Source organism: Schistocerca americana, chromosome 1 (genome assembly GCF_021461395.2).
Source record: "Schistocerca americana isolate TAMUIC-IGC-003095 chromosome 1, iqSchAmer2.1, whole genome shotgun sequence".
Taxonomy (NCBI): Eukaryota; Metazoa; Arthropoda; class Insecta; order Orthoptera; family Acrididae; genus Schistocerca; species Schistocerca americana.
In genome coordinates this window covers 27,668,131-28,244,846 of record NC_060119.1, presented here as the reverse complement: position 1 = coordinate 28,244,846, position 576,716 = coordinate 27,668,131, and the positions used below count along the sequence as shown (strand labels likewise).

General features: G+C 43.9%; 1 protein-coding gene and 2 non-coding genes across 3 annotated transcripts; 2 read left to right on the top strand and 1 right to left on the bottom strand.

The window, feature by feature from the left end:
- The first annotated feature begins 107,027 nt into the window (after positions 1-107,027).
- Positions 107,028-436,962, top strand: LOC124546206 (protein spinster). The gene is made up of 9 exons (XM_047125020.1): positions 107,028-107,386; positions 412,562-412,758; positions 413,053-413,204; positions 413,502-413,705; positions 419,856-419,990; positions 423,583-423,844; positions 429,825-429,923; positions 430,696-430,942; positions 432,905-436,962. Exons 1-9 carry the CDS (start codon positions 107,119-107,121, stop codon positions 432,946-432,948), a joined length of 1,608 nt encoding a protein of 535 aa, XP_046980976.1. The 5' UTR covers positions 107,028-107,118; the 3' UTR covers positions 432,949-436,962.
- On the top strand, positions 139,877-139,951 carry Trnat-ugu. The gene has a single exon. It is a non-coding gene; the product is annotated as a tRNA-Thr (tRNA).
- A 34,249-nt stretch (positions 436,963-471,211) lies between the features above and the next one.
- Trnas-uga lies at positions 471,212-471,286 on the bottom strand. The gene has a single exon. It is a non-coding gene; the product is annotated as a tRNA-Ser (tRNA).
- Positions 471,287-576,716: the final 105,430 nt, after the last annotated feature.

Genomic DNA, 576,716 nt, shown 5'->3' with positions numbered 1-576,716 from the left:
ATATTATTTGTGGAGTAAATTCACGGACGTCCTGTAGAAACCTCTTCAAAGAACTGGGTATACTAACTACTGCCTCTCAGTATATTTACTCATTAATGAAATTTGTCCTAAATAATATATCTCTTTTTCCAACAAACAGTTCAGTTCATACATACAATACCAGGAACAAAAATTATCTGCACAAGGACTTAAAAGCACTTACTTTAGTTCAAAAAGGGGTCCACTACTCAGGAATACTCATCTTCAATAATTTGCCAGTAAACATAAAAAAATTTAGTTACAAATAAAGATCAGTTTAAAAGGAGCCTGAAAGACTTACTAGTGGCCAACTCCTTCTACTCCATTGATGAATTTTTAATACAAACAAATGATGTATTGTATATATTCATACTATTAGTATTGTTATTTCAGCTTAAAAAAAAAAATTGACATGTTCCACATCCACGAGGATCTCCTCAGCACGGAACTATCGAACGTAAACTAATCTAATCTAATCTAAAAACACTCCAAAATTTCTCTGTATGGAGGTCAGATGCAGTCGCTGTTGCGTCCAGGTCCATCACAAATGAACTTCAGAACACACCAGAAAATAAACTCAGAGTACATGATTCTTTCTTTCTTGACCAGACTGCACCCCTAAAAACCTGTAAGTTTTCAAATAAGATTCTAGGGTAAATAGCTGGTACAGATCTTCATCACTCTTTCTAGTAGTACTAAGATTTTTCTCTATTTTCAGACTATTATTCTTCACAATATAGATCATTGGAAACTATATTTCTCATCTATTTTTAACAGTGCTTATCATTATAGTTTTCTTTGTCTGTCTGATGATATTTTGTGTGTATATGTATTAGGGATAGACTGTGTTGCAATCTGATAGAAAACATTAGGTTCTTGTCCAAATTTGTTTGTGTGTTTGGTAAAAACCTATACTCAATACAAGACGAAGTTGGTGGACTTAGTTAATGTCATTCTGTTGAGGATGTAGTGGAACCAGAGGTATCAAAACCATGAACATAAGATGCCTTTACCAAAATTCTGGAGCAGATGAGAATTTTAGCTGCAAAACAAACACAGATGACCACTCTTGTTACAGCACTAGCCACAAAGCAAAAAGAAATGTCTACTAGACAGGAGGATATGCCCACTAGGCAAGATCTGGCCACAGTGAGCACACAAGTTACTGAATTAGCAGAGAAACAGGAAGCTAAAGTGAAGGAAATAGGAAGTGAGATAACTGAACTGCAAAAAGCTCATGAGCCGACCCCTGGATCTATGGAGAAGCTACCTACAGAAGTGAATGAGATCCATGATAGATAGGTATCCTTAGGTGACACTGTAGACAATCTGTCATACCAAGTGATGAATTTGTCATTAGAGCAAGAAAAATGGTACAAGAACAGTTTACTGTGCACAGGCAGCAAGTCACAGAATACATAAATGCTTGGGCAAATTCTGAGGAAGATCAAATAATAAAATTTGTGAACGAGCGAATCGAGACTTCTGTTAGTAATCTGTTGTCCCTGCCAGCAGTGGGCTAAAGAAGGAATTACTCAAGATCAAAGAACAAATAGGATCTGATACTTCTAAATGGAGAAATAAAATAGTTGAAACAGTCAAACCCCTGAACAAAGAGTTAATAGATGACCTGACAGTGGTGCAGAAATGCCAATATGAATTGCATGAAAACATAATGACACATACCTTGAGCCCTGATCAGACTATAACAGTCTGAATGTGTATCAGCCTGTTCAAAATATTTCACAATCTGCACATGGCGTGCTGCTGGTGACAATGCTACACACAGTAATAATAATGGAAATGGAAATTCTTAAGCACAGAAACTTTCAAAGAACAATGCATTGGTACAGGTGTCATTTATATTCAGGAGATTTTCTTATTTTTTATTTTACATGTCTAGTTCTGTAGGACCAAATTGAGGAGCTAATATCCAAGGTCATGGAATGAGTCAGTACATGAAATTACAACATAAAAGAACTAACAGATTAAATAAAATTTTTATGAACCCAAAAAAAGTCGAGCTATAAGTTCATGCAAAAGCAATCAACAATATAACAGAAGAATCAGCTTAATATTTCAAGGAACTCCTCGACAGAACAGAAGGTCACTCATGAGGAAACTCTTTAGTTTCAGTTTGAAAAAGTGTGGATTACTGCTAAGATTTTTGAATCCTTATGGTACATTATTAAAAATGGATACAGCAGTATATTACACACCTTCCTGCACAAGAGTCAAACTAGTGAGTTCAAAATATAGTTTGGATTTCTGCCTAGTATTAACCAAGAGCAAGCTGCTAATTCTTTGAAATAAACTGATACTGTTAACAAGAAATGACAATAAAGAGCATATATATTGTACGGTCAATGTCAGAATTCCCAGAGGTTCATGAACTTACACCACTTTTTGCCCAGACCACTCGTTTCTGAGCCAAAAATGTTCTTTGAGAATGGGAAGAGTTACTCCAAAAAATAATACCATACATCATAAGTGAATGAAAATAAGCAAAGGAGACTACTTTTCATGACAAACTATCACTTACCTCAGATACGGTTCGAATAGTGAAAATGGCAGCATTAAGTCATTCGGCAAGACCCTGAATGTGGGCCTTCCGTGACAGTTTACTATCTGTTTAAACACCAAGAAATTTGTACTGTTCAGTTTCTCTAATCATATACCCATTTTGTGGAATTGAAACGATGGGTTTTGTTGAATTCTGTGTTATAAACTGTAAAAAATCAGTTTTACTGTGATTTAGCATTAATTATGTTTTTACAAGGCTTGAGTGTATGTCATGAAGTGCACTATTCGAAACAGAGCCAGTGTTGCACACAACATCCTCTACTACCAAGCCAGGTTCATCAGAAGACAGAAACATTTTAGAGTTACCCATGATACTAGAGGGAATATCGTTTAAATAAATAAGGAACTGGTGTGGCCCAAACATTGATCCCTGGGGTGCACCCCATTTGACCATACCCCACTCAGACCCCACATCACAGCCATTCTCAACACTGTGAATACTGACCTTTTGCTGTCTGTTGTTAAAGTAAGAGGTGAACCAATTGTCAGCTACTCCCTTATTCTGTAATATACCAACTTCTGGAGTATTTTACGATCAACACAATCAAATGCCATAGTTAAATCATAAAATATGTCTAGTGTTCTAAACCTTTTATTTAATCCATCCAGTACCTCACAGAGAAAAGAGAATATAGAATTTTCAGTTCTTAAACCACGTCTAAATCCGAACTTTATATCTGACAGCAAATTATTTGAAATAAAATGATCCTTACATACACTACTTTCTCAATAACTTTAGCAAGCACTGATGGCATAGAAATAAGTGTAAAATTGTCTATGTTATTCCTTTCTCCCTTTTTATAAAGCGGCTTTACCAGTGAGTACTTTAATCATCCAGGAAACTGACGATCCTTAAAGGAAATATTTTAAATATGGCTAAGTACGGGCTAACATGTGCAACACAGTACCTTAATATTCTCCTAGGCAATCCATTATATCCATGAGAGTTCTTGTTCTTCAGTGATTTCATTACTGATTCAATCTCCCCCTTGTCAGTATCACGGAGAAGTATTCCAGACATGAATATTGGAGAAGTATTTTCCAAGAGAGTTATATCATTCCCTGTAGAAAATGAGTTTTTATTTAAATCACTTGCTATGCTCAGCAAATGTCTGTCAAATACTGATAATAATAAGGATATCACATAGAACAAAATGGGAATTATATCAAAATGCTAGAAGTAGTCACAATCAAGCTGAGTAGCCCATTAGAAACACTAATGTAAGGTGTTTAAAAATGTTATTAGTAATTCAAAGAGTATGTGGTACACAAATAGAATAGCTACTTCAGAGGATAAAATTTAGACCATATAGTCAGTTGTGAAGGAAGTGTCTGCTCACAAGTACAAGGTCAACGATATAAAGTCAGTTTGTAGTAAATATATATCGGATACTGATAAGTCATATACATGGTGGTCCATTGATAGTGACGGGGCCAAATATCTCATGAAATAAGCATCAAATGTAAAAACTATAAAGAACGAAACTCATCTAGCTTGAAGGGGGAAATCAGATGTCGCTATGGTTGTCCTGATAGATGGTTCTGCCATAGGTCAAACGGATATCAACTGCATTTTTTTAAAATAGGAAACCCCATTTTCTATTACCTATTCGTGTAGTATGTAAGGAAATATTAATGTTTTAGTTGAATTACTTTTTTCGCTTTGTGATAGATGGTGACATAATAGTCACAAACGTATAAGTACATGGTATCATGTAATAACATTCTGCCAGTGCAGACAGTATTTGCTTCGTGATACATTACCCGTGTTGAAATGGACCATTTATCAATTGCAGAAATGATTGATATTGTGTTTATGTATTGCTATTGTGATCAAAATACCCAGAGGGCATGTGCTATGTATGCTGCTCAGTATCCTGGATGACATCATCCAAGTATCTGGGCCGTTCGCCGGATAGTTACGTTATTTAAAGAAACAGGAAGTGTTCAGTCACATGTGAAACGTCAACCACAACCTGCAACAAATGATGATGCCCAAGTAGGTGTTTTAGCTGCTGTCATGGCTAATCCACACATCAGTAGCAGACAAATTGTGTGAGAATCGGGAATCTCAAAAACATCGGTGTTGAGAATGCTACATCAACATCGATTGCTCCCGTACCATATTTCTATGCACTAGAAATTGCATGGTGACAACTTTGAATGTCATGTACTGTTCTGCCACTGGGCACAAGAGAAATTAAGGGCCAATGACAGATTTTTTGCATGCGTTCTATTTAGCGACAAAGTGTCATTCACCAACAGCGGTGACGTAATGCATAATATGCATTATTGGGCAACAGGAAATCCAAGATGGCTCTGACAAGTGGAACATCAGCGACCTTGGCGGGTTAATGTATGGTGCGGCGTTATGGGAGGAAGGATAATTGGCCCCAGTTTTATCAGTAGCAATCTCAATGGTGCAAAGTATGCTGATTTCCTATGTAATGTTCTACCAATGTTACTACAAGATGTTTCACTGCATGACAGAATGGCGATGTACTTCCAACATGATGGATGTCAGGCACGTAGCTCACATGTGGTTGAACCGGTATCGAATAGCATATTTCATGACATGTGGATTGTTCGTTGAAGCACCATACCATGGTCCACACATTCACCAGATCTAACATCCCCGGATTTTTTTCCGTGGGGACAGCTGAAGGATATTTGCTATTGTGATCCACCAACAATGCCTGACAACATGAGTCAGCACATTGTCAATGCCTGTGTGAACATTACAGAAGGCAAACTACTCGCTGTTGAGAGGAATGTCGTTATGCGTATTGCCAAATGCATTGAGGTTGACGAACGTCATTTGCAGCATTTATTGCATTAATGTGGTATTTACAGGTAATCACACTGTAACAGCATGCGTTCTCAGAAATGATGAGTTCACAAAGGTACATATATCACATTGGAACAACCAACATAAAATGTTCAAATGTACTTATGTTCTGTATTTTAATTTAAAAAACCTATCTGTTACCAACTGTTCATCTAAAATTTTGAGCCATATGTTTGTGACTACTGCGGCACCATCTACCGCAGAGCGAAAAATGTGGTGCAACTAAAACATTCATATTTCTGTACGTACTACACGAATATGTAATAAAAATGGGGGTTCCTATTTAAAAGTCACAGTTGATATCCGTTTGACCTACGGCAGCGCCATCTAGTGGGCCAACCATAGCGCCATCTGGTTTCCCCCTTCAAGCTAGATGAGTTCTGTTCTTCGTAGTTTTTTTGTTTGATGCTTATTTCATGAGATATTTGCCCCGGTCACGAACAATGGACCAATATGTACAGTATTTAACTGTCATTTTCTGATCATTACTTGTCATATAATAAAAACTTAGTTTTTACAGGGAATGATATAACTCTCTTGAAAAATACTTTTCCAATATTGATGTCTGAAACACTTCTCTGTGATACTGACAAGTGGGAGATTGAATCAATAATTAAATCTCTGCCAGTTCCCTGTTTAGAACCTGCTAATGGTAAGCAAATTTCAAAGAGCATGAGAAATTGTTTAAGGAACCATTATACAGTCACTAGGCCATAATTGTTCACAATTGGTTTGTAAAACATTCTAGATAACTTGAACGAATGATTTGGCCATGCAGATTGTAAAGCATGAGTCCCATCAAAATTTATGGAGTGTGACAGAGAGGTCAATTTGTGCACAAAATCCTGCTTTGGCAACCTTCCTGATTTACAGATGGCTATAGAGGCAGTAATGGCTCAATATTTCTACGGTGCACTTCCAGTGACTTGTTAAGTCCAGGCCATGTTGAGCTGGTGCACTACAGCAGGCAAAAGGGCGTCCAACACAATATTAGGAGGTATCCCATGACTTTTGACACCTCAATGCATGAGACAATGTTGACTGGAATACTCTCTTTCAAATTCTGAAGGTGGCAGGGGTAAAATACAGTGAGCAAAAGGCTATTTACAATTTGTACAGAAAGCAGATGGCAGTTATAACAGTCGAGGGACATGAAAGGGAAGCAATGGTTAGGAAGGGAGTGAGACAGGGTTGTAGCCTCTCCCCAATGCTATTCAATCTGTATATTGAGCAAGCAGTAAAGGAAATGAAAGAAAAGTTGGGAGTAGGTATTAAAATCCATGGAGAAGAAATAAAAACTTTGAGGTTCGCAGATGACATTGTAATTCTGTCAGAGCCAGCAAAGGACTTGGAAGAGCAGTTGAACGGAATGGACAGTGTCTTGAAAGGAGGGTATAAGATGAACATCAACAAAAGCAAAATAAGTCCTAGTACAGACAATGGCTGTAGTAGAGGACAACTGCATGTACCATAAGCTGGTGTCCTCTGCAGAATACCGAACTGAACAGTTATCAGAAACACAGCAAAGGAGATGGCCGTGGGAATCCTTGCAGTACAAATTAAATGAATTGTGAAAGGAGATACAATTCTGGGTATGCGTTTAATAATAATATGTATTGCAGTAACAAACAACTGAATACACCATCAGATTATGACTGGGGGTCACAATCACCAGTGATTACCAAAATTATTGATGACCGCAGTCAAACAGCTGTACAACACCTGGAAACAATCTCCAACCACCTTGAGCCGCAGTGAGTTAGACATGAAATAAGCTTCCTTATATTAATGGTACCAATATAATGTAGCAACTCTGCTCTGATATGAATCAAAGCAACCAGGAATACCCATTGTTACCACAATCTGTAATTTGGGCCAGTATTGAGGATGTTTCAGTAACTATTGTTCTAGACACAGGAGCATTTGGCAGTGTGCTGTCAAGCAGTTCTTTCATTCCTGTACAGAACTGCAAGACAACTGGAGCCATTGAAATGTGATCCAGAAATATTAGAATGATAGGAATGCTAGTAAAACTATTGCAATACCATGACTCATTCTACTAGTTGAAGGCTTATTGTTGACTGCCTTATGAGCCAGGAGTTAACTGTGTGGAGACAAGATCAACTTCTCTATGGGTAAGGTTTCCTTCCTAACAGTGAATGAGCTTAAGTTGTGCTGGTGTGGAAGGACAGTACCCACAGTCAGTATTGATCAAATTCATTGTAAAGGAACATTGCAGGACAAGAAATTTTGTGAGCCTATTGAATAAAGGACTTGAAGTCATGTCATAAATATTACAGAAAGTAGAAGAGCCAGAGAGCCTCACTGGCATTCAGAGACACCAATAGTTAAACCTCTTGAATCAATATGGGGAGGTATTTGAAAAAAAAAAAACTGGAATAATACAAAGGAAATACATATCACCTTGATGAATTTCCACACAAAGCCTTGTACAACAGTTTCTATCTTATCCCATGGTCTCAGTGGAAAGCACTAGATAAAGAAATTAGAAGGATGTTTCGAGAAGTTAATAGTTCATAAGGATGTATTTTCACCATCTGCAGACGCTGGGGATTGACTACATAAAACCGTTTGATGACACAGTGAACTACTCGTCTCTTTTGTCAAGACACTACACTATAGCAGAGCAACTGTTTTGCAGGAGGGCAAAGAATGAATGAATGTGTGGACCAGATTCCACAGGTTCCAAATGACGAAGATAAGTGAGAAGAAAAGGTTCAGAAAGCTTTGACCAGCTTGACAGACAAAGCATTTAGAAGAAAGCACAATTGTGACAAGACAATTATAAAAATACTAAGGTATCAAGTGAACAAAAAAGTATCATTAAGAAACCATCCACCTCTTGAACAAAGGAACAAAAAGTGGCAGCTTTTGTGTATGGGACGTTTTGTGATTCTAAGGATTCCAAATCCTGGTGGATATTAATTAGGGTACTAAAGTAATCAGTGAATTAAAGGACTTCGTCCTCATCAAGATTTATAAAAATATTATTCTTGGTGGAATCAGTGTGAATAATTTTAGGAACACAGTTCAATAAGAATTTTTATGTATTTTTGTCTGTAGTAGATAAATATTATCCTGTGATGTATGTAGGAAGAATGATTCCCATCTGCCAGTCTTAAGATCACTTTTTCCTACATCTACAGGGTGTCACAAAAAGGTACGGCCAAACTTTCAGGAATCATTCCTCACACACAAAGAAAGAAAATATGTTATGTGGACATGCGTCCGGAAACACTTACTCTCCATGTTAGAGCTCATTTTATTACTTCTCTTCAAATCACATTAATCATGGAATGGAAACACACAGCAACAGAACGTACCAGCGTGACTTCAAACACTTTGTTACAGGAAATGTTCAAAATGTCCTCCATTATCAAGGATACATGCATCCACCCTCCATCACATGGAATCCCTGATGCGCTGATGCAGCCCTGGAGAATGGCATATTGTATCACAGCCGTCCACAATACGAGCACGAAGAGTCTCTGCATTTGGTACCGGGGTTGTGTAGACAAGAGCTTTCAAATGCCCCCATAAATGAAAGTCAAGAGGGTTGAGGTCAGGAGAGCGTGGAGGCCATGGAATTGGTCCGCCTCTACCAATCCATCGGTCACCAAATCTGTTGTTGAGAAGCGTACGAACACTTCGACTGAAATGTGCAGGAGCTCCATCGTGTGTGAACCACATGTTGTGTCGTACTTGTAAAGGCACATGTTCTAGCAGCACAGGTAGAGTACCCTATATGAAATTGTGGTAAGTACAGTACATACTGACAAAACTAAAATGAGCTCTAACATGAAAATTAACCATTTCCAGACACATGTCCACATAACATCTTTTCTTTATTTGTGTGTGAGGAATGTTTCCTGAAAGTTTGGACGTACCTTTTTGTAACACCCTGTATGTCTTCGTACATGATTAGTCTGGAATTCACAGAAGGGTCATCAAACCACTTTCAAGTTATTTCTCTACTGTTCCACTCTCCAACAACACACATGTAACATGACACTTACGTATTTTCGTATGAGCTCTGATTTCTCTTAATTTATTGTGATGTTCATTTCTCCCTATGTAGATGGGCAGAAACAAAATATTTTCACACTCTGAGGAGAAGATTAATTACTGAAATTGTATGAGAAGATCCTGCCGCAATTGGAAAGGACTTTGTTTTAATGGTTGACATTCTAATTCACATATCATCTCACATGGCACTCTCTCCTCTATTTTGTGATAATACAAAATGTGCTCCCCTTCTTTGAACTTGTTCCATGTCCGCCCTCAGATCGATATGATGCATATCCCACACTGCACACCAGTACTCCTGAAGAAGGACAAATGTAGTATAAGCAGTTTCTGTAGTAGACCTGTTGATTATTCTAAGTGTTCCACAAACAAATGAAAGTCTTTGGGCCATGGGGGATAGCCACATGGTCTGATGTTACTTACCACAGTTTTGAGTCCTCCCTCAGGAATGGGTGTGTGTTGTCCTTAGCATAGTAAGTTAGTTTAAGTTATACTAAGTAGTGTGTAAGCCTAGGGCCATCCAATGGCCTCAGCAGTTTGGTCCCATAACCACTTACCACATATCGACCAGGGGGGAGGGAGGGGGTGGGTGGGAAACTTTGGTTTGCTTTCGCCACAGCTATATCTGTGTGATCATTCCAATATAAGTTGTTGGTTATAGTAATCCCTAAGTATTTAGTTAAATTGACAGCCTTTAGATTTGTGTGACTTGTCATGCAACGAAAATGTAGCAGATTCCTTTTAGTACTAATGTTGGTGACTTCAAACTTTTCACTGTTTATAGTCAGATGCCTCTTTCAGCACCATGCAGGTATTTTGTCTAAATAATTTTGCAATATGTTTTGATCATCTGATGACCTTTCAGGACATTAAATGACAACATCATCTGCAAACAATACAAGAGACATTTTGAGGCCATCTCCTAAATCTTTTATGTAGATCAGAAACACCAGAGGGCATATAACATTTCCTCAGCGAAAGACAGACATTACTTCTAGTTTACTTGATGATTTTTCATCAATTACCATGAACTTGACCTTTCTGACAGGAAAGCATGAATCCAGTTAGATAACTGATATGAATAGTGAATAGGCACAAAACTTGATTAGAAGTTGTGTGTGAGTAATGGTGTCAAAAGCCTTATGGAGATCTAAAAACATAAAGCAAATTAATGAATGCAACAAGCGACTCTAATATGGAATACATTTGAATGATGATAATTATTGGTTTAGAAGGTGGTCTAGCTTGTGTTTAAAGCTGCACCAAGCTTGGTACAGGTGGGATTTGTCATAGAGGTTGGTGTGATGTGGTCTGCAGTCTTAAGTTTGATCTTTCTTCAGAGCCACATACTGAGTTTCTGAACATTGGTCTTGGTCCGTTGTTTAATATATTTCCCATTGGCTAAGACTGAGCTACTTGCTCCACACATCAGCTCATTGAACAGAATTCCTGAGGATTCAGGTTTGTACTGTTCAATTATTTTTTATGGAACTGTTATGAGAGAGGTTTATCTAAATATGTGGAACAACAAACATAAAGAGGAAACGTTGTTGATTTTTCAACGCTAAAATGAGCATGCGAGTACAGTTTATGAAGAAGGGTATACAGTAATTGTGCATGAACTGATTCAAATGACAGCTGATAGCTCGTACATGCAGCTTGACGATTGGCCACAAAGACTGTATTGTTGCCACTGAAGCAAAGCTAGTGTGTATTTTGTGAAATGTACCATGGACATTCTTTGACTGTGCTATATGGGCGTTAACCAATTGGCCAGTGAATTTCAAGTTTCAAGTGATGGTGTAATGGCAACCTAAGGAAAATTGGCTATTACATAATAGTCGATTATGTAATTACACCTCTCCCAAATCCAATCTCATACAGTGCACGGAAAAGACTAAATCTGATATTGTCCCGTGTGTGCTCTGATTTCCCTTATTTTATTACAACCATCATTTCTCCCTATGTAGGTCGGCATCAAAAAAATATTTTCACGATTGGAGGAGAAAATTGTTGATTGAAATTTCATGAGAAGATTCTGCTGTAATAAAAAATGGGTTCATTTTAATGATGTCGACCCTGAATCCTGTATCATTTCAGTAACATCCTCTCCCCTATTTCGCAATAATACAAAACATGCTGCCCTTCTTTGAACTTCCTTCATGCACTCCAGCAGTCTTATCTAGTAAGGATCCCACAACACACTGCAGTATTCTAAAAGAGGATGGAGAAGTGTAGTTTAGACAGTCTCTTCAGTAGATCTGTTATGTTTTGTAAGTGCCCTTCCAATAAAACACAGTCTTTGGTTAGCCTTTCTCACAAAATTTTCCCTGTGTTCCTTCCAATTTAAGTTGTTCATAATTGTATTTCCTAGGTATTTAGCTGAATTTACAGACTATAGATTTGACTGATTTATCATGTAACTGAAGTTTAATGGCTTCTTTTTAGCACTCATGTGGATGGCCTCACACTTTTTGTTATTTAGTGTCAATTGCCAATTTTTCTACCATTTTCTAAATCATTCTGCAATTTGTTTTAATCTTCTTATGACTTTACTAGTCAATAAATGACAGAATCATCTGCAAACAACCTAATACAGCTGCTCAGATTGTCTCCTAAATTGTTTATGTAGATATGGAACAGCAAAGGGCCTACACCACCACCTTGGGGAATGCCAGAAATCAGATCTGTTTAATTCGAAGATTTTCCATCAATTACTATCAACTGGGACCTCTCTGACAGGGAATCACAAATCCAGTCACATAACTGTGATGATATTCCATAATTGTGCAGTTTCTCTACAAGCTGCTTGTGTGGTACAATGTCAATAGCCTTCTGGAAATGTAGAGACACAGAATCTTTTTGAAATCCCTTTTCAGTAGCACTCAACAATTTATGTAAGTAAAGAGCTAATTGTGTTTCACAAGTACGATGTTTTCTAAATCTGTGTTGACTGAGTGTCAATAGACCATTCTCTTTGAGGTAATCAATAATTTTGAACACAATATATGTTCCAAAATCCTGCTGCATGTCGATGTTGATGATGTGGGCCTGTAATTTAGTGGATTACTCCTACTACCTTTCTTGAATATTGGTGTGGCCTGTGCAGCTTTCCAGTCTTTGTGTACAGATCTTTCATCAAGGAAATGGTTGTATATGATTGCTAAGTATGGAGCTAATGTACCAGCAAACTCTGAAATGAAGCCAACTGGTGTACAGTGTGGACTGGAAGACTTGCTTTTGTTAAGTGATTTATGGTGCTTCACTACTCTGAGGATATCTTTTTCTATGTTACTCATGTTGGCAGCTGTTCTTGATTCAAATTCTGAAATTTACTTCATCTTCTGTGGTGAAGGAATTTTGGAAGGCTGTGTTTAGTAACTCTGCTTTGGCAGCACTGTCATCTATAGTATTTCCATTGCTATTGCATAGAGGAGGCATTAATTTTGTGTTGCTGCTAGCATACTTAACATACAACCAGAAACTCTTTGGATTTTCTGCCAGGTTTCAAGTCGAACTTTCATTGTGGAAACTACTATAAGCATCTTGCATTGAAGTCCATGCAAAATTTCAAGCTTCCTTAAAAAATCGTCAGTGTTGGAGATTTTGCATCCATTTGAATTTGGCATCTTGTCTTCATTGTTTCTGCAACAGTGTTCTGATGTATTGTGTTTACCAAGGAGAATCAGCTCCATCTTTTGTTAATTTATTCAGCATAAATCTCTCAATCGCTGCCAATATCATTTCTTTGAATTCAAGCCACATCTGGTCTACACTTAAATTTTTAATTTTGAAAGACTGGAGATTGTCTGTTAGAAAGGTGTCAAGTGAATTTTTATCTGCTCTTTTGAATAGGTATATTTTTGTTTATTTGTGGAGAATTTGTAGGTTACAATATTCAGTCTTGCTGTGTTTGCTAATCGCTGTATCTGTTTTGATGATTGTTATTAGCTCAGAATTATTTGTTTCTAAGAGGTCCAGTTCATTGTTTCTGTTTTTGTTGAAATATTGGTGTGGTACCCAGACCTCCACACAAGAAACTTTTGCAAAGAGTATGGACTGAAAAGTTTTATGTATCCTAGATCATAAGTATTTGTACATCAAAGCATGCTATGCATACCAACTGCCCAAAACAATATACAGAATGTGATTTATACAAGTAACATATGAAGACTATTATGCTAACAGACATATAATCTCCAAATATTACAATATTACAAAATATTAAATTTGTCGTAGTTATGTACATCTTGCGATATCAAACAGTGGATACTCCAGTACGGAATAGTGACAATATTATGAAAGAGATTCATTGCTACACACCAAATAGTGGAGATGTTGAGTTGCAGACAAGCACAATAGAAAGACTGCCAAGCACATAAACTGTTAACTGAAAGACCTTCCTTCTGAAGATGATAATACACACACACACACACACACACACACACACACACACACACACACACACACACATTTTCACTATCATGACTCACACATACGAGACCACTGTCTCTGGCCACCGAGGTCAGACTACGAGCAACTGGGCCTGGTGGGACAAGAAATGTGGCTGGTAAGAGTAAGGAGGAAGTTGGGACAGGAGGAGAAGGGATAGCAGGGTAGAGGCGGGGATCATAAAGTACTGGTTCTGGGACCATACAGGGTCATGGTGGGAAGAGTGTAGGCAGCTGGGTACGGTCAGAAGTTAGACAGATTTTTGGGGGGGAGGGGGGGGGGGTATTGGAAAAGGGTGAGAAGGAAAGAGACTGTAGGTCCACTAGTGGAATAGAAGGCCTTGTATTGCTTGAGTGGGAGCAGAGAAGGGGATGGGTGAAGGACAGTCACTATCGATGGTTGAGTCCAAGAGAGTACAGGAATATAGGATATATTGCACAGAGAGGTCCCATCTGGGGAATTTAGAAAACTGTTGTTGGTAGGAAGGATCCTGATGACACAGGCTGTGGAGCAGTCTTTGAAGTGAAGAACGTTGTGTTCCTCAGAATGTTCATTGATTGGGTGGTCCAACTGTATCCTGACCAAAATTATTCAGTGGCCATTCATGTGGACAGAGAGCTTGTTAGTTGTCATGCCCATGTGGAGCAAAGCACAGCTGTTGCAGCTTACCATGAAGATCACATGACTGCTTTCGTAGGTAGTCCAGCTTTTGATAGGATAAGTGATGTTTGTGACTGGACTGGAGTAGATGGAGGTGGGAGGATATGTACGACAGGACTTTCATGCAGGTCTATTAGATGGATATGAATTTTGAGGCAAGGGGTTGGGAATAGGGGTGGAGTAGGGATGGACAAGGATATTGTGTAGGTTCAGCGGATGGTGGCACACTACCATGGGAGGGTGAAAAGGATAGTGGATAGGACACTCCTCATTTCAAGCCACAACTAGAGGTACTTGAAACCCTGATGTAGAATCTGATTCAGTTGTTCCTTTCCTGGGTGGTACCAAGTTATGAGGGAAATACTCCTTTCAGGCCAGATGGTGGGACTTTGGGAGGTGGTGGGTGACTTGAGAGATAAGGCACGGAAGATCTGTTTCAGTACAATTTTAGAAGGATAATTTTGGTCTGTGAAGGCTTCAGTGAGACCCTTGGTGTATTTTGAGAGGGACTGCTTGTCACTATGGATGTGATAAGCTGCAGGTGACTAGGCTACATAGAAGGGACTTGTTAGTATGGAATAGGTAGGAGCTGTCAAAGTGGATTGTTGCTGGTGGTTGGTAGGTTCCATATGGATGGAGTTATTGATGCCAACATAGAGGAAGGTGACTTGTTGGGTTGAGGAGGACCCGGTGAAGCAAATGGGGGAAAAGGCTTTGTGGTTTTTGGGGAATGTGGATAGGGTCTCATCACCCTCAAACCAGATTATGAAGATGTCGTCAGTGAATCTGATCCGCGTCAGGGGTTTGGGATTCTGGGTGGTTAGGAAGGATTCCGCTAGATGGCCTATGAATAGGTTCACACAGGAAGGTGCCATGTGGGTGCCCATTGCCGTACTTCAAATTTGTTTGTTGGTGATGCTTTCAAAGGTAAAGTAATGATGGGTTAGGATATAGTCAGTTGTGGTGACCAGAAAAGAGGTTGTAGGTCTGGAATCCATTGGATATCAGGAAAAGTAATGTTCAATAATGACAATGCAAAAGGTATTAGGGATCTTAGTATAAAGTGTTGTGGATTGGCAAGAGGGCATATCCACTAATCTAAGAGGAAGCCGAAAGGCACGCGTTTTAGCTCACGCAGGCTGGCGTGAGGTCTGGAACAGGACAAGGAAGTTAGACTAGAAAAAAAGGATGTAGGTGGTGGAATACTTAACTTTAATCCCTTAATGTTGAACGTAGCTCTTGTCTGTACATTATTTACAATATCAATAGCAACTGATAACGGCGCCTTGCTAGGTCGTAGCAAATGAAGTAGCTGAAGGCTATGCTAACTATCGTCTCGGCAAATGAGAACGTATTTTGTCAGTGAACCATCACTAGCAAAGTCAGCTGTACAACTGGGGCGAGTGCTAGTAAGTCTCTCTAGACCTGCCGTGCGGCGGCACTCGGTCTGCAATCACTGATACTGGCGACACGCGGGTCCGACGTATACTAATGGACCGCGGCCGATTTAAAGGCTACCACCTAGCAAGTGTGGTGTCTGGCGGTGACACCACATTCCTCCCCCACAAATCGGTTGTGTTATAAGGCTTCTGCCCGCTGTGAGGAGGACCCCATGTTGACGTATGTGATGAGGTGGGGCGCCTAACAACAGGCAAGGCTGTGCTACCCGCACCTTGCCATTCGGTCCGAGGGGAGCTACGAAACGCCTGAAAACCTGCTCCAGGGTGCACGCCAACATGAGGTGTATGCACCCGCAGAGAGACAGGAGGAGCCGAAGGGTTGACCTCCATCGGGCCGGGGCACCCGACGGGTGAAGACGACAGATGGTCCGGATCGGGCAAGAGTTCCATGTCGGAGGACAACTGGTCACGGGACGCGAATGGCAGCGCGTGACCCAAGGAGGTGCCCAGCGGTTGCCGCGGTGCGTCCACTGTGGGCGTCGCCGGCAGGAGAACAGGGGGCGGCAGCGGCGGCGGTGGCGGCAGCGGCGGCAGCGGCGGCGGCGGTGACGGCGGCTTGTCGCCATGGGGCAAAATGGAAGGCAGCGTCGGTAACACCTGGGGCTGAGGCGAGCCAGTAGATGGGTCCCCAGGGTGCTGACCGGACGGCACCATCGCTGAAAGCAGACGGCGAGCAGCAGATCCCATGCGACGACAGAGGCGCAGCTGGTTGAGATGCCGACGCACCTCACCAGAGGCCCCCAAAACCAGATACATAGCACGGCCAAGGCAGCGAAGAATGTGCCCTTTGAGCCAACGCCGTGAACCTCGATAGTGACGATAGTAGACAACGTCGCCTGGAGCAAAAGCAGGTGTCTGCCGCTGCACAGGAACCTGATGCGGCGGATGTAGCAAAGACATCAAGGTTCAATGATGAAGACCGTGGAGCAACTCAGCCGGCGAGCGACCATCTCGGGGCTGAGAGCAATACGAGGACAAAAAGAGCAATAACGCGTCCTCCCGAGAATGTGACTCTTTCAACTTCAACATCTGTGACTTGAAAGTCCTGACCAATCGTTCAGCGGCTCCGTTTGACTGTGGCGAAAACGGCGTGGTTGTCAGATGTTGAATACCAGTGGCCTTGCAGAAGGACTGAAATTCTGCGGACATGAATTGTGGGCCATTGTCGGAAACAATAGTCTGTGGCAGACCTTCAATGGAAAAGATACCCAATAATGCTTGGATGGTGGCAGATGACGTCGTGGAAGACATCCGGACAACAAAAGGAAAATTACTGAATTAATCTACCACAACCAACCATCGAGCATTCCAGAATGGACCAGCAAAATCAATGAGTAAGCGTTGCCAAGGGGGAGTGGCTTTTGGCTATGCAAAGAATTTCCACGGTGGTGCGGATTGTTGTTCGGCACACGCCAGGCAAGAAGAGCACATATTCGTAATCGCAGCATCGATTCCGAACCAAGTACAGTGCTGACGAGCAAGTTGTTTCGTTCTCACTATACCCCAATGTCCCTGGTGGAGAAGCCATAAGACAGAGGACTGTAACGAACATGGGACCACGACCGTGGACTGATCATTATCAGAACGCAACAGCAAAACACCACGTTGAACAAAAAGTCTCTCCTTGTAAGCAAAAAATCGGCGAACCAACGGATCCTCGATCCATGACATTGACTAGGGCCATTGCGTGACAACAAAACGCAGAACGGTAGCAAGGACAGGGTCAGCAGCTGTGGCTGTAGCTACACGACGAAAATCAATTGGAAACGATTCGACCACGTCATCGATTTCCGCATCAATGAACATGCAAGCAAGTTCGGAAGAATCGAATGCTCCATCCTCAGCAACAGGCAAACGGGACAATGCATCGGCATTTCCGTGCTTAGCAGTGGTCCGATACAAGATATCGTAACGGTACTGTGATAGGAAAATAGACCAGCGAATGAATTTCTGCGCTGTATGTGGAGGTACAGGCTTGTTCGGATGAAAAAGAGATGTCAAAGGTTTGTGGCCTGTGATGATGGTGAAGTGACGACCATACAAGAAATCATGAAACTTAGTAACACCAAATACGAGAGTCAATGTTTCTTTCTCGATCTGTGAATAATTTCCTTGCGCAGACGAGAGCAATTTGGACGCAAAGGCAATAGGGCGATCGTGCAATCCATCTTTGTGCGCAAGTGCAGCACCGATCCCAAAATCTGATGCATCTACCATCAACAAAAGGGGCTTCTGGGGATCGAATGGCGTAAGGCAAGTATTGGAAAGCAACGCCGATTTCAACTGGCAAAAGGCGCGTTCGCGTTCCATCGTCCAGACAAGCGGAACACCTTTATGGCGTAAGCTATGAAGCGGAGCTGAAATGGAAAATGCATGGCGCACATAGCGATGATAATAATTAATTTTTCCCAGCACACTCTGTAGCTGCTTCAAATTCTGCGGCGAAGGCAAGTCTTGTATGGCATGGAGGTGCTCGGGACTAGGATGTATGCCTTGGGCATTGAGTACATGTCCCAGGTAGGGTAAGTCACGAGCAAAGAACACACATTTGTCCTTCCGCAAGCGAAGACCATTTCATCGCAAGACCTGAAATAATGTTCTGAGATTGGCTAAATGTTCTTCTTCCGTCTGTCCAGAGATCAAAATATCGTCCAGATAGTTTGCTGCAGTAGGGACCGACGCACAAACAGTTTGCAGATATTGCTGAAACAATGCAGGGGCGGATGCACACCCGAATGGCAGTCGTTTGAATCGATACAAACCAAGATGCGTGTTAACCACCAAAACACGCTAGAAGTCTTCATCCACCAGTATTTGCAAGTACGCATATGCTAGGTCCAACTTCGAAAAATATTTACCCGGGCACAGTTTGTCAAAAAGATCTTCCGGGAATGGTAAAGGAAAAGTTGCATTCTCTAGTTGTGGATTCACTGTTGCCTTAAAGTCCACACAAAGTCTCAATTTTCCATAAGGTTATGGCAAAATTACTAAGGGTGGTGCCCAGAGAGAAGCCTACACACATTCAATCACACCTTGTGATTCCCAATCGTGTAATGTTCATGCGACCTCATCACGCAATGCGTAGGGAACATTGCGTGCTCTGAAAAATTTCGGTTGCGTGTTTACTTTCAGTTCCAAATGTGCTTCATAGTTCTTAGCGCAACCAAGGCCCAGTGCAAAAATGTCTGCAAATTCTTCACATAGACGAGAAACACTGTCTGAAGGCACAGTCTGGTTCACTGATAGGACCTGATTGACTATAGACAAGTTAAACAACTGAAAGAAATCTAATCCAAACAAGTTCACTGCAGAAGAAGAACGAAGGATGTACAATGACACAAGTTTTGTTTGTCCTTTGTATGTTGCAAGAAGGCTGCACTGCCCTAACACAGGGAGCCCGTGACCTGAATATGTAGTTAGCTTAACATTTGCGGCACGCAATGGAGGTGTGCCCAGCTGTTTGTACATCTCTTGATTGATCAGTGAAACTGCAGCTCTGGTATCGAGCTGGAATGGTATCACTTTGCCGTTAATGTCCAAGTCGACAAAAAGTTTATTGTCCTGTTGACAACAAGAGCGACTGTCTCGTGCAACATGAACTGACACTGGTAGAAAATCACGAGCGACATGACAGGATTTCTGGCGATGTCGACGCACACTATTTGTGGGACGAACACAGTCACTGTTAGAGAGAGTGGCACTGGGCGGAGTGGAATGAACTACATGAATTTCCATGGACGATGTTTCACGAGCTGGAGTATCCTTGGTTCGATTCCGATTCCGGCACGAAGCAAGGGGCCTGGAATGGTTGTGAGTGTTCGATCTGAGTTTTTTCTGGCAAACGCTTTGAACATGTCCTTTTTTATTACAGAAAAAGCAAATAGCTTGGCGTGACGGGCAATTCTCACGCAAATGTCTAGTAGCACACCGCGGGCAAGATTTTAGCACTGCATTTGCTTGCCTGCGCGGCACACGTGGCTGAGAGCCTGGTGGCAGCTGCGTGGACGGGCGCTGGGGGCCGTTTACTGTTCCATGCAGTGCGCCCGGCGGGCCGGTTAATGTGACACACGGCTGGTGAAGTTTCAAATGATTCCTGAGCAAAGTCAAGTGTGTCCTGTCGATCCAATACGTCCATCACTTGTTGAAGGGAGGGATTGACCAGTTTCAAAATCTGTTCCCTTATACGAACATCAGAAATGTTCTGTGCAATTGCATCACATACCATAGTATCTGAATAAGGGAGTCCACATTGACACTCAAAAGCACAATCCCTAGTAAGGCCTTGCAAAGTTGCAACCCACTCCCTATTAGTCTGACCTGCTGTATGTTTTGTACGAAAGAAGGTATACCGTTTGGCAACTACATTGACTGATTCTTTGAAATATGCATCTAATGCAGACAAAATTTCGTCGTAGGACAGAGTTGCTATGTCGCGTCGGGAAATAATTTGACTATCACATGGTATGTGTGCACCCCTACGGAGGAAAGGAGATAAGGCTGCCACTCATTACCTTGAATTCTGTAGGCGGCGAGATGGAATCCAAATTGGCATGACCACTCCGTCCAGCTTTCCAGTGCAGCATCAAAACGACGAAAAGTTGGTGCAACAGCGTGTTGTGGCCGCATTAGCGGTGAAGCGGCAGCTGCCGCATCGTTTTGCATTGCATGTTGACCCTGAACGAGCTGTCCAAGGGCATCCAATAAGGCCTGCGTCTGCGGATTCTGCAAGCGATAAAATTCGGACAGTACATCTGGAGATTGTGGCAAAGCCACTACACAAGTAAATCAGGGCAATATTGATAAAAACGTGGAAAACCTTGTCGTCAAAATGTTGTGGATTGGCAAGAGGGCCAACCCACTAATGTAGGAGGATGCCGAAAGGCACGCGTTTTAGCTCACGCAGGCTGGCGTGAGGTCTTAATGTTGAACGTAGCTCTTGTCTGTACATTATTTACAATATCAATAGCACCTGATAACGGCGCCTTGCTAGGTTGTAGCAAATGACGTAGCTGAAGGCTATGCTAACTATCGTCTTGGCAAATGAGAGCGTATTTTGTCAGTGAACCATCACTAGCAAAGTCGGCTGTACAACTGGGGCGAGTGCTAGGAAGTCTCTCTAGATCTGCCGTGTGGCGGCGCTCGGTCTGCAATCACTGATACTGGTGACACGCGGGTCCTACGTATACTAATGGACCGCGGCCGATTTAAAGGCTACCATCTAGCAAGTGTGGTGTCTGGCGGTGACACCACATAAAGGAAGGGGCATCAATAGTAATAGGCAGAGCATCGTGTGGTAAAGAAACAGGAACTGTGGAGAGTTGGTGGAGGAAATGGTTGGTGTTTTCTATACAGAAGGGAAGGTTGCAGGTAACAGGCAGGAGGTGTTGGTCTATGAAAACAGAGACTCTCTCATTGGGGGCACAGCATCTGGCCCCAATGGATGGTTGGGTGTATTGAATTTATGAAGCATTTAGAAGGTAGGGGAATGGGTAGTGGTAAGTGTGGGGGAGGAAAGAGAGAGGGGGCGGGGGGGTGGGGGGCTCAGAGGAGAGGTTCTGGGATGTGCCTAAGGATTTGAAGAGAGACAAGAAATCCTGTTTGGTTCAATGGGGCCACAATGGCATGGTTTGTTGATGGACGAATCTGACAGCTGGCGGACACATAAAAAGTTATTCTTGTGGTTCAGAACAACAGTGGGGGAGCCTTCATCAGCAGGTAGGATTATAAGATCAGGACACACAGTATTTTATTCCTCATGTTTTTACTTCTTTCCTTGTCTGCCCCAGCCTCCCGTCCCCCACTCCACTTTCCATCTAACCTTCGGAATGCAACTAGGTGCCCTACACTCTCCACATCACATCCATGTATGCTACCAAAAGCAACACTTGACCATCCCCCAGCCCTACCCCGCTATGTCCCCCCCCCCCCCCTCCTCTTCTTTCGCATCCTATTCCTAGCCCACACCACGATTGTTTCTCCCTTCATGGATAGTTGATCACAGTCTGTCCTCCCAGTGAGAGAGAGTGGTCAGATGTGTGACAGTTGTGTGTGCATGTTTGTATGCATGCATGTGCCTGTCTGGTTTTTTTTTTTTTTTTTTTTTTTTTTTTTTTTTTTTTTTTTTTTTTTTTTTTTGCGCAGGTGCAAACATGTGTGTGTGTGTGTGTGTGTGTGTGTGTGTGTGTGTGTGTGTGTGTGTGTGGGCGCAACCATGCATTTGTGCTGTTGAGTTCTGAAAAAGGCCTTTTGCCTCAAAAGCTTACTTTTCTAGAAGTTTTTTTGTTGTGCCTGTCTACAATGCAACATCTCTACTATATGATGAGTAGCGGTCTGTCTGTTACAGAATACTGTCATTGTCATTACATAAATTCTTTATTGTTAACCAAGATGTATCTAACTTTGCCCGATTACTCCATGGTTTCAAATGGTTCGAATGGCTCTGAGCATTATGGGACTTAACATCTGAGGTCATCAGTCCTCTAGAACTTAGAACTGCTGAAACCTAACTAACCTAAGGACATCACACACATCCAGGATTTGAACCTGCGACCGTGGCTGTTGCACGGTTCAAGACTGAAGCTCCTAGAACCGCTCGGCCACACCGGCCAGCTCCATGGTTTCCCTTTTGAGCATTAGCCCAAATGGGGAACATTATAACAAATCTAATCCACAGTAGCAGTAGCTGCTAATGATTAGAAAAAAAGTCCTAGTTGCCTAATCTTTGTCCTTGGAACTTTTTGGTAGCATGTCTATAAAAGCTGCCAATAATGAACAGTGTCTAATTAACAAGCTGCCCATGCTGTCTTTAGCAGTCAACAATATAAACTGAATAACATGAAGCCATCCCAACATGTAATTTTAATTGATTTGTCATTCTGTATGAACAACTTGGAAAATGTTTGACAGTGAAGTAAACGATTTCAAATGGAAATGGATGCACACAATTATCTCCTCCCAATTTCAGTACAATCAAGTGCCTGACTTTAAATGATGAATTTATCAGGAGTTTCTTGACCCATCTTCACCATCTTGCTCCTTACACCATGAATACTTTGGGAAAATATTTTTCCAGGTCTGAATAGCCTATTTTCTCTTCAAATTTTTTTCTTTTGCTCTGAGACATTGGAGGTCACTGTTTTTCTATCTGAAACATTGGAAGTTGCATTTTTTATGTTCTCTAGTCTCACCCACAAACTTCTTTTATGCCATGGCACTGGGACAAATGAAAGAATTTGTTCTTGATCTTTGATCATCTTGTGAGATAGACAAAATGGTTTTTTCTTATAATACTACATGAAAGGAGCTGTAATCATACTTACCTGTCCAGATTGTGGATGACATTAATATTATACACAATAACGCTAGGCAAAGGAATGTGATTACTGAATTTCCTCAGAAATAAAAATCATGGTGAGATTGTTGTTTTGATAACTTTTTATTACCATTATCATGACCAATCTTCATAAGTGTATGCAGTTTGTGTCTTGTGGGGATCATTGGAAAGATGATCAGCAACAAGAAGCTGCAGTTTCAATCAAGCTCTGTTTGGAAACATATTCATTTAGCTTCTTAAAATAAAATACAATGGGTACTGGCCATTAGGCAATGATAATGTTAAGTCTTCCACAATTCAGAGTTTCCCCTCCCCTTCAATCCCTAATTCCGTAGAGCTCTAATTTACATAAGATTGAAATCCTGACATTTTATTTACAAGCCTTCGAAAAATTCCTAACATTCAGCATTGCTTTACAACCTTTACTTAGGTCCCTACAACATGACCCTAACAGGTCCTCCACAGTGCTCCAGGCTCTTCATTATTCCCAGAAAACTGATGACTTGATCATATCCTTCCAGCGGGCAAGGGATCTTCCATTGTGATACTTGACTGATAGGAGTATGTAAGCGAGAGTCTGTGCCAGTTGTGTGACACCTCTATGTACAGCATCTGCCATCAAGATGCCACCCCTCTGATACGAGCTGACCTACAGTCGACTCCTTAAAACTTCAGACTCCTCATAAGGACTAAGAACTCAATCCATAACATTTCTTAACCAACTGAAAATGCACACCTCCACCTTTTACCTTCTTCCTAAGATCCATAAACCCAGTCACCCCTATCATCCCAATGTTGCTGGCTACAAAGCGCCTACCAAAGGTGTATCTCCCTTAGTTGATCAACACTTGCAACCAATACTATGAAGCCTTTGCTCCTATATTAAAGACACCAATCATTTCCTAGATCATCTAATATCTGTGCCTGTCCCATTGTGCCACACATCCTGCTTGTTGCCATTGATTCCGCCTCCTTTTATACCAACAAGTACATGATCTGTCTGCTGCTGAACATTTCCTCAACCAGCACCCACCTGATACCAAACCTATGATTCCCTTCCTACTCACCTTAATCAGCTTTAACCTTACACGAACTGGACTCGCATTCAGGTGGACAATGGCTCAATCCCGCGTCTGACCATCCTGATTTAGTTTTTCCATGATTTCCCTAAATCGCTCCAGGCAAATGCCAGGATAGTTCCTTTGAAAGGGCATGGCCAACATCCTGCCCCATCCTTCCCTAAAACCGATGAGACCGATGACCTCGCAGTTTGGTCTCTTCCCCCAAACAACCCAACCCCAACCCAACCCCCAGGATGGTTCCTTTGAAAGGGCACGGCCGAGTTCCTTCCCCATCTTTCCGTAATCCGATGAGACCGATGACCTCGTTGTCTGGTCTCCTCCACCAAATGTTCCAACCCCCAACCATTATACCAAACCTATGATGCCCTTCCTACTCACCTTAATCAGCTTTAACGTTACACGAACTGGACTCACATTCAGGAGGACAATGGCTCAATCCCGCGTCCAACCATCCTGATTTAGTTTTTCCGTGATTTCCCTAAATCGCTCCAGGCAAATGCCAGGATGGTTCCTTTGAAAGGGCACGGCCGAGTTCCTTCCCCATCTTTCCGTAATCTGATGAGACCGATGACCTCGCTGTCTGGTCTCCTCCACCAAACATTCCAACCCCCAACCATCACACCAACTACTTTATCTTTGAGGAGCAGATATATAAACAGATCAGCGGCACAGTCATGGGAACCAGGATTGCTCTTCCTATGCCACCCTTTTCATGTGTCTCTTGGAGGCTTTCCTGGAAGCCCCATGCCTTCAGTCATTGGTTTGGTTTAGATACAGTGATGACATCTTTACAGTATGGACTCATAGTGAGGCTGGCCTGTTAAAAATTCTCCCAATGAAACGTCACACGGTCCTATTTTGAATCCCATGCCTCTTTCCTTGATATTGCCCTTATCCTCACTGAGGGTCAGCTACACACTTCTGTTCAAACTAAGAGGACCTAGACATCACTTTTGTTCACATTAGGTGACCGAAGCATCATGGTTGTTTTTTACACTAGTATTTTTAATGATAATAAGACAAAAATTTTAATAATAATTGAAATGAAACTCTAACCAAATAATTAGTATATTGTGACCTGTGTGTGACAAAAATTTGAACACTGCTGCATTCAAAATAGTGTGAAAATTGATTTCTCCCTTACATATTGAATTATGTGTGATTTTTATTCTAAGCATACTGTACTTCCACAATATTGGAATTTAAAGGTCAGAACATATTTTGTTGATTTAAGAATGGAACAGGAATATTTACAAATTTCTTGTTCTATGTATCTGAAAAAAATGTTATTTAGGAATCTGCTTTTTTCTCCTAATAATTTATGAACATATGGCATGTTCCAGCTGAAAATATTTCATATATTGTTGAATATTCTTGTTCTCTCTATCAATTAAACTCCTTACAAACAGGTCAATTGATAGGTGTGACTGGATGCCAATGTTGACAGGCGTGTGGTCAGCAGGCCACTCTCCCCACCCTCTTCAATTTTTGTGAATGGAGCCACCACTTCATAGTCAAGTAACTCATAAACTAGACTCACATGATTTTGTAGCTTTAACATTGGATGAGGCAATGGTACTTAAGTATACAAAAATGTTGATCATGAGAAACTGAAAGTCAAGATTTGCATGCAATTTTGTTCTCAATAATAAAATGAAAAAATCCTGCTGATTCTGAGTGTCCTTTTAATCTTCTTTAATTTTCTGTCTTTCCTTTGTTACTCTGGCCTGTCCACCTTCACTGTGTACCATAACAGTTTATGGCATGGGTTGTGAATTTGTATGTTTTTGTTCTTTTGCTTCACATCTATCATACCTTCACCATGAAGTATTAGGCCTACCCCACTTAACTGAAACCTAACAATTTCTTCAGTTTTAATGTGATTTCGACAATATCAGCAGTAGATTGCCATAAAATTTATGACTGCAATTAAACTTATTAATTTTTGTCATTTTAAGATGCAAAATTATTTGAAAAGCACCTAAAACAATCACAACAACTAGTTTACAACAGAATTGTGTGCATAAAGCACAAGTAAGCTGAAGTAAACTACTTGTATTGACAAAAGCATCGATTGCAATAAATAGCTGCTCACAGTAAAACGTTTGTGCCAAAATTAAATAATGAGACATTTTAGCCAAGGTTTTGTGTTTTTCATCTCAGAGTAACACTTGCAACCTATGGCCTCAATTATTTGTTGGATGTATTTCAATCTCTGTCTTCCTTTACAGTTTTTACCCTCTACAGCTCCCTGTAGTACCATGGAATTTATTCCTTGACATTTTAACTTATGTCCTGTCAACCTGTCACTACTTTTCAGTCAGTGTTTTCCATATACCTCTTCCCTCACTAATTCTGCAGAGAACCTTATCATTCCGTACCTTATCAGTCTATCTTATTTCCATTACTCTTCTGTAGCACCACGTCTCAAATGTTTCAATTCTGTTCTGTTCTGGTTTTCCCACAGTTCATGTTTCACTACCAGACAATGCTGTGCTCCAAATGTACACTATCAGATATTTCTTTCTCAAATTAAGGCCTGTGTTTCATACCAGCAGGCTTCTTGTGGCCTCCTAGGCATTTTTTTTAAAGTGACCACAACTGCTTTAAAAAGGAATTTGAACACAAAATGATGCAGTTGCATTATAAATAAAGTAAATAGTTTGAAACTCATGAAGAATCACAGAATTTTGTTAAATAAAAGACAAAATTTCCGTTTTTTGAGCTCTCACGTTGTCTGGGTGTCTTAAGCATACTAAAAAACAACAGTACTTACATTTTGACAGTTGCCATATTTTCCATGTCAAACATTTCTTCCCGTAAATCACCAGCATTCAAGGCGAAATGTTTGTTCCTATTCAGGGTCTTTACAGTAATACACCACCTTTCCTACCTCTGTCTTCTCTGGATGTTATTACAGCACCAACTTGTCTCAAAAGCAGATTTCCTGGGTCATCACATCCAATCATGGTACTGCTGATCCCTCCCAAAAAATCTTAGGAATACGCCTGTTCTCATTCAGTATTTCTTGTCTTGAAAATATTAATCAGATACTTTGACAGGGCTATGACTTCCTAAATTATGCCCTGAAATGAGGACCATTATGTGTGACATTTTGTTCACCACATCTAGAATAGCTTTCCATCTCCCTCCAAATCTCCACAATATCCTTGCTAGACCCTGCACTTCTTCTGCACCCATTTTCCTACTCTATGGGTCGTACCCCTGTGACCGTCTCCATTGTAAGACCTGCCCTAAGGAGTCTCCTAATATCACCAGTTCTGTAGCTGGCAGAGCATGTACTACCAAAGGGAAAGCCATCTGTGAAACGACACATCTCCTGTACCAGCCATTACGTGAACACTGTTTGGCCTTTTACATGGGCACGACTACCACCAAGTTGCCAATTTGGATGAGTTGGCATAGACAGAGCAAGTATACTGACAAGACGCACTATCCTGTTGTAGAGCTTGCTCTAAAACACGTCAGTCTTGAACTTGGTGCCTGTTTCACCACATGAGCCATCTTATTCTGCCCCCAGACACCAGTTTCTCAGAACTCTGCAGTTGGCAACTGGAATTACAACATGTCCTTGGTACTTGCCACCCACCTGTTATTAATTTTTCTTAATTTCTTTGCTTTCACTATTCATTTCTTCACTCCCTTTTAGTTTTCAGTATCACGGTTTTCTGACCTGCCTATTCCCCCCAACACTAACACATACTTAGTTCTTTTCTTTTTAAGTTGTGCATGATGTATTGTGTGTAATTTCTATATTGCATATTGCCTTATCTTCCACCTTTAACCTCTCAGATTTTCAAATTTCATCTGGTGCAGTCCTCAACAATCCATCTTTCCTTGTTATTCCATCCAGTAAGTCTCCCTTGACCCGGTGTTCCTCTTCCAAACTCTCCACATTTCCTAAAGCTCACTAGTTTTTTCCATTCACACTTCTTCCTTCCCCTTCAGCTCTTCTGGCAGCAGAAAGAGCCACAGGCTCCAAATGGTTGCATATTTCTGTATGTTTACATGTGTAGTCTCCTGCCACCGTTTGGTGGATAGATTTTTTAAGTATCCAATGACATTGCATTTTCAAAATTTGATTATTTTCATTGATATTTTATTTAAGTAATTTGTGACTAAAGTGCGGCCAACATTTTACACATTGTATTACATTTGCTCATAAAGATTCTAATATTACTAAAGAATGTCATACTCAAAATTATCAACATCATTAATAAAAAAACTTAAATTTGATTATTTTTAAATGCAACTAAATTCCAATGCAGCAGAATTTTTCATTTATATGTGAATATACTTCTGACCATGTCTGGTTGGTCATGTGCATTATAAATTCACACCTTTTTGATACAGAATATCCCCTTCAGTAACTAAACACTTTTGTTTCTTTCTTTTTATCTGACTGCAGCTCTTCACATCCATCCAGTTGTAGCTCAACAACTAGAATAATCTTCATATTATTGTTTCCCATCTATCTTTTAAAGTATTTTTGGTTTGGTAGTAGCAGCGTTCGACATTCCAGGCAGAAGTCATTGTTCTGATATTGTGCCTCCTCTTTCTAGGTTGTTCTCGCACCCCCCTCCCCCCACTTGCCGCTCCCCAACACACACACACACACACACACACACACACACACACACACACACACACACACACAGTCTCTCTCTCTCTCTCTCTCTCTCTCTTTCTCTCTCTCTCTCTCTCTCTCTCTCTCTTTGTGTGTGTGTGTGTTCCAAGCAGGAGACTATTCTGTCATCAGATACTTATTAACATAATGGAACCCATATTTTGAATATAAATGGGAGCCTGTTTTATGCAGGGAAAATAAATTTCAATGGTGTTTTGTTGTCTTCCACGATTCTGGAGCCCATCTTTAACATTGTATTCATCCTGGATCAGGCACTTATTTGCCTGTTGGTCCATGGGAGGTATTTCATTTCACCCCTACCACCCATGTCTGGGAGCTATTCTCCAGTCTGCCAGCTGGGGACATGCCGTCTAGGGGTTACAGGCCTCTCCAAGAGAAAAAAAATGTTTTACTTCAAAAATAAAAAAAGTAATCAATGTTTAGTGTGTTTGTGGGTACATGTCTGCTGTTCTGGCACATATCGAAATCCCTATGCAATAGTACCACTACACATAAGTAGAGCAGCCAAAACAAAATGATACATCACGCTGATAAAATGAAGTAGCATGCGGTAATTAATTTCTGCATTTGAAGAAGAAGAAGAACACTGTAACAGTCCACACTGAACCAATGGAAGTGTATAGGAACAATGCATAAGACACAGTGGTTAGGTGTCGTAAATGCTTCCAGTATTGTGAACAAGTCTGAATGACAAATAACAGTGAAAGCTCCTCGCTTTGTGAACAACAGGGAATGAGTAGAGAATTGGAGGTCTTGGTGTACAAGGACCAGGTGTTCTTAATAAAGGTAGTAGCAGAAAAAGTAAAAGACAATATGGATCAATTTTCAAAAAATTGCACAAAATTTTGAATGTGGTAGCTCACAGTCCACTGAATCCTGCGGCAGATCACACCCATTCAAGTAATCTGCTGAATCAAGGCAGCAGCAGCTGTTGCAGCTGTGTTACATCAATTCAGAGGACATCTTTAGCCACCATATCTTCACGGATAAGAGCTGCGGCCTGTAATTGGAAAAGTGTCATGATGGTCGCTCCATTGGCAAAAGATTCCAAGCTGGTTCTTCACTCAGATCTCTGGGTGGGGACTGCCAAGGGGGAGATGATGGTGAGAAAAAGATTAAATAACCAACGAAAAGATAATGTTCTATGAGATGACACATGGAATGTCAGATGTTTCATCATTGTAGGGAAGCTAGAAAATGCAAATAAAAGGGAAATACTAAGGCTCAATCCAGGTGTAGTTTGTGTCAGTGAAGTGAAATGGAAAGAGAATGAGGATTTATGGTCAGATGAATAAAGGGTAATATCAAGAGCAGGAGAATGCAGTATAATGGAAGTAGGGTTTATTATGAATAGGAAGGTAGGACAGAGAGTGAATTACTGTGGACAGTTCATGGATAGAGTTGTTCTCACACTTCTTCATGACAGATCTTCTTTCTTGATTCTTCATGTAATTTCAGAGATAAACATTTTAGCATGAACTGTGTCATTATTGAAAAATCTTGTATTCTAATTATTGGTTGAGAGTTGTGTGGGTCTGAGGGGAAGTTTGTTTTCTTGTTTTATGAGGGAGTGGGAACATTCTGTGAGTTTGTATGGAGGATACACAGTATAGATTATTCTGCCATTTTTAAAGAGTCCATAGAATTCTTTGCATTTCAGGAGGTATTCAGTTGTATGTTATGTGGCATAGGACTTGCTCAGTGTCAAACATCAGGTAGCTGTTTTTCAGACTACATCTTTTCAATATGTGGAGCACACAGTAAGAATTGTCTGGTGCTCCTGTGTAATGACATAACTAAGAATCACATTTTCAGGTGTAACACTTATTCTGTATTCTTTTCCATTAATACAGTAATATACACAAGAAATACGTGTCTTTTTCATCAAAATTTTTTGATATTTTAGTGTGTGGTAATTTAATCCATCCTACAACATAGCATCTACTGAGATTTTATAATTCAACAATTGCCAACAGCAGTTTACTAAAATTTCTGTTACTTATTGTATTTGTCACATGCTGCAACTCCCACTTTCCATAGCAGTTTGTAAACTGTAGACTTCTGTTATCTATTATATTTATCACACTCTCCAACTCCCAGTTTCTGCAACTCTGTTGCTGTACTGATGTTTGTTCATGTGGTATACATACATTACTGGTAGGTGCCTTGACCATATATGTGTTGTTTCTTACATGTAGCTAATAGCTTTGAAGGTCTCAGTGACCATCCCCAATCTTCCATTTAATGACCTTTGTCAACATACTCATGGGTATTTGGAAGCATGTTTGTGTTGTGCCACAGTCATCATTTGTGAAGGTTCATCTTTTTTCTTTGTGTATGGAAATCTTCTATCTTGATTCTTCATGTAATTTCAGAGACTGGTATTTCAATTCTGTAATGTGTAAAAAATGTGTAAGTGAGTTGTGTGGTAAGGTTGCATTCTATTGCTCTGTCAGTGTCCAGTTGAGTTGTCTGAAGTGTGTTCATTGGATAGTATTGATCCTGTATATCAGCAACACCTTTTTCATGTAAGGTTTTCTTTCTTGGTTCTGTGAGTTGTTTGAGTGAGTAGTGTGTAAAATGATTGTTGTCAAGTTTATGGTGCTTGCTTATACAGTGCTTTTGTGCTTGTATCCACATCTGTTTGTGAGAGAGTGTTTGCTGTATAGTGTAGCTTTTGTTTTCTCCATGAGAAAAAATATTCCTTCTTCATTCCTCATGTAATATTATGCGTAATCAGTTTAACCTGTGCAGTGTCATAATTGATAAAAGTGTTTTAATGTAAATATAGGTTGACAGTTGTATGAGTTTGTATAGGGATTATGTGATATAGGTTAGTCTGCCATTTCTAATCTGTTCATTGAGTTCTTGATGATTCCTTAGATATATAGTTGTATTTTCTGCAGCATAGGAATTGCTGAGTGGTTAATAGCATGTAGCACTGTAGCAGACAACATCTGTCCAATATATGACATCCACAATGACAATTTTGTGGTGCTCTTGGTAATAACAAAATTAGAACACACATTTTAAGATTTATTAGTTTTTTGTTTCCTTTTCCATTAATACAGCAATATAGACTGAAGAACCAAAGAAGTTGGTAAAAAATCAGATGCACAAAATTACCGGCCAATTTCACTGACGTTGATTTGTTGTAGAAGCATGGAACATATTTTGTGTTCAGACATAATGACATTTCTTGACTCTGAGAAACTCATCTGCAGAAACCAACGCAGTTTTAGGAAAAAGCTGTCATGTGAGACACAGCTGGCCCTCTTTTTGCATGATATACAACAGGCTCTAGATACTGGCTCCCAGATGGATGCCATATTTCTTCGACTCAGTTCTACACTGTCACTTGCTCCAGAAAGTGCGCGCTACGGTCTATCTGATGACATATGCTGTTGGATAGAAAGTTTTCTAACAGAAATGGGGTGACTTCAACAGAAACAAGCATAGCTTCAGCTGTGCCCCAGGGCAGCATAATAGGTCCACTGCTTTCTACGATTTACATAAACGATCTGGTTGATGGTATTGACAACGGCATTACACTGTTCACCAATGATGCTGTAGTCTACAGGGAAGTAGTATCACATGAAAGTTGTGAACAAATCAATGGTAATTTGCAGAAAATAAATGCATTGGGTAATGACTGGCAGTTACCTCTCAATATCAGTAAGTGTAACCTACTGCGTATAACAAGGCAAAAATCCCCATTGATGCATGGTTACAAAATAAATGCCCAGTCTTTGGAAGTGGAAAAATCCATCAAGTATCTGGGTGTGACTACTCAAAATTATCTCAACTAGAATGATCAGATTACAAAAGTAACCAGCAAAGCGAACCCTACATTGCTGTTTATTGGTAGAATCCTGAAGCAATGAAGTCCTTCAACAAAGGAAATTGCTTACAATACGTTAGTTCGTCCAGTCTAAGAGTATTGTTCGTCTGTATGGGACCCTTACCAGTTGTATCTGCCTCAAGAGATTGAGAAGGTCCAAAGAAGAGCAGCATGATTTGTGACTGGTACATTTAGCCATCGTGAGAGGGTTTCAAATGTGATTGAAAGTCTGAAGTGGGACACACTTGCAGATAGACGATGCACTAAATGGAAGGGGATGCTCACTAAATTCTGAAATCTGATCTTCAACAAGGATGTAGAGCTTATATTACTACCACCAACTTTCAAATCGCACAATGATCTCCATTCAAAGATAAGGGAAATTATAGCTCGTACTGAGGCGTTCAGACAGTCGCTTTTCCAATGCGCGATTCGCAAGTGGTACAGTGTGGGGGGAATATGACTTTGGCGTGAATTGTGCCCTCTTCCACACACCGCTTGGTGGCTAGCCGAGTATACATGTAGATGTAGATTCAAATACAGAGATTTGCAAAAAGGCAGAATACGGCTCTGCAGTTGGCAATGCCTATATAAGACAACAAGTGTCTAATGCAGTTATTACATCAGTTACTGCAGCTACAATGGCAGCTTATCAAGATTTAAATGAGTTTGAATGTGATGTTATAGTTGGTGCACAAGCGATTAGACACAGCGTCTCTGAGGGAGCGATGTAGTTGGATTTTCCTGTATGACCATTTCACGAGTGTACCGTGAATATCAGGAATCTGGTAAAACATCAAATTTCTGACATTGCTGCAACCAGAAAAATATCCTGCAAGAATGGGGCCAATGATGACTGACTGGAAACATGTTGCCAGGTCAAACAAGTCTCAGTTCAAATTGTATCAAGCAGATGGACATGTACAGGTATGGAGACAGCCTCATGTATCCATGGACCCTGTATGTCAGCAAGTATCTGTTCAAGCTGGTGGAAGCTCTGTAATGGCGTGGGGCATGTGCAGTTGGAGTGATGTGGGGCCCCTGAAATGTCTAGAAATGACTCTGACCGGTGACTTTTATGTACGCATCCTGTCTGATCACATGCATCCATTCATGTCCATTGAGCATTCCAATGAACTTGGGCAATTACAGCAAGACAATGGAACGCCCAAATATCCAGAATTGCTACACCATGGCTCCAGGAACACTCTTTTCAAGTTTAAACACTTCTGCTGCCCACCAGACACCCCAGACATGAACGTTATTGAGCATATCTGGGATGCCTTGCAATGAGCTGTTCAGAAGAGATCTCGACCCCTTCATACTCTTATGGATTTATGGACAGCCCTGCAGGATTTAGGGAGTCAGTTCAGTTCCTTCCAGCAGTACTTCAGACATTAGTTCAGTCTGTACCATGTGATGCAGAACTTCACAGTACTGGGTAGGTTTACCAGTTTCTATGGCTCTTCAGCGTATATGCAAGAAATACGTATCCTTTGCATTAATTCTGTTATGATATCTCAGAGTCCAATAATTTATACCATCCATGAATGTAGCATTTAGTGAGTTATATAAATCACCAGTTGCTTATAGCAAGTTTGCTTACATTTTTGTCATTTATTACATGCTGCAACACCCAGTTTTCATGAATCTGAAGTTGTACTCATGTTTATTCATGCGGAAAAAAACCTCATTGGCAGTTGGTTTCATCACCAAATATGTATTAATTTTAACATGTAGCTAATGGCTTTGTAGCTCTCAAGGACCATCCCATATCCTACATTCCATTTCTTTCATGTCAGTGTACTCATGTGTAGCTGAAAGCATGTTTGTGTTGTACTAGGGTCTTTGTTTGCCAAGTGTCATCTTCCCTGTTCACATATGGAAATCTTCTTTCTTGATTCATCATGTGATTTGAGGCGATTGGTATTTTTGATTCCTTATTGAGTAAAAAGTTTCTGATTGAACTGTGTTATAAGGTTGCATCATGTTGATTTATTAGTGTCCAATTGAGCTGTTTGATGTGTTCCATTTGAATAGTAGTTATCTTGTATGAGGCTTGAATGAGAAGTAATGCCTCCACATTTGTTAATTGGGTTTGGATGGGAATATTTTAATAAATCAAACGCAGAAATAATCCTTAGAATGTGATCTTTAATTACCAGTATTCACTTTTCCACATAATCACCAGCCAATTGGATACATTTCTGCCAATGATGAATAAGTTTTCTGAAGCCATCACAGGAAGTAGTCAACACTGTGCTTCCACAACCACAGTCTCACAGTTCTCTCAAGCTCTTCATCAGAAGCATAATGATGCCCCCACAGATGGTCTTTCATTATCCAGAACAGATGGATATCAGATGGCGCTAAATCTGGACTGTATGGAGGATGCCATACGGTGGTGAGATTCAGTCTCTGAAGTTCTGCTGTGGTGGCACGTGAGGAGTGTGGTTTGGCATTGGCATGCTGCAGGAAAACATTTCCCTTTTCCTTACAGACCAAATGATGTACAGTACTCACATCAACACAGTCACCTTAAACTGCTTTCATTCTCTGATGAATCTCCTTTGGGGTGACACCTTCTGCTGTCAAGAATTCAGTGACTGCACATTGCATAAATCACATTGACTAACTGTCTGCTCAGGGTTCCATACTTAACACTGTAACAACACAATAGTTCAATGCTAAGGCTTCCCGCCAACTGGAGCTGTAGAGAAGAGGCTATGGAACAAACCAGTACCTGCCACATACCCATGCTGCCAAATGTTGAAGAGTTATGGAGATGGAGGCATTACTTTTCAGCCAGCCCTCATATTTAGGGTTATCTTTCTTCTTGTAAGATTTCCTCTCTCTTCGTGAGTAGTGTGTAAAATGATTGGGATCAAGTTTATACATCTGTAGTGTAGAATGTATCTATTTCTGTGTCCACATCTGTTCCTGTGATTGTGCATGCTGTATAGAGTAGGACATGTTTCTTCAAGATGCAAAATTTTCTTTCTTGATTCTTCATGCAATATTGAGGTAATCAGTTTACCTTGTGCAGTGTTGTTATTGAAAAAAAATTTATATTGTAATGTAAATAGCACACAGAGTTCTTTGCAACTCTAGAGATATAGATATACAGAAGTGTGTATGACTCTCTCAGAGTTTGAAAGCCGTTAGCTTTGATGCAGACCACAGTGTTTCAGTATGTGATGTCCACAATGATAACTTTTTTGTGTACTGACATAGTTAGAATTCACATATTTGGATTTATCAGTTATTTTGTTTTATTTACCAATAATACAATTATATATGTAAGAAAGATGTATGATTTGCATTAATTCCATATTTTTGTAGGGGGTTTATGTACATATTTGTTATTATATTTATCACATTTGCAACTCCCAGTTTCACAGGCACTGAAGCTCTACTTATGTTTGTTGATGTGGGAAACACTCATCAGTGTAGGTGTCATCACCATATACACATTAATATTAATTTCTAGCTAATGGCTTTGTAGCTCACATGACTGTCCCATAACCTTCATTCATGTCTTTTGTCACTGTACTCTTGTGTGGTTGTAAGCATTCTTGTGTTGTGCTAGAGTCATTATTTGTGTAGGTTCATCTTCTTTCTTTATGTTTGGAAATCTTCACTCTTGATTATTCATGTAATTTGAGGTACCAGTATTTTAATTCTATATTCTGTAAAAATTTGTAATTGAGTTATGTGATAAGGTTTCATTATGTTACTTTTCCAGTGTCCAGTTGAGCCATTTGATATGTAGTTATTGAATAGTCTTGGTCTTGTGTATTAGGGACATATTTCTACATGTACAGTCTTTTTCTCTCGGTTCATCCTGTCATTTAAGTTGTTAGTACTTTACAGAGAGTTGCCCGTGAGGAGATAGTCATTGAATTTATGTGGCTAGGTTATACAGAGTGTATCTATGTCTGTGTCCAAATGTGTTGGTATGAGTCTGTTTGTTGTACAGAGTAAATTTCTTTTGTAGGGACATGTTTCTTCATGAGACAAAACCTACTTTCTTGATTCTTCATGTAATATTAGGGGTAAGTAATTTAACCCAAGCAGTGTCATTGTAGGAAGACTATCATATTGTAATTATTGGTAGACAGTTGTTTGTGCTCATATAGACAATATACTGTGCAAGTTATTCAGCCATTTTAAACAGTACATAGTGTTGTTTATGATTATGGATATAAACGGAGCTGCTTTCTGTTGCATAGGACTTTCTCAATGGTTAACAGCATGTAACTGTGTTGCAGACAACATCTTTTCATTGTGAGGTCCACAATGACAATTTTTGGGTGCATTCGTGTGATGACATAATTAAAATTCACACTGTACAACTTATGAGTATTTTTTCCCTTTTTCAGTAATACAGTAATATATGTAAGAACTATGTATCTTCTGAATTTATTTTATTTTGTAATCTCAAAACAGAAGAAATAATATTTAATCTCAAAGTAACTAAAAATGAAAACAAAACAGTGAAATTACTTGGACTAATCATAGACCAAAAGCTCTCATGGGAAGGACACACCAATTATCTATGTAGTAAACTAGCACGAGTACTTTTCTTATTGTATAAATTAAGAAACAGTGTGAGCAAGCAATTGCTACTCCACTCATACTATGCTTTTTTTCATTCCCAACTGCAATATGGAATATTGCTTTGGGGTAACTCCCCAGGGGCTGAATGTATTTTCAGATGGCAGAAGAAAGCAATCAGGTGCATGGAGGGGTTAGCACCCAGAGAGTCCTGCACAAATTATTTTAAATCTCTTGGCATAATGACAGTGCCAAGCATGTACATATATAACTGTCTAATATGTGCCAGAGCAAATCTGAAAAAATTGAACATGAGATGTGATGTGCATGCACACAGTACAAGAAACAGTCACCTGCTGGACTTGCCTTCCACAAGACTTGCTGTAGTCCATAATAACCATAAGTACTTAAGTATAAAATTTTTCAATAAGTTACCATGCTCAGCTCGTACAGTACCACTAAATAAATATAAGAATACGTTGCAAACCTGGCTAAAAAACAACAAATTCTGTACAACTGAAGAATTCTTAGAAACCAATCATCAAAATATATGTTTTACCTAAGTTATGAAGAAAAGGTTTTGATATTATATAAGCTAGTTATTTACTGTGATTCTTTTCTTATGTGTGTATTTAATAACTGTATAAAACATTGTTTTACATAATGCTGAAGAAAAGGTCTTTAGTTCCTTTTCTCCCCTTTCTGTAACTATTTGAATATCGTACTGAAACTAAAACCCTCTGTAAACTTTGACCAAGCCAATTGTATAAAAAATATCGAAAGGCTATTCTGTTCTATTCTATTCAGTGTCTAATAATTTATTCTATCCACGAACAAAGTTTGTGGCCATTAAAGCCTTCAGAAAGAAGAGAAAGAAGGATTGACACTGAGTATAGTCCTGCAAAAGATATTAGTAACAAAGGAAAACAGTTCTGGGTCAGGATTGAAGAAAAGCTGTCAAGCAAAAATCAATCAGTGGAAAATCCAGAATGGAATGTAACAATATAATGAGAAGGAAAGTTGCTACTCACCATATAGTGGAGATGCTATATCTGCCTGTCTGCGACTAATCATCTCCGCTATATGGTGAGTAGCAAATTTCCTTCTCATAATATTGTTGCATTCCATCCTGGATTTTCCATTGACTGACACATGTTTTGTTCTTGTGAGAAACACTCATTAATAGCAGTTGTCGTCGTATAATGGCTTTGTAGATCTCAGTGGCCATTTCATACCCCACATTTGATGTCTTCTGTCAGTGTACTCATTTGTTGTTGGAAGCCTGTTTGTGTTGTACAAGAGTCTTTGTAAAGTTTCATCTTTTTTCTTCACCTGTGGAAATCTCCTTTCCTAGTTCTTCCTGTAATTTGAGGGACTGGTAATTTTAATTTTGTATTGTGTAAACATGTGTAATTGAGTTATGTGATAAGGTTGCATCATATTACTTTGTGAGCATCCAATTGAGCTATTTGTGGTTATTGAACAGTATTGATCTGTTATATTAGAGACATCTTTCTTCATGCAAGGTCTTTTTCTTTCTTTGTTCTTCATTTAATTTGAGATGTTAATACTATACAGGGAATTCTGTCTAAGTGATAGTCACTGAGTTTATGTAGCTAGGATGTAGAGTGCATCTATTGCTCTGTCTACATGTGTTGGTATGAGTGTGCTTATTGTACGAGTAGCTTGTGTTTTGTTGGCATATTTTTCCTCATGAGATAAAACCTTCTTTCTTGATGCTTCATGTAATATAAGGGGCAGCCAATTTTGTGGTGCTGTTGTGTAATAACACATTTACAATTCACATGTCAAGGTTTATGAGTTATTTTGTTTCCTTTTTCAGTAATACAGTAATATATGTGAGAAATATGAATTGTATATGTTAATTCTGTTTTGATATCTCTGTGTTCAATAATTTATATCACCAACAAATGTAGCAATTAGTGATTGATATAAATCACCAGTTGTGGTTATAGCAAGTTTATGTATGTTTCTGTTATTTATTAGCAAACAATGGAAAATCCAGGATGGAATGTAACAATATTTTGAGAAGGAAAGGTGCTACTCACCATATAGTGCAGATGCTGAGCCGCAGATAGGCACAACAAAACAATTTCACACTTCAAGCTTTCTGCCTTTGTCAACAGTAGACACACATACATTCACATAAACAGTCACTCAAATGCAACTCCCATGCACGACTGCAGTCTCAGGCAACTGAAACCACACTGAGAGCAGCAGCACTGGTGCTCGCAGTGTGGTTTCAGTTGCCTGAGACTGCAGTCGTGCGTGGGAGTTGCATTTACGTGAGTGTGTTCATGAATGTATGTGTGTCTATTGTCGACAAAGGCCATTGGCTGAAAGCTTCAAGTGTGAAAATCTTTTTGTTGTGCCTATCTGAGACTCAGCATCTCTGTTATTTATTACATTTATCACATCCTGCAACTCCCAGCTTCGCAGACTCCGACACTCATCAGTGGTAGATATCATCATCATTATATAGGTGTCAATTGTAATATGTAGCTAATGGCTTTGCAGCTCTCAGTGGCCATCCCATATTCTCCATTTCATGTCTTTTGTCACTGTACTCATTTGTAGTTGGAAGCGTATTTGCGTTTTACTAGAGTCTTTATTTGTGTAGCTTCATCTTCTTTCTTTATGTTTGGAAATCTTTTTTCTTGGTTCTTCATGTAAATTGAGGTACTGGTATTTAAATTCTGTATTCTGCACAATCTGTGTAATTGAATTATGTGATAATGTGTCATTATGTCACTTTTTCAGTGTCCACCTGGGCTACTTGATATGTGGTTATTGAATAGTATTGATCTTCTGTATTAGGGACATATTTCTTTATGTTAAGTCATTTTCTTTGTTGTTTCATCATCTTGTTTGTGCTATTAATACTTTACAGTGAGCAGTGTGTAAGATAGTCATTGAGTTTATGTGGTGAGGTTGTGTGTCTATGGCTGTGTCCAAATGTGTTGGTGTAAGTGTGTTTGTTGTACAGGGTAGCTTTTGGTTTGAAGGAACATATCTCTTCATGAGACAAAACCTTCTCTCTTGATTCTTCTTGTCATATTTGAGTCACAGTAAAGAAATATGTTTCCAAATGAACTTGATGGAATAACTTGACAGTATAAGGTGGAAGCTGTTTGGGCTGAAAGGACCAGCGTATCTTATACTGTCTCACTCATAAAAATTGGCATTATGTCCAGATTAAACATTTAATCATTTTTGCCTGTTTTCATTTTCTTGGGTGTTTCAACAAATTCATGCAAGTTTACAACATGTCCCACTTTTGGTGTTAATAATCCTGCAAGATGTTTTGGTTGACTGTTGGTGGGCAAGCAGAATTCACTAACAATGCATGTAAGATGGAACTTCTCCTTACATATGTTTGGGAATCCATAGGGCCTGAGTAGTTGGGTAGGTGGTGGCATTAATTTCTTCACCACTTTGTCTGGTAAACGAGAGTCCTTTAATAACCACCCTCTCTTCATGAATATGGCCTGTGTCGTATCACAACTGATCTTCCAGTATGCATCATCTCATAAACGTAGCACATTCAGGTTGTAGTTTTCTGTGTTCAGAAGCACAGTGGTATTTCCTTTGCCACTTGGGAAGATAACCAAGTCATCATTCTCACATGATGAGCATAAGTCACTTTGTTCCTCCTGGCTAACTTAGATTTCAGTGGTTTAGGTTTTTGCCAGTATATGGCTGGTAGTTAGTGTGATGTCCTTCTCTGTGTCATGCAAGAGATGATGAATGCACTACTCTGATCCACTGCTAACATAAAAAATTGGCAAACATCTTGAGGCTGGTGAAAAATTAAGGCTTTTACTCAATGCTGGTGCAGAGCCATTTTCCATTTCTGGGATGGAGATATTAACAGCTATTGTATTTGCCTTATCATTTTCTGCATCAGTACCTCTGTGAAGTGAGAAGTCAAACTTGTTACTTTGCATAGACGTTGTCTTTCACAAAGTAGCAGGTTATTGTGCTGTCCACGGAGGCAGGCTTTTGATGTTGAAAGTAAGCAACAATGCTTGTAGGGAGGTGGGAGCAACAGTTTCAAACGTGAGAGGACCCTCATGCCACCTGACGTCATTCTGTCCCACAATGAGCCAGAGCTGCTATGAGCTGCCTAATTCGCCTTCTGCTCACACATCATTTTGGTCCTCTCTGATTGGAGGCAGAAGCTGCAATTGTGGCTTTATAAGTAGAAAATTGTGACAGCCCCAGCAGTCAGTAGTTTAACTCCTGATGACAATGGCAAAAATAGCCATTGAAAGCTCATTAATTTTATTTTATTTGATGCTGTTAGAAAACCAAGAAGACATGGTGCCACAAAAGTCTTTGAACACACTTACGTTTCCTCTGGAGTGAGGGGACAATGCACAGTGTGAGACTACTGGAATAACTGTGAAAAAACAAATCACATCTGCTGAGTTCTTTAGCATATTGCAACGCTGCTTGGATAAGGAGGTCATTCCTCGCTTTGTTGTAGTTAAGCAACGCATCCAAACTGCCTCAGTGGACAGGATTTTGAAAAGGACAAGCCATACCACAGTGAGACAGTGGACTGGCAGACAAGGTATGAACTTGATCCATGTACCATAAAACTGTTTGATTGTCATCAATTTCTATCATCAGCTTTGCAGCCATTCAATTGGGAGTGGGTTGACAAAGCGACAGCAGCACAACAGTGTGCCAATTTGTGCAAGACAGCAAGAAAACATCCAAGCAAGTTTGACCAAGTAACTCACAGAGGAAATGATGTGAAGAATGATAAGTTTCACAGAATAGTTGTTAATCTCTGCAATCCAGAACTAGTCGACAACTCTGTGGCAGCTCTGGGTAAAGGCCTTAATTTTTCACCAGTCACACAATATCTGTCAGTTTTGGATATTGTTAGTGGAACTGAATGGTGCATCTGGCATCTGTTGCATGACACAGCGGAGGATGTCTCACTAGCTGCCAGCCCTATACTGGTTTAAGCTAGCCCACCAAAAACCAGTGTTAACTTAGAAGATTGTCGTGAGTTGTCCTTATTGCGTGAGAATGATGACTTGGTTGTCTTGGTAGCAAACAGAGGAAATGCCAGTGTGTTTCTGAACACTGAACTGAAGGTGCTATATTTATTAAAAAATGATGCATACTTAGTCACAATCTGACACAGGCCTTAATCATGAATACAGGGAAGTTATTAGGGGACTACGGTTTACCAGACTAAGTGGTGAAGAAATTAATGCCTTGTGCTGTCAGACCTCCCTGGGCCTATGGATTGCCGAAGATACATAAGGGAAAGGTCCCTCTTTGCCCCATTGTTAGTGCAATTAGCTTCGCCCCTATAGACTGACAAAACATCTTACAGGAATATAAGCAAAAAAACTAGAACATTGTGAACACCATGTTCTAAACTACCAGACATTTTTTGAAACACGCAAGAAGATGAAAACAGAACTGAATGACGTAATCGTTAGTCTGGACATTGTGTCACTTTTTACGAGGGTTCCAGTACAAGACATGCTGGATCTTTCGGCTCAACTGTTTCCATTTGGAATCCTCAAGTTGTTGTGTTATGTTCTTACAACAACACTTCTTATACCATGATGAATGTTATGAAATAATGGAAGGCACAGTGATGGACTCACCACTGCCCCTTGCAGTTGCAAATTTCTTCATGGAGCACTTTGGGGAGCAGGCTCCAAACTCTACAGTGTTGTGTCCATCTTGCTTCCTTAGGTATGCTCATGATACCTTCCTGATATGGCACCATGGTGAAAATACATGGCAGTAGTTAATGGATAATACAAACGGTGTTCATCCCAACATTAAATTTGCCATCGAGATGGAGCAGGATGGCAAGCTACCATTCTTGGATGTTTTCATTGGGCGGAAGGCAGGAGGTTGGCTCGGTCATTCAGTGTACAGGGAACCAATGCACACTGATCAAAATTTAAACACTGATAATTTTTACCATCTTGTACACTAGAAAATGGTCCTGAAAATGTTAATACACACAGCAAAATTTATTTCCGATGACAACCACCTGCAGTCTGAATTGCGGCACTTGAGGCACATGTTCAGAGAGGATGGTTAATGCAAGAGAGACACTGCAAATGCTTTCAGATGTCACCAAAGATGGACGCCTTGTGAATTGGCAGAAGAAGCCAAGCCAGTGGCTTTCCTTACATACTGTGGGCCAATGAGCAGCAAGTTACTGCAGGGACATGGATTGAGGCCAGTGCTTGGGCCCATCCCTAAAATACAACATCTGCTGTGCCTTGTTAAAGAGAACATAGTTCTTCATGTGTCAGGTGTACATGGTGTCCCTTGTGAGTGCGGCAGGATCTTTGTAGGTCAAACAATTTGCACAGTTATAGGGTGTTGTACTGAGCACAAGAGACATATTAAATAGAGGGAATTGGACAAGTCAGCCATATCTGAGCACTGCCTGGAAAATGACACAAAATACAGTATGAGAACATGAAAGTTTCGGCTCATGTGTCAACATACTTGGATTCCATTATAACAGAGGCGACTAAGATTAGACTGAACAACAACAATTTCAACAGACACCATGGGTACACTGACTAGGGCATGGAAAGAGGCTTTCAATGTCAAAAGGAAGCTACAGTGGATGACTAGCACTTATAGGGAAGTTGGGAACAGCAGTTTCAAATGTGGAGGTTGGGAACAGCAGTTTCAAATGTGGCACTGGCCCCTCGTGCCACCTGACATCATTTGGTCCTATATCTGGTTGGAGCTGCTATGAGCTATCCAACTCACCTTCAGTACATGTGTCATTTCTGCCCTCTCTGATTAGTGCCAGTGACTGTAATCATGGCTATATAATTGGAAAAATGTGCCATGCCCAGCTGTCAATAGTTTTACTCCTGGCAATGATGACAGAGCTAATCATTGAACACTAGCGAATTTTTGTTTTAGTTGACTCAGCTTGAAAACTGAGAATATTTTATTCATAGATTTGTTCAACATATTTTCCTCTGAGCAACAACAAACCAACTCTAGCTGTCACAATGTCCTCAAGAGAAAGTCTCTCTGTACTAAAGCACAAATGACACATTTGCATAGCATCATGTTGTGAAGTGGCTCTGAGCCTGAGTGGGCTAAGCAGCTGCCACCAGCCATCATATACTATGATGGCAGAGTGTGCTTGTGATACCAAGCCACTGGAGGTGTGGCACAGCTGGCATACATCACCGGGTATACCAGATCCTGTACGACCGCAATCAGCATTCGATAAAAACTTGCAATTCCATGCCACCAATGATATGCTGTAGAGTGGTATCAATCCTTGATACAAGAAATGCTACAACAGAACCAAGACTGTCTTCAGATGAATCTGATTCTCAGTATGCAGAGCTCATAGTTGACAATATGTCTCCTGGAAGCACACAGTTCACACTGATCTCATTTAATGCCAGTTATGACAAGAAGTCCAAATTTTACAGCAGTGGTACAGATTAGTAGTCTTAGGTATCTCTCCCTTAAATGTCATAGTGCTTCACTTTACACACTGGAGTGTATGTTGTTACTACCTCCCCTCCCTGTTTCTCAGTTGTAAACGTCAGCATGCTGCCACCCTGAAAAGGTTTTTAGTTTCCTGTGCTGACTGATAGTATATTTATGTTTGCATTTCTTGTGGTATTGATCTTTTTTGCTGTGAGCATTATAGTGTTGTTATCTAACATGACTGTGTTTTTATTTTTCACGCTCTTACCTCCTCCCTAACCTTTTCCCACACTTGCTATGGTTATTCAAGGAGATGACAGCAGAAGCGGTGGACGGGCAAGCACGGCCAAAAAATGTATGGCAGAATAGAATAGAAGAAACATCTCCTTAGGCGAGAGAGGTTGGAACCATGTCTACAGACAGAGAGATGGAAATCCTTGGTGTCCTCTACATGGTGAATATATCTGGACTGCATTAAGAAAGTGTTTCAGTGATAGCCTTCTGTTATTGTTATGATGATGTGCTGTTTTATGCATCATATGTGAGTGATATTGTTGTATCAAGGGATGTCGTGGATGAGTTTGTATGCTGAGTTTATTCTTAGGATTTAATGTGTAGGAATTTCATGTAAATTATTCATCATTTCTTTATTAATATATAACTGTTTTTATGATAAGGAATCTGTGCAGTAATTTCTCATTTTCAATCATTATTCAGCGAGCCATTTTTGTGTTGCAGATGTATTTTGAAGTAAATCTAAATTTGATGTTCACAGTAAACATTTATTTTGGATGATTACTGATAAACTGATATGTGTGGCAAATTAGTGAGTGGGTGTTTGCACTTTTATTCTGTTATGATGTGTGAGTACACCCTGGGTTTTTAATTCACCAGTGTATCTTCCAGTGCTTTGTTCTATTGCTTGCCATGTTTATTGCAGTTCCATTTTATTTCTATGATTAATAGTTTTGTGCAATTTGAAGCAATAATTAGCAATTCAGTCTATCTCTCACATTTGCAAATGTCGAATAAGCTCATTTTCTGGTTAGACTCTCTACTGTTAATGTGTTAGCTATCAGGTAATATCAATGGTTTAAATGATTAATGGAAAATCTCATATAAAGATGTGAAACAAATACTAACAAAGAGATAGAGGGGCTGGCCAGTACTTACCTCAGCACAGTACAGCCGATAGATATACAAAAAACAACCGAAAATTTACGTTCCTAGCTTTCGGAACAAATGTTCCTTCATCAGGGAGGAGAGAGGGGAAAGGAATGGAAGAAGGGAAAGTAGATTCAGTTACTCACAACCCAGGTTATGAAGCAACAGGGAAAGGAAAACAGGGAGGGTAGCAAGGATGGAGGCATGGTTGTCAGAGGGAAGCCAAAGATATTCTACTGTAAGTACTGTGCCAGCTTCAAACCAAAGAGGATGCATACAGAAGTAAAGAGGTATATAGTATAAAGATAAACATAACTATGTAGGATGAAAAGATGCATTAATGGCTAAAGAGGAAAGGGAAAGAGGAGAAGACTGAAGAGTAAATGGGAGTGAGGTTGTTTAATGTAGGTTCAGTCCAGGGGGATGGCGGGATGAAAGGATGTGTTGGAGTGCAAGTTCCCATCTCCGCAGTTCAGAGGAACTGGTGTTGGGTGGGAGAAGCCAAATGGCACATACAGTGTAGCGGGTTCCTAGGTCCCTAGAATTATGCTGGAGGGCATGATCCGCTACTGGGTATTGAACATCTCCTAGGCGGACAGTTCGTCTGTGTCCGTTCATGCGCTCAGCCAGTTTAGTTGTTGTCATACCGATGTAAAAGGCTGTGCAGTGCAGGCATGTCAGTTGATAAATGACATGTGTAGTTTCACACGTGGCCCTGCCTTGAATTGTGTTTGTTTTACCAGTAGCAGTTGGGCTGGAGTAGGTGGTTGTGGGGGGATGCATCGAGCAGGTTTTGCAGCGGGGTCGGTTACAGGGTAGGAACCACTGGGTAGAGAAGGTAGTCTGGGAATATTGTAGGGTTTAACAAGGATGTTACGGAGGTTAGGGGGTGATGAAAGGCAACTCTGGGTGGTGTGGGGAGAATTCTGTCAAGGGATGATCTCATTTCAGAGGTTGACTTGAGAAAGTCATATCCCTGGCAGAGTAATTTGTTGATGTTTTCGAGGCCAGGATAATATTGGGTGACAAGGGGGATGCTTCTGTGTGGTCTGGGGATAGGAACATTGTTGTTGGACGGGGAGGAATGTATTGCTCGGGAGATCTGTTTATGGACAAGGTCTGCAGGATAGTTGTGGGAGAGGAAAGCACTGGTCAGGTTATTGGTGTAATTGTTGAGGGATTCGTCACTGGAGCAGATATGTTTGCCACGAATACCTAGGCTGTAGGGAAGGGAGCGTTTGATGTGGAATGGATGGCAGCTATCAAAGTGAAGGTACTGTTGTTTGTTTGTGGGTTTGATATGGACAGAGGTGTGGATGTGAGCTTCAATAAGATGAAGGTCAACATCCAGGAAAATGGCTTGGGTTTTGGAGAAGGACCAGGTGAAATTCAGATTCGAAAAGGAGTTGAGGTGATGGAGGAAATTAAGGAGTGTTTCTTCACCATGAGTCCAGACCACAAAGATGTCATCTATAAACCTATACCAGGCCAGGGGAAGCAGCTGTTGGGTCTTCAGGAAAGCCTCCTCCATGCGGCCCATGAATAGGTTGGCATAGGACGGAGCCATCCTGGTTCCCATGGCCATTCCCCTGACTTGTTTGTGGGTCTGGCCTTCAAAAGTGAAGTAATTATGGGTGAGGATGAAGTTGGTAAGTGTGATAAGGAACGATGTTTTTGGAAGATCTTCGGGTGGGCGTTGGGAGAGGTAGTGCTCAAGGGCAGAGAGACCATGGGTATGTGGGATGTACTGAGCTGTACTGAGCTGAGGTAAGTACTGGCCAGCCCCTCTATCTTTTTGTTAATATCAGTGGTTTGGTAGGTTGCAGTAAGTGTCACATACCTTCCATTACAGTTCCCCCATGAGCGTCCACCTATGTGTATTTCTTTGTAGGATGATTTTTGTTTGCAAGTAAAGAAACGAGTTCATATACCAACTCTGTGTACAGATGAGGGGTTAAGCATGCTATATCGTACAACTACATATATCTGCACTACAGATATGATCAGTGGGTTGCTGTATCACTGGTTCCCATGTCAGCTCTACAATACAGGCCGGATAGTATGTCAACATGGCAGTCAAGCAAAACCCACCAGTCAGTTTACAAGTTAGATTCTGTTGGACTCCATCTGAAGGAGTAGCACCAGTCTCTTCTCCAAACCCCTGCATTACCGCAGCTGATGCTACATGCAGAGCACTACTTGCATTGCCAGTCAAGTGTCTTCCCGTTTGCCAAAACAGTGCTCAGGTGACCACCTGGCCACAGAGCTGCCAGATCCAAGTGCAACACCAACCATGGAGGATCACCAAGCACCACAGTGAGCAGCCAGCAGTCACAACCAGAGCCATCACCTCCACCAACCTCAGCCTCAGCAAACACTGTGCTCCTTGGAGGTTATACACTGTTTGAATTAATTTGCTGTCACTGCTAGACATCTGACCTGACTTAGAATCAGCCAAGTGTTGTCTCTCTCCACCAGTGAACTACAGTTGAGCTACTGTAAAAAGATCCCTAACAGTTGCAGTGAGCTGGGTGCAGCAGTTCTGCATGCCTACCACAGTCAGTCACATTTTGCAGTTGTGTAAACATCTCTGTGGCAAAGCCTCATTGTTGCTGGAACTGTATAGAAAGCTATTGTTTTGCAGTTGAGCATTGGTAACAGTATTGTCAGCTGTCATGGATCAGATTATGCTGACGTAACTGTAAAGTAAACTAAACTATTTTATGACTCCTATCCAGAAAGATTATATATATCAAATGCAAAAAAACTATGCACCGTGAAGGAATTACCTGAATGGGATGGAAACTGGTAGAAGTGATGTACATTTGAAGAGGAACAATTGATTACAGTTTCAGAAATATTGAATGATTCATCCAAGAGAAAGAGCCTCGCAAATTGAGCAAATCAGTAACATGTTGGTCTACATCTGCTCCATATACAAGCTGTAATTTGGTGTGGCATTTATTGACAAAGTTGTTGAATGCCCTCCTGAGGGATATCATGCCATATTATTTGCAGTTAGCACATTAGATTGTCAATATGCTGAAATGGTTAGAGAGACCTGCCCACGATGCTCCAAAAGTCCTCAATTGGGTAGAGATCCAGCGACCTTGCTGGCTAAGGTGGGTACGACAAGCATGAAGACAAGTGTGTGGAAGGGCATTATCTTGCCAAAATATAAGCTCAGGATGGCTTGGCATGATAGGTAATGCAATGGGGCATAGAATGTTGTCAACATACTGTAAGGGTACCTCAGATCACATCCAAAGGGATCATGCTATGAAATGAAATGGCACTGCAGACCATCACTTCTGGTTGTCACACCATATAGCGGGATACCGCCACTAACCATGCATCTCCAGACACCTCTTCACTGGTTTTTGGGACATTTTGACTGGAACAGAATTGTCTTCAGTGATGAGACCTGCTTTGAATTGAGCCCTGATGACTAGCAAAGAGGTGCCTGAACACGCACTGAATAGCAGTGGAATACCAACCCGACTGTTGCCTGCCATATGGCCTAACATCCGAGGGTTGTGGTTCGTAGAAGGAACCAGTTGGTTGTCATTTGTGGCACCCTTACAGAACAGTATTACACAGATGGTACTCTACACCCCATTGTCTTGCCCTTCATGGCAAGCCATCGACGACTTACTTATCACCAGGATAATACCCATATGCACATGGTGTATGTTTCTACTCCTTGTTGTCGTGTTTACCAAATTCTACCTTGGGCAACCAGGTACCCAGATCTCTCCTCAGCTGAGAATGTTTGGAGGATTGTGGGCAGGACCCTCCAATGAGTTTGGAATATTTATGATGTAAGGTGACAGGTTGATGAAATTCGATACAATATCCCTCAGGAGGACACCCAGCAACTCACTCAATCAATGCCAATCCAAATTACAGCCTGCATAACACCAGTAGTGGAACAACACGTTACTGATTTGCTCAGTTTGTAGAGCACTTTCTCTTGAGTATATTGTCACATAGAAGAAGGTGGAAGTAGTTGAATGATGAAAACTAACTTCACTTAACGAAGGTTTATTCTGCACTTGCACATACAAGGGTGTGGAGCGAACTGCCTCTGGCCAGAACACATAAAGTATATATACAGCTACAGAACATTCCAGTACAATGATTCTTGACATTTGTGGACACTTCTAGAATGGACTCAAACCGAGTATAGAAATTAAAAGTGTACCCTCCATGCAACACTTTAGTATCATAACCACTACACCATGGTGCTACTCAGCTTCTACTTCGACATTGATCTTTCCTTAAGAAAACAGCATCTCAGTGTTATGTTCTCCTAGTCCAGGAATGAGTCATTGGTCCTGCTTACTCCAACTTCTGACGACTGATGCTCGCTCTTGCGGTAATCTTCTTAGTACTTTTTCTGCCGCTGTGCTCTTCGTCACCTTTCTGCTTGTTGGCGGTTGCTGGAGCTTCAAATTTACCCTGGGTTGCAGGATCCTTGTAGGGCTTCATTTGAAGGACATGGACCATATCTCTGATATTTTGTCTTTTTATGTCGAGGTTGAAATCATCAACTTCATAAGTAACATCAGACAACAGTCCTACAACCTTATAAGGTACAAAATAGTGCCTGAGGAGCTTCTCCAAGAGACCAATCTTCTGAATAGGAGTGAAGATCCAGATGAGGTCACCAGGCTGGTAGACAACAGGGCGGTGGCTTGCATCATACCTTTTGCGATCATTTTCTAGAGCCTGCTGAATGCGGAGGCGAGCTAACAGCTGAGCTTGCTCAGCTCTGGTTAACACCTGGCTGATGCAGTCATTGTCCACATCATCAGGATGTGATGGAAAAACAGTGTCCATCGTTGTAGTTGCCTCACACCCGTGCACCAGGAAAAATGGTGTAAATCCTGTTGTGTCTTGTTTGGTGGTGTCATAGGCAAACGTCACGAAACGCAGCTCCTCATCCCAGTTGCTCAGCTCAACATTGATGAACTTTGATAGCATGTCAGCCAAGGTCTTATTAAGGCATTCAGTAAGCCTGTTAGTTTGTGGATAGTTAGCAGTCATCATGTGACGAGTAATGTTGCACCGACAGTTTATCTCTGTCACAAGTTTCGATTGAAAAACTTTCCCTCGATCTGTAATTAATGATCTTGGGGCAATGTCTTCCACAATGAATTTGGCTAACTCAGATGCTTCAGTTGTTTTCACAGCTTTTGTAATGGTATAGCATGTCAGACAATCAGTGCAAACAATAATCCATCTATTGCCACTAGCAGACGTCGGAAATCATCTGAGGAGGTCAATTCCAACAGTCGGGAAAGGCGTTTCAGCTGGTGGAATTGGTATGAGATGGCTAGGTGGTTTCTGAGGAACTGCCTTTTCCCTCTGGCACTCTCAACAGTGCGGCACATAGTGACAGACACTCCTAGATAAACTAAATAAAACTGGCCAGAAAAATCCCTTACGGATTCTGTCGTATGTCTTAATAAATCCTAAATGTCCAGCTTCAGGTGTGTCATGGAATTTCTGTACAACATATAAGTGCATGTGCTTAGAAATCACTGGTAGCCACACCTTTCCAAAGGGATCAAAGTTTTTCTTGCAAAGTAATCCATTAACTACCTTAAATTGTCCGTTCACATCCTGTGACTGATTTTAGGCAAGCATAATTTGAGATAACTTGGGGTCCTTCTTCTGCTATCTTCATCAAAGTCTTGATGGTCTTGCACAGGATTTGTTGTGAGACAGTTGGCATCTTGGTGTTTTGTCCCACCTGTGTACACTATGGTAATGTCATACTCTTGAAGACGTAGTGCCCACCTGGCGAGTCATCGTGTTGGCTCCATAAGACCTGTCAGCCAACAAAGTGAATGATGGTCTGTAACAACTGTGAATAGGCTTCCATAGAGATACTGTCGAAATATGCACGTGGCCCAGATCACAGCAAGACATTCTCTTTCTGTAGTTGAGTAGTTTATCTCAGTTTTTTTAAGTGTCCTCTTTTCCATCCAAAATTTGGACCAGATCAGGAGGTAGACTTTTTGTCTACCTTGCAAGATGATTAACAGTTGAGAGCAAATACTTTTCTTCACCCCAGAGCCATGGCATCAAATGGTAGTGGCATTGTCTGCTCGAAGGCAGGGTTCGCAGGAGAGCTTCTGTAAAGTTTGGAATGTAGGAGGCGAGATACTGGCAGAAGTTAAGCTGGGAGGACGGGGCGTGAGTCGTGCTTGGGTAGCTCAGTTGATAGATCACTTGCACGTGGAAGGCAAAGGTCCCGAGTTCGAGTCTCGGTCCAGCACACAGTTTTAATCTGCCAGGAAGTTACTTTGACAAACTTTGCTCTAGTAGCTTCTTTTGCCTGTCAGATATGAAACCAAACTTTTCTTTCTACAGTAGTTGATATTTCTTTCAATAATCCATATGTCTATTTTTCATAATAGTTTCTATCATTTTTGAAAATGAAGACAAAAGTGTTGAATCTAGGTTGTAGTTATCTGTATTTTCTTTATCACCTTTTTTGTGGATAGGAAGAACCTTCGCTTGATTTAGGTAATAGAGAAGCAACTGGATGTAAGTGACTCATTTATAATATCTGTTAGAGGTGCTTCTATGCCATTAATACAGTCTCTTGACAGACACACTGGAATCTCATCTAGACCTGTAGACATTTTACTCTTAAATTTATGCCCAGTCCCAGTGATTTCCTCTCCCATTTCAGTAGCAACAGTATTACGTGAGGCACATAGTTATTTGTAGCTGTGTATTGTATTTTTAGTAGTTTTTCTTGCAGTTTGGTTGCTACATTGCGAAACTAACTGTCTATAAAGGCTTATTTATTAAGTCTCCATTATTTCTGATTTTTTATTTGTCTGTTTTGTCTTTATGCTACCAGTTTCCTGTTTTACTATATTCGTTATTGCTTAGCTTTTATTGTTGAACGTCTGTATGGCCTTATCATTTTTAATTCTTTTTGCATCCTGCAGGAGTTTCCTATATATCATTTTGTATTTGACAAAAAAACTGTACGAATGCCGGGTCACTCTCATTATCTATGCTAGAGCTGAGATATTTAGGATTCTTGTACCTTTTTTACATAGTTTTTTCTGGTAGATTCTCCAAGGGAATGTGCTATTTTAGGAAATATCTTATCAAATTTTCTTTTGGATGTAGTCATAAACTTGCTAAAATTTTCATTTAAATATGTTCCTGAAAATACTTCTGGGTGTGTCTGACTTTTTATTTTTTGTCACATATGCACAATGTGCTCCAGATATAACAATCCATGTTTGCTGCCCTGGAGCAGACAATGCCACCACCATTTGATGCCACAGCTCTGGGGTGAAGAAAAGTATTTGCTCTCAACTGTTAATCATCTTGCAAGATAGACAAAAAGTCTACCTCCTTTCTAATGTTATTCAAAATGAGTTGTAATCATTCTAAACTGTCTGGACACTGGTAATATTACTCACAATATCACTAGTGAGTGTATAGGATCATTTTGTATTTTCTCAAAAATAAAACTCAGAGTGAGATCAGTATTTTAGCAACTTTTAATTATCGTTATCTTCAGCCATGTTCATAAGTATATGCAGTTTGCAGGTCCAAGGGATAATGGGAAACTGGATCAGCAACAAGATCCTACACTTTGTATTGAGCTGTGTTTGGTGAAATTTTGATTTAACTTGTTAAAACACGGTACGATGGTTGTGGCCATTAGTCAATCATACTGCCACAAGTTGCACAACGTGTAGCCTGCCCACCCAATCCATAATTCTGTAGAACCCTGGTTTATGTAAGATTGAAGTTTTTACATTTTGTTTAAGTAATGTGCAGCTGGAGTGCTGCCAACATTTTACCTAGCATATGATGTAGGCTCATAAAGATTCCAATATTAGTAAAGAAGCAGATGAATTTTATAATCAAAATTATCATCATCATCATAAATAATAATCATGTTAAAATCTACATCTTTTAAAATGCATAAACTAAATTCTAATGGAACCCTTTTAAAAATATGTATAAGATATGTCCCTGAGGAGTTAGGACCTTGAATTACATTACTGCACTGTATTGTTAATTTTTTATTTTATATTTGGTTGCATGTTACGAAAATTTTCTGGTTGGAGATCCGGTACAGTTGATACCAAGTCCAGGTCCAATACAGAGATACCTCACAATTCAGTGGCAAATAAGGTCAGAGCATATAACTCTTGCTTTCTTGATTAGATTGAACCCGTTCCAAGCTTTAGAGTTTTAGGCAATCTTCTAGAGTAAATAGCTGATAAAAATTTTCATCAATCTTTCTAGTAGTACCAGGATTTTTATTTGCTTTCAAAATAGTATTCTTCACAATTTAGATCAAAGGAAACAATATTTCTGATCTATTTTTAACACCGATTATTGTTCTAGTGTCCTTTGTCTATGTGATGGTATTTTGTGTGTATATGGGTTAGGCAGGTATTACATTACCATATTTCCTTGTCAAAGTTGATATGACAAATAAATTTGATGGTATAATAGGGAACTTTGTCAAATCTTGAATGTCATCAAATAAATATGATCAAATCTAGTGCCTCGCCATAGCTCATGTAAATGATATTTGCGAAAAGCTATCTACTGCCATATATGCCCTAAGAAAATTGACACCTTTTTGTAACATTACCACTCTGAGGCAAATACATTTTGCATTATTTGAATCCCATCCAAGCTATGGCGTAGAGGTATGGGGATCCAGCACTAAAGGTAATATGGAAAGTGTACTTATCCTACCAAAGAAAGCACTTAGAATTATGGGAAAGAAATGTGCCAGGGAGTCCTGCAGAAATTTGTTTAAAGAATTTAAAATACTAACTGTTCATAGCCTGTATGTACTTAAGATAATCATTATGGCAGTGAACAGTAACAAAACACATAATAAAGAAATAGACGATCACAGCACCAGAGGTAGAGAGAGACCCTACATCATCTCTCATAGAACAACACTTTATGAGAAAAGCCCTCACTATGTAGGCATAAAACTATTGAATTGCTTCCATCCTATTATCTTCAAATTGCCCATTACAGAACTAAAAAAGAAATTAAAATTATGGCTCCTAAGCAATCATGTATATTCAATAGATGAGTTTTTAGATTTAGTACACTCTTGTGATGGAAGACCATCTATCTAAAAATATATGACTCTCAGATCTTAGACTGTGTCACAAGCTGTAAATATTTGATCTCAGATCTGAATACTGTGTCACAACCTGTAAATTCCTTAATCTATGTATTACAATAGCAAATTGTTTTTATGTATAGTCCATATGTGTAACATTGTTCTCTCAACTAAATTTAGAAGAAGTTGTGTAGATAATAATGCCAGGCAATAATATGTAATGTTAGTAAGTAAGGCTCTGACTTATTCAGAAGACTGTGAAAAAAAGGGTTTTTTTTGTAATCAGTTGATGTTGGATCAAAATAAATAAATAAAAATAAAGAAATAAGTAAACAGATTTGATGATAAAAGTCATTCGTTTTCTGTTCACGACAATGTGAAATGTAATTGCTTGTAGTGCTGGAATTGTTACAGCCATTTGATGTCTATTCTGTTTTGTACTTTTTATTGATTTTGTAGTTGTTGGAACACTAATTCAATTAATAAAATAATTGAAAAATAGAAATAGTTCTTATTGCCCATATAATGTATTAAACATTTATTTACCTTTACATATTCCTCCTTCATAGTTTTATAAGCCTCTTCACACATTATTTTGGTTAATGTGCAATGTGATATTCAGGTGCTGTATTGTAAACTAGAGTAGCTCTCTTCTGTTTCAAGAAAACCCAGTGTCACATTTTGCCTGTCTTCTGCAGTTACAGCACTTCACAAGACTGTATTCTGTTTTGTAACACTAAGCAAATACTGAAATATGCTCTCATCCATTCATAAGTAATTTATATATAAGACTTGAAGTTCTCCGCTTGCAGCTCTCATAACAAATTTTGGTGAGTTCTTTCACTATCTCGATGTAATAGCTATGGCTTCATCCAAGTATGTTTCCTTTACTGAATTAACAGAGAAACAGGAAGCCACATTGAAGGAATTAGAAAAGGTGATAATTGAATTGCAAAAACCTCAAGAGCTGATTTCCTGGATCTATGGAGTAGCTACCAACAGAAATGAACAAGATCCATGATAGGCTGTAATCCCTAGGTGACATGGTAGACAAACTTTTAGACTGAGTGATGGATTTGCCTTTAGACCAAAGAAAATGATATAAGAATAGTTAACCATGCACAAAGGAGCAGGCACAGATGTTTGGGCAAAGTCTAAGGAAGATAAAATCTCACAATCTGTGAATGAGGAAACCCAGACTGCTGTTAGTAATCTGATGACAAAGTGCCCTCCGACAGTGGGCTAAGGAAGGAATTACTCATGATCTAGGAAAAAACACAATGAAATTTTTTTCAGTGGAGAAATAAAATAGGTGAATCAGTCAAAAACATGAAAAAACAGTTAACAGATGTCCGAGGGACAGTGCAGGATCAGACTACAGGGTATTACAAAAAGGTACGGCCAAACTTTCAGGAAACATTCCTCACACACAAAGAAAGAAAATATGTTATGTGGACATGTGTCTGGAAAAGCTTACTTTCAATGTTAGAGCCCACTTTATTACTTCTCTTCAAATCACATTAATCAAGGAACGGAAACACACAGCAACAGAACATACCAGCGTGACTTACAGGAAATGTTCAAAATGTCCTCCGTTTGTGAGGATACATGCATCCACCCTCCGTCGCATGGAATCCCTGATGCACTGATGCAGCGCTGGAGAATTGTATCACAGCCGTCCACAATACGAGCACGAAGAGTCTCTACATTTGGTACCGGGGTTGAGTAGACAAGAGCTTTCAAATGCCCCCATAAATGAAAGTCAAGAGGTTTGAGGTCAGGAGAGCCTGGAGACCACGGAATTGGTCCGCCTCTACCAATCCATTGGTCACCGAATCTGTTGTTGAGAAGCGTACGAACACTTCGACTGAAATGTGCAGGAGCTCCATCGTGCATGAACCACATGTTGTGTTGTACTCGTAAAGGCACATCTTCTAGCAGCACAGGTAGGGTATCCCGTATGAAATCATGATAATGTGCTCCAGTTAGCATAGGTGGAAGAACATGGGGCCCAATCAAGACATCACCAACAATGCCTGCCCAAACGTTCACAGAAAATCTGTGTTGATGACGTGATTACACAATTGCGTGCACATACTCGTCAGCCCACACATGTTGATTGTGAAAATTTACAACTTGATCACGTTGGAATGAAGCGTCATCCATAAAGAGAACATTTGCACTGAAATGAGGATTGACACACTGTTGGATGAACCATTCGCAGAAGTGTACCCGTGGAGGCCAATCAACTGCTGATAGTGCCTGCACATGCTGTACACGGTACGGAAACAATTGGTTCTGCCGTAGCACTCTCCATACAGTGACGTGGTCAACGTTACCTTGTACAGTAGCAACTTCTCCGACGCTGACGTTAGGGTTATCGTCAACTGCACGAAGAATTGCCTCGTCCATTTCAGGCGTCCTCGTCGTTCTAGGTCTTCCCCAGTCGCGAGTCATAGGCTGGAATGTTCCGTGCTCCCTAAGATGCCGATCAATTGCTTCGAACGTCTTCCTGTCGGGTCAACTTCGTTCTGGAAATCTGTCTCGATACAGACGTACCGCTCCCCGGCTAGTGCCCCGTGCTAATCCATACATCAAATGGGCATCTGCTAACTCCGCATTTGTGAACATTGCCCTGACTGCAAAACCACGTTCGTGATGAACACTAACCTGTTGTTGCTACGTACTTATGTGCTTCATGATAGTACTGTAGACCAATGAGTTGCATGTCAACACAGGCACCGAAGTCAACATTACCTTCCTTCAATTGGGCCAACTGGCGGTGAATCGAGGAAGTACAGTACATACTGACGAAACTAAAATGAGCTCTAACATGGAAATTAAGCGTTTCCGGACACATGTCCACATAACATCTTTTATTTATTTGTGTGTGAGGAATGTTTCCTGAAAGTTCGGCCATACCTTTTTGTAACACCCTGTATAACAGTCTGAATGTGTGTCAGCCTGTTAAAAATATTTCACCTTCTGCACATGGCGCACTGCCGGTGACAACACTACACACAGCAGTAATGATAGAAGGAAAGATGCTTAAGCATAGAAATTTTCAAATATATTCATCAGGTAAGAGACGGTATATCCTGTGCCATTCACTTTACAGGTGTGTTGCCCCTGTCATCAACCAGGCCACAAAATATAATTTGTGTAAACAAATGTATACATGTGACAGGCCCATATGAGTAACTGAAATCAATGATTCATGTGAAACATACCCCGAGGTGACAAAAGTCATGGGATAGTGATATGCACATATACAGATGGTGGTAGCATCATGTATGTGTGGTATAAAAGTGCAGTGCATTGGCAGAGCTGTCATTTGTACTCAGCTCCCTGATGTGAAAAGGTGTCCAACATGGTTATGGCCCCATGATGAAAATATAGACATTGAACATGGAGTGATAGTTCAAACCTGATGGCAAGGGACATTCCATTTCTGAAATCATTAGGGCCTTTAATATTCTGAGATCCTAAGTGTCAAGAGTGTGCTGAAAATACCAGATTTCAGGCATTACCTCTCACTGTGGACAATACAGTGGCTTACGGTCTTCATTTAATGATGAAGAGCAGCAGCATTCGTGAAGAGGTTTCTTTGCTAACAGACAATCAACAATTCATGAAATACAAAATCACAGAAATTAGTCTGGGACATATGACAAGTGTATCCATTAGGACAGTGCTGTGAAATTTGGCATTAATCGGCTATGGCGACAGTCGAACAATACAAGTGCCTTTGCAAAAATTACGACATTACCTGTTGGGCTTGTGACCTTATCAGTCTAATGGGACACTGTTTGCTGGTCATATGAGTTCCAGTTTTAGTTGGGGAGAGCTGATGGTAGATTTCAGGTGTGGCACATACGTCACAAGGTCATGGACCCAAGCTGTCATCAAGGCACTGTGCAAGCTGGTGGTGGTTCCATATTGGTGGTGTCTGTGTTTATTTGGAACGGACTAGGTTTTAGTCCAGCTGAACTGATCATTGACTTGAAATCATTATGTTCAGCTACTTGGAGACCATTTGCAGCCAGTCATTGACTCTAGGTCCCAAAACAACGATATAAATTTTATGGACAACAACGCACCATGTCACTGGGCCACAGTTGTTCACAATTGATTTTAAGAACATTCTGGACAATTTGAGTGAATGCTATGGCCACCCAGATTGTCCGCCATGAATTACACTAAACATTTATGGGACAGAATCAAGAGGTCAGTTCATGCACAAAACCCTGCATTGGCACCACTTTCACATTTATGGATGGCTATAGAGGCATTATGGCTCATTATTTCTGCAGGGGATTTCCAATGACTTGTTGAGTCCATTGCATATTGAGTTGGTGGACTACACCAGGCAAATGGGGGTCAGACACAATTTTAGGGGATATCCTATGACTTTGGCACCTCAGTGTGCAAGGATTTTGAAAAGGGTTTTCTTGTCAAATTGTCGTCCAGTGGTGTGCAGGTAATACTACAGAAGAAGGTTTTTACTCGGAGCTTTTCTCTTTTCAAAATGGGAGGTTGTGCTGATATTTCAAATAATAACTTAATAAGGCATTCTGTTGGGATGAACCATTTTGGGTAGAAATATGTGAACGATCTTGAAGCAAACACTGCCTGTCGAAATTAGAGAGAAACTTAACCAGATGTTGGAATCCAATCTGGAAGGATTTAAGTGTGTATTGGGTTCCATGGACATAACTGAAAGAGGCATTTAAGTTGCAACCAGGACCCAGAGGTTATTATTCACAGAGTCCTAGTACAATCAATGGTTGTATTGGAGCACTACCACATGAACTGTATGTGGGAATCCCCAACCAAATAACAAACTGAACAGTTATCAAAACCACAACAAATGAAATGGTAGCAGGAATTATTACATATTAACTGAAACAAACAAAGGTGCTATGAAACGAGATATGTCCTGGCCATGCACCTAGTAATAATATTGGAGTAACAGACATCTGCAAACACCAGTGAATTATGACTGGAGATCTCAATCACCAGTGATTACCAAAGTCATTGATGATGTCAGTCACCCTACTGAACAATAACTGGTAAACTGTCTCCGACCACATCAAGCCCTGGAGAGTTGATCATGAGATAAGAGAGACAAAATTGTTGAGGCTTTCGTGGCCACTTGTTGACAAACTGCCTGCTGGCTTCTGTCTCGGGTTCTTCGGCCGACGTTCATCTAATGAGATTTTTCTGACGTTTCGCCAGCACGAGTGGCTGGCATTGTCAAAGCTTCACCCTCCATTGCCGGTGGTGAACTGGAGCCGAGCTCGCGGACGCAGACTATATGTACCTGGTGCGCCAACGTCCGATGGCTTCTCCGAGGTCATTTCCGATGCGGTTCTCCTCTTGCTACCTGCGACGGTCATTCGCTGCAGTACAGGAAGCCAGGATCCGTTTACCTTAAGGCTTTCCTCTTTCTTGCTCAAACTATTCGCGTGTTTTTGTATTTCCACAGCTTCTCTGAACAAGCGCGTGTGATAGTGCGTCTCTACAGCCAGAACTTCCGTGTCGGCGAATTTTATTACGTGGTCGGTCTCATTCAGTGCGTGCTCTGCCACGGCCGATTTCTCCACCTGCCCCAACCTGCAATGTCGTTTATGCTCTTTGATCCTGGTGTTAATGGATCATCCAGTCATTCCGACATAAACTTTTCCTCATGTGCATGGTACACGGTATATTCCCAACATTGCAAGTGGGTCTCTTTTCTCCTTCGCCAATCTAAGACACTCTTTGATCTTCCTTGTCGGTTTGAAAATCGTCTTTACGCCATGTTTGCGCAATATATGGCTGATTCTGTCCGTCACTCTGGGAATGTAGGGCAGAAAGGCCGTACCCGACATTTCTTTTTCTGGTTCCTTACTTCGCCGAGTGTTTGGCTCTGTTACACTTCTAATATAATTTGTGGAGTACCCATTGCTCCTCAGGACAGTTTCCAGGTGTTGCATTTCTCGTTTGAGGTGTTGCGGCTCACATATTCGTCCTGCTCTCATTACGAGTGTACTAGTCATGTCTCTTTTCTGGCTCAGGTGGTGGTTTGACAGTTTGTGCAGGTATCGGTCCGTGTGTGTCGGTTTTCGATACACACTGTGTCCCAGGTTTTCGCCGTCCCTTATGACCAACACATCTAGAAATGGCAGTTTCTTGTCCTTTTCTACTTCCATGGTAAATGTTATGTTGGCATGGAGGCTGTTCAGGTGTCTTAGGAAGTCACCGAGCTGTTCTTCACCACGGCTCCACACCACGAAAGTATCATCGACGTACCTGTACCACACCTTAGGTTTGCAAGTCGCCGAGTCCAGTGCCTGTGCTTCGAATTGTTCCATGAAGAAGTTGGCCACCACTGGACTGAGAGGACTACCCATGGTGACACCTTCCAGCTGTTTGTAGAAATTGCCATTCCACGTGAAATAGCTCGTGCTGAGACATGCATGGAAGAGCTTTCTGTTGTCTTGCGGTAACATGGAACCGATGTGTTCCAGAGCGTCACTGAGTGGCACTTTTGTAAATAACGAAACAACATCAAAGCTGACCAGGATGTCGTTTGGTGCAAGTTTCAGTTTCTTAAGCTTCTCAATGAAATGTCCTGAGTCCTTAAGGTATGTGTCGGTCTTCCCCACGTGTGGCTGGAGCAGAGAGGCCAAGTGTTTTGCCAGTTTATATGACGGTGATCCAGGAGCGCTAACGATCGGTCTCAGTGGAACGTTGTTCTTATGGATCTTGGGTAATCCATACAGCCGAGGTGGTAGGGCTTCTGTGTTGCGCAGGTTTCTCTGTATGTCCGCCGGCAGAGAAGACGCCTTGATTAATCGATTCGTATTTCTACTGGACATTCAATGGAGTATGAGAAAACAATGATTTTGTCCACAGCAACGTCTTTCTGGGACTCCATTATTAAAGAATCCATAGAAATACGACTGGCGGAAAATATGTTAAACCGAGACAGCGGCTACCAGCTGGACAGTGCATGGAATCCCATCATCTCCACGATTTGCTCAAATCGAAGACGACAGAGTGCATCGACAGCCGTGGCAAACAGCAACGCAGAGAGCGACTGAGTTCCGCTATTACACCAGCGAGGGCGCTGCCGGCGGGCAGTGTGGTTCAACTATCAAGTTTTCGACACATGCGCAGAATACTTACAGTACGCTATATATTGCGGAACGGAGGACGTTTTCACCAGTCTGCGACGGCTCACCTGAAGATGACTGGCAGGTGCCCAGTTGAAATATCGTGCGAAGTATTGAACGACGACCGGCTGCAAGCCCGAAATTTATACATATAATTGTGATTTCCAAGTATTTAATTGAATTGACAGCCTTTAGATTTGTGCAATTTATCCTGTAACCAAAGTTTAGCAGACTCCTTTTACTACTCACGTGGATGACTTCACACTTTTCACTATTTAGAGTCAGTTAATTGCTGCTTTTTTTCATCCTACAGATATCTTGTCAAAATTATTTTGCAGTTGGTTTTGATCATTTGATAACTTTACAGGGTATTAAATGACAGTATCATCTGCAAAAAAATCTAAGGGGGTTTGCTCAGATCATCTCCTAAGTAGTTTATGTATATCAGAAACAGCAGAGGGCATATAACACTACCTTCGGGAATGCCAGATATTACTTCTATTTTACTTGGTGACTTTCCATCAGTTACAATGATCTGTAACCTTTCTAACAGGATATCATGTATCCTGTCACACAACTGAGACAATACTCCACAGGCACACAATTTGATTAGAAGTTGCATGTGATAAATGGTGCCAAAACCTTTATGGAAATCTGAAAATATAAACCTGTGGCTCTAATTTGAAGTATATTTGAATCATGATAATTATTGGTTTACAAGTTTAGCTTGTGTTTAAAGCTGCAGTGAGCTCGGTACAGGTGGGATTCGTCATAGTGGTTGGTGTGATGTGTTCTACTCTCTTAAGTGTGATCCTCCTTCAGAGGTGCATACTTGGCTTCTGAATATTGATCTTGGGAGTGTTGCATAATATATTTTCCATTAACTAAGACTGAAATACTTGCTCCACATATCAGCTCATTAAACTGAATTTGTGAGAATTTGATGTGGTGCGGTTCAAATATTGTAGTTGTCATGATTCATGGAACTTTTATATGAGAGGTTTATCTAAATATGTGGGACAATGGACATGAAGAGAAAATATTGTTCATTTTTTATGATAAAATGGGCATAGAATCATGAACACATGTGAGTAAATGGTCATGAAAAAGGGTAAACAGTCAGTGTGCACAAACTGAATCAAATCACAGCTGATCACTCATGAATGCAACTGGAAAATTGGCCTGCAAAGACTATTGTTGTCACTGAAGTCAAGCTAGTGCTTATAAGGACCTTGTTTTGTTTGAAGGATTTGCGGAATGTACCACAGACATTCTTTGACTGTGCTACAGGGGCATTAACCAGTTCACCAATTAAACTACAGTTTTAAGTGATGGTCTAATGGCAACTAAAGGAAAATTTGCTATTGCATAATGATCAGGCTTGTAATTACACCTCTTCCAAATCCAACGAATTCAGTGCAGCTGATAACTTAAAATTAAACAGAGATTATGCTGCCCTAAATATCATTTATGAATTAATGGATTCCCTTATAGTTATTCATATCAGTAAAGTTTTCCTCATTTATATTCAACTGTCGTCTATTCACATGCCATCGGTGCTGGCATGGTGTAGTGAGCATCCAATCACCATCATTCTACCATCCTGTCCATCAACCCTGTTACCTGTCCATCCCACACCCTGGATGATATCAAGAATGGCTTCAATGCCCATCACCCCAAATTTGTCACAATTTTCCATTCTGTTTTCTTAGTGTCATAGTGATGTCATTGCATCTGACTAATATTGTTTCCTTTTTTGGTAAAATTTTGATGTGGTACCTAAAAATTGACCTAATAAACTTCCCCAAAAAGTTCATATTGAAAAGTTTTATGTAGCCTAGATTTTAAATATTTGCAAATCAAAGCATAGTATGCAAACTGCCTTTCTAAAAAAGATGACAGAATGTGATAGATACAGGTAACACATGAAAATTATGAGGTATGTTGGCAAAGCAAGTTCCGTTTGGTTATATAAAACAAATGTATACAGATACAGAAAAAATATTTATTGTGCAAAAATCTACAACTGTTAAACTACTTTTCTACATAGCTTCCAAAATTTTGTAGGCACTTGTCATAGTGCGGCACAAATTTTTGTATGCCTTCTTCATAGAAGGTTGCCACCTGTGTATTCAACCATGTGGTAACATGCTCTTTAACTCATCATCATCTTTGAAGTGTCGACCACCAAGGACAGATTTTAGGTGTAAGAAAAGATGAAAGTCACTAGAAACGAGGTCCGGGCTGTACGGTGTATGATCAAACGCATCCCAGTGAAATCCCCATAAGAGTTGTTTGGACACATTCACCTTGTGCGGTCGGGCAGTACTGTGGAAAAATACACCATCTATTAACAGTAAGCTTCGGCGCTTGTTCTTTATTGCGTGGTACAATTTCTTAATGGTCTCACAGTAACCATGTGCATTGATTGTTTGGCCTCATGGTAAGAAATCAATCAGTAGAATGCCCTTTCTGTTCCAAAAAAACGGTGCACATGACTTTTTGAGGTGTCAAGAATTGCTTAGGCTTAACCTTAATTGGTGATGAAGTGTGCCTCAATTCCATTGATTGCCATTTCATTTCAGGGGTGTCCTACATACCCAACTTTCTTTCCCCATGACTATCCGAGAATGAAAACCATCGCCTTCTTCATTGTAGCGCGTCAAAAACTGAAGCGCACTGCCCATCCATTGTTTTTGTGTTGTTCAGTAAGAATTTTGGGTACCCAATGTGAGCGAAGTTTTGAAATTTCAGTTTTTCAGTAACAATTTCAAGAATTAGTGATTGTGAGATTTGCGGAACTTCCATAGCAAGGGCACTAAGTGTAAACGTATGGTTGTGCTTAATCTTCTCTTCAGTTGTGTGAACCAGTTCATCGGTAACCACAGACAGGTGTCCACTTCATTCCTCATTGTGTGCTTGATCACATCCTTCACTGAACAGTCTGACTATTGAATCACTCATAGCATTTAGTCCATAAACCTCGCAGATTTGCTGATGATTTTGGTTTAACTTTCTTTGCATTTAGAAAATGAATCTCAGATCTGATTTCACACGTGGTGTCATTTACAATTATGGCTGACATTATTAAAGAAGCGCTACAAAGCACATGTCTGCAGCAGTGATCTGAAAATGGTGTACATGTCTTCTCCTTGAATCAGAGTAACTGCCACACATACTTGGAACTGTGATCACAGCACTGCCATGGATAGAAATAGAAGTGGAACTTAGTTTGTGGATGACCCTCATATTGTGATGACAGACATACCATGTACAATTACTACAGTATTACAAAATATTAATTTTCTGATGATTATGAAGAACTAATGATTATGTAAAATCAAAAAAATGGAAACTCCAGAATGGAATAATGAGAGTATTTCAAAAAGGATACATTGCTACACACCATATAGTTTAGATGTTGAGTTGCAGCGAGGGACAATAAAAAACCTAAACAAGTAAGTTTTTGGCCAAAAGACCTTTCCTGTGAAGTCAACAATACATAAAAACAGACACACACACACACACACACACACACACACACACACACACACACACACACAAGCGCGCGCAAGTATGATCATACTCATGACACCACTGGCTCTGGCCGCCAAGGAGAGACTGCAAGCAACTGTATATGAGGGAGAGAGATTGCAGGATAGGATTGGGGATGGTTAAGGACTGGTTCTAATAAGCATCCAGGGACATGGTGGGGTGAGGGCAGGGCAGCTAGGTGCAGTCAGGCGGTAGACAGATGGTGGTTTGAGACTGGGAGGGGGTTTGGCAGTGGAAAAGGGAGAGAAGTAAAAGAAAAAGAAGGAAATCAACTGTAGGTGATTGATGGAGTAGAAGGCTTTTTAGTGCTTGAGTGGGATTGGGGAAGGGAGCAGGTGGGTGAATGACAGTGCCTAATACAGGCTGATTCAAGAGGAATATGGGAGTGTAGGATATATTACACATAGAGTTGGCCCCTGTACAGTTCAGAAAAACTGGTGTTGGTAACAAGGATCCATGTAGCACGATCTGTGAAGCAGTCATTGAAATGAATTGTGTTGTGGTGAGTAGTGTGCCTAACAACTGGGTGGTCCAGCTATTTCTTGGGCACAGTTTGTCAGTGGCCATTCTTGAGGACAGAAAATTGTTGGTTGTCATGCCATTAGATTGCACCACAGTGGTTGCAGCTTACCTTCTAGATAACATGACAGCCTTTACAGATAGCTATGGTTTTGATGGGATACATGACATTTGTGACTGTACTGGAGTAGATGGTGGTGGGAGGATATATGGGACAGGTCTTGGCTGTAGGTCTATTACAGTGATACGGACCATGAGGAAAGGGATTGTGACCAGGGATGGAGTAGGGCTGAACGATGATGTCTGACAAGTTTAGTAGATGGTTGAACATCACTGTGGGAGGAATGGAAGGGTAGTGTGTAGGACACTTCTCACTCCAGGGCATGATGAGAGATAGTCGGATAATGTAATTCAGTTGCTCCTCTCCTGGGTATTACTGAGTTACAAGGGGAATGTTCCTTGGTGGCTGGATTGTGGGACATTGGGAGATGTTCTGTCACTGGAGAGATAAAGCACAGAACATTTGTTTCAGTACAAATTGTGGAGGATAATTTTGGTCTATGACGCTCAGTGGGACCCTTGGTTTTTCTGAGAGGGACTGCTTGTCACTACAGATGCAACAAGTCACAGGTGGCTAGGCTGTATGCAAAGGACTTCTCGGTATGGAATAGAAAGGGGCTGCTGAAGTGGAGGTACTGCTTTTGGTTGTTAGGTTTGATATGGATGGAGTTACTGATGTAGCCATTTTTGAGGTGAAGGTCAACCTAGGGGAAGGCACCTAGTTGTGTTTAGGGGAACCGTGAGAAGCAACTGGAAGGAAGTAGTTGAGATTGTGGAGGAAGGAGGATAGGATTTTCTCACACTTCATCCTGATTATGAAGGTGTCACCAACAAATCTGAACTAGATGAGAAGTTTGGGATTCTGGGTGGTTAGGAAGGATTCCTCTACACGGCGCATGGTAGGCTGGCATAGGATGCTGCCGTGTGGGTGACCATTGCTGTACCTCAGAATTGTTTGAGGTGAGACCTTCATAGGTGAAGTAATTGTGGATTAGGATATAGTTGATTGTGGTGACCAGGAAGGAGTTGTAGGTCTGGAATCCATTGGGCCTTGGGAAAGGTAGAATTCAATAGTGGCAAGGCCCTGGGCTTTCAGGATATTAGTGTGAATGGAGGTGGCATCAATAGTGATAAGTAGGGCATCGTGTGGTAAAGGAACAGGAACTACGGAGACTCGGTGGAGGAAATGGTTGATGTCTTTTTATGGGAGGGAAGGTTGTGGGTGATAGGTGGAACATGTGGCTCTGAGAGACCAGATTTTCTCTCAGTGAGCAACACAGCATTTGGCCACAGGGGATGGTTGGGTGTATAGTCTTTATGAAGCCTGTAGAAAGTAGGAGTGTGGGGAGTGGTGGGAATGAGGAGGGAGGGGGAGGGGGGAGGGGGGGAGGGAGGGAGAGGGAGAGGGAGAGGGAGAGAGAGAGAGAGAGAGAGAGAGAGAGAGAGAGAGAGAGAGAGAGAGACTCAGGGAACAATTTTATGGGATGGGTGTAACGATTTGAAAAGAGACCAGAGATCCTGTTGGATTTCTTGAATGGGCTCACAGTGCCAGGGTTTGTAGGTGGGTAAATCTGACAGCTGGCAGAGTCCTTTCACCACATAATCCTTGCAGTTCTAACTGACGATAGTGTGTGTGTGACTTACCAAATGAAAGTGCTGGCAGGTCGACAGACACACAAACGAACACAAACATACACACAAAATTCAAGCTTTCGCAACAAACTGTTGCCTCATCAGGAAAGAGGGAAGGAGAGGGAAGACGAAAGGATGTGGGTTTTAAGGGAGAGGGTAAGGAGTCATTCCAATCCCGGGAGCGGAAAGACAGCTTAGGGGGAAAAAAGGACGGGTATACACTCGCACACACACACATATCCATCCACACATATATTTTTCCTACGTGGAATGTTGCCCTCTATTATATATATATATATATATATATATATATATATATATATAAAAAAATAGAGGGAAACATTCCACGTAGGAAAAATATATCTAAAAACAAAGATGATGTGACTTACCAAACGAAAGTGTTGGTATGTTGATAGAGACACTTACAAACACAAACACACACACAAAATTCAAGCTTTCGCAACCCACGGTTGCTTCATCAGGAAAGAGGGGGAAAGACGAAAGGATGTGGGTTTTAAGGGAGAGGGTAAGGAGTCATTCCAATCCCGGGAGCGGAAAGACTTATCTTAGGGGGAAAAAGGGACAGGTATACACTCGCACACACACACACACACATATCCATCCGCACATATACAGACACCTTCCGGGTTACAGGAAGGGAGTAGGTGGTGATGGGAGGGATATCCATATGAAATCCCCAAATCACCTTCCCTACCCTCTGGCTCCTACCCTTGTAACTGTCCCCGGTGTAAAACCTGTCCCATGCACCCTTGATTCAACATCTGCTCTATACATTCAGTAGCAATATATCCTTTACAAAATACTGTCATTATGATTATGCAAATACTTTATTATGAACCATGATTGATCTAATTTTGCTGACAGTTCTCCATAGTTTCCCATTTGGTCATTAGCCCAAATGGGGAAGCTTACAGGAAAGCTAATTCAAAGTAGCACAGGTTGTTATGAGTAGAAAAAAATATGCTAGTTGCCTAACCTTTGTCAACCTTGGGACCTTTTAGGTAGCATGTCTGTACCAGCTGCCAATAAAGAATAGTGCCTAATTAATTACCTGCCCACGTGATCTTAACCAGTCAGCAATTTACATTGAACAAAATAACATGAAGCCATAACCTACATATAATTTTAATTTATTGTCAATCTACATGAACAAATTGTATAAACATTTCACAGTCAAACAAACAGTTTCATACTGAAATTAAAGCACACAGTTATCTTGTCTCAAGTACAATTTTATCAAGTGGCTGACTTTAGATGAATGAACAGAGTGGTTATTCTTCTGTAAAAACCTGGATCCTCATGGAATTACACTATGTGATCAAAAGTATCTGGACATCGGGCTGAAAATTACTTACAAGTTCATGGCACCCTCCATCGGTAATGCTGAAATTCATTATGGTGTTGGCACATCCTTATCCCTGATAACAGGTTCCACTCTCGCAGGCAAACATTCATTAGGTGCTGGAAGGTTTCTTGGGGAATGGCAGCCCATTCTTCACAGAGTGCTGCACTGAGGAGAGGTATCAATGTTGGTTGATGAGGCCTAGCATGAAGTCAGCATTCCAAACCATCTCAGAGGTGTTCTATAGGTTTCAGGTCAGGACTTTGTGCAGGTCAGTCCATTACAGGGATGTTATTGTCGTGTAACCACTCTGCCACAAGCCATGCATTATGAACAGGTGCTCAATCATGTTGAAAGATGCATTGCCAACCCCGAATTGTTCTTCAAGAGTGGGAAGCAAGAAGGTGCTTATAACATCAATGTAGGTCTGTGCTGTGATAGTGCCACACTAAACAACAAAGGGTGCAAACACCCTCCACAAAAAACATGACCAAACTATAAGACCACCACTTCCGAATTTTACTGTTGGCACTACACACGCTGTCAGACGACGTTCACCAGGCATTTGCCATACACACACCCTGCCATCGGATCCCCACATTGTATATCGTGATTCTTCACTCCACACAACGTTTTTCCACTGTTTAATTGTCCAATGTTAACACCAATAAGTGAGGTATCATATGGTTTTTACCGGCGTGATGTGTGGTTTATGAGCAGCCACTCGACCTCGATATCCAAGTTTTCTCACCTCCCGCCTAACTATTATAGTACTTGCTGTGGATCTACATGCAGTTTGGAATTCCTGTGTGATGGTCTGGATAGATGTCTGCCTATTACAGATTACAAGCCTCTTCAGCTGTCGGCAGTCTCTGCCAGTCAGCAGATGAGGTCGGCCTGTACGATTTTGTGCTGTATGTGTCCCTTCACGTTTCCACTTCACCATCACATCGGAAACAGTGGACCTAGGGATGTTTAGGAGTGTGGAAATCTCGCGTACAGACACCCAATCACCTGATCACATTTGAAGTCTGTGAGTTCCGCAGAGCACCCCATTCTACTCTTTCACGATATCTAATGACTACTGAGGTCGCTGATATGGAGTACCTGGCAGTAAGTGGCAGCACAAAGCAGCTAATGTGAAAAACGTATGTTTTCAGATACTTTAGATCAGATAGCGTAAATTTTACATGGAAAATCTGGGAAATCTCAGGGAATTTCAGGAATCTCATAAAATCTCAGGGAATTGTGAATTTTTAACATATCATTAAAACTGAATTTTATTGAGTTTTGTAAATCACAAATTTTCGAATAACTTTTCAAAGTGTATTCATTACATGAATATTATTCCATCCAAATTATGGACATCTAAAAATTCCTATTAAACTATTGCTTGTGGCTGGCATATAGCTCAGCTGAGAGGAAAGAAAAGGAATTATTGTCACTTGTTGGCCCAACCACCACCACTTCCCCTTTTCACCAATAATTTCTATTAAATTTTTCAGGAGTTTCTGGACACAATCTTGCTCATTGCACCTGGAATTCTCTGGCAATTTCTTTTTTTTCCAAATTTGAGTAGCCACCCTGATGAACAATTACATGAATTTTACATTTATGGAAATAAAAAAAACTTTAGAGCAGATATTCTGCCCATTTCTCTAATGTTCTGTAACTTCAGTTGGATTTGACGGGATGTATGCAGAACAGTAAACAATTTCACCCTAGCAGTTATTAACAAGGAACGGTAGCAGAAATATTAATGCCTTAACCCTCCAGCAATGAGTGACATGATGTGTGCAGTCATCTCTTTATTGAGAATATCTTTGGCTTCCCTCTGACAATCATGCCTCCATCCTGCTACCCTCCCTGTTTACCTTTCCCTGTTGCTTCATAACCTGGGTTGTGAGTAACTGAATCCCCTTTCCCTTCTTCCCTTTCTTTCCCCTCTCTCCACCCTGACGAAGGAACAAAGTTCCGAAAGCTAGGAACGTAAATTTTCTGTTCTGTTTTGCGTATCTATTGGCTGTACTGAGCTGAGGTAAGTACTGGCCAGCGCCTCTGCCTCTTTGTTAGTATTTGTTTCACATCTTTATATGAGATTTTCCATTAGTCATGTAAATTAAATAATGAGACATTTTAGGCAAGGTTCTGTGTTTTTTATTTCAGAATAGCACTTGCAATCTATGTCCTCAATTACTTATTGGATGTATTCCAGTCTGTATCTTCTTCTACAGTTTTTACCCTCTACAGCTCCCTCTGCTACCATGGACGTTACTCCCTGACAATTTAATGTATGTCCTATCTTCGTGTCCCTAGTATATCCCATTCCTCGCTAATTCTGCAGAGAATCTCACCAATTGTTTCCTCATCAGTTTACCTAATTCTTCTGTAGCAGCACATCTCTAATGTTTCAGTCCACTTCCGTTCTGATTTTCCTACAGTCCATGTTTTTCTACAATACAATGTTGTGCTCCAACATCCTCAGATATTTCTTCCTCAAATTAAGGCATATGTTTGATACTAGCAGACTACTTCTGGTGTCCTACGCACATAGAAAACATTTGCCCCACCTGCTTTAAAAAGGCTTTTAAACACAAAATCGATGAGGTTATGCACCTACAAAGTGCATATTTCATGAATCTGGAAGAATCACAGAATTTTATTAAATAAAACACTGAATTTCCATTTTTTTACCCCTCATTTTGTCTTGTACGGCATTGGCATTCAAGGCATACACATTTGTTCAGATGCATGCTCTTTACAGCAGTACACCACTTTTCTAATCCCAGTCTTCACCAGACATAACTACAGCACCACCTCAGCTTGAAAGCAGATTTCAACGGCCATCGTATCCAATCCTGCTACTGCTGAGTCCTCCAAAAAACAACTTAGGAATACACTTGTCGTTACTCAGTATTACCATGGTCCTGAAAGTTTTTATCAGCTACTTTGACAAGGCTATGACTTCTTAAAATCATGCTCTGAAATGAGGTCCACTCTGTCCAACATTTTGTCCCCCACACCTAGAATAGCTTCTCATCTCCCTCCCAGTTTCCGCATTATCCTTGGCAGATCTCATGCCCTTCTGCATGCATTTCCCTACCCTTTGGCTCCTACCCTTGTGACTGACTACCATCACCTATACCAGCTCTGTAGATGACAAAAGGGAGAGCCACCTATTAAATGATCCATCTCCTGTACCAGCTGTCATGTAAAAACTGTTCAGCATTTTACTACCACAATGTTATCAGTTTGTGTGAATTTTTGTTGGCAGAGAGTGTATACTGCCAACACAGTATCCTGTTGCAGAACTTGCTCTATAACATGACAGTCTTGACCTCGGTTACTGTTTCACCATATGTGTCATCTTGATTGTTCCCCCATACACAAGGTTATCTGGACCCTGGAGGCAGGAGCTGTCATTACATCATGTCCTCAGTTCTCACTGCAATCCTGGCATTCAATTTTGTTAATTTTTTTGGTTTCACCATTCATAGATTCATTCCCTTTTCATTTTCTACATCTTTGTTTTCTGACTTGTCTATTCCCCCCAAAACCCCCAACCCATCTCCTCCCCCCCCCCCCCCCTTCCTCCTCCTGTCTACCACATACTTATCTTTCTGCACTTATTAACTTCTGCACCACGTTGTGTCAGTAATGTCTGTATTGCATATTGCCTTATCTTCCACCTTTAAGTGCTCAGAGTGTCAAATCTTGATCAGTGCAATCCTCAGAAATCTCTCTTTCCTTCTTATCCTATCCAGAAAGTCTCCCTTGACCCAGGGTTCCTCTTCCAAACTCTCCCCATTTTCTAAACATCACCTGTCCTTGCCCTTCATATCTCTTCCTCTCCCTTTAACCCTTCCCACCAAAAGTAGGATGCACTGGCTCTGACAGCTTCAAAATTTCTGCACTTTATGACTGGTCTCCTGCCAATACTTGGTGAGTAGATTTTTAAGCATCCAATAAAATTATATTTTCATAAATTGATTATTTTCACTGTCTTTTTATTTAAGTAACTTGCAGCTGGAGTGCAGCCAACATTTTACCCAGCACATTACATAAGCTCATGAAGATTCTAATATTATTAAGGAAGCAGACAAATTTCATAGCAAAAATATCAACATCATAAATAACAAAAATAGTTAAATCCAGTTCTTTTAAAATGCATAAGCTAAATTCTAATGTAGTTAAGATTTGAATTTACATGTTCCCTGAATATACTTATGACCATTTCCGGGTGGTCATGTGCATTATAACTTCTACCTTTTTTAATGTAGAATAAACCCTTCTGCATCCAAGCACTATTTGTTTCTTTTTATCTGTCTGCACTTCTTCATGTCCATGCCATTGTAGCTCAGTAAATTTAAGATCTTCATATTATTCTTTCCCTTCTCTCTTTTAAGGTATTTTATTTTTGTTGTAGCAGTGATTGACATTCCAGGCAGGTACTAATCATTGTTCTGATATTGGAGCTCCTGCTTTCAAGTTTTTACTCCTCCCCCAAACACTCACCAAGTTCCAAGCGGGAGACTGTCTACCTTTGGATACTTATTTAACATAAGGGGAATCCATATTTTGCACATAAAATGGACACTGCATTATGCACGGAAAATAAGTAACAGTTGGTATTCCATTATCTTGCACAATTGTGGAGACCACCCTTAAAATGGAATGTATTCCAGGTCAGATACTGATTTGCCCGTTGGTCCACGGGAACACCAGAAGCTTGAACATGGTAGGGAAGCAAGAAGATACTAAAACAAAACTACTAAGGCTCAATCCAGATACAGTGGGCATCAGTCAAGTGAAATGGAAAGACAACCAAGATTTCAGGTCAGTATAGTGTACTATTGAGAGCAGCAGAATACAGTATAACAGAAGTAGGATTTATTATGAATAGAAAGATAGGACAGAGTGTGAGTTATTGTGAATGGTTCAGTGATATGGCAGTTCTAGTGTTTCTTCATGGGAAAAAAATATTCTTTCTTGATTCTTCATGTTATATTGTGGTAAACAGGTTAATATGTGTAATCTCATAGTTTTTTCTATGAAAAATGTAGATTAGCACTGCCAAGGCATGTAGCGTAGCCACGCATGGAAGTGACACATGTACGATGAAGTGTTTAGACAAGAAGGGAACAGAAGCTTCTGTGAAATTTGGTGCTACAGAAGAATGCTGAAGATTAGATGGGTAGATCACATAACTAATGAGGAGGTAATGAGAAGAATTGGTGAGAAAAGACATCTGTGGCACATTCTGACTAGAAGAAGGGTTTGGTTGACTGAACACACTCCAAGACGTCAAAGTATCATCAACTTAGTTCTGAAGTGAAGTGTGAGGGGAAAAATCATAGAGGAAGATCAAGGAATGACTACAGTAAGCAGATTCAGAAAGATGTGGGTTGCAGCAGCTATTTGGAGATGAAGAGCCTTGCATAGGATAGAGTAACATGGAGAACTGCATCAAATCATCTTTGAACTGGAGGCAGCTGCAACAACAACAAGAACAACATTGCGATGTTTCCTCTATACTATTCTTGAACTACTGAACATATTGAGACTCCAATTGAAACTGCAATTTGCTCCAAAATAATGAGTTTATTGTAATAGTTGAAAAGTTATTCAAAAGCAGGAACTACAACATATTTTTACTTATTTATTGGTTCATTGTTTTTGATGAAAGTTGACTGTAGTCTTTCCTCTAGGCACTTTGGTGTTTGCTTTTTGTATCAGACAAGTGGAACAGGTTATTTTATGAAGTAATTTTAACTTTCAGTTTTGGTCAATATATTTTGTGTAGTTATTTACTTTGGATTACAGAGCATCAAACCCCATTGATCAGTTTGTCATCACACTACAACATAAGAAGAGAACAATATCCAATGAAAACCTATACTTTAAAAGCGTTATATATATATATATATATAACTGCACATAATATATAGACCAAAAATGGAAGTTAAAATTACTTCATAAAATAACCAGTTCCACTTGTCTGATACAAAAAGCAAACAGCAAAGTGCCTAGAGGAAAGATTACAGTCCGCTTTCATCAAAAACAATGAACCAATAAATAAGTAAAAATATGTTGTAGTTCCTGCTTTTGAATAACTTTTGAACTATTACAATAAACTCATTATTTTGGAGCAAACTGCAGTTTCAATTGGAGTCTCAATATGCTAAGTAGTTCAAGAATAGTATAGAGGAAACATCGCAATGTTGTTCTTGTTGTTGTTGCAGCTGCCTCCAGTTCAAAGATGATTTGATGCAGTTCTTCATGTTACTCTATCCTATGCAAGGCTCTTCATCTCCAAGGAAACTAAGGGTTTCTGATCAGTAACAAAGTGCAATTTGAAGCAACATAAAAAAAACCATGACATTTCTGGAGAGCATAGATTATGGCAAGGGCTTCTTTTTCCACTTGAGAGTAACACTGCTGGGCAGGAGTGAGGGATTTAGAGGCAAAAGAAACAGGCCATTGGAAAACAGCAGGGGCACTAGCCACACCAAAAGCAGGCGTGAAAAGGAGTATTCAAACCAGAGTTCACTGAGACTCTTCATCCACAGGAACCTGCAGATATACTTCAGACAAATCAATTTTAGAAAATTACTAGCCATCTGACACTTTCACCAACAGTTCATTCTGGCATGGGAGAGGATACGTATCCACAATCAACTGTGTGTTGACAGTAGTATTGATGTTGTCACAGAGGCGAAGTTTCCCTGATGGCTATCAGACTACTACCGGCAGAGACGATCATTCTGTAGCCATAACAGGTTGCAACACCCCTAGAGATTGAAGTCCGCACAATTCTACTTTCACTTGATCTGTCAGGGTGACAGGAACAGGATGTACATGACAAAAACGAGGCCGAACCATGGATTACAAAGAAATATGAGTAGAACAATGAGTAACACACCCTATACCTTCCAAAAAAAAAACAAGTCCAAAAACTCCTCACATAATGTTTCCAACTGAGAATATAGCACCTGATTGGGCACAAGGTGAACTGTGTCAGTGATAGAAAATCCAAGTGCCTGAAATGCATTCCATCCCGAACAAGTTCTCAACTCAAGCATCAGTAACAATAAAAAATGTACTGGAACAAACCACTGACTTGTAAGAAGGAGATGTCATAAACTGTCTCAACAACACAATGTTCTGTTTGTTGAAACTGATCTTCTTCCACATGACTGGTGTCAATGGCAGTGAGCATAAACTAACATAGGTTTAAGAATTCAATAATGTCACTGCAGTTCCAAAGCTGGAGCACTAGGCAAAATCACTTAACTCGATAAACAACTTGGGAGAAGTCACAAGCATTAGAGTCACACATTTTATGTCCATGTCCATATCCTGAGCAATGCTCAGTGAAGATATACAGAGGCAACATGGCCTTTTTCTGTCAAGTGTCACTAGTTGTCCAGCACTTAAGAGCACCCAAAACATTCGTGCTGGATGAAACAGAGAGGACAAAATAAAAATGGACAATGCTAAAGCTGGTGCTGTGGTGATTGTGGCTGCTTGGGCTGGCCTTAGTCTACTTGGCACATGGCCTGCATCTTTACCACTATCAGTGCTGCCTTCTCATGCACAATATCTGTCATCTTAGAGAGCATATCTTGTGACATAATTGTCGCATTTCCACATGCCCAAAAAACTTCAAAATATTGTGCTATTTGCAAAACTTTTGCCAATGGGAGAATTTTCACTGGGTAGAGCCTTCTGGCTCACTTCCTCATTCAGAGCTAAACGGATAACTGTGTCACACACCATAGAGTCTACATAAGTCATTATGGGCATCAGTAATGAACTGACACTTATCGCTAAGGTCCTGAGAAGTTCAGCTGCACAGGCCCTGTATGACTGGTTTGGTTTCTTGCAGGACTGGTAGAATTAAACTTACACTGCTATGACATGATTCATTTCCAATTGTAGTTGGACAATAAACTGCACATGTGGTCAAAAGTAAGAGCTGCTGGTTCTTATAAAGGGGCAAGCTTTCCAAACTTATTGCCAAGTGTGTAGTAACCAAGTAATACACAAAGCTGATCCAAGTAACACAAATATCGCTTTATTCATAAACCTCTGAACACTAACAGAAATAAGCCCCTTGTAACTCCACATGGGACAAGACAAAAGAATCATACAGAAGGTGCAATACAAGCAATACACAGAAAAACTGATGTGACTGGTACAAACTAAAAGAACATAGTGAGAGTGAGCCAGCACTGCTCTTTATGAATATAGGGGCAAGGCACCAGTAGACAACATGGCAAAGAATTCATTTTGGATTAGTACACCATGTTGTGTCTTTTGGAATAGTCCTGTGGTGCAGGACCTGCTAAATTAATATGAAAAGCATTTTCATGTAACAGAGAGCCTTGAGGATCTAGCAAAAATGAATCACAGGACATTCTGTTTAGGCCTATTTATTTTTTTTTTTTTTTTCTTAAATCCCCACAATTTATGCCATATATATATATATATATATATATCTAAAAAGAAAGATGATGAAACTTACCAAACAAAAGCGCTGGCAGGTCGATAGACACACAAACAAACACAAACATACACACAAAATTCTAGCTTTCGCAACCAATGGTTGCCTCGTCAGGAAAGAGGGAAGGAGAAGGAAAGACAAAAGGATATGGGTTTTAAGGGAGAGGGTAAGGAGTCATTCCAATCCCGGGAGCGGAAAGACTTACCTTAGGGGGAAAAAAGGACAGGTATACACTCGCACACACACACATATCCATCCACACATACACAGACACAAGACTGCTTGTGTCTGTGTATGTGTGGATGGATATGTGTGTGTGTGCGAGTGTATACCTGTCCTTTTTTCCCCCTAAGGTAAGTCTTTCCGCTCCCGGGATTGGAATGACTCCTTACCCTCTCCCTTAAAACCCATATCCTTTTGTCTTTCCTTCTCCTTCCCTCTTTCCTGACGAGGCAACCATTGGTTGCGAAAGCTAGAATTTTGTGTGTATGTTTGTGTTTGTTTGTGTGTCTATCGACCTGCGCCAGCGCTTTTGTTTGGTAAGTTTCATCATCTTTCTTTTTAGATATATTTTTCCCACGTGGAATGTTTCCCTCTATTTTTATATATATATATATATATATATATATATATACATATCACTTTGCCATGAAGAAAAATAATCCTAATCCTACTCCTAATGATCCAACTCCACTATCCAAATTGAACCCTGCCTGGAACAGTTCCGTCCTCCGTCACAGTGGGACCCACCTCCTCTTCCTCAAAATCACCCTCTCCAAACCTTCCAGGAATTTCTCACTTCCAGCCTTGCCTCTCAATCCTTCTTAAAAAACCTTAATCCTACTCCCAACATCACCACAGCTGAAGCCCAGGCTATCCGTGATCTGAAGGCTGACCAATCCATCGTCATTCTTCCAGCGGACAAGGGTTCCACGACCGTGGTACTTGATCGTTGGGAGTATGTGGCTGAGGGACTGCGTCAGCTTTCAGACAACACTACATACAAAGTTTGCCAAGGTAATCCCATTCCTGATGTCCAGGCGTAGCTTCAAGGAATCCTCAGAACCTTAAGCCCCCTACAAAACCTTTCACCTGACTGCATCGACCTCCTGTCCCCACCAACACCCCGCACCCCTACCTTCTTCCTAAAATTCACAAACCCAATCATCCCGGCTGCCCCATTGTAGCTGGTTACCAATCCCAAGAAGAACTCCAGAGTTTCCTCTCCAGCCTCAACTCCTTCACCTGGTCCTACTCCAAATCCCATGCCACTTTCCTTGACATTGACCTCCATCTGTCCAATGGCCAGCTTCACACATCCGTCCACATCAAACCCACCAACAAGCAACAGTACCTCCATTATGACAGCTGCCACCCATTCCATATCAAACGGTCCCTTCCCTACAGCCTAGGTCTTCGCGGCATCTGCTCCAGTCCTGAATCCCTGAACCATTACACCAACAACCTGACAACAGCTTTCGCATCCCGCAACTACCCTCCCGACCTGGTACAGAAGCAAATAATCAGAGCCACTTCCTCATCCCCTCAAACCCAGAACCTCCCACAGAAGAACCCCAAAAGTGCTCCACTTGTGACAGGATACTTTCCGGGACTGGACCAGACTCTGAATGTGGCTCTTCAGCAGGGATACGACTTCCTCAAATCCTGCCCTGAAATGAGATCCATCCTTCATGAAATCCTCCCCACTCCACCAAGAGTGTCTGACCGCCATCCACCTAACCTTCGTAACCTCTTGGTTGATCCCTATGAAATCCCCAAACCACCTTCCCTACCCTCTGGCTCCTACCATTGTAACCGCCCCCGGTGCAAAACTTGTCCCATGCACCCTCACACCACCACCTACTCCAGTCCTGTAACCTGGAAGGTGTACATGATCAAAGGCAGAGCCACGTGTGAAAGCACCCACATGATTTACCAACTGACCTGCCTACACTGTGAAGCTTTCTATGTGGGAATGACCAGCAACAAACTTTCCATTTGCATGAACGGACACAGGCAGATAGTGTTTGTTGGTAATGAGGATCACTCTGTGGCTAAACATGCCTTGGTGCACGGCCAGCACATCTTGGCACAGTGTTACACCGTCCGGGTTATCTGGATACTTCCCACTAACACCAACCTATCAGAACTCCGGAGAGGGGAACTTGCCCTTCAATATATCCTCTCTTACCGTTACCCACCAGGCCTCAACCTCTGCTAATTTCAAGTTGCCACCGCTCATACCTCACCTGTCATTCAACAACATCTTTGCCTCTGTACTTCCGCCTCGACTGACATCTCTGCCCAAACTCTTCAAACTCTTTGTCTTTACATATGTCTGCTTGTGTCTGTATATGTGCAGATGTGTGTGTGTGTGTGTGTGTGTGTGTGTGTGTGTGTGTGTGTGTGTGTGTGTGTGTGTGTGTGTGTGTGTGGGCGCGCGCGTGTATACCTGTCCCTTTTTCCCCCTAAGGTAAATCTTTCCGCTCCCGGGACTGGAATGACTCCTTACCCTCACCCTTAAAACCCACATCCTTTCATCTTTTCCTCTCGTTCCCTCTTTCCTGATGAAGCAACCGTGGGTTGCGAAAGCTTGAATTTTGTATGTGTGTTTGTGTTTGTTAGTGTCTCTATCAACATACCAACACTTTCGTTTGGTAAGTTACATCATCTTTGTTTTGTACCTATCTCGATTCAACATCTGCTCTATACATTCAGTAGCAATATATCCTTTACAAAATACTGTCATTATGACAACGCAAATACTTCATTATGAACCATGATTGATCTAATTTTGCTGACAGTTCTCCATAGTTACCCATTTGGTCATTAGCCCAAATGGGGAAGCTTACAGGAAAGCTAATCCAAAGTAGCACAGGTTGTTATTAATGAATGAAGACACTAAGGTGTCAAATAGTAACATGCAAATGCATGACTGTCATACAAGGAACAAAACAGACTTTCAAAATGGTTCACAGAAGATTAACCTTAAAATTATCAAGCCCATATGTCAGAGGAATTGTTTTTCGTAATTTGCTATCAAATGGTGGCTTAAGCACTGGATTGCCCAAAATGTCCATATAACTATTAACTGACGTAATTGATAATGTCTTACCCTAGAAATAGGTATAGCACTTAAATTCATATAAAACCAGTTGTTCACTATGTAGTCGATCATTGTCCAATTCTGTATTGTGCTTTGACATTTCCCATGACACTACAAACAGAAAACATCTGGGTTTCAATTACTCTTCTAGTAGTAGTAGTAGTAGCTTTATTCATCCATAGATCTCTTTTTACAAGGATATAGGACATGTCAAAGTATTTACAAATTTAGATCAATTTAAAATAAGCTAATTCGTATACACATGTATTTACAGACTTCTAATTAGAGACAATCATTAGATTTACTCCAGGTATACAATACTTTTTTTTACAAATAACTTATTAAATAATGTAATGCCACATTGTTCACTCATATCTCACTATCAGTCACTGCACACACTATACACACATTGTTTCATAACACTTGACTCACTACACACACGCACACACTGGTGATCTCTGGGCCATTTTCTGTACTGCAACCTCCCATTTACCATCCTGAAAAACTGAGTCAGCATCCCTCCATAATGAGCAAGATGTTGAGCTGAGAAAGAGCAAGAGGTGTTAGTATTGTGCTACATATAGCTTGGGGTAAGTATTTCTAGAAAGGAAAAAAAGAAGGGGAAAAAAAGATAAAGTGTAGGTGTTATGTGGAATGTTGGATATTTTATAATCATTGTTATTATTATTATTATTTATTTATTTATTTGTATAACATTTTTTTCATCAAGCCCCTACTCTGTTTTAGCTAAGTAATACTTCAATGTATAAACTGTATTGCACAACAGGTACTTTTTAGCTGCCTTTCTAAATAAGTGTATTTTTGCAATTTCTTTAATCTCTTTTGGTAATTTATTGTAAAGTTTTATTCCTTGGTAGAAAATGCTGCTTTGAGTTTTATGTTTATTTTTTCTTGGTAAATTTAAGTTGAGACTAAATCTTGTTGCATGGTCATGGACAGAGCTGTTTGTGCAGTAATTACCAATGTTATTTTTGATGTGTACAACTGACTGGTAAATGTATTCACATGGAGCAGTTAAAATCCTCAGTGTTCTGAACAGATCTTTACAATGAGCTCCACTAGTATTTTTGGTTTTTATTCTTATGGCTCTTTTCTGAAGTTTGAAAATTGTGTTCATATTTTGTGCCTTTGTTCCCCAAAAAAGAATGCCATAGCTAAGACTTGAGTGTACATATGAATAATTTGTAACTAAAAGACACTGCATGTTACACACTGATGATACAATTCTAAGGACATAACATGCTAATGACATTCTGTTTGCAAGTACCTTTGTGTGTTAATGCCACTTCAACTGAGAATCAATATTCTTTCCTAGAAATTTTATATTTGTTACACAGTCTACAGAGGTGCCATCTACATTTAATTTAACACTGTCATTTTTCCTCTTCAAACTGAAATTCATGGCATTAGTTTTCTTTATGTTCTACGTCACTTTATTGCTTATTGACCAATCAAACTTCCTTGAGAGTTTCATTTGCTTTCTCAGCAAGGAGTTCTCTTGTTTTCTCAGTGACTATTAAATTGCTGTCATCAGCGAAGAGGATTTTTTCATCATGAGTAACACTACTGGGAAGGTCATTGATGTATATCAGGAACAGTATTGGTCCTAATATGCTACCTTGCAGAACCCCTATATTAATGTATTTTGGTTCTGATAAGTGTTTTACAAAATGTTTAGATCCATTTGAAGTATGTGTTATCGCTACTCTTTGTACCCTATCTGTTACGTATGATTGAAACCAGTCATTAGCTATGCCTCTTATTCCTAATGCTTCTAATTTATTTAATAGAATCTTGTGGTTGACTGTATCAAAATGCCTTATGAAGATCCAAAAATATGCCTGTGACACACTCATCTTTATGAAGAGCATCAAGTACAACTTTTGTGAATTCTACTATGGATGACTCGGTATTTTTGCCATTTCGGAAACCAAACTGTGATTCGCTTAAAAGATTGTATTTATTCAGGTAATTCATTAACCTATCTTTCATATTTGCTTCTATTATTTTTGAGAATGCTGACAGCAGGGAAATGGGCTGGTAATTTTCTATGTCTTCTGCTTTACCTTTCTTAAGCAAAGGTACAACTCTTGCCTGTTTTAACCACTCTGAAAATGTCCCCGGTGTGAAGGATTCATTTATTATATTTGTTATGGGGCCTTGTATAATCCGTATGCATTGTTTCAGTACAATCGTTGGTACTTCATCTAAGCCTCTTGACTTTTTATTTTTTAGTTTTTCAATTGTTTTACTGACTTCATTCTCTGTGGTTGGAAGTAACATCGTTGTATTTAGTGCAACATTATTTACAGATTTTATATTTGTTTGGGGGAATTTTTGCTGTAACTTCCATGCAATACTTGAAAAATACACGTTCACATTGTTTTCTAAGTGCTGTGGATCATTTATTACTTTATCCCCTCCCTTAGCAGTATGTTATTCTGCATTTGTTTGCCTCTCCCCATTTTATTTCCTTTTTTATAACATCCCAGACTGCTTTGCTTTTATTCTCTGCATTACATATTATTTTGTCATTAAATGACTTTTTTTCAGCAATCAGCACCTTCCTATAGATATTTTTGTATCTATGATAGAAATTTAAGAATTCTGGAACATTGCAAATCTTTTTCATGGAACTGAGGTGTTTAAGTGTTTGGGAGGACTTCTTAACACCTGCCGTTATCCATCTGTTTTTGTGAGACGTTGATACAGACATGCATACTTTTGGAAATGCCTTTTCAAAGTTCAATTTAAACAATGTGAAGAATTTAGAGAATTTCATATTCACATTAGTTTCCTTTTACACTTCATCCCAGCTTTATTTTTCTAGTTCTTTTGAAAAATCTTTTATTTTGATTTCTGATAGATGTCGTTTATAGGCTTGTAGTTTAGGGAATGATTCGATGCCTGTCTTTACTGTTGTTATTTGGCAGAGGTGATCTGATAGTCTGAGATCTTTTACAGCTACATCACATTTTTCCCTGTCCATATTTGTGGCCACATGGCCAATTACTGATGAAGTCATTGTGGTAACCCTTGCTGCACTATTGACCAATAGGGACATGCCAAAACTTTGAAGAATGTTTATGAAGGTGCTGCTGGATTCATTTATGATGTAAGTGTTGATGTTAATGTCCCCACACAGAATTATGTTGACCTTTGTACTTGAGACTTTATCTAAAACTTCTGCTAAATTATTGAAAAAAGTGTCCACACTACCATAGGGAGATCTATACACACACAAAATGATTAATTTCTTGGTGATATCAAGCCCTGATAATTCAATAGCTGATATTTCAAAGTGTTTCTCTTCACTTATGATACTGAGGTCATGTCTTGATTTGAACTGTGTTCCTTTTCTGATATAAATGCATGATCCTCCACCCCTTGAAGTAGTTCTGCAGTAAGTGTTTGCCTTTTCATACAATGATAATACTACATGTTGGATTTCTGTGTGTCTACACCAGTGCTCAGTGATACAAACTATTGTGCAGTTCAAAGATTGGAGCTCAACTTCTAATTGTTGTATTTTATTTATTATTGATTGCATGCTTTGATGGAGGATTGTTAAGTCTGTGAAATGCCCCATGTTACTCTTTCCAATGGTTTGTTTTTGCTTGTGACATCTGGTATATGTGATATTTGAGGTGTTAAAATCTGTCTTGTGAGTGATTGTTTCAGTGTTTCTTAAAGTGCTGGAGATACTCATTAGGCAGGGGAACCTGTTGTCTGGATTTGTCCTAAAAAGACCTGCTTTTCCTATCTATGACAACAGACATTTGACAATGTGTGGCCCGAGGTCCATCCCCTATACCTTCATGAATCAGCTGTACCAATCTTCCCTTCCCAGTCCTGTTTAGGTGCAGGCCATGCCTAGTGGAACCCCATCTGTTGATAGTCCTGACGGGCACCAGAGAAATATGAACAAAGTTGGCTGTCCTCAGGCCCATCCCTAACCTCACATTGATTTGCCTCACAGCTCCATCAAGGTGTGGTCGATCATGACACCGGAACAGCTCAAAAAAGTTTACATTGGTGCCATGAGTCAGGGAAGCTATCTTGTCCAGGTCACCACCTATGTCATATGCCCCATCCCCGTCCAAACTGTTTCCCACCCGACCCACTATCACCACATGGTCCTCTTTTGTGAAGTCCTTACATAAAGACCCTAGGTCCTCTATCACATGACTTAGCCCTGCATTTGGCTTGAAGATACTGCTGGCCTGGTACGCTGCCCCTAAACTTTTCTGTAACTGAGGGCCTACACCTCGCCCATGGCTACTACCTGGCAGCAGCATTTTCTTCTTCCTAACACTTTGTACGTTCCTAGGCTTCTTGGCCTCAGTTGAAGTGTGCTGCACATATCCCACTCCTCGTTCTGACAGAAATGCACCCAGAAAATAACCAGAAGGATACGCGTCCACCTCCTGATGTCATGAACCAGATAAAGAAGGTGGCGACTGCTGCAGTGTGGGTCGGTCCAGCTCCATCAGTAGGACAAGAGGAGGTTGAGGAGGTGAAGGCTCTCTCCCCATGGGGTTGTCCCGCAGTGTTGTGGCCACGCTATCCTCGAGATCCGTGAATCTAGGGGAAGAAACATTGAAATATCATCATGCACATGACAGAGGAGAAATTGATTTTAATGTCGAAATTGAAAGCCATATGGACCTGAAATAAGATACATGCAAGCACCAAGTTGATGCACGATCTCGACTCGCACCCACCGTCTGCTGCCACTAAAAAACCCTGTAAAAGACAATATCATGCAGTGTGAAGCGATTCTTGTGGCCTTCCTTCAGCACTGGATGCTGAGGAGGGTGGAGCAGGTGGAGCAGAGTCCGATCGCTGCAGCCATGAAGCAATTCCGCCGGTGATGGTCCATCTCAGGGATGCGAACAATAGGAGGGGAGAAACAGTTGCAATGCTTTATGTGTGCGGAGCAAAGTTTGGTCATCTGCTGCTTGAAGATTATTACAAAATATTCCACTTTGTCATTTGACTGTGGATGGAATGATGAACTAGTGAGATGCTGTATGCCATTGCATCCACAAAATGTTTCAAATCCATTAGACGTGAACTGAGGCCCATTGTCTGACACTATCACTTCAAGTAAACCTTTGAGGAAAAAAAAATAGTAGACAACACCTGAATTGTGTTATGTAACATTGTCAAGTTCATTGGCACAGCAAAAGGAAACTTGCTACATGAGTCAACCACAATCAACCAGCAAGTGTTCCAAAAAGGTCTCGCAAAATCTATGGCACACGTTGCCATGGCCATTGCAACTTAGGCCAAGCGGAGAATTTTTGTGGCAGAGTGGACTGATTTTCCACACATGTGTGACACTGTAATGTCATCTGTTCTACTTGAGTGTCCATACCCTGCCAAGTACAGTGTCGACACACTAACTGTTTTGTACATACACTCCCCCAGTAGCCTTGGTGAAGTAACTGCAACACTTCTTTTTGCAAAGCTTTAGGGATCAACACCAATGACTGCCCACTGTCATTTTGTACTAGGATCACACCTTCCTGTAGAGCAAGGCTATGCTGACAGGCAAAGTATCGGTGCACTATAGAGTTCTTTGTGCTATGCAAGGAATGAGGCCAAGATGTGCGAATGTATGTTAGCAAAATGTTCAAATCTGAATCAGCTTCCATGGCCTGCTCAATTTTTCTATAGTTCAGCAGAAAAGATTGAAGTAATTCAGAATCCTGAGTGTCAATGTGACAACAAGATGCAGCAGAAGAGTCAGAGTGTGTATCAGGGCCAATCGGAAGACAGGACAGTGTGTCCACATTACCATGTTGAGCTGTCAGACAATACACAATCTCATACTGGTATTGAGACAACATCAAAGCCCATCATTGCAATTTTTGGCCAGTTCATGCAGGAACCAGTTTCATTGGATGAAACAAGGACTGCAAAGGCTTTTGATTCATTACTAAGTAGAATTTTATGCCATACAAATAGTGGTGGAATTTGGTGACACCATACACAATAGCCAAAGCCTCTTTCTCAATTTGGGAATAGTTACACTGAGATTTGGACAACACTTTTGATGCGAAAGCAATAGGCCTGTCTTTATCACCAATTCTGTGTGAAAGCACTGCACCAATTCCGTAACAGGAAGCGTCAACTTGCAGTACATATGGTTTGTCAGGATCAAAGTGAACTAAGCATCTATCACTGAGTAATGCATCTTTAAGTGTTTGAAAAGCTACTTGGCACCCATCTGTCCAAACAAAGGGGACATTCTTGTGATGCAAGCAAGGCAATGGAGCTGTGATTTATGCTGCATTCCATATGAATTGGATATAACAGTTCATTTTCCCTAAGACAGACTGCAATTCTGTGACATTGCAAGGAACTGGCAAATCTCACATGGCTAACAAATTCGACTGAAGAGGATGTACACCTTGACTGTTTATGACATGACCAAGATACTGCAACTCAGGTTAACAAAAACCACACTTGTCCAGTCTATACTTTGCATCAGATAACACACAAATCAAAGCATGCAAATGTGCAATACGTTCTTCAGGTGTACGACCTACTATGACAATATCGTCCAAGTAGTTTGAACAGTTTGGTACTTGCACAGTCAGCTGTTCCAAATTCTGTTGGAAAATGGAGGGTGCAGAAGAATTTCCAAAAGGCAAATGCAAATACTCAAACAAGCCCAAATGAGTATTTGCAACATACACTTTTTGAGGTTCATCATCAAGCGATATTTGAAGATACGCACCGCGCAAATCAATTTTTGAAAAGTAGCAACCAACGCCTAATTGGTCCATGAGATCCTCTGGATGTGACAATGGATAAGCATTGATCACAGTTTGTGGGTTGACTGCAGACTTAACATGAACACAGAGGTGAATGTGACCTGAAGGTTTGGGGAACAAAACCAGTGGACTTGCCCATTGACTAGCTTGTTGTACAGGCGCAACAGCTCTGCTATCTTGCAATTCTTTGAGTTCAGCGGTGACTTTGTTCTGTAATGCAATGGGAACAGTTGTGGCCTGGCAAAATTTTGGCTGGGCATTGTATTTCAGAGTAATAAGTGCAACAAAATTGTTAGCTTTGCCTAAACCTTCAGAAAAGAGTTCAGGGGATTTTTTCAACTGTCTTTTGCATGGAATGTAGACAATGCCAACGCATTATCCTCAATGGTAAAGCACTACACGGTGCTACAACCATGTGACTGTGCAAACACATTTGGTCTTGACTCATTTGATTTAACATGAGGAACCAAACTTGCATGGTACAACTTTGTTTGAGCGTTGTCTTTGAGCATAATGTGTACATGGACATTCTTTGCCTGACTTGATGTGTCATCAAACAAATGTCTGTATTTTTCACACATTCCTGCTGATTGCATACGAGTATTGTGTCAGCTAAACCTTGAAAAAGAGACTCAAAATTTTTGAAATGCTGTTCTGGTGTTGAATGTTGGCACGGGAAAGTTGAATATCTATATCATGCACACTGTCTTGAATATCCAAACCAAACAAATTAAATGCATCCATGCCAAAAATATTGGTACTAGAGCACAACTCAAATACCATGAATGGCACTAATGTAGTCATATTTTTATATTTTATGTGCAAAGCTCACTTCCTGAGTGCAGAGGTACCTTCACCATTATGGGCCGTGTGGTGCAGCTTGAGTGCCGCAGTCTCATTAGTTAATGTGACTAAAGCACCAATGTGAAACTGACCTGGTGCAGTTTGACTGCAAATCTGTAAAGAGATGAACAGTTTGCAGTTATTCCTCAGAAGCGATTGTAAGTTCTGACTTTCAGAAGATTGCCTGTGTTTGATTTGTGAGTAATGAAGCATTTTGCTGATTGTCTACCTGAGGAGAGCTCATTTGAATGATCAGAATTTTGCACTGTGCATGTAGCTGCAGGGTTATTGTGCTTGCACCTACAGTTCCTTTGGAACTGCAAGGTGGAGTTGGTGAGGATTTAGTATGTGAGATCATATTGATCTACATTTCCTCAGTTCCAGATATATCTGGAACAGAATTTACTTGGCAGTTCTTTTGCAGACACACTTGTTATGTTTGTCCTGACTCGTGGCAGTGTAGCATTCTGCTTGGTGGAAGAAACAATATTTGTGGTTACGTGTTTCATAGCACTCGATACAAGACTTTGGAGCATGTGAACTTGCTGTGAAACTGGATACCTTGTGTACTGCCAAAACCACTGCTTGTCGCTATTTTAAACATTTGCTGCTGAGCCTGGGCTCGCTTAGAACTGTTCGCAGTCAGCTTTGCAACAACAAGCAAGTTAAAGTCTAGTTTTTCAAAGTCTGGCACTTCCTAAGATTTGATCACTTTAAGTACATCATTGAAACAAGGATAGCTGTGCTATAAAATCTTGGCCCATATTTTATTGTCAGCAAGGTTCTGAATAATTGCACGTGAAGCATTTCACCCTATAATGAAGCTCCAAAACTGCAGTTAAATTTGCAATTCCTAGTTATGTCCTTGAGTTCAGAAATTCAGTCATTCTAAGACTGATTACCATGACATGCACAAAAACTTTGAAACAAGCTGCAATAACATGGATCTATGACTCCAAAACTTCATCTAACATCCCAATGACATTCTTAGGGTAAGGTTTGGGGCTTTGCTTTGGGAAACGGCTTCCTACACTATCTAAAAATGTTCACTCCTACTCATGGAAAAAAGGAAGACCATTGTGAATCACCTGAAATTATGTTAGCTGTGAAATGCTGCTCCACCTGCATTTTATATTTCATCCAGCCCCTCAAAGGAACAGAAGGGAGGAGGTGGCACCTTGCCACTGGAATTCTGTGGTTCAGTCAAAGTTGGCTGCTGGATTTGTGCATCCAGCAGTCGTGTAATACACGACTGTCATTCCTGAATTTGTTCACTCAAAACTGAACAAATGCAGTGAATGATTGCGCTCCATCAGTTTCCATTTCACACAAAAACTAAGTATTCTGTATAATATGAGTATAGTAGAAAGACAGACAGTAAAATTCTGTTATTTTGACACTGCCATAAAATTCCATCCTTGTCACCAGAAATGTCTGTTGTGTCTGTAGCAGATGTGAGGTGGCACAGACATTAAAAATATTTAGTAAATGAATAAAACATAAGCACTTTTATTTACACTATGTACAAAGTAAGGTATGTTGTACATAACTTAGTTTTCTTGTTTGTCTTTTCCACATTGGTTCTCATATATCAATCAGTGCATCGTCTGTACAACCATGTTGATCACTGGCTAACAGTTTCAATTACTAAATACCAAGAGCCCTGTGCTAGTATGTAGTTACCGTGAGTCTTCTGAGATCTGGGCGGGATTTGGTGTGCAGTGTCTCGGAAAAACATAAGGATGATTACATTTCCATACAGTTAATACAAGTGAAGACAGCATATTCTGGAGGCATCGTTAGCACCCTCCACAGGGATATTGCAAGTTGTGTAAGTAGTGGCTTGTGGAGGTGCCTGCATCTTCTGTTGAGATGTGAGGAGCATGTGGCTCACCATGAATGGTCAATATATACAGTGTCGATACTGCAGGAGCCTCCAATGCATATAAGCAAAGCAGCTCTGTGCAAACTTATGGAACAAGAAACTGCAATAACATTCACGTCTCCCGTGCCAAGACAGCTGTCAATCAGAAAAGTATAACACAGTTATTCAGTCACCTTCCTGACAACATTAAGTTGGTAAAGAAAGTCAGCCAGTTCACAAAAAAGCTGAAGTTATGTCTGATGGGCCACAGTTTTTACTCTGTAAGTGAATTTCCCACTAATGAAGTGGACATTTATCACGTTAAATTATCAGTTATATTACCTGACATTGTATCTTTTGTAGACAGTAGTACTGCTAATTTTCATTTGATAAGTACTATGTTTTAATATTTGCTACTTGAGAAGCATACATACCTATTTAAATATTGTGAAATACCTCAAATAGTAAATATGTGCGGTAAAAACTTTGTTCAGTAGGGACAAACCAAAGGGCCGTTTAGCTGTTAAGACACTGACTTCATATTAAGGAGGATGGAGTTGTTTTGTCCGACCATCCAGATTTGGGTTTTTGTGATTCTCCAAAACCACTAAGGCAAATGCTCGGGGTGGCTCCTAATGCCATGGCCGACCACCTGTCCTATTCTCCTACACCTCCTGCCCTATCCTCATAAACCACAACATGTATCATGTGTGTTGTATATATTGAGCTATTGACCGTATTGTACTACCTTGACAATTCCCATATCATTGCGTGATGATCCTTGCTTGTGCATGTGTTTTGTGTTAATGTCAATCTCATACTACATGAGATGAAGCTGCTTCTGAACTCCAAAGGTTGGTATAAATTAATGTTTTGAAACACATTTCTGCAAGCCAATGGGCATCTCCTGCAGTTATCCTCAATAAAATCAAATGGGAAAATGAGACTGTGGGCAGATTTTAAAGCAACAGATAATGCTTACTTACTGATTCTTTCACACTTCCACATATTGAGCAGCTTATGGATCATCTAGCAGGTGGACAATTCTTTTCCAGCACTGAGTCCGCAGAAGCTGTTGCTTAGATTACCTTCAACTAGATGAGGGAACCAAACAGTTTATGGTGGTCAGTACATACATTGGTCTGTATCAATACCAGTGCCTTGCCTTCAAAAGTGCATCTGCCCCTTTGTTATTTCAACGGTTTCTCTAATAATTTATTTTTAAAGTTTCGTCTTGTTTAAATTATTTGGATGACATCACTGTGTCAGGACAAACACAAGAGCAGCATTTCAAAAATTTTGAATCTCTTTTTCAAGGTTTAGCTGACCCAAAACTCACATGTAATCATCAGAAATGTTTATTTTTTCAATACCAAAATTGAATATTTGGGACATCTCACTGACACTCACAGTGCTCATCCCTCAACTAAGTACTTAGAGGCCATTCAGAGATTATTTTCTGCTAACGATCTGCAGGAACTACAATTCTTGGAAAACTAACTAACTACATTAAATTTATTCTGAATGCAGTGAAAATTGCTGCTGCTTTGCATTGCCTCCGGCATATATATGTTCCTTGTCATTGGACTGGAGAATACAAATGATCATTTCAAAGATTGAAACATGAATTACTCAGTGACCCTTGTCTTATTCATTATGATCCACAGAAACTGACAGGGCTTGCCATTGATTCATCATCACATGGAACAGGGGAAGTTTCATCTCCCAAAGTTGGAAACACAACCCATAGCATTCATGTCTAAGACATAGCTATAGTCAGCTGGAGAAGAAATCCTTAGCCATCACATATGGTGTCACAAAATTCCATCAATGTATGCATGGCAGTACATTTTTTCTAGTAGCTGATTATAAGCTCTTGACTGCTCTTTTTCATCTAACAAAAGATGTGCCTGATCATTCAGCTCAGAAGATGCAAATTTAGTCAATACTTCTTTCCAATTACTAGAATGAAATTCTCCATCACCTTATGGAACAGCATGCAAACACACACGATCTGTCTCACTTACCTATGAGAAATTGTAAATCTCCATCAATGTCCTTTTAGTTTATTGTTTAGATTAATTTTACAATACACCACAATGACCCCTGCGCATTAATGACCTCATCACAGATTTCTGATTCCTGAATGAATTTAGATGTTGGTTGTGCATCTGCACAGAAACTTTTTCATCAAAGAGCCATCTTGCCCATACAGTAAAAGATATAAGTGTATCTGTTCTGTTGGACATGTCTGAACACCAACAGCTACCAGAAATTGGCAAGTAGGGAGTTAATGAGCAGGGGTTGTTGTGGTGTGTCAAGTAGGATGTCTGGTCGATGGAAATCATGTCCAGATGGCACGGTGGTTAAAGCAAACCATTCTAGAGAAACAGAGCATCTGAAAAGGTATCCACTAAAGATCTTAATTATGCTGTATGGCACTGAGAACTTGCAAGCATTTAAAAATGCAATCAAGAAATATTAAACTCATCTGAAATAGTTACTTGCTTCCTGCCGGGGACGACTGCTGGTACACCTGCAGTGTAATGTGCTCTGATGTACGCCCAACTGCCTGCCTTTCTGATGGGCCTCAAGTACAGTGTTTTTGAGTTGATTGTGTTTGTAGATGTTATGTTGTATTTGATGGTGATCTCTGGTGGTTTAACATGTGGTATTTGGTTCATTTTAGTAATTGGTTGTCATTGTGCTAATGTGGTTTTGAGCCTGGGTAGTCAGTGCAGAAACACGGGTTGTGGAAGTGCTTTTCTTTTCAGTGCATTATTAAGGCTTTTTTTTTCTTGTTTATGTGTTTGACATTCTTGTTACATCTGATTAGACTGGTGTTTTTGTTTGGAAAGAAATCTATTTTTTTCTGCAGGTTTTTGGTCTAATTGATGAATGTGTTAGGTGTCAAATTTGTGGACACAACAAGAGGTTGATGAAAGTTCCAGCAGCACAGACCAGGGACACACACATATGTGACATTTCCAGCACAAAAATACCTGGCGTTCGATAAGATGTGGTATCTGGTTCAAGATATCTATGTCGGTCATAAGGGAGATTGTCTTACTTACGTGTTATTTTTGGTATCAGTCCTCTTTAAGTTTTTGTGCATGAGACAGGCATGAGTGAGAGCACTGTTTTAGACTGGTTTTCTTTTTGTTGCAAAATTTGTTTGTAGTGCATGAAGTACAGGGGGAAATTGGGAGGGTCAGGGTTTGTTGTTGAAAGTGACAAATCACAGTTTGGCAAGACGAAGTATGGGAGGGGCAGTTCTCGGGTTGGACTGTGGTTGCGGGGGGCTGTTGCTTTTTTTCTGGGAGTGAGTAAGCTGATTGTGTTTTGCAGGTTGTAGTAAGATGGAACTAGTAGATCTGACTGGGGAATATATTGAGGAGGGCAGTACTGTAATGTCTGATGCATTTTTGTCTTATAGGGGCTTGACGAAGATGGGTTATGAACATTTAGTAGCTAATCATAGTATTCAGTTTAAGGATTATGACATTGTGGCCTGTACTAATTTGATAGAGGGATTTTGGGAGGCAGTTAAAGAAGAGGCATTCTCTAACCTGCAATCTTGTTTAGATGAGTAGTGCTGATGGAAGAGCGTTCCTGAGAATTTGTGTGTGTTTTCTTTTTTAGGGATGTGGGGAGGATGTAAAGGCCAAGGGTAGTGTGTTGAGGGGCTTGGGTCTCTGTTAGCTGCAGTTTTTGTTCTTTTGTAAGGTGTGATTGATTTTGTTGTGATCTTCTGTCCACAGACTGGTTTGATGCAGCTCTCCATGCTACTCTATCCTGTGCAAGCTTCTTCATCTCCAAGTAACTATTGTAACCTACATCCTAACGGTTTCAGAGACAAGAGAAGCAGTGCAAATCTGGATTGCGAGCTTCACACATCTCTTACTACAGTTGACTTACTTGAAACATTTAGCTGAACCTCTTCTCTGCACATGCGGCTGCGTCAATCTCCACAACTTCTCCGAAGAAATAATGCTAGTTGGAGGAACTAAAAATTACTCTCTCTCTCTCACTAGAAATAACTCGGTACCCTCATACTTTCAGTTCGGCTCAGGTTATATTTTCATTTCTGCAAGTTTCACATAAGCATACAGACTCTTGCAAGTCAACTATGTCAATAACCATTAGATACAACTAAATATAATCACGATTGCCTGGTTTTAACAACCAAATGATTTACAGACATCACATGCATCTTGCTACATTCAGAGCTAAGACAGGAAGTAAGTTAAAAGTCTATAGTCAGCTGTTCGTTTCTCTTTTTCTTCAATAATCACTTTCACTAACACATTAAAGAATACTGCTTAATTATTCTTTGTACTTTTCATCACGGCTTTTTTGGAACTGGCAGCAAACACTTGTTGGCATCATTGAACCACCACGCTTACAGTCTTCTCCGACCTGCACACAGAAACTGGTGGCGCAGTAGATACGCTTCCCCTCGTCCACACTCATACTTAAAATATTGGGTGTTTGAGATGGTGGGAGGCCGAGTGTCTCTAGAATTTACACCAAAATTCTTGAGGCACTACACCTTCTGAATCTGCTTAGTGTATTCATCTCTTGGTCTCCCTCTAGGATTTTTCCCTTCCACACTGGCCTCCAGTACTAAACTGGTGATACCTTGATGCCTCATAACATTTCCTACCAACCAATCCCTTCTTCTAGTCAAGTTGTGCCACAAATTTCTCTCTCCCCAATTCTATTGAGTTCCTCCTAATTAGTTATGTGATCTACCCATCTAATCTTCAGCATTCTTCTGTAGCATCACATTTCGAAAGCTTCTATTCTCTTCTTGTCTATACTGTTTATTGTCCATGTTTCACTTCCATACATAGCTACAGTCCATACAAATACTTTTAGAAAGGACTTCCCGACACTTAAATCTATACTCAATGTTAACAAATTTCTCTTCTTCAGAAATGCTTTCCCTGCCATTGCCAGTCTACACTTTACTTCCTCTCTACTTTGACCATCATCATTTATTTCATTTCCCAGATAACAATACTCATCTAATACCATACATGTCTCACTTCCTAATCTAATTCCCTCAGCATCACCTGATTTAATTTGACTAAATTGCATTATCCTCATTTTGCTTTCGTTGATGTTCATCTTATATCCTACTTTCAAGACACTGTCCATTTCGTTCAAATGCTCTTCCAGTTCCTTTGCTGTCTCTGACAGAATTACGATGTCGTTGGCAAACCTTGAAGTTTTTATTTTTTCTTCGTGGATTTTTATTCCTACTCCAAATTTTTCTTTTGGTTCCTTTACTGCTTGCTCAATAAACAGATTGAATAACATTGGGGATGGGCTACAATGCTGACTCATTCCCTCTGGACTCCCACTGCTCCTTCTCTGTTAGCCATTATGTTGACCAGTATACATTGCTATTCCATTTCCAAAAATTCTGTGTACATTTCATAATATCTGCTAGTATGGCTTGTTGCAAATAAAATTTAAAATCTCATCATCTGTGCTTTTAGAACAGTATTTATCCATGAACATCTTCTGAACCTCTTTGCATCACAAACTTTCCATCCTTGCTACCCAAACAACATATCTTCAAGTACCTTCTCACAACCTAACGAATTCCGAAATTTCCTGTCTAAATCTTGTTTTTGTTTCATAACAGTTTGCTCCAACTTTTCTGTGACAATAATCTTCACATCCTCTACCTAAATATTCCATTTTAAAGTATGTTTCTTATCCACTGAAAAGATAACTGAATTCATACGAAATAGCCTAGCATCCAGTTCACTATTATCAACATCTGTGCATTTACTTGTAATTTCATCATCTAAGGTCACACTTGCTGTTCTGCTTGACATGTTCAGGTCAGAATCAGGTATTTCAATTAACAAGCTGGTGTCTTAAGTTGGTGTCTAGTTGTAACTCCATAGGCAACAAATGTTCTGTGAGAAGAGATGTGTTTTGTTTATCTTCACATACACCTGTGCATGTCTTTCCTTGTGTCTTGTCAGACATCTTCACCTTTCACTCTTGAGCCTAGTTAAATGCAGATTTTTTTTCACATCTTTTATTTCCTTTGCAGTTTCTTTTTGACTTTTTTTTCAAATTTCTCTTCACTTTCCCTAAATTCTTCCACAAATTTCTCTTGACTTCCTTTATACACTTTCACACTTTCTTCATATGCTGATTTTATTGCATTGATTAGCACCATGCTTACGTCAGCAGCACTTAAATCTTTGAATCCTGTGCTATCATATTCTCCCTCTTCACTGAGCTGATCTTTCATAGTAGCCTACTGACTACTGGTATTTGTTCCTTTTGTGATGACATTTTTACACTTGAGAGTCAAAAATACAAAACACAAATCTAACTTCCACCACACAAAATTCATCACACACCAAGTAACTCAACAGTTTAGCCTACAGTAGTGACTTCAAATCACATGCAACTGGCATTATTACATTACTGCGACTGTTGGTTACTGGGTTCTGGTGTGATGCTGTAAACTGCCCACTGTGTATCGTTGAGATGAAGTCTCAAACAACTGAGACTTTTGGTCAATTCCTCCTCTTCTCACAAACCACTGCAGTCCAAGATGCTGCAGGTACCCATTTTACATGCATTCTGTTGGCGATGACACATTCTTATTATACTCTTGACACACTGTCTCATCACTCTATTGTTCACAGCTACCGTATTTCTCATTGTTGAGTCTCAGATCACTATTCTTCACCTAGCAGAAGTCGTCCTTTCAGATGTCACTACATGTAAAGCTTCGTCAATGCTTTTCAGTTTATTTTTAATTTAATTTTGTGACTATTGGACTTGAGTATGGAAGTTTTACATACAGAACATGCTATGTTATGAAATAAACTTGATTATGTGCCTAATATGAATACGTGACTCTTACATTACTCTAATATTAAAGTTATTCATTTGGGAAAAAAAAGAAGTTGCTTTGAAATAATAACAGTACAAGTCAGATTACTTTGTTTTATTGTTCCTTCGGCAAGTAGCACACTTCCGTAACAGTGCGAAGTCTTGTGTAAACAGTTAAGCTTGTTTTTGCATTCATTCTGAGTAACCACTGCTATGATCCAATTCCACATTAACTGAACAGTAATAATTGATCACAGAAGGCTTTTCATTTACATCCTATTGTCAACATGTTTCTCCACGAAGATTACTGATTCACAAACACAATACCGATTCAACCTTCATGACTGCATGTGATCACTCCGTGTGCGACCCCAACACTGGTTCTCTGGTTCTTCTCTACACACCAGGTTGGCCTGTGGCATTGTTGTTATTATACAGCAAGCCAGTATTCCCACAGAGAAAAGGTGCACCCAGCTTCAGAAGCTCCAGAAGCTACTGACAAGTAAGGCATACAATATCCATATGTTACAGCATCAAAGATAGCAGTTCTCCTTACAAAATGAACTGGATTTTGATACATCAGAAGTTGACTGTTCTTCAGATTGATTACTCTGATTCACAAACACTGCAAGCTTTTGCCATTGACTGTTAGTAGATCGCACAACTTGCTGAGCAGGATCAATAACTTCAGTTGCTCAGTTACTATATTCAGATGGGTTGACCTCATAATCCTACATCAATTTTAGGTGCAGTAGTGTGAAAATATCACATGCAACACCACAGTCTTTCTCCTTAGAATACTCTAATTCTGTTGCATACTTCTAATAAACCTTTACATACAGGACACTGGGGAATTCTAAGCAGGTATCTGTCAGGAACCACATATGCACAGACAACCAGGCAGCCTCACACCAAGAATTTTTCAATTGGTCTCGACTTGAATTGGTAGTGCATCCACACTGATATTGGTCATCTTTTCTGTGTTGCAGAAAAGACCCACTATATGCAGTTCAGAACCTGTAAGAGATTTCCTTCCAGCACATGTACAGCATATGAAGACACACAGATCGAAGAGGTTGACACTGTTAAATTTCTGGGATTACAACTCAGTAATATATTCAGTTGGGAAGAGGATACCATAGAAGTGCCTAAACAAGTCTGTATTTGTCATGAGAATGATGTCAGATATAGGAGATATAAATATTTTAAAAAACTTGCATACTTTGCTTACTTTTGTTCTATTATCTCATGTGGGATCATATTCTGGGGCAACTCATCAAAACGAGCAAAAGTTTTTAGGGTGCAAAAGCATGTGATAAGAATCATTTGTGATGTAAATTTAAGAACATCGTGTAGAAATCTGTTCGAGGAACTTTGTACTCTAACCACTGCTTTTCAGTATATTTATTCCTTAATGAAATTTGTTGCAAATAATACATCTCTATTTCCAACTAATACCTCAATATTAGACCTAAAGTCAGGTACCTTGGTCCAGAAACGGGTCCAATATTCAGGAACACACATTTTCAATAAATTTCCAGCAATCATTAAAAACTTGGTTTCAGATAAAGCATGGTTTAAACAGAGTTTGAAAGACTTTTTGATAGGTAACTCCTCCTACTCCATAGATGAATATCTTAACAGAGACTGTTACGCCAGCTTAAGTAAAAATATCGTTAGATTTCAGTTTTGACAGCACTTGGTCACAACAGTCAAGATTAGGTATTTTGTGTGTGATAAATGTATTAATAGTGCATTACAATGTTTCACTCTGACAGCGTGTTAATTCTGTAAATATTACCAGTTTCAGTTTACTGCATTGTATTCACCTATTTCGGCAATCTCCTGACAAATGATCATGGTAGTAAGTATTATATTCAAATGTTTTATGTTATACTTTCTGACATGTTCCACACCCACGAGAATCATCTCATTTTTTGGGTCTATGGAATGAAAACTTAATCTAATCTAATCTGTTTTGAAAAGCTGTTGTATGATGAGCCTCAGCTAAAGCAGAACAAGGGTAAAGGAACATAGCTGAATTAAATCAGGCAATGCTGAGAGAATTAGAATGGGAAATGACACATTAAATGTACAATATGGATCTTACTGTTTGGGCAGAAAAATAAGTGACAATGGCAACAGAAGAGAGAATAAAATGATGCAGACTGGCAAAAAAAGAAAAAAAAAAAAAAGAAACAGTGTTTCTCAGAAAGAGGAATTTTTTGTCCGTTTACATTAACTTAAATATGTTACCATGGTGGACTAGTGGGTAAGGCACTAGATACTGGTCCTGGAGTTCCCAAGTTCAGCCCTGGATAGAGGTGAGGTGTTTTCCTCACTCCAGTTCCTTCAGGGTGGTCTCTGACCCCCCATCTTTCTAGCAAATGCGTCTCTGGGTTCTTTCACGGGGGTAAAAGGTGGCCGAGGCAATGGACCTGCCACCTACCCCCTTCTAGCACCGAAGCAAAGAGTGGCTGTACCCACCTATAGTCAGGACAGTAGCCTGGTCACAGACTTGCACCATAGACTTTACTTATTTTTAACATAAATATGTTACGAATTGATTTATGATGTGATTTGTCTGGAGTGCAGGAGTGTATGCAAATGAAATGTGGATGATAAAAGGTTCACACAAAAAGAGAACAGAAGCTTTCGAAATGTGGTGTTACAGAAGAATGCTGAAGATGGACAGTTCAGGTTACTAATGAGGGTGTACTCATCTAATAGTCATGAATTGTGGAACAAGAAAAACATTCTAAATATCTTGGTTGTGACATCACTTACATATATATCCATGACATGGACTAAAAATTAAACAAATTTACTTCCATGTGTGGAACCAATATACAGAATTGGAAAGAAATCTGACTGAATGACAGTTCTAAGAAGGGTGGAAGGAAGTACAAGGGAAGATCAAAAAAGAAATGGAGATATAAGGAAAGATTTAGGAATGTACATGGTCATTCAGAAGGAATGTCACATAGTTTGTGATGTGGTTCTACATGTGAAAATAAATCAGAAAAGTCCTATGATCATGCGTCCGATTTTTGATTGTTACAGAACTGAAGAAAAGTGCGAATATTACTTGCCAAAATGCTCTCTAGGTGCTTTAGTGGACAGAATAATGGTAGGTCAGGAACTTATCCATTCTAGAAAAGGTGTGAGGGTTCTCCAGCAGATGGCAGCTCTGTGACATCGCACCGAGGCATAACAGCTGCATATGTACCCTGTGTGCAGTTGTAGGTTGGATCAGTGAACAATTATGGGGCTGTGTGCATGTCATGCTTGAGTATTGTTTAATTGAGAAAGTCCACTGTGTCCGTGAATACCAACATGCCACATCATTCACCCATGCACAGTACCCAGACATGTTGTTTGTGTATGGGAACTGTATTGGAAGTCCCTTGCTGCCGTGACAAAGTACCAGAGACATTTCCCTGATCATTGAATACCCTGTGCCAGGATATTTTCAAAATTATGTGAATCCACTACCTAGCATACACATAATATCAGAATGTGAGGCCGCCCAGTCAGTTAAGGAAAGGGGCAACATTATTGCAATGGTACACTGGAGTCCAACTGCCAGTATGATGTGCATTAGCCATCACCTCAATATTTCCCAAATGCAAGCATGGTGTATGTTACATTCCGCAGGCTTGTACCCATTCCATGTGTAGACATGCAGCAATTGCATCCAGGTGACTCAGTAAGCAGACAAAATTTTTGTGAATAGTTGGCTGTACACACAGATGTCATGCAATACACTTTATTTAAAGATGAGACTGCATTTACATGCAATGGTATCATGGACACCTGCTATTCTCGTATATGGTCAATGGAGAGCCCATATGACACTAGGAAAACGAGATTCCAAGTTGAGTTCTCAGTGAACATCTGATGTGGTATGATTGATGATCTGGTGATAGGGCCTGTGTCCCTGTCAAATTGCATGACACCTACGGTATACGCACATTTCCTGATAGAAGACCTACCTACACTTTTGGAAGATGTAACATTAGAGCAACAATGGCAAATATACCTGCAACATAATGGATCACTAATTCACTGTAACTCAAAAGTCATTCTGAATAACACATTTCCTCAATGGTGGATTGGCCATGGCAGACCCATCAACTGATCTGCTAGATCACCCAACCTTACCTCATTAGACTTATGTTTATGGGGCTGGTTAAAGGGAGATTTGTACACTACAAAGAAGGATCCTGTACACATGAAGAACTACTCGCTACCATCACTGACACTACTGCTTGCATTAAAGCCAGCAATGATGATGTTTGATGCGCAACCCAACACACACTCCAATGTGTTGACAAGTGCACTGACATGGATTGTGGACTTTTTGAACACCTCTTGTAGGATGGATCAGTCATCCTTCCCACCATTATTCTGCCCACAACAGTGCCCACATAGCATTTTGGTAAGTGATATTCACACATCTTCATTATCATTCATGGATGTGTGTAGCTGTCAACCCACTCCAGTTCCTTAATGATCAAAAATCAGATACTGTTCATAAGACTCTTCTGGTTTTGTTTTCACTTGTAGAATTACCTAACAAATTATGAGAGATTCTTCCTGAATCACACTGTATACTGTAAAAGAAAAAAAATAGAGGAAAACAAGAGAAAGTGGAGGGAACATGTAGACCATATGGTTGGAGAAAGATCCCTGGTAAAGGCTCTCAATTACAAATGCACTGGAAGAAGAAATGTAGGAAGATTATTCAAGAGATGGAGTACCATAACAGGAAATTTGCCTAATACATGAAATGACGAAAAAGAACCTGACAAAAGGAAATGATTGAGTGACAGTACATATCCTGCACCACCTAGGATTTGTGAACTTGGCAATAGAGATGAATGTGAGGAGAAAAAACTGCAGAGGGAGACCAAGGTCTTACTAAAGTAAGCAAATTGAAATTGATATAGAATGCAGTAGTCACACACAGACAAAAGAGGCTCGCACAGAACAGTATACCTTGAGGAGCTGCATAAAAGCAGTCTTTGGAATGAAGACCACCACAGTGTTAAAAAAAAAAACAACAGTGCAAATGGTATACACGCTTTAGGTGAAATAACAAGAGTCTGAATGAATACCTAACAAGTTAAAGTTTCATAATTGGTACATTACCATAATGAAATTTAGAGTAACTAGATGGTACAAATAATAAAATAAATTACAGTATATGCAGGTGCCTTTTTCAGAAAGCCATTGATAAAATGTTTAAAATTCCATGCAACACTTCATATTTTTTACTAATATGAAAGTGTATCACAGTAAATTTGATTTACTTATGCATTCCCTTAAAAATTTGCATGCAATTGGTGTCATTAAGGATAATTTGAAATGAGATTTTGCACAGAGCGCTTGACGTAGATAGTCTACACAAAATATTGTATTACAGAGTATTAACTAAATTAAACACAATACATGGATACTATTTATGAGCAAATATAAAATGCATAAAAAAGATGCAATTAATGTGATAGAGAGGTACATTATGCTTATCCCCCTCCCATGTGGTTTTTCCCATAGCTTATGCGCAATATATGTAGGCCCCTTACATAATACGCACTGATATACTACTAACAGATTTGTCTAGAATTTTATACATCTTGTCTGAATTAACTTTGCAGTTTTAGTTACAAGTATTCATAAAAAAGTGGTTAATTATGAAACAAACTGAATATCCAAAAATTAGAAACAGTCAAGCTTGGTTCACATTTCATCGCAATTACATGTATTAAATTGGAGTGAATGTTTGCAAATAATCTGTTTGTACCTCAGACTACAGGGGCAGAGATAATTTTATTACCACTACCCAAATTACTGTGGAGTATAATGAAATATTCAGTACATCAGATCAACTATTGGACAGTTTTGAGTTCTTCAACTGTGTTACTACAAGCATTTCCGATTCAAGCATTTTTTGGTAAAAATTACATAGTGGAACCCCCATTGCATTTTTCAGTATGGCACAGATATACACATTACATTCCTCTATCTGTAAATTTGTTACCACAACCAGACCTTCTGCTTCCACATTTGTTGTCTCGCCAACTCACAACCAAATTGTCACCTTCCAAACTAACCTAGACTCATGCTATGCAACAGATTAGTCTGTCACTACAATCAAGATTTCAGGGTAGGGAGGGGGGGGGGGGGGGAGGGAGGGAGTGTGCAATATATAACTTTTGCCCATTTATTAGTTTCTTTTTGATGATGTAAGATGAAGCACAAACTTGCATGTCAGTAAATGTAATCTATTGAATACCATTATACACACACATTCATAACAGTACTGTGTTTTCTTAAGTACAGCTAGAGATGTATCTGTCTCAAAGTTAGAGACAGTTAAATTTGCTATGTCTGGCCTTCCTATCTCATTTTGGGCAAATGCTGGCATGGTCCCTTCAGAAAAAGCAGGCCAGCCATCTGTCCTGTCCTCGTAAAAACATTATATTATATGTCATTATTTTCATCATGGCAGCGACAACAGCAACCATTACGAAATTGTCTCAAATGAAAAACACCCCACAGTTGCACTAAATTATGTTTATTTTAAACCTTGACCATGGTTTCTGCTATAATAAGAAGTCATACACACTAATAAATGAAAAATATCTTCACCCACTACTGGGCAAAAACATTTTTCATTTATTAGAGTGTACGACTTCTGAAGGAGGCTATATTATTATAGCAGATACCATGGTCATGGTTTAAAATAAACATGATTTAGTGCAACTGTGGGATGTTTTTCATTCAAGATTATTTTATATGCTTTGTATGTCTATATTTAAGTCCAGGAAAATTAATATGTACAAAATGGGAGAGACAAAGAGAACTAAAAACGAGCAACAACTCTTCTGTAATAAATATGGGTAGTTTAATCAACAGACAGTGTGTGATATTGTTGGAGGTACAGTATACAAAGTGCATGAATGTCTTACTCTAATTTTAAATCCAGGTAGGCCCTATGTACCATGAAGTTTTACCCATATGTGTTCAACATCAACAATGGGAAAGGCCAAAAAGATATATGGTACTCAGTATTTTTTAAATTATTAGTCTGTCAGTTATTCATTAACTTAACTGATGTCATAAAATAAATTTGAAAATACCCCTCTCATAGCCAAGTATAGGAATGCAACATACGGAGAACCAGAATAACTACACACAAAGACTGTGGCCAGCTAATTTTTCACGGGGGGGTAAACAGAATCATTCAGTCTGTTTCAACGATCGTATTATGAAAGGGAAACTACAGAGATATAGAAAGAGCAACGGTAGGCATACACAAAATAAAAACAATTCTTCGTACTTTAACTTGGACACTGCAAGTGGGAAATGATCGCGTACACGGTAGAAGATTAAGAAATCCTAGGGCATGTTATCAGTTTAATAAGTCACAGCTGTAAAATACTAGCGCGAATTCTTTACAGACGAATGGAAAAACTGGTAGAAGTGGACCACGGGGAAGATCAGTTTGGATTCCGTAGAAATGTTGGAACACATGAGGCAATACTAACCTTACGACTTATCTTAGAAGAAAGATTAAGAAAAGGCAAACCTACGTTTCTAGCATTCGTAGACTTAGAGAAAGCTTTTGACAACGTTAACTGGAATACTCTCTTTCAAATTCTGAAGGTGGCAGGGGTGAAATACAGGGAGCGAAAGGCTATTTACAATTTGTATAGAAACCAGATGGCAGTTATAAGAGTCGAGGGGCATGAAAGGGAAGCAGTGGTTGGGAAAGGAGTGAGACAGGGTTGTAGCCTCTCCCCAATGTTATTCAATCTGTATATTGAGCAAGCAGTAAAGGAAACAAAAGAAAAATTCGGAGTAGGTATTAAAATTCATGGAGAAGAAGTAAAAACTTTGAGGTTCGCCGATGGCATTGTAATTCTGTCAGAGACAGCAAAGGACTTGGAAGAGCAGTTGAACGGAATGGGCAGTGTCTTGAATGGAGGATATACGATGAACATCAACAAAAGCAAAACGAGGATAATGGAATGTAGTCAAATTAAATCGGGTGATGCTGAGGGAATTAGATTAGGAAATGAGACACTTAAAGTAGTAAAGGAGTTTTGCTATTTAGGGAGTAAAATAACTGATGATGGTCGAAGTAGAGAGGATATAAAATGTAGACTGGCAATGGCAAGGAAATCGTTTCTGAAGAAGAGAAATTTGTTAACATCGAGTATAGATTTAAGTGTGAGGAAGTCGTTTCTGAAAGTATTTGTATGGAGTGTAGCCATGTATGGAAGTGAAACATGGACGATAACCAGTTTGGACAAAAAGAGAATAGAAGCTTTCGAAATGTGGTGCTACAGAAGAATGCTGAAGATAAGGTGGGTAGATCACGTAACTAATGAGGAGGTATTGAATAGGATTGGGGAGAAGAGAAGTTTGTGGCACAACTTGACTAAAAGAAGGGATCGGTTGGTAGGACATGTTTTGAGGCATCAAGGGATCACCAATTTAGCATTGGAGGGCAGCGTGGAGGGTAAAAATCGTAGAGGGAGACCAAGAGATCAATACACTAAGCAGATTCAGAAGGATGTAGGTTGCAGTAGGTACTGGGAGATGAAGAAGCTTGCACAGGATAGAGTAGCATGGAGAGCTGCATCAAACCAGTCTCAGGACTGAAGACCACAAGAACAACAGGGCATGTTTAGGATTTATGTCAAACGCTATGCAAATTCACAAAAGTAAGAAAATTGTGGATTGTACAGCAAACATATTGGCAAAGAAAACACAGAATAGGTGTGCAATGTATCAGTGTAATCCATGATCAACAGAGCAAAAGTATATACCACTTGCACTCAAAAATACATTTACAGATGTTGCATTACATCATTCTAAGAGATTGCAAAACATTTGATATTACTTTTTCCCACTTTGAAAGGAAAGGTACTCCAAGTACAAATCAATCGTGCTCTTATTCACTTACTTTCTACAGATCGTCTCAACTAAATAAAACGATCGGCACAGCTGTGGGCCCACGGCCTTGAAATCGTTATCCCGATATGACGCACTCTGAGTTTGATGCTACCATAACAAAACCTTTTGTCATTCTGGATATTTAGACTAAATTATATGTAACAACAACAAAAACTATTCCCACGAAAGTAATGTTCGTAGATGCGAAATAATAAAGTTAAATAAAATTCCGGGATCTACGTTTCACGTTTGACGTTACTTATCACTCAGATATTCGACGTATCGGTAATTCGACTCTTATAATGATGTGCCGAAATCGAGGCAGTTTAGACACTATCGATATTATTCAGTATATCGGTGTATCGCCATCTGTCTAGAGCGAGACATCGAAGTGAACAAATGACAGCTTCGATACTATCGATATTATGCGTCGTAACGGGGGGGGTGTGTGTGTTCCGTCGTGGAGAATGGAGTTTCATTTGGCGTTCTGTGTTCAGAGTGCGCGGTGATAGTCCCTGCAGTACATATGCCAGCTCAGAAACTTGTTGATAAGCATTCTCTGAAGATTCTAAACATGGAGCCTTCAAATCTACCGCAGAATCACTCTCATCAACAGCTGATGGGCAATGGTGATGATTCAGACAGTATTGACACCACAGTTCCAACATTAACTGCCGGACCAGATGCATCGCAAGGGAGGCGTGGCACCGGCATCAGATTGCGTGATAAAATAACTGTCGCAGTATTGTTCTACGTCAATCTCATCAACTATATGGACAGATTTACAGTGGCTGGTAAGTAACCATATGACACTTCCTCGGTTGCTCTCACTGCTGTAGTGTCACATGACATAGCACGTGGGTCATGTGTTTACATTTTCAAATCTGGCGGCAATAGTGTGTATTTGAAACAATGACCAGCGTTTTGTTGACTGTGTTTATTTGTGGAATGAATTTGGTGCTGTGTAAACAGACTCTTTCAGTGGAGTCCGAAAGTCTTTCTGATGTAGAGTTTTAACCAAAAGTTTCCTTAATGTTCATATAGGTATTGTGTGGATATACCAATCGTATTTGCATGAAATATGTTCGTGGCTCCATTAGCAGCTTTTTATATACGATTGAAATACTGTATTATTAATTGCATACACGCAATATACCCATCATTTTAGTGCTCCTGTCCTCAGTGAATATATACCATGATGTAGTTTACATATTAGACATCTTGGAACTGATTTTGGTTTAGTTAAGCATTTTTATAGAATGTCGAACACTTGTGTGTATTTAATTGGCAACAAAGATCTTGAGTGGTTTGTTAAACAAACCAGTCGTATGTAGGTCTACTTCATAATAATCTACGAATATCCCTGATGCCTACAAGTAGTCGAAGTTTGTTGATTCAGTTCTGAAGTATGTGATGTATTCAGGTCACCTAAAGAGCAGCTATAGTTATAGGCAGTCTCCGAAGAATGTCTGCCATGTGATAGCTTGAGAAGGGTATGTTATAGGACCAATGCCACGTTTATATTCCAGCTAATCATAAATCAATTTTATCTGCGAGGATAACATTACCTACATATTTTATGTGGTAGCGATAAGTTTTAAAGTTCTAGTCTGTGTTTGTGTTGTGCATACTTCTGTAGCGTTGTTAGTTGTATAATTATTACGAAAAATGTTTTGGACTAGAAGGAATATTTCTGACTCCCTGAACAATAAACAAAACTCATTGGCAGTTATGTGTACTAGACGCAGGGCGGCCTTGATTCAGTTATTTCGTTCTACTGGGCGAGGCCTGCGATTGTTGCACTACTGTCCTTTGAAACCATTGTAATCGATTCTGCACCTAAATTCTCCAAATCAAGAATGAATCGAAACCAACGACAACCAGAGCTTTTCGTCATTCGATGATGGTAACATACACGCAAGAGTGCGTCGATCAAATTTCTTCATAGTTGAAGGCCACAATTTCCTTTACGTTTGTAGTGGAACGTAGTATAGTATCGGTAAGACGCCAATGAACTCTTGGTTTATGACAAGTTTGTGTTTTTCAATAGCATTGTTAACGATAGTTTATAAATGGTTGGTTATGCTTCCACAAATGTTTCATATCCTCTGTCATCTCCATGGCAGTACTTTTGAACCGTGGTTCGAATTCCCTGTGAGTTCCTTCTCCAATCGACCATCAGATCAGATTCCATGCAGTGCCATTATCACGTCCGTGGTGATTACCGCTTTAGTTTCATCCAATTTTGTCAAACTGATGAAACACAACGAAGTTTGCTTTAACGGCATACTGAAATGTTTTGTTGTCGATAGTTGTATCTGTATGTTTACCGCGACGATGAATCTTCGAATCCTAGTCTCCCTTCCTCCGTCCTGTCAGTTCAGTATTTTCCTTTGTTTAGAAAGAATACAAAAAGGCTATGAAGCGAATTTTTGTTATGGTGCATACCCATCAGTTGATCAGATAATGTCCCTATTCCTTAGAGTGAATTTTCTAAAAGGCTTCCAAACTTACTCGTTCGATAACATCTCTACATACCAGTAGTATCATATCATCAGTATCACATCATTTGTCATACTCAAATAAATAGACGGTGTCGACTCCAAAAGAAGGTTGTGTTTCGTATAGAAACTGCTTCAGAGGTCTTGTTATGTGGCAATGCAAAGTTATTGCACGATATGTAACTAAAAAAGTACGAAACTAGAAACGAGAGTGAACTCTAAAAGAGGCTATGACACATTTCCGTAATATTGCCTGCCGCACAAGAAGGGGAATTTGACATTTTTGCGAAGGATGGTAGGGTTGTTTGACAAGAGAAACAAATGTCAAATCTTGTCTTTTGTAAGTGAAGTTCAGCATAAGATGACTTGCACTTGGCTCAAAAATAAACTTCCCATTTGTAAATACAGTGGCGACCAGACAGCGATGCACGAAGGGTTCGTGTTTGTGATTATTTTGCGAAGCTGTTCGAACAGCCCTTAATATCGGCTGTGGCGGTGACAGCAGCAGTAGAGGGTTGTTGGAAGCCACTTGTTAGCCGCTGTTGCGTCACGCCTCCCCTCGGCTGACGCCGGAGCCGGTCTGCTTATTGCCGTGACGTGGCTTTGGGTTAATTACGTGGGGAAGCGCCCACGCGCAAGTGCCAGAAAGCCATATATCTACGTGGTGTAGGCGTCTGTACACGCCCTCATTTAGTAGATAACACAGAAATTGAAATATTCGCCTTGTCGAATATCCCCAACCGGTTGATAGATGAAAGGGGGAGTTGGCGTGACGTCACGGTGCTTTAAATCTGAGAGGGATGGATTGTATTACGGTGTTTATTGCTTGTAGTGATGTAACTGCATCTTAGTTGCGGGTAGAGTCTTCCTGACTGGAAACGCACAAGAATGTGTACCTGAGTTGTGAATTTAGAAATCAGCGGTGCTGTGACGCTGACTCGAATAGTAAGGGATAGGTTTTTGGAGAGGTTCTGACTTGTCAGGATAGGAGTGTTACTACTTCTTAAGCTTATTGAAGCCTCTGATTACGAATCTCATATGTATTACTCACGAACGTTCTTAAACGATTACATTTTAAAGAGAACTGATTGCAGTTTTTACTAAAAATGATTCAAATGGCTCTAAGCACTATGGGACTTAACATCTGAGGTCATCAGTCCCTTAAACTTAGAACTACTTAAACCTAACTAACCTAAGGACATCACACACATCCATGCCCGAGCCAGGATTCGAACCTGCGACCTTACAGACGCGTGGTTCCGCACTGAAGCTGCTTTTACTAATAGATGACATTAGGTGTACATTTTAATTTTACCTCCAATGACGTAGATATGGCGCTAAACAGAAATCTATTTCACTATGTGCAAACATTCTCCGGCAGCCGAATATTATATGCTAGCTGACTGGTTGGTTTTATTATATATCCCAATCGTCAGTTACAGCAGAGAGGAAATCGATGTATGTCAGAGTATACATGTCGTAAAATCCCCTGGGGGGGGGGGGGGGGGGGATTGTTTAACCCTGTCTGTAAAATTGACTGTGCCACCTGATTATAAGCCTGAGCAAGTTATTCAAAAAGGAAAGAAACAGAAAAAGATAGTCTACAGAGCTTATTCGACCAAACTTGGACGTGGCTGTCATCTAGATCTCTGCACTGTCGCCAGACGGTCCAGTGACATCGAAAACTACGTATACTACACGCATATTGGAAATTTAGATTATTTTTACATGCATGTTAAAATTTTCCATCCTCAACTCCAAGAGGCGAAATTCCAGTGAGGCTGTCATCGCCCGCCATATTGATTCCAGTGACTGCGGGTTCGGATCTGATGCCACTCATTCAAGGTTGTTTTACACGTCACACTACCGATTACCAACAATAGGAGTGCTACCTAAATATTTTATCCCCCCAGGTACAAAGTCATATGTTCGCCAAGATTAACTTGATATTGTTCCAAGTGTTTCGCAGGTTTTGTGAAAAACACATATAGACGAAACACACGGTTTCTTCCCCTCGACTCCGGCACTTCATTCGGATCTCGAGGAACACGTCGCCGTTTTAAGAGCGACGTTCAGCGTCCAAGATCGCATTACTTGAAATATTCGTATTACTCATAAAATGATAACGATCCGAGTTGCACTGTTGGCGACTGTTGCCTGCTTGTGAAGGCGTTCGTAACGATAGAAGGTCTATCACCTCAGTTCTCTGCAGTAATGGAACATTTCTGCTGTACGGAAGACCCGGAATTATATTTGTAACGCAGTTTCAGCGATGGTCTTTCCGGTTACCAGTCGCGAGTTTTACACTGCGGATGTGGGCATTTCTGAGTCCTGGCGCGGTGCCTGAACGCAGGCGCAGGTTTTCTTGAAAAACCCATGTCTTCTAACAGAAGCGTCACCGCTTATTGGTGAGACCAATGAATGTATTCGTGGCTACTGCCAATGTACCTTCAGTGCCTAAGAAAAGTTGAGTGAGTGGAAGCACAATTAGTTCTTGTTTATGCAGCTCGCGACATACGATGTCTGCTCAAAAAGTTCCGGAATTTTGTCCAAAAAATTTTTCTACGCTTTATCGTGATGCAGGGGCCATTAACAATCTCGTCACATTTCAGGCCGTTTCCTTCTCACATTTTCACGCAGGATTCGCAACACGTCCCGATAGTACCATCGATTAACACTTTGTCCCTGTGGCACGCATTCGTGATGAAGTAATCCTTCAAAGTCAAAGAAGTCTATCAGGACGGCTCTGATAGTTGACCTGATGTGACGAGCTTTTTTGGTCTTGAAGAGCCTTTCCCGACCCATTGTGGAAACCGAACCTTGGTCTCAGCATTACAACCGTACACTCACGTCTCACAAGTTATGATTCTCTTAAGGAATGTCTCGTTCTCATTTGCGCGATCCAAAAGCTCTTCACGGATTATGAGGCGAAGGTGTCTCCGGTCTTGACAGCCGTGGGATGAACTTGGCGGCAACACGATGAATTCCAAGATGCTGTGCCAGGATTTCATGACATGATCCAACTGAAATGTAACATTCTTCTGCCATCTCTCGGACAGTCAGTCCTCGATTGGCATCCACAGATTCGTTGAGGCGTCGTCTGTAGACGTCGAAGGGCGTCCTGAACGAGAGTCGTCTTCAACTTCCGTCCGGCGATTTTTAAACCTTGTGAACCATACGTAGCACCGAGTGGGGCTTAAGCACTCATCGCCGTGGGCTTCTTGCACCATTTGGTGCGCCTCTGTAAAGGTTTTCCTTAGTTTCGTGCAAAATTTGATGCAGACGCGTTGTTCCTCCAACTCTGCCATCTCGAAGTTCGCAAACTGTGCGACACAACGTTCTACTCAATACAGCCCTGAACAATAACTAACACACATACAACCATCAACTTCCGGCAGTTACACATTAGACGCAGACGTGTGCATGGCTGCCTACCGCATTTCGATCAAGCACACCACTGTCACGAAATTACTAATTTTCCGGAATTTTTTGAGCGGTTCTCGTACAGTGGTAGTAACAGAACTGAGGTAGCAGACGGGCGCTACAAAAGAAATCGCTTTGCTCTGTGGTTAGCGCGTCCACACAGACCGTAGGTTTGCTAGGCGTAGTACGCTCGTGCCTTCGTCCTGAAGGCATATATGTTCACTAACAAAAGTTGACATTGGTAATTTGATGCAGACTTGTTTTTCAAACTTCTTAGCACAGATTTTTTTTTTTGTGTCCCTGATTCATTGGTACGAATTTTTACTGCCCCATAGTTCATGGTGGACTTGTAAATACATAATGAATAGAGTAATTTTAATGCTTTCTATTTCCAAAGAGTACGTACTGGCTTGCATTTCGCTGTTATGGTCATTAAAACATTTTTTCGCTTAAAGGGTTGAGGGTACGACTGAGTTTAGGCCCCGACTAACGTTTTGCATGTGTCAAACATGATAGCCTTGCAGTACTAGCTATAATATAGCAACTATCAAATAAAAATTACGATTCTGCTTTTATTTGCAGGAGACACGGGATCAGAACGAAGACTAAATTTGAATTTTCTGACACAACTGAAAGACTTAAATTTCTGAAGAAAAGCATTTTTATAGCTATCTGCTTTCTGAAGAGAACCATTTCTATAGCTATCTGCTGTACACATACAGCTTCATTCTGTAGCGGTTTCAGATTTTATAACCAACGTCGGTGGAAGAAAAGCACTCTACCAGGTGTTTCAAAAGTGCATGCTTCTCATAAGTGGCTCTTCAGCTAAACCAAATGCAATTATGTTCCACGGTGGTATGTAAAGAAGCGCATAATTTCGTTAATGTCATACTGTAAACCACAACAAGCAGGTACCGGATTTAACCTGTGTGTTGTGATGTATGACATTAACCGAAGTATGTGTATTTTACATACCACTGTGGAACATCATTGGATCTGTTATGCTGATTAGTGATGTATGGGAAATGTGCGTTTTTGAGGCATCTGATGTACTGCTTTTCTTCCAGCGATGTTGCTTGCAAACACCGAAACAATTAAAGAATAAAATTTTGTGTGTACAGGTCATGGCTATAAATAGGCTTGTCTTCAACATCTGAGCATGTTGTTGTTGTTGTGGTCTTCAGACTGAAGATTGGTTTGATGCAGCTGCTCATGCTACTCCACCTTGTGCAAGCCTCTTGATCTCCGAATGACTTGCAAGCAACATTCTCCTGAATCTGCTTCATCTCTGAGTCTGGCCCTACAACTTTTTAACTCCCCACCCCTCCCCCTATGCTTCCCTCCAGTACTAAACTAAATCAAATGGCTCTGAGCACTATGGGACTTACCATCTTAGGTCATCAGTCCCCTAGACCTTAGAACTACTTAAACCTAACTAACCTAAGGACATCACACACATCCATGCTCGAGGCAGGATTCGAACCTGCGACCGTAGCAGTCCCGCGGTTCCGGACTGAAGCGCCTAGAACCGCACGACCACCGCGGCCGGCCCAGTGCTAAACTGTTGACATCTTAATGTCTCATAACGTGTCGTACCAGCCGATGCCTTCTTCTAGCCAGGTAGTGTCGCAAATTTCTATTCTCCTCAATTCTATTCAATACGTCCTCATTAGTTACGTGATTTACCCATCTAATCTTCAGCACTCTTCTGTGGCACCACATTTCACAAGAGCTTCTATTCTCTTACTGTCTAAACTGTTTATCGTCCATGTTACACTTCTGTACATGGCTACACTCCAGACAAATACTTTCAGAAAAGACTTCCAAACCCGTAAATCTATATTCGATGTTAAGAAATTTCTCTTCTTTTGAAACGCTTTTCTTGCCATAGTCGGTCTACATTTTGTATTCTCTCTACTTCGGCCCTCATCAGTTATTTTGCTACTCAAATAGCGCAACTCATCTACTACTTTGTGTCGTATTTCCTAAACCAATTCCCTCAGCATCAGCTCACTGTTTTGCTTTAGTTGACGTTCGTCTTATATCCTCCCTTCAAGATCTTGTCAATTCCGTTCAACCGCTCTTCCAAGTCCTTTGCTGTCTCTGACAGAATTACAGTGTCATCGGCAAACCCCCAAGTTTTTATTTCTTCTACGTGGACTATAATCCCTACTCGAAATTTTTCTTTGGTTTCGTTTACTGCTTGGTCAGTATACAGACTGAATAACCTATATCAAGTGTTAAATTTCTAATTAGTTGTTGAATACGCGTGGATGGCTTGAGAACGTGCACAGTGACCTTTTCATTGTTGAGAAAGGAGAGAGAGTGGCGATTAGTGGGTGGGTTTTAAATGCACAAGTCAATGCAGCAGGGTCAGGCGCCTACAGCGCGCTGAATAGGCCGGCCGGCGGAGAGGTGTGCGCGAGGGAGTTAATTGCGTCAGCAGCGACCTCTGCGATTTGCATAACTGCAGACACCAGCAGCAGCAGCAGCAGCAGCAGCCGGCGATGACGTGGCCGGTGCGAGATGCGGTCGGCCCGCGGCTTGCTGACTGGCTATTGTCTGCTGCTGCGTCGAAACACGGGCCACTGTTGCCGGAAGCGGAGGAAGTGCTCAGCTACTTTGCATGTGGAAACACGCGGACAAAAGGCATGCCCGGCAACGACACACACACACTCTTCCTTCATTCAGTGGCTTCATTGTGGCCGACTCTCCAGATTAAGGCCTCACACCCGACTGCAGCTCTCGCCAATTTTACGACTTTCGTGTCAAAGCGCCCCCCCCCCCCCCCCCCCCCCCTCCCTTCGTCTTCGTTCGACGATGACAGCTGTCCACTTCGTCCAATGAAGATGATCAGGTTTAGGGGCGATCTACACGGAATGACACAGTCAAAGGTCGGTGTCCTAAGTACGACAGAAAGCCGCGGGTGAGGCCTGCGATTATTTTTAATTTTTTGGGAGAGATAACCAGTCTTGGCTGCAAAACAGGCTTTATTATTTTATATTTTGCCAAGACGCGTTTCGCCTTGTTTAAGGGACCTTCTGATTGGCTGACACAATGGCTACTAAACACTTACGCTGCCGTCCTTGCAATTGTCTTAGCAGACAACCACCTTTGTAAACATTTGAAGAACACTGTGTGGTGCCCTGATATGAAACAGTGTTGAGTACACTGGAAGTCACGTTGAAAATACGTACAAGACCTCAGTAGGTAGTTGTCCTTACCGAGTTTTAAGGCACTTCGCGTAGTGGCCTTGTAGAATATGTAGCGCAGTTCAAAAGACGCTAAACATGGAATCAGGCCTACAGAAATGCATCACGTAAAGTAAACATGTACAGCGGCATTTCTGACATGTTTACATTTTGTATTGCATTTCTGTAAACCTGATCCCGTTTTTAGCGCCTTTTGGACTGCGCTACGTACTCTACAAGTCCACTGAGTGAAGTCCCTTAAAAGTCGACAAGGGCAGCTATCTACTGAGTTAGTACATGTATTTTAATCGTTTCTTCCAGTGTACTCAACACTGTTTCATATCAGGGCACCACGCAATGTTCTTCAAATAATACCAAAGGTGGTTGTCTGTTAAGGAATTTGAATGACCGGCAGTATATATGTTTAACACGTGTTGTGCCAGCCAATCCGAAGGTGCCTTAAACATGGCGAAACGCATTATTGGCAAAATATAAAATAATAAAGCGTGTTTTCCAGCCAAGAATGATTACCTCTTCAAAACATTTATCGCCGATTGTTATATAATCCCGCCATGAATCAGAAAAATACCATTTGCAATGATTTTTTTTATTATTCTAGAAAAGCTGATAGGGCACAAAAAGTATTCACTAGGTGTTAATGGAACTCCTCTAGTTTCACAACGCGTTTCGGGCGTGGCCCATCACCAGACGAGCTGCACAATGCAGTACGAGTACAGCGCGTGACAAAGAAGTCTTTCGGCTTACAAGACTTGAAATTACTTCATGCACATAGACAGAAATACTGATATGATGATATGACACATAATCAGCTAGCAGACGCATTCGTCTTTTTTGCAACCTGTCTGCTTCTTCAGAATTCTAATAAAAATATCGGTGTATTCACACTAGACAGAACATGAACTTAACGCCACGCTTAGTTAAATACTGAATGGCGAAAGTAACCTAGCGAGGTCCCGTACCTCTAACAGAGAGTCGTAGTATACAAAACGACTGACGACAGACATTATCAACGGAAGTAGCAGCTTATTAATAGCCGGTGTAAAACTCATTACGACTGGACTTGACGATGGCTGTACCGTAAATTTTACGGGGGTGTCCAGAAAGTAAGTTCCGGTCGGTCACGAAATGGAAACTGATGTGTTGGTAAATGTGCCAACACCTTGTAGATACAGGAGGCCGAAATGCACGCTATCTAACGCAGACGGGCGTGAATTCTGGAACAGGATAAGTAGTGAATTCTAATAAGAAAAGTATGCAGCTCCTCGAATACTTATCTTTATTCCATCCTTGTGGTACATCGCTCTTGATAATACAAATAAGACTATCTTCAGATACGGTTAATGGCGCCTTGCTAGGTCGTAGCCATGGACTTAGCTGAAGGCTATTCTAACTGTCTGCTCGGCTAATGAGCAATGCATGCTAACTATCTGCTCGGCTAATGAGCGATGCTTCGTCCGTGTAGTCGCTAGCAATGTCGTCCGTACAACTGGGGCGAGTGCTATTCCGTATCTCGAGACCTGCCTTGTGGTGGCGCTCGGTCTGCGATCACACAGTGGCGACACGCGGGTCCGACATGTACTAAATGGACCGCGGCCGATTTAAGCTACCACCTAGCAAGTGTGGTGTCTGGCGGTGACACCACAGAAACCACAGTGAAAATCCTATGAAACGTTGCGCAGATATGTTGGGCAGTGTCTCTGGTACACCCGTTGAGGGCGTCACGTTGTGCTTTGCAGTTCCTTGCACACAGTGAGCACGTAAAAGTGCCTACAAAACACTGTCTCCAGCGAACTGTGGGTGCCTGCCGAGAGATTTCGCCCGACCTCACGCAACCCCACATAACGCACCTGTCAAGCATTTTCTTCTTCGTGTCAATTCTCGTCCTGCAAGGCAGGGACGGCGCAGACGCTGCTCCTGCCTTTTCCGTCGGAAGTGTTTGACCACGCTCCATCCAGCCCGGGCGTCGCACGTGGCTCATTCTGATTGTCACCTCTGCTCACATCAACCGCTGACTATGAAGGCACCAATTCGGCACAGATAACGACCTGCAGGCCATTGTAGAGAAGGGCGGAAAGCATAGGCGGCTGCCTCAAGACGAAGGTATTAGAAAGTTGATACACTGCTAGGACAAATTTCTGTGGGAGCGGCGACTATGAACAGAAGTAGCTGGAAAGCGTAGCCAAATATTGCAAATGGAAATATTTCTGATTTCCACTGTGGTTTCCATTTCGCGAACGATGGTAACTTAATTCTGGACATCCCTGTGGTACATGCTCCAAAGAAGGGAAAGAATAAGAAAAGTTCTTCACAACATCAACATCCGTGTACTCGAGAATGTATGTGTTTGTTGTACATACAACACCGAGCCATTGGAGAACCGCTATGCTACGTAAAAGTCACCGTACACTGACGAACCAAAGAAACTGGTACACCTGCCTAATATCGTGTAGGGTCCCCCGCGAGAAAGCAGTAGTGCTGGAGGGATCTGACACCATGAATCGTGCGGGGCTATCCGTAATAGTACGAGATCTCTTCTGAACAGCACGTTGAAAAGCATCCCAGATATGGTCATTGCTGTTCATTTTTGGGGAGTTTGGTGGCCAGCGGAGGAGTTTAAACTCAGAACAGTGTTCCTGGAGCCACACTCTAGCAATTCTGGACGTGTGGGGTGTCGCACTGTCCTGCTGGAATTGCCCAAGTCCGCCAGAACACACAATGGACATGAATGGATGCAGGCTGTTTACGTATATGTCATCTGTCAGAGTCGTATCTAGACGCATCAGTGGTCCCATATTAACTCCAACTGCACTCGCCTCACACCATTACAGAGCTTCCATCAGCTTGAACAGTCCCCTGCTGACATGGAGGGTCGTAAGGTTGTCTCCATACCCGTAGACGTCCATCCGCCAGAGACAGTTCGAAACGAGACTCGTCCAACCAGGCAACATGTATCCACTCATCAACAGTGCAATGTCGGTGTTGACGGGCCTAGGCGAGGCGTAAAGCTTTGTGTCGTTCAGTCTTCAAGGATACACGAGTGGGCCTTCAGCTTCGAAATCCCGTATCGATGATGTTTCGTTGAATGGTTCGCAGGCTGACACTTGTTGATGACTTAGCATTGAAATCTGCAGCAATTTGCGGAAGGATTGCACTTCTCTCACATTGAACGATTCTCTTCAATCGTCGTTGGTCCCGTTCTTGCAGGATCTTTTTCTCTCCACAGCGATGTCGGAGATTTGATATTCACGATACACTCGTGAAAAGGTCGAACAGGAAAATCCCCACTTCATTGCTACGTCAGATATGCTGTGTCCCATCACACTTGCGCCGACTATAACACCACGTTCAAACTCACTCACGTCGATAACCTGCCATTGCAGCAGCAGTAACCGATCTAACAACTGCACTAGACACTCGTATTTTACAGGCTTTGCCGACTGCAGCGACGTATTCTGCCGATTTACATGTCTCTGTATTTGAATACGCATGCCTATACCAGTTTCTTTGGCGCTTCAGTGTCTGGAAATCTCTTCCCCCTGCCCCAGATGTTCTTTCAGATTGCGGAGAATATGGACGACAGTGTCGACGTTGAGGCTAACGTCCTGTACGTGCACTGACAGTGAAAACAATTTATATCTTCTCAGCGGCTAACATGTTCGAGGTAATTTGTGAAACAATAGTATCTGCGATGTTCATGTTTCATTAGAAGAAGCGCTTGACAGCACGTAGTCAGTAAAACTGGATGTAACTAGGAATTTACGACACTGGTTCGATAGTCGGCTCGAAATGAGCTCAGATCTTCCGGGATCATAAATCTGTGCTCGAGACCAATACCTTCCCCTAAACCCTGGCCACTTTATCTAGGACAAAGTCTATAGTCATTTTGACGTTTGTGAAATCCTTCCGCTGCTGTACTTTTCCTTCTTTGCTCATTTCGATGCACCAAAAAATTAATTTTGTGTATGTTAGTGAAAACGCAGTCCACCATAGTAATCAAACACTGCACTGTCTCTACTACGGAAAATGTAAGCCTGTATTATCTTACATGTAGTAGTGTTACCATAACCAAAGGAAAAAAAATTCCGGGGGATTTACACAAAAATTCTCCTCTGGTATAGTACTTGGCAGCTCGGTAGAAAATGGATTAATTCTGTGTAATACTAGTAAAGATTGTTTATGAAATTGTTTAGTCTCTGAGTGTGAATTCTAGGTAGTCCGTCAGCTTTAATGGAAATTGCTGTGGAAAAGATCAATGTTACTGTAAAGAGCCGTTGGATGAATAACTATTCCGTTTAGACAGTGAAGATTCTAATACATCATCGTATGTTTCGCCTAAGATTCTCAAAAACAAGTTAGATGGGTGATGAAGATACCTCTGAAAGTTAGTCTACATGACAGTTGACGAATGGAACAGTAAAGGGAAGAATATTCATGATTCGAAGTGCGTTCTTCTTCTATCTTGAGAAATATCCACGCAGGTGGTGTGCTGCTATTTTCTGTGTATCTCAAATGAGGATCTCGTGGAATAGCGTTGTGCTCTTGCAGACGGGAACCGTTCCGCATGCAAAACTACCGGAAGTGGCGGTCAACAAACCGGATCTAAGCAACGCTGGTCTTGAAGGCACTCGACTGTACGGAGGCCATGTCTTTCTCACCCATTTATACTGCTGCACTCTATCAGAATACGTAATTACAGAGGCGGAGGAAGCTACAGCTAATTCGACGACTACAAGTTTTTATTTCATCCCCATGACGTACTTTGGCTTCCAGAGGTTTTGGGATATTCGCAAAGAGTTAGTCAATGTACATGTCAGAATGTGATACGAAGAATTTCGATGTTCTCCTTCTGAAGACACGGTTTTTCAGTGGTGGAAGACGACATTTTCAAGTGGTCGGGAACCGCAGAGAGTATTTGAATATTCACATTATCTCACGTTATGCGCTGCCATACGAAGTCCATTTGGACATGGAAATGTCTTCTGCGATTATATCTTCGTATAGAATATTCGGTATTCTTAGCGCGCAAAAGTAACTAAAAGCTGGGTCTGGTTGATTACCTTGACATTATTCGACGTTAGGAGCAACTGACTGTCAGATGTCATCGAACAATGATTTGATGTGCCAAGAATAGATTGTGACGAGGTCGTACCGGGCAGCATTCCCGGGTACCGCTTCGTCGTTGTATGGAAGTAATCAGTGTTAATATTTGTCAGTCTTGAGCTACGCCAGTTGCTGGCGGAACGGCTATTGCTGCTCCACAAAGGAGAACCACTTTTGCTTTGCGAGGATACTGCGCGTTAATCTTCAACTTTCTTCTCCCTCGCAACGAGAAGTAAACGAAAGCCCAGTCCCTCATTAACTTAGTTCTTTGTAAAGTTTGCAGTCGTCATTTGTTGCCGTAGAATATAACGAAAATCTACTTCCGACATCATTCTCATAAAGATGCACATTGGGGAATTTGTAATAGCTGCGTAGCTGATTTCTCACCCTTGGGTATCGCTCTGAGAAATCACTGAAACGTAAAAAGACGGTGTAGAAATTATCCAGTGCCATGTATACTATATAGATTTTTACCAAAATGTTATATATTTATTTATTTATTTCTGCTCTAGATTTTGACATCATTAACTGGAAAATGTGCAATACAGCAATTGTATGATGCAGAATCGCATATGAAACAATTAAATTGGTCAACTTGAAATCAGGATGTATACACAGTTCATTTATATTTGATGACGAACTACTGCTTCAAATATTGAAATTTATTCCTGAAATACAACTGTACTACCGTTGGTACAGATGTACAACCTAAAGCGACACATGAACATTTTTGCCGGACCGAGACTCGACCCGCATTTGCCACTTACCGCGAGCGATCTCCGTATCACTTGGAGGCTATCCGAGCGCGCTCCCCGGACTGAACCAAACTTTCATACACCTATGCATAGATTGTTATTAGCGTGATTCTCGTGCAGCTTTTAGAATCAAGAGGAGAAGCCATAAACTATTGTCATTTTCGTCACAGGCCCGTCTTTGCCTCGTACAGCGATAAGCGAATGATCGCGAGCAGATTTGTTGTTGTTGTCGTCTTCAGTCCTGAGACTGGTTTGATGCAGCTCTCCATGCTACTCTATCCTTCCCAAGTTTCTTCATCTCCCAGTACCTACTGCAGCCTACATCCTTTTGAATCTGCTTAGTGTATTCATCTCTTGGTCTCCCTCTACGATTTTTACCCTCCACGCTGCCCTCCAATACTAAATTGGTGATCCCTTGATGCCTCAGAACATGTCCTACCAACCGATCCATTCTTCTAGTCAAGTTGTGCCACAAACTCCTCTTCTCCCCAATCCTATTCAATACCTCCTCATTAGTTACGTGATCTACCCACCTTATCTTCAGCATTCTTCTGTAGCACCACATTTCGAAAGCTTCTATTCACTTCTTGTCTAAACTATTTATGGTCCACGTTTCACCTCCATACATGGCTACACTCCATACAAATACTTTCAGAAACGACTTTCTGATAAATCTATACTCGATGTTAACAAATTTCTCTTCTTCAGAAACGATTACCTTGCCATTGCCTGTCTACATTTTATATCCTCTCTACTTCGACCATCATCAGTTACTTTGCTCCCCAAATAGCAAAACTCCTTTACTACTTTAAGTGCCTCATTTCCTAATCTAATTCCCTCAGCATCACCCGACTTAATTCGACTACATTCCATTATCCTCGTTTTGCTTTTGTTGATGTTCATCTTATACCCTCCTTTCAAGACACTGTCCATTCCGCTCAACTGCTCTTCAAAGTCCTTTGCTGTCTCTGACAGAATTACAATGTCATCGACGAACCTCAGTTTTTATTTCTTCTCCATGGATTTTAATACCTACTCCGAACTTTTCTTTTGTTTCCTTTACTGCTTGCTCAATATGCAGATTGAATAGCATCGGGGAGAGGCTACAACCCTGTCTCACTCCCTTCCCAACCACTGCTTCCCTTTCATGCCCCTCGATTCTTATAACTGCCATCTGGTTTCTGTACAAATTGTAAATGGCCTGTCGCTCCCTGTATTTTACCCCTGCCACCTTCAGAATATGAAAGCAGATATATTATGCATATAAAGAAGAAGTTGCGTTTTACGGTTGAATCCGAACACGTGTTCCCTCTACTGATAAAAGATCGTGTGACTCACTGGCCAAGTAGGTAGCGGTGAAAGTACGAAGCCGTCGGGGCGGGCTTTGATTCCCAGTCGGTCCTATGATTTGTTGTCATATGTTGTGTCTTTCGTTTGTGGCAGTACAGGGAAATGTCTAGCTACACTCTGTGTGCTTGTTACACTTTGGGTCCCCTTGTGAGTGCCTGGGTAAGTTGGATTGGGTGGGGGCAGGCATTGACATACCACCTCCAGTAGTGCGATCCCTAGGAAAGCACTGCGGCGCTCAAACCAACCTTCGGATTGAGAACAGCTTCAGTCTGACGTACGATACTGCAAGTCATTGAGGCTGTGACGTCTCGTCTACCGCCAGCAACGATTTTCCTCTCCTTTATTTTGCCGGCCGTGGTGGCCGAGCGGTTCTAGGCGCTTCAGTCTGGAACCGCGCGACCGCTCCCGGTCGCAGGTTCGAATTCTGCCTCGGGCATGGGTGTGTGTGATGTCCTTAGGTTAGTTAGGTTTAACTAGTTCTAAGTTCTAGGGGACTAATGACCTCTCCAAATGGTTCAAATGGCTCTGAGCCCTATGGGACTTAACATCTGAGGTCATCAGTCCCCTAGAACTTAGAACTACTTAAACCTAACTAACCGAAGGACATCACACACATCCATGCCCGAGGCAGGATTCGAACCTGCGACCGCAGCGGTCGCGCGGTTCCAGACTGAAGCGCCTAGAACCGCTCGGCCACATCGGCCGGCCGCTCAGAGCCATCTCCTTTATTTTGTTGTTTCCTACTCTTTTTAATTGCTGCGCTGCTTTTGACGAGCAGACCCGGTCGAACTGGTGACACGGTTAATAGTATTATAATTATTAAGATGGGATTCTAATGGAGTGTGCTGTGTAAACTTTTATGGCTCTAATCTCTGACCGCTTATCCCGGCTTGGCAAGCGCATGAGGGTGGTCAGAAGGAAAGCTGAAGATATGGGACTATTCGTGGTTTCGTTATCGTGCCGGTACAACAAGCAGTTTTAGGTGCCCGCGTATAACGCAGACGTTTGGAAATCAGTTTTCATATTTCATACGAACCTCGAAAGTACACAGTCAGCATATTTCTTGTCTGGTGCTTTCACAAAGAGGTCAAAATTGTCTTGAGTCGTTTGATAACAAGGATGGAGAAACCGAATCCGATAATTACGACGGGATGGGGTGTGTGTAATGTACGGTTGAGTGAGTGACCGTGTGTGCCGTATTCGGAGACGTGTGATCTGGAAAAAATAAATTCTCTGCTTGTGGTATTGGCATTACCACATGGTGGTTCGTTTACAGTAAGCCGTTCCTCCTTTTTCTCATGCGGCACAGCAGTCTTCTGACAGTTGTTTCTTTCTGTTGGAATTTGGAGTCTGCACGAGACTGCAACGTACCTTAGGGGAGAAGCGAACTCGTGCCCTGCACTTCCGGACCGTCGCGTCCTTGACGTCGTCCACGTATCGGTTGGCGCCCGCCAGAGAGGTGACGCCGTGGTGCCAGCATTTCCGCCGTACTTCCCAGTACGACTTAACGAGCACAGAAAAATGCGATCCTGTAGTTAGGCACCACCGAACTGAAACCCTCGATGAAGCTGGTTCTTCCTCTAATGCACTGGGAGAAACTTTTAGACGGCTTTTGATTCGGTGGCTATGACCACTGTTGGTGGCTATGACCACTGTTTAATTTGTACTCGTATATATCTGCCAAACTTGCTCAAGGTATATGCAGGTTGTGAACAAGCAGAAAATTTTCGCGTTCTTGAGTTGAAGGCGGGGAAGTCTCAACGAAATGAGTCGAAGTTACGAATCTAAATCTAAAGTTCCTGAAATTTGACTCGCTTTTCTGATTGAATCAGAAGTTGACAGTTTGACGTCACTTACGCTGATATCTTCTCTCTCTCTCTCTCTCTCTCTCTCTCTCTCTCTCTCTCTTCTCTCTCTCTCTCTCACTCACTCACACACACACACACACACACACACACACACACACACACACACACACACACACAGCCGGCCGAAGTGGTCGTGCGGTTAAAGGCGCTGCAGTCTGGAACCGCAAGACCGCTCCGGTCGCAGGTTCGAATCCTGCCTCGGGCATGGATGTTTGTGATATCCTTAGGTTAGTTAGGTTTAACTAGTTCTAAGTTCTAGGGGACTAATGACCTCAGCAGTTGAGTCCCATAGTGCTCAGAGCCATTTGAACACACACACACCAGCATGTTTAGTGCTTATACGTACTTCATTAGTGAAGTCTGGCAACCGCGCGTATTTCTGTTCTCATTCACCTGTTCCTCTCTCTGAACAACATAGCGCCACCTTAAATATATAAATCAGTCTCTACATAGCTTGTGAATCAGCAAAACCTGAGATTAATAAACGAATTAGATATATGAAGGTTATTGTGAAACAAACGGCAGTGCTATTAATTGCCTATATCTTTGGAAACCAGGTCCACTATTTGCCCATGATGCAAGTCCTTTACGATCTTTTGTACGAGGGTCATTTCAAACATTCTGCACCCTGTAAGACAGAACTGAAGAAAATAATTTGTTTTACAAAAAACCTTCACAGATCTTCAATATAACTCCCTATCTTGCTGATGGCAGCTTCATAACGTTTTGGCAACGTGTGTATTCCGGATTGTTGAGCTGTGTCATTACTCGGGTCACCTCACTGGAGTCTCGTTAGCTGCATCAAGAAGTTTTCCACGGAGCTGTTCCTTCAGTTTGGGAAACAACTCAAAGCCTGATGGGCTCATATCAGGACTCTACGGTGCGTGGGAAAGTATTTCCCATCCATTTTTGTTGCGTGTTTCTCTCACTGGTAGGGCAATATACTGCCTTGCATTATCGTGCAAGATGAGGAAACTAGGTGCAAGCATGTCAGACCTTCTTTGACCAATCTTCGGACGTAAAAACAAATCTTTGTACGCACCTCCTTTTACAGACGTCCCCTGGGGCACTTTATTTGTAAGTACGACTCCGTTCATCTCATACGCAAAGATTTTGATTGTTGGCGGCGGATTTTTTTCTGGCGTGGAGAATCGGAACTTTTCCGTTCTAATGACCGAGACTTCTGTACACCGATGATCTTGATATTTGGTCCCCCTGCCCCCTCCCCCCGCCAAACCCGCTACCTTCAGTCCTGTCTGAAAGTCTCAAGTGCAACAATCATTTCCAGAAACGGTTCTGTTTCTGTTCGACAACATTGTTGCAATTCTTCTGTGACTGTTTTGCGACCTGCTTTCTGCCCTTCACTCAGGTCATGCAGAATCCATCCGACAGTATCCCATTTTCAACTTTTCAGTTATGATTCTGTAAACTCAAGTGACACATACAGTTACACAGTTTCCTCACCTGTTGTCGTCAATCCTCTCTTAAAATGAGATTAACATTACTCTGTTGATGGCCTTCCTCTTCTGAGGTTGTCCTGAGTGCTTATCCGACATTCATGCAAATGAACGGACCGCCGTGATACTGCGCTACGACACAGTACATTATTCCCACACACCTCTCTCGAAGCGTTTTAAATTTCCGTTGCGTTCTTTCCATTTACGGATTCCATTTTGATGTAGGAACTTCGATCACTACGTCTAGTCCGACCTGACTCGGTTTCAGCTTCTACTTTGAAACTGAGTTACTCACGACACGACCAGGCGAAGCAGCAAACCGCTTGTACGATCGTCACGCCTGAGGTCTCGCTCACAGCTGACGCGAATTTCTACTCGGTGCCGCCACCGTAACGGTCGCGGATGCGCAGTGTGCGGGGTTTTTGAAGCGACCTTCGTATCCAGGGACTTCAGAAAATAAGTGACACGTGTCGTCCCACGCTAGGGGCATTCCACAACAAGACCTGTGCCTTGTAAGGAGGGGGTACATGTTCTGTGTTTCCTGCAGCCGTAGTTGTGCTGATGTGCGGATGACAGGTACATCGCAGCGACGGAGTGATAGGGCGCGGTAACTGGAAACAGTTGAAGCACGGCACGGTTCTTGTGGGCATCCCGTTTAAACTGCACACAGATCCTCCGCGAAATTGTGGTGGTGTTTGCGACATAGCCTCCAGCCGTAGTGAAACGGTGCCAACATTTGACCGAGGCCTCACAGCCGTGGGTGGCGCTGATCCGCCACACAGCCCAGATCTTGCACCATTCGATTTCCATTTTTTCGGCGAGCTGAAAGAACATCTGGGGGGGGACAAGACACCCTCCAACTGTGAGGAGGTTCGCACAGCTGTTATGGAGCGGCTCCCTGACCGAGGACCTGTCGTCGAGGAACTGGGCGATTCACAGAGCGCGCCGAGCGTTATCTACAGAGACTTGACGACTGCGATGGAAACTAGGGTCACTTGCCTGTGTCAGTTTGAAGTGTGGTACAGCGTTCGAGAAAAGTTATTGCCGCGCCGTGCTAATGTATTTTGAAGAAAAAAGTAAAAGGTTAGGGTTCAGCGCCCCGTCGACACCGCGGTCGTTAAGAGACGGAGCACAAGCTCGGATTACGAAAGGATGGAGAAGGAAATCGGGTGTGCCTTTTTTCAAGGGAACCACCCTAGCATTTGCCTGAAGCGGTTAAGGGAAATCACGGGAAACCTAAATCTGGATTGCCGGACTGGGATCTGAACCGTCGTCCTCCCGAATGTGAATCCACTGTGTTGGCCACTGCCTTAGCCACTTCGCTTGGTACTTTTTGAAGTCCCTTCGGAGATAATATAGCATACATATTCCACGTGGACACTCGACTTTCTGAGGCAGATAAACCACGTTACAGTAGTAATATAGCTGTTAATTGTTTAACAATTTTCTTACAAATCAATTGATGAGGAACATTATAAATGAAGAGAAGCGATTAAGGATTGTGTTTTTGTAAATAGTTCTCCAAATATGACGACGAATTAATTGTAGAATTCACGGAGAAAGATTAACAGAAAACAGGGCAAGTTTACGGTACAATTTGTATTAAAGTTCTTGGATACTTCTGAGCAGTCACTGTCTGTCGTCTCGTTTAGAACATAATTCGGTTGTGAATTTATTTTATTTAATTTTTTTATCTTTCAAAAACTCCTATAGTTTTTGGTTTACGTTGTACATGCAGCGACTTTGATAGTGAGTCCAGTTTCAAACAGTTAGCTACAGCCGATTTTTCTGCCTGTTCTGTACGAAGGCAAAAAAGAATTTGTTTTAAAAAAGTTTATTTCTCGCCATTTGTAAGTGTGCTTATCTTGACTCCGTCTTTCCTCTTCGTAGCTGTTACTAATACTGACCAATTCGTTTCTTTCAAATGTTTTTCGCGTATCATTTACAGATGAACATGCCTCGGATTTCCTTATTTAGAAACGCATCTCGACGTGCTAGAGCTCTTTCTTCCAAATTTCCACTTTTATGTGGGATCTTGGACTATAAACGCAGGAGGGGGCTGAACAGTAAGAAGAGGGGAGCAGGAGTTTGTAACACTTTCGCGGCATTTGCCTTCCAACTGTTGCGTAGTGATGATAGGGGCATAGGCGTGTCCCCTGTGACTTGTCGGGACTGATTCTAGTCCTACGTACAGAATGGGACTGCAAACGCGCCGTTTCTTACCTCCATTGCCCAAACCCCGATGCGACGGGGTGTGGCGTTAACAGTTGCACGCTTTCGTGCGGTGAAACGTCACCAGAGAAACAGACGTAGTGGAGAAGTTGGCATCAACATTAGCTGGTTAGGTGTCTGCATTATTCTGCGTCCCTGTGTCTTCTGCGAACTTGTGCGCAGCGAGGTCAAGTTGCGGATGCGCATTCCGCATCTGTCAGCGCTGCCGGTGCTGATACCTCGAGGTATGCGGCCAGGCGGCTGCTGACAGGGCGCCAGTCCAGCCGTGGCAGCAGGGGACCTGACGATGGGTTCTGCGTTCGCAACGCTGCCGGGTGCGCGACAAATTATTCGACTGTGGCGACATAGCAGGCGAGCATATGAAGTGCCACTGCAGTCTTTATGATAGCAACCAATGACTCCGTACAGAGTTTGTTCAAGTAATGGAAACATGTGAAAACCATAGCGTAAGCATTTGCAGTAGGTTCTGTTTACATTTTACGATCTGCTCTTCCAATTAATTAATTAAAACTAAATTCTTGTTACGGTACCGAGATTTCCGATAAGTTACTATTACAGCAACAACCAGTGCATAGTAAAATAAAGGCGAAACGCGTATGGCACTAAAATTGTGTTTTATTCAGTTGCTGTCAGACGGTCCATAAGTGAAAATCATCAACACACCGTAGTATTACGCGCAACTGAGGAGGACAGGACCAAAAAATTGAAGATGTCAATACAGCTATGTCAAGCATTCCCTGTCAACGTGTACAACAGGTTTAAGAAAATACATCTGAGACTCCATAAGACGATACAGCATATAAAATTCAACAGAACATGCAAAAAGAACGATTTAATTCCAAGCTACATTAATGTAAAGGTTAAAAACAGTTCTACAGTGGCACAAAAGTCGAAATCATTTGCAGAACGATTCTGGTTACTACATGAAATTAAGATGCTCTATTCGAAAAAACAGCACCTAAACATGATGCTCTATGAAACTCATCTAGAATTGGCAAAAAACGTAGGAAACGCCGCAGTTTTCATGGCACTAGTAGAAAAAACTGAGCACAACACATATATAGCAATGAAACATTTACAAAACAAACATAAACACAAGATAATGAAACTAACAGTAAAAAAGACGCAAAAATACATTTACATTTTAAATGTGAAACCACATGAACACCAACACTCATTCCATCCACGCTTAGTTAACCTAACAGAGACAGAACTACACGAAAACGAGAAAATGCTCTTGGAAAAAGGTTTGAAACACTGCACCAATAGCAAGGTGAACAATCAATACATAGAAAATCTCATAGTAGAAACCGAACACATCCTTACACGTGAAGAACAACAAAATAATTGTGAAATAAACATAGGACTGACAAGAGAACTAGTAAAAGAAGAAATAAAAGGCATAATAAAACAAACACAGCAGACACACAATAAGAACAACCAAACAGAAGCAGCTACTATGAAAAGGTTAAAACAAAAGTTAACAAACAACAATATATTAATAACAAGAGCAGACAAGGGAAATGTAACAGTACTCATGGATAAAGAGCAATACATCACAAAAACCAAGGAATACATAAACACCAACGCAATACAAAAACTGAAGTCAGATCCAACTACACGATTCCAGGCAAATGTGAAACGAACACTGAAAAACATTGAACACACACTCACAGACAAACAAAAATACTACTTAACACAGAAAAACCCACAAGCACCAACACTCCACAGTCAACCGAAAGTACATAAAGACGGAATGCCAATGAGACCTGTTATCAACTTCAAGAAAGCCCCAACATACCGCATAGCCAAACACCTCCAAAAGTTAGTTACAAAACACTATAAAGTAGAAAACAACAGAACAGTGATAAACACAGGAAACCTAATAGAAAATATACAGAACATACAGGTACCACACACAGCATCACTGATTTCATTCGATATAGAAAATATGTATACCTCCATCCCTATCACAGAAACAATAGAAATCATAGAACAAAATCTCTCATCCCACAGCAACCTCACCACAGACGCAATAAAAGAAATAACAGATATGCTCAGACTGACAACTGAACAAAACTACTTTCAGTTTGAGGAAGAATATTATCTACAAACTGATGGACTGCCCATGGGATCCCCAATATCAGGAACACTAGCAAACATTTTCATCAGTCACCTTGAAAATCAGATATTTGATAAGATAACCACAAATGAAAGTTTCAAAATCATATATTGGCACAGATACATGGATGACATTATTTGTTTGATAGACGAGCCAAGTGAAAAAATAGATGAACTCCATTCAGAAATAAACAAAGCTCATAAGAACATAAAATTCACACTTGAAAAAGAAAAAGAAAATCAAATAAATTTTCTTGACATTACAATTAAAAAAGAAAATGGAAAACATACATTTAACATCTTTAGAAAACCAACAGCCACGGACACAATAATACATTCCACATCCAACCACCCCCAAAGCCAGAAATTTGCAGCACTAAGACACATGTTACATAGATTAAACAGAATCCCACTCAGTAAGAGAAACTATGAACAAGAAATGAACACGATCATACAAATAGCTAGGAACAACGGGTATGACACACATGTGGTACACAGGCTCAATCAAAAAATAAAAACACAAATAAAAAACAAACACAACATTTCCACAATACAAAAGAACTCACAAGCTGAAAACTTACAAACACACTCAACAAACACACACAATGACAACACCACACAGAAAAGAACCAGATGGTACACCATGACCTACACACATAAACTAACACACAGAGTTGCAAACATCCTAAAGAGACAGGGCTTCAAAATAGCATATAAGCCTGGGCAAACCCTTCAATCACACCTAAGCCAGCCAGCTACCAAGAGGGACAAATTCCAACAATCAGGAATATATAAACTTGAATGTCAAAGTTGTGATGCAGTATACATAGGCATGTCATGCAGGAATTTTGAAACAAGATACAAAGAACATATCAGATGTTGGAAGTATGAAACAAACTATTCCACATTTGCAGAGCATTTAAAACACTACAACCATCATCCTACAAACATGGAACAAGAAATGAAAATAATGAGAATAAGCAACCATGACAAACATCTTATACAAATGCAAGAAAACTTCCACATCCAGAAAGCCATAGCAGAAAACAAACATGTGATAAATGAACAAACACACATCAGCACAGGCTCCTTACTACACTTAATAAAGGAAATGATAACATAAAAAAAAGTATATAACACCAAAATACACACACACACACACACACACACACACACACACAGACCCCCCCCCTCAAAAAAAAAAAAAAAAAAAATGCATAACACCAAAATACAGGCAGACACAAAAAAAAAAAAAAATATATATATATATATATATATATATATATATTTAATTATTTATTTTTGTTTATGTCCTGTGTAAGTGTGTGTGTGTTTTGGTGTGATATATATATATATATATATATATATATATATATATATATATATATATCACACCAAAACACACACACACTTACACAGGACATAAACAAAAATAAATAATTAAATACAATAAAATAAAATAAAATAATATGACACCAAAAAACACTCACTCACTCACACACACACACACACACACACACACACACACACACACACACAAGCGCCCACACAAATGCATACACCAACAGACCACAGATACTTCGATAGTTACACTCATAAGTTTGGCAGTAATATTCGATCTTTGGCAAAAACATTTGACAGTCGCCAACAGAAACCAAAACATTGCATTAAATAAAAGCGTTCAGTGCATAGTGCTGTGGAATGCAGAAAAAACAGCAAATTGGCGCTCATAGGAAGAAGAATAAGACCAAAAATGTAACAGGAGCGTAATATGTAAGAAACTGTCTACGCAACCTGTAAGTACAGTTCAAAACATTACTACTTAATAGGAAATACCAACCACCAGAACTGTTTATAACCTATAGGCACAGTGACAAAAATGTAAATAAAATAGCTAACATATGTACATATTACAGGCCACTGATGATGCCTTGCAGAAAATAAAGGCGAAACGCGTATGGCACTAAAATTGTGTTTTATTCAGTTGCTGTCAGACGGTCCATAAGTGAAAATCATCAACACACCGTAGTGCATAGTAATTATTACAACAGTATAGTATATATGAGTTTTCACGCTGAGAAGTTGTCGAAAGGAAATACCGTCCAAACGTATTATCATAGTAATGTGTGGTTTAATCGTAAATCCGTTATTATAGCTAAGAAACTTAATACATCCAGTTACATGAAAGAATAATGTTGCAATCAAGACCAGCCTTGATCTTGGCGCCTTTCTTTGGGCTTGTTCAATAGCGAGAAATACGCGAACTGCATTTGATTTTAGTAGCGATACTTTGGAATCCTTGTGGTTAGTTTGGGTTTCAAAAATGTCACTAAATGGGTGTCTCTGGGATGGAAACTTGCACGATTCCTTCACGTTTATGTAGCCCGTAAACTATGGTGTACGCAAGTAGATTTTAATTTCTCTGGTTCGCAGTTCAGGTGTGCCACTTTTACTCTTGCACTGTCTGTCGTTCCATTGTTAAGTAGCTACATGCTTTTCTCTAGAGTTCATACGAACTCTGAATTGTGCATTGAAGGGTTTTGTTACCTAGCACAGTTGCAGAAAAGAGGGAAATCACATTTTTTGTCGTTAAAGCGTAAAGCTGGCCACGACAGACGACAGCGAACGGTGTGGCGCGGTTCACTGGACAGTGGGCTCAAATTCGTGATGTGACTCAAAGGACGAGCTACTGAGAACGAACGGTACACTTGTTCGGAAATTTGCCCTATTTAGCTGTGGCATTTGACTATTCGGGGGATATGAGGTAAGCAGAAGTACAGTGATGTAACCGGTCTCATGCCACAGTTATCGTAACCGTGAGGCAAATGGGGGAAACATGTTGTCCTGTCCATTGAAAGTAAGATTCTTAATATGTTGATTATTTAAGAACACGACAATTACTCTCCCGATCTGTGTGACGTTTGAGTTGTCGCGACGTTTTTTACAGTACAGATAACAGGTTTGCAACACGCAGAAGACTGTGGTTTTTGAAGTAGGCAATTTTCTGCTATTTTTGTCCCTTCTGGCCTTATCGTATAACTGACAGAGGTGGTTAGACAAATTGCGTCATTGCTAAGCTAAACAGAACATTTCCAGGTAAAACGGAGTTGAAATGTTGAGTTGGTAACTAGGTAACGAACGGGTGAATTGTGCAGATTATTGCAATAATGCTAGAAGCCAGTGTGCGATTTACAGGGGGGGATTCCCCCCCCCCCCCCCCCCCCCCCCCCCCCCCCACTCTGCATCAGACCATCCCCTCCTCTGGTTTTAGTTTAGCCGTCCCAACCTGGGATGTTTATTTCCCACGCACTGGAGTAAAACTTTACATATAATTTAAATTTATGGAGCTGAAGAGTGAAAGTTTTTAATAAGTCTTACTATTAATGCTATTAATATGTTTCAGTTTTCTATCATCAGAATAAGTACAGCTTTTCACAAATGTACCTCTACTTTTTGAATTCCCCTCGTATATCTGTATGTAGATGATTTTGTAAATAAGCTTTACCTATAATGTACTTTTAAAGATATAACAAGAGATGGCTTTTCTGATAGTGCATACGCGTGAATAGTGAGTTTCGGCATTAACATGTATTTATAAATAGCTGTTTAACATGCGTGACGCCACGGTCCAAGCTAGTAACATATATAATTCTAATAACCCCCTAAGACATCCCCCCCACTGGTAGAAGCACAAATCGCACCCTGCTAGAAGCCATGCTCTGGTAAGCACCTGATGGCAATACTCATGATTGCCAAAAGATTGCACACGATGTTGCTAATTTAGATCAGCGCTTGCGAAAAAAATTTACTGCCACGATGACGTTTCAGGTAATCAGTAGAATAGCAGAACTAAAAACTGTGGCTTCGTTTCCCTGTGGACTGCAGAATGACCTCGAGGTCTTCCATGCGTCAAGCCCCAAGAACAGCGCTGCCACGACAAGCTCACATGAAATTTTTTTTCCTCGGAACATGTCTGGTACCCGTCAACCTACGGATATTAGGTAATGTTGGACAGGCACTTCAGAAGATGCAAACTAGTATTACTGTCGATTTCTAGTAAAAGTGCTAACGAAAATGATACCTTTGAAATGGGTATAGATTTTAGTATAATATAACGACGGGAACAAAATCTGTTAGCGAAAGATGGGAGGCGGTTAGCTAGAACATGTCAGTATTCAAGTCAGAATACTTTCAAATGAAATTTGCTCTCTAAGAGTGCACTTTTCTCAGAAACATAATTCCTTCATTCAAACAATGTAAAATGTATGTGAGGTCGTAGTCGGCACCTGTTACCAATACAGAAATGAAGCATCCAGTCCTAAATAACGTCGTGCACAAGGCTTGTGTTTCTCAGTGAAAAGTACACTGTCTGAGAAAAAAGTCAAGTACCCAGAACTGGAGGAGGAAGAGAAATGAAACGTCACGGTTTGAGAAGGTGTGTTTGCAGTGACGACAAACCAGAGTCTAATTTCCAAAGACCTCTGCAGTATGAGGCGACTTACTAGTGTGGCGTGGCACCCCCTCTGCCCTGGATGCTTGCCCTGATTCGCCCGCAACTGTCGTAACACGCGAGGACGTCTGATGTCTGTTACGTGTTGTCATACGAGGTGGTACCCAAAAAAGGAATTATTTTATAAAAGCTATATATTTTGATATTATTTTAAATGGGATAAAGTTGTTTTGTAAGTACTCTCCATAACACCTAATACGTTTGTCCCACCGTTGCTTCCACTGTTCCAAATATTTTTTGTTGTCAGCTAACGGCTGCTCCCTCGTTTTTTTCTTGACTTGTTCAATGTTGTCAAATCGGTGTCCTCTTGAGGCGCACTGCCGGCCTTTACCCAATTTGCGGTGTAAAACCGTGCAATTTTTGTTTTAGCAAAATAGTAAATTTCTCTGTAATTAATATCGAGACAGAGCTGGGATTTGAGTGGATTGTGGTTAACAACCCGACCTGTGACTTCCGTCTGAAACCGCGAGAAAATCCGTCTCTCATTGACCACAGTTTTAGAAAAAACGAAAATTGCGGTGCTTTACCCGCGCCTGCCGTACAACAACTCCGTACGTGTCGCTTCCTTAGAGATCGTGAAGAGGTGGTTACATTAACTGGAGCACGCACAGACGTATTTAAGCACTGGTTGTTTCCCCGCTCTATAAGTGAATGGAACGGTAAGTAGCCCTAACTAATAACTGGTACAGTAATAAGGACGCTGTGCCATGCACAGGGCCGTGGTTGCACAGTATGGCAGTACATGTAGATATTAAAAATTTTTGCCTTCTCAATAGAGCTACTCTCGTATCGGGCGGCGGGGTCAGGGATTTTCTCTGCCTCGTGATGGCTGGGTGTTGTGTGCTGTCCTTAGGTTAGTTAGGTTTAAGTAGTTCTAAGTTCTAGGGGACTCATGACCACAGCAGTTGAGTCCCATAGTGCTCAGAGCCATTTTGAACCATACTCTCGTATCGGTTTGGCTGGTGAAGCCTGTGGGTCTGTTATAGGTACACGACAATATCTGCCGTATACGCACTGAAGCGCCAAAGAAACTGGTTTAGGCAGACGTAATAAACGCGCAGACAAAGTTGATACTCGGCGCGCTGGCTGATGGGAACGACCGTAAAGGCATTTTCCCATTTACAGTCGGTCCCATCAGCCACTGCGCCAAGTGTCTGTTTGCGCGAACAATATTCAAATACAGAGATACGTAAATACGTAGAAAACGGCGCTGCGGTCGGTAACACCTGTATAAGACAACAAGTTCCTAACGCAGTTGTTTGACCAGCTACTGCTGCTATCATAGCAGGTTTCAAGATTTAAGTGAGTTTGAACGTGGTGTTATAGTCGGCGCACGAGCATATCCGAGGTAGCGATGAAGTGGGGATTTTTTCGTACGACCATTTCACGAGTGTGCCGTGGACATCAGGAATCCGGTAAAACATCAAATCTCCGACAATGAGGACTGAAGAGAATCGTTAAACGTGACAGAAGTGAAACTCTTCCGCAAATTGCTGCACAATTCTATGCCGAGCCATCAACTAGTGTGAGCGTGCCAACCATTCAACGGAACGTCATCGATATGGGCTTTCGGAGCCGTATACGCTTGACGACTGCAGAACTCAGAGCTTTACGCCTCACCTGAGCCCGTCAACACCGACACTGCACTGTTGATGCCTGGAAACATGTTGCCTCTTCGGACGAGTCTCGTTCGAAATTGTATCGAGCGGATGGCCGTGTACAGGTATGGAGACAACCTCATCAATCCATGGACGCTGCATGTCAGCAGGGGACTGTTCAAGCTGGCGGAGGATCTGTAACAGTGTGAGGCGTGTGCAGTTGAGTTCGTGTTGCGTGCTCGCGGGGGCCCTACACGATATTAGGCAGGTGGAAGGAGTATATAGAGGGACTATACAAGGGCGAGGTACTTGAGGACAATATTATGGACATGGTAGAGGATGTAGATGAAGATGAAATGGGAGATAAGATACTGCGTGAGGAGTTTGACAGAGCACTGAAAGACCTGAGTCGAAACAAGGCCTCGGGAATAGACAACATTCCATTAGAACTACTGACGGCCTTGGGATAGCCAGTCTTGACAAAACTCTACCATCTGGTGAGCAAGATGTATGAGACAGGCGAAATTCCCTCAGACTTCAAGAAGAATCTAATAATTCCAATCCCAAAGAAAGCAGGTGTTGACAAACGTGAAAATTACCGAACTGTCAGTTTAATAAGTCACAGCTGCAAAATACTAACGCGAATTCTTTACAGAGGAATGGAAGAACTAATAGAAGCCGACCTCGGGGAAAATCAGTTTGGATTCCGTAGAAATGTTGGAACACGTGAGGCAATACTGACCCTACGACTTTTCTTAGAAGAAAGATTAAAAGGAAAGGCAAACCTACGTTTCCAGCATTTGTAGACTTGGAGAAAGCTTTTGAGAATGTTGGCTGGAATGCTCTCTTTCAAATTCTGAAGGTGGCAGGGGCAAAATACAGGGAGAGAAAGGCTATTTACAATTTGTACAGAAACCAAATGACAGTTATAAGAGTCGAGGGACATGAAAGGGAAGCAGATGCTATTCAATGTGTATATTGAGCAAGCAGTAAAAGAAACAAAAGAAAAGTTCGGAGTAGGTATTAAAATCCATGGAGAAGAAATAAAAACTTTTTGATGTTCGCCGATGACATTGTAATTCTGTCAGAGACAGCAAAGGACTTGGAAGAGCAGTTGAACGGAATGGACAGTGTTTTGAAAGGAGGGTATAAGATGAACATCAACAAAAGCAAAAGTAGTCGACTTAAGTCGGGTGACGGTGAGGGAATTAGATTAGGAAATGAGACACTTAAAGTATATAAAAATGTAGACTGGCAATGGCAAGGAAAGCATTTCTGAAGAAGAGAAATTTGTTAACATCGAGTATAGAAATGTCAGGAAGTCATTTCTGAAATTATTTGTGTGGAGTGTAGCCATGTATCGAAGTGAAACATGGACGATAAATAGTTTGGACAAGAAGAGAATAGAAGCTTTCGAAATGTGGTGCTGCAGAAGAATTCTGAAGATTGGATGGATAGATCACGTAACTAATGAGGAGGTATTGAATATTATTGGGGAGGAGTTTGTGGCACAACTTGACTAGAAGAAGGGACCGGTTGGTAGGACATGTTCTGAGGCATCAAGGGATCACCAATTTAGTATTGGAGGGCAGCGTGGAGGGTAAATATCGTAGAGGGAGACCAAGAGATGAATACACTAAACAGATTCAGAAGGATGCAGGTTGCAGTAGGTACTGGGAGATGAAGAAGCTTGCACTGGATAGAGTAGCATGGAGAGCGGCATCAGACCAGGCTCAGGACTGAAAGCCGCAACATCAACCAGTTTCTTTGGCTCTTCAGCGTGTATCAGATAGAAACAAAGTTGTCGTGGGACCGCGATCGTTCCCTCTGAGTGAGTGGAAGGGCCAGAGAGAGGCGGATCCCGGAACTGGGGAGGGCCGGCCGGCTCCCATCGTTTGTGCGGACGTGCCGCCCCCGCGTCCTCCACGGCGGCGGCAATTACTCGGGGAACGCGGCTGCGTTGCGAGGCGGGCGGCAGGCACGTCCTCACTCCGCTGCGTGTAATTTGGCGCCCGCGCGCGGCCGGTGAGAGCTGCCCGGCCCGGCCGCGCACCTGCGCACTCGCTCCGTCGTACGATCGCAGCCGACCAATGGGGAGGCGCGGCGCGGCGCGCAGAGGCGGGCGGCCTGCAAGCCTCCAGCGTGGCGTGGCGTGCCGTGTCGTCACCGCGTGACGTAGGCGCGCTGCGCCAGCAGGCCGGCTGTACCTGCTGGCGCCGAGCCACGTGACGTGATCACTTACACTTAAATCTGTACTCGATGTTAACAAATTTCTCTTCTTCAGAAACGCTTTCCTTGCTATTGCCAGTCTACATTTTATATCCTCTCTACTTGGAGCATCGTCAGTTATTTTGCTCCCCAAGTAGCAAAACTCCTTTACTACTTTAAGTGCCTCATTTCCTAATCTAATTCCCTCACCATCACCCGACTTAATTCGCCTACATTCCGTTATCCTCATTTTGCTTTTGTTGACGTTCATCTTATAGCCTCCTTTCAAGACACTGTCCATTCCGCTCAACTGCTCTTCAAAGTCCTTTGCTGTCTCTGACAGAATTACAATGTCATCGGCGAACCTCAAAATTTTTATTTCTTCTCCCTGGATTTTAATACCTGCTCCGAACTTTTCTTTTGTTTCCTTTACTGCTTGCTCAATATCCAGATTGAATAACATCGGGGATAGGCTACAACCCTGTCTCACTCCCTTCCGAACCACTGCTTCCCTTTCATACCCCTCGACTCTTACAGCTGCCATCTGGTTTCTGTACAAATTGTAAACAGCCTTTCGCTCCCTGTATTTTACCCCTGCCACCTTCAGAATTTGAAAGAGAGTATCCCAGTCAACACTGTCAAAAGCTTTCTCTAAGTCTACAAATGCTAGAAACGTAGGTTTGCCTTTCCTTAATCTTTCTTCTAAGAAAAGTCGTAGGGTCAGTATTGCCTCACGTGTTCCAACATTTCTACGGAATCCAAACATAACACTACGTATTCTTAAGCTATATGAAGATACTAACTGTTCCGAAAGAACAGATACCAATGATGACCATGCAGCTTCTGTAGAAAAAATGATAATTAATCGAAACACTCACCTGCCAACAGGTGTTGTTGATATACGCTTCCTGTATAAGGGATAAGTCCCTGCAGTCGCGCTATGCTCTGTGCCCTCGGTGGCTCAGATGGATAGAGCGTCTGCCATGTAAGCAGGAGATCCCGGGTTCGAGTGCCGGTCGGGGCACACATTTTCAGATGTCCCCTTTGAGATATATCAGCAACACCTGTTGGCAGCTGATGGTTTCGATTAATTATCATTGTCTTCTTAAGCGTTTGCGGGAACGTTATTGGATTTCGTTTCACGTGCAGCGGAAGCAACCTCTACGGAATACAGTCAATTACGATAATGAGGATCCGTTTTATGCTGTGCGTTAAGCGTACATCGACCCATTCATAATACGGAATGACAACTTTACCGGCGCATATAGCGTGGAAAACACTGGCCAGCCACGTGGTCCAACTAACATGCAGTGTTGTGAACAGTTGTAATAAAAACGCAAAAAGAGACGAGCAGAGAGCAGTGTAGCCTTGAATGTCACTTAATTTTTGAACAGAAGGAAATACTGTTAAAACTCAGGCGATACGCTTCTTAGATGATCTGCTGGAAAACATAACATGCTCTCGATCTTACCTAACACGCTACTGTACTTACAAACTGATGAAAATTCCTGACTTCAACAAGGGTAATTTTTCTGCATGAGCAGTGTGCAGCGTAAGAGCGCGCTTCTGGGATTTCACCCTGTAGCTAAATACTGAAGCCACTGAAGGTATTACAGTCAGTCGTCTGGTAACCTCCTTACTTCTTCCATGTCGGACTTCGAGGAATGCGGTACTACATTTCAGTGCTGCTACGTCGATAACGAGGCTATCGGCAATAGAATCTCAAGCCACAAAATAGTCTACTTGCGCTCCTCCTCTGTCAAAACGTGCCGTTCTGCATTTCGCCATCGCTTGGCAGTGAGGGGTCACAGAGCTTTGTCCTTTAGTTCCAGTAAGTTTGGCAGCTTAAATGACTTGTTATTTCTCGCGACGTTTCCCTTAACTTGGCTCCAGATCAGTTCTGCTGGGTTCAGATTGCAGTGTTAAGATGACAACTGTAAAAATGAAGCGTTTGTACGGACGGTGTGCTCGACTCCGTGAAAATTGTTTTCCATGTTTCTAAGACGCTGTATTACTCTGGCTCGTGAGACCACATCTGTCCTGTAAAACAACAGGGATACTCAGAGTATTTGATTTTTCATTATTCTCCAAAAAGTTTGTTTTATTATCTTCAAAATCTTCAACAAACTTTTATTACATATAGATAAGTAAGAATGAGTATTTGCAATGAAAACAAGAATTCTGTGTGTGATACGTAATAAGAAACTAGAAGACTTGCGTATTTCTTGAAAAAAAATGACTAAGCATGAGTTAATAATCACATATTTCATTATTATAGGCATTCAAACCGGCAAAAAGAAAGTGTAAATCACTACGCGTTTCGAAACGCCACTCACCAGTAGTACATCCTGTTTCTCAAAAACGTCAAAGCTGATTTTTCTCTGTCATGTTGTGAAAAACATTAAGAATAACTCGTTTCTGACCATTAATGGTGTTACGCGCGCGCGCGTTGCACTATGAAACCGAAAATTGCCTAAAAAACTATGATACCTAATTCTTGATTGATTTCCTTCTTTCTTTCATCTGAGTGTCGCCATCTTGTCCCCAAATTATACAAATCTGGTAACGTTTTTACCGGACATTATAATATGTAATCTGGCGGTGACAGGAGTAAAATACAGAGAGCGAAAGGCTATTTACAATTTGTAGAGAAACCAGACTGCAGTTAAGAGTCGAGGGTCATGAAAGGGAAACAGTGAGAAGGAAGTGAGACAGGATACAGCCTATCCCCGATTTTATTGAGTCTGTATATTGAGCAAGCAGTAAAGGAAACAAAAGCAAAGTTCGGACTAGGAATTGAAATCCATGGAGAAAAAAACTTTGAGGTTCGCTGATCACATTGTAATTCTGTCAGAGACAGGAAAGAATCTGGAAGAGCAGTTAAACGGAATGGACAGTGTCTTGAAAGGAGGATATAAGATGAACATCAGCAAAAGCAAAACAATCATAATGGGATGTAGCCGAATTAAATCAGGCGATGCTCGGGAATTAGATTACAAAATGGGACACTTAAAGTAGTAAAGGAGTTTTGCTATTTGGGGAGCAAAATAACTGATGATGGTCGAAGTAGAGAGGACATCAAATGTAGACTGGCAATGGCAAGGAAAGCATTTCTGAAGAAGATTAGATTTGTAACACCGAGTATAGATTTAAGTGTCACGAAGTCGTTTCTGAAAGTATTTGTATGGAGTGTAGCCATGTATGGAAGTGAAACATGGACGATAAATAGTTTGGACAGGAAGAGAATAGAAGCTTTCGAAATGTGGTGTCACAGAATGATAACGATTAGATGGGTAGAGGAGGTACTAAATAGAATTGGGGAGAAGAGGAGTTTGTGGCACAACTTGACAAGAAGAAGGGATCGGTTGGTAGGACACGGTTTTAGGCATCAAGGTATCATCAATTTAGTAATGGAGGGAAGCGTGGAGGTTAAAAATTGTAAAAGGAGACGACGAGATGAATACACTAAGCAGATTCAGAAGGATGTAGGAGATGGAGAGGCTGGCACGGGCTAAGGTACCATGGAGAGCTGCATCAAACCAATCTCTGGACTACAACAATAATAGCAACATAATATGTAAAAAGATACTGAAATCTTAATATGCAAGCCACATGGTAAATCATTATTCCCTCATAAAAAAATAAAACAGGTGCAGTAAAGTAATATTTTTCGACGACGGCATTTTCACCTTTGCTTAAAAATCAGCGTGAATGTTTATATATCCATACATACCTGTACTGTGTGAGAACTCTTATTGCATATTTGCTAAAATTCAACAGTAGTTTGTGCAGTGGTAAGATGTAGTGCTATTTCCTTCTAAGTTTCTCGATATTGTCAAATTTTCAGCAGAGCCGTTATGGCTAGTTCTTAGCATCTGGCGAATCCCATGCATTCGTGCCGCGTCAGTCAAATGTCACGTGATTTTCTGAACAGGCTCGATACCTTATCTAACGCTGTGGCGTGTCGGGAAATATTTCGCCCAGCACTAGTGCAGCCTAGCAGTGTGTGGCAGGACCATCCTAACGAGTTAAGCGAAAGGGACTAAACTGATGTGTACAGACCATCAGTGATCGTTTTGGTAATCGAAGCGGAGGATGACAGAGAAAGGCCAAAGTACCAGTTTCAGTCTCTCGAACCTGTTTCATTGCGGAAGATCGTGTACAAGTCCTTTCAGGCAGCGCACACGAATTCCGCAACTTTTACCTCCTCGACACCCGAACTTTGCAAGTTGTTGCTGTGTGACTTGGTTTTTAACTGGACGGTAAGCCTAACAGATGTCGCAATAATATTACGTTGCCCACCAAAATAATAACTGGGAATCAATCACTTTGATTTATTGCGATAAAATTGACAAAACAAATACCTAACAATGGCAACATTAATGTAACAAGGCCGGGACATATCTGACATAGAGTTCGGGGGGGGGGGGGGGGGGGGGGGAGACGCTATTAATTGCGCAAGTTCATTAATTTGCTTTAATCGCGAAGCGCCCAGTAATAGTCGTGATGTTAATTGAAAAAAGCCGGCCAGGGGAGTCGTGCGGTTCTAGGCGCTACAGTCTGGAACCGCGCAACCATTACGGTCGCAGTTTCGAATCCTGCCTCGGGCATGGATGTGTGTGCTGTCCTTAAATAAGTTAGGTTTAAGTAGTTCTAAGGTCTAGGGGACTGATGACCTCAGATGTTAAGTCCTATAGTGCTCAGACCCATTTGAACAATTTAATTGAAAAAAGACAGTATTGTGGAAGGCAGTACGCCACACGGGTGGTTGTATTTTGTAGTGATGTTCATTAGACCTTCATAACTGTTCCACAGTGATTTCTGACAATAGCCAAAGGTGGTCGTGTGCTGTATTAAAGTAGTGTGGTGTAAAAATAAATAAATAAATAAAAAGCGAGAAGACGAACATCCACATGCCCACCTTCGTATCTGTATGTGGAGATGGTGCGGACAATATATGGACACGCGGTGCCTAAAATCCGCGACAACGTTACTAGAAAGATCATGACGAGTGGTGCTTTGGCGGTACGTATGGAAGGTGCGTTGAACTCTTCAGAGCAAGAGGACCAACGACATTGTCGTGGGCCAGAATAAATCAAGACAGCCTTTGAACTGATTGACTCTGATGCTAGTCTTTACCTAAAATACTTCAGTGTATCATGAGTTACGTGATTGTCATTATTTAGAATGTCATTGTAAAATAGATCTGCCATTTGTTTGATTTGAGTTGTTCAAACGTAGAAGCATCGCTGAAGAAATCGCTAAACTGATTATTTCAGTAGTGCTGAATAGTGGAAATTTTTCCTTCAGCACCACCGTGCAGGAAGTAGTATATTGCGCCGTACACAGTCGTGGCTCAGAGTAGCTGGACCACGAGAACTTCCAGAGTGACGACAGTAGTTATCTACAAGACTTAGGTAAAACATTGACATCCAACACGGATGTTACGTACACCCACAGAACTACCCAGAGCATGCGTTCCACAAGCTGAAAGCGGACAATTCATTGCAGTTAAATTATAACTTTTCTGAGCGGAGCTCAGAGTAACGAATTACGATGCCCTTACAAATCATCTCGCGGTTGCGGCTTGATATCGCCTTAGTACTGCAGGTGGGGGCTGCAGCAGCTGCAGAGTCAGTCATTGGCGCAACCAACGACCCTTTGCGGCAACTAAGTTTGGATCAGCGCTGGCCGGCGGAGTCGGAGGCGGCTGTCAGTGTCGAAGTCTGGTGGCGGAGGTTCACAAAGATGGAGAAGTTTGTGATAGAATGATAATTACAAGCAAAGCTCATATTGCCGCGTTTTGTGTGTCTCACTAAAAGCGACATTGGCTGTTCTCCATTGTCACCGTCCCGTTGCTCTGCCTCACCCGTACTTTATTTGCGTTAGCTAATGCTGACGGTCTTCATAGCGCGTAAACATTTGTTTTTCGCGGAGTAAATAGATGAAGCGCCAAAGACACTGCTATAGGCATGCGTATTCAAATACAGAGATACGTAAACAGGCAGAATACGGCGCTGAGGTCGGCAACGCCTATGTAAGACAAGTGTCTGGCAGTTCTTAGATCGGTTACTGCTGCTACAATGGCAGGTTACCAAGATTTAAGCCAGCTGAACGTGTTATTATTCTCGGCGTCCACTCGTGTACCCTTAATTACTGCACGGCAGAAAGCTTTACGTCTTGGCTAGGCCCACCAACACTGACATTGGAGTGTTGATGACTGGAAACATGTTGTCTGGTCGGACGAGTCTCGTTTCAAATTGTATCGAGGAGGTGGACATGTACGGGTATGGAGACAACGTCATGAATCTATAGATCCTGCATGTCAACAGGGGAATGTTCAAGCTGGTGGATGCTCTGTAGCGGTGTGGGGCGTGTGCAGTTGGAAAGATATGGGATCCATGATACGTCTACATACGACTCTGACAGGTGACATGTACGTAAGCATGCTGTCTGATCACCTGCATCCATCCATGTCGATTGTGCATTCCGACGGACTTGGGCAGTTCCAGCAGGACAATACGACACCCCACACGTTCAGAATTGCTACAGAGTGGCTCCAGGAACACACTCTGAGTTTCAACACTTCCGCTGGCCACCAAACTCCCCAGACATGAACGTCATTGAGCATATCTGGGATGACTTGCAACGTGCTGTTCAGAAGAGATCTACACCCGCTTGTACTCTTATGGATTTATGGACAGCCCTGCAGGATTCTTGGTGCCAGTTCCCTCGACTACTTCACACATTAGTCGTGTTGCGTCACTTCTGCGTGCTCCCTGGAGCCCTACACGATGTTAGGCAGATGTACCAGTGTATTTTCAGTCTCACATTTTCAGAGGACCTAAACTGCAGGACCCCAATCGATCCATGTGATGTTTATCTCTGACGTCTAGAGATTTCTGCAGAAACAGCTTTCTACATTTGAGCCCAATAGGGCGTTTTGGAAAAAAAAAAAAAAAAAAAAATAGCGAACCTTCTCACTCCCCCCCTGAGGTCGCAAAATGCTCTCGCCCGGAGTTTGTTCCTCAGGAGATCCTATCTGTGCTTGTTCAGAGCAAAGCTGCATGTCCCAGAGCAGGACTGTAAAAGCATGGCCGATGGCCAGACGGCTATAGACACTCGTCTCTCCGCCTTCATAGGACTCCCAGTAGGACTAGCGGCCGTCTGATGTCCCTGGCGATCCGCATGCTTTGTCCACCACTCAGAATGCTTCCAACTCTCTCATCTCTACATGCAAAAAATTAAAAAACAAAATAAAATAAAAAAGTTATATTAACTTAATTATGTTGTTAAATTAACTTAATTATGTCGTGTATTGGAAAATTTGACTCGTTCCACATCATTACGAAATATCTTATTCATGATCCATAATCAACATTACCCCTCCCTGTATTGACCGACCAGGTGCAACAGACGTGGAACTCCATCTCAAAGTTACGCTGGTTATTAATGTACTAGCATTTCACATTTGCAATGGCTTATCTCGTGCTTGCATTAAGCAATGTTTTTTTCATTTAAATATGTTACCTAGACAAACGTATTTGCGAAATTTCATAACTCTACATTAATTTTTTTTGGTGTTGTGATTCGCGTATTTGAAGTGTCACACCTGTAAACTCCCGGCTTTGGTGGTGGACGCTTTGCCGCCGCCTCCTTCCGTCGCCCGCGTGGCGGCGTCGTTGGCTGAGGCAGGCCGGCCGGCCGGCCGGCGTTCGTGACCCAGATACGCCACGCCGCCTGCCCACCGCCGCGGAATCCGCACTTCAAGGGTTCCGCCTTTCCCAGCCGCGGAACACCCGAAGGCCACCTCCACGAGGCCTCGCCGGAGAGGCTCGTAGGCGCTTTTCATCTCCCTGATCGTTCTGCACCGCGGAGACACTGTTCCAAGAAATAAGCTCATTGAACGCTTCATTGTTTTCTTTCATTTTTTTGCATCATTTCGCAAAAGGATCTGTCAGCAGTTACCTGTTTGGAGGTATAGTCTTAAGAGACACCTTATATCGTTATCAGTATAGATGACATCATCTGGAGCCAGTGTGGTACATCTGAGATTTTATTTTTTCTGCTTACAGGCAGAACGTCACAAAAAATTAAGAAGACTGTACCGAAATGCAGGAAGACCTGCGGAGAATTGGTGGCTGGTGACCGTCAGTGTAAATAAATGTGACACACCGCGCGTAAAAGGTGGAGAGGTCCACTGCTGTTAGGTTATACTGTGGGCGATAGGTTAGTGGAAACAGCGACCACCGTAAAATGCCCAGGACTAATACTAAGGAGCGACCCAAAGAGTAGAAAAACGACGTAAGGCAGACTGTAGAAAAAGCGAATGCCAGGCTGAGATTCATCGAGAGAATTTAACGAAATATATTTCATTAACGAAGGAGGTGACTCAGAAATCACGTGTGTTACTGATTCTGGAGTACTGTGTCCAACGTGACTACAGGGCCGGTGAGAAAGGGGGGGGGGGAGATGTACTTTATGCCCACCCCCCAAAAGAAAGTTAAAAAGATAAAATTTGGACAATTGTCGTTAACTTGTACTAACAACACAGTTTTTAACTGGCCACCCATGCATAAGAAGTGTTCTGAAACTGAAAAATATAAATATAACGGTGTTTGTGGAAAGTGGCATCCACTACTAAGACTTAGTTTTGGGTTAGGTTTTACTGAAAAATGTAAAAACATTTACGAAAAGTGATAGAAGAAATCATGAAAATAATAACCTTTTTTTTCGAATTTTTAAATAAAAGGTACATGCCTAGGTAACAATATCTCCAAAAGCTGGGCGCGTAAAGTATCCATCCTCCCCCCCCCCCTACCCTTCCCCCTCCCCCCAGCCCTCACACACACACACACACACACACACACACACACACACACACACACACACATCCTCTTTGAAACTACGAGGGTTAACTGAAGAAACACAGAAGATCCAATGAAGAGTGGCACATTTGGTCAACGGATCGTTTACTACGTGCGAGAGCGTTATGTAGACGCTCAATAAACTCGAGTGGATGTCCTTACAAGAAAAGCATTCTTTATCCCGCAGAGGGGTCCGTTGAAATTCAGAGAACGTACGTTCGGAGAAGAGTCGGGCAACATGTTATTTTCACACGTGCCTGCGAAAATGATTAAGACCCAGAAAAATAGGAGAATGTGGGAGTAGAGTTCATGTGGAATTTTACCACGCTCTTCTTGCCCACGCATTACATGGGGCAGAGGAGAAGGAGAAGATGGCAGTGGAAAGAGACTCACCCGCTGCACGTTTAGGTACTTTGCATAGTATAGACGGATGTGGCAACATTACCGACTGGCCTTGCTGACAAAAGCGTGAAACATAGTGCAACGTTAAAGTTCTTAAAACAGTTAGGTGGGAGCGCGTGAAGCTGTCAGCAGTTGGCCTACTGCTCTGGTAAAGTACGGATAGTTCTGCCGGGTCAAACGTCTTTATGTGCTTGATGCAGCACAAGCAGATTTTATCGTTTTCGCCGACGAAAGATACTAAACGTAACGAAGTTGTTGTCATACAGGATGTTAAGGAGGAACGTCCACCTCTTTTCCTGCCGAAATGACACTTGACGTGTTGCGGTTAGTGTGGTGGTGTCGCCGCCAGACACCACACTTGCTAGGTGGTAGCCTTTAAATCGGCCGCGGTCCGTTAGTATACGTCGGACCCGCGTGTCGCCACTGTCAGTGATTGCAGACCGAGCGCCGCCACACGGCAGGTCTAGAGAGACTTCCTAGCACTCGCCCTAGTTGTACAACCGACTTTGCTAGCGATGGTTCACTGACAAATTACGCTCTCATTTGCCGAGACGATGGTTAGCATAGCCTTCAGCTACGTCATTTGCTACGACCTAGCAAGGCGCCATTACCAGTCACTATTGATGCTGTAAAACATGTACCGTCAAGAGCGATGTTCACCAATTGTGGATTAAAGTTAAGTATTCCAGAAGCTACGTACGTTTTTTACTAGTCTCATTTCCGTGTCCTGTTCCAGACCTCACGCTAGCCTGCGTGAGCTTAAACGCGTGCCTATCGGCTTCCCGTCCTAGTGGATTGGCTGTCTTGCCAGTCCACAAAAGTTAGAATCTCCTACCTCAAGAGTTCTTCACCAGTAAACTGCATTCGTGAGAGAGAACGGAGGTCGTTAATGTGCGCTCGTCCTGTTGCACTCCACCACTTGACAGCTGTTGCTTCTCAGTATCTCTACGACTTCAGCACAGGAATTTCAGCTCGCACACTTGCTCATAGCGTCCATTACATTTACAGTTACATCACACACACACACACGCTTCAGAGCGCAGCACAGTCTGCAGTTTACTAAAAGACGCCTACAGATAGCGTTAAGAGTCACTCATTCCGCAACAATAGGCGGTTGGATTGATTGTAGTCGAAGTAGAGTTACATATCATTAGAGCTTGCACCAATGACCCGGGCTGCGTCCTAATTCTCTCTGCGGTGTCTCGTGCAGTGAGAGCTGACGTCGTTTGTTCTGTTGATCAGATAGGGTGACACCATCGACACTTTTCGGCAGTAGCGGGCTAGGTGACGTCAACTGTGCACCTTGTCTTCCTGTCTCTCTCATTATCACGAACAATACAAACAGTTTCAATTTCCGCACTCGCTTATGACATTAAACGGACGTTCGGCAGCCTGGAACGTGCTGGTTTTCCCTCCTCGTTCTTTGTATGCGGAGACAGTTGACTGTGTAGTTGCGTGGCTTGCGGTATTCGTCCTTGCCTTTGACCGGCGTGGGAGTGCAGGGTATTCGGGTCGCCGTGGGCTTGTTGCCAGCAGCAGCCGCTGCAGTCTTCAGGCCTCTGATCCGCCGGTCAGGGTATCGAATCCTCTAAGAAGTCTGCTACAGAAAACACGTGACAAGATACGGCTGCTGCGGTCGCATTACAGCGCCGAGTGGCAGCACGAGATCGCAGAGCGCGCTTTCGCCCGTTTCGATGCGCATCTACCGTACCGCGATCAGTATGCCAACGTTTCCTCCAATATTTTTTTTTTTTCGGTAAAATGAGGGTGAAGGTCATTTCATTTTCGAGGCTGATGTGTAAATGACGTTTCATGTTACTCCTTCCCTCTTTAATACACCTCTCCAAATCTACTGTAATTCTTAACAGTACGGCAGACATTTTCAAATACACTCTGACTTCACTGAAGTTACAACGAATTGTTTAAGTCGATAGCAGAGACAGTTAAGTCTGTTTCAAACTCAGTATCACAGCAAATTATTTGCTGTAGTGCATGAAATAGTCTTACGATGTAAAAATGTTCCATAGCACATACAGATGTATTAAGGCGGCAAATGAAAGACGGAGGCCTGAGTGTAGCACATTACTAGAGCAATAAAAATGAAAACTATAGAAGTCTGTGGGGTTTGACTTTTCATTTTCGTTTATATGAGTTTAATCAGCTCGAATAGTTTCAGAGTTCTCTGAAAGATCCCATGCACGATGTTAACAGTAAATGTCGGCTTGATTCTGACAAAAACAAAATTGAATGGCATTTGAGTGTAATTTCACGTGCAGATGCTATAGACCGGGCACAAATTAGTGTTGTGCAATATTCTGTCCGACGATATTTAGTGACGTTGTTTCTTTTGTAACAATAATTTTGTTTAGGAAGTTTGTAAAGTGACTTAGCTCCGCATTGTTAGTTTCCACTACGCAGTTAAATTTTAACAAACACTATCTTTTTCTGTGGTGACTTCTAACGTTCTTCGTTGGTTCCGGTCCACTGGGTTTCGCTGTGTCTTACACACAAATGGAAAATTGTTTTCTATATTTAATAAACAATAAAATGAGTAAATGTAATGATATTACTATAAGCTTAAATGATTATATCAGAGGAATACAGTTATCAAGACCACTGCTTTTCCCATGTTGTGCTATAAAATATTTCTTACTTCAGTGTATTGCTGCTAATGCTATCACCGATGATAACAGTGGAGAGCAATGAGCATTTCCGGCAGCAATTTGAGTAAGGGGCGTCTTTTGCTGTGCTCATAGTCCCTGCCAAAATGCTGTTTACTCTCCGTGTTTTCCTAAAACTGGTAATACATGTATTATTGACAGTGTTAGTCTGGGGACGAGCTGCAATGTATGACAACTGACGAAAACTTCTTAACCGAAAATCGCAGTGTTGCCTCTCTTTGTAAAAATCGCAAAGAGGAAATTTAAAATATCGTCAGAAACGCGAGGAAAAGGCTGGTCGACGCACTGAGAAGACATATGCGATGTACAAGTGTTCCAAAATTGTAGAGGAGACGCAGTACATAAAGTTTTGACGGTCACTTTCAAATCCCCGTTTTACGGTACGCACACAAACAGAGAAGAGGGCGCCGTTGTCAATGTAATTATGACGTCTTATTTTAAGTACGTCTTCCTGCATGCTACGCCTCTCACCTTATTACATGATGTTTTTTATTGCAATTATTTTCTTCAGTTGTTGCTGTACTTACTGTATGATGTACGGCGTTTGCACTTCAATGTTTTGTCTTTTGCAATAAGAACATATGCATGTTTGTCACAATGTTGCTGTATAGCGCTGTTTGTAATTCTGCTTCAGTGTTATTGTAGTCACTGCCGCCATGTGGGTGGTGTTTGATTGCGCTTTCATTTTATGAATTCAAATTCAAATGGAGTGATATGTAAACTGGCAGAATACGGCGCTACGGTCGGCAACACCTATATAAGGCAACAAGTGTCTGGCGCAGTTTTTGGATTGGTTTCTGCTGCTACAATTGCAGAGTATAAAGATTTAAGTGATTCTGAACGTGGTGTTACAGTCTGCGCACGAGCGATGTGTCACAGCATCTCCGAGGTAGCGATGAAGTGGGGATTTTTCCCGTGCGACGTGAATATCAGGAATCCGGTAAAACATGAAATCTCCGACATCGCTGGGGCCGTAAAAAGATCGTGCAAGAACGGGGCCAACGACGACTGAAGAGAATCGTTCAACATTACAGAAGTGAAACCTTTCCACAAATTGCTGCAGATTTCAATGCTGGGCCATCAACAAGTGTCAGAGTGCGAACCATTCAACGAAACATCATCGATACGGGCTTTCGGAGCCGAAGGCCCACTCGTGTACGCTTGACGACTGCACGACACAAAGCTTTACGACTCACCTGGACACCGACATTGGACTGTTGATGACTGGAAACATGTTGCCTGGTTGGACGAATCTCGTTTCAAGCTGTATCGAGCGGATGGACGTGTACGGGTATGGAGACAACCTAATGAATTCTTTCTGATCGCCTGCATCCATTTATGTCCATTGTGCATTCCGACGGACGTGGGCAGTTCCAGCAGGACAGTGCGACACCGAAACGTCCAGAATTGCTACAGAGTGGCCCCAGCGACACTCGTCTGAGTTTAAACCGCTTTCCACCAAACTCCCCAGACATGAATATTGTTGAACATATCTGGGATGCTTTGCAAAGTGCTGTTCAGAAGAGATTTCCACCCCCTCGTACTCTTACGCATTTATGGACAGCTTTGCAGAATTTATGGTGTTAATTCCCTCCAGTACTATTTTAGACATTAGTTGAGGCAATGCCACATCCTGTTGAGACACTTCTGCGAGCTCGCGGGAAGCCTACACGATATTAGGCAGGTGTACCAATTTATTTGGCTCTTCAGTGTTCTTTAAGAGTGTGTTGATATGCTAACATCGTAATTTTGTGCTATTGTGGTTTTTTTACTGTTACGTTTCTTTGGCATTTTATAAGCATTGTAGAATGCATGGTCCTTGTAAGTCAAAGCCAAAATAAACAAATAAACTATGACGTCACACTCCATTTACATCTGAGTGCTAAAACGGCTGCTACAAACTGGTATGTTGGCGACTGTACAAGGGTCGCCTGCGGTGCTCCACCCAGTCCTTCGTCTGGCAGAACAGAACACAATGTCGAGCAGTCGACGCACTGCCCGCGGCGTGGCCTGGCCTCCTGAGTAGCACATCGGTCACAACTCAGTGCGTGCGTACCGGCAAGCGCGAGATTTGAAAGTGATTCGACCTTCAAACTAAATTTCACACCGAAAAGGTACATTTCCGGGCGTGGTTTCCTCGTCAAGACATTATCCACTGATTCCCTCTACAACCCCTAGAAGCTAGTAACAGGAATTGTGAGACACGCAATAGGAAAAGTAGGTTTCTCTATGGCTTTGTCGATGGACTATGTTGGAGCAAGAGTAGTCTGAAACTGCTGTTGTGTGAAAATAATGACACTATTGGAGAACCATGGTCGTTACGTTATACAAAATGTTTATAACTTACAGCAGCAACCTACAAGTGTTTGGTTTCTGGCTTATTTTAATGAAAAATCATCGTGAGATGTTTCAGATTTACACATTCATCTTCATGCGGCTTGCTTGCTGTCATATGCAGAGCCGCAACAGGACAGTTCACCTGTGAATCAAAGTGCTGTGTGTTTCTGTAAAAGCGTAGAAACCGTCTGTGTATAAATTCGAAAGCGGTTGCCGTACTCATTCTGTGAAGTCAACCGAAACCGAATAGTAGCCGCTCATAAATACTCTGTTGCAGTATGAAATCGACGAGGCGCGGATTATCAACTGCACCAATTGTCGTGGAAACAGGTTTCACTGCCTGAGCTTTGTTTCTACTGCGAAGAAGTTGTGCAGCTAAGTTGTCCAGGACCAGAACAGGGGACTGAATTGGACGTAAGTTGATTTCAACTGTATCACGCGGCACGAAAAGCGGCGAGGTGTTAACAGTGAAAGAGGAAAGAATCCGTTTCCCCTGCAGCCGGTTAAGATCGGTGGGAACTGCTATGAAGTTGCCGTAACCGTATATCGCTGGTCTGTGTGTATGGTATGGAGCCAGCGTCTGTCTACGTGTTTGAACCCGGAGGACGCGTAGCGGCACAAACAAACCTAAACAAACCCCCCGGTGCACCCCCTGCGACAGCCTTGTTTGGAGTCAACCTTCCGGTGCCGTTTGCTACTCGTCTCTCTCTCTCTCTCTCTCTCTCTCTCTCTCTCTCTCTCTCTCTCTCTTTCTTTCTCATTTGTTTGTTTCGTTTTGCCCCCTAGTTTCCTCGAACGCCGCCGTAAACGTCTCATGCAAACGGCTGTATGGCTCCGGAATGTGTCGGAGGTTACAGTGTAGCTAACCCAGCGTGGCGTGCTTATTTTATGGGACATCTTCGTATTTTACGCCCTTGTACTGGGGCCACCCAAGCTACGATGTGCGGGAGGGATGGGGGAAAGGCTAAAGCCGTAGTAGGAGTTGGGTACTTTTTGGTGTTATTTTGTTCATTCCAGATTCCTCCAGTTCCGGCATGCGCATTTCTGTCGCGATGACTTGCTGGGCATTGCGTGCGACGAAGCCAGTGATAGATAGCTGCAGCACGTCGTCAGATCATATGGCTTGCTTGGCACACCTATTACTATTCTGTTCCATAACGTCGAAGTCGGATATGATCGTTTCGACTGAACTATGATTAACGCCGCGCGGGATTAGCCGAGCGGTCTAAGGCGCTGCAGTCAAGGACTGTGCGGCTGGTCCCGGCGGAGGTTCGAGTCCTCCCTCTGGCATGGGTGTGTGTGTGTTTGTCTTTAGGATAATTCAGGTTATGTAGTGTGTAAGCGTAGGGACTGATGACCTTAGCAGTTAAGTCCCGTAAGATTCACACACATTTGAACATGATTGGGTAACTGGAAAAGGGAAGAGGGGGGGAGGTGGAGCAGGTAGGAGTCATGGGTGAATTTCACTTCCACATGCGTGCAACGGGGCTCGAAAGGACGCCTGGGTTATCACATGTGGAATGCTTTTCCTCCAAGTTTCGCTACAAACATCGACCCATAATGGCTTATTGCACAGGGTGGTTTTAACTAAACTTCTGCTACTTGAGATAATGTAGACGAAAACCTATTTAGCTTATGTGCGTCAAACTTTCTAGCAGTGATGTCCAGACGGTGCGCTGCAGGATTTGCGTCGTTAGCAGTGTTACAGTCATGGCTCGTGACTAGGCGCCGGTACTGGTACGGCGACGTGGGGATGAAACACAGGCGTCAGGGTGCGCTACAGCTGCAGTCAGTCAGCGTGGCTCTGGACACGGTGAGCGGGGCTTTACTCGTAAAGCTGTTTTATTAAAACAAGAGCAGCATTGCTGCTGCTTGTAACCTCCCAACAGTTAAAATATAGTTACATCATTCACATTCAGCGTAACCTCCCAATTGTTTATTATTGCGTAACCTCGCAATAAAATCAGTGACTCATATATAACCTTTCAATAATTAACTGACTGAATCTAAACTGATAAATTTGGACGTCAGCAGTGCTGCGTCATGGCCCTGAAAGATCATTCTGAATAAACTGAAAATTCTTACCTCAATGAAGTCGCCGGATATCGCGTGTATATCTGCTCCTATAAGAAATTTTTCTGACACAGCCCAGTGCAATGCTGGCCGCTAGATTTGTCATGTATGAAAAGAAACAGCTGATTTTTCTTTACGATAATCGGGATGACCACGGATTGCAGAAATTAGTAAATCCTTTAAATTCAGATGAATGATTGTCAAAAAGTTACTTTTATAAAAAGTTTTGTGTTAGCAGAAGAGACAACACCGTGTTACGAGTGGAGGCCGAAATGCACGCGTTTTAGCTCACGCAGGCTGGCGTGAGGAGGGAAGAACTATACTGACGTGAGGTCTGGAACATGACAAGGAATTAGAATTCAGAAAGCGGACGTACTTAGTTTGATACTTAACTTTTAATCCATTAATGATGAATGCCGCTATTGACGGTACATGATTTCCAATATTATCAGTTCAGAATACATTCTTGAAGAATATGGCGCCTTGTTAGGTCGTAGCAAATGATGTAGCTGAAGGCTGTGCTAAACTGTTCGTCTCTGCAAATGAGAGCGTATGTAGACTGAACCATCGCTAGCAAAGTCGGCTGTACAATTGGGGCGATTGCTAGGGAGTCTCTGTAGACTAGACCTGCCGTGTGGCGGCGCTCGGTTTGCAATCACTGATAGTGGCGACACGCGGGTCTGACGTATATTAACGGACCGCGGCCGATTTAAAGGCTACCACCTAGCAAGTGTGGTGTCTGGCGGTGACACCACAAAAAGGATTATTATTAAAAGATTTTTTGAACCATTTACATGGGACTTGATATAACAATAGTAGAAATTTTGCTGTAACAAACTACATATGCGCGCGACTGCTTTTACCTTTTGTTACATCCCTCGGGTACCGCCATCGCTCCCCACGACCGGCCCGGCCAACTCCATACACACGACTCCTAGCTACTACTTACTCCTACTGCTACACTGCTCTTACTGCAGTCAACACTGCTCTCTGGTCTGAGATTCTCTTATAGCTTACATATTGCAGGCAGCGCGTGAGCAATCCATCGAAATTACATCTGCTCGAGTGCGCTAGCAACAAATTCCTTAGTCGTGGACCTCTTACATGCTGCTGCTGCAGCTCTTCGCGACTGTCGACGCGTTAAAGGAATACGGAGCGGCCGTCTGTCCGCATCAGGGTTGAAGGACATGAATCTGAAGTTAAAATTAACTCACGATTTGGGAATCGCCCATGAGAGAGTCCGACGGCCAGTTGCGCCACATCTTATTGGAGAAGCTACTGTTGCCATGGCTGAGAATGCTGGACGCAGTTTGCGATGTTCAAGCAGCGCGCGAGCTGTCTCGCAACAGACGAACATTCCGTGGTCCAATGTCCGAAAAGTGCCGCGAACAAGTGTGAAATGCTATCCATACAAGCTTCACATAACTGACCAGCGGTTACTATGCTACAAGATGCAGAATCCTTGTTCATTTTGCACGTACGCCTGTTGCGCAGGTTTAAGCTGACCACATGTGGCCTTGGAACATTTTGTGGAATGCTTTTTTATTCCAGTCTCTGATCACACATGAATTCTTTAGACGATGACCGGTTTCAGTCTGTAATGACCATCTTCAGATCTTTTTTACACCATGTCCTAAAGTGATGGACGATGTGACATATTCTACACCATATTTTAAATCTATGTGACGATGCTATGCTGATGATATTTATATGTTTTGACGATGCCATTATGGCCGTATCACTTTAGGACATGGTGTAAAAAAGATCTGAAGATGGTCATTATAGACTGAAACCGGTTATCGTCTAAAGAATTCATTTGTGCTCAGAGACTGGAATAAAAAAGCATTTTACAATATTGGATCACTGTTTGTACACGCGATTATGTCGCAGTTGGTGGAAATTTTGTGGAGTGATGGACACATTACGCCCACTGGGGCGTTGAAAACTCAGTATTGTCCATTTGGGGGGTGTTTCTTCTTTCTAGGGTTCGGACTCCAAGGACCAGAGACGTGCAGCACGAATGGCACAACTTATTGTGACCTGCTCCGCCAACACGTGACCCCTGCTCTGAGTCGCACTGCTGCTGAGGTAACTCTGCTACTCTGCAGCACACTTCCAGAGATCCGAATCTATGGCCGATTGTCCCAAACTGCCTGTCCACCACGATCGCCAGATGCGAAAAATTGTGATATCTGGTTGCAGGGTTATCTGAAGAACTGGTTTTATCAACGGGAGACTAACACACTTTGCAGGTAGCAGATGGGCATAGCGAACGAGGCACCCATCACTCAACCTGAAGTGTTTCGGGCAGCAGTAGGGCAGCCTTTAATGCGCTTCCAGGCTATCGTGGAGGGATTTGGTCATGACAAGGAGCAACGTTTGTAACCTGGAAGATAAACACGTCACGCAGGTAACAGATGTTACCCTTTCGTGTGGAAATTAAAATACGTTTCTTCCAACGGTTTTTACGTTATTTCTCTTCCGCCTGTCCTTACAAAATGGTTCAAATGGCTCTGAGCAGTATGGGACTTGACATCTGAGGTCATCAGTCCCCTAGAACTTAGAACTACTTAAACCTCACTAACCTAAGGTCATCACACATATCCATGCCCGCGGCAGGATTCGAACCTGCGACCTTACCAGTCGCGCGGTTCCAGACTGATGCCCCGAGAACCGCTCGGCCATAGCGGCCGGCTGTCCTTACAAATATTTCCACGAAGTCTCATTGCTCTACAATCACTCGGTTCTCATGGAGGTCCTCTCAGATAGCGGACGTCAAATTATAAGCACCTTGTACTTGGCGTTCAAAAACTCCCGAAAAGCGATTAAAACGCGACTGCACACAATTGCAGAAATAGTTTCTTCAGTTTCCAGTAGACGGTACTTTAAAGCGATTACTAGCCGCTCAGAGAAGTACTCGCCCATTCGCCTACTGTCTTGTGTCGAGAATCTTCCCAGTTAAAGGACGGTGAAAGCTTGCATGCGGCGTCGATATGTGCGTCAGTAGGCGCTGTGGCAGTGAGGCGGCCCTGCACGTAGTGGAAGAGCTGTACTCTCCGATTGTACTACGCGCGCCCGCGAGCAGAGCAGCTAGGGCCAGGTCCTCCGTTATTTTCGGTCGCCGGGGACGTTCGTGGGGAGAGCGCAGACACCTGCGCTTAGCGAAGCTGCCTGCTCGCCTCCTACAACTGATCCCGACTCACCTGCCAGCTACTGAAACGAGCATGCGGTGCTCTTGCTTGCACTGACCTCGTCTGTATTTATTTTTCTTGTTCCTCTTCTTCTCCTCACTTGCCTCATTTCGAATTCGCCGTCAATTATTTTCCACAGCGTCCAGGTTGATTCCTGCGACTGACTCAGATTTTCAATACGAATCTTATATCTGCCGAAGACTTCAGCCTCATCATTGCACGAACGGTCTTCGGTGACACGCGATTGTAGAAAACATCTTCGTATAAACCATCTGTACAACGACTGGAATTCACGGTGTCCAGTTTTATCGCCCTATACTATAAGTAGATCTCATAACTAATGAGGAGGTACTGAATGGAGTTGGGGAGAAGAGGTCTTTGTGACACAACTTGACAAGAAGAAGGGACCGGTTACTAGGACATGTTCTGAGGCATCAAGGGATCGCCAATTTAGCATTGGAGGGCAGCGTGGAGGGTAAAAATCGTAGAGGGGGACCAAGAGATGAGTACACTAAGCAGATTCAGAAGGATGTAGGTTGCAGTAGGTACTGGGAGATGAAGAAGCTTGCACAGGATAGAGTAGCATGGAGAGCTGCATCAAACCAGTCTCAGGACTGAAGACCACAACAACTACTAGAAGTTCGTTGATTTGAAAAAAGCGTATGCGACCTGAAAGTCCCAAAATGAATTGCCGGAACTGGTTGCTCTCAAAATAAAATAAAATGTCTTAAAGTGTACGGCTGTTGGTAAAGTTTATTGGCGTTGAAAAGTACGTACCAGCCGATGTCCGCTGGCCGTGATGGACCAACAAAGAAACAGGAATACAGTCCAAAAGCCTGTAGGGAAGGAAACTATTTGGTTCCAGAGGCCTTTGCTGCTCCCAGACATCTATAATCTATACAGGATGTTTCGCAATTCATGTTACACACTTGTAAGAGGTTGTAGAGGGGACTTAGTGGCTGAAATTTTACGTGGGAACTCACGTCCGGAAACATCATCCAACGACGCTACCGGAGCGTCAAAATTATAGGCGCTGGCACCTATAAATGTATTTATATACTGGGTGATTCCGTGATGATGATACAAACTTTTGAGGACAATGGGGGACGGATAAGTGTGTCAATTTGAGACTAGGGTCGCTGGTTCCGAAACGAACCAGTCTAAAGATATAAGCGAAAACCGATTCGATCTAGTGGAATAGATGTACTGTTGTTGCAAAGACGGTAGGACAGGGAACCTTCAGATGTGGTAGTATGGACCAGGGCAAGGAAAAAAGGTCTATTAAACATGGCTCTAAAATCCTTACCTGAATGACTATGACCACTTGTTCATCTTCTCCACTGTGAAACACGTCTCCTCTATTGACCGTGTGCTCGTAACTCTTAAGTTGTGCGTTTTAGAGCTCATGTTTAATAGACAGTTTTTCTTGTTTTAGTCCACACTACAGCCTCTGAAAGTAGCACACAGTTTACTCTGAGCAACAACAGTACCGGTAGACGTACTCCACTGTCAGAGGTATCAGAACGGTTTTCGCTCATAACTTTCGACTGGTTCGTTTCCGGTACAAGGAGCCTTGCCTTTATTCATACACTCATCCTTCTTCGTCATCCTAGAACGTTTGTAACATAATCACGGAATCACCCAGTGTATACATACACTACTGGCCATTAAAATTGCTACACCAAGAAGAAATGCAGATGGTAAACGGGTAGCCATTGGACAAATATATTATACTAGAACTGACACGTGATTACATTTTCACGCAATTTGCTCTATAAATCGTGAGGAATTAGTACACAGAACAACCACCTCTGGCCGTAATAACAGCCTTGATACGCCGAGGCATTGAGTCAAACAGAGCTTGGATGGCGTGCACAGGTACAGCTGCCTATGCAGCTTCAACACGACACCGCAGTTCATCGAGAGTAGTGACTGGCGTATTGTGACGAGCCAGTTGCTCGGCCACTATTGACCAGACGTTTTCCCTTGGTGAGAGATCTGGAGAATGTGCTGGCCAGGGCAGCAGTCGAACATTTTCCGTATCGAGATAGGCCCATACAGGACCTGCAACATGCGGTCGTGCATTATCCTGCTGAAATGTAGGGTTTCGAAGGGATCGAATGAAGGGTAAAGCCACGGGTCGTAACACATCTGAAATTTAATATCCACTGTTCAAAATGCCGTCAGTGCGAAAAAGAGGTGACAGAGATGTTTAAGCAATGGCACCCCATGCCATCACGCTGGGTGATACGCCAGTATGGCGATGACGAATACACGCTTCCAATGTGCGTTCACCGCGATGTCTCCAAACACGGGTGCGACCATCATGATGCTGTAAAGACAACCTGGATTCATTAGAAAAATTGGCGTTTTGCCATTCGTGCACCCAGGTTCGTCGTTGAGTACACCATCGCAGGCGCTTCTCCCTGTGATACAGCGTCATGGGTAACCGCAGCCATGGTCTCCGAGCTGATACTCCATGCTGCTTGCAAACGTCGTCGAACTGTTCGTGCAGATGGTTGTTGTCTTGCAAAAGTCCCCATCTGTTGACTCGGGCATCGAGACGTGGCTGCACGATCCGTTACAGCCATGCGGTTAAGATGGCTGTCATCTCGAGTGCTAGTGATACGAGGCCGTTGGGATCCAGCACGGCGTTCCGTATTACCCTCATGAACCCACCGATTCCATATTCTGCTAACAGTTATTGGTTCTCGACCAACGCGAGCAGTAATGTCGCGATACGATAAACCGCAATCGCGATAGGCTACAATCCGGCCTTTATCAAAGTCGGAAACGTGATGGTACGCATTTCTCCTCCTTACACGAGGCATCACAACGACGTTTCAGCAGGCAACGCCGGTCAACTGCTGTTTGAGTATGAGAAATCGGTTGGAAACTTTCCTCATGTCAGCCCGTTGTAGGTGTATCCACCGGCTCCAACCTTGTGTGAGTGCTCTGAAAACCTAATCATTAGCATATCACAGCATCTTCTTCCTGTCGGTGAAATTTCGCGTCTGTAGCACATCATCTTCGTGGTTTAGCAATTTTAATGGGCAGTAGTGTACATTTACTGGTGGCAGCGTCTGTTAGCAGACGCCGCCGTAATCACTTGTGTCTGGGCATGCGCAGCATGGAGCGTACTCTGAAATTTAGAACTCCGCACTAGAGACAATTTATAGATCACTGACGTCATAGACAAACTCGCCGTCGCGGTTGGTTGCTGATTTAGAGGAGGGCAGGAGAGGTGCGCGCACTTCGAGTAGTAGAGTTTGAGCGGAAATTTGCTCGCGTAAAACGGACTTAAAGACAGTGTCCATCCCGCGGGACCGAACCGTTTCGTAGACAACAGCCAAGAATGCGAAAACCCGCCGCCACGGCGGTGGAGTGCTGGCGCTGAGCGCGAGGCCCGCTTTGCTCGTGGCGCAGCGGCGCACGTGGCGCTGGCGGCGTGCGGGCCTCCACGTGCGGGGCATTATTGCATTTGGCCAATCAGCGGCCGCGGCCGCCGGCGGGGCGCGTGTGCCGCGCTCCCCGCTCCGACGGCACTTAACGTCCGTCCGTCCAGTCCAGGGCGCTTCACGAGCGGGGCGTGCGCAGCCGCTCCGGTAAATCATGCGATCAGAAGAGGGTGTCTTCCGCGAAGGAACTGCCCAAAGGAACGGTTCACTCAACTGAACGAAGCGACCGTTCGTGGTTCCTTCAGGTCGCTCTCATTCCAATTTCGCCGTCTCTCTTTCCCGCCTAGGTTTCATTCTTCATCAGCTGGTGACTAATTTGTTCCTCGTGTCAAGCCCACCACACTTTCGTTCAGTCTGATCGCCAGCTTTCTTATGAAAATCTTGACTCCTCTTTGTAAATCGGTGACTGTCCACAACAGGTACAGTACACTGAGGTGACCTCCCGATATCGCGTCGGACCTTCTTCTGCCTGTCGTCGTACAGTAACTCGACGTGGCGTGACCCCCAGCAAGTAGTCTCCTGTGGAAATATTGAGCGATGCTGTCTCTACCGCCGTCCATATTTCCGAAAGTGTTGCTGGTGCAGGATTCGGCGCACAAACTGTCCTCTCGATTATGTCCCACAAATGCTCGATGCGATTCTTGTCGAGCACTTGAACTGTCCAGAACGCTCTTTTTTGTGTTAGCAGAAGAGCGAACACCGTGTTACGAATGGAGGCCGAAATGCACGCGTTTTAGCTCACGCAGGCTGGCGTGAGGAGGGAAGGACTATACTGACCTGAGGTCTGGAACATGACATGGAATTAGAATTCAGAAAGCGGACGTAATTAGTTTGATACGTAACTTCAATCGATTAATGATGAACGTCGCTCTTGACGGTACATGATTCACAATATTGTCTGTTCAGAATTCATTCTAATTACTGAATATGGCGCCTTGTTAGGTCGTAGCAAATGACGTAGCTGAAGGCTATGCTAAGCTGTCGTCTCTGCAAATGAGAGCGTATGTAGCCAGTGAACGATCGCTAGCAAAGTCGGCTGCACAACTGGGGCGAGTGCTAGGGAGTCTCTATACACTAGACCTGCCGTGTGACGGCGCTCGGTCTGCAACCACTGATAGTGGCGACACGCGGGTCCGACGTATACTAACGGACCGCGGCCGATTTAAAGGCTACCACCTAGCCGGCACCGTGTTCGGTCAGAGAGCTGCTTGGCCTCTGTAGTAAAAAACTGAGTGGAAGGATCAACAAACTAACTTTAACGGATGTCATGTGACGTCCGCAGTCCGCAACGACCAAACCCAACGATCAACATCGAAACGAACAAATATGAAAGGAAAAAAAAGAAGTGTGGTGTCTGGCGGTGACACCACTCTATTCAAATCTGCCGCGAACAGTTTTGGCTGGGTCACACATTTGGGAACATGAATTCCATGAACAGCAGCAAATTGTCTCAAAGAAGCCGAACTTAACTATTTCAAGAGAATGAACGGTTCAACTGCACCAGAGGACCCAGTCAGTTGAATGTAAACACAGCCTCACCAGTATGGAGGCACCACCAGCTTGCGCGCAGTCTTGCTGAGAACTTGAGTCCACGGCTTCGTGGGGGTCTGAAGTAAAGACTCGCCTTCCCAGACGGCGGGTTTCGAGTCTTCTAGCGGCCAACCGACACGGTCACGAGCCCAGGACAGGCGCTGCAGGAGACGTGCTGTTAGGGAAGGCACCCGCGTCCTTCGTCTGCTGCCATAGCCCATTAACGCCAAATTTCGCCGTTCTGTCCTAACAGATACGTACGTTCCACGTGGATTTCCTTGGTTATTTCACGCACTGTTCCTTGTGTGCTAGCACTGACAACTCCACGCAAACGCCGCTGCTCTCAGTCGTTAAGCGAAAGCCATCGGCCACTGCGTTGTCCGTGGTGAAAAGTAATGCCTGAAATGCGGTATTCTCCGGACAGTCTTGACACAGCGTTTGTCTCGGAATATTGAATTCCCTAACGATTTCCGAAATGGAATGTCCCACGAGTCTAGCTGCAATTACCATTTCGCGTTCAAAGTCTTAATTCTCGTCGTGCGGCCATAATCACGCCGGAAGCCCTTTCACATCCGTCACCTGACTGAAAACGACAGCTCTGCCGTTGCGCCGCCTTTTTATACTCGTGTACGCGACAATACCCCCATCTCTATATCTGCATATCACTATCCAATGACTTTTGTCACTCCATTTTATATGCTATAACATGCTGTAACATGATTTTTATGGACTGGAGTTACTTCCCTTCTTTATAAATTGCAATTACTATGCAACCGCTGGGCGGTTAGAGAATTTTACTACACTACTGGCCATTAAAATTGCTACACACGCGAAATTTAACCGACAGGAACAAGATGCTGTGACATGCAAATGATTGGGTTTTCAGAGCATTCACACGAGGTTGGCGCCGGTGGCGACACCTACAACGTGCTGACATGAGGAAAGCTTCCAACCGATTTCTCATACACAAACAGCAGTTGACCGGTGTTGCCTGGTAAAACGTTGTTGTGATGCCTCGTCTAAGGAGGAGAAATGCGTACCATCATGTTTCCGACTTTGATAAAGGTCGGATTGTAGCCTATCGCGATTGCGGTTTATCGTATCGCGACATTGCTGCTCGCGTTGGCCGAGATCCAATGACTGTTAGCACAATATGGAATCGGTGGGTTCAGGAGGGTAATACGGAACGCCGTGCTGGATCCCAACGGCCTCGTATCTCTAGCAGTCGAGATGACATACATATTATCCGCATGGCTGTAACATTATCCGCATGGCTGTAACGGGTCGTGCAGCCACGTCTCGATCCCTGAGTCAACAGATGGGGACGTTTGCAAGACAAGAACCATCTGTACGAACAGTTCGACGACATTTGTAGCTCGGAGACCGTCGCTGCGGTTACCCTTGACGCTGCTTCACAGAGAGGAGCGCTTGCGATGGTGTACTCGACGACGAACCTGGGTGCACGAATGGGAAAACGTCTTTTTCTCGGATGAATCCAGGTTCTGTTTACAGCATCATGATGGTCGCATCCGTGTTTGGCGACATCGCAGTGAACGCGCATTGGAAGCGTGTATTCGCCATCGCCATACTGGCGTATCACCCGGCGTGATGGTATGGGGTGCCATTGGTTACACGTCTCGGTCACCTCTTGTTCGCATCGACGGCACTTTGAACAGTTGACGTTACATTTCAGATGTGTTACGACCCGTGGCTCTACGTTTCATTCGATCCCTGCGAAACCCCACATTTCAGCAGGATAATGCACGACAGCATGTTGCAGGTCCTGTGCGGCCCTTTCTGGATACAGAAAATGCTCGACTGCTGCCCTGGCCAGCACATTCTCCAGATCTCTCACCAATTGGAAACGTCTGGTCAATGGTGACCGAGCAACTGGGTCGTCACAATACGCCAGTCACTACTGTTGATTAACTGTGGTATCGTATTTAAGCTCCATGGGCAGCTGTACCTGTACACGCCATCCAAGCTCTGTTCGACACAATGCCCTGGCGTATCGAGGCCGTTATTACGGCCAGAGGTGGTTGTTCTGGGTACTGATCTCTCAGAATCTATGCACCCAAATTGAGTGAAAATGTAATCACATGTCGGTTCTAGTATAATATATTTGTCCAATGAATACCCGTTTATCACCTGCATTTCTTCTTCGTGTAGCAATTTTAATGGCCAGTAGTGTAGTAACAGAGATACAAAAGGTGGACCGTGGATAAAGAAAAAAGGTTTAGTACCCTGATTTATACGGTTGCGGGAAGATTGTATCTGTCTTCCGGGCGCTTGCCGCAGCCGTGTTATGACCGCCGTGCACCATGGGAAAGACAGTGATTTGCCGTAGGGCGAAAACTGTAGCGTGTAAATCGGAGGAAGAGGATGATTCTCATTACTGTCTACTGCGCCCGGGTCGGACGCGAATTCCACGCGGCGGACAAATGGAGAGCGACGAAGTGCTGCCGGTACTCAGTCAGTGGTACTGGTTTTCGGCCGCAGATTTCGGCCAACGGTCAGACACTAGCTGCGATCGGGGATGCAGACATGCGGATGTCGGACAGGCACTCGGTGTCGTGGAATACTCGTTGCCCGGCAACGCGGCGTGCGACGCTCCTGGGCCGCGACCAGTGCATCGCCTCATCCGGCCTCTGGTCGTTAGGCTCGAGCGGTCGACCTTCTGGGGACGGACAGAACGAGATCGCTGCGGAACTTGAAGGTCACGGCTGATTTTATCTGTGCTCTCGTCTCGTGACTGGTATTTCTTGGCACTGCCAGCCTCACCTTGGAATCTTCGAGTGCAGGTGATTACATCCAAGATACTCTCGAATCGAGGAGGTCCCTTACTGGTTTTTTACACTATCGGCGATAAGTCAGTGGAAACAGTAGGAGTCTGAGACTATCTTGCAGTAAGCATCCGGTGTGACCTGAAATGCTGGGACCACATCAAACTACAGTGCCTTCGGGAAGTCGATGTACGCTGAACTACTTACGCAGATTACGTTAGAAGTTCGATACAAAGCTAGCAGAACTGTTTATCCATAGATTCAAAAATGTTCAACTCTCACGGTTGCGTAACATTTAAGTGTTTAGTTCAATTAATGAAAGTTATTGAATAAGATGTCGTTAGATGTTCAATTTGTTTTCAAGTTATGGTACTTTCGACTGAAGGACACATGTGTCTTGTTCATAGGCGGATCGAAGGTGCGGGGTTGCAAAGGGTCTTTCGCCCCTCTTTTCTCCCCCCCCCCTCACCCCTTCTGCTGCAGCAACACAGAAACTAGTGCTGAAAAAGCCCGCGTCTTGATAATTGAGCCTACAGATAGTGCAGTCTGGTTATTCGTAAGGATAGACACCGTAAACAATTAAGTGGTACTGTGCGGCAGCTTCAGGTCACTGAAAAATTGTTTCAGCCCCCTCCCCCCTCCTCTCCTTCCCTTTTCTGGATTCCATCCTCGAACCTCCCCCCCGCTTGCTTGTTTTTGTTGAACGTGTTTCGACAAGACGATAAATGCACAGATTTAGTGCGGGAAGCATCTGCTGAAAACATTTCCGGAAAGAGCTTGTACCTAATCTTAATACAGTTCGTCCACTTATGGAGAAATTTCGAGAAACAGTCCCGAATGAAGCGGAAGACCATCTATAGTAAACGAAGAGAAGTTATTGGATATTTTTGAAACTGTGCAGCAGAACCCAGCAAAATGACTGCTCATTTTGGTACAAGAGATAGATACCTGGCTCTCAACAGCGCATAAAGCAGTTACACAAACACTGAAATTGTTCCCATGTAAAGTGACAACAGTCTGTGAACTGAAAGATGTGAATCATGAAAAGCGAATTCGTTACTGCAAACGACCTACATCGTTTATTCATAGGGATCCCACCGATATTCGTCATGTCACCTTCTATACCGGGGGCGCTCAGCAAAGACGATAGGGAGCACGGAGCAGCGACAAGTGAACGAGAGCGAAAGGTGAGGGCGACGGAAAAGACGTTCAGACGTGGCAGGAGGAGCGAGTGGCCCTAACAGCAGCAGCAGCAACAGCTACAACAACAGCACCTTGTCTTAAGGCTGCAAGAGAGGACTTGTACCATTTTACTGAACACGATCGCCGCGTGAGACATTGAGCATGTCGCAGATTATCAAACTAAAATAAAGACATTCGATTTAGCATGTCAGTATGGAGTAAATCACGCGGCAGAGTACCACAAATACGTCGACGACGAACGAAAGGCAATAATCCTTGAACTGAAAGCCAGCTTTCAAAAAACTTCTAAGGTCGTCAGTTCCCTAGAACTTAGAACTACTTAAACCTAACTAACCCAAGGACATCACACACATCCATGCCCGAGGCAGGATTCGAACCTGCGACCGTAGCGGTCGCGCGGTTCCAGACTGTAGCGCCTAGAACCGCTCGGTCACACCGCCCGGCTGCCAGCTTTCCAAACGATGTAAACCACCACCTAATAATAAGTTTTATTTGTAATACTGTGGCAGTGGAGGGAATACGACAAAACATATGCCATATCAGCTTTGAGAGCTCTTTCTGCTGATATTATTTGATAAAAATATTTCACGTTATTTGCAGGACGCTGATCGCGTTGGAAGAGGCTCTTCTTTGAAAATTAGCTACAGAATTGATCATCAGATAGCTGTGCACTTAAAGCCATTTGCTGAAAATGAATTTATTAAATTGTGATTTGTTATAGCGGCTGAAGAACTGTGCCCACAACTGGTTCTGCAGCTATAGTCCGTGTCACTTTCTCGAGCCACTATAATGAGCTGAACTGAAGAATTAGCAGAAGATATGGAGGCTCACCCGATATTGAATATTAAGACGATGTTGCATTTTCTTTGTCTTTGGATGACCTGTCAGACAGGCAAATTTCATTATGACAGTAAACAAAATGCTGGAATTTCGCCAGGAGATGTTAGATTTCGTCCCATTGAAGGAAACAACAACAGGTCGAGATATGTTCGGTGCACTCGATGCGATTACAGAGAAGTTTGGTCTGCCGTGGCAGTTACAAAATTCCATACCAACAGTTGGTCCAGCAATGACTGCCGAAATCAGTGGCGTGGTAGGGCGCGTCCACAGAAAAATGAAGAATGATGAATTCCTGGCTATCGGTATACATTAATCAACAACATTTCTCTTCCAAAAGCGTAAAACTGAATGATACTATGAGCTACCTCGTGAAAATGACTAATTCTATTAGAGCAAAAGGATTCAATGATCGCTTGTTCAAACCGTTTCTGGACCATGTCGATTGTGAATATGGAGATTTACGTTATTACTGTGAGGTTCGCTGGCTCAGTCGTGCTGAAGTTCTGGAGCGTTTCATGGAAATGAAACGAGAAAGTGGTCCTGAACTGTCGGATGACAGATGGATTTGTGATTTAGTCTTCCGAACTGATGTGACAGGGCATCTTCGCGTTTTGTGTGTGCCATTTCAAGGGAAGGATATTCTAATCATGGTGAAATGGTGAAATTAAGGCATTCAGGATGAAACCGTAGCTCTGTGAAACGTCTCTTACTTTCCGAAATTATCTGCATTAAGAAACGTTGCCATTGCTGTGGATTTAGGAGAGTGTATAGACCGTTCGAGAAAAATGCGTCTGAATTTCTTGAATTCTAAAACCTGATTGGCATTAAGACTACTGTAATAAGCGTCTCCATTAAATGTTCAACATCTTTAATTAGAAGAGGAGGATGCGGTACGAGTCATCTCGGAAAAAACCACACCCCTTTCGCTCGATGGGCCATACTGCATCAGGCTTCCTTCTTTGAGGAGGAGCAAAATGTGCAGTGCCCCGCAGTCACCTACGTAGACTGTGAATTATAAACTGATGCAACGGCGTACGTGTGAAGCATCTAACTTACACTCTTTCCACCGATTCTTCAGTGCTGTTCAAAGGTCTGGGGCATGTACGAAGTTGGATTAATGGCATAGATCCAGAAGATCAGCGGAAAGCGAGGCGTTTAGTCGCATGCGCGTTACACAGATGTCACAGGAGAGGCGATTTCAATTCCTGAGTAGTTTACTCTTGAAATTCAGAGAGCTTAGATTGCAGGAGGTGTCGGACTACGCACTACTTCGTGCCACATGCGTGTAACGTAATGACCACGAGTGAAAAAAAATCTCACACATTAGAACTGGTGCGCCAGTTTACCAACAGCCGCTCTCGGCATGCACAGTTCGCTACTACAATAGAATGGGGAGAGAGGATAGTGATAGCAGAAGTGCCCTCTACCACACACACACACACACACACACACACACACACACACACACACACACACTAAAGTTGCTTTCAGGGTCTAGATATAGATATACCAGCAGACTTTAAAACGTAAGGGCAAGTAACTTTTGTTGTCCACTGTGACACACATACATGTCACCATTTTTCAACACAGTCACCATAGTGGTAGCAGTTGTTCTGTTCCTCGACAGTAGAAATCCGCTGCTTGCTCATGCAGCTGTTCGACAAGCCCGCCATCGGTGGGAAATCTGCGACTGCCGCGAATCAATTCCTCTATCGCCTGGACGTCGTCGTCTGTACTCGATGTAGACAGCCTTCTTTCCTGATGAGCATCGCCGTTGTCGGTCCTGCCTTGGTCAAATTGTTGGCAGAATTTATCTACGGATGAATGCGGCATTGAAGTTGTTCCGTACAGTCCCATAATTTCACGGTCAGTCTGTGTGTAATTTAGACATTTTACCCAGAAGAATCGTAGTGCCACAAGTACTTCAACTTTGGCGCTCGTTGCCAATAGCCGAACCATTTTGCTCCCACACTGTGAGGGACATATTCGCTGTACCGCAGTAGAACTTTGTCTGCAGGAAATATAGAACGTGTCCTTTCTTATGACAGTGAGAGAATCTTGGTTCTTAGTGTGGGACAACACATGTGACTCAAGTTCCCTCATACATGCTTACTGCGGACAGTGTTGATACCAATTACAGTACTATCTTACTGTTAGTCGGCTAGCAAACACGTGGTCTTTTAGACACACATACCGAAGTTCGTGTGGCACTCCCTTACACCCCTGTGGTGAGGTCACGAACAGCCTTCTGAAGGACCTTGTGATGCAGTTGATGAGTGATGGCTCTGACGCTTCCTTACCTCTTGTGTAAACATCTCCAATACCCAGCCACCAGACTGGAGGGTGCCCTGCCCCGCTGTCGAGCTACAAGCATCGCTTCCTGTGGCTATCGATGTACTCTGGTTAATGTGGTGAGGTGTGTTACAGTTTGACTAAAACCCTACTCGTAGTTCTGATTATTCCCACACACTCCCTCGCGTAGAGGGTAAATACTTAAGGGAGGGGGGGTAGGACGTCAAACGGACCGACTTGGAGCAGGAGAGGCTCCACAGGACATTTTAATTTCCACTGTCTGTACTTTTACAAGTAAATTCATAAAACTTTGTCAACATGACCAGGAAGGATTCAGGATTCACACTCGTAGCAGCGAAATTTCAAAAACATAACAAAATAATTTTTTTACATGTGAAATTTCATCATTTTTTCACCTACTATTGGCTGCATTTGTGGCTATAGGTACACTTTTCTTCATAAGTAAGAGAGACTGTTCGATGAATTTTGCACTGCATACAAATCATACTTACAGGTGTCTGAAACTCTAGAATCTATTTAATTTATAAAAAAATGAATGAGCTGTTACGTTTTAAACTTTATGTTTAGAAAAAAATCAAATTTTGTAGTTAATTATCTCAATTTTTACCACAGTTTTTAATAGATTTGGAAAATTCTACAATTTCATATACCTGTAAGTATGGTTTGTATGCTGTGCAAAATTCATCAAAAAATCTCTCTTACTTGTGAAGAAAAATGTACCTATAGCAACAAATGCAGCCAACAGTAAGTGAAAAAATGATGAAATTTCATATCTGAAAAAAATTATTTTGTTATGTTTTTGCACTTCCACTGCTATGAGTGTGAATCCTGAATCCTTCCTGGTCATGCTGACAAAGCTTTATGAATTTACTTGTTAAAGTATAGACAGTAGAAAATAAAACGTCCTGAGGTGCCTCTCCTGCTCCAAGTAGGCCCCTTTGACGTCCCACCCCGTTTAACTTGAAGGACTCAGTCACCGGAAACACGTTTACCGTTACCATACCTGTTACAGGGCGTCCTCCTCAACACAGTGATCATTTTCTACGGTCCGTGTTTCCTAGTTTGCGACCGCTTTTGGCTGCAAATTCTCCTTCTGCTTAGAGTTTAAATGATGAAAGGTCAGCTGTTTGATGAAACACACGAGTTCGTGTTCCAGAGGCGCAAGGACTCGATATCTTAATTCGCTATCCTCGTTACCGGTTTCACACACACACACACACACACACACACACACACACACACACACACACACACCTCATTTCATGCCATACAATTACTCTTAGATGGTCAAACAAAAGCCGGCCGCGGTGGTCTAGCGGTTCTAGGCGCGCAGTCCGGAACCGCGTGACTGCTACGGTCGCAGGTTCGAATCCTGCCTCGGGCATGGATGTGTGTGATGTCCTTAGGTTAGTTAGGTTTAATTAGTTCTAAGTTCTAGGGGACTGATGACCACAGATGTTAAGTCCCATAGTGCTCAGAGCCATTTGGTCAAACAAAATGAGACTCCTAAAGCTGTGCGTCTGGTCCCGGTGGAGGTTCGAGTCCTCCCTCGGGCATGGGTGTGTGTGTTTGTCCTTAGGATAATTTAGGTTAAGTAGTGTGTAAGCTTAGGGACTGATGAAATGGCTCTGAGCACTATGGGACTTAACATCTGAGGTCATCGGTCCCCTAGAACATAGAACTAGTTAAACCTAACTAACCTAAGGACATCACACACATCCATACACGAGGCAGGATCCGAACCTGCGACCGTAGCAGTCGCGCGGTTCCGGACTGAAGCGCTTAGAACCGCTCGGCCACTAGGGACTGATGACCTTAGCAGTTAAGTCTCATAAGATCTCACACACGTTTGAACATTTTTTTAACTCCTAAAGTTCGGCACTATCTTTCACTCGGATAGTAATGTGTTCTTTGGGATTGTCTGGCATCTATCAACGTTTAACCGCGTTAGGTTCCTTCCACCCAAGTGGAAATAAAGAAATTTCTGGCAAGGTTTTATGAGACCAAACTGCTGAGGCCATCGGTCCCTAAGCGTACACATTACTTAATCTAACTTAAACTAGCTTACGCTAAGGGCAACACACACACACACACACATCCATGTCCGAGGAGGGACTCAAACCTCCAACGGGGGGATCCGCGCGAACCGTGGCAAGGCGCCTGAGACTGCTGGGGTACCCCGCGCGGCGTCCAAGTGGAACCATGAAGTAAAGTGCAGCGTGTTAAACTTGGTGTAAAGTTTGCGTGATAAAGAAAGCGCTGGAGAGGCCTGTTATAAGGTTGCATATCCCTGCCAGCTGATACTGGTTTGTCACCGATCAATGCTGCTTCGCAGCGGCTGAGGTAAGCTTCGCGGAATTACGCCATGCAGCAAACAGAAGCTCGTGCAGTTGGTTGGTTGTTTTTGGGGAAGGAGACCAGACAGCGAGGTCATCGGTCTCATCGGATTAGGGAAGGATGGGGAAGGAAGTCGGCCGTGCCCTTTGAAAGGAACCATCCCGTCATTTGCCTGGAGCGATTTAGGGAAATCACGGAAAACCTAAATCAGGATTGCCGGACGCGGGATTGAACCGTCGTCCTCCCGAATGCGAGTCCAGTGTCTAACCACTGCGGCACCTCGCTCGGTAAGCTCGTGCAGTGCTAGCCACATCTGCGAACACGCCTGGCCGGCATGGCATTATATCATCCGTATCTGTCCGCCGTCTGTAAGCCGGCCTGAAGATTGCCCTGGCAGCGGGTTGACAGTTAAGTGCAGCTGCACCCGGCTGGGAAACGGTGGTGTGTCGCCGGCAGAGGCGATGAATATTTAGGAGCGCGTGTTGTTCAGTGCGCCGGTCCCACGGCGCTTTCCCTTCTTAGCGGCTCGTGAACGGCACGTTCGCTTCTGGCGAAAGTCACTTAGATGCCACGGCGAAGGAATGATCTTGAACAACGAGAGGCGCCGGATTTATTAACAGTTCCGTATTACTTATAGATCACTCGTTTTCATCGAATTGAAGGTACGAGAGGGTTCGCTTGAATGGTGAACCGTTGTAACAAAGGACTACTTTTTTTTTTTATTACCGAGTAAGCACTCCTTGAGGGTGAATGCGGGGGGGGGGGGGGGGATGATCAGAACTACCAGCCATTAATTGCGTTGTTTGTCAGATATGAAGCTAACAATCCGAATTCCCAGATTTCATCCCTGGCTTATGAGCCGTGATTTATTTTCAAAGAATATTCTTAAGAATTTATTTTATTTACTAGCGATTCATCAAGTACATTAACTCATTTAATCACACTATCTGAGCATCCAAGTAGTTACCAGGAAGTAACTGATGAAATCATAACCAAATTCCTTTTAACAAATGGGAATTTTATTCACTTTAATAGTGCCTAAAAGCATTTTTTAAAAGAAACAGATTATAAAATTATAATCAGAAAACACACTCTAAATATCAAAGTTACAATTTATACAGAGGCAGAAAGAAACAAGTTTTGACTGTATGAGCTTTCGAGCAGAGAACCTTGCCGCTCCCTTTTGACACGGCCGTAGTTACGACCGCTCACAACAGCCTCTGAAAGACTACACTGGTGCAAATCTGCAACACACCAGATTACTTTAAACTAAGAGTTTTAACAATTTACACAAGCGCACAAACTATGCACCCCCCCCCCCCCCCGCCCCCCCCCCGTAGGAGGAATGGAAATGGTACAAAACACTAACAATTAAAATATTAACCTTGCCACCGAAGGTGCAACTTGATTTAGACTTCTAAGAAAAGTCTTACTGTGAAAGGGTGGCAACTTTATATACTAAAATTAGCATTTAAATGAAAGCCCATGAAATGCAATCTTGTATAAAATTCTACAAGGTTGGCCAAACAATAGTGAAGGTGCTCTACAGAACACAGATACCGCCTCTCAAGATCAAAGGCAATAATATCAAAGTTTCCAAAGATCAAAACATATTTCAGGTATTATACCGTTACACTCCAAGCAATAAATCGGTTAACACACCAAATTCGACAAACATGACGAGGCAGCTACTAACGTACGGTAGATTGATAGGAAGATTACCGAACAACCCGAACCGCAGGTTGCTCTAATCTGCACCTACTCCACAAGGGAAAAACGGACCACCCAATTTATAAACAACCACCTTCCCGCGGGTGGGCAAACGGAGAAGAATGGTGGGACGACCCCAAAGCAAAACGGCTGGTGACCTCACCAAGAAAACAAGTAGAATTTAACAAGAGTAAATCAAACAAGATATCACCAAACACTTAACTTCTAATAAACTGCGATTTCTCGAGAAGACCTGGCACAGCACCCCCAAATCGCTCTCCCGAACAGTCCGCTGCCAGCCGCTTCAACGGACGCAGGAAGGCGCGCCGATCTCCCGTCTCACGGCGTCGCAGCTCGCACCGGCCAGCTTATTTCAAGACTTTTGAGTATTATTATTAATAATTAGGTTACGACAAAGCCACAGATATATATGACAGATTTAAAACAGAAAATTAAGGTATAAAAATAACCACGAAGGAATAATCCCGAATGGGACGCAAATTGATAGAATTTTTCTATGTCCATCCCTGTGCCAGGAGGACCGGCCGCTACGACCCTTCACTGTTGTTGCAATAAAATGAACCACGCACAGGCGTCCTTACGTTATCATTTACTATGTAGCTGCCAGTTTCGGCGCTTCAGCGCACGATCTTTAGGCCTTAGCTAATGTTGAAGGGGTTATCGCGACCCATATATACGATGCACCAGTGGCCACCAGTTGGTTTACGCAGACTACTTGTAGCTGTGATGTCTCTTCAGCTAACCAAGTTGATGACGTCACATTTGCTCACAGGATTTTTGCCCAACATGAGCGAAGCACTGGAAGTGGTAAATGGTGAAAGAGAACTGCAAGATATTAACTTTCGTGTACGACCTGCACCGGAAGAAGCAGATGTGAGCGTGCGACCCGACTGCTCTGCAGAAGGATTCCGATACCTGGCTGGCTACGTCGCATATCGTGGATAGAAGTATGGCGACACACTGGGAACACCTTCTAGTGATATTTCAAGTCCCTCTGCAGCAGATGTGGAAAACATTTTGGCTGTATTGAAGTCTACATCTACACTCCGCAAGCCACCCTACGTTGTTCGGCGGAGGGCACTTTACGTGCCACTGTCATTACCTCCCTTTCCTGTTCCAGTCGCGTATGGTTCGCGGGAAGAACGACTGCCGGAAAGCCTCCGTGCGCGCTCGAATCTCTCTAATTTTACATTCGTGATCTCCTCGGGAGGTATAAGTAGGGGGAAGCAATATATTCGATACCTCATCCAGAAACGCACCCTCTCGAAACCTGGACAGCAAGCTACACCGCGACGCAGAGCGCCTCTCTTGCAGAGTCTGCCACTTGAGTTTGCTAAACATCTCCGTAACGCTATCACGCTTACCAAATAACCCTGTGACGAAGCGTGCCGCTCTTCTTTGGATCTTCTCTATCTCCTCCGTCAACCCGACCTGGTACGGATCCCACACTGATAAGCAATACTCAAGTATAGGTCGAACGAGTGTTCCGTAAGCCGCCTCCTTTGTTGATGGACTACATTTTCTAAGGACTCTCCCAATGAATCTCAACCTGGCACCCACCTTACCAACAATTAATTTTATATGATCATTCCACTTCAAATCGTTCCGCACGAATACTCCCAGATAGTTTACAGAAGTAACTGCTACCAGTGTTTGTTCCGCTATCATATAACCATACAATAAAGGATCCTTCTTTCTGTGTATTCGCAATACATTACATTTGTCTATGTTAAGGGTCAGTTGCCACTCCCTGCACCAAGTGCTTACCCACCGCAGATCTTCCTGCATTTCGCTACAATTTTCTAATGCTGCAACTTCTCTGTATACTACAGCATCATCCGCGAAAAGCCTCATGGAACTTCCGACACTATGTACTAGGTCATTTATATATATTGTGAAAAGCAATGGTCCCATAACACTCCCCTGTGGCACGCCAGAGGTTACTTTAACGTCTGTAGACGTCTCTCCATTGATAACAGCATGCTGTGTTCTGTTTGCTAAAAACTCTTCAATCCAGCCACACGGCTAGTCTGATATTCCGTAGGCTCTTACTTTATCAGGCGACAGTGCGGAACTATATCGAACGCCTTCCGGAGGTCAAGAAAAAATAGCACCTACCTGGGAGCCTGTATCTAATATTTTCTGGGTCTCATGAACAAATAAAGCGAGTTGGGTCTCATACGATCGCTGTTTCCGGAATCCATGTTGATTCCTACAGAGTAGATTCTGGGTTTCCAGAAATGACATGATAGGCGAGCAAAAAACATGTTCAAAATTTCTACAACAGATCGGCGTCAGAGATATGGGCCTAAAGTTTTGCGCATCTGCTCGACGACCCTTCTTGAAGACTGGGACTACCTGTGCTCTTTTCCAATCATTTGGAACCTTCCGTTCCTCTAGAGACTTGCGGTACACGGCTGTTAGAAGGGGGCCAAGTTCTTTCGCGTACTCTGTGTAGAATCGAATTGGTATCCTATATCGCGGTGCGCTTACAGTTCCGACGGAGGGCTGACTACATGAAGTCTACAGGGTGAAAAGTATTTAAACCGACAAACTCAAGGAGGTTGTAGGGGACATCAAAACAAATATTTCTCCCTAATGTCATTTTTTCCTATGAGGATTATTTAAACCGGTGGAAGCCGTATTACGATCTTCAGTTGTTAGAGGCCGTATTACGCTCTTCAGTTGTAGGCAACTGCTGTCCACCAGTGTAGCAGTGCATTGTGTCTGTTTGCTAATGGAGCAATACACCTGGAGTGAGTACACTGATATGGTTGGTGCGTACTACGTAGCGCACTACAACGGACGAGCTGCAAAGCGTGTTTATCAACAACAATATCCTAATCGCCGTATCCCGTATCATACGACCTTTGCTGCTGTGCACCAACGTCTGCGTGAGACCGGGTCATTTAGCAGATTACCTGGACAGGGACGCCGTCGCACGGTAAGAACGCTGCAATTTGAGGAAGCTTTGTTGCAGCGTGTGGAGCGGGATCCTTCAATCAGCACTCTTGCAATTGCACGTAAAATGGGGATGAATCAGACGAATATAAGAATTGTTACGTACATTTCACTTACAGCGTGTCCGCAACCTGGAACCAGTTGATTATCCACCGAGAGCACAGTTTTCGCAGTGGTACCTGGAACAGTGTGAAATGCATGCTACATTTCTATGCTCTGTGTTACTGACCGATGAAGCAACGTTTGGGCGTGCTGAAATCTTCAACATGTACAATTCACATGTTTGGAGTGAGGATAACCCACATGCCACAGTTTCTAGGGCTCATCAAGTGCGGTTCTTCGTTAATGTGTGGGTCGGTGTTGTTGGGGACCGTTTAATTGGGCCGTGTCTGCTACCTAGGCCATTAAATGGCAGGCGCTATTACAATTTTCTCGCCAGAGCATTGCCAGAATTGCTGGAAGACGTCCCGCTCCCTACAAAACAACGGATGTGGTTCCAACATGACGGGGCGCCGGCACATTTCGGTCGTCGTGTGCGTCGATTCCTGGACCGACGGTTCCCAGAAACGTGGACTGGCAGAGGCGGTGCTGTACCATGGCCTGCTCGATTCCCAGATATGTCCCCTCTGGACTTTCTTGTGTGGGGAGAGATGCGCAACCTTGTTTACGCAACTCGTATTGCATCAGAAGAGGATCTGGTTGCCCGGATGGTAAAACCAGCAGGAACAATTCAGGATACTCCTGGAGTTCTTGCCCGTGTCAGGCAGAACATGATCCGACGGTGTAAGCTTTGTTCACGTGTCAATGGAGGCATTTTTTAAAATCTACTGTAATTTAAGTTGGGTTGTGTTAATGTGTAGTCCGTTGGTCATAAAAAATGGAAAAGTGTTTGTTGGTTTAATTAATTTGCCGCTGGAGAAATCTTCCTCTACCGGTTTGAATACTCCTCATAGGAAAAAATGACATCAGGGAAAAATATATGTTTTGATGCCCCTTACAACCTCCCAGAGTTTGTCGGTTTAAATACTTTTCTCCCTGTATACCGCGTCGTGTTGCGCCACTTCTGCGTGCTCGGGGGGCCCTACACTATAATAGGCAGATGCACCAGTTTCTGTGGCTGGAGCGTAGTTCTGATGAGACATACTCGTACAGTGCTCTGTGAGGACACCTGCATTAGGAGAGTGGGCGGATTTGTTATTGCAGGGCTGTAAGCGGAACGTACCGTCTTGGGAAACTTGGAATGAGGCTGCATTGGGGGAGTGAGCCTGTGAACAGTAGAGAGGTTAGCCGCCGCGTACGCTGGGGGGGGGGGGGGGGGGGGGGGGCAGCGCCGGAATAGCGGTGGCGGAGCGCGGTGCGTTGCGGCGTGTACGTGTGGCCCGCCCCGGGCTGACTGCTTTTGCTCCGGCGGCCCGTGGTAGCCGGGCGAGGCGAGGCGAGGCGGCGTGTCGCAATGGCAGCAGTACAGCAGTGTGCAGCAGTGTGCAGCAGTGTACAGCAGTAGCCGCGCGGTGGCCTGACTGCGGGCTCCGCCAATAGCGGGCCGTTCCGGTGCGTGGGCACCGCGACCAGCCAGCCACGTGGGAACACGTGCCGTCAGCGCCGGCTGACGTAACGGCAGCCGGGTTAAGGGCGGCGGCGGCGGCGGCGGCGGGGTCAGCCCTGCCGCACGTCCCAACCGTACGTGACACGGTTACATAGTGCTCTGCCGATCGGCTGCCGTTCCCCTCCGATCAGGTCTTGCCGAATCTCCTTATTTCTACATCTACATCCACTCCATACTCCGCAAGCTAATAGTAAACTGCAGGAGCGTCTATAGAAAGGTCCCAGAACTGCTCTCATTAATAAACGGTCACAATGCCCACGTACTACTAGGGACAGAGAGTTGGCTGAAACCAGACGTAAACAGTAATGAAATCCTAAACTCAGATTGGAATGTATACCGCAGAGACAGGCTGGACAGTGAAGGGGGAGGCGTGTTTATGGCGATAAAAATTGCAGTAGTATCGAAGGAAATTGACGGAGATCCGAAATGTGAAATAATTTGGGTGAAGGTCACGGTTAAAGCAGGCCCAGACATGGTAATTTAATGTCTCTATAGGCTCCCTGGGTCAGCAGCTATTCTGGCTGAGCACCTGAAGGATAATTTGGAAAATATTTCGAGTAGATTTCCCCACCATGTTATAGTTCTGGGTGGAGATTTTAATTTGCCAGATATAGACTGGGAGACTCAAACGTTCATAACGGGTGGCAGGGACAAGGAATCCAGTGAAATTTTTTTAAGTGCTTTATCTGAAAACTACCTTGAGCAGTTAAACAGAGAACCGACTCGTGAGGATAACATATTAGACCTTCTGGTGACAAACAGACCCGAACTATTTGAAACAGTTAACGCAGAACAGGGAACCAGCGATCATAAAGCGGTTACGGCATCGATGATTTCACCCGTAAATAGAAATATTAAAAAAGGTAGGAAGATTCTTCTGTTTAGCAAAAGTGACAAAAAGCAGATTACAGAGTACCTGACGGCTCAACACAAAAGTTTTGTCTCAAGTACAGATAGTGTTGAGGATCAGCGGACAAAGTTCAAAACCATCCTACAATATGCGTTAGATGAGTATGTGCCAAGCAAGATCGTAAGAGATGGAAAAGAGCCACCGTGGTACAACAACCGAGTTAGAAAACTGCTGCGGAAGCAAACGGAACTTCACAGCAAACATAAACATAGCCAAAGCCTTGCACACAAACAAAAACTACGCGAAGCGAAATGTAGTGTGAGGAGGGCTATGTGAGAGGCGTTCAATGAATTCGAAAGTAAAGTTCTATGTACTGACTTGGCAGGAAATCCTAAGAAATTTTGGTCTTATGTCAAAGCGGTAGGTGGATCAAAACAAAATGTCCAGACACTCAGTGACCAAAATGGTACTGAAACAGAGGATGACAGACTAAAGGCCGAAATACTAAATGTCTTTCTCCAAAGCTGTTTCACAGAGGAAGACTGCACTGTAGTTCCACGTCTAGATTGTCGCACAGATGACAAAATGGTAGATATCGAAATAGACGACAGAGGGATAGGAAAGCAATTAAAATCGCTCAAAAGGGTAAAGGCTGCTGGACCTGATGGGATACCAGTTCGATTTTACACAGAGTATGCGAAAGAACTTGCCCCCTTTCTTGCAGCGGTGTACTGTAGGTCTCTAGAAGAGCGTAGCATTCCAAAAGATTGGAAAAGGGCGCAGGTCATCCCCGTTTTCAAAAAGGGACGTCGAACAGATGGCTTGCGGAGTATGGATGTAGATGTAGACTGTACCTTTAGTACCTCTATCGGTTCTCCCTTCTATTCCAGTCTTGTATTGTTCGTGGAAAGAAGGATTGTCGGTATGCTTCTGTGTGGACTCTAATCTCTCTGGTTTTATCCTCATGGTCTCTTCGCGAGGAGAGCAATATACTGCTTGACTCCTCGGTAAAGGTGTGTTCTCGAAACTTCAACAAAAGCCCGTACCGAGCTACTGAACGTCTCTCATGCAGAGTCTTCCACTGGAGTTTATGTATGGTCTCCGTAACGCTTTCACGATTGCTAAATGATCCTGTAACGAAACTCGCTGCTCTCCGTTGGATCTTCTCTATCTCTTCTATCAACCCTATCTGGTACGGATCCCACACTGCTGAGCAGTACTCAAGCAGTGGGAGAACAAGCGTACTGTAACCTACTTCCTTTGTTTTCGAACTGCATTTCCTTAGAATTCTTCCAATGAATCTGTCTGGCATCTGCTTTACCGACGATTAATTTTATATGATCATTCCATTTTAAATCACTCCTAATGCCCACTCCCAGATAATTTGTGGAATGCACTGCTTAGCCGTCCGAAGTGGCCGTGCGGTTCTAAGCGCTCCAGTCTGGAGCCGAGCGACCGCTACGGTCGCAGGTTCGAATCCTGCCTCGGGCATGGATGTGTGTGATGTCCTTAGGTTAGTTAGGTTTAATTAGTTCTAAGTTCTAGGCGACTGATGACCTCAGTAGTTAAGTCGCATAGTGCTCAGAGCCATTTGAACCAATGCACTGCTTCCAGTTGCTGACCTGTTATATTGTAGCTAAATGGTAAAGGATCTTTCTTTCTATGTATTCGCAGCACATTACACTTGTATACCTTGAGATTCAATTGTCATTCCCTGTACCGTGCGTCAATTCGCTGCAGATCCTCCTGCATTTCAGTACAATTTTCCATTGTTACAATCTCTCGATATACCACAGCATCATCCGCAAAAAGCCTCAGTGAACTTCCGATGTCATCCGCAAGGTCATTTATGTATGTTGTGAATAGCAACGGTCCTACGACACTCCCCTCCGGCACACTTAAAATCACTCTTACTTCAGAAGACTTCTCTCCATTGAGAATGACGTGCTGCGTTCTGTTATCTAGGAACTCTTCAATCCAATCACACAATTGGTCTGATAGTCCATATGCTCTTACTTTGTTCATTAAACGACTGTGGGGAACTCTATCGAACGCCTTGCGGAAGTCAAGAACACGGCAACTACCTGTGAACCCGTGTCCATGACCCTCTGAGTCTGGTGGACGAATAGCGCGAGCTGGGTTTCACACGACCGTCTTTTTCGAAACCCATGCTGATTCCTACAGAGTATATTTCTAGTCTCCAGAAAAGTCATTATACTCGAACGTAATAGGTGTTCCAAAATTCTACAACTGATCGACGTTAGAGATATAGGTCTATAGTTCTGCACATCTGTTCGACGTCCCTTCTTGAAAACGGGGATGACCTGTGCCCTTTTCCAATCCTTTCCGTTCCACCGTCCTCACCCACGTGCCTGTGTTGCTGCCCCTCTATTCCTTGTCCTCTGGGGATTAATTCCAACACCTTCTTCTCGATTGCTCCGTCCGGATTTCTCTCTGTGTGTCCCATCCATCTCCACGTTCTCTCACGTACCTGGTCTCCTCTACGTATCGGCTTTGCCTCCCTCCAGAGCTCCTCAGTACTTTTTTCTGGCCACCAGATCCTCATGACACAGAGACGTCTACTTAGGAAGCTCTCTCTAAGTGTGATGTTATTCTTGTCTACTTCCAACATTCCACTGACTTACAGTAGGACAAAAAAAAAAGGGTTCAAATGGCTCTGAGCACTTTACGACTTAACTTCTGAGGTCATTAGTCCCCTAGAACTTAGAACTGCGTAAACCTAACTAACCTAAGGACATCACACACATCCATGCCCGAGGCAGGATTCGAGCCTGCGACTGTAGCGGTCGCATGGTTCCAGACTGTAGCGCCTAGAACCGCTCGGCCACCCCGACCGGCTATAGGAGGACAGCCTTCACATTTATATTAAAAGTACGAATTTTTGCACGTGGTGTTTCTCTTCCGCCATATTGCATACAGTTGTCTCCAGTTTACTTTCTTCATGTGTATATTCACATCTGCATCTTCTGTCGTCACGTCATCCCCGTACAACAATCAGTTGACAGCCTCAACCTGCGGCTTCCCTATAAATAGAGGCTGTTCAGTGTTGCCTGAATTTGCTGTCATTTCCTTTGTTTTACCTACATTTGTCTGGAAGCCAGCTGTTTATTTTTTCAGAATAATTTATCTTTCATCTCTGTCACGCTTTTAGCTAATTACAGTATGTCGTCTTCGATGTCCAAATCATCCAGACGTCCTTCGATTCCCTTCCTCCTGTCTGCAATGACTCTCCTCGGAACTGAGTTATGGAGGAGGAAAAAACTGTTGGTGTCAAAATACGTATGTACCAGATTCCCCTTGTGGAGCATACAGCACTTCTAGCCATCGTACAGATTTTTCATGGTAAAGCTTTTCTGTGCTGTACCACAGCGCCGTATTACCTGCCACAGTACTTGACGTTTCAGAAAATGGAAGGCCGTGAATACTATGCTTATGGTTCCGTCAAGTTCTTTTCTTTGCTCTGAGATGATCCTAAGAGTATAGCCTACTACTTCTACTGCTACTATACCCTGCAGCCCTGTGTCGTTATTCTCTGAACCTTTCAGTTTCAAGTGCTTTTCTTTTTCATCAGTAGTAGTACATAAATCAGCTGTGAAGCTTCTACATTCTGCATATACCCCTGCTCTGCGTTCGCTAACTTAAGCATATAGGTTCACTTTCCATGTTTTCTAATGCGATTAAAACTTTGAGTCAGAACGTAGAGCCGGCCGGTGTGGCCGTGCGGTGCTAGGCGCTTCAGTCTGGAACCGCGTGACCGCTACAGTCGCAGGTTCGAATCCTGCCTCGGGGATGGATGTGTGTGATGTCCTTAGGTTCGTTAGGTTTAAGTAGCTCTAAGTTCTAGGGGACTGATGACCTCAGATGTTAAGTCCCATAGTGCTCAGAGCCATTTGAACCTCTTTTTTTTTTTTTTTTTTTTTTTTGACGGGTTAGTCTGTTACTCTGTGGACACCCACTCGTTAGTTTAGAAATGATTCCACCGTAGAGCACCGTGCTTTAAAAATGAAATGGAGGGCATGCACACGTGGTAAGAAGTGAGGCTGTAGAGTCCATCTTTTTTGGCCTTGAATACAAATGGTCTCCATACTCGTGTCATCTGCGTGATATCGACATTAACCGCCCCACTGCTGAAACAGAACCTCCGCCGGCTGACGAGAGTTGTCTTGTCGAAATAGCGCCATTTTCGAGTTCCTCGTACGGGCGGGCGTAACCTTGTCAGGCGAAAACAAACTCTGTCCGAATGTGGTGGAAAGTGTGTGTAAAACGTTGGCGATAGTCTTATTGCAGGGGGATGGTTGGCACTTCTGCAAATGAGCGTAATTACTGGTTACGAGGTGTGTCCCAGTTCCGTTAGAACTGCTTGTGTGAAATTCCAAACTGCACTGCTATCTTGTGGCGAGTTGCGGCTTTACGATCTTTGAAGTTCAAAACCAGCTGTGTAGAGTCGAAGCAAACGCATCTCCTAGACTGAAGCGCCAAAGAAACTAGTATAGGCATGCGTATTCAAATACAGAGATATGTAAACAGGCAGAATACGACGCTGCGGTCGGCAATAGCCATATAAGACGACAAGTGTCTGGCGTAGTTACCGATCGGTTGCCGCTGCTACATTGGCAGGTTATCAAGATTTAAGGAAGTTTGAATGTGGTGTTACAGTCGACTCACAAGCGATGGGACACAGAATCTCCGAGGTAGCGATGAAGTGGGGATATTCCCGTACATTTCACGACTGTGCCGTTGATATCAGGAAAACGGTAAAACATCAAATCTCCTACATCACTGCGTACGGAAAAAGATCCTGCAAGAAAGGGACCAACGACGTCTGATAAGAATCGTTCAATGTGACAGAAGTGCAACCCTTCCGCAAGTTGCTGCCAATTTCAATGCTGGGCCATCAACAATTCTCAGCCTGCGAACCATTCATCGGAACATCATCGATATGGGCTTTCGGAGCCGAAGGCCCACTCGTGTTCCCTTGATGACTACACAACATAAAGCTTTACACCTCGCCTGAACCCGTCGACGCCGACATTTGACTGTTGACGACTGGAAAGATGCTGCTTGGTTGAACAAGTCTGGTTTCGAATTGCATCGAGCAGATGAACATGTATATGTATGAGACAACCTCATAAATCCATGGATCCTGCATGCCAGCAGTCAACACTTCAAGCTGGTGGAACCTCTGTAATGGTGTGTGGCATGAGCAGTTCGAATGATATGGGACCCCTGATACGTTTAGATACGACTGTGACAGGTGACACGTCCGTAAGCATTCTGCCTGATCACATGCATCCATTCATATCCACTGTGCATTCCAGGAGGACAATGCGACACCCCACCCGTCAAGAATTGCTACAGTGTGGCTCCAGGAACACTCTTGCGAGTTTAAACTCTTCCGCTGGGCACCAAACTCCCCAGACATGAGCATTATTGAGAATATCTGGGATGTCTTGCAACGTGCTGTTCAGAAGAGATCTCCACCCCCTCGTACTCTTACGGATTTATGGACAGCCCTGCAGGATTAATGGTGTCAGTTCCCTCCAGGACTACTTCACACATTAGTCGTGTTGCGTCACTTTTGCTTGCTCGCGGGGGCCCTACACGATATTAGGCCGGTTGTTGTTGTTGTGGTCTTCAGTCCTGAGACTGGTTTGATGCAGCTCTCCATGCTACTCTATCCTGTGCAAGCTTTTTCATCTCCCAGTACCTACTGCAACCTACATCCTTCTGAATCTGCTTAGTGTATTCATCTCTTGGTCTCATTCTACGATTTGTACCCTCCACGCTGCCCTCCAATGCTAAATTGGTGATCCTTTGATGCCTCAGAACATGTCCTACCAACCGATACCTTCTTCTGGTCAAGCTGTGCCACAAACTTCTCTTCTCCCCAATCCTATTCAATACCTCCTCATTAGTTATGTGATCTACCCATCTAATCTTCAGCATTCTTCTGTAGCACCACATTTCAAAAGCTTCTATTCTCTTCTTGTCCAAACTATTTATCGTCCATGTTTCACTTCCATACATGGCTACACTCCATATGAATACTTTCAGAAATGACTTCCTGACACTTAAATCAATACTGGATGTTAACAAATTTCTCTTCTTCAGAAACGCTTTCCTTGCCATTGCCAGTCTACATTTTATATCCTCTCTACTTCGACCATCATCAGTTATTTTGCTCCCCAAATAGCAAAACTCCTTTACTACTTTAAGAGCCTCATTTCCTAATCTAATTCCCTCAGCATCACCCGACTTAATTAGACTACATTCCATTATCCTTGTTTTGCTTTTGTTGATGTTCATCTTATATCCTCCTTTCAAGACACTGTTAGGCCGGTGCACCAGTTTATTTGGCTCTTCAGTGTATAAAAGACGACAGTGAGTGTTTCAAAATAATTGTGAAACGATTTCAGCTGTGTTTTGGTTCAGAGGGATACTGTTGTGAATAAATACAGTGATTTTGTGAACGTAATTCATGACTTTTATGTTTCATAGCGAAAGTCCTAACGGAAGCGGGACGCACTGTGTAGATTAGAAGCCCGTTTTTCAGCAGCATGGATGCTCGTGTGTAATAGGTACCTTTCCTAGGGCTAGTGGGATTTTACTGCACAAATATCGAACAGTTCGACGCAAGAACGCCGCCAGGACTTAGGACGTCGCCAAAGTGTGTCGGAAGCGTAGCGGTCTGACCCCACTGTCACAGTCTACCACGAAAGGCCTGATTTTTCTCCCAGTCGGCGCACACATGTCAGCGACAGACACTGCGGTTGCTTCGCGCCTCGCCTGCTGCTGCCTTACACAAAACCACAAGGCACTTAATACCGACGGCTAATCTTGACAAGCCACGAACCACTTAATAACGCTGCTAAGCCAGCTGCCGTCGAATAATCATGATGTATTGATCTAAAGCTGAAAATTTCACAGGCAGCCGCTGGTAAATGGCGCAAAACTGTAAATAAATTTCACGTAACTGATTGTCCGCTCGTACCCATATATTTTACTATTTGATCTGCTGCGTATCTTCTGTATTGATAGCACTCTTCACAAGCGGTCTCACGGAAGTCGAGAAACACAGGACACGTGCAGGAGGGAGAGAGGTTGCTGTACATGTTGGGAGAGGCAGGCGGCAGGCATCTGGAGTTAAATGGCCTCTCGGCAGTCGCAACTCGTTTGAAGTTTCTTTGCTCGGGGCAGTAGCAGGATCGCCCACTGTCGAAAGCACTTTCGGCTATCAGCGTCGTTTACTGAACGCGGTGGCCCAGCGTTAAGACACGGGACTCAAATTCGAGGGAACTCCTCTTCAGTTCCCCGCCCCGCTGAGCAGATTTAGGTTTACCGTCATTTGCGTATATCATTATCATTTCAGACAAATCGCGGGGTGGCTCATTTGAAAAGGATACGACCGATTTTCTTTCCCAGTCGTCCCTAATGATCTCATAGTCGACGGTACGTTAAACGCCGAACTGACTGTTACCGTTGGTAAACGATCTCTGGGTTCGATGCCAGTCAAAGGCGTACAGGTGGTATGCATCGCGTGTTCAGCAACAGTAGCTTTTTTTGATTTGTAGTTCGTCGCATATAATTTGTTTCATCCTCGGCGAAACTTTGCACACATGAATAAATTACTCTGAAGAACCGAAGAAACTGGTACACCTGCCTAATATCATGTAGGGCCCCCACGAGCACGCAGAAGTGCCCCAAAACGACGTGCCGTGGACTCCACTAATGTATGAAGTAATGCTGTAGGGAACTGACACCATGAATCCTACACGGTTGTCCATAAATCCGTAACAGTAAGCGGAGGGGGGGGGGGGGGGGATCTCTTCTGAACAGCATGTTGCAAGGCAGCCCAGATATGTTCAATAATGCTCATGTCTGGGACGCCTGGAGGCCAGAGGAAGTGTTTAAAGTCAGAACAGAGTTCCTGGAGCCACTCTGTAGCAATTCTGGACCTATGAGGTGTCGCATTGTCCTGCTGGAATTGCCCAAGTCCGTCGCAATGCACAATGGACATGAATACACTCCTGGAAATTGAAAAAAGAACACATTGACACCGGTGTGTCAGACCCACCATACTTGCTCCGGACACTGCGAGAGGGCTGTACAAGCAATGATCACACGCACGGCACAGCGGACACACCAGGAACAGCGGTGTTGGCCGTCGAATGGCGCTAGCTGCGCAGCATTTGTGCACCGCCGCCGTCAGTGTCAGCCAGTTTGCCGTGGCATACGGAGCTCCATCGCAGTCTTTAACACTGGTAGCATGCCGCGACAGCGTGGACGTGAACCGTATGTGCAGTTGACGGACTTTGAGCGAGGGCGTATAGTGGGCATGCGGGAGGCCGGGTGGACGTACCGCCGAATTGCTCAACACGTGGGGCGTGAGGTCTCCACAGTACATCGATGTTGTCGCCAGTGGTCGGCGGAATGTGCACGTGCCCGTCGACCTGGGACCGGACCGCAGCGACGCACGGATGCACGCCAAGACCGTAGGATCCTACGCAGTGCCGTAGGGAACCGCACCGCCACTTCCTAGCAAATTAGGGACACTGTTGCTCCTGGGGTATCGGCGAGGACCATTCGCAACCGTCTCCATGAAGCTGGGCTACGGTCCCGCACACCGTTAGGCCGTCTTCCGCTCACGCCCCAACATCGTGCAGCCCGCCTCCAGTGGTGTCGCGACAGGCGTGAATGGAGGGACGAATGGAGACGTGTCGTCTTCAGCGATGAGAGTCGCTTCTTCCTTGGTGCCAATGATGGTCGTATGCGTGTTTGGCGCCGTGCAGGTGAGCGCCACAATCAGGACTGCATACGACCGAGGCACACAGGGCCAACACCCGGCATCATGGTGTGGGGAGCGATCTCCTACACTGGCCGTACACCACTGGTGATCGTCGAGGGGACACTGAATAGTGCACGGTATATCCAAACCGTCATCGAACCCATCTTTCTATCATTCCTAGACCGGCAAGGGAACTTGCTGTTCCAACAGGACAATGCACGTCCGCATGTATCCCGTGCCACCCAACGTGCTCTAGAAGGTGTAAGTCAACTACCCTGGCCAGCAAGATCTCCGGATCTGTCCCCCATTGAGCATGTTTGGGACTGGATGAAGCGTCGTCTCGCGCGGTCTGCACGTCCAGCACGAACGCTGGTCCAACTGAGGCGCCAGGTGGAAATGGCATGGCAAGCCGTTCCACAGGACTACATCCAGCATCTCTGCGATCGTCTCCATGGGAGAATAGCAGCCTGCATTGCTGCGAAAGGTGGATATACACTGTACTAGTGCCGACATTGTGCATGCTCTGTTGCCTGTGTCTATGTGCCTGTGGTTCTGTCAGTGTGATCATGTGATGTATCTGACCCCAGGAATGTGTCAATAAAGTTTCCCCTTCCTGGGACAATGAATTCACGGTGTTCTTATTTCAATTTCCAGGAGTGTAGATGCAGGTAATTAGACACAATGCTTACGTACGTATCACCTGTCAGAGTCGCATCTAGACGTATCAGGGATCCCATATCAATCCAACTGCACACGCCCCACACCATTACAGAGCCTTCACCAGCTTGAACAGTCCCCTGGTGACATGCAGGGTCCATGACGTTATCTCCATATCCACACCCGTACACGTCCATCGCTCGACACAGTTTGAAAAAAAAAAGACTCGTCCAACCAGGCAGCATGTCTCCACTCATCAGCAGTCCTATGTCGATGTTGACGGGTTCAGCCGAGGCGTAAAGCTTTCTGTCGTGCAGTCATCAAGGATACTTGAGTGGACTTCAGCTCCGAAAGCCCATACCGACGATTTTTCGTTGAATGGTTCGCAGGCTGACACTTAATGATGGCCCAGCATTGAAATCGGCAGCAACTTGCAGAAGGGTTGCGCATCCGTCACGTTGAACAACTCTCTTCAGTCGTCGTTCCCTTTCTTGGAGGATCGTTTTCCGGAGGCAGTGATGTCGGGGATTTGATATTTCACCGGATTCCTAATCTTCACAGTACACTCGTGAAAATCCTAAAATCTTCCTCGGAGATGCTGTGTCCCATCGCTCGTGCGCCGACTGTAACACGATATTCAAACTTACTTAAATCTTGACAACCTGCCATTCTAGCGGCAGTAACCGTTCCGACAAATGCGCCAGACACTTTTTGTCTTATACAGACGTTGCCTACCGCAGCGCCGCATTCTATTTGTCTACATATCTCTTTATTTGAATACGCATGCCTATATCAGGGGCGCTTCAGTGTATGCTCTCTGTAATTCTGGAGCTTGTGTATAGATGGTCTTACGAAATTACACTGTTTATCAAAGATGCGTGGCTCCGTGGGAGGTAGATTCGTCAAGGGTCGGTGGGTGCGTCATTATGTAAATTTAGCCATTATTCGGTTACCGTGACACAGCTTCTCCGTTGTTATGTTTTTGGACGGTGAATTGCGCCTGATTTTATTTAATTATATAGCTACCGCATGAAATTATATGTGATAACTAGCGTTTAGAGCGGCAGATTAATTCTAATGCGTGCTGATTCATTTAACAACCGAAAGAAAAGACGAATATATCATACTTACAGGAATAACAACACATACAGAGTTCACATCCTCTGCAGTCAGTAGGAATATTCTTGATGTTCAAATACGATTGGCGTTCTCAAATGTTGTTTCTGTATTTCCGATGTCACTGTATCTTCCTCATACGAAAAGTGGAAAGTTTGAGCACATTAAACGCCATTGTTATACGAAAATTGCTGTTCTGTTGTCGGTACTCTTCCCATGTCCGTAGACTTGTTTCAAGTCTCAAAGCACGAAAAAAATGTTAGAGACACGCATTACTATGTAGATAGCACACTGTGTTTGTTGCAAGCAGTGCATGACTTCGGAGTGCCAAGCGTCAAAATTTCCTCAGTTTCCAGAATGAGGTTTTTCACTCTACAGCGGAGTGTGTGCTGATATGAAACTTCCTGGCAGATTAAAACTGTGTGCCGGACCGAGACTCAAACTCGGGATCGAGTTGGAGTCTCGGTCCGGCACGCAGTTTTAATCTGCCAAGAAGTTTCCTCAGTTTAGTTGATGCACAGTGCATCGTGCAAACCGTTCTTTGTATCACTAGAACATCTTTGTAAAGGAAAGAGATAAATTTGCTTTCCAAAAGTGTTAAGAAAGAAAAAAATTTAACAGACAAAACGACGTGTTTGAAATATGTTACGAAAATCCATTGTCTTCCGCAGCACAGGGTGTTTTATAGCAAAGTTTGCAACATCTGACTCCACGAATGGTGTTGTGTAAGAAACACAAGCCAGTACGGAATGATTTTTTTCTTGAATTTAATTTTTTTTTTTTTTAAATAAAATTAAAAGGCATGAGAATGGCTTCTGTTGACTAGAGTTCTACTAGTTAAAACATTACTTTGTACTGCTGTACTTGTATTACACAAATAAAACGAGACGCGTCGGTATTATTGGCACTTCAAACAAAAAATTTCTTAGCGGCACTTAGAATGAGTCAGTTGACTGGTGTCGCACCTGCAACGCTGTTAATAATTATTCTGTTCTAATTTGCGTCATTACTTTTTTTGTAGTGATAAGTCGAGCAGAATAATTCTGCAGTATCAGAACAGCGTCTCAATTTTTTTTCTCATATATAGTGTGTTAGGAAGTTCCCGTTGCAAACTTATAGGACTTCGAGAGGGGAGAGAGTACATAATATTTTGAATAGGAATCGCATGTCCGGAAACGTACTTTTACCCTTCTACTACTGTTTCAGTTGATATGTTTAACTGGTCCACTTCTGCTTGACCAATGACCTCAGCAGTTTGGTCCAATAGGAACTCACCACCATTTCTGCTTGAGGAGTTGAATTAGGCGTGTCAGTTCGAAAGGAAACATAACGAAACATCCATTTATCAGGTAAGCGCATTTGTATTAAGGCTTAAACATTACCTGTTTGTTATTCCAACACAAAAAAGAACAGTACTGATGCATTAGAACAGCGGCTCGATATGGCGACAACCGAAGTTGTTACAGACATTGTACCTGTGAAGAATGTTCTGGTACACTCTCTCCATCCCACTTGGTGTCTCTTCATTCGCTAATGCAGCTGCCAGCAGATATTCGACTGTATCTACAGCAGTCTCGTAAATAAAATTCTCAATAACCACAAGTAGTAGTCTATAGAAGTCAAATCCATCGATGGCGGCGGACACGCGATTGGACCATCTGGGCATGTCCATCTTTCACCATATCGTCTGTTGTGATGTCTCCGAACCGCACGTGAGGATTTTGATTGTATATCATTGTGCTGAAACAATATTTCCTGACAGATACTCAGTGACACAGCATCCAAGATCGGGTCCAATACATTTTGTAGGCAAATTTGTAGGACCCGTTACCTTTAGTGGAATGAGGTACTGCCCAATCAGATGACCGTCCAGAATACCTGTCCACATGCTGAAATCCACGAACATGCGCGAGGCGTGGGTTTTTGGCTGCGCAGGTACGGCTGTTTCGCGAATTCAGAATGCAGTCCCTAGTGGACTTACTATCATCTGTGAACAGAACTCGACGTGGAAATAGGGTTGTGTCGATGCAGCGGTGCAGGAAGCATGTGCCGTGGACAAGGCATTGTGGAAAATCGGATGGTCCCATAGCGTGTATCCTTTGTAAGTGCTACGGATGTAGTTGTTGGTCAGGCAGGACGTCCCAGATGATGCTGTGACTAGCAGCCACTGCTCGCGCAATTGTTCGAGTACTCGTTGACGGGTTGTCTTCAGTGCTGTGCTGTGCATCATCTTCAAATTCGGGTGCGCGGCGTGGGCGTGGAAGACCCATAGTCCTACCCCCTCACGGTGAAGGTACCTGTTTATGGCAGCCGCTGAGTAACTTGGGCAAAAAGTTTGTGCGATAGCATGCTTCGTTGCGGAAAACTTGGCGATACAGCCGGCTAGCAGCTCTACCGTTACCTCGAGCTTCGCCTTACACAAGGAGCTTGTCTGTGTGTACCGAAAACGTGTGCCGGATTATGATTGCTGTATCGGATACGCACAGGCGTTGACTGGTTTCGCAGTAACGCAGACGTTAAGCGACGTCACGTGACCGTGTGGCGCAGTGTACATCATACTACCAAACCTATTGCCTACCAGGAAAGGCAAGTCTGAGATTCATCTCTTTCCCTCAGCAGACGTGGAGGTTTTGCACGTCTGAATTGTGAAACCGTCGCAAAATGGAAACAGTACGTTTCCGGACGTGCGTCCCAGAAGTTGGTAATAGTATTCATACCCATTCCAAAGAAGAGAAGTTCTAAAGAATGCTCAGATTACCGAACAATCGCACTTATCTCACATGCTAGCAAAGTCATGTTGAAAATCCTGCAAAATAGACTTCGCCAATATCTAGATAGAGATCTACCAGAAGAACAAGCTGGATTTAGGAAAGGAAGAGGAACTAGAGATCAAATTGCTAACATTCGGTGGATCATGGAAAAAGCAAGAGAATTCCAGAGAGATGCGTACCTCTGCTTTATTGACTACGCCAAAGCCTTTCACTGCGTCGATTACAACAAATTATGGAACGTACTGAAAAACATGGGTGTACCAGATCACCTCATTCATCTGATACAGAGTTTATACCTTGACCAAGAAGCCACGGTGACAACTATGTATGGAACAACGAAATGGATAAAGATTCAGAAAGAGGTCCGGCAAGGCTGCATACTGTCACCGTACTTATTCAATCTGTATGCAGAACATGTTATGAGGAATGCGAGGCTAGATGAAGGAGAAGCAGGAATTAAAATAGCTGGAATAAATGTAAACAACCTCAGGTACTCGGGTGATACGATCCTGTTGGCAGTGAAGAAGAATTGAGAACACTCTTGTGAAAGACGAAAGTGAAAAGGCCGGTCTTAGGCTGAATGTGAAGAAAACGGTAAAGGGAATCGAGACCGCCTGCCTGAATTTCTCAAATGCGCTTCTCGCGAACGACAGTCCGAAGCGTCCAACAGGCACTTATTCCCAAGTATCCCATACGTACCTGACACGCAGGAGAAACCATGGAGGTAGTGACCACATTCAGTTATCTCGGTTCCCACATCTCTGCTGACGGCGACTGCAGCCATGAAATCCGGAGACGCCTGTTGCTCGGTAGACAGGCGATGTCAAACCTTGTCAAGGTTATAAGGTCCAGAGATATAGCACTAGCAACAAAGATCCGTATTGTGAGGGCTATGGTCTTTCCAGTTGTGATGTACGGATGTGAGACCTGGACCATTAGAAAGGCTGAACGGCGAAGAAATTGTTCAAATGGCTCTGAGCACTATGGGACTCAACTTCTGAGGTCATCAGTCCCCTAGAACTTAGAACTACCTAATCCTAACTAACCTAAGGATATCACACACATCCATGCCCGAGGCAGGATTCGAATCTGCGAGCGTAGCGGTCTCGCGGTTCCAGACTGTAGCGCCTAGATCCGCACGGCCACTCCGGCCGGCTGAACGGCTAAGAATTGACTCCTTCGAATTGTGGTGATGGAGGAAACTTCCTAGAGTTTCATGGACTGCAAAGAGAACCAACAGATCAATATTGGAGCAAATAAAACCAGATTTCTCCCTGGAAGGTCTAATGGAGGAAGAGATAACTGTTTAGCGTCCCGTCGACAACGAGGTCATTAGAGACGGAGCACAAGCTCGGATTAGGGAAGGATGGGGAAGGAAATCGGCCGTGCCCTTTGTAAGGAACCATCCCGGCATTTGCCTGAAGCGATTTAGGGAAATCACGGAAAACCTAAATCAGGATGGCCGGACGCGGGATTGAACCGTCGTCCTCCCGAATGCGAATCCAGTGTGCTAACCACTGCGCCACCTCGCTCGGTGGGAAGGTCTAATGTTAAAACCAAAGCTGACATACTTTGGACACACAATGCGAAGGAATGCCTCGCTGGAAAAAACATTAATGCTGGGGAAGAAGAGGACGTCAGAGGATGAGATGGATCGATGGCATCACAGGATCAATGTGTTCCAACCTGGAAGGTCTACGGGAGAAAGTGCAAGACAGGAAAAAGTGGCGTGATTTGGTTCATGGAGTCACGAAGAGTCTGAACCGACCAAACGAATAGAGAGAGAGAATGTACAATAGGAGCTATATTGTTTTCTGGTTCTCACAAGAGTTGTAAGGTTTGGCGCTGAGGACATTTGACATCTGAGACTCTGTTCTCGTGCCGTGGTTCGTATCCCTACTGTCGCACAGGCTCGCATAGCTGCACGACCTAGCCAGTGCTGTGACAGGTCGGGAGAGACACGATTCGCACCGCGTCACTTCCGGCCTGGCGCCGGAAGCGCTCACATTTGCTGTGCGCTACTTGTGTCTTCCCGTTCCCGACGGCGTCTACGTCCGCGACTGCGTGCCAGGGACGTATGGGGTACTCAGGAATAAGTGCCTGTTGAACGCTTCGACTGTCGTTCGCGAGAAGCGCAATTGAGAAATTCGGGCGGCCGGTCTCGATTCCCTTTACCGTTTCGTCGTTCGTCGTGTATCGCGCGGTGGAGCCCTGCGGCCTTCGACGCTACCTGCTCGTGTTCTTGGTCTGCCGTCGCCCAGAAGGCTTACTTCCTTCCTTCCGCCTCTCGCGCCCCGCTAGCGCCACCTGCGGGCTGCGCTGGTGCCTCACGTGACGCCCTGCCTTCCTCACACAGTGACTGGGCGTGCCGGAGCCGCGTATTCACGAGGAGGAGGCTGGTGGCTCGCGGCAGGGGCGTTGACCCCGGCGTACCTGTCGGCAGCGAGAGGAGCGCGGAATGTCGGCACGGCAGGGAAGAACGGAACGGAACGGAACGGAACGGAAGGGAAGGGAAAGCGGGAGAGGGGGGGGGGGGCTGTGCGTGGGAGGGACAGCAGCTGCCGAGTCTCAGCCGACGCTGTCTCTAGCGGCCTCGACGCTAGCAGGCCGTGGTTTGGCCAATGCACAAGGGAGGCTCTATGGAGGAGCTCTGGTGCCGACGAACTTTTAATTATTACGTAGTGTAAGTAGGCTGTTTAGGTTTTCATGTTGGTAACTGTTGTGTACATAGTTCCGCGTAGTCAGCGCGTACACAACTTTCCCAATAGAGCGCGCCCCGCTAAGCACAACAGCGCAGGCGCAGCCCTCGTCCGTCTCCGCACTACGAGATGGCGCTGTCTTAGAGACGGACCAAATTCTGCTTCCGCCGATCCGCGTATTAATATGTCTCGCAGCCAATGAGATTGCTGCTAACGTAGAACCTTTTCTCCTCGCGGATCACAATCGCGCAGTGATACCTGAACGCTCGAGGTGGTATAACGAGTGTACAGACCTCAGATTAGTCAGTCTGCATTGGTCTGTACCAGCCTGCATTTGTCTGTACCAGCCTATATTCAAGTTTCAGTCTGCGCGTAATAAGATTATACATTTCTTTTCATGGCTATGCACAGGAATATGGTAGACACTTTGTCAGGTATCAGACATATGTGAGAATAAGATTAACGTACCAAGACCAAAGGAACTTCAGATTGTCAATTGTAAATAGCATCCAGAACTAAGTTATTTTTATGCTGGTTTTATTTTAGTAAATGTGTGTGAAAATTAATCAAGTTCTGTTTAAAGTTGGTCACCGTCAATCTGCTACTCTAAGCGTGCAAGTGGCATTTCTATTGTCTGACCTAACGGCAGAAGATAAACCCGCCACGATAAGACCACGAGACATATTGCTGACACTCGCCTACTTCGTTAGAGCGACAAGTCAAATGATCTGATGGTGTGTGTACCGAAGGTCTTATAGTACGCGCACCACAGTAACGTCACGTAGCGCTCTGTATGTAAATCACTGGCTGTGCTGTGTGCGGTCTGTGGCTGGTTGGCATCGTTGGATTATTCGCTATTGTAGTGTTGCGCAGTTGTATGTGAACAGCGCGTAGCGTTGCGCAGTTGGCAGTTGGAGGTAAGCCGCCAGCAGTGGTGGATGTGGGGAGAGAGAGGGCAGAATTTTAAGAGCGGACGATCTGGACGTGTGTCTGCCAGAAAGAGTAAATTTGTAATACTGGATATCATGAACTGCGATTATATATACTTTTGAACACTATTAAGGTAAATACATTGTTTGTTCTCTATCAAAATCTTTCATTTGCTAACTATGCCTATCAGTAGTTAGAGCCTTCAGTAGTTACAATCTTTTATTTAGCCGGCAGTAGTGGCGCTCGCTGTATTGCAGTACTTCGAGTAACGAAGATTTTTGTGAGGTAAGTGATTCGGGAAAGGTATTGGTTATTGTTAGTCACGGCCATTCTTTTGTAGAGGTTATTGAAAGTGAGATTGCGTTGCGCTAAAAATATTGTGTGTCAGTTTAGTGTTGATCAGAATAAGTAACGAGCGAAATGTCTGAGTACGTTCAGTTTTGCTCAGCTGTTTGAAAATCAAATAACGTAAGAGGTTTACCAGCACAGTAATTCACTAATTTTTCTAAGGGGAGGTTTCAGTAGCAGCAGGGCTGCCGCTCGAGGCCTCTGAAACCTCCCTCGGCGAATGCTCGTATACATGCCGATAACGACATATAGCAAACACGGCGAGTATACGTGCCACGTCTTACTGTAATCTGTTATCGGCTGATATGTCGGAGTTGCCACAGGTTGTGGAAATCTGGGGAATGTCAGGGAAATCTGAAAAAAAACGAGAAAATGTGATTTTTGTCTGAGTAGGTGAGATGGTTTGTTTACTGAGGTGTCATGCATCGTCGCTGTCTGGGGCAGCTGAATACGTGCGCCGCTCCCCTACTCCCTCAGTACTACTGCTTTTCCCCCTCCTACCACTCCCCTCAGCTTGCAGTCAGTGCTGCCACCACATCTTGCCGCTGCCGAAAAGGGGGGGGGGGGGGTTGTTTGGATCTGATTCTCAGAGATTGTTGATGGTTGATGCAGCGGCCGGAGACGGCGGTCGTGTGTGGATGAGTTATGTCTGAGTGACTGTGTGTGTGTGGTCTCGGAGGCCGTTTCTGCGAGTGTCTGTAACGGATCGGGCCTGCCATTCTGAAGCAATTCGGTTCCTACTAGTGTGTACGTACTGCCCATCAGATCTGGTCTCACCGAGCTGCCCGCGGGCTGGGTCCTACTGTGTGCGATGTAATGTGGCGGATTTTCGAAGTTTGCCCATGCACCCAAAACTCAGCAGCCCAGAGACCATGGACGATGGATTTCAGGAACTGCGACTGTCTCATCGCAAGTATGTTGTACAGTGTGGCGTTTCAAATGGCTCAAATGGCTCTCAGCACTATGGGACTTAACTTCTAAGGTCACCATTCCCCTAGAACTTAGAAGTACTTAAACCGAACTAACCTACGGACATCACACACATCTATGCCCGAGACAGGATTCGAACCTGCGACCGTAGCGGTCGCGCGGTTCCAGACTGTAGTGCCTAGAACCGCTCGGCCACCCCGGCCGGCGTGTGGCGTTTAGCAGACATTTTATTTGTTCTAGTACATTTTGGCACTTCAAAAGTGGATTGTATACTAGAAAATATGGACGATAAGGAGGAGAAGATTGTCAGTCGCTGGCGGTTTGTACGCTATGTACTCAATTTCTTGAGAGAAAAATCACCCAATACTTGTAAAGTAATAGACGTAACACAGTGGTAATAACCGGCAATAACGAACATAGAGAACCAACATTTTATTGGCAGTCACCTACAGTGCTGGTTTACACAATTCTTCCCCGCCTTATACACTTCTTTCAAAAGACATTTTTGGTGAGGATATTTCTGAAATCAGTGAAGGTATTTTGAATCCGTCTTCCGACTCCAAGGAAATGCGTATGTTTGTCACCAAATCTGTTTCGTTTTATTGAAACAAAATAACATCAATGGTCTTACTGAAACACACATACCATTTGGCTTGCATCTTCCAAAAGATGTTGCTGTTAGTACCTAAGATTTTTGCTCACATCGGAAAACGCCATCTGCTTGCAAGTTTTTTTTATAGATATTTCCTCGTTTGCACTATTTTTTCTTGAACTACAGCTGCAAAGAGAGATTGTGAACTTAAGTCTTCACTTAGCCTTGAGACCTCAAAATTAGTCAGGGAAAAATGCTAAAACTTGTCTGGAAAAAAGGGGAAATATCACGGAATTTCACTCGGGGAAACTTGTGGCAACACTGTAGATGTTCCACATGTACAGGGTTATTACAAATGATTGAAGTGATTTCACAGCTCTACAATAACTTTATTATTTGAGATATTTTGACAATGCTTTGCACACACATACAAAAACTCAAAGTTTTTTTAGGCATTCACAAAGGTTCGATATGTGCCCCTTTAGTGATTCGGCAGACTTCAAGCCGATAATCAAGTTCCTCCCACACTCGGCGCAGCATGTCCCCATCAATGAGTTCGAAAGCATCGTTGATGCGAGCTCGCAGTTGTGGCACGTTTCTTGGTAGAGGTGGTTTAAACACTGAATCTTTCACATAACCCCACAGAAAGAAATCGCACGGGGTTAAGTCGGGAGAGCGTGGAGGCCATGACATGAATTGCTGATTATGATCTCCACCACGACCGATCCATCGGTTTTCCAAGAAATGCCGAACATCATGATGGAAGTGCGGTGGAGCACCATCCTGTTGAAAGATGAAGTCGGCGCTGTCGGTCTCCAGTTGTGGCATGAGCCAATTTTCCAGCATGTCCAGATACACGTGTCCGGTAACGTTTTTTTCGCAGAAGAAAAAGGGGCCGTAAACTTTAAACCGTGAGATTGCACAAAACACGTTAACTTTTGGTGAATTGCGAATTTGCTGCGCGAATGCGTGAGGATTCTCTACCGCCCAGATTCGCACATCGTGTCTGTTCATTTCACCATTAAGTAAAAATGTTGCTTCATCACTGAAAACAAGTTTCGCATTGAACGCATCCTCTTCCATGAGCTGTTGCAACCGCGCCGAAAATTCAAAGCGTTTGACTTTCTCATCGGGTGTCAGGGCTTGTAGCAATTGTAAACGGTAAGGCTTCTGCTTTAGCCTTTTCCGTAAGATTTTCCAAACCATCGGCTGTGGTACGTTTAGCTCCCTGCTTGCTTTATTCGTCGACTTTCGCGGGCTACGCGTGAAACTTGCCCGCACGCGTTCAACCGTTTCTTCGCTCACTGCAGGCCGACCCGTTGATTTCCCCTTACAGAGGCATCCAGAAGCTTTAAACTGCGCATACCGTCGCCGAATGGAGTTAGCAGTTGGTGGATCTTTGTTGAACTTCGTCCTGAAGTGTCATTGCACTGTTATGACTGACTGATGTGAGTGCATTTCAAGCACGACATACGCTTTCTCGGCTCCTGTCGCCATTTTGTCTCACTGCGCTCTCGAGCGCTCTGGCGGCAGAAACCTGAAGTGCGGCTTCAGCCGAACAAAACTGAGTTTTTCTACGTATCTGTAGTGTGTCGTGACCATATGTCAATGAATGGAGCTACAGTGAATTTATGAAATCGCTTCAATCATTTGTAATAGCCCTGTACTTAAGCCAACCTGTTTTTCATTATTGGCTCTACCGCTAATGTTGTATGGTGCTGGCTGTATAGTATCTACACCAAAACTAAATAAAACTTTTCCGTCATAACTTGCATTAAGAAGTATCTTTTTTTATTTCTTGACGGTGACTAGTTTTCGACACCTATTTCCATTTTCAACCCAACCGTATCTTAACTGGGACGGTACAGGCGATCACCCACGTACAAGAACTGCTCCTGCAAAACGGCACTGTGGCTGTCTCAGCAACAGTAAACACACCACATAGGACGGAGATTTACTGTTGTTGAATCAGCCATAGTGCCGCTTTGACCATTTCAAGGGCAGTTTTTGTACGTAGGCGATCGCCTGTACTGTCGCACTTAAGATACGGGTGGTCTGAAGATGGACACAGGTGTCCGAAACTAGCGACCATCAAGAAATAAAATAGATGGTTCTTAAAGGAACTTATGAAGGAGCTACGACCATTTATTTCAATTGTAAAATAAGTCGCGGATCTATTTTTCACTTGCAGCGGTCTAAGGCGCTGCAGTCATGGACTGTGCGGCAGGTTCGAGTCCTCCCTCGGGCGTGTGTGTGTGTGTGTGTGTGTGTGTGTGTGTGTGTGTGTGTGTGTGTGTGTGTCCTTGGGATAATTTAGGTTCAGTAGTGTGTAAGCTTAGGGAGTGATGACCTTAACAGTTAAGTCCCATAAGATTTGACACTCATTTGAACTTTTTTTTTTTCCTGGCGCAGTTATTAGACCGATTACTGCTGCTATAAACGGGAGGTTATCAAGATTTAAGTGAGTTTGAACGTGGTGCTGTAGTCGGCGCAAGAGCGATGGGACACAGCATCTCCGACGTAGCGATGAAGTGGGCATTTTCCCGTACGACCATTTGACGAGTGAACCGTGACTATCAGGAATTCGGTAAAACATAAAATCTGCGACACCGCTGAGGCAAGAAAAAGATCCTGCAAGAAAGGGACCGACGACGACAGAAGAGAATCGTTCAACGTGGCAGCAGTGCAATCCTTCCTCAGATTGCGGCAGATTTCAATGCTGGGCGACCAACAAGTGCCAGCGTGCGAACCATTCAACGAAACAGCGATATGGGCTTTGGGAGCCGAAGGCCGACTCGCCTGCCGGCCGTTGTGGCCGAGCGGTTCTAGGCGCTTCAGTCTGGAACCGTGCGACCACTACAGTCGCAGGTTCGAATCATGCCTCGCGCATGGATGTGTGTGTTGCCCTTAGGTTAGTTAGGTTTAAGTAGTTCTAAGTTCTAGGGGACTGATGACCATAGATGTTAAGCCCCATTGTGCTTAGAGCCATTTGAACCGACTCCCCTGTCCTTGATGATTGCACCACACAAGGCTTTACGCGTCGCCTGGGACTGTCAACACCAACCGTGGACTGTTGATGACTGGAAACATGTTGCCTGGTCGGACGAGTCTCGTTTCAAACTGTATCGAGCGGATGGAAATGGGCGGGGACAGAGACAACCTGATGTATCCATGGATCCTGCAAGTCAGCCGAGGACTGTTCAAGCGGGTGGAGGCTCTGCAATGGTGTGAGGCGTGTGCGATTGGAGTGGTGTGGGACCCCTGATACATCTAGATGCGACTCTGACAGGTCGCACGTACGTAAGCATTGCCTGATCACCTGCATCCATTCATGTCCATTGTGCATTCCGACGGACTTGGCCGATTCCAGCAGGACAATGCGACACGCCACCCGTCCAGAATTGCTACAGAGTGACTCCAGGAATACTCTTGTGAGTTTAAACGCTTCCGCTGGCTGCCGAACTCACCAGACATGAACATTATTAAGCATATCTGGGATGCCTTGCAACTTGCTGTTCAGAAGAGGTCTCCACCCCCTCGTACTCTTACGGATTTACGTACAGCCCTTCAGGATTCGTGGTGTCATTTCTCTCCACTACTACTTCAGACATTAGTCGAGTCCACGCCACGTCGTGCTGTGGCACTTCTGCGTGCTCGCGGGGGCCCTATACGATATTAGGCAGGTGTACCAGTTTCTTTGGCTCTGTAGTACAGTAAAGTGAGCTGAGTCGTTGGGGCTGGAGGCGGAAGCCCGGCCCGGCGCCGGTGGACCCGCCTTACAAGGCTCCCGCGTGGACGGGGCCGTGGGAGGCGGCCGGGCGCTGCAGTGGGTGGGGGCTGCTCTGCTCGCCGTATTAGGCCGCCGCCCGCCTCGTTGAGCCAGTTGCCCCCCGTGGCTGCCCCGGGCGCCCAGGTCGCGTCTCACACTCGCCGCCGCCCTCGGTCCAGGTCGGCGTGCGCGGATTTGAACTGACGCGACCGACCGGCGTCGCGTGCTGCGCATACTTCACCTCCTGTGTCACTCCGACAGACTGACTGGCTGGCTGACTGCCTGCCTGCCTCTAGTTACGAACCCACCACCATTCTAGCCCACTTCTTCCCACATTAGGCTCACGTGCTGCGACACGTTCCTCTTTTCTCCTCCGCTACGAGGCGTTGTCAGAAAGTAAGTAGGGAGACCGGGTCTAATTGTTACACATTTTACTTTCTGGTTTTCGTATTTTTTCTCTATAACTGTACTGAAACAAATGCAACGTAATTAGGTACTATAACTATCTGGCTATCAGTTGCTATATTTCAAAGCTTTATAAAAATAAGTTTGTGATGTCTAAAAAATATTTTGTAAACTTTGCCAGATGTATCAATTCAAACCAGTCTGGGTCAAGTTGATACAGTTATGGGTGAAGTTGAGACGCCTTTTAGCAGCTGTTACGGTGCCACAATTAGGGACAATATTTACCAAAACATGTATCTTGAGAGTGTCTAATTTTTTAAAATGTACAAACATATTAAAACGAAAAACTAGTATTGTAAAGATAAATTTAAAAATGAACATAATGGATTTTTACGTTGTTCTAATAAATAGACATTGCTGTCAACGAAACCTGCAGGTTGATCACAGGTTGCTTAAGACCTACCCCAACTGATGAGCTCTACTGCCTGGCTGGAATAGCGCCGCCTTGGATACGCAGAACAGTGGCTGCCAACAAGGAGAGACTGAAAGTGGAACAGGACAGTGCCCATCCACTGCACGGACATAATCCACCACAGCAACGGCTGAGATCGTGAAAGAGCTTCCTGAGAACGTCCGAGAAGCTCACCATTTGACCAGAGAAGGCAGTGCTGGAGTTATGGACGAAGTCGACGTCTCACCCGCAGACGCCAGAAGCTGAAGAACTACCACCTGGACACAACGAGAGCTGGCTGGTGTGGAAATCTTCAAACAGATTACGATCAGGAGTCGGACGATCCAGAGACAACCTGAAGAGATGGGGCTGCATAACAGAAGATACACGTCCTGTGATTGTGGACAAGAACAAGCCACATGTTCCAGTGCCTTTGGTGCCCTACATCCTGCACGAAGATTGATCTCCTGCAAGCCACTCCAAGCGCCTTGAAGGTTGAAAAGTACTGGGCACATGTAATATAAATACAATTTGTGTATGGCTACTGTAAATTTGTATGTTTCTGACTCGAGAGTAAAAAAGAATTAACTTTTTTAAAACAACGTTTAAACATAAGATGATAAAGTTTTAGATAGCCTCACAGGCCCTTAGTTGTGGAAAGGCATTCCCATTCTGAAGAGAAACATGGGTCTGATTGGCAGTTAACACAAGTGTAAAAAGGGCTGTCCTCTGCACAAGCCGTGTGTGTCCACTTCTTGCAGGAAACACATTGGACCCAATCTTGACGCGATTTGGCTGAAGAATGTTTTAAGACACACCAAACAAAAAGAGACTTCGTCAGAGTCTGATTCATGTTTTTTTAGGCTTTACTCTTCGTTTATCTTACTTCCTTGGTTTGTCGAGCTGTTTGTTTTCTCCTCAGTCAAGAAACTTCAGTAGATTTAATTTGCCTTTCTCTCCCTTAATGGACTTCTTCTCTCCCTCTGCTTTGTAACCTGCTCTATTTTATTTTTTATAGGAGTATCTGTAAGAATGCTGGACTTTAGGGGTTACTTGCCGTTACCGCTTGTTTTACGTTCTCCTGCTTTTGGGGGAGGGCGAATTTGTTCTGCCGTAAAAATGAGAGAAAGAGCTTGAAGGCCAGCAATGCAAAGTAATGACTTATTTTTCGTGATGTTGGCAAATGCCGACTCAGGAGGATGTTGAACGCCTCCTGATGTAGAAGGCTGTTGTCGTCTCCATTATTCCTTCCTCGCCGCGTCTCTCTCTCTCTCTCTCTCTCTCTCTCTCTCTCTCTCTCTCTCTCTCTGTCTGTGTGTGTGTGTGTGTGTGTGTGTGTGTGTGTGTGTGTTTCTCCCCCCCCCCCCCCCCCCCCCTTCACCTCGGAGGTACCACAGTATTTCTGCAATATACTGCGAAACTACATGTAATTACAAATACTAAATAATTCAGCAACTGCATTTTTACTTCGCTCACTCATTGCCTACTGTTGTTTCTGGCGCAGAGACTAATATTAGAGGTGATTTTACAGGTTTTCTGGGCTAGGTTAAGGAGTCACGCGGTAAAAGTAAAGTCGTTGGGCATGAATGGGTGGGAGGCTCGCGAAGGGCAAGTTCAGCCGCGTGTTTGCAAAAGTTTTTGGTGTGCACCGCGCCCGCAGTGAGAGCTGTGTGTGTGTAAGTGTATCTGTTAAGTCAGGATGACTGTAATGATGTGCAGTCATGTTTGCTTTGTATGATGATGAGAAAAGGGAGTGAAATGCGGTGTCGACACACAACCTACCCCTCTCGAATAGCACCAAGGAGTCCAAGAAGCTTAACGTCGCCACCCGACGGACAGAACACCATCAACTGTGTCGCATTCGGTCATTTCATGAGACATCGCGGAGAGTTTAGAATGTGGTCGAGGACAATGGCGCCAAGTCTGGTGATCAGGAACTTTACGCCGCCACCACGTCACCATCCGTCCTACCCCCTCTGCCGTAAAAGCGAACAGAAATTGTGAACATCACGCAGCGTTCCCGGACGGTCATCCATCCAACTAATGGCCACCCCCGACGTTGCTTAACTTTCGTGACCCAACGGGAACTGGTGTATCCACCTCGGCATAATCGTTGTCAATCGCGCACGGTCAAACAGCCGATATAATTTTTTTTCCCCCTGAGTGTTAGTAGTGAAACTGTTTAGTCTAACAAGGGGAGGCCACGATGTTTGGAACGCGGATTTACTGCAAACTTCGTACACTCGTAGTACTCCATTAGGACAACAAAATGTGTAAGCAGTAGCGCGTACTTCTCAGGCGTTATTGAGAAAATTGCAAGATAATTTCGATCGTCAAATACATACACCTGTGCGTCGCCGTTTTTACCAGGAAGCGCCGGCAGCCGAGTGGTTAGCGTTCATGCCCCGTAATTGCTGGGTCGCTGGATCGAGTCCCACGAGTCAGTTTTTTTTAAAACTTCTAACACAGTCAATTTCTTTACTATTTATATTACAATTTATGTAATGGGAAAAATACGTGTAATCGGATGAACTTTTATTAAATTTACATTGTTATGTGGCAGTCCACAAATTTTTATCATCACAAATTATGTAACATTCATAGCTACCGACTAGTAAACGACCAAACGCATAAAGTGATTGTGAAAATGTATGCCTGTCCGTGTCTTCAGAATTGTTCGTATTTAATCGAAAGAGAACGAGAAATTGCTTCTCGTGAAGACGCTATTAAAATACATCCGATCCTGCATGACCAATCATCAGCGCCGATATTTAAGGAAATGCTGCGCTATCCATGGTTTGCTTCCAAATTATTGGCTGAAAGAGAGGTTTTTGAAAATGTTAACGAGGTTTGTTTTTCCACGGAAAACCTCAAAACACCTTGCGTGTGCGGAAACATAGCATTTATTCAATGCAGCTAGCGCCGTTTAACTTCGTTTTTCATGTTTTTACGAAAAATACCATCCCGCAAGTTGTAATCGTAATGTCGAAAGCGACGATTAATTGTACATCTTTCGAAAGCCGTCTGTGTCGGTCAAAACTTGGAGGTAACAAGTCGTTTCGGGCTCCTTCCAGGTATAAGGGATTTCTCAAATAATGGACAAGCATACATTTTCAGTATCACTTTATGCGTTCGGTCGTTTACTAGTTGGCAGTTATGAATATTATATTATTTCTGATAGAAAAAATTTGTAGACTTCCAAATAACATTGTAAATGTAATAAAAGCTCATCCGATGACACGTATTTTTCACATTACAACAACTGTAATATAAATAGCGAAGAAAATGACTGTGTTAGAAATTAAAAAAAAAAAAAAAACACTTGACTAGTGGGACTCGATCCAGCGACCCAGCGATTACGGGGCATGAACGCTAACCACATTTTTTTAAAAAATCTCATTTTGTTCTTTTTATCTGCTCGGGGCGGACGTCGCAAGACACCGGTTTCAGTTCGTCGTGGATCCATTAACTCAGTTTTTTTATTACAGAGGGCAGCTAACCCTCTGACCGATTTCTGAGGTCATCAGTCCCCGAGAACTTAGATCTACTTAAACCTAACGAACCTAAGGACAACACACACATCCATGCCCGAGGCAGCATTCGAACCTGCGACCGTAGCGGTCGCGCGGTTCCAGACTGCAGCGCCTAGAACCGCTCGGCCACTCAGGCCGGCGCTGCTGTAATGGAGTGTGCCCTTACTGAGAGAACCATCATGACAATTGGGTGACACGATATTGGAATTGAAATCCCATGCGTCTTGACAGAGTGTAGGGGTTCGATGCGGTAGACCCGCACTGCTGTACTAAGCAAGGGCTAATAGAGGTGGTTTGCGGTTACCTTCCTCCGACTGGAATGGGGAGACCCCGCCGGGAATCGAACCCGGGACCCCGTGCTCGGGAAGCGAGAACGCTGCCGCGAGACCACGAGCTGCCGACGTTCCTGGTAAAAACGGCCACGCACAGGTGTATATATCTGACAACATTTGGCGCTCGAAATTGTCATGTGCGATTTTCTCAATAACGCTTGAGAAGTGCGCGCTACTGCTTACACATTTTGTTGTCCTAATGGAGTACTACGAGTGTACGAAGTTTGCAGTAAATCCGCGTTCCAAACATCGTGGCGTGCCCTTCTAAGTAGAGAGCAGGATCAAATTCTTTCCTCAAACATTGCAAATATATGCCCGTACTGAAAGTCTAAAACGCGCTGGTGGGTCCAAACGTGAGACACTTGCTCTGCGGTAAGAGGAGCCCAGCGGAGCGAGACAGCTTCCCGACGATTTCTCCCCACAGTTGTGGGAGGGTGGGGGGCGGGGGCAGAAGCTGCCACAATGCTCCTGCGTATCGTGGAACACAACGCAACACGACACAGACTGCCGCGGGCCGGGCGTGGCGTGCGGCGTGCGCGCGGTAAATTGCCACGCATCGCGGGGCCATTACGTCGTTAGAGGCCACGCATTCGCCCCGGGAGCGGCCGGTTGATGGGTGCGTAATGCGTGTAATTTGAGGGGAGCCGAGAGCGGGATGCGGATGTGCGTGGGCCGCCAGGTAGCGGCTCTGCGAGGCGAGGCGAGGCCGGCAGCCACACCTGTGGAGCGCCTGGGAGGCTGCGAGGCGACGGCTACATCCCGCCAACGCCGGCAGCGGCTGCGCACACAGTGCAGCGGGACAGCCTCATAAACTACTCGCATCGAGATAAGTGCTTCCTCCCATCACGTGCACCGTTCCGAAGCTCGGCATTCGTGTGAAATACTCCGCCCTAAGAAGAATCCCTCAGTTTCCATCTGAGGAGTCGCCAAGGGCTTAATTTGTTCGAGAAGCACCGCTCGTACGACAGTCTTCCAGCTCTCATTTCGAAGACACAAATTATTCTCAACTTCTTTGTCGAAACAATTTGATGTCTTTGTCGAAACGAGTAGGCTTCTTTGTCGAAACGAGTTGGCTTCTTTGTCGAAACGAGTTGGCTTCTTTGTCGAAACGAGTTGGCTTCTTTGTCGAAACGAGTTGGCTTCTTTGTCGAAACGAGTTGGCTTCTTTGTCGAAACGAGTTGGCTTCTTTGTCGAAACGAGTTGGCTTCTTTGTCGAAACGAGTTGGCTTCTTTGTCGAAACGAGTTGGCTTCTTTGTCGAAACGAGTTGGCTTCTTTGTCGAAACGAGTTGGCTTCTTTGTCGAAACGAGTTGGCTTCTTTGTCGAAACGAGTTGGCTTCTTTGTCGAAACGAGTTGGCCCATCTGTCGAAACGAGTTGGCCCATCTGTCGAAACGAGTTGGCCCATCTGTCGAAACGAGTTGGCCCATCTGTCGAAACGAGTTGGCCCATCTGTCGAAACGAGTTGGCCCATCTGTCGAAACGAGTTGGCCCATCTGTCGAAACGAGTTGGCCCATCTGTCGAAACGAGTTGGCCCATCTGTCGAAACGAGTTGGCCCATCTGTCGAAACGAGTTGGCCCATCTGTCGAAACGAGTTGGCCCATCTGTCGAAACGAGTTGGCCCATCTGTCGAAACGAGTTGGCCCATCTGTCGAAACGAGTTGGCCCATCTGTCGAAACGAGTTGGCCCATCTGTCGAAACGAGTTGGAAACCGTGTGTGACATTACAAGTAGATCCTAATTTTTATCGGAAGTCAGAATATATTTAAAGCTTCAGATATATCACTGTTGACTGGAAAATTAGGGCCGGCTGGTGCGACCGAGTGGTCTGGAACCGCGCGACTGCTACAGTCACAGGTTCGAATCCTGCCTCGGGCATGGATGTGTGTGATGTCCTTAGGTTAGTTAGGCTGAAGTAGTTCTAAGTTCTAGCGGACTGATGACCTCAGATGTTGAGTCCCATAGTGCTCAGAGCCATTTGAACCATTTTTTTTGGAAAATTAGTAGTAAACATTTTGTTGCACCACTTGCGAATTGCTTCTTATTTACCATAATGATGAAAGCTGAATAAATGGATTAAAATTCGTAGGACGGCCGGGACTTGCTTACTACAGAGAAATGCGGACCATTACAGCACCACAGCACTATACCCAACGTTGCTGCATCGACTACCCAATTCCAATGCACTTTCCACCACAAACTTGAGTTCATATCTCCAGTTCATTTTCCTCGTAGATCGTCACTGTTGCCACGGCTCTCCGGCATTGGAATAGCATCCCAGCGTTTAATTCATTTATTCAGCTTCCATCATTACCGTAGATAAGGATGGCACTTAAATGGTTCAAATGGCTCTAAGCGCCATGGGACTTATCATCTGAGGTCATCAGTCCCCTAGAACTTAGAACTACTTCAACCTAACAAACCTAAGGACATCTCACATATCTATGCCCGAGGCAGGATTCGAACATGCGACCGTAGCAGCGGTGCGGTTCCGGACTGAAGCCCCTAGAAGCGCTCGGGCACAGCGGGTGGCGCACTCAAATGCCTCGAGGAAAATTTGATAAGAAGATTGCTACTTACTTGGCTCATAGGTCATTCGTCTGGTTTCTACGGTAGCGAGTGATGTGGAAGAGCAGAATATTCTAGGAAATAAGTAGAAAAATTACTAAATGGGTTACACTTAACCGATGTGGGAACATTTTGGTAAATGCTTACGGTTCTCAATCTTGGCAGCAGTATTCCCCTCTGACTACTAACATGGAAACAAGATTGCTATTATATACCAAATGGCAAAAGTATTTGACAATTAAAACTTCAAAGGGATACAGCACATACTCTCATTAAGTACAGGAAATATTCACGCAGAGTAACTTGACACTTCTCGCGGGGAATTTTTGGGACAGATGAGCGGGTATAGTGGCATACATTCGCTCCCAGAACTCCCCACACCCTTGTAGTGTGTTGATTATGTCCGCAAAAACATTTTTTTCGACTGTGAAAGTATTTTAGAAGCTACAGCGCGTTGAATGGAAAATAGTCAGCTGTACGAGCTAGACAGTACACGAATTTCTGAGCAGTGAGTATTTGTTTAAAAGGCGCACCGTTGCCAATATGCAAAATGGCAGTGAGAGCTTCAACACGAACGACAATTTGGAAAGTGGCATCGAAACATCTTCATTGTGGGGCAAAAATGGTTAAACTAGTAGAATGTATAGTTGCAGGAACATCCAGCGATCGTTATTCGTGTATTCTGGACGTCTTAGGAACTGAGAGAGGCAGGACCGGCAAAGACTTGTCGGAGTTATCTGACACGAAACGCGTGGCGGCCGCGGCGCGAGGAATGTTTCAGTTTGTTACGTGAGCCGGGACTGGAAAAAAAAGAGCATGTCTGAAGAGAGGAAGGGTGACTCTGCGCTCCTGAGATCTCAAATTAACAGCAGGTTTTGAAGCAACTTTTTTTTATTACTCCAAAGTTTAAACGTGTTTTTTCTCGAAACATAATTTTCAGCGCGCGAAGCGGTCTATATCCTCCATCGAGTAACCGATTCATTTGACCTTTTAAATGGAAGATGGTTACAGATACGGGGCCTTAGCAAGAGCTTTTTCATTTGAATTTTAAATATTTATTGAAATCTTTGTATTTAGAAAAAAACATTCCAAGAAATTGCCATCTTTTTCAAATAGCTGCCTTTTGTCTTTCGGAGGTATTTTTGAAAATTCCATCGTGGTGGCGTCCAGATTCATTCTGAGTATTTTCTATTCTTATGAGTTTCAGAAACACAACGCTTCGTTCAAACCAGGACACGCCGTGAGGCCTGCAGCCGCCATTTTTAATTTTTATGAGATTAAAAAAAATGTTTTTGGTATATGAAAGAGTGGTGTCACCGCCAGACACCACACTTGCTAGGAGGTAGCCTTTAAATCAGCCGCGGTCCGTTAGTATACGTCGGACCCGCGTGTCGCCACTATGAGCGATTGCAGACCGAGCGCCGCCACACGGCAGGTCTAGTCTACAGAGACTCCCTAGCACTCGCCCCCAGTCGTACAGGCGACTTTGCTAGCGATGGTTCACTGTCTACATATACTCTCATTTGCAGAGACGACAGTTTAGCATAGCCTTCAGCTACGTCACTTGTTACGACCTAGCAAGGCGCCATATTCAGTTACTATAATTACTTCAAGAATGTATTCTGAACAGATAATATTGTGAATCATGTAACGTCAAGAGCGACGCTCAACATTAATGGATTAAAGTTAAGTATGAAACTAATTACATCCGCTTTCTGAATTCTCATTCCTTGTCATGTTCCAGACCTCACGTCAGTACAGTTCTTCCCTCCTCACGCCAGCCTGCGTGAGCTAAAACGCGTACATTTCGGCCTCCACTCGTAACACGGTGTTGGCTCTTCTGCTAACACAAAAGAAAGTATGTACAATAAAGAGGTGAAATCCCCATTTTAACGAAACAATACGTCACCCATATTCCGTGCTTCTCGACAAGAAGCTGCCCTAAGTCGTGTTCGACTGTGGCATAAGTACGAAGTGGACGGGTCTACGATGTGCTCCGGAATATTAGTGCACAGGCTAGTGCTCGTGAAAAATTCGAAAAAGACGATTGAAGTACTTTTGCCACCCGCAAATCGTGCGAGTTTCGTAACTGGTGACGACCTGGTTAAATGCTTCGGTACCGTGTGAGGCGTTTTTTTTTCCCAAGCGTAGTTCCTACTGCTGGTTGAAGTGAGTTACCTGTAGAAACAGCAGAAGATCGCGTGTCTTCACTGCGGAGTCATGCTGTGTTCTACCGTCTACCATAGTCTTCCCCGCAGGAGGGTTATTAACTAGGCTGGCGTCACCAGTTTCTGTGGTGAGAGGCGTAGGCGTTACGTCCCGTCTTGCGGTAACTAACCGACAGCAGGTGCAGACACCGACGCCGTCTCGTAGGATTACTAGGAATGCGCTAACAGAGGCGGCAACTGGCTCGAAGTAGGAACGTAGGATGGCCCGTGCGTGGCGGGAGTCGCAGCAGCAGTGCTGAGAACGTAGCAGCAGCAGCGAGGGACGGCAGCGGCGTCGGCTCCCGCAGAACTGGTTCCGCGCAGTCACTGCTGCCAAAAAAAAAAAAAAAAATCTGCGCGCAGGGGGCGGTCCACGTCGCGCGATGTTCTCGCCGGCGCGGCGCAGCGCGCTCTATAAGGAAGGGTGTGCGAGGCGCGGCGAGGTGAGCCGCGCAGGGCCAGATTTGGTCCCCCTGCTGGGCTGGGGTCCTGCGAATCTCAGGTGAGGCCCACCCTCCCTCCCTATACGGTAAGGCCGATCGGAACGCGTTCCCCGCTCGCCGGAACGACACAGCCGCAAAAACTGCGACGGCGCAGCAGGTGTTCCGAGCCGCGTCAGCTGTCCAGCGGAGGACCGTTTCTCGTGTGTTCGCGGCGTCGCACGTGTTTTGTCACCCTACTGTAAACAAGTTTCAAGATATTTAAAAAAAATCATTCGCTGGAGGCAGTATAACTCTGTACACAAGTACAGAGTTTTTTATTCATTGCACGTTCCTCATTTACTACGTTTCCTTTAATTTACGTCTGTGGTCACAAACTTTTTGTTAACAGATTACCGGTTTCGGTCTTTAATCACCATCATCAGATGTGTTTCATAAAAACCAAGCCCTAATGTACTGCAGCCATAGTGGCATCGTCAAATGTTAAATGCGCAATCAGCACCAGCATCGTCAAATTCATATAAATAACATCACATGCACGAGTCATGTTGTCAGTAGTACTACTGTTCAAATGTATTTATATGTATTTGACGATGGTGGTGCTGATTCCGCATTAAACATTTGACGATGCCACTATGGCTGCAGTACATTAGGACTTTGTTTTTATGAAACAGATCTGAGGATTGTCATTAAACACCGAAACCGGTAATCTGTTAACAAAAAGTTTGTGACCATAGGCGTAAATAAAAGGAAACTTATTACATATACCGGTCGCTGTTTTTTCGCGACGATATCGAGCTTGTTCCTCGTTTACTTCTGGAAGTGAGTGGCCAACCATCAGTTCTCTACGATATGACTAATTCTCTGTGCCACCATTTATCTCTCTTGCCATGACACGTCCCGAAACTGACCAACTCATTTACTGTATATCAAAGATGGCAATTATACAGTCATACCCCCCCTCCAGTCCTCCGCCCCCCCCCCCTCACACACACACACACACACACACACACACACACACACACACACACACACACACACACACACACCTCCGTAAAAGTCAGCGGACGCCCTTAAGCATAATACGTAACATACTACGAAGTATCCACAGTTTGAAATATAAAATTCTTGCCTAAATTCAAAAGATTTGTAAAATGATAAACTCGCGTTAAAAACGTGAAAATTAGCCCATTCCTTTTGTATATTACAACTATGTGTTACGTTTTTTCAGCCGGCCGAAGTGGCCGTGCGGTTAAAGGCGCTGCAGTCTGGAACCGCAAGACCGCTACGGTCGCAGGTTCGAATCCTGCCTCGGGCATGGATGTTTGTGATGTCCTTAGGTTAGTTAGGTTTAACTAGTTCTAAGTTCTAGGGGACTAATGACCTCAGAAGTTTAATCGCATAGTGCTCAGAGCCATATGAACCATTACGTTTTTTCAAATGTATTCTGTATAATTTCTTTATACACCATGGTCATATTTTTTATATATGCCTCTACATATGTACCTTGCGGCTAGTTACTGTAAACTGTCGATCTGTCTTTAAAATAATCACATGGACATACAATGGCATTATCCTTCTATGAATAAGATATTGACATCTGCCCAACCAAGTAAGTTTCTGTTACATACTTTTTATACTTTACATAAATGTAAAGTCAAGGTCTAAAGATGTATAATATACCCGTTTTTGTAGGCTTTCGGAGATAACTAATTTGTCGAAACCGGCAAAGCATTATATAAATATATTTGCAACTGACGACTCAATTTTATCCTGAAAAATACTACGATATACAACACGTGCAAAACATTCGATTTAGTCCGTTTGGAAAAATCAGTGATGGACTACGGAATGTTCCCAAACAGTATCGAACTAAACATTGTAAAATTTGACAATGTCTATTTGTGGCACCTTGCTTGCACGGCACAACGTTACATTGAGATTTTTTTTCTTTTCTAAGTCTTCTGTTTGTATACGGAGTATAAATTATTGAGAAACGAGTGTCATGCATAACGCAGGTACTAGCTCAGAATCTCCTAGTTCGGTTTGTTCACGTGTGATACAGCTGCCGAAGAAATTCCAATCTTAGATTGCGGTTGTCTGATTCATAATACGTGAATCTTCTGAGCAGCAGTTTTTTGGATACACAAAGCGTCATATTTTCTCTTGATCTATAAAACGCCGCGAAAATCTTTGGATCGACTTACAGTCCGTTAAGTAAGATCGTGTTACCCTGTAGAAAGATACATCTGACAACAAACTAAGACATATACATACGTCGTATATGAACGACAGAAAAATGCAGTTACAATCAGGAATACGTCCAGTCACTTGCAGTTCCGATAATTACTCGGCATGTGTATGGCATACTTGAAATGAAGTTTTCCGCATAGTCACGTGGAGAAGATCTCCAAATGCGTCGAATTTGCGATGACCGCTGTTACAAAGTGAATTTTTCTTGCGCCTACCGCTATGTTTAGAACGGGTTTCCCAAAAAGAGGTTAATAGTCATTTTTTTCACTTTGAGACGCTTTCCCGATTGAGTCACGTTCTTAAAGTTATCCACGTTCTTTACCAATTTGTAGCGTGTTGCACACATTTGTACAAATGACTTTGATTTCCCCGTACATTTAGACGCCGCAGCATGGATCATTTTCGGACGTTTGAGGTGGCTACTGAGAAACGGAGGGTCCTCGAAACGCGATGCTTAAACGCGGTGCTTAAACAGCACTCGTGTCTGTTCTTGTGTATTTGAGTCAAGAATTAAAAGTAAACTAATGCTTTATGGACATTGCATGAAGGATAAAGGTTCCCTCTATTGGGATGTGGAAGAACTAAGGCGATACCTTTCACCATATGTGTGTAATGCCGATCGCGGCCTTCACAGACAAAGGTGTCGTTACAGACGTGAATCTCACGAAGTCTGTCATGCGTCTCATTGTGAACACGTGATATGTCTCTTGAGTGGTAATTCGCACACAAGCGTAATACTTCCATTCGATAGGTCACTTCTGGTAGGCCTACTCTCACAGAACCGGACCACCACCTGCAGCAGCCGTTAAATATTTCAGTGATCATACTTCTCGTCGTACATAAGAGTATACCGCTGTGTATGAAGAAACCGCTTTCCTGTGTAGCGTTATGAAGTTCGGTAGTAGCATCTTTTCGATACATGCTGGTACTGACGTGTAATTTAGAGACTGCGTCTGACAACAATAAATTTTCGTCCTCTGTGCAAGAACCTGAAGCTTGAGACACAACATTTCACGTGAGGCTCACGTGAGCTGTTATGTTCTGTTATCGGCGCAGAATTCTAGATAAGAAACATTCCTTACTAGACGGGCTGTGATACCGTGACAATCTTTGACCAGCCAGTCAGTCTGTTCATTACGTTTGAAGAGAGATTAGACAGTGGTCTTTAGTTTGCCACGTGCCTTTTGCGCAAAGCTTGCTACTAGAGCAAAATTCGTTTCTCACCTCACTTTATACTACATTTATATGCATACTCCGGAAGTCACGATACGATGTTTGGCAGGAAGTACCCTGTACCAGTACTAGTCACTTCTTTTCCCATTCCGTTGGCAAACAGTCTAACAGCACGCCTTTTAATTACTTTGATATTTTTCCTTAATCCGATCTTCTGGAGATCGCAAATAGTCGAGCAATACTCAAGAATGGCTGGCACCAGTGTGCTATGCGCAGTTTCATTTGCAGATGAAGTATTGTTTCCTGAAATTCCCCCAGGCAATCGAAGTTCGACCGTCCGCCTTCACTACTAACGACCTTACGTGCCCGTTCCATTTGATATCGCTCTGCGACGTTACGCCCCGATATTTAGTAGTCGTGACTATTTGAAGCAACAAACCACTATTACTGTATTCGAACGTGAGAGGTTTGTTTATGCTTTTCACTGGAATAAAGGTGCAGTTTTTTGCATATAGGACAAGCTGCCATTCATCACACCAGACAGACATGGTCTTAATGATCGTTTGTCCTGCTACAGTCACTCATCAACGACACTTTCGCTTTCACTGCAGTGTCACCAGCAAACTCGCAGATTGTTGCTGACCCTATCCATCACATCAGTTATATACCTACCTACCTACATACATACATACAGAGAACAAGAACGGTCCTATCACATTCCCTGTGTCATTACTGGCGATACTGTTGTCAATGTTGGACACTCGCTGTTCAGGACAACTTAATGGGTCCTTTTACTTAAGAAGCCTCAGAGCCACTCAGACATCTGAGAAGTACTACGTACACTCGGATCTCAGTTAACGGTGTGCAGTCGGGCACTCGTTGAAAAGTTATGTTTGCAGAGTGGCTCTTTAGAGCTGTTTGTGTGGCAGTTGTTTATGGGCTCGGCTGAAGTTTACGATGAGTACACTTTAAATACTCGTCGGTATTGCTTTCCAGGATGCGATACGTCACTCGACGCGCCAAGTTTCGTTTAAAAAGATGGCATAATTTTCCTCCAAGCGTGCTGCTAACTCTGATGATTCTGACGTACATAAGAAAATAGTGGAGCGTGGCGTGAGTGTACCTGGAAGGGTAGGTCTTCACATCTCGCAGTTTTAAGATGCTTAGTCTCTGGAAAGGAGACAAGGCTGGCAGAGTGTGCGCGATATAAAGGGTGAATCACCTAAAACTTGCACCAAAAATATTGCGGAAATGGAAAGTTCTATTGGTGTGCGGTTTTCACAGAACGGATTGGTAGTCACGGGCTGGTACTGTTAGCCAATCTACAGATCGTAATAATACGGGGTGTTTATAAATGAATATCGGGGTTTTAACGCTTTATATAAGACTTACAGCTATAAATGATATGTCAAATGAAATAGCAACTCACAGTTTTAACAAGAACCTTATAAATGTTCAATGTGAGCATTTGTCACGTGGCACACATGAAGTCTAATCCCCAAGAATCACATAAAATGTTACTAGGAGATTTCAATACCCAGTTCATCAAGGAAAGAAAATTGCAAGACGTGACAGGGAAACACATGGCCCACAAGAGAACAAACAAAAATGGAGAGAAATTGATAAATTTCTTCCCAAACGTTGATAAGTGTGTCTTCCGTGATTGTAGCAACAGCTGCTTCAATCCGGTTTCTTAATTCAGGGAGGTCTGCTGGTAGCGGAGGCACGTACACACGATCCTCGATGAAACCCCAAAGGAAAAAATTACATGGCGTTAGGTCGGGTGAACGTGGAGGCCATACAAAGCAAGCCCTGTCATTGGGCCCCTTGCGGCCTATCCAAACTTGATGTGTGCCATGTGACAAATGGTGCTCAAATTGAACATTTATAAGGCTCTTGGTAAAACTGTGAGTTGCTCTTTCATTTGACATATCATTTATAACTATAAGTTTAATGTAATAAATACTATAAAGCGTTAAAACCCCGATATTCATTTATAAACACCCTGTACTTAGAAAGCGTGTTTTTGTGCAAACATACTGTTGTTAAATGGCACAATGCATATTGACATTAACAAAGTAAAAATAGGGTAAATTAGAATGTGAGTAGTGGTTGTAGCAGGACTCTAGTGCGAGTCGTTTACGAGATACCGCATTTTGAGAAGTTCCCTCGCCGACACTTGTACAGTACCTGTGGTGGCACACACTAAAGAACAACATGAGTGCGTAAGCTACTCACTTGGATTCTGAAGCCGCGCGGGGTGGCCGTGCGGTTAGAGGCGCCATGTCACCTACTACGCGGCCCCTCCCGCCGGAGGTTCGAGTCCTCCCTCGGGCATGGGTGTGTGTGTTGTTCTTTGCATAGGTTAGTTTAAGTAATGTGTAAGCTTAGGGACCGATGACCTCTGCAGTTTGGTCCCTTAAGAACTCACACGCATTTGAAGATTTTTTTGGATTCTGTGCCGTAGCGAGACGACTGACCGTCACAGGTTGTGTTCAACACGACCTTCGGCGGCCGCAGTACACGCTTCCAGTCTGGTATGGAGCGACTGCTGCACACGAACTAGCACTTCACCGTACATGTCTAAGCAGACCGTAATAGTACGTCGTTGCATAACATCCGGTGTAGTTTGGTATGTCCTTGCAGACGTCGTCTTTCAGCTTTCCCCATAGAAAAAAACCTACAGGCAGCAAATCCGGGGAACGGACCGGCCAAGATACAAGCCCAACGATTTGGAAACAATTCGTGAGGACATGCTGTAGTACTTCCTGCGCTATGGGCTGAACAGCCGTCACATTGGCACCACAAGTTCCTCCTAGTCTGCAGAGGAACGTCCTCTAGCATCCGTGGAAGACGGTCGGTTAGGAGGCTGCCACACGTGTGCGCGTTCGATGGTCCGTTTATGAAAAACGGGCCTATCACACGATGGTTCAGTGTCCCATACCACACTTTTACACTCCATGGTCCTTGGCGTTACATCAGACGAAGCCAACGGGGGTTGTCAACAGAGCAATAATTCGTGTTTCGGCGGTTTACTTGACCAGGGTTGGTAAATGAGGTTTCATCACTAAACAAGGTAAATGATACACCTACTGTATCCCGTCTTAATGCCCATCTGCAGAAGTTTCTCATAGTTGTTTCCACGCAGCTCTCGACGGAGAGAGATTGATAGGGATGGGACCTAAGTCGATGGAGGTTGCGTAGATCGCTTGCCTCACTCACGCCGTATCCGTGTGCGACTGCGCGGGAGGTTACGCTTGGGTCGACTGCGACAGCAGCGAGAACATTAATTTTTCCCTCTTCTGTTACCACCGAACGAGGTGGCGCAGTGTTTAGACACTGGACCCGCATTCGGGAGAACGACGGTTCAATCTCGCGTCCGGCCATCCAGATTTAGGTTTTCTTCTGTTAACGTTGTGTAGTTGTTGCACACTATTACGTTCGCGTGACTGGTTGGAGAGATTGATGAACACGTACCGAAACGGCTGACGTCATTTGGGATATCTAGCCGCAAACACCGTACAAGAACGAACTGCATCATTCTTCCTGCGCTCTCCACACACCATGAGTTTGTCGGCTTCTTGTGCACTGCTAAATCTTATCGTTCACTCAAGACCTGCTACTCAGGCTGCCACACACTAACTGTCTGACAAGTCGGAAGGCACTCAAGGAACGGAAATGGACACTGCAAGCAAACATATAACAACATCTTACCTAGCAAGTACGCTGTCTCAGTGGCTCTAAGTGTCGGTGTGGAAACTTGTCAGAATACGATACCTTGTAAACGACTCGCACTAGAATGCTGCAGCAACTAGCACTTTCATTCTGATTTACCCTACTTTCTACATCTACATTTATACTCCGCAACCCACCCAACGGTGTATGGCGGAGGGCACTTTACGTGCCACTGTCATTACCTCCCTTTCTTGTTCCACTCGGACTGCTATAAAGGCTCCGTGCGCACTCGAGTCTCTCTGATTTTACATTCGTGATCTCCTTGGGAGGTGTAAGTTGGGGGAAGCAATATATTCGATTCCTCATCCAGAAACGCACCCTCTCGAAACCCGGACAGCAAGCTCCACCGCGATGCAGATCGCCTCTCTTGCACACTCGCCCACTTGAGTGAGTCTTATTGTCAACGGTTATTGTTCTATTGAAAACACTAGATGTTTGCATAAAAATACACTTTCTAATTATTATTACAATCTATTTATAGGCTAACAAAACGAATCCTTGCTATTCTGTGAAAACCGCACATCAGTAGCACTTTCCATTTCCGCAGTATTTGCGGTGCAACTTTTGTGTGGTTCACCCTGTATGAGAGAGACAGTTGACAAACCGAAGTAAAACTAATTTTTGCCAGTTGTTGTGACGGTGGGGCTACTGTTGTCCATGTTCAACACTAGCTGTTCGGGACAAGGGTGGGGCTACCGAGTACATTCCGGCGTGTAGTTCTCTGAGAACTGCAGGGAGTCGCGAGCGCTCTGTCCTTGTGCGACCGACCGATACAGCTCCGTGTGTTGGTGGACCGGTGTTTGGCCGTGGCAGCGCGACTCCAGCTAGAAGTCGTCGGTGACTGTGAACGGTAGCGGCGGAAGCGAAACTTCCGGGGAGTGACGGGCAGGCGGACTGGGAGAGGCGGAAGGGGCCGAGAGTTTCTCGCGACCTCGGCGACCCGCAGTGCTGGTCTGTGCTCTGCGCTCCACTCCACCGGCTGCCTCAGGTGAGTCAAGGCCGGCCGGCTGGCCGAGCAGACAGCGAGACGCCACTCGCCGCCGCCGCCGCGGCGCCCCCCACTCTACGGCTAGGCCACTCCACCGTACAGCGGAGGCCACGCCTACCACTGCACTGCACTCACTTCAACACTAGAGGGCACACGCTCTTTATTTAAACATTTTCTCTCTTCTAGCGGTACGCAGTGATCTTCACAACTGTTCAAAAACGTGGTCCGCTTGTAAGGTGCCTCTTACGTGAGGAAGACATTTTTACCAGTGTTTATAAATTATTGTCTCTCATTGATGTATTCACGATAGTTAGGAAGTTGTAGTCCGTAGCCGGCCACGAATCGGAGAGAATTTCCCACGCTGGCTGGCTAGGTGACGAAGCGACCATATTTCCCGCGTAATGGGGTGGGGCTCGGCGCTGGACCGTAGGCTATCAAATTTCTACACTATCAAATTTCTTTGTCAAAGATTTGATCAAAGATGTGATCAGATATTCCGTCAAATATATTTGACAAAGATCTTTGACGTAGCGCTAGAAGGGGTATTACACTGTCATCATATTTTTCGTCAAAGTTCAAGATGGCTGACAACAACAACTTGTTATTAACCGCAGCAGTTGCATGTACCACAATTACACTGTGTGCACGTGTGGGAGAGAAGCGGGGGAATAAAAGGAAACGTACCTGTGTGAAACTGTGGGTTTTACGACGACACGATAAACGCATTCAACAAAAGTTGTTACGTGAGCTTATAGTGGAGGACGTCAAGTCGTACACCAATTACTTAAGAATGGATGAGCATACATTTCTGTATGTGCTCAATGAAGTTTATCCTCATATCACAAAGCACAATATTCACCTAAGAACTGCTACATCTGCAGAACACAGGCTCACTGTAACACTCAGATTCCTTGCTACAGGAGAGGGTTAGGTTAGGTCAGGTGTCCAATCTTCGTAATCTATTTTTGTATTCAGCGTGCCTCACGTTGTAAAGCGCCTCATCAGCTTCATACATCTCTATTAATTTTGTAGTTGTCGGCACACACCAATTGTATTTGCCGGCGATGTTTATAAAAACACTACAGACGACAGAATGCAGCGATGCTAGCGCTCCATGTGCTAACATGTCACATTGCAGTGAACAGAAGACAAGCGATTTCTTTGATCAAATCTACAGCGAGGCCCTAGATTTGATCAAATATTGGACGACATTTGACAAAGTTCCCTATTATACCATCAAATATCTTTGACAAAGATATTGGACAAAGGTATTTGACAAGGAAATTTGATAGTGTAATACCGGCCGTAGCAACAAACGTCAGCCTGGGAAATATACATGACGGGAAGTACCGCCATCTTGGCGGTAAAGTCACCGATTTTGTTTATTTATATTTAATAATTAAAGTCATCTATGACAACATGAGTACTAGGAGGAGCCTCTGGATGTTTAAAACTATTTATCATAATTTTGCCTCGTTAAAATTCACACCCGTTCATTAACAAATGCATATCTTAATAAGTACGAACCTGATCGGAACTCCACGAACTATGACGAAGCTAGTAAGAGATACGGACTGCACGCCAAAGTCGGCAGTCGGCGTTAAGAGCTCTTCCTCTCTTGTTCGATGGCAGCCATGCTCTCGGTTACGAGTAGTTTGTGACATGAGTGTTTCATTATTGATCTAACAGGAATAAAAGTGATATTACGGCATTCTGAATGTTAATTTCGAGTAAATAGATACCCCAGATTTGATCGACAGCAATTTCAGATAATTAGCTTCCACCGACAGAGACATCCAATGCGCCAATGAAGAATCTGCACGGGGCGACATTTACGAGAGCTGCGCCGCGCACAGGTAGGAGGAAATCCGACGACACGATCAAGAAAGGTCCGACTTACACTCGCAAATTCCGGGTGGAAATGCTGACCAGTTATACTGTACATCACATATACCAACCACCCTCTACGGACTCGCGGCCCGATCTTTCCTTATGCACATCCTGAACAGCACCTTCGGCGTCAAATTTATCTCTGGTACGATAAATTGTTGTACGTATTGGTGGCTGAGTTCCATACACATTACGTCATTGTCGTTGTACCTTCATGATGCTTTCGTACTTCCAGTACCACTTCAAACGGCCTTGCTTTGCTCAAAGGACAGTCTTACTTTATTCATTGCTGCACTGTCATCTGCTGGGAAACACGCGCCAAGATGTGTCGAGAAAACAATGGACTACGCTACCGCACAAAATTGCAACGATATGTCATTTTGTTCCAAAGATAATAACTAGCAAAGAGTGTCAGATTTTTGGACCCTTCTGTAGTTCACGAAGAGCGCAGTGGCTTAGAGTTACATGCTAGTGAAGCGGTTGGTTTGATTTGGCAATTCAGTACATTCTTATCTGTTATTTTCGCATAATCGATGAGCCCAATTTAGGGCACTTTAAACATACAACTTCAGTTGCATTTCTTTCGTCTGCTTCCCTTCGGTAGCGGACTGGTGTAGATGAAGGCGTGTGACCCCTCTAAGAGGAGGCACGGGAAACCGGAAAACGAAAGGCGGTCATTGATTCTCCGCCCCGCCCTCCGGACTCAGATTTTGCATGCTTTCTCCAAACCACAACGGGTGGGTGGCGGTATGGTTCCTCGGACAGGGCAGTCTGCCCGCTTCTCCACTCCCCAACGGAGCTAACGTTCAGTCTCTAATGACCTCGTTGTCGACCAAATGTTAAAGTCTGGACTTCCTCCCTTCTGAAGGCAAAGCGTGTCTGGCGCCTCAGAGCCTCCTGCTAGACTCCAGTTCGTCTTTAGGCATCGCTCGTGAGTTGTATCCGTAAATTAAAGAAAGAAATGTTGTAAATAAAAGAACCCGACCGACTGTCGTGCTTTGGTTTAATTTTAGCAACCACTCATTTCCTTGTTCACGAGAAATCGCAAACGACAAACTTAGATGTTTAAGACAACTGAGAAGTGTATATGGAAAACTTCTAAATGTCATTTTTTCGCAAAACGCGTTTTCAATGTTACTGCCTTCTCGGTACTCTTTTGCATGTCCAGAAAATTGATCCAGATCCCAAAAACCAAACATGCATTAGTAGATGGCTCATCGTCTTTGTTCCAAGCTGTACTTCCCTCCGCAGGTCCAAAATTTAAAAGATGTGAGAAGTTGTTTTTGTTGACTACAATTCTACCAGTTAGAGACGTAATAGTTTCCTCATTATCAAAAATAAAAAAAATAGTGAGTCTGTGATAATGGGAGTTGGAACAAAAACTTTCTTCCTGCACTTTTGCCGAAAACTGAGATCGTGGTTGTGTTTATTCCTGGTAGAAGAAAACTACAACCAGACCTGTTAATGATGTTAATTTGACAAGTAACGCCGTTACAGGTTTCGAACTGTTAGGTTCATCTTCGGACGGCTGTTCGCGTTTATATTACACTTGTCTTTTTTTACATTAGTTGTTGGATAATAAAACAGCCAACAAGTAATGTAAACAGTACCAAATGTAATATAAACGTCAATATCTGTTTCAAGTTAAACCTGTTGGTTCGAAATCGGTAACGGCGCTTTCTGTGTAAATAAAGAACATTACTAAAAAGCGGCTGGTCGCTGTATTTCTCTCTCTCTCTCTCTCTCTCTCTCTCTTCTTCAGGAATTAACTTGTAAAAATTTTCTTACTGGCATTTAGAACGAGTAACCTTCCTGGTATGGCACTCATAACGTTCTTGATAAAGTATTTCTTTTCTAAATTATATCATTTTTTGCGGTGTTGGCGTGAGCAGCGTAATTCTGAGATATCGGAATACCTTCTCTGTTCCTTAATACAGATCAGTTCCATACAAACAGAGATACATTGTTCTGTCATTCTCCTGAGAGATGTCAGATTTGCCACTTAAAACGTTTCCATTTTCCGCTCTTCAACTGCGCTTCCGGAATAAGTGTCATTAATTTCTTTATTAAAACGAAATACTGTGTGTGCACTGTATGGCCAGCCGTGGTCGTTACGTCTGCAGCCCAGCGGATACATTCAGAAAATCACGAGAGTGTCCTTTTTGCTTGACCTTTAAGTAGATCAAGTATGACACGGTTATGCAAGTCCATTGTTAAGAGGAACGGTGGAATAAGTTTGTTAGTGTATTCGTACCCTCATCTTTGAGTTAAATTATTAGAATGCCCGTTTTTGGATACGTAGCTAAACCAGTTTGAAATTCAAAAAATCCTTACAGTTTTTATGAAGTAGAATAATACCAGGTAACGAAAAGATATTTAAATTAATTTTTTAGGGTGTAACTTAATTTTGCTGTTTTTTGGGGTTTGGATCTATTACCGACCTCGGATTTTTATATATCACGTGCAGTGTTGTCACAAAGGAAATTAGCAAAACACATGTAACTGCAGTGAAACTAATTTTTCAATATGATGACAGATTTTATTGTAACACAAACATGAAAACACACATCTTGTTTCTCTCTTCTTAAAGCTTCTGATATAGTCTGTGATGTGTTCAGTTGCCTTTTGTGCGTTTCGAGAAATTCTGCAATACTCTGATAGTACTTTATAATCGAATTGGTATCTTCAGATCTCCTGATACCGTATTTGCCTCAATTTGGTGACTTGACTTAAGAGTTTACCTTATTCCTCAATGGCATCTAGTCGATTTTCGGAGGGAAAAAATCAAGATGAGTATTCAAAGACTGGATCTTGAACCTTGTAATACATCTTAACGTTTGAAAATTTCCGCCATATTGGCTACAGCAGAAATATAATGTAGGTCGTTTTTACTGCCCAAAATCTTACTAACGGTTTCCTTGAATCATACCTAAGCATCCCTCCCGCAGAGTCATTTTAGATTTAAAGGTGCAGTCGAACATCGTTTCTAATGTTAGGACCAACGAAGACGTGTCCTTTCAGTTTTCTTTCTGACATCAAGGAAGTTGGTCGCACGGATGTTAGAGACATTCATCTTTTCAAACTGTTACATTAAGCCCAACTCGAGTTCTTTTCTTCTTCTTGTTTCATCGTCGAGGTTCTTGCTCACAGAGGAATAAGAGGAATCACAATAGTACAGGTTGTCCCACTCAACCTCCCTGATTCCAAGGACCCAGGAGAGAAAAACGACTGTAGATACGACAGTGAAAAAAGCACCACATTGTAGAGCATCTCAAAGAATTTACATTCCCGCGTCAGAAGCGCCAAATATCGTCGCCAGAGTGCAGCTTGGTCGCATGAAGTGAAAATTGACTCTACAGCAGCGCGCGCAAGCAGTAGTAGTGTGGTTTGCAGAAACAAAATCGCCGATTACTGTGAAAAGAAATTATCGTCGTGTGTATGAATGTGATCCACCTGATGTGAAATCAATTAAGGAATGGTGTAGGAAGTTTCTGGCAATAGGAAGTGTTCTGAAACATTCTGGCGGCTCATGTTATAGAGTTTCAGAAGAGACAATGGAGGACATCAGACAAACGTTTTTCAGATGCCCACGTAAGTCAATCCGTCAAGCATCTAGACAACCTGATGTACCTCTATCAACATTGCGTCGTGTAGTTCACCATCGTCTTCGTATGTGTGCTTACAAAGTGCAAATTCTGCAACATCTGACGCAGAACGATAAACCACGCCGACAACAATTTGCTGCGGATATGCTGCAGCGTGTTGATATGGATGCTAAGTTCTTGGAAAGATGTTTATTTTCAGATGAGGCAACCTTTCATCTATCAGGAAGGGTTAATATGCATAATGTTCGGATTTGGGGTTCGCAAAATCCGCACGTTGTCATTGAACATGTTAGTGATAGCCCTAAACTAAACGTCTGGTGCTGGCCAATGCACGATAGGATTGTTGGACCGTTCTTCTTTGCGGAACAAACGGTGAATGGGTCAGTGTATATGGACATGTTGGAGCAGTTTGTGTACCCTCAGATACAAGAGTTGCAACCCAACATCATTTTTCAACAAGATGGAGCTCCGCCACATTGGTCAACGGCTGTTCGCAAGCTCCTGGATAGGAAATTTCCCAATCGTTGGATCGGACGCGGAGGACCCATTGCCTGGCCACCACGCTCACCCGACATTACGCCGCTCGATTTCTTCATGTGGTGATTCGTGAAGGACGGCGTGTATGTGACCAAAGTGGACGATATTCCCACGTTGCGACATCGTATCACTAACGCGATTGCAACAATAGCGGAGGAAATGTTATAAAGAACTTGGCAAGAAATTGCATGTAGACTCGATATTCTTCGTGCTGCAAATGGTTCACACGTAGAGGTGTATTGATGATAAATAAATAATTCCTTTGAGATGCTCTACAATGTGGTGCATTTTTCACTGTCGTATCTACTGTGGTTTTTTTCTTTCCTGGGTCTTTGAAGTCAGGGAGATTTGAGTGGGACGCCCTGTAGTTACGGTATACTCTTATATTCATGACTGCAACGACAACCACCGAAATTTGGACGTCATATTATAATTGATACGGTAATAGTAGGTGAAATACAAGGTGACAGAAGTCATGGGATAGCGATACACAAGGTATATAAGGGCAGTGCATTGACAGGGCCGTCATTTGCGATTCATATGAAAAGGTTTCCAGTGTGATCATGGCCGCACGACAGGATTAACAGTCTTTGAACACGGAATGGTAGACGTGTGGGACATTCCACTTCGGATATCGTTAGGCAATTCAGTATTCAGACATGCACGGTGTCAAGAGTGTGCCGAGAATAGCAAATTTCAGGCATTACTTCTAACCATGGACTTTGCAATGGCCTTCACTTAACGACCGAGAGCAGCAGCGTTTGCACAGAGTTGTCTGTGCTAACAGACAAGCAACCACAAACATCAGTGATGAAAGTACAACAGACACATCCATTAGGACAATGCGGCTTCAAATTCAAATGGTTCAAATGGCTCTCAGAACTATGGGACTTAACATCTGAGCTCATCAGTCCCCTAGAACTTAGAACTACTTAAACCTAACTAACCTAAGGACATCACACACGTCCATGCCCGAGGCAGGATTCGAACCTGCGACCGCAGCAGTCGCGCGGTTCCGGACTAAAGTGCCTAGAACCGCTCGGCCACCGCGGCCGGCAATGCGGCTTCATGTGGCGTTAATGACCTAACAGCATGGCATCGTCTGCAGCGCGTCTCCTAGGCTACTGGAAAGGGACCTGGTCAGATGAGCGCCGATTTCAGTTGGTAAGAGCTGATGGCAGGGTTCGAGTGTGATGCAGACCCCACGGAGCCAAGTTTCCATCAAGGCACTGTATAAGCTGGGGTGGGTCCACAACAAAGTGGACTGTGTTTACATGGAATGGATTGGATCCTCTGGTCCAACTGAGCCGATCATTGAGTGGAAATAGTTGTGTTCGACTGCTTGAACATTTGCAGCCATTCACGGGCTTCATGATCCCAAACAAGGATGGAATTTTTATGGATCAGAATGCGCCATTTTAACATTCTGCGTGGTGTCTGTTTGTTCCAAGTCGTGTCTCCCTACCACTTTCGCGCAACGACGGTCTGAGCGTGTTTTTTAGGGAATTGACTAGTTTGAACCTGGGACCTGTTGCTGGTAAGGAGACGCCAGACCACTCATGACATGTAGAGTTCAGTGAGACTAGCGATGGTATAATCAAATACTTAATGATTTCAGCGTCAGCTCCACTGCATTCCCTGTAAAAGAATCTTAATACTAACTAAATTTAGTGGAAGGGATCCAGGCTTTCCTATTTTTAGTTAGCTGCTAAAATAACGTCGAAAAAGCAGTTAAGTTTACCATTGAAATTTTTATTCTACTCACAAAACATTGTTTATAAATTGCGTTATTGATGAAAGGAAATATTTTAATACAGGATGATAAAAACCAACTATGCTCAACAAAAATGTGAACAAATATTCTCTAAATGGGTTTCGAAGTTCTACAAAGGATCGAAGGATCAGAGGATCACCTATGCCTAGGTATAAATTAAGTTTCATAAAAGATTAAACTATCAAAATGGTCTACAGTGACCCTCAATTATCTTTAATTACCTGTTTAACTTGTCGTAAATTACAGTGGCTGATGTGGCTTCTCAGTAATTGTATAACAGAAAAATCATCGCGTTTCAGATTTTAACTTCTAGTAGCAAGTGTGAATACCACGAAGTTTAATTGACGATCGAAACTAGTATTACGTAAAAAGGGGAAGTAACATATGAGACTTCTGCAGTTCTGAGTGAAGCCTTATGCGCTCTTACGCAGCATAGCGTGCGTTCATTACCTAGTCGGTGTTTAGGCAGCGTCAGGGGGCGGCGTGCGACGCAGCTCCACACAGCTCGCCGTCTCAGAAGCAACTCCCTCTAACTTCTCCTTACTACAATTTACCGAAGTTGGTTTAAGAAAAACTATGTGGCTGTGTTTTCAGTTGACCAATCAGGGTCTCAATTTTAACCTTAAGCTCCGCCTACAAAAATTCTGTCTATCCAGTGAGACACGTTATACTTTTCGTAGTGGGGCAATGTTTTTAACGTTTGCAAAGTAACAGAGACGCGAAAAAGTCTCACGCTAAAACTTGCAGCTGGTGTGGCCCTTTTAGTGTTATCGTAAGATCAATACTGTTCTTCTGGAGGGCTAGGGCTCTATCTTTTAACATGGGCTGGCGGGTGGTCTTCGCGGTCGGCCGGAAATGTGGGTGTCTGTCCCTTATCGTAGGGCCTTCTAGCTTACAGGACTCTGCTCTCGGCTTCTGTTCTCATTTCTCCCCTCGGAACTGCGTCTGTTTCACGGTGGGAAGGTATGACTTGCATTTAGGCATTCTTGTGTTAGTCTGTGGTATTCCATTTGCTCACTCGTTGATCGTATTAATTTGGTTAATTTAATGTCAGGATTTATTCGGAGCTATGTGACGTACTGCCGGATTTGCTATCATGTCAGGGTTTTCATGAAAGATGTTGGATTTGCCTGACACCTTACATAACTAGTGTCGATCGTCAATTAAAGCTCATGGTATTCACATTTGCTACTGGAAGTTAAAATCTGAAACGCGATGATTTTTCTGTCATATAATTTGGATCCTCTGGTCCAACTGAGCCGATCATTGAGTGGAAGTGGTTGCGTTCGACTCCTTGAAGAACATTAGCAGCCATTTGTGAGCTTCGTGATCCCAAACAAGGATGGAATTTTTATGGATCAGAATGCGCCATGTCACCAGGCCTCAATTGTTCTGGACAATTCCAGCGAATGATCTGGCCACCAAGACCGCCCAACACGAGTCCCATCGAAGATTTATGGGAAATAATCGAGATGCGAGTTCGTGCTGTGTGGAATAAAATTGCGTTTACGTTGAGGATAAGAGAAACGACGCGAGAGAAGGCATCTGGATCATGCAATGAAGGCTTTCACGCCCGGAGGGTACTGTTGTTGATAATTCTTCCGGGTTATATGGCCGTGGTCCATGGAATACTTCTGTTCCTAACGTTTCGTCCAATACTAGTTGCAGCTGTTGTGGCTCTTTTAGCGTTATCGTAAGATCTATACTGTTCTTCTGGAGGGCTCTATCTTTTAACATGGGCTGGGGGTGGTCTTGGCGGTTGGCGGGCTATGTGGGTGTCCCTTATCGTAGGGCCTTCTAGCTTACACGACTCTGCTCCTGTTGAGTCCTGCAGTCGGCAGGACTCAACAGGATCAGCCATACCTCTGAGCATGTCCAAAGTAGTATTGGACGAAACGTTCGGAATAGAAGTATTTCATGGACCACGGCCATATAACCCGGAATAACTATCAACAACAAGGCATCTGGATGTCGCATTTCGTGTGGGTGCAACCCAGGCCGCCCGTTGCCGTGGGAACGGCGGCCGCGCCGCGGCTCACTTTGCCCGTCGCGGTTTCTCCGAGGCTGCGCCCATCGCCCACCGGCCTGCCCCGTTGCCGCGGCACGACGTTGCTCTCCCCTGGGCGTTTCGTGTGGCTGGACCGGCGGGTGCGAGCGTTTCTCTGCTCCCCTCTCCCTTCCCCTCCTCTCTGCTCCGCCACGGACACAGTCGGCCGGTCGGCGCATCGCGCCGTGCTGTGCTGCGGCTGGCACCGACCGGGCGTCGGGCGGCAATCTGCGCAGATATCCAGATGGGCCGCCGGCGGCACCGGCGCGCCTTCGTGACTGGCCGCCCCCTCTCGTCGGCGGCGGTCTCCGTCCGGGACAGGTGCTCTGTGCTCTGTCGTTACGACTCCGCTGCGACTGGCCGCGGTCGTGATAGCTGCCAACGGACGGGGGCGCAATCGGCCATCTCCGATCTGACCTCTGAGGTTTCAGTTAACAGTTCGGCGTGTAGCTTTCTCTCTGGGCCCTGGCGTCGTCGCACGCCGGTGCCCGCTTCGCCTCCTCGTTAGCACCGTATTCCACGCTCTGTTGCACCCGCTGTTAAGGGGGGGTAGGACGTCAAACGGGCCGACTTGGAGCAGGAGAGGCATCACAGGACATTCTAATTTCCAGTGTATATATTTTTACAAATGTTGTGTACGTAGTTCAGCGTAGTCAGCGCGTACCCAACTTTTCCACCAGAGCGCGCCCCGCTAAGCACAACAGCGCAGGCGCAGCGCTCGTCCGTCTCCGCACTACGAGATGGCGCTGTCTTAAAGACGGACCAAATTCTGCTTCGGCCGATCCACGTATTAATATGTATCACAGCCAATGAGATTGCTGCTAACGTAGAACCTTTTCTCCTCGCGGATCACACTCGCGCAGTGATACCTGAACGCGCGAGGTATTATAACGAGTGTACAGACCTCCGATTAGTCAGTCTGCATTTGTCTGCACCAGTCTGTACAAGTCTGCATTAGTCTGTAGTCAAGTTTCAGTCTGCGCCTAATAAGATTATCACATTCCTGTACATAGCCATGAAGAGAAATGTATAGACACTTTGTCAAGTAGCAGACATATGTGAGAATAAGATTAACGTACCAACAGCAAAGGAACTTCAGATCGTCAATTGTATACAGCATCCAGAATCAAGTTACGTAATGTTTATGCTTGTTATTATTTTAATAAATGTGTGTGAAAATTAATCAAGTTCTGTTTAAAGTTGGTCACAGTCAATCTGCTACTCTAAGCGTGCACGTGGCCTTTCTATCGTCTGACCTAACGGCAGAAGATAAACACGCCACGATAAGACCACGAGACATATTGCTGACACTCGCCTACTTCGTTAGAGCGACAAGTCAAATAATCTGATGGTGTGTGTACCGAAGGTCTTACAGTACGCACCCCAGAACAAATAAATTCATAAAACTTTGTCAGCAACACGAGGAAGGATTCAGGAGTCACTCTCATTGCAGTGGAAGTTCGAGAACATAACAAAATAATTTTTTTTTTGCGTGCGAAATTTCATAATTTTTTCGGTTACTAATCGCTGCATTTGTTGCTATAGGTACACTTTTCTTCATAAGTTACAGAGATTCTTCGATGAATTTTGCACTGCATACATACCATACTCACAGGTGTATGAAACTCTAGAGTTTATTTAATTTATGAAAAAAAAAACGAATGAACTGTTATATTCTAAACTTCATGTTTAGAAAAAAACAAATTTTATAGTTAATTATCTCAATTTTTACCACAGTTTTTAATACATTTGGAAAATTCTAGAGTTTCATACACCTTTAAGTGTGGTTTGTATGCTGTGCAAAATTCATCGAAGAATCCTTCTTACTTATGAAGAAAAGTGTACCTATAGCAACAAATACTGCCATTAGTAAGAGAAAAAAATGATGAAATTTCACATGTATAAAAAAAATAATCATTCCGTTATGTTTTCGAACTTCCACTCCTATGAATGTGAATTCTGAATCCTTCCTGGTCATGCTGGCAAAGGTTTACGAATTTACTTGTAAAAGTATAGACAGTGGAACTTAAAATGTCCTGTGGTGCCTCTGCTGCTGCAAGTCGGCCCGTTTGACGTCCTACCCCCCTTAACCTGCTCGGCGAGGAGTTCCGACGACGGGAGAAGCCGCATTAGGGTAGTTTGCAGGCGCAGTTGAAACGGTGCCAAATTTGGAATGCACCGTTGACCTTCTCTCTCTTTTCGCGTCGTTTTTGCTTAAGTTAGCCGGTAAAGCCGCATTTCTGTGGTACCAAATCGCTAATATGTGGTAATGCCGTGGGCTGATCTAGTTAGGCACTTCAGAAAACTAGTTACACAATACGACTCTCAGTAAGATCATTCCCCAACAAGAGACCATTGTCGAAAGACAGTACATGTACCAAGATTCTCATAGATAAGTTTTGTTGACGTACGGGTAACAGGCGCACCAGAGCATGTAAATGAAAGGTCGCGAAAATTGGAAATGTACTCCAGAGTTGACGTACACAGGATAGCACCGTTCTTGTGGATAAAACGTCTAAACTGACAACTTGACCAAGGGCACACAGAATTACGTGTTGCTGATGCACCACGCAGTGCGTATGTTGAACCAAGCGATTTCCTTGAGCAATTGAATGACTGGTAGAACATACCGAGCACTGTCCCCGAAGACATGGTGACTACGTTGAAAAACAGTCTCATATCTGTGTCACTCTGAAGTGCCGTATAGCGTTCAGTAAAAGTTACATAATACCTGATTTAGTTTTTGAAGCCCTATCGTATACGTAACAACCAGAGTTGGAAGAAACTTTAATCAAAGACATTTTGCTGCAAAACGAGAACAGCCCTAACCACAACACTGTGCGGTACTGCCCTGGGTCACATACCAAAGGCTCTCGGCATTGCTTTTGTGAGTGAAACCATGTAACAACTGTCGATGGTGATGCATCTGTCTAAGTAGCGATGCTGAGGTGTATGGCTGCCTCTGTGCTTGCCCCAGACGAGCAGGCGATGTCCCAACACCAGGGGTCACATTTCCCCTCAGGCACCAACATTCATCTATAGGCTCTCACCATTGCCAATAAGAGGAGGAGAGGTCCGCACTAGTGGGTCATCGATTTGAACTCCGAAAAGCCGACTGTTATATCGACTACTAGCTCAACACTCTGGTGTTAAAAGAAGCTCGACTTGGAAGCGTTTTTGTCAGTCGAGTCCTAATGCTTATTACATAAGTTAACAAAAACATTATTTTAAGTTTTCACTTCCCTTCTGACAGGTGAAGAAATGTCTCTGAGTTATGTTTGTAACATTTCTCCCCTCACTGGAATTGCAGAGCTAAAGGCTTATTTTTCTTTTTCCCACCATTTTCAGAGATTTTCAAAATACACATAGTGTACCTTCTGTGACGTCCTCAATGTATCCTGATCAGCAAGTTCATTTTCAAAATATGAGAAGTATACTTTTGTATGATGTATGCCACTGAAAGAACTAAAATGAACTTTTTCAAAAAAAAAACTAAGTGTCAACTGTAAAAAATGGTGGGTGATATGGCTTTTTTGTATTGAGCATACAATAAAAACCACAACAATAAATTACTAAATGAAAATTTTTTTCATTGCTGGTCTCTGTTGTCGATGGGCGAGTCGGTGAATGCATTTTAATCCCGACTTCCACAAGAGGAAACTTGGTCTTAAAGATTTCCATAGTGTAAAACTACCTTAACTATCGAATTTTTTTCCATTGATGAACATCGCGCGAATTTACATACAAATCCGTGGCACCACGTTTGCCGTCCTCATGTTGTAAGCTATGCGCAAACTGTTACCACAGCACACTCACAAGCTGGAAAAATGTGACTGGCACCCACCCTGTATCTGCATTTCGAAAGCCGCCGAGCCGCTTGTGGCGGGGGGTAATTCTAGTAGCGTTATTAAATTCGCCCTTTCCTGTTGCGTTCGGGATTTGTGCGTGGGAAGAAAGCCCCAGTTGAGCTCGACTTTCTCGTGATTTTTTTCCCATCATGATCATTTCGTGAATGTACAGTGTGCAGAAGGAAGACATCTCTTCCAGTTAGGCCGTTCAACAGCCTCTCGCGATCTCTGTGCAGGCAGTATCATGGAGGAGTAAGGTGAGATCAGATCCTAATTTTTTCAGAAAAGTATTTGGACCCTCTTGAACATATTGGTGAATAAATTTTGCAATACATCTCTATGTACATATTTTTAATATTTTGTTTTTTAAATTTGACTTGACACAGCAAGATGTCTGCATTGACCTCAGCTTCCTCTCAGATTTATATTCAAATCTCAGAAAGTAGATGATTTAGAGGGCTGTGGATTTGTTTTGTTCTCTTTGGATTTGCTTATCATAGATTGGCTGCACTGATTATTAAATATTCTTTCCTTGTGTGCTTGGAAATCTATGAACACAGAATAAATATTTTTATATTTAAGAACTTGCTGTATTTGTAGTGAAACTGTTGTGTTTTGTAGCCCTCATTTTACATCGACCTAACCAGCAGGTATCTTTTAAGACAAGCCAGAACAAAGGAAACATGCACTATAGAGCTGCACCAGTTGTGATTAAAACAGTGCAATGTGACGGTTATAGTGGTGAGAATATTGTTAACAACCCTCTCATTGCATCGCAACGAAAATTAAAAGCTCAGTGTGTTGGAGATGCATTCCACATCCATGAAGGTAAGGTGAGGATATAATAATAGATTTGAATATTTTAATATCAGTGTTGAAACAGACTGTAGCATGTAAGTTATGTGGTAGGGATATAGTGATTCCCGAAGATGTAACTGCTAGGAATGGACTAGTCTGTAAACTGAGAATTATGGGTGCAAACTGTGGTGTTGATAGGTCATTTCTGACTTCTGCCAAATGCTCAAATAAAAAGAAACCGATGTGATGTTATTAGGAATTCGGTGTATTGTACTGGCAAAGGCAGAAGCTGTGGTGGTGGAGGTCTACTTTGTGCTCTCCTGAATCTACCAAACCCAACCGCACAGTATGAGAAGTGCACTGAAATTGTTCGCAGATGCATGGACTTTCTTACAGCAGACAAGGAGGAAGTAGTTCTGTGAAGAGGAAGGGGATCAGACTATGAAGTAGGCTGCTTTTAATCACTTTTTCCGGCAGAGATATGTGTTTCCATAGACTTACTGCTTTAACTTGAATTTTCTCAAAACTGTAAATTTTCTCCGGAACTAATATAGATATGAACGTAACTATTCTCTAAACTTTTCAAACACTGGAGGTGATTACGGTTACATAGTTAGTACGTAAGGAATGGAGTCTGCACCATAGGAAGGCATCGAGCGTTTTTTTTTCTGCTGTTTTAAACGGTTGTATTTTATATGAACTTTTAAGCCTGTTACTCCTTGTTACAACAGTGAGGGGTGGCTGCATCGGCAAGGACAGATTCCTCTGATCAGTTTTTCTGTTGGGATTATACGGATCTACAATTAGCGTTTCGAGAGCGATTTGATTGATGCTATGTTGTGTAAAAAAAAGTTCTGCTTTCAAAAAACAGAAGCGCATATGTATAATCTCAAACTACAATATTTGTGTCTTCTTAATTCTAGATCAGAGAGCTAAGTACAGACTGGTGTTAAATTGGTAAAAATTTGGTAGTGATATATTCAATAGTTTCACAAATAATGGGCTAAGTGGTACAAGAAATTAGCATTTTCGGTACGGGGGAGTCTGATGTCATATTTACTATGACAGATTTCAGAGTGCTATCGGTCCAGTACAGTTTTTTTTTTTTTCTGGAGTTCATGTCTGTACACAAATAAATACAGCCTTTGAGCCATATCCACGCAACATTACTAGATGCAAACTGGGGTTTGTGTCAGACGACACAAGTGGAATTAGCCACTTGCTCATGATGCAGCACGTTCAGTGAAATCGAGAAATAACTCGCCATAACTTGTATCTGACGCGGAGCCCATCTGCCGCTTAACACTATCAGGGGCCATTAAAGGCCGATGAGGGTAGCGTCCCAGCAACACTTTGCCGTTCCCGCTACACTCTTTTGTTCAAGGTAGAAGAGTGTTCTGCGCACAAACGCACGGAGCCTTACTCCGTGAGTTAAGCAGGTGTGGTTGACGCGCGGCGCAGCAGTTGCACGCTGAAGATGTGGCGGCGCGAAATGTAGAAATGCGATCGTCAAGAACTGGTCTCTGTTGCGGTAACCTGATGAATAGAGCAGAGCACCGTTTGCCATGCCATTTCTTCCGCGACTCCGTGTTTCTCCTTCCCTTTTCGCACCTTCGTTTTTTCGCACACGATAGCTGGAGGCCACGGCTGGCGTCATTGGCTTTGACGTAGGAGCTGGTCACGCCACGCCAACACGTCGGCGAGTGCAGCGGACACGGATGAAGTGACAGCGTGTGTCGGCTGGGCTGGTTCGAGGCCGAAAGCCACAGCCAGCCGCTTTTCAGATAGGAGACATCTGTCCTTGCCGGTGTAGCCGCCTCTCACGGTTATAACAAGAACTAATAGGCTCAAAAAATTGACTTAAAATACATCCATTTAAAACAGCAGAAAGAATAGCCTCGACGACTTCCTATGATACAGACTCTGTTCCTTACGAACTGTGTAAGCGTAGGCTAGGTGTGACTTCAAGTCGAGGAAATGGTATCGACACCAACTGAGAGATTTGTACCAAATAAATTAATAAGAGAAAGAACTTCTCCCCCTTTGCACACAAACAAGACCAGAACGATGGTGCAAAAGCAACGGAAAAAATGCCAAAATCAAAAGAACACGAACACAACCTCAAAATGTAGCGCGGACTTTAATACGAGGTGCTTTTAATAGTTTCCTCAGTGAAACTCTCTCTCGAAATCTGGGAGAAAATGCACAGAGATTCCGGTCCTAAAATACACCAGAGGTCAAGATACAATCAATACTTCCACTGCACGATAGTAATGGTAGTGTTGTGAAATGCACTGCTGCTAAGCCGGAGTCGCTAAATACTGTTCTCCGAAATTCGTTCACCAAAAATGAAGTAAATACTCCAGAATTCGAATCGAGAGCACCTGCCAACACGAGGAACTTAATTAGGTACCATCGGTGCAGATGACCAACTCTAATCACTTAATAAAGGGAAGCCTTCTGCCCCATATTATACAACAGTTAGGTTCCCTTCAGGGTACATGCTGATACACTGTAATAGCTCCATAGATAACAATCATATACAACTCCACTATCGCCGACTCAAGTTGCATAGGTCACACCACTACTTAAGAAAGGAAACAGGAGTAATCCGCTGAATTACAGACCTATGTTCAGATGGTTCAAATGGCTCTGACCACTATGCGACTTAACATCTGTGGTCATCAGTTCCCTAGAACTTAGAACTACTTAAACCTAACTAACCTAAGGACAGCACACACATCCATGCCCGAGGCAGGATTCGAACCTGCGACCGTAGCGGTCACGCGGCTCCAGACTGAAGCGCCTACAACCGCACGGCCACACCGGCCGGCACAGACCTATGTCACTGACGCAGAATTTCAGTATTTTCGAACATATAGTGTGCTCGAAACTTACGAATAAAGTGATCTGTTGACACATAGTGTGCACACATTTAGAAAATAGGGTTCTTGTGAAAGACAATTCGCTCCTTATTCACTCGAAGTGATGAGTCGTATCGACAGCGAATCTCCAGTTGATTGCATATTTGCAGAAACATTTTGTCACCGTTCCTAACAACCCACTTCCAGCGAAATAACGTGCCTATGGAGTCTCGTCTCAGTTGTCCGACTGGATTCATGATTTCTGTGATTTCTCTGTCTGAAACGTCAAAGTTCGCAGCAACTGTTGGAACGTCATCTTCTAAACCGGAAGGGATATCTGCCGTTCACCAAGGCAGTATTACAGCCCCTGTGCTGTTTCTTTTCCAGAAAATAAAAGAAGAAAGTTAAGGGGGAATCGTTAAGATTCCTCATTTGACCATCAATATTTCCCAGAGAGTCTGTCTAGGAAGGTAATTCGTGAAGCCTTCAGTAAACGGTTTCGAGAACACTTCACATGGGCATATAATGCAGAGGAGAGTTTTCGGAGAATCAAGTATTAGCATTAAATTCTCAAATTCCGGTGAGAGCCGTGAAAGGTGTTAAGTTAAAGCGCTACCAGTCTGGTTGATAGACGTCGTAAAATTGAGATCCCATTATCGCGAGAGCAGTCCAGTAATAGTTACGTACCGTGGCAGAAACGCCTGCGACACCTTCAGATAAGCTGCTGCCGATAGCTCACGTGGCCAGTCTGGCAAACAGCAGACTGTAAGAATGCCTTTGATAAATGGGCGCTCTTATCTTGTGTTTTTTTTCTGCTTTCACCTGACGCTGCGATTACTGTTCAAAACCTTTCCACGACGTCGCAAATAACCGGTCGTGGCGATCCGCGACCGGAGTATAGTGTTGCAGTGGGATCACGTGTCCGCTCAGCCACAAGAGTGAAGCCCGAGAAGTGGGTTCAACGAGACGCAGACGTCTCGCCGCTTCTGCGGTTTCAGCCGCCGCACGGTCGCCTCTGCAGAAGGGACCGCGAGAGGGCCGCGTGTGTTTCCCGTGGCTGACTAACGAGCGGAACCTCCCAGGCGGCCGACAGGTCTCGCACTGGCTGGACTGGAAAGTTACCTGGTATCGTCTCGAACGTTCTAGCAGTGCTTTGGTACACGGGCCTGTGGGAACAACTGGCACCAATTGTAGCTCTCAGACTGCTTGAATTTGAGCACGCAGTGACGTGGTGGGCTAACGTATTTGCTAAATAACTTCCAATCGGCGCTACAGATTGAATTTCTTTTTTAACATATACTTCTCAGTACAACGTACCCTGCAACACCCTTACAAGCTTTGTAGTCTGTTTCCGACCAACCTGTAGTATCAAGACTTTCTAATGGAGATAGGGTCTCACCGAAACAGGTCGTATAATTGAAGATAAAGTAAACAGCAGCTTCACGTGTCATCGTGAGTCTTTTTATGATTCTTTAAAGTTGTTCCAATTCCAATCCCAAAGAAAACAGGCGCTGAAAATTACCGAACTATCAGTTTAATAAGTCAGGGATGCAAAATACTAACGCGAATTCTTTACAGACGAATGGAAAAACTGGTAGAAACCGACCTCGGGGAAGATCACTCTGGATTCCGTAGAAATATTGGAACGCGTTAGGCAATACTGACCCTACGGCTTATCTTAGAAGCTAGATTAAGGAAAGACAAATCTACATTTCTAGCATTTGTAGACTTAGAGAAAGCTTTTGACAATGTTGACTGGAATACTCTCTTTCAAATTCTAAAGGTGGCAGGGGTAAAATACAAGGAGCGAAAGGCTATTTACAATTTGTACAGAAACCAGATGGCAGTTATAAGAGTCGAGGGGCATGAAAGGGAAGCAGCGGTTGGGAAGGGAGTGAGACAGGGTTGTAGCCTATCCCCTATGTTATTCAATCTGTATATTGAGCAATCAGCAAAGGAAACGAAAGAAAAATTCGGAGTATGTATTAAAATACATGGAGAAGAAATAAAAACTTTGAGGTTTACCAATGAGATTGTAATTCTGTCAGAGACAGCAAAGGACTTGGAAGAGCAGTTGAACGGAATGGACAGTGTCTTGAAAGGAGGATATAAGATGAATATCAACAAAAGCAAAACGAGGATAATGTAGTCGAATTAAGTTGGGTGATGCTGAGGGAATTAGTTTAGGAAATGAGACGCTTAAAGTAGTAAAGGAGTTTTGCTATTTGGGGAGCAAAATAACTGATGATGGTCGAAGTAGAGAGGATATAAAATGTAGACTGGCAATGGCAAGGAAAGCATTACTAAAGAGGAAAAATTTGTTAACATCGAGTATAGATTTAAGTGTCAGGAAGTCATTTATGAAAGTATTTGTATGGAGTGTAGCCATGTATGGAAGTGAAACATGGACGATAAATAGTTTGAACAAGAAGAGAATAGAAGCTTTCGAAATCTGGGGCTACAGAAGAATGCTGAAGATTAGATGCGTAGATCATATAACTAATGAGGAGGTATTGAATAGGTTTTTGTCTTATACTCGAGCCCAGAAAGAAGTTTTGTGGTTTAAACTTTGTCAGTGTGTGCATTTATTATTTAATTCTAGCTTTGCACTGAAAAACAAACTGCCGACAAAGAAGTGGGTTATTGGGATGAGAAGAGAGAATTTATTTCCAATAATCTCACTCCCATTTGCTCATCTCTGTTTTTAGATAAATTTACACTCATCTCATAATATCTTTGCGGACCACCTCTTCCCTGGCGTAGGGCAGCTGCAGGACTTGGCATGGACTCAACAAGTTGCTGCGAGTCCACTGCAGAAGTACTGAGCCACGCTACCTCTACAGCCGTCCACAATTGTGAAGGTGTTGGCAATGCAGAATGTTGCGCATGAAATGACCTCTCCATTATGCCCCATAAACACTCGACGGGATTCGTGTTGGGCGAACTGGATGGCCAAACCATTCACTCGATTTGTACAGAATGTTCTTTGAATGGCTGCAGATGGTCTCCAAGTAGCCCAACATAACCATTTCTAGACAATGATCGGTTCAGTTTGATCGGAGAACACGGTACATTCCATGTGAACGCACCCACCACCAGCTTAAACAACGCTTTGCTGACAACTCGAGTCCGTGGCTTTATGGGGCCTTCATCACGCTCCAACCCTACCATCGGCTGTTACCAACTGAAACAGGCACTCATCTCACCAGGCCACGGTCTGTCCAGTCATCTTGGGTCCAACCGATTTGCTCAACAGCCCATGAGAGGCGCTGAAGGCGATGTCGTACTGTTACCAAAGGCAGTCGCCTAGCCCATTAACGCCGAATTTCGCCGCACCCCTCCTAGCGGATACGATCGTCGTAAGTCCCTCATCGGTTTCTGCGGATATCTCAGGCAGTGTTTCGTACCTGCTAAGACTGACAACTATATGCAAACGCCGCTGCTCTTGGTTGTTAAGTGAAGGCTGTCGGCCACTGCTTTGTCCGTGGTGAATGCTGATGCCTGAAATATGACTTTGTCGACATACTCTTGACACTGCGGGCATCGGAATTTTGAATACCATAACGCACTCAGAAATGGAATGCACCATGCGTCTAGTTCTAACTACCATTCCGCGTTCGAAGCCTGTCAGTTCCCGACGTGGGGCTGTAATCACGTCGGAAACCTTTTCACATGAATCACCTGAGTACGCATATCGCCATCCCATGACCTCTGCCACGTCAGTGTGTTATGTACGAAATGAATGAGAAAAGAAGACTCTGTAATAACGCCGTTCCTAACATTTTCGATTTTCCAAGGCACCTTCAAAACAAAACAATGCACACAGTATCATGTACCGCGTCCCTTCGTATTGACTGCACATTACTTGTCGGAGGGTTGTTGAATTTGCATCATTCTGGTCCCAGTGTTGGCTCTCTGCGGTATTGCCTCTCTCTCTTTGGGTATGACAATACTTTAGCCAGTGGCAGCGTGTCGTTATGGTCACGTGCTATCAGGCGACCGGGCGTTCGCCAATGGCAGGTGTAGCGATATCGCGGAACAACTGTTTACTTGCGTTCGGCGCGCTTGCGACACGGGCCTTGTTTACTGGCTCGCAGCCGCCTAGCGCTTACCTTGCCCCACTAGCTGTGTCCTCCGCAAGCTGTTTCCTCACGTAAAGACCTCCCGCGTTAGGCGGAATGTTGTTTTTCTCAGCCACTGCGCCGATTCCTCGATGGCTTCTGTTTCGGAATCTGTAGGCAAAAATAATCTAATGAATACCCCACTGGTGGCGAACAGGCATCCGGTTCAGTCCGGCCTGCGGAAGAAATTCGTGGGTGTGACAGCGAGGTGTTCGCATTGAACCCCATCAGGGACGTATTTTCGTATTTCAGATGGCTCTGAGCGCTATGGGACTTAACACCTGAGATCATCAGAACTTATAACTACTTAAACCTAACTAATCTAAGGACATCACACACAACCATGCCCGAGGCAGGATTCGAACCTGCGACCGTGGCGGTCGCGTGGTTCCAGACTGAAGCGCCTAGAACCGCTCGGCCACTCCAGCCGGCTTTTCGGATTTTACTGTTCTGTTGTTTGCGTTCTTTCAGCTTGCCTTCTGTATAACACACCCGATATATGTTAAGCTCACGCTTCAAAAAGAATATAATAATTCCAGTTCCAAAGAAAGCGGGTGCTGACGGGTGTGGATATTACCGAAAGACCAGTTTAATAAGTCACGGCTGCAAAATACTAACACGAATTCTTTATAGAATAATGCAAATACTGGTAGAAGCCGACCTCGGGGAAGATACATTTGGATTCCGGAGACATGTAGGAAAACGCGAGGCAATACTTACCCAACGACTTCCTTTAGACGATACGCGAAGAAAAGGTAAACTTACGTTTATAGCATTTGTATACTTAGAGAAAACTTTTGACAATGTCGACTGGAATACCCTCATTGAGATTCTAAATGTGGCAGGGGCAAAATACAGGGAGCGGAAAGTTATTCACAAATTGTACAGAAACCAGACGCCAGTTACAATAGTCGAGGGAAAAAAAAGGGGAGCAGTGGTTGAGAAGGAAGTGAGACAGGCGTGTGGTCGATCGCCGATGTTATTCAATCTGTATATTGAGCAAGCAGTAAAGGAAACAAAAGAAAAATTCGGAGTTAGGAATTAAAATCCATGGAGAGGAAATGTTAGACTCATGGGAGAAGAAAGGTTACCCAAGAGACTCATGGGTTCAGCAGTAGAGGGTAGGAGGAGTCGGGGCAGACCAAGGAGAAGGTACCTGGATTCGGTTAAGAATGATTTTGAAGTAATAGGCTTAACATCAGAAGAGGCATCAATGTTAGCACTGAATAGGGGATCATGGAGGAATTTTATAAAGGGGCTGTGCTCCAGACTGAACGCTGAAAGGCATAGTCAGTCTTAGATGATGATGATGATGATGCGGAGAGGAAATAAAAACTTCGATGTTTGCCGATGACATTGTAATTCTGTCAGAGACAGCAGGAGACCTGGAATAGCAGCTTAATGGAACGGACAGCGTCTTGAAACGAGGATATTAGATCAACATCAACAGAAGCAAAGCAAGGATAATGGAATGTAGTCAAATTAAATCAGGTCATGCCGAGGGAAGTAGATTAGGAAAGGAGACACTTAAAGCAGCAGATGAGTTTTGCTATATGGGACGCAAAATAACTGATGGTCACAGTAGGGAGCATATAAAATGTACACTGACGATGACAAGAAGAGAGTTTGTGCAGAAGTGAAATTTGTTCACTTCGAATACAGGTTTTAGTGACAGGAAGTCTTTATCTGAGAGTATTTGTATGGCGTGTAGCCAAATATGGAAGTGAAACACGGACGATAAACAGTGTAGACAAGAAGAGAATAGAAGTTTTTGAAATGCGGTGCCACAGAAGAATGCTCAAAATTAGGTGGGTCGATTACGTAACTGATGGGTGCTACTGAATAGGACTGAGGAGAAAAATGTGTGTCACAACCTGACTAGATGAAGGGGTCCGTTCACAGGATAGTTCTGAGACATCAAGGGATCACCAATTTAGTACTGGAGGGAAGTGAGGGAGGGGGGGAGGGATAAAAATCTGTAGGTTGCAGTAGTTATTAAAAGATAGAAACTTGCAGAGGATACAGTAGCATGGAGAACTGTATCAAGCCAGTCCTCGGACTGAAGACCACAACAACGACAAAAACAACATTATGTTAAGCTCAGACGATCTAGACTCTTACACTTATTAAAATGAACAAAAAAAATTATTTATGTAGTGTTAGAGAAACAATCCAGGCTAAAGCGATCGGCCAACCTAAGTATTTTCGGACAAATATTTTAAAACATGCTTGCTAATCGTGTTTGTGTGTACTAACACAATAATTTTCGAAAACTCCATCGATCTGCCTGTTGCGAAAAATCGCAAAGTTTCTCCTAATTGCTCGTTGACTGAAGTTAGCTGTCTCATTGCCGTATTTTCTTTTTCTATTCTATCTCGCATTTTCTTTTTCTATTCTTACTCGTATTTTCTTAAAAATTTTCGTCACCTATTTCACGCCCTTGGGGGGTCTAATTTCTAAAACACACGTATTTTTAATATCTAATAGAGAAGCCAAATACAGATTTTCATAGATTTAGCTTCAAAACTGCTTCCATAATGAAATATTTCATAAAACATTCACCCCATGTTTCACCCCCTTAGGGGTGGAATTTAGAAAAATCTCTTGCTGAACGATGCCTACAGTATAAGATCGACACAGTCACCGAATTTCCAGTTTACGTCCTAAGTAGTTTGCTCTGGGCGATGACGAGACAGTGAGTTTTAGTCAGTGGGAACATTGCCTTTTACTCCACACAGAGAGTATCTGCAACTCGTTTTTCCCATGGTGATATTTAAAGGCACTTGGCAGCCCTCTTTAGATGTTGACACTTACTTACGTGTCATGAACATTGTTTCCTTATCAACGGTGTTGCAGAATTTTGGGGCGGAAGATTTTAAGGCAGGTAGTGTAAAACATCGTAACTAAAGAGACAATGTTCATATCGCGTAAATAATCACAAACATCTGAAGATGGGGTGAACATGAAATGAATGTACTCGCAAAAATGCGTGTTTCGAAGCATAGTTGTTGGCGTGGCGTATTGGGAAATGGATGCCATCCATATCGGTGCGTTGCCCCATAAAAAATTACATAGTCATGGGCGCTCTGGTTTTTACTTCATTCACTAGGAGCGCTGCTGTCGCGTTACGTGACGGGGCGACCCGCGGGTCACCAAAGGTCGTCTATGCCTGTAATACCTAGTGTACAGACCGCACCCGTAATTCTGATAAATACTTACAGGGCTGATGGCGAGGGACAAATCCATCAATTCGAGTTGGCAAACTGTGGTTCGGAAACAACTAAGTCGAAAGAGCGAAGAGAAAAAAAAAATATATTTAGCGTTCAGGTGCTGAGAACGATGATAATTCCAGTGGACCCATTTTTGTAGTAATCTGTCTGTACAGAGGAACACCCACATGTCACTCAAAGTTGTTCTGTGCAGTCATAGCAACGTCGCATAAAGGAGTGTCGTACACGACCAAACAATGCCGGTGGTGTCCGAAGAATGTCACATTCAGCGAGAATCGTTGAGTGGGGAGTTTCGACAGACGTGTCGTAGAGAAGATACTTCACGAGATACCTAAAAGAGAAATAAGTTAGAGTTGAACCAAGGTGACAAGCTGCCCACGTAACAGGACCTCCAGTTCTCATCAGTGTTCGAAAAGGGATCCGGGTTTGCATGTTGTTGAAACCACGTATTTGCATGAATATCAACACGGGGCACTGTATCTCATAAACACGGTGAATAGCGCAGCACTTCAAGCTGCGAGGAAGCACGGACGAGTCCTTCGCTGACTATCTCCGTACGAACTGGCCTCGGAAGGCCCAACGGGCCGACCGACCACCGTGTCATCGTCGGCAGATATGCGAATATGGAGGGGCATGTAGTCAGCACACCGTTCTCCCGGCCTTTGTCAGATTCGTGAACGGGGCCGCTAGTTTCCAGTCGAGTAGGTCCTCAGTTGGCCTCACAAGGACTGAGTGCACTCCTCTTGCCAACAGTGCTTGGCAGATCCGGATGGTCACCCATCCGAGTGCGAGCCGAGCCCGACAACGCTTAACTTCGGTGATATGACGGAAACCGGTGTTACGACTGCGGCAAGGCCGTTGGCCTTCGCTCTCTATGCCTGCCCACAAACTGGCTGCAGAGCTGTGTCATTGGTTCTTCTCAACTCTAGGTTAGTATTATCAGCGTCCCACTTAACTCTTGCGAGTATTGACTGTTTCGTCTGTAGTGAAACGGGCTTCGCTGTAGCTGTCATTGGCTTGTTAGTACACGAAAATCATGTTTGCTGATTACGCCAGTGCTGATCGAACTGCTGTCTCACACAGCACTGTACCACAAGTGACAGTTTCCGTCAACCCGCCTCGCCATATGCAGTGAAGCTTACTGTCTCCGCCCTTCTAAAATAATTAAAAGCCATGCGATAGATATGAATTTCGAGGAGACATTTTACGAGAATAATCTACCGCTACACTTAAATGGGAAGGGAACAAAGTAAATTTTAGTGCACATGTATTAGAGAAAGTAGTGCCATAAAAGGAAACGGGTAGTACAGAGTTCTTACGCCACCAGTGCATTTTATTGCTGTGCGTAGTGATAGTAGATAAAGCAATAAGATAAGTTACGAGACTGTTAAAGAAACTGCGGGAGACGTCATCACTGAGGTGTCGATAACTTGTAGGAACCACTCGTGTGTGTCATCGTCTCGCTCTAATTTGAGCTATCTGTCCCAAAGTCGCTCGTTGTATCCGAACTTATCGGGCAATAGCTACGCATTGGCAGTCACGTATACATCGAGATAACAGCGCTGTTTGCATTCGCGACGGTTACACGTACAGGGAGGGTGCCTGAAAGCACACCGGTCATCCGATAACAACCGCTCGCTTTCTCCTACGGCGTAGCTGCTGTGATAACTAAAGGGATTTCGCTGACGCAGCGTTAAAAAGCATTTCCGTAATCTGACAGATACTATGTCAATTCCGCAGACCGGATATCGTAATACAAATCTTTCCAGATTTCACTAAATTGAGTAGAGTTCTTCTCGCTGTGTTTGGGTACAGAGTCGAGCCTCTTCCCCCCCCCCCCCCCCCCCCTCCCCTGGGTGCATACACAACCATTAAAAATAAGGTCCTAAGTGTTACGGCGTAAAGTCAAGCGCCGGCACGTCAGTCTAGAACGTTAGAGCAGAGGGGGTTGTGGAGAAGACGTCGGCCAGTTGCACCCTCGCCGACCCGTCTCCAGCACGACAACGCGACGGCAGCACCCTCTAGGCGAGGAGGGCGTAAGCGGCGCACTTCTACAGCAGCGAAAGACATTGATTATACTGCATGTCGCCCTTTGCTTGCGACACATCAGTAAATACGAAATTAAGTATTATAATCGTTTCCTTTTGTAATAAAATTCATGCGATTTGCTTGAATTGTTGTCTAACGACCCGAGAAACAGGTTTCCTAGACACCCGATACTTGGCACAGAGGTAGGATTCAATAACGTATAGCTGAAGTATTTCGCCGCATAGCTCGTCAAGGGAAACAGTGATTGGGAAGGGAGTGAGACAGGGTTGTAGCCTCTCCACGATGTTGTTCAATCTGTATACTGAGCAAGCAGTGAAGGAAACAAAAGAAAAATTCGGAGTAGGTATTAAAATCCATGGAGAAGAAATAAAAATTTTGAGGTTCGCCGATGACATTGTAATTCCGTCAGAGACAGCAAAGGACTTGGAAGAGCAGTTGAACGGAATGGACAGTGTCTTGAAAGGAGGGTATAAGATGAACATCAACAAAAGCAAAACGAGGATAATGGAATGTAGTCGAATTAAGTCGGGTGATGCTGAGAGAATTAGATTAGGAAATGACGCACTTAAAGTAGTAAAGGAGTTTTGCTATTTGGGGAGCAAAATAACTGATGATGGTCGAAGTAGAGAGGATATAAAATGTAGACTGGCAATGCAAGGAAAGCGTTTCTAAAGAAGAGAAATTTGTTAACATCGAGTATAGATTTATCAGAAAGTCGTTTCTGAAAGTATTTGTATGGACTCTAGCCATGTATGGAAGTGAAACATGGACGATAAATAGTATGGACAAGAAGAGAATAGAAGCTTTCGAAATGTGGTGCTACAGAAGAATGCTGACGATTAGATGGGTATATCACATAACTAATGAGGAGGTATTGAATAGAATTAGGGAGAAGAAGAGTTTGTGGCTCAACTTGACAAGGAGAAGGGATCGGTTGGTAGGACATGTTCTGAGGCATCGAGGGTTCACAAATTTAGTACTGGAGGGCAGCGTGGAGGGTAAAAATCGTAGAGGGAGACCAAGAGATGAATACACTAAGCAGACTCAGAAGGATGTAGGTTGCAGTAAGTACTGGGAGATGAAGAAGCTTGCACAGGATAGAGTAGCATGGAGAGCTCCAGCAAGCCAGTCTCAGGATTGAAAAAAACAACAACAACAGCTTGTCTCAAGTGCCTACCAAATCTTCTCTTGCAAAATGTGAATAAGTGGGGGAAAGGGATGAAGAAAGGAAACACTTGTTTATTTTTACTTCATATTCTTTTGGGGTAGGAATATGTGCGACTCTTCTGTCTTTGACATTTTGTATTTGCCTAGTATGCCACATTTTCTTCACTTTGGTCACCTTAATTTCTTCTGGCCAGGGGTTACGTTAACTGAAAATTACGTATTTATTCATAGTCTGTGTTACAGTGTCCCCCTGTAGTTTGTCAGACGAGGTTCCTTTATATCTCCATCAGTCAGTGCAACTGATACTTATTTCTTTGCAAGTAGGTGACCTAAGGTTGGTGAATCTATTGCGGGGTCATGTTTCTACACGTCATAAAAAGCCTCCCGCCTTTTCCTGGTTACTTAGTTTCGTGTTCATGGATCAACTGCACGATAAATCGTAAGGACGGGTCATTTGCTGGAACATAACTCTTGCACAGAGAATGCGCGTATCTTATCAGGCATAAATAAGCCATGAGGCTGTACACGTAACTAATGACACACGCCCGCAATGCTTACCATATCGGCGACGTAACATAAAGGAGAAAATGAATGCCACACGCAGACATCGCCGCACAACAGATGCTATAGAGCTTGAAAGCAGAGAGTGTACACGTATGTCCCTAGAAGTGTATCCATTCGTTCCACTGTTACGCTGAGAAGAAGCGGTTTTGTTCATGCGTCAGTGTGGGGTTAAGAAGGCATCGTGGTATACCGTGCCGTTTATTATGAAGAAGCGCAATACAAGCAACGGGACATTAGCGTACAAAGGCCCATATGAAATGAGCGTAGCGCGAGGCACAGGTAGGAGGTAGAAGTCAAGTGCGGAAGTTCAGCTCTGTGCGGCCTTACAAAGGGAACGGTGGTTGCCACTAGAGTGTAACACTGAGTTTATATTGTATGCCATACAACCAACTGATGAAGCGTGTTCGCGAGATCCTTACAACTTTTACTGGCCTTTGTAAGGCGACAATCTTGTGTTGACGATGTGTTGAGTTGCCTTTCAAATGGTTCATGGCTCTGAGCACTATGGGACTTAACATCTGAGGTCATCAGTCCCGTAGAACTACTTAAACCTAACTAACCTAAGGACATCACAGACATCCATCCCCGAGGCAGAATTCGAACCTGCGACCGTAGTGCTCGCGCGGTTCCAGATTGAAACGCCTAGAACCCCTCGGACACTCCGGCCGGCTGTTGCCTTTCCTACGATTTAGTTTTATGTGGCAGATCTGCTTTAAGTCCCTCCGTACGCATGCTCCCAGATATTTAATTGACGTGGCTGCTTGGAGTAATTGTTCGTCAGTCGTGTAGTCATACGTTAACGGTGGTTCCCCCTTCCCCCCCCCCCCCCCCCCCCCCCCCCCCGCCCGCCCCTCTTATGGCTCTGTACGTTGAAGGTCGAATGCCAGTCACTGCGGTAAGCGCCCATCGTGTAAAGGTGTTTCCTCTATTTCAATTTTCTAGCCTTGCCACTTCTCTGTATACATCTGTATCATTCGTGAACAGGCTCATGGGACTTTCACTATGCCATTAATACATATTGTGAACGGTAATAATTGTATGAGCGGGCGCTTCCGTACCTCCTTTTATGTCTGAAGATTTTTCTCCCTTTAAGAATGATACGGTGTGCTTTGTTTCTTGAGAACTTCAGTCCAATGGCAAGGCATGTGTGGTATTCCGTACAATCGTGTATTTTGTTTGTTAGGCGACAGTTCTGAAAATTTTTCAGTGCCGTCTCGAAGTAAAAGAACGCGGCATCAACCTGGGCGCCGGTGTGCAGTCATAGGGATGCGAAAAACCAGCCGGTTAAAACCGATAGCGGCGTTCTAGTTCTGAATAACCGGTATTTTTCGGTATTTGCTTGGTCTCGGTTGTGCCATACCAGCTCTCTGTATGTAACATTTGTAACTGAACACTTGGTATATATGCAACATAAGAGGTAAAATTGAAGACACACAATATAGAAATTGAAGGTTAATGAATAACCTCAAAAAATAACGTAGTTTACAGTCACACAGAACTGCGCTTTGCACAATGTACAGAATAGTTGTAGTATTTTTGTAAACAGTGTTTAGAAAAATTAGTCCGCAAATTAAGAGTCCTGCAAACCGGGACTGCAGTTCAGAGGCCCTCAGACCAGGCTGGTTCACACAGACTAACAATATGAAATATGTTTTGTAATCTACTTGAGAAGCTGTATAATGAACGACCTGTTATATGCTGTAAGACAACAGCTCTCTAAATGAGCCATAAATCAAAAAAATTAAATCTAGCATATATTTTTATTTTTTTACTAATAACTGGGTGAAAAATCGAAATATCAATTAGCCATAGCACTAGTGCTAGAATTTAAAGAACTGGTAATTTTTATGCGGACAGTTTGCATTGCTTTGAAATATTGCGTTATTATACAAATTGGGAAAGACGATCAGTGCTATTTTGTTAACGCCGACAGAAACGAGCAACAAGCACACTACATAGGCATTGGTTCAGCATTACCGAGACAATGATGTGGCCTGCTAGATGGTACGCGTGTACAAACAGTGTGCAAGATCTGCCCCATCTGGTGTGCTCGCTAGTTTGTCAGGGTCGTCATCGTACGTAGGTCGTAGTACAGAATAGCATCGTGCGTAACCCGGAGGTGTTTCACAGAGTGCGTTATCAGTGAAGTGGTACGCTCCACTTGCTGTCAAAGATTAAAAACGGGAGGAGCCACAACAAAGTTGCGATATAATGTAGGGAGAAAACAGTTCATTCATAGTTTACAATAAAAGTAGAAATCTGCTGATCTGCCGCCTATGTCCATATAACGTGTCTTTATCTGCTGGTAGCCACTGAAAACAGACAAATTAATGCAAAACTAGAGTGCTTCAAGCTCAGCTTACGCCCTTTAGGACTGACTATTCGTATGATCCCCTCTCACAACATGATTTTTGAACAGAGCGTAAAAAAAAAAAAAAAATAAAAAAATAAAATAAAAAGTAGAAACAGTAGGAGAATACTGGTGATCTTTTGGTAACAGTCAACCACTTACCACTTTCCGAGAAAAGGAACGAACGGTGGACGCACGAAGTGTTCATTTTATTTATGTGTTTAAATTTTTTGCTCCTGTGTGTCCTGAAACTGAGAGAGACAGAATTTTTCGGTCTTTGTTCCATTTTTACGTTAACTATAGAAAAGAACTGGAGTGAAAAACTGAAAATCGTTTATTTCAGAAACGGGTTATTGTGAGCGGTTTCAACAGTCCGGTTAAATTGGCGTTGAAAAAGAACGACATAACCGAAAACTTAAAGTAGTAAAGCAGTTTTGCTATTCGTGGAGCACAGTAACTGATGATGGCCGAAGTAGTGTGTGTGGCGTCCTGCCCACTGGCCACTTAGAGGGTGCCTAAAGGATGATGCTTTCTCGGATAGCTATACAACAATTCAGGCAAATGACATTAATGGTTTTTTTATTACATTAAAGTAGATTGAGAATACTTAACTTCGGTTTACAATGGTGTCGCTAGCTATGGGTGACATGCAATTTAATAAATGTCCTCCACTATATAGAAGTCCGTGCAAGTTTGTCACACAGTTGATGTGGACCACTAATAACGGCTGTCGTAGTGCTCGCTTCTACTCCGGCTCTATCGGTGTCCGTCTTCCACTGTCCGGCCGAGGCTGGCAGGGGCGGCGCTTGTATCCTCTTCTTGTAGAGGCCGCTCCTGTCGTGGTGCGGTGCTAGTCAGCGGGCTGTCGGCTGACATCGTCTCGCAGCCCTTTCTGCTCTTGCGTTCTTCATCTTCCAGCCGGCGCTTGCCGATGCACCAGAGAGGACATAAAATGTCGACTGGCTATGGCAAGGAAAGCGTTTCTGATGAAGAGAAATTTGTTAACATCGAGTATTGATTTGTCAGGAAGTCTTTCGTGATAGTATTTCACTGGAGTGTAGCCATGTTCTTGTTGTTGTTGTTGTTGTTGTTGTTGTGGTCTTCAGTCCTGACAGCTCTCCATGCTACTCTATCCTGTGCAAGGTTCTTCATCTTCCAGTACGTATTGCAGCCTACATCCTTCTGAATCTGTTTAGTGTATTCATCTCTTGGTCTCCCTCTACGATTTTTACCCTCCACACTGCACTCCAGCACTAAATTGGTGATCCCTTGATGGCTCAGAACATGTCCTACCAACCGGTCCCTTCTTCTAGTCAAGTTGTGCCACAAACTCCTCTTCTCCCCAATTCTATTCAATACCTCCTTATTAGTTATGTGATCTACCGATCTAATCTTCAGCATTCTTCTGTAGCACCACATTTCGAAAGCTTCTATTCTCTTCTTGTCCAAACTATTTATCGTCCATGTTTCACTTCCATACATGGCTACACTCCATACAAATACTTACAGACACGACTTCCTGACACTTAAATCTGTACTCGATGTTAACAAATTTCTCTTCTTCAGAAACGCTTTCCTTGCCATTGCCAGTCTACATTTTATATCCTCCCTACTTCGACCATCATCAGCTATTTTACTCCCTAAACAACAAAACTCCTTTACTACTTTAAGTGTCTCATTTCCAAATCTAACCCCCTCAGCATCACCCGATTTAATTTGACTACATTCCATTATCCTCGTTTTGCTTTTGTTGATGTTCATCTTATATCCTCCTTTCAACACACTGTCCATTCCGTTCAACTGCTCTTCCAGGTCCTTTGCTGTCTCTGACAGAATTACAATGTCATCGGCGAACCTCAAAGTTTTTATTTCTTCTCCATGGATTTTAATTCCTACTCCGAATTTTTCTTTCGTTTCCTTTACTCCATGCTCAATATATAGATCGTGCGCCTCGAGGACATCCATGTATGGCAGTGAAACATGGACGATAAATAGTTTAGACAAGAAGAGAATAGAAGCTTTGGAAATGTGGTGCTCCAGAAGAATCCTTTAGATTAGATGGGTAGATCACGTAACTAACGAGGAGGTACTGAATAGAATTGCGGGAGAAAAGGTATTTGTGATACAACGCGACTAGAAGAAGGGATCGGTTGATAGAACACAGTCTGATGCTTCAAGCGATCACCAGTTTAGTATTGGGGTAATTGGAGCACAACTTGACTAGAAGAAGGGATCGGTTGGTAGGACATGTCCTGAGGCATCAAGGGTTCGGCAATTTAGTATTGGAGGGCAGCGTGGCGGGTAAAAATCGTAGACGGAGACCAAGAGATGAATGTACTAAGGAGATTCAGAAGGATGTAGGTTGGAGCAGTTATTCGGAGCTGGAGAGGCTTACACAGGACACAGTAGCATGGAGAGCTGCATCAGACCAGTCTCTGGACCGAAGACCACAAGACCAGCAAAACCGGTTGTTTCAGCGATAACCGCCACACCGGATGCGCTGGCATCTCGCACTCGTGGACATATCGATCGTGGTGGGTTTGACGCGTTCGTTGTTTGGGGACAGCAAGATGTTTCCTACGCAGGAGATACTCAGCCCCCCGGAGAGGTCATGGTGAATGTACACGAAACGTGCGGCAGGAGTGTGGAGCAGGCGGGAGTGTAGCGAGCTGTTGCCCTCGGTCACGGGCCTCGAGGCCGGCCGCGCCGCTCCCATCCCCGGCCGTCCTTCACCTTGACCGCGGCGCCGCGCCGCGCCGTGAGATCCAAACACTGAAAGGCGGCCAGCTGCGCCGGCGTGTGACGTCGTAACGTCAGCAGCGCCGCCCCGCGTCACGCCGACGCGCCTCCTCCGCCGCACGTGTCGTCGTCTTTAGCTCTCCCCGTCATGTGTTACACACCTGTTCCTCTCCGCTGGATTACAGTTCGGTATCGTTAACGACCGTCGGCTGTGGAATTCGTTTCAGGTTCGAATATAACAAATTTCTTTGAGACCCAACAGCTTTCGTCCGCAAATCAACACGGTTCTAGAAAACATCGCTCGTACCAGACTCTGCTTGCCCTTTTCTCACATGGTTTCCTGCCACCTTACAGGGTGACAATTATTGAACTATATGGAAGAAAACCGTAAATTAGCTACAAACTACAGCGTGCACACACTTTATAATCAACAAGTAGACGTTACTGCAGGTATTCGGGTTTAGCTTATGACGTGTTCGATTTGTCTGGCCATCATTGGCGATGATATGGCGCGCACGAAAAGCGAAATTCTGCATGACCCGCTGAAGTCTCAGAACACCGACGCTGTCGATGACCTCCTGAAGGGCTGTTTCCAGGTCAGCAGTGGTTTTGGGGCTGTTGCTGTACACCTTGCCTTTATTATAGCCGCACAGAAAAAGGAGTCGCATGTATTTATATCGGGAGAAATGGTGGCCAATCGAGGCCCATGCCAGTGGCCTCGGGTACGCCTTCCGGAAGGCGTTCGATACAGTTCCGCACTGTCGCCTGATAAACAGAGTAAGCGCCTACGGAATATCAGACCAGCTGTGTAGCTGGATTGAAGAGTTTTTAGCAAACAGAACACAGCATGTTGTTCTCAATGGAGAGGCGTCTACAGACGTTAAAGTAACCTCTGGCGTGCCACAGGGGAGTGTTATGGGACCACTGCTTTTCACAATATGTATAAATGACCCAGTAGATAGTGTCGGCAGTTTCATGCGGCTTTTTGCGGATGATGCTGTAGTATACGCAGAAAATTGCAGTGAAATGCAGGAAGATCTGCAGAGGATACGCACTTGGTGCAGGGAGTCGCAACTGACCCTTAACATAGACAAATGTATTATTATATGATAGCGGAACAAACACTGGTAGCAGTTACTTCTGTAAAATATCTGGGAGTATGCGTAAGGAACGATTTGAAGTGGAATGATCTAATAAAATTAATTGTTGATAAGGCGGGTGCCAGGTTGAGATTCATTGGGGGAGTCGTTAGAAAATGTAGTCCATCAACAAAGGAGGTGGCTTACAAAACACTCGTTCGACCTATACTTGAGTATTGCTCATCAGTGTGGGATCCGTACCAGATCGGTCTGACAAAGGAGATAGAGAAGATCCGAAGAAGAGCGGCGCGTTTCGTCACAGGGTTATTTGGTAAGCGTGATAGCGTTACGGAGATGTTTAGCAAATTCAAGTGGCAGGCTCTGCAAGAGAGGCGCTCTGCATCGCGGTGTAGCTTGCTGTCCAAGTTTCGAGAGGGTGCGTTTCTGGATGAGTATCGAATATATTGCTTCCCCCTACTTATACCTCCCGAGCAGATCACGAGTATAAAATGAGAGAGATTCGAGCGCGCACGGAGGCTTTCCGGCAGTCGTTCTTCCCGCAAACCACACGCGACTGGAACAGGAAATGGAGGTAATGATAGTGGCAAGTAAAGTGCCCTCCGCCACAGACCGTTCGGTGGCTTGCGGAGTATAAGTGTAGCTGTACCCTTGAACCAGAATGCGGTCCCAAAAGTGCTCTTCCAGTACACCAAGCACACTCCTGCTTCGATGGGGTTCGAAGTCAGTCTTGCATGAACCACATCTTGTCGAAATCAGGGTTACTTCGGATAATGGGGGTGCAGTCATTTTCCAAAGCATCCACGTACTGTTCGGCAGTCACCGTGCCACCAACGAATATCGCATCGATTATTCCCTGGAGGACATTGCATACCACAGAGTCACCAACTGAGTCCTCCAAACGCGCCAATTTTGCTTATTGACGGACCCATCCAAATGAAAGTGGCCTTCGTCGCTAAACCAAACCAAACTGCACGTACTAATTCCCATCGTGCCCCGCGACCGACCGCGCAGTTTGGTCGTCCTAACGCAAACTGTTCAGAAGTTACGAAGATTTTATTCCTTATAGTTCAAAAATTGTCACCCTGTAGCATGTAGGGCAATAGGCAGATTCCACATTTCTGTAAAGCGTGTGGCGCTGTCGCGTATTGCGGACTGTTAACTAAGGTCCTAGCGAGCGGAATAGGCATATGAGTTGCTCGAAGACTTTTTATGTAGTACCACCCATTACGTTGTCCTCGACAGCGAGTGTTTGTCAGCCGGCCGAAGTGGCCGCGCGGTTCTGGCGCTGCAGTCTTGAACCGCGAGACCGCTACGGTCGCAGGTTCGAATCCTGCCTCGGGCATGGATGTGTGTGATGTCCTTAGGTTAGTTACGTTTAACTAGTTCTAAGTTCTAGGGGACTAATGACCTCAGCAGTTGAGTCACATAGTGCTCAGAGCCATTTGAACCATTTTTTTGAGTGTTCGTCAGAGACAAGGGTATCGTCAGGAGTGCCCCAGGGAAGTGTGTGATAGGACCGCTGTCATACCAGAGGGTGATCAAACAAAAACAAAAAATTAAAGACACGGTGTACCGGGCACACAACAAGGATCGGCAAGCACATAGGAGCCGACGGTTGCAAAGGCAATCCGGGACTACTGAATGGCATTGCAGTTATTTAGTCGCTACAGGAGGTGCTCAGAGTTTACGAGACGCGCCTGAACGGCTCGCCCGCCCAAAGGTACCTGCCGCAACGATTTTACCCACTAGGTCCTCCGCGCGATGTAACTGGTGTTTCGTACACAACGCTCTTTAACTTTTGCTGTTACCCATGTCTCTGGAAGCCAAATAGGCACAGGACAATTGTCAAAACAGAGAAGTTTCACGGATGCAACCTGCCACATGTTTTATGTAAGATTACATTTCAAGGGTTCACCGAAACAAGGTACGAAACGGGCGCAAACCCCTACTAAAGATAGTAGTGCCATGATAAAAACCACAGAATTGCTGAATAAAACGATCTGTTAATACTGCGGCAGCTACAATTATTTTCATATTGCAGCTGAAGTCTACTGCGTTCCACGTAAGCGTCTGGTTAGTCCATTCGTAAAACATATCGTATGTCGAGAGAGAGAGAGAGAGAGAGAGAGAGAGAGAGAGAGAGAGAGACAGACAGACAGACAGAGACAGAGACGGCTTTCAAGAGTGTTCATTAAACGAATCAGTCTGCACTCGAACAACCTATAGAGCTCACCTGTGTGCTTTATCGAACTGAAAGTCTGATCAAATCAGCACGAAGTAATAGGTGTGTGTAACGAGTTATAATGAAGTACTGTACCTTGCAAGTACACCTAACCAAACGGCCAAATAATTCCAGAAGAACTATTGAGCTACGGTATGAGAAGACAGGAAACTCTTGGTCGTCGTAGGATAAAAAAAGACTTCTAAGGGACCTGAAGACGCTTACTTTATGCGACAGAAGTTGATAACGAGTTCGTCGTAGCCCTCATGTTCCGTGGCTTTGTGTCTTAATAATGGCTCTAATATCCAAATCAAACATTCAATACTCTATCCGTAGCTTCTTCAAAAGTTCTTATAGGGCATACAGTACAACATTTTATTGTTGATTGGGATACATAATCGTTATTAAGAATTGATTTGGGAATATCCCAAATGTGTACCAACAGCGATTTGTCATCTCTTGTTCCGTTGCGAGTAGGATTTTTAAAGCATCCTATCTCTGTGTATCCTGTGTCACATTTGCGCCTTGATTACTCGTTTCAGGGGTGATATGCTTCGAATTTCAAGATTCAACTTTTATTTTTTGAACATTTATTTTGGTAATGTATTCTTTTTAGAAATCCTAAATTGCCTGCAATTAGAGTGTCTACTCTGGAGGGTTTATTTATTTATTTAGCGTATGGCGCTACGCACATGGTTTACACTTATTACATTATGAAATTACATGACAAAATACACTATCAAATACATAAGTGAAGGATACATATTCAGATAAAATATAATACATAAACACAGTAAAAAGTAACATCACAGCAGATATTTTGCGTTACACAAGTCTTCAAATTCTGACCTCCAAATTGGCGATCCATTCGATGCAGGGCGGTGTGGCGTTGAAGAAGTCGGCCCGACTACCCTGGTGGGCTCTTAATTCACAGTCCTGGGCGATGTGCTGTATTGTTTGATCAGGTGCCCCACAGTCACAGCTAGGGCTGGGAAGCTTTCCCCACTTGTGTAGATTGTGAGCACATAGTCCATGTCCTGTTCGGATTCTGTTTAGGCTTTTCCATAGCTGTCGTCGAAGTTCAAAGCCGTTAGGTTTCTCTGATGGACAGATAAGTTCACGGTTGTCAGGGGAGGCACCATCACTCCAGCTCTCGTGCCATTTAGTATCCATGCTGAAGTTGGCAGCTGACAGTAGTTGGGCCAGTCTTAAAGGGGGATTTCTCGAGCGGAGTCGTGTTCTTTCCAAAGTTGGGACATCTTCATGGATTGGAAGTAGGGCTTATTTATTATTTTTGTGTATTCCTTCATCAGAGCTTCCTGTCTTCGCAGGGAGGGTGGAGCTATACAGTGTGTTACAAAAAGGTACGGCCAAACTTTCAGGAAACATTCCTCAACGCAAATAAAGAAAAGATGTTATGTGGGCACGTGTCCGGAAACGCTTGATTTCCATGTTAGAGCTCATTTTAGTTTGTTCTTCCACCTACGCTCAATGGAGCACGTTATCATGATTTCATACGGGATACTCTACCTGTGCTGCTAGAACATGTGCCTTTACAAGTACTACTCAACATGTGGTTCATGCACGATGGAGCTCCTGCACATTTCAGTCGAAGTGTTCGTACGCTTCTCAACAACAGATTCGGTGACCGATGGATTGGTAGAGGCGGACCAATTCCATGGCCTCCACGCTCTCCTGACCTCAACCCTCTTTACTTTCATTTATGGGAGCATTTGAAAGCTCTTGTCTACGCAACCCCGGTACCAAATGTAGAGACTCTTCGTGTTCGTATTGTGGACGGCTGTGATACAATACGCCATTCTCCAGGGCTGCATCAGCGCACCAGGGATTCCATGCGACGGAGGGTGGATGCATATATCCTCGCTAACGGAGGACATTTTGAAGATTTCCTGTAACAAAGTGTTTGAAGTCACGCTGGTACGTTCTGTTGCTGTGTGTTTCCATTCCATGATTAATGTGATTTGAAGAGAAGTAATAAAACGAGCTCTAACTTGGAAAGTAAGCGTTTCCGGACACATGTCCACATAACATTTTCTTTCTTTGTGTGGGAGTGATGTTTCCTGAAAGTTTGGCCATACATTTTTGTAACACCCTGTATGACTAAGTGTTGGAAGCCAATATACTGGGGTAGTCTTTATGCATCCGGTTATGGTTCTCATAGCAACGTTGAGCTGGGTGTCCACCTTGTTTACATGCTTGCTGGTTAACCGCGCTGGTGCACAGTACTCGGTTGCAGAGTACGCTATGGCGAATGCAGAGGTTCGTAGTGTGTGAGCTGCTGCTCTCCAGTTAGTGCTGCAGAGCCTCTGAATGAGGCTGTTCCGTGAGAACTCTGTCTGGAGGTGAAACTTGTTTTATGTCGGAATCTGTTGTTTGTGAAGCTTATGTCACTTTGTACCGGGGTAGCAGTTAAACTAATGTATACGAATATTCTGAATTGTCTAAATAAACTGTAGTATAACATTTCCAGTGTTGAGATAGATGTATGGGCATGTTCCGAAAGCCTATAAATTAAAAAAACACTCGTGGGCGAGCAGCAGAAATATTTCACTCGTTCCGCGCCCTACATTCCGTGTGAAACCTGCTGTTTCTCTCGTGGGAACGCAACCCGGCGCGCTCCACCGGCGACGTCGTCCTACCTGTTGCTCGGATCATGGCGGCGGTGGCGGCAGCGTGAAGGTCGCCATTGCTGGTGTCGGCCCACCGTCCACCGCTTAGCAGCCCATCGTGTTCCCAGAGGAAAACAAGCTGCTCTCCAGGTCGGCACTGGTTCTGCAAAAAGCCGCTCGCGTCAAAAACAACTCGCGCACTACATCTCGCGGGTACTTTCAGAGGTGTGGCATTGGCTCATAGACGTTCTGACTGCTAGAACCAAGGACGATAGATTTGCAATAGAAAGAAAAGTAGCTTTTCATGCCTGTGGTGTGCGTACTGTAAGACCTTCGGTACGGCGTGTTTATCTTCTGCCTTTAGGTCAGACGATAGAAATGCCACTTGCACTATTAGAGTAGCAGATTGACGGTGACCAACTTTAAACAGAACTTGATTAATTTTCACACACACTTATTAAAATAATAACAAGCATAGATATTACGTAACTTGATTCTGGATGCTGTATACAATTGACAATCTGAAGTTTCTTTGGTCTTGGTACGTTAATCTTATTCTCACATATCTCTGCTACTTGACAGTGTCTATACATTTTTCTTCATGACTATGTACAGGAATATGATAATCTTATTAGGCGCAGACTGAAACTTGACTACAGACTAATGCAGACTTGTACAGACTGGTGCAGACAAATGCAGACTGACTAATCGGAGGTCTGTACACTCGTTATAATACCTCGCGCGTTCAGGTATCACTGCGCGAGTGTGATCCGCGAGGAGAAAAGGTTCTACGTTAGCAGCAATCTCATTGGCTGCGTTACATATTAATACGCGGATCGGCGGAAGCAGAATTTGGTCCGTCTCTAAGACAGCGCCATCTCGTAGTGCGGAGAGGGACGAGGGCTGCGCCTGCGCTGTTGTGCTTAGCGGGGCGCGCTCTATTGGGAAAGTTGTGTACACGCTGACTACGCGGAACTATGTACACAACAGTGCCCATAACTAAACTGTAAGAAGATAGTTGACGTAAACGATTTGTCTCGTGTAGGATCAGCAGTGTTGTTTTGATTGTTAGCGTACTTTCATGTTCTCTTCAGGATGAAGACCTTAAACCTACGACGCGCATCTGCTCCAAACGTAAGCAGACGCCGTATTTACACTGAAGCGCTAAAGAAACTGGTATAGGCATGCATTTTCAGTTACAGAGATATGTAAACAGGCAGAATACGGCGCTGCCGTCGGCAACGTCTATGTAAGACGACAAGTGTCTGGCGCAGTTGTTAGATAGGTTACTGCTGTACAGTGGCAGAATATTAAGATTTAAGTGAGTTTGAACGTGGTGTTACAGTCGCCGCTCGAGCGATGGGACACAGCATCTCCGAGGTAGCGATGAAGTGGGGATTTTCCCGGACGACCGTTTCACGAGTGTATCGTGAATGTCAAATCTCCGACATCGCTGTGGAGAGAAAAAGATCCTGCAAGAACGGGACCAACGACGAGTTAAGAGAATCGTTCAATGTGAGAGAAGTGCAATCCTTCCGCAAATTTCTGCGGATTTCAATGCCGAGTCATCAACAAGTGTCAGCCTGTGAACCATTCAACGAAACATCATCGTTACGGGCTTTCGGAGCTGAAGGCCCACTCGTGTACCCTTGACGACTGCACGACACAAAGCTTTACGCCTCGCCTGGGCCCGTCAACACCGACATTGCACTGTTGATGAGTGGATACACGTTGCCTGGTAGGACGAGTCTTGTTTGAAATTGTATCGAGCGGATGGACGTGTACGGGTGTGGAGACAACCTCATCAATCCATGGATCCTGCATGTCAGCAGGGCACTGTTCAAGCTGGTGGAGGCTCTTTAATGGTGTGGGACGTGTGCAGTTGGTACCCCTGATATGTCTAGATACTCCTCAGACAGGTGACGTGTACGTAAGCATCCTGTCTGATCACCTGTGTCCGTTCACGTCCACTGTGCATTCCGTAGGACTTGGGCAATTCCAGCACGGCAACGTGACATCTCACACGTCCAGAACTGCTACAGAATGGCTTCAACACTTCCGCTGGATGCCAAACTCGCCAGACATGAACATCTGGGATGCCTTGCAACGTGCTGTTCAGAAGAGATCTCCGCCCCCCCCCCTCCCCCCCGTACTTTTCCGGATTTATAGACAGCGCTCCAGTATTCGTGGTGTCAGTTCCCTCCAGCACTACTTCAGACATTAGTCGGGTCAATGCCACGTAATGTTACGGCACTGCGTGCTCGCGGAGGCCGTACACGATATTACGCGGGTGTCTGGCTCCTCAGTGTATTTTGACACATTGAGCTCTTTTGTATTATACCTCGCATGAAGCCGTTTTAAGGTAATGGCCTGTTGAAGATTTCTCACAAACATGTCACTCTTACCGTTAAATGTGGCTTAGTGACGCATCAGCGATATGAGTCTTCAGGAGACACTATGATATCAAAGACAAGAGGCCTGAATCATAGGACTTCGATGTAGTTTAATGGGTAACGTCGTGGATTATAGTGCTGAAGAAAGGACGTTCCTGTGTTCGCGTACCGCTGTGAGGTAATTTTTTTCTATTTTTTTGTATCCGTCTTACACTTGTTAACGCATTTTCCGACTTTCTTGTGAATGTAATACAACTATGCTTTGCAGTATTTGAGGTTATGTATGTTCCATCTGTGTTGCGTTGCAAAGATGGAGAAACGCGCTATCAAGTGGTTAAAATGTTTCCTCACATCAGTATATCGCACTCCGGCAAGAGCAGTGACACAACTAGAAAATGCAGTACTTGAGAAAACTGTAGTTTAAGAATTAATTCTATAAAATATAAAATGAAATAATGTATAAGTTTACTTTTAAATAAAGTAATTGTTGTTGGCAGGGAAGTCCATTATATTTTTCGTTCACGTTGGAGCACTTCACACGTATTTGTCAATTGCCGGTAACTAAAATTGCCGGTTTTCGACTTGTGTCGTTTTTCTTGCCGGGGTGCGGTAAGTACGTACGCAAACACCAAACGGTGTAATGAATGTAATTTTCACTCTGCCGTATAGCGTGCACTGATAAGGAACGTCCTCACAGACTGAAAGCGTGTACCGGACCGAGACTCGAACTCGGGAGTTCTGTAGCAACTGAGCTACCCAAGCACGACTCACGACCCGTCCTCTCTGCCAGTACCTCGTCTCCGACCTTCTGAACTTCACAGTGGATCTTCTGCGAAACTTGAAGGACCAGCACTCTTGGAAGGGAGGATATTCCAGAGACTTAGCCACAGGCTGGGGGACGTTCCCGGAGTGAAATTTTCACTCCGCAGCGGCGTGCGCGCTGAGTCGTACTTGGGTAGCTCAGACGGTCCGCGAAACACAGAGATCACGAGTTTGATTCTCGGTCCGGCACACAGTAAGTTTCAAACGTTGTACTGTTTCATACGGCGAGAGAGGCAACTGTTGTCCTTGGTGCAAGGGATGTTGTATGATGTGTGAATCCGAAAACTTTGACCCGAAACTGAAAGTTTGCACTTTTATTGAACTTTACTTTCACAGTACTGTAGTCATCTTCAAAATATTGTCCATGTGCATTATTGTACTTTCCCCAACGCTTCCGCCACTGCTGAAAACAGTTCTGGAACTCTTGAGGCAGGATACTGTTCAAATGTGTGTCTATTCCTGAGGGACCAAACTGCTGTGGTCATTGGTCCCTAGACTTACGCACTACTTAAACTAACTTAACGCCAAGAACAACACACACACCCTTGCCCGAGGGTGGACTCGGTTTAAATTAGCTGGACCGCGCTCCATGACACTTTCGTTTTCTCAGAAATTTGATCAATGGTCCTTCAACGATCTTCATCAATTGCACGTTTGACTGCGGCAATGTTTTCGTCATTTCTTCCTGTCGAAATGCGACCGGTGCGCGGCGTGTCTTCCGTTAACGTGTTTCCAAATATGAAAAGATAAAATCTCTTGTAGACCTGTGACTTCCGGAAAGCAGCATCATTAAAGGCTTGTCAAAGCATCCCAATAGTGTCGGCTGCTGTTTTCACAGACTCTTAGTTCCTTCTTGTCGTGCCGGCCGGAGTGGCCGCGCGGTTAAAGGCGCTTCAGTCTGGAACCGCACGACCGCTACGGTCGCAGGTTCGAATCCTGCCTCGGGCATGGATGTGTGTGATGTCCTTAGGTTAGTTAGGTTTAAGTAGTTCTAAGTTCTAGGGGACTTATGACCACAGCAGTTGAGTCCCATAGTGCTCAGAGCCATTTGAACCTTCTTGTCGTCCGAATGGATGGAATAGTCAACAGAGTATCACAAACAATGAACTCGACTGACACCGGCTTACTAACACGGGAAACTCCTCATCGAACCCCATCTGGTTTAGTGCGAAGTTGGCCTATTGGATAACCCGTCAAAAACTGTACACAGATCATACATGAAAACGGGAAGCTGTACTGAACTGTGGAAAAGAGAAGCAAATTGGAAACAGTGAACGTTACATATGTAATATGTGCAATTTCGAGCCACATTTACGAGACTCTTGTCGTGGTCATGTGGTCACTGTGTTATAGTGCGAATTGGGAGATGTTCGTTCAACTCTACCTCGTGCCAAACTTTTTTTACCCAAAATTACGAAATCTCCCGCTCATTGGCGTGTATGTTCGCTGTATTAAAATTTGTGTGTGTCTCGTGTTCACATTCACTTGCGACGTAAATGTATTATCACCACATGATTCATACGATGAATAGTGAGAGCAGGCGAGATGCCGCATAGACCTCTCACAGAAGTGAAAACAACAATTAAACGGGACCAGCCGCACGGTCCATGACTGCAGCGCGTCAGACCGCTCGGCTAATCCCGCGCGGCTTTGGGGAGTTTCCCTCGTAAGTGGCGTAGAACCAGAAACTAATACCAAGTAGCGTGATTGCAAAGAGTGCGCGTGCAAGAGTTGGATTCAGGTGGTTTTTGGGTCCCCCCTTGTACGTGGATGAGCGCAGACACCGTCGGCAAGTGATGCTGGCGTTGCAGCTCTTGACGAAGTTCGTCCAGCAGAGGAGGAAGAGAGCGATGGTGGGGTCAGGTAGAGGGGGGGGGGTTGTCGCTTTGGCGCTGCTCGCCACTTGTCGCGTCGTGAGCGCTGCCCGAGGGCGGCGCGGCTTAGTGACGCACTGCACTGCACTGCCGAGTTGCCGGAGGGCCGCAGAGGGTGCTGGGATGTTCTGCCGCCCCCTGGCGCCGGCGGACACTGCGGCTGCAGTAACAACCCGAGGCGAGCCGAGCCGAGCTGCGGTACTTGGCCACGCCACCGGCCGCGGGCGGCGGCCAAATATTTGCCTCCGCGGCGACGCGCCTCCGCTGTTTGGGCGGACAGCCGGAAGTGCGCTCCGGGTCCGTTGCTTGCACAGTGGCGGCAGCACCGCCCCCCCTCCAGGGCAGGGCTCTTCCGTGGTTTTCTTGTTACGAGGTCGCTGCTAAGTAGCGCTCTGTGTTGCCGGCCTCCCACTTAGGTGGTGTGGCTTGCAAATCCCCTGCAGGTTCCGGCAGACTGTGTGTTTCGGGATGTAAACATTTCTTACGACACACACACACACACACACAACCTGTTATTTCGCCCTATAATACGTAGTCATATTCACATGGTCACGGGTCGAGTACTGTCCTGCAATGTCCCACAGTATCAGCAGTGACATATTACAGAAAGCAAAGAGTGAAATGTGATGCTTTTCCAAGAAATATATGCTCTACGCCCGCATTTCTCAAACGTCGTATCGTGACGTATCGAGGTGTCCCGAATACATGGCAGGTTTGTCGCGAGACTTACAATGTGTTCTAACAATCCGCGTACAAAATACCTATAACATGAAGGATTTATCGCTAAATCATTTTTTGAAGTACCGTAATTTCCTAGAAATTATTTATCATTGTACGTGATTACACGCATGATAGTAAAAAAAAGTGTGGGCTTTATATCTTTGCTTTTTTGCATGTGAAAAAAAAGTCTATGTAGCAGTGTCGCGAAAGTTTGAAACGTGTTTGTTGTGCCCCACACGAAAAAGAAAAAGGTCGAGGAACAGGACTGTCTACAGTCGTAACTTAAACAAGTGGCTTAGCCGAAGTTAACGAGCAAGTAGGGTTACTTGCTGTAGGTGGCCGCTCGCTTTCTCAGGCCAGCAAACCAGCCACAAGGCTCGCGTCGGACACGGATCGAAGCCACGCCCGTTCGTCTGGTACACTACCCAGCACGAGTCTGCTATTTAGGTGCTTTATCACGGTCGTTGATGCGGACGCTAATCTGGTTTCCAATTTCCACCTCAGAAAACATGATACACCAACAGTTAAAATACGCTGTAAGACACAAAGACACACATTACGAAAGAACTAGGCCGGGCGGTGTGGCCGAGCGGTTCTAGGCACTACAGGCTGGAACCGCGCGATCGCTATGGTCGCAGGTTCGAATCCTGCCTCGGGCATGGATGTGTGTGTTGTCCTTAGGCTAGTGTTCTAGGGGACTGATGACCTCAGCAGTTAGGTTCCATAGTGCTCAGAGCCATTTGAACCATTTTGAAAGAAGTAGTCGAATGGGACAGAAATCGGTAGGTATGTAGATGTACACAGAAATGATTACAATTTCAGAAAAACTGAATTACTTACACGACAACGAGCTTCGGAAATTGAACAAGTCAGTGATGCTTCTGGTCCCCCTCTGGCCCTTATGCAAGCAAGTTTACGGCATGGCATTGATTGAAGTAGTTCCTCTTGAGGGATATCGTGTCACATTCTGTCCAATTGGCGCGTTAGATCGTCAGAGTCGCGAGGTGCTTGGAGGGCCCCTCCCACAAATCTCCAAACGTTCTCAGTTGGGGAGAGATCCGGCGACCCTGCTCGAAAAGGCAGGGTTTGGCGAGCGCGAACAGAGCAGTAGACACTCGCCGTGTGCGGGCGGGCGTTATCTTGCCGACATGTAAGGCGAGGATCGCTTTCTATGAAGGGCAACAAAACGCGACGCAGTGTGTCATCGACATACCTATGTGCTGCCCGCCTGCTTAGCTGGGTGGTAACGTGCTCGCCTCCCATGCAAGCGGGCCCGGGTTCGATTCGCTGCCGGGTTGGAGATCGGGGACTGTGTCTTGTGTCGTCATCATCATAATCATTTCATCCTCATCACCGGCTCGCAAGTCGCCCAGTGTGGCGTCGACTGAAATAAGACTTGCACTTGGCGGCCGAACTTTCCCGGAAGGCGCCTCCCCGCCAACGATACCGTACGCTCATTTCATTGTCACCTATGAGCTGCAAGGGTGCCGCAGATGACAACCAAAGGAAGCGTGCTATGCAAAAAAAAAAAGCAGCCACCGCAGACCACCACTCCCGGTTGTCGGGCCATACCGCTTGCGACGCTCACTCTGGTATCCCACCAGTCTCACTCAGAGTTGTGTCTCAGCACTGTCTGGGTCGTCTCCAGATAACTCTCTGCCTTAAATCTCACTGACTTAGTTGTTTTGAGCGCTGAGTCTCGCTTCAAACTGAGCCTCGACGACCAGCGGAGACGTATCTGGAGGCGCCGTAGACAGTGGTGGGGGCACCAGGAATGATGATGTGCGACGCCATTTTCATTCATAGCTGGAACCCCTTGGTTGTCACCTGCGACACCCTTACAACACAGCTGTATGTCGACGATATTCTATGCCTCGTTTTTTGTTTACCTTCATTGGAAGCCAGCTTACATTTCAGCAAGATAATGCCAGGCCCGTACACAGCGAGGGTTTCTACTGCCTGTCTTCGTGCTTGCCAGGCAGTGCCTGCGCCGGCAGGGTCGCCGGATCTGTCCCCAGCTGAGAACGTCTGCAGCGTTGTGGGCGGGCCCCTCCAACCACCTTCGCATTTTGACGTCTGACGCGCCAATTGGACAGAATTTAGCAATATATATATATATATCCCTCAGGAGGACGTCCAACAGCTCTGTCAGTCACTGCCAAACCGCGCAACTGCTTGCATGAGGGGCAGAGGTGCACCAATGCGTTACTGACTTCTTCAGTTTGTGAAGTTCTTTCTCTTGAACAAATCATCGATTCTTTATGGAATTGTACTCATTTTTCTCTTCATCTACCGATTTCCGCCCTCTTCGCATAATTGCTTCGTGGTGAGTCGTTTTCGCCTTCTGTTTCTTGTCGTGTGTTATAACACACAGCACAAAGTTCACACCTCTAACACTCAGACGGCGCGCAGGACTTCCGCCCCTTGGGTTAACTTACGTCTGTGGCGACAGGAAGGGCATCCGGCTATAAATTAAAAATAATAATGTACTTGCCAAATCAGGAAAACAGTGCGGCCTGTAAGACGGGGAAGGAGAGAAACCAGTGACACGGCGTCCTCAAGACCAGCGGTAACCGGTAGACAGGTGAGCACAGTTCAGATGTCTCACAACAGTCTGCATATAACGTGGCTGTAAAATGGGGAATAGTAACAGCTAGAGGTATAAGGGAAAAATGACGACGGGCGGCGATAGATTCGCGGCGAAGACGCCTACTTTTCACGTTTGATAATCAGTTGCCCTGCACAAAATTGTTACAGCGCGATTGAAAATGGAATGCAAATTTTTTGTGTTCGAGAGGGTCAGCTATGGAGCCTTTTAGTTGAAAACGCCGAGTAGGGTGCCTTTGTGTGCTCTGTTGCCGTAATACGCAAGTGTTAAGACGTAGCGCACATAAATAGTAACATGACATTGAAACTTAATGTGTCAGAACAGAGAGAGAGAGAGAAAGAGAGAGAGAGAGATTTCTTTGTTACACCTGCTGTCATAAAAATGACTTTTTGTCGGCGCATCACTATTCGGCGGCACCACACCTTATTAAAAAAGTTCCCAATGTCAGTCTCCACAAAGAACAACGTATCAAGTAGTCTCAGTCCAGGCTAAGTGTTGAGTTTTGCTTTACGATAGTTACGATATTGCAACCGCAATGAAATTGTCAATAACTTCCTCTTCTTAAATTAAAATTTCGACTGCGACTGCATTCATTTTTGCAAAAACACTCCAGTTTTTTGACTAGCGAAATTAGACACTTCTGTACGCAAGTGAAACTGTGCATGGTTTTCTTTTTACTCACGGCATCCAGGTTCATAACTGTATTCCAGAACGACTATGTTTGTTGCGCCGGTCAGGATATTAATGAAAAATGAGTAATCCTGTGTCGAGGGCCCATAGGCTCTTACGTCGTGGTCTTAATGCGATGGTCCTCTTTCAGCCCGTCGTTACCAAGGTGACCAAGTTTTGATAGTTGTAAAACGATCGCATTGCCGGGGATGGACTCGTATCCATATCACTCCTATTTCCAGAATCTTGTTGTGCTTCTTTGATGGACAGTTAGGCTGTTGTTCGGTAGTGACCCCATAGCAATTATGTCGAAGATTTTATGGAAGGATTTCTAGTAAAGTTAGACTTTAAAAGCGTCGTATGTTACTGAGAAACAAGGGGTGCCACATTACTGCAGGCATTCAGACGGCTCGTTGTAAGTGATCTTAGTAGAGTGCTATCCGTCACAAAAGTGGAGGATGGACACAACCTGGATCAGCGTCCACTAACACGTGTGAGGATACTTTACGTCGGACAGAGTTCACGCCACTGTTGTGAAAGTAAATGGAAACTATGTTTAAGCGTGCTAGACTAGTGGAACAAATTTTGTTCGAATAACATTTGTATGTTACCCCAGATGATGGTGTGGAAAGCGCGTTAATTGTGTATTAAGGTGTTCGAAATGACAAGGATTTTGGATTGTTTTGGGGGGAAGAGACCAAACAGCGAGGTCATCGGTCTCGGGAAGGACGGGGAAGGAAGTCGGCCGTTCCCTTTCAAAGGAACCATCCCGGCATTTGTCTGGAGCGATTTAGGGAAATCACGGAAAACCTAAATCAGGATGGCCGGACGCGGGATTGAACCGTCGTCCTCCCGAATGCGAGTCCAGTGTGCTAACCACCGCGCCACCTCGCTCGGCAAATGACAAGGAAACCACTTCCTCTCGTCGTTATTGTGAGAGACTGTGTTCCAAACAACAGTTGATTTCAGCGCCCTTCTCTGTACCTGTCGCCACTGTTAATAGGGCTCATAAATGTCATCTTGATTTTTCGGTCTCTAAGTTCGGGACCTCTGCAGTGTTCGCTTCGTGACATGTTTAGATATGGAATGTCCCAATCTGTAACGTATGACAGTAGCAAGAGACTGCCTGCCTAAACAGAGTGATTTTGGTATGGTCTCACTGATGTGGTAACTTAATTTCTAGCTGCGGCCATTGGTAGGTTTTGTAACTTGATACACCGGGTGATCAAAAAATCTGTATAAATTTGAAAACTGAATAAATCACGGAATAATGTAGATAGAAAGGTACAAATTGACACACATGCTTGGAATGACATGGGGTTTTATTAGAACCAAAAAAATACAAACGTTCAAAAAATGTCCGACAGATGGCGCTTCATGTGATCAGAATAGCAATAATTAGCGTAACAAAGTAAGACAAAGCAAAGATGATGTTCTTTACAGGAAATGCTCAATATCTCCACCATCATTCCTCAACAATAGCTGTAGTCGAGAAATAATGTTGTGAACAGCACTGTAAAGCATTTCCGGAGCTATGGTGAGGCATTGGCGTCGGATGTTGTCTTTCAGCATCCCTAGAGATGTCGGTCGATCACGATACACAGGTAACCCCAAAGCCAATAGTCGCACGGACTGAGGTCTGGGGACCTGGGAGGCGAAGCATGACGAAAGCGGCGGCTGAGCACACGATCAGCACCAAACGACGCGCGCAAGAGATCTTTCACGCGTCAAGCAATACTTTGTTCTAATAAAACCCCATGTCATTCCAAGCATTTGTGTCAATTTTTACCTCTTTATCTACATTATTCCGTGTTTTATTAAGTTTTCAAATTTATACTGACTTTTTTGATCACCCGGTACATTGACAGCAAAAAGATAGCAACACCAAGAAGGAGATGCGCGACATAAAGGATAGTTGGTGGGCGTGTTTCCACATCTGAAAGACGGCGTCTATTCAGGTTTCGCGCCGGTCGTAAAAGAATGGCGCCAGCAGCGCCGCTACGAGGCTGCAAATCAGGTTTGCGTTAGATACGCGCTGTAACGGTCGTGAGCGCTAGTTACCTGTGACATTCGACGTGGTGAGTTCATGTTGGTCAAGAATGCCTTTAAGGCGACAAAGACGCCATTATTAGCACGTCATTGAGTTTGAATGGCGTCCTGTAATAGGGGTACGAGAGGCTGGATGTTGCGATACTGCAAAAAGGCTTGGTAGGACGTAGCTACTGTACGCGACTGCTGGTCACAAGAAGGTACGATTGCAAGAAGACCGGGCTCCGGACGGTCACATGGCACTAGCTGGAGGGAGGACCATCGTATGCACCGTGTGGCTCTGGCGCATCGTACTGCAGCTGCAGCGACTGCCTGGACAGCACTTGGCGACTGCCTGGACAGCACTCGGCGACTGCAGTGACACAACAAGTTGTCACCAAAAGAAGGTCACTTCAGCGACAGCTCTGGGCCGTATCCCCTGTAGAGTGTGCATTCCACTGAACCCAAATCATCGCCTATTGCGACTTCAGTGGTGTCAAGCGAGAGCTCATTGGAGGCAGGGTGGAGGTCTGTTGTATTTCCTGATGGAAAGCTAGTACTGCCTCGGTCATGGACAGGAAGTGGCCAGTCGAGGGCCTGCAAGGAACTTGTCTGTGAGCCAGACATACTGGAGCGTTAACTGGAGTTAGGGACTAGGGTGCGGTTTGCCATAACAGCAGGAGCACTCTCTTCGTTATCCCATGCGCACCGAATGAAAATTTGGACACCATTCTGCTGATTCGAGCTGTAATGCTGCCATTCATAAACAGCTCCCAGGGGGGTTTTCCAACAGGATAAAGCGCGCCCACATACCTCTGTTGTAACCCAAGATGCTCTAGAGGGTGTTGACATGTTGCCTTGGCCTGCAAGTCGAACACATATGGGACATCATTGTACAACACCATCTTTTATCCACAACCAGCATAACCATCCCTGTATTAACCGACCAAGCGCAACAGGAATGGAATTCCACCCCACAAACTGACATCCGACACCTGTACAACACAATGCATGCGCGTTTGCTTGCTTGCATTCGACATTCTGGCGGTTACTGCTGTTATTAATGTATCAATATTTCTCATTTACAATGGCTCATCTTGCGCTTACGTCAACCTGTCATCTTGCAATGTTAATCACTTAAATATGTTTCCTACACAAATATATTCTCGAAATTTCATTACTCTGCATTAATTATGTTTTGGTGTTGCGATTTTTTTCTCCGTCAGTGTATTTTCCAGGGAAGGAATGATTGGTGTACGATCATTAATCAGTAGCAAAAGCCATTTTTTTAATGTAGTCGTGATACGTGTTTGTGCCTGAGCTTCGTCAGGAATCGAGATCAAGGGCAGAACGTGTGACTGGAGCACTCCTGAAGCGGCACCAGCTGTGCTCCTGGCAGCGCGCCCAACCCGAGCAGAGATCAGAGGCAGGCACGAAGGCTGCGCACGCGCCGTGAGTCAGCGCTCGTGTGGCCGGCCGGGGCTTCATAGCGCATGTGGGGCGGTGGGGGGGGGGGGGGGGGGGCACAGTAGTGAGGGGAACAACAGACGAGACGAAAGCAACCGATTTGTTGGAAAAGAATCGACCTCATCTGGTCAAATTATTCTGAACTACGTACCTGTTCTTTCAGCTGAAACCACTCCTCACTGTTTCAGTAGACTGAGCAACCCACATATTCTTCTTAGTTGCTCATAAGCGACTTCAAATCAAACTGTTTGCCCGTGGACTGACGTTTCAGCTGTTCGTGATTTCCTGTCAGAAAGGCCACAGTTTGTACTAATTAATGGGAAGTCACGGAGCGAAACAGAAGTCACACCCGACGATCACGACGTAAATGCAACAGATCCTCTGTTGTTCCAACTCTATTTACACGATTGAGGAGACAACCTGAGCAGCCCTCTTAGACTACTTGCATATCATGCTTCAATTAGCGTCTAGAACAGTCATCAGAAGATCAGAATTATTTAGACAAGATATCTACAAGGTGTTACAAAAAGGTACGACCAAACTTTCAGGAAACATTCCTCACACACAAATAAAGAAAAGATGTTATGTGGACATATGTCCGGAAACGCTTAATTTCCATGTTAGAGCTCATGTTAGTTTCGTCACTATGTACTCTACTTCCTCGATTCCCGCCAGTTGGCCCAATTGAAGGGAGGTAATGTTGGCTTCGGTGCTTGTGTTGACATGCGACTCATTGCTCTACAGTACTAGCATCAAGCACATCAGTACGTAGCATCAACAGGTTAGTGTTCATCACGAACGTGGTTTTGCAGTCAGTGCAATGTTTACAAATGCGGAGTTGGCAGATGCCCATTTCATGTGTGGATTAGCACGGGGCAATAGCCGTGGCGCGGTACGTTTGTATCGAGACAGATTTCCAGAACGAAGGTGTCCCGACAGGAAGACGTTCGAATTGATCGGCGTCTTAGGGAGCACGGAACATTCCAGCCTATGACTCGCGATTGGGGAAGACCTAGAACGACGAGGACACCTGCAATGGACGAGGCAATTCTTCGTACAGTTGACGATAACCCTAATGTCAGCGTCAGAGAAGTTGCTGCTGTACAAGGTAACGTTGACCACGTCACTGTATGGAGAGTGCTATGGGAGAACCAGTTGTTTCCGTACCATGTACAGCGTGTGCGGGCACTATCAGCAGCTGATTGGCCTCCAGGGTACACTTCTGCGATTGGTTCATCCAACAATGTTACAATCCTCATTGCAGTGCAAATGTTCTCTTTACGGATGAGGCTTCATTCCAACGTGATCAAACTGTAAATTTTCACAATCAACATGTGTGGGCTGACGAGAATCCGCACGCAATTGTGCGATCACGTCATCAGATTTTCTGTGAACGTTTGGGCAGGCATTGTTGGTGATGTCGTGATTGCGCCCCATGTTCTTCCACCTACGCTTAATGGAGCACGTTATCATGATTTCATACGGGATACTCTACCTGTGCTGCTAGAACATGTGCCTTTACAAGTACTACTCAACATGTGGTTCATGCACGATGGAGCTCCTACACATTTCAGTCGAAGTGTTCGTACGCTTCTCAACAACAGGTTCGGTGACCGATGGATTGGTAGAGGCGGACCAATTCCGTGGCCTCCACGCTCTCCTGACCTCAACCCTCTTGACTTTAATTTATGGGGGCATTTGAAAGCTCTTGTCTACGCAACCCCGATACCATATGTAGACTCTTCGTGCTCGTATTGTGGACGGCTGTGATACAATACGCCATTCTCCAGGGCTGCATCGGCGCACCAGGGATTCCATGCGACGGAGGGTGGATGCATGTATCCTCTCTAACGGAGGACATTTTTAACATTACCTGTATCAAAGTGTTTGAAGTCACGCTGGTACGTTCTGTTGCTGTGTGTTACCATTCCATGATTAATGTGATTTGAAGAGAAGTAATAAAATGAGCTCTAACATGGAAAGTAAGCGTTTCCGGACACATGTCCACATAACATATTTTCTTTCTTTGTGTGAGAGGAATGTTTCCTGAAAGTTTGGCCGTACCTTTTTGTAACACCCTGCAGATCCTCTGTTGTTCCAACTCTATTTACACGATTGAGGGGACAACCTGAGCAGCCCTCTTAGACTACTTGCATATCATGCTTCAATTAGCGTCTAGAACAGTCATCAGAATCATTTAGACAAGATATCTACATCGCGGGAAAACTGGCTATTGTCCTGAACAGTGGAAGTCTGAGGTTCCCCCCGCCCCCCGCCCCCCCCCCCCCACATTAGAATTAAAAGAATTAAATTTCTGTTACACTATACATCACACAAATTTAAAGGCTGTTGATTCAATCAAATATCCAGGGATTAGAATTACGAGCAACTTAAATTGGAACCATCGCATAGAAAACTTTGTGGAGAAGACGAAACAACGGCTGCGTTTTATTGGCAGACTGCTGGAATTATGCAAGAAATGCACTCGATAGGCAGCCTGCACTTCGCTTGTCTGACCTCTTCTGGAGTATTTCTGTGCGGTATGGAATACCGGATAGGACTGGCAGAAAACACGGTGTTTAAAATAGCTCAGTTCGCATGTATCATCACAAAATAGGTGTGGAGTGTCGCATAGATGATAAAGCGAGTTGAAGCGGCAGTCACTAAAAAGCGAACGATTTTTCGTTGCGGCTACATCTTTTCACGAAATCACAATACCACCTTTCTCCTCCGAAAACCAAAATATTTTTTGTCTTTCTGCGACTGCCTGTCACTTACGATTTCTCAGCATTCCGTCACACTTTCTCGCTCTTGCAACAATGCAGTTACAATTCGCACCGCTTTTCTCTGCGTGCAGTAGACGCACGCTGTTAGTCAGACCTTCAATGACTCCCATACATTCGGACTGTTTTTTTTTTTATGGGCCTCCAAGTGCTTCACGTGAAATTTCATTTCGACACGAACTTCAGTTTCCCCAAGGCCCTCCTGGTGAAACGAAACATGCAGTTTGCATAGCCTGTTGTTGAGACTGTACGGTCGTTCCGCTCCATGCCACTACACGTCATTAGTCCCAAATGGCCGACTGCAGTTAAGACTCGTTAATCCTGTAGACTTTCGTTCCTTGAAGCGACCGCCTGTGCTTCCCTGCGATAAGAACTTGTTGCCGGTCTTTGCGTCTGGCTGACTTTTGCCAATATCAGTATGGTCTTACAGTTTATACAGAATATAATTTCGTTGTAGATACCAGTATCGTGTGCATAAAATCTGAGAATCCAACTGCATGTCATTCGCTAAGTCATTAATGTCCTCAGTCCGCTCTTTAAGTGACGTGTATGCAGTTAGCTAGACAGACGCAATCTGTAACACTTACATACAAAAGCAAGACAATCCTTTTGTCTGAAATTTGAAATGTGAAGACAGTTAACCTTCGCCTTTCTCAATTACTTTCGCTTTACATTCCCATCACTAGTGACAGTGAAGTCGTGACAGCTGCATTTTATTATTGCCTACAATAGAAGGAGTGACACATGAAGAAACTCTTCAGTTTGGATTTGAAAGCGCGTGGATCACTGCAAACATTTTTGAACGCCTTGTGGTAGCTTACTGAAAGTGGATGCAACAGAATACTGCACGCCTTTCTGCACAATAGTCAAGGACGTGCGATCCAAATTCAGATTAAACTTCTGCCTAGTATTAACTGAGTGAAAGCTGCTAATTCTTGGGAATAATGTGATATTGTTAACGAGAAACGACATTAAAGAATATATACAATACACTGAGAGGTCATTGTCGGAATACCGAGACTAAGGAACAGGGGTCGACAAGAGGTTCACGAACTTACATCACTTATTGCCCGAACCGCCTATTTCTGAGCAAAAATTATCCTTTGAGAATGGGAAAAATTACCCCAAAATATAATACCATAAGTCATGAGGGAATGAAAATAATCAAAGCAGATTACTTTTCAGGTCGAACCATCACTTACGCCAGATACCGTCCGAATAGTAAAAACAACGGTAATCAGTCTTTCAACAAGCTCCTGAACCTGGGCTTTCCACGACAGTTTACTATCCATCTGATCACGTAGAGAACTGAACTGTGTAGTCTAACTAATCATATGCCCAATCTATGTCATTAGAACGGCAGGTTTTGTTGAACTGTATTTAAAAAACTGTAAAAACTGAGTCTTACTGTAATTTCGCGTTAGTTCATTTACTACAAGCCATGAACTTACGTCTTGAACTGCACTAGCCGGCCGCGGTGGCCGTGCGGTTCTGGCGCTGCAGTCCGGAACCGCGAGGCTGCTACAGTCGCAGGTTCGAATCCTGCCTCGGGCATGGGTGTGTGTGATGTCCTTAGGTTACTTAGGTTTAAGTAGTTCTAAGTTCTAGGGGACTTATGACCTCAGATGTTAAGTCCCATAGTGCTCAGAGCCATTTGAACCATTTTTTTGCAAACATGGCCATATCACTACATTCTTCCTCAGTCTACAGTCTTTGTTAAACGAACTAGTCGAATTTTCTCCAAGGAACGCCTTTTCCAGGAAGAGAAGAATGATCACAATTTAATTTTGCAAAACCAATACGTCAAAAAGAGAACTTGCCTAAAACGTAGAATAAAACGAGTGTCGTCGAAATCCGCAACAAAACTGGGGAACTGAAGGATGTAAATGTAGTGCACTCAAGAGCCAAAGAAACTGGTACGCGTGCCTAATATCGTGTAGGGCCCCAGCGAGCACGCAAAAGTGCCGCAACATTACGAGACATGGACTCGACTAATATCTGAAGTAATGCTGCGGGGAACTGACACCATGAATCCTGCAGGGCTGTCCATAAATCCGTAAGAGTACGAGGGGGTGGAGATCTCTTCTGAACAGCACGTTACAAGGCACCCCAGATAAGCTCAATAAAGTTCATGTCTGGCGAGTTTGGTGGCCAGCGGAAGTGTTGAAACTCAGAAGAGTGTTTCTGGAGCCACTCTGTAGCAATTCTGGACGTGTGGGGTGTCGCATTGTTCTGCTGGAACTGCCCAAGTCCGTCGGAATGCACAATGGACATGAATGGATGCAGGTAATCAGACAGGATGCGTAGGTACGTGTGGCCTGTCAGAGTCGCATCTAGATGCGTCGGGGGTCCCAGATCACTCCAACTGCACACGCCGCATAACATTACAGAGCCTCCACCAGCTTGAACAGTCCTCTGCTGACTTGCAGGATCCATGGATTCATGATGTTGTCTCCGTACCCGCACATTTCCATCCGCTCGATACAGTTTGAAACGCGACTCGCTCGACCAGGCAACATGTTTCCAGTCATCAACAGTCCAATGTCGGTGTTGACGGGCCCAGGCGAGGCGAAAAGCTTTGTGTCGTGCAGTCATCAAGGGTACACGAGTGGGCCTTCGGTTCCGAAAGTCAATATCGATGATGTTTCGTTGAATGGTTCTCACTCTGAGACCTGTTGATGTCCCAGCATTGAAATCTGCAGGAATTTGCGGAAGTGTTGCGCTTATATCAAGTTGAACGATTTTCTTCAGTCGTCGTTGGCCCCTTTCTTGCAGGATCTTTTTCCGGCCGCAGCGATGTCGCAGATTTGATGTACCGTATTCCAGATATTCACGGTACACTCGTCAAATGGTCGTGCGGGAAAATCCCCACTTCATCGCTACCTTTGAGATGGTACGTCCCATCGCCCTTGCGTCGACTATAACATCACGTTCACACTTAAATCTTGATGACCTGCGATTGTAGCAACAGTAGCCGATGTAACAACTGCACGAGACACTTGTCGTCTTATGTAGGCGTTGCCGGCAGCAGCGCCATGTTCTGCCTGTTTGCATGCCTCTGTATTTGAACACGTATGCCTATACCAGTTTCCCTGGCGCTTCAGTGTCTAAGGGAATAGTAACAAGAATGAACAATTTCGTCAATTGCTGTTAAGAAAGACATTCAAAGGGACACCCCGTCGGTTACTATAGCTTTCAAAGATATAAAAAAAGAACTAACGTAGTGCGTTCGATAGGCGAGGTGATTGGAAAATTACGAGTGTGGAATAGACGCAAGTTCTCGCGAAAGCTAGTAGAAATGGATGGCTGCATTCTGTTGCAGATCGGTTGCGAAATCACAGTACCGCTTTCGGAAAGTGAGTGTGTTAACGAGGAACCGCAATGTGTACTCCCCATTATCGTGTATTCTCGCTCTGCCAAATTGTGGCAGCCGCTCCTCTAAGGCTGTCGGGGCTTTAAACTGCAGAACAGTTATTTCTGACGTCGGCGCTAACGCAACGGGCCATTACTTAATTTGTGCTGCGACGGGGCTGCTATTCTCGTCACCTCAGAGGACCTTACGCAGGTTGCCGTACCACTTACTGTACACGAAATGCAGCTACAGGCCGTAGCGGTCCCCGAAAACAACGATGTGGGAAAACGTGCCGGTGGAAACTTTCTGCTGAGAAGGAATGATGGAAGTGACCTTCGGTTTTTTTTCCTTTTTTTTTTTTTCTCTCCTCGCACAGTGCAGCGGGGAGTCCTTGGAACGGATTCCACGATTGTTTTCTGGTAGATTCGAACCAGCGTAGGTCGAATGGCGAGACCAGTTTCACGCTCTCTCGGTCTCCACTTTTTCCTGTTCCCGCGCAAAGGCTGCTGGTGAGAACAACTACAGGACACTCGGCTTGTGTTCGACAAGCTGTCCACACTTTGTAGTATTCCTTGGAATGATCATACTATCCAGTAATTCCTGCCCATCAACGTTCAACCTCTAGGCTTTCTATACAAAATTGTCTGGATGTGAGAAAACTGAATGTGATGATTGCAGAAACTTTCGCCTTATGTAACGTGTAGTTTAGGTATCGTATTCAACTGCCGACTAAAACTGACTGACTGGTTGTCCCTGCGTTGCACATGAGAATAGTGTCGTGAAGAAGAAACTTCATGATATGCAAAATTTGAAATGCAGAAAATGAATGTAATTAAAAACCGAAAGAAACGAATTGCGTGCTCAGTGACAACTGTATAACTAAAACTCACTACCAAAGTAAAATGCACTAAAATAAATTACTGTTCTACTCGGAAGAAAATAACCGTTTGAAATTACCAACATTGTTCCCTGAAAATTAACCTGCTTGCTAGCAACACGTGAGAATCCAGACTACAAATTATTTGCTAAAGAATGCAAGGTGAGATGTGCCCCGAAATGAAACTGATTGCGTCTTGCTCAGCATCGTTTTTTTGTGCCTGGAGAACTGACGTTCTCCAAAGCAAATACAAATCAGCGGCTACAGGAAAATAACCTACTCACTGCTAAATTCTTTCTTTTTGCTTGCTTGTCAGAAACAATCTGTGACTCCGTGTGGCGTAAGATGCAATACAGTATGGCAAAAAAAAAAAAAAAAATTAGAAATTATGTTCTTTCTCGTCTTGTGTCAGTGACAACGCTTCTGTGGAAGACGTTTTCTCTAAACATAACGTGCAGTCCGCACGTGAACGGACTACGAACTGCGGAGAAAACAAACTTCGATAGATATGGCCCCACAGAGGTTGCTAATTTACGTGGACCCAGAATTTTCATAGACGCTTTGAAGCAAAGAAGAAAAATCAAGTGGATAAGTACCCTGCAGCAACCTTGGCTACATTAGAAATGTTTCCTACTTTACAGTTCAATAAGCCTCATTGTCTTACTAACCACAGTGTATTTGAAAATTACATGACAGACGTCGGGGGGAATGTAGAATTTCTCTTGAGGAAGAAAATGAGGATGGGAACCTGCATCCGGAAACGTCTGCCAGCGATTCTATGGAGCGTCGAAGTTGTAGACGCCGGCTCCTGCTGTTAGGCTACCCTTTCGGCAGCAAACGTGACTTTGTGCACTGACGGACCATAGGTGGAACGTCTCGCAATGTTTGTTATTCGGCAATCGCGACTGATTGCCACGATCGCCTGTGGAGAAGAAGATGGAGCTAGCTGCTGCATACACAGGCGTTGTCTCCTGTATATCCTTTGCTCTTTTTGCTTCGGTGGATGACAGTTTCGAACACGGGTTTTCACTCGCAGTTTTTTCTTTCGCATTTAAAACTCGAAAATCTCCAAAGGTTTCCAGTATACAGGGCAAAAATAAACTGCTTACTGAATACCGTGTTCGAAACCATCATCCACCGAGGCAAGAGAGCATCGCGTTTGTAAGAGACGAGGCCTGTCTACGCAGCAGACAGCTCTGTCTTCTCCACTGGGTATCATGGCAGTCGGTCACGATCACTTAACAACAAAAAACATTGAGAGACATTCCACGTAGGATCTGTCAGCGTGGAAAGTTACGTTTGCTGCCGAAAGGGTGGCCTAGCTGCAGGCGCTCACGCCTGCAATTTCGACGGTCTGTAGCGTCGTCAGATGAAGATTCCAGACACGGGTTCCTATACTCACTTTACTCCTCAAGAGAGCTTCTATAGCCCCTCGAAGTTTGTCGGTGTAATCCTGAAAAACCCTGTATATCAGGGTTATATGAAACATTCGAATACGTTCCAGTTTGATATAGTGTTATGGCGACAGTATCGCTTCATAAAATGACGTAGAGCACAAAAACACATAAAACTGCGGAAGAGCGTCCAATCAGACTCAGGGAAATTAAGACGATTTACTTGGAGCGTCTAAATATTCCTTTCGCCCTTGTCTCTTAGTTTCCCTGTTGTCGCTGTAGGCCACACTCGTGGTCGCGACGAGAATCGACGTACTCTTGGCGATGCAAGACGCGCTGGGGTAACTACGGGTGTTTTCTGGTCTCGACGTTTCAAAAAATCTTTTTTTTTCCGTAAGCCCCAGGACTGCTCCACGAAAATATTCAACTTGTAGACTTTTCATGAACCGGAATGAGGAGCAGCACGGAGGTCTTTTCATTAGCCATTTCCTGCTCCTGCTTACCGAGTTACCGTAAGACAAATTCTTGTACAACCGATGCTGAAAAACACCGGCCGTACGGGGTAACTACTCTACCTGTAAGCGAGTCGTGTAGGATCCGGACACAACCCATTTGGATCAGAGAAAAATCCGGTCCTTCAGTTCCAGGATGAAGAAAACTCCGTTCCCCTGCCTATGCGACCACAATAGCGAGCAAGGCTACGGCCCATAGGCGCCTAGGAAAATTCTAATGTCAGGTAACTTCGTGTCATATTGATATTGTAAGCTTTCTATAAAATTTTATGTATAAATGAAAATTCTGAATCTACTTTTTTTTTTCATAAACTCTCTAGTCGCGTTAGCTGTGCGTTAGATAACGTATTCAACTATCGAGCCCTACTGGCTGTTGTGCGTGTGAACAATGCTGTGAAACAAAACTTTAAACTTAGTAAAATACTGAATTTTAAGTAATGAAAACTACACTAATTAAATCGAAAAAGAAACTAATTGTGTACTCAGTGAACACTGTTTAACTAAACCTTAGTACTGAAGCACATAATGGAAATTGGGTGACATGAAGTGCAATTTTTCACTTGAAATGTCCACAAACTAAAATACTACCTGCTCGGAAGAAAAAAAAATAACTGTTTGATATTATCTACACTGTTCACTGCATATTAATCTGGTTGCTTAGCACGTTCCTAAAGAGCTCCGATTATTGTGAAAAGAGACTGTACAGCATAAGACGACCCTGGTGCACCTGCTTAATATTCTCTTCTGAGCAGCACTTTGCAAGGCATGCCAGATGTGCTCAATAATGTTCATGTCTGGCGGCCAGCAGAAGTGTTCAAACTCAGAGGAGTATTCCTGGCGCCATTCTGTAGCAAATCTGGACGTGTGGGGTGTCGCGTTGTCCTGCGGAGCTGCCTAAGTCAGTCGGAGTGCTCAATAGATATAAATTGACGCAGGTGATCAGACAGGATGCTTCGGTACGTGTGACCTGTCAGAGTCGTATCTAGGCATATGAGGGGTGCGATATCACTCCAACTGCACACGACTCACACCATTACAGAGCCTCTACCAGCTTGAACAGTCCCCTGCTGACATGCAGGGTCCATGGATTCATGAGATTGTCTCCACGCCCGTACACGTCCATCCGCTTGATACAATTTGAAACGAGACTTGTCCGATCAGGCGACCTATTTCCAGTCATCTATAGCCAATGTCGGTGTTGACGGGCCAAGGCGAGGCGTAAAGCTTTGTGTCGTGCAGTCATCAAGGGTACACGAGTGCGCCTTAGGCTCCGAAAGCCCATGTCGATGACGTTTCGTTGAGTGGTTCACACGCTGACAGTTCTCGATTGCCTCGGCACTGAATTCTGCAGCGATTTGCGGAAGCGTTGCACTTATGTCACGTTGAACGAGTCTCTTCAGTCGGCGTTGGTGCGGTTTCATGCAGGTAGCAGAGATGCCGGAGATTTGATGTTTTACCGGATTCCTGATGTTCACAGTACACTCGTGAAATGACCGTACGGGAAAATCCTCACTTCATCGCTGCCTCGGAGATGCTGTGTCCCATCATTCGTGCGCCGACAATAACACCCAAGTTCACATTCGCATAAATCTAAATAACCTGCCATTGTAGCAGCAGTAACCGGCCTAACAACTGCGCCAGATACTTGTCTTATATGGGCGTTGTCGTATTCTGGCTGTTTATATGTGTCTGTATTTGAATGCCCATGCCTATAACCAGTTTCTGTGGCGCTTCAGTTTCTTTTCAGAAAACATACGAAAACCTTACAGTGTTCCAAGTAGTAAAAGGTACACGAATCCGTTAAAATGAAGGCGAGGGAAAGAAATATGTAACTTCATTTTGATATCTACCCACTACAAAGTTGTGTGTGTGTGTGTTCTGTAAAACTAGGGACTAGCGCTCAGACGTGAGTTCCGTGTCTGTCCCAGCCAGACGAGACGGCCGGAGGCGGCTGACGGAAGCGGCGTCGCGTAATGCCGGCTAGTTCGAGACCATGACGAGACCGGTTGTTACGTAGGCAGGCAGACAGGCAGGCGTTTAATGCCGCGACTCGGGGGAGCAGGTCCGTGGCACCGGACAAAAGCGGATCTTCGACTCGGCTCTCTCCGCTGCTGTCTTCCTGAGCACGGGGCTGGCGGAGCGGTGCTACTAATGGCCTCCCTCTGCTCTGCAGTTGGCCACGTACCGCCACAACAGTTGGAGTGGTGCTGGAGTTATATTGGTGAACCGCTAGCCCAGAATGTCTTCCACCGCTCAGCAGGGTTTAGCACGAGGCGCTACTGTACGAGGGAGTTGGAACGTTTGCGTCGAGCGACAGTTGTGCGGAATACACAGTTTTCGGCAGGTTAGCATACAGGCACACTAATAATTTGTTTCATGTCGAACAGTGTCGTTCAGCGTGCAGTAGTAGGGCTGGGAGTTATCGCTGAAACAAATGGTTTTCGGTCACCTTTTTTTTTCAGTTGGTTTCTGGAATGACCGGTTTGGATTCTGGAATGACCGGTTTGGTTTCTGGAATGACCGGTTTGGTTTCTGGAATGACTGGTTTGGTTTCTGGAATGACTGGTTTGGTTTCTGGAATGACTGGTTTGGTTTCTGGAATGACTGGTTTGGTTTCTGGAATGACTGGTTTGGTTTCTGGAATGACTGGTTTGGTTTCTGGAATGACTGGTTTGGTTTCTGGAATGACTGGTTTGGTTTCTGGAATGACTGGTTTGGTTTCTGGAATGACTGGTTTGGTTTCTGGAATGACTGGTTTGGTTTCTGGAATGACTGGTTTGGTTTCTGCAATGACCGGTTTGGTTTCTCGAATGACCGGTTTGGTTTCTCGAATGACCGGTTTGGTTTCTCGAATGACCGGTTTGGTTTCTCGAATGACCGGTATTCGGTTTTTTATACCTATTGATGTCTATAATAAACTTAGAACTCCCTCTGGGTTTGAAGATATGTAGAATCAAAATATTAAATTAATTAGGCAAATAAGACATCTTAGTCTGTCCACTGTACGCTGCTTTTCTCGAAAAGTGATAACTGGTTGACGACTATAAAAAAGTCAGCACTATTGTCGTATTACTTCTAACTTTTTGAGACTCTGTTCAAAAATCGTGCTGTAATTGAGGATCATACCACTATTTGGACACGCCGAGTAGTCACTGCTGAAGGTTGAAAACTGAGGTAAAAGAACTCCATTTTTCATGTTAATTTGTCAGTTTTCAAGGGTTACAAGCACATAAAGGCGCAATTCATAGAGACAGGCAGCAGACTGGCTGCTTTCTGTTTTTATCGTAACTATGAATGAGCTGTTAACATTTAAGTTTTCTTCTCATATTATGTGTGAAGTTTGTTGTGGTTTCTCCCATTCTTAATCTTTCAAAGGAAATGGAGCATTGTGCATTACTGATGCAGCACTCCGTAAAATACTTTCAAACTAGACACGTTGCCGTACTGTAATACAACTGAAGTCTGACGACGACAATGAGGACCTACCGTACAGACTTGCCCATTGCAATATTTCAAAGCATGCAAATTTTACGAATAAAAATTACTCGTTGTTTTAAAGAAAATTCCTTTAAAAACGAAACATTTTAGGACTGCTGGTACGGTTAATTGCTATTCCGCTTTTTTAACCCAGTTATTAGCAAACCATAAAACTCCCTGTTGTAACCGAGTCCAAACAAATACCGAAAAATAACAGTAATTAAGAACTAAAATACCTGTATCGTTTTTAACTGGTCGGTTTTACCCATTCCTTTGCTGTATTCTGTGTCACGTTTTACCAGGAATTAGTTGTAACGTATGTTGAAAGGTTGAAGAAACTGCGACCAGGCAGGTTTTTATAATTTATTTTGCTTTTACCGCTTTCAGGCTCATTCGTCCATCTTCAGAAGGCGGTTACATATGTATATTTATAAGGACGCCACTTCTGCATAAATTTATGCTTATAGGATGTAGGAACAGTATTCGAAAGGGTAACGCCAAAATTAATTGCCATAAAGTGATTCGCCGCAGTTCTTTCACACTTCGATTATACCAAGAATGACGGACTTGTAACATCCAATATGCATAAGATAATGTAACGTGTTCTGCTAAAACATGATTTAATTACGAGTCGGAGAATGAGTGGATGTACTTACATGTCACTTGCCTGCATTTCCGCTGCAATGATTCTGTATTCGCTGTCCACCTGTAGAGAGTTTGATTTTAAGGGACTCTGAAGAAGATTGCCGCGATGATTCCGTAGAAAAGGCATGGTGTTTGACATGGCTGAGCCAGTCTTCGTTATCAGGATTCAGTACAGACACGTTGGTTTTCAATACACTTTAAAAAAATCGTATCTTTCTCGCTTTTCGTTCGGTAGCAAAGCGCACAAAGCTGGATTAGTGATCCATTTCTCTCAAGAACTTGTAAGATCACGTAAAGTGTGAACAACTATCCAAACTGCCTATTCGAAATCATGAACGTTCCCCCGAGAAAGATGATTCACAGCTTGATAAATGTGAATTTTTGTTTTCGGTGGCAAACACTAATAATCTCACTTACAACCCCGTTGAGCCGGCCGGGGTGGCCGTGCGGTTCTAGGCGCTACAGTCAGGAACCGCGCGACTGCTACGGTCACAGGTTCGAATCCTGCCTCGGGCATGGATGTGTGTGATGTCCTTAGGTTGGTTAGGTCTAAGTAGTTCTAAGTTCTAGGGGACTGATGACCTTAGAAGTTAAGTCCCATACTGCTCAGAGCCATTTGAACCATTTTTTGAACAACCCCGTTGTCAGGTGCAGACAAAAAGTGGCTGCTATTGTTCATGAGTTATTTTCTCGAAAGAATACTCTTCGAGAATCTGTCGGATCTTCTATAGTGCGTTGCGTGTCCTGCTTCTGGTACAGCCTGTTTCGAGATCCACTACCTAAAGTGTCATGGACTCCACAGAAATGTCGACACGTTCCATCTGCGAAGAATTCCCTCTGCGTAAAGCCGTCTCAGCCGGCCGCTGTGGCCGAGTGCTTCTAGGCGCTTCAGTCCAGAACCGCGCTGCTGATACGGTCGCAGGTTCGACTCCTGCCTCGGGCATTGATGTGTGTGATGTCCTTAGGTTAGTTAGGTTTAAGTAATTCTAAGTTCTAGGGGACTGATGACTTCAGATGTTAAGTTCTACATCTACATTTATACTCCGCAAGCCACCCAACGGTGTGTGGCGGAGGGCACTTTACGTGCCACTGTCATTACCTGCCTTTTCTGTTCCAGTCGCGTATGGTTCGCGGGAAGAACGACTGTCTGAAAGCCTCCGTGCGCGCTCGAATCTCTCTAATTTTACATTCGTGATCTCATAATGGCTCTGAGCACTATGGGACTTAACTACTGTGGTCATCAGTCCCCTAGAACTTAGAACTACTTAAACCTAACTAACCTAAGGACATCACACACATCCATGCCCGAGGCAGGATTCGAACCTGCGACCGTAGCAGTCGCGCGGTTCCGGACTGCGCGCCTAGAACCGCGGCCGGCATGCGTGATCTCCTCGGGAGGTATAAGTAGGGGGAAGCAATATATTCGATACCTCATCCAGAAACGCACCCTCTCGAAACCTGGCGAGCAAGCTACACCGCAATGCAGAGCGCCTCTCTTGCAGAGTCTGCCACTCGAGTTTGCTAAACATCTCCGTAACGCTATCATGCTTACCAGATAACTCTGTGACGAAACGCGCCGCTCTTCTTTGGATCCTCTCTATCTCCTCCGTCAACCCGATCTGGTACTGATCCCACACTGATGAGCAATACTCAAGTATAGGTCGAACGAGTGTTTTGTAAGCCACCTCCTTTGTTGATGGACTACATTTTCTAAGGACTCACCCAATGAATCTCAACCTGGTACCCGCTTTACCAACAATTAATTTTATATGATCATTCCACTTCAAATCGTTCCGCATGCATACTCCCGATTCCATAGTGCTTAGAGGCATTTTGAAAGTCGTCACAAACTTGTTCACTAGTGATGGTACTTCTCGTAAGACTGGGCTCCCCTCGTGCTAGGAATCAGCTCGCCCTGGTTCTCATGGCGTGATTTACGATTTTCAACTTGATGACTTACTAATCATTTACGGAAACCGTAGAATTTGTACAGAAACACTTACACTCCTGCCTAGGAACCAGCTATTTGGACGACGACGGCAGTATCCTCACTGTGGCGTACTGAGATGTTCGTTAGATTATACTAGTACATCTACAATAGTATCTAAGAGTTCGGAGACCATCGGTTGAAGATGCCGTGTCCTGAATGAGATTTTCACTCTGCAGCGGGGTGTGCGCTGACATGAGACTTCCTGGCAGATTAAAATTGTGTGCCCGACCGAGACTCGAACTCGGGACCTTTGCCTTTCGCGGGCAAGTGCTCTACCATCTGAGCTACCGAAGCACGACTCACGCCCTCCCGAGTTCTAGTCTCGGTCGGGCACACAGTTTTAATCTGCCAGGAAGTTTCATGCCGTGTCCTCCTGAGACAGGTTACCTTGTAGGGCACTGCGGAAGCAAGCTTCAGAAGCAGTCTCATATGAGCGGACGGAAACGTTCGGATACTGATCGTAAATGTCCTCCTGGACTCATCACAGCACAATTATCATTTGCGTATGTGTTTTTATTTCGATTCTTTATCGTCGTTATCCAAAATCACTCCTCAGGAACGCTGCACGATATCTTCAGGGAGGTTTTTATTTCCAGGATGCTGTTCGTTTGCTCCAATGAGCTGCTGTCCCGTCAGCAGTATCGAAGAAAGAGCTGACTGTTACGGTACCGTAGTTAGAGCGAGTGTGGGAACTAGCAAAGCAGGAAGAAATGGGCCATTCGCCAGAGCTTTAATTAGCCTGGCGCTTAAAACAGTGTTATGCGGGGAAACTGCCGTAAAATGCTGAGGTATCCGATTTGCTCCTTGGTGGTCGTACAGTGTACCTCAACGGTCTGGCGACGAGCCAGGTTCGTGGTCCCGGTACTCGGAGTTGTCTGCACCACCGCGGTCGACAGGACCAACGTCCTGTGGGCTTACCTGGATCATGATCCTCTGTACAGCGGGAAATGTCTTAGTGGTACAAGATAGGGATGGGAAAAACCAACCGGTGAAAACTGATTCGCGTATTTTATAGTTCTGAATAACCGGTATTTTTTTCGGTATTTGTTTAACTGGTATTTCTCTGTACTTGTTTAGCCGGTATTTTTCGGTATTTGTTTTGTCTCGGTTACAACAGCCCTTTTTGTTTTTTACTGATAACGGAATAAAAAACTGAAATATCAGTTAGCCATAGCAGCAGTGGCAGCAAAAATTTTTAGTTTTTAAGCAGGTCCCTTTTTTTAAAAAAAAAAAAAAAAAAAGAAAGAAAGAAAGAAAGAAAAAGGTGATTTCATGCTGAGTAGATTCTCGCTGCCGTCGCCGGATGTCCGTGGTATTGTGCAATGGTTCCACCCCTACTCTGGAAATATTTTTACGAAGTGACGTAGCAATGAAATACAATGCTTCATTTGCGTAAAAGACTGCCATTTCTATGAAATAAAAACGAAGAGCTGACAATGGTAAGAGGGAGAAATTAAAAACTTAACAACAATTCATCAGTAGTGTGCATTAAAAATAGAAAATAGCTGACCTGCAGCCTCTGTCGACATAATATGTGTGTATCTGCTTGTAGCCCTTGAAAACGGACAAATTAACATGGGGAAATAGGCTTCTTGAACCTCAGTTTTCAGATTTTGGCGCTGACTATTCGTAGTGCCAAAATGATTCCCGATTACGATATGAGTTTTGCGGAGAGTTTCGAAAATTATAGTCAATAGCAGACTATTGGTGGTTCTTTGTACTGTGCAACAACATATTGCTTTCTGTGAAAAGCAGCGAAGGGTGGATGGACTAAGTTTTCTTTCATCTGCCTGTTTTGATTTTCATAGCTTGAAACTGACAGTGAAAATTTTAAATCTTTGATCATGTTCTACATTTATTAGGATAAATAATAAAAATAAAAAACCGAAAATCTGGTATTTGAGAAACCGCTTATTTTGACCGGTTTTAATACTTAGGTTAGACCGGCGTGGAGAAAAATCGATATAACCAAAACCCTCTCGTTTCAGCGATAACCGCCACCCTTGGCTCCACGTGGACATGCCGTTGGCCGACCTACTCACTGGAGCGGATCGTACGCTCAGGAGCCAAAGAAACTGGTACAGCTGCCCAACAACGTGTAGGGCCCCCGCGAGCACGCAGCAGTGCCGCATCACGGCCTGTCATGGACTCTACTAATGTCTCAAGTAGTCCTTGATGGAACCGACACCATGAATCCTGCATCGCTGTCCATAAATCCGTAAGGGTATGAGGGGCGGAGATATCTTCTGGACAGCACGTTGCAAGGCATTCCAGTTATGCTCAATAATGTTCATGTCTTAGGAGTTTTGTAGCCAGCGGAAGTGTTTAAACTCAGAAGAGTGTTCCTAGAACCACTCTGTAGCAATTCTGGACCTGTGGGGTGTCGCATTGTCCTGTTGGAATTGCCCAAGTCCGTCGGAATGCACGAAGGGCATGAATGGACGCAGGTAATAACGAGATGACTATTTACGTGTCACCTGTCAGAGTCGTATCTAGACGTATCAGGGGTCCCATATCACTCCAGCTGCACACACCCAATACAGAGGCTCTTCCCCCCCCCCCCCCCCCCCCCCACTAGCTTGAATGTCCTCTGCTGAGATGCAGGGTCCACGGATTCATGAGGTTGTCTCCAGACCGGCACACGTCCATCCGCTTGATACAACTTGAAACGAGACTCCTTCCACCAGCGCCGGCCGGTGTGGCCGTGCGGTTCTAGGCGCTTCAGTCTGGAACCGCGGGACCGCTGCGGTCGCAGGTTGGAATCCTGCCTCGGGCATGGATGTGTGTGATCTCTTTAGGTTAGTTGGGTTTAAGTAGTTCTAAGTCCTAGGGGACTGATTACCTGAGATGTTAAGTCCCATAGTTCTCAGAGCCAGTTGAACCATTTTGAACCTTCCACCAGGCAACTTGTTTCCAGTCATCAAGAGTCCAATGTCGGTCGCCTAGGCGAGGCGTAATGCTTTGCGTCGTACAGTCACCAAGGGCACATAAGTAGGCCTTTGACTGAGAAATCCCATATCGATTATTATGTTTAGTTGAATGGTTCGCACGCTACACTTGCTGATGTCTCAGCATTGAAATCTACTCCATTTTGCGGAAGATGATGATGATGATGATGATGTTTGGTTTGTGGGGCGCTCAGTTGCTCGGTCATCAGCGCCCGTACAAAGTCCCAATTTTTACACAGTCCAAATTTCAACGCAATCCCGTCGAGCTACTGTCACGGACGATGATGGTGAAATGATGACAACAAAAACACTCCTCCCCCCCCCCCCCCGGGCAGAGAAAATTCCCGACGCGGCCGGAATCGAACCCGGGACCCTAGACACTAGACCACGAGCTGCAGACAGTTTGCGGGGGGATTGCACTTCTGTCACGTTTAACGATTCTATCCAGTCGTCGTTGGTCCCGTTCTTGCAGGATCTTTTTCCAGCCGCAGCAATGTCGGAGATTCGATGTTTTTACCGGATTCCTGACATTTACGGAACACTCGTCAAATGGTCGTCCTTGAAAATCCCCACTTCATCTCCAGCTCGGAGATGCTGTGTCCTATCCCTCGTGCCTCGACTATAACATCATGTTCAAACTCACTTATATCTTGATAACTTGCCGTTATAGTAGCAGTAACCGATCTAACAACTGCTTCAGACACTTGTCTTGTATAGGCGTTGCCGACTGCAGCGCGGTATTCTGCCTGTATACTTATGTCTGTCTGAATACGCATGCCTATACCAGTTACTCTGTCGCTTCAGTGCGTAACGGCGCCTCCTGGAGGGTAGGTCCGGCTGGCGCTGCTATATCTGTCGCCAGTGGGGCTGGCACGCGCTGCGCCAGCCCGCAGGTCGGCCTTGCCTCAGGAGGCTGGGTGCTCCTCGCCAGGTGGCTGACGCAAGCCCGCCGTCTGGCCGCCATCGTCACGCCTGGCCGCTTTTTGTTCGCTCAGCCTCTCCGTCCCCTGGCCGACGGCTGTATCCACTCACCCGCTGTGCAGGCAGATGGGCCAGCGTCGCGGCGCCTCCTCCAAGCACAGCCGGAGTGTCAGATGAGACACGCGCGGTTCAAGGCGCTACAGTCAAACTGCCGCGAGAAACACAAGCTGCAACGTACGTGCAGATGCTAGCCGAGCCTGCAGGTGCCGCTGTTCCGTCTGACCAAGAAAGGATCTTGTGTAACGTGCCCAGTAGGTTGCATGTGTCAGTCGTGGTCACAACACTGTTGCGTGTTCTTGTGAGAACGTGTATCGGAGCTAAAAGAATTCGAACGTGGGCAAGTTGTTGATGCTGCTGCGGTGAGTGCTTCCGTAACCACGGCAGTCGAAGTGTAAATGAATCTAACGTATTGCGCATACCTAAGAAAAGAAATCCAGTACTGTATGACAAACCTCTGGAAACAGTGTCTGCCGTAAAATACATGCAGGACGAGCGTAAATGGAATGTTCACATAAAAAAACAGATTCGTAGGAAGAGTCTTTAAGGAAATGAAACATATCCACGAAGGAAGTGGCTTATAAGGCGCTAGTTAGGCCAGTTCTAGATTATTGTTCATCTGATGTGATTCTTGAAGTTTTCCCGGCGTACTGAATTTTCTATGACATTTCGGGATTTCAGCCGCATCACGTTGACTTCTTGCCACGATATTTCGTCTGGCAATCGTCCAGCCATCTTCAGGTGAGTGTCCATCACTGGAACTTCAAGTTCCCGGAGTCAACTTGATAGGAAAAAATTGGCGCGAAAACGCATGCGCATTGGCCTCCGTCACAGGAGCGTCCTCTATCGAAATCCGCGCCCTCTGGAGCTACTGCTGTTCTATCTGTGGAGTGCAGACGCACGCGTAAAGGTGAAAACTACATGTCCGCCCTCAGTCTGAATGCGCGCCCACGTCGCTAAAAGCAGACGCCAGATGTCGCCAGACGTGTCATTGTGAAGGAACTGTCCTCTCTCTCAGAGAAAATTAGAGAGATCACCGGGTACCAGACCTTGCCCAGCTGAAAAGCGCCATCACTATTTATAAGATTTTGCGCCAGGCCTAGCTCCACAGATTCTTTAATTACTGAATCCCAAAAAATTTTCGCTGGGGCCAAGATTTTCGTGGCAGAAAAATCCATAGCGTGTCCTGTGGTAATACATTGCTCAGCTACGGCCGACTTACTGGGCTGCGAAAGGCGAGTGTGGCGTTCGTGTTCGACGCACCTTTCACGTACTGTGCGTGTCGTCTGACCGATGTAAGCTTTGCCACACTGGCAAGGAATTTCATAGAGCCCGGCCTTCCGCAGACCCAGATCGCCCTTTACTGAACCGAGAAGGGCACTAATCTTCGCCGGTGGCCGGAAGATTACTTTAACTTGATCTTTCGTTAGGATCCTGCCTGTTTTAGATGAAAAGTTGCCGACGTATGTAAGGAACACCCTGGACTTGAATAGCTCCTTATCTTCTTGATGTTGTGGGTGGTCACGATTCTTCCTTCTTAGCGCTGTTCTAATCTGATACGGAGAGTAACCACTGCCTGTGAACACCGACTCTAAATGTTCCAACTCATTGTTCATCTAGCTGGGATCCCTAACAAGCAGGATTAATACAAGAGATGGGGAAGACCCAACGAAGAACGGCGCGTTTCGTCACGAGATCGTTGAGCCGGCGCGAGGGCGCTGTAGAGATGTTCAACAAACTCCATTGGCAGACGTTACAAGAGAGCCGCTCTGCGTCACAAAGAGATTTACTATTCAAATTTCGAGAGAGCACTTTCCGGAAAGAGTCGGACAACATATTACTTCCCCTACATACGTCTCGCGTTATGACCGCAAGGAGAAAATTTCGAAAAATTAGAGGCAACACAAACGCTTGCCGACAGTCATTCTTCTCACGCGCTATACGCAAGTGGATCAGGATTGGAGCGCTCAGTTAGTGGTACAGCAAGTACCCTCCGCCACGCACCATTAGGTGGCGTGCGGGGTATGATGTATATGTGTTTCAAGCGGCATCGTATCGAAGATTCATTCCGTATACAGGGAAAGCGGAAGAAACGTCATCCGCCGAGTTACAGCGCGGGCAAAATCGTGATCGTGACACAGTGTCATCGAAGAGGATTGTGGCGAATAGTAAGAGGAAAGTCACTCCAGAACATAATGTCACTATCGCGAACCTATCCAGCACCGAAACAACACCAAGCGAGCTCTGGATGGAATACAGGGTGAGCTGGAATTCCAGAACCACTCACCAGTGGTGCAAATGTCCGTAACAGGAAAACGTGGACGCCATGAAAATTTTGCTGGTAAGTTTTCGTGGGACCAAACTGCTGAGCTCATCGGTCCCTAAACTTACACAGCAATCAATCTAACTTAAACTAACGTACGCTAAGGACAACACACACACACACACACACACACACACACACACACACACACACACACACACATGCGCAATGGAGGACTCAAATCTCAGACTGGGGGAGTAGCGCAAACCGTGGCAAGGCCCCCTAGACTGCACGGCTACGCCGCGCGGCTGAAGCCATGAAACGTGGGCTGTGGGGCGATGGAAGAAATCATTTGTTCGGATGAGTATTGTCACACTATTTGCAACTTCTAGCCAAGTTTGTCTTAAAACTGAAACATGGAGAGGGTTCGGTGGTGATTCGGGCCGCCATATCGCGGTATCCCGTGAACCGTACGTTTACTGTGCAAGATCGCATTACTACCAAGGATTATGCGACCATTTTGGCTGGTCAGGTGAACCCCGTGCTACAATGTTTGTTCCTCAGTGGTGAGGCCGTCTTCCAAGACGACAGGGTCCCCTGTTCACACAGCTGTCATCGCCCACGATTGGTTTTGTGAGCGCGAGGATTAAATTTCGCATCCTGTCTGGCCGCCACAGTCACCAGACCTCATCATTATAGAGCCTCCGTGATCTACTTCGGAGAAAAGGGTACCTCATTGCCACCCACCTCCCTTATCGGCACCTGAACTTGCAACTATTACTGAGACTGTATTCATCCAGTACTTCACAATTCGATCACTTCCAACAAACTTCACACATAATTTCATACCTTTCAGATTTTTTTTTCTCGCTGACACCTACCGTCACCGCAGAATAATGGAACGAAAAAAAATTGTCAGTTACTACATTTTCGGTATTCATCCAACAAAACTTCACTTTATTTATTACGAACTTCGTTCGCAGCACATTTTGCAGAGGCGCCCACATAAAACACTTCTCTTTAGCGGTACATCTTAAGAGGTTCATTTAGTAATGGGGTCTTGTCATAAACGTACCTAAAACAGAATATCTGAAAGTGGGAGAAAATACTGTTAACGACTTACAGCTCGGTTCTGATACTGTTAAAGGGTGTCATAATTGGGAGTGACACTGTCGTCCAATGGTACAAGTATGGATGATGTAAACAATAAAATAGGCGAGGGCAACCGAGCCATAAAACAACTAAATGGTATTCTCTGGAACAAAAACATAACGCGCAGAACTAAACATACTATCGACTACCCAATTATTGAAAGTATCACAGCATATGGTGCAGAGTTGTGGGAACTAATCAGAAATTATAGGATCAGAGAGGTTATGAATGTCAGAAGCACAATCCTAGACTACATAGAAAGGAAGCGCCTACTCTGGTATGGTCACTTACAGCGTATGCCAGACACAAGATGGCCAAAACGGGTGTGGCAATGGACTCCACATCAAAGAAAAAAGCGCGGTAGACCTGCGAGATGCTGGAGAGACGACGTCAGCGAAGCAATGGCTGCGAGAGATCTCAATGAAGGAGACTGGAATGACCGCGAGCGATGGAGATTAGGATGCGAGAGGCGGCGGCAGCCGTAGAAACCTCGCTCATAAAAAAATAAGTAACTCAGTTGTCAAGGCAGGATCCGCACTTGTTATTGAGATCGGGCCCTTGACCACTGTCATCTGACATCCTTCTATCGCGAGTGAAAGGAACGTTATTGTTTCCGCGTGGAGCTTCCACAGACAGACTTCTTCCCAGTATCACACAGCGTAGCATCATGCAGTTCCCAAAGGAAGAGTCGATCCTCCTTTGACGAAATCTGAAGTCTGCGAATTCAATTAAGCCGAAATTACGCACCTACATCTACGCGAAGCAGCTACTTGAGTCTCGTTCTGGGAGTAGATGCCGTAGATGCCGTACAGCGCCTCTCCATCGTACTGGGCCTTGCTGTCTACCTACACTACTGGCCATTAAAATTGCTACACCACGAAGATGTCGTGCTACAGACGCGAAATTTAACCAAGAAGATGCTGTGATATGCAAATGATTAGCTTTTCAGAGCATTCACACAAGCTTCGCGCCGGTGGCGACACCTACACCGTTCTGACATGAGGAAAGTTTCCAACTGACTTCTCATACACAAAGAGCAGTTGACCGGCGTTGCCTGGTGAAACGTTGTGATGCCTCGTGTAAGGCAGGAGAAATGCGTGCCATCACGTTTCCGACTTTGATAAAGGTCGGATTGTAGCCTATCGCGATTCGGGTTTATCGTATCGCGACATTGCTGCTCGCGTTGGTCGAGATCCAATAACTGTTAGCAGAATATTGAATCGGTGAGTTCAGGAGGGTAATACGGAACGCCGTGCTGGATCCCAACGGCCTCGTATCACTAGCAGTCGAGATGACAGGCATCTTATCCGCATGGCTGTAACGGATCGTGCAGCCACGTCACGATCCTAGAGTCAACAGATGGGGACGTATGCAAGACAACAACGATCTGCACGAACAGTTCGACGACGTTTGCAGCAGCGTGGACTATCCGCTCGGAAACCATCGCTGCGGTTACCCTTGACGCTGCATCACAGACAGGGGCGCCTGCGATGGTGTACTCAACCACGAACCTGGGTGCACGAGTGGCGAAACGTCATTTTTTTTTCGGATGAATGCAGGTTCTGTTTACAGCATAATGATGGTCCCTTCCGTGTTTGGCGACATCTCAGTGAACGCACATTGGAAGCGTGTATTCGTCATCGCCACACTGGCGTATCACCCGGCGTGATGATATGGGGTGCCATTGGTTACACGTCTCGGTTACCTGTTGTTCGCATTGACGGCACTTTGAACAGTGGACGTTACATTTCAGATGTGTTACGACCCGTGGCTCTACCCTTCATTCGATCCCTGCGAAACCCTACATTTCAGCAGGATAATGCACGACCACATGTTGCGGGTCCTGTACGGGCGTTTCTGGATACAGAAAATGTGTGGTGTCACAGCCAGACACCACACTTGCTAGGTGGTAGCCTTTAGATCGGCCGCGGTCCATTAGTATACGCCGGACCCGCGTGTCGCCACTGTCAGTAATTGCAGACCGAGCGCCACCACACGGCAGGTCTAGAGAGACGTCCTGGCACTCGCCCCACTTGTACAGCCGACGTTAATAGCAATGGTTCACTGACAAATACGCTCTCATTTGCCGAGACGATAGTTAGCATAGCCTTCAGCTACATTTGCTACGGCCTAGCAAGGCGCCGTATTCAATTGATAATTAATATTATGAAGCATGTACCGTAACGAGAGATGTTCTACAATTGTGGATTAAAGTTAAGTATTATGTCAACTACGTACTTTATTTACAATTCTCAAGATATTGTCCTGTTCCAGACCTCACGCCAGTCAGCGTGTAATTAAACGCGTGCCTTTCGGCTACCCGTCCTAGTGGATTGGCTGTCGGGTCAGTCCACTACAAAATGTTCGACTGCTGCCCTGGCCAGCACATTCTCCAGATCTCTCACCAACTGAAATGGTCTGGTCAATGGTGGCCGAGCAACTGGCTCGTCACAATACGCCAGTCACTACTCTTGATGAACTGTGGTATCGTGTTGAAGCTGCATGGGCAGCTGTACCTGTACACGCCACCCAAGCTGTGTTTCAGTCAATGCGCAAGTGTATCACGGCCGTTATTACGGCCAGAGGTGGTTGTTCTGGGTACTGATTTCTCAGGATCTATGCACCCAAACTGCTTGAAAATGTAGTCACATGTCACTTCTAGTATAACATATTTGTCCAATGAATGTCTGTTTATCATCCGCGTTTCTTCTTGGTGTAGCAATTTTAATGGCCAGTAGTGTATATGTTGTGCGCTGTTTTGTGATACTGTTGTGTAGGATTAACTACTTAGCGTGCGGATTATTGGCCTCGGTGCTGCTCCAGTATCTCCCATAAGCTGACAACACGTATCGCAGTAGAGATGTGCGATGATACACTGAGAAGTCATGGGATAGCGATATGCAGATATACAGATGGCGGTAATATCGCGTACGCACGGTATAAAAGGGCAGTGCACTGGCAGAGTTGTCATTTTCACTCAGGTAATTCATGTGAAAAGGTTTCCGACTTGATTATGTCAGTACGACGGGAATTAATAGACTCTGAACGCGGTATGGTAGTTGGAGCTAGACGCATGGGGCATTCCATTTCGGAAATCTTTAGTGAATTTAATATTCCGAGATCACAGAGTGTGCCGAGAATACCGAAATTCAGGCAATGCCTCTCACCATGGACAAAGCAGTGGTCGACGGCTTTAATGATCGAGACCAGCGGAGTTTGCGTGCAGTTGTTTGTGCTAACACACAAGCAACACTGCCTGAAATAACCACAGAAATCAATGTGGGACATACGACGAACGTATAGATTAGGGCAGTGCGGAGAAATTTGGCGTTTATGGGCTATGGCAGCAGACGACCGATACGAGTGCCTTTACTAACAGAATGATGTCGCCTCTACAATGCTTCTCCTGGTCTGGGCTCATGACCATAGCGGTTGGACCGTGGACGGCTGGAAAACCGTGGACTGGTCAGATTAGTCACGATTTCAGTTGGTAGGAGTTGATATTAGGGTTCGAGTGTGGCGCTGACACCACGAAGCCATGGACACAAGTTGTTCAAAAATGATTCCAATGGCTCTGAGCACTATGGGACTTAACATGTGTGGTCATCAGTCCCCTAGAGCTTAGAACTACTTAAATCTAACTAACGTAAGGACATCACACACATCCATGCCCGAGGCAGGATTCGAACCTGCCACCGTAGCGGTCACGCGATTCCAGACTAAAGCGCCTAGGACCGCACGGCCGCACCGGCCGGCGACACAAGTTGTCAAGAAAGCACTGTGCAAGCTGGTGATGGCTCCATAATGAATTGGGTTGAGTTTGCATGGAATGGACTGGGTGCTCTGGTCCAACGGAACCAATTATTGACTGGAAATAGGTATCTTCGGCTACTTGGAGACAATTTTCAGCCATTAATGGACCTCCTGTTCCCAAAAACGGTGCGTCATGTCAAAAAAATGTTCAAATGTGTGTGAAATCTTATGGGACTTTAACTGCTAAGGTCATCAGTCCCTAAGCTTACAAACTACTTGACCTAAATTATCCTAAGGACAAACACACACACACACCCATGCCCGAGGGAGGACTCGAACCTCGGCTGGGACCAGCCACACAGTCCATGACTGCAGCGTCCTAGACCGCTCGGCCAATCCCGCGCTGCGTCATGTCACTGGACCACAGTTGCTCGCGACTGGTTTGAAGAACATTCTAAACAGTTCGAGAGAACGATTTGGCCATCCTGATGGTCCGACATTTATGGGATATGGTGGACATGTCAGTTCGTGCACAAAATCCTGCACTGACAACACTTTCGCGATTATGGATAGGTATAGAGGCAGCATGGCTCAATATTTCTGCAGGAGACTTCCAAAGACTTGTTGAGTCCATGCCACGTCGAAATGTTGCACTACGCGGGGCAAAAAGAGGTCCTACTCGATATTGGGAGGTATCGCACGACTTTTGTCACCTCAGTAAATTACCGGGAGAGGGTAAGGCATTGGTTAAATCACGAGAGAAACCGGTTTCAGATCCACTTCCTGTCGTCAGATTAAAGCTTTACAAAGTTCGCTTCGGGTGAGTGATCGGATTTTCTTTTTGAAAGGACACCTGCCGTCTACTACTTCATACTGCCCCGTCCCCTTTCCACGACCACCGCTGCTGTTCGTGCCAACTCTCGTGGCCTCGACGTCAACGGTGACATAAATCCTAATTTTCGTTGATTACGTCACACTTTCCCGAGTGTTACAGTCTGTCGTTCCTTTTTAAGTGAACCGCGGTGATAATGAGAACGTCTTGGAAAAGTCATACTATCGCTGTTTGTGAAGTCGTTCATAGTGAACTAACCTTCAAAGGTATCAGTTTTAAATGTCGCGTTGTAGCGACCTACAGGGAGCCGTTAAGTCAGTATTCTGAATGTTATCGGCTTCGTAGTAAAAGGAACGTTTTTAGTTTACTAGGCATTCTTCGGTCCGTAATGTACTAGAAAGTGAAAGGGGCGGATGAAAGAAGGTAGAACTAAACACCTGCGCTTCCTTGTGGATGTTGACGTTATTGTACGCGTACGGTAGTCGGCAAATACTGCGCCGGTGTTTACAGGTACGCTTCTAAAGGAAGTTGACCGTTCATTGACGGCGGTTTATGTGACTGGGAGTCCCGTACTTCCGGTTCCGTCGGCACGGCAGAGGGCCCCACCATGTCGCGTGCGGTGTATTTATACGCGCCGGGGTCCGGAATGCCGACGGAACTCCGCTTGATTCAGACAGTATATTTTCGGACAAGTGCTGGCGCGCCAGCCCAGTCTGACATTTCCAAATTGAGCGCCGTTCGGGCGAGAGTTTCTGTAGGGTCTCAGCAGCGTCCTTAAACCCAGCACTGAAAATGATACTTCAGTTTCGCACGATCGTACACAGTAATCCGAGGAAAGACTCTACGCTTGGCTTAACGCGAGAGTTTGTATTTTTTTGGATAAATGGTAGATGCAAACTTTATTTCTTTAATCAGCGGAGATTAAAGGAAAAATTAGTTCAATCACGTTGAACATAAAGTACTGTAGCAATAGAGAAATAAAAATAGCGACAACAGAAAAAATGGTTCAAATGGCTCTGAGCACTATGGGACTCAACTGCTGTGGTTATCAGTCCCCTAGAACTTAGAACTACTTAAACCTAACTAACCTAAGGACATCACACACATCCATGCCCGAGGCAGGATTCGAACCTGCGACCGTAGTAGTCGCACGGTTCCGGACTGCGCGCCTAGAACCGCGAGACCACCGCGGCCGGCAACAACAGAAACTCAAGAGAAATTAAATAAATATAATTTTGCGCCCTACCCATATAAAGTATTGCTTGACCAAAAATGCTGTAAATTGAAACTTCGTAGCAGATTAAAACTGTGTGCCGGACCGAGACTCGAAATCGGTACCTTTACCTTTCTCGGGCAGGTGTTCTAACATCTGAGCTACCCTAGCACGACTCGCGCCCGGTACTCACAGCTTTACTTCCGCCAGTACATCGTCTCCTACCTTCCAAACTTCACAGAAGCTGTCCTGCAAACCTTGCAAGACTAGCACTTCTGGAAGAAAGGATATTGCGAACACAGGGCTTAGCCACACGCTGGGGGGTGTTTTCAGAATGAAATTTTCACTCTGCAGCGGAGTGTGCGCTGACATGAAACTTGCTTCAGAAATGCTGGTCATGCAAGGTTTACAGGAGAGCTTCTGTGAAGTTTGGGAAGAAGGAGACGAGGTACTGGCGGAACTAAAGCTGCGAGGACGGGTAGCTCAGATAGTGAAGCACTTGGCCGCGAAAGGCAAAGGTCCCGAGTTCGAGTCTCGGTCCGGCACACAGCTCTAATCTGCCAGGAAGTTTCACGTCAGTGCTGCAGAGTGAAAATTTATTTCTGATGTTGTAAATTGATCACACAGGTACACTGTTTCTCCGACGTCGTCAGGCTAGGAGTGGGAAAAACCGCTTAAAACCGGTACTATTACTATAGTTCTCTGTAACCGGTATTTATTTGTCTCGGCTATATCAGGTGTTCTTTTATTTTTTACTAATAGCCGAGTAAAAAACCGAAATATAGATGAGCCATAGCAGCAGGCCTAAAGCTTTCCGGCAGTGAACGCAGTGTGTGTAGTGGGGCGATCACTCTGTTGTAGAAATAATTCAAAAGCCAAGACCCCTTAAATACTGTCTACTGGATAACCGGTTTCAAGACACTACAGGTGCCACCATCGGATCTGAATGTAGCTTAACATTTAAAAACCATTTGGATATAACAATACATGAACAGACCAGCTGCATTCAGATCCGATGATGGCAACTTTAGCGAGTTGGAACCGGTTATCCAGTAAACAGTATTTAAGCGATCTTAGCTTTTGAATTATTACTAAAGCTTTTCGTTTTAAAATAACCTTTTTCAAAAGAGAAGTAATTTTTATTCATAAAATTTACGTTGGTTTCAACTACCGCGTTATCACAGAAAACGGAAATGCGATCAGTGCTGTTTTAATGACAATGCTGACAGGAACGAGAAAGAAACACATGGCATAAGAATTGGCACAGCGTTGCTGAAACAATAGCGTGCCAGTTGCCCCGTGCTGTGGGCTAATGTACGCGTGTACTTTCAGCTTGTAGGACTTTCCCCCTCGTGGCATATAAAGTAGTTTGTCGCCGGGATCCGTTGTATTGCAGAATGGCACCAACCGTCATTCATAGTATGCAATGCAAATAGAGAGTAGATGAACTGCTGCCTGTGTCCACATAATACGCCTTTATCTGCTTGTAGTCCCTGAAAACGGACAAATTAACACGAAAAACAGAGTTCTTCGACCGCAGTTTTTCTGCTTTAGCAGAGGCAATTCGTTACGCCCTAATTGTGGTATGATCCCCGATTACAACATGATGTATGAACAGTGATTCAAACCATTAGAATCAATGGGAAAATGGTAGTGATTTTGTTGTATTTAGCCACTTTTCGAGAAAAGGGCGAACAGTGGACGGACTGCAATTTCACTCGGGCTTGTACACGATCTTTTATCATGACTCGTCTGCAAAAGGGGTTCGGTTGTGCACAGTTGCATTCGCGCCCTATATTGGGTAAATAGCCAGCCTAAATACAGCAGTGAATGAATTCAAGTATTTATCTAAATCACATCCACAAAACAAACTGATGGCCACGTGATACTATGTCGGCGACTCTTAGCCGCACCGACCTTACCGCACCGACGGACCACGATCAAAAAACCACGACATTTGTGCCCTATCCTCTGTCCTGTGTCCGGTCACGTGACACTACATTAGTCAATTACATTATATCTAAACATGGCCATCATGCATTTACAATGTTATAATATTAAAATACGTAAAACTAAATACCTTATATTATTTTGTAGACAATCATCAGATTATTTACATATTTAAGGGCACTCCACTTTTTGGCACTTTCACCCCTCTTCTTTTGTTTAATCACGTCTTTGCCTAAAAGGAGTGGCATACGAAATACTCATTTTGCTCTACATAGATCGAAAACTGAACAGTACCTTCACAATAAAAGACAATAACTTATTATGCAGAGGTTCTCAAACATCCTTACAACTTAATTTTTATATAAAATATGTTCTTTAATGTCCAAAATGTTATCCCTGCTACTATGCCTTAGAGCTATTTTGAAGAGCTTTCATGTTTATGGAGTATTCCCATTTCAGTGATCAGATACCCAGAAAATCCAATGATTAGCAAGACAAGCACACCCTACTTTATTATCATATGTACCGAGTTACGCACTGCGACATAGGCAATTATGTAACTAAGTAATTCAGTGTGAAACTGTTATATGCTGCCTCCTCTCTTTATCAAGAAGGTGACTCCATAAATATATTGACTTGTGCTTGCTACACCCCAACTGTTCTTCCACAGTAAGCATTACCACATCCAGCAAATTAGTTATACTATTACAGTATCCTTGTAACCTCACAGGACTGCGTTTTCTTTTATTTGCCTATTTAATTTAATATTTTGATTGTATGCATGTATGTATGTACACAATGAGAGAGAGAGAGAGAGAGAGAGAGAGAGAGAGAGAGAGAGAGAGAGAGAGAGAGAGAGAGACGAAATTTTTCAATCTTAATTCGATTTTTTACGTTTAATACAGGAAATAATATAGGAATTAACGACTGGAAATCGGTTAATTCAGAATCCAGTTGAGCGATTTTTACAGTCAGGTTAAACTTGCATGGGAAAAAAGAACGGATGTAACAAAAACCCAGTCGTTTGAGCGGTAACCGGCTTCCCTACTTCAGGCTCCTGCTGCTTACGTGAGCACGATTTTAGCCGCCTCGTTCATGAAGACGAACTATTATTTAACGTACCGCAATCGTAACATGGGCACCAGCACGGAACTTTGACGTTTTTACGTGACTGTCTCAAAAAGTGTCTGTCGTTTAACCATGTACGCCTCTCAGTTTTTCCAGGTTATGGTTTTTTTTGGTGTTAAGTAAATAAAAATATTGTTACTTTGTGTAAAGTGTTTCTGTGCTTTAAAATACATACTTAAAAGTTCGTAAATACTAACAAATTTGTTACGCGTCCTGTACCAGTACGATACACTACTTCGTAGCCCACGACGCTTACTCGCGCTCCACTGGGAGTCTGGGAGATGGCCGCGTCGAATCGTGCCTGTGGAACAGATTTCATCACAAGCCCGGCACGTGGAGCAGTCGGGCTGGAGGAGGGTACAGTACAGCTCTGCCCAGAGTCAGGTGTGTCGACCGTGAAGGAAATACGTTTAAGCTAGTCTCTAGTGCGCCATCTCAGACGAATGGATATTAGTATGTCTAGTTCCGAAACGTTTTCTTGAGTTTCTTCCACGATCTTGTACAGTGCGTGAAAGATGTAATTCCCTAACGAGTTACGAGAGAGAGAGAGAGAGAGAGAGAGAGAGAGAGAGAGAGAGAGAGAGAGAGAGAGAGAAAATTTGGTCCCTTGTTTTTACGTGGGTGAAAGTCCTGTAAGTAATTAGGGCGCTTGTACCAGGTGATTCAAAAGGAAAGAACAGATTTCAGTTGTTTATCACTGACAAACTATGAAAGATAGAAACACAGTACGCACGTTGCTGGACAGAGGAGGGTTCAAAGTTTCGACACTGCTGCGCTTTTGTTTGTCTGTAGCAACATGGCGACTACACCATAAGGAGAGTGTTGGAACTTGCGCGAAGTCAATCCATCGCTCTATTGCAAAGGGCCGTCCGCCGTTGCTTCACAAAGAAGCAGCCTCCGCACAAATAGATTTATGACACGATAAAAAATTCTTGGAAGTTGGTATGGCGTGTTCTGAAACGACGCCTGCGTACGAAGCCTTACAAGTTACAGTTACTGCAGCAACTGCGTCCCGGCGACCATAATACAAGCTGCGAATTTTGCATTTCAGTTCTCCAGAACATGACAGGGGACACATTTTGCAGATTAGAAGCGTGTATTCGCCATCGCCATACTGGCGCATCACCCGGCGTGGTGGTATGGGGTGCCATTGGCTACACGTGTCGGTCACCTGTTGTTCGCACTGACGGCACTTTGAACAGTGGACGTTACATTTCAGATGTGTTACGACCCATGCGAAACCGTGCATATCAGCAGGATAATGCACTACCGCATGTTGCAGGTCCTGTACGGGCCATTCTGGATAGAGAAAATGTTCGACTGCTGCCCTGGCCAGCACATTCTCCAGATCTCTCACCAACTGAAAAGGTCTGGTCAATGGTGGCCGAGCAACTGGCTCGTCACCAATACGCCAGTCACTACTCTTGATGAACTGTGGTATCGTGTTGAAGCTGCATGGGCAGCTGTACCTGTACACGCCATCCAAGCTCTGTTTGACTCAATGCCCAGGCGTATCAATGTCGTTATTGCGGCGAGAGGTGGTTGTTGTGGGTACTGATTTCACAGTGAAAATGTAATCACATGTCAGTTGTAGTGTATTATATTTGTCCAATGAATACCCGTTTATCATCTGCATTTCTTCTTGGTGTAGCAATTTTAATGGCCAGTAGTGTAATTCCTGTCATGCTCCGCCGCGAACCGAGCAGTTTGAACGTTCTAACGGAAACTGTTCAGAAGTTATCACGATTTTATTTCATATAGTTCAATAACTGCCACGCTGTGTACCTTACACGGCAGGTGGAATAAATGGTCATGGCGGGCTCTGCCTCGATGCATCGGCTTGACGTCAGGGAGGGGCAAGTTGGACAGCATGTCGCAAGCCAGACGTACTCGCTCTGCTAATTTGGTACCACGCAGCAAAGTGTTCCTCACTTAGGCGTAACTAGTTCCTCTACGGACACGTGGATTCCCTCTGTGCCGATGCAGCTACCTCTATCGGGTGTTCCTCCTTTTCTCTGGGTCAGAGATGCTCCTAGTTGCCGTTAGTGTTGCGCGCGGATCTCATTGGAATCGGAGGAACGCAGCGATGTCTCCCCGCCGAATGCCCTTAATGCACATCGAGTACGCACAGTCGAGCTATTCCGAACGACAGCGTGTCTTGCAGGAGCAGTGGAGCGGTGCGACAGAGCAAGCGCCAAGTAGCAGACACGGAGGGCAGAGTTAAGCGGGCGCCTGTATAGGGGCCACCCTCGGGCAGCGGCAGCACCAGAGACGAGACACGCGCCTCCGGGGGTCGCGCTACCATAGACTGGGCGCTCTCGGATAAACGCGGACAGTAAGGGCTCGTTCTGTTCTGAAATTCTCAGCGGCCCCGCCCTAATGGGCCCAGAGTGCTCCGAAACCCTCCGGCGGGAATATTTTAAGCGGCTTTCGGCGGCCGTCCGAAAATTTCTCGGTAGAGCGGAGGCGGGTCGGTGCTGTGCGCGGGAGCAGCGTCCCGTGGCGTGGCGTGGCGCGGTGTGACGCCAGGGTGTGGGGGGCTGCGTCACTAATTAGGCCGGCGGTTATCTCGGCAGGAAAAAAGCGGCGAGCGGCCGACGGCCACGGAAAGCCGTGCGCCGTGAGCCGTAAGCCCTGCGTGGGTTTCGTCCCGGCGCCGGGCGCGCCCTCTCTCCCTGTACTCTGCCTGCCGCGTACCGCAGGGGCGAGGAACCCGGCGCGGCTAAACATAGGACACGGCAGCAGGGCGCAGGGCCCGCGTAGCCGCCGCCGCCGCCGCCGCCGCCGCCGCCGCCGCCGCCGCCGCCTTCAGCTGGGCCCGTCTCACGCGCAGCTAGCTTCGGCTCTTTTAAGTGTGCTAGGTGTCGCGCTGCGCTGTTGGCCAGGTAGGAGGCGGTGGGGACGATTGGCTGGCTCGCCGAACACTGCGCGCATTATGCCGTCCCCTCACGACACGTGAAGACGAACGTGCACGAGGAGCTGGTAACGTCACAGCGTGGAATTCCACGTTCCAGTGCACTGTAGAGCGTCAAATACACTGAAGAGCCAAAGAAGCTGGTTGTTGTTGTGGTCTTCGGTCCTCAGACTGCTTTGATGCAAATCTCCATGCTACTCTATCCTGTCCAAGCTTCATCATCTCCCAGTACTTACTGCAACCTACATCCTTCTGAATCTGCTTAGTGTATTCATCTGTTGGTCTCCCTCTACGATTTTTCCCCTCCACTCTGCCCTCCAGTACTAAATTGGTGATCCCTTGATGCCTCAAAACATGTCCTACCAACCGATCCCTTCTTCTAGTCAAGTTGTGCCACAAACTTCTCTTCTCCCCAATCCTATTCAATACCTCCTCATTAGTTACGTGATCTACCCACCTTATCTTCAGCATTCTTCTGTAGCACCACATTTCCAAAGCTTCTATTCTCTTCTTGTCCAAACTGGTTATCGTCCGTGTTTCACTTCCATACATGGCTACACTCCATACAAACACTTTCAGAAACGACTTCATAACACTTAAATCTATACTCGATGTTAACAAATTTCTCTTCTTCAGAAACGCTTTCCTTGCCATTGCCAGTCTACAGTTTATATCCTCTCTACTTCGACCATCGTCAGTTATTTTGCTCCCCAAATAGCAAAAGTCCTTTACGACTTTAAGTGTCTCATTTCCTAATCTAATTCCCTCAGCATCACCCGAATTAATTCGACTACATTCCATTGTCCTCGTTTTGCTTTTGTTGGTGTTCATCTTATATCCTCCTTTCAAGACACTGTCCATTCCGTTCAGCTGCTCTTCCAAGTCCTTTGCTGTCTCTGACAGAATTACAATGTCATCGGCGAACCTCAAAGTTTTTACTTCTTCTCCATGAATTTTAATACCTACTCCGAATTTTTCTTTTGTTTCCTTTACTGCTTCCTCAATATACAGATTGAATAACATCGGGGAGAGGCTACAACCCTGTCTCACTCCTTTCCCAACCACTGCTTCCCTTTCATGCCCCTCGACCCTTATAACTGCCATCTGGTTTCTGTACAAATTGTAAATAGCCTTTCGCTCCCTGTATTTTACCCCTGCCACCTTCAGAATTTGAAAGAGAGTATTCCAGTCAACATTGTCAAAAGCTTTCTCTAAGTCCACAAATGCTAGAAATGTACGTTTGCCTTTCCTTAATCTTTCTTCTAAGATAAGTCCGTAGGGTCAGTATTGCCTCACGTGTTCCAACATTTCTACGGAATCCAAACTGATCTTCCCCGAGGTCCGCTTCTACTAGTTTTTCCATTCGTCTGTAAAGAATTCGCGTTAGTATTTTGCAGCTGTGACTTATTAAACTGACAGTTCGGTAATTTTCACATTTGTCAACACCTGCTTTCTTTGGGATTGGAATTATTATATTCTTCTTGAACTCTGCGGGTATTTCTCCTGTCTCATACATCTTGCTCACCAGATGGTAGAGTTTTGTCGGAAGTAGGCTCTCCCAAGGTTGTCAGTAGTTCTAATGGAATGTTGTCTACTCCGGGGACCTTCTTTCGACTCAGGTCTTTCAGTGCTCTGTCAAACTCTTCACGCAGTATCATATCTCGCATTTCATCTTCATCTACATCCTCTTCCATTTCCATAATATTGTCCTCAAGTACATTGCCCTTGTATAGACCCTGGTACACGTGCCTAATATCATGTAGGGCCCTCGCCAGCACGCAGAAGTGCCGCAACACGATGTAGCGTGGACTCGACTAATGTCTGAAGTAGCGCTGGAGGGAATTGACACCATGAATCCTCCAGGGCTGCCCATAAATCGGAAAAAGTACGACGGGGTCGAGATATCTTCTATGTAGGTTTTAGCGCATGTCCCTATGTGTGCTCTACCATAGTGCTTTTACGGTGGAGGTTTTAATGTGTTGCAGAGTGGCTGGCTTTCCCTTTTTATTCTCAGGGTTGGCCAGCCACTGTAATCTGTTTTCATGCTTTACTCTCTTCTGTTTCCAGCGTCTCTCTGTATTTTCTAGTGCTCTTTTGTTCCTTTTACTGTTCGTTGCCTTCCCTTTGTTCTTGTGGCTATTCCTTTCTTTCCGTTTTTTTTTTCCGTTCTATTCTCACACTTGAGGCATTGTTTTATTAGGAACAAGTCCGCCCCTGGTAGCTGAGTGGTCAGCGCGAAAGGATGTCAATCCTAAGGGCCCGGGTTCGATTCCCGGCTGGGCCGGAGATTTTCTCCGCTCAGGGACTGGGTGTTGTGTTGTCCTAATCATCATGATTTCATCCCCATCGACGCTCAAGTCGCCAAAGTGGCGTCAAATCGAAAGACTTGCACCCGGCGAGCGGTCTACCGGACGGGAGGCCCTAGTCACACGACATTAGGAACAAGGGACCGATGACCTCGTAGTTTGGCCCCTTTTCCCGCCTTTAAACCAACCAACCAAACCATTCCGAGATATTCACCGTCAATCAGAATCGGTGATGCCACTAACAAATCTCTCTTCTATCCTATCATCTTTTTACATTCTTCTTATTAAAGAAAAAAATGTTTATATTTAACTTTAAATTATTGTTATTTTGAAAAGTATTATTCTCTGTAAATTTTGTAAACAAAAGAAAAGGAAACTGCAAAATAGATGAAAAACTAAAATTGTGAGATTTACGATCTGTTTGGCAATAAATAAATAAATAACGCAGAATGTTGCAGGTAGTTCATCAGCTGTCCTGGAATGTCGGGCGCGGCTGTGACAAGGCTTGCTGGGTGGAAAGTGTGGCGACGCCGCCTTGTGGTTGTCGGGCGCGGTCGGCCGCAACTTCGACGTAGTACGTGCTGCCGCCGCGTTCCCACGCTGTCTGATACCGTACTGATCTCACATGCGAGTGCCCAACACAGCTGGATATTGCACCATTCGACCAGCCGGCCAATCGCAAATCCCTGTCAAACTGTCAGGTGCGGATAACTCCTGTCTCAGACGAGTAAACAACGCCTTCTACATCTACATCCATACTCCGCAAGCCACCTGACAGTGTGTGGCGGAGGGTACCTTGAGTACCTCTATCGGTCCTCCCTTCTATTCCAGTCTCGAATTGTTCGTGGAAAGAAGGATTGTCGGTATGCCTCTGTGTGGGCCCTAATCTCTCTGATTTTATCCTCATGGTCTCTTCGCGAGATATACGTACGAGGGAGCAATATACTGCTTGACACCTCGGTGAAGGTATGTTCTCGAAACTTCAACAAAAGCACGTACCGAGCTACTGAGCGTCTCTCCTGCAGAGTCTTCCACTGGAGTCTATCTATCATCTCCGTAACGCTTTCGCGATTTCTAAATGATCCTGTAACGAAGCGCGCTTCTCTCCGTTGGATCTTCTCTCTCTCTTCTATCAATCCTATCTGGTGCGGAGCCCACACTGGTGAGCAGCATTCAAGCAGTGCGCGAACAAGTGTACTGTAACCTACTTCCTTTGTTTTCGGATTGCATTTCCTTAGGATTCTTCCAATGAATCTCAGTCTGGCATCTGCTTTACCGACGATCAACTTTATACGATCATTCCATTTTAAATCATTCCTAATGCCTACTCCCAGATAATTTGTGGAATTAACTGCTTCCAGTTGCTGACCTGCTATATTGTAGCTAAATGATAATGGATCTATCTTTCTATGTATTCGCAGCACATTACACTTGTCTACATTGAGATTCAATTGCCATTCCCTGCACCGTGTGGTCAATTCGTCCTGCATTTCAGTACAGTTTTCCATTGTTACAACCTCTCGATACACCACAGCATCATCCGCAAAAAGCCTCAGTGAACTTCCAGTGTTATCCAGAAGGTCATGTATGTATATTGTGAATAGCAACGGTCTTACGACACTCCCCTGCGGTACACCTGAAATCACTCCTACTTCGGAAGACTTCTCTCCATTGAGAATGACATGGTGCGTTCTGTTATCTAGGAACTCTTGAATCCAATCACACAATTGGTCTGATAGTCCATATGCTCTTAATTTGTTCATTAAACGACTGTGCGGAACTGTATCGAACGCCTTGCGGAAGTCAAGAAACACGGCATCTACCTGGGAACCCGTGTCTATGGCCCTCTGAGTCTCGTGGACGAATAGCGCGAGCTGGGTCTCACACGATCGTCTTTTGATGCTGATTCCTACAGAGTAAATTTCTAGTCTCCAGATAAGTCATTATACTCGAACATAATATGTATTCCAAAATTCTACAACTGATCGACGTTAGAGATATAGATCTATAGATCTGCACATCTGTTCGATGTCCCTTCTTGAAAACGGGGATGACCTGTGCCCTTCTCCAATCCTTTGGAACGCTACGGCTCTTCTAGAGACCTACGGTACACCGCTGCAAGAAGGGGGGCAAGTTCCTTAGCGTACTCTGTGTAAAATCGAACTGGTATCCCATCAGGTCCAGCGGCCTTTCCTCTTTTGAGCGATTTTAATTGCTTTGCTATCCCTCTGTCATCTATTTCGATATCTACCATTTTTTCATCTGTGCGACAATCTAGAGAAGGAATTACAGTGGAGTCTTCTTCCTCCGTGAAACAGTTTGGAAAAAGCCTTCAGAGTGATTACCCAGCATCTGACGCTGTTCACACTCCTTATACACCCTACCAAGCTTCGTAGCAATACTCAGCGCCAACGGCATTAAAGCACTCCGGTCGACTTCTTACCTATCGCAGAGAATTGCTCATTTACATATCCGCCGATGGAGTGTACATGTACTAAGTTACAATGACGTCCGAGCATGTCATCTGGATGCTTTAGTTTTTGGTCAGGCAATAAGGACAGCGACGAGTTAAAACATTACGACCACTGCCCATCGCTACGGCGGATGCCACCTGGTGGAGTTTCGGGCACGCGACGCGGTAGTAAAAGTATGTGTGCGGAGCAGGCACGGACGGGGGATCACCCAAGCGAAGATGCGGGCTGCAAATGGGGACATTCATTGAGGTAAGCGACTTTGGCAAAGGGCGGAATATCATTACGCAGAGCCTGTGAACGAGTGTCTTGAAAACGGCGAAGCTGGTCGAATGTTCACGTGCTACTGTCGTGAGCATTCACGGAAAGAGGTAGGACAGTCAAATTACCACTAGGCAGTAAATGGTTGGATGTCCACGACTCTTCAAAGAACGTGGGGTTCACAGGCTTGTCTGCTCTGTAAAGTAGGATTGATGGTGACATGCGGCATCTGTGCCGAAAGAGCACACTGCTGCTGGGCGGACAAGTGTTTCGGTGCGCACCTTTGATCGTACACACTGTTGGAGCTTCGTAGGAGACCACCCCTTGGTGTTCAAATGTTGATCCAAAGACATAATCTATTGCGATTGCAGTGGGTACTGGACCATGGGGATTCGACCGTCGATCAACGGAAACGTCTCGGCTCCGGCCATCCTTATTTAGGTTTTCCGTGATTTCCCTAAATCGCTCCAGGGAAATGCGGGATGGTTCCTTTGAAAGGGCACGGCCGACTTCCTTTCCCGTCCATCCCTAATCCGATGAGACCGATGACCTCGCTGTCTGGTCTCCTCCCCCAAACAACCCCAACCCGTGTCTGCTCTTGGGGTGAATCACGTTCATGCTACACTAGGTCGCTGGTCGTCCCCACAAACGCCGCCATCGAGGTGAACGGCGGCTCGAAACGTGCAGCGCGCCACGGACGCATGCTGGTGGGAGCAGTGTTGTGCCACGGGAGACAGTCTCCTGCGGTTGCGTGGAACCTGTGGTAGTAATTGAAGACACGGTGACAGCTGCAAACCACCTGAATCCTTTCATGCTTGATGTCTTCCTTGAGGACGGTATCATCTTTCAGCACTATAACGGTCCGTGTTCCGGAGACAGAACAGTGACACAGTGGTTTGAGGAGCATTATAGTGAGCTCAGGTTGATGTCTCGGTGATCAACTACACCTGCTGTAAATCCTATGGAACCCATCTAGATCGCTATCGGGCGCCATCACAGCGTATGCAAATGAGCGAACCCATTATTGAACCGGTTTACATGACATGTGCATAGACGTCTAATGCGACATAACTCCACACACTAACCAACAAACTGTCGGGTCAAAAAATGGTTCAAATGGCTCTGAGCACTTTGGGACTTAACTTTTAAGGTCATCAGTCCCCTAGAACTACTTAAACCTAACTAACCTACGGACATCACACACATCCATGCCTGAGGCAGGATTCGAACCTGCGATCTTCGCGGTCGCGCGGTTCCAGACAAACTGTCGGATCCCTGGTACACAGAATCAGTGAGTATTTCGTTCCAAGACGGCATTTGAAGCTGACTACCGAACGATTCTACTGCCGCCAGCATACACTGCGCGTAACGACCACGAAGACAAGGTACGAGAAATTAGGGCTCATACGGTGGCATACAGACTGTCGTTTTACCCTCTTATTTGCTAATGGACTAGTAGAGGTGCAAAGGCTCCAAGCACTATGGGACTTAACACCTGAGATCATCAGTCCCCTAGACTTAGAACTACTTAAACCTAACGAAGTACATGACACACATCCATGCCCGAGGCAGGATTCGAACCTGAGGCCGTAGTGGCCGCACGGTTCCAGAGTGAAGCGCCTAGAACCGCTCGGCCACATCGGACGGCAATAGAGGTACAGGGTAGCCTCCGCCATGCACCGTACGGTGGCTTGCGGAGTATCTGTGTACATGTAGACAGCAAGCTGTTAAGCAGGTGGTCTTAATGTTTTGGTTCAGCAGTGAATATTGGTAAAACTGATCCGAGGACATACACAGAAACAGAAAATTTAAAACCAACACTAATGTTTTGTAGCTCGCGAAACACGTTGAATTGCCCTGTACACTGCATGGTTCGTTCAACCGTTCTTGGTGGCATGGGTGTCTTTATTCTCTCTGTTATCCGGCCAGCAAGCTGTCCACCTGTGCAGAAAAGCTGGCCGTAATGGCACGCCGCGCTCTACGTTTAGTTCTGACGCAAATGCGGAGGTAGTTTTTGTGTGGTAAGTTCCTGTGGGACTAAACTGCTGAGGTCATCGCTCCCTACGCTTACACATTACGTAATCTAAAACTAAGGACAAAACACACACACACACACACACACACACACACACACATACATATGCCCGAGGGAGGACTCGAACCTCCGACGGGGGGAGCAGCGCGGTTACCCCGCGCGCCTGACGCAAAAGCCATGGGGGCATAATAGTATAATACAGAAGAGATGTTTTTTTATTCAAACAGCATTCTAAGTGAATGTGTATCGTACCTGCTAATGAGAGGTGTGTGCAACTGGGAATTTCCCCATCGTTATCGTGGGAGAAGACGCTAATGGCCGTGTTTTTTGACTTACGTCGTCGGACCGATGTCTGATGATTCTCTCTCTCTCTCTCTCTCTCTCTCTCTCTCTGTGTGTGTGTGTGTGTGTGTGTGTGTGTGTGAGAGAGAGAGAGAGAGAGAGAGAGAGAGAGAGAGAGAGAGAGAGAGCGCGCGCACGCTCGTTGTGATGAAATAGTGGCAGTTTGTTTGTTTCGAAATGAACGAAGGTGAAAAAAAATGTAGTGCCGTCAGAATGTGCGATGTGTGTGAATGCTTATTTTATTTTAAACGGAGCAACATGCAACAGTATGTTGCTCCGTGACTGACGATTGTGTCCATGTGACTTTCGTATGTGAAATTCAACGCCCATACCGGTGCTTCAGAATTCCTGTCACTCGGAATTTACAGTCCTCTGCACTTTATGAGCAACGTTATTCTCGGTCATGTTCGGAGCTCGAATATTTTAGTTTTTGTTTTTCAGAAGCTAAACAGAACTGATTCTTCGTAACTTATCGTCTTCATTAAAGCTAAGAGTGCGCAGTATTTATGGCCCCTTCCAAGCATCCTGTTTGATCACCTGCATCGATTCGTGTCCATTGTGGATTCCGACGGACTTTGGCGATTCCAGCATGACAATGCGACCGACACCCACCACGTCCAGAATTGCTACTGAGTGGCTTCAGGAACGCTCTTCTGAGTTAAAACACTGTCACTGGCCAGCAAACACTCGAGACATGAACATTATTGAGCATACCTCTAATGCCTTGCAACGTCCGGTTTCAGATGAGATTTCTACCCCGTCGTACTCACGGATTTATGCACAGCCCTGCTGGATTCATTGTGTCAGTTTCCTCCAGCACTATTTCAAACATTAGTCGACGTAATGCCACGTCGTGTTGCGGCACTTCTGCCTGCTCGCGGGGGCTGTACATGCTATTAGGCAGCGTACCAGTTTCTTTGGCTCTTCGGTGTATCTCAGGGCTGTTATCAGATTTCTTTACACACACTGGGCAGATTCTATACACGCCCACTTTTGTGTGTATTGCATAACATCGTGATTCTGCTCTCTAACTTGCATATCAGGGATCGACGATAGCAAACTCGCAGCTAGTGTCCACACAGCCGCTACCGCGGTACAGCTCGATTTTTCGCCATTTCACGGCTGCAGTGTGACTCGCGCGCTCACTTCTGGCCTCGAAATACATCGTCGCAGAGACAGCCGGGCAGCAGTGGTCATTAATGTTCTCTGACGTGTGGCTAAAATTTGCGTGGTCGCACTATTGGCAGAAACCACTGTCGGGCTATATGGTCGGCAATGTGCCCCCCCTGCGGGTTCGGGGGTTAGAATAGGCCCGCGGTATTCCTGCTTGTCGTAAGAGGCGACTAAAAGGAGTCTCAAACGTTTCGGCCTTATGTGATGGTCCCCTCTCGGGTTTGACCTCCATCTATCTAAATTATTCCGAAGAGCGAGCCAATTGGGGAAGGGCACCTTACATGGTGCACTGTATCCTTCGTGCAATTAGACCTATAGCCGTCTTTCTCGTCGTTGCAATGGTGTCCCGCTCGTTTTCGATCTCTTGGGCGATTACCACGCTGCGCTCTGCAGTGTTTCTTTTAACTGCGACGACGACCTTGGCCATTTTTGCACCTAAGATCCAGCACGGTAGCCAGTCCGTTGTGGTGGGGTCGCCATGTACCCTCTTGATTGTAGCCCCCTGACAACACAGGGATCGCTCTACTGATGCCTGCGCCGTTCACTCCCCACGTATGCCAAGGAGTAGATGCCCATCTCCCTGGGGCATCAGGACTCCCGGCAATGGCCATCCTGCCAGGTGGCCTTTGCTGTGGCTGGGTGGCGCCCGTGGGGAGGGCCCTTGGTCGGAGTAGGTGGCATCAGGGCGGATGACCTGCAATGAAGCGTGGTACATCATCTGTCGCTGGCGGCCAGCCGTCAGCAGTCTCTAAGCGTTCGAGAGCCCATTTTAAAGGTAACGTTTATGACCCCAAATCGTTCCCCTCCCTCGCCACACCATGGGAGGAACGACAGGCATTGCGTGACACTGAGACGTATTCGCCCAGATATCTTGTCTGTACCAGAGCTGATGGGGAATCTTTTCTATCCGTGAAGCCGCAGTTCTTTGTAGAGCATTTAGAGGACAAGTTCGGGGAGGTGGAGGGCTTGTCCAAGATGCGGTCTGGATCGGTGTTGATAAAAACGGCATCCTCTGCCCAGTCACGGAGGTTGCTCAATTGTGACAAGTTGGGGGATGTTTCCGTTAGCATCACGCCGCATAAGAGTGTGGACATGGTCCAGGGTATTATATTCCACCGGGATCTTCTTCTGCAGTCCGACGATGAATTACGCGCCAACCTCGGACGACGAGGTGTTCACTTCGTCCGCCGCGTCCATCGGGGTCCGAGGGATAATCAGGTCGCCACCGGTGCCTTCATCTTGGCCTTTGAGGGTAATGTCTTACCCGAAAAGGTTAAGGTGATGGTTTACCGTTGTGATGTGAAACCATATATCCCTCCTCCGATGCGGTGTTTTAAATGCTGGAAGTTCGGGCACATGTCATCTCGCTGTACTTCCAGCATGACGTGTCGGGATTGCGGACGTCCTTCGCATCCCGATACTCCATGTGCCCCGCCTCCTATCTGTGTTAACTGCGGAGAACACCATTCCCCCTGCTCGCCGGACTGTAGGATATTGCAGAAAGAACGGAAGATAATGGAATATAAGACCTTGGACCGGCTGACCTACCCCGAGGCTAGACGGAAATATGAGAGGCTCCATCCTGTGGCAATGCCGTCGACCTACGCCGCTGCTGCAACGACGGTTCTCCCGTCATCACGAATCGGCTCTAAGATCGGTCGGCATCCACCGGCCCCCTTGCTCGTGGGGGGCACTTCACACCCTGTTGCTCCTGCTCCATCTTCTTCAGGAGCAACACCCTCCCAACCTTCGGGGACATCAGCTCCCCCTTCCCAGCCGGAGAAGCGTAAGACTTCTTCGGCTGCTCTCGCCAGGAAGGGATCCCTTGGGGACCTCCCTTCGCAAGTTCCGACCAGTGGCAAAGCGGACGCCCGCAAGTGGTTGAAACAACCGCCAGTCCCTGGTCGTCGGGCCTCGCGGTCGTCGTCTGTCCCTGAGACTGACCCAGTGAAGCCCATGCAGCCTGAAGAGCCGAAGGCACAGCGTGATAAGCAGAAAAGGAAGAAAGTCCCCAAGACCAACGGTACTGCGGTGGCACCGATCCCGCCGCTCCCTACAAGCTCTGCCTCTGAGGACGAGGTGGAGATTCTGGCGTCCACTGAGGACCTCGCTCTTGCCGGTCCCGCGGACGCAATGGATGGCATTTGCACGGATGCTCCATCGGAGGCAGCAGGTGCCCCAGTGGCGTAATCTGCCTTCCCAGTCCCGTCACGCCTTTCCCAGCCATGGACAACACCATCCTCCAGTGGAACTGCAGCGGTTTCTTCCACCATCTAGCTGAGCTCCGCCACCTTATCAGCCTTCACCCTTTCTTCTGCATTGCTCTCCAGGAAACTTGGTTTCCAGCAATGCGAACCCCCGCCCTCCGTGGCTATCGGGGTTATTATAAGAACCGAGCAGCTTATGAAAGGGTGTCTGGTGGCGTCTGCATATATGTCCTTCACACTCTGCACAGCGAGTCTGTCCCTCTCCAGACGCCTTTAGAGGCTGTCGCTGTACGCGTGTGGACGCCACAGGCTGTTACCGTCTGCACTCTTTACATTCCACCGGATGGTGATGTCTCGCAGCATGTCCTGGCTGCACTGGTCGCCCAATTGCCGCCACCTTTCTTGCTATTGGGCGACTTCAACGCTCATAACCCTCTGTGGGGTGGGTCAGTGGCAACAGGTCGAGGCGCCATCGTTGAGCATTTATTGTCGCAGCTCGATCTCTCGCTGTTAAATGATGGTGCCTTCACACACTTCAGTGTGGCGCATGGCACCTACTCCGCCATTGACCTTTCCATCTGTAGCCATAGCCTCTTACCGTCTGTCCAATGGAGTGTGCATGACGACCTGTGTGGTAGTGACCATTTTCCGATCTTTTTGTCACTACCACAGCGCCACTCTTCTGGGCGCCCTAGCAGATGGGCTATGAATAAGGCTGACTGGGATTTGTTCTCCTCCACTGCCGCCTTTGAGCCTCTCTCTACTGATGACATCGATGCGGTGGTTCAATCTGTCACCACCGGCATCGTTACTGCCGCCGAATCTGCCATTCCCCGTTCTTCTGGGTCCGCTCGGCGGAAGGCTGTGCCTTGGTGGTCGCCTGAGATCGCTGAAGCGATTAAAGATCGCCGGCGGGCGCTCCAGCGTCACAAGCGACACCCCTCCCTCGACCACCTTATCGCCTTCAAACGGCTGCGTGCGCGGGCCCGCCTCCTTATCCGCCAAGGCAAGAAGGAGTGCTGGGAGCGGTATGTGTCCACAATTGGCCTCCATGTCACTCCATCGCAGGTCTGGGCCAAGATTCGACGCGTCTACGGCTATCGGCCACCTGTCAGCGTCCCTGCGCTCTCACTGAATGGAGCAGTTTGTACTGACTCCGACGTCATTGCAAATCGCTTAGCAGAGCATTTTGCTATGAGTTCCGCTTCTGCGAATTACCCCCAGGCCTTCCGCTCCATTAAAGAGCGGATGGAACCTCGGAGCCTTTCGTTTCGCACCAACCACCCAGAATCTTACAATGCTCCATTCAGTGAGTGGGAATTTCGCAGTGCCCTCGCTGCTTGCCCTGATACCGCTCCTGGGCCAGATGGCATCCACTGTCAAATGCTGAAACACCTTTCAGTGGACTGCCAGCGGCGCCTTCTCGATCTTTACAACCGTCTTTGGGTCGAGGGGGAGTTTCCGTCGCAATGGCGGGAAGGCATTGTCATCCCCGTTTTGAAACCTGGAAAGACCCCTCTGGAGGTGGACAGCTACCGTCCCATTAGCCTCACCAACGTTATGTGCAAGCTTCTCGAACGGATGGTGAGCCGGCGCTTGCATTGGGTACTGGAGTCTCGGGGCCTTCTGGCTCCATCTCAGGGTGGGTTCCGTAAAGGCCGCTCCGCCACCGACAATCTGGTGAGCCTGGAGACTGCCATCCGTACTGCCTTTGCCCGCCGTCAGCACCTGGTCGCTGTCTTTTTCGACATGCGGAAGGCGTACGATACGACATGGCGTCATCACATTCTTTCTACGCTTCATGGATGGGGTCTTCGGGGTCCTCTGCCGATTTTTATCCGCAATTTTCTGTCGTGTCGTACCTTCCGCGTGCAAGTCGCGGCCTCGTATAGTTCCTCCCACGTCCAGGAGAACGGTGTGCCACAGGGCTCTGTTTTAAGTGTCTGTCTGTTTTTAATAGCCATTAACGGGCTTGCTGCGGCCGTGGGAAATTCTGTCTCCGCTTCCCTGTATGCTGACGACTTCTGCCTTTATTACAGCTCTACTGGCATTGCAGCTGTTGAACGTCAGCTACAGGGCGCTATCCGTAGGGCGCAGTCTTGGGCTGTAGCGCATGGGTTTCAGTTTTCGGCAGCCAAGACCTGCGTTATGCATTTCTGCCGGCGCCGAACAGTCCATCCTGAGCCGCGGCTTTATCTTGCCGACGAACTCCTTGCTGTGGTGGAGACCCACAGGTTTTTGGGGGTGGTTTTCGATGCCCGGTTGACTTGGCTGCCTCATATCCGGCAGCTCAAACAGACGTGTTGGCGGCATCTCAGTGCACTCCGGTGTTTGAGCCACACCCGCTGGGGAGCCGACCGCTCTACCCTGCTACGGCTCTACCAGGCGTTAATCCAGTCCCGTCTGGATTATGGGTGCCTGGCATATGGCTCAGCATCCCCGTCTGCGTTGCGGGTGCTGGACCCAATTCTCCACAGCGGGATACGCCTTGCCACTGGTGCTTTCCGCACCAGCCCTGTGGACAGCTTACTCGTGGAGGCAGGTGTCCCTCCCCTGCGGTTCCGACGCCAACGTTTGCTGGCCGCTTATGCTGCCCATGTTCTCAGCTCGCCCGGGCATCCAAATTATCGTCTCCTGTTCCCGCGATCGGTCGTCCATCTGCCAGATCGTCGGCCCCGGTCTGGTTGTACAATAGCGGTCCGCGTCAAAGAGCTTCTCTCTGGGCTTCAGGTTTTCACTGTTCCACCTACTTTCCGGGCTACTTTGCATACACCCCCATGGTGTGTTCGTCGCCCTTGCCTTCGGCAGGACCTGGCACAGGGCCCGAAGGACTCAGTCCCTCCAGAGGCCTTCCGCCGCCGCTTTTATTCTATCCTGGCCACGTATCAGGGCTCTGGTATTGTCTACACTGACGGTTCGATGGTTGCTGGTCGTGTCGGGTATGCGCTCACTCTAGGGGACCGTTCCGAACAACGTTCCTTGCAGGATGGCTGCAGCGTTTACACTGCTGAGCTGGTCGCCATCTTTCGTGCCCTAGAGTATATCCGCTCCTGCTCAGGTGAGTCCTTCGTTATATGTAGCGATTCCCTGAGCGGTTTACGAGCTCTCGACCAGTGTTTCCCTCGTTCTCGTCTGGTGATGGCTATCCACGAGTCTCTGCATACTCTTGCCTGTTGCGGCCGCTCTGTGGTCTTTGTGTGGACCCCCGGTCATGTCGGTATCCCGGGTAACGAACATGTTGACCGCCTGGCGAAAGAGGCCACCAGCAAGCCATCTCTGGACCTTGGCCTCCCAGAGACTGATTTGCGGGCAGTCTTCCGCCGCAAAATCTTGGCGCTATGGGACGATGAATGGCGCGAACTGACAATGTCCAATAAACTCCGTGCTGTCAAGGAGACGACAGCTGTGTGGCGGTCATCCCTGCGAGCCAACCGCAGGGACTCCGTCGTCCTTTGTCGGCTCCGCATTGGCCACTCCCGGCTAACACACAGTTATTTACTGCGCCGGGAGGACCCTCCTCTATGTCGCTGTGGGGCAGCTTTGACAGTGGCCCACATTTTGCTGGCCTGCCCCCTTTTAGCTGTGGTCAGGCAGACATTTGCGCTGCCTGCTACGCTCCCTGCCCTTTTAACAGACGACTCCACTATGGCTGACTTAGTTTTACGTTTTATTCGGGCAGGGGGATTTTATCATTTACTCTGAGTGTTTATGTTTTATTTTATTGTTTTGTATTGATTCTGGCCTTTGGCCTATGGTTTTACACTGATTTTTTTTAATGTGTTTCTACGTGGTTGGCCTTTCCTTTTTTCTGTCTATGGTCGGCCAACCACCGTCACACTCTGTGTGGTTTTAGTTTGTTTTGTCTTGTCTTTGTCTCAGTATCTCTTGTTCTGTATCGTCTGTGATCTCTTCTGTTCCTTGTTTTTATTCTCTGTGGGTGTTCTTTGTCTTTGGAAAAAGGGACCGATGACCATGGCAGTCTGGTCCCTTTAATCCCCCAAACCAACCAACCAATCGGCAATGTGCAATTGCACTGGCCCGTGTAGAGGTACGTCTGCCACACGGAGTTGGTTACCGAGACCACTCTAGGTCCTCGTCTGTGCCGCGGAAGCGGTCGGCCGGCGAACCAGAGGCACTCGGGCCCCGCTGCCGAGGCCGGCCGGTCAGTTGGGTCCTGCGTGCCGGGTACCCACTCACAGCCTCCCTCCCTCCCTCCCACCAGCGCGGTACGTACGTCCGTGCGTGCCACGAAGGCCCTACTCACGTCCGGCGTCTTGTTTTCCGAAGCCGCACGTCGGTGCATGTGGACCCAGGGGAAACAGCGGCGCGCACGCGCACGCAGCCAGGTTGAGCGTGCGGCCAGGGCGGCGTTGGACAGGGTGCAGTTCGGTCGGTTAAGGGTTGCAGCACTCGACAGGGGTTGCAGTGGTCTCTGTGCCTCGCTTGTGGCTCGTGTGATCACCATCCGGAGTGGTGGAACAGTTGACGGCACTCCAGCGCTGTCGAATGCTGCAAAAAAAAAAAAAAAAAAAAAAAAAGTTCGTACAGCATTGATGTTAGAGAGAGGCGCAACAAGGGTTTTCAGATCTAGTTCCGCTGAATGATTATTATGTCAGTCTCCACTTGAGAAATGACATAATCAAGTTGCCACTAGTACATAACCAATTCTTTACGCCAAGGCTTACGAATGTATTGAAATATGTAAAATAAACAATTATAAAATATCAGAACTAGAACCGAGCGAGGTGGCGCAGTGGTTAAACACTGGACTCGCCTTCGGGAGGACGACGGTTCAATCCCGCGTCCGGCCGTCCTGATTTAGGTTTTCCGTGATTTCCCTAAATCGCTCCAGGCAAATGCCGGGATGGTTCCTTTCAAAGGGCACGGCCGACTTCCTTCCCCGTCCTTCCCTAATCGGATGAGACCGATGACCTCGTTGTCTGGTCTCCTTCTCGAAAACAACCCAACCCCCCCATCAGAACTAGACATGATTGTCTTAATGGGATTGCCGCGATTGTTCTTTAAATAAAAATATGGCATTTCAGTCTTTGATCGCTGACTGAAATGCCATATTTATTTATTTAATTAGAAATTAATCAACGTTTATTTTAATTAGATATGTTGAAAATATTCATAGAGCACATTGTTTACAGCTTATTTTCAAAAAAATGGTACTTCAGAAACCACCTTTACTACACATGAACGTATGTGTGTTGAAAGCTCCTTTAATTTCTATTGCAACAGTAGTTTTTTCATATTTCAAAATTAATTAATGGTGGTGGGATATTTTGGCAAAATTTCGAGCTGCTACACAAGTTGATGATACAGTTTCAAAGAACGTTAATTACATATCAGCTTTTGTATAAAAGTTGTGTTTCACAGTTCAAGTTACACGCTTCTAGAGGTTGTACAGGGGATTTAGTAGATAAAGTTTTAAAGAGGAACCCATGTCCAGAAACTTCATCCAGCGGCGATACAGAGGGTCAAACTTACACGCTCCGGCGCCTGTATACACTGGGTGATGGTGTGGTGGTGTTACAAATTTTCAGGGATGATGAAGAAGGGCAAATATATCAGTTTGAGGCATCGGACCCTGAACGAGAAACGAACCAGCCGAAACGTGAAGGCGTTCTGATGCCTCTGACAGTGGAATGCGTGTACCGGGGTTCTCTTGCTGCTAAGATTGTAGGTAGGCAACTGTCAGAGGTCTTAGTGTGGACCAAAAAGAGAAAAAAATGTCCAATAGACATGGGCTCTGCAGTCCGTACATGAAGAGCTATGAGTACCTGTTCATCTTCGCTACTGTGAAACACATCTTCTCTGTTGAACAAGTGCTCATAGCGTCTCAGTTATGCATTTTAGAGCCCGTGCCTTCTGAATATGTTTTTCTTGTCTTGGTCCATACTACGACCTCTGAAAGCTGCCTACCCTACAACATTAGCAGCAACAGTACCGGTACATTTACGGTATTTCATTGTCAGAGGTATCAGAATGATTTTTCGCTTGTAACTTTCGGCTCGTTCGTTTTCGGTAGACAACCCTTACCTCAAACGGATAGATTTATCCTTCTGCATCGTCCTTGAAAGTTCGTAACAATGTCACGGAATCACCTTGTATATACATACATTAACAGGCGCCGGTGCTCGTAAGTTTGACGCTCTTCAGCGTCATCAGATGACGTTCCTGGACATGGGTCCCTACGTAAAACTTGGTGTGCTTGGGTACCCTCAACAACGTCTAGAAGTGTGCAACACGATTCATGAAACTCCTTGTATATCAACGTTTCGAAAATATTCCCTCTAAACTTGATATACCGAATTATATTTCAGGGTATGTTTTACGCCTTAAAAATGAAATTGCAAACAAAAAAAATACGCATTGCATTATTTTGCCCTCTCTACACACCCTCCAAATTTAATCAACATTGTTTATTTACACTTGGCAATGTATGGCTGCGGTGGCGGTAATTCGTAACTCATTGCATAGCTGCCTCGCGAATCAGTCTGGTTCAAGTGGCTCTGAGCACTATGGGACTTAACATCTCAGGTCATCAGTCCCCTAGAAGTTAGTAATTAAACCTAACTAACTTAAGGACATCACATACATCCATGCCCGAGGCAGGATTCGAACCTGCAACCGAAGCGCCTAGAACCGCTCGGCCAGCGAATCAGTCTGTCTAGCACCGGAAAAGGCATAAAAGCGCCTACAGGAGTTCGTAGAATAGCTCTCCCATACAGACATGAAACACGACGAGGGAGATCAGTTTAGTAACGCACACAGATCAGCAGACCGGAAAGCACGGTCCGACACGCCCTGTAAAGGCGATACAGCAGCAAACCTCGGGCAAGTGCCTTTTGGACTATTGCACCCAAGTTTACGTCGACTTTGGCGACTTTGCGAACTGATTCGCAATCGTTTCTGATACTTCCCTTGCTGTTAGCTCTGTAGGGGGCGGGATGTGGCGTTAGTCGCAGCGTAGCTGCACTCATCGCATGCCTACTCTGATTATTATGTTTATAGCGTAAACATTCATACTGTTTGGCGCAACAGTACTTCGTTATCGATTGTTTGAAATATGTTGAGTGACTCTGGTGGAGCTTAGTTCACGTTTTTTCTCCGTTTATCTCTTCTCTATGATCCCGTTCATTATCTTCAGTTTCGGCGTTCGGCGTTTTTATGTGTGTCCTCCTGTATGAATGAACCGTATTTGCCGCTGGAACTTACACTGACTTGACGACAGTCGTTGGACACCTCCTGACGTGCCGCCGGGCAGCAACTCGACGTCGCTTGGAGTCAACAACTGGCTGGAAGTTCCCTGCAGAAATATCGAACCGTACTGCCTCTGTAGTCGCCTATGACTGCCAGAGTGCTGTCGGTGCAGGATTCTGTGCACGAACTGACCTCTCGATTAAGTCCCATAAATGTTCGATGGGAGTCATGTTGGGCGATCTGGGTGGCCAAACCAGTTCGTCCAACTGCCCAGAGTTATCATCAAACCAATGGCGAGTAATCATGGGCGGTGACTGCGCCTCGCTTGAACCCTACCATCAGCTCTTCACCAGCTGAAACGGCAACTCCCCTGACCAGGCATCGGTTCTCCAGTCGTCCAGGGTCCAACCGATACGGTCACGAGTCCAGGAGAGGCGATGTAGGCGATGTTGTGCTGTTAGCAAAGGCACTCGCGTCGGTCGTCTTCTGCGATGGCACATTAAGGCCAGATTTCGCCACACTGCCCTTAACGGATACGTTCGTCGTACCTCACACGTTGATTTCTGCGGTTCTTTCGCGCAGAGTTGCTTGCCTGTTAGCGCTGACGACTCCACGTAAACGCTCCTGCTCTCGGTCGTTAAGTGAAGGGCGTCGACCACTGTGTTTTCCGTGGTGAGAGATAATTCCTGAAATCTGATATTCTCGACACGCTGTTGACACTGTGGACCTCGGAATATTTAATTCTCTGTCCATTTCCGGAACTCAATGTGCCGTGCGTCCTGCTCTCCAACTACCATTCCGCGTCCAGAGTCTGTTAATTCCCGTCTTGCGGCCGCAATCTCGTCGGAGACCTTTTCACACGAATCGTCAGAGTACAGATGGCAGCTCCGCCAGTGCACCGCCCTTTCATACGTCGTGTACTTGGTAAGATCGTCGCCATCTGTATTTGAACATACCGCTGTCACGTGACTTTTGTCACCTCACTATAAATCAGGATGAGGCCATGAACCGTAAATCACGACATCATTCAAGACCACTGCCACTGCAGTAAAGACAAGTAGTTAATCTGAAACTTTGTCAAAGCCGAAAGCTCTGTTACCATTGTGCATTAGATGTAACTCTAAACTGAAGACTTGCGCGGAAAAACGGGCTAACCCTCAAATGTAAAAGCTTAGAGATAAGTGTTGCCATCTGTTACTGGGTACGGGAAGTATCAACACTGGCATTCGTCTCACCCCTAAATATCACTTAGCAGTGTCAATTTTGATACACTACTGGCCATTGAAATCGCTACACAACGAAGATGACGTGCTACAGACGCGAAATTTAACCGACAACAAGGAGATGCTGTGATATGCAAATGATTAGCTTTTCAGGGCATTCACACAAGCTTCGCGCCGGTGGCGACACCTACAACGTGCTGACATGAGGAAAGTTACCAATCGATTTCTCATACACAAACAGCAGTTGACCGGCGTTGCCTGGTGAAACGTTGTTGTGATGCCTCGTGTAAAGAGGAGAAATGCGTACCATCACGTTTCCGACTTTGATAAAGGTCGGATTGTAGCCTATCGCGATTGCGGTTTATCGTATCGCGACATTGCTGCTCGCGTTAGTCCAGATCCAATGACTGTTAGCAGAATATGGAATCGGTGGGTTCAGGAGGGTAATACGGAACGTCGTGCTGGATCCCAACGGCCTCGTATCACTAGCAGTCGAGATAACAGGCATCTTATCCGCATGGCTGTAACGGATCGTGCAGCCACGTCTCGATCCCTGAGTCAACAGACAACAACCATGTGCACGAACAGTTCGACGACGTTGGCAGCAGCATGGACTATCAGCTGGGAGACGATGGCTGCGGTTAACCTTGACGCTACATCACAGAGAGGAGCGCCTGCGATGGTATACTCAACGCTGAACCTGGGTGCACGAATGGCAAAACGTCACTTTTTCGGATGAATCCAGTTTCTGTTTACAGCATCAAGATGGTCGCATCCGTGTTTGGCGGCATCGCGGTGAACGCATATTGGAAGCGTGTATTCGTTGTCGCCATACTGGCGTATCAACCGGCGTGATGGTATGAGGTGCCAATGGTTGCTCGTCTCGGTCACCTCTTGTTGGCATTGACGGCACTTTGAACAGCGGACGTTACATTTCAGATGTGTTACGACCCGTGGCTCTATCCTTCATTCGATCCCTGCGAAAACCTACATTTCAACAGGATAATGCACGACCGCTTGTTGCAGGTTCTGTACGGGCCTTTCTGGATACAGAAAATGTTCGACTGCTGCCCTGGCCAGCATATTCTCCAGATCTCTCACCAATTGAAAAGTCTGGTCAATGGTGGCCGAGCAACTGGCTCGTCACAATACGCCAGTCATTACTCTAGATGAACTGTGGTATCGTGTTGAAGCTGCATGGGCAGCTGTACCTGTACACGCCATCCAAGCTCTGTTTGACTCAATGCCCAGGCGTCTCAAGGCCGTTATTACGGCCAGAGATGGTTGTTCTGGGTACTGATTCCTCAGGATCTATGCACCCAAACTGCGTGAAAATGTAATCACATGTCAGTTGTAGTATATTTGTCCAATGAATACCCGTTTATGATCTGCATTTCTTGTTGGTGTAGCAATTTTAATTGCGAGTAGTGTAGCTACCGCACTCAGCAACATATGACAACACTTATCTCCAAGTTTTTACACTTGAGGGTTAGCCCGTTTCTCCGCGCATGTCTTCAGTTCAGTTTTCGGCTGAATGGACTGAAATGACTGCAGTCGTGTACGTTTCCCTTATCGCTCCTCGAGACAACGTAAGTACTGCAACGCCGTGCGCAGTGTGCGAAGCGCAGTGCCGCGTGGTTGCTCGTATACCGCCAGTGCTGCGCTCGCACTGCTGTCAGCCGAGACAGAGCAGTGCTGTCAGCCGAGACAGAGCAGAGGTGAGGCACGGCTATCGCCTGTGCAGCCAGCCAGCCAGCCAGCCAGCCAGTCAGCCATCTCGTAACAGTATGGAGCCGCGTCAGCGTGAATCATGCGGACGACGCAGTGAGCCGGTAGCTGCTGATAGCGGCCGAGTCATCAATCATTCCAGCTGAAGGAGTTAGACTAGGTGGCGGGGGGGGGGGGGGGGGGGGGGGGGGCAGCAGGCAGACGTAGAGCGAACTGGGCTGCTCAACGCTCCTTAGAGGACGGCGCCGGCGGAAGAATGGTCGATGCACCGACCTGTTAGATACTTACACCGTCAGTGCACGGACCGTCCCTCCAAACGTCACCATTGAGTGTGCCGAGTTCAACGTGCTGCTGAACGCTCACAAACGATGCGACCTGTGCACACGGTACGAGTACCTCAGCGAAGTGTAAGCGATCGCAGCGCGCCCCAGAGACAGCTGTCGGCTGTATCTGGCTCCCAGATCACGCTATTTAGGAAGTGTTCGAGCGTATCCTACATTAGTTCTATTACAACGCACTTTTCCTCTCTTCACCATATGCTGTATGTAAAGGGTGTTCAGTGGATGCTGTGTGTAAAGGGTATGCAGTATGTAAAGGGTGAAGAAAGATTCGCGCACTCGGACTTCACAGCGCGATTCCTTACATACTAGCAATACAAATATGTCTCTCAGGAAATTTCGTTCTGAGCACATTTCCGGCAGTAAATGGACGGTTCAAATCGTCCAAATGGCTCTGTGCACTATGGGACCGTAGCGGTCTCGCGGTTCCAGACTGTAGCGCCTACAACCGCTCGGCCACTCCGGCTGGCGTAAATGGACGTCAAAGTGTACTGTCTGTAACATTGTATGATTGAATAAATGGTCTCTGGTGTGGAAACCATCATTCCGGACATTAAGTTCATTAGACATTAAGTTCATTAGACATTTTTGTTCCGTATCCTCTCATCGATTAATCCCCAACAGTGCTGTGGAAAAAGAATCACCCTCTAAGCCGGTAGATTTTAATGTGTTAATCAGCGATGTGCACTAATCTCACAAGTCTCCCAATTCGTTGTGAAATTTCCGAACACTCGACAAAGGAGACTGAATCGCCGTTCACAGACACACACGTCCGTTCGGGTCCAGCTCTCACATACGAATCAACTTCCCAAAATGGCCGCCGCCTTTTACGACCTTCCACTGTCGTTACGAAGTCTTCCGTACATAAATTTACCATACATTTGAACAAGTATTCATCTTATTACAAACGTATGCAAGGTGCATTAAACTGTCGGAAATTTTCTCATGTTCGCGATGCTGATTAAGGAATGTAAAAAAATTATAATGCGAAGAAAGAAAACTAATATGAGAATTGGTTATTTGGCTTTTACAGACGATATTGGCTCACTAACTGAACTATAGAAGGTGCAACAATGCAGATAAGTCTCCTACAAGAGACTACTTCAAAAGCAGGGCTGGCTGTATCTTTTAAAGAAAAAAAAAAGCAGACGTCAAAGAAGCACCGAAATGGATGGAGCCTGATTATGGGTGAATAAAAAAGGCTACATTATTTAAATATCTGGCTGAAATAAATCAACCGAATGCTTCGGTCAAAGAAGATAACTTTCAAGGGCAAATAAAATGGAGGTGGCTTTTTTACTAGCAAATAACAAGAAAATTTTATGAATAAATGCAGAACTCTTGCACTAAAACACGGTCATTGCATCTTAAACATGAATTTCCTAAATCGCAGCCAAATAAAGAGATGAAATGCAAACAATGAGACGAAAGTAGTCAGGAAAATAGCGAGATCAAAATATGACAATGGGAAATGGGATTTAAGAAGTAATAAAGAAGCCAATGAAAAAATATAGGAAGTATTAGACACAATGAGGAAGAGAAAAGTTCTATTCTGTGGGCACCTAGAAAGGCTAGATGAGGAAGAAGTAACACAAATAATTTTATATATTACGCTCTGGGACCAAGACGCTGCTGTATTCGATTGTATTGTTTATTATAATAGGCCTATTTCAGCGTGATTCCCATCTTCAGGTTATAGCAGGCGGTTTTGATATCCACATGACATCCACGTCTCGTTGCTCTCACACTACTGTACTACTCGTATATGTTTACTCCTTTGATTTTTGTGCAGCTACAGTAGGTGTTAAACGATTTTTGTGTCGTAAGGACGTTACTTGACAGGTCTACATCGCTGACGAAATTGTCAGTACAGCTGTGAAGTAACGCCATTATGACATAAACTTCCATAGCTCCACAACTTAACAAATAACTGCTCCGTCAAAGGTTTAACATCTACTATAGCTGCACCAAAGGCGCGAACTTATACAGTAGTCTGACAGCAACCAAGATGTCGACCTCATATGCATATCAAGACCATCGCACAGCACCTAAAGATAATAATCTGGCCGAAACAGGCGTATTGTAATAAACAATACAATCGAACACAGTATCGTCTTGGTCTCAAAGCATAATATACGAGGCGAGTTTTTTTAAGTAAGTACCGTTCTGAAATTTAAAAAAGACGTCTAAGATATCTCAATAATTTTATTTTTACTTTTTACATAATTTCCGTCAATATTTAGGCACTTTCCATAACGTTGTGCCAGTTTTTGAATACCCTCCTCATAGAAGTATACTGCCTGACTTGTTAACCACTGCATCACCACAGTTTTGACTTCGTCATCTTTTTGAAGACACTGACCGTCCAGGTGTTTCTTCAAGTGCAGGAAGAGATGGTAGTCAGTGGGTGCAAGATCGGGGCTGTACGAAGGATGATCTAGAGTTTCCCATCGAAAGGATGTGATGAGATCTTTGGTCTGATTCGCCACATGCGGACGGGCATTGTCTTGCAGCAAAACGATGCCCTTGCTCAACTTCCATGGACTGTTGCTTTGATTCTGGTGTGACGTAGCCCACCCATGTTTCATCGCCCGTAACAATTTGGCTTAAGAAATCATCACCGTCGTTGTGGTACCGCTCAAGGAAAGTCAATGCACTGTCTATACGTTTGGTTTTGTGCACATCCGTCAACATTTTCGGTACCCAACGTGCGCACAGTTTTCGTTAATTCAAGTGCTCGGTCACAATGCCATACAAAAGACTACGAGAAACATTAGGAAAGTCATCCCGCAAGGAGGAAATCGTAAAGCGTCTGTTTTCTCTCACCTTATTGTCCACATCCTGCTCCAAACTTTCATTAACGACCGAAGGACGCCCACTCCGTTGTTCGTCATGCTCATTTGTGCGGCCATCTTTAAATGCTCTCACCCACTTTCTTACCATTCCATCACTGATCATGTTTTCTCCGTAAACTGCACAGATATCACGATGAACATCGATCGCTTTTAGGCCTTTAGCACTAAGAAATCTTATAACAGCCCGTACTTCACAGTCGGCGGGACTCACGATTATCAGAGGCATCTTAAACACTCAGTACACAACGTAAACAGGGAAGAACCAGACTGTAATGGCGTCAGTGCGTAGACTAAGGTACAGCCTTTCATGTAAAAATAAAATTATTGAGATATCTTAGCACGTATTTTTTTTTAAATTTCAAAACGGTACTCACTTTAAAAAAAACGCCTCGTATAATGCCCTTATATGACATACAGGGTGAAAAGTATTTAAACCGACAAAGTCTGGGAGGTTGTAGGGGACATCAAAACAAATATTTTTCCCTAATGCCATTTTTTCGTATGTGGTGTATTTAAACTGGTAGCGGAAGATTTCTCTGGCAACAAATTAATTAAACCAGCAAACACTTTTCCATTTTTTTATGACCAAGAGACAACACATTAACACAACCCAATTTCAATTACAGTAGATTTTCAAACCTGTCTCCATTGACACGTAAACAAAGGTTACACCGTCGGATATGTTCTGTCTGACACGGGCAAGAACTCCAGGAGTATCCTGAATTGTTCCTGCTGCTGCTACTATCCGGGCAACCAGATCCTCTTCTGATGCAACAGGAGTTGCGTAAACTAGATTACGTATCTCTCCCCACAGAAAAAAGTCCAGAGGGGACATATCTGGGGATCGAGCAGGCGATGGCACAGGACCGCCTCTGCCAATCGACGTTTCTGGGAACCGTCGGTCCAGGAATGTGCCGGCTCCCTGTCATGTTGGAACCACATGCGTTGTCTTGTAGGGAGCGGGACGTCTTCCAGCAATTCTGGCAATGCTCTGGCGAGAAAATTGTAATAGTGCCTGCCATTTAATGGCCTAGGTAGCAGGTACGGCCCAATTAAACAGTCCCCAACAACACCGACCCACACATTAACGAAGAACCGCACTTGATAAGCGCTAGTAACTGTGGCATGTGGGTTATCCCACTCCAAACATGCGAATCGTGCATGTTGAAGACTCCATCACCCCCAAACGTTGCTTCATCACTAAACAACACAGAGGATGGAAATGTAGGATGCATTTGACACTGTTCCAGATACCACTGCGAAAACTGTGCTCTGGGTGGATAATAAACTGGTTCCAGGTTGTGGACACGCTGTAAGTGAAATGGACGTAACAATTGCTCTCGAAGGACTGTTCTTACATTCGTCTGATTCGTTTCCATGTTACGTGCAATTGCACGAGTGTTGATTGAAGGATCCCGCTCCACATGCTGCAAGACAGCTTCCTCAAATTGCAGCGTTCTTACCGTGCGACGGCGTCCCTGTCCAGGTAACCTGCTAAATGACCCGGTCTCATGCGGGATACGGCGATTAGGATATTGTTGTTGATAAACCCGCTTTGCAGCTCCTCCGCTGTGGTGCGCTACGTAGTACACACCAACCATATCAGTGTACTCACTTCAGGTGTATCGCTCCATTAGCAAACAGAGACAATGCACTACTACACTCGTGGACAGCAGTTGCCTACAACTGAAGAGCGTAATACGGCCTCCACCGGTTTAAATAATGCTTATAGGAAAAAAATGACAACAGGGTATAATATGGAGGGCAACCTGATAAAATTTTTGTTTTGATGTCCCCTACAACCTCCCAGAGTTTGTCGGTATGAATACTTTTCACGCAGCGGGCCCAGAGGAGAACAAATATTTTTTTTTAACAGAAACCCAAAAGGATCGATCATGCGGATCAAAGAAGTTAAAGCAGACCTGAGGGAAATGGAAATAATGGAAGGAGAAGTTGAGAGCAAAAGTAAAAAAAAAAAAGTTTCAACGGCTTCGAGGAGGAAAAGGAAAATACAGGCGCAGTATCGACAATAGTAAGAACGGGGAATGAATGGAAATCTACTGGAAAGAAGAAAAGTTTCATAGAAAAAAAGACATAAATTATTTCATGTGGTCCTCAGTAGACCGGACAAATAATAAAACGATTTGCATGATAAACTTTCGATTTTTTTTTTTTTTTATTACATAAATGGTCGACCTCGTGTAGTATGATATTGGCGATATGTCCGATGGCGTTACGCTGGAAGAGTTTTGCACCCAGCGTAGCCGGCAAGCGCACCAAGTCCCAGGTGCGCCTCTGCGTCTGAAAGGGAGGAAGCAGGAGAGACACGACAGCGGCTTTCCTTTCTGTCGGCGGCGCATTGTTCTGCACGCGCCTCCGCGACTTCGGGCCCCGGCTGCTGGCTGCCGGGGATTTAGCGCCTAATAAAGCTGCCGCCTCCGTCCAGAAGTACGGAACAGCCTGACGGACGGACCCTGGTCTGGTCTGCTCCGCTGTCCTCTGCCCAGCCGGCGCATGCACGCGCGCTCCCAGGCGGGCACGCACGTGCGTGATTTGCATCCCCCAGCGCCGGACGACATTCATCACCCTCCTCCACCTACCCCACCCCTCACTTCCCCCCCCCCCCCTCATATCACGCTGAAATATGGCGCTCAGTTCCACTGCCAGGTGCGTGCGTTAATATATCTGTATTAGGACGGGGACTCCCCCTCGCCCTTGCGCCCTGGCTCGTGCTGTTTATCTGGGATAAGGGCCGCCGTAAAAAGGAGCCAGCGCGCGCCTGTCGCACACAAATTTTCCGTCGCTTGTGCCTCTATTCCTGGACCTCACGCGAGCCTTTGTGACCGACCTCTCGCCTACTTACGTGCCCACCTTCACACTTCTTGCGTCGCTTCCAGAACCACAGTGGTGCGACAGCCACAGATTAGGCAACGCTAAATCTACAGAGGCCAAACTGCCCTCGTATTCGGCCAAGAGGCTCCCACCCGTTTGTTTATGCCGGTGTTCTGAGTGAGGTGGAGTGAGTTCTTCTCACGCTCGAACTCCATGAACACACTGCCTAACGAAAAAGAATCGAAGAACCCAGGAACAGCATGAAAAGAAATGAGGTTTCACGGGTTGAGAGCGTGTGTGATCTTAGTTCAGTGATACGGCACCGAATCAAATTGACGAAGAACTTGTCACAATGAAGCCACTTGCGTCACATACCCTCTGCCCTGGATGCACGGACTGATGAGTTTGGGAAGGATGTCATATAGCTAGAATGAATTTTTCACTCTACAGCGGAGTGTGCGCTGATATGAAACTTCCTGGCAGATTAAAACTGTGTGCCGGACCGAGACTCGAACTCGGGACCATTGCCTACTGGCGGAATTAAAGCTGTGAGGACGGGGCGTGAGTCGTGCTTGGGTAGTTCAGTCGGTAGAGCACTTGCCCGCGAAAGGCAAAGGTCCCGAGTTCGAGTCTCGGTCCGGCACACAGTTTTAATCTGCCAGGAAGTTTCACGTCATATAGCTGTCGCAGCCTCTAGCGAGGCAAGCTGTCGCACAACTGTTTCAATTGGGCCGCAGTATATCAGAAACTGATATTTGGACGGAGTTGACATGCGAGCTGGTCCCACACACGTTCTACGAAGAACAGATCTGGGGAGCTCTACGGCCACGGGAGTAGATCAACAACACGTACACGCTCCACAGGGACATGTGCCATGCGTGGAGGAGGGCTGTCCCGTTGAAATCGTCTTCACAGTGATCACTCTTTTTGTGGCCCCTTTACCTACCCCAGGAGGCCTCATACCAGAACTAAACACGAACAACACTAATGCAGTCTGCTGACTTGACTACCTGCATGTCTAATGATCCACATATTCGCAAACGGTGTGTACTCTAAGTTGCATTGACATCTGACTCTGTATTCCGTTTGCTTCATTTTTCGTTGGGTAGTGTAGACGATAATTTGTCTTCCTGATATATAAAAGACTTCCTTTCTACAGGAAGTTATTTAGATAGGCTAGGGTAAAAAGGCTGAATAATATTTTTGTCCGTATTACGTGACTCCTCATGACAAACTGCTTCCAATTGTGATTCTCTCTTCCCAACATTCATCTTTGTTTTTCCAATTACCATTCCCCCTACGGACTGGAACTGGTAGATTCTGCACCTGTCGCATGCACATTCTGTTGCCCTACAGCAAACCGGTGGCTCACCATATGGCCCAGAATTGTGGGCTGGGTGAATCCGACTGACTCACATTTTTGTGTCTTTATCAAAACTACTGCTGTGATCCAGCTCTCCACGTCACATCAGACCAGCCTTCGGACTGAAGACGACGACCACATTGACAATACATTTGCTTTCATTTCAGTGCGGTACCAGTAACTGATCTGTTGTTGTCTTTTGTAGACCCTCGTCGTCACATTAGTAAAGGCCTCGTCGACTACTGCTGTGGAGGCCGAGTAGCCACTGAAGTTGCGTCATGCCGAGTTTGCGAGTTCGTGAAATGGCTTCTGGTGCAGTTCACCGCTAAAACAATTTCTCCCTGCCACTATTACACAGCTATGCCCCAGGGTCAGGTAACAGGATAGCAGAACGAAGGCTCTACAACACTCCACCTGTTCATAACAAGTCACACAAATAAGTTAAAAAGGTTTACTTAAATTTGTGAGTTGTCGAATAATTAAGTCTGCAACGCTGCATGTAATAACACAAAAACGCCGTCATCTACATCTACGCGATTACTCTGCTATTCACAATAAAGTGCATGGCAGAGGGTTCAATGAACCACTTTCAAGCTGTCTCCCTACCGTTCCACTCTCGAACGGCTTGCGGGTAAAACGAAGAGTTTTTATTACTCTTGTTTTTGATTACAGTACATCATTGGCTAAGAACGAGTCGAAAAAGCGTGCAATATTTCTGGGTAGTTTCCGGATATTATTTCACTCTGTTTATAAATTAAACGACACTCGCAGATACACTGAAGTGCCAAAGAGACTGGTACAGGCGTACGTGTTCAAATAAATACAGAGATGTGTAAAGACGCAGAATACTGTTCTGCGGGCGGCAACGCCTATATAAGAAAGCACGTGTCTGGTGCAGTTGTTAAATCGGTTACTGCTGCTACAATGGCAGGTTATCAAGATTTAAGTGAGTTTGAACGTGGTGTTACAGTCGGAGCATGAGCGATGGGACATAGGACCTCCGAGGTGGCGATGAAGTGGTGATTTTCCTGTATGACCATTTCACGAACGTACCGTGAATATCAGAAATCCGACAAAACATCAAATCTCCGACATCTATGCGGCCGAAAAAAAACCCTGCGAGAACGGGACCAACGACGACTGCAGAGAATCGTTTCACGTGACAGAAGTGCAAGCCTTCCGCCAATTGCTGCAGATTTCAGTGCTGGGCCATCAACAAGTGTCAACGTGCAAACCATTCAACGAAACATCATGGACATGGTCTTTCGGAGCTGAAGGCGTACTCGTGTACCATTGATGACTGCATGAGACAAAACTTTACGCCTCTCCTGGGCACGTCAACAACGACATTGGACTGTTGAAGACTGGAAACATGTTGCCTGCTGGGACGGGTGTCGTTTCAAAATGTATCGAGCGGATGGATGTGTACGGGTACGGAGACAACCTCATGAATCCATGGATCGTGCATGTCAGCGGGGGCTGTTTAAGCTAGTGGAGCCTCTGTAATAGAGTGGCGCGTGTGCAGCTGGAGTAACATGGGGCCCATGGCACGTCTAGATACTACTCTGACAGATGAGACGTATTAAGAACCCTGTCTGATCACCTGCGCACGTTAGTATCCACTGTGCATTCCGACGGACTTGGGCATTCGAGGAGCCTAGTGCGACACCCCACACGTCGAGAATTGCTACAGAGTGGCTCCGGGAACACTCTCTGAGTTTAAACATTTCCGTTGTCCACCAAACTCTCCAGACAAGAACATTATTGAGCATATATGGGGTACTTTGTAACGTGCTGTTCCGAAGAGATCTCTAGCCCCTCGTACTGTTACGGATTTACGGACAGCCCTGCAGGATTCATAGTCTCAGTTCGCTGCAGCACTACTTCAGACATTAGTCGAGTCCATTCCACAGCGTGCTGTGGCACTTCTGCGTGTTTCCGGGGGCCCCACGCGATATTTGGCAGGTGTAGCAGTTTCTTTGCCTCTTCAGTGTGTTGTTTTCTGCTCGTCACTTTCACGCGTTAACCGCAACTACTCACAACTCTGCAGGTTAGTTGCACCATTGGCGGGCCAGTGCTGTCCAAGTTAAAAGCTCCGTTAAAGTTGCTGTCCCTTTATTACTGCTCAGTCGATACGTGTAGCGCGCAGAATACAACATATCCCTGTTAGCGTACTACACTGTATTTGAAACGGTGTGCGGACATTTGCCATGCCGGACATTTGCCACGCTGGACATTTGCCACGATCTTACCTGCTCCGAAGGGTTGGCTGTTAGCGTACTACACTGTATTTGAAACGGTGTGCGGACATTTGCCATGCCGGACATTTGCCACGCTGGACATTTGCCACGATCTTACCTGCTCCGAAGGGTTGGCTCCCATGTCTGCCCATCCTCCTGCTCCTCCACACTCACCGCGCGACCCGCAGTAAAAGTGCTTACTGAGCCTCTCCGCTGGTTTTCTTAACATAGGACCAGAATATCTATGGATTTTTCGCCACATTTCTAGGGAGAGTTTCGTTGTGGAAACTATTAAATGCATCTCGCATTGAAATCCGCACCAAATTTCGGACCACAGTAAAACTTCGCCAATCTTGGAGATTTTGCGTTCGTTTAAATTATACGTGCCTTTTTGGGTGCTCCTGTAGCAGCTTCCATCTTGTTTTGTGTACCATGGGGGACCAGTTCCGTCTGATATTAATTTATTTGGTATGAATCTCTCGAGTGCTGTTGATACTATTTCTTTGAACTTAAGCCACATATGGTCTTCACTTACATAGTTTGGAGGGATTGGAGACTGTCTCTTAGAAAGACGTCAATCTAATTTTTAGTTGCTTTTATAAATATGTATATTTCGCGTTTAGTTTTGGTGAATTTCTTTGTTACGGAATTGAACCTCGCTACGACTGCGTGTTCACTAATCCCTGTATCCGTCGTGATGCTCAGGATTATTTGTGGCTGAGAGGTCAAGTGTGTTTTCGTAACCATTTACAATTTGAATGGCCTCGTGAACTAATTGTTCAGAATAATTTTATAAAAAGCATTTATAAGAATTACGGAAGTTGTTTTCTATCTACAGTAGGGTCTGAAAATGTATTTTTGTCAACATACGGTAGGTAGATTGAAGTCACTGCCAACTGTAATTGTATGAGTAGGATACCTATTTGCGATGAGACTCGAGTTCTCTTTGAAATGTTCAGCAACTCTTTGATGTGAGACCGGGAGCCGGTAAAAGGAGTCAGTTATTAATTTATTCCGGTTGTCGAATATAACCTCTGTCCATACTAAGTCACAGGAACTTTCTGCTTCAATGTCGATTGTGGGCTTGGACACTCATTACATTATTTTTCCTTAAGTTGTCCTTGTTTCTGTTGTAGTGCAGGTAGTTACTATTACGGCTTTTCCCTCCAAAACCTAGGATGCTTTCTCTGTGACCCTGTAAATAACAGAGCTAAACAATGTAGAACAACAACGTACGTTACAAGCGTAGCATTCGGTATTACTTCATTTCCTTATTTCTATCATTTTAAAATTGTACGTCGACTTTAGATGACATGTCAATCATAGACGCTCTTATCTGTGTTTATGAACGTCATGTTTTGAACATTGTCCCGCTACACTTTATTAACTAATGTTTTTAGAGATTAAATTAATACGGAGTATGTCGTTCTTCTTTTCAAACTTTCACATACCCATTCATTCTTTCCTTATTGTCTTTTGGGTATGCAGTTGTAGTAATTAAAGTAGGCACAAATCCAGCGATCAGAAAGACATGATTAGCGTACATTCGCATTCTCGTTACATCGTTCCTTTCCTGTTGCTCCCATGGCGATGGACTGTTACTATCGCAATCAGTAAGCGTGAAAGGATGCTACCGTACAGACAGAGGGATCTATATTTATACTTGGCAGAAGTAATTACATACTGTCGGAATTGCTTTCCTTTCCCAAAAGATATAAATATATCGATTTCGGAAAAGAATCTCTGTATTTCGCCGAGATGTCGAAGAATAAAGTCCCTTACGCACTGGTTGTATCGGGCATGATGTGGAGACGGCGGTTTGAAAGCGGAGAAGTAGTACGAGGGAGGGCGTTCCTTACCTGAGGGATCGCTACCAGGCGAAGGGACAAGTGTGGCAAATGTCCGGCGTGGCAAATGTCCGGCATTCTTTGAAACAGCTTGGCTTACAGTTCACGTGAAACGAAATCCAATGTCATTCCAGCAAACGCGGAGGAATGCATGGTGTAATGTGTGCGTCAGGATTATTCTGACGCTGGACACAGTGCAGCTGGGTGACCGCAGCCAGATCCCGCCCCCTGGCCAACCTGAGGGAGGCAGCCGCCGGGCGGCCAGGGGGCGCCCCGTCGCGAAGCAACGGCCGCGGGCGGCGGCCGGCGTCAGGCGTCAGTTCCCACGCGACCCCCCGACCGCGCCGCCACGGGCGCACAGTGGCCAGCACCCCACCCCTACCCACTTCTACCCCTACCGTCGCCACCGTGCTCTTTACTCTCCGCCCTCCTGTAGCGATATTGCTGCAGGGCTCCCACCCCGGGAAAATATTTCCCTTTTTTGTGCCGTGGCCGTAATCTGCGCCTCTGTTGCCGGGGCACGGAAGTCAAACACGGCGGAGCAGGGGGGTGTAACGCGCCATCCGTGGCGTCCTCCGAACCACATACAAATACCGGATCACGAGGACCGACGTCTTGCTGAAGATGATCCACCACTTTCACTGCCACCCTTGTGACCCAAATGCGAATCGTTCAGCAACAACTCGTCACAATAGTGCCTCTGTTGCTCTTACTTTGTTAAAGATGTCTTCGGACCTCTGACACCACACACTTCCAGGCCCTAGCACTTGAAGCTCGTCTCATACGGTGTAAAGTTTTCAGTAGGTGGCGCGTACGGCTGCCGGTGAGCACCTGGTACCTCGCATGCTGAAACTCTCACAGGGTGTAGGATACGGGGCGAAAGGTAGCTGGCTGGCTTCACTCCGTCTTCGGCAGCCGACGCGAACGGGCCAAACTGATGTTCTCAAATGATTGTTAAGAAAGTGTTCCGTTAAAAAAAAATTCTATGACGTTCTGTTTGATCTCGAGGGTTCGCTGGCGTTGTCTAAGAGTTCCCGCCGTATAGGCTCTGACAGCGGTCGCCAAATCGGAATTCTGATTGGTCAGCTCAGGTAGTATGCAAGGAACCTGACTTGCCCTCACCAGTAGCCTCACTGAGTTGATATATCCTGTGCACCGTAATAAGGATAATCCAAAAAAGCTGACACTACCCCTTGCACACATTCACTACTTTGACTTGTGTTTTGTTGCTGATGTCAGGTGATGGCCACAGGTCTCGTTCAGTTACAGGTCAACGCACAAGAAGAACTGAACTGCTCCCCAAACTGTTCCAGAGGTGCTGAGAAATTTCTTTACGCGTTCTTACTTGGTCGGAGTTCAATAAATATGTAGTTCTTCGAGCGAAATACTACCGTGCTCTTTCTCTCGATAAGTCTATGGCGTCGGGTGTCTCATTCACCTTTATTCTCAAGACCTTCCAACACCATACCGTCCAGTTTCTGTGCGGAATTTTGGGTAGTAATTCACATAGTTCTTGTTGAAGAGGAACGGGCTGAGTCACCAGATCTGACAGAGAACAGTAGTTATAAGCCGACACCGCCTTCGTACAAATTTCATTTAGCCTTGTCCAAGGCAAACAATTTTGAGGCGGCACGGTATTCCAATTAATCCATTTGAATGCAAAACGGGCAGCATGGCTGCTTGGAAACGCCGCGACTGGTTTAAAACGCTGCATAAACAATGCTTTGATAGATTAAGTTACTGCTACAATAGAAACCAACTTTAGTTCGTATCGATATCTGTCGAGACGAGATGCTCCCACATTGCATTAGCACACATCGTAGAAAAAGAAGTAATATTTCAAATAAATTCTGCCGGCCGGTGTGGCCGAGCGATTCTAGGCGCTACAGTCTGGAACCGCGCGACCGCTACGTAGCAGGTTCGAATCCTGCCTCGGGAATGGATGTGTGTGATGTCCTTAGGTTAGTTATGTTTAAGTAGATCTAAGTTCTACGGGACTGATGACCTCAGAAGTTGAGTCCCATAGTGCGCAGAGCCATTTGAACCATTTTTTGAAATAAATTCATACAGTAGATAGTTGACTGTAGGTCATGTATTTCTCCGGTCTGTAAGTCAGCTCATACTGTCAATTGCAGAGGACTTACAAATTGTGGTGGAGCGCAATTGACAGTGCAACTGGGGATTTGTCATGTACACGAACCAATGGGAGAGGTGAAAACCACGAAGTGGCAGCAAGAGCGAACTAGACCTTGTTTATTTACTGGATTTATTCAAATCTCTATCTTCCTCTACAATTTTCACCCTCTGCAGCTCCCTCTAAGTACCGTGTATTTAATTTCGTGCTGTCTGAACAGATGTCCTACCACCCTGTCCCTCCTTGTCAGTGTTTTCCACGAATTCCTTTCCTCACCTCATTGCTTAGCTTATCGGTCGACCTAGTTTTGAACATTCTTCTACATCACTATATCTGAAATGTTCGATTCTCGTCTTTTCTGGTTTGCCCGCAATCCATATTTCACTACCATACAATGGTATTTCCCAAACGTACGTTCTCAGAAACTTCTTCCTCAAATGAAGGCCTAGGTTTGCTACTAGCAGACTTTCCTTGGCCAGGAACACCCATTCTGTCAGCGCTAGTCTACTTTTTATGTCCTCCGTGCTCCGTCCGGCAAGGGTTATTTTGCTGCCTAGGTAGCAGAGTTCCTTCACTTTCGTGTTGTTAAGTTTGTCTCTGTTCTTGTCTGCTAGCTTTCATTACGTTCGTCTGTCTTCAGTTTACTCTCAATCCATATTGTGTACTCATTAGACTGTTCATTGGCTTCAGCAGATCCTGTAGTGGTCCAGTTACTAAGGACAGCAGTTTCATCAGCAAATCTTATCACTGATACCCTTTCGTCTTGAATTTTAATTACATTCTTGAACCTTTCTTTTATTTCCGCCATTGCATCTTCGAAGTGTAGATCGAACAGTAAGACGAAAAACTACGTCCGTGACTTACACCGTGTCTTTAATCCAAAAACTTCGTTGTTGATCTTAAAGCCTTATTGTTCCCTCTCGGTTCTCGTACGTACACTACTGGCCATTAAAATTACTACACCACGAAGATGACGTGCTACAGACGTGAAATTTAACCGACAGGAAGAAGATGCTGTGATATGCAGATGATCAGCTTTTTGGAGCATTCACACAACGTGCTGACATGAGGAAAGTTTCCAACCGATTTCTCATACAAAAACAACAGTTGACCGGCGTTGCCTGGTGAAACGTTGTTGTGATGCCTCGTGTAAGGAGGAGAAATGAGTACCTTCACGCTTCCGACTTTGATAAAGGTCTGATTGTAGCCTATCGCGATTGCGGTTTATCGTATCGCAACATTGCTGCTCGCGTTGGTCGAGATCCAAAGACTGTTAGCTGAATATGGAATCGGTGGGTTCAGGAGGGTAAGACGGAACGTCGTGCTGGATCCCAACGGTCTCGTATCACTAGCAGTCGAGATGACAGGCATCTTATCCGCATGGCTGTAACGGATCCTGCAGCCACGTCTCGATGCTTGAGTCAACAGATTGGGACGTTTGCAAGATAACAACCATCTGCACGAACAGTTCGACGGCGTTTGCAGCAGCATGAACTATCAGCTCGGAGACCGTGGCTGCCGTTACCCTTGACGCTACATCATAGACAGGAGCGCCTGCGATGGTGTACTCAGTGACAAACCTGGCTGCGCGAATGGCAAAACGTCATTTTTTTCGGATGAATCCAGGTTCTGTTTACAGCATCATGATGGTCGCATCCTTGTTTGGCGACATCGCGGTGACCGCACATTGGAAGCGTGTATTCTGCATCGCCATACTGGCGTATGACCCGGCGTGATGGTCTGGGATGCCATTGGTTACACGTCCCGGTCACCTCTTGTTCGCATTGACGGCACTTTGAACAGTGGACGTACATTTCAGATGTGTTACGACCCGTGGCTCTATCCTTCATTCGATCCCTGCGAAACCCTACATTTCAACAGGATAATGGATGACCGCATGTTGCAGGTCCTCTACGGGCCTTTCTGGACACAGAAAATGTTAGACTGCTGCCCTGGCCAGCATATTCTCCAGATGTCTCACCAATTGAAAAGTCTGGTCAATGGTGGCCGAGTAAGTGGCTCGTCAGTATACGCCAGTCACTACTCTTGATGAACTGTGGTATCGTGTTGAAGCTCCATGGGCAGCTGTACCTGTACCCGCCATCCAAGCTCTGTTTGATTCAATGCCCAGGCGTATCAAGGCCGTTATTACGGCCAGAGGTGGTTGTTCTGGGTACTGATTTCTCAGGATCTATGCACCCACGCAAATTGGGTGAAAATGTAATCACGTGTCAGTTCTAGTATAATATATTTTTCCAATGAATACCCGTTTATCATCGGCATTTCTTCTTGGTGAAGCAATTTTAATGGCCACTAGTGTATATTCCCCCTTTTTTCCCTATAGCTTACCCCCCTTTTTTTCAGAATTTCGAACTTCTTGTGCACCATTTGACACTGTAGAGCGCTTTTGCCTGGTCGACAAATCCTACGAACGTGGCTTGATTTTTCTTCAGTCTTGCTCCCATGTGACGTTATAAGTCCCATCGGTGTTGTCAAAGTACATACGCAGCTTGCTGTAGTTAGGGGAAGAAGTCGAGTCTTAAAGGAGTGTCTGAGAAATGCAGCAGCGGTTTTAATTTCTGCGTCGCTTGGGAAGCCACAGTTGAAGTTGCGACCAGCATCTAAAATTCCAGAGTTCGGCCTCTCTCTCTTTCTCTCTCTCTCTCTCTCTCTCTCTCTCTCTATGTATAACAGGCACTCTCGTGGCGGAAGTGAGGAGATGATGGCCAGCCCGTGCTCATTCAGGAGCGTTGATGGAGGCCGTCCCCCGCCGAGGGCCTGGCGGCTCATCCCTGATAAGCGGCCGTCCTTTTAGGCAGACGGCGGCGCCACCCCCTTCGCCTGCAGGCGACGCGACGCGACGCCGCCGCCGCCGGCGTGATTCACCCTCGACGCCCCCTGCTACCCTGCCCTGTGTCCTCCAGCTCTCCGCCGCGGGTCACGTCGGCGAGCACCGCAATCACGAACTGCAAATATTGACGGTCGCCTCCGCACACTGACTCTACCGGTGTCAGCCCCACTCCGCTCACAACCGCTTTTAGTGGAGCTATTTTCCGACCCTGTTGGAGCGGCTACTAATCTCTTCTAAAAAAAAAAAAAAAAGGTTTTCGATAAACCAGAGTTAAATATTTTTTTATCTCACTGACAGGAGAGACTGCCACGACTGTATTCGTTTCGGGTGGGTTTGGTAGGCACGGAAATTCATTTCGTTTTGTGTAAAGGACTGATTGCAGCGTAATGGATCAGAGTTACGGAAAAAAAGTTTATCTGTCTCGTCAGCCGTTCAAAACATCTCACATTCCAACTTCAGATATCAAAGACGTAGATTGTGGCACCACAGAAGAGAAAAGGGGGGGGGGGGGAGGGAGCCAAAGCGGTAAGTGACTCGCAGTACACAAAATAATTCGTGATCTTATCAGGGACAAATACTTCATATTTTGAATGGATTACTTTTACGCTAGGCGCGCAAATAAATGCAGCTTATTTGTCTTCGCGCATTACCGAAAGTGTCACATTATGAAACTTCCAAATGAGGTCGCACGAGGGAGAAACCTACAACCGAACTGAGGCGTGCATGCAGTATTGTGTAGCACCTTGTTATACACCATATGAGACTTTCGTATAGAGAAAAATCTCACACAGGATAAAGAAGTTGATAATATTAAAAACGAAAGCACTTTCTAACGTTTGTACAATTGTACACCGAAGAGCCAAAGAAAGTGTCTAATGTCATGTACGGTCCCCGCAAACACGCAGAAATGCCGCAACATGACGTGGCATGGACTCGACTAATGTCTGAAGTAGTGCTGGAGGCAACTGACATCATGAATCCTGCAGGGGTCTCTTCTGAATAGCACGTTGGAAGGCATCCAAGACAGTCTCAGTAATGTTTGGGGAGTTTGGTGGCCAGCGGAAGTGTTTGAACTTAGAACTGTGTTCCTTGTGCCACACTCTAGCAATTCTGGACGTGTGGGGTATCGCAGTGTCCTGCTGGAATTTCCCAACTCAGAATGCACAATGGACACGAATGGATCCAGGTTATGAGACAGGACGCTTACGTACGTGTCACCTGTCGCAGTAGTATCTAGACGTATCATGGGTCCCATATCACTCCAACTGCACACGCCCCACTCGGTTACAGAGCCTCCACCAACTTGAACAGTCCCCTGATGACATGCAGGGTCCATGGTTCAAATGGCTCTGAGCACTATGGGACTTAACTGCTGAGGTCATCAGTCCCCTAGAACTTAGAACTACTTAAACCTAACTAACCTGAGGACATCACACACATCCATGCCCGAGGCAGGATTCGAACCTGCGACCGTAGCGGTCGCGCGGTTCCAGACTGTACCGCCTAGCACCGCTCGGCCACCTCGGCCGGCCGCAGAGTGCATGGATTGATGAGGTTGTCTCCATACTCGTACACGTCCATCCGCTCGATACAATTTGAAAGGAGACTCGTCCGACCAGCCAACGTGTATCCAGTCATCAATTGTCCAATGTCCATGCTGACGGGCCCAGGCGAGGCGTAAAGCTTTGTGTCGTGCAGTCATCAAGGGTACACGACTGCGCCTTCGACTCCGAGAGCCCGTATCGATGATGTTTCGTTGAGTGGTTCGCACGCTGACACTTCTTGATGGCCCAGCAATGAAACCTGCAGCAATTTGCGGAAGGGTTGCACTTCTATCACGTCGAGCGATTCTGCTCAGTCGTCGTAGCGATGTCTAAGCTGTGATGTTTTACCGGATTGCAGATATTCACGGTACTCTCGTGGAATGGTCGTACGGGAAGATCCCCATTTCGTCGCATCTCGGACATGCTGTGTCCCATGGTCTGTGCGCCGACTATAAAACCACGTTCAAACTCACTTAAATGTTCATAATCTGCCATTGTAGCAGCAGTAACCGATCCAGCAACTGCGCCAGACACTTGTTGTCTTATATAGGCGTTGCCGACCGCAGCACCGTGTTCTGCCTGTTCACATTTCTCTGTACTTGAATACGCGTGTCTGTACCAGTTTGTTTGGCGCTTCAGTGTATGTACTTGGTCAGTTAGTGTCTTTCGGCTTGTCAGGTCATCTTCGGGTGAGAGCCGAGTATCGCACACGCAGATAAAGATCATGTGCGACTAACACAGATGTGTATGTGTTTGCGAGATTCAGTTGTCACCTGAAGATGGCCTGAGAAGCTGAAAGCCGGTTCGTGAGTAATTAAATACAATTTTTCAGAATTTTGCGAAGTGTCTCCTTTTTAATAGTATCATGTCATGCCAAGCACCGACTGAAAGGCCAGTTAAATGAGTTACTTGAATCTCCCTGGGGCAGATTAATACTGTGTGGCGAACTTGGACGCCAGCTAGAGACGTTTGCCTTTTGGCAGGCGGATGTTCATCCGACTGAGTTGTCCGAGAACTAGTAACGATGCGCCGTAATTGCTTCACTCCCGCCAGTATCTTTCTCTAACCTTCCAAACCTCACAGAGACTCTCTTTCTCACCAGTTAATTAGTATCATATCCACCTGTATTTTCAGAATTTGTTCTCATTTCCGTGTGAGTTACGTCCATAGCTTTATAAATAGCCTAAGGTGCTGCGTTTCATGCTAAATACAGTGTTCTAAAAAGAGTCTTCATATAAGAGTGTCATCTTCTAGGAACAGCATGCCGCATATTTGGCGCAGCAGGAAACTTGCTGGCATTCATTGCTACGTTGCGCTTAGCACACAAAAAGTGGTTTAGAAGAGACTGGTAGCACCAATTGTTTGTTCTGAATTGAAAATATCCTTGTATTAACGCGGCCGCTGTTTCGGTCTTTCCATCGACCGTTACCCACTAGATAAAGTGAATTCTTTAGCTCCAGACGATATTAGTAATTACGAGGCCTGTGTTATCTGATTTGTGACTTGCTTGTCCCATATTGAACGCGTTATCTCCAAGCTACAGAGCACCCTGTTTCGTATGATGGATGATGTGACGCAGAGAACAAGAGAACTCCTCTTTGCACCCCTGCTGCTCGTGAATAGGCAGCTGGTTATGCACGTGATGGTGCTGGAGGCAGCAGGTAGCAGGTAGCCGCCGCCTGCCGTCGCACAAAAGCCCACCGCGGCCGAGGTGGCTGGGGCAGAGCCGGCGAGAGAACCGCACGCGCCCCACCTTGAGCTCGTTCCCAGCCTTCGCTACTACACTGCACAACAGTCTCGGCAGAGCTTTGGGAAAAAAAAAGTAGTTTAACCACTGTCTTACGTATACAGTCGCGACACCCTCCGATGTACAAGTTGCGAGTATCCGTACTGGCGGTAAGAAAGCCTTTCGTCAATTAACGGTATATGTGCGATACCATTTGTTTTTAATTCTTTTCTGCTTAATCCGTGAGATAGTAATTATGCTTCTGTGACCCATCGTTAGTAAAATGCCAGGATTCGTTGTAAAGTAATAAAACCAGAGCCAAAACTAGGCCTGGGACCAATCGAATGAACAGTCGATTCACGCTCGGTTGTAGTTCTACTTATCCATAGGATTATTAGTCGTTCATTTCATGTGTAGGGTTGACACTTTTGGGAAGTCAGAAGTCGGGAGACTTCCAACTAAAGCTAACAATACAGGGCGGTTCAAAAAGGACTTTACGGCTTTAAAAATTCATATTGACAGAAAATACAAAGCTGGGTTTAGCGTTATTTTGTAGGGACACACATCAGGTTTTTTTTAACTTAAACTAAAGGCGTTCTACTTGGCTTCCGTTACTTATCCTGCACACATCCCATCGGAAGTCAGTTTCTTTCCAAACTAGCTGTAGCATTGCAGGTACAACTTGCTCAGTGCCGGCGTAAATTCTTGCTCAAAGTTCGGGTAGAGAAGCTGGCACAGGAGGTGCAAACACACTATCCTTGATGAATCTCCATAAAAGAAAAATCAGGTGGTGTCTGGTCTGGAGAAATTCGGAGGCATGCAATTGGCGCATCATGGCCCATCGATTGACCTGGAAAGTGGTCACTTAGAAAATCCCGGACGCCAGCCAGGTATGGGGTGCTGCACCACTTTGCATAAAGTAAACATTTCGTTCTTGGTCATCCTCATCGATCTGTGGTTCAAAAACTGTTGTAACATAACCAGGTACACTATCCCGTTGATGGTTCTCTTGCCGAAAAGAATGGGCCGTACACTTTATTCTTGCTCAATGCACAAAAAACATTTATGACACACACTAATTGTAGGGCTGATAGGAGTATCTTCAGTGTGCGTGGTACGGAAATTACGCTGAACTGTTGTCGCAGGCTTCGAATCTTCCAAACAAAACACACAGCTAGCACGGTCGGGTCCAGTGAAAGCAGCCATCTTTAACGCAATTGCCGCTAGCGCTCCTGTACGGTGCGATTCGGCATTAGCGAACTACGCGAGACAAAACTTGATGTATTTCGCTACAGATTGTTGACACTACAATCATCTCTGTAGCTATTATGAATTAATTTATATGAATTTTCAAAATTGTTAAGTCCATTTTGAAAGAACCTGTGTATTAAATGTGCAGTTCTTGCTGACCTTTGTCAGTTTTTGTCCTCACACCGAAACCAAACTGGAGATACTATACCTGAAACTTAAAATGCTTGAAAGTTAAGTGCTTATTTTGTGCATTGGTCAAAATTAATGGGGCCGGGTTTGAAACTTGTCTCGTGTAGCGGCCTGTAGAAGTAACTTCTCACGTAGAACACTGACAAGGTCATGTTATGTAGTTTGGTTGAACAAGATGTTCACTTTCCACAGATTTCATCTTGTTTGTTTCGCTCACTAGTCCTCGAGTTTTCCATCGGGGAACACTATAAAACCATTATAATATTAATAAGCTTTTGCTCTAACGGATCAGCGAAAGTACGAAACATATTACTACCCCTTCACTTGATCACTCTTACAACAGTCTCTTCAACACGATTATGAAAAGGGGATGGCGAGACGTCGACTTTTAAACCCGCTGTTTTGTTGCTGTCTCCTGCGTTTCACACATCGGATTTGGTTAACAAAAATAAGAATCAGTCTTAAAAGTGTTTTTTTAAGCTACTTCAGTCGCTTTAGAATTACATTACTTAAGATTTTCGTCTGAATCTCAGCCTGGAATCTGCTTTTAGCTCCGCTTAGTGTCCACCTTTGATCGCTGTGGACGGTTACTCCTACGGTTGTTACAGTAGCGGGTGATTTAGTGGCAGTTGCCTAATGGAACAATAATGGGTGTCTTCGCCCATGTCTATGAAACTCGCGGAATGACACAGGAGAGCTGTTGGTGCTCATCGTGACCTTACAACGTGGTATAAGCGAGAAGAACCAGGCGTGACAAGACGCTGGTCGTCTTGGCTGTGGTCGTAAGGCGACCCCAACGCCTAGACGGGTCCAGACCACAGGTATCTGGTTTCACCTCACGTCTCGCCACGGCCAGCCGCTGGAAGCAGGAATCACGTGTCCAGCTGAAGGCGCTCGGCAGGTCGGCGAGGCCTCCGTGTATTGTAGTGGCGCGTTTCATGGACACTCGGTCGCGCTGAAGACGACTTTTGGGCAGATATGTTGAGTGTTCTATACGGAATCCATGTGGCCTCTAGAAATGGATCAGTCACCTGTCTTCCTCACACCACGAAGGTGGTTCATAGGAAGGAGGCTACGCTACAATAGCGTGCCAGATCCGACGTTCTCGAACCAGGACTGCTAAGATATGTAGGATGGTAAGTACCGCTTTTCGCGACTTACCAGTCTGCCCGTAGTGGCGTATATACACTGAAGAGCCAAAGAAACTGATACACTCGCCTAATATCGTGTAGGCCCCCTGCGAGCACGTAGAAGTGCAGCAACACAACGTGAAATGGGCTCGGCTAATGTCTGAAGTAGTGCTGGAGGAAACTGACACCATGAATCCTGCAGGGCTGTCCATAAATCCGTAAGAGTACGAGGGGGTGGAGATCTCTTCTGAACAGCACGTTACAAGGCATCCCAGATAAGCTCAATATGTTCATGTCTGGCGAGTTTGGTGGCCAGCGGAAGTGTTGAAACTCAGAAGTGTGTTCCTGGAGCCACTCTGTAGCAATTCTGGACCTGTGGGATATCGCATTGTCCTGCTGGAATTGCCCAAGTCTGTCGGAATGCACAGTGGACATGAATGGATGCAGGTGATCAGACAGCATGCTTACGTATGTGCCACCTGTCAGAGTCGCATCTAGACGTATCGGGGGTTCCATGTCACTCCAACTTCACACGCCCCACACCATTACAGAGTCTCCACCAGCTTGAATAGCGCCCTGCTGGCATGCAGGGTCCATGGATTCATGAGGTTCTCTCCATATCCGTACACGTCCATCCGCTCAATGTAAATTGAAATGAGACTCGTCCGACCAGGCAGCATGTTTTCACGCTGTTCATTTTTGGAACGCAGCCTACGACCAACTTAGAGACAGAAGTGATGACACTTTCTGCAGGACCTGACCATCATTTTGCAGGACAACGCTCAAGCACGTACAGTGCAAGCTGACTGGTGGGGCTACTCAGTGCTATACCACCTACTGCACTCCCCTAACTTAAGCTCTCGTGAGTTCAACTCGATTTCTAAACTGAAGGAAACACTACACAGGTTGCGCTTCAGAATTGCTACGAATTCGTCGGGCAATAGACCGCGCCACTCGAACTGTCAAAACAACTGGCACTGTATCCTACCCCTCCCACATCGCTGACAACGGGTTTTACACAATGCTGATGACTACTTCAAGGTCAATAAAACGTTGAAAAAATATTTATTTTGTACGAGCTGTAAATAAATAGTTGCCACTATTAAAGTATGTTAATAAGATAAACTCAATCTGCCTATTGGCTTCTGTCTCGGGTTCTTCGGCCGACATTCATCTAATGATTTTTCTGACGTTTCGCCAGCACGAGTGGCTGGCATTGTCAAAGCTTCACCCTCCCAGGAACCAGAAAAAGAGTTGTCGGGTACGGCGTTTCTGCCATACATTCCCAGAGTGACGGACAGAATCGGCCGTATATTGCGCAAACATGGCGTAAAGACGATTTTCAAACCGACAAGGAAGATCAAAGAGTGTCTTAGATTGGCGAAGGAGAAAAGAGACCCACTTGCAATGTCGGGAATATACCGCATACCATGCACATGCGGAAAAGTTTGTCGGAATGACTGGACGATCCATTAACACCAGGATCAAAGAGCATAAGCGCCATTGCAGGTTGGGGCAGGTGGAGAAATCGGCCGTGGCAGAGCACGCACTGAATGAGACTGACCACGTAATAAAATTCGCCGACACGCAAGTTCTGGCTGTAGAGAAGCACTATCACACGCGCTAGTTCAGAGAAGCTGTAGAAATACAAAAACACGCGAACAGTTTGAACAAGAAAGAGGAAAGCCTTAAGTTAAACGGATCCTGGCTTCCCGTACTGCAGCGAACGACCGTCGCAGGTAGCAAGAGGAGAACCGCACCGGAAATGACTGCGGAGAAGCCCTCGGACGTTGGCGCGCCAGGTACATATAGTCTGCGGCCGCGAGGTCGGCTCCTGTCTACCACCAGCAATGAAGGGTGAAACTTTGACAATGCCAGCCGCTAGTGTTGGCGAAATGTCAGGAAATTCATCAGACGAACATCGGTCGAAGAACCCGGGACAGAAGCCAATAGGCAGTTTGTCAACAAGTGGCCACGAAAGCCTCAACAATTTTGTATAAACTCAATCACTTATAAATGACATAATAGGCCGAAAACTCGGTCTTAATTAAATAAAGAACAATACCGTCAAATTGCGGTGTGCTCATTTAAAAAATATTATATGACTGTTACCCAGCAATATCAAAAACTATTATGTAACTAATGTATCTGTGCGAAGGTGCCGATCGTTAGAGTTCATGGTGGCAAAGTGGCTAGCGTAAGACGAACGTGTATGAGGCGCCGGTTCGACTCCGACTCAAACTTGATTTTTAATCTACATTTTTTTTCATAACTGGTCATTTTATTTAAATTATATATTAAAGAGGTAATATATTTAAAATAAACTCGTGTATTTGCATGAAATTTTAGTGACTTTCATGTTATTTATTACTAACTATTTTTAATTAATTTAATTATTCGAAGAAACATGTTTACAACCGAAACTTACTGGCAGATTAAAACAGTGTTCCGGACCGAGACTCAAGCTCAGGACGTCTGCCTTTCGCGGGCAAGTGCTTAACCATCTCGGCTACCCGAGCACGACTCACGACCCGTCGTCTCAGCTTTAATTCCGCCAGTACCTCGTCTCCTACCTTCCAAACTTTACAGAAGCTCTCCTGCGAACCTTGCAGAACTAGCACTCCTGGAAGAATGGATATTGCGGAGACATGGCTTAGCTACAGCCTGGGGGAATGATTCCGGAATAAGATTTTCGCCCTGCAGCGGAGAGTGCGCAGATGTGATTCATATCAGCTCGCATTCCGCTGCAGAGTGAAAATCTCATTCTGTATGTTTAGGACTATCGACAAGTAAATGAAGAAACGCGTTGAGTTTTCCTGAAAATGTATGCCTGTCGAGACTTAGGAAATCCCTTATACAGGCAATCTGGTAAGGTACGCAGAACTACTTAGCACCTCCACACTTCGAGCTGCAGACACAGAGGCAGGTCCCATTTTGCAGTTAACCTGCGTAGCGGTAAGACGTTGCTAATGTAACAAGAACGAGTAGTGTAGGTGCAAATTCTCTGAATAACACAGGTTTCGAAATGTGGTGCTACAGAAGAATGCTGAAGATTAGATGGGTAGATCTCATAACTAATGAGGAGGTATTAACTAGAAGTGAGGAGAAGAGAAATTTGACTAGAAGAAGGGATCGGTTGGTAGGACATGTTCTGAGACATGGAGCGATCACCAATTTAGTACTGGAGGGCAGCGTGGAGGGTAAAAATCGTAGAGGGAGACCAGGAGATGAATACACTAAGCAGATTCAGAAGGATGTAGGTTGCCGTTGGTACTGGGAGATGAAGCAGCTTGCACAGGATAGAGTAGCGTGGAGAGCTGCATCAAACCAGTCTCCGAACTGAAGACCACAACGACAACGACAACACAGAATTTACACTTGTACAACAGGGATCGAGGTTTGAGGAGGAGCCGAACCGTCAACCCATACACTTCTGTATTAGGCAGCTCGAACGCTAACCACTTGGTCACCATGAATGCTAACGTCCGGTACCTACGCACAGATAAATCAGTTACTTAACAGACGCGTAAAACTTCTCTTGCGATTTTCTCGGAATTGTCACAGTAATGCACCTTACTACCCACATATTATATCGTTTTAATGGCCAACTACAGCTGTACAAAATTTGAAGTAAATCCGTGATCCCAACTTCGTGGTCTCCCCTTGTTAGTGAGGACTGTGCTAACAGGCCCGCGGAAGAAGCTTCCGTTCTCCTTAGTGTGCACGGAGCTGCAGAAACCTGTTACCTACGGTGGTATTGTGGAGGGCCTGAGGAGCAGGCGCTGGGGCGTGCAGGTGTATCTTTAGACCAGCCCCCGTGGTGTCGTCTGCTCCAGAGTACGCACCCCCACCCCCCGTCACGTGGCTCACAGCAGCGCGGGTCTACCCAAAGTGCCCACTCGGCGCCACTGATGCCGACTAGCAACAAGTAGTACCGCTCCGTGCTGCTCGTCCGCAGGGAAAAGGGCGCCAGATATGTGCCTTCCGGAGCGTGCCCACGCCGCCCTAGTGTAGATACAAATGGCGCTTCTCATTTGGTGGACGGATTCCGCTGTTTCATCAGAGACGTAGCAACGACATCGCATTCTCGGCTTGATTGTGTTTATTCCTCTTGTATCGAGATTCTTCATTCCTTTGTGACAAGAACCCATCGTTAGGGCGAAGATTCGTTATTCTACGCCGTAAATTTGTAACTGGTACGGTGCCTTCAAAACCATTTCAACGTCCTCCGTGTAATTCAGAATAGGTACACCTATTTAGTAGTCATGGCCACCAACTCGATAGCTGTGCTTGAACTTGCAGTCGCCAGTTTGTTACCAACAAGGAAAATAAAGACAGACTTCAGATGTAGTACACGAATTGTTCCGTCAGGTGTTGGATATTGTGAGAATACTACGATTAATTTACGTTGTTTTCAACATATGACATGGGAGAAATGATATAATTTCATTTTAAGTCGTGAAAGTTGTTTTTCAGTATTCAGCTGAGGGGTCATCAGCAGTTACAGTCTCCATGAACCATGGACCTTGCCGTTGGTGGGGAGGCTTGCGTGCCTCAGCGATACAGATGGCCGTACCGTAGGTGCAACCACAACGGAGGAGTATCTGTTGAGAGGCCAGACAAACATGTGGTTCCTGAAGAGGGGCAGCAGCCTTTTCAGTAGTTGCAGGGGCAACAGTCTGGATGATTGACTGATCTGGCCTTGTAACATTAACCAAAACGGCCTTGCTGTCCTGGTACTGCGAGCGGCTGAAAGCAAGGGGAAACTACAGCCGTAATTTTTCCCGAGGACATGCAGCTTTACTGTATGATTAAATGATGATGGCGTCCTCTTGGGTAAAATATTCCAGAGGTAAAAATAGTCCCCCATTCGGATCTCCGGCCGGGGACTAGTCAGGAGGACGTTGTTATCAGGAGAAAGAAAACTGGCGTTCTACGGATCGGAGCGTGGAATGTCAGATTCCTTAATCGGGCAGGTAGGTTAGAAAATTTAAAAAGGGAAATGGATAGGTTAAAGTTAGATATAGTGGGAATTAGTCAAGTTCGGTGGCAGGAGTAACAAGACTTTTGGTCAGGCGAATACAGGATCATAAATACAAAATCAAATAGGGGTAACGCAGGAGTAGGTTTAATAATGAATAAAAAAATAGGAGTGCAGGTCAGCTACTACAAACAGCATAGTGAACGCATTATTGTGGCCAAGATAGACACAAAGCCCATGCCTACTACAGTAGTACAAGTTTATATGCCAACTAGCACTGCAGATGATACAGAAATTGATGAAGTGTATGATGAGATAAAAGAAATTATTCAGGTAGTGAAGGGAGATGAAAATTTAATAGTCATGGGTGACTGGAATTCGAGAGTAGGAAAAGGGAGAGAAGGAAACATAGTAGGTCAATATAGATTGGGGGGAAGAAATGAAAGAGGAAGCAGTCTGGTAGAATTTTGCACAGAGCATAACTTAATCATAGCTAACACTTGGTTCAAGAATCATAAAAGAAGGTTGTATACATGGAAGAATCCTGGAGATACTAAAAGGTATCAGATAGATTATATAATGGTAAGACAGCGATTTAGGAACCAGGTTTTAAATTGTAAGACATTTCCAGGGGCAGATGTGGATTCTGACCACAATCTATTGGTTATGAACTGCAGATTGAAACTGAAGAAACTGCAAAAATGTGGGAATTTAAGGAGATGGGACCTGGATAAACTGAAAGAACCAGAGGTTGTAGAGAGTTTCAGGAAGAGCATAAAGGAACAATTGACAAGAATGGGGGAAAGAAATACAGTAGAAGAAGAATGGGTTGCTCTGAGGGATGAAGTAGTGAAGGCAGCAGAGGATCAAGTAGGTAAAAAGACGAGGGCTAATAGAAATCCTTGGGTAACAGAAGAAATATTGAATTCAATTGATGAAAGGAGAAAATATAAAAATGCAGTAAATGAAGCAGGCAAAAAGGAATACAAACGTCTCAAAAATGAGATCGACAGGAAGTGCAAAATGGCTAAGCAGGGATGGCTAGAGGACAAATGTAAGGATGTAGAGGCTTATCTCACTAGGGGTAAGATAGATACTGCCTACAGGAAAATTAAAGAGACCTTTGGAGAGAAGAGAACCACTTGTATGAATATCAAGAGCTCAGATGGCAACCCAGTTCTAAGCAAAGAAGGGAAGGCAGAAAGGTGGAAGGAGTATATAGAGGGTTCATACAAGGGCGATGTACTTGAGGACAATATTATGGAAATGGAGGAGGATGTAGATGAAGATGAAATGGGAGATAAGATACTGCGTGAAGAGTTTGACAGAGCACTGAAAGACCTGAGTCGAAACAAGGCCCCAGGAGTAGACAACATTCCATTGGAACTACTGATGGCCTTGGGAGAGCCAGTCATGACAAAACTCTACCATCTGGTGAGCAAGATGTATGAGACAGGCGAAATACCCACAGACTTCAAGAAGAATATAATAATTCCAATCCCAAAGAAAGCAGGTGTTGACAGATGTGAAAATTACCGAACTATCAGTTTAATAAGTCACAGCTGTAAAATACTAACACGAATTCTTTACAGACGAATGGAAAAACTGGTAGAAGCGGACCTCGGGGAAGATCAGTTTGGATTCCGTAGAAATGTTGGAACACGTGAGGCAATACTAACCTTACGACTTATCTTAGAAGAAAGATTAAGAAAAGGTAAACCTACGTTTCTAGCATTTGTAGACTTAGAGAAAGCTTTGGACAACGTTAACTGGAATACTCTCTTTCAAATTCTGAAGGTGGCAGGGGTGAAATACAGGGAGCGAAAGGCTATTTACAATTTGTACAGAAACCAGATGGCAGTTATAATAGTAGAGGGACATGAAAGGGAAGCAGTGGTTGGGCAGGGCGTGAGACAGGGTTGTAGCCTCTCCCCGATGTTACTCAATCTGTGTACTGAGCAAGCAATAAAGGAAACAAAAGAAAAATTCTGAGTAGGTATTAAAATTCATGGAGAAGAAGTAAAAACTTTGAGGTTCGCCGATGACATTGTAATTCTGTCAGAGACAGCAAAGGACTTGGAAGAGCAGTTGAATGGAATGGACAGTGTCTTGAAAGGAGGATATAAGATGAACATCAACAAAAGCAAAACAAGGATAATGGAATGTAGTCGAATTAAGTCGGGTGATGCTGAGGGAATTAGATTAGGAAAAGAGGCACTTAAAGTAGTAAAGGAGTTTTGCTGTTTAGGGAGTAAAATAGCTGATGATGGTCGAAGTAGGGAGGATATAAAATGTAGACTGGCAATGGCAAGGAAATCGTTTCTGAAGAAGAGAAATTTTTTAACATCGAGTATAGATATAAGTGTCAGGAAGTCGTTTCTGAAAGTATTTGTATGGAGTGTAGCCATGTATGGAAGTGAAAGATGGACGATAACCAGTTTGGACAAGAAGAGAATAGAAGCTTTCGAAATGTGGTGCTACAGAAGAATGCTGAAGAAAAGGTGGGTAGATCACGTAACTAATGAGGAGGTATTGAATAGGATTGGGGAGAAGAGAAGTTTGTGGCACAACTTGACTAGAAGAAGGGATCGGTTGGTAGGACATGTTTTGAGGCATCAAGGGATCACAAATTTAGCATTGGAGGGCAGCGTGGAGGGTAAAAATCGTAGAGGGAGACCAAGAGATCAATACACTAAGCAGATTGAGAAGGATGTAGGTTGCAGTAGGTACTGGGAGATGAGGAAGCTTGCACAGGATAGAGTAGCATGGAGAGCTGCATCAAACCAGTCTCAGGACTGAAGACCACAACAACAACAACAACAATGATGAAAATCACCAAAATAATTACTCGCTCTGGGAGAGCACTTCGTCCGAGAATTCTCAAACACGGAATGCGTAGTGGACAGGATCTGCATCTTGTTGAAATCAGTTGTCCCTAAGAATGTTCACTTTCAGGAGCTCTGGAGTAAACCATTCACGAAACATTTACAAGTAACGATGTTGATTCACTGCACTGTCAAAGAAATACAGCCTCATGTGGTGCCTACTGAGTTTTGCAGTCCGGATCATAACATGTTTGGGGTGGGGGGTGGTTATTATCTAGCTCCTCATAATAATAGGGGTTTTCTTTGCTCCAGAAAGAAACTCTGCTCCGACAACATAGATAAATTGCACATTCGTCTGAGGAGAAGACGTTGCCCCGCTGTGGGAGCGCCACAAATACACTCAGTCGACAAAGAATTCGGACAGTGGGAGTTTCACAATGAGTACTCGAGAAACACTGACTATGAAACCAAAACATATTTATTAGTAATATATATGCGCAACAACATTAATTACAAAAGAATTATTGTATTATTTCGTTTCCAAAACATAAATAACAGAAAAATTAACAACAAAAATGAAACATCCTGCACACCCTGCTGCTACAAAAGTATTCGGACACAGTCCAATAAATGTTCATAAGTTGTACGACGAAAATTTCAATACCTTGTGGGTCCACCTTTCATTTTCCATACCTCCTCCAATCTACTAGGCCTATATTTGCCCATTCTTGGCGCTGTTTCTCTTTCAAGGTCTCCTTCGTATAGTCGTTGTCCGCGCGGAGGGTCCGTTTCAATTTATCCCACAAATGTTCGATTGGGTTAAGGTCTGGTGATTGGGGAGGGGGGTGCAATACTTTCGGGCAATTGAAGAGCAACCACATTTGTACAATATGCGCGGTATGCTTGGGGTCATTATCCTCATAAAAATGAAAGTTGTCCGCAATACCTAGATGTCGTGCACTCTGCTTTTAATGTCCTCGAAGTATATTCAAATACGCTTCCTTGTTCATCGCATCATCAATGAACACTAAATCACCCACACCATTGCCGGACATGCATCCCCACACCATGATGCTCCCACCTCCAAACTTTACTGTTGGTTTGAGAGGTTCCTGGGATTCAGCTCTTCATTGGTCTTTCGCCACACGTTTGCCTGTCCGTCGCTCTGCCGTAATGTAAATTTACATTCGTCGCAAAATATCACCCGATTCCACCAAGCCTGGTCGTATTCGGCGTGTTCCCTCGCAAACTGTACACGTCTCTCCTGGTTCACTGCATTTATGAATGGCTTTCGCCGTGCCATTCGACCACGGTACTGCGATCGTCGCAGTACTCTCCGCACGGTTTCGGGATGACCTTTTATACCAAGGTCTCTTTCCACCTCACTTGCAATTCGTGTGGCAGATATTTTCGGATTCTGTTGTACCTTTCACACAATCACACGTTCATATCTCTTTGAAAATGGCCGTGGGCATCCTGTACCGCAACGGAATTGCAATCGGTCTTCTTTCTCGAACCGTTTAATAATGTCGTGAACTGTACTTTTCTTCATGTTCAGTATTGCGGCAATTTCCCTGCAGGTTTTCCCCTTCGCGTGATGATAAACGGCAAGTTGCCTTTGCTCGAACGTAGAACACTTCCCTCTGCGTCCCATCGTCGACCTGCACAGGCTCGCGATACGTGTTTACTAATCATCGCTATTGTCTCGCGGAAATGTTGGACACACTGCAGTCGCTTGACCCTCTGTGCGTTTCGGAATCAACTTTTCTCTCACGTTGTCCGCCTTTGTTTGAATACTTTTGTTGCACCTTCCCATGCCCTTTTCAGGAAATACTGCGTAACAGACACATGTCCGACAACAATTCTTCGTATTTGACGCGTGTTTCGCGTTGCGACATCGTACGCAGAGTCCCAAATACATTACAAAGTGCAATTTCTGTATTTGTTCATGCGGCAAACTGCAAAATTATGCGCCGTTACGTGCTGTACGAATACTTTTGCGACTGAGTGTACATCGAGTCTCCGCCGTATGCGCTCGTTACTCAGCTCATTTCCGAATGTTGGCCTAAAAGATTTTAGTGCCAGATCGTTTTTCATTTGTGTCAACACAGTCGTTTTTGGAATTCGAAGTTCGCCAGATCCTTTCCGCAATGGTTTTATGCGCGATCTGCTCACAGAATCCTCCACTGTCCACTTTCCACCCGAAATGAATCCGGTTCTGAAGAGTTTCTGTTCCACCGCAGTATCGTCCACTTTGGTGAAGCTTCTATACAGGGTCGTGCCGCGAAACCCCGTTCCACGTCTTAAAAAATGGAAATGGAAATGTCGTGTGGCTAGGGCCTCCCGTCGGGTAGACCGTTCGCCTGGTGCAGGTCTTTCGATTTGACGCCACTTCGGCGACCTGCGCGTCGATGGGGAAGAAATGATGATGATGATTAGGACAACACAACACTCAGTCCCTGAGCGGAGAAAATCTCCGACCCAGCCTGGAATCGAACCCGGGCCCTTAGGATTGGCAGTCTGTCACACTGACCACTCAGCTACCGGGGCGGACTCCACGTCTTAAAATTTTTCCCGGTGTGTGCACGTTCGTGAGCCCATGTGTTTGCCAGAATATGCTCTTCCACACTGTGGGTACTTGTGTCGGCCATCTGGAAAGAAAGGAAAGAAGGAAAGACAGAGTTTGAGTATTAACATTGAACCGTGAATTTACTTTCAAAATCTTCTCTTAAGAATTTACTTCATTTACTAGCGATTCACCAAGAACATTAACACATTTAATCACACTATGTGAGCGTGGAAGTAGTTGCCGGTGGGTAACTGGTGAAAACAAGTTTCTTTCAACAAATGGAAATTTTATTCCTAAAAACCCATTCTTTTCTTTTTTTTAAATAATATATAAAAATTATAATCAGAAAGTACCCTCTAAATATCAAGTTACAATTTATTCAGAGGCGGGAAGGAACAAATTTTTGAGTGTGTGACCTTTCGGGCTGAGAACCTTACCGCTCCCTTTTGACACGGCCGTAGTCACGACCACTCACAACAACCTCTGAAAGACTACACTGGTGCAAATCTGCAACGCACCAGATTACTTTAAACTAAAAATTTTAACAACTCACACAAGCACATAAACTATGTACCCTGTAGGAGGAATGGAAATGGTACAAAACGCTACCATTAAAAAAATTAACTTTCGACCGAAGGTGCAACTTGATTAAAAAAAATTCTGAGGGTGGAAGGGTGGCGGCTTTATATACTAAAACGACCATTTAAATAAAAACCCATGAAATGCAGTCTTACATAAAATATACATACTCTACATTACACCTATACCGCCTCTCGAGATGATACGCAAGATAAAAACACATTTCAGGAATTCGGCCGTTACACTTCAAGGAATAAATTCGTTAACACCGAATCCGACAAACATGACAGAGGCAGCAATTAACGTATGGCAGACCGCAGACAGACAGTAACTAACTGCCTAACAAATGCGGACGAGAGACAGACGAGCAAGCTGGGGACGAGACGCAGGAAGGCGCGCCGGCCAGACTGATGTCGTGGGTTGACTCCTGTTGCTCTCGTGTCGACCGCGAAGCCACTACCCCTCGCTATGGACTCACGTGGCGACCTCACATGCGCCGACGCTCAAGACGGACAAGTCATCTCGTGTGTCTCAGTGCGCGACCGACCAACCGATCGATCCAACCGCCAATGACCGTTGCCTGAGCAAACTCGAGCAGACTGGCGGCGTAACGCGCAGACTCAGATGCAGGAACTAAGACCCGACCGGGCGACCACTCGCTGAGTTCTCTTACTGGCGGAGTGGAAAGATTCTCCCTTTCCCACCAGAGGGAGACACCAAAGCTGCGATTGCCACAGCGGCGGCACCGCCAGAGACGGAGGGCGACTGCTTCACACAACGCGCTCTTCAAAACAGCAAATTTTAGCAGGGCTCAAACGTACATCGTGACCAAAAGAGAGGAGGGTGACAGGACGTTGGGACCTTAGGCTGCGTTCACACTGCCGGCCGGGCCGAGCCGGGCCGGGATGACGCGTACTGGCTCGGCTCGTGCCTAGCCACCAGCTCTGGCCGACGAGTAGTGCATTCACATTGCGCGCCGCGCCGAGCCGGGACGGCGAAATGGGGGAAAATCCACTTCTCCGATTTTCATGTTACAAAAATTCTTAGCGGTATGTGAGACTTCGCCACAACGTTTTATGAACTTATTTTTTCCTTAAAAGCATTACTTACGTCGTGAAAAAAGAAAAAGTCTACTTTTCGTTTCGCGTGATTTCTTAGTTTCGTAACGCTTCCCAACTGATTTTGAAGAAAGTATGCGGCTAAAAAATCTGATTTTTGTATACGTGGTAGTGTAACACCTTAGCTTCTTATTGAATAATTTATCTTTCCATATTTCTTAACAGTCATTGTGAAATGATGCTATTTGTCAACGTTGTGCACTTGATTTACAAATCTTGTAGTGAAAAAGTTATGTAGCGGGTAGCTTACTGTTTGATCAGTTTTAGACCATACATTGTTGGGAATGAAATGTAGCTAAAAGTACCAAAAAGTTTTTGAAATGATAATGATACTGATATCTGTCTCTGGTCTCAAGTAATGCGAGGTATTCAGTGGCGTCAGTGCCGCGTCCGCAAGCCACGGAGTTCGCACGGTTACAGCTTGGTTTAGTGTAGTCATATAATGCAGGACAGAAAAAAAACTAATTACTAGTGATCAGCGCAGACCTAGTGCCGGTCCCTCGTATTATTTTAATGGTCTCATTCTCTAGATAAATCCAAATGTATAAGAATTTTTCCCTCGGCTACTGGACAATCATCTGCTATGCTTTTATAATTGGCCACACGTTGCATCACAAAAGACAAACAATTATTTGTCATCAACATCCTACAATTAGTATGATGTACATTTCGTATTTCGAACTAAAAGATAACTGAAGCGCAATTCTGCAGTCTCGTTGTCTACTTAGACAGAAAAAATAATGGAGAGTTAATGAAACTACTGTAGATCGGCAGAGATGTGCGTTTCATTGTTCTTCATTGTTTTTTTTTTTTCTTTCTTGGCGGGCTGCGCTGCACTGTCAAGGTAATCCCCACTCTTTGGCTAAATGGCTGGCGGGAGGCCAAATAAATAAATTTAAAAATATTTCCACCCTTCGACAGCTGACAAGCAAGTCTGTAGAAAACGCAGCTGCAGTCAACAGTTGCTCGCCTTTAGCTGGTCTGTGCTGTCGTGTAGAACAATGTCTTCACTCTTTTATTGGTATTGTTTTGACTCTGCAGTAACTCGTCGAGTTTTGAAGTACAGAAGAACTAGGAGGATATGAATTCATCCCATGAATAGCGACAGACATTTAGGAGAGTTTTTTTCTTTATATGAGGAACTTAAAAACTATCCTTAAAAATATTTATTCAAATTACAGAACGAATCATAATACATTTCAGTATGTGCTGCAGAACATCCATACAAAATTTCTAAACAGAACACAAATTTTCGCAGAAGTATAACAGCAGAAGAAAAATTGTGTATAACGATAAGGTAAGATTCGTTAGTACACACTTTTTGGCTCGCCGTAGAACTTTGTACAGCATTCACTACCTCCAGTTAATTGTAGTCATGCTTTTGTATTTTAAATTTCACAAACGCTTACCCTTACCTCTGAGGGGAAGAGAGTTTATGGGACTCCTGAGAATCATTAGGAAGTAATTAGCTTCGTCATTTTGGGTAATGTCTTGCTGTGCCTTCAACGAAGAATCGCAGAAATACTCCTTCAGAATTTTGTAACTTTTTTCTTCTTTTTTCTTCATGATGCAGCGCTTGGCAGTGGTGATGGTTCATCATGTGGAGCCACTGATGACCTCACAGAATTCTTTTCATTACCTTGTAAGATAGACAGATTGATAGGCGAAGAGTTTTGAGATAATGCCCTTTGACTCAGTGGTTCTATTTCCACTGATAAGGAACTGCCACAGCATGACTTTACAATGCATTATTATCTGGTAGGGACACATTTCCGTCCCTCAGTGACACTCATATCTGTCTCCGTTTACAAGTAAATGCGAACTATTCAGTGGCGGCAATGCCGCGATCGCTGGCAAGCTATTGTTGTAAATGCATGTAAATACTGTAGATTAAATAAATGAGATAAAAGTAATTTCGCATGTATCATTATAATAAACGTAATTTTTCATCACTGATTGTAAAATGTGAGGTAACACCTTAAAATAAAAGACGTGTGCACTCACACTTGTGATGAAAGCAGAAGGGAGACGTGTGATGCGTGTACTGCAGAAGCTGTAGTGCTGCTCCACAGGCTCGCGCCTGCGGTCGGCTCCCGCCGGCAATATTAAACACTCGGGATGTCGCCGGCTCGGCTCCGGGAGGCTCACGCCGTGTCGGCGCGGCCCGGCCGCCGGTGTGAACACCGCAATTCAGAACCATGTGCTTGATATCGAAGCGGGCGGCGGCCCGGCCAGGCTCGGCTCGGCCCGGCCGGCAGTGTGAACGCAGCCTAAGGCGGCGCTGAAGTTCGTCGGTCCGGCGAAGCTTGACAGTGTAATAAGGGCCCGAAATCATTTTCCTGGTGCCCACGGTCCTCGTTACGGATGCGGCTGACGACGCCCGGAGGTGCTCTCCACACTGAATCTCATTACTTCATTGTCGAAGCGTTCATCGTACGTGGCGGCTTCGGAGCGCCGGAAGGGGGGGGGGGGGGAGACCAGTTTCCTAGTGCGGTGTTATGGTGGGCAGGGCCTGGAGCTCTGCCGGTGCGGGGCGGCCTGCTCGCCGGTCATCGCCCAAATTAATCGGGGCCCGATGCCGTGGCAAGGGGGTGGGGGCAGGCTGAGCCGCCGTGGGAGCAGGCGGCGCCCATTGTGTGGCCGGCGGCGCGCAGGACAGCACAGGGGGCCGCCCGCCGGTGGCGCTTTGTCCACGGGCGGCCGAGCCGAGGCGAGAGTACCGGCTGGGAACCGCCGAGGGAGGCCACTCTCCCCTCCAGCTGCAGGGCGGGCGGTGACCGTGTGGAACGTACCGAATCTCACTTATACACTGAAGAGCCGAAGAAACTGGTACACCTGCTGATATCATGTAGGGCCCACGAGAGTACGCAGAGGTGCCGCAACACGACGTGACGTGGACCTCACTAACGACTTGCTGCGCGGCACGTTACTTTTTACCGCCCTGCCGATGTCCAACACTGTTCATTTGTCTAGCTAAAAGCTGCAGTAGAAAATACTAGACCACTACTGTCTATTGCAGGTCGCAACATACATAGAATTGTCCGGTAAACGGGATGTGGCTAGCTACTGAAATAAAAGTTTTAACTTGGCAATGTAAATTTTCAGGTGTATTTTTACGATAAAGATCACAGTTAATACTGCCAAATCCGTACTAAGTGGCAACACAATATGAAGTTCACACGCGCACCACAATCACACACGTAGCCAGTTTATGGTATTTACACCCGTTACCGGATCGTTTAGCCATGAAAATGCTCGCTGAAATGTTGTGCACTCTGCTCTACACGTAATACCTGGCCCACTCTCAGATCCCACAACACGCCACGCGGTTTTAACTAACAGTCAAAAGCAATCATTTTGATATTCCGTCCGAAATTCCACACGACTTCCACTATACCGTTCACTTAAATACACTTTGTACTACTTCGCGAACTCGTAATTAGCATTTTTCCGCGATTTTACAGTGCTTTCGTCGGAGCTGCTTTCAATGAGATGAGATGTTACTAGTTCGAACCCTCCGCCCCGACTTCCCTACATCACACCAAAGGCTTTGTCCCCAACATAGATTGGCGCGAGCCTGGATTTTTCCGATTGGCTGATATCACAAACAGCAAATCAGGTTGCAGTACTATCCCGCGCTAACCCGCGCTTTACTTCAATGACCAATCATAGTAAAACATTTATTTCTATGGCAATTCCTAAATAAATAAATTTAGAAAAGTATCAAATATAAAATTACTCCTTCCGAAATTACCGATTAGTTTGTGTTCTACTCACGATTTATTAGTACCATAAACTGACTGCAAATTTAATTACAGTAAATCCCCTGCACAGTTTAACTGGTACTTCCTGAATAAACAAAACAATTTTTATTTACTTCTGTTCTTCTTCACTCATACAACACTCACACTGCTAATTACTACACATATACAACAATTATAATTATGCAAATACATTAAATATTAATCAAACATAACTTTACAACATTGTTTTGACTACGACTGCTAGCACTGTCCGTCAACTGCTGACCTCTGCCGCCTACTACTACAACTACGTACAGCTCTGTAACTGAGGTCCATGTCAGCTGGTGACATCTGTCGATGACCCATGCCTATGACGATATCGTCCTGACAAGTGACAGGAGCGATGCGAAGGCGCTACGCCTCACTCTGAAGTAGTGCTGGAGGGAACTGACACCATGAATCCTGCGGGACGGTCCATAAACCCTTAGGAGTACGAGGGGGTATAGATCTCTTCTGGACAGCACGCTGCAAGGCATGCCAGATATGCTCAATAATGTTCATGTCTGGGGAGTTTGGTGGCCTGCGGAAGTATTCAAACTCCGAAGAGTGTTCCTGGAGCAACTCTGGCAATTCCAGTAGGACAATGCTATAGCCAACACGTCCAGAACTGCTACAAAGTCCGTCGGAATGCGCAGTAGACACGAATGGATGCAGGTTATCAGACAGGATGCTTCGTGCGTGTCACCTGTATCTAGGCGTATCGGGCGCACCATATCAGTCCAACTGCACACGCCCCGCACCAATACAGACCCTCGACCAGCTTCAACAGTCCCCTGCTGACTTACAGGGTCCATGCATTGATGAGGTTGTCTCCATACCCGTACACGTCCATCCAATTCAAAATGGTTCAAATGGCTCTGAGCACTATGGGACTTAACATCTGTGGTCATCAGTCCCCTAGAACTTAGAACTACTTCAACCTAACTAACATAAGGACGGCACACACGTCCATGGCCGAGGCAGTATTCGAACCTGTGACCGTAGCAGTGGCGCGGTTCCGGACTGAAGCGCCTAGAACCGCTCGGCCACCGCGGCCGGCCACGTCGATCCGCTCTATACAATTTGAAACGACACTCGTCCGACCAGGCAACATGTTTCCAGTCATCAACAGTCCAATTGGCCGGCCGGTGTGGCCGTGCGATTCTAGGCGCTTCAGTCTGGAGCCGAGCGACCGCTACGGTCGCAGGTTCGAATCCTGCCTCGGGCATGGATGTGTGTAATGTCCTTAGGTTAGTTAGGTTTAGGTAGTTCTAAGTTCTAGAGGACTGATGACCACAGATGTTGAGTCCCATAGTGCTCAGAGCCAACAGTCCAATGTCTGAGTTGACGGGCCCAGGCGAGAAAATGCAGTGAAATGACAGAAACGAAGAGCTGAAATGGACTTACCATTTATTTACAATGAAAAATACATTTAGTGAAGATGTTGAAAGTGACCCCTTGCAACATCAATACATAGCTAATCATGTCTAAGCATGTTCAGATACACCCAGCGTAAAATTAGGACATCGATGGCGACTTCATGGCTTATGTTTCTTTCGGTTCCTGAATTGTCTGTGGATTAGTTTCACAGCCTTACTCTTAAAGTTCCTCACAGGTAAAAAAAAGACTTATTTTTAGTTCCGGGGAACGTGGTGGCCATAAATGTTGCTGACAGTTCGTCCCTCGGTGAAGACATCACGGACTCGTTCCAGGGATACCTAAGACGTGTGGTGGCGTGTTGCCCCATGTTGCTGTGAGAAGCAGTATTGTCTTTCATATTTAGTGAGTTGAGCAGAAAATGTATCAAACATTTCTGTATATGCAACCGTGTTGAGGGTAGAATCAAAAGGTGTCGGTCCAATGATGCGCGTTACTCTTCACACCGCATCAAGCGCCGGTCTTTTCATCATGGAGCGGATGCTGACACACAATTTTTGTGTCCTCCATTGCACAGTACCTCTTGTTCTGTGAAATCACATGACCAGAAAAATGAAACTATGCTTCACCGCTAATGATGTAATGGAGACGGTCTAATAAACCATCGTTAATGTTCTTCAAAAGCCACCTGCGGTAATCTGCACGTTTCTGTTTGTCATCCTCCTGTGATGGCTGCACAACCGTCACACGTTATGGCTTCAGATTAAGACTGCTCAATATCTGCTGGCAACTGCTACTTACATGCGCCTTTTGACACAATATACGTGTAGACTTCTTTGGGCTCCGAATAATTCTGCGGCGAATGTCTGCATTAACTTATGGTGTGCGCGAATGTCTGTATTAACTTCTGGTGTGCGAAATAAAGAAATCCTTCGTCGTCTTGCATTTTACACAGACTCGTCGGTGCCCCAATTTTTATACAGCATTGCTCTCTTTGCTGGTAGTCCTGTATCCGGATGCTTGTTTTCCTTGCGACTTTTCTTACTAGTGGCTGTTTCCACATATGCTTGACAATTTAAATTCTTTCTTCTGTCGAGAAAGTCATTTTTCAGACGCAAAGAGGAAAGTCATAACTTCACTGAAATGCGGGCGGAAGGATGCTAACAGTCAATTATTGCATAAAACTGTCCATTGTTGTAGCTGTTTACTTAAGAAGTGGAAATACTGCATTCGCTTTCGTAGGGGAGGCGACCATTCGTCGCCACCCTATAGAAGAAAATTTCATTTACTTAATCACGATGCGGGAAGGTGCAAGTCTCACAGTTAACACACTTCTATGACACCACACATAGCTGCGGCTGGAACCCCACAAAAGTTCGTCATCGCTGCCTTCGCTCCGATTTTAATAATGTGGAACTTACATGGACTATAGAAGTCTTCGTTTCCTCTTTACCGTCGCATGCGTTAATGCTTCTATTTTTTTAAAAAAGTTAGGTAATTGTTAGGCAGCTATCCACAAACTGCCAAAATAGTGTGAGCCGTGGCTGGCTCGTGTTGTGTGTTGAATTAAACCTTGGTTGCTATTCTGTGTTCAGTCACCCGCGGTTATCGCGATTATGCTGTTATCATATCTCTCCACTAGTGGCAGCAGCGGTGTGTATCGATATTCGCACCTTGTACTATCTTTTGGCTGGCGCTTATAGTTTCCGGCTGTGCTGTGTGCGACCAGTTGGTCGGTTGGCGTGGAGCAGAGAGGAAATCTCCGCAGCAGGTAGTTTGGCCGGGGCCGCTGGCGGCGTCTCTACGCCGTGTTGGAGTGTGTGGTGCTGTTCCCACTGCTACAAGGTCCGTGGTTCTCCGACCCCGGGCCCGAAAGTTGAGTTTTGACTTAACCTACCAGCAAGTCACGACTGTTCACATTGTGTCGTTTGGATTTCGTTGTCGGCTGTTGGGACATTCCCGCGAGCAACAACGTGTGTTTAAAAGTTGGCAAATTTTAGCTACCCTCCGGTGGAGTTTAACTGTACTTGATTATTTTGAATTGAAGTGCACCAGCGGAATCTTCTGCCTTGTGGCCGTCAACGTTCCGGTTACCTGCCCTGGCCGTTGACGTAAATTCAGGCAGCGTATTTTCCTCGTCGTCTTGTCTCTGTCCAGCACGGCGTGTAGTTTGACAGCTAAATGTATGATTGGTTGTGGGCGCCAATACTTTCTACGTTGTTCTATTGAAGTCTCTGTTGTGTGCTGGTCGGGTGGAGCCGAAGTTATCTTGTCGGTGGGTCCGTTGACCGTCTGTCGGTTGGGTTGTCGTCGGATCGAGAATGGTTGGGTCGACTGCCTGTCTCACCTAAGCGAGCGTTAGTGTTTGAATTCTAGGCCGACGCTGTTTTTATTTGTATGGCTTCTAACCGATTTTTAAATTAAGGTGGTTTTGGCCTTAAGGCGCAAGATTGTTTGGGCCTGCAGCCTAAATTAAAGAACTGTTTTAAGTAAGGCCTTTGGCCTTTTTAAAAATTTAATTTTTTTAAGTCTTAAGTGATGGGCCTTCAGCCGATTTTGTTGAAAATTAAAGTTGTTTGTTCTTAAGGTGTGAGATCGTTTGGGCCTTCAGCCTAATTGAAAGAACTGGTTTAAGATAAGGCCTTCTGCCTTTTAAATTTCTAATTTTGGTTTGAGTTTTAAGTTATTGGCTTTCAGCCGATTTTAAATGAAAGTGGTCTTGCCCTTAACGCATGAGATTCTATGGCGTATTCAGCAGGTTATTAAGTTCCAAAAATTGATGCTGTGTGTGTGTGGTTTTTTTTAATTTTCTTGGCTCTTGTAATGTTTGGTCAAATAAATAAAGTTGTATGTTGGAGTGTAACTGACAGCCGCTTATTTTGGCCCCTTTCCACAATTTAAACTACCTGTCCTGTCCGGTCCTGTCCTGTCCTGTCCTGCAGGTTTAGCAGGGCGTCTCATACTGATAACACAGACGAATTATTGAAACAATCTATGTTAATGAATGAACCATGATCAAACTACATAAAAGTTCCATCGTTGTTTGGGAACGTGAAGTCGATGAATGACTGCAAATACTCTCCAAGTATCCGAACATAACCATTTCTAGTGAATGATCGGTTCGGTAGGACCAGATGACCCAGTCAGTTCCATGTAAACACAGCTTCGTGGGGTCTGCACCTTACTATCAGCTCTTACCACCTGAAATCGGGATTCATCTGACCAGGCCACGAAGTCTAGGGTCCCAATCGATACACTCACGAGCCCAGCCTGTTGGCAAAGGCGCTCGCATTGGGCGTCTGCTGCCGCACTGTCGTAACGGATGCGTCCGTCGTACGTCTTAACGTCGATTTCTGCGGTTATGTCACGCAGTGTTGCTTGTCTGTTAGCACTGACGACTTTACGCGAACGCCTCGACTCTCGGTTGTTAAGTGAAGGCCGTCGGCCACTGCTTTGTCCGTGGTGAGAGGTAACGCCTGAAATTTGGTGCTGTCGGCGCACTCCTGAAACTGCGGATCTCGGAATATTGAATTCCCCAATGATTTCCGAAACAAAATGTGCCATGCGTCTAGCGCCAAGTGCTATTCCGCTTTCAAAATCTCTTGATTCCAGTCCTGCGGCCATAATTACGTCGGAAACCTTTCCGTGCGAATCCCCTGAGTGCAAATGACGGCTCCACCAACTTGCTGTCCTTGCGTACGCGACACCGCCGCCATCTCTGTCTGCGCGTATCGCGATGCGATCTCATAGCTTTTGTCACCTCAGTGCAAAGCCGTACAGTTTTCTAAGCGTGTAGCTACGTTTCTGTTACAGCGCCTTCTGGTGATAACTTGCTGCGCTCTACAAACATCCTTGTTGATGTATGTGGGCAGAGCAATCAGGCAGCACCTAATGTATTCCGAACGATATTTGTGAGTCAAGAGGCGGAAAACCGGAGCCATCGTTACTGCTGCCGAGTGGGCAGCGCCCTGCGTATTCAGCAAATACCCGCATACCGTCTGCGTATTTACAGGGCCGCTGTAGTTCGTTACCAAATATTTTCTAAAATATCGCGCAACTTGATCATCTTCAGCAAAAAAACTTGATAAATACAAGGAATTTCGTTACTGCAGCTTCCGGTTGGCCAACAAAATTTAAACAGCGTTATGGTATCCGGGAGATTGCCGTCGGAGAAAAGTTCAGTGCTTTTGAATTTTGTAATGATTTCGAGGAGCTTATTGCACGAAAAAATTCAGAGCTAGGACAAAAATACAACGCGGACGAACCGGGCTGTGTCGGAAGTGTCTGCCAACAAAGACGTACGGCTTTCGAGACAGAGCGTTGTCCGCCGGATTATAAATCAAGTAAGGAAAGGATAAATGGGTTGTATTGTGCTAATGGTACGGGATGACATAAAGATGAGCTTAGTATAATAGGTAAAGAAAAACAAACGCGCTTTTTCAAAGGAAGGGAAACGCACAATTTGCCTGTCCATTATATTCACCAGATTGGGGCGCGGATGGACCGTACAGTATTTTAGTCGTGGTTCCGTAATTGCTTTGTGCCACAGGTGCGAAATCAAAAATGGTTCTCCATGCAACACCTGTATTGGTACTGGACAATGCACCATCGCATCCGAATGAATTTGCTCTGAAATCGGGTGACGGGGTGATATTTGTAAAATATTTACCCCCTAATTTGACAGAATTCAGCCAATGATTCAAAATGTCATTGATGCCATGAAGTAATTTTATAGAGGAAATCTGGTACAAAAACTTATTGATGAGGCCAGCAAGCTTCAAACTTTTTGGAAACAATTGATTGTGCTAGACGGAGTGCACAGTGTGTCGAAGACGTGGAGTATGGTAGAACTGTCAACCATAGCCAAGTGATGGGAGAACATTAATCGTAAAATTGACGGAATTTCCCGATGACAAATAAGACAGGTCATTAGCAGTGTTCGCTGCTGTTTTGAAAAGTACTCCAGGGCGTGAAACTCTTGACAAAGAAAATACACTACTGGCCATTAAAATTGCTACACCACGAACATGACATGTTACTGACGCGAAATTTAACCGACAGGAAGAAGATGCTGTGATATGCAAATGATTAGCTTTTCAGAGCATTCGCCTGTGGCGACACCTTCAACGTGCTGACATGATGAAACTTTCCAACCGATTTCTCATACACAAACAGCAGTTGACCGTCGTTGCCTGGTGAAACATTCTTGTGATGCATCGTGTAAGGAGGAGAAATGCGTGCTATCACGTTTCCGACTTTGATAAAGGTCGGATTGTGGCCTATCGCGATTGCGGTTTATCGTATCGCGAAATTGCTGCTCGCGTTAGTCGAGATCCAATGACTGTTAGCAGAATATGGAATCGGTGGGTTCAGGAGGGTAATACGGAACGCCGTGCTGGATCCCAACGGACTCGTATCACTAGCAATCGAGATGACAGGCATCTTATCCGCATGGCTGTAAGGGATCCTGCAGCCACGTCTCGATGCTTGAGTCAACAGATGGGGACGTTTGCAAGACAACAACCATCTGCACGAACAGTTCGACGACGTTTGCAGCAGCATGGACTATCAGCTCGGAGACCATGGCTGCGGTTACCCTTGAAGCTGCATCACAGACAGGAGCGCCTGCGATGGTGTACTCAACGACGAACCTCGGTGCACGAATAGCTAAACGTCATTTTTTCGGATGAATCCAGATTTTGTTTACAGCATCATGACCGTCGCATCGTTGTTTGGCGACATCGCGGCGAACGCACATTGAAAGCGTGTATTCGTCATCGCCATTCTGGCGTATCACCCGGCGTGATGATATGGGGTGCTATTGGTTACACGTCTCGGTCACCTCTTGTTCGTATTGACGGCACTTTGAACAGTGGACGTTACATTTCAGATGTGTTACGACCCGTGGCTCTACCTTTCATTCGATCCCTGCGAAACCCTACATTTCAGCAGAATAATGCACGACCTCATGTTGCAGGTCCTGTACGGGCCTTTCTGGATACAGAAAATGTTCGACTGCTGCCCTGTCCAGCACATTCTCCAGATCTCTCACCAATTGAAAACGTCTAGTAAATGGTGGCCGAGTAACTGGCTCGTCACAATACGCCAGTCACTAATCTTGATGAACTGTGGTATCGTGTTGAAGCTGCATGGGCAGCTGTACCTGTACACGCCATCCAAGCTCTGTTTGACTCAATGCCCAGGCATACCAAGGCCGTTACTACGGCCAGAGGTGGTTGTTCTGGATACTGATTTCTCAGGATCTATGCACCCAAATTGCGTGAAAATGTAATCACATGGCAGTTCTAGTATAATATATTTGTCCAATGAATATCCGTTTATGATCTACATTTCTTCTTGGTGTAGCAATTTTAATGGCCAGTAGTGTACGAGTATTTCTGAATGGTTTTGACGTGGGCCGCACAGAGTCACGTAATGATACCTGTATGTTGAGTGACAGTGCTATTGTTCAGCGAGTCCAAGGGATATCCGATGAGGTGAAGGACAGTGGCGGAAATGACAACATTCCTCCAATTCCAGAAACAATAATCACTCGCGCATTAGGACTTCACTGGGCCGAAGGGTTACTGGACTACCTGGAACGGCAAGAAGATGCTTCCCTTTCTGACAAGATATCTCCCTGAGACAGAAATCAGTTCACGACTGTTTTGTTTCAAAGTAGCGTAGGGTAATGTGAAATTGGCTTGCACTTGATTCTTTGTAAGTACTGTATTCTCATACATAATACGATAAATAAAGTAGAATATCTTGTAAATAGTAGCTGAGTGATTTTAATTATGACGTAATTAATTTGTGATTGAACAACTCTAATACATTACCGAGTACTTCAGTTGCGGATTATTTGCAGAAATCGATTATGTGGGGTTTCCGAGTCCCCAATTACGGCAAAGAATCGGGAGTGCATTGTACCATAGCTGCAGCCTCTAGTGCGCATGGGCGCAGAAAGTTGGCCATATGTGGCAGGCGTGAAGCGTGGTCAGTGTGAGCTTCTGCCACCACGTCTCTCTCTCTCTCTCTCTCTCTCTCTATCTCTCTCTCTCTCTCTCTCCCTCTCCCTCTCCCCCCCCCCCCTCCCCATAACGTAACCTGTTGGCCGTGTGACGTAGCGGCGCGCCGCGTGGGCGCCGGGACGCGCAGCAGGCCGGATGCTGGGGCACGTGCGCCTCCTCGTACCTTGTGCCACCTCCTTCTTTCCTCCTCCTCCTCCTCTTTCTCCTCGTTCCTCCCTGGCTTCGCGTCCGAAATACCCGGCGCCGCCGCTCGCCGCTGCCGGCGCGGCATCCGGTCAGGAAGCAACGCCGCTCCGCCGCCACTGCAGCCGGCCACCGCTGCCCGCACACCGGGCACGAGTGCTGGGGCTGTGTTCTGCTCTACACGCACATCGCTACTGATTAGAGGTTCATATCTCGGGTAGAAAATTTGTAGCTCGATTTCCGGGGTTTCGTCAATTGTTTCGTGCCTTAGCAGCGTAGCTGGTGTGCTTCTCGCATTTTACTTTTCACTTAACGTAACTTCTACCTTCATCTCTAGAAATGTACTCCGTTCGAGAGGGGAAACACTACGAAGTAGCGTTGTAATTCAGATTTTACGTAGATTTCACTTTCGAGTGTTGTCCGAGTCCGTTTCAACACTAAACAGCTACGTTATTCCAGCAATTTACAAGTTGCTGACCTTAGAAGCTTTCTGCTATTACTGAGAGACTGGATCATGTGTTCAGTAACTAAATTTTGCCGTTTATGTTCAGCTTGAAACTTTGGTATTACGCGTACGTGATCCTCAACGTGGTACGTGTATCCACACTGAAACTGTGATCGAGAGATTTGCTGCGCCGGACGATGATTTGCTGAAGTCAAAACTATTAGCGATCATTTGTGTTTTCGTAGCACTCTATGTTGGTGGCGAACTCGTGTTCGGTACGCATCTGTAAGCTGCGGAGATGCACGTGCTAGCCTTTATGAAAGACCAGATGATAATGAAAGACTAGATGATAATTCAACATTGGCAGGTTATACTACCTCTAAGAGCGGTTCTTACGTGTTATCCCCACATCTTTTTTTTTCTTTTAAGATAATAAGTAGTGTCCGTACAAGTTGCTTTTTCATATACACTGAAGCGCAAAGAAACTGGTATAGGCATTCAGATTCAAGGAGATGCGTGAACAGGCAGAATACGGCGCTGCAGCCGGCAACGCCTGCATGAGACAACAAGTGTCTGGCGCACTTGCCTGACTCTTGCCACTTCCTTGTGCCACTGTGCGGGAACCAACGTGCAGGATAAACTGCAAAGCTAACAGCAACAAGAACATTAATTTCACTCCCTTCCGTTATGTTTCAAGAGGCTGAAAAACAATTGCGGAGATGGTTGACGTCCGATGTGATATCGTGCCGCATACACGGTACAAGAACGAACTATATTCTTCCTGCACTCTCCATACACCATGAGCATCTCGGCTTTTTCTGCATTCGTGCATCCCATTGTCCATTCACTACCTACCGCTTCTACTGTCACACACTGACTTGCCAGTCGCAACGTAGTTGAGCAACACGCAGGCATACTGTAAGCAAACAGTACATAGTGCGTAGTAACTGCACAAGTCGAATGGTACAAACAAGTGTCGGTGCGAAAACTTATCAAAATACGACTCGCATTAAAATCCTGCAGAAACAGCACTGACATTCTAATTTACGCTATTTTTCGTCTGTTAATGTGAATAAGCATAAATCCATTCTAAAAGGTATATGTTTGCACAAAAAATACTTTCTCCCAATCTGTTTATTGGCCCCTGACTACCAATCGAGTTCAAAAATGTGTTCAAATGTGTTTGAATTCTTAAGGGACCAAACTGCAGAGGTCATCGCTCCCTAGACTTACACACTACTCAAACTAACTTATGCTACGGACAACACACACACACACACACACACACACACACACACACACACACACACACACACACACCCATGCCCGTGGGAGGACTCGAACCTCCCGTAAGAGACCAATCGAGTCTATTGAGATAGCACATAAATGGCGTTTTCCATTTTCGCAATATCTGATGTGCAAGTTTTAAGTGTTTCATCCTCTACACACAATTGGGTTCCGCTAAGGAATTCATCAAGACTCTCTCTCTCTCTCTCTCTCTCTCTCTCTCTCTCTCTCTCTTTCTTCCTCTTCCTCTCGGCAATTTCCCCGAGCCATATGTCTCGTGCATCCTCTCGACGTTCCACAAAGGAGAAAGTCGTTCAAGGCGGACCAGGCGCTCGAATTGGGGGACGATGGCGAAAGAAATGGGCTGTCAACTTTTCGAGGATTTCGGTTTAAGCGGTTCGGAGAAGTGACGGGAAAGGTAAACGTGAGCTGCCGGCGCGACAAGAGATACTTGGAGCGCAGTCCGTAACGGCTGGACCACGCCCATCCACAGCCACTGCCTGAGCTGGGCTTCCGCCGGCTGGCGCTCGTGCCGCGGTAATTAAGCGCCAGTGGGCGGTCCGGCGGACGTCTTGCGGCCAGGCAGGATGGGGCTCGTTGACCGCCCGCAGGACCTCTTAGCCCCGCTGCCCGCTGCCACATGTCTGCCACACTAGGTCTCCAGCTGCACTACCCCCTCCTCCTCCACAGCAGCCACACCGTTTCTTGTTTGGGCGCTACGGGTCTTTCTGAAGTCCGTCAGCGAACAGTGCTAAGTGGCGAGCATCCCTTAAATCCCTTCTCTATGACCGGCGTTCTTGTTTGATAGTCCGTTCCACGAACACTGGCGGTTCGCGCATGTCGAGGCACGGACGGCGATTGTATTGTTGACGATTCCAAGCTGCGGTACGCGCATGCCCTTGCTTTCCGCTTGAAGGAGACATGTCGTTGTTGTTGTTGTTGTTGTTGTTGATGTTGTGGTGTGGTCTTCAGTCCTGAGACTGGTTTGATGCAGCTCTCCACGCTATTCTATCCTGTGCAAGTTTCTTCATCTTCCAGTACCTACCGCAACCTACATCCTTCTGAATCTGCTTATCCTCCAAGCTGCCCTCCAATACTAAATTGGTGATCCCTTGATACCTCAGAACATGTCCTACCAACCGATCCCTTCTTCTAGTGAAGTTGTGCCACAAACTCCTCTTCTCCCCAATTCTATTCAATACCTCCTCATTAGTTGCGTGATCTACCCATCTAATCTTCAGCATTCTTCTGTAACACCACATTTCGAAAGCTTCTATTCTCTTCTTGTCCCAAGTATTCAACGTCCGTGCTTCACTTCCATACATGGCAACACTCCATACAATTACTTTCAGAAACGACTTCCTGACGCTTAAATCTATACTCGATGTTAACAAATTTCTCTTCTTCAGAAACGCTTTCCTTGCAATTGCCAGTCTACATTTTATATCCTCTCTACTTCGACCATCAGTTATTTTGCTCCCCAAATAGCAAAACTCCTTTACTACTTTAAGTGTCTCATTTCCTAATCTAATTCCCTCAGCATCACCCGAGTTAACTCGACTACATTCCATTACCCTCGTTTTGCTTTTGTTGATGTTCATCTTATATCCTTCTTTCAAGACACCGTCCATTCCTTTCAAACATATGTTCTGCAAATTATGTCTCTCGCTTGCTTATGGGAAAATTATCACTTATCACCACCATCAGCGAAAACAACTCGCAGCAAATGAAATAGAAATTCACTACACAACTGGCTACCATCACGTTTAACCCTGCTGTTCTGATATGACTCTATATGAAACAAAATGGTTATGAATTTCGTTTCTCGTTATTTAAATATCAGAATAACTCTGAGTTTTTTTGACTTTGTCCGAAAATGCAAGGGCAGTATGTGGTTAAAAAAGTGTTAAAATATTTTAAATCATCTGGTCGTAAGTCTTAACAGTTACATCCGTAATCTTCGGGTCAATGTGACCCGACATTAATATGATTAAAGTCAAATACTTTCTGGTTGTCCCATATTTTGTAGTAGCAATAACTTTCATTGTTCATACTTACATTCAACATTCAAAATGTCAATGCGTGCGTTTATAACAATAGACTTGTCATTACGACTTGTCAACTGTTCGAATTTCCATTGTTTCTCGGGAGGACGACGGTTCAATCCCGCGTCCGGCCATACTGATTTAGGTTTTCCGTGATTTCCGTAAATCACTCCAGGCAAATTCCGGGATGGATCCTTTGAAAGGGCACGGCCGACTTCCTTCCCTAATCCGATGACACCGATGACCTCGCTGTTTGGTCTCTTCCCCCAAAGAATCCAATCCAATCCATTGTTTCTGCTCACTTTGTGTTCTCTATCATTTGTGGTCAGTCTGAATTGTGACATCGTGGCGATTACGCCACTGACTAACGCAAAGTTGGAAGAATTAGTTAACAGCTCAACAGACAAAGGATCACTTTCCGAGTTCAAAGATAATGTCGGTAATGCATCTGGAAGCGAGTGTTGTGATGACATTGACGACAGTCCACAGCCTGACAGTGTTAGGAACAATACGTAAAAATAAGCCAGAACTACTACAAAATAATACCAAAATAATCCATAGCTCTTCATTTTACCTCACAAACGACAGTACGGTGGCCACTCTTATTCCTAAGCGAAATAAGAACGTGCTAATGAACACTCTCCGCTATGGTGGGGAAATAATAACAGGGCTGATAAGAAGCCAACAATGATTTTAGATTATAATTCAACCACAGGGGCTGTAGACACATTCGATCAGCTAACAGTTACATATATATGCAAATGTAAAACCAGTAGATGGCTCAGGATACTTCCTTACAGTACTCTTGATGTTGCTGCTAATAATGGATATGTCTTGTGAGCTTCGATTGACTCTAACTGTAATGATAGAAAATTGACTAGAAGGAGAATATTTTTGGAGGAAATTGGAAAGTCGTTGGTTGCAGAGCACATTGCATCAAGGAAGCATATTCCAAGACCAGAAGATTCTTTGAGATGGTCAAGAGCATCCAACACCCTGAAAAAGTGGCAGGTGTGGCTAAACCAGTAACAAGAAACTCTACTACTGAAAGTGCAACCTGTAAGTTCTGTCCCTCAAGCAATTACACTAACACAAACATGTTGCGTGGAAAGTGGAACAAACATGTAAGCAAAACACACATCACCTGCTTGTTTCCAAATTACAGTGGACCCGTTACACGTCTGAACCGTCGTAAAATGGAAACGGTACGTTTCCCAACTTGGGTTCCTATTCAGAATATTATATACTCACTCCCCTCTACATGTCCCAGAAGTTGACAACGGGAATTCTCGAAAAGCCTACACACTTACAAACAATATTTAGGTGAGTTACAGCCAGTCGTCGTTTTGCCCCGGTCCTTTTGCCAATACTTGTGTATATGGGTGGCAGAGTGGCTTACGCTTGATTACTGCAGACTCCACCTATTCTGCACGAATAAACTCTTATCCAGAACTATCCCCCCCGTCCCCTCACACACACACACACACACACACACACAAAGAAATCTCACGACTATTCCTTCTGGAGAATAGTTCACTGCTGTGCGTTGTTAGGTTTTAGCAGAAGCCGGCAATAAAATCGAGCACAGTGGTGTGACTTCGCGATGTGGCTTGGCGAAAAACGCCCCGCCGAGAATAGACCACGGCTGCATGCGAATGTTCTTGCTTCTGGCGGCGGTATCGAAATACTTCTGTCTGGAAGGAACTTTAAGTTAAAATGGTAACAAGCAGCTCATTCTTAAATGTTGTTCTGAGCTGATTCGAAAAGATGGCAATGCTAGATATATTTAGTTACAACCAGGTATGTACGTTGCTTTGTCTCAAGCAGATAAACAGAGCAATTTTTCCTGCCATTTTCGCTCCATATCAGCAGGTGTTTCTTAGGAGAAGTGTTTCATTGCTGTGCAAATGTAGCTATAGTTGCGAGTACAGTAAAGTTAATTTCTCTTTGGTCCACTTTTAATTACGATTACTCTTAAAATATATGTATGGCAGGGGATAGTGTGCGTGGATTATATTGTTTCCGTTGTGTAACAAATAAAGGTTTCAAAATTCCTACATCCAGTGCAATTTGCATTGTACAACAATAATTGGATAACAGAGCCAGGATGTTCACATTTTCTCGCGGTCACAGCATGGATGGCAGTGAAAATTTACAAAACAAACTTCCAAATTCGGTAAAGATGTCAAACAGTTTAATGTCTCTCACGAACGAGAAGAGTTACATGGCAGAAAAGCAGAACAACTGTTCTGTATCAGTGAAGTGAAGTGCGCAGTTAATATAGTTTGCCGGCCGTTGTGGCCGAGCGGTTCTAGGCGCTTCAGTCTGGAACCGCGCTGCTGCTACGGTCGCGGGTTTGAATCGTGCCTCGGGCATGGATGTGTGTGATGTCCTTAATGGTTCAAATGGCTCTGACCACTATGGGACTTAACTGCTGTGGTCATCAGTCCCCTAGACCTTAGAACTACTTAAACCTAACTAACATAAGGCTGATGTCCTTAGCTTAAGTGGTTCTAAGTCTAGGGGACTGATGACCTCAGATGTTAAGACCCATAGTGCTTAGAGTTATTTGAGCCAGTTAATGTAGTTTGTGTGTGCCAGTCATGTCAGTCAAATCTTAGTTCCCTGATTTCGAGATCTTTGGCACTGTAAAATCACATGACTAACTCCCTCATCCTCTGACAGCAGCAAGGGGAGTCACACACCCTTCTGTTTTCATACCGCGAGGGCTACGGTATTACATCGACAGCATTATCACTTTTCCAGCTTAATATAAGAACTGAGATAGATTCAACTGTTTCATGACATCGGTGTTGTGGGAATCAGGGCGAGGTCTCCGGCGTCTTTTGCAACCCGAGAGGCAGTGAACATGTTGGCAGTTGATCCTCCAACGTAAACTGAATAAAAAGCGGAACATCGTAAAACGTACTTGCTCAGTTTGCCGAACCTGCCGTATTGTAGTTTCGGATTTCTGAGCGAGTATGGTGTGTACTGTAAATCAGTGGATCTACCTCGGCTTGGCTTCCCGTGCCCCGTGCCTCCTCATCGAATATAGATAGCTAAGTCTTTTGGTGTCGTCGTTATAGAATACCCGAATAGCTCCAGAGTGAAATTACCCATGTTGGACACTGATTTATGTTCTGCGCTACATGTCTATCGCAACAATCTAGGGTTCTCTGCTGGGAGACGAGGCGTCGCAGTGTCGATGATCCAGTGAGATTCAGTGTGGGGCTGGCTGGTGACGTCAGCGTTTGCGCGTACTTTTTGTCAGTGCCTCCATTGAGGCCGTTGAACTGCAGGCGGGACGACCTGCTGTTTGACGAACGCACTGCTCACCAGCAAGTGGCGGTTCGCCTTCTGTGCAGCTCAACTGCAGGCCCCAGTGGAACAAGGCAGGTTTTCTTCTTTAGAATTATTTTATCCGCACTTCTCAAGTACTTGCGAGCTCTGGAGGATTCGTCATTGCAAAAATTTCGCTTTATATTTTTTTTTTTTTTTTTTTTAGTGAAGAGTGAAATTCGTCAAATGTCGATGGTGATTGCAATGAGATAACCATTTGCTGTGCACAAACATTCGGTTCTATTTTTTAAAATGACTCTTTAAAGTACATGTTATTCTTTTTAAGACACGTACATGTGTTGGGTTAGTGCGTTACTGGTGCACCCTGCTTCTAGCAGTTACACGGAGTTAACCAGGGAGTAACATTGCAAAAGTGCACAAAATGGTCATGGAGGATTGCAGATTGAAAGTGCGCGAAATTTCTCACGCTTTCCAGATGTCAATACTGAAAGAGTACATCACATTTTAAAAGAAGAGTTAGAAATAAAAAGAAAAATTTGCAAGATGGGTGCCGCGACTCTTGACGCTGGATCAAAAACTCATGAGTGGGCATATCGCAACAATGTTTGACCCGTTTTAGGAGAAATGGACAAGATTTTTTTGCCCCGGTTTGTGACTACAGGTGAAACTTGAGTGCACTACTGTACTCCACAGACAAAACAACAGTCAAAGCAGTGGAAACACGCTGGTTCTGCGCTACCGAAGAAAGCAAAGACAATTCCTTCAGCGAGAAATGTCATGGGATCAGTGTTCCGGGATGCGAAAGGCATTCTGTTTTTAGATTATCTCCCTACAGGGTAAACAATTACTGGGAAATACTATGCTAACCCCCTGGACAAATTGCAACAAAAGATACGCGAAAAAAGGCCTGGTTGAGGAAGGACGAAAGTCACCTTCCATCAGGACAATGCGCGCCCGCACACCTGTGCCGTTGCCAAGGCAAAATTACACGAACTAAGGTATGAATTGTTGCCACACCTGATATGCCTCCGTCAGATTTCCATATCTTCCCAAAACTGAAACTTTCTCTTGGTGGACGAAGATTCACTTCAATCGAAGAATTGATGGCCGGAGTTTACAACTATATTGCAGGCCTGGAGGAAACTCATTTTCGAGATGGGATCAAGGCGCTGGAACATCGTTGGACCAAGTGCATTAATCTACTAAGAGACTACATTGAAAAAAAAAAAAAAAATCTGTGATATAAGTAGTTTTTTTTCTATTCCGTTTTGAGAACTTTTGTAACGACCCTCGTAGATGGTTGACAGATGTGGACTTTCATAGACATGTAATCTCGATGGGTACCAGAACAGACAGCTCTATATTTTAAAACAATTTTTATCTGGTTTTACCCATTCGAGCTGGTGTACTTCTTTTATGAGTGTTATTCGGAGTAGCCAAAAGGCTGTGTCTGCAGTAGGCAAACTCGGCAAAAGTTGAAGAGTGAAAATAGACGCCTTTCGGTTGTGAGTGACAGGTGCTTTTCAAGGGTGTGGCGGCGGAGCCCTCGGGTGACGTAAACACCCCGAGACGTACACCGCATCCCCGCGTTCGCCGGCAGGCGTGGTCCCAGTTTGTCAAGCGGGCGGCTCCGGCCAAGGAACTGCAAACACTCGCACACGCAGGCGGCCACACCGAAAATATTGGCTTTCCAAACACCGCCTGCAGGCGAGTCGCCGACCTCCAGCGGAACTGCTTGTTAACGCTCGTCTTGCTCGGAATGAGTCGCGAGCCCACCGTACAACAGGCGCCTCTGCGTGCGCGCGACGCAGTGCAGAGCCCGAAATACGCGGCGGGCGGGCGGTAACTGTCGTATAAAGTGCCCATACCGATCGCGCAGGCGCAGAAGGATCCAGCTGGCGCGTTAAGCTGGCTAATAGACACGCATGTCTGCACAGAGCTATGTGTGGTGGTTGTGTGTTTCTGCTAACCTAACCTAGCCTCACCACCTTGTGCCATGGCTTCTAGCTACTGCAGCACTACGTCGCTCTTAGATAACAACGTAGCTAATTTTCTGTGCATTCTGTTTCGTTTCTTGCGTAATCGTGTTAACGATAATCCTGCTTCGAGATTATCCGTGAACGTTGAGAATGGACGTCGACAGGTAGGAAAAAAAATTGGGACTCTCTCATTTCTCGATGTTTCTGATACAACGCATTTTGTAGGCGAGACAGATTTCCTCGTAAAACGGAGGCTGTGGGACGTTACATAGCGTCTATTCTCACTAGTTTTACACAAATGATGATTTGTCTACCTGTACGAAATATGTATACAATTGGTGCGTCTAGAAAAACTGATACCGAATAATAATAATGCGAGTGATAATCCCATACACCCAGAGTTGAAGGCCCAAATTGCAGGAGTCGGGAAAGAAACCGAGGAAACAGTTGACCATATCTTCAACTGCTGCAAAAAAATCGCTCATACTGATTACAATCAGAAGAATGTGGGACGAATGATCCACTGCAACGTATAAATAGGTCATCAGTGGGAAACACCACCACCACCAACAACAACAACAACAACAACAACAACGACGACGACGATCATGACAGTAATAACAACAATGACTCGTCTATAAAACGCTACAAACTGCAGCCCCAGAAACTGCTTTATACGAATATCTGTTAAGAACTCTCCTGCGGTATGTGAGATGCTGATAACGAAATTCTGGCTAAGTGTAAGTGTTCTATGGCGGCACTAAATACCCTGCACTGTGGCTGCGAAAGGACTGTTGCCGTCATAAAAGGGGGGGGGGGGGTTAAAACTTGTCCAAACATGCAGCAGCAGAAAGTGTGTCAGTGCCCTCCTACATCGAAGCAATCCAAAGCACTCGAAAGTAGTCAGGCTGTCTGTTTTATGTACATTGGTGTGATAGTTTACTCGTTGCTAGCTGTGTTTATCAGGCTGTGTCGTTCCATGCTGGAAATGTGAGTACTGCGCCTGCAACAGAGCTGGGCTGCGCACTTGGTTTCAAACCTTCACGAGAGCATCGTGCTTCATGTTTTCCTATTTCCCCAATTCACTTCAGACGATAGCCAGGGTATTTCTACCTGCAGGATCGCAGTAGATCCCTTCTCCGAAGTCTGTACAATAATAATTGTAGTTTCGACTCTGATAACCCTAAAGTTCAGTAGACGTTAGATTGTGGCGTGCTTAGCAGTTACGTACAAACGCATTGAGTGAATCATCCGATCATACGCCGAATTGTAATTTTTAAACGACAGTGATGCGAATGTATTCTTCGCCAATTGGAAACTCACGTGACCATCTAGAGTTTGTGGGCACACCGACTAGCAATTCGAAATCAGTGCAGATTTGCTGACAAGTAAACCTACCTGGGGTATACACTCCGATTTTGATCGGCTTTGAGTACGTTCCGGTAAAGAGCAAAATAAGGGGCACATATTTTTTTATACGTGCCTCTATAATCGATAAGGGGATGGAGCACCCCAACGAAGAAAACTGAATTTAATATTTCCGAATGAATGTCGTTGAACGGTGAGGGATATAAAACAAATCTCCAAATAAAAGTTTTATGGTTTTTAATGTACGGTTCAACGGTTCACCCGTATCAGTCGAAAATGTCATTTTTTCCGAAATATCCTCCCTGCCTCGAACTAACGACAGGGACAGGTAGGCCACTCGTGGCCTGAAGACAGAGTGTTCCGACATTTAACTAGTAACAAAACGCATAGCATAATTAATACCAAATTCAGTTACGCCGAAGACGCATATGTCAGAAATAAGTTAGAAATACCGCTATACGTGCGCCCGACATGTGCACGCTTCAATGCCAATTCTCATGTTTCATTGTTTGATAGGTCTTTACCAGATAAACATATTCTAAAAGAATGTTGGATTTCTGCGTTTCAGTTACACCAAATGGAACAATAGGATATCAGAATTTTTTAAATTTAAGATCACCTTGTGATCAAAAATTGATGACATTTAAGAGCTTTTATATAAATTTCGACAAATCTGGTTGCACCGTTATAACGTACATTAAAAATCAGAGAACTTTTATTTGAAGTTTTTTTATATCTATTACCGTTCCCACAGTATTCGTTCAGAAATATTAAACTCATTTTTGTTCGCGACGATGTTTCACCCACTTACCCGCCGTATGAGCACGCAGGAAAAAAATACATGTTTCCAGAATGAGATTTTCACTCTGCAGCGGATTGTGCGCTGATGTGTAACTTCCTGGCAGATTAAAACTGTGTGCCGGACCGAGACTCGAACTCGGGACCTTTGCCTTTCGCGGGCAAGTGCTCTACCACATTCTTTTTTTTTTTCTTTCTTTTAATGATTGTTGTGTTTGGCCGTTGCGGACGTCACATGACATCCGTTCAAGTTCGTTTGTTGATCCTTCCACTCAGTTTTTTATTACAGAGTCCAACCAGCTCTCTGAGCGACCACGCTGAGCTACCGTGCCGACCACTGAGCTACCCAAGCACGACTCACGCCCCGTCCTCACAGCTTTACTTCAGCCAGTACCGCGTCTCCTGTGAGACGGGCGTGAGTCGTGCTTGGGTAGCTCACAAGGGGAGGCCGCCAATTGTCAAATTCAGATTTGATTCATACTGCGCATAATAAAAGCTCATGGCCAGAGGTGTAATGTGACAAAGCACCAAGATGCACTTTTCAGCCGTTGTCGAGAAAATCGATAGTTAAAAGAAACCGTTGCGGTGAAATACTATCTACGACTAACAGTTTCCCACAGCGTCGTGGCGCAGCGGTAAGCGCTCGGGTTCGTAATCCAAAGGTCGCCGGATCGAATCTCGCGCCATGCAGCTTTTTTTAGTATTTTTTTTGTAATTAAAATGCATACACACACACACACACACACACACACACACATATATATATATATATATATATATAAAAAATTCCCGGCAATCGGTTGCAACAATTATGCATATTATAAGTTGTTGAAAGTCGTTTGTCGTGGAAAAACTGACGACTTCGAACATCATTATGTATTCCGCAAACAAAGTTGTATTTCACAAATGTTATTGTCTTCATAATGTTAACCACGTATAGTTAACGGAAGACGTAGAAACGATATTCCGAAACGAATACGTATAGCGTAAGTCAAACGTTCGAATTAGAATAGAGACCCCACGAACACAAATTTGCTGTGGCAGGTATGATATACTAACTCCATTACTCGCTCGTTACACTTGAAGGACAGATGTTGAATGGGCCGAAACGAGCCGCCGCATAACAGCGTAGTTGCCTGCTAACTTCGAAAGAAGGTAGATGCGGTCCCTAGTGCAACTTATAACATCGTCGAAAATCAGTGCAGACGTGAAAACTTTGGTACACCCTGTTAAACAAACGGAAAAAATGGAGGCGGTACAATTGGAGAGCGATCCGCCTTCACCAACATGCATAAGCAATTCATTAATAGTATATATATATTTGAATAAAAAAAAACTAATAATAAAAAAAATTGCATGGTGCGAGATTCGATCCGGCGACCTTCTCATCACGAACCCGAGCGCTTACCGCTGCGCCACAACGCTGTTGAAAATAGTTAATCGTAGTGAGTATTTCACCGCAACGGTTTCTTTTAACTGTCGATTTTCTCGACAACGGCTGAGAAGTGCTACTTGATGCTTTGCCACATTACACCTCTGGCGATGAGCTTTTATTATGCGCAGTATGAATCGAATCTGAATTTCACAATTGGCGGCCTCCCCTTGTCAGTGGTAGAGCACTTGCCCGCGAAAGGCAAAGGTCCCGAGTTCGAGTCTCGGTCCGGCACACAGTTTTAATCTGCCAGGAAGTTTCAAAAAATACATGTGTTTCTTATTTTGCGCTAAACTACAACATGTTCAAAACCGATCAAAATGGAATTGTATCCATTGGGTAGGTTTACTTGTGAGATCGATGATACATTGAGGTCGTGTACGAAGCTTCTGGTATGTAATGTTATCAGGCGGCAAAATGGCTGTGCAGGTCGAAAGAAAGCAAAATTATACTGGTTCCGGTGGACATACCTTCTATTCGGGTCGTAAGATCAAGAGAATGAAGTAATAGTGTGTTACAAATTAGCAGCGCTCGACTGATTTAAGCACTCTCTTTGTGTGTGTGTATGTATGTATGTGTGTGTGTGTGTGTGTGTGTGTGTGTGTGTGTGTGTAAACAAAGCTCTCGCCTGTCATGGATCGGACACAGCGGGACTTGTTCCACTGTTTCTAGTCACGCCCGGTCGCCCGTGGGACACGCCACGCACCTCTGTGGTGCCCACCCCTGACCGCGGCAGCTCCACACGCACAGCCGGGCACGCTTGTAATGAGTCACGCAGTTAAAGCGGCCAGCCATCCAATTCCAATTACACGCGCACCGGTATTGTCACGCCGGCTCTCCGAAGGTCTCCTACACCCTTCCACCAAAAGAAAGAGGGCCGCCGCAATTTATACACGGCGCGGTCAGAAGGACCTGTCCCAGACGCGAGTCGAATATACGTCCAGGGGTGGTCTTTGTAATGGCATATAATTAGGGAAAGGGCTCTCCTTTGTATTCCGGCTCGGGCGCCGGTTAACGCATGTAGGACCGCGGGGCAGCAATTACCGGTCGTCTCGTAAATACTGCGGCCGCGGCTATCACGGCGCACCGATCGCCGCGTTCCAGCGTCACCTCCTGGAATGGGGACTGGAGTGCGCTGGACCCCGTAATGCCTTCTCCGCGCCCTCCATCTTCCCGTCCCATCCCGAGAGCAGTGGTTCTCAAACTTCCTGATGACGTGAACTCCCAGTTTATTTGGGAAGTGATTGCGGACCCCCTTGAAATACTACCTGAAATTTCACATGGTATTAAAGAAAATGTGCTAATTAAAATAGGCAGTTTATTCTAAAGATACATGAACGATGCCTAGTAAACGAAATTTCGATTAAAAATACAGTAACAATACAGAAATTCAATAATACGGTACAGTAAGTATAGTAATTGAAAATCAATGTTCCTTTTGTTAAAAAAAAAGAAAAGAAAGGAAATCCACGTTGTAATGTTCTCAAATGTCGGGTCACTATTGTGAGGGATGACATTCTTTGTGTTTTCCCATAATTCCATGGAAATCTGGAAAAAGTCTTGTCACCATCAATCTTAGGACCTATTCCACATTAAGACGATGTCGCTTTAAGGTTTCAATACTGCAAAGGGCAGAGGTGGTCTGCTCACATAAGTGGTAGGGATAGGGATCAAGTATTGCAATGCCTTTTTGGAAAACTCGTCATACACTCAGCACACATGCAACCAAAAGCTACAGAGTTCATTTTCTTTGAAAACGTTTTCCCATGAAGGGGAAAAACATGATCAACGCCATTCGTTGAGGCTGGAGGTGTGTGTGGTGACGTCGTACTTAAATCCAACTCGAGTTAAATCGACAAAGAAAATAAAAGTGTTGAAGCGTGTGTGAAATCTTATGGGACTGAACTGCTAAGGTCATCAGTCCCTAAGCTTACACACTACTTAACCTAAATTATCCTAAGGACAAACACACACACCCATGCCCGAGGGAGGACTCGAACCTCCGCCGGGAGTCCGGGACCAGCCGCACAGTTCATGACTGCAGCGCCTGAGACCGCTCGGCCAAACCCGCGCAGCACAAAGAAAATGCGCTTGATAAAGTTTATTACTGCATCTAGCTTCGAAAACACCGTGGGTTAAAACCGTACAGTGGGGATATAAATTTGAAAAGGTGAGGAGCAGTTGAACCGTGTTTTTCTTATCTAATCACATGATCTTGCTACTGAAGAAAAAAGAACAACATCGAATGTAGTTTCTCTTTGTTGATTAACAATACAGCTAGTCCCAAGTTTTATTGTTTTTTATTTGTAATAGATGATTCATGGAAAATGAAGGAAGCAGAAAATTTTTGCTTCAACTATATTGTTATTTCGGAATTGTTCTTACCTTTGCTGGAAAGGAAGCAGTTAAGAACCAATGTTGTGTGTGTATCTCATTTTGATATTTTTAATCTTTTCACAAACTCATTAAATCAGAGCAGCATTCGTATTTATCTGTTGCGGTCTATCTGCAAGACAATTTTACATTAACCGCAATGAATTTGAGTCAAGAGTTACTCGCAGTGGTGGATCTAGGAACATATTTTAGGAAGGGTTTCTCATCGTTGTTTCAGAAATCCCAGAGTGAGGAATGACTAACATTTACTCCTGGGACTGGTGTTAGTGGTAGGAGCTTCCCGCCACTTGAAGATGAAATCCAGGGAATCCGAGGTGGTCCGCAGTTAACGTACAACTGCTTTCGAAGCAGTGGCGTAAGAGAAAAGGAATTCCTATCACTTGAAGTAGTCCTATATAACAGTTGATCAGCTTCAGAGCATAAATTTAGAAAAGTAGAAAAACATTTAAATTTAGAAACTTAGTTATTATTTCTAATTGCTTTCGTTTTAGTAACTGAAAAAAATACTTCTTGCATAACAGCTGTGAGTTCCATTTTATTACAACACATTTCAATTTTTAGCAGTCGCGGACCCCCGGGCTAGGTCCCGTGAGACCCCAGGGGGACCGTGGACCCCACTTCGAGAAATCGTGGTGTATTCTCAAGGCATCTTTGTACACAGTACGTTCCTCCATCGCAGACGACTAGAAATCACTAATTACGAAAGGAGATCGTTACTTCACCATTTTCTGTTTATGCCAATTACCCGACTACCCAACTGCTCGCTCGCACTTCATCGTATCACTTACACCAGGGCACACGACTTCCATCGACTGACCTATGGAGAGTTGCCATACGTAACAATCGGCACGGAAAGCCCAAGTGGATTCCCAATAACGTTTTAATTACTAATCCTCGTTAGCGCTTATATTTCCGAAATTACGAAGCTCATTCAAAAAATTGATGATTTAATGTACATTACTTCTGCATCTTCTCGTAGTAGTCTCTTAATAGTTATGTGTACGTTGGAGTACCCTCCTCTGGCGGTGTGCCTCCAGGGGAAAAGTGTTCAGGAAGAGTTTCCTTCGCTTCAAAAATGTTCAAATGTGTGTGAAATCTTGTGGGACTTAACTGCTAAGGTCATCAGTCCCTAAGCTTACACACTACTTAGCCTAAATTATCGTAAGGACAAACACACACACCCATGCCCGACGGAGGACTCGAACATCCGCCGGGACCTCCTTTGCTTCAAGGGACTTAGATACCTGCCCACACATGATCGCTTTTGCTTTTGGGTAGAGTGGGGATTGCAAAGTCATGTTTCGAGAGATCTTCTCAAGTCTCAGTTTCAAGTTCAGGGGGAATAACAAGTAGGCTGACGTGTGAATGGGAATTTACTTTGAGGAGGGAGGCGTGCTAGGGCTGTCCGTGCAGTTGGGTAAAGGCACTGTGCTAGGGTGGCGTAGTGGTGGGCGCATTTGCGTAGTGGGCGGGATGCCCAAGTTTAAGTCCCTACCCTGGCTCGAAATTTCATTTACCGCTTCAGTCTGTATATGGTCGTGAAGTGTCTGGATTTGGGACTCTTCAAGAAATGTCTGTTTTGCAACAAGATAAGGTGCGACGTCCGCTCCCCCCCCCCCCCCCCCTTCACCACCACCCCCTCTCTCTCTCTCTCTCTCTCTCTCTCTCTCTCTCTCTCTCTCTCTCTCTCTCTCTCTCTCGTTGGTCGTGAGGTCAGCCATTGATTGCTTCTTGTGGATACTGCGATTTGACTTAGGAAAGAATACTAAGAAGTGTCGATACGTGTTTTTGTCTTGGCTTCTTTAGTATGAGTTTATGCACAAAGCGAAGTGTTGTGTACAACCTTGTACACAATGATAAGGTGCAACAACTGTTCTTATAGGAAAGCTGAGCAGGAGCAGAAATGATTTGTGATCAAGCAACACAGCAAACAGTAGTTTTATTTTACGTGTAATTTTCCAAGAGGAGAAAGACTCGATACAAGGTGTGTTTCTACACAGAGTCCGGCTATTACAACAGCAACAACGACGGTGGCGGAGTGCGACTAGACGGCGTTTGCACGGCGTCCCATAAAGTAGTGGCTCCGAGTGCAAGTGGGGTGAGTCGCCGCCGCTGGCCATCCTGTATCGTGGCCGCTGAGGGTCCTCGTGGTACGGAGCCGCTGGAGCCGTGGCCCTGCGGGCGTGCTGCTGGTTCCCGCACGGCGGCTATCGGCGTCCAACGGAAAATTGCGATTCCGTTGCCAAACTGTGGTACACTAGGAGAGTGGTATCGATACCTGATACCACACAGAGGATAAGCGCATCTCTCTGTACCTATTCTTTGCTTGTTGTTGGGCGAGCATCATAGGCGACAGCCCAGACGGATAGCGTTATCTGCGGCCCGACACGAGTCGGCGTGGTGACGTCCCGTATCAACTACCACTGCCGCGTCGTGTATCTGGAGCGCTAACGGCCATCTCTTGTCAGATTTCCGAGGACTGGTCTACTACAGTGTAGTCCAATGAGTAACTTAAGCGACCTTGTTGTTTGTTCTGTGGACATGGAATGCACTCCGCTCTGTTGCTGGGGCCTTGATCACTATTTCTCTCAGGATACTTCCACTCGTGTATGAGGACGGTAAATATAGGGAGTGGAACAGTTCCCAGAAGTCGAAAACTGTTGCTCAAGATATCGACTGCCGCTTAATCTGGCTGGAAAGTGGAACTCGGGTGATATAGTACAAATTCACTGCTCAGCCCTTTCGAGCAGTCAAAGAGCGGGTCCTTACTGTTTTTAGTAGTTGCACAATCTTGCAAGTTGGCTGGAGTGCAACTATCGCTTGTGTGTGTTCTAAGCTTGACAATAAAACAGAACTCGCTCTCGATACGAATATGAAGAAATTAAGCAGTTCACTGTGAGAGAGGTGAGATCGTGAAACACGATGTCTTTGCGTAGACCACCGTCCACTAGTGTACTTGGGTGACTTGCGAACTCTTCGCAATCCTCGTATCAGAATCTGCCAGCATCACTCGTCTCGTTACCGGCCAGATCCCCGTTACTAACGTATCTCCTACCACGTGCATTTCCACAGCTACTTTCAGGTCGGGCGAAGACAGGTATTACTTACAGTAGACGCCTCTACACATGTGTGTGATTTTAAAGTGGCCTTTCTTCATCTTACCAGTTTATGGAGTACAGAGGATAGGCAAATAACGTGAGCACCTGTACTTATTTGGGAATGGCTTATTAATAAGGGGATGAACTCCCATTTGCCTCCCGCGTCCGGCCATCGTGATTTAGGTTTTCCGTGATTTCCCTAAATAGCTCCAGGCCAATGCCGGGATGTTTCCTTTGAAAGGGCACGGCCGACTTCCTTCCCCGTCCTTCCCTAATCCGATGAGACCGATGACCTCGCTGTCTGGTCTCCTCCCCCAAACAACCCAACCCCATTTGCCCGTAACACAACTGTGATTCTTCTTGGAATACTGACATATAATAATTTTGTAGTTTCCAGTGGAATGTTATGCCACTGTTCGATCAGAACCTCTTCTAACTCCTGTAGTGACGAGGGAGGCGGAAATCTGCTCTCCAATACCGCCCACAAGGGTTCGATAATGTTCAAGCTCTGGGACTGTTCTGGCCAGGGAAGGCTCTAACGGCTCAGTTGCGTGCTCCTCATACCACGATTGCACTGTCCTTGGTTTGTGAATTGGTGTATTATCGTCCTGAAATATGGCATCGCTGTTGGGAACAACATTTGAATCAAGGGGCGCATGTGATCGCTTAAAATGTTCACATAACCGTTGGTTGTAACACGGTCTTTGAGAGTAATGATGGGGCCAGCAGAATACCAGATATGGTTGCCCACACCATCACACTTCCACCTCCGTTGGAATCAAGCAATCAGGATTCTAGGCTTCTTTTGGCGTTATCCAGACGTAAACCCTACCCGATGTTGGAAAAAACGAAAACGTTGAGTCGTCGGACCATATGACTGAATGCAAGAGCGAAGTGTAAACAATCTGCACTGCACCAGCGCGACATGTGCCTCACCTGCGTTTCTGGCCGACAAACACAACCATCCCATTTCTACCGCTGTTCACATTTGTTTGCCTATTCCATGTATGTACGCATGTAAGTGTAGTGTCGTTCCTAATTTGACCTCGCCACCAATTCTGCTAAACCCGAGTGGCGGAATGTGGCGCGTCTCACCAGGAAAGGCGTTGTCCCCCTGTTGCGCGGCAGCCACCACCGACGTTGTTAATCCTGAAAGCCGTGAAGCCTATCGGCGCGGGGGCCAGCTTGTTTGTGTGCTGGGGTAGCAGCAGCGTGTGGACCAGATAAGGGCGACAGCCATTACGGAGGGGCCGTGGTTAGCGCAGATAAATCACGCCCAATCTGAGGGCGGGCCTCTGGAATACATTACGGGCACCGGAGAGACATTTGAGTCGTGTAGATACGTCGGGCACTCACGGACAAGGATCAGGTCATACCTGTCTCAACTTCCAGAAGAACGGAGAAGACCGCCTCGGAAGTTGTAACGCGTGAATAAGTTCTTCCTTTGCTTCAAGGAACGACGGCTACAGACGTTCGAGTAGACATTCCGGGAGTTTCGTTCCGTTGTGCCTTCACATAATACGAGTTTGCGAAATGGCTTTGTAAGTGGATTGAACAGAACTCAGGACGTCGCCCTTAGCTAGCAGAACTCATTTCGCTATGAAACAGCTTCCTGCGTACATCATCAAAGTTCTACGAGTATATTGGTGTTTACCTGATAGACAGAGTGGGAGACGCTGCAAAAGGTTACTGCCAGGTGGTAGTGTTGTTCATAGCGAAAAAGCAACGCCAGAAAACTGTAGCGAAATGTTGGAAGGCTTGTAGAAGGTACGAATTGAATCTGAGGGTAGCAAAACAAAAGCTTGAAAGTTCTCTTTAAGTTATACATATATGATTGGCGTACTCTGTATTGAATAATAAGAGCCGTGCAGACAATCGTAATAGAAAACTGACATGAGAAAGCAAGCCTTTAATATTGTTAAAGTGAATAATCTGACTGCAGGAATTTTAAACAGTATAAACTGCGTGAATAATGAACTTCGGCATGAAAACTACAGTAATTAGGTTTGCAAAACTGATCGCAGACCGCAGCACTAAATCTGATACACAACACACAAAAATCTAACTGTCTCTGAATAAGTTGGGCCTGATTGAATAGCCGGCCGAAGTGGCCGTGCGGTTAAAGGCGCTGCAGTCTGGAACCGCAAGACCGCTACGGTCGCAGGTTCGAATCCTGCCTCGGGCATGGATGTTTGTGATGTCCTTAGGTTAGTTAGGTTTAAGTAGTTCTAAGTTCTAGGGGACTAATGACCTCAGCAGTTGAGTCCCATAGTGCTCAGAGCCATTTGAACCTGATTGAATAAAAAAAAAATCAAAATATCTAGTCCTTACCTCTATCCTGCGCAAATCTGAATAACGCGTTGCAGTACTGCGCGCCGGTATTCTAAAGCTACAGATTACTGTATCTACACAGAGACACTCGTGAGGTGCAGTGAGTTCTCTGTTAGTTGCAAATTGAAGTGTTTTCGGAACACACTTGGTTCCTTTTATACTTATGAAAAAGAAAAACCATAATCAGTTAAAAATTGCAAGATAAAGGTAGGTGAAAAATGGCGCTGCAATAATAAAAGTGTGACTTGAAAAAAATTGCCTTACAATTCCTCTTTACGTAAATTAATGATTCCATTATATTTCCTTCTTCTCAGATCAGTTACCATTATATAATCATCTTAATTAAACACATCGATAAATTGAGAATTTACATGTGAGACAAAAAATTAAAACTGCTTCCTCACTGAAACACAGGTAATCACTACCTGCTACTTCGCCTACGCGCACACCGAGACCATAGAGTAAATACCTACTCTAGAGTAAATATTTACTCTATGACCTAGACCTGTGATACAGCTTACAACATCGCTGCTCGCTCACATGTAACAGCTCGAGAGCAAAGACATGACATTATTGTACAATCGATTAATAAAATGACACCTATCAAGCTGCAATGCTTAATTCTGTTTTCAGATGTTCCTTTACAAAGGAAAACCCGAGAGAACTGCCCCAATTTAATCCTCGCACCACTGAAAATCTGTGTGAAATCAGTATTAGTGCCAGTAGTGTTGAGAAACAGCTGAAACGGTTAAAATTGAACAGAGCTACAGGGCCCGATGGAATCCTTATCAAGTTGTAGATTAAATTTGCGGCTGAGTTACCTTCTCTTGTAACTATAATCTGTCGTAGATCTCCCTGAAAAAGAAAAACCCGTGTCCAGTAGTTGAAAGAAACACAAGTTATACCCGTCTACTAGTAGAAGTGATCCACAGATCCAATTTCCTTGACATCGATTTGCTGTCGAATCTTAGAACAAATTCTGAGTTCAAAGATAATGAGCTATCTTCAACAGATTAATCTCCTCAGTGCCATCTACCATGTAAAAGCCAACTCGCTCGTTTCTCACGTGACATACTGAAAGCTCTGGATCGAGGCAGTCATGTAGATGCAGTATTTCTTGATTTCCGAGAAGCACGTGACTCAGCACAACAGCTACACATCTTGTAGGCATCCGTTTACGGAGTCGGGCATTTTGACTATTGCTCGACATTGTATTCCGTCGTCAAGTTTGTTGGGAATAATCCGAACAATGATGTACATAATTACAACATCAGCAGGAAAAATTACATTCATTATTTCACTTAAAAGGTTGTCTTTAGCTCAAAAACGGGTGCACAATGCTGCAACTAAATTAGGTACCTTACCTACTGATAAAAAAGGTCTGACAGACAGCAAAGTAAAATCTGGAGAAAGTCAGCGATCACAATGTAATTTCTCAATTAATTATAAAACAGTCTAGATCGCAAGGCACGTTTATTAAATGGTGACCGGTTTCGATCATCACATGATTATGTTCAGAAGTTCAACCATATTGATGGAAAGTGGCGGTGCATGGAGCGGGAACCGCCGAATGACGATAGTCATTGAGCAGTTGATTATCGTCATTCAGCGGTTCTTGCTCCATGCGCAGGCATTGTCCATTTATATTGTTGAAAGTCTGAAGATATCATCTGATGATCCGAACCGGACAACTCTTAATAAACGTGCCTTCTCTTCTAGATTGTTTTATAATTATTTTAAAAAATTGAAAACAATTTGTAAAAGTTTATCTGCTACAACTCTTTCTGTTGCGCAGAATAATTTCTATTATTGTAATGTGTGAAAGATAGTGGATAGGAGTTAATAACTCACATCTGCATATATATTTTTCTTTTTGAAAAAAAAAATATCTTTTAATTGTTCAGGTTGTAGCTATACTTACAAAGTAAATTGTGGTGTGAATATATTATGACTCGTTCCACACCAGTACGATTTATCGTGGAAAATGATTCATGGAACATGAAACTAACTTCTTGGAAGAACGTTTCATTGGAATTATTGGACTGATCAGGATTCGAAATGAAATGGTAGCGCGCTTGGCAATCGTCCTGTGCACAGGAGGAGGAGGAGATCAGTGTTTAACGTCCTGTCGACATCGAGGTCATTAGAGACTGAGCACAAGCTCGGATTAGGGGACGATGGGGAAGAAACTCCGCCGTACTGTTTCAAAGGAACCGTCCCGGCATTTGCCTGAAGCGATTTAGGGAAATCACAGGAAATCTTAATCGGCATGGCCAGACGCGGCTTTCAGCAGCTGTCCTCCCGAGTGCGAGTCCAGTTATAACACTCCCCGTCTGCTAACTACTGTACCATAACCTCAATGCCAGAAGCAGGTTGTAACATAAAACAATTTCGTAAAAGTAACTATGGCACAAAGCAACAGAGCAGTGTTACTCTCTGAGAGGAATTTTGTTAAGTTGACCGTATTGTTCCTAATGGAAGTGGCTTATCGGAAATGAAAGTCAGAATTACGTTAATATTGGAATAGTGACAAACAAAATTTTGCCTAGCTATACTGTTTATAGAATAAGGGAAACGGTCGCCAGCCTAATTAGGCAAGAGAAAGATTAACATTCTCGTTTATGAAAGTAGGTATAAGTAACTATAATGGACAACACAACAGACACATCCTAGACTTAGCAACACGCGAGTGCAATGAACTCTAACACACATATGTTTTAAGATTGAAGCTAACAGTTGGAGCAGCAGGAACTATTTTCAAAATTATAACAGGTACAGAAAAACACTATCACTTTCAGGGTTTACACAAACTGAGTGGTCTTTATACTGTTAATATGCACACAAGAGAGACAAACACTTGGCATACATGAGAATGTAACGTTTCACAACTGCAGCTTTCTCACTTTTACTACAACGAAACACAATGTTGACAAAATTGCAAGGAACTGACTCTCCTTTTTAGAATTTACTACCGACAACAACGTGATCATTTACTTTATAAGACTCAGCCTAAAGTTTGAAGTAGGTAACAGCACTTTAAATAACAGTTTCAATATGAAAATTATTATTGGACAAATAACATTTGCCTTAACTCACTCTGTTACCACATTAGCTTTAACTACCTTTCTAATAAGTTCAAGAGGCATTATTTAACAAAGCTCTAGGCTTCAACGTACTTTCAGTAAGGACACTCGGTAATCACTTTACTTCAAACGGAGAGGACCCTGAGAGGTGTTATGATGAGGAGTAAAATCAAGGTAGGTAAATAAATTCCGATGTGAATTACCTTATATTTCAGCACACTAACACATCCATTAGGCTGATCCTTCACTGTACATCAATATAGTATTACGTTACAGTGATTGCGCAATGTGGTGGCAACTGCATGTTGGTAGGTGGAATTACAGGTAGAATTGCCGGACTTTATCGTATCTTCATGGCGACGATTCATACAAATTCCAGAATAGATCCAGCTATTTATCCACCCATCCGAGGCATTGGAAAGAAGCAGTAAAAGCCTCTCTCTGAATCAGCATGATATGCACCTTTACATTGACAGTGCACAGACTGGTAGCTCCTTTCCGACTGGTGGCTCGTCTCCGACTGACTATCAGTTCCACCTTTTCCACCTAGGCCAACCACAATTTGCGCGTGCTACGCATTTCCGTTCCAGAGGGGAACCACTACACCATTTACATACAAACTAACTAAGAACCCTAAGTGAGGATCAGCAATTTACATAACAGCAAACAAATACATTAAATAAAACAGAACATTTTCACATATTGACACTTCTACAAAAAATTATTCACACAAAATTACAATTACATACAATAAGTTCTGTTCCCTCCAAATGGGACAAAGAATACAAATTGCAGATACACTACTTTGCATAGAATCAAATCACGACATCAAAGGTTTGACAAAGAAAAGAATACACAATTTTATGCTATCGATTTGAACACATTCACAGGCGATCAACAATGTAACATTAAATAAAGCAAAATGAATCCATACAGCATAAGAGCTGTGGTGTTACACAGTGTGCTAACCACTGAGCCACACCTCGCTCGGTGTGCACCGAAGGAAGCTGTCGCGGCGTGGACAGCACGCCACGTGCAGACGGCTCGGGTTCCCGCAGCCAGTTACGACCAGCGGTCAGTAGAAGGGTGTGGCGGCTAGACGTAAGCGGCCCGTTGTGTGCGGCGCCAGGACGACTTGAATGAAAGCCCGGAAGAGGCGCAGTCGCCTGGTTGCTATTCATAGCGCTGAATTTTGCTCAGCCTCGGCCTTGGCCGTCACGCCTTTCGGGGACAGACTGTCTCCGCAGCAGGTAAACGCTGTATAACTGTCGCAAGGGTAGAACAAGAACCACTATTACGACGGCGGATTGAAAAAGTTCACGAGAGACATCATTACCCAATATAAAGGGCAAAGGATGCACGTACCGACTACAAATCGAGGTGAAATACATTCAGATGACAGAACTCCTGACACAACGACACGCACATGTACATATGGCGGTAGTATTTCGTACACAAGGTATAAAAGGGCATTGCTTTGGCGCAGCTGTCATTTGTACTGAGGCGGTTCACGTGAAGAGGTTTCCGGCGTGATTATGGCCGCACGACGGGGACGGACAGACTCTGAACCAGGAATGGCAGAGGGAGGTAGACGATTGAGACATTCCGTTTCGGAATTCGTTAGGGTATTCAGTATTCCGAGATCTACAGTTTCAAGAGTGTGCCGAGAAAACCAAATTTCGGGCATTACCTCTCACGACTGACATCTTCAACAAACTACCCTGAGTATATATATATATATATATATATATATATATATATATATATATTAGAGGCGCCAGCGGCTATAACTTTGAAGCTGTGTAGCGTCGTTGGATGACGTTTCCGGACATGGGTTCCTATACAAAATGTTATGTACTCACTCTCCTTTACAAATTCTAGAAGACTGTAACGGGAATTTCGGAACACTGTGTATAACTGTTTTTTGTATCCGTGGTACATTTGTAGGATTTAAAATCCTAACCTTCAGATAGACTGTCGTATTCACGTTATAGAGGTCAAACGATGTGTATTGTAAGACTTTGACTTTTCTCCCCCACACACCCCCCCCCCCCCCCCCCCCAAAAAAAATGCTGTTTTTAGAACAACATGGTGAGAAACACATTACAGAGAAATGTTTCGGCGTGGCAGCTAGCTCCATAACTTTAAAAAGTGAAATATTAGTACATTGGTACATCTGCCAAATATCGTGTAGGGCCCCCGCGAGCACGCAGAAGTGCCGCAATACGACGTGGCAGGGACTCGACTAATGTCTGAAATAGTCCTGGAGGGAACTGACACCGTGAATCCTGGACGGCTGTCCATAAATCCGTAAGAGTACAAGGGGTGGAGACCTCTTCTGAACAGCACGTCGCAAGGCATCCCAAATATGCCCAATAATGTTCATGTCTGGGAAGTTTGGTGGCCAGTGGAAGTGTTTAAACTCGGAAGAGTATTTCCGGAGCCACTCTGTAGCACCACTGTGTGTGGTGTCGCATTGCCCAGCTTGAATTGCCCAAGTCCCTCGGAACGCATAATGCACATGAATGGATTCAGGTGATCAGTAACCGATCTAAGAGCTGCGCCAGACACGTGTTGTCTTATGTAGGCGTTTCCGACCGCTGCGCCGTATTCTGTGTGTTTACGTATCTCTGTATTTGAATACGCATGCCTTTACCAGTTTCTTTGGTGCTTCGGTGTATTTTATAATGCATTTAAATACAAGTATAGTTATTGTTATTAATGAATTACCCATTCGCTGACAGAAGGCAACAGAACAACACTTGGTCGGGAAATTACGGTGCCACAACTTTGGGGCTGCTGAAGGCGGTAGCGGACTAAAATAGAGAACAGCCGGGAAAAAGTGTTCCGAATGGCGCTGGTTTTCAGATACCAGTATTTGGGGGACGAGCAGCCGACAGTCCTAACTGTAGCTGGTCTACTGGGGACCCGTAACGTGCAAATTTATGTAGGTCATCAGTTAATAATAAGGTCGGTACAGTTGCGGCCTCAGGTGCCGCGCCACAACGTAAGTGCTGGCTCTTGACCCCAAAAGTTTGTCGATCACTGTACCACAGTGACGTGGATTATAAAACGTGGCAGGCTCCGCGGTTTAGTAACTCGCAAGAGGAGCGTGCCAAGTTGGTGCAAACATTGTATTTTGTTTAGTTCCGCGAAAGCCTAACTCATCAAATTCGACTTGCAAGAAAGGAAAAAGAGAAAGAGAGGAAATCGTGCGACGAGGGTGCGACTGGGGGTAGGGGGGGGGGGGGGGTGACTTGCGGCTGTTCCGGAGCGCCTGCTGGCGCCGGCCGCACGCTCCACATTCCTGGGCCGGCAGTCAGTCGCACAGCGTCAGTCAGACGCGAGCAGGTAGCCGGGTACAGTCGCTGCCCGTCACCGGCGGCCGGTGGGCGGTGGGGCGCCACAGCTCTCGCTACCCGCAGCGCGTGTGCTGCGCAGAACTCCAGACTGCTTACTCACATCTACACTGAGGCGACAGCGGTCACGGAATACGTCCCAATACCGTTCTAGACCTCCTCTTTAGCGGGCGTAGTGCAGCAGCGCGACGGGGCGTGGATTCAACATGTCACTACAAGTCCCCTCCGGAAATACTGAGCCGTCCTGTCTCTGTGTTGTTGTGGCCTTCAGTCCTGAGACTGGTTTGATGCAGCTCTCCATGCTACTCTGTCCTGTGCAAGCTTCTTCATCTCCCAGTACCTACTGCAACGTACTTCCTTCTCAATCTGCTTAGTGTATTCATCTCTTGGTCTCCCTCTACTATTTTTACCCTCTACGCTGCCCTCCAATACTAAATTGGTGATCCCTTGATGCCTCAGAACATTTCCTACCAACCGATACCTCCTTCTAGTCAAGTTGTACCACAAACTCCCCTTCTCCCCAATTCTATTCAACATCTCCTCATTAGTTACGTGATCTACCCATCTAATTTTCAGCATTCTTCTGTAGCACCACATTTCCAAAGCTTCTATTCTCTTCTTGTGCAAACTATTTATCGTCCATGTCTCACTTCCATACATGGCTCCACTCCATACAAATACTTTCAGAAATGACTTCCTGACACTTAAATCTATACTCGATGTTAACAAATTTCTCTTCTTCAGAGATGCTTTCCTTGCCATTGCCTGTCGACGTGTCATATCCTCTCTACTTCGACCATCATCAGTTATTTTGCTCTCCAAATAGCAAAATTTATTCACTACTTTAAGCGTCTCATTTCCTAATTTACTACATTCCATTATCCTCGTTTTGCTTTTGTTGACGTTCATCTTATAGCCTCGTTTCAAGACACTGTCCATTCCGTTCAACTGGTCTTCCAAGTCCTTTGCTGTCTCTGACAGAATTACAATGTCATCGGCGAACCTCAACGTTTTTATTTCTTCTCCATGGATTTCAATACCTACTCCGAATTTTTCTTTTGTTTTCTTCACTGCTTGCTCAATATACAGATTGAATAACATCAGGGAGAGGTTACAACCCTGTCTCACTCCCTTCCCAGCCACTGCTTCCCTTTCATACCCCTCGACTCTTATGACTGCCATCTGGTTTCTGTACAGATTGTAAATAGCTTTTCGCTCCCTGTATATTACCCCTGCCACCTTAAGAATTTGAAAGAGAGTATTCCAGTCAACATTGTCAAAAGCTTTCTCTAAGTCTACAAATGCTAGAAACGTAGGTTTGTCTTTCCTTAATCTATCTTCTAAGATAAGTCGTAGGGTCAGTATTGCCTGTCTCTGTAGCTGTCCATAATTGCGAATGTGTTGCCGGTGCAGGACCGGAGTTGCCACGAGTTTCCCCAAGTCAAATTTCCTGATTTCCAGACAGGTTTTTGCATTTTTCCCTGATAAATTTTGTGATCTCACGGGTCAGTAAAGACAAAAAACGTAAGGACTTCTGTATTTCTTCCCTGTGTGAGCATAAAATCTTAAGTACTAACGTCAACATCTTTTGTAATGAACTATTTTTAGAAGAAGAAAGCAAGCAAAATGGTATATGTGTTTCATGAAGACCACTGTTGTTACTTTATTTCAACAACACGAAACACATTTGGTGACAAAAGTAGCCATTTCGAGTCGTAAGACAGTTTCAAAACACCTTCACTGATTTCAGAAAGAACCTCAGCTGTCTTGAAAGAAGTGTATAAGGCGGGGAAGAGTTGTGTAAACCAACACTGTAGGTGACCACCAATAAAATGTTGGTTAAACTATGTTCGTTATTATCGGTTATTACCCACTGTGTTATGCCTATTATTCCACAGGTATAGTTTGATATTTCTTTCGAGAAATATATGGGTGCATAGCGTACTAACCGCCAGCGATTGCCACAATTTTCTTCTTCTTATCGTCCATATTTTCTAATATATAAACTACTTTCGAGGTGCCAAAATGTACTACAATAAATAAAATGCCTTTGTACTTGCGATGAGACAGCTGCAATTCCTAAAATCCATCGCCCGTGGCCTCTAGCTCTCCGGCGTGCACCATGGTCCTCTGTCCATGGATAAACCACGGAAATCCGGCTCATTATGCCGCACCCGAAAAGACCCGGCCTCCGGGCAGTACGGTGGGACTGGATCCAACGGGCAAGCTTTGGACATTAGCGGGAGGCGATGGGCTTCCCGATCCATTAGAGATACCCGCAGAAATGGCCTGCGGTTTTGGCCCATCGTGGAAGTCCACTCGTGTGGTCAGCTATTCACGTGTCACAGACACCGTGTTGATGAAAAGAGACCGCGGTGATCAATCCGTGCCACAGATAACTTGCACAAATACTCTGAGAGTCAGTACTATTTAGGACAGGTGGCAACTCACCCTAAAGATGATCGCTGAGCCGCAGACACGCACGTAGAAATGGTTCAAATGGCTCTGAGCACTGGACTTAACTTCTGAGGTCATCAGTCCCCTAGAACTTAGAACTACTTAAACCTAACTAACCTAAGGACATCACACAGGTCAATGCCCGAGGCAGCATTCGAACCTGCGACCGTAGCGGCCACGCGGTTCCAGAGTGTAGCGCCTAGAACCGTTCGGTCACCACGGCCGGCACGTAGAAAAGACAGCCACACTCTCGCAGCTTAATTTTTGGCCATATCCTTTGTCAGAAAACGAGAGCGCGCGCGCGCGCGCCCACACACACACACACACACACACACACACACACGACAGCCGTCTCCGGCCTCTGCGTCAACATTCTCTTCCAGCCAGACCCAAACAACGTACTCCTCGTGCCTCGCTGCCTCTCATTGGCAGCTGCTACGCTAGCGGCAAGAAGTGGTGGCAGCACTGACTGCAAGCTGAAGCCACTGTTCCGATAGGGAGGGCAGAAGTAGGAAGAATGAGGGAGTAGGGAAGTGGCACCCAGCCAGCGACGATGCGTGACATCTCAGTAAACAAACCATTTCATCTACTGAGACAAAAACGAAAATTTTCCGGTTTTTTTCATATTTCTCTGGCATGTCTGAAATTCCTTGATTTCCAGAACTTGTGGCAACACTGTGGATTTGTGCACGAAATGACGTCTCGATTATGTCCCATAAAAGTCCTGTGGGATTTATGCCGGGCGATCTGGGTGGCCAAATTGTTCGCTCGAATTGTCCAGAATATTCTTCAGAGCAATCACGAACAACTGTGGCCCGATAACATGGCACATTTTCATCCATCAAATAGTGTCCAAGTAGCCGAACGTCCAGAGGACCCAGTCCAATCCATGTAAACTCAGCCCACATCATTAGGGAGCCATCACCAGATTGCACAGTGCCTTGTTGACAATTTAGGTCCATGGCTTCATGGCGTCTGCGCCACACCCGAACCCTACCATCTGCTCTTACCAAATGAAATCAGCTCATCTTTCCAGGCCACGGTTTTCCAATCGTCTAGGGTCCAACTGATATTGTCTCAAAGCCAGGAGAGGCGATGTTGTGCTGTTAGCAAAGGCACTCGCGTCGGTCGTCTTCCGCAATAGCCCATTAACGCCAGATTTCGCCACACTGCCCTTAACGGATACGTTCGTCGTACCTGACACGTTGGTTTCTGCGGTTCTTTCGCGCAGAGTTGCTTGGCTGTTAGCGCTGACAACTCTACGCAAACGCTGCTGCTCTCGGTCGTTAAGTGAAGGGCGTGCGCCGGCCGTTGTGGCACCATACGTCACACTTCCTGCAGATAACTAGCTACTGACTGGGCGCGGCAGGAAGTAGCGCGCTAGAAATCCAACATGGCGGCCTGATGAGACTAATTTTCCAGCGGATCGCTCTCTGTGTCACTCTGGGATGCTCTCTGGGGCACTCTGGGATGCTCTCTTTCTCTGATTTTGATGCTTTCTGTTGATTCTCTGATTATCTATCCCTTATTTTTAGGTCCTTTATCTTTTATTTTTAATTTTATTGTTCATTATAAAGTTGCAAAGCATCCTTATCTATCTCGTTACGTGTTACTGTGTACAAGACAGTAGATACTTTTGGATTTACTCCTAACCAAGTTGCACAACAAGAAGTACTATCAGGACCAATATCATTTGTTGGTTGTAAAATTAATTTCTCACGTACAACTAACGAAGTTGTTACTGGTAATTCTTGGCTGACCTTGGCTCTAGTTAGAGGAGCTGAAGAACCACTTGCAGGATTGGAATCATATTATGACCGAGACATTATCGCCTACGGAACCTTTGCAATTGTAGTAGTAGCAGACCGCAATTATGGAACATGTGTGGTTACTACAGACAAGCCTTTCTTTCTTCAGACTAGGAGTAGGAGAAGAATCAACGCAAATGAGAGACTTAATATCTGGTGCAAGATTGAAGGAACATTAATGAAATATATTAAAGTTCAAGGAGATATTACTGCCTCGGGCATGCATGTGTGTGATGTCCTTAGGTTAGTGAGGTTTAACTAGTTCTAAGTTCTAGGGGACTGATGACCTCAGCAGTTAAGTCCCATAGTGCTCAGAGCCATTTGAACAATTTTTGAAGGGCGTGCGTCGGCCACCGCGTTGATCGTGGTGAGAGGCAATGCCTGAAATCTGGTGCTCTCGGCACACCCATGACACTGTAGATATCGGAGTACTGAATTCCCTAACAATTTCCGGAATGGGATGTCCCCTGCAACGGGTAATTGATTTCGTGCGGCTATAAACCGTTGCAAACATTTTCACGTGAATTGCCCGAGTACAAATGACAGCTCCGTCAATACACTGCCCTTTCATACCTTCTGTACGCTATACTACCCCCATCTGTATATGTGCATATCGCTTGTCACTCCATTGTGTACTAAAACGCTTGTGGATGCGAGGGAGTTATAGAGCGAAAAAACATCCCGAACACCACTTTAAATGAATAATGCTTTATTATCAGTCACATATTTACACAAGTCAACAGCACTATTCAGCAGTAAACAAGAGACTGCCAGACTCCTCGGTACGAGCCAAAGATCTTAGTTCAGATATTTCTTCTCACTCGGTACATCAATCCGCCACTTATTCAACACAATTGAAGGACATGTCGTGGCATGTGATACACGCCACGAGACCTTAAGTATCCAACGTGCCTCACATCGTCGAGTATACAGCTGAATAAGGGTAGCCCTAGATTGTCGTTACATTAATAAGTAGCTAAATAATTGCCCCTTCGCCAACAATCCGCCGCAATCGTTGAAATATAAAAAAAAAATCGCACGTTAAAAGGAATTAGTTATTAACATTACAGCAACTGATATTTGGTCATACCTAGAATCCTATCATTCCCTTTTATTGTCCTCCGTCAGTGGCTTATTGTCACTACTAATGAATCTATTGTTTGAAGTGTTGCATGTTTTATTATTAACTCAATCAAAATAAAGTAGCTTTTCTCAAATGATCAGTTATTATTAAGAAAACTTAAACATATTTGTTTTTTGTTCCTGGCTAGCATCAGATAACGAGCACAACTAATAGTCTTTTGGTGTGCATTTACTGCAGACAGTTTTCGTACATATGACATTTTACAAATGATTTGTTTCCAGAGGAGTCGGTCTTCACAAAGCAACGTGCTCGCTTTTCGTGTTTCTCAGGAGTGTCTTTGGGAGTGATGCGGGTACTAGTCTTCCTGATCGCTGTGTACCCCCCAGCAACCCAGAAAGCTCCTCTCCCAGCTGCAGTAAAAAGGTCCAGAATTTTTTTCTCGTTCAGAGCATTAAACAAGAACCAGGCATTTATCCCAGGCGAATACACCAAGTTGTAAAACGTGTGAACAGGCGAACTGGTGGATTGTGCTTTGACTGATTTTTTTTCCGAAGCCATTTGGTCAAGCATGTCCATTCCATATTTATGGCACCTGTAAAAAGTAACTATCTTTTTTTCCAGACTGGTCTCAGTTTTCATGTAAGCATGCAATGCATAGTGCAGAGTATCAGAGCATTCTTGCTGTTCTTTCCCTGATAAACAGTCAATGCCCTATCTTTCTTCTTCAACAACACTGCTACGTAACTCATCTTGGCCCCGACTAGAAAGACTGGTATTCCCCCGGGAGGTCATTGTTTGCTGCCCACAATACTTGCAGTATTTACTTTCAACGTGTCACAGACAGCCAAGGAGGTGGAAAAAATTGTCAAATGTGGCATTTCTTCCCTTATCCAAGTAAAGTTGTACCAACGTATAAATATAATTTTTGCACTTAAAAAGTGTGTGTGTATGTGGCACATCGACAAACAGTTTTAAAATAAAGATATAAGTATGCATGCCCCCTTCATCAGTATTCACTAAATAATCATGTGGGTGTATCATCATCATCATCTTCTGGCAAAGAATCTGAAACTGTAGGTTGTGGGAGATTTTCCTCAGATGAAAACTCCAGCAGCTCATCCTCATGAGCCAGTGTCCTCTTCTGTTCTTAGACGTTTAGCCACAATAAATGTGCATGTTGCAAGCACTACTTATACAGTATGAATGCGCACCTTACATCGCATTTCATGGAACTAAGCAGTGGCTGTATGATGTATTCAGACGCGTCTCAACCTGATCTCCCTCCTCTTCACAGCTGGAAATCTCCAACGTCATCAGGTAGTCCGGTGAAAGTGAGATTTGAGATTGTTGAGCAAACACAATCTAAAAATAAACTTGAAGGTATATGAGATTGTGGTGTCACCGCCAGACACCACACTTGCTAGGTGGTAGCCTTTAAATCGGCCGCGGTCCGCTAGTATATGTCGGACCCGCGTGTCGCTACTGACAGTGATAGCAGACCGAGCGCCGCCACACGGCAGGTTTAGAGAGACTTACTAGCACTCGCCCAGTTGTCCAGCCGACGTTCATAGCAATGGTTCACTGACAAATACGCTCTCATTTGCCGAGATGATAGTTAGCATAGCCTTCAGCTACATTTGCTACGACCTAGCAAGGCGCCGTATTCAATTGATATTTATTATATGAAGCATGTATCATCAAGAGCGATGTTCTACAATTATGGATTAAAGTTAAGTATTCCACAAGCTACGTACTTTTCTTTATAGCATTCATTACGTATCCTGTTTCAGACCTCACGCCAGCCTGCGTGAGTTTTAGCGCGTGCCTTTCGGCTTCCTCTCATTGTGTCTATGCTGTCTTGTCTAGACACAACAGAGATGACTAAAGGGGCTGCAGCAGTGGAGTCTGAATTGACCCGCCCATGGTTCTAAGTGAATCTAGATTTTTCTCTTTGAAGGTCTTATCATAAAAAGTAAAATTAAGTGTGATGGTTAATTAATGTGTTTGATACAAAGTCAGAGAAATTTAACAGTGTAGCCAATAATACAAAATAATGAGCAATGAAAGAATTAAGGAATGGGTCACTAGTGACCCAGCTGCGGTTCAGTGTTACGGGAAACAGTGTCCTCTTTATTAAAAATTGTATTTCACCACAACCATTGTCACGAACGACGGCGGGCGTCTTTAAGCTTGTTCTGTGCATCTACGTCACGCATTTGCCGACAGTCAGTGAGCGTCCAGCACGATTCTGACCGCTCTCATGTAAATGTGCACAATGCGAGCATTAAACATGATGATAGCGAGTTACGTAGTGCAATTTTATTTCATTGGTGCGAGTGGTCACCGCTCATGGTGGTGATAAGCAACAAATTCTACAGAAGAAACGCGTATGGGAGTTCCCCAACTCTCGCTTGGAACCGGCAACAATGCAATCCCCTTCTGTAAATCACCTGCGCGATCGTTCGTGAATCGGACTATAATAATAGTGAGGCACAATAAGTTTTTTAATTACAGTACCTACGTACGTACTGAAGTTCCATGTCACTCTAAATTCTGTCAAAAACACGAACTGGTCAGCAGACCTAAGACACATAATTTAAACATTATCCTTACTATCCAAAGTGACAAATGTAAAATAGCTCGCTGCGTGTAACCTCTGACGACTTGAAAATTGTTGTAAACACATCATCGCTAGATGTCTCAACCACAATGTACATTTTTTTCATTCATGTCTCAAATAGCAATCAAACATTTTTGAAAGTTGTCTGACATTTATAGCAGTTAAACTAATGTTTTTATAAATGGAAGACAACTATAATGAAAAGTAATGAAGTTAATACCTATTTCCTCTCGGAGAGTGATATGATTGGTAACGAGAATTGTTGTTGGGGGGGGGGGGGAGAGAGGGGATCGGTAACGAGAGTGGAAGGGGGGGAGAGTTGTTAAACACATAACCATATTCTTTAAATTTGGATGAGTTGTATGACGTTATAGTTTCTGAATTAAATGAATGTAGGGACACCACTGACTGAGAGAAGGTGCTTACGTTATCTTTGTGTCATAGTCTACGTTAATGTTCTCTTTGCATCTGCAAATCATTTATGGAAATTAAAAAAAGGAAACTGGGAGTCCCTGTAAATGTCAGATTTGCAACATATTCTACTAGCTGTGAGATTTGAAATTCCTGTCAGTAGTGTGACAAATTAAAAAATCATGTCACATATAGGCCTCCACGCTTCATAACTGTTACCCGTTAGAGTCCTGTAGATTTTAAGTAAGCAGAAGCAGATAAACCCCAGTTTTTGTATGATTACAAGGAAAAGTATTTCCTTATCCAAGAAACACAAACCGAATACATGCCATTGACAATACTGCACCACAAGTTCATCAGGACAGACTAAAGCACTATCTTAAAGCAGTTAAACAATCCACAGAGATGAGTTAAAACATCATATTGTGCTGTAAAATAACATTGAGGAATAGAAACAGCAAAATTGGTTACTCGTTTGTTCACTTTCAAGGGTGGCACTAATTAATCTAAAATGGTTTTCTGCCCAAATAAATTCCAATTTTTCACCATTTTTTTCTGAAGATGCAAATGTTTTAGCCTGCCTGCATGTTGCACTGCATACTTAAAGACAATGACATAGGCTGCTTCAGGTTTTTGTCATACTATGACAACACCTTGTTTCGTAAAACCCATATGATGCTTCTTAATAAAGTTCACATAACTGTTAATTACTGTGTCCTAGTAAGCCTACTTATGTTGTTATAAGGAATCGTGGTACCAAATATCAATATGGCATTGAGAAAGTTTACACACTGTACTGTATACAGGTGAAACATAAATCATAGGATATCTGGAGAACAAGAAGTAGTTGTTGGCATTTGAAATGTCATTCTGAAGGAATATGTTCGTGATTAAGCAGAGGAAAAAGGTAAAAAATGGGGAAAGATTAACTGAAGATAGAAATTGATGACTAACATCATCAGACTACTGGGAAGATAAATGTTGTTATTTTTCAATCATTGTTTGTGAAAATGAGTAATCTTAATGGTGTCCATTCAGAGAATGTGTGGAAGAATTCCAGGTCCACCATAAATGATTTCTCATGAGCCAGAAATTTAAGCTATACCATTGAATATCCTAGAACTGTTGTAATAAAGTATGAAAAGTGGTTACAATACTTACCCCAGAAGGGAAAACGTATAGTACTGTCAATACACCCACATGAAACTAAAATTGATGGACTGCCTAATTTCCAGAACTAATATTTAAGTCCCTGGGGAGCAGGGGTCGGGGAAGGTTAGAGTAAAGGACAGGTGACTCAAATCCCAGAATGATAGGGGGCCCAGCTTGTCCTCACTATAGGTGTGGGGCTTCTCTGACCTTAGAGTCTTGAGTGACCTTTGCTTCCTTGTAACCTTCCTCAATCTACCCCTCTCTGCTCTGTGGGTAAGGAACTATTAGTTCTGAAAGCAAGGAAGTCTCTCATTTTTGCTTTTATATCTGTGTTTTGGCAGTATTGCATGTTCTACCTGGTGAAGGCAAATACTGGTCAGCAGTTCTGTTTCATTATTAATTAGTTTTCTCAATTAAATTTGCCTTAGGTACATAAATGGTACCATTACTGTTTCCGTGAACAAAATCTACTGTTTCCATTAATAAAATCGGATACACAGCTTTTTAGTTTGTTTCATTGGAGACTGTATAGTTTTAAGTGAGATGCATCTGGTTCATATATATAGTAAATAAGAGCAGGATTAGAACCCTGTAACCAACATTTCGGAGGTGTCAGCTATTTAGTCTGAATCCTTATTATCTATATCAAGAGGATTCCGTGAGTGGAACTGTTGTTCCTTTCACAACACTTCCCAAATCAGATGTAGATCTATCCATAATGTGTGCACTGCCAGCAGCCCATCAGATTGTAAAATGCTGTGCAGAGGAAAAGAAATGTCAGTAGCTAAAGTGGGAAAATAGAGGATATATTTGTATAAATTCTTCAGAAAAAATGTTGCTTTATTGGAAATTCCAATAATGTGATGAGGGACATGGTTCTCACTTCATGATGATTATAAAAAGAATTAAAGAAACGTGGAAGTATTGAATGCATACAAATTTCTTCATTCTGTATATAAAATACTTGGAGAAAGATTTAATTAAATTTTCCATCTGTTAGCGGGTGATATAAGGTACAAAAATGTAGGCCCAGAGACAAATTATTTGTGCCAGCCATTGTGGCAGAGCGGTTCTAGGCGCTGCTGCTGCGGTCGCAGGTTCGAATCCCGCTTTGGGCATGGATGTGTTTGATGTCCTTAGGTTCGTTGGATTTAAGTAGTTCTAAGGCTCCGATGTTCAGTCCCATAGTGCTCAGAGCCACAAGTTATTTGTAAAATCAGAATCCACAAACGCAGTTGAACATATGTTTATATTAATAAGATTTTATGTGAAATTGTTTCAGTGGTTAAAAGTATGTGAAAAACTGTAATATAGAACTGTTCTTCTTTCTACTTTACAGGTATCTTACAACAGATTCAAACACACTACAACATTGGTGATGACAAAGGTGGCCTATTGCAGACTGCCTTTGTTCTCAGTTACATGGTGTTTGCACCAGTCTTCGGCTACCTCGGTGATAGGTACAATCGCAAACTACTGATGGCACTGGGTGTCCTTCTGTGGAGTGGCACCACTCTTGCTGGTTCCTTTGCAAATGTAAGAAAGTTTGCACTATTATTTTTGTGAAATACATTTCTAGCAATGTCTCGCACCCTTGCCACAGTGGACATTAGTAGTTGTGTTTAGATTTGAACATTAATTGTTTTGTTGCAGACTAGAAAAAATACCGATGCTACTTTAAGCATTATATATTCTGTTGTATTCAGAGTTTCATTCCTATTAATGATGTGAACACTATGAACAGGTTTTGTTAGACATTCTACTTCTTAAAATAGCTTGGTGTGACTGATAGTGTCTGTTTTCATCTGTGAACTGCTTTTCCACTTTCAGAGTTACCATATGTTCCTGACATTCCGTGCCCTTGTTGGGATTGGAGAAGCAAGTTACTCAACTATAGCTCCAACTATTATTAGTGATCTCTTTGTTAAGGACACTAGATCAAAAATGCTAGCTCTGTTTTATTTTGCAATCCCAGTTGGCAGGTGAGAATATATACAGTTTTATTTCTATAACAATAAAAAATCTGAATGGGATATGGACATCTGAATTACGCTGGTTGACATCTCATTTTAAAAATATAATTAACTAGTATGTAACTACAGTTTCATTATTTGTGAGTAAAAGACTCATTATGTATGTAGGCATATTTGTTTTATTTCTAAGAATCTGAAGTTGAATGTAAATAGCTGTGGTTAATTTGTACTAACAGTGGAAAGAAATGTAGGAATTATAATTATGTTTCAGCACACACAATATTTATGAAAGTTGGTTTCTTCCAGTGGCCTGGGCTACATCATTGGCTCAGAGACTGCGCGTGCCACTGGTGTGTGGCAGTGGGGTTTGAGAGTAACCCCTATAATGGGTGCTATTGCCGTAATTCTCATACTCTTGGCAATGGAAGATCCAATGAGAGGCGAGAGTGAAGGGAGATCGGATATCGGACGAACTTCTTGGCTGCAAGATATTCGTGCTCTTGGCAATAAGTAAGCATGAGCTGCAGCATGTCATTACACTCGCCAATTACTTCATTCTGAACATTTTGATTTCAATTATAATCAGCCACACATTAAAAATTATACAATACTGATACACTTAAGATGTGTATGTATGTTCAGTTAATATTTCATGTTGTCATGTTTATGTGGCTAAAACTGTTTTGCCAACTAGAGGACAGTTGGGGACAGTAGAACCATACTGATCCAAGTGACTTTTTTTTTATTAGAGCTTTTTGCATGGATGCATTCTGTAAGAACATCTCAATCTCTAACTTCAGAATTGATGCTGCTTTGAAAAATACATCCTGTCATAGCGATCCATGTGAGAAACCAAACTTGGATCATTATGGCTACAAGTTATGGCTCCAATTAAGTGCAAGAGCTGAAGTGATCCAGTGCAAAATATTATAGTGTAAAGTCAAAATAGGTGCTTAGTTTTTGTAACAATGATTGTCTACATATTTCATACAAATCACTGTGGAATAATTTTTGAAGTGGTAACAAAAGAAGTTTTTTTTCAAAGTAAACTGTCTAATGTCTGTTATTTTTCCAGTTTTGACAGTGTTTATATTCTCTTTGGTTTTGACAATTATTTTTGTGCACTGTACTCTTTGCTGTGCGTAAGTGGAACAGGTTGCATTTCTTACTGTTTCTGGTCAACAAATTGTTCTGTCTTGAAGATAATATTATGCTTTACCTTATGAGTGGGCATACGTACTTACTGAATGACACAGAGTTTTCTTTCATAAGTCGAGAACAAAAGAAGAGGACAGACACCTTCACACCTCAGTCATGTATCGACCTCCTGCATGACTACTGGAAGCATAAACCTTTCATAGTTAGACACTCAACTGACAAGTTTCTGCATTTTGAAAATCTATGAGATCACTACAAAGACTACTACCAAACTGTTTTGGGCGAGGGTGCAAAGAAATCTCAAATGTGAAAAATTAAATTTTTAAATGGCTCAAGCCTTATGCAATACAATGATGACACTACAGAAAAGTAATGAAACACATTTCCAGGAATTTCTGTTAAGCCTCCAGAATTACGTACCTTCGCAGGCTATGGCAGCAAAGCCACTACCACATTAAAAAAATGAAAGACATAAAAAAATTCTTTAATTTGTTCCACCAGTTTATCATCCATTCTACCTATCAATTCTACATGTACACAGAAGAGGAAGGGATGATTAGGCCCATAATGATGAAAACATGCTACTCTCTGGATTTAGAAATGATTAAATTTGGTTACCTCCCTTAGATCCTCAGTGTCTCGATGTGATGATGCAACTGTAATTTGTTTGTTTGTGCCAAAGTGTTCCAAGTGATTTGTTTAATGCAGAAACGAAACTTCTTGTATCTTCCAATAACAAATTACAATAACAGTTTTTTGTCAAATTTATTTCATTAAAGACTAAACCACAAAAAAGACCTATTTTGTTAAAACAAATAGAAACATGTTTCCCTAGTTTTCTCAAAATGACGAAAATGCGGCATGTATCAGAATGGTTCTACTGTCACCAGTTTATATTTTTTATTTAATTGTAACAACCTTTCAGCCACTCTGTAGGTTTACTGACATGTAAATTGTTTATTTTGAAGATTGAGTCTATCTGCTTCAGTGTAAGGTGACATCAGCTTAGGTTTTTTTTAAAAAAAAATCTGTAGGCATCAATCTAAAACACAGAATAAGGTCAGAATTAAATTTATGTAGATAATGTGGCTATGCTCACTGAAGGCACAAATGTTGTTGTTGATATGGTCTTCAGTCCAGAGATTGGTTTGATGCAGCTCTCCATGCTACTCTATCCTGTGCAAGCTTCTTCATCTCCCAGTACCTACTGCAACCTACATCCTTGTGAATCTGCTTAGTGTATTCATCTCTTGGTCTCCCTCTATGATTTTTATCCTCCACGCTGCCCTCCAATACTAAATTGCCGATCCCTTGATGCCTCAGGACATGTCCTACCAACCGGTCCCTTCTTCTAGTCAAGTTGTGCTCCAAATTTCTCTTCTCCCTAATTCTATTCAATACCTCCTCATTAGGTATGTGATCTATCCATCTAATCTTCAGCATTCTTCTGTAAAGCTTCTATTTTCTTCTTGTCCAAACTACTTATCGTCCATGTTTTACTTCCATACGTGGCTGCACTCCATACAAATACTTTCAGAAACGACTTCCTGCCACTTAAATCTATACTCGATCTTAACAAATTTCTGTTCTTCAGAAATGCTTTCCTTGCCATTGCCAGTCTACATTTTGTATCATCTCTACTTCGACCTACATCAGTTATTTTGCTCCCCAAATAGCAAAACTCCTTTACTACTTTAAGTGTCTCATTTCCTAATCTAATTCCCTCAGCATCACCCGATTTAATTCGACTACATTCCATTATCCTCATTTTGCTTTTGTTGTTCATCTTATATCCTCCTTTCAAGACACTGTCCATTCCATTCAACTGCTCTTCCAAGTCCTTTGCTGTCTCTGACAGAATTACAATGTCATTGGCAAACCTCAAAGTTTTTATTTATTCTCCATGGATTTTAATTCCTCCTCCAAATTTTTCTTTTGTTTCCTTTACTGCTTGCTCAATATACAGATTGAATAACATCGGGGAGAGGCTACAACCCTGTCTCACTCCCTTCCCAACCACTGCTTCCCTTTCATGCCCCTCGACTCTTATAACTGCAATCTGGTTTCTGTACAGATTGTAAATAGCCTTTCGCTCCCTGTATTTTACCCCTGCCACCTTCAAAATTTGAAATAGGGTATTCCAGTCAACATTGTCTAGAGCTTTCTCTAGGTCAACAAATGCAAGAAATGTAGTTTTGCCTTTCCTTAATCTATTCTAAGATAAGTCGTAGGGTCAGTATTGCCTCTCGTGTTCCAACATTTCTACGGAATCCATACTGATCTCCCCCGAGGTCCACTTCTACCAGTTTTTCCATTCGTCTGTAAAGAATTCGCTTTAGTATTTTGCAGCAGTGACTTATTAAACTGATAGTTCGGTAATTTTCACATCTGTCAACACCTGCTTTCTTTGGGATTGGAATTATTATATTCTTCTTGAAGTCTGAGGGTATTTCACCTGTCTCATACATCTCGCTCACCAGATGGTAGAGTTTTGTCAGGGCTGGCTCTCCCGAGGCTATCAGTAGTTCTAATGGAATGTTGTCTACTCCAGGGGCCTTGTTTCGACTCAGGTCTTTCAGTGCTCTGTCAAACTCTTCATGCAGTATCATATCTCCTATTTCATCTTACCCTGCATTCTCTAATATTGTCCTCAAGTACATCGCCCTTGTATAGACCCTCTATATACTCCTTCCACCTTTCTGCTTTCCCTTCTTTGCTTAGAACTGGGTTTCCATCTGAGCTCTTGATATTCATACAAGTCATTCTCTTATCTCCAAAGGTCTCTTTAATTTTCCTGTAGGCAGTATCTATCTTAGCCCTAGTGAGATAAGCCTCTACATCCTTACATTTGTCCTCTATCCATCCCTGCTTAGCCATTTTGCACTTCCTGTTGATCTCATTTTTGAGACGTTTGTATTTCTTTTTGCCTGCTTCATTTACTGCATTTTTATATTTTCTCCTTTCATCAATTAAATTCAATGTATCTTATGTTAGCCAAGGATTTCTACTAGCCATCGTCTTTTACCTACTTGATTCTCTGCTGCCTTCACTATTTCATCTCTCAGAGCTACCCAATATTCTTCTGTTGTATTTCTTGCCCCCATTCTTGTCAATCGTTCCCTAATGCTCTCTCTGAAACTCTCTACAACCTCTGGTTCTTTCAGTTTATCCAGGTCCCTTCTCCTTAAATTCCCACCTTTTTGTAGTTTCTTCAGTTTTAATCTGCAGTTCATGACCAATAGATTGTGGTCAGAGTCCACATCTGCCCCTGGAAATGTCTTACAATTTAAAACCTGGTTCCTAAATCTCTGTCTTGTTGTTGTTGTTGTGGTCTTCAGTCCTGAGACTGGTTTGATGCAGCTCTCCATGCTACTCTATCCTGTGCAAGCTTCTTCATCTCCCAGTACCTACTGCAGCCTACATGCTTCTGAATCTTCTTAGTGTATTCATCTCTTGATCTCCCTCTACGATTTTTACCCTCCATGCTGCCCACCAGTACTAAATTGGTGATCCCTTGATGCCTCGGAACATGCCCTACCAACCGATCCCTTCTTATAGTCAAGTTGTGCCACAAGCTCCTCTTCTCCCCAATTCTATTCAATACCTTCTCATTAGTTATGTGATCTACCCATCTAATCTTCAGCATTCTTCTATAGCACCACATTTCGAAAGCTTCTATTCTCTTCTTGTCTAAACTATATATCATCACTTCCATACACGGCTACACTCCATACAAATACTTTCAGAAACGACTTCCTGACATTTAAATCTATACTCGATGTTAACAAATTTTTCTTCTTCAGAAACGCTTTCCTTGCCATTGCCAGTCTACATTTTATATCCTCTCTACTTCGACCATCATCAGTTATTTTGCTCACCAAATAGCAAAAGTCCTTTACTACTTTAAGTGTCTCATTTCCTAATCTAATTCCCTCAGCATCACCCGATTTAATTCGACTACATTCCATTATCCTCGTTTTGCTTTTGTTGATGTTCATCTTATAACCTCCTTTCAAGGCACTGCCCATTCCGTTCAACTGCTCTTCCAAGTCCTTTGCTGTCTCTGACAGAATTACAGTGTCATCGGCGAACCTTAAATATATAATCTATCTGATACCTTCTAGTATCTCCAGGCCTCTTCCATGTATATAACCTTCTTTCATGATTCTTGAACCAAGTGTTAGCTATGATTAAGTTATGTTCTGTGCAAAATTCTGCCAGACGGCTTCCTCTTTCCTTTCTTCCCCCCCAATCCATATTCACCTACTACGTTTCCTTCTCTTCCTTTTCATACTGTCGAATTCCAGTCACTCATGACTATTAAATTTTCGTCTCCCTTCACTATTCTGAATAATTTCTTTTATCTCATCATATATTTCATCAATCTCTTCGTCATCTGTGGAGCTAGTCGGCATATAAACTTGTACTACTGTGGTAGGTGTGGGCTTCGTATCTATCTTGGCACAATAATGCATTCACTATTCTGTTTGTAGTAGCATACCTGCATGCCTATTTTTTTATTCATTATTAAGCGTACTCCTGCATTACCCCTATTTGATTTTGTATGTATAACCCTGTATTCACCTGACCAGAAGTCCTTGTTTCTCCATCCACTGAACTTCACTAATTCCCACTATATCCAACTTTAACCTATCCATTTCCCTTTTTAAATTTTCTAACCTACCTGCCCGATTAAGGGATCTGACGTTCCACACTCCGATCCGTAGAACGCCAGTTTTATTTCTCCTGATAACAACGTCCTCCTGAGTAGTCCCCACCCGGAGATCCAAATGGGGGACTGTTTTTACCTCTGGAATATTTTACCCAAGAGGACGCCATCATCATTTAATCATACAGTAAAGTTGCATGCTCTCTGGAAAAATTACGGCCATAGTTTCCCCTTGCTTTCAGCCGTTCACAGTACCAGCACAGCAAGGTTGTTTTGGTTAGTGTTACAAGGCCATATCAGTCAATCATCCAGACTGTTGCCCCTGCAACTACTGAAAAGGGTGCTGCCCCTCTTCAGGAACCACACATTTGTCTGGCCTCTCAACAGATACCCCTCTATTGTGGTACGGCTATCTGTATTGCTGAGGCACGCAAGCCTCCCCACAAACAGCAAGGTCCATGGTTCATGGGGCGAGAGGGGGAGGGCACAAATAGGAGATGTAAACTGTGGATCTCATTTTTGGGATGGAAGGTTAAATTGTAGAAGGAAGGAAATGAGAAAATGGAGGTGGAAAGTTGAGAAATTTACAAGAACAGTAAAAAAATAAACTTAGTAAACATTTTCTCAGAGACATGTAAAAGGTGGAACTAAATATTTGAGAGAGAGAGAGAGAGAGAGAGAGAGAGAGAGAGAGAGAGAGAGAGAGAGAGAGAGAGAGAGAGAGAGAGTAGCTTATGGTTAAATTTGGTTAGCCTTTCCATCATTACTTGTACAATAATCTTAAGACATTTTTAGCTCCTGATCTTACATTTGATTTTGTTTGTATCTTTCAGTGCCAGTTTCATGCTGTCAACCCTCGGCTTCACTTGTGTCGCATTTGTTGCTGGTGCCCTGGCGTGGTGGGGTCCAATGTTTATTCACTATGGACTTGTTCTACAACCTGGCCACGAAAATGCAACTCTTAATGAGTACGTAGTACCACTTTCAGCAAAGATGTTCCCATATTCACAAAAATTAGGTTATTATATTATCTAAAACTATGGGGCCAGTGCTGTGTTTGAGTAATAATATGGATGCAAGATTTAAATTTCTGGCTTAGAATAATTGGTTTGTGAAACTCCATGTTTTGAGCAATAAGATATGTGGGACACTATCTGATAAACTGATTAATCTGTGTGTACATTTCAGCAGCAGTGGCTATACATGTCAAAAACAAACTGGTTTGCTAATAAGTTGTGATCACTGTCATCTGGTGTTTTCTTGTTTTAAAACATATGTTGAAATGAGGGAAATGACTTACACTACACCATTCTTGATTTGTTGTTTGCTGATGAGTGTACGTACAAGTTTGTGTGGCTGAGATCGTTGCTTATAACCTGTGCACTCTAAACGTCCAATGACTCTCCTTACTTATGTTAGAATATGGACTGTATCCTGTGTAACTGTATCCTGTGTACCCTAGGCTACATTTGGCGTATTCATACACAGTGTCACACAGAAAGGTCATGTTTTTGAATGAGTCTCACCCAAAAATATGTTTGAGTGGTAGCAGAAAATGTAGTCAGAGTTGTGTAAGACAAATTATGAGTGTGATGCTGTTGGATCAATTTCATGTTTTATGTGTGACCTCATTATCTAAAAACTGCAATCAAGAGCTGATTAACCCAATATGAAATTACAGAAGTCATCGATCCTTAAATATATTTTAAGAAGAGTATAAAAAAAATATTTTGAGTAATTGAACATATATCTTTGTGTTGCTTTATTTATTTTTTATCTTTAATAGATATCATTTTCTCTAGATAGATATTGTTAACTGTGAGCCATGTGAAGAGTGAGGAGAGCAGGCTGCTGCTGACTGAAATGAAATCTCATATGAGTGCAGTGCCTGTTCCTACAATTGAGAGATGGGGCATACTAGACGTGACCTAGAAGTAATATGGGAAAGGAGAAGTTGTTACCTATATTATGATAGAACACAAGTTCAGGAACATTGAGACAAGTAGATTCTTTTTGTGATCAGCACATAGAAGTGTGTGCTTGTGAATTGATGATGAAAAGTAGTTCACTTTTAATTATAACTGTATATAGATCCCCACTGGGAAATTTTGAACTGTTTATGAGGAATCTGGGTTCATTGCCGTACTATGTCAGACAGCAGCAAGAGTTAATAGTCTGTGGTGACTTCTATCCACATTTTCTAAAGGATTCTCATAGAGAAAATGATCTGGAAACCTTATTTGGATCCTATGGTTTGATTTCAGTGATTAACTTTTTAGTATGGTTGGAGAAAGACAGTAGGACCCTGATAATGTTTTCTTTTGTGAAACTTAAAGCAAGAAAATAACTGTCTGTCTGGTAACAATCTCTGATCACGATGCACAGTTACTCAGTATAAATAACACAGTGCCTTACAGTATGGATATTTCTCAGTGGAAATCAGTTACAAGAATTAATGACTCCAGGACAAGTGTTTTTAAGAACACTTTACGGGTGATGACGGGGATGAAATGTCTAATGAACCAAATGTTAACATTAAATTTAACCTATTCCGTTACAAATTCATCTCATTATTTGAAAATACCTTTCTGCATAAGGAAATTGGAAAGGACACTAAACAGCCATATAAAAAAAACCATGAATCACCAGAGGGATTAAGGTATCTTGTGAAAGGAATAGGGAAATGTATCTTTCAGGGAGAACAAGTAGGTATCCCGCAGTAGCTCACTACAGAAGCTACCCAAAATCGCTAAGAAATGTTATAAAAAAATCAAGGAACATCACAGACAGCAAGTGTATTTAATGATCTTTCTTAAATATAGTGAAAAGCATAGGGACAAGCACTGAAAGAGAAAAATCACAGCTATATGTTGAAAAACAGCCTCTCATAAAATTCAATCATATGAATGTATCACCAACTCCTCCTTTTGAAATTAACAAAATTATACATTCTCTGAAAAATAAAAGCTCGTCTGGTTTTGATGGTATTTCCAATTGAGTACTAAAGCTTTGTTCCCATATAAGAGAAATGTCAATAACTACCAGCATGTTTCACTGATGACATCATTTTCCAAAATTCTTGAGAAGTTGGTGTATTCTAGAATAGTATCTGACATTAGCAAATCACAGTTTGGGTTTCAGAATGGTTGCTCTGCCGAGAATGCCATTTACATACGCACTCACCAGATTTTACGAGCATTAAATAATAAAATAGCGCTGGTTCGTATCTTCTGTGACCTTTCGAAGTCATTTGACTGTTATCAGTTTAAAAACAACATATTCAGTTCTGAACATCTAGGGGCACTACAGCAGTGATAAGTGTAACATATGATGGAGAAATAATAAATAGGGCAGAAACTTCAAAATTCTTAGGTGCCCATATTGATGAGAATTTAAATTAGAAAAAGCACGTTTTGGAATGCCTAAAACAACTTAGTTCAGCCACATTTGCATTTAGAATCATTGCAAATCTTGGGGAGATACAAATTAGTAAGGAGACATGTTTTTAATATTTTCATTCAATAACATCGTAAGGAATAATGAATGTCCTGGGGTACCTCATCTTTAAGAAAGAACGTCTTCTTTGCACTAAAACATTCTGTAAGAATATTATGTGGTGCTCACTCACAATATCTCCTTGACCTCTGTTTAAGGAGGTGAGCATTCTGACTACTGCTTCAAAGTATATTTAATCTTTCATGAAGTTAAATGTAAATAATCCACTGCACAACAGTGTACACAATTACAATATCAGAAGGAAAAGTGACATTTGTTGCTCCACATTAGGGTTGTCTTTAGCATGAAAAGGGGTCGTTGCAACAATAATTTTTGATCACTTTCCCAGTGATGTAAAATTTCTGACAGACAGCAAAGCGAAATTAGAAAAAAATCCTGAGGAAGTTTTTCCTTGACAGCTCCTATTCTATAGAATAATTTCTACAACTTTAATGTGTAAAAGGTGCTGTGTAGGCCTTACTAACTCACAATATCTGTATATCTTTTTTCTCTTTGGGGGAAAAAAGAAGAAAAGAACTGTAGGAATATTCAGAGTGAAGTAAAATGACTCGTTCCACATTGTTCAGAATGATCCATGGGACATAAAACTAACTAAGGCAGATTCCAGTTCTTGCTGTTTTAAAATTTGAATACTTACTCTTTCTCCTTTTCTATTGGACACACGAATGTCACATATTGTGACATAACATGTACCAGACTGACCTTTATCCAAACAAGTGACTCTTCTGCTGTAAGTTGGAGTACATTGTTTCATTTGACTGTGAAAACAGTGTGACGACAGTAGTTGAAGCATGGTGACTGTAGTTGTTATCGTGTTCTGAGCAGTGCTGAAATATGGACAGGTCTATATTCACTATTTTGTATTATGAGTTTTCACTGTTTTAGGTCTATCAGTTTTACAGTTGACATACTTACTTTCAACACTATAAACCTTGGTGCATCATAGGTGGTATTAAACTTTAATAAGATTAAAACTGAAGTCCCATGTATTGTGGTAAGTTTACTTTTTGACAATAATGTTTCCTTTTTTTTCTTTTATTCCAGTGTTTCTTATAAGTTTGGAATCGTGGCCATGTTTTCTGGATTGGTTGGGGTTCCTCTGGGTTCCTGCTTGGCTCAATTTTTGAGACCTAGATACCCTCGTGTGGATCCTATGATATGTGCCATAGGGTTACTTATTAGTGCCCCACTACTGTTCATCGCATCACTCCTAGCTGAAAGTAGCATCTCTGTATGTTACATATTTATATTTTTTGGAGAAGTATTCTTGAACCTCAACTGGTCTGTAGTGGCTGACATGTTGTTGGTAAGTTTTATAGTTTAATATGTTATGTTCTTATTTGTGTCAGTGTCTCATACGTGTCTGGTGGGCTAGTAATGATATCTGGGCTATTTGGTGTGCTGCTTGGTTCATTTCTCTCAACTAAATGCAAGAAACATTTATCATCTGCAGACTTTAGAATTTGTGAAATTTCTTATTGAGCAGTGCATGTTTTTGTTCTCCATTAACATCAGACATTGCTATGTATTTATTATTCTTTGTGAAATTTGTGTGAACTTAAATTATTGTGGTATGTTCTGGTGAAAATTGGGAACTTTTGTAACATATAGTCTGCTTATATGGTGTAATTATGTTTATAGATATATTGCAACATGAAAGAGTGAGGTGAAAAGTTCTTTGCCTGGTTTCGTTTTTAAGATCATAAGTGAAATTACATTCTGATGTAGTAGATCAACACAAAATGGTACAGTGTCTGGTAGTTCCTGGTTAGTAGATATGACCCCAGAAGTCATATTCTGTAAAATCTGGAAAGTAACCATCTTAGGCTGCCATACATAAATTCTTCATCAGACTGAAAAAGTTTTCCATCCACCAATTTTTTGTGTGTGTGGGAATTAGGAGAATGTTGGAGGAACAGTCTGATGTATGGGCTGACCATTCCAGTAGTTCATACACTGTCAATTATCCCCAAGTTTTCTCTTTGCCAAAGCCGTTTTATAGGCATGCGCATTGTTCTGATGAAATACCAGCCCTCTGCTCACACTTAGTTTTTCATCCAGCTGGCCGAAACAAATTTTGAAGTGAAACTTCCTGGCAGATTACAACTATGCGCCTCGAATTGGGAACCTTTGCTCTTCACAAGCAAATGCTCTGCTGACAGCTGTCCAGCCGTGACTCACGACCTGCCCTCGCAGTTCTACTTCCACTAGCACCAGTTCTACTTTCCAAGAAAGGCAAACACTCCCAATTAGAGCCCCAGTCTGCCAATAAGTTTCAGATCGTGCAAATTCCAATGCAGAGTGAAAATTCATCCCAGAGGCCTGTGAAGTATTAGCCAGTTATTGTATTATGCAAAGTATAAGTACACTCAATAAGAAAAATCCACTGTTTTGAGCTCTGTTTAGCTTGTAATGCGAAGCAGTGGACTTGTGTCCCACCCACAGCAACAGATTGGAGCAGAAATCCAATTTTTTTTCATCTTGTCAAAGTATTTTCGTAGTTAATTCTTCATGTTCTTTCTTCTGCTTGACCTTTTGCTCATTAACTTACAGTAAACTATACCCATATTTTCATTGACAGTTGCAGTTTTTGCATATCCTTCTTGCAGATCATCTTAAAGAGAAAAATGGATTGTTTGGATTTAACTGATCCTGATCTGAAGCATTTTCTTCATTTTGCCACAGATAGGGTACACAGTTGTAATTTATGACATGCTGCTCAATGGCACATGGGCCCCATGTCCATGTTGCGAGGCTAGGAAAGGCCAGTATTTCATAATTTCTGTTTGGAAACCTCATTTGCAATGTTGTAGTCTTCTGACATACTGAACAGGGAACTACTCAGCATGCCACTGTGGGCATGGCTCCAGACTGCTGCTCTACTTTTCCAATCAGAGTAAATGTTCAAATGTAGTACTACCAACTTTAGTACACTTTGTGAACCACTTTTAAAATAACCATACACAGGACAGAAGCATATCTGTGAGGAATGTCACCAGAGGCATCTCCGACGCGGTTGACCGTGTCTGTGTGGTCTGTTGGCACTTTTTGGTACACCATATCTTTTAAATACCCTACAGAACGGAATCTGGTGACATCAAATCCAGCGACCTGTGAGAACAGTTAATAGGGCCACCACTGCCAATTCACTGACTAGTGTAAACACAGGCTAATATCTTCCATGCTTCAGTAGCGTAATGCGCTGGACAACTGTCGTGCTGAAACCACTTACGTTGTCAAATGTCCAGGGCATCATCCTGGAGTAGTAGCTGTTCCAGAAAGTTTGGTATTTGCATCCATTCAGCATGCCATTGATAAACTATGGACTTAAGAGTTTGTTACGCATGATACCGCACCATACGTTAACTGACCAAGGACGTTGATAGTCAGCTTGCTGTAACCAGTGGGGATTGCCTACACTCAAGTAATACATGTTATGCTGGTTAACACTACCACTGTTTTCTGAATGTAGACTCATCGGAAAATAGTATTCGGCAAAGAACGTAGGGGTCATTCGCATTTGTTGATGTGCCCATTCACAGAACACTACCCTGAAACGGAAATCAGTGCGAAGAAGTTCTTGACAGAGTGACAAGTGATAAGGTTTTTGATTGCCGGATACTTAAGTGTGGGTTGTGGTGCATTGCTGCTAGTTCAGCTATTTCATTAGCTTCTCCTGTAACATGTTTGCTTCATTCCCTTTTGTTGGTCTGTACATTGCCAACAGACATAAAGGCTTTGACAACCTTGTAAAAGAACGAATCAGAGCGCACTTTCTCTGGAAAATGCTTGGCATAGAAGGCAACAACAACTTCGGCATTTCTCCTACATTCTCCGTAAATCAGGATCATTTCAGTTTTTTCTTCTGTGGTTCCAACATTCGTCATCCACTTGCCTATCTGTTCTCTTAATAATAGGTAGGTGTGGAGGCAATAAATGCTGTACAAGTATTGTAATGCTTAGAGCCACTATCTGTTCTACGTCTGCACAAAACGTGAGCTCCAGTGGTAGTGTACTGCCTGTTATGATACATCGTAGATCGCTACATGGCCATGGTGGCGCGTCGAGTAGTCCTATGTTCAATATGTCGGAGGAACAAAACGTTGCAAATGGGGTTTACAGTTAAAAGTTCTGAAATACTGGCGTGTTCTACCCTTGCAGCATAGAGGTGGAGCCCATGTGCCATTTGATATGTAAAGGACATTGAGTAGGATATCGTTTCTGTTCTTCTGATTACAGCACCATCTGTGGCGAAGCGAAGAAAATGCTTCAGGCAACACACATGTAGATTTTGCCATAGAACTATAATCTGCAATAAAAAATGCTGTTTCCCATTGAAGATTTCAAAGTTTCCCCTCCCCATCACCACACATGCATGGGGCAGTGTGGGATGGGATTTTTTTTTTGGGGGGGGGGGGGGTTGAGTGTAGTATTGTTGTATGTCCCCTTCTGAGACAAACAAATTGGAATTATAATTTTTTTGATGTTATGTGTAGTTTTTGAGATATTTCAGTATCTTCAGTTAAAACGAACACCCTGTATATAAGGAGAACGAATATGTATGGGAGGAGCAATATGTCATATGTTTAAATGCCCTGCTGTTGTTGTTAAAACTGGCTGTAGGAAAGAAAACGATACCATATTCTCTCTCTCACACACACACACGCATGCGCGCGCGCGCGCGCACACACACACACACACACACACACACACACACACACACAGAGTCAGTCCAAAAGTTTATTAGAGTATCATGTAAAAATTTGAAGTAAATTTATCAAGAACTTTGAGAGTTTTGGTAATGGCATTAAGTGATGACGTGTTTACAGTTTTTAGACAGTAGTATAGACTTGTTGCACCTATGATTTTCAAATAAATAAAAATTTAGTTTTAATCTTTGTTTAACACAAAAACAGAAATGAAAGTGTTCTCCTTTTCATTCTTATTCATAATGTGTGGACTTGTCATTTAAACATGAAGTGAATGTTTAAATGAACATTTACAGGCAATATAATTAGTTAAAGTCAAAGTTCAGATAAAAAAAGAGACATAAAAATCTGAAGAAAATGTCCAACAGGAACATGATTACCATTTTTTTTATTTTTGAAAACATATTTTGTGTTGCTCATTGCTGCTTTTGGGTGTTTCACTGCCCTCCCTCTCTTCCCTCTATTTCAGAAAATCGAGAAATTCTGCACAACTTTCAGAAAAGTTTATGAACATAAGGAGGTTTTTACCAAATATCTTAATAAGTTTTTGACTGATTTACTTCACACTTTTACATGATACACTAACCAACTGCGAGCAAGAAAACCCTGTGCTGTTCATTGCTTCTTTCAAGAAGTAAAGCTTTCCTCATACAATTTGTTTTTCCTGTGTTACATTCCACAGAATTGTGCATCTTATTTTGTTTCCTGGAAAATGGCAAATATCTACCTAAATCCTCTGTTTTATTTGAATTCACATGTTAGGCTCCATCCTAATGCAACAGTGCAGTCTGTGTAGCCTTTTGTTACTCTACAAGCAAGTAAGTGCTTCAGCCAGTGTGGGAGACAGCAGACAAGAATCTTGTTGTGTTGTTCAGTCTTGTTGAAGTTCGTGAACAATGTGCATCCTAGTTCAGAAAAATGTCTAAAGTAAAGCAATGTATTCAATTAAAATTTCAGTAGTTTGCATCTCAATGTGGTGAGAAAGTGTTTTCAACTGATGGTAAAATACTGTATGCTAAACTATGCAACAGAGAAGTATCCACGGAGAAGTCATTTGACATTCAGCAGCATCTTGCAACAGAAGAACACAAGCATGGGGTACATCTGATTGGGGGAAAAAAAAAGTGCTACAGCAAAGGTTTCTAGGGAAATCGTAACCCTCATATTCAACATTCTGTGAAGATATTTTTTACAGCTTTCCTTAGTGCTGATATTTCCTTAAGTGAACTGAACCATCAAAAATCTTAGGAATCTGTAAAAAAATACACAGACAAATCTCTTTCCCATTCTTCCACATTAAGGAAGGACTACATCAGCTGAAGCTCTGTTTAAAATAAAAAAATAAAAAATACAAAAGATGGTGTGTCATTTGATGAAACCAGATTCTGTGGGAGATGTACTGCAAATGCCATTGTGGGAAATTTGGAAGAGGATGGTCCAGGCAAAAAGTTCATAATAAACTATGAACATTTTAAAAAGTTAATTTTTCCACCATTAGTAAATTGTTAAACAGATCTATGGGTCTCATATGGTCCAAAGGCATTAGGTGTGACAATGTACTACTCTTTGTAAAGGATATTGCATCTTATCTGGTGAAAGCTGCCAATTCACTAGAAGCATTATACAGTAAAATGGTGCATGTGACTTCTTTAGTGCATGCATTACTTAGAGCTGCATAAGAGATTTGTGGTATATTCAGCAATGATGACAAATTTGTTGGATGTGTCTGAAAGGTACTTCTGAAAACCCATTCACACGCTGCAGCATTTTAAGTTGTTAGCCCCAGACATTTCCATATCATCTCCTATTATGACAATATGGAGGCCCTGGATTGATCCCTGAAACTATTACTGCAAGCACTTCAGTGATATGTGAAGCAGCATTGATTCATGCAACAGCAATCAAGCCGCTTCAGTTGGGCTAGCCCAAGAATTAATGTCTAATACTGAAATTTCAGGCAAATTTTAAACATAAAATCATATTTTGGATTTATTCATGTTACCATAATTGCTGTGGATGAATCAGAAGAGCCACTAGCCTAAAGCAGAAAAAAAGTTCTTGAACTATAAAGCTTTGTGGCCTGACAGTAAGAAAACGTTTTTATTTTAAACCTTGCATGAGGTATTAATTGTATATTGTTGCTCAGAGCTCATAAACTGAAATGAAGATGACGATATGTAAAACAAAGGAAAAAAATCATCAGTTACTATGTTCTGGTAAAGTTAAAGAAAAGCATGCTAAAACATCAAATTTGCTTGCTTGTCAGGTGCATTTTCTTATTAAACAAATAGTTCATTCTTGTAAACTGACTGACTTATTTTACAAGAGAAATTTTACCTCATTTTAATATTTTAGGTTAGATTTTTTTATATTATTTTGATGATTTTTGTGAATTTTTTGTCACAGTAGCATATTTTTGTTCATATTATGGTTATTTTTAGGTAGTAAAAACCCTATCCTTCTTAATAAATACAGACTTTTAGCTCAGCTCAGCTCATTAACCCTGTAAAGCAATTGTTTTTTTCTTATACTGCAGTAAAAATCCATTGTAATAAGATGGGATTAAATTTTTTTCAGTATGTTGTAATACCAACCAGAAGATCAACAGCAGAAGCGTTCCAGATTCTTCTTTCCCATGCTCTAGGTGATGCTGGCAGCCCTTATTTAATTGGTGTGGTAAGTTCCTGTTAACAGTTAACTCTCTCTCTCTCTCTCTCTCTCTCTCTCTCTCTCTCTCTCGTACTGCATTATTGGCGATCATATTTCTTGCTCTCAATCCAGGAGTATCAATTTTAATAACTTAATCATGTCATTATCACTTATTACAATGTTACAATACCAGAGAAGGAAAGTCACTACTCACCATATAGTGGAGATGCAGAGTCGCAATAGGCACAATAAAAAGATTCACATAATTAAAGCTTTCAGCCATTAAGGCCTTTGTCAGCAGTAGACACACATACACACGCACACTCACAAAAACGTAACTTGCACACACATGTGACTGCAGGTAGGTGTGTGTGTGTGTGTGTGTGTGTGTGTGTGTGTGTGTGTGTGTGTGTGTGTGTGTACTGCTGACAAAGGCCTTAATGGCTGAAAGCTTTAATTATGTGAATCTTTTTATTGTGCCTATTGCGACTCAGCATCTCCGCTATACGGTGAGTAGTGACTTTCCTTCTCTGGTATTGTTACATTCCATCCTGGATTTTCCATTGTTTGATTATTACAGTGTTATTTAGTCAGTTATTTGTTTCCCCATTCTCGTAATGGGTGTACTAAGAAATAACTATTTTAAAATATAGATTCTCTGTCATTTTTAAAAATTGCTACAAACTTAGTTACAAGTTATTTTGAAAATACAAGCATTTCATGTATTTTTAATACTGTTAATGAAATTATGTTGAAATTACCTGGTATGTGTGTGTATTTATATGAAATACTTTTCCAGATTTCTGAAGCTCTGAAGACATCACTAAACAGACCAGATGTTTCTTTACATGCTAATTCCACAATTCTTAGAAATGACACTATGATAATTGGAGTTCATGAAACGGAGGATCCTGTTGTGCGGTTCAAAAGTCTGCAATATGCTCTATTCACAACAAGTTTTGTTGAAGTACTTGGTGGTCTCTTTTTCTTGATAACAGCTCTGTACATAATTCGGGACAGAAAAAAAGCAGAACTGGAACATCAAGGTAATTACGGTTGAATAGGAATGAAAGTTTGTGAATAGAAATGAGATAACATTGATTGTATTTTTGATATCGTCAAATGTTATTACTGTACAGCTTTTAGATTTCCCGCTGAACTTCACCATTGTAAGTGAATGAATGCTGTACATTCTAAGTCTATATACAGAAGATTGTTTTTTGAGATTGATTCTGCAGTTCCTTTTCAGCATGAATTATTTGGCAATTGTATAACATTGGCCATTGTTTTATTCATATTGCCATTCAAGTAAATATTTATAGCTAAGCATTATTTACATAATGGTCCACATGTTTTGATTTAATAGTCAAATTGATCATTGTCATTGTAGTCATCTACTTCTGTGCAACCTTTGGAGCTCTAAAAGCTATCAAAAAAGGTAATCTGTCATTGTCAGCACTGTATATATCATCACTGACCGGCAACAAGGTCATTCAGAATAGTGTAATAATGTAGAAACAGTAGCAAATATTTCATTAAATATCAGCTCAGTTTCAGTATCCACTGCCAAAGAATCTGGGTCTTTGGTGAATGACTGCATAACCAAAACAACTTTCAGTCATTTTTACCATCCCCAAATTCCATGCAGAATGTAACAAATGTAATCCATCTAATAGTTGATTTAAAAATCTTATTTTACTTTGATTATGAGCAAATGTTTACAGAGCAATTGCTTTTGATAGCAAAATTCCAGGTTTCATACAACACCTTGACCACATGATTCTTTGGAGGCCAAAATCTAAGCTTAATAGCTTTTAATATAATATGTGGGTGATCTGGACGGTTCATACGTTTTCAGAACAGCTTGATTTTAAACATTTTTCAATAAGAAATGTGCATAGTTTTTCAGCTTTATCTGAATTGCATCCTGCCAAAACCATAATTCTTTCCTTGAGATTTTCCTTCCTGAGTATGATTGACATTTAGAATGGTGTAAGCAGTGGTAGAAAGGACACCTTTCCTGTCATACTGTTAAAGTGTCGAAGGCATTAGACTGCATCCAACCTCTAGTCATAGTCATAGAAACTTGGTCATCTTCATTTCAAACATTTTTAACAGTATTATATATAAAAACAAAGATGAGGTGACTTACCGAACAAAAGCGCTGGCAGGTCGATAGATACACAAACAAACACAAACATACACACAAAATTCAAGCTTTCGCAACAAACTGTTGCCTCATCAGGAAAGAGGGAAGGAGAGGGGAAGACGAAAGGAAGTGGGTTTTAAGGGAGAGGGTAAGGAGTCATTCCAATCCCGGGAGCGGAAAGACTTACCTTAGGGGGAAAAGAGGACAGGTATACACTAGCACACACGCACATATCCATCCACACATACAGACACAAGCAGACATATTTAAAGACCTTAAATATGTCTGCTTGTGTCTGTATGTGTGGATGGATATGTGCGTGTGTGCTAGTGTATACCTGTCCTTTTTTCCCCCTAAGGTAAGTCTTTCTGCTCCCGGGATTGGAATGACTCCTTACCCTCTCCCTTAAAACCCACTTCCTTTCGTCTTCCCCTCTCCTTCCCTCTTTCCTGATGAGGCAACAGTTTGTTGCGAAAGCTTGAATTTTGTGTGTATGTTTGTGTTTGTGTATCTATCGACCTGCCAGCGCTTTTGTTCGGTAAGTCACCTCATCTTTGTTTTTATATATAATTTTTCCCACGTGGAATGTTTCCTTCCATTATATTGATATTTTTAACAGTATGTTATTCCTTTGCTTGAAATGTTCCAGCCACCTGTAGCTTGCAGAGCAACTGGCTGTTAAATTTTTTGTAAATCCATCAGTTCTATCTAGTTTGAACCAAACCAGCAATGGAGTCTACATCTTTGTGTTTAGTCATTAGCATATATTTAATCTCTGAAATGCCAGACTCTTCACAGATATCAGTAGTAGTAGTAGTAGTAATTATTGTTGTTGAAATAATTATAAATTTGTTTCTAGGTGCTGAACATCCACAGCCAAGACATCTTTTTGCTGATGACTGAAAGTGGTTTAGGGCTGTAAATCATTACACGGTGTGTTGGGCAGTATTTAAAAGTGCACGCTGTTCCTAATTCCCTATGTGAGTGTGGTCATTTGTTATGTTGTAGTACTGACAGAAACAATGTGCTTACATTGCACCAAGTGCTGGTGAGTTTGATAGTAAATGCAAGTCTGCAGTATATGATGTGAACAGTGCAACAAGGAAATGGTTTAATCAGTTTTAGGGAAATGTGCTCTGCATTGTTACATAATATTTATTGTACTTACCCAGCAGTTAGCAAGGACTGACTAGATGTGCTGTACAGTTAGTGATAAAAATTGAGTGGTTCAAAGAAATATTTGTCTTGTCAAAAGAAACTTGATAAAAGATTGTGATACTGATATTTCTATTTTTGTGCTGAAAATAATTTGTTGTAACTTTTATCATGATGCAGAAATCTGCGTTATGTAAATGCATCATACACTGGGGCAGAAATTAAATTTCTGTTGCTTTTTACAACATTATCTGTCCGGTTATATCTCAGTGAGAAGTTGGTTGATCAAATTTTTATGTATAATTATGCAAATGGCATTGAATTATTACGTCAACAGTGAAATGAGTCAAGAACAAAACTGTATCAGTGTCTTAATTTCTGTTGTATTTGTGCACCATTGTTTAGCAGTTTTGTAAGAATCTATCATTGTTAGCTGAATAATGTTAAGTTGTTCTGTGCCACTTTCTTGACAGTGACTTAAGTTGATACTGTCCATTTGATAACAACAAAATTTATGTAACTTTTTGCAGAGCAGATATGAAACTGTTTATATTAAACAGTAAACAACATTTCATTGCTGAGCAATGAGCATGATAAACACATGTCCAAGAATTGTTCCATGCCACTTAGATATATATGGATTTTGTGTGAAGTTAGCCTGGCACTCAAAAGTATGTACAGTAATTATTAAACTGAGCACTTCCATGTTTACTCAGTCGTCTGGCACTAACAAAGAAAGTCCACTTGCCAAAATACTGAAGTATTCGACTGTTCACCCTGAAATTCAGTTAAAATAAATTCATTAAAATTTTTTCAACCAACAATCAATGGTATATGGATTTTTCATTTTTTACATAGTAATTATCTCATTAGTTAATGCCATCTTCCAAAAGAAATTTTTACAGCAAGAAAAATAAAAGGTTGTGGTTCCAAACTCGTAACTAAATAAGTAAGTTCATTACAGACAATAGAGTGACAACTATAGTGGGGTGGGGGTGGAGGGAGGGGTACTATGCTGTGTGTATTTTGCTCAGGGTTTTCTATAACATTATTACAGAAGTTTACTGTTCATAATGATGAAAACAATTAACTTAATTGTTCTGTACTACATTACTTCCTTTTATAACAAGATATTAGATATTTACCCTGATGGTAAAAATGCTTTTGCTTTCTCATGTGCATTTGAGTATCTCTTCACCCACTTTTTTCCCCCCAGGAGCTAGTAGAACAGATACCTTTTCTGTTACCTTTTGTCAGACATCATTAAACTGTGGAATCAAAGACTGTATCATAATTACTGAAAGACTTGGAATTTTCTTTATGAAATTATTGGTTAAGAACATGTGTAAGTTCAAACATGTCAGATGTTTTGGTTATTTGTATAAGAACAGTACTCTTCCACAAAAAGAAGCTTAACATTTTAGTAGCATTTAAGTGTAATGTGACTAAAAGCAAAAGTTTTATTTAATCTGGAATTGTAACATAAATATGTGTTACGTATTTTTGGTATCACTGGATGTACATCATTTATTACTGTTCACTGTTATACTCTAAATGCAGTGTTTATTTGTCATCATTAATCTGTAATTCACTTTGTTACTATATTGGCAAGAAAAGGATGTTGTAATTAAGTCTTCAGCATTGGTTTTGATTCTACTGTTACGTAAAACTTGCACAATTGTAAATCTTCAAACGAATTATTTAACATCAGAAAAAATAACTGATTACATGATTGCATGTAATAACTGTAACAACTGGTGACAAAAAAGAGTAGGAAAGGAGCAAAAGAATAAGGAGGAGGAGGAAGAAGAAGAAATTATTGTTTGTAAGTGTCATTGACAATACGATGTAAATCATTTCATGCCTTATTGAGGTCAAGTTAGGACTACTTGATTTACTACTTACTTTGATAATGAATACCACTATCTTGCCACAGGAGTCTTGCATTGGAAATTTTTTATATATATGCACTCTGTGTTTTAATTAAATGATTCTGAAGATTGTCATCTCGGCATTTGCTAAAAGAATTGCCGGTTAATTTAGTTTGCATTATGTTACTGCCCCCTCCTCCACACCTTTCCTTCCACTTGATTATTTGATAGTATGGCATTTGATAGTACCACATTTGTCACATAACTAATCTTTCCCAATTTCCCATAGGAACTGTGTTAAATATCTCCTGACGAAACTTAACTCGCCCACTGGATCCCAAATATCTAGTTAATTTGTAACTAAACTCATGTAGATATTGCCAGCAGTAATGTTTCAGCTGGTTAACACCCGCTGTCATTAAAACTAAATTTTTCATTAAGGCATTTCATGAAGATGGTGAAACAGTGTTTGACCTACTGCTCACCTAGCGTCAATCTCTTTCCATTTTCAATAGCTTTCTGCAGAATTTCAATGGCATGAGTACCATTAGGAAAAATATTGTAGACATAACATAACTCACAGGTTGAGTATTGTCCATAAAAGCTGGAAATAAAAGCTAGAGTTGAATTCCAGCCCACAATTAGCATTATATCATAGTCTGATTTTAGTGGATACCATCTACTATATTATGCTTCCAAATTATTGTGATATACAAATCCAGCCAGTATACAAAATAATTGGACTATACTGTTAAGAAAAGTGGAATTTGTAGAAAAACAACTTTTTCATCATCAGCCATTTGTCACCTACTCCCTGATAAAGGCCGCCTCTTCACTTTCACGTGCACTGCTGTTTTCAGCTAATCCTCTATGTTTGCAAATACCATTGTCTACCCTCCTCCCACTAAATAGTCAACTTAGTCTCTTTTTAGCTCTTTGAATGTAATAAAGGGCTTCTATGGTACAATGACCATCCATTTACTTGACTTCTTGTGACGCCCCCCTAAATTTCATTTTCACCACAGTTTTAGTTATGTCTCCTACTCCCATTTGCTTCCTGATACATTTCTTTATTTTTGTATAGTAATTGTCAACATGCACCACTCATTTGTTCATTGTTGTCAGATTAAAATATTCATGTTTAACTGACATTAGTCAAAACTGATAATACACACTGATTCAGAAACATCAGAATCTCCAGTATGAAGACAGTAAATTATGAAAAGCAGTCCAGGTCAGTTTTATTCTTCTGTTGGGGTTTTTGTGTATCACGTTATTTCCTTTTATGTGGTCTAAATGCAAAAACTCATCAACTAGTTTGATGACTTAATTGTTTATTGACCAGGGGGAGAGGTTACAAATACTTGTTTGGCTATCTAGATTTAAGTTTCCATGGTTATTCTAAATCAGTCATGACAAATGCCGGGATGCTTCCTCTGAAGAGGATGGGACTCATTTACTAAATCGTGCTTCCTTAATCTGAGCTTGTGGTCTCTCTCTAATGATGATAAATGCTAATCTCCCTTTCTTTCATGAAGATTCTTATAGACATGATGTGTGAATGAATGAATAGTAAATGTTTTCGCAAAGCCTGACAGCTAGAATCCACATCTAAAATAAATCCTCTGGATGTATGTTAACCTGATTAACTAAACAGCATTCTCAAAGGTAATCAAATGACCTGTAACATTGTCTCCACCACACAGAGGATACATGTCAATTTATAGATCTAGGTCCCTATATTTGATTACATTTGTGTCACTAATGACATGTTAACATCTATGTATTTTAGCTGTCTTGATATCTTGCACGCTAAATGCATCTTATGACTATCTGGGTTCTAAACAGAAGGAAACATATTGTGGCAGTAAGTGTGAAACAAAACTATGGGAGTAGCTGTCTTTTAAAATAAGTTATTACTAATTATTTTTCTCAAATGATGACTTTCTAAGAAACTTCATGTTATGGCAGTTTACAAATTTTTATTTCAAATGCACATAAGGTGTAGCAAAGAAAGACAAGTCCTAATGTCATGAATCTTAAAATCAATTATATCTGGATTTGAATAATCTTTATTTTACAAACTATATCACATTTCTTGTAAATAGTGTCTGAAATTCACAAATTTTTATTTTGTAAATTATAACTGCTCTTGAGAAAATATAGCAGAGCAGAGCCAAGACTGACTAGTGTAAGGAAATTTAATCCTGTCTGTAAAAATTCAAATGGTGAAATAAAGTAAACTATATATTTGTACATTATCTTCATTTAATGACATGTGTTACCTGAGGCATCTTAATTTGTATGATTTGGATATACTGAGAGATCCAAATTGCAGTTATAAGCAAAGCAGAACTAGGAATTTATTAATATAATTTGAGTTCTAACAGCTTATAAAGCCACCTGTAACTTTTTTGGTAATTCTATCATCCTTATTAACTGCACACTTTCATTTAAGTCTCCATTATGGCAGCTTCCCTGAAAGGTATGGTTGGTAACTCGTGTCAATGCGATAGCATTTGATCTGGAGGGAAGTAGTTCAAATCTCAGCACTGGATTATATATATATATATATATATATATATATATATATATATATATATTATTATTATTATTATTGGTGTTTTGCCCTTAAAGAGCGCATTTGGACTAAACTACATGGCCAGTTCCTTTTGCTGCCTTCCTTGCTGCCCAAACTTCCCTCATTCGCTCGCTGTGTTTCTGTTTCCAGTCCTCTGTCCATGCTTCTTGTCGGCTTTGTGTCTTCGGCTTCATCTTGATTGCCTTTGTGGTTGCCCATATTTCTTTCATCTTCTGGCTGTGATCTTGCTTGCGTTCTTCGGTCCATTTTATGCCTGTTCGTTTGTCGCATTGTATCTCATGTAGTTTACTTTTCTTAATGATGTTTCTGAACTTTATTCTGTCATTTTTATATATATATATATATATATATATATATATATATATATATATATATAGGAAACATTCCACGCGGGAAAATATATATTTAAAAACAAAGATGATGTGACTTACCACACGAAAGCGCTGGCAGGTCGATAGAAACACAAACAGACACATACATACACACAAAATTCAAGCTTTCGCAACAAACTGTTGCCTCATCAGGAAAGAGGGAAGGAGAGGGAAAGACGAAAGGATGTGGGTTTTAAGGGAGAGTCATTCCAATCCCGGGAGCGGAAAGACTTACCTTAGGGGGGAAAAAGGACGGGTATACACTCGCGCGCACACACACACATATCCATCCACACATATACAGACACAAGCAGACATATTTAAAGACCACAAAGATGATGTGACTTACCAAACGAAAGCGCTGGCATGTCGATAGACACACAAACACACGCACAAAATACTAGCTTTCGCAACCAACGGTTACTTCGTCAGGAAAGAGGGAAGGAGAGGGAAAACCTTTGCTTTCGTCTTTCCCTCTCCTTCCCTCTTTCCCTCTCCTTCCCTCTTTCCTGACGAAGCAACGGAATGTTTCCCTCTATTAATTATTTTACAATGACATGTAGTCAAAAAGTGGAGGGGGTTGGGTTGGGTTGTGGCAGACATTTACTGGTCAGTTCTGTCCTGCCACCCCACTTCCCTGCTCCCCACTATTGGATTTAGTGAAAGATGGGTTGATATTGTGATAGTGAACATTTTAATTCAGTTAAAACTGGTATTTATGAGCAACGAAAACCAGTAAGGAATAAAAGTACAGAGAAATGACTGCAAGAATAAAAAGATTTTTAAAAGTGGCTTCTGCACGATATGCAGTTGTCTACATCACTCGGTATTCTAGCTACTACATTCTGTTGAATACATACTTTATTTACTTTAGGTGCATCACATCAGAAGATAATTCCATAAGACCACAAAGCAAAATAGTGTTAAATTAGCAGTACTCTTGTCTTTAGGACAACACAATGAGAGAGACTTCTATATGCTAAACATGCAGAACTTAATTTTGCATTTATTTTGCTTTGCTGATGGAATTAACTTTCCATCCAGTTGAACCCCAAGGAATTTGACACACTGTTCAAACTAGTGTATGATCAATAATATTTTCTTCTGATGATATTAAAGGAAATTTTTACCTATTTTAAATTTCACAGTAAGAAGCTGCATGAGATTTAAGATACATGCAGTTTGTTGTGAACTATTTGTAGTCCTATAGTAGAAGTAGTAGTAGAAGTTCATTGTCTTGTAACATACAATTTCAACCCATTGACTTAAAGTACAGGAGACTCGTCAAAACAGAAAAACTGGTTTACAATTTTCCTTGAAATATACAGTACTGAATAATTATGTAATTAAGCAATTAACAATTTTTCTTCAAAAGAAACAAACTTTTAAGATTAACAGTCCTAAGTACTTGCTCTCTCCTGCTCAAATTTTCAGGTTGTCATTTATGAATTCTTCTACTCAATAGTAACATTTCTGCACTAGTTTCTCATATAAGGATTTTTTCAGTGTTTCTAAATTTATGCTGAGCAATTCTCTTCCTTTCACTTTGTTATAAATTTTTGTACTCATATAATGTGGAGTTTGAGCATAAAGTTTTAAACAGTGGGTGGGCAGCATAAAATTATTTTGATTTCTGGTGTAGTAATCATGTTGAAAATGATTTGCTACAAATAAATCAGGTTATTTATTTATTTATTTATTTATTTTGCATTCCATAGATCCATATGGGAACATATCCCTGGATATAGAACGAGCCAAGGTTTTCACAGATTATTGTTTTGTGCACAGGTACGTTGATCTTATCATTAGTTTAAAGAAACTGTGAAGTTTAGCATATACCATTACATATTAGTTAAGATACAGGACATCTGAAAGAATATACTGTCATACATAAATTTGGGTATTGTTCTTAAGTTATACAGGCATCATATACAGACATACATATATTTGGCTATTGTATTATGTTACACTGTACTTACAGAGTATGAGTAATCAATTGTGGAGGTCACACAGTAAGGTTTAACCACAAACAAGAGATTCTATGCATTTTTGCTAAGAAATTCATCAATACTGCAACAAGATTCATCTAAAAGGAACTGCTTCAGATTTTCTTTTAACTTTGGCTTGTTTCCAACCAGTTCTTTAATGTGCGGTGGGAGGGCATTAAAAATCTTGGTGACACTGTATAAAATCTCCTTCTGGACCATGCTTTTCGTTTTTAGCTCATAATGGATATCCAGTTTCCTTCGGTTATAACTGTGGTATGAGCTATTGATTTTGAATAAGTTGCTATTTTTTGAAACAAAGCACATAGGGGAAAAAATATATTGGGCAGGTGTAAGGATTTGTAGAGCTATAAACAGATCCCTGCACGAGTGCCTAGGATGTGCTCCACACATAATTCTTATTAATCATTCCTGTGCATGGAACACTTTTTTTGCTATTGGTTGATTTCCTCAAAATATTATACCATAGGCCATAAGTTGGCAAAAATAGCCAAAATATGCAGTTTTGATTGTGCTCATTTCCCTAGTGTTTGAAATTATTCTTAAGGCAAATGTTGCTGAGCTTAGCCTTTTGCACAGATCTTGAATATGGTGGTGCCACTTCATTTTGCTATCTATAAGCAGACACAAGAATTTGGAGGACTCAACCTTCAAAATCTCGTGCTCACCCATTTTTAGGTTCATTTCATTAGTAACATTTGTGTTAGAAGAGAAATGAATGTAATTTGTCTTTTTTAGGTTGACTGTAAGGCCAATGGTTTCAAACCAGTTTGTCAAATCTGCAAAAGCTTTATTTGCCGCCTCATTTGACACATTCCCTGAGAGATTATTAACTGATAAAGTGGTGTCGTCAGCAAACATGGGTATTTTCCCATATTCTGTACATAGTGCTAAGTCATTTATAAATATTAGAAAGAGCAGTGGGCCCAATACTGAGCCTTGAGGAACTCCTGCAGTAATGGAGTCCCATTCTGAAAATACCTGGCCACCATGCAGTCCTTCCACGATTACTTTCTGCTTTCTACCACACAGATAGGATTCAAGCCACGTGCCTACAGTTCCACCCATTCCTAGGGTCTTAGCTTTACTCAAGAGAATATGGTGACTTACACTGTCAAAAGCTTTTGACAGGCCACAAAATATTCCAACCGTCATCATATTATTATTTATGGGTTCCATAACAATTTCAACAAAGGCATGTATAGCATTCACGGTTGATACCCCTTTCCGAAAGCCAAACTGGTTATTGCTGAGGATGTTATATTTACTAAGATGCTCAACCATTCTGCTATGCATAAATTTCTCTAGTACCTTGGAGAAAACTGAGAGTAATGAAATTGGTCGATAGTTTGTAGTCTCAGTCTTTTCTCCCTTTTTATAAATTGGTCGTATAAGCCCATATTTTAGCCTGTCGGGAAAAACGCCTTCTTCCAATGACTTATTACTAATATGGCAGAGGACTGTACTTATTTCTTTACAACAGTATTTACAACAGTATTTACATTTTAAAGACATAATTATTTTTTCTAATTTTATCACTGTAGTTTTTCGAAGATGCATCTCATCTATATTATTAGTTAAGGTGTTATGCAAGTATTCTGTAGCTTTCTTTACAGAACCCTGGCATTCCATTTGGTTGGTGACTGTTTGGAAATGATTGTTAAAGATATTAGCCACCATTTCTGGAGCATCCACTGAAAGGCTCCCAGTTCTTAAGCTAATCACTGCTTTGGCAGATAGGCTTTCTCCGTTTTGCCTTTAACATATTTCCATATGGTTTTCATTTTGTTATTTGATTTGTCAATTTCCTTTTTTAGATACGTACTTTTAGATTTCTGGATCACCTTTCTTAATATCTTAAGAGTACACTTTATATTGCCCCATCACAGCAATATTGTTAGACTGTCTGGCTGAGGCATACCATTCTCTTTTTGTTTTACATGAAATTTTGATGCCCTGGGTAATCCATGGCTTAAATGCAGGGTTAAATTGATTTTCTCTGACTCTTTTATTTGGAAACACCTCCTCAAAAAGATTTGATGTTGTTGTTGTTGTTGTTGTTGTGGTCTTCAGTCCTGAGACTGGTTTGATGCAGCTCTCCATGCTACTTTATCCTGTGCAAGCTTTTTCATCTCCCAGTACCTACTGCAACCTACATCCTTCTGAATCTGCTTAGTGTATTCATCTCTTGGTCTCCCTCTACGATTTTTACCCTCCACGCTGCCCTCCAATACTAAATTGGTGATCCCTTGATGCCTCGGAACATGTCCTACCAACCGATCCCTTCTTTTGATCAAGTTGCGCCACAAACTTCTCTTCTCCCCAATCCTATTCAATACCTCCTCATTACTTATGTGATCTACCCATCTAATCTTCAGCATTCTTCTGTAGCACCACATTTCGAAAGCTTCTATTCTCTTCTTGTCCAAACTATTTATCGTCCATGTTTCACTTCCATACATGGCTACACTCCATACAAATACTTTCAGAAATGACTTCCTGACACTTAAATCTATACTCGATGTTAACAAATTTCTCTTCTTCAGAAACGCTTTCCTTGCCAGTCTACATTTTATTTCCTCTCTACTTCGACCATCATCAGTTATTTTGCTCCCCAAATAGCAAAACTCCTTTACTACTTCAAGTGTCTCATTTCCTAATCTAATTCCCTCAGCATCACCCGATTTAATTCGACTACATTCCATTATCCTCGTTTTGCTTTTGTTGATGTTCATCTTATATCCTCCTTTCAAGACACTGTCCATTCCATTCAACTGCTCTTCCAAGTCCTTTGCTGTCTCTGACAGAATTACAATGTCATCGGCGAACCTCAAAGTTTTTATTTCTTCTCCAGGAATTTTAATACCTACTCCGAAGTTTTCTTTTGTTTCCTTTACTGCTTGCTCAATATACAGATTGAACAACATCGGGGAGAGGCTACAACCCTGTCTTACTCCCTTGTCAACCACTGCTTCCCTTTCATGTCCCTCGAATCTTATAACTGCCATCTGGTTTCTGTACAAATTGTAAATAGTCTTTCGCTCCCTGTATTTTACCCCTGCCACCTTTAGAATTTGAAAGAGAGTATTCCAGTCAACATTGTCAAAAGCTTTCTCTAAGTCTACAAATGCTAGAAATGTAGGTTTGCCTTTCCTTAATCTTTCTTCTAAGATAAGTCGTAAGGTCAGTATTGCCTCACGTGTTCCAACATTTCTGTGGAATCCAAACTGATCTTCCCCGAGGTTGGCTTCTACCAGTTTTTCCATTCGTCTGTAAAGAATTCGTGTTAGTATTTTGCAGCTGTGACATATTAAACTGATAGTTCGGTAATTTTCACATCTGTCAACACCTGCTTTCTTTGGGATTGGAATTATTATATTCTTCTTGAAGTCTGAGGGTATTTCGCCTGTTTCATACATCTTGCTCACCAGATGGTAGAGTTTTGTCAGGACTGGCTCTCCCAAGGCCGTCAGTAGTTCCAATGGAATGTTGTCTACTCCGGGGGCCTTGTTTCGACTCAGGTCTTTCAGTGCACTGTCAAACTCTTCACGCAGTATCATATCTCCCATTTCATCTTCATCTACATCCTCTTCCATTTCCATAATATTGTCCTCAAGTACATCGCCCTTGTATAGATCCTCTATATACTCCTTCCACCTTTCTGCTTTCCCTTCTTTGCTTAGAACTGGGTTTCCATCTGAGCTCTTGATATTTATACAAGTCGTTCTCTTATCTCCAAAGGCCTCTTTAATTTTCCTGTAGGCAGTATCTATCTTACCCCTAGTGAGATAGGCCTCTACATCCTTACATTTGTTCTCTAGCCATCCCTGCTTAGCCATTTTGCACTTCCTGTCGATCTCATTTTTGAGACGTTTGTATTCCTTTTTGCCTGCTTCATTTACTGCATTTTTATATTTTCTCCTTTCATCAATTAAATTCAATATATCTTCTGTTACCCAAGGATTTCTACTAGTCCTCGTCTTTTTACCTACTTGATCCTCTGCTGCCTTCGCTACTTCATCCCTCAAAGCTACCCATTCTTCTTCTACTGTATTTCTTTCCCCCATTCCTGTCAATTGTTCCCTTATGCTCTCCCTGAAACTCTGTACAATCTCTGGTTCTTTCAGTTTATCCAGGTCCCATCTCCTTAAATTCCCACCTTTTTGCAGTTTCTTTAGTTTTAATCTACAGGTCATAACCAATAGATTGTGGTCAGAGTCCACATCTGCCCCTGGAAATGTCTTACAATTTAAAACCTGGTTCCTAAATCTCTGTCTTACCATTATATAATCTATCTGATACCTTTTAGTATCTCCAGGGTTCTTCCATGTATACAACCTTCTTTCGTGATTCTTAAACCAAGTGTTAGCTATGATTATATTGTGCTCTGTGCAAAATTCTACCAAGCGGCTTCCTCTTTCATTTCTTAGCCCCAATCCATATTCACCTACTATGTTTCCTTCTCTCCCTGTTCCTACACTCGAATTCCAGTCACCCATGACTATTAAATTTTCGTCTCCCTTCACAATCTGAATAATTTCTTTTATTTCATCACACATTTCTTCAATTTCTTCGTCATCTGCAGAGCTAGTTGGCATATAAACTTGTACTACTGTAGTAGGTGTGGGCTTCGTATCTATCTTGGCCACAATAATGCGTTCACTATGCTGTTTGTAGTAGCTTACCCGCATTCCTATTTTCCTATTCATTATTAAACCTACTCCTGCATTACCCCTATTTGATTTTGTGTTTATAACCCTGTAGTCACCTGACCAAAAGTCTTGTTCCTCCTGCCACCGAACTTCACTAATTCCCACTATATCTAACTTTAACCTATCCATTTCCCTTTTTAAATTTTCTAACCTACCTGCCCGATTAAGGGATCTGACAATCCATGCTCCGATCCGTAGAATGCCAGTTTTCTTTCTCCTGATAACGACATCCTCTTGAGTAGTCCCCGCCCGGAGATCCGAATGGGGGACTATTTTACCTCCGGAATATTTTACCCAAGGGGACGCCATCATCATTTAATCATACAGTAAAGCTGCATGCCCTTGGGAAAAATTACGGCTGTAGTTTCCCCTTGCTTTCAGCCGTTCGGAGTGCCAGCACAGCAAGGCCGTTTTGGTTATTGTTACAAGGCCATATCAGTCAATCATCCAGACTCTTGCCCTTGCAACTACTGAAAAGGCTGCTGCCCCTCTTCAGGAACCACACGTTTGTCTGGCCTCTCAACAGATACCCCTCTGTTGTGGTTGCACCTACGGTACGGCTATCTGTATCGCTGAGGCACGCAAGCCCCCCCACCAACGGCAAGGTCCATGGTTCATGGGGAGGGATTTGATGTTAAATTAATAAATACACTCCTGGAAATGGAAAAAAGAACACATTGACACCGGTGTGTCAGACCCACCATACTTGCTCCGGACACTGCGAGAGGGCTGTACAAGCAATGATCACACGCACGGCACAGCGGACACACCAGGAACCGCGGTGTTGGCCGTCGAATGGCGCTAGCTGCGCAGCATTTGTGCACCGCCGCCGTCAGTGTCAGCCAGTTTGCCGTGGCATACGGAGCTCCATCGCAGTCTTTAACACTGGTAGCATGCCGCGACAGTGTGGACGTGAACCGTATGTGCAGTTGACGGACTTTGAGCGAGGGCGTATAGTGGGCATGCGGGAGGCCGGGTGGACGTACCGCCGAATTGCTCAACACGTGGGGTGTGAGGTCTCCACAGTACATCGATGTTGTCGCCAGTGGTCGGCTGAAGGTGCACGTGCCCGTCGACCTGGGACCGGACCGCAGCGACGCACGGATGTACGCCAAGACCGTAGGATCCTACGCAGTGCCATAGGGGACCGCACCGCCACTTCCCAGCAAATTAGGGACACTGTTGCTCCTGGGGTATCGGCGAGGACCATTCGCAACCGTCTCCATGAAGCTGGGCTACGGTCCCGCACACCGTTAGGCCGTCTTCTGCTCACGCCCCAACATCGTGCAGCCCGCCTCCAGTGGTGTCGCGACAGGCGTGAATGGAGGGACGAATGGAGACGTGTCGTCTTCAGCGATGAGAGTCGCTTCTGCCTTGGTGCCAATGATGGTCGTATGTGTGTTTGGCGCCGTGCAGGTGAGCGCCACAATCAGGACTTCATACGACCGAGGCACACAGGGCCAACACCCGACATCATGGTGTGGGGAGCGATCTCCTACACTGGCCATACACCACTGGTGATCGTCGAGGGGACACTGAATAGTGCACGGTACATCCAAACTGTCATCGAACCTATCATTCTACCATTCCTAGACCGGCAAGGGAACTTGCTGTTCCAACAGGACAATGCGCGTCCGCATGTATCCCGTGCCACCCAACGTGCTCTAGAAGGTGTAAGTCAACTACCCTGGCCAGCAAGATCTCCGGATCTGTCCCCCATTGAGCATGTTTGGAACTGGATGAAGTGTCGTCTCACGTGGTCTGCACGTCCAGCACGAACGCTGGTCCAACTGAGGCGCCAGGTGGAAATGGCATGGCAAGCCGTTCGACAGGACTACATCCAGCATCTCTACGATCGTCTCCATGGGAGAATAGCAGCCTGCATTGCTGCGAAAGGTGGATATACACTGTACTAGTGCCGACATTGTGCATGCTCTGTTGCCTGTGTCTATGTGCCTGTGGTTCTGTCAGTGTGATCATGTGATGTATCTGACCCCAGGAATGTGTCAATAAAGTTTCCCCTTCCTGGGACAATGAATTCACGGTGTTCTTATTTCAATTTCCAGGAGTGTACATTAAATTTTGTGTTGACATCTGTTGAGTTGAATACTTCAGACCAGTCTACTAACTGTAGCTTCTGCCTGTATGTCTCCATTGTTTCTTTATTTATTGGTCTCACATTTTTCCAGATAGCTTTTGGTTTTCTGTTAATATTTAAATGGGGGATTGTCAGAAGTATAGCATCATGGTCTGAAACCCCAGTTAGGACTTGACTGACTGTCAAGCTACTGTGCCTAGACTTATCAACAAACACATTATCAGTTAGAGTACTGGAGTGGTCAGTTACCCTAGTGGGAAATTCAACTACTTGCATTAGATTGTAACAGCTCATTAGTTGCTCCAGCTCCATTCTGTCATAACTTTCATTCAGGAAATTTACATTAAAGTCGCCTAGTATTATGGCTGAAATGTTTTTTCTGTACAATTTTGATAACATTGCTTCTATCTGTTTGAGAAAGATTCCAAGATTCCCAGTAGGTGTTCTATAAATTGATAATATGACTACTATTTGTTGCCAGTTCTATACCACACACTTCAAAGTGCTGCTCAATACAAAATTTGCTTACATCAAGAGTTCTCAATACTACCTTATTTCTAACATAAATCACTGTTCTGCCCCTCTCCATGTTGGATCTGCAATATTAAGATGCTAAACTGAATCTGTCTAAGCACAACATCTGAATACCACAAGTGACATGATGTTCAGTGAAGCATAGTATATCTGGTTGCTTTTCTCTTCCAATATCATTTATGTTTATTAGTAGCTGGTCTAGTGAATTTTTAAGTCCTCTTAGGCCAATGTTCTGATAGAAAATTGTGAGTGGTTTGGTCTTTCTTAAATCTGCGCCATTTTTACAATTAGGCTTACTTGGTATCAGGGTACTTTCACTGTGGACATGAAGGCCTACGGTTGGTTTGAGCTTCGGAACTTATGCTATATCCTCTTCCTCTGCATTGAATGATACCAAAAATCCTCCTGGAGCCTGGAAGTTATCTTTCTTCTTGACTGCTTCACCACTTTTATGGTCACTGCTGCAGATTCCAATGGTTCTGTCTGGCTGGTGTTGAACACTCTGTATGTTGCTGGCACAGGATACGGTATGTGAGTGAGTTGGCAAATCCGATGAGAACGAACTGTTTTCGTAAATTAGGGTACTTAGTTCGATCTTTTCTGTAATCAGTTCGTTTAATCTTTCACACAAAAATCACTTCCCCTCATAGTTAAAATGTAATCCATGTACAGTACGCATGAATTTATCTAATGTTGCTATATCCAAAATCGAACATTTTTCATATCTTGAGCAAAGCAGTGTAATCCTTGCATTTGTTTTTCTGATCTCTTTGTTAACACACAAATGGTATGTTAAATCATGCCGATGTGGAATGGTAGCAACAACAGTATTTTTAGATTTGTTTTGTTCTAGAAACATGGACAAGCCTTCGACATAGGTCTCAGCTTCATTAAACGCCACATCATTTGCGCCTACTATACATATGATAAAATCATTGTCCAGCAACATCTTGCATTTTAAGTCTACATTTGCTATGATGTTTTTGGTTCTTGCTCCTGGCTTCACCACACTGCCTACTTGGATTTTATTGTTTACACTTTGCAGGGTTTCCGCTTACTTTATTCCGTGGCTATCAGCAAGCAAGAGAATATTGCACTTAGATTTGGATTATGGAGTGAATTTACAGTTGTCATCGCGCAGTTTATTGGGCTTGTTTATCTTGTTAACTGTCTTCTTTCCACTTGTCTGGACCGTTTCACTACCTTTGGTTACAGGGCTTCGATTTATGTGATAACTGTGTACAGAGATAATCAGCTCATATATGTATAGTGAGGGAACACTTAGTATATTTAGACTTTTTAGGAGTGGGTGACATGATTTTCATTGCCCTACATTGTGCATATTTCTAATGATGGTTTTCTGAAGTTTTAGTATTTAACACATATGGTTTGAGTTACCCCAAAAAACAATTCCATACCTTATCACTGACTCAGAGTAGCTGTGATATACTACTTTTCTTATGCACGTACTGGTAGCATTGTACAATATTCTCATTGCAAATGCTAGACTATTTAATTTATTTTCAGGGTGCTGTATATGTGATCCCCATGATAGATTTTTATCTACTTGCATTCCTAGGAATTTCACACAGCTAGCTTCCTGGAAATACTGGTTTCTGTGGCTGATCTGCATATCATTTAATTGTGCTTGTTTTGTTTTACATTGCATTAACTCAGTGACACTCGTTATTAAGTGGCAGATCATTTATGTAAAACAAAAACAGAATGGGACCTAAGACAGCTATCATCTGGGTCCCTGATTAGTTTACTTGACATCAGCAAACATTACACTTTTTAAGGGTCCTTCAGAGTGTTTCAAAGATACTTCATGTAGGTTATGAACAGAAGCAAACCAACTATCACATCTTGTGAGACTGCGTGTGCCATGTACTCCCTTTCCAAGTTTAGCTGTATTTCTGTGGCACAATCTGTCTAATAACCCAATACACCAAATATTTATCCACTGGACATGTATTGAACAAAGTGGAGCTGTGGGAAGCACGCTGGATTTGCATTCAGGAGGAACATTGTTCAAATCCATGTCCAGCCATCCAGATTAAGGTTTTCTATAATTTCTGTAAGCTAGGATAGCTTGTTTGAAAGAGTGGAGCTGATTTCTTGCCCCATTCTTGAGTCAATCTGAGCTTGTGTTCCATCTCTAATGACCTCAATGTTGGTGGGACATTAAACCTTAATCCTACTTTCTTCCTTCCTTTCATGGTATATGTGACCTGTAATTGGAAAAGTGTGTCATGATGATCTCTCCACTGGTAAAAGATTCTGGATTAGTCCCCTGTATCAGTCTCCGGTAGGGAGCTGCCAAGAGTGAGCAGACCATGAGAAAAAGATTGAATAACCAATGTAAGGATTACCTTCTACGAGACAGTGTGCGGAATGTCAGAAGTCTTGAGTGTGGTAGGGAAGTTAGATAGTCTCAATCTAGATCTCATTTAAGTGAAATGGAACGAAACAGGGATTTCTGATCAGACATACATAATTAATACAAACAACAACAGAAAATGTTATAACCAGAGAAGAATTTGTTATGAATAGAAAGCTAGGGCAGAGTGAGAGTCATTTTGAACAATTCAGTGATAGGATTTTTCACATCAGCTACTGTTAACAACAGGAGTTCAGGTATACATGCTGATGTCACAAGCAAGGAGATGAAGAGAAAGGGAAAGTATATAAGGATATTAAAATTTTAATTCAGTATGTGAATGAACATGTGTCAGATTACTCATTTCAGCATCGCTACAGGTTTATCCACGGACACTGAGCTCTCTTGTTCGCCTGTCCTAGCAGACACAGTTCAGTGGGAGATGGCTGGTGGCTTTTATGGAAGACCACTACCCCATCTGGGTCCAGGAGTATGAGTGAGAGAAGAGTAAGTCTAATAGTTATTTAGCTAATATTTAGTATTTTGTGGGTCATCAGTGCCTACATCAAATAAAGTGAGTCAAGGGCAATGAGACTCTGTAAAAAAAATAAAATAAATAAATAAATAAATTTGAAAACCAAACCTTATCAACTAACAAGAATTTGAAATACAAGAATTAGATAAAATCAAGTATGAAATACTAGTAGTATAAAGGCTAGGTTACTGTGACTGGGTAAAAAGATGGAATAACCAATGTAAGGATAACATGGAAATGATGGATGACGAAGCCAGTATGCGACATGCTAAAATCTCGAACTCAAGATTTTGGGAAGGAACCCTGACAACACATACAACCTTAAAAAATGAACCACACTCACCTTAGTGTCATTTAAAATAGAGGGCAGGTCGTGGTGGATCAAAAGTCTGCTCTCAGTTGTCATATAAAACACACTCAATTAAAATAATGCTGCATTGACACCCATGTTCCATGCGTTTGATGCACTGATGACTCCTCATAACATAAGAGGAAGCCCAGTGCCCTGAGGACAGCAAACAGCTATGCATAGTAAATCTAAAAATGCTCTCGGAGAGGGTATTTCACCTTTTTCTTAAAAGTGAGAACAGCAAGCCCCATTGTTCAAAAAGATAAATTAAAACAAGAGTGGGAGCTACTAAAACCAACACACAGATTTCTCAAAACAGAACTTGAAACCTATAGTTTCCTCTTCCCTCTTTCCTCTAGCAGCCTGTTAGTCAAATGCAATTGTCTAATCGTTGCAAAGTTGGAGGACAAACAAGATGGAGAAGCCATCCGTGAGAAAGGAGCACTGCGCAGGACTCCTTACATGGATGTAATAGTGTTGATTGTGGTGTAGAGTTCTGTTACACTTAAAAAAACTTCAAACAGGACAATCCTGACCCTGTATCTTAAATAGCTGTCTCATAGGAAGGTGTGTATGAAAGAGAGGAGATGTCTAAGGAAAAAAAGGTGCAACAAAATATTATGCCTCCAGGTGGTACTGTAGGCCTTTTCCAAATCAAAGAATACACCAACAAAGTGTTGCTTACAGAGGAAAGCTTATTGAACTGCTGCTTCTAGCAAGATCAGGTTATTGAGTGTGGAATGATACCTCCTGAACTTACACTGGGGGCGACTTATTAGTAGTGACTACGTCTTAAACGCAAACCGGGAGTGACTTATTATTAGTGATATGGTTTTGAGAATCCACACTAGGTGTCAGTTAACAATATGCTCCAGTATCTTTCCTACACAGTTAGTGAGACCAACACTATGATAAATACTAGGGTAATTATTATCCTTCCCCAATTTTAAAATTGGGATTAAAATAGGTTCTTTTCATGGATTAAGAAATAACCCGGTCTGTCATATTTCACTAAATACTGGAGGACTTCCTCAGCTGATGTGTTGACCACTTTATGATACTGTTTGTCATTATGTCATGACCAGGCACAGTATCGCAAGCTACTGACAATGCTGAATCCAACTCCCAAAAAGGCCAGTCGGATCCTTCCATGTTGGCAGAACAAAAATCCCAAGCAATGTTTTCCTGTATAGCTCGATGATGACAGAATGCTGGAGCCTGGCTACAAGCTGATGAATGGTTTTATAAAATCCAGCCACTGTCTGGCTGATCTCACTAGGCATTGTTAAGAGGCACCTTTGTTCTTGTTCTGAAGTTAATGACAGTTGCGAGTGCCATCAGGAAATCATGCTAACAGTTTCAGATACTTTATTTGAGGGTTTCGGTCTGCTGCTGGAGTTCAGGAACTCTCACCTCAATCTCTTCTTGTTCTTCCTGATTATTCTCCTCATCTTTGCCATAGTCACCCAGAATATTGCAAGATTCTCATCTGTAGGGCAGTGAATGAACCTTTACATAGCTACCTTCCTGTCTCTGATTGCAGAACAACATTTGATCATTCCACCAAGGGATAAATTCCTCCTAGGTGTTCCCAAAGACTGAAGGAAGGAGTCATCAGCAGCTTGTTGAATATGGCTGTAATGTCATCTGTCCACTCCTAGACACATCAAAATTCCTCGAAGGCAGTTAATTGCTCTTAAAGCATCCAGTCAGAACAACCAGCACTATGGCCTCTTTTCAGAATCGGCTCCATTTGGCAAACAGACCCAGATGGGGTAGTGCTCTTCCATAAAGGCCACTAGCCATCTTCCACCGAACAGTGTCTGCAAGGGCAGGCAAGCAAGAGAGCTCAGTGTCTGTGGATGAACCAGTAGCGATGCTGAAATGAGTAGTCTGACACACGTTCATTTGTATGATGCTTTCAGTTTGTGTTATCCTCAATTTTTTGACCCCTGGCAAATGTGGTGCTGCATCCCCATAGTCCGCTGTGTGCATTAAGATCTCCTAAGAGGAGAAAGGGATGTGCAGTTCAGCAACAAGCCGTTTGAGGTTCTCACTGTTAGTGGTAGCAGGTACACACAGCACACCATGACATGAACTCAGGGCTTTATAATGACAGCCACAGCTTGCAGAATTGTGCTTAAGGGCACAGGCAAGGACTGGAATGCATCCTTGATGAACATCGCTACCCAACCTTTCACCCTGTCATCAGCGAGGTCATCTTTCCTGTGGAAGTTATAGTCTTAAGTACAAGTGTGTCAGTATTTTTGAAATGAGTCTCTTTGAGAATTAAGCAGAATAGCCTAGCCTATATGACAGTGGTGTCCTACCTGTGGTCCACAGACTGCCCAAGAAGTGAGCATCTGTCACAAAATCAGAAAAAAATTCCACAGATGATAAATTGAATATTTTTATTTGAAGATCCTGCCACAAGATGCTATTCTCTCACTCATCCATTGATTGTTCCCCCTCCACCCCATCCCCCTCCTCAGCTGTGGTTATTGTTGGTATTAAGCATATTATGTGTGCCCCAAATTTACTTGTTTTCTTCCAATGTGGCCCAGGTAAGCTAAAAGGTTGGACACCCCTGCTATGCAAGGAGTCTCAATTCCTCCACATGCGCCTTGTATCAATTTGTATTTGACTGGAGTATGGAAGCCATTTTAGTGTTGCTGCTTTAATTTATTGCTGTGTTTATACTGGGAAAGTGAGGCACTGACAAAGCGAGTGGTACTGGAGGGGCTTCCATGATGCCCTCCTCATCACTCAGACATGCCAGCATGACATCTGGTGGTGCTTGGGACAGTTTGTGATCTGACAATTGTACTCCTTTCCCCATCACTTTTCCCTTAGAGGTTAGTGGCAAAAAGGATAAGTTGACAGGCACTTATGTTTTGGGATGCCTTATGTATGCTCAGTAGTAAAACTTTGCTCTTCTATTGTGTTGGGCCTGCCTGGTTTACTATATTTTTACACTGCTTCCTTTTGCAGGTATAAGTGTTGGTAGTGGGTTCTGTTTCTCTGGGCATCTTTTACATTGAAACATTTATCTTGGCCATAGGTTTCTTCACGCAGGAAGCTTAGGAAGTAGCAAAGAGTAGGAGCTTCATCGTCTTACATTCTTTCTTGGCCTCTGCACAAGAAATCCACTTTGTCACTTTTATTTCTTGAATTTTTCTTTTGTCAGTGAATTTTGGATAGTCTCTGGTCCAAACTGGGTCCCAGAGCAGTTGATGCATTTAACTGGAGACAAGTAGTCAATGGCAGATTATTGGGCATCCTTGCCATATTTCCCACAGTTGCTTCATCTCTGCAACTCAATGTTGCACAGCCAAAATGCTGGTATTTGTAGGAGCTCATAGGGTTATGGATGTAAAGTCTAACCCTAATTCAGAGGAACTTGCCATGATGTACTCTGGTGGTGATGAAGAGGTCAAAATGGTGGTGGTGTTCATTCTCTCTCTCTCTCTCTCTCTCTCTCTCTCTCTCTCCCTCCATTATTTCTTCATGTTCTCTGTATGACATCAACTGTTCCCTGTGCTACCCATTCTTGTTGAAATTTAAAGATGTCCGTGTTCATTATATCACTGTACGTGACCGCATCCTTGCTTGAGTTGTGCATCTCAGTAACAATAAGAATGACAACTTCTTAAGTAATAGAACTCGCTATGCTGTTCTCTACAGTGAGTGTTCATCAGAGACAAGAGTATCATCAGGAGTGCCCCAGGGAAGTGCAATAAAGTGAGATAGGACCACTATTATTCTCTGTATACATACATGATTTGCTGGAGAGGGTGGGCAGCAATCTGTGGTTGTTTGCTGATGATGCTGTGGTGTGTGGTAAGGTGTTGAACTTGAGTGACTGTAGAGGGATGCAACAAGATGACATAGAAAAAATTTTGAGTTGGCGTGATGAATGACAGCTAGCTCTAAATGTAGAAAAATGTAAATTAATGTGGATGTGCAGAAAAAAAACAAATCCATAATGTTTGGATACAGCATTAATAGCTTCCTGCTTGACACAGTCATACCATTTAAATGTCTGGACATAATGTTGCAAAGCAATTTGAAATGGAACAAATATGTGAAGATTGTGGAAGGGAAGGTGAATGGTCCACTTTGGTTTATTGGGAGAATTTCTGGAGAGCGTAGTTCATCTGTAAAAGGTGGCCACATATAGAAAGCAAGTGTGACCTATTCATGAGTACTGCCCAGGATCCATGCCTACTCACATTAAAAGAGAACACCGAAGCAATTCAGAGGTGGGGTGCTACACTTGTTACAAGTAGGGTCGAACAACACACAACTATTATGGAGATACATCGGAACTCAAATGGGAATCCCTGGAGAGAGAGAGCAAAGTTCTTTTCAAGGTACACTTTAAGAGAGCTGGCATTTGAAGCTGACTGCAGAGTGATTCTACTGCCACTAACGTACATTGCACATAAGGATCACAAAGATAAGATATGAGAAATTAGAACTCATATGAAGGCATATAGACAGTTGTTCTTCCCTCGCTCTATTTGCAAGTAGAACAGGAAGCGAAATGACTAGCAGTGGTACTGGGTACCATCCACCATGCACCGTATGGTGGCTTGCAGAGTATGTATGTAGATGAAGATGTAGATGTAGACGCTGATGTACTTGGTGAAGGCCTGGTGATATGGAAAGCTAACCAGCTGAATTACATCGTGGACAATCACAGATTCCATACTCAGATATTGGCTTGTAAGGCATACCGAGATGTAAATATACACCTCTCTTAATTTAATTATGATGTAGGCTGAAGTTCAAGACAAGCAAGATGAAGGACCAATTTGGAAAGTAATGGAATACTGAAGTACTGAGGAATGATGTACATTTGAAGTTCTCTAAGGCAGTAAATACTGTGATAATGAATACCACAGTAAGCAGTCAAATGGAACAGGAGTGGGCATCCCTAAAAAGGGGGAAATCACCTAAGTTGGACAGACAGTTATGGGTGCAAGTAACTGTGAAGAAACCTTGGGTAACAGAAGTGGTACAACAAAAACAAAAAGACAACAAGAAAAGCACGTATGAAATTTTTTTGTGAAAACACAGGACTATAGCAATATAAGTTACTTGGGAATGAAATGAATCTGAGACAAAAGGCCTGCAGTAAAAATGTGAAGAAATGGAAACGATCATTGGAATGGCAGATCCAGCATACAGAAAACTAAAAACAAACTTCAGTGAAAGATACCTATTTATAAAGTACACTGATCTCAAATAACACAAGTAAATCCTTTATTTATTTTTAAAGTATTCAGATGAACAGAACTGCCTGATGTACAAACAGATCACTTGCATGATATAGCATCTGATGTTTATACTAACATTTAGAGTTTGGTATTTCTGTTGGATATTCATTTTTATAAGCAAATTATTACAGCTTTATTATTTGTGGAGCCAAATTACATATACTAAACAAAATTACATACACTCATAATACAGGGTGTTTCACAAAGAATACATGTATTACAAAGTATTATTTTGTCCAAACTATTGATTGCTGCACCTCGGCTCGTCTATTGGAGAAACAAATACATAGTCTAGTTTGTATTAATAGCCACTAGATGTCAGTTACCTTTGTTTTTGCTAGGTAACTGTTATATGTTTGAAATGGCTACTCCACAGCAGAAATCATTTTGTGTTCTCGAGTTTGCGAAGTGCAATTCCATGATTACAGTGCAAAGATGTTTCAGGTTGAGGTACCAAATTGATCCTCTGAATGGATGGAACATTTGCAGATGGTATCAGCAGAATCTAGTTACAGGATGTGTATGTAGAGGAAAGAGTCCTGGGCGTCCTCGTGTTCCTGAAGAAAATTCAAACTGCTTTCTAACGTAGTCCTTCAAAATCAACTCGTCATGCCAGTCGGGAGCTACAACTGCCTACAACAACAATTTGGCATGCTTTTAGACATTGGTTGGTTACGAAGCTGTACAAGTTACAGCTGTTACAAGCTCTGATTTTTGATGCTATTGACAGTGATAACACTTTCGCACAATGCATCATGTTTAGTGATGAAGCAACTGTCCATGTTAGTAATCCCGTAAACAAATACAATGTCTGAATTTGGGGCCTACAGTATCAACATGCAGCCATTAAATATGTACGAGATTCGCCCAAAGTCAAGTTTTGTGTGCTATCCCAATCATCTGTTTGTGACCCATTCTTCTTTGATGGAAACACGGTTCATGGTTAGCAGTATCTTGCTACGGTACAAAACTGGTTGTTTCTGAGGCTGCACAGAGACAACTTTATTTTTCAACAAGATGGAGCAACCCCTCACTGGAGTCGCCAAGTGCGTGAATATCTGAATGAAACTCTACCAAACCACTGGATTGGTTGTCAAGGAGCTGACGACCTAGCATGTCTCAGCTGGGCTCCAGGGTCACTGGATTTGACACCCTCTGACTTCTTCCTGTGGGGTTTTGTTAAAGACAATGTTTATGTACCACTACTCTCACAGAACCTGGAAGAGTTGAAGAACCAGATCCGTACTGCGTCAGTTATGAAGAACATGCTTGCCCGAGTATGGGAGGAATTTGAGTATCAATGTGACATTGTTGATCTCACTGATGGAGGGAGCCGGCCGCGGTAGCCGTACGGTTCTAGGTGCTTCAGTCCGGAACCGTGGGACTGCTACAGTCGCAGGTTCAGGCATGGATGTGTGTGATGTCCTTAGGTTTGTTAGGTTTAAGTAGTTCTAAGTTCTAGGGGACTGATGACCTAAGATGTTAAGTCCCATAGTGCTCAGAGCCATTTGAACCATTTTTTGAACTGATGGAGGGCATATTGAACATCTGTAATCTGAACTTGAGAGGTTCGTAAATATGTGTGTATAGTTTCATATTCATATGTCTTAAAGTTTAATAAATATATGCATTTCAAGTTTGGCTAACATGGGGCCCTACCCTTTGTACCATCCGTTCCCTCCCGTGCTGTATGTCCCTCCCGTGCTGTATGTCTATCTTCCACCTATTCTTTTTCCCCTTCTTTGGGGAACAAGTCTGGGATATTTTTAGGAATGTTTTCTGAAGTTTTAGTAGCATGACATCAGAACAGTCCCTCAACTGTTTTTTGTTTCTTTCTTTCTTGATTCTTCATCTCCTATCCTTCCACTGCTTTGGCATTTGAGGTTGCTCTTCATTTCTTCTTCCTCTCTGTGTGCTCCTGAAGGCTGGCCCACTCATCTGATGCATAACAGGTGACTGGGTAACACGTAATTCCCAGACCTGGGTCAACAGGCAGGATTCCCATGTACCCCCTGGTGCAGGCCAGGGCCAGTCAGGCGTGACTGATTGAGCTGTGACCTTCCCAAATTGCCAATTGGTCCCTCTGTCAGGGGTTCGGGAGTTGTGACCTGAGGTATGAACAATCGCCTAAGGCGGGTGAGCCGTCATCTGAGGAGGGTTCCCAGCTGGAAGGAGCGCACTATCGGAGATGCTGGCAATCGTGGGGGATTTTCTCGTAATGATCCAGTACTCTTCATCTCAGTCTACGTCTATTACACATAAATGAAAAGGGGCTAAAGATTTAAAGTTTTTCCCAGTTGCACCTCAGTTCCTCATGGTATCACATACTGAAGACTGTCAGTCCTTTGCTATGGTTAATCCATTTATTATTCAGAAAGGTGTAGATGCAATTGCAGGCCCTGTGAGATCCTGCTATTGTTTATGCAATAGCAGTTTGCATTTGGAGACTAATTATGATTCTCAAGTGCAATGTCTGCTTGCAGCTTCACTCGTCCATGGCTATCCTGTTCATGTCATGGCACATTGAACACTGAATTCTTGGCATGCTATCATTTTCACCAGGCTGCTCAATGGTCTGATCAAGGAGAAATCCAAACTTACCTCTCTGATCATGGTGTCACTGCAGTCCACCAGGTGAAGAAAAAGGTTGATGTATCCTTAGTGCCTACAAGCCCTCTTTTTCTCACATTTGATAGAGTGCTTCCATCAAAGATCAAAACAGGCTATGAAGTCATCACGGTCTAACCATACACTCTCAACCCAAAGCGCTGCTACCAGTGTCAATGTTACAACCACACTCGAATGCCCAGTCAAAAGCTATCCATATATGTTACTTGGACCTGGAAGAGCAGCTGAACAGATTGGACAGTGTCTTGAAAGGAGGATATAAGATGAACATCAACAAAAGCAAAACGAGGATAATGGAACGTAGTCAAATTAAATCGGGTGATGCTGAGGGAATTAGATTAGGAAATGAGGTGCTTAAAGTAGTAAATGAGTTTTGCTATTTGGGGAGCAAAATAACTGATGATGGCTGAAGTAGAGAGGATATAAAATGTAGACTGGCAATGGCAAGGAAAATGTTTCTGAAGAAGAGAAATTTGTTAATATTGAGTACAGATTTAAGTGTCAGGAAGTCGTTTCTGAAAGTAGTTGTATGGATTGGAAACTTGGACAATAAATAGTTTAGACAAGAGGAGAATAGAAGCTCTGGAAATGTGGTGCTACAGAAGAATGCTGAAGATTAGATGGGTAGATCACATAACTAATGAGGAGGTACTGAATAGAATTGGGGAGAAGGGGAGTTTGTGGTACAACTTGACTAGAAGGAGGGATCGCTTGGTAGGACATATTCTGAGGCATCAAGGGATCACCAATTTAGTATTGGAGGGCAGTGTGGAGGGTAAAAATCATAGAGGGAGACAAAGAGGTAAATACACTAAACAGATTCAGAAGGATGTAGGTTGCAGTAGGTACTGGGAGATGAAGAAGCTTGCACAGGATAGAGTAACATGGAGAGCTGCATCAAACCAGTCTCTGGACTGAAGACCACAACAAAAACTATGTATTACTTGTGGTAGGGATGCTCATGAGGGCGACTGCCTGCCTCCATTTCCCTGCTGTATCAGTTGCAACGGTGACCATGCAGCCTCATCTTGAGAATGTCCCTTGTACCTCAATGAGCGGACCATCCACGAGACCTGGGTGAAGGGAAAAGTGCCTTACCCTGTTGCTCACAAGTTGTCGGTTAGTCGAAAGCCCTGTGTTTTGCCATCTGGCATTCACAGTTCCGTTCTTACTTCACCTCATTCCACAAAGGACATGCACGTGCATATTTGCAACTTCAAATTTAGCACTGTTGTTGTAGAATCACCCAGGGTCATGGTAGCATCCCTGTCTCTTCCTCCTCCAGCTGTGCAATGAGCAACCAAATTTTCACCTCCAATGGTGAAATCACCTGCTACACAACTGGCAGACTGGAAAGGACAGAAGGAATACTCCTGCGAAGACTTTTTACATCCCTCCAGCCAACAAACATCTGAGCCTTCACCTACCAACCACAAAGGCTCCAAGAAATCGAACAAAGGCAAACGATCTTCTCCTTTGCTGACTCAGAGATCTTCTTCAACAATGTCACCACATGGTACCCCCACCCGGCTGACCTCTTTCGCCAGAGCACACCGCCAACAGTTTTTCTGCCCTAGAATCCATGGACTGGCTGAGGGAGAATGCTGATGCCTCTGCATATCTCATGGAGCAGGATCCTCCAGCCTCTGCACCCTGTAGCAGTAAGGCTTTGGGGGCTGGCACACGGCAGCCAACGTCACAGCCTGTCATTTTTACCTTTCTCCACTTTCCCCATCATGACTTTCGTCCAATAGAATGTTTCATGGCATTAGATTCAACAAGGAGAAATTACAGCTGCTCTTGGAATCACAGTGTCCGCTTGCTTTCTCCCCCCAGGAAACAAAATTGCATTCTCAGGGCCACTTTGGCCTCTTGCATTTCTTTCCATTTCACTTTGCCCTTGAGGACAGCATTCCATCTCATGGGGGAGTCTTTCTGCGCGTCCGGGATGATGATCATAGACAAACCATCTCACTGAACACCCAGCTGCAAGCTGTTGCAGTCTGCATTTCCCATCCTTGCTTGACCTTTTCTCTTTGTACCGTCTACATCCCTCTGCCACTTGGTGTCACCAGGGCAGACTTTCTCCAGTTTATTGGGCAACTCCCTCATTCCTTTTTGCTATTCAGTGATTTTAATGTGCACCATATCTTTGGAGCTCTCCCAGAACCTGTCAGAGAGGTGCCTTCTTGGCTGACCTTCTCGATCAACTCAACATTATCTGCTTTAACACTGGAGCACCCACATTCCTCTCAGACTCCACACACATCTATTTCCATTTGGACCTCTTGTTTTACATTACCCACCTTGCCCATTGTTTTGAGTGATCTGTTCTCTCTGAATCATACTTGAGCAATCATTATGTGCTATCTGTCTGCTGACTCCTACCCCATCTGCTTATACACCCAATTGGCAGCTTTCTAAGGCTGATTGGAGGCTTTACTCCTCCCTGGCGACCTTTGAGAAGTAACACTTTCTCAGTTGTGATCACCAGGTAGAATATTTTACAAACATTGTGATTACCACTGCATAACATTCTATTTCTTGCACTTCACCATTACTGCTCCATGTCCCAGTCCCTTGGTGGACTGAGGCATGCTGCAACACAATTCGCATGTGGAGACATGCTCTCCATGTTTTTAACCATCATTCTACAATGCCGAACTATATTTGTTATAAACAGTTGTGCGCACAGTGTTGTCGGATTCTTCAGACAGTGAAAAAGCTAGCTGGATTTCATTTACTAGTTTTTTTAACAGTTCCACTACCTATTCCGTCATGTGGACCAACTCTGATGGTTCTCTGGGACCAAAGTACCTTCCACAGTTTCCGGCCTGACCATAGCAGATGATGTCATTGTCGACGCTATTGAAATCTCCAACACCTCGGGCTACTATTTTGCAGAGATTTTAAGATACGCTCAATATCACCCTGCCTTCCCCCATCAGAAATGAGAGGAGAGACTTGGGTGATACCCTTCTCCCTTCTCCTCTTCTCAGAATCGTGTATGCTACAATGCTGCCTTTACTATATGGGAGCTAGATCATGCACTCATGTCCTCCTGATCATCTGCCCCATGGCCAGACAATGTTCATATTCAGATGTTGCAGCACCTTTCTTTACCAGGCAAGCACTTTCTCCTTCACACAAACAATCATCTACATCTACATCTATACTCCGCAAGCCACCTGATGGTGTGTGGCGGAGGGTACCTTGAGTACCTCTATCGGTTCTCCCTTGTATTCCAGTCTCGTATTGTTCGTGGAAAGAAAGACTGTTGGTATGCCTCCATGTAGACTCTAATCTCTCTGATTTTATCCTCATGGTCTCTTCGCGAGATATATGTAGGAGGGAGCAATATACTGCTTGACTCCTCGGTGAAGGTATGTTCTCGAAACTTCAACAAAAGCCCGTACCGAGCTACTGAGCATCTCTCTTGCAGAGTCTTCCACTGGAGTCTATCTGTCATCTCTGTAAAGCTTTTGCGATTACTAAATGATCCTGTAATGAATTGCGCTGCTGTCCGTTGGATCTTCTCTATCTCTTCTATCAACCCTATCTGGTATGGATCCCACACCAGTGAGCAGTATTCAAGCAGTGGACGAACAAGTGTACTGTAACTACTTCCTTTGTTTTCGACTGCATTTCCTTAGGATTCTTCCAATGAATCTCAGTCTGGCATCTGCTTTACCGATGATTAATTTTATGTGGTCATTCTATTTTAGATCACACCTAATGCCTACTCCCAGATAATTTATGGAATTAACTGCTTCCAGTTGCTGACCTGCTATATTGTAGCTAAATGATAAAGGATCTTTCTTTCTATGTATTCGCAGCACATTACAATTGTCTACATTGAGATTCAATTGCCATTCCCTGCACCATGCGTCAATTTGCTGCAGATCCTCCTGCATTTCAGTACAATTTTCCATTATTACAACCTCTCGATATACCACAGCATCATCCGCAAAAAACCTCAGTGAACTTCCGATGTCATCCACAAGGTCATTTATGTATATTGTGAATAGCAACGGTCCTACGACACTCCCCTGCGGCACACCTGAAATCACTCTTACTTCGGAAGACTTCTCTCTATTGAGAATGACATGCTGCGTTCTGTTATCTAGGAACTCCTCAATCCAATCACACAATTGGTCTGATAGTCCATATGCTCTTACTTTTTTCATTAAACAACTGTGGGGAACTGTATCAAACACCTTGTGGAAGTCGAGAAACACGGCATCTACCTGGGAACCCATGTCTATGGCCCTCTGAGTCTCGTGGACGAATAGTGCGAGCTGGGTTTCACATGATCGTCTTTCTCAAAACCCATGCTGATTCCTACAGAGTAGATTTCTAGTCTCCAGAAAAGTCAGTCTTCTTGAACATAATACGTGTTCCAGAATTCTACAACTAATTGACGTTAGAGATATAAGTCTATAGTTCTGCACATCTGTTCGGCGTTCCTTTTTGAAAATGGGGATGACCTGTGCACTTTTCCAATCTTTTGGAATGCTACGCTCTTCTAGAGACCTACAGTACACCACTGCAAGAAGGGGGGCAAGTTCCTTCGCATACTCTGTGTAAAATCGAACTGGTATCCCATCAGGTCCAGCAGCCTTTCCTCTTTTGAGTGATTTTAATTGCTTTTCTATCTCTCTGTCATCTATTTTGATATCTACCATTTTGTCATCTGTGTGACAATCTAGAGGAGGAACTACAGTGCAGTCTTGCTCTGTGAAACAGCTTTGGAAAAAGACATTTAGTATTTCGGCCTTTAGTCTGTCATCCTCTGTTTCAGTACCATTTTGGTCACAGAGTGTCTGGACGAACACATCTGGGAAGGTAGCACGTTTCCCAGATGCTGGCGTGAAGCCATTGTCATACCAATAATAGGCATGTTAAGGACAAACACCTTCCTTCTCGCTACCGCCACATTTCTCCCAACAGCTGTGTTTGCAAGGTGATAGAACTTCAACAAATCTAGAGATCTTGCTCCATGTAGCATATGATCCAGCTGTTCACAACAGGTGTATCAATAATTCTTGTAAAGAGAGCCCAGTACCCTTTCTTGCCACATAAAGAAATGGCATATTTCCCAAAAGCCAGTCATAATGGTCTACTCCTTCCATATTTATACCATAGTTCTTTACCAACTGTGGCTGTTGAATGCTGGTTTCTGCTTAGCTATTCTATTCCCACTACTTGCAGAAGTGAGTGGCTCCACAGTAACGAAATTTGCACCAATACAGAAACATTTAGTATCAACTCATTTGACAAACAGGATTTCACCGCATGTATCAAAGGCAATGTCATATGTGCCACATGCAATTTTTCCTGTTGCTTTGTTTCTTGAAGAGGGTACTTTTCATTTCTATTTTCTCACACGATACCTGTTGTCCTAAATCCAGTGTTTTGCAGATGCAGAAAGAGATCTCGACTAGTAGAATAGTTGCCAAAGTAAATAGTATGAACATGATGATTTTCAATATGCTTGAGCATATTCAGCACTACCCTAGATCCAACAACTAGGTCAGTATTTTTATTTGCCACTACCTTGCCACAGTACAAATCAAAAAAGCTGAAATAGTAACCATCAGAAGACCCAATGCCCATAGTTTATAGCCAAACTGAACTGGTTCAATTTGAATGAACTGTTTTAGTGTATGATGGCCACAACACTTCACAATTATTCCATCAACACTCATATTTTCTGAAAATGTACCAAACTGCTGGAAGGATTCATTCCTCCGCCACACACCGTCAGGTGGCTTGCGGAGGGTGGAAATAGATGTAGATCTTTATAATTAGTGGCCTAACCTAGAACCATCTGTCATGTTTGTTGTCTTGAGCTTGATCATTATCGTTTAAGTGAATTAGATATTTTCTCTTCTGATATCTATTTTGTGACAAAGTTTTCTTGTCAATTTTGAGTCCTAAGTAATCATCGTCAGGCCAATAATGTGTTCCTGATTGAAGTCTGTAGTACCCCGACAAAAACAGTGAGCCTAGGAATAGTCTCCTATCTTTTGCATTGAAAGAGGTATATGTTTTTGGAAGAGCTTGCATATTGTACTGACTCTCTCACGATATGATCAAATGCGTTATTGAACTTCAAGATATTTTCCCCCAACTTCAAATGGCATGAGATCCTTTATTTTGTTTTTCATTTCTTCTAGAGCTCATTTTTAGGAGTTGCAGTATATATTGGCTTCATTTCATTGTAAGTCAGCAGTTGGCTGCAAACTTTATCCCTGTTTTCTTGAGTTTACTCTATCTTCAGCACCCATTATTTCATTACCCACAGTCCCCAAACACATATTTTCAGTACTTTGGAAATGAACTTTCACCAATACAGGTACATCCAGAACATTAACGATAACTGTTGCACCATCATCTGCCTCATCTTCATCTGTCAAAGCATCAGTATCTGGAGGAACAACTACTACTACATCGACATATTCATTGTCTACAGACCTTCAAAATTATCATTATTTATAATGTCTAAAACTTCATCCATTTGAACACTATATCAGAATTTGCTTTCATTTACTGAATTTTTTGTGCTACACTGAATAACTTCACTCACCAACTCCAGTACTAGAACCAAATGCTATTACTGCATTGACTTTATTACAGCTGTGAAAGCAGATGATACTGTTTACCCCCAGTGATAAAAAATAACCTGTTTTTCTTTATGCTTGCGAAACAACAATGTAGGCCAATGATGTAAAATTATTTACTTGCAGTATTATTGTATGAACATTTTCTTGTGCAACCAGATTCAACATCCACAAAAAAGTAATTGATAACGAAAGAAAACATAAATAATTAATGTGCCACATTTGCAGCAATTCTGGTCTTATTTTAAAAGACAAGACAAATCCCTTTGTCTGAATGTCTACTAATAAAAAATTACAACAATTACTGTCATTAATGTGCGTTTATTATATAGTAAATGGAATTCAATATAGGTTACCCCATAATTAGTAATAAAAGCAAAGGAGTTAGCATTAAGAATGCAAGAGGAATTCAACTGTTAAATGCAAAGGAGGAGAGGCCTGTTGAAGGCCTCTACAACATGGAGGAATTCTCTGATGACATGACAGAAGAAGAATAGGGAGTCAATATGTATGACATAAATGGTATACTATTACAGTGAAAGTTTCACAGAGCTTTAGAAGGCAGAAGGTACTGGTACGGGAGAGTTGTGGGTTTTTATACATCTTCTGTGGTAAATTATTAGTTTCTTAGATGATGACTTTATGTGTTCAGAGATATGTTTTCATTACTTTGTTCTTCCACTATTGGTGAATATTCATTTTCACACACAGAATTATCAATGTTCCTACATCTTGTGTTTGTGGGGTATCATTGTGTACACTTACTTTCTAGTATGAACTGTCTATTTTCTTTAATGGAAGGGTCAATTTTTGCACATTGATAGTGATGCATAGTGTTGCACTTCACACACAGAATACCATTTTTCACTGCTTTCTTGCATTTTTTACACTTTTTGTTGAGTGGTGTGGAGCCATCATGATTGCATTTATATTTGGGCTGTATTTCATGAACAGTCTTTACGTTTTTTTTTACAAATCTGTTGTTCGCCCTCTCACCTTCCTTGTTGTGGATCATTCCCATACTGCACACCTGTTTGGGCTAGATGCATTTAACACTTTCCATTGTCGATAAGGTAAATTTAGTGTCAGATCAAGCCCTGTATCGGAACTGGCGTTCCACTGCTCTGAGTTTTCATCTACTAGGCTAGATTGTGCTACCAATTTTCAGACGCACATTACCATGAAAGAGTCCACCAGCCCCCATTTTTTTCAGGATGGCAGGTGCTTGTCTTGTGGCATAACTCTATCAAGGCTGAATTGGACTATCTGACATTGCTCAATGTCATTCAACCTATTTCTTCCACTGGTCTTCATTAACCCTCGCATTACCGAGCAGGGTGTTCTGACTACCCCAGGTTGATTTTCTTTCCCTATAATAATGTTATCTGAAGACCCTCATTCCTGTGGTTTCATGACTTTGTACTAAAGTGATTGTCATTGAATTCACACTCACGGCTGTTTAATTTTTTTGGTTTTATCATTGTTATTCAAGTCATTTATTGGTGGGGTTGTGAGACTACCCCGCTTGGTATGAAACGTCTTATTTTCTTATTTGTAGAAAAAAAAAAGATTTTGGGAAATATATCTGCCATTCATCTTCTATGTTGAGTTTTGCCATAGATACAATGTTTGTTATTCTTATTGTTGCCGCCCAACTTTTGGTGGTTCACTAGAAAATTATGTTGATGTTCATTTCCAAAGTACTGAAAATATGTGTTTGGGGGTAATGAAATAATGGGTGCTGAAGATAGAGTAAACTCAAGAAAACAGGGATGAAGTTTGCAGCCAACTGCTGAACTATTAAAACGAAACACGACATTGGTTGGTACCTTGCATTCCAATAAGAAAGAGATTCCGAAGGAATTCTTGCCAAACAGAAAGAGAGAAGTTCACTCTTCAATGTTTGGTTTCACAAATGACTTGACCCTAGTTTCCTATGTTACAAAGAAGGGAAAGGCAGTAATACTACTCTCTACTCAGCATAATGAGACACAAGTGAGTGGTGAAGAAAGTGAACACAAACCCGAAATCATACCGCACTAAAACAAACCCAAAGGTGCTGTAGATAATGGGGACAAAATGACAAGAAAATACAGTTGTGTTACAGGAACAAGGCGACAGCCACTAAGAATCTTCATGGAAATGAAAGATGTTGCATAACTGAATGCATAGATTCTGTACACTCAAAGATTTCCTGAATGGCAGAAGAATAACTGAAGCCAACGTAAACTCTTCACAGCTGAACCGGCATTTGGACTCTGCAAAGGAGACATGGAAGAAAGAGCCAAAAATATCAACAGTCTTCATAAAGATGTACAAGATACACTGAAAGCTTGTGGTATTGCAATTCCTACAGCAGTGATCCAGACCCAGTGTTCCAAGTTACCAACGCCACAATGATGTCAAGATTGCAAGAGAAATGAAGACCAGAAAGCAAGATTCTGTTATGTAACGTGCAAGAAATCTGTTTGTAATATCCACAGAGAAGAAACTATGACTGTGAAGTGCATGTAGTGCAAAAATGTACTTGAGTGAAAAATTGAATAAAGTCTTGTGTTATTTTACTGCAGTGACTGTTGAGGTACATAGATTATTAATTATCTGTTCGTTGAGTACTGAATTTAGTGAAAGATATAAAAATTTTTTTGTACTTTGGATCTGTGATCTGATTAAATACTTCTAATAACCTGGAAAGTTCTTTTTCAATACTAAATAAACTCATTCAATGGAAATAACGAAATCTGAGAACACACAATTGTTTTGGGGTAGCCCAAATACCCCGCTTGGTAAAATAGAGGTGTGAAAAAGCTTGGTAATGGGAGTGCTAAGAAGCAGACAGGTAAGCTTTGCATATGCTGTGATTTCAGTGTAATGATTAATGTTCAGTCTGTAACATATACATACCCTTTGCCCTGCCTTGATGAGTTTCTGATAGAGTCATCAGGCAGCTACTACTTCTCCAAGACTGATTTGTTGGAAGCATGCCTCCAGCACTCCTTGTATGAGGCTACTAGGCACCTTCTCATTGTCAACACACCTTTTGGCCTATACGATTATCAATGCTTGCCTTTTGGTGGCACTTGCATCCCTGCAGTTTTTCACCCTTTTTTAGAACAGCTGACAGCCTCTGTGCCTGGCTGCACCAATTACCTCAATGATATTATTGTTTCTGGTTCTTCTACTGTTTTCTGTTTTGCTGTCTGTGTGTCTCAAGTGCAATCTTGCCAAATCTCAATTATTTCAGCTGCCAATTGAGTAATTAGGCTTTGAGGTTTCTTGCATAGTGGCCAAAAAATTGCATCACCATGTTGACACAATTGCGGCTGTATCATGGCCAACCTCCATTAAGGACTTGCAAGTTTTCTGGGTAAAGTTGTATACTACCGGGTGCATCCACTGTTGCTCAGCCCCTCACGAGTTTTTGCAAAAAAATAGTCCTTTTTTTCTTGTCCCAGTATGTGACCAAGCTTTAATCTGCCCCGTGTCCAACTGCTTTATAGCTGGGTCAGTCTCTCGTGTTGTCTACAGATGCCTCTCAGCATGGTCTTGATGCTGTGTTGGCGCACAAAAACGCAAATATGTCTGTATGACCCATGGCTTACACTTCTAATACTTTATCTCTTGCTCAGCAGAGGTATTTTCAGATTTAAAAATAGGCTTTGGTGATTGCATTTGCCCTCAACAAGTTTCTCACCTCTTTGTATGGTTCTAATTTCCATTTGATCACAGATCACAAGCTGTTGGTTGGTCTTTTTAACCCTTCAGCTTCCATGCCAGACAAGGCAGCACATCTTTTTCAGTCATGGGCTCTCTTCCTCTTCTGTTATCATTATCAGACCTATTACCAGCCAACGGTGCAACACACCAACGATGATGCCTTATATTGGCTTCCTATTGGGCTGGATATTGTGCTCAAGATGAGTTGCTTTGTTTCTATTTTGATTCTGAGAACCAGAACACTGTTGATGATTTTCCCATCACTAATGCCACGATAGAATCGACCATCGCCACGGGTCCTTTACTTGCTTGGGTCCTCTCTTTTGTGCAGCACAACTGGCCAGAGAAACCCCCGGCCCATGTCTCAGATCGCTTACATAATTACTTTTCCCTCCAGCACTGCCTTTCTGTGTTTGGTCAGGTTTTTTTGTTAGCTATAGAGGGTGCTGCTCCATGGGCTGTGATTACCACTTCCTTTCACAGTAATATACTGCAACTCCTGCATGTCGGTCATCTCTCACACCAGAGCCTTGGTCTGGTGGCATGTGTATTGGCCGGATGTAGATAGGGACATTACGTGGCTTATCACTGCTTGCATTGACTCTGTTTGGCAACAGGTGGCCTGGTGGCATCTCTTTTTCCCATGGCCAATGCTGCAGTGCCTGAGGGAGCATCTACATGTTGGTCTTGCTGGGCTTTTCTAAATCGTTATTGGCTCATTGTAGTGGATGTGTATTCCAAGTTTCCCTGTGTGGTGTGTTGTCTGTCCATGTATGCAGTTGCGACTATTTTGGCCCTGTCTAAGATTTTTTTAATAGAGAGACTTCCATATACCATGGTTGCTGATAAATATCCACAGTTTGTTTCTCGAGAATTTGCATCTTTTTGCCAGGCTAGTGGTGTTCACCATCTCACAGCTCTCCTGTTTCATCCGCAATCTAATGGTGAGTCCCCTGTTCCTGTATCACCTAGTGTTTTCTATGTGTGTAAGTGGTTTTCTCATCCCCCAGAAGGGAGGAGTAATGTACCTTCACACATGATGTGCACAGTTTCAGAGACCATGCGTCCATACAGTTCACACCCCCACTTTTAGAGGCCACCTGGGTCAGCCCCCTGGTGTGCTCCAGTGATCCACCAAAGAAACAATATTATTTAAGAAATCACAAACGAGAGCTCAGCCTGTTCCGTAACCTGTACTACTGCTGTCCAGTCAATGTGTTCTGTAACCTGTACCACTGCTGTCCAGTCAATGTGTTCAGTGCAACGCACAACCTGTACTTCATTGTATCTTACGTGTTGCTCTATTGAAGTACTATTTTCCATAAATGATATTTGCTCTTGGTTTTTTTGGAACGTATTCTTTTTATTCCATCCTGGACTTTCCATTGTTTGGGTATGATGTACTATTCATGCTGAGTGTCAGCTTGGATTGCATGAATGGTATGTTACTGGGTAGTTTGTTCCAGATTTGTATGGAAAAATGAAGGAGGTGGGTAAAGATTCAGTGTTTTACATAGGTAATGCCATGACGCAGGACATGTCAAAAATTTCACTACAGTTAAAGAATGGTGAGAGGTATTTGATACACGAGAATAAGTACTGTAAAAATCAGCGAATATGAAAGTGATGAAGAAAACAGAGTATATGAAAATCACATTGCTACCTAGTTAATTGAGCATAGGAAGGAATGATGTGATGAAAAACCGAATGTTACACACCAATCTTAAGTTTTTGGATTCCATGTAGGCAAGAGAAAGAGTTCCTGCATGCTGTGACAGTTTGATCATCACAGTTTAATTGTTCCTGCAAGATTATGTTGAGGTCTTTTACCGTTTTTTGGTAGGTTAATTGGATGCTGTAAAGTACAACCCTTGCCATGCTAAATCACCAAAATTCTGCGAGGTGCACATTTTTCACTTTGATTGCATCACTTGCACTTCAGGCTGAACATTGCACTATGAATCCTGATTTTCCCTATTCCAAAACCCTTTCTGCTTCATAGTAATAAAAATGACTGTAAATTATTTATACTTACCCCATTCATGTGCAGCATTGAATTCTGTAAAATCAAACACACTTTGAGTGGAAACATACTGAATAACTGATCCCTAAAGCATCTGTGCTTCAGTCAGTTTCATATGTCTTCATTACAACTCATTTTAGAATTTTAAGTGACTTCACAAACTTTCCATGCTAGGGTACAACATTTTTTTGTTTGTTTGTTTGTAATTTGTCATGTATTTCAATGACACATTTATATTTCAACAATTACATTTTGAAACTTCCTGGCAGATTAAAACTGTGTGCCCGACCGAGACTCGAACTCGGGACCTTTGCCTTTCACGGGCAAGTGCTCTACCAACTGAGCTACCGAAGCACGACTCACGCCCGGTACTCACAACTTTACTTCTGCCAGTACCTCGTCTCCTACCTTCCAAACTTTACAGAAGCTCTCCTGCGAACCTTGCAGAACTAGCACACCTGAAAGAAAGGATATTGCGGAGACATGGTTTAATCTGCCAGGAAGTTTCATATCAGCGCACACTCTGCTGCAGAGTGAAAATCTCATTCTGGAAACATCCCCCAGGCTGTGGCTAAGCCATGTCTCTGCAATATCCTTTCTTTCAGGAGTGCTAGTTCTGCAAGGTTCGCAGGAGAGCTTCTGTAAAGTTTGGAAGGTAGGAGACGAGGTACTGGCAGAAGTAAAGCTGTGAGTACCGGGCGTGAGTCGTGCTTCGGTAGCTCAGTTGGTAGAGCACTTGCCTGCGAAAGGCAAAGGTCCCGAGTTCGAGTCTCGGTCGGACACACAGTTTTAATCTGCCAGGAAGTTTCATATCAGCACACACTCCGCTGCAGAGTGAAAATCTCATTCTGGAATTACATTTAGTCTTAATATAATTCATAATTTCTTTATTTGTCAGATTTACAGTTTTATATCACTATTTTCCCATTTATAAATGAGAAGCACTGTTCTACAGTATTAATTTATTTTGTTAACCAGTTTTTGGCTTGCGACATTAACTGACTCTCACTGTCAGACAGAATACATTAGTGATGCACAAAATTGCATAGAAGATATTGCTCATGGAGAGTGAAGTGCAAATGCAGAATAAATTTTACCCTGGACAGTTCACTGGTAATATAACTGAAAAGATTAAAGTTGATGAGCTGCAACAGGGGGAGGAGAACATTAGCAAAGCATTACACGTAACAGGAAAGGTGTGTACACAGTAAAACAACTTAATATCCTATGTCACAATTTGAATTAAACTGACAATCACTGTAAAATAAAATTAACAAAAGACCAGAGGACCAATGAATAGGTATTGCATATGAAAGGAGATGCAAAAACACTGTAAAATATATAATTGACAATAGTAACAGGAAGCACATAAGGTAAATTTTAAAACAATAGGTGTTTTCTTTTTCATTTTTAGGTTTCTTTACAACAATCTTAGCTGTACAAGTAATATCATAACAAAGGACATGAAGCATAAGTTCATCTGCATAACATGAAAATGAAAATATATTTAGTGTGACTGAAGTGCAGTATACTAAAAATTAAATGTGTGTGTGTGTGTAGAAGAAAATTAGAAATGAAGTAGTAAACAATAAATCTGACTACAGAAGATGCTTTTAAATAAAACAAAATGCATGTGATATAAATAAGACTTTTATTATAGTCACAAGAGATGGTGTATAAACTATATTACTTATATATCATAATTTGGAGATGTATCTCTCACTATAGTAAAGATACATACACAGTAAAAAATAGTTTATATGTGGTACATAGACATTTACAGTAAAATAAATAAATACAGGAAAAATGGAGGAGTAGAGTGGTACAGAAAGCATGGGAAGAATTAAGAAAAAGAGCTTAACTAAAGTTTAGGAGATAAGCATGTTTGGCGATCCAGTATTAAATGTGGACTGTGTGATCATGGACTTGTAAGCCAAAAACCAGTTAGGAAAATAAATTAATACTCTAGAAAATCCAGAATTTAGAGCTTTTCATTTATAATTACGAAGTAGTTCTGCCAACAGGTGACATAAGAAACAGTTATCACTAATTTCTTCATTTGTTTTGAGACGAAATATTTTCCTGCAGTTATACAGTGATTTTTAGGCATTAATAAACATGTACAGTTTAGTTTCTCTACACATCAGAGTCTCCATATAGCATGCCAACTTAATGGACTTCAAAATAACATAATATACAGGGGTTAGTCTTTTGTTGTTAGTTAGACATAGTATGATAATACATTATAAATTAAATTTATTGTATCTTATGTGAGCAGTTATTACATAATAATCCAAAATTTATGTCATAATTTTAGAACAGGCAACATTTTCAATCACGGGCAAGTGGTTATCGTACACGTCAGTTCATTATGGTATCTGCATTGGTGCCACTTAGCGTCACCAAGGCAACTGAGTAGCTGGCACAACATTACTGTCAGTCACTGTGGTGCCAGTAATCAGATGGCACTTGTTACCAGGAGTGCTCTCTAATGGAGGCTATGCTGGAGTCCGGAATATAAGGTGCTTGAGCGCCAGTATGAGTTAGTCATGATGCAACCTATAGAGTGTATAAAATATATAAAGTGTATATAAACCATATAAAGTGTTTTTAAGCTACTGCTGATTTAGCTGCACTGTGGGAGAAAGTGTCACACTTGCAAGAACAATTGCAGTGGAACAATTGGTAGTAGAATACAAAGAATTATTCAATCCTCTAAGACAATTAGCAGCTCTACCAACAACACAAAATAGCTTTTTCACTGGGAATGAACTGCTTGTGTACAAGAAGCCATACCGCTATCCGGAGAGGCAGCAATTTATAAATGAAGAACTCCATGACAGAATAATAGAAGAGAGTACTAAGCCATAGGGGTAGAATAATGTTACTCATTCAAGTTACAGTAATCTAGTAAGATAAGGAGATATTTTACTTATTTCACTCATCAGCGACTTCCTCACCATAGGCAATGTCACAATGCTGGCAGCATTCCTTGTTTTCCATAGTCAGGATATTTCCCTGACACATGTAAGCTGTGGAAATATATGTACTGAAATATACACAGTTCATCTCTTTCTCCCAGATGACCTTCTCTTGTAACATAAATGCTCAATGTTTTGCATTTGGATCATCTGATGAAATCAACTCTACAGAGTGGTTGATGAAATCGTGGTTGATATCTCATTTCACAAACTGTGATATGATTTCCATCTGCCTGTTACGATTCTCATACCAGATAAAATAAAATCCTTTATCAGGGGCTCTAAAGTTGCCTTACCACAAGAGTACACACAAAGGATACAGCATTTCTTCAATTGTTTCCCTATGCCACCAGTGACTCGAATGTCTGATTCCATTTTACACAAGAGATCTATGCCATGCCATTCTTACAAGTCACAAGGTGTGTATCATCAATTTCTACACTTTTGTTGTGACCACCAGTGGGGTCACTTTTGTTTGTGACAATGACATAGTACACTTTGTGACAGAATCCACTGTGGTCACACTCAGTCTTGATAGACACTTCACTTTCAGAATCAGTGTCTTCTAATGTATAACTTGTCATCCACTAGGAAACAATAACAGCATCCTTTTCAGTGTTCAATTTTGATGTGTCAGACCAAGTATTCTTCCTTGTTGACATCCTTTTCGTACATTTTGTGCAAAACAGCTCAAAGGGGAACTTGACATCGCAGGTTTTCTTGTAAAGTTTAATGCATCTTTGATCATGACACTTGAGCAAAATTTTTTGTTCCACATTTGGTAACAAGCTGTACTCCTAACAAAACTCTGAGCAGCACTTTTCCATTCAAGGAATTAATTTCTGCCATCAAGACATATTCAGTCATTATTATTTTCACCATTATATGATATTCTCTTGGCAATGCAGAAAACAACATCCAGATTAGAGATTAGATTAGATTTAGCTATAGTTGCACATACCCAGAAATGAGATGATTATTATGGGTGTGGAACATGTCAGAAAGAATAACATAAAAAACAGAAAACATTTGAATGCGACACTTACTACCCTTATCATTTGTCAGGAAGTAGTCAAAATAGGTGAATACATTAAAGTAAACTGGAACTGCTAATATTTATAGAATTAATACACTGTCAGAATGAAACATTGTCATGCACTTTCAATAAATTTATCGTACAGAAAATATCTAATCTTGACTATTGGACCAAGTGCTGTCAAAACTGAAATCTAACTGACATCTTTACTTAAGGTGATGTAACAGCCCCTGTTAAGATATTCATCTATGGAGTAGAAGGAGTTGCCTATCAAAAAGTCTTTCAAACTATGTTTAAACTGTGCTTTTCCGAAACCAAGTTTTTGATGGTTGCTGGCAATTTATTAAAAATGTGTGTTCCTGAATAATGGACCCCTTTTTGGACCAATGTAAGTGATTTCAGGTCTTTATGTAAATTATTCTTATTCCTAGTACTGATACTATGTATTGTGCTATTGGCTGGGAATAGAGATATATTACTTGCAACAAATTTAATTAAGGTATAACTATACTGAGAAGCAGTGGTTAAAATACAAAGTTCCTTGAACAGGTTTTGACATGACGTTTTTGTATTTGCACCACAAATGATTCTTATTACATGCTTTTGCACACTAAAAACTTTTGCCCTGTTTGATGACTTACTACAGAATATGATTCCATATGACATAATACAGGGTGGTCCAAAAGTCCAGAAACACACTGATAAAATCCAAATGGAGTAGCAAACAAGGAAACAGAGTCCCTACACACCAGGAACGGGAAGGGGGAAACTTTATACGCTATGCCACCAACATGGCGACCATCTTGAAAGCCGTCATCTTGGATTCAGCTCCAAAATTTCAAATGGGAATGGGGTCATGTGACATATCAAACAGATAGAGAATTTCACCAGAAAAACAATGCCGTTGTTATTTTAAACATAGCTTTATTCATTCTCGGATTATAGCCAGTTACTTGCGGCAGCAGTGAGACGCTCGGCAGTATGAGTATTACGTACTGGGAAGTCATAAAATGGAGCGTGAAACGGTGCAAAGTGACTATCCCATGCCTGATATGTTACACGTGTTTAACTGTTAGGTATCATTTACTCATGCTAAGGTTTTAATCGTTGTTTCCTTATTTACAGGTTACAAAATGTCCTTAACACATGAAGAATGCATTGAAATCATCTTGATATCAGGAGAAAGCAGCAGACGGGTCATTGCTGAGGATTTCAACAGTTGTCACCCAACCAGGCAGCCCATCACTCATAGTGCAGTTGCCAAGCTTCAGAACAAATTCCAAGCAACATGTTCTGTCGTAGATAAACCTAAGGCTGGAAGAACAAAATCCGCCACCGATGAAGCAACAACAGTGAGCGTGTTGGCATCATTTAGCAAGTATCTGCAACGGAGTACTCGTCGCCTGTCACGAGAATGTGGGTTTAGCCATACCTCTATACTGTGAATTTTATCGCAGCACAAATGGCACCCGTAGAAAATTCAGCTGCTCCAACACCTGAACGAGGATGACCCAGACCGTCGGATACAGTTCGCAGAATGGGTGACACAGCAGCTGCAGATAAACCCACGTTTCCCCTACCAAATGCAGTTCAGTGATGAAGCCAATTTCTTTATCAATGATGAAGTGAACAAGCAGAATCAGAGATACTGGTCCGACACAAATCCGCATTGGATTGATGTTTCCAAAACGGCCGACTCACAAAAAGTGATGGTCTGGTGTAGTGTGTGGGGTACCAAAGTCGTTGGACCTTTTTTTTTTATTGATGGTACATTAACAGCCAACGGTTATCTGAGGTTATTGGATGAAGAAGTGTTTCCCACGTTGTTAATGGAGGATGGGACATTTCTGGAATTCTTACAGCATGATGAAGCCCCACCACATTATGGGCACAATGTGCCATCATACCTGTATGTGCAGTTCCCTCAAAAGTGGATTGGTCGTAGGGGTGCTGTGGAGTTTCCACCACGTTCACCAATTTGACTCCTTTGGATTTTTATCTTTGGAGTCATGTCAAAGCACTGGTTTATTCTGTGAAAATACGGATTTGCATCATCTAAAGCAGCTCATTGTTGACGCGTAAGGTCAAATTCAGCCAGATGTGTTGGTCAAAGTTCATCAGGACTGGGTTTGGAGGATACCATTAACAATCCATCACAATGGACAATGTATCGAGCCATTCCTATGACTGTTGGTGATCTCTTGGGACTATGTAACATTGGCGTAATGTCTCTTCGGCACACATGCTGCCGAGCGTCCCACAGCTGCCGCAAGTAATTGGCTATAATCCGAGAATGAATAAAGCTATGTTTAAAAAAACAATGGCATCGTTTTTCTGGTGAAATTCTCTATCTGTTTGATATGTCACATGACCACATTCCCCTTTTTAAATTTTGGAGATGAATCCAAGATGGCGGCCTTCAAGATGACCGCCATGTTGGTGGCATAGCCTATAAAGTTTCCCCCTTCCCGTTCCAGGTGTGTAGGGACTCTGTTTCCTTGTTTGCTACTCCATTTGAATTTTATGGGGGTGTTTCCGGACTTTTGGACCATCCTGTAGAATGAAAGTAAGCAAAGTATGCAAGCTTTTTCATATTTATGTCTCCTACATCTCCCATCATTCTCATTGCGAATATAGACTGTTTAGGCACTTCAGAAATTCTGTGGTATACCCTTCCCAACTGAATTTATTATTCAGTTGTAATCCCAGGAATTTAAAATTGTCAATCTCTTTGAACTGCATGTCTTCATATGTTATAAACATGCTAGAAGGAAATCTCTTACAGGTTCTGAACTGCATATAATGGGTCTTTTGAAAGTTTAATGATAGTGAATTAGCTTTAAAACATTTATCAGTGGCAGTGAAAATTTGATTAGCAGCTATTTCTAAATCTGTACTTGATTTGCTACTTATTGCAATATTCATATCATCTGCAAACAAAACAAATTTAGCATGTGGGACTGTAACAGACTAGAAGTCATTAATGTACACAAGAAAAGTAACAGAGCCAAGCTGGAATACTGAGGAACACCACAAGTAATTTATTCCCAATCAGATGAAGCGTGACTACTTAACTGCACAGGTATTTTGCAATGACACCCTTTGTTTTCTGTTAGTTTGATACGATTCAAACCATTTTATCGCATTTCTGGTGACACCACAATATTCTATTTACTTGAGAATGCTGTGGTTCACACAGGTTGACAGGTCACAGAAAATGCCAGTAGCCTCTAATTGATTATATCTAATGAATTAAATGCACTATCACTGTAAGTGTAAACAGCTTTATCTATATCAGAAACCTTTAGAAACCCAAACTGTGACTTGGACAATATATTATTTGCAGTCAGATGCTTAAGGAGATGCTTGAACATAACCTTTTCAAATATTTTTGAAAAAGACGGAAAAAGTGAAATTGGTCGATAGTTTGATGGTATCTCTTTATCCCCCTTCTTGTAAAGAGGCTTAACTTCAGTATATTTTAACCAGTCTAGAAATGTTCTGCTGATAAGAGATAGATTACTCATATAAGCGCTCTTTGATTAACTTCATTGATATCATACCCATGAGAATACTTAGATTTTAAGGATTTTATCACAGATGCTACTACTCTGGGAGACGTTTGTCATTTCTGTTTTACTGAAGTTATCTTTAAAGACTAGTCTCAGATATCCCATTGCACTGTTTACCGATCCAGATTTGCCACCTTGACAATGAAGCATTTAATATATATTGCTCATATTGCACACCTGACTTTGATACCCAAGGCTTCGTCCAAATTAACAGATTCTGTTATGGATATCGATATTTTAATCAGTGTGCAGTCTCAGATGTGTACCCAGTGTCAAACTTATACAAAATTATGTATAGCCTGGGTAATGCTGTTAATTTAAGGCTATGGATTTGTGAAGTGTGTATTATCAGTTTGAGGTAGCGCCTGAACACAAGACTAAAACTGCATTTACAATTCCATCATATCATTACCAGTACTATCAAAAGCCATTTGGACTGAAGAATGCATTGGTGAAGTATTACCTGTGTTCTGCCTCTGGTAAATTGTTGTTAGATTAAGAATGGACTGAAATCCTTAACCCAAAACAATGTATGGTGTACTTAGACAATATTATAGTATTTTGTAAGACAGCAAAGAACATGTGTTATATTCAAGGGGCACTTTTAGTCAATAGTGAGTGGCACAACTGACAATATGAGAAAGTATTTTGTATTGAGTTCAAACAACTTCCCACTTGTACAAGCCATGTGCAGAGTCTGTAATGTTATGTGCGCCCCTCTGTTTTTTTTTTCTTTGACTAATTTGTGCCTCATTTTATTCTGAGAAGCTCAATAATGTATGTAAATACCACAAATGTAAATGTGATTCAAAAAGTACTTGAAGTGAAGTGAAGCGCAGCTCAACAGCAAGAAACTCTTTAGCATGCAATCCCCGCAACGATAGTATTAGAGAATCTTTGAGTACGGACTCTAAGAAGAAAAAAAGACTGTTAATCTGTATCTTGTGGAAAGAGGATGTGTTGCTAGGTCATCGCTCAGAACGTATTGTTACATTTAATGAAAATTGATATTTTAGTGATAAAACCGAGTGAAGTGTGTGTAAGCGTTGCCAAACATTTATGTATACAAATTTTCTGGAAGTGTAGAATAGAAATATCTTGTTTTTGGAAAAGGAGGTGAACTTCATTGTCGTCGCCGTCTGTCAATTGACAGAATTGTAAGTGTACAAGGTTCACTAAAATACAGTAAAAGAAATGCGTTCTCTATAGTTTTCATTCAATAAGTAACAACCTGTCATAATTTCTTAATTACAGTAATTGGATTATGTTCTTGTACAGTAGTATGGTGCTGAACTCCACTGACCAATTTTGATACAGCAGGACGTGTAGTTTGAAGGAAGTTTGTATGTCAAGCAACCTCCTTTTCTCACGGAAAGCAGATTGCTGTTTGATCTTACTTACTTACAACAGTGGTCCCTTAGGTATGAAAAGCTACGAAAACTTGGGCTCAAAGCTATCTGCAATATGGCCAACTAACTAACAGAATCGTATTTTAAACCTTAAAGAACAATAACTTCCTCCAAATTGCAATACGTCAACAACTGGTGCATAAGCTGATCATTCAAGGAGGCAGCAACCAAAATTCAGGTACCAGTTACGACTTAAAAGTAAAAATCTCAATCAAAAATCAGTCTCTTTCTCTCTCTCCAAACACATATATAAATATTGATATTATTATTAAAAAAAAGTCATTTTACATAATGTGTTCTGCCTCTGATAATTTGTTGTTAGATTAAGAATGGACTGAAATCCTTAACCCAAAACAATGTATGGTGTACTTAGACAATATTATAGTATTTTGTAAGACAGCAGAGAACATGTGTTATATTCAAGGGGCATTTCGTGAGGGGCACAACTGACAATATGAGGAAGTATTTTGTATTGAGATCAAACAACTCCTCCTTGTACAAGCCACGTGCAGAGTCCTCTCCTCCTCCTCCTCCTCCTACAGAAACTGAGCTTTGGTCCTTTTTAAGATTCACTAATTATTACAGAAAGTGTTTCCCAAAATTTTTGGAAGTATGAAGTTAAGATGGCGACGCATATAGATGTGGTAGTAAATCGGTCCATAAATTGCGAGTATTTAGCGTCAATAAGGTGCAAGTTATGCGACAAAATCGTATCAAGTGGCATTAGAATTTGTTCAGTGTTGCATATTTGGTATCATTCGCAGTGCTTCGCGAAAATAAATCAAGAAAACATCTTGTGTACGTGTGGAACAAAGTGTAACGGACGTCTGGCAGCGAGTGAAATGTGCCGCGCAAATCGTGAAATCATAGTACTCGAATCACTGCAGAAAGAACTGAAAGCCACAAGAGAACATGCTCTGTTGGAAAACGTTATTAAAAGTCTATCTGACCCATCACATAAAGAACTCGGTCAACTTCAAGAGTACAGTGAACCAAAGAAATGTGCAAAACCTAAATTTGTTTCCAGTGCGTTAAAAGTTCCGTTAAGAAATCGATTTCAACATCTTATTACAGATTGCGAACTTAAAAATGTTGAAACAAGCAACTCACACCGAGACTACGAATCGGAATCGGCGGACAGGAAATTTACAAAGCGCAATAAGTCAGTAAAACGTAACTGTCTCGATGTTGCAAACAAAGTGACTCCTAAAAACTTTAGTAGGCCTACAGTTTTGCTTGCTGACAGCCACGGAAGAGGAATTGCAGGAATTCTTCGTTTCCAGCAGGATCTCAATGTGACAAGTGTTGTGAAACCTGGAGCAGGCCTAAAAGAAGTTTTGGAAAACTATAAAAACAATAATCACGTGACACAAAGTGAATGCATTGTAATACTGGGCGGTGCAAACGATGTATATAAGAATGAACGAATAGTAGCAAACAGAGTGCTAAGAGATGTGCTACGTACAACAGAGGATCAAAAAGTTATTGTTGTAGGCATTCCACACAGACATGACCTTACTGAATCTTCTTGTGTGAACAGAGAAATCCAAAAAGCAAATAGGATGTATGAAAGAATCTGCAAGACCACTTCAAACGCTTTTTTCCTCAGTATTGACGATCTTGAAAGACAGCACTTCACAACACATGGTATGCATTTAAATAAATGGGGCAAATCGCTGCTCAGTCAAAAGATCAAAATGGTAGTGGATATTGCTTCTCCTATATGTAAGAAAAGTGATCCTATTCCACTACCACTGGTAAAGGACGCCTGCAAAGTATCTTCCCTACCATGTACTCCAGTTGCAGCAGTAACACGACATCAGGTATCACTGATTACAAAAGAATGTGCTGGGAGAGAGGAAGTTGTAACTACAGTTACAACAGGTAGAACACCTCATTCAGGAACTAAGATAACAGAAACAGCAAAAGTGGCAGCATATTCAGCAACAAATGTACCAACAGGTGATCCAGCTGTCCATTCTGCAGCAACATTTGAACTACCTACAGTGTGAACCCAGCCACTTAGATCATGCCAAGAACAAGAAGACGCGAAGAGACCTCCAAGAGTAGAAGCAGTATCAAGTGTAGCGGGCAAACGGAAAACTGTACCTCCATTACGTCTAAATGATTTTTTAGTAGAAGGCAGCAAGGGGAAGAAGCCCATAAGATAAATAGCGCCAGAGATTTAATAGCCTCTCAGCAAAATAGTGCATCTGTAAAGAAAGACAGGTTTGATTTTATAATCTCTTATCTTAACATTGAAGGAGTAAGGGATAAAGAATTTATTGTCAATGACTTTGGATTAGAAAATAAGTTTGATATCTTTTGTTTAAGTGAACACTGGGCTAGTGAGAGTGAACTTACATTTATTAAATTTGATGATTATATTCTAGCCAGTAGCTACTGCAGAAAATTGCATTTAAGAGGTGGTGTGGCAATATATGTTAACAAGTCATTTAGCGGTACATTCAATAGATTAGATCTAGATTTTCTGTGTGATGAACAGAACTTTGAAGCTGCTGGTATAGTAATAGACAGTTTTAAGTTAGTTATAATTTCCCTGTACAGGTCACCTAAGGGTATAACTAATGTATTTTTAGAAAAACTGGACCTGCTGTTACATGTACTTACAGATACTAGATGGATACATTATGATATTGTGATAGGTGGAGATGTGAATGCTGAATTCGATGTCACAACACAAAAACGTACCGTCACTGAACTCCAAAACCTACTAAGACAGTGCAACTTACATTCAGTCAATAACAAACCTACAAGAGAACATGCATGTCTTGACAATATTTTTGTAAATTTTAAAACAACAGAAGAATAATGTTTTGTGACAGTATTTCCGTATACTGATCATGATTCAGTATCTTTAAATTATACAAATAGGTTCCCTCTTGATAAGAGTTATGTAAATAAGTTTGTCCCAGAAGTTGTGGTCCCTAGACCAGCCACAGATGAGAAAATTGACAGGTTTCGTATGTCCCTTTCTAACAGAGATTGGTTTGGCCTGTGTTATGATGAGACACATTATACTCTAAGCAATTATCTGCCAGCAAAGGTACTATTTGATAGGTTTCTCAAAGCATTTTTGGGACACTTTAATGACTGCATACCAATAAAGAAATGCAAAGTAACTGACAGAGTCCTAAAAGCAAAAGTTCCAAATAGACAAAATACATGGTACACAAAACAGCTGTCTACTATGAAAAATCAAGTTATGTTGTACAATATTTATAAAAATCTGAAAACCAACCATGCTAAACTAGCCTATGTTAGATCTAGGAATGAATACAAAAAAGCAATTGTGGAAGCCAAACAAGCACACAATCTCAGAAGTATTGAGAAATCCACCAATAAGTGCAAAGCAGCATGGACTCTAATAAATAGTGTCGCCAAAGATAAAAGAAGTGACAAAATTAGTATCTCTCCCCAGGAATTTAATTACTTTTTTATTAAATCAGTTGAGGAAGTAGGAAGTGCTATAATTAAACCTGAAATCAGCTCATCACAGTTACTGTCAAAAAATATTGCTAGGTCATCAACAAACACAAGTACCTTCAATTTTTCTGAGGTCTCACCTGGTTTTGTGTTAAGAATAGTGAAGCAGTTAAAATCATCAGACAGTGTAGACATATATGACCTGTCTTGTAACATGCTTAAGAAAGTAATAGACTGTATAGTGTACCCCCTAACATATTGTATAAACAAGTGTATACTGGAGGGTTTTTTCCCTGATGAGCTTAAACTGTCTAGGGTAGTTCCAGTACATAAAAAAGGAGATAAAAATTCTGTCTCAAGTTACAGGCCAATATCCATAGTCCCAGTTTTCTCAAAAGTTCTAGAATGCATAATTTACCAACAATTATCTGTTTACTTTGATAACATAGGATTAATACGTGGATCACTGTATGGCTTTAGGAAAAACCTGTCAACCATTGATGCCATAGACAATGTTGTTAAATACATCCATCAAGTATTTGAAGATAAATGCTTTGCCCAAGTGACTTTTTGTGACCTAAGCAAAGCCTTTGACTGTGTAGAACATACACTGCTACTCGAAAAAATGGACTTTTATGGTGTTAAAGGTAACAGCCTTAAGCTATTAAGATCATTTTTACAAAACCGTAAGCAAGCCGTCTGTGTTGGGAAAGAAATGTCCAGTATAGAACAAGTTGAGGTAGGTGTTCCACAGGGATCCGTGCTGGGCCCTTTCCTTTTCCTTATAATGATAAATGACCTGCCATCCTTTATCAAATCCAGAACAGTACTCTATGCTGATGATACAACATTTCTGAACAGCAGTAATGATCTTAATAGCCCTAAAACATGTGTTACAGAGACAATTGAGCAAGCTTCACTCTGGTTTAAAGCAAATGGGTTCTTGCTTAATGAAAGCAAAACCCAGCAGATGGTATTTAGTTTAAAAGACAAGTTTCCATCATATGATCCTAGTTGTGTTAAATTTTTGGGGGTATATTTGGATGATAAACTTTCTTGGAACCCACATATTAAGTATATAAGTATATTAGCGGTAAATTGTCTAGGGTAATCTATTTGTTAAGGCGATTAATGCACTGTGTACCTAAAAATTATGTTAGAGTATCTTACTACTCATTTTTCCAAAGCATCATATCCTATGGCATTATTTTATGGGGAAACTCCACTTGTGTGCATGATATACTATTGCTGCAAAAGAAAGCCATTAGGATAATTACAGGCTCACCATACAAGGCTCATTGTAAACCTTTGTTTACTTAACAAAAAATCATGACAGTAATAAACCTATATATTTATTATGTTTTAATCTACACAAAAAAGAACTTACCTAAAGTAAAATGCAGGGCAAATATACATTGTTACAGCACTAGGACAAACAGCTCTATCTATACGCCCTACCACAGACTGTCAAAATCAGTTAAGAGTTATGAACTTATGGGCCACAAATTATTTAACAAACTTCCACAAGGTATACAAAATTTACCAGAGCAACAGTACAAACAAACACTTTATGACTGGTTAGTTGTAAACCCATTCTACAATGTAAAGGATTTCATGACCTGTGATATTAAACTGTAAAGTTCTTAACAATTCTGTCCTTCTATAGCATGTACTGTACTGTATTGTATTATATGTATGACTTTGTCTATTGCTGTAATGGCTTAAAGACAATAAAATTACTGTTATTATTATTATTATTATTATTATTATTATTATTATTATTATTATTATTATTATCTTACATGCCTATTAAGGGGAGCCAGAATGATCCATCTCCTCCATGCTAATTTTAGCAAATAGAAGGAACATTTTTTCTAAAACCATTAAACTTAGGCTATTGCTCTGAAATTTGGACTACATGTTCAGTGAATATTTCTCTATAAAGTTATAATGCCATGTTAAGAAGTATTTATTGGTTTTTGTTTTACATTTTTTAAACAGATGCTTACTTTTCCCCTAAAATTTTGCACTTTTTCTCCTACAACTCTTGAATTATACAATATTTTTTTTACAATTTGTTATAAAAATGAAGGTAAAGAAGAAACAATATTGTGTATAAATTTCATTGATATACGGTTAGCAGTTTTTATGAAAATGTTCCTCAAAGGCGAAAATTTTAAAGTTACGGGAAATGGCTTCCAAAGTTTTTTAATACATTCCTGCTCCATATGATGGATTATCAGCACCCTCTTCTTTTTCAAGTGTTAGTTTCCTTTTCGCTGGTCTTTTCTTCCCTTTTGCTGCATGTTGTAGGCTTTTGTCACTTCTTCCTGCACCTCTTTCATCATCAATTAGGTGCATTGTGAAAATGGTGTTGTGTCCTGGTTGGAAAGCTAAACGTTTCAGCACATCACATTTGATAATGTTTCCTTCATTGTATGTTGCCACTGCATCATCCACTAAAAATGCAATGTTTTTATCTGTACAAACACTCTTTTGGGAATCCTAATTCAAATTAAATTTTGTACACCTTCATTTAGATTTTGTGTTTTCCCATGTAAACACTTTTCCAATAAACTTGGCTGTGATAAATCTCTGAGTATGGGCTTAATTACATCAATTACAGCATTTGGCAAACTGTTTATATGGGCATATTCCTTTCCTGATTGGTACTTACACTATGAGTCATCACCTGTGGGCACAGTGCATGTTGTGGGTGCTCATTTGTTGATGCAGTATGAAAAAATAATGCACATATGCTCAATGCTTATTGTATTTTGCCTAATTGCCCCTCTGTAATCTATCAATTACTTCATCTGTCAATCTTCCTCTTCCTCCAAGGGTCTTACCATCACTAAGCTTCTGGGTCCTAATGTCTGCTTTAGTTTGCACAAGCGAACCCTCATGTGCTTCTGCACATGTCCAATGCACTCCTGTGTTTTAATGTGAATTTCATTGCCATAAGGTTTGAGTTCCTCTACAGCTTTTACCCCTTAGAATCACCATCTCCTAGATAGTTAGGGTATCATACATTATACCACTCCTATGATCTTGAAAAAATTGCTTTCACTCCCTCTACTTCAATCGCTCCACTCGCGCCATGAAAATTTGGTTCACAACTTTCACTATGCTCCTCCTTGGTATTGCCCTTACATCTACAATGTTTTGAGAGAACAGCAACATCAATTACTTTGCAACTGTTTCCACTGGTCCCAGAATGAGATTTTCACTCTGCAGCGGAGTGTGCGCTGATATGAAACTTCCTGGCAGATTAAAACTGTGTGCCCGACCGAGACTCGAACTCGGGACCTTTGCCTTTCACGGGCAAGTGCTCTACCATCTGAGCTACCGAGGCACGACTCACGCCCGGTACTCACAGCTTCACTTCTGCCAGTATCTCGTCTCCACTGGTGGCTGTCACAACTCCACTTAGAGATTTATGACCTCTACGTTGCCATGATCCATCTAAAGCAACAGTTTAATCTCTATGATTCCCATTATCTCTCACAGCTTCTTCAACTGCTTTCTTCATTGTTGCTTGAGCAGTATCTTCAGCAGAAGATCCAACCAATTCATTATAAAATCCAAACCTGGTTGGTGGTTTTGTCCCTGCAGCACTGCCCTTGTCAATGCAACACAAGCCACACACTAGCCTAACATTTATATCATACACCTTCTTTCCACTATTACCACTACGAGGAATACTGTTAGAATTAGAAAACGAAGCTTCTACAGCACAATTGTTACACTTCAGTAACATTTACATGCCAAACCAATGTGTGAAGCTATTTTCAATTCCAGTCCTCTTTCTTTGCAAACTTGGCATAATACGTTATGTTTCAAAACATTAGAAAGCAAGGAAATGTATTTCATTCACATCATTACTGTCACTTTAATAGTTCTCAAATTTTTCTTTGCCACCACAAAGTATCTTGCTGTAAGAACTTGCATAGTTAGTTTGCTTTTATATTCTGAGGTACCTTGTCAAAATGAGCAGAAGTTTTTAGACTGCAGAAGCCTGTAATAAGATTAGATTTACTTTCATTCCAATTGATCTGTAGTGAGGAGGCCCTCCTGTGTGTGTGTGTGTGTGTGTGTGTGTACACACACACACACACACACACACACACACACACACACACACAGATATATATAAAAACAAAGATGATGTAACTTACCAAACGAAAGCGCTGGCATGTTGATAGACACACAAATAAACACAAACATACACACAAAATTCAAGCTTCCGCAACCAACAGTTGCTTCATCAGGAAAGAGGGAAGGAGAGGGAAAGACGAAAGGATGTGTCTGTGTACGTGCGGATGAATATGTGTGTGTGTGTGTGAGTGTATACCTGTCCTTTTTCTCCCTAAGGTAAGTCTTTCCGCTCCCGGGATTGGAATGACTCCTTACCCTCTCCCTTAAAACCCACATCCTTTCGTCTTTCCCTCTCCTTCCCTCTTTCCTGATGAAGCAACCGTTAGTTGCGAAAGCTTGAATTTTGTGTGTATCTTTGTGTGTCTATCAACATGCCAGCGCTTTCGTTTGGTAAGTTACATCATCTGTGTTTTTAGACATATTTTTCCCACCTGGAATGTTTCCCTCTATTATATATAAGTTGTTAAGCGTTTTGTGGCTGCTGGCAAGTTATTGAAAATGTGTGTTCCTGAATAATGTGCGCATCTTTTTGTACTAGAGTAAGTGACTTTAAATCCTTGTGAAGATAATTCTTATTTCTAATATTGAATCCATGAACTGAGCTGTTGGTTTGAAAAAGTGATATATTCTTAATGACAAATTTCGTCAAGGAATAAATATATTGGGAAGCAATAGTTAGTATCGCTAGTTCCCTAAATAGGCTTCTGCAAGATATTCTTGAGTTCACACCACATCTAACTCTTATTGCACATTTTTGTGCCCAGAAAACTTTAGCTTGGCTTGATGAATTACCCCAAAAAATAATCCCATACAACATTATGGAATGGAAGTAAGCATAGTATGCCAGCTTTTTCATTTTTATATCCTCTATGTCTTTTCAAATAGAGATTTGTTAAGGCACTTCAGCAGTTCTGTGGTGTGCTACTCCCAGTTGAATTTATTACCAAGCTGTAATCACAAGAATTTAACACTGTCCACTTCTTCTATCTGCTTGTCATCATATACTCACTGGAGACCCCTTACAAGTTCTGAACTGCATCCAGTGTGTTTTTTCAAAGTTTAGTGACAAAGAATTGGCTAGGAACCAGTGATTAATGTCCACAAATATTTTATTAGCTGATATTTCTAAGACTACACTTGATTTTAATAGAGGGAAACATTCCACGTGGGATGTTTGTGTGTCTATCGACCTGCCAGCGCTTTCTTTTGGTAAGTCACTACACTTGATTTGCTATTTATCATCAGCAAACAAAACAAACTTGGCATGTGGTAATGTTACTGATGAAAGGTCATTGATATGCACAAGAAAAAGTAAGAGCCCTAAGATGTAACCTTGTGGGACACCACATGTAATTAGTTCTGAGTTGGATGATGCCTGGTAGCTTAATACATGTCTCTTTCCTAATAACACCCTCTGTTTCCTGCCAGAGATAAGATCTGAACCATTTTGCAGCATTTCCTGTTACGCCCTAATATTCTAATTTACTTAAAAGGATATCGTGATTTACACAGTCAAATGTCTTTGACAGGTCAAAATATATCAGTTACCTCATTTGTGGTGTAAATTCCAGATAATCATGTACAAACCTGATCAAGGAAGTGGGTATTCTAACTAACGCTTCTCAGTATATTTATCGCTTAAAGAAATTTGTTGCAAATAATGTGTGTGTATTTCCAAACAATAGCTCAGCACATAGCAAAATACGATGAACAATAAGACCTAAACTGCTTACCTTGGGTCCAAAGAGGGGTCCAGTATACAGGAACACACATTTTCAATCATTTGCCAGCAACCATTAAAAACTTTGTTTCAGAAACAGCACAGATTAGACAGTTTGAAACATTTTTAGGCAGGCAGCTGCTACTCTATAGATGAATATCTTAACAGGGACTGTTAGACCAGGTTAAGTGGAAATGTCTTAGATTTGGTTTTACAGCAGTTGGTCATCAAGATTAGGTGTTTTGTGTATGATAAATTTGTTAGAAGTGCATAGCTGTTTCATTTTGAGTGTATTAATTCTGTAAATATTGGCAGTTCCTGTTTACTGTAATGTATTCACATATCTTGACAGTCTCCTGACAAATGATGATCAGGAAAGTTTTATATTCTGATGTTCTTTGTTTTTATGTTGTCCTTTGACATATTCCACATCCATGAGAACTGTCCCATTTTAGGGTCTATACAATGAGAACTGAATCTCACTTTACTTTACATGTGGCAAGGGCCTTATCAACCATACGCCTGCTCTATGAACCTCTTCAACTTCTGCCTGTCCAATGCGCTGTTTGTCCAGTTGCTGCTGCAGTGCATCCTCGATGTGTCCTCCCGAATGTTATCCCACCATCTGATTCTGGGTCTCCCTCCCCCTCTCGTTCCATCTATTGTTCTTCTGAATGCCATTCTAGGTAGTCTATTCTCTGTCATTCTTGCTATATGGCCTGCCCAATTCAACCTTCTCCTCTTGAGCACTTCGACGATGTTATGATGTTTGTACAGATCTCTTAATTCTTCATTTCTTCTTATTCTTCATTCCACGTTATTTTTATCGTATACAGGTCCAAAAATTTTTCTTAGTACTTTTCTTTCGAATATTAACAGTTTTTCTTCATCTTTCTTTCTAAATATTAATGTTTCACGTCCATATAACATCACAGGTATAATGGTCGATTGATATAATCGGATTTTGACGTTCTATAGAATGATCTTTTTCTTAGAATTTTTATGAAACTAAAAAGTGTCTTGTTTGCTGTTGATAAACGTGCATCTATTTCTATATCTGTTCTGTTGTTATTACCAAAAAGACTTCCTTGGTACTTGAAGAGGTCAACAGTCTTGAAATTGAATCCATCTACAGTCAGAGGTGCATCTTTTCTGGTTTTCTTACTTATGGGCAGGTGTTCTGTCTTTTCAGAATGAGATTTTCACTCTGCAGCGGAGTGTGTGCTGATATGAAACTTCCTGGCAGATTAAAACTGTGTGCCAGACCGAGACTCGAATTCGGGACCTTTACCTTCCGAAGGGCAAGTGCTCGACAACTATGCTTGGATAGCTCAGTTGGAGAGCACTTTCCCACTAAAGGCAAAGGTCCCGAGTTTGAGTCTCGGTCCGGCACACAGTTTTAATCTGCCAGGAAGTTTCATATCAGTGCACACACCGCTGCAGAGTGAAACTCTCATTCTGGAAACATTCCCCAGGCTGTGGCTAAGCCATGTCTCCGCAATATCCTTTCTTTCAGGAGTGCTAGTTCGGCAAGGATCGCAGGAGAGCTTCTGTTAAGTTTGGAAGGTAGGAGACAAGGTACTGGCAGGAGTAAAGCTGTGAGGACGGGGCGTGAGTCATGCTTGGGTAGCTCAGTTGCCGAGCACTTGCCCGCGAAAGGTAAAGGTCCCGTGTTTGAGTCGTGGTCCGGCACATAGTTTTAATCTGCCAGGAAGTTTCATTCTGTCTTTTCTTCATTAACATGTAATCCTGTTTTCTCAGCAATTATGTAGTAATTTTGCATCGTTCTGATTAACTGTCTTTTGAAACTACTTATTAGTGCTACATCATCTGCATAGGCAAGTCTTGTAATATTCCCATCCTGTAGCTGGATCCCTTGTGGACTGGTTTTAGAAAATTCTCTATCAATGTTCTCTAGGACAAGGTTAAATAAAATAGGTGAAATGGCATCCTCTTGTCTCAGTCCAGTGTACTCAAAATCTTCAGTTTCTCCTACCGGTGTCTTTATGCCACATAAAGTTTCATCTATACACATTTTAACTAATCTGATTAATTTTGATGGTATTTTAAATTCCTTCATTATATTTAGGAGTGTCTGTCGGTGTATGCTATCAAAGGCCTTTTTAAAATCTACGAATAATATGTGGACATCTACATTGAATTCCCATGCCTTCTCAGTTACTTGTCTTAAGGTGAATAAGTGATCAAATGTGGATCTGTTTCTGCAGAAACCGCATTGGTAGTCCACAATCAGTTCTTCTGTTATTGGTATCAGCCTGTTTAAAAGGCAGCTCGATAAGATTTTGTAGGTGACATCCAGTAAGGCAATTCCTCTGTAGTTATCACAAACTAGTGGATATTCTTCTTAAATATGGGGCACAAAATTCCAGTTTTCCAATCTGCAGGAACTGTTTCTGTCTCCCAGATTGTTTCTATTAACGCCTGTATTTCTAATTCCAGTTGTGGGCCTCCATTCTTTAATAACTCAGCGTATATCTTGTCCTCGCCACAAGCCTTGTTATTCTTTAATTTCTTTGTTGCTTGTTGTATTTCATTTACTGATGGGGTAGTAACTGTATCAGGTTCTTCCAATTTAAAGTAAGAGTGTGGGTCATTGTAGCTGAGAAGTTGTGAAAAGTATGTCTTCCGTCTGTTTTGTATGTCACTTTTGTTGGTCAATATTTTCCCATACTGATCCTTTATAAACTGTTCCCTTTTATTGAATTTACCAAAGGATTTTTTTAAAATATTTTGATACATCTGCCTTGTCCTGTGATGTTGGAAATCATCTTCTACTTCTCTGATCATATTGTTATAGTATTCCCTTTTCTCTTATCTTAGGGTTCTTTGCGTTTCTTAGCAGAGTTTATAGTATCTTTCCTTAATGTCATATTGTCCCTTTCTTTAATCCATGGATTCCTCGCATTTCTTCTTTCCAGCACTTTTTCTTGACACTTTGTGTTAAACCAAATTTTACTAGGTCGTTTCCTTTCACCTATGATTTTGGAAGCTGCTTCTTGAATACAGCCCTTCAGGTGTCTCCACCTGCTTTCGACATCCTGTAAAATTTTCTTTTATATCTACTTTCGCCAGGTTTCCTATATCTTCTAATTTCTTCACTATTTCTATTTACTTTCCTTTTGAGTTTCACTTTCATATTTGATATTATGAACATGTGGTCTGTCACAATCCATTCCCCTAAAGGTTCTGATATCTGTAATACTGTTTTGGAATCGTTTCTGGATAGTTACATGATCTATTTGATTGACTACCTTTCCATCTGGTGATATCCATGTTCCTAAATGAATGCGTTTACGTTAAAATTTTGTGCTGCTTATCGTGAGGCCATTTGTCACTGCAAAGTTTATAAGTCGAACCCCACTCTCTGAACTCTTTTCGTGTAAGCTAAAATTGTCGATGGTTGGCTCGTAGATTTCTTCCTTTCCTGCTGAATCTAATGTAGTAAAATCCATCTGAGGATGTTAAACATGGCTTCAGTTATCAGCATAGATGTGTAGACATTTCAGTAGCTAAGATGAGTACTTAGAGATACCTCTGGTATTTATTGTCAGTTTATTATGTTGATCGTAGCTGTGTACACGCAATTCAATCTATAAGTAACTCCTGTGGCTATAATTTATATGTAAAATATTGTCAGTGTAGAAAAATTGTCGTATCCAATAGCTCAGTGAATTATACTTTTATGTCAGGTCTTTTATTCCACTGTTGAATCTTCGAATTATGTGTAATGAACTGGCAAGTGCTACAGACAGTGTCATAATATACAGCCAAGGATTTTAAATGCGTGTTGAATCATCAGCGCTCGAAGATGACATTGACGAGTTAAAAACCTTTGTACAGTTTGTATACCATTACTTTAATATTTCCATTCCCCTCAAAAGATTAATAATACAAACCACAATAAGGACTGTACACAAAATTAATTCCTGTTGCACAGGAACAACATCCCTTTAAACATACATACTGTAAACTGTGGTTTCGGCTTCTACAATACTTCAGTCCTCGTCTTACCCTCTTCCCAAGTACTGCACACTTTTCATGTCTTTACATGTTACTGTTTCATCATTGTGCAAATTTTAGCCTTTGTATTTTATCCTTGCTACCTTCAGAAATTCCAAGTGTATAGTCCACCCAAAAGTGTCAAAAGCTTTCTCTATATCTACTTGTAAGATTTTTCATAGAATCAATACTCATGTGTAGCTACTTTTTGCCAGATACCAAAGCAATGTTTCCTGAGGTCAGTTGACACCTACCAGTTTTTCCACTCTTTAGTAGTTAATTTGTGTCAAACTACAACTATGACTTGCCACACTGATAGTTCTGTAATATTCACAACTTTCATTGCCTGGGTTTTTGGAATAGGAATTATTACTTCCTTCTGAAACCTGAAGGTATTTCGCTTGTCTTATCTTGCATACCACATGGAATACTTTGACTTGGCTGTCTGAAGGATCTCCACAAATGTGAGAGAATGTCTACTCCAGGTGCCTTGTTTTAGGTGCAGGTCTTTCATCACCATGTGAAATTATTCTCTGAGTCTATCTCCCACCTAGTCTTCATCTGTCTCCTATAATATTGTATTCAAATTAATTTCTCTCATCATAGTAATCAGGTGAAGTAAGAGCTCATATTCCAACTCTACTGTTTTGTATGAATTTTATATACAATCTGTGATGTCCCTTAGGACAAAGATAAATTAAACAATCCTCATTCTTCCTGCTACTATAAAAATATTCAGAAAGATGATGAGCAATCTGAATGCCTTGACACAAAGGGTATTTCTTGTGGAAAATAGTCCATAAATGAAGGTAGTTACTTACCAGTCTTTTGTGCATTTAATGAAGTTTTTTCTGCTTTGGTCATATAACACTAAGGTTTTTGGTTAGTCTATTACACTTTACTGTTACACAAACTTGGATTCATGACCAAGGCACTTGCAACAAGGTATTTGTCGTATTTCTACAGTAGGATGCAACTGGCTGAAATCAGAAAGGATATGGAAAGAACTTAATCCAATGAAAGTGACTACTTTTGGCCCCCTTTATATTTTTGGGGAACCCTGCTGCCTTTTTCACTAGTTTGTAAATGACTTTTTTCTTAATCTTCCTTAATGTGGCTACTATTTGGAGTAACAAATCTACTCTTCCATGGTAACAGTTACCAGCAATGACAGGGTGAAGCTGAAACAAGGTTGTGATACGTAAGGAATATCAGTCACATATGTATAAGTATGTGGATTGCTAGTGTTTGTAACAGAAGCCTCTTTAAGAAATTTAATAAATCTAAAAGGAAAACTTAACAGCAGAATGCAAAATTACATGACATTCAAGGCTGAGAGGTTCCTTCATTGCATGTGAAACATACCTTGAAGAATATACTTTGCTCCTGCTAAACTAAACCAATTAAAAGGTTCAAGGTTTTTACTGGGGCATCACCATTATGTAGTACTACTACTGATACAACAACTGAATGCAGCCTGTTTTGTCAGCTTTAGTAACTAGTCGTCAATAGAAACCTTACTAACTTATATGAATCTGGTATCTGTACAAATACCATTGGTGATCTTGCAGCTCTGGAAGAATGAAATTATAATGAAATCCAGACCTTTAGCTTCTGTGCACAATTTCTCATCTGTTATTGCCTCATTTCCCATGAAATTAATATTTTATACACACAAATCAGGTCACCAAGCTATAGGATAATTATACAGAAACAAAAAATATAAAAACCAATCTATTTTATTGAGCATTTACATATGATTACACCTTACCACAATCAATATTAAAAATATTACATGAACATAAATCCATCTTCCACAAAGCAAATAATACCCTTAAATGGATAATTCAAAATTTAACTTATTTGACACAGAATAGCCTTCAAAAATTGAAATTGTATCAAGTGACATCAGTGAAGCACTAAAAATTTTAGGTGTTGACACATGGACTGCAATCCAATGTAATGAGTTACAAAAACTCAGTTTATGAATGGAAAACATTTCTCCAGCCACAGTTTTACTTGACTTGGCTGATACTGGAAGGAAATCCAAGGTTTACCACCTGCCAGTGGATCAATACCGATTCTATGGCAATATCTTCCACAATCACCAACTGAGGAACTGTTTACAGTTTGTACAGAAAATTTGAAAACTGTTTTTCATATCAATCAGAACACTCATTTCTAAAGCAGCTCCTTTAACAATCTCAAAGATAGCTGAAAGACTATCTCATATATATATACACACACAGATGTTGTGACTTACCAAACGAAAGTGCTGGCAGGTCGATAGACACACAAACAAACACAAACATACACATGAAATTCAAGCTTTCGCAACAAACTGTTGCCTCATCAGGAAAGAGGGAAGGAGAGGGAAAGACGAAAGGATGTGGGTTTTAAGGGAGAGGGTAAGGAGTCATTCCAATCCCGGGAGCGGAAAGACTTACCTTAGGGGGGGAAAAAGGACAGGTATACACTCGCACATACACACACATATCCATCTGCACATACACAGACACAAGCAGTCATAGGTCGCCAGATGGTGATGTAAATTTGTTTATTGAAAAATGTGAATTAAAAATTAAAAAAATATTGAAGAGTAAAACGAGAATTGCTATATGTGGTGATTTCAACATAGAAATGGTAAACACACAGAGACCAGTTGCTAGGACATTTTTGAATATGCTAAGATCATTAGACCTCTACTGTACAAATAACTGTGCCACACGTAAGAATGCCTGTATAGACAATATTATTGTGAATTTCCATAGGGAGGATTTTACAGTTAGACTTGCATAGAGTAGAGTAGAGTAGAGTAGAGTAGAGTTAGAGTCATAAATATGTTTGTTGATAGATTAGGAAGTGCAGATTGGGACTTTATATATAATTGCCAACCTGGAAAAAGGGAAGCTGAAATTAGCTTTGATAACTTCTTTAAAAAGTACACAGATTTCTGGTATTCTTGCTCACCAGTAAAAAAAATTTGATATCCAAATGAAATGAAAAAGAAGTCTGAACTGGCTCACACAAGAGCTAGTAGAAATTAGAGGAAACTTGCATATGCTGTGCCAGACGCATAAACAAGCCTCTGACCAAGGGGCAGAACAGAGTGTGAACATTCATAGGTCATATCTGAAACGCAAAAAATACTATAAAGCTAAACTACTTCTGGCAAAAAAGCAAGCAGTGGAGAACTATATAGAAAGAGCTCCCAATAAATGCAAGGCAGCCTGGCAAATAATAAAACAAGAGAATACACCGAAACGCACAGAAACAGCTCTGCTTGATCCTGAAGAATTAAACGAGTACTTTTTAAACTCAGTTAAAGAAATAAGTAACAGTATCAAAGCAACAAATTCATCTGCAATGAACCTTGTTGGAACACCACTGCCTGTTAACCTGGCATATCAATGGAGGGCTGTCACACCTGCTGATGTTATAAAAGTGTGTCCAAATTTTCAGGTTCTAAAAGTATGGACTGTTATTGGTTATCAAATAACATAATTAAAAAGACAATACACTCAATCGCCAAACCATTAGCTTATATTTTTAATAAATGTGTAGAATTTGGAGTTTTTCCGGATGCACTCAAGGTATCAAAAGTTGTCCCAGTTTTTAAAAAAGGAGACAAACATCTCCCCCAAAGCTACAGACCAGTCTCCATTGTTCCAATATTCTCAAAGGTATTTTAGGCACTGATACACACACAAATAAGCAACTTCTTTGAAAAACACAATATCCTATGTAACAATCAGTTTGGCTTTCGAAAGAGGAAGAACACAACAGGGGCCATCTTGGAAATCATTGACCAAACCTTAACAGCTTTTGAAAATAATAACATGGTATTACTGGTATTATGTGACCTAAGCAAAGCTTTCGATTGCATTCCTGTTGACGTATTACTGGAGAAACTAGAGTTTTATGGGGTGAGAGGGAGCACTTTATCTGTGATAAATTCTTATTTAAGTAACCAAAAACAATTCGTTTCAGTTACAAATTTAAATTCTTCCATCATGGAAATCAGCACAGGTGTACCACAAGGGTCTATCCTTGGACCCTTCTTCTTCATTGTCGCTATTAATGATTTACCTAAAAATATAGCTCACCCTGTTGTGTGTTATGATGACGATACAACACTACTTACCACACATCAGAACATTTCAGATCTGAATAACCTAACAAAAGAAACACTAGATAAGGCCCTGGACTGGTTTGCAGCCAATAAGCTCCTATGCAACCCTGACAAAACACAACAACTTTTAATGGGAACATCAAATGAAGTAGGCAATAAGTCAGTAAAACTCTTAGGTATTCACATGGACTCAAAACTATATTGGGAGGAACATGTCAATCATGTATGTAAAAAAATATCTCGGGTGGCATACCTTCTCTTGAAACTAAGGGAGGTAGTGAGCTTGGAGTACCTCAGGGTGACATACTTTGGCCTATTCCAGTCACATATTTCATATGGTCTTATTATATGGGGGCACTCCCCTCACATCAAAAACGTATTGAAATTTAAAAAAAAGTCATACGTATAATATGTAAAAGAGGTCATAGGGAGCACTGTCGTCCTCTTTTCTCCAGACTCAGAGTACTTACGATTATAAATTCATACATCTATGTGTCTGTACTCTATATTAAAAATAATATTTCAGAATTTATTGCCAGAAAGGAAATACACGAACACGACACCAGGGCGAACGGTAATTTAAACATACCGCGCCACAGATTAGCGAGAACAGGAAATTCCCACAAAGTTAACCCACTCAAAATGTTCAATAAACTGCCAATTCATGTTCAGTCTATGGATACAAATTCTTTTCAAATTAAGTGGTACAGCTGGCTGTCAGATCATCCATTCTATGACATTAAAGAATTCTTTGAGATGCCTGAGGAGAATATAAGCATTTAAAAGTTGTCTGTAGTTAAACATATTATTTTGTGCTGTGGTTAATCGTGTGTATTTACAAAGTTTATACTATAAACAATAAAATACCTTATTATATTAGATTATAAGATAGCTTGTTGCATTAGCTTTTAGAAGCTATCCTTTGTAATTTGGTACACTGCCATGCTTCAAATGTATTTATAATGTATTGACAGAAGTTTATTTTGTTATTCTGTATGTACTAGTACATCTTGTATGACGAAGCCAATATCATTGTAAAATGATCTATGGTGAATAAAATTCTTGAAATTCATATATATATATATATATATATATATATATATATATATATATATATATATATATATATATATATGTAAACGAAAGCTTGTAAAGGAAATACGAATTCAGGTGCACGATGGAATTACATCATATAGCCAATAAGTTGGCGCTAGATACATTTATTGATAATTTCACTGGGACACACATACCAAATCGAGTGAATACATTTTACCCCACTGAAAAAAAAACAAATTATAGTCACACATATTCGATCTTGTTATGTATAAATAAAGCATTGTTTGATGAGACTAGATTGCAGAATCAGGTTGATGAGTGACAGAAAAATCAAGCAATCATATGATTTATTACAGACATGGTACAGGTGCCAATGGAGGAGTGAAACCATTACTTTTTTCTATCAGAGCTGTTAGCAAAGAGATCTTTTGTAGAAGTACGGGGATAGTTGTTTGTTATTTGCAATGTACAAAACAACATAATATGATATGCCTTTATTTTTTATAGCTCTAAAGGGGCTCATTTTTTATTCAGTTTGAAAAGGCGAGATCGATTCATGAAGTGCTAGCCATTTTCAAGGATTGGAACTAGTACTGGAATCCCGTCTCCAGGGTTACTGATTTCTCATAGTTGGAGATAAATGGAAATGATCGTATGGCATTGTTGGCTGGGAATCCCCATTCAGGGAGTTCTTTCGCCAACGGAACTGAACAAGCATTTCCTCAGACAAAAGTTTACTTGTGGCTTTTTCTGTCAGAAACAGGCTTGAGGAAGATGGCTGAATATATTCCAAATGAGATGAAGAGATTTGTGGGCATGTGGTAAGAAGTTTCAGAATCACCAACAGAGAATTTACAGATCATACAGAAGAGATAATGAGGCTTCTCAGAGAAACGAAAATGCATCACCGTACGTTTAACGGCAATGGGTATTGGTACATGAAAAGAGGGTGGTAGCTTATGAGGACAAGGGCAATTTTGACACCATTGACATTTCAAATGGAGTTGAAACCATGAAGAAGATTGTAAATATTTTTTTCCTAAAATGGAATACAGATGGTACCTTGAAGAGGGTTACTGAGAATATAAGAAATTAGTTTCTCCCAAGCCTAATTAGAAAGTACTGTCTGCAGAATTTTGCTATCGAATCATAACAGATGTTCCACTATTTTTGCATTAAAAAAAAACAAGTTTGAGAAACATGTCATGCAGTGATATGCATCAGTGAAAGTTGAGTTAGGCCTAACTGCAAGATTAGTGAATGTGCGGTTGGACAGTTTGTTTTGTTTGGAGAGTACAATGTTCAGAGACTGTAATTATGTTGTAAGCTTTGATCTACCAAATTGCACGTGTGAAGATCTTATAAATATAAATACTCATGCAAGTATTTCTGTGCAATCTTTATTTTCTATCCAGAGTGGAGTTTTGATAAAATACCAGAAAGCTGTAGGAATAGCCTATAAATCTGTCTTCATGAGATGTACGGGTTTGGCTTCAGAAGTGTGTCTGCAGTAATTTCACATGAAGACAGTAGTAATGAAGATACAGTTGAGGATACAAATATAGAGCATCACATTGATACCTTAACCATTTCTTTGCAGCAATTTGAAGTGAGAGTAGTACAAACAGGTTTAAAATCTCACATACAACTATATCAATAGTGAAACATTACGAAAAGTACTTGAATCACTCAGCAACTAAGTGCAAGATTTGCAGTTAGCAAACCCTGATGTTTGTGGTCTCCCCACAGCTGTGCCATCAAATTCCCAACATCATTAAGTATGATGCCGTTAATTTAACAGGGCCTGGCATAAAGACCCCTCTCACTAAATGTTCATATATTTGTGCCTTAATGGATAATTAACTACTAAGCAATAGATCACATGGAGGTTCATAGCATTCCATTTGAAGGGTCAAGCAATAAGAGCTATCTAAAATACAAATAAGGGAGATCTTTATGCCAAGTTCTGTAAGGAAACTGTCACACATGTGTCTTTTTAAGTAGCAGTAGTGAAAAATATTTCCCTGTGGAAAGTCAATAATGTAGCTGTATTGACCCTGATTTGTATTTCCCTTACCCAATTAATGATATATACTTCTCATTACAAGAAATTCTTGGATTGCTGAGAAACTGTACAAAAATTACAATCAAGTTGGAAACATTTATGTGCCACAACAAAAGGCAATTTGATGCACACAAGTAACACTACACAGATTGTTTTCCTTCAGCAATACTATCAATCTTCCAAGCTATCCCTGGAAGAGAACAGTCTTAATGCAATCTGGTGTGAATTTTCCCATGGATTGACTGCCCAAAAATCCATCATAACTGAACCTAACAAATAAATTAACAACATTAAGACCAAGTAATTGAGTTATGCAACATGAAGATACAAAATTATTAAGGCCTTCGTGGTCACTTGTTGATAAACTGCCTGTTGGCTTCTGTCTCGGGTTCTTTAGCAAGCGGACAAAAATAACTTCATAGTTCTCCAAGGCTATTAATGATGGCTGCCAAAAACATGGAAATAAGGAAACTGGAACTAATAACATATTTTAGCCTTCCGTAATTATGTGAATGTATTTTAATTCACTTGATATCTCCCGGCCACAGAAATTCGTTTTCTGTTCATTTGACATGAGAGCTGTAAACGAAGAGGAAACAGCAAAAGCACTAAACGTTGACGCAGGTCTTGTGGAGACCACCCTCTCCCCAGTACAACTCAGACTGCTCTGCCCATGCACAGATCTGGCTGCTAAGGAGCGCCAGGAAATTTTTCCAGGTACCATATGACCGCTTGTTGCTACTTCCGATATAGCTCACAACCACAGTTTTACGTAGCCAGGAGCGGGAGAAGGTACTGCTCATACGCGACTCAACTGCTCGTGCGCACAAGCCCGCTGGCAACTGCTCAAACGAAACTAATGTAAACAGTTGTGACATCACGCTCATATCGGAAGCAGTTTGTTGTTACGGCTCATATCGGAAGCAGTTCGTTGTTACGAAGTATTGCATAGTTTTCGTCCTAAAGCCTTTGATATATTTTACCAGACGTTTGTGTGTGCACTGTTTTGTTGTTGTAAATGTCACATTTCCTTAATGCGTTTTTATTCCCTCTCGTTTATGTTTTATTGCTGTACTATTATTCTGCAGTGGCGGGATATAGTATTATTCTTTGCTAGGAGTGTCAGTTCCTATTAGTCAAACTTACAAAGATTTAACTGTAAAGCGAAACAATGAAAAATTCCCGGAATTCTTCAAAATTACTGGGTTTTTCACGGTTTTCTACCGGATAAAAAAACTCCCGGTTTTTTCCCGGATTTCCCGGTGCTTATACACCCTATAAGTGTAGTTTATTGTTGGCTCAGTGGAAATGGCTGAAACTGCTTGGCAAATCGTTTGTGTCTGAGGGCAAATCGCATGTGTCTTAGGGATGGTGAGGGGGGGGGGGGGGGGGGGGGACGCGAGCGACCGGTTACAGCGATATAGCATGTGGCCCTTCTCAGATCTATAAAAAAGCGCGTAAACCACGTAATGTCAACAGTTCCGTACGATTCTCTGGGTATCAGACAAACCTTGAAGAATAACTCAATGGAGTGGGAGAATCATGCTCTTAAAACTAGTACCAGTTACAGGAAATCGTTTGAGATGGCTAGGTTGCAAGCAGATACAGAACGCATTCGCGAGGGCATTCCCTTAACAAACAGACTGATTTCTAGAAGGAAAGTTTGTGATGTAGCTGCGACTTTATCATTGAGGAAATTAAATAGGCGTTGGCTGTAGCTTCGGGAGTTCAGACTGTTCATAGGGAAATGTCAGAACTCCGGAAGAGGAAAAACGAAGGCAGATTGACGACTGTATGTTCCGGTGGCTATTCATCATTAGTCTCGTTCTTTGACTAAGGCAGAGTATTTTTTCTAAAATGTATTTTGTAGCTAACTTTGAGTGGTACACATATACTGTTAATACATGTCAGTAAAATAATTTTAAAACTCTTTCCATTTTTAATACAATATAATACACCTCACCTAAGAAGAACTCCATCGAATCACTGTTTGAAAACTATGGGTTTCATTATTGATTTGACGAACGAGAGCCGGCCGGGGTGGCAGAGCGGTTCTAGGCGCTACCGTCTGGAACAGCGTGCGACCGCTACGGTCGCAGGTTCGAATCCTGCCTAGGGCATGGATGTCTGTGATGTCCTTAGGTTAGTTAGGTTTAAATAGGTCTAGGGGACTGATGACCTTAAAAGTTCAAATGTTCAAACGTGTGTAAAATCTTATGGGACTTAACTGCTAAGGTCATCAGTCCCTAAGCTTACACACTACCTAACCTAAATTATCCTAAGGACAAACAAACACACCCATTCCCGAGGGAGGACTCGAACCTTAAAACTTAAGTCCCATAGTGCACAGAGCAATTTGAACCATTTGACAAACGAGAGTTGTGATTTTCTTTCTGAAACAGGGACTGCGAGTAACATTATTCCAAAAGGGGGTGCTAGTGTAAGGCGGTTTAATTAGACATGTAAAGCCATGCTACATGGTTTTATTCATACTTTTATTCTCTCAGTAACCGCGCCCCCTCCCCCCCCCCCCCCCCACCCCTGCCGGGCCTATTAACGTAATGAATGGATAAATGAGATGTTCTTTTCATAATTCGCTTTACTACTTGGAAGATGCATGTGTAACTACACGTATCGCTTACGGTCAAGCTAGGAACTGAATTAGCTGTTCACTTCTGTTTGCGAGAAACTGAGCTTTTCCATTTATTCGCTACAACAGCCCAGCAGAGAGAGACGGCGCGGGGCGCAAGTAACCGACCTTCGGCACGGCCATAAATGTGTAGCTTGAAGTGGGCTTCAGGGCCAAAGCGGCCTCCATCATTGCCTCCCTCCCACACCCCCGTCCTCGGCTTCGGGCTGGCCATGTTGACGCGATGGGGGATATAGCGCGTCTTGGGGGTTGGGGTTAGCTCCTTTACTTACATAAATAAAAGAAAGGCTGCGATTGGAGGCCTCCTGTGGGAACTGAAAGACACAGCGTCTCATGGTTGCTTTGAAACGTGGCTAGAACGAAGGTTAGCTTTAGCTCTTGTGCCCCCGCCCGTCAAAAAATAGGGCGGAAGGTCTCCCTCTCACAGACGTTCTAGAAAGAAATCGCTTGAGATGGATTGTCTGCAAGCACATAGAGAACGCACTCGCGACGGCATTCCCTTAACTAACAGCTTCTGCCACAGACAAATTTTGTGCTTCTGCCCTTGTCCCCGTCCAAAAATAAGAGTTTCTCTCTTGCAGGCGCTCTGCCGAAATTTCGAAATTTGATTGGGGGCGGTGCATGCAATGACGGCAAGTCTTAGCTAGAGACTGGGCGGCGCTGGGAATCATTACCGTCATTGGTAGATGATATGGAGCTTTCCCAAAGATAAGGTTCGTTTGAGCAGTTGCCAGAGAGCGCCAGAAAACAGGCCGTTGAGAGGACCTAGGGAGCTTTACCTTGAGCAATTGATTTCATATTCTAGCCACATAAGGAATGTAAAAAAGGAACAAGTCCTTGGCGTAATATTCATTTCAAAACTAGACTCTACAGCTCAAAGTGCCCAACATTTTGCCATGTGGTGACTTAAACATAGATTTTTTTTATTCGTACTGTCCAATGTTGTTATGTAGCATATCCAATCAGCACTGCAAGAAGCTAGTAAGAAGAAGTACAAATTTTTTGAAAAAATAAAAGAAACAGTTCCTTGTGTGGCTTACACCAGAATAAAGGACAATAAACTATTTCATGTCTATTTCTCAATGTGTAAAACATTAACATGGTTGTCTGTGAGGTAAAGAAACTGTACAATTGACACTTTATATTGTACTCAATGAATAAATATAAAGCCATATGGGCAGTTAAAACGATAAAACACGGTATGCTGCCTGTCTACAATTTAGCATAGAATGGCATTCCATAAATTTAAGATGTAAACAACTCAAATTAAGAAATAACGTCAAGTCTAGAGGAAGTACTAGATAAGTGTCTTGTGACTGTTTTTCACCGAAGGCAGATTTGTAAAATTCTGTTAGAGCTGTCAATATATTTGAAACAAAATATTTAATTCGACACTACTGACCAAATTTGTCTGCTTAGTCAGCTTGGAGTGAATATTTACGCATGTTCGTATGTATATAGCATTAGGAAATCTTACAGTGTCATAAAAGAAACAGGCCATCAGAGACTACTCCAACAGCATCGGAATTTCGTAAACCATACTAAAATGCTTAATTCGGGTTTTCTATGTGGTTTTAGGGATACCAGTTTTCTTGGCGTACCAGTACTGTATTATCTCTTGTTTGGTTCTTTATTGTGATATAATGACATTCGTGCCAGAAAATCAAAATGTTCACTTGAAGCTGAACGAAACTGAAACTAGCCAATAGTGTGGAATGAAATACTTCGTTTCAAATAAATTGAATTCCTCGGCGGAAAAGATTAATAGAAGCAAATTTGTCTATCAAACTGCCAAAAATAACTTCATTAATACGATTGATGGTTGATTGCTAATAACGTGGAAATAATATAAAATCAGAAAATTGAAACTATTAACTTATTCTGTGATTATAGGAAAGTATATTAATTTACTTGATGGCTCCCGGCCACAGAAATCTGTTTTGTTTTCATTTGACGTGGGAGCTGTAAACGAAGGGAGAACAACAATATCACGAAACTTACATCGGTCAAGTGGAGAATGACCCCTCCCGCTATAACTCAGATTGCTCTACGCATGCGCGAATCTGGCAGCTTGGGCGCACCAGAAATTTTTTTCCGGTTGGAATCTGACACAGACAGGTCCAAAGAGGAGGGTGCCATAGGTCGTCCTTGTGCGTTTACTATCTTTGACGCCGAGCTCCATGCAGTATTTAAAGCTGTGGATCAGATGAAACGTGAACGTGGATCCAAATTCCTCGTATGCTCTGACTCGCTTGATGCGCTGCAGACAATCCAGTCTCTGTACATAGCAGACAGAACTGTCCAGAACATTCACGACGCCATGCTGCACTTGCAAAGACAAAGAAAGGAGGTTTCCTTCTGCTGGGTTCCGAGATACGTGGCTACCCGTGGGAATGAGTCGGCCGATACCACGGCCACGGAGTCACGTAACCTTCTTCAACTAAGGCCGGTATTACACTACATATTCCTTTGACAATGATTTGATCAAAGATAAATTTGTTTGACAAAGATAGTTGACGTGGCGCTAAAAAGCGGTATTACACTGTCATCATATTTTTCGTAAAAGTTCAAGATGTCTGACAACAACAGCAACTTGTTATTATAAACAGCAGTTGCATGTATCACAACTGCACTGTATGCGCATTTGGAAGAGGGGCGGGAGGGGGGAGGGGGGGGGGGGGAGAAAAGTACCTGGGTGAAGCCGTGGGTTTTACGACGAGACGTAATTTGTTACGTCACGTAACTTACGTGAGGCGTCAAGTCGTACATAAATTACTTAAGAATGAATGACATTTCAATATTTGCTCAGTTCAGTGTCTCGTCCTAACTCAAAGGGCAATACTCACTTAAGAACTGCTATATCTGCAGAAGACAGGCTCACAGTGACACTCCGATTTCTTGCTACAGGAGGGAGTTACTCTAGCTTACAGTACGAGGTTTGTCCGGAAAATACGTATAAAAGCTGAATAATGTCTTTATATTACAAGTTGCAGTCACCGCCAGGTGGGACTACTGCTGTAATAAATCCCACCAACGCTCAGTTCGAGTCAGAGCACTCTGCGTGAAGGTGGGAGGGTGCGGCAGCTTGTTGACAGTTACCCTTTTTCACCTGCCGTCGGCATGGAGCTCTCTCTGATTGACGAACAGCGCGTCAACATCAAGTTTCTTGCAAAGCTAGGCAAGAATGGCCGTGAGATTTTTGACTGTTTGAAACGGGTTTATGGAGACAATTCTCTGAAGGAACCAACCGTGAACAAGTGGTTAAAAAGGTTCCGGGATGACCGACAAGAAGTGAACGATGACCCTCGCCCAGGACGCCCGTCGACATCGAGTTCCGATGCAAATGTTGAACGAATGCGGGCTTGTGTTCTTAAAGACAGTAGATTGACAGTAAGTCAGAATGATTGCTGACGAGCTGTCAATCCCCTAAACAATCGTTCACGAAATCCTGACACAAAAACTTGAAATGAAGAAATTGTGTGAAAATCGTACCGAAGCTCTTGACGCCAGAACAGAAAGCAAAGAGGGCAGAGTGCTGTGAGCACTGGTTGGAAGCAGAGGAACGAGGGGACTTGCTCAAACGAGTCATCACTGGAGACGAGTCCTAGTTTTACGAATTCCATGTGGAGCTCAAATCTCAAAGCAAGGAATGGAAACTAGCAGGAGAACCGAGAACAAAAAAGTCGCGAAAATCAAGGTCCAATGTGAAGACAATGTTGATTGTTTTCTTTGATTCTAGGGGCATTGTTCACAAGGAATTTGTCCCTCCCGGCCAGAGAGTGAACGGAAATTTTTACGTTGAAGTTCTGACGCGTCTCAGAGCTCATGTGGCCCGAGTTCGACCGGAGTTGGCAAAAGGGGGCAGGTGGATCCTTCATCACGACAATGCGCCCGCTCACACGTCGCTCGTTGTGCGCGAGTTTTTGGCCTGAAGCTCAATCACCGTGACGGACTACCCGCCTTATTCACCCGATTTAGCCCCGTGTGACTTCTTCATGTTCCCGAAATGCAAAATGGTGCTTCGGGCGCGCCACTTGGGAGATGTGGAAGCCATCAAGGCGGAAAAGACACGGCAACTGAACAACATCACAACTGAAGACTTTCAGCAATGTTATCAACAGTGGGAACTGCGTCGGCAGAAGCGTATCGCGTCTCAGGGCGAGTACTTTGAAGGAGACCATATTGTAATACCTGAATAATTGTAAAATAAAGTTATTATTCGACTTTTATACGTATTTTCCGGACAAACTTCGTACAGCACTCGAGTACCACAGTGATCATTAACTCAAATAATACTGGAAAAAGTCTGAAGCAATTTATAAAGCACTAAAGGATCAGTGTCTGAAAGTAAATAAACGTTCAATACACTTTATGTGCATTAAGAGCTATTTTTATCGTAGATCAAAGTAATAATTACATTTTGTGTCCCACAACTACAAAATTAACAGAAATGTATGAACCTGATGAGACGCTTTACAGTGTGAGGCATCCTGAGTACAAAAATAGATTAAGAAGGCTGGAGAGCTCAGAATATATATATATATATATATATATATATATATATATAAGGAAGTACGTATGCCGATATGAGCTTATGCTTTCTCGTTAGAGTAGCTTGAGCGGAGGCCATTAGTTTTCTTTTTTATGTCGTCAGCAGTGCAGCAGGCCTCTCTCCAGCCTTCTTAATCCACTTCTGTACTCATGGTGCCTCACGTTGTAAAGCACCTCATCAGCTTCATACATTTCTATTAATTTTGTAGTTGGCGACACACACGAATTAAACTTCGCGGCCATGTTTACAAACACCGTACTGGTGTTAGAACGCTGAAGCGATGCTAGCGCTCCAAGTGGTAACATTTCACACTGCAGTGAACGGAAGACAAGCGACGTTTATGATCAAATCTACAGAGAGGTCCTAGATTTGATCATATTTATCTGACGACAGGCGAGATTTGACAAAGTTCCCTATTACACCATCAAATTTTTTTGAAATAAATATTTGACATATAAACGTAGTTGACTGCCCTCTCTCTCTCTCTCTCTCTCTGTGCGCTGAGTTCTCATGGGAGGGAGAGTAGCTGGGCGTGACGGCAAATAAGTTGCGATCCGTCCCCGTTTGTGATGCATGTGGTGTGCCGATTACAGTTCTCCATATTTCAACCGACTATTTTATTCAGGGTGATTCACGAAGATATGAAAAGACTTTAATATGTTATTCTACAAGTAAAACTAAAGAAAAAAGCTCATACAAACATAGGTCCGCAAATGTTTAGTTACGGAGTTATGGCTAACAAAAGATTTTGCCTGAAATTTAGCAACTTCGTTAATGAAGCCATCGCAAAACTGTACGAGCTTTTCCATTTATTTTGTTATTATTGGTCTGGTGAATCCAATAAAACATATTCCAGACGTGTATCTGCAAGTGGTTTTCAAGAACTTCCAGAGAAGGTAAGATTATTATACAAGTGAATTTGTTTACTGTCTATTAAGAATGTAGGAACGTTTATGTCATTGTTGACAACCGTTAGTGACTTGTTTGAGTCGTTTCCTAACCCTGAAACGAGTTAGTTTTCTGGATTGTTCAGTGAAAGAGCATAATAGCAGTGTATTTAAGAGAAACCACATAGTAATTGTTGAATTTTGTAGATTATTTATGAAATAGGGATGTCTTTCAAATTTACGACAGAGGAATACGCCGATATGTGGATTGTTTTTGGCAAATGTGATGGTAATGCTGCAGCTAATGTTATTACCATGATTTTTCTAAAACTAAATCCTCTACAACTTCCGTTGAAAACTTTGTGCAATTGTCTGGAATTTAAAAAACAAATTGGGCCACATAGTTAATAAATTAAAAATTTTACGAAATTACTTCTTTGCGGACCTATGTTTGTATGTACTTTTTTCTTTAGTTTTACTTGTAGAATAACAAAATATTTGCGTATCTTCGAGACTCACCCTGTGTAATGACGAGAGGGTTCAAGCTGCTTTACCGTCAGACCTGCCCTCAATTCTTGGTGACAATGAACTGAATCTGGCACGTGTTTTACGATTTCATGTTTTGTCTCCACTTCTACCTAAGCTCTTAGGTCGACGCTTTTAATATGTTAGACAACGACTGGATCATCCAGTTACTATTTTTATGATCCGCCGACCTTCTTTTCTGGACTTTCCTGCTAGTTGCTGTCCAGATCAGGTATCATTGTTTGTAGTGGTCTGCTGTGACCCGCTGTACCGTTCAGAGGAGTCGTGTGCGTTCATGTACAAAAGAGTACAAGGGAGCGTATATGATGTGCTTTTTGTGTGCTATGGCCCAAATCGCCTCGTACAATCAGCGTACGGGCGCTGATGACCGCAATGTTGCGGATTAGTCGTTTCGGTAACTGATGACTGCAGTCGATTGTTTGATTTGCAGGATGCACTTCACGTATCTTACGGTGTTTGCTCGTCCGAGTTCACTTGTCATTATCAATTTTTGATATGTTTTTCGCTTGATTAAACTAAGATTAAAATGTGATATTACTCATAAACGTTTACGTTGGTAACATAAAGACAGCAATTCTTGACAAGAGTACAATTACCCCGCACGCCCGCTCGTGTTATAAAAAATGGCGCGCCCGATCGAGGGTTAAAGAAGAAAGCTCGTTTCATGACGCAGTAAATTGAAAAACTCGACGCTCGTAAGATGAACTGTTTGGATAGGCTACTGAGTTCTGGGCGAGCTGTCCTAACAATTGTAGTAATGACAACAATGGGGGCAATGCACGGGCGAGGCGAAGTACGCACAGCTGCTGCAGGCCGGCAGGCCACGCTGTTTGGGGGGAGGGGATGGGCAGAAGATACCACGACAGGTAGTTTATTCATCCAAACACAAAAAATTTGGTGACTGCGGGAATACGGAAGTAAGTGACTAAACCTGCTGATAAGGGCGATCACCCACTCCCCCTTTAATCCAACTTCGATCGATCGATGAAATACTGTAACCAACGTTGCCTTCAGTGTTGGTGCTGCTCCGTTGCCTGTCAGTATTTCGACCAAACATCAAAAGGCGGTGGGCCAATACCGATACGCCGACCACACAATGGCGCCAACTTGTTAGTTTTGGTTGTCGTTTGAAAAACCACAGTTTGTCTCTTGTACCTCCAGGTGGAATATTTGAAGACACAGTCTCTCAGGATCAGTGGAATAACATAGGAGCTCTTGAGTGTTTGAAACTTTACATGGCGCAAATACATTTGTGGAATCCTACTATGAGGAACCATAAAAAAACGCGCTATTGCCGATGCATAGCAGGCAAAAGGTACACATTTTCTGAATCTCTATTGGGAATCGTACCTGTTCAGGGTACAAATACAGGCACATATATAAAAGAAGATCGATTATTTGTGTATTATTTAGGTTCTGTAACTGAGCTGTATTTTGTGTACATTGATGTATTTGTTTACTTTGCAGTAAAGCTTGTTTCATCAACGAGCTTGCCGTATAGCTTAAGCCATATGATGCTCCGAGAATTTTGTGACAATAAGAACCGTTGACTAAGAGTTGAATTATGCTTTAATATTTCCGAAACGTCAGGAGCATAATTTAGTAGGTTTTGTTATGACTGAAAACTTAGTTGCTAGATGGAAAATAATGGCGAATTATGTCACTTTTCTATGAGTTCTGTAAAGCAAGACATTCGGATTTCGAAAAATTGCAATAGACGTTACACCGGTAATTGTTTTCGTTGCTGGAAATGTATGTTTCCACGTTAAAAAATATGGATTATAGCAGAAATGCCTGTAACTTCCTATGAGCAGATAGTTACTTGCTTTAAATTTCAATTTATAGTAGGAGCCTTTAGTATGTAATGTAGAAAAGGGCAAATTACTGTATGAAATACAACCATGGTATCCCTTTGTACATGTGTACCATAGTCATTTTGCGGAGTTTGAATCTGTATAACAAACTAATGATAAACTAATTTAGGAGAAAGCTATTTTAGCTACGTAGTATCTTGAAGTATTAATTTCATAAACTTACGGTCACCCAACTACGTTGTATATTCGACTGGCTGGGTGGGTTAGATCGTAATCCATCTGATCTGTGAGTTAGTTTTTCCATGTTCGATCGACATATCACACTGTTTATTTCGAATTCAAATACAAATTTAACCATATGCTATATACTACTTATACAAACTATTTTAGATCGTTTTTCTCTTAACGCTGCCCTCGGAAACCTGTGGGCTACGCATATTTCCAGTTGATTTTGGAATTTTTCTGCATTGAATTTATCATACGTATCGTGAAGAATGTATTAAACAATACGAAGACTGATTCTAAGCTGAATTTTCCAAACCATGTCTCGCAATAGATCTTGCGAGACTGTAGTAGTTGTATGTTGGTGTTACGGTCGTTGCCCATCGCCTTCTTTTCCATGCTTTGTTTTTTTTTCCACTGTCAAAATATAATTATTCACGTTCAATATCGCAAATGCATCGGTCGCGAGATGCTCACGCTGAGTCTACAGGTATTCAGTAGAGCGTTGGCTCCAATGTGTGGGCGCTGCCCCAACAAAACTATTGGCCAATGTTGGCACCAATGTAATTTACGAGTAAGCTTTCGCTGCCTAACAGCAGGAAGCGCTGCGAGCTGCAGACCCAACGGTGACCGAGCGCAACCGCTACGTAGTTTGTTGTGGTCTGCTTCTGAGCGCGGTTCAGCACGAAGTATTCGGGCGCGAAGAAATGATTAGACCGCTAATTTTGCGACGCAAAATATTAAGTAGAGCGATAATTCGTGTACGCCCAGATATGTGGGTGATAGGCACAGTAATGAGTTAACGGAAGTAATAAATTACTAATGTGTAATCAGATGTTGCAAGCAATGAATTTTGCCATCGATATACGTGATTGGTGGTTGTGCAACCGTATAAAAGCTGTGACTATTAGATCATTTCTTTGTACAGTTTTGACAGCGGTTTCATGTTCAGTGGCTGATGTTTTATTCTTTGTTAAAGCCCAAGCGGTGCTAGCAAACGCTGCCATGTCCTTGGTCGGATTGTAGATTTTAAGTATTTTCGTTCACTGAATGTAGTAGTACTTGTCTAAGTTGGAGGTTGGCAGCTTTTGTGTTCCCTGTTGTTACTGGTATGAAATTGTAATCGTAGGTGGCTTGTTGCTAGTACTTTAGTGCCATAATGCTGTCAGGGTTTTTGATGTATTTGAACTTTCGAATTCCACGAAGTGCGTCTTGGTGAAGCCGTTCGCGTGGGCCAGTGACGTAATGTTACAGGCTGCTACAGGACACCTTTTGGTGCGTGTATTTAGTTTCGTTAGTAGCTGGCGAGCTTTCGAATATGACAGTATAAAAAAACTGGGTATGGTGACATTGAAAAAAAATCGCCTATAACACATTATAGCCGCCAAAATGTTCGCTGTTCTGATGGGGCGATATATGACAGCAGATAGTGCAACTAGCTGATCGCAGGTTTCATTCCATAATGTCACACGGAGTTCTGTGGTAACTCATCTTGAAGTCCTTGTTCAGAAGAGTAATATATGAAATATATTATCACCCATGGTCATTCATCTAAATATTTGAGAGTTGGCCATTTCGACAACTGCTTCGAATTATATTTATTCCCTTGTTACAAATCAGTAGTTCCATAGGATCAATAATGTACATAATTACAATAAAGAAAAACTAAGACATTAATTACTTCAGGTTAAAGTTGTCTTTAGCGTGTAAATGGTGTACAATGCGGCAGCTAAAATATTCGATAACTTATCCAGTGATATAAAGCGTCTGACAGCAAAGTTAATTTGAAAACAATCCAAAGTTTCTCAATGACAACTACTTATGTTCCATAGAAGAATTTCTGTTTTTGTTATGTGTGTCAGGTGGCGGATAGGCATTACTGATACGTATTTTTCATTTTAAAAAAATCTTGTAAAAGATCATTATAAATGAATGTGTAATGTGAATGTAAAATAACTCGTTCGACATCACTGACAAATCGTGCAAATGGTTCATGGATCATAAGACAAAACAATCACCAGATACATTTGTTTTCTAATCCAGCAGGAAGTCACTAAAATTAACGAGCTGTGCACCCACAAACTTTTCCTATTTATCCGTTATTTCAATTTTAAAAACTTCCGCGTTCACTGGATCTTTGTTCGGTGAGTGAGTACTTGTATTTCTACGGTTACCCTTTAGTCTGGAAGGAAGCTATTTACACTGTTACTTAAGAGGTTAAAAGAGGTGGCACTAAGAACTTAGGCTGTACGTTTTGAAGCCAGAGTAGGCGGGGCCTGCCACCATTTTATACTCCGTTCATATTAGGAATAAACCTCATGTAAATGTTACACCATGTATTCTTCTGTGTTTGCTGTAATCTCATTGGATTTCGTTTCATGTGGAGCAGAAGCCAAGCTTTCCTTAGTACAGAAAAGTACGATAGTGAGTATACGTTTTATGCTGTGTTAGGCGTACGTCTACTCGGCGATAACACGGGTCAACACCTTTACCGGCACATTTAACGTGTAAAGCACTGGCCAGCAAGCCACCTGGCGCAACTAACCAGCCCGATGTGAACAATTGTAATAAAGACGCAAAAAGAGACGAGCAGAGAACAATGTAGCCTCGAATGTCATACTTTTTGAACGGAAGGAAATAGTGGCAAAAATCAGGCGATACGCTTCTTAGGTGATCTGCTGGAAAACATAAGATGCTCTCGATGTTAGCTAACATCGTAGTGTAATTAGAAACGACAGTGGTGAAAATTCCTGACTTTCACAAGGGTAATTTTTCTGCATGAGCTATGTGCGGTGTAAACGCACCTTGCTGAGATTTCACCATGTAGTTCAATATTGAAGCCACTGTAGTATTACGGTCAGTTGTCTGGTAACCTCCGAACTTGTTCCATATCGGACACTAATGAATGCAGTATATTTCAGTGCTGCTACGTTGAAAACGAGGCGATCACCAATAGAAACTCAAGCGCCACCAAAAAGTCCACATTTACTCCTTTTTTTTATTTCGTTGTCCTGCATTTCGCCATCGCTCAGCAGTGACGTGTAGCAAAGCTTCGTGTATTAGTTCCAGTAAATTTGACAGATTAAATGTATTATTTCTAGTGACATATTCCTTAACTTTTTTCCAGATCAATTCTATTGAGTTCAGATTGCAGTCTTAAGATAACTGTAAAAATGCAGCATTTGTACAGTGTGCTCTTCTCCGTGGAAATTGTTTTCCTTGTTTAAGTGACGCTGTATCGCTCTAGCTCGTGAGACCACATGTGTCCTGCAAAAAATGGATATACTCAGTGTTTGATTTTCATTGTTCTCCACAAAGTTTAATTGTGTTTTATCTTCAAAATATTTACCAAGCTTTTGTAATATGTCGATAACTAGGAAAATGTATTTGCAATGAAAACCAGAATTCTGTGTGTGTTATGTAATTAGAAACTAGAAGCCGCGCATTTTTCTCGAAAAAGTGGTTAAGTGTGAGTTAATTACCACATAGTAGAATATTATATTTAAATGATTTAGGGATTTAAACCGTACACAAATAAGTTGTAGATCACAATGGGTTTCGAACCGCCGCCCGCCAACCTACGGCGCTACCGATTACGATACGAATATATTTAAAATACCGTGTCGTACGGTATATTTATTACATAGTATTTCTCGAAAAGTCGAAGCTGATTTTTCTCTGTAATGTTGAGAAAAAATTGAGAACAACTTGTTTCCAGCCATTAATGGTGTTTCACTACGAGTCAGGAAGAAGTGTCCTCGCATTTTCGCGGTACATTTGAACTGCGATACAGTGGGAGCACAGGTACCACTTATAGGGACTGTGATTGCACACAATTTTTGAAATAAAAATTACGTAGCAGAAATATGATTAAGAAAACGTTTATGGCTGTTAATACATAAGAATGTCTGAAAGTTTCAATTACAGTGGCAGTAACAGTAACAAGATATCTAATACATAAGTTGTACATACTTCAAAGAGCGGAACACCACTAGTGTAAGAGTTAAGACTGCTGACCAGTTAACGCGATTGTTTGTTTAAATCGTTTTTGTTCTTATGATATAGTAATAGGACCATAGACGGCGCATGTCCCTTTTTCTGCCCTGCTAACGCTTGAAACCAACATCTAACTCACGACAGCTGTGTTCCCATCATTATGCGCTGTGTGAATTGGCGCTGGCTGCTACAGTTCACTCATTTATTGATTTTGACAGTTCAACGAACTGTAGTACAATTCTTACGAATGTTGCAGTGTAGTTAACCTAATTTCTCATAAATTCCTGAAAAAGCAGTGGTTATCGTTTTTATATGTGGTAAAGTTGAAACGTATTCAGTTCTTTTAATAAGCGACAGAACGACTGTTCTTTAGTGAATACTTCCTTTGCAGTGTTAATTCTTGTAGTTTACCGCTTCCACAGGAATGGGAGACAAAATAACAATGCCGAACGCAGTTTTGTAACGATTGCACAAGAATATGTGTGAAATCCTTTGAAGATTTTGTAAGAAAGGAAATTCGTTTATATGCATAATGTCAGGTATTTACACAAAATAAGAAGATACCGAAGCATCAAGAGAGGAAGAGTAATATAATACAAAGTGTTGATTATATAAATCACAAAGGCACATCTGATGTAGAACAAAAAAATGTAATAAATTGTGCACGTTAAATGAAATGCTATTCAAATGTATTAATAGCCATCAACTTTTTCTTAATTACACTTTGGTTATGTAGTTTTTATTTCAAAAATCGTGTATAGTCGCAGTCTCTGCATTGTTATGCTCTTGATTGTCGCGCTGTTAATGCGCACTACGGTCGCAGGTTCGAATCCTGCCTCAGGCATGGATGTGTGTGATGTCCTTAGGTTAGTTAGGTGTAAGTAGTTCTAAGTTCCAGGCGACTGATGACCTCAGAAGTTAAGTCGCATAGTGCTCAGAGCCATTTGTTAATGCGCAATATGAAAATGGCTTAGGATGCTTCGTGTTCCGTAGTGAAACACGCGTGTTTCGCCGAGAAATAGGTTGTTCTTAATGAATGTTATAAATTTGCAGAGGAGCTAAGAGACTACCAGACGACTGACCGTAATCAATACCTTCAGTGGCTTCAGTAGTCAACAGTAGAGTGAAATCCCTGGAGTATGCTTCCGCATCACTCATAGCTCGCTCAGAAAAATTATCCTATGTTACGATTACTATGTCAGGTGAGAAAGAGAGCATTTTATGCTTTCCGTCTGGTCACCTAAGAAGCGCGCTGTCTTTTTACGTCTGAACTGCAACTGCTCAAATCATTGCAGGCTAGTTGGACCGCTGGTTGGCCAGTGCTGTCAGAGTTTAATGCGCCGGTTAAGCTGTTGTCCCGCACATCACCGGTCACGCTGTGTGGGTGTAGCATAAAACGTCTCTTTACGATCGTACTTGACCGTTTGGTCACAACTTGGCTTCCGCTCCACGTGAAACGAAAACCAGGCAGATTAAAGCAAATGCGGAAGACAACGTGGCGTAACGTTTACATCAGGTTTATTCTTTTGATGAACGGAGTGTAGCTCCAGTACGTCTGGCTGCTTGTGATGTTGTTTCACACGATAAATCCAACTTTGCTCCGTATCTACTCTGTTGGAATCATGTTACAATGGTACGGCGGCAACCGTAAAAAATGCAGCATTTGAATGGTGTGCTCATCGCCGTGAAAATTGTTCTCAGTGTTCCGACGACACTTACCATTCTGGCTCGCGTGACACCAAATCTGTCCTATAAAACGCTGAACGTCATCCAAATAGTCAACTTTCATTTCTGCTCTGCAAATTTTAATTTTTAATGTTTCTTAACTTAAAAAAAACATCTGTTAACAATCGTTTATAACTTATCGAAAATTAAGAATTTATACTTGGAATGAAAAGTAGAATTTTGCGTGCAATATGTAATTAATACAGGGTGATGCGAATACTTAATGAAAATAATTTAGATGAATTTCACTTATAAAAGTTCTAAGGTGATTTTCTCAGAAAACTAAAACGACCTGTTTCTCGCTACTATTTGATGGTGTTCCACGCCCGTGTAGGTAGCAGCGTAACACATTTTCACACTACACATTAACAATCAGAGCACAACAGTACAGAGACTGCGACTGTATATAAAAGCTACTGAAATATCATTAAGGAAGACGTTGATGGCTATCGTTCATTAAAATCTTAGTTTCATTTACGGTAACGTAGTAATAAGATATCTAATACATCCATCGAACAAACGTGCAAGAGCGTAATACCACCATTGTACATGTGCTACGGCTGCTGACCAATTATCGCGTTTGTGTTTACATCAGGTTTATTCTTACGATAAACAGAGTATACAACCAACTTTTGTTTTCGTTACTGTCAGGTCGACACAGTGGGGGATATGCCCCTCCGTACCGGCTGCACTGGTAAGTCCTCCCTTTTCCCCGTTTAGTACATCGGTTTCTCGGCGCCTGTTCTATTTTCACATTCTGCAGTATGATCGCGAATCGAACAGTGATCCAGAAAATGTCGAATAAATTTATGTATTTCCGTTTGTGTCAGTTTCGGTCATCAGTGACCATCTTCAGGTCTGTTTTAAAAACTCATCTTAATGTAATGGAGCAATAGCGGCATCGCCAAAAGATAAACATCTAATTGTGTGTTTATCTTTCGACGATTCCACATTGGCTCCATTGTACGACATGTTTTGCAAACAGATCTGAATATAGTCATTGCTGACAGAAGCATGTAGTTCGAGGACCTAACATGTTGTGACAGTAGAGAGAAATAAAGAAATCTATTCTTCTCCTATTATTAGGTAAGCATTCCTTTTGTTTTTACTTGTCTATAGATGGGCCAGTGTGTGTTAAATGTTTTTGCTGAAGAGCCAATATTGACATTGTGGGGCGGAATATGTACTGATTAGTATCCTGCATAAGACATGAGCCCCCCCCCCCGCCTCCCCCCCCTCCCCCCCCCCCCCCCCCGAATATCTTAGCTATAGGAAGGGAGCTACAAGTTTGTTGCCGGCTCCCGAGCACTCATCGTCAAAACTCGGAACCATTTGTAACATTTCGAGTTATCTCATTCAGATATGTCACATTCAGCAACGCCGGAGTTTTGGCATTGTGCCTGACGAAGTGGTGGTGTATTGTTTCTGGGTGATAAGTTGATTAATAAAAGTGACTGTACTTATATTTAAATGCGTTATATAATACGATACACGATCTCGATCGCCTGCGAAACGGCAGCGAATATGTAGCACATTTGATCACCGTCTCTACAATTTGCATTTAGCAATAATGTTGCTTCCGTTTGAAATTTATACTATAATAGCGGATCAGTGCTAGGCCACGAGTTGTCAGCACTGGAAGACATAAAATAGAAACCCCCCCCCCTCCCCCCGACGCCCTTCAAGCGTTCACACCGCAATTTCGGTGCTACGTACCCCTCTGTCAATGAGATTACGACCGAACTTTGCATACTCAAGGTCGAATTCAAAGATATTTAAGCACATACTAAAATATTACTGCGTAAATACAATATTTTTGTTTGTTATTGTGCAGGAAAACTACTCTCTAGCCGACCTTTTTCTACTCAGCAGTTGCTATTATTGCCTTGGTGCAAAGGTTCGTAGGCTCTTTGCGTAAGTTTACTACACACTACAGACACTTTAGTCACCAACAATATATTCTCCATCTCTATTTGCATCAGTCTGCCAGCGCAGGGGTAACTTTCCCCTTCAGCGACTGTAGAAATCACGTGATTTTGAGGCGAAGAACTCATCGAGCGGTGTTCTAATGCATTTTCATCCGGAAAGGAAGTTCCTTGAAGTATGTTCGATAGAGCGAAAAAGGCGAAAGATCTGAGAACACTAGATCAAGTGATTAACATGGGTGTGGAATGACTTACCAATCCGACTCCTGTACAGTGTTTTTTGTCCGTCTAGCAGAATGCGGGCGGGCGTTACCATATAGTAGCATCACTACATGCAGTCTACCTACTCGTTCTTGGATAGCGTGCGCAGGACGTCCCAGTTGTTGACGATAGGTGTCAGCATTTGGTACATTACAGCTCGGAGAAACAAGTCCTTGTACACCTCGACGTTGCTGTTCCACGAGCTGCATAAAATTGTTTGGGGCGCAACCAACCCTTTATTTTCCTTCTGTTAGCACGGAGACACCATTTCTCGTCACCAGTAACCAGATAGGATAGGAATAGCCGGTGTTGTTCACAGGCCAATTGATGACGAACAAGCAGAGATGGCACATGAGGCCACACATTATTTTTTGTGATTTTCGCTTAGAGCGTGCGGACCCGGTTTTTGAAACTTCCCTAGTGCATGCAGATGTCGCAAGATGGTGGAATGATTGCATTTCATTACATATGCCAATTGTTCAGTACACTGTGAGGCCCGTAAGCCGCAGTTCGACTACCACTGGTAGGGACTGTTGCTCTTGTGTTTCGGTGGTTCGCATGGCATATGGATTGGGGAGGGAGGTGGTACCTCACCACATCGGATATCGCGTATGTAATACCGAATGAGTTTGAATACAAAAACAGTTTAGTCACCCTAAATCGAGATAAGTAAATAATAGTAAAATTTGCTCCGCGGGGGTGGTCATATCGAGGCAGCGGTCGCTTTGTCTGGGCCCAGGATTCCTGTGAGAAGCACCAAGGTGCTTTGCGTGTATTACAGCTAGTGCAGTGCATAGTAGCGAGGTACAGGTCTAACATATTCCAGAATCTAGTTTGTAAGTTATGCAGAAACGTGGGAGACCGTTCAACATCTCGTGGGTAAGAAGCACTCGGATGAAAGAGCTACTGCTCGTATTTTTCAATGAGTGGGCAGGAAATCGGCTGCGGCCTCTTCAGAGTGGTCACCTATTGTTAACCTTGCACGATTGAGTACGACAGCGCACTAGTGCGGCCACGGCCACGACCACGACCACGACCAACGATTGGCCGTGGGCGCAGCTACTGCCACCACGACTGCGGCTGGCAGTCTACTGGCCACACGCCAGTGGCACGATGGGCGCCACGGAGATAGCTACTGCTGTGTACCTCTGGAATCGTGGGAAAAAACGAAAGAAGAGGCGATATTGGGTACATCCTATGTTGCAATCACCCTCTATAAACGGAATGTTTGTTACTTTTTTTTGTGAACTTTGCGAGCACGAAGATAAATTCTTCAATTTCACTAGAATGTCATCAAAAACTTTTGATGAATCGTTTAAGATTGCAGACAGTATAAGGGGTATAAGCACAACAATGCGGCTATGCATAGGAAACGAAGAGAAATTGCTAGCTACCTTAAAGTAAGTTTTGTTAAGTTTTTTATGAAAATAAACAATAAAAATTTAATTTCACTTCACGTAATAGTATTTTCATCATTCATCTAACAACTGAGTAAAGGTGACGTAGCACTATTGTCAATAATGTCATCATTGATGGTTTCTTGTGGAGACTTCGCTATGTCCTCTTGTGAAGAAGGACAAGCAGGTTGCGCTGGGTAGCTTTGCTGCTAGGATGGCGTTGTGAGAAATATACTGATGATTGTGAAGGCTGAAGAAAGTTTTGTCGGTGGTGTTCATGGCTGGATGTGGTTGGATAACTGGGGTTACATTGAGCTACTTCGACAATACTTAAGATACGTCGTTTCACTGACAACTTAAAGGTGCTGCGGTATTTTTTTAAAATCAGGGATCAGAATAACATAGCCTGTCCTCGTCTGTAATCATCTGTGCGTCTTCTTGCTGTCTTGCTTCTGCAGATTTTTGCAGCACAATGATTAATTCTCTACCAATTTCATCTTGTGGCTTCCTTGCCTTACCTAGCACCCTAGCTGTGTACGGTCCACTTGCTGCTTCACTTTGTGAGGCCTGATTCTCAACGTTTTCAGGCGATACGCTGCTGTGCGTATTGGAGGGTGGACTGGTGATATTTAAGAATGACAGCAAATTCAAATACAAATATTGTCTTCCTTGCAGCGGCAGGACCACTTTTACCACTTAATCTCCTCTTCTCTGTTGTAGGAGTCTTTGATATTGCGCCATTTCTTCTGTAATTGCATACCTGTAATAATAACATTATTTTAACTACTAATAAAGTCCATTGTTTGTAAACTGAAACCGCAAGCAGTGATATGTTAACGAGTTTCCACATACCATAAGTTAATTTTAAAAAAAAGATTACAATAATTCTGCGTATTAGATTATCTGAGCAAAATGTTTCACGAAATTACGTTCAGGAAAATGTTGCCTGAAATGTAACCTGTTTCCCAGAAGCGTGAACTGATTTAGTAATTTCTCCCTTTCAGATATCTAGCAACTGGGAATCCGTTTGTTGATTTGCATCATGCCTTTCGGCTTGGAGTAACAACCATCAGAGAAATTGTAAGAAGAGTGTGTTCATCAGTCTGGATTACCTTGAAAGACGAATGTTTATCAGAACCTACCAAAAACGATTGGTTGCAAATAGCAAAAGATTTTGAAACAAAGGCCAATTTGCCAAACTGTCTCGGTGCTGTTGATGAAAAGCATGTGAGACTGGTGAAACCAGCAAATAACTTTAAGAAATATTTCTCTATTGTATTAATGGCCGTTAGTGATGCAAACTGCAAATTTGTCGCTGTGGATGTTGGGTCGTATGGTAAATGTGCTGACTCAACAATCAGTGTTCTATAAGCGAATACTGTCTAATAACTTGGACAGTCCAGAAGACAAACAAATTTCGGAAATAAACAAAACCCCAGTGCGTTATGTATTCATTGTTGATGACGCATTTTCTCAGACGCACAGAATTCTGTGTCCATGCGTTGGTCTACGACTTGGTATGAAAAAAAAGTATTTAATTATCGTCATTGTCGAGCAAGAAGTTTCGTAGTGTGCACTTTCGGGATAATGGCAAATAAGTGGAGGATCTTTCACAGGCCTCTGAATGTAGACGTTGATCTCGCTATACACATTGTAAAGGCATGTTGTATTCTACACAACTTTGTACGAAACAGAGATGTTGTACAATTTTTAGATACGTTCTATTGATATCCTCGAATTCATGAGGATACTCCACAACCAATATGCAGACATAGATCCAATTCACACTACAGAAATGTTTTTGCCGATTACTTTGCACATGAAGGTGCTCTGCCATGGCAATTGGATTACATGCGGTGAATTATGTGTATATGTTGTGTTAATTAAATACAAGTAAATGTAAAAGCATTTACACAGCATATTTTGTTCCTGCAGTGTTTCACATTCACTGCTCCCCAGTGCTGGACCCAGGTTCGATTCCCGGCCGGGTTAGAGATTTTCTCTCCGTGGGCACTGGGTGTTCCGTTATTTCATGCTCCTCATCGGCCGCAAGTCGCCCAATGTGGCGCTTACTGAAATAGACGTGCACTTGGCGGCCCGACCTGACTGGGACGTTCCAGTTGCCGTATGATCATTTCATTTTCAGTAATTGAGAAATAATCCCGGGGAAACTAAACTGTTTTGTGTATTGAAATACACTCGGTATTACGTAGTTGTATACGATGTGGTGAGAAAAAAAAGTTTAAAAACGATACTTACAAAATTGCAACATAAACGATATCTAGAGGATAGTAACTTCATTAATTTACTTCAATTTCATGCTAAAACTACTGCTCTTCCTATGGGTGTTCAGGATCACACACAAAAGCAGTAATTATATTACGCGTACCCTGATACCAACATAAAAAACAAGATAACAGCAAATCGTTTCAAATTACCCGCCGTTTCAAGCAACTCCATTTTACTATACTGTTTTTAAAACGTATTCAAAAGAAGAAATAACTTACCGTACGATTTGATCCTATTACAAAATTTGCACGCTTACACACGTAACATCATTGACTATGTATTTATTCAGGTGCAGCTTTCATAGCAAGTAAGAAAAGCACATCCCGTTACAGAATGAGATAAAGTTCGAACACCTAACGATACGCATAATATGCAGAAATGTACTAGGTCCTGAATGCAATCACTCGTTTCTTATACACGTTTGGAAACTTTATGGACTCTTAGTAAATCTGTTGCCTTGTGTCAGTGTCAGCAGGCAGAGGGTGCGAAACCTGTAAATTCATGAGCAGTATAATGAAACAATCTGCATGTTTTAAATGCCCAGCCATTCTCATTCTGATCTGTAGATGGAGAAAAAGTCTCGTGCCGTTGCCTTTTACTGGTTTTCTGTTAAACTGACTGCGAAACACAAAACATCGTATTTTCATAATTTTATAATTGTCGATTTTGTTACGTCATACGTAGCACATGTAATAGCGTGTTTTTTGAATGCACAAAACAATTGTTTCCCCATGATTATTCATCAATGTCATGGACCCGCCTTCGTGGTGGACGCCGCACGCAGAGTGGAAGTATTCGTGTGACGCTATTGCCATTCGAATAGTAATATCCACTGTCTACAGCGCGGACTGTCTGCTAACAAAATGGCAATGGGCCATATTCGTAATCAGCACTCTGCCGTCCGGCGACACCACAGTGGTGTCGTGTGCAGAGTATCGCGCAGTGACCGGCGACAGCAGTATCTTTGGCGTTCTGTCGGTGTTTTGTTTAGGTAACAATAAGTTACACAAGTTTTTTGTTTTTATAAGTACTTGTGCCCATCCTTTATGGCAGAAAAAAAGAGACGATATGAGTATTTTACGATGGATGCGCGGACGTCTTGTCTGACGTTCCGGACGACTTGGCCGATTGGAAAGAAGACATTGGATATCAAAAAAATTGTGAAATACGTTCAAGAATAATTCCGCGAACGCTACGATTGCCAACAGATTCGGATGAATCAAACGAAGAAGACAGTCACAGTGGTCAGACTTTGATTTACCGAGGACCAGTAACAAATTTGAAGGATCCCCGGATCCAAACATATTTCCCAAAGATACTCAGAGCGTCGAGGATATCGTAGAACTATATATTGGGAACGATGTATTTGAATATATTAGCAACGAAACAAACAAGTACTCCAGTCAAAATTGCAATAGAAGGAAACAGGATAAAAAAGTGCCAAATTTGTCGACGTTAGGGGACCTAAATGTAGAAAATGATTTAGGCTTGCTGTCCTTACGGCACTGTAAAAAAAGCTCGGATCGATGATTATTGGTAAAAGAATCCTTTGATACACACACCGATATTGTGTGTGTGTGTGTGTGTGTGTGTGTGTGTGTGTGTGTGTGTGTGTTGGTGCTTATGGGCGCTCAACATCAAGGCCATCAGCGCCCTGCCACACATTAAAAGGAACGAATGTGGACAGACCTAATAATACTGAAGCACACACTCAAAGAAAGCAGGAAACGAAGGAAAATGCTACATAAGAAAGTAAAACGTAAGGAAAGGGAAAACATAGCAACTAGAATGCCATAGGAAATTGTCATTGGCTGGTGACTTACATAAAATATGGATGAGCTTGTCACACAGTGAGCAAATTAAAATCCTCTCCCTAAAATCTTTGTAAAAACATTTGACATGGCACAGAACTTTAAAACTTTAACCACAGTCGTCCGAGTGTTGTCTAAACGAGATGGCAGGTCCGCTGGCAAGTCAGCCGCGGCCCGCTGGTCAGAAAATAAAATGCAATCCAATAAAACGTGGCGCACAGTGACCTGGACGCCACAAGCACCACACATTGGAGGGTCCTCTCGCCGGAGCAGGAAGCCATGCGTCATAGGACTGTGGCCTACTCGAAGCCGAGTGAGGAGAACCTCGTCCCGTTGATGGGGCTGAAAGGAAGTACACCACACACGCATTGTGGGCTTGACTATATGGAGCTTATTGTCAGTCACTTCCAGCCACTCAGCCTCCCACCGACGCATGACTCGTGAGCTCAACAGCGAGGTGAATGCGTGCAGGGGGATAGCACACTGAGATACTTGTGAATCGAAACGCGCCTCCTTGGCTGCGAGATCTGCCCTTTCATTCCCAGCGTTGCCAACATGCCCTCGAACCCAGCAGAAAGCTACAACCTTCCCCAGTCGCTGTAGTCGGAGGAGAGCATCCTGGATGGTGTGGACTATTTTATCTGCTGGATACAAACGTTCCAATGAGTGAAGGGCACTTAGTGAATCGGAACAGACAAGAAATTTAGGAGAGGAAGAATGTCTCATCTGCTCCAGTGCCCACAAGATCGCAGACAATTCTGCATAAAAGACAGTAAAAGTCTGGGGCAGTCGGACCTTAAGGACACGATCCAGAAAAAACAACTGAGCAACCAACGGAATCACCCTTGTTCGACCCATCTGTAAAAACAGCTACATAGTCGCGGTGCTCAGATAAAATCGCAGAAAATGCTGCATTAAAAACGGTGGCAGGAGTGCAATCTCTCTTGTACTGCAATAAATCTAAAATCACAAGGGGGCTCTTCAGTAACCAGGGTGGCAGGCGGTTAAAACCCAGGATTTGGGGTTGTACGGACTCCACACCGAGCGACTAGCACACGTTGCACATGGATCCCAAGCAGCAACGTAGCCCGGGGACGGTGGGAAAAAAGGCAGTCCAGAGGTGGATGGGCAACAAGATGGTGAGCAGGCGAGGTGGGAGCTGCAAGTAACTTACAAGCCTGGTACACCAGCAGGAGCTGCCGCCCGATGGTAAGTGGCGGTTCGCCAGCCTCAGCACAGAGGCTGGGTACGGGACTGGTCCGATAAGCACCTGTGGCCTGTCGAATCCCAGCATGGTGAACAGCGTCAAGGATCTGCAAATAAGACAGCCTTGCTGACCCATATACTGTGCACCCATAGTCCAGCCGTGAACTCTCGATAAAACTGAAGGAGACGCGACCTGTCCGCGCCCCAAGACCTGTGGCTGAGGCACTTGAGGACGTTCAATGCCTTCAGGGTTCTGGCTTTCAAGTCACGTAGGTGTGGCAGCCATGACAACCTGGAGTAAAAAATTTGGCCCAGAAACCGCAATGTGTCTCTAAAATGTAGGACAGTATCCCCCATATGCAAGGCAGGCAAAGTAAAAAGACGACGAGAACGATTAAAATGAACACAAACACACTTAACGGCAGAAAACCGAAAACCCGTCTTTGCAGCCCACTCTTCTAACCGCCGCACTGTTAGCTGCAACTGACAGCTCACAGTTGCAACACTGGAGGAGGAACAGAAAACAGCAAAGTCGTCCACAAACAAGGAGCACTGTACTGGACTCCTCACTGTAGACATTATACTGTTGATGGCTATGGCAAAGAGGGTAACGCTTCAAACACTGCCATGGGGGACACTGTTCTCTTGCTCAAAGCGATCAGACAGTGCGTTACCAACACGGGTCCGAAAAAACCACTGAGACAGGAAAGACCAAATGAAAATGGGGAGGCGGCCACGAAAGCCCCATTGATGCAGTTGTGCAAGAATACAGTGTCTCCAAGTAGTATCATATGCTTTACTGATATCAAAGAAGATACCGATACAGTGATGCAGATGGAGGAAAGCCTACTGAATAGCCGCCTCTAGGAGGGTCAGGTTGTCGACCGTGGACCGGAATTTTCGGAATCCACACTGAAAGCGGCAAAGGAGCTGTCTGGTCTCAAACAGCCAGACCAGACGACGCTTAACCATCCGTTCCAGAGTCTTTGCGACACAGCTCGTCAAGGCGATACTACAATAACTACTGGGACATGTGCGGTCCTTTCCTGGTTTGAGGAGCAGGATGAGGATTGCCTCCCTCCACGAGGTGGAGAACACTCCTGTCTGCCATATGAGATTAAAACATTCGAGGAGGATTTCCTTTGACGCCGCTGGCAGATGTCGAAGCATGGAGTACCGGATGCGCTCGTAACCAGGTGCAGTGTCAGAAGTCTCAGTAAGTGCCGATTCAAGTTCCCACAAGGAGAAAGGGGAGTTGTAGGCCTCAGAACTGTTCGACCGAAAGTCCAAGTTCGCTTTTTCGACAGTCGAACGGTAGCGACGAAGCGCTGGATCCTGGGTTGCAGTGGCAGTACTTTGTGCAAAATGCTCTGCCAGCGTCTGAGCAATGGCTCTGGGTGTCGTTTGGAGGCATCCCTGTTTCAGGACTGCAGCTATTGGTAAATGGCTGCGTTTACCGGAAATCCTCCGGATGGCTTCCCATACTTTTGTGGAACAATTGGAACGGTTGATGGAGTCCAGGAACTCCTGCCATGACCTTTTCTTGCTCTCCTTAATGACACGGCGTGCCCTGGCTCTCGCGATTCGAAAGGCGGTAAGATTGACCGCTGTTGGGCGGCATTTAAATCTTCGAAGAGCCGCACGCCTGTCCCGGATGGCTGAATGGCACTCTTCTGTCCACCAAGGCACAAGGCGCCGCTTAAGAGGGCCAGAAGACTGTGGTATGGACAGGTCAGCAGCATGATGGATCACAAGTGTGATGTGATCCACCCATTCCTGTGTTGTGGCATTCAAACAAACAGTGGCAAGTTAGCCCTGCCAATCATCCATGATGGTGGCCTCTGCTCCAGCAATACATCATCCAGGAGATGAATGCGGATGGGGAAGTGATCGCTGGAATGAAGGTCGTCAATAACCTCCCAGTGAACAGAATCAGTGAGGATTGGAGAGCAGAATGATAGGTCAATGGCTGAGAATGACCCAGTAGCAGTAGAGAAATTACTCGGAGTACCTGTGTGGAGGATTCACAACACTTGAGACGTTAGGAGGCTCTCCAAAATTCGACCTCGAGTGCAAAGTGAAGTGGAGCCCCACAGGACATGATAGGCATTGAAGTCTCCCAGGAGGAGAAATGGGCAGGGGAGTTGTTCGATGAGATCTGTGAGGGCGTCTAATGTCTTTGCATCCAGAGGGGGTAAATAAAGGGAGCAAATGGTAAGCCTCCGATATGAATGAATTTCAACTGCAGCTGCTTGCGGGTCAGTATCCAGGGGGAGAGGAGAGGAGTGGAGTGGTGGTCATTGTTGACCAACACGACGGCTCCGCCTTTGGCACTTTCTCCAGTCAGGTCATCTTTGTGATATAACGTGTAGTCCATTAGTACAGGAGCATCAGATGGTTTTAAATGTGTTTCCTGTAAACACAAGCACAGGGGGCATTGCCGTGCTAGGAGCTTCAGTTCCTCTACATGTGCCCAGAATCCATTCATGTTCCACTGTACAGTGTTATTACAAATGATTGAAGCGATTTCACAGCTCTACAATAACTTTATTATTTGAGATATTTTCACAATGCTTTGCACACACATACAAAAACTCGAAAAGTTTTTTTAGGCATCAGAAAGAAATTGCGTGGGGTTAAGTCGTGAGAGCGTGGATGCCATGACATGAATTGCTGATCATGATCTCCACCACGACCGATCCATCGGTTTTCCAATCTCCTGTTTAAGAAGTGCCGAACATCATGATGGAAGTGCGGTGGAGCACCATCCTGTTGAAAGATGAAGTCGGCGCTGTCGGTCTCCAGTTGTGGCTTGAGCCAATTTTCCGGCATGTTCAGATACACGTGTCCTGTAACTTTTTTTCGCAGAAGAAAAAGGGGACGTAAACTTTAAACCGTGAGATTGCACAAAACACATTAACTTTTGGTGAATTGCGAATTTGCTGCACGAATGCGTGAGGATTCTCTACCGCCCAGATTCGCACATTGTGTCTATTCACTTCACCATTAAGAAAAAATGTTGCTTCATCACTGAAAACAAGTTTCGCACTGAACGCATCCTCTTCCATGAGCTGTTGCAACCGCGCCGAACATTCAAAGCGTTTGACTTTGTCATCGGGTGTCAGGGGTTGTAGAAATTGTAAACGGTAAGGCTTCTGCTTTAGCCTTTTCCGTAAGATTTTCCAAACCGTCGGCTGTGGTACGTTTAGCTCCCTGCTTGCTTTATTCGTCGACTTCCGCGGGCTACGCGTGAAACTTGCCCGCACGCGTTCAACCGTTTCTTCGCTCACTGCAGGCCGACCCGTTGATTTCCCTTACAGAGGCATCCAGAAGCTTTAAACTGCGCATACCATCGCCGAATGGAGTTAGCAGTTGGTGGATCGTTGTTGAACTTCGTCCTGAAGTGTCGTTGCACAGTTATGACTGACTGATGTGAGTGCATTTCAAGCACGACATACGCTTTCTCGGCTCCTGTCGCCATTTTGTCTCACTGCGCTCTCGAGCGCTCTGGCGGCGGAAACCTGAAGTGCGGCTTCAGCCGAACAAAACTTCATGAGTTTTTCTACGTATCTGTAGTGTGTCGTGACCATATGTCAATGAATGGAGCTACAGTGAATTTATGAAATCGCTTCAATCATTTGTAATAGCCCTGTATAATGGGAGCCATCTATCAAGGTGGGAGTACCTTCATTCTCACTTTCTGTCGGGGAGGAGAGCCCAAAACAGGTGGAGGCTCAGTTTTGGGGCGAGATGATTTCCCCAGTCTGACATCAACCTCCATCGCCTCTGAAGAGGAGTCGAGAGAGACATCAGAGAGAATGACATCAACATCAGCAGACTGTATGACTTCTGTCTCCTTTAGTGGGCGAGTCTTTGACTTTGGCTTTGGCTTAGATTTTCTGGCCTGAGGGGGCATTGGAGCCAAAACCTCAGAAGCAGCGCTGGGCAGTGCACAAGACTGGACCCGGGGAAGGGGCAGGACGTTCCATGATGTTAGCTACCATGGCCTGGTCAGAAGGCCGGGGGGGGGGGGGGGGGGCGGCAGCAGGCTTCACAGTAACGGCAGCAGCACACGTGTACATTGACATACGCAGGTGCTAGTGCTGACAGTAGCAACCTCCGTTTGTGTAGTGGCATTGGTTTTGAAGACTGGCTGTTTCAGAATGGAAGAAAAGGAAGCAGCGAACGTGGGCGGCTGCATGGACTTGTAAATTTTCTTTGACTCACCATACGGGATGCGTTTTGTGGTTTTAAGTTCCTGGATCTTCCGTTCCTCAAGGAAAACTCTGCATTCCCTACTCCACACAGGGTGATCCCCAGAGCAGTTGAAACACTTGGGAGGAGAGGAGCAACCAACTCCCTCATGGGCGGCTTTACCACATTTCCCACAAGTGTCTTCCCCTTTACAGCCGAGAGTAGTGTGTCAAAAGTGTTGGTATTTAAAACACCGCATGGGGTTGGGGTAATAAGGCCATACACTGAGACAGAGGAAACCTGCCTTCACATGCTCTGGCAATTTGGTGCTGTTAAACATAAGGATAAATGAGTCAGACCATCCACCCGTTTCATAACGTGTTGCACGTCGACAATTCCTTCCCGGGACCATTCAGCCTTCAGTTCGTCTTGGGGAATGTCAACGAGATCGCTGCAAGTCACAACACCTTTGCTGTAGTTCAAGGTGGTGTGAAATTCAGTCACTATCGCAAACTCCCCAAGAAATTCTGCCTTCTGAAAGTTCTGGACTTGATGGAAGCTACATGTTTCAACCAACAACGTGCCATTTCGCAAGCGCTTTACAGATTTTAATGTGCCAGCAGTACCTTCTAAGCGCTTCTGTATATAAAATGGCGAAACTTTTTCGAAACTACCATCTTATCTTTTAATTATAAGAAACACATTCTGCGAAGCAGCATGCGTTCTGTTACTACTGCCTGAATCAGGAGGACTGGCTACACGAGCCCTCTTGTTAGATTGGGTGTTAGAACCTACCAGCGGCCCACCCTTTCCGCTGGGAGGAGAAAAAAAAAAGTTCGAGGGTTCCATCTCGGTCCCACGAGCAGCTAGGGAACTAGGAGTCCTCCTAGACAGAGCCCCGCGTGCCTAGGTAAGCCTTATACAACTGAGGTGCGGCAGGTTCCCCAGAGGTTGCCCGCTAGCGACTGTTCCACCTCAACTGCCATGCATCTCATCCGCGCGGAGCACACCTTGAGATTGAGGTTTTTTTTTATAGAGGTTGATTCCATCCTCGCGATCCGGGCGGTCAAGCCAAGATCCCCATTCCCTGAGACACACAACGTTCCAGCGCCGCGCCGCACGGTGGTCGCTGAAGTATGCCCAGAGGTTATGGTGACAGGGGACTGGCGGCGCTTACCAGTCCCAAGTTCAGGAACCCCGGGGTCGCCAAGCCCGTACCCAGCAAATGAATGCTGAGCCCCTGGGGGCCCGATATTTCGCAAACGATGTCCCACAGCCGATTCAAATATTATCATTTTTACATTTTTCCGACAACAATAAGCCGGCTAATTCCGGCCGGCTTTTCAAAGTGCAATTCGTAATTGAATATTTTCCAAAAAGTTTAAGTAAACAAATATTTGAAACAAACAAATTTTGTATTTATTTACGTATGTATATCTTCGAAATTTCATGAAAGCAGCTTGAGAACATATGAGAACTAACGATAAGATTAGTAAAATTTAACAATTTATAAACTCCTGATAATGGCAAGAACGGCCGGCGACAAGCCAAGTAATCCGAATGAGCTCTGCCGGCGCCAAGCGAATCAATCTGTACGACACGTGCGGACAGCAAAGTGTTAGTAGCTGTCTATCGTTGAAAAACCTCATGGCACCCACAAGGATACTGCCTGGTCGCCTGTTCTTTCTTAAACCTCGATGTCCTCTTATTCAATTATTGTTAAAACCTAAGTATTCATTTGTTTTACGTCCATACTCACAAGGCAAATGTCCAATAAACGAAAACTTATTTTTCTACTTAAACGTTGAATCACAGAAACTGTACTCGTGCAACATGGTATTAGTTGATGCTTCGCTTTTCCCCATGGATTGTTACGTAAGGCGTATTTCCAGTCATCTTTGGGGAAAATAACAGGCATTATATTGATTGTACTGCCAAATTCAGTATCCTCCGATTACTTTTACAGTATACACAAACTCATTAAACTATAGGTTAATTATTCTGCATGATAGAAGAGTACAAAAGTTTAGAGTGCAAATAGACATTTAAAAATAAATGTTACTAGTTTTCAATTTTTAATTTTTAGTGAAGAATGGGACTTTGACCAATCATGTCACAAGCACCACAGTTGATGCATTGCAAGGATTTAAAATCGGTAGGTGAATGTTTCAACAAACGATTGTAGTACAGAGAAGATAGGTCGTGGACATGTGTCATGTACATACATATTTCGAACATAGTGTTACGTGTATTACTTTTTTCACACTAGAAAAGTCTAGTGTCCAGTTTTCCATTGATCTGTATAGGTTAGCTGTAGGATAGTATTCATTTATTTGTATTTACGATTTGACGCTTCGCCACAGAAGACAATCGATTTATTATCTATGGCTCGAAAATTAACAAATTAATAGCTATGAATAAAATATAACGTCATTGGTGAAAGCTGTATCCCATTCTTCAGTTGTCCACAGGTGTGAATTATGTCAGTTATTGTCAATGACCGTTCAGTTGTTATTGGAGCTATGCAGGATGAACATTGTTAGTAACTTCAAAGATGTTGGGTCTAATAAAAAGTGTTCTAGACTCTGTAGTCACCTCAGTGCTGATGGGAAGTATCAGGATGACTTGAAAGGAACAACGTTTACTTAATGATGTTGACCTGAAATGTATTTCTAATCGTTGGAATTGCTTCCAGATATGTTTCAGTTGCGAGAAATGCAAATTACGCAGCATCACTCGCTTTTCTGATCTTGTCAGTATATACCTCTGATGAAAAAGAATGTCTATGTGTAAGAGGGTTGTTTCACATAGCGGAGATTAACGCCTCATAGTTCTCAAGGTACGCATTTTATAACGCATTTTTGTTCCGAATAATCGTTCCTTTCATATGGTCGAGAGGAATGTTCGGCTTTGCCCAGTGCCAATGTTAATTGCTGCTGTCGCGTCACTTTTTCGTGCATATTTTCACAGTTTTGTTAGTTATTTGGCGAAAGCAACGAATATGAAGGGAACTGGATGTGCTTACAGATTTCTCGGTACCTTAGCCCGAGGTATGAGTTACGTTGGAAGGTAACAGTTTGGTTGTGGTAAAAGAAACCTGATTGTCATGACAGACTGATGTAAAGCTTTGCCCGACGTCTAGCTTAGGTTGGAAGGTGACAATTTGGTTTGAGCTAGCGAAGTCGGCGAATGTGATACTAAGGAAACCTTGTTGTGGTGACCAATTGATCTGTACCTTAGCCTGATTGAAAAAAAGTCGACGCTAACATCACGTTACCTTCTGTGGGTTCGGAGGTAAGAATAGGCCAACGGTATTCCTGCCTGTCGAAAGAGGCGACTAAAAGGAGTTTCAAACGTTTCAGCGCTTATGTGATGGTCCCCTGTCGGGTTTGACCTCCATACCTCAAAATTATTCCGAAGAGCGAGCCGATTGGGGATGGGCGCCTTACTTGGTGCATTGTGTGCATCGTGCGTTGAGACCTTTCGCCACCTTACTCTTCGTTGCATTGCCGTCCTGACCGCTCTCCATCTCTTTGGGCATGGATACGTTCCTGTGTGCACTTTCTGCCATGCAATGTGCAGTGCTGCTGTCTTCACTGGCGGCGACCATGGCCTAATTGTCATCTAATATCCAGCATGGTAGCCAGTCCGTTGTGGTGAAGCCACCATGTACCCTGTTGGTTGTAGCCCCCTTACAACACAGGGATAACTCTGCTGATGCCTGCGCTGTTAACTCCCCATGTATGCCAAGGAGTAGATGCCTATCTCCCTGGGACATCGGGACTCCTGGCAATGGCCATCCTGCTAGGTGGCCCTTGCTGAGACTGGGTGGCACCCTTGGGGAGGGCTCTTGGTCGGAGTAGGTGGCATCAGGGCAGATGACTCGCAATGAAGCACGGCAGATCATCTCTCGCTGGTGGCCAGCCGCCTGCAGACTCAAAGTGTTCTCGGGCTCAGAAATACGATCCCAAAACGTTCCCCTCCATGCCCACACCGTGGGAGGAGCGTAAGGCTCTGGATGGCAGTGACAGTTATTTGCTCCGGTTCCTAGTTTGTATGAGAGCTGATGGGGAGTCTTTCTTGTCAACAAAGCCTCAGTCATCGTAGAGCATTTACAGGACAAGTTTGGGGAGGTGGAGGGCTTGTCCAAAATGCGCTCTGGGTCACTACTGATAACAACGGCATCCTCTGCCCAGTCACGAAGGTTACGTGCTTGTGACAAGTTGGGGGGTGTTACAGTTACCATCACGCCCCATAAGAGTTTAAATATGGTCCAGGGTAGTATTTTCCATAGGGAGCTTCTTTTGCAGTCTGATGCCCAACTGCGCGCCAATTTAGAGCGTCGAGGTGTGCATTTCGTCCGGCGCGTTCATCGGGGTCCGAAGGGTAATCAGATTCCAGAATGAGATTTTCACTCTGCAGCGGAGTGTGCACTGATATGAAAGTTCCTGGCAGATTAAAACTGTGTGCCCGACCGAGACTCGAACTCGGGACCTTTGCCTTTCGCGGGCAAGTGCTCGCAGGAGAGCTTCTGTAAAGTTTGGAAGGTAGGAGACGAGATACTGGCAGAAGTAAAACTGTGAGTACCGGGCGTGAGTCGTGCTTCGGTAGCTCAGATGGTAGAGCACTTGCCCGCGAAAGGCAAAGGTCCCGAGTTCGAGTCTCGGTTGGGCACACAGTTTTAATCTGCCAGGAAGTTTCGGTAATCAGATTGCTACCGTTGCCTTCATCTTGGCCTTTGAAGGTGATACATTACCAGAGAAGTTCAAGGTGAGGGTCTACCGCTGTGATGTCAAGCCCTATATCCCTCCCCCCGATGCGATGCCTTTAAGTGCTGGAAGTACGGCCATATGTCTTCTCGCTATACTTCCAGCCTCACATGTCGAAATTGCGGACGCCCATCACATCCCAATACTCCATGTGCCCCACCTCCCATCTGTGTCAACTGCGGAGAGCATCATTGACCTTGCTAGCCAGACTGCAGGATCTTTCAGAAAGAGAGGAAAATCATGGAATATAAGACCTTGGACCGACTGACCTATACTGAGGCTAAGAGGAAATATGACCAACTCCATTCTGTGCGAATGACTTCCTCATATGCCTTCGCTACGACAACCGTGCTCCCTCCATCAGTTCAGCAAATTCCAGTCGGATCGCCAAGCTGTACAACTCCACATGCCCCCTTTCCCATGGGGGGCACTACTCACCATGTTGCTCCTCCGCCACCTAACTCAGGAGCAACACCCCCAACCCATCGGGGACGTCCGTCTCCGCTTCTAACCCGGAGAAGCATCAAACTTCTTTGGCTCCTCTCGCTTGCAAGGGGTCCCTTGGGTCCTTCCCTTCGACGGTTCCCACAAGTGGGAAGGATGACACCAGACAGTGGCATAGGTGCCCACAAGCGGTTGGTCGTAGGGCTTCGCGATCCTCTTCTGTCCCAGAGATTGAATTGGTGAAGCCCTCCCAGCCAGTGAAACCCAAGAAGCAGCGAGAGAAGTCCAAGAAAAAGACCTCTAAGACGAAGGAACTTGCAGTGGCATCCAACCACGCAGCGTCCACTGAGGACCTAGATCTCGCCAGTCCCTCAGATGCAATGGATAGTCCTTGCACAGGTACTCCATCGGTGGCAGCAGGGAACCCAGTGGCGTAATTTGCCTCCTCGGTCGCATCACGCCTTTCTCGGCCATGGACAGTGTCATCCTCCAGTGGAACTGCAGCGGCTTTTTCCACCACCTTGCTGAGTTCTGACAACTTCTCAGCCTTCACCCTTTCCTCTGCATTGCTCTTTAAGAAACTTGGCAGTGCAAACACCTGCCCTCTGTGGCTGTCAGGTTTATTATAGGAACCGGGCAGCTTATGAAAGGGCATCTAGTGGCATCTGCATCTACGTCCTTCACTTTCACAGCGAGTCTGTCCCTCTACAAACACCTTTAGGGGCTGTCGCTGCTCGGGTGTGGACGCCTCAGGCTGTTTCTGTGTGCAATCTGTATCTTCCACCAGTTGATGACGTCCCACAGCTTGTCCTGGTTGCGCTGATAGCCCAGTTACCACCACCTTTTCTGTTACTGGGCGACTTCAACACCCATAACCCTCTGTGGGGTGGACCAGTGGCAACAGGCCGAGGCAGCATTGTTGAACAGGTATTGGCACAGCTCGACCTTTCCCTTTTGAATAATGGTGCCTTCACACATTTCAGTGTGGTTCATGGCATGTACTCAGCCATCGACCTTTCGATCTGCACCCATAGCCTTTTACCATACGTCCAATGGGGTGTGTATGACGACTTGTGCGGTAGTGACCACTTTCCGATCTTTCTGTCGCTGCCGCAGTCACTCTTCTGGGCGCCCCTGCAGATGGGCTATGAATAAGGCTTACTGGGACTTGTTCGCCTCCATTGCCACTATTGAGCCTGTTTCTAATCACGTTATTGACGCGGTGGTGCACTCGGTCACCACCGGCATCGTTACTGCTGCAGACGCAGCCATTCCCTGTTCTTCTGGGTCTTCTCGGTAGAGAACTGTGCCTTGGTGGTCGCCCGAGATCGCTGAGGCGATTAAAGATCGCAGGTGGGCACTCCAGCATCACAAGCGACATCCCTCATTGGAACACCTCATTACCTTTAAACGGCTCTGTGTGCGAGCCCGCCGCCTTATTCGCCATCGCAAGCAGAAGTGGTGGGAAAGATATGTCTCCACCATTGGCCTCTGTGCCTCTCCATCGCTGGTTTGTGCCAAGATTAGGCGCCTCTATGACTCTCAGACCCCCGTCAGCGTCCCTGCGCATTCACTGAGTGGCGCAGTCTGTACTGACTGACACAACTGCAAACCGCTTAGCAGAGCATTTTGCTCAGGGTTACACTTCTGTGAATTACCCACTGGCCTTCCGCTCCTTGAAAGAGTGGTTGGAATGTCGGAGCCTTTCATTTCACACTCACCACCTTGAATTGTACAATGCTCCATTCAGTGAGTGCGAATTTCAAAGTGTCCTAGACGCTTGCCCTGATACAGCTCTCGGGCCCAATCGCATCCACTGTCAGAGTCTCAAACACCTCTCAGTAGACCGCCAGCGACGCCTTCTCGACCTTTACAACCGTATCTGGGTTGCAGGTGAGTTCCCGTTGCTATGGCGGGAAAGCATCTTAATCCCCATTTTGAAACCTGGCAAAAACCCACTGGAGGTAGACAGCTACCGCCCCATTAGCCTCACCAAGGTTCTTTGCAAGTTGCTCAAACGCATGGTGAGCTGACGGTTGAGTTGCCTCCTTGAGTCTTGGGACCCTCTGGCTCCATCCCAGGGCGGTTTTCACCAAGGACACTCCACCATCGACAACTTGGAGTACCTGGAGTCTGCCATTCGCGAAGCCTTTTCCCAGCGACAACACCTCACACCATGTTTTTCGCTCTCACAAAGGCCTACAATATTACTTGGCTACACCACATCATTGCTACTCTGCACGAGTGGGGTCTTCGGTGCCCACTGACGATTTTTATGTAGAACTTTTTATCCTACTGCACTTTCATAGTTCGTGTTGGTGCTTCCCATAGCACACCCCATACACAGGAGAACGGGCTCCCGCAGGGCTCTGTCCTGTGCATCCCCTCTTTCTAACAGCCGTCAATGGTCTTGCACTAGCAGTAGGACCATCAGCTCTCCCCTCCTCTACGCTGATGATTTTTGTATTTCTTTCTGCTCCTCTTCTACTGTTGTAGCTGAACGCCATCTGCTGGGAGATACACGGAGGGCGCAGTCATGGGCCATGAATCATGGCTTCCAGTTTTCGGCCGTCAAAACTTGTGTGATGCGCTTCTGTCGCTGTAGTACCGTCCACCCCCATCCCGCACTTTACCTCGATGACCAACTACTAGACGTAGTAGAGACTTACCGCTTCCTGGGACTGGTCTTCGATGCCTGCTTAAGTTGGCTCCCCATATTCGTCAGTTTAAAGTGCTGGCGGCATCTCAATCTACTTCGCTGCCTGAGCCACGCCGAATAGTGTGCTGATCGTCGTACACTACTGCGGCCTTACCACGCCATTGTACAGTCCCTTGTTGATTACGGAAGTGTGGTGTATGGTTCAGCCGCCCCTTCTGTACTACATCTACTGGACCCTGTCCACCACTGTGGAGTTCGCCTCGCTACAGGAGCCTTTCGATTCAGCCCCATGAGCAGCATCCTTGTAGAAGCGGGCATTCCTCCATTACGGCTCCAGCAGCAACTATTGCTCGCAACCTGTACCGCACACATCCATAGTTCACCTCACCACCCATATTACCGTCTTCTTTTGCCCAACATGTTGGTCCATCTCCCACAAAGGCGGCCTAGAATTGCGAATCCCTTCGCTGTCCGTGTTCAGTCACTTCTTCATGACCTTGACGCTTGCCCCCTACCACCTTTCCTGCAGACTCGTTTCTGTACCCCTCCATGGTCAATACCTCAGCCGCAGCTTCGGCTGGACTCATTGCTTGGGCCCAAAGGCTCAGTCCCACGTGAGGTCCTCTGCTGGAATTTTCTCTCTGTTCTTGGCGAGTTTGGGGGCTCAGACATCATCTACACTGATGGCTCACTGGTTGACGGTTTGGTTGGCTTTGCTTATGCTCACGTTGACCATACAGAACAATGCTCCTTGCTGGCTGGCTGCAGCGTATTCACTGCAGAGCTGGTTGCCATCTATCACACTCTTGAACATATCCCCTCCTGCTCTGGTGAGTCCTACGTCATTTGTAGTGACTCCTTAAGCAGGTTACAAGTCCTTGACCGGTGCTTCCCTAGGCATCCTATGGTATTGTGAATCCAGGAGTGTCTTTATGTCCTCTACCGGAGTGGACGCTCAGTGACCTTCATTTGGACCCCAGGCCATGTTGGGATACCGGGAAATGAACATGTTGACCGCCTGGCCAAACAGGCCACCAGTTAACCATCTCGGGAAATTTGCTTCCCGGAGACCGATCTGCAAGCAGTGTTCCGCCACAAAGTTTTCGCGATTTGGGACACTGAATGGCGCAATATGACCACACCAAACAAACTCCGTGCTATCAAGGAGGCGACGAATGTGTGGCGGTCATCCATGCGAGCCACTCTCATGGAATCAGTTGTCCTTTACCCCCTGCGGGTCCGGGGGTTAGAATAGGCCTGAGGTCTTCCTGCCTGTCGTAAGAGGCGACTAAAAGAAGTCCATCCCCCTCAAGGGGGTAGTTAGCGCCTGCGTCTGGAGACGGACGGTCCCCCGACCTATATTTGTGGTCTTTTTGGTTTTTCACTTCTCGTTTCTTCCTTCTCGTTTCTTCCTTCTCGTTTCTTCCTTCTTTGGTTGGTTCCTTTCTTTGTTCTTCTCCATCTCACTGTCTTCCTTACTCTTTCCCTTGCCGTCTTCTCCTTGCCTTCTTCTCCTTGCCTTCTCTGATCTCCGCTTCGACGTTTGAGTCAGTCTGTCTTCTATCTCTTTCTTTTCCTCTTCTTCCTTCCTCCCTGTGCGCGCCTGAAGGCCGACCCACGCGTTCGCACGCGTAGCCGGTGACGGGGTAACGCGTAATTCCCCGCCCTGGGTAGACAAGTAAGGCACGCACGTACCCCCTGGTAAAGGCCAGGCCCAGGGAGGTGTGATTGCCTGAGCTGATACCTTCTGACCACGCCGATTGGTCCCTCCGTCTGTTTCTCGGGAGGTGTGACCTGAGGTGTAAACATTCACCTAAGGCGGGAGTGCCCTCTGAGAGGGTCCCCATAAGGAAGGAGCGCGCCATCGGAGACACTGGCAATCATGGGGGATTCCTCCGCAATGGATTTCTCTTCCTCTCTCTCGACTTCTGCCCACAAACGGAAAAATGACCAGCCCCCAGTGACAAAAGTACTACCGCCTACCCCACAGTTCCTCGTCATTTCTCGATCTGAGGACGGAAAGGATTTTTCCTCTGTCAACCCTTTCGTTATCCAGAAGGGCGTAGATGCCATAGCCGGTACTGTTAAGTCTTGTACGAGGTTGCGTAATGGTACCTTGTTACTAGAAACTGAGAGCGCCTTTCAGGCACAGAAACTGCTTCGAGCCACATTCCTGTACACGTTCCCTGCCCGGGTGGAGGCTCACTGAACTTTGAATTCGTCTCGTGGTGTGGTCTATACTAGATCCCTCGACGGATTGACTGACGAGGAGATTGTCTTTCCTCGCTGAGCAGGGCGTGACGGCTGTCCATAGGGTCATGAAAAAGGTCAACAATGACCTTGTACCGACCCGGACACTTTTCTTGACCTTTGATAGTGTTCAGTTGCCATCGCGCATCAAAGCGGGCTACGAGGTTATTTCTGTTCGCCCCTATGTCCCGACACCTACGCGCTGCTACCAGTGTCAGCGTTTCAATCACACTCGACAGTCTTGTTCCAATGCGGCTAAATGTGTCACTTGTGGCAGGGATGCCCATGAGGGTGACTGTCCACCTCCGTCTCCTTGTTGTGTGAACTGTCAGGGTGACCATGCAGCATCCTCCTGCGACTGTCCCGTCTATAAGGATGAACGCTGTATCCAAGAAATTCGGGTCAAAGAGAAAGTGTCCACCTCGGCTGCTCGCAAGCTATTGGCTAGTAGGAAGCCCACGCTGCTCAGAGCGGGGAAATACAGTACTGTCCTCGCCTCTCCTCGGACTACCAGGGAGGTGGCAACCCAGACATGCGATCTGACCATCAGCAACATGGTCGTCCGTTCGGCCAGTGCTAAGATCGCGCGGTCGACGTCTCCTCTTCCTCCCATCACCCCACAGACACAAGCCCCTTCATCAGCTTCTGCTAAGACGAAGACCCAGAAGTCAGATGCACGGGCCTTCAAGAAGGAACCGTCCCGTGCATCCTACGTACCTCGACCTCCCAGCCATCGACCGGTACTTCCACCAAACGACCTTCCAAGAAGGCTCATAGGAAGCACAGCTCTCCTTCTCCACCCCCTGCGGGTTCGGGGGTAAGAATAGGCCCGCGGTATTCCTGCCTGTCGTAAGAGGCGACTAAAAGGAGTCTCAAACGTTTCGGCCTTATGTGATGGTCCCCCGTCGGGTTTGACCTCCATATCTCAAAATTTTTCCGAAGAGCGAGCCGATTGGGGAAGGGCGCCTTACTTGGTGCATTGTGTCCGTGTTGTGTTGAGAACTTTCGCCATCTTATTCGTCGTTGCATTGCAGTCTTGCCCGCTCTCCATCTCTTGGGCATCGATGCGCCCCTGCGTGCACTTTCTGCCAAGCACTGTGCAGGGCCATTTTCTGCACTGACGACGCCCATGGACCACATGTCACCTAACATCCAGCACGGTAGCCAGTCCGTTGTGGTGGGGCCGCCATGTACCCTCTTGGTTGTAGCCCCCTGACAACACAGGGATCGCTCTACTGATGCCTGCGCCGTTCACTCCCCACGTATGCCAAGGAGTAGATGCCCATCTCCCTGAGGCATCAGGACTCCCGGCAATGGCCATCCTGCCAGGTGGCTATTGCTGTGACTGGGTGGCGCCCGTGGGGAGGGCCCTTGGTCGGAGTAGGTGGCATCAGGGCGGATGACCCGCAATGAAGCGTGGTACATCATCTCTCGCTGGCGGCCAGCCGCCAGCAGTCTCTAAGCGTTCTCGGGCTCAATTTAATGCTCAGAAGTACGATCCGAAAACGTTCCCTTTCCTGGCCACGCCGTGGGAAGAGCGTAAGTCGCAGGATGGAGTTAACAGTTATTCGCCCCGATTCTTAGTTTGCACGCGAGCTGATGGGGAGTCTTTTCTCTCCACAAAGCCTCAGTTCTTCGTCGAGCATTTAGAGGACAAGTTTGGGGAGGTGGAGGGCTTGTCTAAAATGCGCTCTGGGTCACTGCTGATACAAACGGCATCCTCCGCCCAGTCCCGCAGGTTACTTGCTTGTGACAAGTTGGGGGATGTTAACGTTTCTATTACACCACATAAGAGTTTAAATATGGTCCAGGGTGTTATTTTCCATAGGGATCTCCTTTTGCAGTCTGATGACGAGCTGCGCGCCAACTTAGAACGTAGAGGTGTTCATTTCGTCCGGCGCGTTCATCGGGGTCCGAGGGACAATCAGGTTGCTACCGGTGCCTTCATCTTGGCCTTCGAGGGTGATACGTTACCGGAAAAGGTCAAGGTGATGGTCTACCGATGTGACGTCAAGCCCTATATCCCTCCCCCGATATTCCACGATTTTGCGCTCTAAGACCCTGGGCCGACTGACCTATACTGAGGCCAACAGGAAATATGACAGACTAAATCCTGTGAGAATGACATCTTCTTACGCCGCTGCTACAACAACTGTGCTAGCCCCATCAGTTTCGAGACTTCCAGCGAGCTCAATGAGCAGTAGAACTCCTCCTGCCCCCTTGCCCATGGGGGGCTCTACCCACCCAGTTGCTCCTGCACCACCTACCTGAGGAACAACATCCTCCATCCCCGCTTCTCAGCCGGAGAAGCGTCCAACTCCTTCGGCTACTCTCGCTCGTAAGGGTTCCTTTAGGTCCCTTCCTTCCCAGGCTTCCACCAGTGGGAAGGATGACGCCAGACAGTGGCATAAGTCCCCACCAGCATCTGGTCATCGGGCTTCGCGATCCTCCTCCGTCCCAGAGACTGAATCAGCAATGCCTTCCCAGCCGGTGAAATGCAAGGTTCAGCAAGAGAAGTGCAAGTGAAAGACCTCTAATGCCAAAGAACTTGCGGTGGCAACGACCCCACCGCACCATTCAAGCTCTGCGTCTGAGGATGAGTTCAAGATCCTGGCGTTTGCTGAGGATCTTGATCCCACCGGTCCCTCAGACGCCACAGATGTCACTCGCGTGGGTACTGAAATGGTGGCAGTGAGAGAACACATGGCGTAAACGGCCTCCTCAGTCCATTCATGCTTTTCTCAGCCATGGACAATACCAGTCTCCAGTGGAACTGCAGCGGTTTGTTCCACCATCTAGCTGAGCTTCGGCAACTTATCAGCCTTCACCCTTTCTTCTGCATTCCTCTTCAGGAAACTTGGTTTCCAGCAATGCGAACCCCCGCCCTCCATGGCTATCGGGGTTATTATAAGAACCGGGCAGCTTATGAAAGGGTGTCTGGTGGCGTCTGCATACATTTAGATTAAAGTTCAGTCTTGATCACGTTATGTCAACTGATCTGCACAGCAGAAGGAGAGCTCCACCTACCAACCCAAGGGAGCCAATGGGTCTGATGATGGTTTTATAGAAAAAACCGAAACCGGTTACTCATTAAAACAGACATAACGTGATCAAGACTGAACTTTAATCTAAATATAACAATTGATCACTGTGTTCCAAAAATGTTTACCAAAATTGTCTGCATATATGTCCTTCACACTTTGCACAGCGAGTCTGTCCCTCTCCAGACGCCTTTAGAGGCTGTTGCTGTACGCGTGTGGACGCCACAGGCTGTTACCGTCTGCAGTCTTTACATTCCACCGGATGGTGATGTCTCTCAGCATGTCCTGGCTGCACTGGTCGCCCAATTGCCGCCACCTTTCTTGCTATTGGACGACTTCAACGCCCATAACCCTCTGTGGGGTCGGTCAGTGGCCACAGGTCGAGGCGCCATCGTTGAGCATTTATTGTCGCAGCTCGATCTCTCGCTGTTAAATGATGGTGCCTTCACACACTTCAGTGTGGCGCATGGCACCTACTCCGCCATTGACATTTCCATCTGTAGCCATAGCCTCTTACCGTCTGTCCAATGGAGTGTGCAAGACGACCTGTGTGGTAGTGACCACTTTCCGCTCTTTCTGTCACTACCACAGCGTCAATCTTCTGGGCGCCCTAGCAGATGGGCTATGAATAAGGCTGACTGGGATTTGTTCTCCTCCACTGCCGCTTTTGAGCCTCTCTCTACTGATGACATTGATGCGGTGGTTCAATCGGTCACCACCGGCATCGTTACTGCCGCCAAATCTGCCATTCCCCATTCCTGTGGGTCCCCTCGGCGGAAGGCTGTGCCTTGGTGGTCGCCTGAGATCGCTGAAGCGATTAAAGATCGCCGGTGGGCGCTCCAGCGTCACAAGCGACATCCCTCCTTAGCCCACGTTATCGCCTTCAAACGGCTGCGTGCGCGGGCCCGCCTCCTTATCCGCCAAGGCAAGAAGGAGTGCTGGGAGCGGTATGTGTCCACCATTGGCCTCCATGTCTCTCCCTCGCAGGTCTGGGCCAAGATTCGACGCTTGTCTGGCTATCGGACCCCTGCCAGCGTCCCTGCGCTCTCACTGAATGGAGCCGTTTGTACTGACTCCGACGTCATTGCAAATCGCTTAGCAGAGCATTTTGCTATGAGTTCCGCTTCTGCGAATTACCCCCAGGCCTTCCGCTCCATTAAAGAGCGGCTGGAAAGTCGGAGCCTTTCGTTTCGCCCCAACCACCCGGAATCTTACAATGCTCCATTCAGTGAGTGGGAATTTCGCAGTGCCCTAGCTGCTTGCCCTGATACCGCTCCTGGGCCAGATGGCATCCACTGACAGATGCTGAAACACCTTTCAGTGGACTGCGAGCGGCGCCTTCTCGATCTTTACAACCGTCTTTGGGTCGAGGGGGAGTTTCCGTCGCAATGGCGGAAGGCATTGTCATCCCCGTTTTGAAACCTGGAAAGACCCCTCTGGAGGTGGACAGCTACCGTCCCATTAGCCTCACCAACGTTCTTTGCAAGTTGCTTGAACGGATGGTGAGCCGGCGCTTCCATTGGGTACTGGAGTCTCAGGGCCTTCTGGCTCCGTCTCAGGGTGGGTTCCGTAAAGGCCGCTCTGCCACCGACAGTCTGGTGAGCCTGGAGTCGGCCATCCGTACTGCTTTTGCCCGCTGTCAGCACCTGGTCGCTGTCTTTTTCGACATGCGGAAGGCGTACAATACGACATGGCGTCATCACATCCTTTCTACCCTCCATGGATGGGGTCTTCGGGGTCCTTTGCCGATTTTTATCCGCAATTTTCTGTCGTGTCGTACCTTCCGCGTGCAGGTCGCGGCCTCGTATAGTTCCTCCCACGTCCAGGAGAACAGTGTGCCACAGGGCTCTGTTTTAAGTGTCTGTCTGTTTTTAATAGCCATTAACGGACTTGCTTTGGCCGTGGGAAATTCTGTCTCCGCTTCCCTGTATGCTGACGACTTCTGCCTTTACTGCAACTCTACTGGCATTGCAGCTGTTGAATGTCAGCTACAGGGCGCTATCCGTAAGGCGCAGTCTTGGGCTGTAGCGCATGGGTTTCAGTTTTCGGCAGCCAAGACCCGCGTTATGCATTTCTGCCGGCGCCGAACAGTCCATCCTGAGCCGCGGCTTTATCTTGCCGACGAACTCCTTGCTGTGGTGGAGACCCACAAGTTTCTGGGGGTGGTTTTCGATGCCCGGTTGACTTGGCTGCCTCATATCCGGCAGCTTAAACAGACGTGTTGGCGGCATCTAAACGCTCTGAGATGCTTGAGCCACACCCGCTGGGGCGCCGACCGCTCTACCCTGTTGCGGCTCTACCAGGCGTTAATCCAGTCCCGTCTGGATTATGGGAGCCTGGCTTATGGCTCAGCATCCCCATCTGCATTACGGGTGCTGGACCCAATTCTCCACAGCGGGATACGCCTTGCCACTGGTGCTTTCCGCACCACCCCTGTCGACAGCGTACTAGTGGAGGCAGGTGTACCTCCACTGCGGTTCCGACGCCAACGTTTGCTGGCCGCTTATGCTGCTCATGTTCTAAGCTCGCCCGGGCATCCAAACTATCGTCTCCTGTTCCCGCGATCGGTCGTCCGTCTGCCTGAACGTCGGCCCCAGTCTGGTTGTACAATAGCGGTCCGCGTCAAAGAGCTTCTCTCTGGGCTTCAGGTTTTCACTGTTCCACCTCCTTTCCGGGCTACTTTGCGTACACCCCCTTGGTGTGTTGGTCGCCCTTGCCTTCGGCTCGACTTGGCACAGGGCCCGAAGGACTCAGTCCCTCCAGAGGCCTTCCGCCGCCGCTTTTATTCCATCCTGGCCATGTATCAGGGCTCTGGTATTGTTTACACTGAAGGTTCGATGGTTGCTGGTCGTGTCGGGTATGCGCTCACTCTAGGGGACCGTTCCGAACAACGTTCCTTGCAGGATGGCTGCAGCGTTTACACTGCTGAACTGGTCGCCATCTTTCGTGCCCTAGAGTATATCCGCTCCTGCTCAGGCGAGTCCTTCGTTATCTGTAGCGATTCCCTGAGCGGTTTACGAGCTCTCGACCAGTGTTTCCCTCGTTCTCGTCTGGTGATGGCTATCCAAGAGTCTCTGCGTACTCTTGCCTGTTGCGGCCGCTCTGTGGTCTTTGTGTGGACCCCCGGTCATGTCGGTATCCCGGGTAACGAACATGTTGACCGCCTGGCGAAAGAGGCCACCAGTAAGCCATCTCTGGACGTTGGCCTCCCAGAGACTGATTTGCGGGCAGTCTTCCGCTGCAAAATCTTGGCGCTATGGGACGATGAATGGCGCGAACTGCCAATGCGCAATAAACTCCGTGCTGTCAAGGAGACGACGGCTGTGTGGCGGTCATCCCTGCGAGCCACTCGCAGGGACTCGGTAGTTCTTTGCCGGCTCCGCATTGGCCACTCCCGGCTGACACACAGTTATTTACTGCGCCGGGAGGACCCTCCTCTATGTTGCTGTGGGTCAGCTTTGACAGTGCCCCACATATTGATGGCCTGCCCCCTTTTAGCTGTGGTCAGGCAGACATTTGCGCTGCCTGATACGCTCCCTGCCCTTTTAACAGACGACTCCACTATGGCTGACTTAGTTTTACGTTTTATTCGGGCAGGGGGATTTTATCATTTACTCTGAGTGTTTCTGTTTTATTTTATTGTTTTGTGTTGATTCTGGCCTTTGGCCTACGGTTTTAAACTGAGTTTTTAATGTGTTCTCGGTGGTTGGCTTTTCCTTTTTTATTTCTATGGTCGGCCACCCACCGTCACACTCTGTGTGGTTTTAGTTCGTTTTGTCTTGTCTTTGTCTCCGTTTCTCTTGTTTTGTATCGTCTGTGATCTCTTCTGTTCCTCGTTTTTATTCTCTGTGGGTGTTCTTTGTATTTGGAACAAGGGACCGATGACCATAGCAGTCTGGTCCCTTTGATCCCCCAAACCAACCAACCAACCAACCAACCAACCAACCCTCTGTCGGGTGGGTCAGTGGCAACAGGTCGAGGTGCCACCATTGAGCATTTCTTGGCACAGCTCGACTTTTCACTTTTAAATGATGGTGCCTTCACACACTTCAGTGTGGCGCATGGCACATACTCAGCCGTTGGCCTTTCGATCTGCAGTCCTAGCCTCTTACCTACCGCCCACTGGAGTGTGCATGACGACCTGTGTGGTAGTGACCACTTTCCTATCTTTCTGCCGCTGCCACAGCGTCAATCTTCTGGGCGCCCTAGCAGATGGGCTATGAATAACGCTGACTGGGACCTGTTCTCCTCCATTGCCGCTATTGAGCCTCTCTCTAATGACGCCATTGATGTGGTGGTCCACACGGTCACCACCAGCATCATTACTGCCCCAGAATCGTTCATTCCCCGTTCTTCTGGGTCCCCTCGGCGGAGGACTGTGCCTTGGTGGTCGCCTGAGATCGCTGAAGCGATTAAAGATCGCCGGCGTGCGCTACAGCGTCACAAGCGACATCCCTCCATAGAACACCTCATCGCCGTCTAATGGCTGCGTTTGCGGGCCCGCTGCCTTATCCGCCAACGCAAGCAGGAGTGCTGGGAGCGGTATGTGTCCACCATTGGCCTCCATATCTCTTCATCGCAGGTCTGGGCGAGGATTCGACGCCTCTACAGCTATCGGACCACCGTCAGTGTCCCTGTGCTCTCACTGAATGGAGCAATTTGTACTGACTGCGACGTCATCACCAACCGCTTGGCAGATCATTTTGCTCTGGTTCTGCTTCTGCGAATTACCCCCTGGCCTTCCGCTCCATTAAAGAGTGGATGGAACGTTGGAGCCTTTCGTTTCGCACCCACCATCCTGAATCCTACAATGTTCCATTCAGTGAGTGGGAATTTCGCAGTGCCCTAGCCGCTTGCCTTGATACCGCTCCTGGGCCAGATCGCATCCACTGTCAGATGCTGAAACGCCTTTCAGTGGACTGCCGGTGACGGCTTCTCGACCTTTACAACTGTCTCTGGTTCGAGGGTGAGTTTTCATTGCAATGGCGGGAAAGTATTGTTATCCCCATTCTGAAACTGGGCAAGACCCCTTTGGAGGTGGACAGCTACCGTCCCATTAGCCTCACCAACGTTCTTTGCAAATTGCTTGAACAGATGGTGAGCTGGCGCTTGAATTGGGTACTGGAGTGTTGGGGCCTTCTGGCTCCATCTCAGGGTGGGTTCTGTAATGGCCGCTCTACCGCCGACAATTTGGTGAGTCTGGAGTCCGCCATCTGTAGGGCTTTACCCGCCGGCAGCACCTGGTCGCTGTCTATTTCGACATGCGGAAGGCGTATGATACTACATGGCGCCATCACATCCTCTCTACACTTCATGGATGGGGTCTGTGGGGCCCTCTGCCGATCTTTATCCGAAATTTTCTATCGTATCGTACCTTCCGCGTGCAAGTCGCGGCCTCTCATAGTTCCTCCCGAGTTCAGGTGAATGATGTGCCACAGGGATCTGTTTTAAGTGTCTGCCTGTTATTAATAGCCATTAACGGGCTCCTTGCGGCGGTGGGAACGTCTGTCTCAGTGTCCTTGTATGCTGACGACTTGTACCTTTACTACAGCTCTATTGGCATTGAAGCTGCTGAACGCAAGCTACAGGGCGCTATCCATAAGGCGCAGTCTTGGGCTGTAGCTCATGTGTTCCAGTTTTTGGCAGCCAAGACCCGCATTATGCATTTCTGCCAGCAATGCACTGTCCACCCGGAGCCGCGGCTTTATCTTGACGGCGAGCTTCTTGCAGTGGTGGAGTCACATAGGTTTTTGGGGGTGGTTTTTGATGCTTGGTTGACTTGGCTGCCTCGTATTCGGCAGCTTAAACAGATGTGTTGGCGGCATCTAAATGCTCTGCGATGCTTGAGCCACACCCGCTGGGGCGCCGACCGATCTACCCTGTTACGGCTCTACCAGGCGCTAATCCAGTCTCGTTTGGATTATGGCTCAGCATCCCCATCTGCGTTGCGGGTGCTGGACCCATCCTCTACAGCGGCATACGCCTTGCCACTGGTGCTTTCTGGACCAGCCCTGTGGATAGCATAGCTGTGGAGGCAGGTGTCCCTCCACTGCGGTTGAGCCGCCAACATTTACTGGCCGCTTATGCTGCCCACGTTTGGAGCTTCCCCGGGCACCCAAATTATCGTCTCCTGTTCCCACAGTCAGTCGTCCATCTCCCAGAATGTCTTCCCCGATCGGGTTGCACGATTGCGGTCCGCGTCCGAGAGCTTGGGGTTTTCCCACTTCCACCTCCTTTCTGGGCCCCTCTGCATACACCCCCATGGTGTGTGCCTTGCCCTTGCCTTCGGCTCGACTTGGCACAGGGCCCGAAGGATTCAGTTCCTCCGAAGGCCTTCCGCCGCCGCTTTTATTCCATCCTAGCCACGTATCAGGGCTCTGGCGTTGTATATACTGACAGTTCGATGGTTGCTGGTCGTGTTGGTTTTGCTCTAACTCTAGGGGACCATTCCGAGCAAAGTTCATTGCCGGCTGGCTGCAGCGTTTTCACTGCTTTGCTGGTCGCCATCTTTCGTTCCCTAGAGTATATCCGCTCCTGCTCAGGTGAGTCCTTCGTTATCTGTAGCAACTCCCTGAGGAGTTTACGATTTATCGATCAGTGCTTCCCTCGCTCTCGACTGGTGATGGCTGTCCAGTAGCCCTGCAAACTCTTGCCTGTTGCGGTCGATCTGTGGCCTTTGTGTGGACTCCCGGCCATGTTGGGATACCTGGCAATGAAAATTGTGACCGCCTAGCGAAAGAGGCCACCAGTAAACCATCTCTGGAGATTGGCCTCCCGGAGACTGATTTGCGGGCAGTCTTACGCAGCGAAGTTCTTTCGCTTTGGGACACTGAATGGCGCAATCAGCCCATGCCAAACAAACTCCATCCAATCAAGGCGACGATGGGTGTGTGGTGGTCATCCATCCGAGCCACTCACAGAGATTCTGTTGTTCTTTGTCGGCTCCGCATTGGCCACTCCCGGCTGATAGACAGTTATTTACTCCGTCGGGAGGACCATCCTCTATGTCGTTGCGGGGCGGCTTTGACATTGGCCCACATTTTGTTGGCCTGTCCCCTTTTAGCTGGGGTCAGGCAGACATTTGCGCTGCCTGATACGCTCCCTCCCATTTTAACTGATGACTTTGCCATGGCATGCTTAGTTCTACATTTTATTCGGGCAGGGGATTTTTATCATTTAATGTGAGTGTTTGTTATGTTATTTTGTTGATTGTGGCCTGTGGCCTACGATTTTAGACTGTGTTTTCAATGTGTCTCTCGGTGGTTGGCTTTTCCCTTTTTTCTCTATGGTCGGCCAACCACCGCCACACTCCGTGGGATTTTAATTTGTTTTGTCTGTTCTTTGTCTGAGTTTTTCTTGTCCTGTGTCGTCTGTTGTCTCTATTATCCGTTTTTTACTCTATGTGGGTGTTTTTAAGATTTGGAACAAGGGACCGATGATGGTAGCATTCTGGTCCCTTTAATCCCACAAACCAACCAACCGTACTCCCACCCTGATAGATGGCTCCCATTATACAGTGGAACATGAGTGGATTCCGGGCACATGTGGAGGAACTGTACCTCCTAGTACGGCAACATCCCCTGTGCTTGTGTTCACAGGAAACGTATTTCAAACCATCTGATGCTCCTGTACTAAGGGGCTATACGTTGTATCGCGAAGATGACCTGACTGGAGAAAGGGCCAAAGGTGGAGTCGCCATTGTGGGGCGGTGAGTGGAATAATTGTTAATGTTCCTATTATTTATTTAATGCTGTTGTTTGCCGTTCTCAACACTGGCTCTCTAACTACAATATTGGCAACCAGAAAGTGATTAGCAAAACGTGAAGCCTGTAATTAGAATTCCTAGTGCCCACTTCATCTGAGAAATACATTTATAGCTCTGAGGAACTTGGTGATTGTCTGGGATTCATAATGAAAAACCATTCTCTCTAAAATGTTCACTATATTCTGAAAGTCACAGACCAAAAAGAATCCACAAATCCAACTACCAGAGCAGTTCAGAGTCTAATGCGCTGATGCAGCTATAACTGTTCAAATTAAATGTTTAAGTGAATGCTCGCCATAATTTGATGATAATGTTCATTAAACCCCACGCTAAATAACGGTAGAATGTCTGTCCTGCAGCGGCGTGTGAAAATATGACATAGGCAAACTAAAGATAGATCATTAACGTCATCCCAAAATTAACACTTCACTCGAAAACAATTTCATGGTTACGTGTATCCCGAGTAACTTATACTGCATCCGAGGCTGTTTATATCAACGATACCGATGCGACGCGTCTCCCGGCACAGGTGGTGCGCTAATCAGCGTCTGGAAAGAACTGGGGCCTTCGTCCTCGTGCAGCGTTCTTACACATAAAGCCGCGGTGCGGACGGCTAGGGGTACACCTGATCAAATCTGCTCTCCCGACTAGCCGCTGGGCTAGTAATGCACCACTTTAAGTTATCGAATAAATCATTGCTTCCTTTGCTGATGGCTGATGAAGCTTTCAATTTAATTGTGCGATCAGCAGACAAGTAAGTAATCATAATGAAAGTCTGACGTGGCTAAGTCAAATATTTTGGGCGAGAGAATTAATTTAATTACACTACATGCAGTAGACGAGCTCTGAACTTGCCGTTTGGAGATACGCTATCGCTATAGTTTTATAGTTATTCAGCTGAAACTCCTCACATCTTTATTATTATAGCAGATCTCCCTTCTACTTAAATTTAAACATCCTAGCTTTATTTATTCGCCTACTTACTCTATCTTGCTTCCTTAATTTTTAAGATAAAAACCAGAAAATCATGAATTTCAAATAAAATTTTAATTTCTGAGATCCAGAATATTGTTTCTACTAAATTATTATGCAAACGGAATCTAAATATAAATTTTTAAGTTTCTAGCTCTTTTCTGTCGCGCCAATGATTTTCACAGAAAAACATCCAAATTTCGAAAATGGTTAAAGTCATTGAACTGATATTCAACACATATTGATTTAGTATTACTCCTGACGAGCTAGAAACGTTTCAGGTAATTTACTTGATTTTTAAAGTTTTGCGCAGCATTTATGACGTCAGAGCTAGTTACAGCGGACTGGCTGGCACATAATGGAAAGACTGATGTGAATTTTATAAGGCGTGAGAAGGCTGCTTCCCTACACCGTGTTTGTTAATAATGACCACCACTCCTCTACTCTCCCCCTGGATACTGACCTGCAAGCGGTTGCAGTTGAAATTCATTCACGTTAGAGGCTTACTGTTTGCTCCCTTTATTTACCTCCTCTGGATGCAGTGAACTTAGAGGCTCTCACAGATCTTATCGAACAACTCCCCCACCCATTTCTCCTCCTGGGAGACTTCAATGCCCATCAAGTCCTGTGGGGCTTCACTTCTCTTTGCACTCGAGGTCGAATTTTGGAGAACCTCCTAACATCTCAAGTGTTGTGCATCCTAAACACAGGTACTCCGACTCATTTCTCTACTGCTACTGGGTCATTCTCAGCCATTGACCTATCGTTCTGTTCTCCAACCCTCACCGACTGTTCAGTGAGAGGTTATTGACGACTTTCATTCCAGCGATCACTTCCCCATCCGCATTCATCTCCTCGATTGTGTATTGCTGGAGCAGAGGCCGCCACGGTGGATGATTGGCAGGGCTAACTGGCCACTGTTCACTCGGTTGGCTGTGTTTGAACACCACAACAGCGTACAGGAATGGGTGGATCACATCACAATTGTGATCCATCATGCTGCTGACCTGTCCATACCACAGTCTTCTGGCCCTCTTAAGCGGCGCCTTGTGCCTTGGTGGACAGAAGAGTGCCATTCAGCCATCCGGGACAGGTGGGCGGCTCTTCGACGATTTAAATGCCGCCCAACAGCGGTCAGTCTTACCGCCTTTCGAATCGCGAGAGCCAGGGCACGCCTTGTCATTAAGGAGAGCAAGAAAAGGTCATGGCAGGAGTTCCTGGACTCCATCAACCGTTCCACTTGTTCCACAAAAGTATGGGAAGCCACCCGGAGGATTTCCGGTAAACGCAGCCGTTTACCAATAGCTGCAGTCCTGAACCAAGGATGCCTCCAAACGACACCCAGAGCCATTGCTCAGACGCTGGCAGAGCATTTTGCACAAAGTACTGCCACTGCAAATCAGGATCCAGCGTTTCGTTGCTACCGTGCGACTGTCGAGAGAGCAAACTTGGACTTTTGGTCGAACAGTTCTGAGGCCTACAACTCCCCTTTCTCCCTATGGGTACTTGAATCGGCACTTACTGAGACTTCTGATACTGCACCAGGTCACGACCGCATCCGGTGCTCCATGCTTCGTCATCTGTTAGCGGCGTCAAAGGAAATCCTCCTCGAATGTTTTAATCTCATATGGCAGACAGGAGTGTTCCCCACCTCGTGGAGGGAGGCAATCCTCATCCCTCTCCTCAAACCAGGAAAGGACCGCACATGTCCCAGTAGTTATCGTAGTATCACCTTGACGAGCTGTGTCGGAAACACCCTGGAACAGATGGTTAACCATCGTCTGGTCTGGCTGTTAGAAACCAGACAGCTCTTTAGCCGCTCTCAGTGTGGATTCCGAAAATTTCGGTCCACGGTCGACAACCTGACCCTCCTAGAGGCGGCTATTCAGTAGGCTTTCCTCTCCGTCAGCATCACTGTATCGGTATCCTCTTTGATATCAGTAAGGCATATGATACTACTTGGAGACACTGTATTCCTGCACAACTGCATCAATGGGGCTTTCGTGGCCACCTCCCCATTTTCATTCGGTGTTTCCTGTCTCAGCTGTTTTTTCAGACCCGCGTTGGTAACACACTGTCTGATCGCTTCGAGCAAGAGAACGGTGTCCCCCAGGGCAGTGTTTGAAGCGCTACCCTCTCTGCCATAGCCATCAACAGTATAACGTCTACAGTGAGGAGTCCAGTACAGTACTCCTTATTTGTGGACGACTTTGCTGTTTTCTGTTCCTCCTCCAGTGTTACAACCGTGAGCCGTTAGTTGCACTTAACAGTGCGGCGGTTAGAGGAGTGGGCTGCAAAGACGGGTTTTCGGTTTTCTGCCGTTAAGTGTGTTTGTGTTCATTTTAATCGTTCTCGTCGTCTTTTTACTTTGCCTGCCTTGCATATGGGGAACACTGTCCTACATTTTAGAGACACAGTGCGGTTTCTGGACCTAATTTTTTACTCCAGGTTGTCATGGCTGCCACACCTATGTGACTCGAAAGCCAGAACCCTGAAGGCACTGAACATCCTCAAGTGCCTCAGCCACAGGTCTTGGGGAGTGGACAGGGCGCGTCTCCCTCAGTTTTATCGAGCTTTTGTGCGTTCCGGACTGGACTATGGGTGCACAGTGTATGGGTCAGCGAGGCCATCTTATTTGCAGATCCTTGACACTGTCCACCATGCTGGGATTCGACTGGCCACGGGTGCATATTGGACCAGTCTCGTACCCAGCCTCTGTGCTGAGGCTGGGGAACTGCGACTTACCATCCGGGGGCAGATCCTGCTGGTGCGCCAGGCTTGTAAGTTTCTTGCAGCTCCTACCTCGCCTGCTCACCATCTTGTTGCTCATCCACCTCTGGACCGCCTTTTCTCCCATCGTCCCTGGGCTATGTTGCCGTTTGGGATCCATGTGCAACGTGTGCTAGAGTCCCTTGGTGTGGAGTCTGTACAACCCCAAATCCTGGGTTTTAACCGCCTGTCACCCTGGTTACTGAAGAGGCATGGAGTGATTTTAGATTTATTGCAGTACAAGAAAGATTGCACTCCTGCCACCGTTTTTAATGCAGCATTTTCTGCGATTTTATCTGAGCACCACGACTATGTAGCCGTTTTTACGGATGGGTCGAAACAAGGGGATTCTGTTGGTTGCTCTGTTGTTTTTCCGGATTGTGTCCTCAAGGCCCGACTGCCTCAGACTTTTACTGTCTTTGATGCAGTATTGTTTGCGATCTTGCGGGCACTGGAGCAGATGAGACATTCTTCCTCTCCTAAATTTCTAGTCTGTTCTGATTCACTAAGTGCCCTTCACTCATTGGAACGTTTGTATCCAGCAGATAAAATAGTCCAGACCATCCAGGATGCCCTCCTCCAACTACAGCGATTGGGGAAGGTGGTGGCTTTCTGCTGGATTCCAGGGCATGTTGGCATAGCTGGGAATGAAAGTGCAGATCTCACAGCCAAGGAGGCATGTCTCGATCCACAAGTATCTCAGTGTGCTATCCCCCTGCACGCACTCACCTCGCTGTTGAGCTCACAAGTCATGCGTCGGTGGGAGGATGAGTGGCTGGAAGTGACTGACAATAAGCTCCGTATAGTCAAGCCCACAATGCGTGTGTGGGGTACTTCCTCTCAGCCCCATCGACGGGACGAGGTTCTCCTCACTCGGCTTCGAATAGGCCACAGCCCTATGACGCATGGCTTCCTGCTCCGGCGAGAGGACCCTCCAATGTGTGGTGCTTGTGGCGTCCAGGTCACTGTGCGCCACGTTTTATTGGATTGCGTTTTATTTTCTGACCAGCGGGCCGCGGCTGACTTGCAGCGGACCTGCAATCTCTTTTAGGCAACACTCGGACGAATGTGGTTAAAGTTTTAAAGTTCTGTGCCATGTCAAATGTTTTTTCAAAGATTTTAGGGAGAGGATCTTAATTTGCTCGCTGTGTGACACGCTCGCCCATATGTTATGTAAGTGGCCAGCCAATGACAATTTTCTGTGGCATTCTTGTTGCGATGTTTTCCCTTTCTTTACGTTTTACTTTCTTATGTAGCATTTTCCTTCTTTTCCTGATTTCTTTGCGTGTTTGCTTCAGTTTTATTGAGTCTGTCCCCATTCGTTCCTTGTAATGTGTGTCAGGGCGATGATGACCTGGACGTTGAGCGCCCATAAGCCCCAACACACACACACACTTGGGGAAACTTCCATTGTCTTGGGCGCATATATGGCAGTTGTGGCTGCAATCGAAGGAGACATGGAAAGTGGTCACTCGAGTGTGTATCAGCAAGAGCGAACCATTCGAAGCGTCGAGCTAGCGGAACAGTATCGACCGAAAGGTCCAAATGAGAGAAATTTGTCTTGGAGGCAGACAGAAACGTAGGGTCCCCAGTGCTGAGGCAAACAATATCCGCTTGGTGGAAGACGTCTATCAATAGTGAGCCGCACGGACAAGGATGCCGAGATCCCCAAAGCGGGTGGTGGGCATTGAAGTCCCCAGCCAGCAAATAGGGGGACGGAAGCTGACCAAGAAGATGGAGGAGATCAGCTCGTTCCATTGGTGTGGAGGATGGAATGTAGACAGTACAAGGAGACGGATAGCGACAGCTTGGAAGGAAGTGTTTAAGGGGATTGGGTGATAATGGGGAGTATCATGGAGAAGATTCATGAGTACTCCATGTGCTGGAGTGCCTTCAACAAAGGGGAGGTCAAATCAGACTGACTGAAAATGGGGGAAAACAAAGTGGTGTGGGGACGCAGCTTTGTTTCCTGAAGACAGAAGATGACCGGTTAGTAGGATCGTAAGAGGATCGACAATTCATCCCGATTGGTTCGAATGCCGCGGATATTCCAATGGATAATGGACATAGGGTGGACAGAAAATGGAAGAATGTGACCAAGGTTGCCCTCAACTCAACGACTGCTCAGAGCTTGCGACTGACAGCGTGGAACGGCATTCGGCCAAACGCAGAGGATCCTGATCAATAGGTTGTTTGGGAGCAACTCCTGCCACCAGCGATTGGCTGATTGATCGGCCGCCAGCAGTGCGCCTCAGCGACACAGAAGACGGCCGAGGGCGGTTACCGCCAGGTGGTGCTGTAGATGAGACACGCTGTGATGGAGAAGGAGAGGAATTGGGTTTGTTATTAGACTTTTTTGGAAACGGAACATTGAGATGAAGGAGGAACCGATGGTTGTGAAGTTGGGGTACTCTTCATGAGTAGGCTCTTTTTTGGAAGTCTGGGTGTCTGATTTTGGGGCTCGAGCTTTAGCAGAACCCAATGAAAGGTGAACCATAGAGTGAGCAGGTGAGAGTGGGGAGGTTGAACAGGCGATCTTTGCGCTGGCCGATCTGACAACCGTGGCACTAAAGGTGAGATCACAAGTCTGAATGGCTGCCTCCTTTGTTGGCCGAGGAGAGGCAAGGACAGTGCTTTATTTACCTGTGTGAGGCACAGTGGGCTTTCGACTGGCGAATAACTTTCGAGCAGCAAAGGTCGACACCTTTTCCTTCACTCTGATTTCCTGAATGAGCAGTTCGTCTTTAAAAATGGGGCAATCTCTAGAGGAAGCAGCGTGGTCACCCATACAGTTGATGCAACGAGGGGATGGAGGTGGACAAGCACCCTCATGGGCATCATTGTCACACGTAATGTATTTGGCCGGATTGGAACAGGACTGGCTGGTATGATTGAACCGCAGACTCGATGTTCGTGTCAACTCTTTTCATGACTCGATGATGACCGAGCGAGGTGGCGCAGTGGTTAGCACACTGGACTCGCATTCGGGAGGACGACGGTTCAATCCCGTCTCCGGCCATCCTGATTTAGGTTTTCCGTGATTTCCCTAAATCGTTTCAGGCGAATGCCGAGATGGTTCCTTTGAAAGGGCACGGCCGATTTCCTTCCCAATCCTTCCCTAACCCGAGCTTGCGCTGCGTCTCTAATGACCTCGTTGTCGACGGGACGTTAAACACTAACCACCACCACCATGACTCGATGAGCAGCCATGAATTTAAAGTGCGGTGCGCTTCCACCCAGACAGCAGTGAAGTACGCAGCAATTTTTGCGCCTGGAGGGCACTGTCTGTTTCTAACAAGGTGCCATTTCCTAATCTGGAACGAGACTTTACAAGACCTGCAATTTCGTCGACACCTTTCTGAATAATGAAAGGGTTGACAGTGGAGAAGTCGTGACCTTCGTCAGACCAAGAAACAACAAGGAACTGTAGCAACGAAGGAAGAACTGTCCGTGGCTGATACTCATTGAACTTACGCTTGTGAGCAGACATAGTAGATGATGAGGAAACCATTGCGGAAGTATCCCCCATGATTACCGACGTCTCCGATGGCGCGCTCCTTCCTTGTGGGCGCTCTCTCTGAGGACAATCCCGTCTTAGGTGATTGTTCACACCTCAGGTCACACCTCCCTAGAAACGGACTGACGGACCAATCGGCACTTTCGGAAGGTATCAGCTCGGGTAATCACCCCTCCCTGGGTCTGGCCGTTACCATGTACGTGTCCTACCTGTCTACTCGGGGCGGGGAATTACGCATTATCCCGTCACCGGCTACGCATGGGAATGCGTGGGTCGGCCTTCAGACATGCACATGGAGGAAAAACAAAGAAAGGGAAAAACAAAGAAAGGGAAAGGAAAGAAGAGAGGTCTCAAACGCCGCAGTGGAGAAAAGGGTAAAGAAAAGAGATAAGGAAAAGAGAAGGACAAAGGAAGGGCAAAGACTTACCACCAGAGAAAGCGAAGAAGAGAGACTGTTTTACATTTTAGAGTGTCCGTCTCTGGATGTAGGCACAAAAAATACTCCCAGAGGGGTAGAAAGGGAAGGAAAGAGGCGGCGGTGAGGGGGGGGGGGCGAAGATGGTTTTCTTTTTTGTGGTTTTAGGGCGCACAACTACAATGGTCATTAGCGCCCAGACTAAGTTAGGAATGCACTGCGAGGCACAAGGTTAAAACAGCAACTAAAATGGACAACACTATAAAAGACATATTAATAGGCAAGGGATTAAAAGAAAACAGCATAATCAAATGTCCTTAGACTGATTTGTCAAGTGGATAAAACGAAGAATACGAGCAGCTGTTCCTGGGTCATCTGCTAAAATGGCATCCAGAGTACATGGCAGGCCAAGATCAACGTGCAGTGTATTAAAATTTGGACAGGACTTTAAAATGTGGCGTACCGTCAGCAATTGCCCACATGGGCAGAACGGCGCCGGCGCAGCCGTCAGCAGATGGCGATGGCTGAACCGGCAGTGTCCAATTCGTAACAGGGCCAAAAGGACCTCCTCCCGCCGAGAAGGGCGTGAAGAGGTCGTCCAAGCCGTGGGGAGAGGTTTCAAGGCCTGAAGCTTGTTGTCCGTAAGTGTGGCCCATTCGGCATGCCACAGCGATAAAATGCGCTGACAAATGACCCAGCTAAAATCTGATGAAGGCACACAACAAGAAGCTGTCCGAGACTGGAGAACTGCAGCCTTGGCTGCAGCATCTGCAGCTTCGTTCGCAGGGATACCGACATGGCCAGGAACCCACGTAAAGGTAACTGGAGAACCATCGTCCGCCAGCTGCTGAAGAGAGCGTTGGATCTGGTGCACGAAAGGGTGAACAGGATATGGATCACTGAGGCTCTGAATGGCGCTCAGGGAATCAGAGCAGATGACATTACCAGAATGTCAGTGGCGGCGGATGTAAAGAACAGCCTGGTAGAGGACAAAGAGCTCAGCTGTGAAGACTGAACAATGGCCATGGAGCCGGTATTTGAAACTGTGTGCCCCGACAATAAAAGAACACCCGACACCGTCATTGGTCTGAGAGCCATCTGTATAAATGAAGATCATATTAATGAACTTCGAACGAAGTTCAACAAACCGGGAGCGGTATACTGAAGCTGGGTTAACCTCCTTTGGGAGTGAGCTGAGGTTAAGGTGAACACGAACCTGAGCCTGGATCCAAGGTGGCGTTTGGCTCTCACCCACTCGAAAGGTTGCAGGGAGTGAAAAATCAAGGTGCTGAAGAAGGCGACGAAAGCGAACTCCAGGGAGTAGCAGGGCAGATACATACAACCCGTATTGACGGTCGAGAGAGTCGTCAAAAAAGAAACGATAAGACGGGTGGTTGGGCATTGACAATAGCCGACAGGTATACCGACAAAGCAGTATATCGCACCGGTAGGTTAGTGTGAATTTACTGGCTTCACCATGAAGACTCTCAACGGGACTAGTATAGAACGCTCCGATCACAAGACGTAACCCCAGATGTTGTATAGAGTTAAGGCAGCTTAAGATGGACGGCCGTGCAGAGGAGTAGAGGAAGCTCACATAATCCAGCTTGGAGCGGACGATCGACTGATATAGGCGAAGTAGGACGGTACGATCCGCTCCCCACGACATACCACTGAGAACACGGAGGACATTTAGAGAACGGGTACAACGGGCAGCCAAATATGACACATGTGGAGACCAGCTAAGTTTCCTGTCAAATGTAAGACCTAAAAATTTTGTTGTCTCCACGAGTGGGAGACCAACGGGACCGAGACGTAAGGATGGTGGGAAAACTCTTTGTAGCGCCAGAAGTTAATACAGACCATCTTCTCGGCAGAAAAACGGAAGCCATTGGCGACACTCCAGGAGTAAACACGGTCAAGAGAACGCTGAAGACAGCGCTCCAGGAAACATGTACGCTGCGCGCTGCAATAGATGGTAAAATCGTCCACGAAAAGGGAGCCTGATACATCAGCTGGGAGGCAATCCATTACTGGATTGATCGCTATGGCGAAGAGAGCAATGCTCAAAACTGAACCCTGTGGCACCCCATTCTCCTGACGAAAGGCGTAGGACAGGACAGAACCCATACGTAACCTGAACTGTCGATCCATTAAAATGGCACATATAAAAAGAGGGAGGCGACTTACGAAACCTGTTGGAGGGTGGGCATTCTCCGCACCATGTATACATGAGGCCTTTGCAGACTTCTCCAAATCAAAGAATACAGCCACAGTCGGGCGCTTCCGGAAGAAGTTATTCATAATGAAGGTCGACAAGGTAACCAGATGGTCAATAGCAGAGCGGCGCCTACGAAATCCACATTGTACATTCATAAACAGGCGTCGAAATTCGAGCAGCCCCCCCCCCCCCTGCGGGTTCGGGGATAAGAATACGCCCGCGGCATTCCTGCCTGTCGTAAGAGGTGACTAAAAGGAGTCTCAAACGTTTCGGCCTTCTGTGATGGTCCCCTCTTGGGTTTGACCTATTTTTTTCCAAATTTCCATTGTCATTGCGTGCCATTTGGGGAAGGACACCTTACGTGGTGTTTTTCTATTGGTCCATCATGCTCCGCCATCTTGCATGTTACCTATTGTCGTGTGGGGGTGACTATGCCCAACATCTTCTGGGTTGTCTCCTTCTCGCCTTGTGCGCACTCTTCTTCTTAGCGCCTACGACAACTGTGGACCCTTTCAACACCTAAAATCCAGCACGGTAGCCAGTCCGTTGTGGTGGGGTCGTCATGTACCCTCTTGGTGGTAGCCCCCTGACCACGCAGGGATCGCACTACAGATGCCAGAGCTGTTTCCTTCCCATGCATGCCAAGGAGTATGTGCCCATCTAGTCTGGGGCACGGGGACTCCGGGCAACGGGATATCGGCCAGGTACCCGTTGCTTTGGCTGGGTGGCGCCCTTGGGGAGAGCCCTCGTTCGGAGTAGGTGGCATCTGGGCGGATGTGGCGCAATGAAGCGCAATAAATCACACCAAGCTGGTGGTCGCACGGCCACCAGCGTCTCTAAGCGAGGTAGAGTCGACTTCGATGCTGCGCAATATGACCCTCAGGCGTTCCCCTCGTTGGCTGCGCCATGGGAGGGACGCCGATCTAGTGCCAAGCGGGAGCCTTACGTACCGCAATACCTTGTCTGCAGCAGGACTGATGGTGACTCCTTTCTTCCGACGAAGCCTATGTTTTTTGTGGAACACCTGGAGGATAAGTTTGGGGAAGTGGCGGGGTTGTCAAAAATGAGGAATGGGTCCATCCTCCTCAAGACGTCCTCCCCAGCCCAGTCACGAGCGTTGCTCTTGTGTGATAAGCTGGGTATCGTCCCTGTTACCGTCACTCCCCACAGAAGCTTAAATATGGTCCAGGGGATTATTTACCATCGTGACCTCTTGTTGCAATCCGATGACGAGCTGAGAGCCGACTTGGAACGACGTGGTGTGCATTTTGTCCGTCGTGTCCATCGAGGACCCAAGACAAACAGGGTGGCCACCGGTGCCTTTATCTTGGCCTTCGAGGGTGATGTCTTGCCCGAGAAAGTCAAGGTGATGGTTTACCGTTGCGACGTCAAGCCATACGTGCCTCCCCCGATGCGGTGCTTCCAGTGCTGGCAGTTTGGGCATATGTCCTCCCGTTGCCCATTCAGCGCTACATGTCGAGATTGCGGACGCCCCTCTCATCCTGATTCTCCATGTGCACCTCCGCCTGTATGTGTCAACTGTGGGGAGCACCACTCTCCATGCTCGCCGGATTGCCCCGTTCTTCATAAGGAGCGGAAGATAATGGAATTTAAGACCCTGGACCGGCTTACTTATCGAGAGGCTAAACAGAAATATGAAAGGTTGTATCCTGCTTCCATTCGAACATCTTATGCTGCAACCACGTTATCGTCGCCCACGGGAGCGATGGTTGTCGCTTCATCTGTGCCGCCTTCAGTGGGCCCTCGGGGCTATGTATCTCTGTCTGCCCCCCTCGTGTCTGGGGGCAAGCCTTCCTCTCTTGCCCCTTTAGCCATTGGGGGTAAACCCTCTTCTGTCGCTCCCCCCATGCTTACTTCGGGATTGACATCTCCTCCAAAAGCGGGGGGCTCGATCCCTCCCCCTCCTTCTCCACCGGCGTTGCCTCTGCCGGTTCCTCTCTCGCGGAAGGGGTCCCTCGGGGCTCTCCCTTCCTCCGTTTCTTCTCCTTCCCAGCCAGATGTCAGCCAGTGGCTGAAGGTTCCGCCACCTGCTGGTCGTAGGGCTTCTGCGTCGTCGTCAGCCTCCGACGCTCCTTCAGAGAAGTTCTCCCAGCCCTCTCACCCTAAGGGCCGACGTGAGAAGAAGGAACGGCATGTGTCCAAGAAGAAGGACGTTCCGGCGGTTTCAGCACCGCCTGCTGTACATAGTCCTGGCTCCAGGGATGAGGTGGAGATCCTCGCCTCTGCCGCGGATCTCGCCCTCACGGAACCCTTGGGGGCCTCTCCTATGGACTCAGCTGACTCACCCCCGGTGGCGGCAGTTGGCTCTGAAGCGCTGCCTGCCTCTTAGTCGCATTCACGCCCTCCCAGTCCCTTCCTGTTTCCATTCTCCAATGGAACTGCGGCGGTTATTTCCGCCACCTGCCTGAGCTCCGGATGCTTCTGAGTGATTCCCCTGTTCTCTGCATTGCTCTGCAGGAAACTTGGTTTCCTGCACTGCGGACCCCCGCCCTCTGCGGTTATCGGGGATTCTATAAGAACCGTGCTGCCTGTCAACGAGCGTCAGGTGGGGTTTGCCTCTTTGTTCACCACTCAGTCTGTAGCTCGCCAGTACCCCTTCAGACGCCTTTCGAGGCAGTTGCTGCCAGGGTTGAGCTCTCGCCGGCTCTTACTGTTTGCTCTTTTTACATTCCTCCAGATGGGGAGCTCCCCCGACATGTCTTGGCTGCGCTGCTGGCTCAACTCCCGCCACCATTGCTGCTTCTGGGCGATTTCAATGCCCACAACCCACTATGGGGCGGGACTGTCTCTGATGACCGCGGTCGGGCCGTGGAGCATTTGTTGGCTCAGCTCGACCTTAGCCTCTTGAACACCGGTGCTCCCACGCATTTCAGTGTGGCCCATGGCTCATTCTCGGCCATCGATCTCTCTATTTGCAGCCCTGGACTTGTCCCATCCCTCCACTGGAGAGTGCATCCTGACCTGTGTGGTGGTGACCATTTTCCCATCTATTTGTCACTACCCCAGTCTCATTCTTCTGGGCGCCTGCCCCGCTGGGCTCTCCACAGGGCTGACTGGCCGGCTTTTACTTACGCTGCAACCATTGAGTCTCTCCCACAGGGTGACATTGACGAGGTGGTCCGTGTTTTAACCACGTCCATCATTTCAGCGGACGAGGCTGCCATCCCCCGATCTTCTGGCCTCCCTCGGAGGAAGGCAGTACCCTGGTGGTCGCCGAAGATTGCTGAGGCTATTTGCGACCGTCGGCAGGCTCTCCAGCGTCATAGGCGGCACCCGTCTCTCGAGACCCTTATCGCCTTTAAGACGCTCCGTGCCTTGGCCCGTCGTCTTATTGCACGTCGTAAGCAGGAGTGCTGGGAGAGGTATGTTTCATCCTTGGGCTCCCATGTCTCCCCCTCACTCGTGTGGTCCCGGATCCGACGGATTTATGGATACCAGACCCCTATGGGTGTCCCTGGGCTCCCCCTCAGGGGACTCAGCATTTATGTGCTGGGTACGGGCTTGGCGAACCCGGGATCCCCGAGCTGGGGACTGGTGTGCGCCGCCAGTCCTCTGACACCATAAGCTCTGGGCATGCTTCAGCGACCACCGTGTGGCGCAACGGTGGAACGTTGTGTGTCGCAGGGACCGGGGATCTTGGCTTGATTGCCTGGATCGCGAGGATGGTACATACCTCTCTAAAAAACCCTTCAATCTTAAGGTGTGCTGCGCGCCGATAAGATGCATGGCTGTTGAGGTGGAACAGTCGCTAGCGGGCGACCTCTGAGGAACCTGCCGCACCTCAGTTGTATAAGGCTTACCCAGGCATGCGGGGCTCTGTCTGGGCTGACGTTTCGTTCCCTAGCTGCTCGTGGGACGCACATGGCAACCACGTATTTCCCTTCACCAACTTCGCAATCAGTCAAGTGCATGAGGGAGGCTAGTCCTCCAGATATGCAGATGGAAAAGAGTAACAGGGCTCATGGAGTCGTAAATGACAATGTTTTCATCGTGATTAAGAGGAAGGAGGGCTCATTTAAAAAAGTGTCTCCTTTCTACATACATAAAGGTTTAGAAGGACTCGCAGGTACACTGAAATCTATCAAACGCCTGAGGAATGGTACCCTGTTAGTTGAGACTACTAGGGCATCGCAAGTGGAGCTGCTTCGGAAGTCACCCAAGTTAGGCGAGTATGATATTACTGTCGAGTTGCACAATTCCCTCAACTCCAGTAAAGGCGTTGTCACCTGCCGTGATTTAATGGATATCGATGTCGACGAGCTGAAGCAAGAATGGACAACACAGGGGATTATAGACGTGGAACAAAGGACACGTAGGAATAATGGAGTTATTGAGAAATCTGCCACTTTCATTGTGACTTTCAATTCGCCTGTCTTACCTGAATACGTTCTGGCTGGTTTCCTCAGACTTAGGGTTCGGCCTTATATACCTAACCCTATGCGCTGTTTCAAATGTCAGCGATTTGGCCATACGACAATGAGTTGTGGGGGTGAACCAACCTGCGGTATCTGTGGCAAGGCAGCTCATGAAGCTGGGACCAACTGCACATCTCCAGCGCTGTGTATAAACTGCTCTGGGAGCCATCCCGTCTGGAGCAGAGACTGCCCCGTCTTTGCGGAAGAACGAAAAATTCAGGAGATCAAGGTGACAAAGAGGCTACCTTATGTGGAAGCCAAAAAAGAGTATAGGGCTACAAAACCCCCTGTCTTTGCCACATCCTATGCCTCCTTGGTGCACAACCGTGCGTCGCGAGTCGACGCTTCGACGCAGACCATGTCCAGTGTCGCGGTATCCTCCACCACTACCTGTACCTGTGTTTGTACCTGCCAGAGCACTCCCACTAACGATATAGCTATTCAGGCTGCTCCGCCTGCACCCACCACTATTGCAGAGAAAGCTCCAGTGAAACCTTCGAAGGCCCTCCAGAAACAGTGCCTCTCCACTTCCCCCATCCCCAGCTTCCACAAAGAAAACGGGACCAGGGAAAGGGGCACGGCGTTTGACGTCACACCTGCCAAAGGCACCATCGGATGTCGTCATGGCATCCCTAACTGATGAGGAGGACATCGTCATGGATTTTGATACCTCTTCCCCAGAACCTGGCAGCCCCTCTGCTGCCACTCGCTCTACAAGTGCCTCACCAGCGCGGCGCAAAGACAGGGGGAAATCTAAACCGAAACGCTGATATGGCTCCCATACTTCAGTGGAATCTGAATGGAGTCAGACCTCGCCTTGCAGAATTGCGGCTGTTAGTACAGGCAAACCCCATTTGCATCTCTTTGCAAGAGACACATTTTAAAGAGACTGACACGCCTGTACTTACGGGATATCGCATGTACAGGAAAGACGACCTGACTGGTAATAGGGCTCAGGGTGGTGTGGCAGTGTTCATTAAGGACACATTCCACTCCTCACCTGTGACCTTAACCACGACGCTACAAGCGGTTGCAGCTCGGATCCTGGCCCGGGTTCATGTTACAGTGTGCTCCTTGTATTTACCACCCGCTGAGCTCATTGACAGTGAAGCCCTCGCACGGCTCATTGATCAGCTACCCCGTCCCTTCTCATTTTAGGAGACTTTAATGCTCATAATGCATTATGGGGTTTCAACAAAACCTGCCCCAGAGGCCAGATGATTGAGCAGTTGCTCAGGACTTCCGACGTCATACTGCTGAACACAGGTCAGGCCACGCATTTTAGCACCGCTTCAGGTTCGTCTTCTGCCATAGACCTCTCTATTTGTTCGCCTGTGCTTGCGGACATTGCTCAGTGGGTCGTCGACGACGACCTTCATGGCAGCGACCATTACCCTATTTGGCTCCATCTGCCAGTTGAAATGGGTCGTGTCGCACAGCCGCCGAAATGGTTGTTCCGGAAGGGAAACTGGACGCTCTACCGGCAGTTGGCTGTTTTTGAACGGTGTGAAGGCGTCCAGGATTGGGTGGATCACATTACGGCGGTGATGCACCATGCCGCTGATGTATCCATACCAAAGTCAAAGGGAACACCTGTGAGGCAGCCTGTCCCTTGGTGGAATGACGACTGTCGTACCGCCACCAGAGACAGGCGGGCAGCTTTGAGGAGATTCCGTCGGTGCCCCACTGCTGCGCATCTGACAACTTTCCGGATAGCACGGGCGCGGGCGAGGAAAATCGTTCAGGAGAGTAAACGGAGGTCTTGGCGTGAGTTCCTGAACTCCATCAATAGGTCCACATCTTCAAGCAAAGTATGGGAAGCCATTAGGAGGATCTCAAGGCGATACTCTCGACCGCCACTAGCCGCTATACGTGAGCGGGGGTGTCTCCTAACATCTCCGAGAGACATCGCCCGGGCGTTGGCAGAATCTTTTCAAACTATTACGGCCGATTCTAGCCAGGACCCAAAATTTCTGCGCTATCGGGGTACACAGGAGAGGGCTGGTTTTGATTTCCGTTCACAGAACACTGAGGAATACAACCAGCCTTTCTCTTTGTGGGAGTTGGACTCTGCACTGTCCATATCTCGGGATACCACACCTGGTCCAGACCTGATATCGTATAGCATGCTGCAGCAGTTGGATCTGCGGTCAAAGGAAGTCCTCCTTCAACTTTTTAACGAAATTTGGAAGACAGGCGACTTTCCTAGCTCGTGGAAAGAATCGATTTTAATTCCGCTTTTAAAACCAGGGAAGGATCGGACCGAACCCAGTAGCTACCGTAGCATTAGTCTCACGAGCTGCGTCGGAAAGACATTTGAGCGTATGGTCAATAGGCGCCTGGTGTGGGTTCTCGAATCTAGATCCTTACTTACCCGCTGCCAGTGTGGATTCAGGAGGTATCATTCCACCCTAGATAACCTGATCCTACTCGAAACAGCGATACAAGCTGCTTTTCTACGTAAGCAACACCTTATCGGGGTTTTCTTCGACCTGGAGAAGGCGTACGATTCTACCTGGAGGCATACCATTTTGCGGCAGTTTTATGAGTGGGGTTTCCGTGGGCGTTTACCCACACTCATCCGATCCTTTCTGTCGGACAGGTATTTTAAGTATAAGGTTGGGAATGTCGTGTCTGACCGTTTTAAGCAGGAGAACGGTGTCCCTCAAGGAAGTGTCCTCAGTGTGACAGCTTTCGCAATTGCCATCAATAGCATTGCGTCCACAGTACGACGGCCCGTGCAGTGCTCCTTGTTTGTGGACGATTTCTCCATTTTCTGTGCGTCTTCCTCCCTCACAGCTGCTACTCGCCAATTACAGCTGACACTCGTGCGATTGGAGGAATGGTCTAAGAACACGGGCTTTATATTCTCTCTGGAGAAGACCGTTTGTGTAGATTTTAACCGTTCCCGTTCTCTTTTTAATCTCCCTGTTTTAAAACTAGGAGACACTGTTCTCCCTTTTATGGAAAAAGTGAAATATCTCGGGCTTATTTTTGATGAGAAGCTCACATGGTTGCCACACTTAAAGGATCTAAAAGTCCGCTGTTTCAAGGCTTTAAACGTCCTTAAATGCGTCAGTCATAGATCCTGGGGCGCTGACAGGGCACGTCTGCTCCAACTTTATAAGGCCTTTGTGCGACCTCGACTGGAATACGGATGTCAAGCTTATGGCTCTGCAAGACATTCCTACCCCAAATGCTGGATGTGATTCACCATGAGGGTATTAGGCTTTCAACGGGGGCTTATCGCACGAGTCCGGTTGCTAGTCTGTGTGTCGAGGCGGGAGAGCCTCCGCTGTCCATTCGGCGTCTTCTCCTCGTGGTACGGCACGCGTACAGGACCAAGTCCACTCCTCTTTCATTGGCGTACGACACTTTTTCCCAGCCGGCACTGGCACGTCTCTTCCGCCACCGTCCGGCGGCAACAAAGCCATTTGGCATCCGTGCAAAGGAGAGTCTCGAGTCGGTACACCTGGAGGGCATTAAGGTCCTCCACCAGGGATGGAGTAGGGGATCTCCCTTGCGACTACAAAGGCCAAGATTACTTCTTGATCTGGCTGCTTACAGGAAGTATTGTACCCCGAACCACCTTTTTAAAATTAAACTTACTGAGATTTTAGAACGCCATTCCGATTTTACTACTGTTTACACGGATGGTTCTAAACAGGGGGATTTTATGGGCTGCTCTGCTGTGTTTCCTGATACTGTCCATCGGATAGGGCTCCCAGCGCAGTTCTCAGTTTACTATGCAGAACTGTTTGCCATTCTGCAAGCATTAGAGCATATGCGCCGACATCGTGGCACGAAATTCATCATTTGCTCCGATTCCCAAAGTGCTCTCCACGCTCTTCAACAAATGTACCCAGCAGATCGGATGGTGCAAGAGGTGCAGGACGCACTCCTGCTCTTGAAACAGCAGGGTAAGGATGTGATTTTCTGCTGGGTTCCAGGGCACATAGGGATTCCTGGAAATGAACTTGCAGATGCGGCTGCCAAGGAGGCTTGCTCCATCACACCACCTGCTCGCTGTTCCGTCCCCCTGCAGGCCATTACGTCTTTCGTGACTCGGAATGTCATGCGTTGGTGGGAGGCTCAGTGGCTGGACGTGAGGGATAATAAGCTGCGAGCGGTGAAGGATTCTGTCCGACCGTGGCTCACCTCCTTCCGACAACGCCGCGCTGAGGAAGTAGCCCTTACACGGCTTAGAATAGGACATTGTCCTTTGACACATGGTTTTCTGTTACGTCGTGAGGAGCCACCAACGTGTCAGACATGTGGGACACAGTTGTCGATACGGCATATTTTAACTGAGTGTGTTTTATATGCGGGTTTGAGGGAAGATTTCAGTTTCGCACCAGACCTACCCTCTCTTTTAACTAATAATGAGGCGAGTGTCACTAGAGTTTTACGTTTTTGTGTGATGTCTGGCCTTCTTTCCAAAATATTGGGATTGAAGTCTTAATGTGCTGTCCAGTGGTTTGGTCACCCATTATTTGTAAGTGGTCACTCAGCCATCGTTACTTATTTTTCCCTGTTTGTACTGCTATTTTATTTTTAGTTTTATCTCCCAAGTTTTGATGTGCTGTGTCCAATCTTGCAATTTGAACAATACCACTTCTCTCACGATTCGGCTCTGAATTGAACTTTTGGGAACGGGCGCTGATAACCTCGCTGTTGTGCGCCCTAAAACACTAATCATCATCATCATCATCATCATCATCATCATCCCTGGGCTGTCCTTGGACGGCGCTGTCTGCACGGACACTGCCGCCATTGCTGGACGGCTTGCCGCGCACTTTGCTCAGAGCTCTGCGACTGCATCCTATCCCCCCGCGTTTCGCTCTCTCAAGGAGCGAGCCGAGCGGACGCCGTTCTCATTCCACACGCGTCGTTCTGAAACATACAATGCTCATTTCAGCGAGAAGGAATTCCTCGCTGCCCTCGCCGATTGCCCTGATACGGCACCAGGCCCGGACTGCAACCACGCGCAGATGCTGAAGCATCTCTCCAGGGACTGCCAGAGACACATTCTCGCGATATTTAATCGCATTTGGAGCGAAGGCGTGTTCCCGTCGCAATGGCGAGAGGGTCTCATTGTCCCCATCTTGAAGCCCGGTGCGGACCCACTGGCGGTGGACAGCTATCGTCCCATTACCCTCACCAACGTTTTGTGCAAATTGCTCGAACGTATGGTGGGGCGGCGTTTGTGTTGGGTCCTTGAGTTGGGCGGTCTCCTCGCTCCATCCCAGGGTGGCTTCCGTCGGGGCCAGTCTGCAGTGGACAATTTGGTGTGGCTGGAATCTGCTGTCCGTACGGCCTTTGCCCGACGTCAGCATCTCGTTACTGTATTTTTCGATCTGCGGAAGGCGTATGACACCACATGGAGGCATCACATCCTCGCCACGTTGCATGAGTGGGGTCTTCGTGGTCGGCTCCCGGCTTTTCTTCAAAGCTTTTTATTGCGCCGCTCTTTCCGGGTGCAAGTCGGTGCCACCTCTAGTTCATCTTATATACAGGAAAATGGGGTCCCGCAGGGCTCAGTGTTGAGCGTCTCCTTATTTCTAGTGGCCATTAATGGTCTGGCTGCAGCAGTGGGGTCGTCGATGTCTCCTTCTTTGTATGCCGACGACTTCTGCATCTCCTTTAGCTCCACGACTACGGGAGTTGCCGACCGCAGGCTGCAAGTCGCCGTTCGCAAGGCAGCATCATGGGCTCTGCTCATGGTTTTCAGTTCTCTGCACCCAAGACTCGAGTTATGCACTTCTGCAGGCGTCGGACGGTCCACCCTCATCCTGAACTTTACCTCGACGGCCACCTGCTTGAAGTGGTGGACACTTGCCGCTTCTTGGGACTCGTGTTTGATGCCCGGCTCACATGGGTTCCTCATGTTACTCAGCTGAAGCAAAAATGCTGGCGGCACCTCAACGCCCTCCGCTGCCTTAGCCACACGTCTTGGGGTGCAGATCGCTGCACGCTGCTGCGATTGTACAGAGCCCTTGTGCAGTCCCGGCTTGATTATGGGAGCTTGGCCTATGGGTCTGCGTCCCCCTCAGTGTTGAAGTTGTTAGACCCCATACACCACTGTGGGGTTCGGCTTGCAACTGGCGCTTTTCGCACCAGCCCCGTGGATAGTCTACTGGTGGAGGCCGGGGTTCCCCCGCTGCGGATTCGCCGCCATCGTCTGCTCGCCGACTATGCTGTCCACGTGCATTGCTCGCCAGGCCATCCCAATCGTCGCCTGCTTTTCCCTGCCATGGTCCTCCATCTGCCCGAATGGCGACCTAGGTCTGGGCTTTCCGTAGCTGTCCGTGTCCAGTCCCTGCTGTCAGAACTGGGGTCATCCCCTCTTCTGCCTCCCTTCCGGGTCCGTACACCTACGCCTCCCTGGTGTTTGTCCCGGCCGTCCGTCCGTCTGGACTTGGCACAGGGACCCAAGGACTCGGTTCCGCCTGTGGCCCTCCGTCGCCGTTTTCTTGCGCTCCTCGAATCATTTCCGGGCTGTGAGCCTGTCTACACTGATGGTTCCCTGGTTGATGGTCGCACTGCCTACGCTTTTGCTCATGCTGCCCATGTTGAGCAACGCTCCTTGCCGGCTGGCTGCAGTATTTTTACTGCAGAGCTGGTGGCCATCTTACGCGCTCTTGAGCATATGCGTTTCTGCTTAGGTGGGTCCATCGTCATCTGCAGTGAATCCCTGAGCAGCCTTCAGGCCATCGACCGCTGCTATCCCTCTTCTTCTCTGGTGTCCTCTATTCAGGAGTCTGTTTCCGCCATTGCCCGCTCTGGTCGTTCGGTGGTCTTGGTTTGGACGCCAGGTCACGTTGGCATCCCGGGGAACGAACGTGTTGACAGGCTGGCCAAAGGGGCGATTGACGCCCCAGCTTTGGAGATCGGCCTTACGGCTCGCGACCAGCAGCTGGTGTTGCGCCGTAAGGTGCTTGGGATGTGGGCTGCTGAGTGGCGTGGCATGACAACCCCGAATAAACTGCGGGCTGTCAAGGAGACGACCGCTGTGTGGCGTTCCTCCCTGCGGGCTTCTCGCATTTTGCTGGAGTGTCCTCGACTGCACACACTCCGGCAATCTTTTAATCTCCCGGGCACTTTGGCTTTGGTTTTATCCGACGATGCCTCCATGGCTGATGACGTTATAAATTTTATCCGTGGTAGTCCGTTTTATGGTTCGATTTAGGGAGGTCCTGCACCTTTCCCTTTCTGTGTCTTTTGTCCTTGTGTCTGTTGCTGTTCTGGTGTGCCGTGAGATGGTTGACTCTTTCCCTTTTTTGTTCTCGTGGTCAGTCAACCAGTCTCCGGCCATCTTCCTTTCTTCTGTTTCTTTCTGTCTGGTGTTCCTCTGTCCTGTTCTTGTCTGTAGTGTTTGTTGCTGCATTTGTGTTCTTTTAGCGCCTGGGGGGACGTCTCCTCCCCCTTTGGTTTTTACCTGCTCTGTCGATTTTCGGCTCGCCTGATTTTGGAATGGGGGACTGATGACCTTCAGTGTTTAGTCCCCCTTAAACATCCCAACAACCACCACCACCACCACGCCCTTAGTGCGTTACCATCTGCACCCACGATCACTATGGACTACCCATGGCACCCAAAAACAAGCACGGTAGCCAGCCTGTTGTGGTGGGGTCGTCATGTACCCTCTAGGTTGTAGCCCCCTGACAACACAGTTGTTCTCCCCGTTATCCTAACTACCGTCTCCTTTTCGCCGATGCGGCAGTCCATATCCCACGCCGGCGGCCGCGATCAGGCCACGCAATTGGGATCCGTGTTCGGTCACTCCTTAGTGAACTCGAGTATTTGCCTCTTCCATCTGCTTTTCAGGTCCACCCACATACGCCACCTTGGTGCATCCGTCGGCCGCAGCTTCGGCTGGACCTCTCACAATGGCAAAAGGATTCAGTTCCTCCTGCAGTCTTGCGCCGCCAATTTCTTGCTCTCCTCGACGCATCCCGTGACTCGGAGGTTCTCTATACAGATGGCTGGATGGTTGATGGCCATGTGGGGTACGCTTACGCTCATGCGGACTATGTAGACCAGCGCTCCTTGCCGGACGGCTGCAGTGTTTACACTGCAGAGCTAACAGCCATTTTTCGTGCCCTTGAGCGTATTCGTACCAGCACTGGCGAGTCTTTTGTCATTTGCAGTGACTCTCTCAGTAGTCTACAGGCTCTTGACCAGTGCTACCCACGCCATCCCATTTTTGTTGCCATCCAGGAGTCCGTTCATGCTCTTGAACAGCGTGGACGTTCAGTGGTGTTCACATGGACCCCGGGACACGTTGGGATAGCGGGAAACGAACACCCCGACAAGTTAGCTAAAGAAGCCACCCGCAAACTGCCGTTGGAGAGCGGCCTCCCAGCAACTGATCTCCGATTGGTGTTACGCCGTCGGTTCTTTGGGATGTGGGCAGACGAATGGCGCACTCTGTCTGTGCCCAACAAGCTGCGGCGTGTAAAGGAGGCCACGACCGTGTGGGGTTTCTCCATGCGGGCCTCTCGCAGGGATTCTGTTGTTCTCTGTAGGCTCCGCATTGGTCACTCTTGGCTGACGCATGGTCATCTCCTGCGTCGAGAGGACCCCCCTCATTGTCGCTGTGGTGCGAATATGACGGTGGCCCATATATTGTTGGACTGTCGACTTTTAACCGCCCTCAGGCGAACTTTTAATCTCCAGGGTGCTTTATCATCTCTTTTAGGTGACAATGTCTCTATGGCAGATCGGGTTTTAAGTTTTATTCGCGCAAGCGGCTTTTATAGGTCCATTTAAATTTTTTTTTCACATCACCCTCTTTTAAGCTCTCTCTTTTAATTGGTTTTGTGTTGTGATTCGACTCCGCCCTACACTTTTAGGCTGGAGGTTTTAACGTGTTGCAGAGTGGCTGGCTCATCCTATTATTTTCGTGATCAGCCAGCCACAGTCCTCTGCTGTGCAGTTTTAATTCCTTCTGCCTTTGTTCTCTATGTTGTTTTTGTTGCTGTGCTCTGTTTTCCGTGTTGTCTTACAATGGACTATGGGGCTTTTCTTCCCCCGGAATTTTTCTTTTAGTGCTTCGCCTGCCTGGTGGATAGTTTCACTCTGCTCTGTGTTTTTATGAAACAAGGGACCGATGACCTTTGTAGTTTGGTCCCTTTAATCTTTAACCCAACCAACCAACCAACCCCTGCTCGCCGGACTGTAGGATATTCCAGAAACAACAGAAGATAATGTACTATAAGACCCTGTACCGCCTGACCTACACCAAGGCTAAGCGGAAATATGAGAGGCTCCATCCAGTGCCAGTGATGTCAACCTACACTGCTGCTGCAACAACGGTTCTCCCATCTTCTGTGTCGTCCCATATAGTTGGATCTATGATTGGTCAGAATCCAATAGGCCCCTTGATTGTGAGGGGAACTACACACCCTGTTGTTCCTGCTCCATCTACTTCACGAGCAACACCCCCAACCATTGGGGACATCAGTTCCCCCTTCCCAGCTGGAGAAGAGTAAGACTTCTTCGGCTCTTCTCGCCAGGAAGGGGTCCCTTGGGGACCTCCCTTCGGGAGTTCCAACCAGCGGAAAAGCGGACACCCGCAAGTGCCTGAAACAACCACTAGTTACTGGCCATAGGGCCTCACGGTCGTCGTCCGTCCCGGAGACTGACCCAGTAAAGCCCTCCAACCCTGAATCAACGAAGGCACAGCGAGAGAAGCAGAAAAAGAAGAAAGTCGCCAAGAATATCGACATTGCGGTAGCACCCGTCCCACCGCTTCCTACAAGGTCTGCGTCTGAGGATGAGGTGAAGATTCTGGCGTCCACTGAGGACCTCGATCACGCCGGTCCCTCAGACACCATGAATAGCACTAGCACAGGTGCTCAATCGTAGGCAGCAGGTGACCCAGCGGCGTAATCTGCCTTCCCAGTCCTTTCACGCCTTTCTCAGCCATGGACAATATCATCCTCCAGTGGGACTGCAGCGGTTTCTTCCACCATCTAGCTGAGCTCCGACAACTTATCAGCCTTCATCCGTTCTTCTGCATTGCTCTTCAGGAAACTTGGTTCCCCCCCTGCGGGTTCGGGGGTAAGAATAGGCCCGCGGTATTCCTGCCTGTCGTAAGAGGCGACTAAAAGGAGTCTCAAACGTTTCGGCCTTATGTGATGGTCCCCTCTCGGGTTTGACCTCCATCTATCTAAATTATTCCGAAGAGCGAGCCAATTGGGGAAGGGCACCTTACATGGTGCACTGTATCCTTCGTGCAATTAGACCTATAGCCGTCTTTCTCGTCGTTGCAATGGTGTCCCGCTCGTTTTCGATCTCTTGGGCGATTACCACGCTGCACTCTGCAGTGTTTCTTTTAACTGTGACGACGACCTTGGCCATTTTTGCACCTAAGATCCAGCACGGTAGCCAGTCCGTTGTGGTGGGGTCGCCATGTACCCTCTTGGTTGTAGCCCCCTGACAACACAGGGATCGCTCTACTGATGCCTGCGCCGTTCACTCCCCACGTATGCCAAGGAGTAGATGCCCATCTCCCTGGGGCATCAGGACTCCCGGCAATGGCCATCCTGCCAGGTGGCCTTTGCTGTGGCTGGGTGGCGCCCGTGGGGAGGGCCCTTGGTCGGAGTAGGTGGCATCAGGGCGGATGACCCGCAATGAAGCGTGGTACATCATCTGTCGCTGGCGGCCAGCCGTCAGCAGTCTCTAAGCGTTAGAGAGCCCATTTTAAAGGTAACGTTTATGACCCCAAATCGTTCCCCTCCCTCGCCACACCATGGGAGGAACGACAGGCATTGCGTGACACTGAGACGTATTCGCCCAGATATCTTGTCTGTACCAGAGCTGATGGGGAATCTTTTCTATCCGTGAAGCCTCAGTTCTTTGTAGAGCATTTAGAGGACAAGTTCGGTGAGGTGGAGGGCTTGTCCAAGATGCGGTCTGGATCGGTGTTGATAAAAACGGCATCCTCTGCCCAGTCACGGAGGTTGCTCAATTGTGACAAGTTGGGGGATGTTTCCGTTAGCATCACGCCGCATAAGAGTCTGAACATGGTCCAGGGTATTATATTCCACCGGGATCTTCTTCTGCAGTCCGACGATGAATTACGCGCCAACCTCGAACGACGAGGTGTTCACTTCGTCCGGCGCGTCCATCGGGGTCCGAGGGATAATCAGGTCGCCACCGGTGCCTTCATCTTGGCCTTTGAGGGTGATGTCTTACCCGAAAAGGTTAAGGTGATGGTTTACCGTTGTGATGTGAAACCATATATCCCTCCTCCGATGCGGTGTTTTAAATGCTGGAAGTTCGGGCACATGTCATCTCGCTGTACTTCCAGCATGACGTGTCGGGATTGCGGGCGTCCTTCGCATCCCGATACTCCATGTGCCCCGCCTCCTATCTGTGTTAACTGCGGAGAACACCATTCCCCCTGCTCGCCGGACTGTAGGATATTGCAGAAAGAACGGAAGATAATG

Coding starts and splice junctions, on each gene's coding strand:
- LOC124546206 (XM_047125020.1), top strand. CDS start 107,119: ATGCCAGCTCAGAAACTTGTTGATAAGCATTCTCTGAAGATTCTAAAC. Junction 413,706..419,855: donor ATTCGTGCTCTTGGCAATAA/GTAAGCATGAGC, acceptor TGTATCTTTCAG/TGCCAGTTTCATGCTGTCAA. Junction 429,924..430,695: donor GCCCTTATTTAATTGGTGTG/GTAAGTTCCTGT, acceptor ATACTTTTCCAG/ATTTCTGAAGCTCTGAAGAC.